At 43.4% G+C, this 482,306-nt stretch overlaps 4 protein-coding genes, 4 long non-coding RNA genes, 1 other non-coding gene and 1 pseudogene across 13 annotated transcripts; 7 read left to right on the top strand and 3 right to left on the bottom strand.

Moving 5' to 3' along the window:
• Positions 1 to 47,542: 47,542 nt before the first annotated feature.
• On the bottom strand, positions 47,543 to 192,652 carry Deptor (DEP domain containing MTOR interacting protein). Its single transcript, XM_048457142.3, has 9 exons — positions 192,386 to 192,652; positions 150,785 to 150,963; positions 148,162 to 148,285; positions 121,016 to 121,194; positions 96,710 to 96,895; positions 94,499 to 94,633; positions 91,425 to 91,495; positions 89,141 to 89,245; positions 47,543 to 53,716 (listed from the first exon to the last, which is right to left on the bottom strand). Exons 1-9 carry the CDS (start codon positions 192,505 to 192,507, stop codon positions 53,588 to 53,590), a joined length of 1,230 nt encoding a protein of 409 aa, XP_048313099.1. The 5' UTR covers positions 192,508 to 192,652; the 3' UTR covers positions 47,543 to 53,587.
• Positions 192,653 to 198,780: 6,128 nt separating this feature from the next.
• Positions 198,781 to 198,968, top strand: LOC148118904 (Nuclear RNase P; annotated as a pseudogene).
• Positions 198,969 to 212,297: 13,329 nt separating this feature from the next.
• Positions 212,298 to 231,030, top strand: Dscc1 (DNA replication and sister chromatid cohesion 1). Its single transcript, XM_087898781.1, has 9 exons — positions 212,298 to 212,765; positions 217,548 to 217,716; positions 219,384 to 219,518; positions 221,767 to 221,857; positions 225,293 to 225,431; positions 226,095 to 226,147; positions 226,506 to 226,660; positions 227,876 to 228,024; positions 230,689 to 231,030. The coding sequence occupies exons 1-9, from the start codon at positions 212,566 to 212,568 to the stop codon at positions 230,795 to 230,797; spliced, it is 1,200 nt and encodes a 399-aa protein (XP_087754907.1). The 5' UTR covers positions 212,298 to 212,565; the 3' UTR covers positions 230,798 to 231,030.
• On the bottom strand, positions 227,823 to 234,521 carry LOC148118903 (uncharacterized). The gene is made up of 2 exons (XR_015735591.1): positions 234,467 to 234,521; positions 227,823 to 228,268 (listed from the first exon to the last, which is right to left on the bottom strand). It is a non-coding gene; the product is annotated as an uncharacterized LOC148118903 (long non-coding RNA).
• LOC146891104 (uncharacterized) lies at positions 231,415 to 232,950 on the bottom strand. Its single transcript, XR_014998057.2, has 2 exons — positions 232,679 to 232,950; positions 231,415 to 231,915 (listed from the first exon to the last, which is right to left on the bottom strand). It is a non-coding gene; the product is annotated as an uncharacterized LOC146891104 (long non-coding RNA).
• A 29-nt stretch (positions 234,522 to 234,550) lies between the features above and the next one.
• On the top strand, positions 234,551 to 294,493 carry Taf2 (TATA-box binding protein associated factor 2). Its single transcript, XM_087898780.1, has 26 exons — positions 234,551 to 234,858; positions 235,243 to 235,296; positions 240,014 to 240,174; positions 242,876 to 242,994; positions 244,725 to 244,866; positions 245,628 to 245,859; positions 247,569 to 247,753; positions 248,908 to 249,021; positions 251,192 to 251,291; positions 252,701 to 252,786; positions 255,216 to 255,351; positions 257,775 to 257,929; positions 258,555 to 258,669; positions 259,362 to 259,471; positions 260,253 to 260,318; positions 262,070 to 262,322; positions 265,111 to 265,251; positions 268,757 to 268,867; positions 270,194 to 270,387; positions 272,052 to 272,191; positions 274,446 to 274,515; positions 276,186 to 276,295; positions 280,021 to 280,250; positions 282,091 to 282,196; positions 286,891 to 287,013; positions 292,984 to 294,493. The coding sequence occupies exons 1-26, from the start codon at positions 234,775 to 234,777 to the stop codon at positions 293,241 to 293,243; spliced, it is 3,597 nt and encodes a 1,198-aa protein (XP_087754906.1). The 5' UTR covers positions 234,551 to 234,774; the 3' UTR covers positions 293,244 to 294,493.
• Positions 294,494 to 304,022: 9,529 nt separating this feature from the next.
• On the top strand, positions 304,023 to 310,382 carry LOC125415245 (uncharacterized). The gene is made up of 4 exons (XR_007236578.3): positions 304,023 to 305,321; positions 307,771 to 307,896; positions 308,624 to 308,847; positions 309,482 to 310,382. It is a non-coding gene; the product is annotated as an uncharacterized LOC125415245 (long non-coding RNA).
• Positions 310,383 to 323,329: 12,947 nt separating this feature from the next.
• LOC148118902 (small nucleolar RNA SNORA66) lies at positions 323,330 to 323,462 on the top strand. Its single transcript, XR_015735714.1, has one exon. It is a non-coding gene; the product is annotated as a small nucleolar RNA SNORA66 (small nucleolar RNA).
• Positions 323,463 to 333,542: 10,080 nt separating this feature from the next.
• On the top strand, positions 333,543 to 335,792 carry LOC148118901 (uncharacterized). Its single transcript, XR_015735590.1, has 2 exons — positions 333,543 to 333,663; positions 335,003 to 335,792. It is a non-coding gene; the product is annotated as an uncharacterized LOC148118901 (long non-coding RNA).
• A 6,208-nt stretch (positions 335,793 to 342,000) lies between these two features.
• Enpp2 (ectonucleotide pyrophosphatase/phosphodiesterase 2) lies at positions 342,001 to 457,091 on the top strand. 5 transcript variants are annotated; one of them, XM_085678973.2, is made up of 26 exons: positions 375,212 to 375,415; positions 375,653 to 375,752; positions 385,560 to 385,715; positions 389,058 to 389,183; positions 392,534 to 392,594; positions 394,577 to 394,674; positions 395,020 to 395,099; positions 396,830 to 396,949; positions 406,682 to 406,737; positions 411,693 to 411,758; positions 412,558 to 412,630; positions 417,106 to 417,261; positions 419,307 to 419,415; positions 425,207 to 425,332; positions 427,974 to 428,005; positions 428,715 to 428,842; positions 430,594 to 430,681; positions 430,829 to 430,916; positions 432,050 to 432,222; positions 435,585 to 435,636; positions 445,309 to 445,445; positions 447,441 to 447,576; positions 448,477 to 448,554; positions 450,275 to 450,407; positions 451,509 to 451,665; positions 456,482 to 457,091. In XM_085678973.2, exons 1-26 carry the CDS (start codon positions 375,383 to 375,385, stop codon positions 456,650 to 456,652), a joined length of 2,733 nt encoding a protein of 910 aa, XP_085535099.2. In that variant the 5' UTR covers positions 375,212 to 375,382; the 3' UTR covers positions 456,653 to 457,091. The 5 variants fall into 5 exon arrangements, with proteins under 5 accessions (XP_085535097.2, XP_085535099.2, XP_085535098.2 ...); XM_085678972.2 differs by having other exon boundaries at positions 432,050 to 432,234; XM_085678971.2 differs by lacking the exons at positions 375,212 to 375,415; positions 417,106 to 417,261 and adding an exon at positions 342,001 to 342,138 and having other exon boundaries at positions 432,050 to 432,234.
• Positions 457,092 to 482,306: the final 25,215 nt, after the last annotated feature.

Genomic DNA, 482,306 nt, shown 5'->3' with positions numbered 1-482,306 from the left:
ATGGATGGAACTAGAAAAAAGTCATCCTGAGTGAGGTATCTCAGAACTCGAAAGACAAGTATGATCTGTTCAGCCATCATCAGAGAAGTGTCCTCCTGCAGGAGATGGGAACAAATTGATAGAACCACAGCCAGAGAGAGAGAGAGAGAGAGAGAGAGAGAGAGAGAGAGAGAGAGAGAGATGTTGGAGCCCTAACTGGGATGTCTCCATCAAATTCCTCTCCTCAGAGCTCAGGGAACACTGCACAAAAGGAGGCGGAAAGAATGAAAGAGTCAGAAGAGATGGAAGACACCAAGAAAGCAAGGCCCTCCAAACCAACATGAGCAAAGCTCATCTGAACTCGAAAGCTGAAGCAGCAAGCACAGGGCTTTCGTGGGTCCGCACCAGGACCTTTGTGTGAGTATACTATGACTTCTAGTTTAGTGGTTTTGGGGATTCCTTAGTGTGTAAATGAGTAGGTCTCTGAGTGTGTGCCTTCCTGTGGGCTCTGATACATCTGTTGGTTTGTCTTGTCCGACTTCAATGTGACAGTTGCTATTTTATCTCATTAGATTGTATTTTGTTATATTTTTAGGGAAATGAACGAGTGAATGCTTTCTCCACTGGAATGACACTGGTTTATTAATCACTCCAGGGCAGATCTCATGTTCCAGAGTAGTTAACTAACATGTGCTGGACTCCACAGTGTTTTTTTAATGTGTGCTTTTATTTATTTACAGTTTGGTGGTTTGCTTTGCTTTTTGTTTGTTTGTTTTGTTTTCTTTTGGGGGCGATGTTTTTTATTTCTTAGGTTTGAAGCATTTTGTTGTTGTATTGGGTTTTTGGTTTGTTTGGTTTTTTGTTTATTTTTTTTTTTTGAGAAAGAACTTAGAAGTTGGATGGAAGGAAGGAGGAGATCTTGACAGACTTGGGGCAAGGCAAGAATATGATTAAAATATATTTAAATTTCAACTTTGTTTTAAGTCATAAAAAAATACATTTTTAAAAACTCAAACAAACAAGCAAGCAGACTGAGCAGGACATGAGGAGCAAGCCAGTGAGTGGCATTGTGTGTGGTCTCTGCACCAGTTCCTGCCTCCAGGTTCCTGTCTTGAGTTTGCCCCCTGGCTTTCCTTCATTACTGTGAGAGCACATGTAAGCCAAAATAAACCCTTTCCCCGCAAGTTGTTTTTTTTTTTTTATTTCTTTCCTGCATATTAGATGTGTCATTCTTTAAAGGTAGAAGATAGCATGTCAGCAGAGGTCACGGTCACCTCAGCGCCTGACTCATAGGAGGGCTTCACAAAAGGCTTGTCAACTTCAGTTTACATCAACAGGAGCCAGCAGAGAAAGTGCCCGTGGGATGAGAAGGTCAACTGGCTCTGCCGTTTTCCATCTACCGTCTATTATAAACCTTCTTCAAGGCAGCAGATGTGGCCATTGTCAACTCCGGCGTAAAGCTGCCACATAGTGTTTGCCACATTCGTTTGAATAAATTCAGCCAGCTGTGCCCCATGTGGTTGTCTTCAGGTAGCAGCCATCTTTCATATGTGTGGCACACGTTTGGTTGTCTAAAAATGCAGGTGTCACAAGCTTCAGGCACAGCGTATTTATTCAACCAACAAACACGCATTTGCCACCTCAGTCCTGCCAATTGAGATTCTGGCTATCAGGGCAGGGAGTAAAGAAGTCCCTCCTACTTGGAGCGTAACCATGGTGGACGCAACCAGAAAGCACAATAGAGAGAAACAACACAGTTTAGCTGGGAAGAAGAGTAAGACCAAGGAATGGAGACAGACACAAACTGCTGTCGCCGGGGATGGTCCAGGGAAGCATGTGACAGGAAGCAGCGAACCTGGCTGAGCCAAGGGAACCACAAATGCTAACCTCTTTGGAGTGAGGGAGAAGTATCAAGGTTTCTGATGTATCGGGGAAAAAAAGTGAACATGACCAACCAACCCGTACAGGCCTGGGAGAAGTCAAGAGGTAAAGGTCAGAGAATCAGCTGGCTCCACTGACTTCCTGTACCACAGCTAACTGTGGATACGAGAGGGGTCTTGGTGTTATGGTTTAAATAAAATGCTGCCAGGTCCCCGAGTGGCTGCAACAGCAGAAACGCTGCAGGTCTCCAAGCCATGGCAGGCAGAGGGCAGCAGGGGGCAGCAGGTCCAAGACCACAGCAGGCCACAAGGGCAGCTAGGTCCCAGGTAGGAAGCCTCGTGGTTGGTGAGAGACCTCATGGGTGGGTGAGAGACTGGTGGGCAGACAGTCCCACGAGGAGAGACAGACAGAAGGGCACAACACAAGACCACGCCACAGGTCTCTGAAGGCAGCTGGTCCTGGGCAGGGAGCCATGTTGCAGGCAAGAGACAGAGACATGGACAGGCGTGCCATGCAGAATGAAGTTGGATATTTATTTGGTGGGTTATGGAAGGGAAGGGGAGAAGGGGAGAAGAGCAGAGGGAGAGGCAGAGGAAGAGAAATAGAGAAGGGGGAAAGGGGAGAAGTGGAAAGAAGGGGGAGCAACAGAAGCTGCCTCTTCGAGAGAGAGCCAGAAAAGAAAGAACTCAGGCTGGAAGCTGAAGATCAGCTTGCCTCAGCAAAGGGGGGGGGGTAGTGGGCGTGGTTTGTCTCTTAAAGGGACAGAGCAGACCATTACTTGGGATTTTGTTTGTGTAAGAAGGTGAGTTCTGAAGAGAACAATGGCATGGTCAGCTGTCACTCTCAGGAGGACAAGCATGCAGATCAGATCTTCTTGAGTGTTCCCTATGGACACTTCTTTCTCAAAGTGATGCGCAGAGTATGCTGATGACCATTTTGCTTTTGAAGCTTCATGAAATAAACACTCAAGAATGATCCTACCCATAAACATGCACATAGAGAAAGAGCACTCTGCCCATTTAAGAGTGGAGGAAATGGAAACATAAAAGAAATTAAACGGATTTGGTAATAAATTCCAGCAATCCCAGTAACTTGGGAGGCAGGGGTAAGAGGCTCGCAAGTTTGAGGTCATGAGTAACATGGTGATACCTCATTTCAAAAAAAAATTAGATATAAATTTAAAGAGAAAAAAAATGGTATTTCATGACCATTGTGGCAAACTCCCAAAAAGTAAAACCTCAACAATTATACAATCAACTTTCAAGATAATTGATCTGATTGAGTCCTCAAACAAGACAAACACTTCATTTAGAACTCAGAGGAGGACCCAAGTCCTTTAAGGGTTAGATACACTCCTTGCCCGGAAGCATCTTGTCCAGGGACCCAGCCCTAAACTAAGGAAGAAATGCTTGCAAACTTCTAGCACATTCCAAACCTCCAAGGAAGTACCCGTGCCAAGTCTGGTCCGTCAGCGCTTGAGATAATGAAGTAATTTATGGCAGCCTGTCATGATGGAATTAAACAAGACTGGAAAATTTTTTCCTTCTACACAGATCAAAAATGCATTTTTTAACCAAGAGAGTTCAAGTCTGTGATTGAAAGGGGCACACGCAGCAGAGCCCTGCAGCTACTGGGTGCAATTGACATCCATTAGTAACACCACAGGAACTTCCAACTGTTTTATTCAGAATAAAGCCCCACCCACATCTGAGAAAAAGTAAATAATTCTGTTGCCATGGTTGTGAATTTTACCAAACCTTCATCTGAAGGAAGATGGTTTGCCTCTTCACAGGATTGAACTGCACAATTGCCAGTATCACCACTGTAGGTTATCCGAACAAAAGCAATTGTTTAGATGACCTTACACATTCTTTCCTTTTCGCTTTTTAAGTACAAATTGATGATGCATACTAATGGAATTTCCCTGGAGTCTCAGTCGTATTCTGTTTTCCCAAACTTGCTAGTCGTACAGCAGCTGTTTTTACACACAGTCGATCTACCTAGAATATTCCCCGCCTTCATCCCCATATCTACCCAGCGAAGCATCTGCGTGTCCTCAGATCTATATGTAGGACTTCATAAATGTTCTCTTCTTCCTCTGTCAGCTCAGGCAAGGTCATGACTCAGCACTGGGGACCGGACTTTCGGAGTCAAAACTATCAATGTCATCGTTCGTGTATATCTTCCACACTAAATTTTAGTTTCCCGAACAATTCCCGAAAAATCCATTGACAAGATAAATTTTGAAAAAGCTGTCAAATTATTTTTCATCTGGAATTAAATTTCCTATAAGGACGCCAGCGAGCGGACAGGTAGTTCACCCAGGGGACACGTCCACGGGATTGGGGGGTGGGGGCAGGGCATCCTCTGCAAAACCCTGGGGAGATTATCAGCTCTGTTTCTTGCCTCCAGGCAAGATGTCATCTAACCATTTCAGCTCCTCAGGGATCTAAAGGATCCCTGGCCAGCCACAGTTTTTCTATACATGCGCAGCCTCCTTACTGGTGAGAGCTTTTCATTTCCAGAAATCAAATAGCTCCGCAGAAAACTAAGTCTCTACCGAACTGAATTTTCTCAAAGGCCAAAACAAACATACAAACAAGCTAATGCTTCTCTATGCATACAAGGTGGGTTTTTATGTCAAAGCTGGTAAATCATACAAAAAAACAAAAAACAAAAAAACAGTATTGAGACTCAGCATCTCTGTGAAGTATTAAAATGCTTCATTTCAAATACACAACATTTCAATAGATATTAACGTTTTAACCAATAATATATATTGATTATGTATGATTATGGGAAATTGTAAAAGGGGGAATAAAAGAATCACACAGAATTCAGCCCCCTAAGCAGACACTAGTAGTCTGGCATAAAGCTATTTCCTCTGCATCTAAGGAACTCGAAATATTTTATAGTGCTTAGCTTACACTTCAACAGTTTTATGACTATATTACCAGTGACTATTATGGCATTGTTTTATCTGTTTATAAATAGACGTCCATATCATAATTTAAATTGAACATGTATTAATTGTACAAAATGATGGTTTCATTATGAAATATTCATACTTTATTTTTTTTCTAGCTTAAAATATATTTTAGGGGCTAAAGAGATGGCTCAGTGGTTAAGAGCGCTGACTGATCTTCTAGAGGACCCAAGTTCAATTTCCAGCACCCACATGGTGGCTCACAACTGTCTGTAATTCCAGGTCCAGGTACACAACACCCACGGCGAAAACATCAATGCACATGAAATAAAAATAAATAAATTATAATATATTTTAACTAAAATTGCTGTTTAGTTTTTTGAAACAGGTCCTCAGATGGAATATGATGTCAGAACACTTGCCTAGCCTGCACATGGTTCTGGATTTAATACCAAAGAACACCAAAAAAATTAGAAGGAAAAAGAGGGGGAAGGAAGGAAGGAGGAAAGGAGAGAGGGAAGAGAGGAAGGAAGGGAGGGACGGAGGGAGGGAGGGAGGGAGAAGAGGAGAAAAAAGAAATGGAGATGAAATGAAGAAATGAGAGATTCTTGTTTAGACCAGGCTGGTCTTGTCGAACTGACTATGTAACTGAGGCTGGCCTTGAACTCCTGTTCTACAAGTCTTGTCCTGGGCACATGCTACCAGCCCAGTTTTCAAATATTAAGCTTTGAAGTAACCAAGGTAGGACGACATAAGTGTTAGCAGCTTTCCCATTGAAAACAACCAAAATCTACAAATAGAGTCTACATAAAAGACCTCAACATTTTTTAAACTGGTAAGAAAAATAATTCCTTAGGAGTAAAAGTTAATAAAACTTCAGAATCATAAAAGGGACATCAATACTCCAGCACACTTTGGTCTTGAGTCACCTGCTAGACCCTGGAGATTGGTCTTTGTTTGACAGCCTTTCAAGATCAAGGCTAGGGACCCCCACAAAAGAATTCTAGGAGACCATGGCAGAGTACTGATGACCAGAGAGGCTCCACCAATGAAAGACAGATCCTGCACAGGGCTGCTCTGAGCACACAATAAGGACTGAAAGGGTTGCCGGGCGGTGGTGGTGCACGCCTTTAATCCCAGCACTCAGGAGGCAGAGGCAGGAGGATTTCTGAGAGTTCGAGGACAGCCTGGTCTACAAGAGCTAGCTCCAGAACAGGCTCCAAAGCCAGAGAGAAACCCTGTCTCGCAAAATAAAAAAAAAAAAAATTATATACCATATAAGAAGACAAGAGGGCATGAACAATAGCCAGCAGCTAGGGCTGCAGCTCAATAGTAGTGAGCTTATCTAAAGTCTGAGTTCAGTCTCCATATGGATAAAAGAAGGAGAGGAAGCCAGCAGAAATAAAGCAAGCAGACAATAGCCTTCTAACTGCAAAGACTTTGCACAGTAAGATTAATGAGCATACGAATTGAAATAAAAATGTAATAAAACGTGAGCAAGTACAAGCGATAATAAAAATATGGAAGTCACTTTGAAAGAAATACAATGGAGCTTCCAGAAAAGAAAAACCTGACGCTTTAAAAAAAGTTAATCTTCGGGGACTGGAGAGTTGGTTTAGTGGTTAAGAGCGCTGACTACCCTTCCAGAGCAGTTGGGTTCAGTTCCCAGAACCCACTTGGCAGCTAACAACTGTCTGCAACTCCAAGATCTGACACCCTCACACAGATATACATGCAGGCAAAACATCAATGCAGATAAAATAAAAGATAAATTAATTAATTATTATTTTTAAAGTTAACCTTCCCAGTGTAGTACTATAGACCTGAAAGCCCAGCACTGGGAAGCTGGCAGCGGGAAGGCTGGTGTTTATGCCCAACCTGGGCTATGGAGGAAAAACCTTGTTGCAAGGGGCTTGGAGAGATGGCTGCTCTCACAGAAGACCCAGTTCAATTCCCAGCATCCTCAAGTTGGTTCACAACCATTTATGATGGCAGTTCCAGAGAATCTGATGCTCCATTCTGACCTCCAGAGGCACCAGGCCTGTGGTGCACACATATTCATAAAATTGACTTAATTCTTTAAAGGAAAGAAAGAAAAGAATCCTTCATTAGAAATTGATTTTTATGAATGAATCTAAAAAAAACATTATATTGAGTGAGGTAACCCAGACACAGAAAGACAAATATAATATGTACTCTCTCATAAGTGGCTTTTAAACATAAAGCAAAGAAAAACCAGCCTACAATTCACGACCTTAGAGAACCTAGACAACAATGAGAACCCTAAGAGAGAGACATACATGGATCTACATGGGAAGTAGAAAAAAACAAGATCTTCTGAGTAAATGAGGAGCCGGGAATCATGGGAGAGGGTTGAAGGGTAGTGGGGAGGAAGGGAGGGGAGTGGAGAAAAAAATATATAGCTCAATAAAAAACAATTTTAATTTTAAAAAAAAGCCCAAGGCAAAAACCGAGAGCCCTTGAGTGTCTTCACTCCTGTGACCCTCTGCTCCCTGGCAGTGTTCTGATCTTTTGTATTTCTTTACTTCAAATAATAAAGGGCTGCTTTTTTAAAAATGGATTTCTAGAAGAAACAAAACGAACAATAATGCATATATAGACTATCTTTATAGTTATAAAATGGTATAGCTTGGATGAACGGCCCTCAAGGGTCCATATGTAAAGGCTTGGACTCAGATGGTTTACTAGGGATTGCCATCAACCTTTCAGAAGTGAGGACGCCTTCTGTGGGTGTGGCTCAAAGGGAACTGTGACATCCAACCTGGATCTCTGGGTCTCAGGTCTCTGGGTCTCTGGGTCTCTCTCTGAGTCTCTGAGTCTCTCTTTGGGTCTCTGGGTCTCGGGTCTCTGGGTCTTGTGTCTCTGGATCTCTGGGTTTCTCTCTCTGAGTCTCTGGGTCTCTCTCTGATTCTCTGGGTCTCTTTCTGGGTTTCGGGTCTCTAGGTCTCCCACACCCTACCGCTACTTTGGCACGGGTGTGAGTGTTCACTGCAACACCTACTTCCATCATGATAGGCTGTTGTCACCAGAGGCCAAAAACCAGGAGGTTTTCCCCAAACTGCTGCACTTCCCCAAACTCGAACCTCCAAAACCCTAACTAAATCAGCTTTTTCCTCTTTATACGTAATGTATCTTGGGTATCTTGTCACGATAGTATAAAGCTGTTCAATACAAAAAGATAGCAGGAGAGCAAATTAGCATATAAAAATCAATATCCTTTATGTGCACGCATTTATGGAAGAGAAAGTGTCATTTCACTGTGGAAACAAACAAACAAAAAGATCCAATTCTTAGAAATAAACCACATGAAACTTTTAAACTTGCATGAAGGAAATATTAAAAATAATCCTAGAGAATTTAACTTGTGGACTTAAACTAACATCCTGTAGCATAGAAGGATGTCAGCTCATCCTCACCTAATTCCCACCTTAAAATAAGACAATAATAAAAATCATATAAAGCTGGGTGGTGGTGACCCACGCCTTTAATCCCACCACTCTGGAAGCAGAGGCAGCCCAGTCTCTGAGTTCAAGCTCAGCCTGGTCTACTAGTGAGTTCCAGGACAGCAAGGACCATTATAACTCTTTAAAAATGCATATTAATGAACTATTTATGAACAGACATGTATATTACTGCCCCCACACCAAACAAAAAAAAATTACAAAAGTCAGGCAAAATGATGATAGAATCTAAGTCCCCCACCCCCACCCCGCCACACACACATCCTCTCTGCCAGACTACTGGAAGCTGAATTCTTCCTTGGAACCCTCGTGGGGAGGCCCTGGCTGCAAAGCCTATGCCGACACGTTCTCACCCTCCACCATGTGGTTCCAGGAATTGAACTCAGTTATTCAGGCTTCGCAGCTCTTGCCTTTACCCACTGGGCCATCCCATCAGCCAAACTGTTTTTACAACTTCTCGTTTATATTTGTGCCGTTTCCGAGTTTGAAAGCAGTTTCAAATTTTCTCTGCTCCACAAGCAGAAGTTTAAGTTCCAGGAAACAAAGCCTCTAGTTCCAACAGAGAGGGTTGGAGAAACGAGTAGAAGTTCCTCGCCATACTCCCGCTATCTGTTCTGACACTGCGTCAGCTTGTTCCCCTGCCATGAGATGACTCCCTCCGCGCGCCACAGACACCTGCAAGACGCAGCCTCCTTCTACGTTCGGGCAGCAAGCCTGGAAATATAGTAGGTTCTTGCCAGAAAAGAATTAATCTTCTTTTGGGGTTTAATCTTTTTCCATTTCACAGTGACCAGATGACACCTTTGTCTCCTTCACGAGAGCCTCCCTGACACTTGGGACCCTCGTCATATGTCAAGTATGGACCATCTGGAAAGAAATGGCATCTTCCGCACGCTCCAAGTCAAGCGTCAGGTCTATTTCCAGAACAGCTCTCCCATTCCCCAGGTACGGAAAGATCAGAAAGGCACAGAAACTGGTGGTGTGTGAGAACTGGCTGAGCAGGTCAGTGGAGCCCACTCCCCCAGGAGCATGTGGAAGATACATATTTCTAAGGGTTAGCCTACACAAACTTCCCCCGACAGGAAACTTTCCCAGGTCTTCCTTTTCACTAGAGAGCAGACGATGAGCAAGCCAACATGTTCAGAACTCTCATAAGAATCTCAGTTTGGCAAGTAGCTTAGCTGTCTTAGTCTCCAAAAATATTGTCTTTCTTTGCTTATGTTTAAAAAATATGCAATTGTCACCAAATGTATTGTATCTGAGCTTTATAGCTTTTGTAACACACACACACACACGCACACACACACACACACACACACTATTTATGGCATTACTTCATCAACTCTCACATAAACCCTAAGACACATTTAAGAAAACCTTCCCCAAACAAGTCACACTTTTCCTCTTGGTGATTTTAATGAGAATAACCCCCCATGGCTTCATATATTTGAAAACTTGGTTCTCAGTTGTTGGAACTGTTTGGCAAGGATGAGGAGGTGTGGCCTTGTTGGAGGAGGTGTGTCACTGGGAGTGGGCATGAGGTTTCCAAAGTCATATACCATTCCTAGCGTGCTCTGTGTCTCTTTGCTGGTGGGTCAAAATGTGAACTGGGAGCTGCTGTTTCGGTTACCTGCCTGTAACATGAAATCTAACTGGTCTGAATAAATAAAACCAAGGGTCAGATATCAGGGGGTGAAAGCTGAGAGATCAAAGAAGCAATGCAGCCAGCCACTAGAGAGACCTTTTACCTCTACCGATGCTCAGACAGAAGGGGCAATCCTGTCCTCAGACTGCATCCTCAGATTGCATTCTCAGATGGCAGGGGCAAGCCTCAGACTGCACTGAACTCTTTGGCTCCTCCCACCTTATATTCCTCTCTCTGTCCAACCATATCCCTTCCTGCCTCCACCTCCTGGTGCTGGGATTAAAGGCACGGGATTGCGAGTGCTAGGATCACCTTTGTGTGAGCTGTTTCTCATTTAGACAGATTCGATCTTGCACAGTCCAGGGTAGCCTTGAACTAACAGAAATCCCTCTGCCTCTGTCTCCCAGATCCTCTAGTGGCTTAGCTCTGCACTGTGATCTTCAGGCAAGCTTTATGTGGTAAAGCTCTGCTGATCTGTACTCCAAACCTCTGGAGTGGGAAGCCAAGTTAAACTCCTGATTTTAGGAATTGCCTTGGCCATGGTGTTTTATCACAGTGATACAAACCCTAAGACATCTTCCGTGCACACAGATGCTCTAGTCTAACCTCCTTCTGCTTTTTATGATGCTGTTTTGAGTCCTCTGTGTTTTCACAACCCAATAATAGATCAAAACCTACTGCCATTTGCATAAGTTGCTTCAGGCATTTTTTTCTGCAATTAAGTTTGAATTCTCCATGAATGTGTCGTTACACAGTTATTTTATCTATTTATTTATTTATTTATTTCTACTAATTTCTTCAACAGTATCCTTATCACAGGAAAAAAAGGCCAGAGGGTTTGCTCTATTTATGCGCATAATTAATAAGTGCTTTATTCACACAAAACCTACTTAAGTTTTTTAAAGACTGGATTTAATTATTTAAAAATTTTTTCTTCTTTTATTTTTCATGAATTTCATACAAGGTATTTTGATCAGATTTACCCCCGCTTTAGTCCCTGGCTTCTGTCAGAACCACTCCCCCTCTTTCCTCCTCCCAACTTCACGTCTTTTCTTTGCTGTGTTTGTGTTCAATATTCCATCCACTCCAGTTTGTCTACTGGGCGTGGGACCATCTGTTGGAGCCTGGTCCAGACACCAGGAGTCACACCCTTAAAGAAAACTGGCTCTTCCTGCCCCCGAAGGCATCAAGTGTTCACAGCTACTAAGTTAGGGGCTCATGAATACCTTCTCACTCCATACTAAAATATTGATCGGCTTGATCGTGTACAGCTCTTGTGCAGGCAACCGCAGAGACTAGGAGTTCTTGTGTGCAGCAGTAACATCCAGAAGACGCTGCTTTGCTCCAGTTGTTCCGAACCTCTGACTCCTAGAATATTCCACTCCCATATTCCTCAATGGTCCCCGAGCCTTGGGAAAGTGGTTATGTCATCGATGCCTCATTTGTGGTTAAGCAATCAATAGACATTCGTCATCAAAACCTGCTGTGCGTTTCTCTGTTAACCCATCCACTGCACAAAGAAATTTCTCTGTTAACCCATCCACTGCACAAAGAAATTTCTCTGATGGGGTCTGAGAGCTGCATGAATCCTGGTTCAAGACTGGTTGGCCCCTGGGGTCTACAGCAAGCCCTTTTCAATGTTTTATAATGAAATTTAGTCTTTCACTGCTTATGTAGGATGCTCAGGACATCCAAGCTCATTTCAGCTATTACATCTAAGTCATTAGCGTCTGGCTCCAGGAAGAACTGAGGTCAGGAAGAGGCTAATTGCTCCAAGCTTCCTGACTGTGGTTATCTAAGCCATGGCAGCCGGTGAGGAAGTCAGAACTTTCATCATTTGTTAGTAGTGTCTTGATATCTGGGCCAAACGAAAGACCAGCTGACTCAGGTGAGGTAGACAGGAAAGCAGAGGCAATGGACCATCTGAGAAGTCCAGGGCTCACCATGTCTGAAGTAATCTTACTGTTTTCCTCTTAATTCTCAGTTCATGCCACACCATCATTATCCTACGCATGCCCGTGTCTTTAGTGTGATGAGATAAAATGATATTTGTGATGGCTTATTTCCTTGTCAGCGTGTCACAGGTAGAATCACCTGGGAAAGTGCCTCCATGAGGGAGTGCCTAGGTTAAGCTGTCCTGTGGACATACCTGTGGGAGAGTGTCTCGATGCCTTAAATAATGAGATGTTGCCTTGTTGGAGTAGTTGTGGTCTTACTGGAGGAATGTGTCACTAGGAGTGTGCTTGAAGTTTCCAGAGTCCATGCAAGGCTTAGCGTCTCTCTCTACCTGCTGCCTGCCCATCCATATATAAAACTCTCCATTCCTACTCCAGTAGTGTGCCTGTCTGCTTCCCACCACGATGATCATGGACTAACCCTCTAAACCTGTAAGCCAGGTCCCAATTAAATGCTTCCTTGGTCATGGTGTCTCCTCACAACACTAGAAGAATAACTAGAACATGTTGTAGGAGGCTTCCCAGACCCAAAATAACCACACAGAAACTGTATCCATTAAATCACTGTTTGGCCTATTAGCTCTAGCTTTTTATTGGCTAGCTCTTACAACCCATTTCTACTAATCTGTGTATTGCCATGAGGCTGTGGCTTACTGGGTAAAGTCCCAGTGCCTGTCCCCAGCTGGGCTATGTGGCTTCTCTCAGATTCACCTTCTTCCTCCCAGCATTCCGTTTAGTTTTACCCACCTACCTCTATTATGCCCTGCCAGGCCCAAGACAGATTCTTTATTAACCAGTGGTATGCACAGCATACAGAGGAAAATCCCACATCATTTCCCCTTTTCTGTTTAAATAAAAAGGTTTTAATTTTAACACAGTAAAATTACATATACCTTAAATTTGTATCGATAAACCAAGATCCATACCAATGCAAAATCTCTATAGCAAAGTCAATGTTAATAAATTTGAGTATGTATCTATGAACATGGATGCATATGTAATCACACATCTCATACATTTAGTTTCAGTTATTATGAACTTGAAAAGTTAATCGTGTAAGAATTCACTCAGATTTACACATGTTGTATTCTGACTTTGCTTGGCATATAAGCACTCAAATGTAGGACTGAAATGTATTTATGATCAGTGAGTTTTAATTGTTGTTAATTTTCTCTTGGAAACAGTAATGTCAAGACTACAGTTGTCGTCAATATTGTACAGTTCGGGAATATTCAGCTCAGACTTGGGGTGCAGACTATTTAGTAATGTACTTGTTTACTTTATCTTAGCTTTTAGTACAATATCAAAACCAAAATGCCAGTGCATCTTGAGTGGTTTCTAAGTCATAAAAAAAAAAAAAAATCCCTCGAGTTACGCAGTTTGTCGTCCCTGGACGCTGAGTGTAGGAGAACCTAGGACGCTGCGTGGAAACAGAAGCTGCTCTTCCTGGGTGACCCCTCCAGCCAGGCTCCCCACTCAGCCTCCAGCAGCAACTGTACCCATCTGGTGCCGCACTTTGGCAGCCAGGCCTGATGGCTCAGATGGCAACCGCTGCATCCAGTGTGGCTGTGGGCTCTATAGGGGGGACACCCTGAGTCATGCCATCACTGGGGCTTCAGTGGAGGTGGTAACGGTGAGTCCACAAAGCCTGACATCGCTTACCAGAAGTCTCAGGGAGCCCAGCTGCTGGACCAGCAGTCTTGTGGGCCTTGCTCTCTTGAGAGCAAGCTGTTTTGGAGTGTGCTCAGAACCAGGGAGACATGAAACCCTACAAGGACTTGAACGAGGTGCTGTGACAGTGCAGAACTGAGAATGGTTTGGAGAAGAATTGCAAACTGAAGAAACGGAAGTTGGCTCCACTAATTGATAGTGCCAGTGTGGTCCCTGAGTAAACCTCTTATTAGCTCCATGAATGGCCATGGACTAGAGTTCTAACTGAACTGATGATATTCACCGAGAGTTCTAGTGTTGGGGTCTAAGCAAGTGTTTGACCTTCTTGAACCAACTGTATTGTGTTTTGTGAGTTGATGAAAATTAAAGTGGTTTTATTCTGAAGAAAAAAAAAACACAGCTCAAGATCAGACCAAGATGATCTGCTCAAGATCAGCTCAAGATTCACCTAAGATGATACTCATTGTCTGCCCATGTAATATGCAGTATGGTTGTCAGCATCCGGAAGAGCCTTTGAAGCATGCAAATCATGGCTAGGATAGCTATGACACTGAGACTTGTTTCATAAAATTTTAGTGGCTACTAAATCCAAGGGGCCACATTTGGCTGGAGCCTATGTGTCCCTCCCCTCAGCATAGTCCTAGAGTTATCTTTTTATGGTGATGGATGTCAGGAGCGTTTATCATGAGCAACTGTGGGCCATGATGCAATTGCAACTTATAGCAATTGATAATTCGGATGTCAACCTACCTTAGAAATTATTCTCAGATGAAGGAACCCTGCCCAGCAAATCCAGCAGGGCACTGACTCTGCTTGTGCAGTAACAGCTATGATATACCCCCATTACTGTGCATTTTCATGTAATGTGTACATTCATGATTACATCTCAATCTTATAGGCACATACATATTTGTGGATGACTAGGAAGATGACTTCTCTCTACACTATGTTCTCCACATTATAGTGAGAAACTTACAAGCCTGTTCTCTATCATTAGCCTTACTGACAGAGCAAGTTGGCCAGACATGCGTCCTCTGGACAGATTACAAACAGAACTTTCACAGATTTTGCTTACGAAGCTGCAGGCATCCGGCCTTGTAGGACCTAAGCCTTCGGAGGATTTATTGCAAATTAGGGCACAGGAGACCACTTCCTAAATATAACCCAGTAGCACAGACACTGAGAGAAACAATTAATAAATGGGACCTCCTGAAAGTTTGCTTCTGTAGAGCAAAGGACACGGTCAACAAGACAAAACGACAGCCTACAGAATGGGAAAAGATCATCACTAACTGAACATCAGACAGAAGACTGATCTCCAAAATATACAAAGAACTCAAGAAATTGGTCATCAAAAGAACAAATAATCCAATGAAAAAATGGAATACAGGCCTAAACAGAAAACTGTCAACAGAGGAAACTAAAATGGATGAAAGACACTTAAGAAAATGCTCAAAATCCTTAGTCATCAGAGAAATGCAAATCAAAACAACTCTTAGAATCCATCTTACACCTGTAAGAATGGCCAAGATCAAAAACACTGATGACAACTTAAGCTGGAGAGATTGTGGGGTAAACGGACCACTCCTGCATTGCTGGTGGGAATGCAAGCTGGTATAGTCCCTTTGGATATCAGTGTGGTGATTTCTCAAAAAATTAGGAAACAGCCTTCCTCAAGACCCAGTAATACCACTTTTGGGTATATATCCAAAGAATGCTCAATCGTGCCACAAGAACATGTACTCAACTATGTTCATAGCAGCATTGTTTGTCATAGCCAGAATGTGGAAACAACCTAATTGCCCCTCGACCAAAGAATGGATAAGGAAAATGTGGTACATTTACACAATGGAGTACTACACAGCAGAAAAATAACATCTTGAAATTTGCAGGCAAATGGATGGATCAAAAAAACATTATATTGAGTGAGGCAACCCAGACCCAGAAAGACAAATATCATATGTACTCACTCATAAATGGCTCTTAGACATAAAGCAAAGAAAGCCAGCCTACAATTCACAATCCCAGAGAACTTAGACAACAATGAGGACCCTAAGAGAGACCTACATGGATCTAATCTACAAGGGAAGTAGAAGAAGACAAGATCTCCTGAGTAAATTGGGAGCATGGGGACCATGGGAGAGGATTGAAGAGCAGGGGAGAGGCAGGCAGTGGAGCAGAGAAAAATGTATAGCTTGATAAAATAAATAAAATAAAATAAACTAGAGAAAAAGAAAACACACACACACACACAAAGAGTTGTGGCCTTATTAGAGTAAGTGTGTCACTGGAGGTAGGCTTTACGATTTCAAATGCTCAAAGCAGGTCCAGTGTCTCTCTCTTCCTGCTGCCTTCAGATCCAGATGTAAAATTCTCAGTTACCGTGTTTGCCTGCCTGCTACCAAGTTCCCCATGATAAAACTAATAGACTAAACCTCTGAAACTATAAGCAAGCCCCAGTTAAAGGTTTCCCTTGTAAGAGTTTCTGTGGCCCTGGTGTTTCTTCACAGCAATGGAACACTGACCAAGGCAAACGCCAATACTTCCCAAATTATTACATAAAATAAAAGCATAAGGAACATTGTCCGGTTTATTTCAAGAGACCAGAGTTACCCTGATATCCAAACCAAATAACAACCCAACAAAAGAAAAGGGAATTATAGACCAATTTCACTGATGAACACAGATGCAAAAGTTCTCAATAAAATACTTTAAACAATGAATCCAAGAATACATCAGAAAGATCATCCACCATGATCAAATAGGTCCTAAATGGGATATCTCCATCAAATCCCTCCCCTCAGGGCTCAGACTACCCTGTGGAGACAGAAAGACTGTAAGAGCCAGCGGGAATGGAGGACACCGAGGAAACAAGGTCTCTAAAAGTAGCAAGACCAACACAAATATGAACTCACAAAGACTGTGGCAGCTCGCACAGGACCTACAAAGGTCTGCGCCAGATGGGGTCCCAGCACTCAGAGAAGTGGGCACAAGCCCCCACCCTAGCCCCGAGACTGTCTCCAATAGATATCCACTCACAATGGAAAAACTAGCTTCCTCCAAGTTGGGGGTTCTCTGTCGCACAACATTTCGTCAGGGCATTTACGTAATTATTTATTTCTAATTCCTGTCTTGTTTTTCCTTACTTATTTTGCCTTGCAGGTCCTTTTGTATTTGTTATGGCTTCCAGCTTTGTGTTTACATGGGATTCCTGCATTAGTGAACATGCATGTCTCTGCATCTGTTTGTGTTTCTTCTGCTTTTTCTTCAGTTTGTTTTGCCCCATTCCAATTTGTTATTGTTTTATCGCATTTTATCTCACTATTATTCCTTAGATGACCGTTTGCTTTCTAAGGAGAGATAGGGTATGAATTCAGTTAGGAGGTGAGGCGGGGGAGGATCTGGAGTGAATTGGGGGAGGAGACCCCCAATCAGAACATACGGAAAAAAAAATCTATTTTCAATAAAAGAAAAATTAGTAAAATAAAAAGAAGCCTAAATATAAGGCTGTTAAGACAGAGTACATAAACTGAGTTCCGTGGTTATTTACAGTCACGATACAGTGTTCACACACCACTTATCTCTCTTATTTTTGTTACATTGTTACTCTCCTTATGTTGTGGGAACACAGAGGCATAGCGCATATGTAATGTAAAGTCTGTACAATCATAGCCAAATGGCAATTCGCTGGCTACCTTAAACAAATTGTTTAGCCTCCCCCAGCTTGCTCATTTCTCAGCAGATTCAATAAAGTATTTTGCTATGTAGAGTAGCTAGGAGGGTTCAATCGCAGGGCATTTATAAAGGGTCTAGCACACAGTCAATAGTAAAATCAGTTCAAGTTGTCTCTTTGCCACTGTCTTTCCTTGCTACCATCCTCATGCCCATATTGTATTTTCTAAACAAGGGTCAGGAATCCAATTGGAGCTGATCTTGTTCAAGCCCACATTGGAGGTACAGAGGGCTTTCCCTCACGAGTGTCCATTGTGATTGTTGCCTTTGTCATTACAGAGGAAACCACTGCGTTTTCTCCAGGGGGTGTTATTTTTTAAAAAAAATCTTTCAGAGTCACGATCAGTAGTATTATCTGATTATATCAGATTAATATAATTAATAGATTAATTATCTATTAATTAATTATCTATAATTAATGCTGCTAAAAATTATCAGAGCAGTGCTTTTGCTCATCAGGGGGACATACTTGTAATCCCAGCACTATGAAAGTGTGGGCAGAAATATCAGTAGTTCAAGGTCACCCAATGCAACTTGCATTCAAGACCAGCCTGAGCTACAGAAGACCCTGCCTCAAAAAAAAAAAAATCACAATTTGGACATGGTAGCTCACGCCATTAATGCCAGCACTCTGGGACAGGAAGATCTCCTGTGAGTTTGAGGCCAGTCTGTTCTATATAGCAAGTTCTAGAACAGCCAGAATTACATAATAGAGAGACCCTGATTTTAGCAAAAAGCAAAACAAAACAAAATAGCAAGAAACAAAACAAATTGTAAATGTTTTAGCAGCCAATACATTCAAAATTAAAAATTCCTGTTAACTGTAAAGCAAAAGCAATCCTAGAAAACCACCAGGGGGCAGCATTTCACAACATTACAGATGAACGCTGAGCAAGCATGTTTTCCTTAGAGATTTTTAACCTAAAAGACATTTCAGTCTGAGAGGATAGTCTCTGTGAGTCGTTCTGAGTAACCTTAAGTCTTAAGGCTTGAGAAAAGCCAAGCAAGGAGTGAAGGAGTGTAGCTAGTGACACACCACACACACACAAACACACACCCTGCTGTTGATTTTCTTTGAACCCTGTGTTTGCTCATAGTCTTCCTGGGTTGCATGCCACGCACAGAAAATAATTGACTTCTCATCGGAAGCTCATTGGGAAGAGCTCCATTACCTGTAGACACAAATTCCAGGCAGAGGCGCCTGCCATCTTGCTCTTAGAGGTGAATTGCGCAGTTAGAATAAGCTATGATGTGACCTCCAGAGCAGAACCAACGGTGCATCTAGTGCAGCTATGTGCCCGTCCCCCACACACCAGAGGACTGAAAGAACAGGCAGGCAATGCCAGCTCTAACCATGTTTTGCAGACGTTAAAGCTGCATGTTTTAATTTCTCCCTCTGAGTCACATTTTATTGTGATTTTAGTAATCATCGCTTTGAAGAAGATCCATTCAGAAGGTCCCGTGTGTTAGACATGGTGGGCTTACTCTCCCTTGGACGACAGTAAAGCTAGACCCTCTGGGAAGAAAAAAGGAGGATTCGTTACAGTGTTTTATCTCCTGAGCCTGTTATGACATCAAAGGTAGGTCTGATGGACTGGCTGGCAGAGTTCCTTGTGGGAACTTCCCTTTCATCCGTGAAATCCACTCAGCAAGGCTTGCTGCTCCATGCTTCAAGGCGGTATTGAAGTTGGAGGAGTAAACAAAGATACTAAGCGAGGACCAGCAAGAAGGCTCGGCAGGTAAATGTATTTGCTGTGCAAGCCTGAAGGGCCGAGTTTAATTCTTAGCCTATGTAAAAGGTTGGTGAGGAGGGCACCTGTAATCCCAGCACTCCGAGGAAGAGACGGGAAGTGGAGGTAAGTCATTGACCAGAATGTCTTGGGCCAAGCCAGCCTGGAGTATACAGCATAGCAGGAAACAGTGAGACAGGCCCTGCCTCAGCCAGGGGGAAGGAGAGACCCCGACTCCTGAAAGTTGTCCTCTGACCTCCGCACAAGAAGAAGGATGTTTGCTCCTGAATTCTGTCTCTCTCTCTCTCTCCCTGTCTCTCTCTCTCTCTCTCTCTCACCCCAATAAATTAATAGATAAATAAACAATATTTAAAGAATAAAATCTTTATAAAAATCGCGCAGAGAGGCAATGAGTTCATATCTTGGTGAGTCAAGAGCCGAAACAAGCACAGCTAAGAAATAAGAGGGAAGAAAGATGCATTGTCTGTGGTGAATAGAGCATGGGATTTACTTCCAAAGCAATATTCTCCAAATAAGAAAGCACCAGGGCTGGCTCAGTGGGGAAAAGCACATGCCTGACGGCACAAGCTTGATTCCTGGGACCCACATCAAGGTGGAGTAAAAACATAACAGCCTTCGTAAAGTTATTCTCTGACCTCCACACATCAGCCATGACATTCCATGGACTCATGCACATGTGTGTGCGCATATGCATACACACACACACACACACACACACACACTGAATGAGATGCCCCCATTGTTAGGATTCAGGCATTATGCTGACCTGTCCAGTCATCTGGCAGGATGTACCCAGGCTGTACCCTGGCCAGCTCAGGGTCCTGGTTTGTATGCAGGTGCAAAGGTCTCTTTAAGAGACAAATTCTGCCCACTCCCTTCTCTCTTCCTTTCTTTCTGCCATTCTCCCTGAGGAGGCAAATTTTTTTGTCACTCTCCCCGCTCGCTCTCTCGGTCTCTCTATCCCATTCTCTCTTCCCTTCCCACTGCCTTTATCTCAAATAAACTCCACACTCAAGCTCTGTCTGCTTGGTGTATTTGTCTCCTGCGGTCCTCGCTTGCCGTGGGACCTGCTAGAGTCCAACTCCCGCCGTTTAACAACACCCAGAACCTTGGGGAATTGGAAAGCTTGGCTCCCATTGGTGGCACTGTTTGGGAAGTCTTCAGAGGCGTGACCTTGTTGGAGGACGTCCCTGGAGGCGGACTTTGAGAGTTTAAGGACTCTACCATTTCTAGTCCACTCTGCTTCATGCTTGTTCAAGTTGCGAGCTTCATCTTTCAGTTCCAACTACCCACTAGGCCTCCATGCTACTAGTATTATGGCCTCTAACCCTCTGTAATTGCAAACTCAATAAACCCTTCCTTTTATCTAGCGCCTTTGACAATGTGTTTTATCACAGCAACAGAAATGTAACTCACACACACCCAATAAGAACTTTTTTTGAGAGAGAGAAAAGGGATACTTTTAAAGCATTAATTAGAAGGGTTTCTTCCTTAAAGTTGTCTGCCTAATTACTTCTGGCCAAAAGGATTATAGGAAGAGGATGTGCATATGGTCAGGGAATTTTTCTCTCCCTGGAATAAATCTTGCAACCCAGAAAAGAGGCCAATGGCAGGCAAGTATTTCCCACCCAGGTAGGGCTCTGAAAGCGATAGTCACCCCTCTGCCTGCCCCCTTGGCAATGGACAGAACAACGGAAACCTAGAAGCCCGTTACATTGAATAGGGAGTAACTGACATTGAGATCCTCAGCCAAAGTTTCCATTGGGGACCCAGTCATTCCTGAGGCTGCAGGTGATGGCAGTGAAGCAGGCAGCAAAGTGGATGGGAAACTCCTTCAGACATTCCACACACCAGTTCAGCAAAGCACGGGTTGCTCCAGGACAGACCCTGTGCATGGAAGACAGAGCCAGGGGGTGAGGTGGAAGATGGAGGGGAGATCGCGTGACCTATCTGGCTAGAAATAGCCAGCGTGACAAGACAGTCAAGGAGGCATCCGGGCCCTGGCCAGGCAAAGCGAATACAGATTACAGACAATAATCACCAAGGCCTATTTAAAGGCTGAAGATGTAGAAACGTCCTCCCACTTGGACCAAACTCCTTCATTAAAATCACAGGCTGGACAGCGTTGCTACCTCCCCTTCCCAAGGGTGCCTATTAGTCTATCTTCTCTTTCCTGTTGAATTCACTAGAACTCTCCTTCTATCTGTTTCCCTAGAGAAACGGGACTGGATACCAAGCCTCCCTTGGCAAAAGAAAACGACATACTAGGAATAGCCACAAACTAAAACCTTTTCTTGGTTATCTGCCAGACGGTATCCCATCACCGATATCTTCATCCTTCAACACACACCGTACATCTGTCCTGCCACGTGGCCGGTCGATAGGAAGTCACTAGTCCACACACCATCTGGGAACTCAGCCACAGGACGGAGTCAGAGATCTACACTCATAGGCCCCGGGGCTGCAGTACGCTTCCATGGTAACAGGACTCGCTCGGGTCTGCTACCCACGCATTACCCCAGCCTTGCTCCACATGTCCAGTGAGACTGAGTTTATAACCGGCAGCTAGACCTTGACTCTGAACCTCCAACTGTTGTTCTGCAGTACTTCAGGGAAAACAATGATGTTGATAGTGATGATGTTAATAATAACGTGGAACTGATGTGGGATGCCCCTCCATACACTATGAATATGTTTTATTACCATTGGTAAATAAAGAAGCTGCTTTGGCCTATGGCAGGGCAGAATAAAGAGAGGCAGGAAAACTAAACTGAATGCACAGAGAAAGAAGACCAAGTCAGGGAGCCGCCATGTAGCCACCCAAGAAGTACGAGCCTCATGGTAAAATAAAAAATAATAGAAATGGGCTAATTTAAGATATAAGAGTTAGTTAATTAAAAAGTCTGAGTTAATAGGCCAAAGAGTATGTAATTAATATTACAGCCTCAGAGTGGTTATTTTATAAGCGGTTTCGGGAACAGGCTGAGGGAGAAAAGTCAGTCCAGGGGGACCAAAGGATGGAGAATGTTTACAAACCTCAATACCCAGGAGGCAGAGTCAGGCAGACTTAAGGTTTTTTTTTTTAATTTTATTTAACTTTATTTCATGCGCACTGGTATAATGATGTCAGATTCTCTTGAACTGGAGCTACAGACAGCTGCGAGCTGCCATGTGGGTGCTGGGAATTGAACCTGGGTCCCCTGGAGGAGCAGTCAGTGCTCTTAGCCACTGAACCATCTCACCAGCCCCCAGACTTAAGTTTGAGGTCCATCCTGGGCTACCTGAAGAGACCAGTCTTAACATCCATTGTCCCTTCCACCTGCCTACTGGGGAAAAAGCAAAGGAGGAAAAACCACAAAAGAGAGTCCATGAGATAACTGAGATTCCCATCCCTGCCCCTCTTCCCGCCACACAGTGCGACTAGGAATACCTAAGGATCTCAGGCTCTGGTAACTCCCTCCTGTGGCCTGGGACAGAACTCAGGAGTGCAATCTCATGGGGAAGAATGAGAAATTTGATGTTGGTGGTATGTTCTGAATGTGAAATCTCTCCCACAGTCTCGTGTGTTTGAACACTTGGTCCTAAACTTCTGGCCCTGTTTCTGGAGGTTTGGGTACCTTTAGAATGTGGAGTCTAGCCCACAAAAATGGGTAACCGAGGAGCGTGAGTGGGCCTTATGGGTTACAGCCTTGCCCTTCTTGAAGCTGGAACTCTCTACTTCTGGGTCTGTACCATGCAGCCAGCAGCTCCCCATGCACCATTGCTGATATTGACTGAGCTCTCTGCCATGCTCTCCCAGCATGCTAGTCTGCCTCCTGCAGCTGGGAACCGAAGTAAACCCTTCCTCCTATAAGTTGTTTTGGGTCAAGTAGCTCATCACAGCAATTAGAAAGGAAACAGCGTCAACTAGCTATTTAGACTTATAGATGGCAACTTGGCCATATTCCCTGGCTTCATCTCTGCTACTCACTGAGCCACGTGGGAGGTTCACTGAACCCTGCTACATCTGAAGATAAGAACACAAGCAACCTCCAAGGGCTGCCACAAGGATTAAACGAAACAGAAAGAGATGCTCTGGGTATAGGGTACCTGGCAAGGAATAGTAAGTGCTAACCATTATCACTGGCTTCATGATGTTGGCTTCCTTAAAAAGGACGATTTAAATTCCTGGTTTTAAGGAGATTGCTTGAGACTGAATCCAGGGACTTCACTGGGCTAAGCATGTGTTCTCATGTTAAGCTACAATCCCAGCCCTTGAGTATCTCTAGAAATATGTGTTTTCATACTTGATAGAATTGATCAGAACAAATTGATACTGTATGTTTACTGGTGTCCGTTCCGCACTCAGCCTAATGCATAGCTGGCGTTAGTGCGGTTCACCCCTACCCTCCTCTCCAAAAAGACTTGTCCTAGCAAGCTTTGATAAGCAGCGCCTAGGGTAGCCTAGCAAGGGAAGGGCGATTCCTGACCTTCAGAGGTGGAAAGGCAGGTTTCACCAGTCAGTCAATCAGGGATTAGCAAGTGAACTGAGGGGAGGGCGGGGCCTGCAGAAGTGATCTGTTTCACAATGTTTCACAAGGGTAGGGAAATTGTTGCATTTTAAAGAAATATTTAATGTGTAGCAGCACACTCAGCTAACTCTGGCCTCAACCCTGACTATGGCTGAGTCCCTGCCCCTTCAACTCTTCTATACTCTGGCGCTATTGAAGCACTTGAATTTCCCAGTCTTCTAAGCAGAACGTGCACCCATGGCCTAAGGCCACTCGAATTTCTAAATCAGTGTCCTCTGCAGACACTTGTTCTCCTGCAGATGGAAGTCACGTGGAACAGACAGCCTGTTTCCCAAACCTGCCCGGTTCACTTTCTGCACCCCAGGGGAGTGTGCAGGCTGGACCCAGCCAAGGGGTGCGGTTCCATTAATCTTTGCCTTTTCCTTGCTTCCCAGTCTTCAAACAGTGATGATAAATTACTTACTTTCTTTCCACAGTTCTGAAATGGGGTTAGACTTGTCCTAAGTAAACTGTGTGGTGACACGTGGCATCAAGTTCTTAGGTATCTTCTCATTCACTTGACAAAGCTCCGCAAGCTTGAGAGAAACGTGTGTGTGTGTGTGTGTGTGTGTGTGTGTGTGTGTGTGTGTATACATACAACCTGGCTGTCCTGGAATTCAGAGATCTACCTGCCTCTATCTCCCAAATGCTAGGATTCAAGGTGTATATTTCCACTGCCAGTCTAAACTTCTAGATTTTAAGACACTTTGTGCATATGTTTTTTGAGGCCAGAAATTTGTGCTCAGGACTTTTTGGTTTGTTTTTGTTTTTGTTGTTGTTTTGAGACAAAAAGTCTCACTGTGTAGCTCAGACAAGACTCAAAGTGACAGCTTCCTGCCTCCGTGATGCTAAAATTATTCTTTTACATTTACATGGTGTGTACGTGTGTTCAGAGGTGTGTAGGTGTGTAGGTGTGTGTGTGTGTGTGTGTGTGTGTGTGTGTGTGTGTGTGCAGGGGTGTGTGTGTTGGGAAAATGTGCACCTGCTACAGTGCATGTGTAGGACAATTTACATGAGTCAGTTTTCTGCTTCCACTGTGTGGGTCGAATGCAGTCCTCAGGCTTGGAAGCAGGTCCCTTTAATCACTGAACCATCTTGCAGACCCTAAGGCCACTTTTAAGCTTCTGAAGTCACACATCATAAGCTATGTCAGATTCCCTAGACTTGAACGGCTTAAGCCCCTGAGAGTTTAGAAATGTCTTCTGGTTTAAAACTTATGTTTAGCTGTATGTCTCATTTAAGAATTCCCATTATTTCCCAGATCGGGAGGTGAGCAAACAAGACTTCCACACCGTGCATTTCTGGCATTTTGAACCAAGTCACTATTGGGAGGGCTGATGTTTATCTGCTCCCCTGGTCTCTACCTACTGGTTGCTAGAAGCAACCAATTGTAGCAGCCAAATCCTTTCTAAACTTTAGCAAATGCCCCTGGTGTAAACTCAGTCCCTGATAGGGAAACTTAGGCTTTGAATTTCTCAATGATTTCTTCCTACTAAACAACAAAGGGGAGCAGGGCAGTGGTAGTGCATACCTTTAATCCTAGCACTCAGGAGACGTTCCAGGACAGCCTGGGCTACACAGAGAAACCCTAGCTTGAAAAACCAAAACACACACACACCACCACCACCACCACCACCACCACCACCACCACCGTAATGGTCTGTCCTAACCCACTAAATAAATATCCAACCTCACTCTGTACGGTGTGCCTATCAGTCTGTCTCTCACCTGCCGAGGCTGTGACTCGTCGAGGGACTGGCTGTCCGTCTTGGTCTCTCATCCACCATGCAGCTCCCTGCCTAAGACCCACTGCCCCTCATGGCCCGCAGGCCACTGGGGGCTCCCTGCCTGGGACTGGCTGCCTTCATGGCTCGCCGTGGTCTCGGTACCCACTGCCCGCTACAGCCATTCGGGGAATAGAGCCGTTGTTAAACCATAACAACCCTACCACCACAACCACCACCACACCACAATGACAACAGCAATAACAAAAAGAAACACAGGAAAACGCAGCCCACAGAAGCACTTTGTGGGTTACCTGGTTGATATTTATCTGACACACTGAAACGGAGCTCCATAAAGGTCCTGTGCCCCTCGTTGGTGCTGCGTTTCAGGACCACGCCATCAAGGTCATGAGCAGTGCTCCATAAAAACGGATCACTGAAGGTGCTGACTACTTGTCTTGTTGCTGTCACCAAAACACGTCTTTTTGTTGGTTTGTTTTTGGAGACAGGATTTCTCTGTGTATCTCTGACCTGGAACTCACTCTGTAGACCAGGCTAGCCTTGAACTCACAGAGATCCACCTGTCTCTGCCTCCCAAGTGCTGGGATTAAAGGTGTGCGCCATCAGCGCCCAGCCAAAACATACCTTAATGGAGGGTTTGCTTTTGTTTCTGGTTTGAGGGAATATAGTCTGTCACAGCAGGGAAGACGCGGCAAGGGGAGCACAAAGCGGCTGTTCACGTTATGCCTGCAGCCAAGGAAGCTGAGAGATGAATGCTACACTCTGCTTATGGTTTTCTTTTTATTCGGGCTTGAATACCAACCCACAAAATAGTGTCACCCCGTTTAGACTGAGCCTTCCTCGGTTAATCTATTGTGGAAACACCCACGCAGATGTCTTTTAGGCAAGTCTAAATACCGCTAAACTGACAATGTAGGTTAGCCATAGCCTAAATAAATAATTTCCTTCCTACAGTCTCTGTCTCCAACTAATAGACATATCCTTTTCACTCCATCTCTAAGATAAAAATGTTCTCTCAGTGGCCCTGTGGCTGCAAAGCAAGGAGGGCGTCACCCCTGGGCGAGTCCTCAGAGGGAGGTATGAAAGGATGATGTGAGGTCCCCACTTCTCAGGTCAGCCATGGGGGCCTGAGACCCAACATGAAGACCCTTTTGAGATCAAACTTGTGGAAACACAGACTCTAGATAGCTTCACGATTCATTGGGGCAGCTAAGGGCAGGTCCAGCGCTGGGGCTGGGATGGGGGGGGGGCAGCGCATAGACAGGTGGCCAGACAGCAGAGCCTGTGCAGGGGACCTCGGGCCCCTCCTGTGGCTCAGGCTTGTGGGCTGCTCCTCAGGAACACAGCTGCCTGGCTAAGAATGTCTTTGTGTCCTAGACATTCTTATGTCCTTGCCATTTCTCAAATGGGCTGCGGATTCCACGGGTGTGAGGAAAGTCTGTACCCGGTATTGTCCGTTTTCTCTGCTAGCGACCCAGGCCTGCATACCAGCAGCCTCCGTTCTATTTCGTCTCTGTTCTGGACGCTAGCCAGGAAACACGACCTTTTCTAACAGTGCCGGCAATCAGGAAAACATCTTCTGTATGTGGCGTGTCATCAGCTGAGTGGACTCTCGGGATTCGTGCTGGCATCCCCCCAGAACCACCACTTGCCGCTTCTCAGTGCAACGGCTGAACCCTATCTGTCCTCTTCGCTTTCTCTTCCCTGCTCCAATTTCCCTTCCTCCACCTGAGTGTTGTGGAATATTTGCTCAGTTTGAACTGAGCAAAGATGTGTTACATTTGTTTATGCCGCAGAGTCTTTCACTGTGGGAAGGTGTGTTACATTTGTTTATGCTGCAGACTCTTACGTTCACTGTGGGAAGGTGTGTTACCTTTGTTTGTGCTGCGTTTGTTTAATTACGGATGATGAGTTGCCTCTGTCTCACCTTGCCTGCTTAAGGTACCTGACTGGTCTAATTAAAAAGCTGAGAGGCGATAGATAACTAGGCAGGAGAAAGGATTGACGGGGCTGGCAGAGAGAGAAAATAGGAGGAGAAAGCTAGGCTAGAGAGAAAAGAAGAAGGAACAAGAAATGAAGGAAGAGGTGAGAATAAGGGAGATGTCCAGGGCTGGAAGCCAGGCAGCCGCCAGCCAGCAGACACGAGAAACAGTGAAAGAAAGATAAACGGAAGGAAAGAAAAGAAAAAAAAAAACAAAAACAACCCTGGGGCTAAAGGTTAATAAAGTGAAACAGTAAATTTAAGTCAAAAGAGCCAGAAATGAGCCTAAGCTAGGCCGAGCATTCAAAACTAATAATTAGTCTTGGTGTCATGATTTGGGAGCTGGTACCCATGAGTCCATGGCTATGTTGCTGTGGAACAAGCCTCATTTTATGTCGCTTGTCCAGCAACTTTGATGAATGTGTCCGCCATCTGCGTGCACCCCGGAAAGCTCTTTATTACGAGCAAGTCCATTTCTTTGTCCTTGAACAACAAGCCCTTTCCCCCCTCTTAACTGCAGGTGGTCTTTGTAAGAGTTCCCGACAGCCTTGACAAACTACTAAGACTGCTTCAAGAAGCCGGGAATGGTAGCTCGTGCCCATCACTCCAGTGCTCGGAACACAGAGGCAAGAGGATCACTGCAGGTGTAAAGCCAGCCTGGCTTATATGGTGAGTTCCAAGAAGGCACAGAGAGACCCTATGTAAAACAAACAAACAAGAAAAGACAAAGAACAAAGATTCAAACTCTCCGCGTGTCCAGTAAACATATAAAAATGTTCTTTGCAATGATAATGACACCAGGTTTTGATTCTATTGCATGTACCGTTTTCTTGGGAGCCTAGTCTGGATGCTCACCTTCCTAGACCTGGATGGAGGGGGGGAGGGCCTTGGCCTTCTCACAGGGCAGGGCATCCTGACTTCTCTTAGGACTGGAGAGAGAGAGGGAGGGGAGGAGAAGGGGGGCAGTGGGAGAGAAATGGGGGGATGGGAGGAGGCGGAAATTTTTAATTAAATCTTTTATTAATTAAATTTTAATATTAATTAAAATATTTTTAATTAAAAAAATAAAGATAGAATCACATGGCTAAAAAAAGTGCTTTGTGTCATTGGTGCCAGGAAAATGCAGATTAAAGCCACAATATAGAACTATGACACATTTGCCACAGTAGCTGAGATTTAAAAAAGAAAATGGATAAAACCCAAATGCCGGTCTTAATGCTCATATTACAGTACAAATGAACACAATCGCTTTGTGAAAACCAGTAGTGCTGTACCTAATAGAACTAAAACATATGCGTGTCGTGCAGCAAGGGATGCTAATGACCATCCAAGGACATTTTCTAGAATATTCATCGTGGTGTCATTCATCATTGCTTCAAACAGCGCTTACTCAAATATTTGTCAGCAAAACACATAAAACAAGAAACTGAACTGGCCATAGTGGCACGTTCCTTTAATCCCAGTACTTGGGAGGCAGACGCAGGCGGATCTCTTTGAGTTTGAGACTGGCCTGGTTTACACAGAGAGTTCCAGGGCAGCTAGGGCTACATAGAGAGACCCTGTCTCAAACAAAACAAATTGACTTAGATTCTCAGAAGGGTGAAACCCTATCTCAGTGGGAGCGAGTCATACGGAACCTCTGGTAACAGCATCAACAAATCTCACAAATAAAATGCTAAGCAACGTTAGAATAATACTGGTTCTCCTCAGTGATGACGACATAGTATTTCTTGATATGGGCCCTGTTTGCTAGGTAAGTGGGTCCATTTTGTAAAACTTCGCTAAGTTGTGCAATTACAAACAATGGACTTTTCAGTGTTTGTGTTCTGTGGCTCAGCGGTCAGGCTGCTTGGAAGCAGCCTAAGACGCCTTCTGTACCCAGGTCTATTGGAACAGGTGCTCTCGAGTGTTCTCTCCAGAGAGGAGGAAGGAAGCCTTGAGTGGGCAGACAGGGCAAGAGAGCTATATGACAAAGCCCCAGACCATTGCCCCAGGAGCATTTCAAGTGGCACCGGTGGCTCTATAGGGTCATCCTAAATTTGGGGTTTGCATATTCTCTGTCTCTTGTCTTTCTGTCTCTCTGTCCTCTCTCTCTCTCTCTCTCTCTCTCTCTCTCTCTCTCTCTCTCTCTCTCTCTCTGGTTTTTCGAAACAGGGATTCTCTGTGTAGACCAGGCTTGCCTCAGACTCACAGAGATCCGCCTGCTTCTGCCTCTGGAGTGCTGGGATTAAAGGTGTGTGTCCGACTTCCTATTCTCTTTTAAGCAAGACAGTCTGATTCTTTGCGATTTCTGTCAAATCCATCAGTCCACTATTTTAAGTGTGGGTTGCTGTGGGGGAAGGGAACCTGACTTGGATGTGGTGTTTCTCTTCAGCATAGTTTGTGTACCAGAAAGGGACCCAGCCTGGAGCCACAGGTACCACAGGAAAAGGACCTCTGCTTCAACAGGAAGTAGAAGAACAAAGATTCTGACCTAAATCAAAGATTCCCTTGAAAGAGGGAAGAAGCATGAGAAAGAACAAAGGGACAAGATAGAGAACGTGCAGCATGTAGGCCGCCACACTCTGCCAGGGCGTGAGCCTCTCTACTGCTCGGAGCTTCTCTTGTTTTCCTAATGCTAGGCTGAAGCTCATTGCCACAGTCTGTTAGCAACTTAGCCCAAATCAAATGTGACCTTGTGTTCATTCTTAGTTCCTGGAAACATTTCTGTGGTTGGCTCAGCCCAAGCTGATAAACTTTACCTATTAGCAGCCCATTACGGAATCTCTCACACACACTCTGGAACCTCAAAGAATGGTTAACGCTTTCAGCTTTGATATTTCCAAAGAGTGGGGCCTGCCATGGACAGTTCGTTCTTTTGCTCAGTGCTGTGGAGGGTATGTCCGGCTTATCTTCTCCAACAAGGCTTGGGCGGAGGCAGTTGGTTGTTCATTAGAGTGAAGGCTGCCATTTTCTGGAATGTGCATCTATAAGAAGGTTGAGCGGCTCTGTGGTAAACAGTACTCCCAGTAACAGCAAGGGGTCTACTGCAAATATCACCGGCCTGTACCGCCCACCTGTACTACGTGACAGTAGGTACTACTCCTGTATTGTAGTACCTTCACTACAGTATTGTACCTGTATTGTAGCGCCTTCACTACAGGACCATTCAAGAGCCGGGCAAGGGCCTGGAGATTGAAACACACAAAGACACACAGACAGAGACACAGGTCACCCTTGAAACAGGAATGCCCCAAGAATGCCCTCTTTATTGTGTCCAGAAGCAGCTTATATAGGAATCCTTAACAGATATCCACTCCCCAGCCAAAGCCACCAGAAACCACTCCCCTGCCATCAGGAACGCCTGAGGGTCTCACGCTCAGAGTGTAAGCATAACACGTTGTTTACAAGAAATCCAGGTTCACAGCTCCCAACACAGGCCCCAGATCTCCCTTTCCCCTCTGCCCCTGGGATGAACTGCCTCTTGGCAAGGCAGGGGTTTCACCCTCACTCAGTTCTCGGACAGTTTTCTTTATTCCTTCCTTTTGTCTCGGAAGGGAGGACTGTTCAGGAGAAAAGAAAATGCTCAGAAAGAAGAAGGTGGGTCAGGGAGGAGAGTACTATCTCTTTCCGTTTCAGGTTCCGTTGTAAATTCTTGTGCAGTCCAACAGTGAAGCTGGAACAAGGGGCAGCAGAGGCAGAATCAGGACCTTGGCCAATCAGGGCAGAAGTGACCCGATTGCTTCTGGCAATCCGCTCTCTCAAATACTTTTCTGTGGATTCCTCTCTCTCCTCCCTGTTCCTCAACCTCCGTTTAAAGCAGAAGGTGTCCCCTGTCTTCACAGCCCTAGCCATAGATAAGGACTAAGCTAAGTGAGGCAAGAATCGTAGAGCTATGTCATTATCACCATCATTCATTTGTCTGAGAGGGGCTTGTCGCTTACAGAAGCAGTCTTGGGGCCTTGAGGGTCCCCAGAAAAGCGTTCATCTAGGTGATGAAAGGATACAGAAGTCTGGGGAATCTGCTCAAGTAGATTGTAGGACTGGGGTGTCACTCGAGGGAAGGCCACATCATGAGTGAGGCCCTGGGTTTGATTCCTAGTATCTCCCCATCCAAAGACAAGAGGAGATTGCAAAAGACACCCAGATCCACAGCATGGATTTGCCCGTTTCTCACATAGTCCCACCATGTTCTGTGGAACAGTTCCCAGTTCCCACACTGCCTGCGGATTTGGCGGCAGGCATGCTTTGAAAACAGCTTGTTGCAGTGGACAACTGTGGCTTGGCTTCCCAGAGCGGTCTTTCTCTTTGGGGAAACACTGTTTCAAACTATTGGTACTATCGATTCGCAGTATTCACACTCCTTCAACACAGGAAGAGCATATGACTGACCTAAGATGAGCCAGTGGTAGGAGTCCACCCTGTCATCAGAGATGGCCCCAGCAATGCTCGGTGGTGTTGGCCAGACTACTAGACATTCGTGGACAAGGTACTCCCCGTCAAAGCTAACGGAATAGTATCTTTCCTTTATAATGAGTAAGCTGGAAGAACATGAACCTTCTGGTAGATGGATTGTGTATACCTTATCTAAGTAAAACCTCCTCAAGATACATACAGGAAAAGGAGTCACCTGAGTCTCAGCTTCTGTTTCTTGACTTTTCTCTTTGACTCAGCATTAAAGGTGACTTTATTGATTTACTTATTTACTTACTTTGCAATGCCAGGGATGAGAGCCGTGGTTCCGGGGTTATGCTTTCCTGAGCTTCAGCTCCACTGGATGCTTTTCTAATATGGCCACCCTTGTTTTCTAACACGCGATGAACAGACCTCCCAGCTTGCAGAGGCAGCCCCAGCCTAATCAGTAACAGCTGCCTCCTCTGTTCTCAGAAATATCCCAGGTGGATGATTGCAGCACCCGCACTAGGGGACAGTACGGTACGCGAGCCTAGACTGGAGATTTAAAAAACACGCACACAGAGAAAGACACGGGGACACAAAAATGATACAAGATACAAAAACGACCCCTTTGTTGTGTTCCAGGGCTGCTTATGTAGGGATCGTTAACTGATAGCCACACCCCAGCTCTTGGGATTTCCAGGTGTAAAACCCACCAGAATTTACTCCCCTGCCATCAGGAACTCATGGGGATCTCATGCTCAGCGCAGCTGCAGACACAGGAAAACAAGTTGTTTGGCTCAGAGCAGCTGTAAGCATAACAAGTTCTTTACAAGAAATTCAGGGTTGGGGGTGGGGTCCACAGCCCCGAACAGATGACAAGTTATTTTTTTTTAAAAAAAAAAAACTTTATTTAACTTTATTTCATGCACATTGGTATAATGATGTCAGATTCTCTTGAACTGGAGCTACAGACAGCTGCGAGCTGCCATGTGGGTGCTGGGAATTGAACCCGGGTCCTCTGGAGGAGCAGTCAGTGCTCTTAACCACTGAGCCATCTCACCAGCCCCAATAAGTTATTTCTTGATTGCTTGCATTGCAGGGTGACTAATAAAAGACAATAAAATCATTTCCCTCTTCTTTCGTTGCTTTATTTTCTTTTATCATTTTTTAAAATTTATGTTTAAAGTTTTATATGTGTGTGCCATGTTCAGGATAGGAGACCAAAATCATAGCCAATGAAGTAAATCTGTTATATAACTTTCTATTCACGTGTCTCCCAAGGAAGGCAAACCAAGCTCTTAGCATCTATGAGCACACATAGGAACTGAGCTCAGGACTAAAGGGTGAAGTAACTGATCTCCCTAGAGAGAGATCAGTGATCTCCCCGTCCGACCACTTAGAGTGATAATGCGGTTAGTCTTCATAGATCGAGTTCTTGTACCACGTAATACAACCTGTGAGGACAGAGCTAGAATACTCTGGGGTTTTATGATGCTTTTACTTCTTACCTGGCTTCTATCCATCAATGTTGCTTCTTAGCCAATGTCACCTTAAAGTCAGATTCCAAAATCCTTCTATGACTCAGTATCTAGCTTGGTGACTCATTTTCACCAAGTTTGGGTCCTTTTTTTCCCTTTTCCTTTCAAAATGAATGTATATTAATTATTCAAAATAATGGCTGCTCTCTTTGTACATGTGTTTATGTGTGCATGCGTGTGCGTGTGTGTGTGCATGTGTGTGTTTGTGTACATGTGGAGGCTAGAGGTTGTCACTGGGAATGATCCTGTTACTTTTCACCTTATTTTTTGCCACAATCTCCCGCAGAACCTGGGCCTCACTGATTTACCTAAGCTTTTGATCAGTGAGTACCAAGGATCTGTCTGTTTCTGCCTTACCACTACTGGGGTTACACTGAGTGTCGCTGTGCCCAGATCTTGTTTTTAAGTACATGTGTACTGGAGATCTGAACTCAGGCCCTCCCATTTGCATGACAAGCACTTTCACTGACTATCTAAAGGAATAGATCCTCTTGTAACATTCTCCTACATGTGTGCAATGCACACAGGTCATCTTCACCCCCATTGCCTTCTCTTTTCTCCCTCTCCCTCCCACTGGTCCCCACCACTTCCCAAGCAGCCTGCATCCACTTTCAGGTCATTTCCTAATCTAGATGCCCCCTCTGAGACCCTTGTCTCAGTGCGGATTTCATGGCTCTATAATCTGCTTTGTTCCCCTCTTTCGGTTTCCGAGTGCGTGATTTGTTCTTGTAATTCTGTGTATTCACCATCACTCTCTCGGCGCCTTTCCCCAAACGTCCTCAGGTAACACATGATTCAGCCTGCGTTGGTCCCCGGGACCTTGTCACTTAGCAGAACTGATGGAAAATACAGTGCCTGCAGTGGGGCACACGATCTGTGTCTCAGCTCTGCGACGGTCACTGCGTAAACCTGGCTTCACCGCTCAGCAGAAGGATACTCTAGAGAGTTCCAAAAATTCCGGCTCCACACAGCTCTGCGGATATTGGTTTCTCGTGTGCGTCTTCTGCCACACTGGAGTTGTGGCTCAGTGGTAGAAAGTGCTAGAAGCAATTTCTAGTACACACACACACACACACACACACACACATATATATATATATATATATATATATATAGAGAGAGAGAGAGAGAGAGAGAAATATGTGTGTATATATACGTATATATATATATATATATAGAGAGAGAGAGAGAGATTTACCAAAATGTGTGTGTGTATATATATATATACGTATATATATACGTATATATGTATATACGTATATATATAGAGAGAGAGGGAGAGAGAGGGAGGGAGAGAGAGAGAGAGAGAGAGAGAGAGAGAGAGAGAGAGAGAGATTGTGCTAATCAGGATATGCTAATATAAGCTTCAATAACAAATAATTTCCCAACTCTCAGTGCCTTGTCGTCTGCCCACAGCATAGCCTAGTGTAAGTCAGGTACTCTCTTTTACTGATGACTCTAGCAGGGATCCAAACTCCACTCGCCATGTGTCTCTTCTGCACAGAATCCTTCCACTTGCCCAGCCCCATGGAAGCAGAGAGGGGAAGGACGAGATCTCACAGGATAGTGTATGTATGTGTGTGTGTGTGTGTTCATATGTTTGCAGGTTTGTATGTGTCCAAATGCACATGTATACAGGTCTGTGTGGGGGTCAAAGGTCAACCTCTGATGTCACTCCTCAGGAACAGTCTATCTGGTGTTTCTCACTGGAACCCGGGTCCCCTCGATTAGGCTAATCTGTCGGGCCAGGAGCCTTTCCTGGGATCCTTCTATCTCTATCTCCCCAGCACTGGGCAGGATTACAGTTGGAGTCAAACTCAGGTCCTCAGGCTTGTGTGGCAAGAACTTAACCACCGGAGCCATCTCAGCCTTTACAGGATATTCTTTTTTAAAAACATCAATTTATTCTTTATTGTCAAGATTTATAACAAATTACTGAAAAGTAAAGACCAATTTTTAGCCCCCATTTAGTTACTTGTTCCATTTCACCCTATGCATACTAAAGTCAAATATGTGAAAATACCTGTTAATGCTCAGCGTTACTTTAATATATCTGATTTAGGATGCAAAAATTAAATTCTCAGTTGGTACATCGGTTGTCACTCTTGTCAAACAGCTTATTTTTATAATTCATAAATAGGTAATTGGGACAGTCAAAAGACAAAATTTAAATTCAGGGGCAGACCATATTTACTTGATTGACCAAAATTTAAAATCAAACAGCCTTCATTCTATAATACTGTAAAGAAATTTAATGTATGGTTTTTTTTGTTTTGTTTTGTTTTAATATTTATTTATTATGTATACAATATTCTTGTTTGTGTGTCTGCCTGCAGGCCAGAAGAGGGCATCAGATCTCATTTTAGATGGTTGTGAGCCACCATGTGGTTGCTGGGAATTGAACTCAGGACCTTTGGAAGAGCAGGCAATGCTCTTAACCACTGAGCCATCTCTCCAGCCCTAATGTATGGTTTTTGAGAAATACTTTCAAAGATACCTACCTTGCCAGCATTACTTCTGATACTTTTAGTAAGTGATACCTACACTGCCCATATACCAACTCCTGGCATTACATCTGACACTTTTAATCATAATTATTATAATCGTCTAAGAAGTTTAGTTACTAGTTCCTATCAGTTCACTTATATATAAGCCAAGTGTGCTCACCCTTTCCCAGTTTTTGAAACTCTGATGTGTTGTTGATTTTGGTTTATCCTCAATATAAAATATCTATGACACTTCACATACCACAACTCGATGGCTCTTTCAGAGCAAAGCAGAACTGGGCAGTCCTCTCCAGTGCCGCCACCACTGAACCGACTGCTCTGTCATGCTGTGTGATGAACCCTGACCTTCTTTAGGTACAAGTGTAGAGATACCTACCTACATGAGTTTAAAAATTGATCTGCATAAAAAATATATATACAACAAATTAGTTTTTAAAAATCACAGGATATTCTGATAGGTGACTTTGTATATGCAATTTGTACACGTACATCATTATCCAGAACGGAATCTCACTTGTTCCGCCTATATGGAAAGGAAGCTGAGCAATGGATGCTTCCGAGGCCGCCAGAAAGAGATCACGGTATTGATGAGCAGATGTCTGGCCTGTCAATCACTCCATCAGACGACTTACCTATTGATGGTATCAGAGTCCTTAGGATCTAATCACTTCCATAAAGTTCTGGCAACTAGCAACCCATTCTTCATGTTCTTGGAGGCATTTAGATGCAATGCATACAGAAAATATGGCTTTTTTGTTGTTGTCGTTAAAGGAACCATACCATAATAGCACATCAAGATGAGTTTGTCGGGCTCTTTAATTATAAGACCAAACAACCATACAGCAGACTATGGAAAAACATAATGAGAGGTGTGACTAAAATCCATGATTTAACAGCTTGATATCATTTACCTAATGTGCACTAGAAAGAAAATTTGGGTGATGTGATGTGCATTCTCTCTCTCTCTTTTTAATTTGGTTTTTGTTTTTTGGTGTTGTGATCTTTTCTATCTTTTCTTTCCTGCAGGCCTAGCATTTCCCACTGGTCTGGACTGCAGAGTTCGGCTCCACATCAAGTTCAGGTTGATCGCCAGCACGCGGGGTAGGGGTGGGGGGCTTTGCCTCTTCACAGCTTCTGTTGTCTAGGTGCTGGCTGACCTATGCTCTACTTCCTGTCTGCCTTCCTCTGGGGTCTCAAACGGCCTCTGCACACGGATCCTGCAGCGAAGCTTCCATTACACGTTTTTCACTCCTACCGCCGTATTTAAGCTCGCCCCGTTCCTCCCAGCCACCCAGAGGATGAATGCTGAAGAGACCGGTAGAAGCTGATAAGGAAGCCTAACAGATTTTGACTGAAAATGGGGAAGGAAAGGGTAAGAAAGGGGTAAAGTCAGTTGGTGGTCAAGGGCAGCAGAAGGCAAGGGGGATGGAAAGGAAATAGCCTCGCATTTTAGTTTCCAGCCTGCATTATTATTTATTTATTTTTTTAAAAAACCACATGCTTGACTTAAACTTGATCTTGAGTACAGACACTCTCGTGGAGAGAAATGTTCCCACCAAGTTTTCTCCACCATTGTGGTACGGATGCTTGATCCCGCTTGTCACCGTGTCTTCTGTAAGACTTTCAGAATCTAGTGACTCCTGGCCAAGAAACGGAACAATCATCCTTATTCCCTGATGGGTTTGGGTGTAAACAGGTGAGACATCAAGGGAAGGCACTTTAGGAGAAACCATGTAAGATTCACACACCGCCACATGACGGTATTGATTCATGGGCAAGGGGTCCACCTTAACGGGTTGGGGAGGTTGACCCTGTCTGAGCAGTAAGGCATGTGAATTTGGAATCTGGTTCTGCTTTTCATCCGGTTCAATCAAACACAGAACCTTTACAGACAAAGACCGAAAGAAATGTCCCACCAAAAGGGCACTTTTTGAAAGAGAGGCTGCAGAGACTCTTCTCATCTTGTAGTTGATGAAAAAGCCCTCTGGGCTTTGGGGTCAGGAGAGAAGACTCCAGCAGGCATATGAGGGACTGGCTCTGTTCCTGCAAACTGTGGTATGGGTCCCTCACAGAACCCTCCCATTGTCTGACCCCAGAAGGCTTGCTGGACAAACCAATGCAGGCTTTGTTTCTGGACTTGCTCGCTTTCATTTTAAGACGTTTACGTCATCCCAAGTCACTCATGGCGGAGTTGGTGTGAACAGAGACATTTCCAGAGAGGGGGAAGAACACTTTAGCTCGTGGTTGAAACTGACGGACAATGGGTACATTCTGTGACCCTGGGGTCAGGGCTGGGGTCGGGGAGTCCTCTAACAACTGCGTGCTTTCTGTTGAGCTCGTAAGTGTACAGAGACATTGAGAGTTTCTATCAAAGACTTCTCTTATATCCAATTTCTTTCTTTTCCCCTCTCTCTCCCTTTCTCCCTGTCTCCTTCTCTCTTTCTAAGACATTCTCTACGTAGCCCTGGCTGTCCTATGTAGACCAAGCTGGTCTTGAATTCACAAAAATCCATCTGCCTCTCCTCCTCGGTTTTTGTCTTGAACAGATGAATTCAGCTAAGAGCAGACCTTTTAACCAGCTCTTTATTAACAAAGCAGCAGTTTAATTAGCAAAACTAAGCAGAGCTAAGGTGGCATACGCCTTTAATCCCAGCACTCCGTAGTCAGAAACAGGTGGCTCTCTGTGAGTTCGAGGCTAGCCTGGTCTACATAGTGAGTTCAGCAAAACCAGGGCTATGTAGAGGGACCCTGCCTCAAAATAAAACGAACAAACAAACAAAAAAGCAAAGCTAAGCAGAACACTCCAAAGATGGATTGGAGTGGGTTGTCCCTAAGTAGGAAGCAGACTCATGGGCTCTACATGGTAGATTTTAAATAATTTTTATGAATATTTATGAGGTGAGTGTTAAAAGCATCCAGAATCTTTAGACCCCAAGTAAAGAACTCTGGATGGAAGTCTGGCCCTCAGCTCTGCCACACACAACAGGATCAAGGTCTGCCGTTCAGGGTCAAAACAGCTTGAACTATAGTCTCACTTTGATCAGCCCTGTCCTTTCTGTTCACCGGTCAGCTTGACTCCTGCCCAGGTAGGAGCCCTTTCGTTCACTTTCCTTAATGTTTGAACATTGCTCTTACTTCAGACATTTGTTTTTTTTACTAGAATAGGTGTATCTGTTGGGGGCCAGAAAGCAGGTAGGTGAAAGGCTGGGGCAAGGTTGAGTCGAAGATGCACTGAGAGAGGCTTTAGAAGTGGTCACTTTGAACCCAGCAACGGTGGCACACGCCTTTAAGCCCTGCACTTGGGAGGCTGAGACAGGTGGATCTCTGTGAGTCTGAGGCCAGCCTGGTCTCCTGGTCTACAGAGCAAGTTCCAGGACAGGCTCCAAAGCAACAGAGAAAACTTGTCTCGAAAAACAAAAAGAAACAAACCAAAAGAAGATGGTCATTTTGGGCCAAACAGCACTGACATTCATCAACCCCTCAACAAGTGCAGCTGCTGCCATTTTCCAGGAAAAAGCTCTAAGAACCCGGCAGCCCAAGGATTTGCCTTGGTTCCTATTTCAATGTGAGGATTAAGGGTCTGTTTCAGCAAATTGCTGTGCCCTTTACCTCTGCGTTTTTTTGCTGCGAGCTCACTTGATTTTCTCTGACCACCAAGGTCCCTGTTAAGCCACCAGATGTCAGCCTGACCTTGCTGGTGCCTTCAGGAGGCTCTAGGGAAATTAAAGACACACAAGCCTGCCTCAGGAAATGAACAAGAGGGGAGTGGAGTCCCAAAGAGGGGAACTGGAAACAGCATCAGCATGACTCCCATTTCTGGAAAGGCTAGGGACCACTACAAGTTTGGAGAATTTTTTTTTTAATAAACATCTACCACATGGCCGCTGTAAGCTGGAATATAAGGATTTCATTAATTCAGTTCCTAAACTTTGGAGCTCTGCAATGAGGCTAGCAAAAAATAAATATATTCTGGGGCTGGAGAGATGGCTCAGAGGTTAAGAGCACTGACTGCTCTTCCAGAGGTCTTGAGTTCAATTCACAGCAACCACATGGTGGCTCACAACCATCTGTAATGAGATTTGGTGCCCTCTTCTGGCCTGCAAGCATACATGCAGACAGAACACTGTATACATAGTAAATAAATAAATCTTTTAAAAAAGATAAAAATAAATAAATATATTCTAAAGAGACACTTAGGTCTCCCAGGGTATCTGTTAGCCTGTTGAAACAATAGACCCCAAAGAAATGAAAATTTCCCCAGGAATCTCACCCTGGGAAATGGAAAAGGCCCAGCCAGATGGGGAACTTGCCTCCCAAAATGATTTCCTCAGACACTTCCTAGGATAGCACTGAAGCCCAGATAATGGTGGGTCTGTGGTGGGCAGGACCTTGCCTAGAATGTGACTTCTAGGCTATGTATAATCTTGGCTCTCTATCTAAACTCCAATCTTAGCTCTCTTCAGGGCCTGAAGACTTGGGAGGTTCACTAGGTCGCTTTGACTTTCCCCTGAGGACGCATTGAATAAATCTTTTTGTAGAAATCTTTTCTGCTTTCTATTAACTGGGCTCCTTCAGTTGGCTTATTGAGGACCATGGCTGAAGAGGCTGTGACTCCAAGTCTGATGTCAGAGGCCAGGACTCACCAGATTGCTTTATCATTTCCCACCCATCGTGGTAAGCATTTAATAGTCAAGAAAGCCACGGTACCCAGCTAACAAGAGTGCCAGTGGGTCAGTTTTTAAGTAGGATCAGATGAAATACATGGATGAGAAATAAGTGGATTGGGTAACTACAAAAGAAGTTTATCAAACGTAGTGTATTTCTAGTTTGGGGGCAAAGGAAATCCTAGCAATGAACAGAATGAGCGCAGTGTAGAGAAAAAAGAGGGAAACAGAAGAAATCATGGCTTTGTGCTGCACAGAGCATGTTTAGAAAGCGCGCATCTACCAGGTTAGAGAAGTGAGCCCTGGCTACTCACCTCTAGGGAGGGGAATGGGTGTGGTCCTCAATTGTAAAAGAACAGAATGTGTTGGGACGCAGCTAAGTAGTGGAGCATTTGCCTAGCGTGCACACGTGAAGATTTCTGCTCCATCAACAGGAGGAAGCAATGGGAAGGGGGAGCAGAAACACTAAATCAGAGAAGAGAGTCAGGAGGTAAAGAGGCACCTCTGCTACACCAGCACTTGGCTGAGGCAGGAGGATTAGACTTCAAGGTCAGTATAGGGTACAGAGTAAGACTATCTCTAAAAAATAAGTTTAAGGGGGCTGGAGAGATGGCTCAGTGGTTAAGAGCACTGGCTGCTCTTCCAGAGGTTCTGAGTTCAATTCCCAGCAACCACATGGTGGCTCACCACCATCTGTAATGAGATCTGGCACCCTCTTCTGGTGTACAGGCATACATGGAGGCAGAATGTTGTATACATAAGAAATAAATAAATAAATCTTTTTAAAAAAAGTTTAAAAGTTTAAGAAGTGGTTTGTTCTCAAAGGAACACTTTTGTTCTAAATTTTTTCTTCCCCATTAAGTGCTTGCCATAACCTTGTGCTCTTGGTCCTTGACAACAAAATGGGGATTTTATGAGTACCTATCACGAAATTGTTATAAATCTTCCACATCTAGCAAAGCAGGGGGCGTATATTTAGAATGCAATAAATATTAACTGTTGTTTTATGTACCAGTGCGGTGCTGGAGGTTAACCCTGAGGCCTTCTGCAAGATGAACGCGTTTCCAACCACTAAACTACATCCGTTGCCCTAATTGTAATAATTCTGTGCTAGAGGGACCCTGGCGGTGGGTGAGTCCAAACCACTGCGGGCGAGAGACAAATAAGCCATACAGACAGAATTTAAGTGGGGAGTTTTATTGAGATAAAGGGAATGGGGGAAGAAAAGAGGGGGGAGGGAGAGAGAAAGAGAGAAAGAGAGAGAGAGAGAGAGAGAGAGAGAGAGAGAGAGAGAGAGAGAGATGCAAAGAGAGACAGGGGAAAAGGAAGAAGAGAGAAGTAGGCAGAGTTTCACCTTTTAAAGAGACAGGATACTGCCTGCCCTGTGATGCAGGGCATGATGCATTCTGTTGGGTCCTCAAGGGGCAGAGCCAGATTCGGCCTGATGCTAACACTAATGTTACCTATTACTGCTCATTTCTTCTCTCTTTCCTTTTATTAACAGTCTGGCTATGTATCCCATGCTGCTGATTCTCCTGCCTCAACTTCCTAGCAGTATGACCATAATTGGTTTCTATTGGCTATTTGTAAGAATGTTTTGGGGACTGGAGAGAGATGGCTCAGTGGTTAAGAGCACTACTGTTCTTCCAGAGGACCCGGGTCCAATTCCCAGCACCCACATGATGGCTAACAACTGTCTGTAACTCCAATTTCTGGGAATCTGATACTGTCACACCAATTCACATAAAATAAAGTTTAAAAAAATGTTTCTTGTCCTCAAAATGCCTACTTAAACCAAGAAATGTACAAGGTGTCTCAGAAGCGAGTCTATTTGTTTTTAATATTCTATTATCTTAGGCTCTTTTCCCGTTCCGACTCAGTTAGAAAGTGTGCCTGACAAGAAACAGGCGAAAAGTCACTCAGCAAGTAAGGCAAGGGGAATTATTCTATACCATGATAAAAAGAAACCAAACATTAATGAAGTAGGTTGGGCCCTGTTTCTAGAACCTTCTGCCACGTGGAGCATGGAAAGCACTAGCGTTTTCTAAGCAGATGTGGCTCATGCCAGCCATGAAAGAAAAATCTGCAAAAACAAGGGTTCTTTGTATTCCACAACTGACAGGCATCCTGAGCCGCCCACGTCTCTCTTAGAGTTAGCTGAGTCGCTGTTTTCTTCTCTCTCCGCTGTTACCTCTCGGATCTGGGAGTTTCTATGCTTACTATTTAACTAGCCTTGATGTTCCTGTGTCAGATCCATTCATGGACTAGCGGGGTTGGACTACTTGTCAGATTCTTCAGCTTGCACAGCCGCAGATGTACACCGATCTTATATAATCTGTCCTTGCTCTGCCTCAGCCAGCCCTACCCAGACACGGCCAATGTGACAGTAACAGCAAACCAGACAGAACCCAAGCCGTCAGAGGCTCCGCCCCTTCAGACTGGACCGCAAGGTGTCCCTCTCCACCTTCGCGAAGCCTTTATTAAGAACTGGTCTTTGTGAACCCAAGCATGGCAGACTTCCAGAAATAGGTTTAATATTTAACCCCAAGGAAGCAAAGGACATAGGGCATGAAATACAGAGTCCTAGGAAGCAAAGAGAGAGTCACACAGTATGAAAGGCAAAGGAAAAAGAGTTGTCAAGTTCTGGAAGGAAAAAAAAAAAAGGAGACAATTAAGCCAAGTTCTTTCCCGAAAGTGTCCTTATTTTGCTGGCTGCGTGGTCAGATACTCCCAGCAAGCAGCAGCCTGCGCTTCCACTTTCTGACCACAGAAAGCAAAGCGTGCGTGAACAGAAGCCCTGGGCGGCAGTGCGGCTTACGTCATCTCAGCATGAATCTCCAACACCTCCAGACTCGGAGGCCACCCCCGGAAGAATGATGTCTCAACTAAAGTGTGTTCAGTACAAGCAACTTCTCTGTAATCAAGACAAATTCCCCGAAGTGTCCAGAGACTATAGCTGTAGGATACGGCACCTGTACACATGTTAATTATTTTATTGCTTTTCTAAGAGGCCGTAAAACTCCTCGGAGTCTGACGGAGCAGGAAATAGATGCGCCCTGCACCTTGCGAAATTATTTTACATGGGACTTTAAAGTATTTGTTTAGTGTGTGTATATGTGTGTGGGTGCACCCGTGTCACAATGCCGGTGTGTATGAAGGTCAGAGGACAACCGCAGTGGCTTCTCTCCTTCTACCACGTGGGTTTTATGGGGGGTGAGGGGGATCAAAACCAGTTGCCAGGTGTCAAGTTGGGAGCGTAGGCGCCTGCCCCTCGCATCTATCCCAGCCCCCAGGTCTGGTCTGGACTCAAAATCCCAGCAGGCCAGGTCCTGACCCCTCCCTGGGAGTGGGGTCAGGACCACTTCCAACTTGACACTAGGGTTGGCAGCCAGGCTCTTTGGTGGCTGAGTTACCTCACTAACCCCGCATTTTAAGTTTTAAAGGTTCCATTCGGTTAGTTATCTCCACGTACTTTTCAGTTTTAGCCGATTAAGATTTGAATTCCGGCAACATGGTGGTGGCCTGCCTGCAATCCCAGTATGTGGCATGCAGAAGGAGCAGGGGGAGTCAGGGGTTCATCTTCGGCCTCACAGCAATTTTGAGGCCTGCCTGGGTTACATGAGAACCCATCTAAAACAATAGCAACAGCAACAACAAAAAAACCAACGACAACAGGGGCCGGAGTGATGACTCAGCTTTTAGAGCGCTTGTTACTCTTATAAAGGACCTAGGTTCCTTTCCCAGCATCCACAGGGTGGCTCACTGCAGCACACCACGCCCACTTGCGCTCTATGCGCTACCATACAGCTCGTGAACCCGGCAAGGGGCTGGAGATTGAAACACACAAAGACACACAGACAGAGACATGGGTCATCCTTGATGCCAGAATGCCCCGTTATTGTGTCTAGGGGCAGCTTATATAGGGATCCATAACTGATAGCCACGCCACAGCCAAACGCGCCGGAAACCACTCCCCTGCCATCAGGAACTCCTGAGGGTCTCATGCTCAGAGCAGCTGCAAGCACAGGAAAACAAGCTGCTTACCAGAAATTCAGGATCACAGCGGTTGGGGTTCACAGCTCCCAACAGCTAACAACTGTCTCAAACTTCAGTTCCAGGGAGATCCAGTGCCTTCGTCCAGTGCCTTCTTTCAACCTCTTGGGGCATCAGGCACGCAGGCAAAACATTTGTACACATAAGAATGAAATTTCAAAGTCTGAAATAACTAAAAACAACAGCTTTAAAAAAACCTCTATAGTTCAAAAGAAGTATACCAAAAATACTAATATAATTGCCTAATATTTTAAACATTTTGAACAATGAAAATTTTAAAGCTGCCAAAATCCTGTGTGTTGATGGTTAAGACACTTAAATACAACCCCCTCTGGACAGGCGCTTTGGAGTATATACTGCTGAATTTCTATTATATGTCTCTCTTCTCTCAATGCCTGTGCTTACCTATGTTAAAGCCTTTTTTTTTTCTGTGTGTATGTGTGTGCATTTGCATTCATGTGCACATGTGTGTACAGGGGCCAGCAGAGGTCAGAGGTCAAGCTCAGGTGCTGTTCTTCAGGATCCACCGTCTTTGCTTTGTTAGACTGGTCCCTCTCTTGACTGGAACCAGCCACACAGATCAGGCTGGCTGAGGCAGGGAACCCCAGGGATCTGCCTGCCTCTGCTTCCCAGCAATAATCCAAGCATCGGTTTCACTGCTATAAGATTACAAGCACGGGCCACTGTGCCTTGGCTCAGGTGCTGATCCTTATATGACAAAGAACTTTAAAATAAAAATAAATAAACTCCAACTCTGTTTTGTACTGAATTATCCAGAAATTCTTTTCTGCATTCTAAAAATCCCGGCTTTCCACTAAGTTGAGGTCTCTGAAAGGCACAACATAAACAATGCCTAGACAGCCTTTGGGCTATAGCTCTGTTCCCAGTCACACTTGGAAGGCCTATTGACTGGAGAATAGATCATTTGTGATCAGAAATGTATAAATTTGCAAAAAGTAAAATAAAATAAGATAAATGAGTCTAAAAAACTTGGGAAAACGTTTGATACCAGATAAAAAACCTAGTAAATCCTGGAATATTACACCAAACCTGATGACCTTAAAATAAAGATCATTAACCAGGTGGTGGTGGCCCATGTCTTTAATCCCCGGGAGGCAGAGGCAGGAGTATCTCTGAGTTTGAGGCCAGCCTGGTTTACAGAGTGAGTTCCAGGACAGGCTTCAAAACTACAGAGAAACCCTACCTTGAAAAAAACCAAAAATCAAACCAAAACAAAACAAAAGAAAACAAACAAAAAACAAAACAACCCCCACCACCACCAAACTAAAGAAGACAAAACAAAATATAAATTCCATACTCACCCCTGTGTGTTCTTTAGATAAGGGATGAGAAAATAGTTCAATGGAAATTACTAGAATAATGCAACAAAGTAAAACAATGTATACTGCGTACGGTCAACATTCTTGAGCCGGGCAGGGCTTTACACCATTTTGACACTTCTACTTTCTTTTTCGCTCTTGCTGGCAACCCCTGTGGGCCTCTAACTTCATGGCAAACATTCCACTCAACCTCAGCGTCCTGGAATACAGGCTTGAGCCAACGTGCCCAGACACGTGATTCTGTAATACCTGATCCGTGGAGTAAAGACTTCTAGGAGACAGGTCTACAGGTGAGCTTTGAAGGGTGAGACAGAGGATGCAGAGCCACGCCTCCAGCGTTCCTAGAGGATGCAGGGCCACGCCTCCAGCGTTCCTAGAGGATACAGGGCCACGCCTCCAGCGGTCCTAGAGGATGCAGGGCCACGCCCCCAGCGTTCCTAGAGGATGCAGGGCCACGCCCTCAGTGTTCCTAGAGGATGCAGGGCCATGCCCCCAGTGTTCCTAGAGGATGCAAGGCCACGCCTCCAGCGTTCCAAGTGACCACATTCAGGGCCTAACACCAGAGTCTTCAGTAAAATTTCTTGAATGAATGAATGAATGAGTAAATGAAGTATATAAGTGACAGAAAAATCTAACGTCTTTTGGTTGACTTCTCATTGTATCTGAAAAGTCACTCTCCCCGACACCTGTACTTAATTCCCCAACACAGAATTATGTATTTATCAGCTGACTAAGAAAAATACATAGTAAATTAGAAGCACAACGTGACACCCGCCAAAAATGACCTTCCCAATCTTAAGTTCCCCTAGAAAGATTGAAGATTTTGAAGACTGAGTAGAACTTCATGATTATGAAGTTAAAATATTACAATTTCTGGATCAGAATTATCCTGGACTTTCTTTAGCCACATTAGTAGCCATTTATCCTGACTCTTTGTATCTGATCCTCCATCCTTTCGTAAAATTAAAGAAAAAAATGTTTATTTTGTCTGCACCCCAGAAGCGGGCATTAGATCCCATGGGACTATAGCTTTAGATGGTTGTGAGCCAATATATGTATGGATGCTGGAATTGAACTCAGGACCTCTGGGACAACAGCGGTGCTCTTAACTCCTGAGCTATCTCTCCAGCTTCTGATTTTCCATCCCACAGTGTTCGGTAAAAACTGTGGAATGTAACCAACCCCCAAGCTAAGAATATCACCAAGTGGATGAGATCAGTTCCCTGCTTTATTATAACCTATAAATGTCTGCCTGATATTCAGATCAAAGTCCTGAGTAAAGCTTATGTCTTTTTCAAGGTTTATTTTGTGGTCCTGAGTATATATGCACACACACATGCATGCACACATGCACACACACACACACACACACACACACACACACACACAAAATACACCCATGTGTGCATGAGTGTTCCTTGTGCAGGCACCTACAGAGGCCAGAAGCAGACTTGGGATCCCTAGAAACTACAGTTAGATGTGGTTGTCGGCTGCCTAGTGTGGACGTGTCACTCATAACTCGATCAGAATAAATTCTCTTATTCCCTCAGGAGGACAATAGGGGCCGGTGGGTGAGCATCAGGCAGGTGAGAGGAAGCTTGGTAATGCAGTTTTCCTCCAGAAGACCTGCAGAGAATGCCTATCACAAGGGGCCTCAGGGTCCTTTACCAAGTCAATTTAGATATTCAGCTTGAAGTGCAGCCCGTTCTTTGGGCAAAAAGTGGCCAATTTGTTTCGAAAGACAGAAAACGCCAAACCTTTAAAGTCATTTTTAATGCAACATTTATTTCATGCTATGCCCTTGTGTTTTCACACAATCATTTTAAGAATTACAGTACAGATTTAATAAAGATAACAAACCACGCTCATCAAATTTTAAAATAAAGCTATATATTAAGCATTTTAAAACTCATTGAACAATCCTTTATGTGATCTTTGACAGTGAACTTTATTTTGGCACACAGCTCTTTTGTCCTTTGGGGACTGCAGCTGAAGAAATCTATATTCCACCTGAAGTTCAGGTGACAGAAAATCACGACGGATGGTAACAACCAATTTCACCCAGCCAGCCACATCAAAGTGGCCTGGAGTTATCTGCTCATTTATAGGCAAAGAAAAACAGACTTCTCAGCAGCTTGCGGAGAATAGCCAGTACCGACAGTTTAAAGCAGGCCTCGGGAGTGGATCATCTCCCCCGGACCATTGACGGGAAAGTTTAGAAACTCAAGACTCCTGTTTGAATGGAAAGCAGCGATATTCTTAACCTTGGTGTCTGTCCTTCCAAAGGAAGCCAGCTGTCACCAACGGTGTAAAGTCCGTCACAGCACATTTAGGCGACGACGGCTCATCTTCCTCATCTTAACTACGGTCTCTCGGCCTTGGCCTTAGTTATTATGTCTTTTAGGTATCACATGTAGTCCAGGCTGGCCTTGGATATGGTGATCCTTCTGCTTCTGCAGTGCTGGGATCAGAGTACGGTGAGTATCCTAGGCCTGATAAATTATTCTTTAAATAGGGTCTCTGTGTGAGCCCAGGATGGCCTAAAACTCCCTTGTCCAACATGAGTCTTCTCCTTGCTATGGGCCACCACACCTAGCTGTAATTAAACCTCAGGAGGCAGAAACGGACCAAAGGACAAGGGTGGTTTTCATTTCGACAGAAGATGGCCTTCTTATTTGTACATACAGTGCTAATTACGGAACAAAAACTGTCTTCCTTCCCATCATTAAAACATAAAGCATTGCACACAGACATCTAAAAAAAAAGTTTAGAATATTTTGTCTAGTTTTGTTTTGTAGACAAAGTCTCTGTATCCCAGGCTGGCCTTAAGCTTATGGCAACCCCCCTGCCTCAGCTTCCCAAATGTTGGGATTATAGGTGTGAGTCATCATGCCTGGCTTTGAAAATATCTCTTTTTTCAGGGAACAAGAAGGAAAGCGTCCACTGTGCGCAGGTAAAAGTTATCTCAGGCAGTGGGTGTCATTTCCTCTTTGAAGATCACAGACACACAAATACACATGAAGACCAAAATCATTGAAAACAGGCATGGGTAGCTCAGGCTTGTAATTCTAGTCCTCAGGAGGCTGAAGCAGGAGAATGGCTGAGTTTGAGACTAGCCTGTGCTATATAGTACATTCCCAGCCAACATGGCCTACAAACAGAATAAGACCCTTGTATCTGAAACAAACAAACAACAATCAAAGATGATATTCCCTTCCCTTCCCAGACACCAGGTACTGCTATTGTTTTTTGAGTAAATCATGCCATAGGCCTGTTTCAGCTGCAGAAGGTTCTACTGCAACAGGGCTGGATGGCAGGAGACTCAGAAGGCATGCAGCTCAAACTCCTACCTGACAAGTTTCATGAGTTTGGGTATAGCACAAGACCGTTCTATACCTCATTTGTTAGTCAAATGAGATGATTAGACTGTGTTCTACATAGCACACGGCACTAACATTTTAGGTCTATGGACTCTAAAAAAAATCATTAGAAATCGGACTTCACTGATACTCCCACCCAATTGTTGGATATGAATTTGCACTCAGAGAGCCTAAAGCTTTCAATAACTATCTTCAACGAGCGATGACTTCTTTTTTGCATTTACTTTTAGAGATTTGAAAGTGGCCAAAAATTCTATGCAAGTCTTCTCATAAAAGATGGTGTCTATTTCCCCACTGGAATTCTCCTGGATTCTGGGCTAGTTTTATTTTTTTAATTTAAAGATTGATTTATCTTAATTGTGTGTATATGGATGTTTTGCATGCATGTAAGGTTGTACGGACCCCCTAGAACTATAGTTACACCAGTTGTGAGACGTTATGCAGTGCTAGGAATCAAACTTGGGTTCTCTGGAAGAACAACCTGTGTTGGTTTTTCTGTTTATTTTTGGTTTTCTTTTGCTTTTTTGTTTTTTGGTTTTTTTTTTTTTTGATGACAGCGTTTCTCTGTGTAGCCCCTGGCTGTCCTGGAACTCACTTTGTAGACCAGGCTGGCCTCAAACTCATTGAGATCCGCCTGCCTCTGCCTCCCAAGTGCTGGGGTTAATGGCATGTGCCACCGCTGCTCAGCCACAACCAGACACTGCACTATCTATCCAACCTAGAGCTAGTTTTACGAATTGCTTTGGTTCTCAAAACCATGTGAACCATTTTGGGGTTTTCAATTTTTAATCCAAAGAAAAGAAGGCTGTAGATTCTTTCTAGATTACTTGGGGTTACATGACCCGGAACTGTGGCAATTCAACTTGGAACAAAGGCAGCCTGGAGACAACATACATGAAGCCTTGTGTATTAGACAGATATCTGTGTCTATAACAAGGTACGTCTGACAATCAACTGGTAAAGAGAAAGTGTCGAGAGCCACCTTGTTGGGGCGACTCCCCAGATTTGGCCCACATTTTTGGGTCCCGACAAGAAAGGGGTTATTTTGATTCATAGGGTTTGAGGTTTAAGCCCATGACTAATTGACCTCATTGAGGCCTATGGTGAGTTAGTGCATTGTGTGGGAGCAATGGTGGAACCAAACTGCTCAGTCATCTCATGGTCAAGAAGTAAAGAAAAAAAAAAAAAGAGAAAGGGCTGGGGCCCCACAGTTCTGCTGGCAAACCCCCAGGTACCTGTGGTTCTCTCATGAGGTCCTACCACTTCCTTAGATGTCTTAGACAGTATCTAATATGACCCAGCTTGGCCTCCAACGTGTTCTGTTACCAAGGCTGTCATTGAACTCCTGATCCTCCTGCCTCTACCTCCCAAAGGCTGAGAGCTGGGCAACGACACTGTAAATGCCATTTTGCTCTCATAGAGGTTTGGATGGGATTTACGGGTCTGAGGGCATTTAGAGAACGTAAGGAAGGAAATCTTTGGGGACCTGGCAAAGATTTCTCTAAGGAGATGAGACATCTAAAGAAAGTAATGAGAATAATTTCTCCTGGGCAAAGAGGGGAGAAATAACATCCTAGAAATAAGATACCATGTATGCAAACATGGAGGAAAAAAAGGTCCTGGGGGCCATTGGAGTGTCTATATTCACTAATTATATCACTAATTATTATGAGGCTGTGTGTGTGTGTGTGTGTGTGAGAGAGAGAGAGAGAGAGAGAGAGAGAGAGAGAGAGAGAGAGAAAGAGAGAGAGAGAGACACCTCAATTCCTCAATTCACGGTCAAAAGATATTTGCTGAAATAGCAAATGTCCTTTGGCACTTGGCCTTTAAACTGGGGATGAGAAGAACCAAGTAAAACAGTTAAAGTATTCTTTGCTCCCTCCCTGATGGCTAGAAGGAGGGGCTGTGTGGAGTACAGAGAGGTGCTTCCACGGTGTTCAGTTTGGCTAAAGGGAAATTATAGGATCTAGGGTTCAAGACAAACAGCATTCGCAGGTAAGTAGCAAGAAGAATACAGTACCCCACACACATCCTTTCCTCTTCTGACAGTCCAGAAACACCTAAGACAGAAAACAGCTGAGACTCCTTTGTTGGGGTTTTAATGCTATCCGAGTGCAGGGCTGTGAGCCTGTAATCTCACTTAGGAAGTGGAGGAGCAGGAGCTTGACACTGTCTCAAAACAACAAACAGAAATGAAAGCCACGTGGTAAGGTTTTCTACAGAGTTGCTGGGCTGTTTTGAGCATATGATGAACCAACCTGTGTTATGAGTCGGTTTCTTCATCTATAAAATAGGTGATGATGGTATTGACCTCTCAGGCCAATAAAAACAAACAAACAAACAAACACCCATGGAGTCTTCAGGAAGCCTGGAGTGAGCATTGAATATAAGACCTCTAAATAGGAAGTCTGGGGCAGTCAGGCAAAGGGGCTTTAGCATCGGAGAAACGGGCTATGGTTATCACAGCTGCTTGAACGTAGAGAACATTATCGAATCTCCTCAGTCCTAGTCTCCCCATCTAAAAATGAGGGTGATAACAGCTATCTTAAAAGGCTGGGACAGGGAATGAGGAGAGCACAGACATTAAATGCCACAGCAGAGAGCCTTGCTCATAGCATAAGTGCACACACGCGGCATATTTTTCAGACACAGATGGGTAATCTTAGTGTCAGCTATCCCATAGCGCTTCCAAATTCAACTTTCTTACCAAATCTAGAAAAGTTAGATTAGCATATATGTGCTAATAAAATGCATTCCACCAGTACCAATACATGATGATCACCTCCCACTAAGAAATTACTGAGGTATAACAATTATTTTGTTAATGCATAATAAGAAAGCAGCCTCTCTGTTCAAAATTTAGTATGTAAAGTGACTCTCTCACTTGGTACTTTGAGGACTATCCTCTTCATACCAATACCCTGAATGCATCCCCCCCGCCCCTCCTGGTATTTTTGAGACAGGCTCTCCTATATCTCGGGTTCACTTTGAACACCTGATCTTCCTGCCTCCACTTCCTGGGTGCTGCAATTACAGACACTGGCTACCATGTCTGGTTCTGAGGGAGTCTTTTCTAGATCAAGGAAACATGCACAGGGCAGATGAAGAATTCCAACACATGACGGAGTCGGCAGTGGCAAGCAGACCTCTAAAGGAGCAGCACGTCCCATGACATTAGAAGGCTTGCAAAAATCCAGGCTAAGAAGGTTTTTTGAATTTCAACTTTGTTGCATTGGAGCCGAATCCCTTAAAAGCGGACGACTGCAAAGTGCAATCTCAGCAGAGGTTTGACTTTGAGTCTTCCATGGGCGTGGACAGACCTCTTTGCTTTCACACCCAGAAGACTTCAAATGAACCCCAGAAAGTCACTGGAGCCGATTCATGGGGCAAAAGCCCTTGGGCCCAAAGAGAACAGGGGGTCACGTTGCTGTGGGCATCCTCTCCTTGCCCATCCCCACCACCAGTGGCACAGAGGTTTGTTTATTTTTTTAACCTCATGCCATACCTGAAACAGGTTAAGCTGAAAATTGGTGATAAAGGCAGAAATTAAGAAGAAGTCAGTGGCCAGGGGATACCTAGCAAGCCCCACCACCCCAGTAAGAAGATTTAAACAGAGAGGAAAAAGTTACTCTGTGATGATGGCTTAAGAACCTTGGTGGAAATTCTTGTCAGCCGGTCACATTCCTAGGGAGGTTGCTTTCATTCTAAGATGGTGAAATCTAGGCTTATTTAACAGCCTCAGGCTAATTTTGGTGAAAAACCTTTTTCTGCTAACATGGGGTCTCACTATGTTGCCCAGGCTGGCTCAACCACCAGAATTCAAGCGATTCTCCTCTTGCCCCCGTGCCCCAAGTATTCAGGGACTGCAGGCGCTGTTTCGTTATCCCTGCCACCAAAGAACAATGGAAATGATGTAAACTATATAATAATCATTCTTCTGAAAATGGCATTTTTCCCACATTGCTATTTCAGCAACTTTCTGCAACCATGAAAACCAATGATCGAGGACTACGGACTGGGTTCTAGTAAGGCAATCCCACCCCAAGGGGAAGTTGCTTGGCTATTGTCATCTACATTGGCACGAGCTCATGTGTGTGCATGCGCGTGTGAGCACACACCGTTTCTGAGAGGGGCACTCACACTGTGAGCTGAGACTGGCCTTGAACAGGCAGCATTGCTCCTGCCACGGCCTCCTGAGCGCTGGGATTATAGACCTGAGCCACCACACCCCCTGCTGTGGTGTTTTGTTTTTTGTTTTTTTTTTAAAGATGTGTTACCCAGTCCTTCCACATTCAAACACTGCATGAAATTCAAGGTGTGCATGGACAGAGAAAAGATCTGCACGTCCCAATTATCCATTTGTCTGGCTGTCTTGTCGTGTCATTGCCGTGTGGTCCTGGGACAGGGCACCAGCAGGGACATCTGTGTGCTCAGCAGTCTAACTCCTCCATGACTTCCATGACAATGGTCCGTGGGCCCGTCAGAATCAGGTTGCTCACGGTGCGGTAGTCTACATTCAGCACGTTGAGCCCGTTGACAGAGACAACGAACTGGCAGACCTGGAGGGGTGACGGAAGGAAAGAATGTCGGTTTGAGTTGGGGTGAAGCTCAGTGAATAAAGCGCCTGCCCGGTATGCCCATCATCCCAGCATTTGAGGGGTAGAGGAAGGTTCAGCATGGTTATTATAGGCTATATAAAAAGGTTAACCTGGGGTAAATGAGATCCTGTCTCAGATACAGACACAGTCAGACCCACACACACACATGCGTGCGCACACACACACACACACACAGATATACTTGTCCATTTTTTCACAGACCTAGTGTGTGGCCCAAACATTATTCTTAAAACAGTCAAGCCTGCCGGGCTGTGGTTGTGCACACCTTTAATCCCAGCACTTGGGAGGGAGAGGCAGGCGGATCTCTGTACGTTCAAGTTCAACGCCAGCCTGGTCTACAAGGGCTAGTTCCAGGATAGGCACCAAAGCTACAGAGAAACTTTGTCTCAAAAGAAAAAAAATACCCCAAGAAACCAAACCAAACCAAATAAACAAAAAACAGCCGAGCCTAATCAGCTAGCTACTCTGATTCAATAAATTCAAAAAGGACACACTTTTTTCCTACAGGATAGAAGGACAGAAAAAGCACCTATTTGGGAATTTTACAAACATTGGGCTTAAATCCTAACTCTGAATCTTCTTAGCTTAATCTGGTTATTGATATTCCGAAGCTTATTTCCATCTGTTGTATGGCAGCTGCCTCACATGACTGTTGCAGGAGTTAGGGCAGATAGAGCACAGAGGCTTCTGTTACAGTGGGCCAGCCTATGGGGATTCACAGTCTTGGCAGTGTGCTTATGGCTGTAATTATTCGTATGGATATGGTAGGCATTGTCTCCTCCTCCTCCTCTTCTTTTTTGTTTTTCCAGACAGGGTTTACTCTGTGTAGCTCTGAAGTCTGTCCTGAAACTCACTCTGTAGGCCAGGCTGCCCTCGAACTCACAGAGGATCCACCTGCATCTGCCCGACCAGCCCAGTGCCGGGATTAAAGGCGTGCACCACCACTACCACTACCCTTTCCCTCCCCTTCTACAAGATTGTTAGCAGTGCCTCCTTTCACTCACCAAAGTGTCTGGCTAATGACACTGGTTCCTTGGGAACATGGAGAAGCCCGTGGAAATTAGCATATCATTCAACTCTAAACACCACTTGCACACTGGCTGGTCAGCCAATCCAGCCCGAAACGGTTCTGTGAGAAATCCTGTCTCAAAAATGATGTGCAGAGTAACAGAGGAAGGTACTTGCTGCCACCCTCCAGGTCCCTTGTGCACCTATACTAAGTAGAGTGTACATGCATGCACACACACACACACACACACACACACACACACACACACACACAGAGAGAGAGAGAGAGAGAGAGAGAGAGAGACTGACACAGACAGAGAGAGCAGATAAAGAAGAAAAAGAGGGATGCTCAGGTTTTAAAGTGTCCACCATCCAGGCAGGAGGACCAGAGTCTGGATTCCCAGGAATCCATGTGCAGTGGTTTCAATAACAATGGCACCCATAGGCTCATACATTTGAATGCTCAGTCACCAGGGACTGACACTGTTTAAAAGGATTAGAAGGATTAGGAGGTGTAGCCTCATTGGGAGAAGTGTGTCACTAGGGTGGGATCTGAGATTTCAAAGGTTCCCAAGCAAGGACCAGTGCTGCTCTCTCTCTCTCTCTCTCTCTCTCTCTCTCTCTCTGCCTGTGAACCTGGATGTAGTCAGCAGCTAATGCTCCAGGGCTATGTGTGCTGCCATATTGGATTTCTATCTGAAACTGTAAGCAATCCCTCAATTAAATGCTTTCTTGATTTTTTTTTTTTTTGATTTTTGAGACAGGGTTTCTCTGTAGTTTTTGGTGCCTGTCCTGGAACTAGCTCTTGTAGACCAGGCTGGCCTCGAACTCACAGAGATCCACCTGCCTCTGCCTCCCAAGTGCTGGGATTAAAGGCGTGCGCCACCACCGCCCGGCTAAAATGCTTTCTTTTATAACAGTTGCCTTGGTCATGGTGTCTCTTCGCAGCAATAGAACAATGCCTAAGACATCATGTAAATGCCAGAGGGGTGTGGCAGCTCATCTCTAACTCCAGCACTTGGAAGGAGACACAGGGATTCCTGAAACAAGCTGGCTAGCAGGACGAGTCATGTCAGTGAGTTCTGGGTTCCCTCAATGAGTAGGGTGGAGAATGACTGAAATAGACTCCTGACGTCAACCGTGGGTCTTCACAGGCACACGTAAGAGTACACACACAGACAGACAGACACATATACACACAAGGGAACAAAAAGGAGGAAGGCAAAAGCCAGTGAGTGGGAGGAAGGAGAAGGAGTGAGAGAGAAGCAGAGGGGAAGTAGATCCCTTGGTTGAAATTATTAGGGTCTGCCATCTCAAGTCTGTAAATGAATTGCCTGGACAGTTAACATGTAGGCCTGTGAGAGATATAAATTAACTCTGTGTTGAAAACTCAACATATGGTTTGAGAACTACCCAAGCCTTTGGAAACCCACCATTTCCTTTTATATTGATTTCTGACTGTAGTATGAACGGCGGGCCACTTCTCGCCACCTGTACAGCTAGCTTTACCCAAAATAATTACACGGAAACTGTATTAATTTAAACACTGCTTGGCCCATTAGTTTCAGCCTCTTATTGGCTAACTCTCACATCTTGATTAACCCATTTCTAATAATCTGTGTAGTACCACGAGGTGGTGGCTTACCGGGAAGGATTCTAACCTGCGTCTGTCTCGGAGAGGAGAGTCATGGCGACTGCCTCATTGCCTTCTTCCCAGCATTCTGTTCTGTCTACTCCTCCCACCTATGTTCTGACCTATCGGGCCAAGCAGTTTATTAATTAACCAATGAAAGCAATACATCTGACAAAGTAATATCAATATAAACTTAAAATCAAGTCCCAAAGTAGCTACATCTATTGCCTCTACAGACTCAAGTCGGAAAACATCAGAATCGTAACTTGGTTTCTGATTAAAAAAAAAAGTTATAGGATTTGGAATCCTAAAATAGGGATTTATGACCTATGTCCCTTTGATGAGGACCTCAATTAAAGTAGGTCAATTCTTCTCTTATCTATCATGTGTTTCATAATATAAAGAAGCCTTATTTGGAGCTGGGGATATAGCTCAGTTGGTAGAGCACTTGCCTCACATGTATAGAGCCAGAGGCTTGATCCCCAGGACGGTACAAGTTTCAGGTGTGCTAATGTGTATATATATCACCAGCATCTGGGAAGTGGAGGCTGGAGGGTCAGAAGTGAAACATTAACCTTGGCTGGTTAGAGGCCAGCCTGGGCTACATCAGACTTGGTTTCAAAAAAAAATAAATAAATAAGCATTCCTCATTTGTAAAATCAATATCAATAGGTTAAAAAATGTATAGCTACACAAGTTCAGTCACACAACGAATTTAAAGCATTCTGGAAGATACCACACAAATGCTGGGTTTACTAATTCCTCACTTTTAAAAAATGGTCATTTCCTAGCCAGTGGTGGTACACGCCTTTAATTCCAGCACTCAGGAGGCAGAGGCAGGTGGATGTCTGTGACTCTGAGACCAGCCTGGTCTACAGTATGTGTTCCAGGAGAACAGCGCTACACAGAGAAGCCCTGTCTTGTGGGGGAGGAGGAGTCATTTCTTTCACATGTAAGCATAATGTTCTAAGCAGAATCATATTTCTTCAGTGACTATGAACCTTGACACTTCTACTGCTTACTTTTGTTACCGCAGGAGTCAGCCACGATAAGCTAAGTAGAAGCAGACCACCCAAAGGAAGTTCTTTACTTCCAACCATTATCACCTGCCAGTGTGGGACTCAGCCATTGGTAAGTTTAATGGAGGCCTGAGTCTCAGTAGTATACCCTGAAGCAATACTTGGTTGTAGGAAGAACCACAAACCAGAGCACCACCCAAGAACAGACCATCCAAAGGAAATGCCTAATGCTGTAGATAGGACCACCTGCCAGCACACTCCTCAGGACATCCCTAGACAAATGTTAGCCAGTCAGGGGTTCTGAACCCCAGAAACCCCTCACCCCCAGCTTTACTACTAGAGAACCCTATTCTAACTGAACTCGGGACTCTCTGTTTATTCCAATAAACAGATGTGCAGAGAGACCGAGTTTGCAAACCTGCATAAAATAAAGGCTGTTTGCTTTTTACATACAAGACTCAGTTTCCTTGTTGGCTTTTGGGGGACACTGAGGATTTGGGCATACCAGTTACTGGGGATGTCTTATACAAAATCACCATTTCTCCTTTCCCATTCCCAAAGTTGGCCATCAAGAATTCAGGGCACATCTTGAGTGTAGTCAGCAGTTTCCAACCATGGTCAAGGTCATGGTGATAACGAGGTCACACTGCCAGATCACAACTCACCCAGAACGGAGCCATGAACACTTGTGGGGGCATTTCCCACACTGACCTAACTAGGCCATTGCCTTTGCTTTCCTCTGCCAAAGAATGAGAGGAATGCCACCCCTTCCACCCAGGGTGCTGGACTTCAGATCTGTGTTCTTTTCTCCAAAAGACTGTCCTTGTGCTGTTACATGGGAAAACAAGAATTGCCAGCCAACCCTCCCCAGGCTCCGGGATAATTTGTGTCTCTGAATCACACCATGGTCGTGTTAGTCATTCGGTCTTCACCACAATTATGCCGACATCCCACACTGCTTGTCTTAACTAGCCAACATGTGAGCATCAGGGACGTCACACAGAAATTCAGGTGGAGTCATGCTTCTCGGGGACAATGTGGAAACCCCGTCAAACCAGGTCTGATGGCTACTGGCTGGTAGTCCCTTCGAACCCGGGCAAGTGACCTTTCATGTGCCACACCTCTTCATTTAAATATTAATTTTAAAATAAACTAACTTTTATTTGTATGTACATGTGTGTGCCAGCATGAGTTTATGTGCATAGATGCCCAAGGAGTCTTGAAGACAGATTCCCCTAGATCAGGCGTTAGAGGTGAATCCCCCAGAGCTGGAGTTACAAGCAGTTGTGAGCTTGGTGTATACGTCTGGAACCAAGGCTTGGTCTTCTGCAAGTGCTCTTAACCACAGAGCCGTCTCCCCAGCCCCACCACAGCCCTTTCTACTTCCTGATTTTTCTTACCACTTAGCTGATGACCACCTGAGTTTGAAGTGCCTGGCTCAGGCTGGGCAGAGGTAAAGAGCTAAAAGAGAAAAGTGGCTGGAAGTTTCAAAGATGGAAAGACTTCTTAATAGTCTCCTGCTAAAGGACAGGACTTCTCGGCTTCCTCTGTGAGTGACTGAAGGCATTTGCACCCTATAAGGGCCCACAGAACATTTCTGTTGTAGGTATTTTCACCATCGGCACACTTGGGTAACAAAGATGCCCCCCTCACCGTGACTAAACATGGTCCCGCCTAAGGTCACACCAATCATCTCATTTTCTTCTGCCTTCCATTTCTCTACATCTGCTTTTTGAAAAATAACCTAACCCATTTATTCACCAAATAATAAAGGAGAAATATAACTTGGTATAGCCACACTCTGGGATATCATTCAGTCACAAATGAAAACAAAGCTGTAAGACAAACACGCAACAGTAACAACAAAACAGTGGGAAACTTTAAAATAAATTTCATCATCGATTGTAAATCTCTCTCACACACTTTTCTTTTTCTGTTTTGAGATAGCGTCTTCACCTCAGGCTGGTCTCGAACTCCCTGTTTAGCAGAGGATGACCATGAACTTCTGACACTCCTTTCTCTACCTCCAGGTACTAGAACTACAAGCCTGAGCTACCACACCCGTCTCCCTCCCCCAACCTTAATCCAGGAATTCCTCTTGGGTCTCATGTGGTTACATCCATTAGGTTTCTATCCAGCAGTCACTTTGCTCCAGTCACAAAGAAAATCTTTTCAGAGGTTCCCCACTGCTCCTCAGCACAGTGTGGACAGAATCTGAGCAAGGCAGCCTGGTCTTCTTCATTCATGGAGCCATCGTATCCAGGCTTGGCCAGTCGGACTCAATCTCCTAGGTTGCCCACTCTGGGGATGAGTAACATGAGAAACTTTATTCCGAGGTCCCAAAGTCTTCCCTATTCCTGTCCTTGGGCCACATGACTTGCTCTTTATTTTCCTGTGCATCTGATAGCTTCAATTCACCCTACCTCCCAACTTTAGGGAGCTATTTTCCTTTGCTGGCAGCACACACAATCGCAAATAAAATCCCCAGGAGCGAACTGAACGTCAGAGAGGTCAGTGTTTAAGATCATATCACGGTGTGGTACATTTTTGCAAAGCAACATGTGCCCCCTTAAAGGCCCCAGCCTCCCCACACCACTCTCTCTGTCTTGCTCATTCTGTCTGCCTGCCTACCTGCCTGCCTCTCTCTGTCTTTCTCTCTCATGTCCCCACTCCGCAATGTCCTGTCATTTTCTCTTCCTTCCCACTAAACCTCTTGCATTAGATCTGTTGTGTGTGGTGTGATCTTCTCAGCAGCTCACGTTGGTTGAGCCAAAAGGTACCTATTTCTCACTGCCTTATACAACACCATGCATATAGAGTTCAAAGCATTAGGTATCTTCCTCAATTGCTTGTCGCCTTATTTCCTGAGATCAGATCTCTCACTGAACCTGGAGTTCACTGATTTGGCTAAGCTGGCTGGCCAGTGAATTCTAAGCTGGGGTTATAGGTGTGAAGAGCCAGCCACACCTGGCTTTTGTACATGGGTTCTAGGAGTTGAACATAGGTCCTCACTGTTTATGGAGCAAGCTCTTTACTTATTAAACCATGTCCACAGCTGTTGGTAGTGTTTTTCCCCCCCTCTATTCTTTAACTCTTAGACTTACGCAGTCTCAGGTCTGCTCAAACACCCACAGTGTGGTGGTACGCTCCCATAATCTGAGCTACTCAGGAGGTTGAGGAGGAAGGATTGAGAGTTCAAATCCTGCCAGGACTGTAGAGTATGAATCAGCCTCAAAAACCCACCCAGCAATGTGGATGTGGTATACACTTAGAATCCCAGCCCGAAGGAGGTGAGGCAGGAGACTGGGAGTCACTACACAGTGAGTGCACAGCCAGCCCAGACTACATGGAACTCTATCTCATAAAAGCTACAAGATAGCATAAAAATTAAAAAAAAATGTCTGATGTTGATGTTGAGGCTCTTTGAATTCCATAACAAGATATTTGTTCAAGTAAACCTGGATTATAAAATAGGCAAGGGATCTTAGTTAGGGTTTCGATTGCTGTCATGAAACACCATGACCAAAAGCAAGTTGGGGAGAAAAGAGTTTTATTTGGCTTACACTTCAGCATTGCTGTTCATCACTGAAGGAAGTCAGGACAGGAACTCAAACAGGGCAGGAACCTGGAGGCAGGAGCTGATGCAGAGGCCATGCAGGGTTGCTGCCTACTGGTTTGCTTTCCATAGCTTGCTTGGTAGGCTTTCCTTTTTCTTTTTTCTTTTTTTGAGATTCTTTTCTTCTCATGTTGTAGACTAGGCTAGTCTCAAACTCACAGAGCTCTGCCTGCCTCTGCCTCTGCCTCTGCCTCCTAGTGCTGGGATTAAAGGCGTGCGCCACCACCACCTGGCTTCATCATGCCTTCTTATAGAACCAGGAGTACCTGTCCAGGAATGGCATCACCCATGATGGGCTGGCTTTCCCCATCAATAACTAACTAAGAAAATGACTTACGACTGGATCTTAGGGAAGCATTTTCTCAATTAGGTTTCCCTCCTTTCAGCTAACTCTAGTGTGTGTGTGTGTGTGTGTGTGTGTGTGTGTGTCTGTGTGTGTGTCTGTATGTGTGTGTCTGTGTGTGTGTCTGTCAAGCTGACAGAAGCGTAACCAGCACACATGGTAAGATGGACCTGGAACCTACCACTTGGGAGGTTGAGATCGGAAGATGGTAAGTTTAAGGCCAGTCTGGGCACTGTAGGGAGACAGATCCTGTCTTCAAAAAAGAAAAAGAATAAAAAGAGGCTAACTATATTGTCTACATATAAGAAACAATTACCGTACCTTCTCTAATATTCAAACTCGGGACCCACCAGGTCTATGGAACAAATCTGAAGCCAACTTGGGCTACACAGTGAGGCCCTATCTCAAATATAAACCCCAAACAAACAACATTAACAACAAGAAGGGGGAGTTGCTTTTCTGCTCCTCTTTCCTTCTATTTATAAATATCACAATTACTTTCAATAATTTCAAAAATCAGACGAGGGGCTAGGGAAATGGCTCAGTGCATAAAGAGTGCTGGCTGGAAAAGGATGGGCATCTGAGGTCAGGGGCCCAGCGCCCAGGGAAGAGGTGGATATGGACACACATGCCTGAGCTCTGCTGTTGGGAAGGGGCAGGCAGGGGGATGGTGGAGGCTTCCTGGCCAGCCAGTTTAGAGAGAGAGAAAAATCTCGTGAGCTTAGTGAGCTCCAGATTCACCTCGAGATCCTGTCTCAAGGAATAAAGTGGAAAATGACAAAGCAGGACTCTTCTGATGTCTGCAGACATATGTATGTCAAACCTATGTATCATGTGCACACACACACACTCATGCTCCTATGATCATAATTGTCTCCTTTTCCCAGTTCTCAGCAAAGGGATCATTTCTCACAACCACATCACTGAGAGTTATTTCAAACCTTTTCCAAGAATAAAGAAAAAGTGCCGTCCAAACCTTTCTCCTGCTTCTATTCTACGGGGTATTTTTAGAGTCTGGCTGTTGGAAAGACGTCATCTCTCCCTAAGTGGCCTCAATAACTGCTGTGGTTCGAGCAGTTTCTACATCCTGTTGCTAAATGTTCCAGATTATCTAGCTCCACAGGTCCCATTGTGTACTCACGAGGTAGCTCTCAGTGATGTACCTCCAGGTAGCATCCTTGGTACATCATGCTTTGCAAACCCACCACACATTACCAGTAACAGCAGGAAGCATACAGCGTGGGAGGAAATTCCTTGTCCTCTATGCTAAAAAGCACATGTGCACAAACACACAGAATACATGACTGCCTCCAGACGGGCCGCTTTAGGAACACAATTTCTCCTTGCTGGGCTAGAAGCTGAGATGCCCACCTCCTGGAAGTGATGGGGATTCTGGGAAAGAGGTCATACTTTCCCTTTACTTTTAGGCACCTTTACCACACACACACACACACACACACACCTGTTTGCAAAGATCACATTGCAGTTGTCCAGTTTCCGTAGTTGTTTGTGTCTGTTTGTGTATGCACATATAGGGACTAGGTCTGTATGTGTATGTGTGTGTGTCTGTCTATATATGCATGTGTACAGAAGCCAGAGTGTGATGTCAAGTGTCTTCCCCAGTCACTCTCCCCCTTATTGTTTTTGAGACAAGACTTCCCACTGAACCTGGAGCTCACCGATTTAGTTCCGCTAGATTGGCTAGGCAGCAAGCCTAGGGAGCCCCACCCCCACCCCAGTCTCCACCTTTCCAGAGCTAGGTCGACAGGCACACTACTATGCCTGGCTTTGGTGTGGATGCTGGAGATTCCCAACTTAAAGCATTTTTTCAGCAGAGCCATCTCCCTGTCCCCTCCTCTCTTATTTTGAGATATGGTGTCATGTAGCCCAGGACCTGAACTCACTAGTGAGCTAAGGCTGGCCCTGAACTTCTGATCCTCCTGCCTCTACTTGTGGTTGAACCCAGAGCTTCATAAACACTAGGCAAGCACTGTGCCGGCTGAGCTTAGCCCCCAGTCTCATCGCCTGCATCAATCAAGGATGCAGGGCTCTAACTTCCAGGGAAAGGGCACAAACACATTCCCATTGAGACACAGAACAACACCTTCCTGTGTCGGACACGTGAAGCTGGGGTTAGGATGCAGCTCTGAGTAAACAGGCTTAGAAGAAAGGTCCTGAACAACAGCGTTGGTCCTTCTGAGTTAACAAGACGAGGGAAACTGCACCAGGCACACTTCAGGGTGTGACCAAGTCGGGACGAACTCCCAGGCAAAACTCCAGCCTTCCTTCAGATGGAAAGCCAAATTAACTAAACCCCCCTGCCTCTCACATCCCTCTCCCTGCACCAGGCCTGGCAGATGTGCCCTAACTCCCAGACTGATGGAGTAATTGCTTAATTATACACAAGTTCACACGTGGCTGGAGCCCACCACAGTCATGTAACTGTTTGACCTGAAGTGGGAGTGAGGTTGGGGAGAAACGCAGCTCTGCTAGTGAACTAGAGTCTTCTCAGTACCTGGAAGTTGCCAGTCACCACTACTCCCCACTCTTGACCAGAAGAAAGATAAAACAGATGTGAAAGAGCCTGGGGCTGGAGACTTGGCTCAGCTGTTAAAGTACCTGCTATTCTTCAAGTGGATCTGAGTTCAGTTCTCAGGACCCACATGGGAGTTCACAACTATCCATAACTCCAACTCCAGAGGACCTGATGCCCTTTGCTGGCCTCTGCTGATACTGTGTGTGTGTGTGTGTGTGTGTGTGTGTGTGTGTATTAGTGCTCAGCCCTACACACAGAAAAACACCCATATACATAAAATAAAAATAAGTAAAATCTCAAGAGTCTTGTATTGATTAGTAAGCCTAATTAGGGGAAGCCTAATTAATGACACAGGGAAGCAGAGACAAGGCACTCAGTAAGTAAGACAGCAGGATGTGCTTAAGTAGCTCTGAAGTCTTCATACATCATCCTGATCAAGGGATCGTTAAAAGGGGACCAGCATGGGGAGACTGCTCAGCTGGGAAAGTGATTGCTTTGCAAGCATGAGGACCTGAGTTGGCTCCCCAGGGGTAGGGTGGCACTTGTCATCTCGGTCTTGAGGGTGGAGACAGAAGGGTCTCTGGGACTTGTTAGTTATTTTAGCCTGACTGCTAAGTTTCAGGCCAGTGGAAGACCCTTCTCAAACTGAGGAGGAGTCCGCTGGCCTCTACATGCACACACGATCACCTGCACTCATGTGTGTCCCTATGCGTGTGCGTACACACATGTGCATACACACACACACACACACACATTTTCAAAAAAAGATAAAGTGGCCAGGTGGTAGTGGCACATGCCTTTAATCCCAGTTCTCTGGAGGCAGAGGCAGGTGGATCTCTGTGAGTCTACAAAGCAAGTTCCCAGGACAGCCAAGGTCACACAAAGAAACCCTGTCTTAACCTCCCACCCCCCCCCCCCAAAAAAAAGATAAATGGCAATTATAGGAGTGGCATTATTAGGAGGTGTGGCTTTGTTGGAGGAAGTATGTCACTGTGGGGGTGGGCTTTGAGGTCTCATATGCTCAAGCTATGCTCAGTGTGACATGCAGACTCCTCCTGCCTGTAGATGAAGGTATAGGACTCTCAGCTCCTTCTAGGGCACCATGTCTACCTGCATGCCACCATGTCCCACCATGATGATAATGGACTGGACCTCTGAAACTGTAAGCCAGTTCTGATTAAATGTTTTCCTCTATAAGAGTTGCGGAGGTCATGGTTTCTCTTTACAGCAACCGAAACCCTAAGGTATCAGTAATTCCAGCATTTGGGAGGCTGAGGCAGGGGGAATGCTGTGAGTATAAGAGACTAGCCTGGCTACAACAGAAAAGCCCCGTCCCCAACCAAGCAATCGAACCACTAAATCCTCAAAACCAAAAGCAAAAATGTGGAACCTTTTTCTAAAGTCCCATGAATCTAGTCTCTTAAATATGTCCTAGGCCAGAAAGTACATGCATGAAGAGATCAGTTCCATGTCAGCAAAGCTAGCTCTGCATCCCATTCACATGGTCGAGTTATCCAAGTTCACTGCTCTGCATTGCTTAAGTGAAAAGCACATTCAAAACATACGAGGATCACCCTCAAACTGTGTGTATATGAGGCACTTGGGAAGCTTCTGAATGTGTAATCTCAGATCTTACTTAAGGCCAACCAGACCCCATGGGAGAGCGGCCCGGGGATCTAAACTGTCAGCGACACTGGGATGCAGTAATGAATGAGGTGAAGATTAACGACTCCTTGACTGTAGGCATATAATTACCCTTGGTGACAATGTGTATACAGTTTGGTCAACAGGCTCCCCAAATCACATCATTGTCTAAGTGATTAAAGGCATGACCTCATCTCTGCCATTCACCAGCATTACTGACCTCACTCACAATCTTTTGGGTGTTTTTGCCATCTTTTGTTTCATAACAGAAACAGGACAGGAAAATATTGAGCCTGCCATCTCTTTTTTTGTAGGTGGATGAAAAATGTGGGATCAGGCAATCCTCAGAACATAGATGTTAGCATGTTCAACCGTCATTGCTAAGAATGAGCACCCTAAGAAGTTTATCTTGGAGACTTCCCTGGTCTCCTTCCTTCCTCCTTCTCCAGTGGGGACTTCCCCACCGGTGAAACTAAGATAGGAACCAGGGAGTTAATACCTCAGATGGTTATCCCTGAAGCTAAAGGTTACTTTACTTCCCTAAGTATGAGTTCCCCTATTGGATACATTGATACATTGAGAAGGAAGAAACATAAAAACCAAACCAAATAACCCCACGTGTTTCTTTATAAACTTTAAAGCATTTTTACCTTTTAAAAAATCTTTTTCCTTTTTCTTTTCTTTTCTTTTATTTTTAGAGACAGGGTTTCATTGTGTAATCCTGGCTGCCTGTCTTGGAACTAGCTCTGTAGACCAGGTTGGCCATGAACTCACAGATATCCACCTGCCTCTGCCTCCTGAGTACTGGGATTAAAGATGTGGGCCGCCACCACCACCACCACCACCAATATTAGTTGTAATTCTTGAGACATTTTCTCACTCTGTAGAGCTGGCTGGACAGAAGCGTGCTACATAGACCCTGCTGGCTTTCAAACATACAGTATGCCTCTGCCTCATGAGGTCTGGGATTCGTTCACATGGCCCTGCCCAGCCTTTCCTTCTCAAATCCTCCACGGGAAAAAGGAATCAGTTTCTACTAAGTGACCACAACATGTCCACCAGTGACAATGTCCCCAGCCTGTTGATCAGTCATGTGCCAAGAAACAGACCAGGCACGTGTTCTTATTAAATTTGTAAAAGAAATGTTATTCTTCTTAGGAATGTAAACTGAACCTTAGAACAATATAAATAAATGACAGAATACAAGAGGCTCTCTCATGCATTAATGTGCTGTAGGTTTATAGATTTTTTTTTTAAAAAAAAGTGCAGCCAAAAAAGTCATATTACAAAGCTAAAATCCAGCAAGGCAGTGCAGTCTTATGCTAGTTAGTAAAAGTACTAAAAAACCAGAAACTGGGGGGCTGGAGAGATGGCTCAGTGGTTAAGAGCATTGCCTGCTCTTCCAAAGGTCCTGAGTTCAATTCCCGGCAACCACATGGTGGCTCACAACCATCTGTAATGAGGTCTGGTGCCCTCTTATAGCCTGCAGGCATACACGCAGAAAGAATATTAACAACAAAAAAAAAACAAACAGAAACTGATCCACGCACGGCCATCTGCCATGATTAAGGTGGCAAAGTAGAAAAAAAAGATGCAAGATTCAATCCACAGGAAGACCTAATAGCCTATGTCTCTGACCAAAAAAGTCCCACAGCATGTAGAGCAAAAAGCCAAGGAACTCAAGATGTAATGGGTAACTGAATAATGCTAGTTAAGACTGGCCTTTGATAACGGATAAAGGGCAGGCTACATACACTTGGCATGTATGCAGCATCTCTCCTCTCAGCTATGTACCACCATAGCAACCAGTTCCTCGGCTGTGGTTATACTAGAAGTTCACATTGTAATAACTGCAGATATACACAAACAATTTATATATCTCTATGTAGAGCATACAATGGTTTTCATGCCAACCTTTGCACTTAGGTGAAAATTAAGTGCAATTTAACTTTCTTTCTCCCCTTTCACCCCTCTCTCTCTCTCTCTCTCTCTCTCTCTCTCTGTGTGTGTGTGTGTGTGTGTGTGTGTGTGTGTGTGTGTGTGTGTGTAAGTGAGTGAAGGGGTGGGGTGGTCTGGAATGACTTTAAACTTTAAAGAAGGTCAGCCCTCTTAGCTCTGTCTTCTCAGTACTAGGATTGTAGAAGTGAGTCACCATACTTGGCTTCCATTAGTGAAAATTTAAAGTAAACAGAGCTGGCCTTTGAGATGGCTCAGTTGGTAAAGGCACATGTGTGTGTGTGAACGCATACACCCATGCACACACACGCACGCACACACACACACACACACACACACACACACACTTTTAATTTAAAACTAAGCAGAACAATCCATAAAGGGATAATGTTCCTGCCATGAGGTGGTCACAAGAACAAAGCTGCTTCAGAATGGAGACTGTAGAATTTTACTCAAAAATAATTCTTTATCATGAAATACTACACAAAAGCAGACAGTAGACTTGCCAGTGAGCCATAATCCATTACACGAATAGACTGCGATGTGTTTACACAAGCATCACATTCAAGGGTTCTGTTTAGGAGTTCCCCATGCTGCTGTCCTGAACAAGCTGTTTGTTTTAGTGAGGAAGAGCCAGCACAGCAGAATACAGTCCTCTCAACAGCACACAAAGATAAGAAAATTTGCAGCTGTGTGTCCAGCCCCATCAATCTTTCTGCCAAGTATGCGACTGGCCAGAGAGGGACTGGGTGTGGGAGGCAGCAGACGGCCAGCTATGCACAAACACAGGCTTCCCGCTCCACAGAACCAGTCCTTCTAAGCTTTGTGCATGGAAACATACTACAGGGCCCCGTGTGTCCCCAAAGAACAGACTACACCAATGAAGGAAAGCCAACTGAAGGGCTATCTTTCACAAGAAAACAAGAACAGCAACACAAAGCTGAGAAGTTTGAAGAGCCTGCTGAAACTACACAGAATCTGCCCCCTTACCCAAGCTATCACTCTAATTTAGATGCAAGTTCCCTCCTGGTCCACTTGCCTCAGTGGACAGGCTCAGGTTTGGCGAACACTCAAAAGGAGAGGAGGGGTCTGAAGGAACCTAGACTCGGGATCCAAAGAACTTGGGATTCTCAATGCGAAAACAAAATCTTCCTGGAGATTCTCTACAGAGGATTGTAGCAGGAGAAGGGCGTGGACACTGGGTGGTTCCTGTGATTGGCCAGTAGGTGACCAGAAGCATATTCAAGGTTAGCTTGCTTTAAGGGAAAGACTGAGCTCTCAGGCTGAGATAAGTTTAACCCAAGGGCATAAAAGTGTTCAGTTGGCTGAAGGAGCAACAGAGGAGTGTCACAACCACAGGATTCTAGGATTTTCTACTGCTGAAGGGAAGGAAATCTATCAACAGGGGAGCTAATTTCCACTCTTACACTCCTAGGCCCCCAGACAAACTGGCCTATTCTATGGATACAAAAAGTTGCTCAAAACTTCCCATGTCTGGGCCTGTGTTATGGCTCAGGGGGTAGAAATAACTGTTGAGTCTAATCCCAGGAACCAAATCAAGGGAAAGAAGCGACTCCCAAAAGTGGTCCCTTGACATCTACATACAATCTTGCTCTAGCAAGAAAGTTTGGGTGTGACCACAAACACACAAACCAACCAGAGAAATAAATAGTTCACCATTTTTGTGTGGATGCGGCAGAGGGATCAGGAAATATATTCTCAACACACACATTGACCCACACAAGGTCCGTCTTCCTCTTCAATTTCTTTCTCATAGGACTCTTTTTTACAACTACCTGTTTGATCTAAAAATAACCATTCATTTACTGTTGGGAGCTATAGATCCTGAGTCCCTTGGTTTTCTTTGCCTGCCTCAGATTCTTGCCTGCAGCTGCTCTGAGCAGGAAGCCTGTAGCTGAAAAATCCTGAGAGTTGGGCGTGGCTAAGGAGCCCTATATAAGCTGCCCCTAGCACAATAAAGTTTGGCATTTGGCATTCATGTATCAAGGATGACCCACCCCCCTGTGTCTCTCTGTGTGTCTCTGTCTCTGTGTTTTGAAGTCTCCAGGCGTAGTTCCCGGCTCACGTAAGGGCACTACAGGACTGTCCATGTTCAGGTTTTTACAATTTATTAACTGATTAAGACCCACTACTTAATTTTTTTTCTTTAACTACAGTTAAGTGTTCAGTGCTGAACACTTACTGTTAACTTAACAAAAATTAACATAACAGAAAGTTTAAAAGATCAATTATTAGACAAGGTGCAGAATAGTAAGGCTGCTCATCAGATCATTAAAAATCAATAACTTGATTTTTCAAAACTACAAAGTATTTCCATGCACGATTTCATTCACAATGGGTAAGTTGCAGTATATTGTTGACATTTTCTGATCTCCAGGGGTGAATTCTATTCTCTTTATTACTTGTTTTTTATCCACCATGATGGTGTGCCAATATGGACCAAGAGCAAACCTGTGTTAGAAGGTGTGAAGGGCGTGGTAAGCACAAGTGGGCACAGTGGAGACGCAGAGCAGCGCCACCATCTGCCTGGTGATTGCGGCAGTGTGATTTTATTAAAATATCTCTTATGTTCAACGAGACTGAAACTTTTGCTAGACTTCATAGCCAAGTTAATCATACACTTTGGGGTCACTTGAGACTTAAAACTGCTTTTCTTCCATGTACCCCTCCTGTTTGTCTGACCCACCTTCAAGAGAACAATGTAACAACCAGCCTCACTTGCCTAGGGTTTCCCATGCAATGACCGTTTACACCTTAAACCAATGCATAGTTTTAATCCTAAATTACCTACTTTTACAGGTCCCTGACCCAGAGAAAGCAATGCATGAGTGTATATATACTGTTAGGATAATAATTTCCTGAACACAGCCAACAGGTCAAAGGTGACCTTATAAAACAAACACTCCATAAATGCTGGAGACAGCATATTTATATATTATTTGATAATATTTTTACAGTGATGTTTGCTTTTCTGAGTGCTTCTGGGCTGGAGTCAGTAAATGGCTTTTCCCTATGAAACCCTGTTAAAGATGGCTGTCAGCAGCCTTCATTCTTTGCCTATGTGACGCTCTCTGTGCTGTTCAATAGAGAGCAAAGCCGTTGTTAGGGACAAGGCAAACACGGAGCAGGCATGAGGCATACGATACACAGATTACAAACAAGTTAGAAATGACAGGCTACAGACGGACGACACCAGGAGAGAAGTGGAGAATTCAAACTTGGACTCACCCTTAGTCAAACTAACCCGAGAAGAAATCTGAGATTTCATTCCTTCATGTGACTCAGGTGCATTTTGGTGTCCAGAGTGAGGAATCTCTAATGCATTTAATATACTTAGGTGAAGGGCTTGTGGTTGGCTTGTGTCATTAAGTGTTGATTTTTAAAAAATTTACATTCATTTACTTTTGGGGGGGGCATGCATGTGCCACTACACACATGTGGAGGTCAGAGGTTCCTTTTACAACCATGTGGGTCTAGCGGATTGAACTCAGGTCACCGGGCTTAGCGGAAAGTGACTCTGCCTACTGAGACATCATGCTGAGCTTGTTCCTGACTTTTTGAGACAGGATCTAATATGATCCAGGCTGGGCTAGAATGTCTTCATTAATGAATAACCTTCAACTCTTAATCTTCCTACTCTCAAGCACGGGGATTGCAGGCTCACAGCACAATGTGCCTTCAGCTCTAGCTGGAAATGATGTGGTGGAAAAGTAAGATTATAAGTGTTAACAGCCTCGTGGCAATCGGTTTATGGTGTAGTAAGGATGTGTGGTGGATGGGAGGCAGACCTCTGGGCACATTGGGAGGGACTGCATGGACTAAGGTTACCCTTTGAGAATGGCTCTGAGGGATTATCTTGACTGGGTTTATTGAGGTAAGGAGACCTGCCCACTGGGGGCCGCGCCATTCCCTAAGAAGGGGGCTCTGAGCTTGGCCAGAGTGGAGAAAAAGGATCTGAGCACCAGCATGCCTATGTTAATTCACTGCTTTCTTCAGCTTGACTATGGATACAGTGGGATACAATGTGACAGGACTCATTCAGACTCTGCTGCCTTGACTTCCGGGAAATGATGGATTGGAATCTGGAACGGTGAGCTGCAATTACAGCCTTTCTCCCTGAAGTTGCGTTTGACAGGCTATTTTATCATACCAGCAGAAACAAAGCCAGGACAACGTCCTCATGCGTCCTTTGCTGGACGTGACCAGTGGAGAGAGCCTGCCAGTGCGCTACGGGCTCCAGAATCCCTTTCCTTATTTCACAAGTGTGTTCTCACATCCTGGAAGAGTAAGATGTGAGCCAGAGAATGAGGCTGACGCTGAGGCTACTTGGAACTGTCTCTCTTCGAAAACTTAACTGAGGGGTCAAAGGGTGCTCCAGGACTGGGGTGTAGCTCAGTTGCATGAGTGACTGCTTAGCACACAAAAAGCCATGGGCTGTATGGTCAGCACCCCGTAAACTGGATGTGGTGTACACAGCTGCGATCCCAGCAGTTAGGAGCAGGATCGGAAATACAAAGTCATAGTGAGCTAGAGACCAGCCTGGACTACAGAAGACTCTGTCATAAACAAATAAACAAGCCAGCCAGGAGGTAGTGGCGCACACCTTTAATCCTAGCAATCGAGAGGCAGAGGCAGGTGGATCTCTCCTTTTGAGCCTACATAGTGAGTTCCAGGATGGTCAGGGTCACACAGAGAAACCCCATCTTAATAGTGTGCCTGATCTAAGGGTAGCTCACCAAATCCGGCTGAATTGGGACTGAATGAGCATGCGATCAAACTGGATTCTCTGAATGTGGCTGACAATTGAGGTCGACTGAGAAGCCAATGATAATGGCACTGGGATTTGTCTCTACTGCATGTACTGGCTTTTTGGGATCCTAGTCTGTTTGGATGCATACCTTCCTAGGCCTGAGGGAAGGGGGAATGGGGTGAGTGGGGGAGCAGGAGGGAAATGGGAGGAAGGGAAAATTTTGAATGGTATTTTTTATAAAGCAATTTAAAAAAACCCTCAAAAAAAAAAAAAGAAACCCTGTCTTAAAAACTGAAAACAACAAGAACAAGAGTCCCAATGCGGATCTTGCTTCAGACTTGGAGTAAAGCATTGTCTAACACTTAGAAAGTGGACATGGGCCAGTATGTCATCTGGGTTCTTATGACTTTAGTAACCTCACAAGTCACAGAACTGTGTAGAGTTTGTAGTGATTGGGAGTCTCCCAGACCTTCATTATTAGAGCAGAACTGACCTCTGGTGGTGTGGCTAACCTATTTTTCCAGGTGGAGACCTGAAAAGTAGAATCATTTCTACAGTTTTGAAGGATCTTAGGACATGAAGGATGATCACAGGTCTGAAGCCAGATTGACCCTAGACTAGTTTGGCTTCTGGCTCCCACTACCTCGTTACACAACCAGAGTCTGGGACTCAATTCTTTTATCCCCAACAAGAAAATACATCTAATATTCAGCTCCTCGGTTCTGACAAAAATTTGGAGACATAAATACATATCAGGCAACTCTCGCAGCGCCTCACACAATGCCAGCGAAAACTGTTTCCTTTGCCTCCTCACACAACACACCAGATCCGGAGCTCATCCTGTGTCCCCTCTCCAGGACCGCTCCCACGCCTACAGTGTTTACTGCGAGAGTTAAACCACGGGACTGTTAGCCAGGACCAAACTGTCTTCATGAAAGAAGAAAGTGATTAATTTGTAGGCTTAACCTGGAAAACAGACTTTATTGTGGATATTTAAATAGGCTTCCAGGAAAATCTCCCAGACAGCCCATTTCAATTTGGCCTTGTTACTTCCATCTTGTACACAGCAACTGAAATGAGCCCCGTTGGATACACGGCCAGGGGCTGCTGAGATCTGTTCTTGTACAGAATAGGAGAAAAATACTAAACTGAAGTCATTTCTCTTTTGTTTCGTTTTATTTATTTTTGAGACAGGTGCTCATGTAGACCAGGCTGGCCTCAAAACTTTGTCTCTCTTTCTTTCTTTCTTTCTTTCTTTCTTTCTTTCTTTCTTTCTTTCTTTCTTTCTTTCTTTCTTTCTTTTTGTCTTTCTCCCCCCCTCCCCTTTTTTTGACTTTTCAAGATGGTTTCTCTGTGCAACAGTCCTGGCTGTCCTGGAATTTGCTCTGTAGACCAGGCTGGCCTCGAACTCACAGAGATCCACCTGCCTCTGCCTCCCGAGTGCTGGGATTAAAGGTGTCCAATCCTCCTGTCTTTAGCTCTCAAGTATGCCACCGTGCCAGCTTTGTGCTGTGCTGGGATCAAGCACAGCGCTTCATGCAAACCAAGCACTCTACCACCTGAGATAACGTTTGTTTTTTTTTTTCGAGACAGGGTCTCATGTAGCCCGGGCTGCCTCCTTCCTCCACCTTCCAAGTGCAGGAATTATGGGTGTGCACTATGGCTCACCTGGCTCAGGAGTCATATTTTAAACCGTTTATTTTATGCACAAGAAGCCAGAGAGAATGAGATGGAGACAGTTTCGGCTCACAGGGACAAGAGTGGGAACTATCACTTGGACACTCCATCCACAAACAGGAGTAGGTACACAGACCAACACTCCAGGAAAGCTAACCACCCCCACCCCTTTAATCTGGCCATCCTCCGCTCTGCTTTCCTGGAAGGGCCTCATATTTGTTCAGCCTTCTTCTTTCCTGCGCTGAGCACCATCTATGAATTGTCCCTTAGGGAAACCACAGATAAGAGAGCAGAGCGTTGTGGCGTCCCCTTGAGCAGGTTAACACTATATATACTTCATAGTTTCTTTGGAATATAGCATTCCAGGCTGTCCACAGGAGAACTGTGCAGAGTGTCCGGATGGTGGGTGAAAGTGAAGCAGCTATCCCTGTTTAGAGCTACTGCGGTAAACAGAAGCACCAGGCAGACACAAAGGCACCCAGGGAGGGGTCCAGCTTATCCCTGCTCTCTGCTTTCCCACATTCGGTCCTCCCCAACCAACGGCCCCACTGACCAATAGCGCTTCGAGAGTCTCAGTGACTATTGATGCCAAAGCCTTGGGAAGATTTTTATGTCATAAACTTCTCTTGTGGACACATTCCAGTATCACCATGAATGAAGGACAGGCTTGGAGGGTGAAGATTTGGAATCTGTAAGATACTGAAGTGCTTGGGGCAGCTACAGAAATGTGGAGGAAGTGTTGGAGAAAGCAAGGGACTGTCTCGGGTGCAGAGATGCCTGTCGGCCAGGACTTGTGAGCTAAGTGCAGCACTGCTGGATTTTTTCCAGTTTGTTCCTTTGCTCCTTCACTCTCTCCAAGCTCTTTTCTATGATCTGCCAGCCTTGTGAACAGGGAGGCACCTCAGGCCTACCACCGGACCCTCTGATGAGATGCAAACAGACACTTGGTGCCTAGATTGGAGAGAGGCCGAGAGCCAAAACAGGGCAGCAGTTGGTATCTAAAGGTAGGTATAAAAACAGAAGCCCATGGCTCACCGAATTAAGGCTCTTGCCTTGTAAACCTAATGACCTGAGTTCAATCCCCAGCCAGATCCAGACTCTTGAAAGCTGTCCTCTAACATCTACACACAATGTCATGGCGCACGCGAACACACACACACACACACACACACAAACCTGGTCTACTTTCTTTAAGCTATTTCTTTTCAGATAATTTTTTTCCTCACATGTTTCTACAAGACCAGGAACTCCTAAAAGTACAGAGTTTGAGACATACAGGTCCATGTTTCACACATGAACTGTAGCACAGGATACCAGCTTTCACACACAGCACTGAAAGACATAGCCTCCCCTGGCCCAGCCAAAGCAGGGGACAGCCACACACCTCTGGGATGGCAAAGATAATGCCTATGTCTGGAACTGATGAGTCTGGTTCTACAAAATACAATTTGATCCCACAAGCCCTAGGGTAGGAACGTGTGGATAGCCTCTCCATGTAGATCACAATGCATTTAAGGTCCCATGGTCTCCACAGTGGTCATACAGCTGGCCATGCATGGCCGTTACAAAGAAAGCTTTATCCTTCGAGACACAGAGGGGTCTGAGGCTTCTCCTCATCCAGATGACACTCTGCAGTCTTCTTGGCTCAAGAGGGATCCTATTTAAAGCCCTGCTCAGTGGACTTCTCATCCATCAGACAGCACAAACTCCTGCCAAAATTGAGTGGACACAGATCTAGGTACGGAGAGGGGTAGGAACGTTAATATTTTCTCTGCAACGGAGAAACATCCACAGTTTGAAACTGAAGATCTAAAGCTGGTAATATTTTTAGCCTGAACTAGCCTTTGACTAGTCTCCCACTTTCCTGAGAATGTGCAGAGGACATTTTCCTTGTCTCTAAAAAGGCTGCGCGGTTTAAGATAAGGAGGGCCCCATGGAACCTTCTCAGGCTGCTAGAGCATGGTTGCCCGCTGGCAGCCTCCTTGGTGTGGTGCCTCCAACAAGAACGAGGTTTTACACTGGGCTGAGGGCAGGCCAGGTTTCTCGAACGCCAGAGAACCCAGCTGTTAGGATTCAAAGCAAGCAGGCGGAGGGCATGAGCAATATCTGGCTTTGGAAGACTGCTATTAGGAGGTGGGGGCAGCTCCTCTGCTTGGCTCACTTGGTGTGAATTTTGACATTCAAGGGGAGCTTGTAAGTTTTCAGATGCACGAGCAGCTGATACTCTGCAAACCAGAAGTCCAGCGCCGGAAGCACAGACGCTTTCACTGCGTATTTTAGAAAGACAAACTATAGAGCATGGCTTTCAATAGAAATTGGAGGTGTGGGAAGAACATCGCCCTTTGCCCAACAATACAATGCCCATGCAGCGTCACATCCACCTCAGGGACTCTGGGATGGTCTTCTCTGTCTTAGCTGCACAGGCAAACCACCCAGCAGTTTCTAATCAGTGCTGGTGCTGGGGGCCGGGGTAGGGTGGGGATACTGGACAGACCACCAGACGCGCCCGCCCGATCTGCGGACTACCAGACTTGCCCCATCTGCGTAATTGCGAATTTCTTGTGAGTTCCCCCAAGTGAAGTTGGTGCTTGGTAGAAGTTAGAAACCCTCCCCTGGGCATTTCTTCAAGGTTGTCTGTGTTTATGCTTGCTTTAAACAAGAAGATTATGTTCAAGGCCGGCACCCTGAATGGAATTTGTGGCATTTGAAGAGCTGGAATTCACTAGTTACTTGTCCTTGAAAGACTCGGTTGAATCTTCAGAAAGTTTTCCTTTTTTAAAGTAGGGCTTCCCTGTGTAACCCCCGATAGCTTTGAACTCAAAGCCTTCCTGTGTGTTGGGGTCCCAGACATGAACCACCACACTTTGCCTGAGTTTTCATTTCTTATGTGTAAAATAGAGTACACGTAGCTCTATTTGGGGAAGTAGAACATCCTCTGACATGTTTTATAAGAAAAAACTCAAGGCATTATTATTAAATCCGGGAGAAGACAACACAAAGCTACCACAATGCAGGCGACCAGTTGTTGGGGTGACCCCGATAGTGGATATGAGGTGAGGTCGAAGGATGAATAGAGGATGAAGTGAGTTTCCCATGGGTCGGCACTAGAGCTGGCCTGTTTCAAACCTTTCACTTAGCATCCTGGTCAGGAGTGAGCGAAATCAACTCCTGGATAAGTAGTTCCACTCCTGGGGACCCCAGTTTCATTACCCTTGTGAGGAATGGATTAAAACTACGTGTGGTGGCTCGGGGCTATAATCCCAGTATCTGGGAGACTGATACAGGATGATTGCCACGAGTTTGAGACCAGCCTGAGCTAGACAGTCACTTCCAGCCCAGTCTGAACTACAGAATACAACCTTTTCTCAAAAAAATATAACTAAATACAACAGCAATAACCACAAAACAATCGTAGTGCCAGAAGTTGCTATGTAGGTGGCTGGGAGAAGGGAATTAAAAAAAAAATCAATGATTTTACCCAGCAATGAACCCTAGACACTACAATTCTGTGACTTAGCAAAACTGATATTGTATTGAACCACTCTCTACACACATATATTTACACCATGCTAAGTCTTAATCAAAGAAGACTTTTCAGTGAACTCCGATGAAGACAGAGACTCGTGACTGCACACAGTGCTGAGACTAAGTGATGGATGAATGACCGGACCAAAACAAGACATTTATATCATTCCTTCAAACATTTAGGGAGCACCGTGGCTCTCCCACAATGAACGTAAGAGTCAGAGAAAAAGGAGGAAGGACTGAAATGTCAGCTCCAGGGAAAGACACTGTCATTGCAATCATGAATCTGGAGCAGCTGAGGATGACCACACTGGCTCCGTCTAAAAATAGAGCTAACTGAAACTATGAAGAGGGGCTTGAGAGATGGTCCAGCAGTTAAGAGCACTTGCTGCTCTTGCAGAGGACTGGAGTTTGGTTCTAATTATCCATGCTGAGCAGCTTACAAACACCTGTAACTTCAACTCTAGAGGATCTGACACCGTTTTCTGTCCTCTAGGGGAACCTACACACACACACACACACACACACACACACACACACATAAATGCAAAAGAGCTTTATCCTTCGAGACGCAGAGGGTTCTGGGACCTCTCCTTATCCAGATGACACTCTGCAGTCTCCTTGGCTCAAGAGGGATCCTATTTAAAGCCCTGCTCAGTGGACTTCTCATCCATCAGACAGCACAAACTCCTGCCAAAATTGAGTGGACACAGATCTAGGTACGGAGAGGGGCAGGGAATGTTAATATTTTCTCTGCAACGGAGAAACATCCACAATTTGAAGCTTTATTGATTAAAATACAAATGAAATGCCACCTCAGATAGGACCCACATAGTAGAAGGAGAAAAGCCTGCAAGTTGTTTTCTGACTTCCACACTTGTGCTGTGGGTCGTGCAAGTACACACACACACACACACACACACACACACACACACACACACACTATATAAATGCAAAAGAGCCTCAGAGATTAAAAACAAAACAGAACTAAAGCTGTGGATGAAAGTAGAGCTTATTTAGACATCCATAATCAAGTGAGCTGGATGCACACTCACTCTCCTAGGCACTAGATACGGCTCATGTTTTTGGGGTGTCACCCGGGAGACCAGCTACATTTGAAGTATCATATATACGCCAGCAGATTCAGACTACTCCAATCTTCAGGATACAGTATGCTTCTTCATTTCCTGGGTTCAGTCCTTTCAATTTTAAACTTTTTATTACTATGAATGCATCACTTCTCTAGAATGCTATTATCAATGTCATGTTCTTGAAGAATATAGCTGCACAGTGTGAGCCGATGCAGGGACTCCAAGCGTAACTTCTGCTGCTGGCCCCAAGAACATCTAAGCCCTTTGGCTCACATATACCTTCTTTTGAGATAATAATTTCCAGAGATGCTTAATAACCACAAAAGCACAAGATCTAGACCTATGCAAATATGAATTCATATAGTCCTAACTTGAACATCATTTTCTCCATTTGTAAAAAGAAAAGCATGTGTGTGTGTGTGTGTGTGTGTGTGTATGTGTGTGTGTGTGTCACTGGACTATTACTAAAAGCGATAGTAGAGACAATGCAAATGGCTTTGATGGTTCTTAGAACTTAATTCATTGAACTTATTGAAAAGGTGGGATTAGGGGGGCTGGAGAGATGGCTCAGTGGTTAAGAGCATTGCCTGCTCATCCAAAGGTCCTGAGTTCAAGTCCCAGCAACCACATGGTAGCTCACAACCATCTGTAATGAGGTCTGGTGCCCTCTTCTGGCCTGCAGGCATACAAACAGACAGAATACTGTATACATAATAAACAAATAAATATTTAAAAAAGAAAAGGTGGGATTAGATTCCAAACATTACATTTAAAGACAGCTATTTTAGTGATGTCTCTTAGGTTTAACACTGTCTGCAACTTGTGTCTCCAGCTGGAACATTACCTGGGCACCTGGTGCTGTGCTTCAATTAATTTAGAAAAATAAAAATGGGGTTCATTCATTAACATGCAGTCTGAGGACCTCTGAAACTGAAGGGAAAAGACAGCAGCAAATGTGGTCTTCAGACACTTGGCCTGAGAAACTGGGTGGGTGGTGATGATTTCCGCTGAGCCCAAAGGGACTGGAGGAGAATCAGGAATTCGCAAAACAAAGCATTCAATCAACTCAGTACCCATTCTTCCTGGCCCAGCCAGCTGACCCTCTGCCAGACCAATGTTTTCATCACTCCCCGCCCCCCCCCCAAGCCTGTCCTTGGGAGACTACGCTGTCACTGTAATACTGACAAGATTCCATTTCATCTGGCACACAAACAAGGTGGGGGTAGAATGAAGAGAATTAAGCACAAGGCAAAACGAGAGACTCAACAATATGGTCTTCGTTGTTCAACTCTGAAGACTACTGAAATGTGCGATCTTCCTGTGTTTTGGAACCCGAGGCTTTCAGGCAGTAAGCTTTCTGCCAAATTCATGCATCTTAATTTGCTAATGACTGTGTACAGGTAACTAATAACTAATGGTGCATTAGTGACAGCGTATGTCACGTCACTAAGCATTTGGAAATTATTAATCTCTGGCTCATCACTAGACCTACAAACCTGAGGGCAGGGACCTTGACTGGCTTTAAGCACAACTGGACTCTAGGACCTGCCTCAGGGCACTAGAGGTAGCAGGCATTCCATAACATGTACAGAACATGTGTGCACTATAGGTAGCAGGCATTCCATAATGTGTACAGAATGTGTGTGCACTGTAGGCAGCAGGCAATCCATCATGTGTACAGAATGTGTTTACGTTGTAGGTATCAGGTATTCCATCATGTGTACAGAATGTGTGTGCACTGTAGGTAGCAGACAATCCATCATGTGTACAGAATGTGTTTACGTTGTAGGTAGCAGGCATTCCATCATGTGTACAGAATGTGTGTGCACTGTAGGTAGCAGGCATTCCATCATGTGTACAGAACGTGTGTGCAGCTTTTGCAACTGTCCAGTCCCCCTTCTCTAATTGAGCCCCCTTTATCTTGGACACATGGCTACTACATTCACATTTTAGGGCTTTTAGAAGAAAACCAGGATGACTTAAGACAACAGGAACATTTGTCTCATAGCTCCAGATGCTAAGAGTATGAAACCACTACTATGACCACCTTCCCTCTTAACATTCAGAACTCTTTCTGAATCTTCCAGCCTTTTTCTAGTCTCAGGGATATGGAGATAAGAGTTCAGGATTGCAGAAAGCTTCAGATTTACTTACACACTGGGTATGACTGGTTCCCTCTTAGAAACCTACCAACATATTCATATTGAGGGGAAGGAGGGAGGGGTTGATATGTCTGTCATGGGTGCGGGGAGGGTCTGCAAATGTGACCTCCATCTCTATCCGAGGAAGGTACCATATATAGTCTTCAGCAGGCACAAGTCAAAGAGAAGTGAAATCATTTGCCTGAAGTCATCAAGGATTGGCTCTAAAAACCTAATTAATGACAAAAGTCCCATCAGTGGTTGCCTCTGGTGAGGAGTTGACAGAAGAGAGGCCCTGGGACTTGGAGTGACAGACACGTCCTGTGATCTGAACGACAGAGCAAGCCTACCAAACCATATAACGAAAGCTGTGCATTTTACTGTATGGAGATACGACTCGAGTACAAACTCTGTATGAAATGCCTGAGCCTCCTTTCTTCGGTTCCTGTGCTCTTTTGTGGTGGGAGGGGGGTCAGAGTCCTTCAAAGCTGAGAAAGCGTGTTCTAGGACATATAAAATTGACCTCGTTCTTAAGAACAGAGCATGCGTTGGGCACACTTTAGAGCCAACGGACAAAGCAGGCTGTGGATTCCGGGCATCCACATCACCCAGACTAGAAAATGTCTTCGCGGTGATAATTAATGTAGGCAAAGAAACATGGCCCTAGCCTAAGGGCTCACTGCACACCACCGCCTCCCAATTTCCCACATACTTCAGTCCACTCATGACTTTCATTCCTGTCTTCCAAGGCACCGTGCTCCCTTTTGGGGTCTATTTTTAGGGACTATGCACTCCCACTCCAACACACACACGTAAATCTATCATCTTTTCTCACCACCATTCAATTTATTTTGCATTCCCATGAGACTGATGGCGTACACCTTCTCATGTACTTACTGGCCACTCATTCCTGATTTTTACAGTTTATTTTCAGAGCATTTTCTTTTTTTATTTTTTATTTTTGCTGTTATTTGTCTTTTTTGAGTTACGGCCTTTTAAAACTTGTTCCTGACACAGGGTTCACATAGTTCAGACTCACACTGAACTCACTGAATACCCAAGAATGGCTCCCAACTCTTGATCTTCCTGCCTCTGTTTCCCAAATGCTAGGATTATAGGCATGTTCCACCATGCCCAGGTGACCTATAAGAATTCTTTGAGTATGTCTTCGTTATACTTTAATTTGTATTCTCTCATTATTTAAGAAACTGTATTACTGACTTTTGCCTTGTTGTAAGAAAAATATCCAATAGACACAACTTACAAGAGGGAGGGTTTATTTTGGCTCAGGGATTTTGAGGGTTCAGTCCATGGTCACTTGGACCCATGAGCCAACATCACTGCAATGGGAATATGGGGCAAAGGTAAACAACTGACTTTCTGGATGACTCAGAAGCAGAGAAAAGGAAAGTCCATGCTTTCAAGATACCATCTCTGACACCCATGTATACAGGGCACAGACGGACAATTACCTGATTTCAATTCATTCTTTAGACCTGGGCTCAATTCTCCTCTGCTCAGGGAAGCGTTCCTTCTCAGCATCCTTCGCCTTGTAAAAAGTACAAGCCCTTTCTTCTCCTTCACAGTCAACCTCCTGGATATATGTCATTATATAGGCGTGTAACATATATGCAATTAATTATATGTATATGTAATTATATATCAATTCCAGGATAGCTTGCCTAATGTCTCCTTCGCTCAGCTGTAAATCCCATGATGGTCCAATGTGACAACTGGCACACGGTGGCAATCAGTACTTATTGACCAAAAAAACAACTACGGACTTGAGAGCTGTTCAGAGCCCAGTGTAGTTTTTTCCCATCGGCTTTGATGGTCATTCTACAACCACCACTTGCTAATTAACATGGCTGACCAGGCAGGAAACTGGTCTCTCTTGGTATGAGAGGAAAATTCCATGCAACGCAGAGGGCTGTCACGGGAAGGGAGGACCAATGAGTAGGATTTTGAAACTGTTTTCTCTGGGTGAAAGGAAGGTTTCGACAGCGTGGGAGGAGGCAATGCCATTCATTCCTCCTTGTGACTCAGGTGGCTGCTTCTAGATACAAAGAAACAAGGCGACAGAGGAATGAGGCACGGCAAGCCAGCATCCATCAATTCATCCCGGCAGGAAACAAGAAAAGAAGCCAGGAGTCTAGAAATGCCTGTGAGACTTGGCACGGGGCAGCATGAACACTTGGGCGCTGGTTCTCACAAGATCTAATTATTCCCACCAGAAAAAAAGAAAAGAAAAGAAAATCTTTTCAGAAAAGACCACAGACTCCCTTGTTCTGTATTTGTAAGAATGGCCCAGGCTTCACTGAAGACTCAAGGCTGGATGTTTTGCTCTAACAAGGGCTTGGTTAAACTGACAAAAGGGAGTGTTGGGGGGCATCCCCTTGGGTGAGCCTGGAAGATCTAGTCCTGGTCCAAGTGAGGGGCTGGTGCCAAGACCAAGTTATTTATTTGATCTTCTTCAAGTCAATCCAGCTGAGCACATGACCATTCATATTCAATCTCTCTCTCTTTCTCTGGTTTTTGGAAAGAGAGTTTTTTCTGTGTAGCCCCAGCTGTCCTGGAACTCACTCTGTAGACCAGGCTGACCTCGAACTCACAGAGATCCACCTGCCTCTGCCTCTTGAGTGCTGGGATTGAAGGCATGCGCCACTATACTCAGCTATAGCATGGAGCCATTCTAACAATGTGCTTTGAATAGAATATAAATTCCCCTCTGCAGAAGCCATAAAAGGCCACCCATCCATTAGTACTCCACCACACATTGGATGACTTAATGGGATTTGTCATCTACTGTGCTCTGCCTCCAAGGTTTACATTTCTTGAATAATACCATGGTCTCAACCCTGGGAAGACAGAGGCAGAATAATGAGTTCTAGGCAGCCTAGGCTACATAATGGGATTCTGGCCAGCCTGGGGTAGATAGTAAGACTGTCTCAAAATAACACTAGCAGCAGCAACAACAATCACCACCACAATCACCACCAGCATAGTAATTTAAATCTAGTCCTGACACTTATGCGTTGGGTCCTTACCTCCTGACTTGTAAAGTACAGAGCCTCTTTCCATGCATTTTCATAAGAGGTTGGAGAAATAAAAGAGATCATGGCTGTAAAATATCTGAAGGCATGATGCAGATGTTCAGTACATGAATTCTCTGACACCTTCTATAGAAATACCGCTGGGTCTGCCAATAAATTTGCTTCAAACAGTTGTTAAATGCCAGGGATTATCTTAGATACTGGAACTACCATTATTTAGACTGATAATAAATAATCCATGGGCTAGGTATTGGTGCTAAACATACAAATGCATGTCTTCAGTTTCTGATTACACAGAAAATAAGGTATTATGGGTTGAATATTTGTGTGTACTTCCAAAATGCCTATGCTAAATTCCTATCTTTAGGTGGGATGGTATCAGTAGGCGGGGCTTATGGGAAGTGGTTAGGTCATGCAGGTGCCTTCATGGAGAGTATTAGCATTTTCATAACAAGTGAGAGGAGAGCTTGTTCTTGCAAAAAAAAAAAAAAAAAGACAGACATTGCTCCATAAGCCAAGAAACTGACCCCTACCACATACAGCACCTTGACATCAGATTTTTAAACAAATGTGTGCTGTTTAAAAGACCCAGTCTCTAAGATCTTTGTTATTGCCTGAGATGGCTGAACCAACAGGGTTGTACAATAAGGAGTAACTACAGAATGAAAGGGGAGAAATCTCACAGCATAGTTAAGGAAGGTTTACCTGTTAAGGAAGGTTTACCTGAGAAGCTAGCATTCATATCTAAGACTCGGAAGACAACAGTGGATCTAGCCTGCTTACCCAGGGCAGGAATGCACCTAGTGTTTGGAAGTTACAAAGAAAGCCTGTGGGACTGTGAGGGACACAGGGCAAGGGATAAGGTTCTGATGGGCAGGGCCCAGATCAAGGACTCTCTGGCTACATCTGGCACTTAACAGGAAGCCATTAGTGCATGTTAAGTGCCAGAGCTCCTTAATTAGATTTACTTTAAGGGCCAGACATGGAGCGATCATGAGGTATCTGTGAAACGGAAATACTCTGACTCAACTTGCACCAAGGATGCCTGCAAAATGATCATCAATTCATCGGGGTCTAGAACCAGGGTTAGACGTGATGTGATAGCCACAGAGTGGGGGCACAAGAGACCCTGTCACAAACAGACCAAAAGGAAGGGAGCTGGCAAAGTGGCTCAGCAGATAATATCCTTTGCTGTATCGCAGAAGACCAGAGTTCAGGTCACAGCACCCACATAAAGGCTCTATGTGATTCATGTGCCTATGATCCTGGCACTGAGGAAGCAGAGACAAGAGGATCCCGGGGGTTCACTAGCTGCTATCCTTGATGTAAGATGAGAGAAATCCAGCCAAAAGGGACTATTGTAAAGAGTGACAGAGGAAGGTACCCAATGCCCTCCTCTGATACACATCCAAACACAAATATATGTGCAAGATACCACCCGAATACACACATTGCCTGAGTGTCTTTTTTGGTTGTGACAGAAACACCCTGACAAAAGCAATTTAGGAAGATAGGGCTTATCTTGGCTTATAGTTCTGGGTGATAGTTCACAGAAGAAGGGAGTCTATCAGGTACATAATCAGGAACAGAAAGCAATGAATACATATGTATATGCTACTGCTTGGCTTGCTTTCTCTGCACTTAACACAGTTCAGAATCCCCTGCCTAGGGAGTGGTGCCACCCACAGTAGACAGCTATTCTCACCTTGAATACTGCAAATCAAGACAACCCCAATACACATGCCCAAAGACCAACCCAACCTAAACAATCCCACACAGATACTCCCTAGGTGATTCTAGATCAGGTCAAGCTGACCATTATCACTAATCATCACCTACACACACACACACACACACACACAAAACGAAAATAATATTTTTTTTTAAATTTAAAGAGGCATCTGTCCTGAACACAAGGTAATTTCTTTTTTCATTTTCTTACTTCCACTTCCACTGTCCCCCCCGCCCCCAACCCCAGTACTGGGTCTTAAACCTAAAGCACTACACACTACACAGAGAGGCAAATGTTCTACCACTAAGCTCTTCCTTAAGTCACACTGGAAAATCTCTACCCTCACAACCAAGGTCAGTAAATACCCAGGTCCACAGATCTTTCTCCAGTGATACCCTGTTAAAGTTCTATACCCAATACTGTATCAATAAAACCCCAAGTCCTCCTGTATGAAGCCAACAAGGATATAAGCTATGAATACTAGTTTATATAATTCACTTTTACATTTATTTATTTGCCTGTTTGTATGCACACATGTCATAGCACATGTATCATGCTCAGAGGACAACTGAAAGAGGTTGAGAACAGTTGTGAAAATTGGTTCTTTCCTGTCACCATGTGGGTGGGATCGAACTCAGGTCACTAGGCTTGCAGGCAAGCACCTTTACCTGCTGAGCCATCTCACTCACCCACAATGGCTTACTATGGAAGTGAAACCATTCAGTAGCAACATACTTGTTAATAGGAGATAATTCACTCAGTGCTTTAGGTAAGAGAGTACACAAAAAATTTCTAGTGAATAGACACAGCTCATCAATAGGACACAATGACATTTACCATCGTAGTGAATAGACACAGCCAATCTAGATGATCAAATGACATTCATCATCATTTTCACCGTAATCAGCAGCATGATTAGAAAGTATCATGCATGCCTTTAATCCCAGTACTACAGAGGCAAAGCTAGGCAGGCAGATCTCTGAGTTCAGGGCTAGCCTGGTCTACAAAGCAGTCTCCAGGACAGCCAAGGCAACACAGAGAAACCCTGTCTTGACCTGTCCTCCTCCCAACACCAAAAAAAAAAAAAAAGGAATTCCTAAACTGGGCGTGGGATACACACCTATAAGTTTAGCAGTTGGAAGGTAGAGACCAGAATATCATGAGTTTGAGGCCAGTTTGGGATACATGGAACATTTGTTTAAAAAACAAACAAACAAAATCAGACAAACATATAGTAGAATATACACACGCAGAGTCCGATACATACATATATACATACATATTTATACACAGTCATATACATACACATATACATACATACGCACATACATACATACGCACATACATACATGCAGTTTGGCCAAGTATCTTATATGTTTGCTATGTCCCCAGCCACCTTCTCTCCTATCAGTGTCTTACTAAGCTGCACAGGCTGGTTTTGAACTCACAATCTTCCTGATCCTCTGCCCTGTGTCACAGAATTACAGGCAGGCACTGGTGTCTCCCTTACATGATAAACTAATGGGTAATATGATTTACCACCACACAGTGCCTCCCCCCCCCGCACAGATTTAGAAGGGTCATGTATATGCTAATGTATCGAATGTGTCTGGCTAATTTTCAGGAAGAGGACAGAAGGTGCTGGGGCAGGGATGTTCAGGGCAGGATGTGCTGCTGAACAAGAATGCTGTACAGTGGAGTGGTAGAAAAGCCATTCTGTACCGCTCCGGAGCACATGAGAACCGTCATATACCTCCAGAGAAGACAGGGCTATGAACCAAACCAACGATTAGCTTATAAAAAACAGGAGAAAGTTAGGCCAGCAATTCTTCAGGCCCATAAAGAGTTAGCTAATTAACCAGTTGTCAATGCCTAGCAAAGTGATTCGACAGTTAATTCCACGACACGGACCGAAAGCAATTAAGTTCCCAGTCTGCTTGGCTGGGCAGAGCAAGGTCTTCAGCTGCCACGTGAATCCACTGCTTTCCTGCTCAAAGGAAATGGGTTTTAAGCCAAGTCCTTCTTCATGTGAAGAGGTACATGCTCAGCATTGAAGGAGTGTGCCAAACATAATTTATACTGGGTAGTCATTGTGGAAGGAAAATACAAAATCCTTCTTTGAGCCAAAAGTTCCTTAGGAAATGAAAATCTCAGCCTCAGCTGGGAACCAAGGGCTTGTTCTTCGGAACGCTAGGCAGCTCTCCCGCTGAGCTCCTTGGGTTCTGTATCCACTTGTGGGAAGGGACCCTAACCCTAGCTACTTTAGCCAAGAAGGCTGGCAGCATGTGGAGCTCAGGACCTAGTGAGAAGTGTTCTCCAGAGTGAGGAGAGTCAGACAATTAAACTAGAGCAGGGATACACTGCTCTCTGCTTCTGGGGGCCATGCTTAGCTGCCTATTCCTCCTTTAAAACGTGTGCAAACCAAAGCCAGAGCCACAGACTGGACTCCAGATAGGCGGTGATCTACATGTTGTCAGTGCTGCCCTGGTTTACAGCACCAGGCAAGGATATGATCAGGGAGGATGGAAGCACTGAAAGGCTGTGTGGGAGGATGGTGGAACTTTCACATCTTTTCTTGTTTATTTGTTTGTTTTTGTTTTTCGAGACAGTGTTTCTCTGTAGCTTTGGGGCCTGTCCTGGAACTCGCTCTGTAGACCAGGCTGGCCTCGAACTCATAGACATCTGCCTGCCTCTGCCTGTGCTGGGATTAATGGCGTGTGCCGCCACCTCCCGGCCTTTCCAATCTTTGGAATCTTCTCATCCTCTAAGATTAACATCCTCTGTGAAATGTTTGTAGAGGACGGAACAAAACTGTGCTAGATAAAGATGCTTGAAACAGAAAATCACATCTGTGGGTAATACAGTGGGTTATAGATTTGAGCAGGGACAAAGTGAGGAGGACCAGGGGAAGAGGGGCTGAAAAGTGCATTAATCAAAACCAAGGCTGTATGAAGAACCCTTATGGAAACCAACTGTTTTGTATGCTAATTAAGTACACACTTTTTTTTAAAGGAACTTGAACACAGGTTCTCTTCATTTGTGTGCAATGCTTTCCCCTAGAATGCACAGATTGTTCAATAAGAATCTCAGCACCAGTCATGGGATATTTCCTTATGAGTTATTAGCCTGGAAGGCCCCCAAAGGCCCTAAAAGAACACCGGTTCTTGACATTGCTCCTGGCTGTCCACTGTAGCTAGATAGCAAGCGCGATTGCTGAAGACACAATACCCTTGGTTTTCAGGACAGACAGAAACGATGCTGGAATGAAGGAGAAGTCACCACTACACTTACCCAGTGGTAGAATCATACCAACCTACTAAGTATGCCGTGCCTAATGGTGCAATAGAAGCATGGCTGCTGTGGGGGAAACAACTGATTTCTGATTGGATGGTTTGCCAGCTTAGGAGGATTCTCCTGCCTTTGTGTGCAGAGTGTTGGAACTACAGGTGTGTGACATTGTGCTCTACAGACTTGACTCTTTCTGGGGTAGGGAGGGTAAGACATGGGGAAAATAAAGAAATGTGGAAATTAAGGGAAAAAAGCACAATCAATGAATGCTTCCTGAAGAAGACAGAAAAGACAGAAGAGAGTGAACAGGAAGTCGATCAATCAACCGTACCTTCATCCCTGCAGCAGCTGCAGGTCCACTAGGGTCCACAGCCTGGATGTGGCATGGCTTACTTCCTCGCACCACAAAGCCCCAGCCAACTGCATCACCAACAATCTAGAGAGGAAAGCCACACTTAGCAAACAGCCGACAGTCCCTGGCAGTTTGCCTGTCTTCCCAAGAGAGGAAAGTCTGACCCAGGATTAACTATGAGTCTTGACATATTTTTTTTTTCTTTATTTCATCTTTACCGTGTCAGGGGAATGAAAATGTAGTGGGGCCATATAACCTGTTTGTATTGGGGAGGTTCCTCCCCGGTAAACAGCTGGCAGCATGCCTCTTCCTGGGCCGACAGCCAACTTCATATACACCCCAACAGGAGTCTGAGAAGACCTTAAGAACACCGCTGTGCTTTCTCTCTAGATCCAATATCTACCTCAGCATGACCTTCCCTTTATATCCAAATGGCGGACTTCGACCTGGCTTATGTCGAAGTGTAGAAGAACAGTTTAACTACTAATGGAGAGACAGGAAGAGTCTTGGCTTCTTTTGAAAGACAGTTTTCCCAGCCGAGGAAACCAAGTGAGAAAGCAGATAATGCTCACTCACAAGTCGCAAACAGACTCTGGTCCAAACATTGTTTGGCACTGACGCATATTTTTTTCCTACAGAATCAGAACTGGCAGGATGGCTCCAGAGGCATCCTTAGCACATGTGCCAATGAACACCCTCAAAGTCAAGTATTAGTGATGCTGGCATTTAAATAGAAAGCAAAACAAATGCTCTCAAAGCAGCCCCCTCTCAACAGCTGGAGACTGGGGAAAAGCAGAGGGCAAGTAGGAACTCAGGTGGAAATTCTTTAGACTACCGGGGACTTCTGTGGTTTCAGGATTCGCTACTATGAACTTAATATATCTAACTTCACTTTCAAGTACAGTGGGCTTTTCCTCTTGATACGGACGTATTATAACAGCCCTTCTTAGGTTAACTCCTCAGTGCTCAGATGGGAGGGGCCCTCAGCAAGAGTCTGGGGTGTAAATGGATATATGGAAAAACATCTCTTCCTTGAGGCAATAGCAGAAGTTGGGAAACAGAGTAAGGGGAGGGGTGTTCTTCAAAAGCGTATTGATGTGGATGTTGTAGGCTGAGACAAGAAAGCTAGCACAATAGGGGAGATGGTACTGATAAGATCATGTGACCGGGCCTAGGGATGTTTCTTAGTAGAGTACTTGCCTAGCATGCGCGAGGCTCTCGGTTTGAACTGCACGAACCCAATGTGGTCTGCAGTCCTGGTACTTCAGAAGTGGAGGCAGGAGAATCAGAAATTCAAAGTCATCCTTGGCTAAACATAGTTTGAGATCTGTGTGAGATCCTTCAGAAAAAATAACTTATATTCTGTTCGAATATAACAGTGGGGTCTGGGGATGGCAGAAAGAAGGTTTTGGGAACACTAAGAAAGGGCAAGTCAGATACACGACACTACGCAGGACTCCCCAGTCAGGGGGCTATACACCTCAATACACACTGGCTACTCTTTCCTTTCTTCTCCGTCTTAGGATTCGTTTAACACTTTAATGATTTTTATAATTAACTGTAAAGAAGAAGAATTTTTTTGTACTGTGATCTGTCTTAAAAGATATAATTATATATAATAATAATTATATTAGAACAAGTGTGTGGTAGATGTTTGAAAGAATACATCAAAAAGAATGTAAAGTGGAAACTTTTATAATTTAATAAAATTTACTTTAAAAAAAGAATGTAAAGTGTCATAAATAAAAAACAATTTATTTATTTTTATTTTATGTACATTGGTGTTCTGCCTGCATGTATTTCTGTGCATGGGTGTCAGATCCCTTAGAACCAGAGTTACAGACAGTTGTGAGATGTCATGTGGGTGTTGGGAATTGAACTCAGGTCCTTTGGAAGAGCAGCCAGTGCTCTTAACTACTGAGCCATCTCTCCAGCTTCTCAAGGAAGGTTTTAATGCATTTCACTGCATTGGCGTTCAGAGAGTCGACGACTACAACCATATAAAAAACAGAATGTGCAGATACATGTAAAGATGGGTGCCAACACACATCTTTATCACCACACACAGGATTCAGAGGCAGGAGGATTCCTGTGAGTTTAAGGCCAGCCAGGTCTACATAGTGAGCTCCTGACTATTCAGGGTTACACAGTGAGACCTCATCTCAAAAAAAAAAAAAAAAAGGAAGGGGAGTTGGAGAAAAGTGTTCCCTCTCATCCCTAGGCCACACGCTGACAGGTGGGTGCGCACAGGAGCCAGTCTTACCGTGAATGTCTTCCTGGCATACGGAGCTCCGGGTGTCAAGAGTTCCTCAGAAGTCACAGGTCTCTTCAGCACTAAGAGACAGACATAGGGTCAGGGAAGACACAGCTCGAAGTACTTCTCTTGGTCATTCAGCAGGGATTTCCTGAACGCCGCCTCTCGACTGCTAACCAGTAAAAGTGGCAAAGACCTCCACCTCATGGTTATCCTTTGGCTGAGCAGACAGGAGGTACCAGCCAAGGGCTGAAGCCTAACTTTTAGAACCACAGGGATGCAAGGGAGAGAAAAGAAACTAAGATGCCTTGGGAGGGGGCAACGGGAGGAATGGAGTCTTCCTCTAAAGGAAAAGGGTTTACTTCTAGTTCTCCCAGCTCTTTCTTCTAAGCCTTATCTGTGTCTCTATCTGTCAAAACTCCAGCAGCCCAATGACCACGCTGCAGACGCCGTCCCCATCCAACTCCCTGTCCTCACCATACTACACACATCCCATTCACTAAGCTTCATTCTTTCCTCTAGTGAATAGTCTAGAAACATGAGAAGGCTGCACCACGCTCTGAGCCAGACCAGGGAACTCTCCTACGTACTCTCCATGGGCTGAGCCACTTCCCTGCATCCCGTCACATCCATTATTCATTTAATCTCTACCTGATCTAATGGATCTAAAGCAGCGGATCTCAACTTCTGGGCCTTGACCTCTTTGGGCATCCAATGATCCTTCACAGAGGTTGCCCAAGACCAGATACTTACATCACGATTCACAATAGTAGCAAAATTACAGTTGAGAAGTAGCAACAAAAATAAGTTTGTGGATGGGGGTCACCACAACAGAAGGAACTATATAAAAGGGTCACAGCATTAGCAGGGCTGAGAGCCACTGCTCTATAGATTCTGGATCATCACTGTACTAATCTCAATAATTAATTAGTTAATTAAATAATTAATCTAGACAAGGTCTCGCTTGCATGCGATGTAGCCCAGATGGGCCTCAAGTTCTCTGCAATTCTGCTTCAGTCTCCAGAGCTGGTATTGTAGCTGTGTGTCACCACACTTGTTTCATTTTGAAAGCAATATTAGATATAATAAACTCATAATAGAAAACCCTAAAACCACAGAAGTGTCTGACGATCTTAAAGCTTAAAGGCACAATAGAAAATCCTAAAACCACTTAAGTGAATGCCCGATGATCTTAAAGCTTAAAGAGAGAATGCTTGGTGTTATGGCTTTTTAAATTTTCTTTCTTCTTAATTTTATATGTGAGAAAACTGGTTCAGAAAAATTAATCTGTGCATGACCAAGATGCTGGAGCTAAAGCCTGGGTAGCAAAAACAGGAATCAAATCCAGGCATGGGTGCCGGGGTCCATTTCTTAGCAACCATATCGCTGTCTTCCTGGGCTATGCCGTCTCAGAAATTGTGAATAACAGTGTCGAGTGTTGTCTGTGTTCTCAGCTCACTGATGTTGTTTACCAAGGCAACAGAGACAGCAGCATGACACCCCCCCCCCCCCAGTAATGAACCTCTCCATCCATCCTCTAGCAATGAATTTCCCTGTTCGTTCTTTGATCATTTGGAGCTGGAGAGGGGGTTGTTCTAGCCCTCCCAGTGGAGCTAGTGGGTACAGGGTACAAGGACCATCCTAACTTGGGGACATGTACAGCAGAGATTTAAGTGCCACAAAGAAATGAAGGGAGGCAGGGCCAGGGTCCAATCTGGACAAGTACCCGCCCCCAGTTCCCTTTGCCAGTGGCATTCATTCAGAGGTCAGACACTGGTACCCAACAAGTGTGCAGCAGCGTGGGGCAGACCTGCAGGGTCCCCAGGCAGCTGGGCCCAATTGCTGGGTGAGCTCCAGGCTTAAAAGGCACTCTCCTAGAGGAGAGTCAAGAAATGCCTCTTGCGCAGGGAACAGGTGGTTGGGATTACTGCTTTTGCTTTTTCAGAAAGTTTTGAAAAGGAATCAGTGTTTGCTAAGGATGAGGGAGTAGGTCAAATATCAAGATGAGAAACGAATGTCTCGGGAGACAGAGAGGAGGTAGGAAAAGCAGTGAGCGTGTGAAGGTTGAGATCTTATTGCTTAGCAGACAAGTTCCTCTCCATGCCTGCGACTCCTCAGGAGGTTAGGAAAAATGATGATATTTTTGGCAGCTTGGCTGGCTGTTTATTTTAATGTATTTTTTTTCTTGTGTCGGCAAACAGAAACTTTGAGAGCCACGGAATTATCCTTGAAGATTTCCCCCTTATCAGCACATACGGATGCTGGGCAGCAGCCACGGCTTTGTTCTTTTGGGAGAGGAGAGGTCAGATACTTATATCTACTCCTAAATATTTATTATTCTAATGTATAGAGATGGCTAATATTTTTCTTTGTTAAAATGTGTGTGTGTGAGAGAGAGAGAGAGAGTGTGTGAGAGACAGACACACAGACTATGATATGGCATACGTGTAGTGATCAGAGATTTTTGTAGGAAGGGAGGGAGAGAGGGAGGGAAGGAGGGAGGAAAAAAAGAAGGAAGGAAGGGAGGGAGGGAGGGAGGGAGGAAGGAAGGAAAAAAGGAAGGAAAAAAGTAAGGAAGGAAGGACACACAGCACAAGGCCCACATAGATCCTTGCTTGCCATGGTCTGGGAAAACAGTTCTTTCTCTGCTGCATTTGCACATTGCTGAGGAGGGGCTGAGGCCCTTTCAAGAGTCAAGGACCTCCTTCCTCTCAGCTGCTGACCCCAGCTGCTGGTGTTGGACAGTCCTCTGCTGACTCAAGAGCCATCTCTCTAAAGGCAGCTATCTTTAGCAAAGGCATCCTTCCTTCCAGGGGAACCAACCTCGAAAAAATGGTCAACAAGAATGTCTGACTTGGCTCTCTCAGGGCTACTCTGTAAGGCATCCCGGCGCAGGACTGCCTCGCCGGTCAACAGTAGGCTTCCACGGAGCCGGTGTTCTTCCCCAGCCGTTCAACCGATGCTAACTCAAGTCCGCTGTGGTAAGGCTCCTGCTCCTTTGCTGTCTATTTCCCAAGGAACTCAGCCTGCCCCTGGGCCCAAGCCTCCGCTGACAGGAGCGTGGGCACCCCCTTCCAACTCACCGGACTTGGGGTTGCAGAGCACTGGGGGGCTGCTGCCGAGCGTCGGGCTGCTGCTGAAGTAGCCGCTGCTGCCGCAGCTGCTCATGCTGCTCCTCCGCACGGCAGACACGATCTTGATCTCCTTGCTGGGGCTGACTGCAGAGGGGAAGCAAACACGGTCACTGCGCAGGTGGGCGTGGGACCTAAAACTCCGGGGTCCTCAGCTGCAGAGTTTAAGAATGACATGTCCAGTTTGCCCACACAGTCACAGATGGCATAAATCTGGCCATCTTCGGTTTCCTGGACTGTCAAGTGAAATACTATTACTCCACAGGGAAAGATCGTATAAAGTATATGAACATGAACGTCTTTCTCCCTCTCCCTCTCTTGTTTTTCAAACAAGGGCTCATTACGGAGCCTGGGCTAGCCTCGACCGCCAGATTCCTGGAAATATAGGGCACACCGCTGTGCCTAGTTTACAAGGTTCTTTTGTCTTGGGGTATTCGAGTGTGTATGTACGTAGTTGTGTGTATGTTGTATATACATATGCACATGTGTATTCATTCTTGCACGTAGAGGTCAGAGGTCAATATCCAGAGTCTTCCCCAGTTGACCTCCACCTTACAGTCTGGGACCTGATTTTTCTCACTGAACCTGGAGCTTGACAATTAGTACAGATTGACCAGCAAGGTCCCAGTTATCCCGTCTTTGTCTCCCTAGCACTGGGAGCATAGAGACATGACAACATACCTTATCTTTAAAAAAAAAAAAAAAAATCTTAACATACCCTTTATCTGAGTGCTGCGAATCTAAATGCAGGTTATCTGGGTTTATTAACAGGGCCCATCTCCCCAGCTGCTATAGGACACGAATCCAAGAACTACCAAAGCCAAGTTTTCCCTCCCCAGGAGTAGCAGATGACTCCTGATTTAATGACACCATCGGGAAGCATGGAAGACAACGCTTAAACCGGCGCAGACTGAGGCTTTCAAACGGTTACGAGAGACAGAGTCTTCTTCAGCTTTCAGGTTTGGCTCTGCCTGCCGCAGAGCAGGGTGGTGCTGAAGGCCTGGAGGTGAAGGAGTGAAGGGACGCTGCTCTGGCCACTGACTGGCTCGTGGAAAGCAAACAAGCAAACATCCAACGCTGGCATTCCAGGAGTACACTATCCCAGAAGCAGGAAGGATGAATTGCTACTCGGCACCCACAGAAGACGGCTGTGTCTCCAAATGACCTTGGAGCACAGACATGGGCTGCTGACCTTCAGCTGGTTTTTATTTTCTACTTAGCAGCTCTTGCTTCATTTTCAGTCTGAGCCCTGGCTGTGTATGAGGACTTTGGGAAACAGGGGTCTCAAAAGGGGGGCTAAAGACGAATGGCTGAGAGGAAGATATGTTCACCATTTATAAGACGCTCCAATGCTCGGGACTGTTCTCTTCATCTGAGAAAGGAGGAGAGGAACAACCGTTTCCTCGGGGCTATTGTAAGAATTAGGTGAGAAAAGCCACACAGCCAAGCCCGAGGCACAGGGGTACAGGTCCTCGTTGTCAGTTCCTGTTCAGAAGCAAGACGTGACCAATCTATTTGGGGCTGAGTTAAACTCAGTGCTTGTTTTATTTTTCCTCCCTTTCTCCTCTCCTTCCCACTCCCTTCTTTACTTTCTTCCTCTCCTTTCCCATTCCCTCTTTTCCTCGCTTCCTTTGGAGGCAGGATCTCAAGAAGTTACAGATCCAAGCCTGACCTTGACTTTCTGCCTCCATTCCCAAGGGCTGGGATGACAGGTTCCACACCCACCCAGGGCTTCTGAACTTTAAGTCAACAAGTTCCTTGCATCCGTGTCAAGGGAGCTGGAGATCCTTTTAAACAATTCACCCTTCTGTATTTGGTGAGTGTGTGTGTGTGTGTGTATGTCTGTGCGCAGATACATGCACCTGTACAGAAGTATGCAAGTGAGTGTTTATTTTTAACACAAGGTCTCATGTAACCCACGTGGACCTAATATACTGTAGTGGAGCACAACTTTGATTTTTTTTTTCCTAATCCTCCTGCCTCCACCTCGTGAGTTCTGAAATACACGGGCATGCAACACCGAACCTGGGTGGTGCTGGGGATTAAACCCCGGGCTTCCAGCACGTTAGCAAGTCGTACACCAAAGGAATCATATTCCCAGCCCCGCTCTTCATTATTTCTCAGAAGACAAAAATGCATGCGTGCACAACAGAGCCGGCCTACCTGACATAAAGCTGGTGGATTTCCGATTGTCGTGGCTCTGCTTCCTCAGGCAGAAGGGGCTGTCGTGCGCCTCCTGGGAGGACGGGGACTTCTCACTGAGCAGCTCCATCAGTCTTCGCCTCCGACGGAAGTTCATTCTGAACTGGTAGAGGAGGTTGCTGTCCACAAACGGGTGCTTGTTGGACACTGGGTTGAAGAAACACGCCATGAGGAATGTGTGGCATGCTGGCCAGAGAGCAAGGCGGCCAGAAGGCTCTAGCCAACAGGGGCAAAAGTCCCAGGAAAGAGACTACGCGGACGCCACGTGCACCTGCGCGGTGCCCACATGCGGTCCCAAATTCTTCTCACATGACAGGCATTGAAAGAATCTGGTAGCCAGCTCCTCTGTGAATTAGTCCCTGACGTCAGCCCCAACCTGAGTTCTCTTTATGGTGTCCTGTTGGTGTCCCCGGCCCCCATGGGATCACTCACCTTGCTGTTCACCCTTATTGTTCATGTTCTTTGTTTTTCTATCTAACACACTGGATTTCTATTCCAGCTTCATGTAACCACGCGCGCTCAGGATTCAGAACAGTGCGCGTGTCTGTCCCACACCAACACTTCTTCAATTCATTTTCTTTTCTTTTTGAAACAGATACTTTTGTAGCCCAGGCTGACTTCAAACGCACTGTACACAGTCAAAGATGACCTTGGAATCCTGATCATTCCGCCTGTCTCCCGAGAGCTGGAATTAGAGGCCTGTGCCCCTGCATGCAGTTTAAGCCACATCTTTGGCCATCAATTCATTTGTAAAAAAATAAATAAATAAATAAATAAACCAAGAAATACCCCCCCCCCCCCGCCTCTCTCTCTGCAGTCTGGGGACCAAATCTAGAGCCTTGCTCATGCACACCAGATGATCTATAAGGTACAGCCACAGCCTCATAGTTTTCAATTTTCTATTCTGAAATAATTATAAACCCACAGAGTTTCAACAATACTCATGAGAGCCCAACCTTACACCATTCTGGTCAGATGAAATATTCAAAACAGGGGCTTCTCTGGGGCTGTGGGGCACCACGGGGGCTGGGAGGGAGGTATTAGACAAAATAATGGACTCTGACTCGGTGAAATTATCCTAAAATTGCCCGTGACTGATGGCATGACTTTGCAAATACGTTAAAAAAAAAAAACCACTGAACTGTACGTTTTATTGTTTGTTTCTATGTGTGTTTGTATGCATGTGCATGTGTGTGGGCACACATGTGTGTTCAAACACTGGATGCATAAAGAGGCCAGAGGTCATTAATCAGGTATCACCTGCTACTTTTAAACAATTATTATTGTTGTGTTTATTTCTTTGTGTATGGAGGGGAAACATGCGCATGCCACGTGGTGTGGACGTGGGGGTCAGAGGACAACTATGGGAGTCAGTTCTCTTTTTCTGCCATGTAGAAGTTGGGGATTAGAACCAGGTCATCGAGCTTGGTGGGCTGGCCAGTGAGCACCTGGATTCACCTGCCTCCGCCTCCCCAGCACTGAGATTTCTACAGCCACCATACCAGGCTTTTAAACTTTAGCGGTCAGGATTGAATTCAGATGTTGTGACTGCACAGCAAATATGTTTATTGACTGAACTCTCTCCTCAGCCTCAAATTGTATACATTACATGGATGGATTATATAGCATATGAACTATAGTTCAATAGACTTATTTTTAAAAATCAATAACAGATCAGGCATGGTGGAATATGCTTATCTCCCCACACTTGGGGACATAGAGGTAGGAGAAACTTCAAATTTCTTAAGAAATTTTATTTCAAATGCTTTGGAAATTCAGTGGAGAGATTACCTATAGCTTTTGGTAAAAAACAAAATTCCTTAAAAACTAACTGAAAAATAATCAGCACATACTAGATACTTATTTTAGAAGATACAGAGGAAAAATCCAAGTCAATATCAGACCCAAAGAATTTTAAAGTTCAACATAATTTAAAACCAGGGAATCATAAAGGGATCTTCAAGTGGAATGGCTCAACTTTGTTCCTATTGAGGAAGATGCAAGACAAGGTACCCAATAGAGTCCTGGCAGAAATAGCGCCAGCACTCAGCAGATTAAAATCAGGTTCACTGTTCTCTTGACCCTGAAAACATATCTCAGGTAGTCAAATTCAGAGGGTGTAAACAGAGGCTTTTCTCTCCTGCCCAGCCCTGCACCTGTTTTTAAAATAATCACTCAAAGACTTAATATGAATTACAAACTGTTTGGCCTATTGCTCAGGCTTACTACTAACTAGCTCTTACAACTTAAATTAACCTATTGTTATTAATCTATGTTTTGCCACATATCTCGTGGCTTTACCTGTATTCTAATACATCTTGCTCCTTTGGAGATGGTTGACATCTCCTCCAATTCTGCACTTGCTCTTCCTGTATCTCTGCTTGGATTTCTCACCTGGCTCTAACCTGTCTTGCTATAGGCCAAAGCAGCTTCTTTATTAACCAGTGGTAATGAAACATATTCACAGCATACAGAAAGATATCCCACAGCAGGAGGGACTTTTAAATTTTTATTTTTGAGATGCGGTTTTGCCTATAGGACTGACTGAATTGGTCCTCATCACACAGCCCAGGATGGCCTCAAATCTGCAGCAATCCCCCTGCATCTGTTTCTTGAGTGCTGTAACTACAGGTGTGAGCCAGTAGGCATAGCTAAAATTGGAGTAGTCTGCAAAGGTTGTTTAAGAGCAGGGGAGATAGCTCGGTGGGTAAAGACGCTTGCTGCCAAGCCCAATGACCTGAGCTTCCTTCCCAGGACCAACATGGTGGAAGGAGAGAAATGACCCCTGTAAGATGTCCTCTGGCCTCCACACATGCACTACGGCACACAGGAACCCCTCCATGCCCACCCCACACAGATAAATAAACAAGTAAATTAATAAATGTAATAAAGATCCAGAGTTATCTCACTTAAAAGATAACCGTTTGTTTAATGAAAACCTGAATGTCTGTGGTAACCATTGCCAGCTCTTTTGTAGGAAAAAGAGAAAAACTTTAAAATACTCAATAGCAACAAATGTCTTACTTAGGGATGCAAGAAGCAAAAATTGTATAAACAAGGAAAATGACATAACCCACTATGTACCCCAATAATGTATTATATGTAGATACTCTTTATCTACATTAATTGATTCACAGCTTCCTTTGACATCTCATTAAAAAAACAAACACAAGCCAGGGTGCACTGTAATTATCAATGCACAATTCCTCTGACCCCACTGTTAATTACTGTTATCATTAGTAGCAGTATTGTTTTTGCAGTCCTGGAACAAAACAGTGGGCCTCATACACAGTAAAGATGCACTGTGCCATTGAGGATTTTCCAAGTCCTTTTTATAGTTTTTAATTTTATGACAGGGTCTTACTACATCGTCCAGGCTGATCTTGAACTTACTGTGTAGCCCAAGTAATACCTAACCTTGGAATCCTCCTGCCTCAGCCTTCTAAATAGCTGGGAGTTCAGGCCTGTGCAAACAGGTCCAGTTCCTGCTTATATTAATGTTGGTGATTCACACAGATATGAAATGAACCTTGACATGAAAACGATTTACTAGTGTATTCACCCAGAGCCAATTTATAAAATATTTGCTTTTATGTGCTATTTTAAAATAAGAATTCAGAATGTAGAATCCCTATTAGGAAAGCACTACAGTAAATATTTAACCCAATGACTCATATGGATGCTTTACAATCTTAAAATACTGATAAACTCTTTGGTCAAAAGAATAATGCTGAGTTTAGAGGGAAAAAAGGGGGGGGGGGAGGAATGTAGCTCAGTGGCAGAGGATTTACCTAGCACACACAAGACTGAATTCAATCACAGATCCCATCAAAAAACAAAACCGAAGCACACACACATGCATGCGCGCACGCACGCGCACATGCGCACACGCGCACACACACACACACACCACACACCACCACCACCACCAAAGACAAGCACACTGAATTCCCAGATAGTTCTGTATGTTCTCAGATTTAGCTGTTCTATTCTAGTGCTGTCTAGATTGAGAAATAAACCAATTAAATCTTCACAAGTATCCAAATTCCTGGCTTCTCTGTGCATAGCCACCTTTTTGCATAAATCTGTACTAAGTTATTTTGTGTGACCTTGTTCTCAGTTTGTTGGTCTAAAAAAAAACCCACAGTGACTTCCACTACAGAATTTTAAATTATGACTTGCACACATACATATACATATGTATATACACACACACATATACACATAATTGCATATATATGCAATCCTGTATGTTTTTACTAATACCTACTGTTTTCCCTTGGCGCTCTGAGTTAGATGAAACATTGGCTGTGGCATGAATATGACCAGAGAGCAGTCTCAATACAACAGATTCCAGAACTGTTAAGCACTGGACAGGAATTCTTCATTCTGGGCTTGGCACGACAGTCGCCATCATGGGCACAGCAGCTCTGATGACCTAGGAAAGACCTCAGCCTGCAGACCTACATAGCAGAGTTAGTGGGCCTAAGGAAGTGGAACCCACTTGCTCGAGGAAAAGAGTCACGAGATCGCCATAATACCTCTGACCCGCTCCTGAGATTTCAACCGCTACTCCCTCCTGTTCATATAGCTATAATCTTAAAAATATTAAAGAATGTAGGAGGTAGAAACTCAATGGGGATGGGACCTTTGGGCAGTGTAGCTGTTCATGGGCCACTCAGGCTCCTGCAAACCCCCCATGTTCATTTACCTCTCCATGGTTTGATAAGTTCTTTTTTGGGTTTCCCTATCTGAGGTAAACAGACATTTCTCATCTGTCTCCCCAGGAAAGTCATGTAACAGGCCACCAGAAGCATTTTCAGTAGGGTTCAAGTAGAATACTAGCCTACTGTGTGTGAGGCCCTGGTTCGATTCCTGGTCCAAAGAAAGTTTCAAACTAATGAAAACACTTAAAGTCAACTTTGTAGCCAGATATGATGGCCTATGTCTGTGTTCCCAGCACTCAGAGGCAGAGGTAACAGAATTTTAGCAAGTTTGAGACCAACTTGGTGTAAATAGTAAGTTCCAGGCTAGCTGGGGTAGGGGGTTGGGGGATGGGGAGACGGGATCTAGGGATAGCCTGCTTTTGAATAAAATTAGATGGTATGTTTTCTGCCACCCGCATTGATGCTAAGGCACTATTTTACCTTGAAGATACTTTAGTCTCTCTATTAAATGTTTAACTGAGTTTCCTAAGTTTGTTTTCTGAGTGTAATTCTAGATATGGTGTGTGTGACTACAGCTTTGATATGCCATGTTTTGTGGGTAGCTATGGGAGGGAGGCCTGCCCCTTTCTGAAAAGAAACAGGAGAGGAGTGGGTTGAGGAGAGGGAAAGAGGGAAAGATGGAATGGGAGGAGAGGAGAGAGGGAAAACTGTGGTCTGGATGTAAAATAAATAGATTAGTGAGTTTCCCAAACCACCCACTCAGCTCATGAATTAGGCAGAACTGAGAGGGAAACTCTGCTTGTCTAACTCTGAAACCTTTGCCCTTACTGGGACATGGAAAAAGAAAATTCATTCAGAGTCATCTTCAGCTACATAGCAAGTTCCAGGCCAGCCTGGACTACATGAGTAATAATTAATAAATAAATTAATTTGATTTAAATAATAATTTATATATTATATATAAATTATAATATATTATATATTATTTAAATAATAATTAATAAATAAATAAATTTTATTTTAAAAAAGTTGAATAAGTTAAGTTGCGCTCAGGACTAGACTGGGCTACATGGCAAGACCTCCTCTTTAGGAGCCAAAAAAGAAAACCAACCAACTAACTAACTAACTAACCAACTAAGTAACTAACTAACTAACGAAATGAGCTGAAGGAAAACAGCCGGTCACGCGATGGCGTCAGTAACACACATCTATTCAACTGTGGAGCACCTGGTAAGTGTCACGCCTGGCCCCAGATATCTATCTTAGCACCGCAATGGGCAGATGGCGCCATCTGCTCATCGGACAGCTTGCCAGTTCCACAGTCTGCTAAAAGAGACATCATTGCTTATAAAAACAAACAAGCTGGGATTTTACTGAGATGCTTTGACGGTAAGTAACTCTTAGGAAATAAGAAAAGGCCTTCAGGGAGGAACACAGGTTCATACCGTTTGGGGGGTTTGCGTGTGTGTGTGTGTGTGTGTGTGTGCGCGCATGTGCGGATATGGGTGCACAATTTGTGCATGTACATGGAAGACAGGAGTTAACTTTGAATGTCTTTTCTTAATCATTCTCTGCATTTTTTTCTTTCTTGAGTCGGATCTCTTCACTGAACCCAAAGCTTGCCAGTTCAGCTAGACTGGCTGGCCACACCACTTGGTTTTTTGACACAGCACATGTGGCGGTCACAGGACAACTTTACAGAGTTAGTTCTCTGCTTCCACCTGTACATGAGTTCTGGGGATTGAAATCAGGACACCAAACATGTTGGACAAGCACTTCCCTGACCTACCTTGTTGGCCCCAACTTAGTTTTTGGGGTGTTTTGTTTTGTTTTGTTTTCCCCTGAGATAGTCTCATGTAGTCCAGGCTGGCCTGGAACTTGCTATGTAGCTGAAGATGACTCTGAATGAATTTTCTTTTTCCATGTCCCAGTAAGGGCAAAGGTTTCAGAGTTAGACAAGCAGAGTTTCCCTCTCAGTTCTGCCTAATTCATGAGCTGAGTGGGTGGTTTGGGAAACTCACTAAACCTGTCCTCATGTTGGTTGTTTGTGGAGCAGTTTCCATATGAAGAACAAATGGGCAATTCATTGGAGAGATCTGGCATGCGCCTGACCTGGAGCCCTTGAAGGGTTCTTTGTCTTAAACTTCCAAAGTCTGATACCAGTCTTGGCTCACGTCGTCCTTCCTTCTGGACAGCACTGTTACCTTTCACCCACTACGAAACATGAACTTGAACCAGATATCTAGATCAAGTTTACAGATAGACTCACTGAAGACACCTGAATCAAATCTTAGGTCAAAGGCAAGCACGAAATAAACGAGTTAAGACGCAATAAATTTTGAGATATAACTGTATTAAGGAAGCCAAAACTCTCTTTATAGCCACCCATTACATAACATTTGAAGAAATAACAGCTAAATGTGAAAGCTTACATTCTAAAGAAAGAAAAGTGAATTGTTTTTACACTCTAAAAAGACTTTTTCCGTATCAAATTTAAAAATCATTTGCTAGAGCTGGGCAGGATAGCACACGCCTATAATTCTAGCAACCAGGGAGGCTGGGGAGGGGGGGAATCATCTGGAGTTCAAGGTCGTTTCCCTTACTTTAGGGAATCCAAGGCCAGCATGGGCTCTATAAGACCCAACCTCAAAAAAGTTTATTTGCTCTAAATACTTGTTCATTTGTCTTGGTTTTTTGTGTTTCCGAGGAACTGCCCTTGGGCCTTAAGCATGCCAGGTAAGGTAAGTGTTTATTGCTTACCTACAACCTCAGTCATTTTATAATCGTATTTTGGGACATGGTTTCAAAGCCTTTTCCCCAGGCTGATCACAAACATGCCATCCAGCCTCCTGAATAGCTGGACGGAAAACATCTGCCAACACCCCGGCAGCTCCTCTGGATGTTTGTTAAACACAGAAGAGCACAATTACAATCTGGGAAAGGATAGGAAAGAAGAAGGATCAAGGAGGGGACGGAGTCAGCGTGACTCTCAGTCTCAGTCGTTCTGATTCTTATTTGACAGATCTCAGTGTTGTACAGAAATCAGGTCAACAGCTGTCCCGAGGCTGAGTTTAACACATTTGTTTCTTAGGACTACTATTTCCTTCTCTCCGATTTATTTTTTTATTTTTTTATTTTTCAGGTCTCAGGTAGCTTGGGCTGGCCTTGAGCTCCTAATCCTCCTGCCTCCACCTACCTAGCGCTGAGCTTGCAGCCATGAATCAGGTAGGTCTATCTTCTCTAAAGTGGTAGAGAGGGCATGAGAGGAGATGGCGTTCAAAGTCCACATATATTTCTTTCTTTGGCTGCCTGCTTGCCTGCCTGCCTTCCTTCCTTCCTTCCTTCCTTCCTCAGTTTAACAAATCTGTTGAGCTTGCACAAAGGGAAGGTGAGATTCACTGGAGAGTAAAATGGGAAGCAGGAACAGACCAGTCCCCAAGAGGACTGGGCTACATTCTAATATGGGAACAACTTTTTTTTTTTTTTGCCAGTTAATTATTTACTATTATTTTTATTTCATATCTCCTTTACTGGTCCTTATCCCTTCTGCCTGTGTACTCCTCCCCCCTTTACTAAAAGTAGATTCTTATACAATATATCCTGATTAGTTTCCCCTCCCTCTACTTCTCCCAGTTCGCCCCCACCTCCGCTCTCATTTGGATCCACCCCCGTTCTATCTCTCATGAGAAAAGAACAGGCCTCTAAGAGAAAACAACAACACAAAACAAAAGTAAAATGTAGTAAGTTTAAAACAAAAAACATCACATCGAAGTTGGATGAGGCCAGACAACAGACGGGTGGAGGGCAAGGGCCCCAAGAGCAGGCACAGGAATCAGAGAGTCACTGTTCACACACTCAGGAGTTCCATGAACATACTAAGCTGAAAACTTTACTATATAAGCAGAGGACCTCGTGTAGACCTGTGTAGGCCATGTGCTTGTTGCTTTGGTCTCTGTGAGCTCATAAGAACTTTGCTCAGTTCATTTAGAGGGCCTTGTTCTCCTGGTGTCCCCCATACCCTTTGTCTCTTCTACCCTTTTCCACCTCCTCTTCCACAGGGTTCCCTGAGCTTGGACGGGAGGGATTTGGTGGAGATCTATCACTTAGAGTTGTGTGCTCAAAGGTCTCTCTCTGTCTGTCTGTCTGTCTATCTATCTATCTATCTATCTATCTATCTATCTATCTATCTATCTATCCATCCATCCATCCATCCATCCATCCATGTTTTTCTCTCTCTTTAGCATCTTGCTGTGGGTCTCTTTATTTGTTCTTGCAGGAAGAAGCCTCTCTGATGTTCACATACATTTTCTAATTGTGATCTTATCAATAACTGTCCTTGACAGATGATTTTCTTCTTTTCCTTTGAAGTTCTGGCAGTTGAACCTCGGGCCTCCAACATGGGCAAGGGCATCACAACTGAGCTACAACCCTATCCCCACAACAAAAAGTTTCACTGTCCCGATTTCTAATTTCTGGGACCTTCTAGGTCTTCTTTTTTGCTTTGGTGACATTCCCAAGGCACATGGCTTTGTTGGACATTAGATGCTTTACTTTGATCTTGGGTAGTTATTCACTGAAATTTTTGTTGTTGCTTGGTAGTTCTAAGGCTCAAACCCAGTGCCCTTGGGGAGGCCAGGCAAGTACTGAGCCACCTCCCCCAGTTGCTCTGGCATTGAAAGGGATCTTAAACAGGAAAAGCAGACATGGCCAGAAAAGTAAAGCCATGTGAAGATGGAGGCTCTTCTTGCCCATGATGCTTGTAGAAGGATCAAGCTACTGGTTAAGGACCAGACTCCTATGCACCACATATCATAAATATTCAGAAGGGATGCGGGATGTGTTATCTGATCTACAAATAATAGTGGCAGTAAGGATGGATTTTCTGTGCAAATGAAGAGGCAGAATTTTCCCCTTAGAAATAAGTAAGATAAATAACCACTAAGAGATTGCTCAGTGGTCAGCTGCTCTTCCAGAAGAGGAATTCAGGTTCGATTCCCAGCACCCACAAAGCAGCTCACAACTGTCTGTAACTCCAGTTCTAGGGGACCTGACACCATCGCAAAGACATACATGCAGGCAGAACACCAATGCGCTAAAAGTAAAAATAATAATCATAAAAAAAATTAGTGAGATGTAGTCCAGGCAGGCCTAGAACAATGCAGAAGATGGCAGAAGATGCCCTTGAGTTCCCGACCCTCCTGCGTTTATCTCCCACGTGCTGAGATGACAGGTGTGCATCACCACCCCTGACTTAGAAAGCTATTTATTTTTAAGACAATCTGTGCTGTGCTTCAGGCCATAACCACCCACTTCACATCACCCGAAGAGGAAGCCATTGAAGGAACTCGCTTCCCAAAACAGCAGAGGTCCTTGACGAAGGGAGATTAAGCCGCTGCTTTTGAGAGCCGGCTTCTCCAAAGGACGGTGCTAGGCACTTGGGATACAAAGCTCTTCAAGAGGTAATAACAACAGTGAGTCACAGGCTAAAATAATTACTTCCTCCGCCAGCCCTGACATTACAAAGAGGATGTGAAAGCAGGAAATTGATTTTAGGGCACAGAATCCTATTAGCTGATATTACTAGAACAAAACAACACTTGAAGGCTCCGAGTTAGGACACACATAATTATCTAGTTGACTGAAGGGAAGCGGGGATGGGCATAAGTAGAGGAAAACGGATTTAAAGTAACTTTAGCCAAGATAATGGGAGAGAGATCAAACTGTAACACTTGATTACACAGCTTTTCTGCTACTTCCAATTCTTCCTACAAGAAACATCAGGTAAGAAAAAAAAAAAAGCATGAATGAGCTTGGAGGTCGTTTGTTGCTGTGATAAAATGAGGGAGACTTCATTTGGGTTCTCAGTCGCCCATCATGATAGAGAGATCACATCAGCAGGAGCTCTGAGCAGCTGGTTCCAGCGCATCCACGGTCAGGAGGAAGAGGAAGGTGAGCACTGTTCTCAACTCGCTTCTTCTACTGTTCAGGCTCCCAGCACAGACAATGGTTTCACCCACAGAGGGTATGTCTTCCTACCTCAATTAATCCCCAAATAATAGTCAACAGATGTGCCCAGAGGCCTGACTCCCAGGTAATTCTAGACCTTAACAAAGGATTAAGTATCACAGGCTTTGTTTTATATTCCTCTGTGCATTACAGCCCTGCGCACTCCAAACGTTACCAGTCTTTCTTTTTAGTTGTAACTCACAGAACAAAGGGTAAAATGTTTCAGAAATGAGGCTGGTTTTTCAGAGACCCAGAAATGCGCTGTAGGAGCAAAGGGGTCTAAAGGCAAAAGCATTTTGTTGATCCACGCTTTGGAAGCACAGGCCTATAATCCCAACTACTCTGGTGACTCACACATTCCGGGTCATCTTGGGGAACTTAGATCCTCTTTCAAAACAAAACAAACAAACAAAAAAATTAAAAAGAGGGACTGGGATAAAGTTTATGGGGAGGGTGCTTACTTAGCACACATGAGAGCGTGGGTTCTGTCTCCAGCATCCAAACAAACAAACAAAAAATGCAAACAAAACAAAACCCCACATTTCCAAGAGTGAAAAGATGGCGCATGCCAGACACATAGTTCAAGAAACGAAATTTGCAACAGTGTCTTAGTCACGGCTCTGTTGCTGTGAGGAGACACCATGGCCAAGGCAACGCTTATAAAAAGGAAATATTTAGTTGGGGCCTGCTTACGATTTACGAATTTAGATTGGTCGATAAATATCATGGCAGGAAGCAGACAGCCTGGAGCTGGAGCCGTAGTGGAGAGCTTTACAGAGAGAGGAATGGGGGGACAGCCAGACAGTGGGCCTGGTGCGGGCTTTTAAAACCTCAAAGCCCATCCTCAATAACATACTTCCTCCAACAAGGCTAACACCTGCTCCAACAATTCTCAAGCAGTTCAAGCACACATATGAGCCTATGGCGGGGCGGTGGGTTGGTGCGGGGGGCGGGGGGGGGGGACGACATTGTCTGTCAAACTACCACAGACTCTATTCTCGTGCCTCTGGAACTGTTGGCATATATCTGTTTGAAATACTTTAGGGGTAACTTATTTAAAAGGGCTCATCTGTCACGTACAGGGCCCTGGGTTCTACCCCCACCAAAGGAGGGGGAGTGAGAGGGAGGAGTGATGGAGACTTCACACAGATTATGTAGCATAAGATAGGATGGGCAGAACTGGATGAGGTCAGACAGACATGAAGCTTTCCCTGAAAGGCAGCTGATGACACAGATGTTGATGTTCATGATAACAATGGCAATCGGCTATCATTCACTGAGGGATACTCTGTGCCAGGTCCTGTGTATATATCTGGACCATTCAGTTGTCTGTAGTAAGTCTAGAGAGTTAATGTGCTGTTCTGCTATTGGGAGGACAGCTCACCAGCAGCATCTACGAAGTCCAAGGTTTGATCTTCAGTGTGGTAAGAAAGAGAGGCAAGAAAGGAAGGGGAAGAGGATGAGAAGAGGGAAGGGAAGGGAGGGAAATGGAGGAGAGGGTAGGGAGGAACGGAAGGGAAAGAGAGAAGACGAGAGGAGAGGAGAGGAAAGGAGAGGAGAGGAGGGGAGGGGAGGGGAGGGAAGGGGAGGGGAGGGGGAGGGAAATGGAGGAGAGAAGTAGGGAGGAGGGGAAGGGAGAGGAGGGGAGGGGAGAATGAGGGGAGGGAAGGAGTATGGGGGGGAGGGAAGAGAAGGAAAGGGAAGGGGAGGGGAAGGGAAGGGAGGGGAGGGGAGAGCTTGAAGAGTCCAGCTGTATTGACATTGAAGTGTCCGAGGGGCTCTATTCTTGGTATGATGGCTATTCTTGGCTGTCAACTTGACTGCATCTGGAATTAACCACATAAGCTCGTGGGTACATGTGTGAGGGATATGTTGACCGAAGCTCCACCTCAAATCCGGGTCACACCCTCTGGTTTCAGTCTGTATAAAGAACACGGAAGAAGGAAGTTCTTGCTCTTTGCCCCCCCCCCCCTTGCTGGCAAGTTCATTCCTCCACTGGTCTTAGAATCTGCTTACTAGGGATTCCGGCATCTACTGAAGACAAGCTGGGACAAGCAGTCTCAAGGACCAAACAACTAGTTGATTCTTTGACTGTCATGAGACATGACTGGAAGGGTCAGACCACAACCCTAAGAAATCCTGTTTATATAGAGATTGAAAATCCATTCTGCTTCTCTATAGAACCCTGACTACTATAGGCTCAAAATAAAGAGCCAGAGAGGCTCCTGGGAGAATTTCTAGATGGTACATGTGAAACATAGCACAATATCAAGGATGACATGTCATGAGAGCAATGACTATAACACAGGGCAGCCGAGGTCACAGGTAAAAGCCCTACTCAGAGCCCCAGTCTTGCAGCTGAGAGCAGAGGGGCTGACACAAGAACCCGATGATCCAAGCAATGAAAGAGCCTCTGCTGAAAGAGATTCACTTTTCTGTTGGTTTTGTTTTTGATAAGCGCTCTAGTAACCCGGGACTGTCCGGGACCTTTCCACCCAGTGCAGGCTGCACTTGTACTCCCAATCCTCCTGCCTCGGCCTCCTTGGTGCTGCAATGATAGGCATGGAGTGACGTGCCTGGCTCTGAGGCACCCGTTGAAAGAGAGTTTCCCCCACTCTCCTCTTACCATCCTCTCCAATGTAAGCGATTCAGTTGAGCTCATGCTTGTCTGTAACGGGAAGTAAATACTGAAGATGGAGGAGAGGCGTGGAACACACCGTCATCCATACTTTGAACTGTCCGCTGCACTGTGGAGAGCTGGTGTGCTCTGTTAATAAACCTGAGGCCCAGCATGTGTATCCCACTAAATCCCATCACTTCAACCTGTCAAATACTCGCATTACCTGAGAAAACTCAAGCCGGCTGCCCAGCAGAAGATTGTCCACTTCTAACATATGGTCCTCCCTTGGTATCCACAGGACAGAGCCCCAAACCCCCATACCAGCATCTCCAGGGCTATTCAAGTCTGTATAAAAAATAGCCCCGCATTCAGACATAACTGCCACATAGTCTCCTGTGACTTTCAACTCTCCCCTAGATTACTTACAATGCCGAATACTATGTAAATGTGATACAGCTGCTACTGCATTGTCTTGGAAACAATGACAAGAGATTCGGAACTGGTTCAGTACTGATGCAATCTTATTTCCCAAAGGTTTTCCCTCTATAGTTTGTCAAGACCCCAAATGCAGAAAATTGCAGATATTGGGGCCAATACACGTCAACCGCACAATGCCTGGGTGCTTATATTGTATGACATTCTCACGCCCTCAGAAAATACTTGGCAAATACACAAAGCCAGACATGGTGGCTCATGCCTGCAATCCCAACGCTTAAAAGGCAGACACAGAAGGACTGTTGTGACTGCCAGGTCAGTCTTGGTTGTGTTGTGAGTTCCTGGCCAGCCTGGGCTATCGTGTGAAATCATATCTCAAAACAAACAAAATGGACGTGTGGCTAAACTGAGGACCAAAGCAGGAGATGAAGAACGGCATGCTGTCAGAAGGGCCTGAGGTAGGACAGGATAGCTACCTACTCTTACGAGCTAAACACAGTCTGAATCAACAGAAACAAGAGACACTCCCCTGGCAGACTGCAGCCAAGAAGGATAGGGATACAGTGAGAGACACCGAACAGAAGGAAACCTTCATTCACGATCACATTCTCAACTGAAAGACTGCATCAAATTAGTATCTTCCCTTCCCTTTATGCTTCATGTTACGGCGTGGTGCAGCTACAGGCCTGTTTTTCTTGAATTAAAATCAGCACTTTCAATGTGTGCCAACATCTTTGTATATGACACCACGAAGCAACTTTGTCCCCTATTTTGACATTGCAGGCAGCTTCTGTTTGTGTCCAGTTTTCATCTTCTGTATTCTATTATAATAACATGGAAAACTGAGCCATCACATTTTATATCAGGGTATAGCAGGGAAACTATACCCCTATATACCTTGGTTTTGTTGTTGTTGTTGTTGTTGTTTTAAAAAAAGACAAGGTAGTGTATATCTTTGACTGGCCAAAAAGCCCACTGTGTAGTTGAGGGTGACCTAAACCTCTAATCCTTCTACCTCTGCCTCTAGAAGGTTGAGATTAGACATGGACCATCAGGTCTCATTCATGTGGTGTTGGGGCTATAAGTCAAGTCTGGTACATGCCAGACAAACATTCTACCAATTGAGCTGCATCCCAACCCAATTTCCTAGAAATTCTAAATAGAGGAAACAAACATTCTATTAGATTATGGCTTCCGAGAAGATTATATTGGGCCATAAAAAGAAGGATGAGGAGGAAGAAGACGACAAAATGAATATGATAATCAAGAAGAAATCCAATTTAAAAGTGAGCAAATTATCTGACTAATAAATACTTTCTCAAAAGAAAAACTAACGCTGGCTCTGGTGGCACTGGCCTGTGATCCTAATTCCTGGGAGGACTAAGGCAGCAATACAGCAAATTTAACGCTGGCTAGGCTACGAAGTGAGTTCAAAGCCAGCCGAGGCAAGAAGGGCTGGGGATGTAGTTCAGTGGTAGAGCATTTGCCTGGGATGCACAAGACCCAAGGTTCCATCCTCAGTGGTGTGAATAAACTAAAAATCAAAATCGCCCAGACACTTATGAAAACTCACTCCACAGCATTAGCTCCTGTGAGATTATTATCTCAGTCCAGTTATAGCAATAAATGACTGACAGACACTGGCAAGGAAGGGAAGGAAAAGGGACCCTTGTAATGACCAGCGAAGCGCAAACCGGCGTAGCTGTTGCGGAATACAGTACAGGGGTTCCTCAAACCCCTAACAACAGATCTCCCGTGAGTCAGCTGCCCTGGGAAAAACGAAGTCAGCATATAAAGGCGATACTTTGATACGCATGGCTATTATGAACTATGCATAATAGCTAAAACATGAACCAGCATAAGTACATATTTAAAGAGGAATTAAGAAAATGTAGTACAGCTATACAATAGAGTATTGTTCAGGCACAAAGCAAAATGAAGGGGATTTGGGGAGTGGCTCAGCAGGTTTTAAAAAAAAAAAAAGGAGAGAGAATATAAGTAATAGTGCCCGAAAGGAAAAGCAAATGTGCTGGCTAGTTTTACATCCACGTGACACATGACAGAGTCATCTTACAGGGAGCCTCAATTGAGAAAATGCTTCCATTAAGATCAGGCTGTAGGCGAGCCTGTAGGGCACTTTTGGAATTAATGATCGATAGGAGAGGGCCTAGCTCACTCTGGGCAGTGCCACCCCTTCCTTGGCTGGTCTTGGGTGCCATAAGAAAGCAGGCAAAGTAAGCAAGGAGAAACGCGCCAGGGAGCACTCCTGTGTGGTTGGTTCCTGCATCAGTTCCTGCCTCAGCTCCTGGCCTGACTTCCTCTGATGATGAACTGTGATGTAGAAGCATCGCTGGATAAATCCTTTCCTCCCCAAGTGGCTTTTGGTGACAGCGTTGATCACAGCAACAGAAACCCTAAGACAGGGAAGGAGGGCAAAGCAAGGACAGCCTAACCTCTTCAAAAGCTTCTCTTGGACCATACTTGAGTCAGGCTGCTAAGATCCAGTCTCCCATCCCGTCAAGCCTAGTGGTTAGCAGAGAATTCTGCCGCATCATTCTAGGAGAATCCTCATACCCTTAATATCTGACCAAGCTCCTTAGCCTTCATATTTGTGTGTGTGCTGGGAATTAAACCCAGGGCATCATGAACACCAGGCAAGTACTCTCACACTGACCTATATCCTTAGCTTTTGTTCCCTATCTCACACACACACACACACACACACACACACACACACACACACACTCTTTCAATGTCAAAAACCTGCCCTTAGTGAGACAAGAAGTTCCTTTTGTCAGAAGGGGTTTTTGTTAAGAACTCAAGAAGGGCAGAAAGAAAAGTATTTTTCTGCTGGGCAGTGGTGGTGCATGCCTCTCATCCCAGCACTCGGGAGGAAAAGGCAGGTGAATCCCTGTGAGTTCGAGGCTAGTCTGTTCTACAAGAGCTAGTTCCAGGCCAGCTAGGACCGTAACACAGAGAAACCCTGTCTCGACTAATTTTTGTCTAATCATTTGCAACCTTAGGCTGACCTCCATCAATTACATTGATCATTGGAATGACGCCACTTCTCTATCTGAACCTGGCACTTTTGTTGAGTCTCAAGCGTCTCAGCTTCCATCTTCCCCTCAGCACCGTAGGCTGCTGGGAGGACTCCAAAGATACTGTGTGCAAAACCGCTCTTCTCTGTGTTGCACGGTTTAATAGAATTACAGACTTAAAAGGAAAAGCCAGAGGGTTTTATAAAGTGTTGATACCGCTGAAGTGCCCTGGCCAAAGCGGAAAGGGAGGAAATGCGATGTGTGCCGTGGGAGCCTGATTATCCAGGGTCGGTTGCTGCAGCTGAGTGCTTTACTTTAGCTCTTATCCGGCTTCCATCTCACCCCACTTAGGGCTAAGATAACCAGTTGAGAGCTAAGGCAGCTGGGGAAATATTTAGTACCAGGGATGTGTGTCCACCCCGGTTGTAAAAGTTACACAAAAACCCCAAGGTTGTTAGTGTTTTGAGAAAAGGTAGAATTTTATGGGCTAACAATTTTCTTTTTAATAACTTGCAGCATCTGCCAGCCCATGTGAGCTGCTGTAATGCAGTCAACACAGCTCAGTTTTTATGAGCTAACAATTTTTATTCTTAGCCTAGTGGGGCTAACGATAAGTATCTAGTGGGTAAGAGGTAGTTTCAAAACTGCCCTGATTTGGTAAACTTGGAATCTACTACTTATTAGTTCTCATCATTAGCAGATGATTTAACCATCTGAAAATGAGACCACTTGGACCAGGGAGATGGTATGGTGGATAAAAACACAATCATACAAGCCTGAGGACCTGAGTTCAAGACCCACTACTGACATAAAGATGGAAGGAGAACACTGGACTCCTGATTACACACACATACACCATACCCCTTTCCACTGTATCATATGAACACACAACAATAAATAAATAAATAAATAAATAAATAAATAAATAAATAAGAATTGTGGGGATCCACACGTGTTTGAGATCTGCCATTACAAGATGGCGCTGAGAAGCGTGGTAAACAAGATAAGCAATTCTATTTTTGGCGCGAGTCTTACCTTAGTCTGTCTAGCAACAGCTTTGCACCAATCCTAGCCTGACTAGTGTCCTGTTAGGGGGGAACATCTTTTCAGCCTGCATATAAGCCGCCACTCCTCCCAGCTCGGGGCCCCTCACTTCCAGCTCTCCCTCAACCAAGCAGGCTTCATTAAAAGCGTGATCAGAGAAGAATCCTCGTGTCGGTGGTCTTTCTTCCCCTGCTGGTCAGGGGGCGCGCCACAAAGAATGAATATGTAATAGTTACTTTTCTGTTCCTGTGATAACAACCCATGACCAAGGGAAGTTACAGAAGTGTTTGTTTGTTTGTTTGTTTGTTTGTTTGGGGGAGGACTAACAGCTCCAGAGAAATAAGAGTCCGGTGATGGCAGCATAGAGACACGACAGACAGCAGCAGTCAGGAGCAGGACGCTGAGAATGCCCATCTTCAAAAGCAAGCCAAAACACAGAGAGCAAACTGGAAGTAGGCTGAAGTCTTAAGCTCTTAAATTCTAGCCCTAGAGACATAGCTCTCCCAGCAAGGCTAGGCACACTGCCTAAAGCCCAAACAGTGCCACCAAGTGGGAACCAGGTGTTCAAATACTGGACCTGCGGAGGACATTTCTCACCCAAGCCACCACAGCAGATAATGCCCAACTTAGAGTTAGAGGAAAATAAGAACGTAAAGGATGTAAGTTACCATAGTGACTCGAAGGCTGTAGAAGCTCTCTAAATGGTCACTATATTTACAGGTGACCAGATCGCAAACAAAAGCTGGCATCTGAAGCCAGCCGAGCTGAACATTGTGCCGAGAGCTTTTCCTAAGTATTGAGATTCAATTCTCACCACCAGGTGATGGGGGAAAGAGCAATCTAGCATCGCCAGCAGCGGTGCCTGCTTCTGGGGCTGTGCTCTGGCTAGCCTCCGGAAACGTGGCTTTTGGAAGGCTTCCTAGGTCATTGACTGATAAAGCCACTCTGCCCGCTTGTAATATGAAGGTGCGCTCTATCCTCAGGCCACAGTGTGATTTATGGAGGCACCTGCTTCCTCTTCAAGAGTCTGGAATGCTCGCAGTCATGGCTGGTGGAGCAGGCAGGATGCCAATAGGAGTGACCCACAGTGAAGTTCTTAGCCTCAGAGTCTCGGTAGGGCTTTCCTGGACAGAGGCTTTGGATGTGCATTAGTGCCCGGGACTGGAGGCAGGAGCCAGTGCCCTGGGACCATACAGGAAGCCTGTGCCTCCAGATCACATATCTCTTGCTGATCTTTCTGTGTATTCGTGCACTGTAATCTATCTTAGGCATTATATGATCAACCTTTCCAGTGTGACACTGCCTTTGTAGGTGTTCAAAGGCTCTCTGGTCAGGAGAACCCAAAAACATTATAATAGAAGCTGACTTCATACATTAATAAATCTGTAGATGGGAAAGTTAAAGATGATTACTCAGTAAATAGAGCTAGGCTCAAAATCCAAAGTATGTATCCTCCATAATGGGGCACATTCTATTACGCCAGAGCCACACCAACTGCACACACACTGGATCCAGAAGTTCCCTCCTCCTCTTATTTCAGAAGAGGGCATTGAAACCTCTAGAACTGGAGTTATGTATGACTGATGAACCACGGCATGGGCACTGGGAACCAAACCCAGGTCCTATGTACAAGCAGCAAGCATTCTAAACCACTGAGCTATTTCTCCAGCCCCTCTTCTTCATCTTCAGTAAACATCTTCTTTAGCTTAGGCTGGCTTCAAACTCATATAACCATGGATGACCTTGATACTTTTGACTTTCCTGCTTCTATCTCCTGAATGCTGGGATTACACACAAGTGCCACCATGCCTAGTGTGGTGTTGACCACCAATCTTAGGGTGTTAATCACACGAGGGAAGCATTCTGCCAACTGAGCTGTATCCACAGCTCACGTGAGTTTCTTTCTTAGGTACAGTGCTTATAGTTGTTACAGCCTATCTGGGCAACCTTGGCAAAATATCTTAAAAGGCTTTGAACCTCATTTTTTTACTGTTAATTTTTTGTACTTATATCAGTGTTGTAGAACTACTATAAGAATTATGATGTATGTATGAATGTATGCATATATGTATTTTTGAGACCAAGTCTCACACTGTAGGCCAAACTAATCGAAAACCTGCTATGTAGTCCCAATTGTCATCCAACCTACAATCTTGTTTTAGCATCTCCTCCACCAGTATTGGTACTTCAGACATGTGCTAAGCCTTTAGAATATATATAGTCATATGTAAAATACATACATATTAACTACCTAATATATTATAAAATATTTAGCCCAGTACTTAGTATATAGTAAATATAAATGCATTAGAAAGTAAGAAAGCCGGGTGGTACTCGCACTCGAGAGGCAGAGGCAGGTGGATCTCTGTGAGTTCAAGGCCAGCCTGGTCCACAGCGCTAGTTCCAGGACAGCTAGGGTTGTTACACAGAAAAACCCTGTCTTAAACACCCCACCCCCTCCCCCCAAAAAGAAAAAAGCTGTAATCACAGCTCCTTCCGAGGCTGTGTCAAGAGGACTACAAATTCAAGACTACCTGAGCTATTGAGAGTAACCTGGTAAGACCCTGTGTCAAAATGAAAACGAAGGCTGAAAACTCAGGTGTGGCAGGGCATACCTGCAATCCCAGCACCTGGGAGGCCGAAGTGGGAGGATTTCAGTGAATCTGAGGCTAGCCTAGGCTGTAAGGTGAGTGTGGGGCAGCATGGCAAGTAGATTAAGACCTTTTAAAGGGTGTGTGTATAAGCTGCAGGTGTACACCTTACACCACACACACACACACACACACACACACACACACGACTGTGTCTATAACTCAGTGGTAGAGCTGAGTGGTAGAACTTCTATGTGTGGGGCCTTTAGTTTAAAAAAAATGAACTAGAAATATATGAACATATGATCATCATATAGGCATTTGTGTATGTACATATGCCTGCACAGACACACGCATGCCTTTAAATATGAATGCCTGCTAATTACTCATCTAATAAGCCCTGCCTTAATAAGAGCATCATTTACCATTCATGGACAAAGTTAAGTATTTTCTGAGAGGGCCTGATGCTCACACTGACAGGTTTCAACCTAGGGAACCATTTCTGTCCAGAAACCTTGTCGTCAAAGCCTAAGGGCTGCCTTGCTTTAATGTTTAATCTCTGAAATTAATTACTGGCTAGACAATTCAGAATGTCTCTGAGGACACTAACGATGATGATGGTGTTTTCCTAACTCCAAGTTAGTGATCTAGCAGTGGAGTCTGTTGGGAAATGAGTTTGATTCTACCTTCAGGATCTTTAGTCCTCCTACAACCGGGGGATCTGCTCCCACATCAGATTCTCTATAATGCCTTGATTTTATCTGCGATGGCTCACCTTTATGGCATGGAGGTTACAGCATTATAAAACCATACTGTAATTGAGATTATAATTATGCATTCCTTGGAAATCATTTGGAAATAACTCATGACATCTGGTATCCTCTCTCTCATGCACAGAATGAGTCAGTAGACTGTAGAGTGAGGAACTGGTTTTCTCATAGAACTTGGTATCGTCTGGCATTTCCTGTGTGGAGCAAAATGAAGGTACATTCAAACCAAAAGATGTCTTGGCTCGCTAGGGAAAATGACAGCCACTCTAACCAGTTCTAAGTCCACACTTACTAGCAGTAATACCCATTTCACTACTTCTATCTGAGAAGCTTTCAATAGCTGTTTAACTTATTGGTACTTTATTTCTTGAACCATAAAATGGAGATAATAAGAATACCTGTCTTTTGGTCACCAGTACTGTGTTGTACTCTTACAGTTTTGTTGAGGTGACAGACAGCCTATCAAATGCTGTAAAAATGTAAAGAGTAGCTACTTTAGTAGATTTAAGAGGCTCAACTAAATCGCTATGAATACAATGATCAAGGGCTGGCGAGATGGCTCAGGTTCAACTCAGCACCCATACGAAGGCTCAAAACCATGCAGGTTCAGAGGATGCAATCTCCTCTTCTGGCCTCTGTGGGTACCAGGCATGCATGCGGTGTATGTACACATATGCAGGCAAAGAACTGACACGCCTAAGATATCCTCTACTGTTTATGGATGGCTTCTCTAACCACCGTAGAGTCTATAGTCACAGGACTATGAGCTGCATCAGGCCAGGGGACAATCTGGCGCCATGCTTTATCTGCAACTCCCATCTTCACTGAACTTAGTTCAGCCATGGACATAGAAGGTCATCGACAGTCACGATGAGTTCAACATGGTAGTAGTGCACAGGAGGGAATGCCCTGGAATACACCGGAAGCCAAGGAAGCCAATGAAAACACATTGGTGGCTTTCTCAATACTGAACCCCAGCACACAGGAGCAAGTAATTTTTAGGTTGCAACAGATGACCCTATCTCAGTCCGTATACCTCTCTGGAGGCACACATACTATATGGGCATCAGTATTTGCATCATTAATATTATAAATAAGAGTTTTGCAAAATAACACTTGTTTCACTATGTAATTATGCCCTGTTCTTTTCTGTGGTAGTTGGGTTTAGTGTCTCTTATGTTTTAATGTTGAACTTTATGTGTAGCCAGGCATGACCTTGAACTCCTGATCTTCCCACCTCTACCTCCCAGTGTTGAGACTATAGGCATAGGCCAGCTCGCGCACCACCTTATGTACATTCTGATTTCGTGGGGATCTTGCTCAAACACAGATGAGGTTCAGCAGAAGGCAGATAGGGCAGGAGTTTCTGTACTACCTTCATGTTCCCGGGTAATCCTGAAGGTCCACAGGGGACATAATGAGGGGTAAAAATGTACATTTGTAGTAATCATTTCTAATGCTGGAAACGGCTTGTTAAAGTTATGTTCCAGGGCCAGTGAGATGGTTCAGTGGATAAAGGATCTTGTTGCCCATCCTGGGAACCACATGGTGGGAGAAAGAACAGGCTCTGGCAAGCTGTCCTCTGAGAGCCACCCTTGTGTCATGGTGGGCGTGCATTTCATGACCCACTAGAGGGCTGCATTCTAGAGTTGGGAAAACATTCCTCATTGTTTCTAACATTTCTTTCATCTCTCTAATTCCACTGTCATATTCTTGGCTTGGGAAACAGGAGAATTTGGGGAAGGAGCTCGCAGCCCAGTATCCCCATTTCTATGGATTTGGGCAGAAACAACCACAGGCTTCCGACTTTCTCTTCCTTGTCCCAAGCCAACACTTCGCAGGGAAAGGAACTGAGTGGGTTGTGACCAAGAGCAGGACCATGGAACGAGAGCGCTATGTCTACCCGTGTTTATTTCTACTTCTGCCCGACGAGGTCATCCTCACTTCCCAGGGAAGAGAAAGCAATTGACTGAGCCTGGTACTCAGCAACAAGTGAGTCATAGTGGGAGCGAATCTTCCAGTCCTGTATCCCTGGCTAATGGTGTGGCCACAATTTCAGGGGAGACCCCAGTGGGAACCACCCAGTTTCTGATCCACAGAAACCATGAGGCACCATTTTTCATTCATAACATTTATAGTTGCTGGTCTAGATCATTAAGTTTTGGTATGCTGTCCATTAAACTTTAAAGTTATTTGTTCTGCAATAGTGATAATAAAACTCTTAACCAAAGGTTATATTGATTGCATCATTCCAATTTATCCCAATAAAAAGAAAATGTTTACAAAGCCCTTTATATTACAGCTTAACCATGCAGCTTGAAGCAGCTCATTCTCCCGCCCCAAGCTCTACTTCCCTAAGGTCATGGGCAGTAGATCAGACAAACAAAATTGTTTATTCTTTTTATGAATTGTTTTAATGCTTGTTTTTGAGAGAGGGTTTCATATAGCTTGCTTTGCTATGTAGTCAAGAATGACCCTGAACTTCCTATCTTCCTGCATTCACAATCAAAGTGACTATACGGCTGTGAGGACCATACGGAATTGTGAGGTGATACCATACCTAAGAAGAGAGTTTGGAGCTCTATAAGCATCTGCTGCCTTCCTGGGCTGGAGAGACGGATGGCTCAGCCATTAAGAGCACTGTCTCCTCTTCCAGAAGACTCGTGTTCAACTCCCTACATCCATACGGCAATTCACAACTCCATCTGCACCCCCTCTTCTAGCCTATCTGGGCACCAGGCACTGATGTGGTGCAGACACACATGTAGGCAAAACAAGCATAAACATAAAATTAAAAATAACAAAGACTCCCGCCCTTTCCTCATTAGTGTCTGTGGAGACACCTGCAAAACAACACATCTCTTTACACTGACCTCACGGTGAATGGGCAAGGGAAGAAATAGACTTGAACTTGACTCTCAACATAGAAGCAAGTCACATGTAAGCAAGGCATAGCTGACTTATGGACCCAGGGATGAGGAATGTGTGTGTGTGTGTGTGTGTGTGTGTGTGTGTGTGTGTGTGTGTGTTGTTACAAAGCACAGGTTAGGAGACTGTTTCTCGCTGGGAACGGTGAGCACCGACTGATACACTCACCATGTTGTATGATGCCATGCTCCATGAGCCGGTGGCAAAGCTGCTCCCCCTCTTTCCTTGTCGTGGCCTCACCTTCCTGAACCAACCAGTCCAGGAATTCCGAGGCCATGAAGGTTCGCTCATACTTCACCCCTTCCTCTTCCCGCGGCTGTAGGAGGGTGGTTTCCGGGCTCATCAGTCTGGGGGGAAACATGAGGAGGAGAAAAGTAAAGCAAACATAAACAGAAGGAGAAGAGCTCATCTGAAAGGCGACATCAGAGGCTTCCAGGAAGTATATCCGAGGCTTCCGGGAAGTGCCACAGAAGAGCTGTCAGACAGACAGACGCAGCTGTCATATGCTGCTACAGCTAGATGTCAACTCCAAGAGAGAATCTGTGTCTGGAATGAACAAGATGCCTTTTCTCCTGTAGTTAAACAAAAGCTGGAAACACAAACTACAAGTCTACCGTTCACAGGCTGCACTGCAGTGAGCCACTTTGGAAAGTCTGGCAGCACTGGGGGTCTGGCTGGCGGCACGGCATTTACTTAGCCCCAGGCTTGGTTCCTGGCACCCAACCACACCCACACCCTTGAGGGAATCAAGAAAGAATGAGGGAAAGTGTAGCACACTTTTTCTTTTGGGCCACCAACCAGCACCCAAATCATGACATAAAGACTTAATATTATTTTAATCTACTTCCTTTTATCTACTGTTTGCCTTGGGGCTTTTTATCTTTCTTTTTTTTAAAAAAATTTATTTATTTATTTGTTCATTTATTTATTTATTTATTATGTATACAGGGTTCTGCCTGCATGACAGAAGAGGGCACCAGATCTCATTATAGGTGGTGTGAGCCAGCATGTGGTTGCTGGGAATTGAACTCAGAACCTCTGGAAGAGCAGCCAGTGCTCTTAACCTCTCAGCCGTCTCTCCAGCCCAACCTTTCTTTTTTTTCCTGTATTTACTTTCCTGTGTCCTCAATGTCTGGCTGGCTTCCTGGTGGCTAGGTGGCTTCTAACCCCAGACCACTCCCTCGCCTTCTCCCTCATTCCCTCTTCTCCCCTGTTTCTAGATTTCTCCTACTTATTCTCTCTGCTCGTCAGCCCCGCCTAGCCCTCCACTGCCTAGCTATTGCCCAATTAGCTTTGTATTAGACCAATCAAGTGCCGTAGGCAGGCAAGGTGAAACAGCATCACATCTTTACATAATTAAATAAATGCAGCATAAACAAATGAAGCACATCTTTACCTAGTTAAAGTAATAGTCCAACAAGAAGAGAAGGCAGAGTGGTTAGTCAGGGTTTTTACAATGCATTGGCCTGTCTTTCTAAACTGCCTCATTAACATCTTTCCAAATCCATTTCCTAGACCACTGTCTTAAAAAAAACTTCAGATTGATTGCATGTGTCTCCACCCCCAATTTACATCTAAATGTAGTGGCAAATGGAGATGGGAACTTTGGGCAGGAATAGCTTTTGAGACTAGAGTCCTTATGATAAGATTAGAAAGGATGTGAGAGAGAGAGAGAGAGAGAGAGAGAGAGAGAGAGAGAGAGAGAGCCAGTAAGAGGGCTCAGAAAGCAAAGGCACTGGCCATGTGTGCTGGTTTGCAAGAAAATGGCCCCCAAAGGGAGTGGCACTATTAGGAGGTGTGGCCTTGTTGGAGGAAGTGTGTCACTGTGGGAGTAGACTTTGAGGTCTCTTTTGCTCAAGCTTCTTTCAGTGTGACAATCCATAGACTTCCTGTTGCCTGCAAGATATAGGACTCTCAGCTACCAGAACCACGTCTGCCTGCACACAGCCATGCTCACCATCATGACGGTAATGGACTAAACCTCTGAACCTGTAAGCCAGTCAACCCTAATTAAATGTTTTCCTTTATAAGAGGTGCCATGGTCATGGTGTCTCTTCACAGCAATAGAAACCTAAATTAGGACACTATGGAAGCCCAGTGACCTGGACTCCCAGAATTCAAGTAAAGGTGGAAGGAGAGAACCAACTCCACAGGGTTGTCTTCTGGCCTCCACATGTCTGCTGTGACATGTATATGCCCACACACATACAAGTGCCCTCCACACATACCAACAAATAAATATTAAATATTTTTAAATTTTTGAAAAGAAGATCTTGCTGTTCTGGAATATTCTGATTCCACTCTGACACTCCCAAGACTGCCAATAAAGTTTACCTTGAATCAGAGGGTGAAGCTACCTATTAGCTGACTAAAATTTAAAAAAGGGGTTTTGGAGGACCAAGGACATATAGAGAGACACAGGCACTAGTAAGGCAGGGTTTAGAAAGGATTCTCAACCCTTTTGGATCAAGAAAGGAGAGAGGAGGCCACTGATTGCTTAGCTGCCACAACTCTGACCATTCAGGTTCCTACCCCGATATTTGACTCCTGAGTTTTTATTGATAAAGAATTATTAGCTAAATGCTTCATCTTGCTTCTTCCCTCCCTGCTGTTTCCAAGTGAAGATGAAGCAAGAAGACAGGCATCTATGTGCAAACAAGAAGCAAGCCCTCGCAGAACTGAATGGCAACTTGTTTTTGACTCCACAAACAAGTGTTTTTTGTTTAAGCCACCCAGTTTGTGGTATTTTTGTTATAGCAGGCTGCGATGACTGTCACACCTGCCTGAGTGATCCCTCTACAGTCTTCATAGAGCCTCATAGCTTGCACCTACACTGACCTTCCCCAGCCTGTTGTCTGCCTTCTCTCTCTCTCTCTTTCCCTCTCTCTCTCTCTCTCTCCTTCCCTTCTTCCTTTTTTCTTTTTTCGAGACAGAGTCTTACTGTGTAGTCCTGTCCTTGGATTTGGTATGAGCAGAGCAGGGTCAAACTTGCAGATGGATACTGGGATTACAGCTATGTGTCAATATGCCTCCCCCAAATTTCCTGATTCTTTCACATTCTACCATCACATCCTTTATCTCATCTAGTTTATCTCAAAACAGATATGGCTGGAGCCAGAAAGCACCTTTTTATGCATCTATACAACATCAGAGAACATGTGTCCGTTTTCATTTCCTTTGACACCAATGCATTAGAGGATACTGACCACTGCCCTTACCTAGAGATATTACACACTACCGTTTTCCTCTTATTTCTCCATGAACATATCTTTCTCAGGAGAATAAGAAGAAATGTCCATTTATCCCAAAGAGAGCAACAATAACAACCAAAGAAACCATTCACCCAAGTCTGACTTGGTGAACCGTTGAGTTAACTGAGATTATTTATAGGGACAATATCTAATTCAGCTATAAATGATGGAGGAGTCTAGGGTTAGATAATTATCCCCTGAGCATATGCTGTGCACATTGCTCTACTGCAAGAAAATATGCTAAGGGTGGAGACTGTTTACCTAGGTTGGAACCCGTTCATGCAGCCTGGTTTGGCTATGGAGCCTCTATTAGACAGAGCAGGCAAGAGGCAGCTCCTACTCCTGATTAGGTCTCAACTAGACTGGGATACTCTACTGTTGGGATAATCTTTTTGTACACTACGTAAAGAGGTGCCTGTCCTTCCTCACCTTCTGATTGGTTTAATAAAGAGCTGAATGGCCCGTAGCTAGGGAGGAGAGAATAGGCAGGACTTCTGAGGAGAGATAGGAACTCTGGGAAAGAATCTGAGGCTTGCGAGATTTACCAGCCAGATGTGGAGGAAGTTGGATGTACGGTGGTACTAAGGAGAGGTTACAAGCCATGTGGCAGAATATAGATTACGTTGCTAAAAAAAATCCTGGTTGAGATGCCTCTGTCTTGGTCACCCAGTCAACATATAGTCAGACGACCTATACATTTTATTTCCTAAAGCAATCTCATTTACACCTAGGCCCTCTCATCTCCAGCAATGCCACCACTTTAGTTTAAAATGCCTACATTTTAAACCTCGTGAACTACAGCATTTTCTTAGATGAGTTATGCCATGCATCCACTCCTGTTCTCAATCCATTCTCAAGTACCTACGTTTTGACAGTAACAAATGAGACACTAAATGAGGAAGGTAGTACCTGCTCTGCTTCCTTTCCTGATTCATGGATTACCAATCTTTGGTGGAAAAAAAAGCACAAGAGCTCAGCAGGCATAGTGGTCGATGCCAGTGATTTTTTTTTTAACTGAGATTTTTAGATTTTTTATTTAAAACGGTTCCTCCTCCCTCCCTTCTTCCTTCGACTTCCCCCACCACCTCCCCCCCCCCATCCCCATTCACTCCTCAGAAAGGGTAAGCCCTGCTGTGGGGAGTCAACAAAGTCTGGCAAATCAAGTTGAGGAAGGACCAAGCCACTAACCCCTGTATCGAGGCTGAGCAAGGTATCCGTCCACAGGGAAAAGGCTCCAAAAAGCCAGTTGATATACCGGAGATAAATCCTGGTCCCACTGTCATGGTCCTACAGACAGCCCAAGCCACACAACTGTCACCCACACTCAGAGGGTCTAATTGGGTCCTATGTGTGTTCCCCGGCTGTCAGTCAGCTCCCACTAGCTCGGGTCAGGTGTCTCTGGGTTTCCCCATCATTGTCTTGACCCCTTTGCTCATATAATCCCTCCTCCCTCTCTTTGACTGGACTTTGGGAGCTTAGCTGTGGATCTCTGCATCTGCTCCCATTATGTCAGCGATTCTTACACTTGGGAGACAGGGCAAAGGATCACGGATTTGAGGCAAGCCTGGACTACATAGTGAGATGCTGTCTCAGACAAAATCAAATCAAAACAATAATAAAAGCCCAAACAAGAACAAGAGAGAGAGATTGCAAGAGTTATTTATAAAAGTGATTACCATATTATCAGACCTCATTATAAACCTTATTTGGCATACCACAGAATTCATGCAAAATCAGTTTGGCTACATCATTCCCCCAAGTTGATCCTCTTTGGCACTTTACTCTACCTTAGAAAGTACTCTTCGAATGTTTCCCTGAGGTTAGTAGCAGCTGGGTTGATACGAACACTAAAGATTCCATTCAGTAGAACAGAAGTACAACAATGTACTTCAACACAGAGGCAGAATGATAGCGACATTGTGTAAGAGATGTATCATGAACAAATGACTGTAGTTCCCTGCATTTTCATGGAGAAGCTGAGTCTGTTCTAACATCTCCTGAACCTGTGGCTGGCCTCGGGACAACAGGATGAAGCAAAGTGACCAGGAGGCTTCCTGACAAATGCCTGCCTTTACCTGGAGTGCCATAAAGAAATGACCATGTAAGAAGCAGGTGTAGGCGCCTAGAAGAAAGGTCCCTAGGGGAACCAGGGTGCACGGTGATAGCCAGGACCAAGTTTGAGATGCATGATGGAGGCCATCTTGGACCTGCTAGTCCAACAGAAACCCTGTCTGTCTGACCAACCAGCAATCCCATGAAGGAGCCCAAGAGAAACCAGCAGAGGGGCCCCCATGTGACCCATAGATCTAGAAGAAATAGTACATCACAGAACATTTTAGCATTTTTTTCAATAACCGACCAATGAATGACACACACACTGATATTAATAAAGAACAACAACAAAAAAGGCCCGACGTGCTGTGTATCACTGAACACTGAGGGAAAGAGGAAGTAGTATTGCCAAGACTTAGAAACAAAATGACACAGAAGAAAGCCCTGCAATGTCTGGGAGTGCTGGGAGCCTGCGCTGGTGATGAGACTCCAGCGGGGAAAGAAGAAGGACGCACGAACAGGACAAATGACATCACCACTTCTGTTGATGCCCACAATATTCTGAATGAAAATAGAAGAAACACTAGTCTCCTATGTTTTCCCACTTTAGGTATTATTTCCTGTGAGAACTTTCAGGGCTCTATAAATCTGAACACTGTACCTCTTCTAGAACCACCCAGGAATCATCTGCTGACTGGACCCCACCTGAGCTGTTTACAGGTGTTTCCTCGTGTTAACATGTTTGCAAAATAAATAAATAAATAAATTGCTGAATGAATAAATCAAGCTCATTTGCATGTGATGTAGGATTCCCCTCTGTAGGCTGTGAATATCATTGGTTAATAAAGGAACTGCTTTGGGCCTGTAGCAGAGCTATAGGGGAACAGAGCTAGGGAGATAAAACTAAACAGAATGCTGGGAGAAAGGAGGTGGAGTCAGAGAGAATCCATGGAGCTGCTGCTGGAGACAGATGTGCTGAAACTTTACTGGTAGGCTACGACCTTGTGGTGATGCACAGATTAATGGAGATGGGTTAAATTAATATGTAAGTATTAGCCAATAAGAAGCTAGAGCTAATGGGCCAAGCAGTGATTTAAATAATACAGTTTCTGTGTGATTATTTCAGTTCTGGGCAGTGGGAACCAACAAGCGGCTCTCTCCTCTTACATGCATGTATTTTTTGCTACGGCATCCAAGTACATGCTAAAAAGGCCATCCTCACAAAGCCAGGTGTGGTGGCACATGCCTTTTATCCCTAATACTCAGGAGGTAGAGGTGGAAGTCTCTCTTATTCATGTCCAGCCTGGGCTTGACTCCACCAAAATTTTGTCTTTAGATAAGTAAGTAAGTAAAGCCCTCTCCACAGGTTGATGAAATGACTGACTTGGTAAAGGCACTTCCCCTCCTGGACTGATGCCCTGAGTTCTGTCCCTAGGACTCACACGGTGGAAGGACTGAACCTACCTGCTCAGACTGGTCCTCTGAACATCATGTGTGCCATGGCATGCCTGCTTCCACACACATACACATGCACACGCAAACTAGATGAGCAAATAAATAATGTAATGAAACTGATTTTTAAAAATTCTCTCTATTTCTGGCGCAGGCTCTGAACCTTTAGCTCCACTTCAGCTTCTTCCTGCACGGCTGCTTTTCCTTTGAGGACAAGAGCACAGGGTTACTTCACGATGCTCTTGTAACCAGAAACATGACCTGCTCTGTCCTTTAGAATTCCTTCTAAGTAGCTGGCGGCCTCTGGACAAGTGGCTGGCTAGCTGCTCCTGCCAAGGATCAGGAAAGGGGCCAGCTGGCAGGCTCGTCTCCTGCCATTTAAAACTCCAGTGTCCTCAGCTCCTCCCTACTCATTTCCCCTAACAATCCAGAAACATCCCCCTCCTGCTTCCTCTTTTTAAGCCCAAGTCTTTCTTGGGATTGGAGTTTAGTATTTATATGAAGTCTCCACGCTAAAGTATGAATCTGACTTACTATTTGATCTGATTTGTAGCGATAGATTTCACTTGTGTTTTAATAAATAAAGCTTGCCTGAAGATCAGAGGGTAAAAGAGCCACACTCATCAGCCATACAGACCAGGCAGTGGTGGCACACACGTTTAATCCCAGTAGCCAAGCTAGTTCATCACAGAAGCTGGATGGTAGCGGTGCATGCCTTTAATCCTAGCACTAGAGAGGAATTTAAGAAGGGAGGAGACAGCTCTCGGTTCAGTCAAGAAGTCTCATTCTGAGGATTCCTGGAGGCAGGTTCACTGTTTTGATCTGAGGTAGAGGTAAGAGCCAGTGGCTGGCTGCTTTACTTTTCTGATCTTCAGGTTGAACCCCAATACCTGGCACTGACTGCTTGCTCTTCCAGAGGACCCAGGTTCAATTCCCAGCACTTACATGCCAGTTTATGAGCATCTACAACACCAATTTCAGGGGATCCAATACCCTATTCTGGCCTCCATAAAGTACCAGACACTCACATGGTACATAGACATACATGTAGACAAAATACTCAAGCAGATTAAAACTGGTAATAATTTTTTTAAAGAAGCAAAAAAATTACTCTCAAACTTGGTGGCTTGAACAGTGATCATTTGTCTCTTAAGTATTCTGTGCGTTGTTTCCCAGGATTGAATTTGGCAGTCCCTCTGTGGCTCTAGGTCAGGTTGCGAGGCCACTTCCACAATTGTGTGAAGCGGAAGCCAGAGACGAATAGTCAACGCTGCATGATGTCTTGATACAGCCCCTGTCCTGGAAGGCACCCTGAGCTACACACGTGGAGATTCAGGGCTCCCGGATGCAGAAGCAGCTGCAACTAGGAGGCTGACTCCCCTTCTTCCTTCTCTCTGTCCCTTCTAGCTGTATTCTGCTGTAATTCATAAACCTAAGATGACTCACTTAGCTGACACAATTCAATCGTTTTTACTATGCAGCAACCCACACAAGCCAGGTAAAAGCATTTTCATCCTCCAATTCGGAAACAAACCAACAAAACCCCACAACTATTAATAGATGATGTCACCCAGGCTGGTCCAGCTCTCTGCATCCCCCGCCTCCAAAATGCTGTAAATATAGGTATACACCACTATGCCTGGTTCTCTATTTTAACATCATATGGCTTTTATTCATCCCAGCTTTAGAAGCACTAAACTATACATACATACAAGACAGCCTATACTGCCTAGGTTTGGGTCAGTGTGCTATAGAATGCTCACGCAAACTTGCCTAAGAACAGATTTCTCTAATTATGTTATTAAATGATGCTTGAGTATACAAGGGCTTTGTGTGTGTATTTAATTTTTTCCTTCATTATATACCCAGAAATGGAATTGCTCAGCCATATGGCAACTGCTTAGCTTTTTGAGAAACTGCCAGACTGCTCTCCAAATTCCCCACATTCTAGCCAAAAAATCATTATCATCTGTTCTTTTTCATTACAATCACTCCGTGGGTGTGAAGTTGTATCACATTGAGGCTTTGATTTGTATGACCCTGATGACTAATGACTTTGATCATTTTTCAGGCATCTATTGTCTAATTTTCACATCTCCTTTGGGGGAAAAATGGCTTGGAGGTTCTATGCCTATTGTGCTATAGTTTTTCTGAGAGACAGAAAATTGTTTTTCTCCGGTAGCCAAGGATGACCTTGAACTCCTAACCCTCCAACCTCCACCACCCAAATGTTGAAATTACAGACCCGTGCACAATGCCTGGATGGTCGTTACTCGTTATTGTTGAGTTTTATGAATGATTTGCGTGGTCCGAAGGTGAGTGTCTTATTAGCCATATGATGCTTCAATATCTTTCTCCTATCGTGATTTATCAGTTCCCATCGTTAAAGCACCGATCGTAGCACAGGTTTTTAATGCTTCCGTGGTTCCATTTACCTCTTTTACTCTGTTGCTTTTGCCTTTGCCTTGCCCAAGCACAAGAGTGGGTTTTTTTTTTAATCTCTCTCTTGTTCTCTTTTCTTATATTTAGTTCAATGACACAGTTTGACTTCATTACATAAGGTGTGAGGTAAGGAGCCAATTTCATTCCTGCGTGCGGCTATCCAGCTGTCGCTGCACTAGAAGAATATTCTTCCCCTATTGCACATCTTGGCATAGCTGTCAAACACCAGCCAACCACGGCAGCCTTACTGCCAAGGCTCAAAGGTCAGAGAATATCAGGGGGAGGCGACATCCGTGCCGCCTCTTTAGAAAACCACACACATGCTTAGATAGAAGGGCGGAATGCTTGGGACTGTCTTTGGGGAATAACTGCAGTTACTTATTTTAGTCACCAAATGCTACTTTAAACATCTATAACTCAGCCACAGCTTTGCAGTCTCTCTGTTTGTGTTTTCTCTATCCCCACCCACAGGGTCCTCGATTATCATCTGCATTTTCTCTATTTTACTTCTCTACCTGGTACTTTTGAAGGTCCTTTTGAAGCACGCTCACTTGGTTATTTGACTAATTCCCCACAAGTAAACCTGGAATGGGAATGGTGTCTAGAGTCAGAGAAATGGTTCAGCTTGTCAGGGTACCTACTATCCAAGCCTGATGCCCTGAGTTGGATCCCTGGGACCCACGTGGCAGAAGTGAAAACTGACTCCCACAGGCTGTCCTCCACATGTACCCCATGGCGCGCGCGCACACATACACACACACACTAAAATGAATTTAAATATATAAAATAAATATGAAATGTACTAATTCAAAAAATATTTGTGCCTAGTTGAGAACTTTTTGTGCGGTCTGAATGTGATCATACAGACAAGCGACAGTCATCATGCCTGATCAGATATGACGGCTGATGCCTGTAAGCCCAATGTTCAACGGGAGACGGAGACAGGAGGGTCGCTGTGAGTTTGAGGTTAGTTTGAGCTACGAGTGAGTTCCAGGCTGGTGAGGGCTACATCATAATACCCTATTTCAAGAATGATCCTGCCCCTCAAATCATATTCTGCCTTAAGTACGTCAGAAACTTGTGCTACAAACCTGCAAAATAAATTCAATCCCGTAGATGATAATAGCTACACTAAAAGTCTTATGGGGCTACTATGGGGTGGGGATTCAACTCCCACGCTGCATCAAAATTAAGACTCTTTATATATTTCCACCAACAAGGACTTTAATCCCATTTTAATTTGTAATCCAAAGTGTGACTGTTGCTCTGGAACATCCTCCCTCTTATAGCGCAAATGGATTTTTAGTAAAGCTGTGTCTGTACTGGCCCGTAATCACGGCATAAGGCCGCCGCCCATCGACACAGTTACACATGGCTGAGCCTTGACTCCCGCCAACACTCAGCAGATTCTGCTGATGCTGCTGGGCTCATTTCCACCTCTCCCGATGGGTATCAGAGTCCAGTTTCCCAGATTCACGTTAACCCAGAGGAAAGGCCATACAATAGAAGGAACTGCCCCATTCAGGTGCCAAAACAGGAATAGAAATAAGCCGGTAGTCATCTCCTTGGGCACTGAAAGAAACTCAAGAGGGTCAGGCAGGCCTTGTGTGATGTGGGAATATGAGAATTGTGCGCAGGGCCAGAAGTTGGGGCAAGCAAGGCATGGTGTTGCATATTTCCGGCACTGGGGAGGGTAGAGGCTGGAGAATCAGGAATTCAAGCCCACTTCCTGTTAAACAGAGTGTGATGCCAACCCAGGCTTAGGGTGCACATCTTTAACCCTGGCAGCTGGGAGGCAGAGACAGATGGATCTTTGTGAGTTCAAGGCCAGCCTAGTCTATGCAGTGAGTTACAGGACAGTCAGAGCTCCAGAATGAAACCCTGTCTTGGGAAAAAAGAAAAAAGGGAAGGGAGGAAGGGAAGGAGGGAAGAAGGGAGGGAGGGAGGGTTTGAAGAGAGAGTGAGAGAGTTTGAGGCCAGCCTAGGCTACATGAGATTCTGTCTCAAGACAAACAGAAAGGAAGCTGGGAGTAGTTAAAATATCATGAGGCTATGAGGCCAGCTGAGGTTTATGACGAGTTCCAGCTCATTCAGGAAGCCTGGGCTATGTAAGTGAAAACCTATCTCAAAAACCAGAAGAGTGACTGGCCCCGTGACACAGGATGTTTACTGCACAAAGGAAATTGGTTTTAGGGGAAAGGAGGGCTGAGGTCTAGGTAGGCCCAGTGGCTCACGTCCAGTGCTTTGTGGAGATGAGGGTCGCACTAGCCAGAAGGAAAGGGCAGAGGCATGGAGGGAGGTCTCGCACGAAGGCGCTGAACGGAGAGGGGGAACCATGTTTGCCACCATCAGTTCAATCGTCAAGTCTCTACTAAAGTATTCAAAGTAAGCAGCAACCTAACCTACATAGTTCTTTCATCCTTTCTCTGTAAACAAAATTAGAACAAAAAAAAAAACAACTGAACTTAAAGCCATGGTTTTTCTCCTACAATTATTGTGTATGTGTGCAGACCCCCACCCACCCACACAAAGTGTGCAGGGTATCACTTTGTAACCCAGGCTGCCTTGCAATTACCATGCATCCTAACTGTGGGGGTTTGAATAGGTATGGCCCCCACAGATGCCTGTGTTTGAATGTTTGGCCCATAGGGGGTGATGCTATTAGGTGGTGTGGCCTTGTTGGAAGTGTGTCACTGTGGGAGCGGGCTTTGAGGGTCATATATGCTCAAGCTAGGCCTAGTACAAGGTCTTGACTTTTACTGCCTGAGGATCCAGATGTAGAACTCTCGGCTAATTCTCCAGCACCATGCCTACCTTTATACTGCCATGCTTCCCATCCTGATGACAACAGACTGTCTGTCTGTCCGTCCACCCACCCACCCATCTATCTATCTATCTATCTATCTATCTATCTATCTATCTATCTATCTATCTATCTATAATCTTTCTTTCTTTCTTTCTTTCTATCTATCTATCTATCTATCTATCTATCTATCTATATATATATATATATCTACCATCTCTGCAGACAATATCCACATTTTTTTGAGACAAGGTCTCTCACTGGTCTGAAACTAAGCTGGCCAGTGAGCCACCAACATCCTTCGACTTCTACCTCCCTGCACTGAAATTACAAGCGTGGCATCATACATGGATTTTTTTTTTTTAATCATGGAGGTTCGGGGGGTGAACTGACGGAGCTCTCTATAGACTAACGCTCTTAGCTTTTATTTAACACAGGGTCTCACTGTGTTAGTCAATTTGGCCTTCAACTTGCAGTGGAAGCTGGGATCAAAGACTCACACCTCCAGGCTAGGTATAATACATGATTCTTACCCCTCCAACCAAACTAGAAACTCCTAAAGACAGAATCCCATGGTGTCTTAAAACGTTTTTTATGTCTTAGAAAACTAAATTTGGAGGAGGTAGAAGTTAGATTTTTAATAAATATTTTCTAACCAACTGTGGGAAAGCTAAGCAAATACCACCGGCAACAGTCATGGTGTGTTACTTTTCTCTGAAGGATAAAAGCCCTTCCTCTTTGTTTGCTATTTTGAATTAGGCGGAAGCAAACAAAACACTAATATTCTGAAACCCAAGCTGTAATTTCCCCATTCCCTAGAGTTTTTAGTGTTCTCTGAAGAGTCATTTACAGAACTTGAGAGAGAAGCCAAGTATGGATTTGAAACCACAGCCATTCTAAAAAGGCTTCATTTGACTTCAGTAGTCTAACCAAACACTGCACAAAAGCGATGGAAACGGGGAGTCGTTGCCCTCAGTTCAAAACAACACAAGTCTCGTAGACTTGCCCGACAACTGGCAGGGGAGCTGGGCTTTATAAGGGCTCATTAGAAAAACAAAATTATTATTTATTGTACATATTTTCATAATCCTCAGACAATAGAAGTATTGGTTGTTTTATAGAAATAATATACCTCTTCACTGAGACATCGCTTCACACAAGACTCTGTATGTGTGTGTGTGTGTGCTCACACATGTGCACTGGTGTTTTGCCTGCATGTATGACCGTGTGAGGGTGTTGGATAACGGATTGCAGACAGTTGTCTGCTGCCATGTAAGGGCTGGGAATTGAACTCAAGTCCTCTGGAAGAGCAGCCAGTGCTCTTAACTGCTGAGTCATCTATCTCTCCAACCCCAAGGTGTGGGAGGATGGTCTCTTTAACAGCATTTGTTCAGGTGAGACCAACAACCAAGGTACAGCCACCTCATGTAGAATGTTTTACAGTCTTATCTACCCCTTAGGCTTAGACATTCCATATGAGTTGTCATCTTTAAATTTCTTATAGGTCCCAGTCCCAGGATACACTTTGAACAATTTAAAAAGAGACACGAGATTAGAAGTCTGGTGACTTTGGCAGATGGGAGATTTATCCAATAGAGATGCCGCCGGAATTCTTTCTTAAGTACACCAGTGTTGTTTTCAGATGGCTGTTTCACCGGGTCATCTTGCCCACCTGGCAGAATTATGATTTTTTTTCTAATAAGAACACAGGGTGCTTAATGACAAGACCAGGACTTAATGACTGTGACCCTGAGCTGCACCCTGGAACAGACTCTTGGAGGCTTGTTCTTTGACATGGGGCGGGGCCTACCAGCCGGTTCTAACTCACAGTTGTCTCCATCAGTCATAGGAACAAAGCCCAACTGGAGGCCAATCTTGGAGAATAAATATTGGCAGAAACTTTCCCAGCAATCTTAAACTGGTACCGAATGTTCTCTCTCACAGTTTCTAACGTATCTGGTTAGTATACGTCTTACCTTCCAGTCATATTAGAGACTTCACCCTTTTATTAGATCTGACTAATAATATATATTGATAAACTTGCTTAGGAAAACTTGCTTTTTCCTAAGCAAGTTTATCAGTAAATCCTGTCTGGTATCCATCTGAGTACTTCAAGTTTCTCCCATATCCATTGGGCATGAAATCCCAGCACTCAGGAGGCTGGGGGATGTAGCTCAGTTGGAAGAGTTATTGCTAATTGTGCACTAAGCCCTGGGCTCAGCTTTGTACCACATCACCAGGTGTGGTACACACCTAGAATCTCAGTACTCAGGAAGCTGAGGCAAGACGACACAAGGTCGAGCCATGATCCAGACACAGAGCAAGCAAGATGTGACTGCCTCGCGGAAAAAGGTACGGAGTCACGTGGCTAACATAGACAAGAATAATGGGCTAATATAAGTTATAAGAGTTAATAAGAAGCCTGAGCTAATGGCCAATCAGTTTATAATTAATGTAGACCTCTGTGTGATTCTTTGGGACTTAACAGCTGCAGGACGTGGCAGGACAGAAACCGCAATCAACAGAATGGTACCCAATGTGTGTACAACTGCAGCCACATAAAGCCCGAGAGAGCTTGGGAAGTTATTCTAGATAGGAAAGAATAGAGTTAAGCACAGCTTCTTGGTAGCAGCACTTTCTCGGGTGGGCTCTGCTTGCTAGAGGCAAGCGCTCTCATTTAAGAAAGGCTTCCTGACTCAGCTTTAGCTGTGAAACTTTGCAGCTCTTTTAAGAGGCCCTGTCACGAAACACTTAGATGGTGTTATGAGAGCCGATAGCATGCTTCTTGATGGTGGCAGGGACCTTGAAATGCCATAGAGTTGTGACAATAAACATGGCTCCGGCCAGTACCTCTGCCATGAGGCTGGGATCTCAGAAAGTTAAGGTTGGATCCAGCTGTCAAAGCTTTAATCCTAACCATATCGTTTAGCAAATTAAAGACTCATGTGGTCAGAAATAAAGTAAGAAGACTCAAGGTCTTGCCTACATAGTACGTACTAGGTATTGTGGAATATTATTTTAAGAAATGTTACATCTCTTTATGCTGTGGAACATTTGTTTAATGATGCAAAGATGTGCTGCATTCTTTTATGTTGCATTTGTTTAACTCTGTGAAGCCGTGTTACTTTGCCTGCCTAAAACAACTGATTGATCTAATAAAGAGCTTAATGGCCAATAACTAGGCAGGAGAGGGATAGGCGGGGCTGGCAGGCAGAGAGGATAAATAGGAGGGGAACTCTGGGAAGAGAAGATCGAGGAGCAAAAAGAGGAAGAGAGGAGGATTCCAGGGAGCAACCACCTAACTATGTAGCAAGCCAAGGAGTAAGAAGTAAAGAAAGGTATACAGAAATAGAGAACGATAAAAGCCAGAGGCATATGGTGCACAGGATAATTTAAGAAACGCGGACTAGAAACAAGCCAGGCTAAGTCTGGGCACTCATAAGTAAAAATAAAATTTTGCGTATTTATTTGAGAGCTGGGTGGCGGGCTCCCAAAGAGAAAAAAAAAAAAAAAAAGACAACCACAAGTAGGTACCTAGGACTACACACAGCAAGTCTTATCTCAACAAGCATGGTTACTGAAAGAAAGAAAACTAAAACTGAGTATAATGACAAGCAGGAGCCACCACCTCAGGCTTTTCAGGTGAACCATCTATGTGGCTACAGGATGTGTGTATAGTCCTGGGTCCTCATTGAAGTAATATAAAGCAGAGGAGAAATGGTCCCTACTCTTTTTACAGTAGGTCGACTTAGAGATGAAGCTAATGATAACACCCTTGTCAATCATGTGTGAGGTCCTGGTTTAATCTATGGATCCACCAAACAAACCAGGTTACCTAATTATAATTCTAAATTATAAGCACGCCCTTAAAATAGCTTTCTGTTTGTTGATTAACTTTGGAGGTAGGGTTTCACTTTGTAGCTCAGGCTATACCAGAGCTCACTATGTCACCAAGGCTAGCTCTCAACCCAAGGAAACCCTCCTGTTTCAGATACCTGAGTAAAGTTTAGAATATATAGGTTTGAGAACTGAGAATTCAAGGCCAGTGTTGGCTACATGAGAAATTTGAGGCCAGCGAGGGATACATAAAACCATGGCTCAAATTTTGAAAAAATAGAACAAAATAAGTTTCCCTGGGAGCTAGTGAGATAGCACAGAAGATCAAGGAACAAGAACGAGTGGTCAGGAGGGGTTGGCTGTGGGACAGTGAGAGATAAGCAAGGGCAATATGCAGCAACTAGACAGGCTAAGCATCTCTAGACGAGGGGCGCCCCAGAAAAACTCTGAACCCAGTTCTGAGGGGTGGCAGCACAGAGCTGAGATGTTTCTGTGCAAGGGTGATTGGTCACGGGTTCATTTTCCACCACAGTGGTCTCGCTTCCATTTAGTAAACGACAGGCACTTGCCCACACTCTGGCAAGTTCTGCTCACCGAGAGCAAGGTCCCTAGTGTGCACCACCAGAAGGAAGGAAAGTAAGTGAGCTTCTGAATAGCTGGAATCCACTCTCACATAGAACTCTGAGCTGGTCCACTGGCTGGAAGCCATTAGGAGGTTATCTGCAATGAAAGACCAATTGCTATGGAGGGCAGGCTGGGACAGGCACTAATCAGGAGCATGGAACCTCTGCCACTGCCAAGGAATGGGCTGCAAAAGCAGAAAGTGACTCTTCATGGTGGATAAATCTGTCCTAGTGCAGGAAGGAAGCAAGAGGAATAAAGGCAACACCCCCTGGGGACACACTGAGGGAATGTGATCTGGCCGGTTACGTTTCTTTCTGGACTATTACGAGCACAGCACATGGGCTCCAGAGAGGTAGTGCCTCAAGGAAGTCGTCCTGGACTTAAATCGGCTGGCCATCTGGGTCTGGCTGGGCTCTAGGATCTGAGCTTTGTTTTACATTTGCGGTGTGTCAAACAGCTCACACTGGCCTCGAGGAAGGCCTTGAACTTCTGAGTCACCTGTGTCTGCCTCCTGAGTGCTGGGATTGCAGGTGTATGATACTTCGCTGAATTTATGTGTGGCAAGGAATCGAACCAAGGACTTGCTGCACACGAGACAAGCACTCTACCAGTTGAGCTATATCTCTAGTCTTAATTTATTCATTTATTTTAGAATTAATTAATTACCTAGTTAATTAGTTGGCTTTTGCAGACAGTCTCGTGTAGTCCAGGCTAGCCTGGAAGCCACTATGTAGCCCTAAGATGGCCCTAAACTCCTGATCCTCCTGCCTCCACCTCTCTAGTGCTGAAATTGCAGGCATGCTCCACTACCTTTGACTCAGAGTTTCATTTGTAATGAAGACAACGACAGCTCAACAGAGTCCGTGAGATTCAGAATCCATCTGTTTAAAGCACTTACCATAGTGAGTGGCACACAGTAGCAGAGACCACATCACACACACACACACACACACACACACACACACACACACACACACATGCACGCATGTGCACGCACAACTGCCTCACACCCAGCAGTTGACCCTTGCAGAGTTTGGACAATAGTCCAGGAATCTGCTATGGAGAGGCTAGAGGCTGAAGTAGGGAAACCAAAGTAGTTAACTTACTTAACAACAACAACAACAAAATACAGCCTAGAAGGGGTGGGATGGAGGGCACACCTTTAATCCCAGCACTCAGGAGGCAGAGGTAGGCAGATCTCTATAAATTCAAGGCCAGTCTAATCTACACAGAGTTCCAAAGACAGCCAAGACTGTTACACAGAGAAGCTGTATTGAAAAAGAAAACAAGATGATGCAGTCTAGAGCCTCCATTTATTTTTGTCCATTAAGCCATGAATTCCCAGGGAATGGGCTCCAGCAACCCAGGTTCCTGCCTGTCTGTCCTCACAGAGTGAACGCCTCTTGGGCGGAGCAGACTGTTGGATCGTGTGCCTTTCTCTTCAGCTTCCTACTCTGTTCTGATTGTTTTTCCTTCACCCATCTCAGGAAGCTGCTTCTGCTCTTAGAGTGCTTAATAAGTGTTTGCACATTTCTCCTCGTGGCAAGAATCTTACCCTTAATTTGGTTGTTTACAACGACACCTGCGGCATTCAGAAAGATGTCACAACCTCTTCCTGTTTTCCCATGGTAACATTTAAGTGACATTACTTTTTTTAATAACAGTGTGCATTTCCTTGGTGTCTATAGTATCACCCTTCGAATATATGGCCAGAGGAATGACTCTGTGCTTCCTAAAAGGCCTAGGAAACATACATTGGGTGGCCCCTTCTTTGTCGTAATGTTTGTTATTTGGGTTGAGTTACTGGAAAATGGCTGCCACGACCCAAAGGCTAAATTACTTTTTAGAAAAATAGTTTCATATTCTAGAAAACACCAAAGCTAATTTGTTTATAATGTTAAGCTACGGTGGACTACAGAGATGGTTTTAAAATGTTGAGGCAGTAGCTCCACAGGGCACTAATGTGCTCAGTTCCACAGTGAGCTACACATGCACTTTATGGATGTTACAGTTCGGGTTCATAGTCAAAAGTTTAGCTGAGAATTTAACTTCTATAAATTTGAAAACCATAGTTGGATTTTTCTTTCTTTGTAGTAGGAAGGAATTTTTCAGGGAGGGGGGAATCTAGAATTAATAACTGCTTTTGCCAGTTGGCGGAATAATGCCTTTATTTTCATTCCCAAGCCCCGTGTGAAGGGGCTGTAATTGAGCACGGATGTTTTCATTTAGCCAGCAAAGCCTGACCAGCAACGCAACCACACTGTCCATGCAATCGTCCCAGGGTTTCACACAAAGCCGCCAGCCAAGGGAGTCACCACACCAATTGTCAATGATGGAAGAGTCCCTATCTGCCATTAGAGACCCAGCCATGTGGTCCACCGGTGCCATTCCTCAAACATCCACTACTACCTAGTTTCAATATGTCCCCAGGCCCTCTTGCTCCACGAGGGTTCTTTCCCTCTGACACGGAAGGCGGATTACACTCACCCTGCCCCACCTCCTTCACCAACAATAGTGGGTTTTCACTAGAAAAGATTGTGTAAACATTTTCCAGATAAATTCATAATATTCAGTGAGAGCTAGATGTTTAAAAAATGGTTTCAAAGCACCCTGGGAATGCTCTTTATCTTCCTTCCACAGGTTAACTGCAAGCAAATTTAATTTTTTAAAAATTATCATTGACATTATTATTGCTGTTGTTATTTTAGTATGAAGCAAAGTTGGGCTTTATTAAGAAAACAAGAGTATATACCCAAGGGGTAAGTAGAGGTTCTCATGCTCATGTACCTTTTTTCTAATTTCAAGTTTGAAAAAGGAATGAACCTATGCTATAAGCAACTTCTGACCAGGATAACTTTTTGTTGTTGTTAATTTTATTTAATAGTAGAGGCATGGGAGGTTCACATGTAAAGGTGTTCACGTGGAGGTCAAAGGACAACTTTGTGGAGTTGGTTCTCTCCTTCTACCTTTATGTGAGCTCCAGGAATCGAACTCGCGTCCTTGGGCCTGTGCAGCAAGTACCTTCTCTTGCTGAGCCATATAGCTGGCCCCCAGGATCAGTCTTCAAGTATTTTAGTTTGCTTGTTTCTATACATACGTATTTATTTATTGTTTTGATTTGTTTTCTTTGAGACAGGGTTTCTTTGTGTGGCCTTGGCTGTCCTGGAACTCGTTCTGCTGACCTGGAATTCACAGAGATCCATCGGCTTCTGACCCCCCAAGCGCTGGGATTAAAGGCATGTGCCACTGTGCCCAGCTGGTTTGCTCAATTCTAATTCACTTGCCTCACCTGTGAGTTAATGGTGACCATACCTCCCTCCTAGAGAAGTTAGGGGGCTCAAATGAAATATGTGAGAAATAATGAGAATGGCACCAAAATTATAACAAGGCTGAGGGGCTAGCTGGGGTTGGTAGTGGAGGCTGAGGGGGGCTGGCTGGGGTTGGTAGTCAAGGCTGAGGGGGGCTGGCTGGGGTTGGTAGTCAAGGCTGGGGGGGCTGGCTGGGGTTGGTAGTCAAGGCTGAGGGGGGCTGGCTGGGGTTCGTAGTCACCACTTTTGAATATTCAGCAGCAGAAACTACAACTAAGAGGCACGAACAGAGCAGCAGCCTCAGAAGAGTAAAACCTTTGCTCTGTCTGATGTGAGCATCCCCCAGCTCAGAAAGAGAGAAGGGGGCTGCAGGCTGCCTCCTTTCCTAATGAAAATGATCACTCATTCATTTACCTAGTCCCCCTTTTAAAAAACATTTCGGGGAGGGTATTTGAATTGGATAATGAGGCTCCAAGATCTTAGATTTTGGAATTTCCCATCATGCTGGAGAGACTGAAACATGAGACACATTACAATTACCTTGGTGAGTTGGCTGCACCAGGAACCAAAGGTGATGCAGGAGAGATGAAGCGAGCCAAAGAGTCAGTCAGTGGACCATGTCTCAGTTTCAATCTTCTTAATAGTCAAGATACACAATCAGTAAAAACACAAACAAAAATGACATGAAGACCACTAACAGGGTGGTGTGGGAGAATTGTCTGTATTCTGTCAATCATATTTTAATAAAACGCTGATTGGCCAGGCCGGCAGTATAGGCGGGAAAGCCAGACAGGAAGTAGGGGTGGAGCAAAGAGACTGCAGGAAGCTCCCTCTGCGATTCCTGTGCAGACCACCAAAGAGGCAGCATGTAACCTGCCCAGCTGAAAAAGGTACTGAGCTGTGTGGCTAACATAGATAAGGATAATGGGGTAAAATATGTGATAAGAGCTAATAAGTATCCAGAGCTAAGGGCCAATCAGTTTATAACCTAATGTAGACTCCGTGTGATTTTCCTTGAGACTTGCTGGCTTGTTGGGGTACTGGGCAGGACAGAAACCCCAACAAGCCGGCCCTCATGCTACAACAGGGGGCTTCCCCATTTATAGGAAATAGACAGTTCAGACCTCCTGAAGTGGAAGGAGTTAAGACTTCCTTTCTGATTATTGCAGGACTGACCAATCAGGGTCTGGTCAGAAAGTAACAGGATCAAACAAATACATTAACAAAAGGCATGGTGACATTGGCCTGAACCCAGCACTCAGGAGGTGGAAACTGGAAGATGGGGCAGGTGGAGACAAGAGAATAAGGAGTTTGGGTCATGTTCAAGGAGATGACACATTGAGCTTGGAGCTACCAGGGTGCGGGGGGGGGGGGGGGCGCGCACCAGAGTCTCATAGGGAGGTGTGGCCTTACTAGAGGAAGTGTGTCACTGGGGGTGGGCTTTGAGCTTTTAGAAGCTCAAGTCAGGCCCATGATCACTCTCTCTTCCTGCTGCCTGCCAATCCAGTTGGAGAACTCTCAATTACTTCTCCGGCATCATGTTTTGCCTGTACAGCATCAAATTTCCTGCCATCACAATAATGGGTTGAACCTCTGAAACTGTAAGACAGCCCCAATTAAATATAAGAGATGCTGTGATTATGGTTTCTCTTCATAGCAATAGAAACCCTAAGACATGAGACTGCACAACAGTACCAAAATAAATACAAAGGACAGCATAACATTATAACCAGAAAGGCCGTTTGTAATAAATGAGCTACTAAAACCAAGAGGAAGGATGATGGGGCTCAGGTCTAGACAGCTGGGTTGGTCCCGGTCATTAGCACCAGTAGCCCGATGGTTATGGGAGGTTTAGACAGGGCCTCAGAGGACAGGCATGAGCAGAGGGCTGTTTGCCCACAACTGTGGCCGTTCAACAGTATGCTGGGAGCAGAGGAATTCATCCCAGTGCCTCCCACTGATGGAGCCAGACTAAAAGGCAGGAGCCCGTGAGGTCTGTTGAGGCAGTTCATATAGGTCAGCCTTTGTGACCTTGGAAATGGGAAGAGAATGATCTAAAAGATGGGGAGAGGGCTGGAGAGATGGCTCAGTGGTTAAGAGCACTGGCTGCTCTTCCAGAGGTCATGAGTTCAATTCCCAGCAACCACACGGTGGCTCACAGCCATCTGCAATGATATCTGGCTCCCTCTTCTGGCATGTGAGCATACATGGAGGCAGAATGGTATATACACAATAAATAAAAATAAATAAATCTTAAAAAAAAAAAAAGATGGGGAGAAATATTTCACACAGGCCAAGAATCTCAGCTTGGGTAATACTAGGCTCCATTTAATATACATGGAACACTGCCCTATGTGTTAAAATGCAAAAGTCCTACTGTAGCTGAGGCTCCATTACACTGGTCCTCACAATACAGCTGATGGGTAAGCACTTTTTCCTTCCCAGAACACATACGACAAAACCGACTTGGAAAGGAGACCTGCCTGTGAGGGAGAGGAAAGGAACTCTGGCCCATCCTCCTTTGGTTTCAGAAATCCTGAGTTAATCCCCCACTCTATCAAACTGAAAGTAACCACAGGGCATGGGGGAGCGTTTAGCAGAAGTTAGCAGCGCCATCCGTCTCCACTTACTGGGCCTGGACTCCTGTTCAAACGGCAACGTGTTTACCTTTAAGTCAAGTCATTTCTAAATAATCAACCGCAGCTAGCAGTCTGGATGACACCTGAGGGCTTCTGACAAATGCAGATGGCTGCAGCCTGCTTTGCATATTAACAAAGCTCTGATTTGCGGCAGATCACACCAGGGGGGGAAGGTGACATCGCTCCTCAAGAACGGAAATGGGATTTCTACAACCACTTGGCAAAAACCAAGTAACACTTTTCTCAGGCTTATTTAAAAGTCTATTAAAGGGCTTAGGGAGATAGCTCAGTGGGTAAAGCGCTTGCTAGGCAAGCTTGAGGTCTTGAGTATGGATCCTCGGGAATCCACGGAAAGGCAGACGCAGGCGCATGCACATGTAATACCATAGCCTCTAAGGCAAATGGGAAGCAGACCTATCTCAGAACAAACAATATGTGTACATGCAACCATCACCAGCCAATGTGCGCAACCCCGTGTGCACATGCAACAATCGCCAGCCACTGTGCACAACCCCCTGTGTGCACATGCAACCATCACCAGCCAATGTGCACAACCCCCTGTGTGCACATGCAACCATCACCAGCCAATGTGCACAACCCCCTGTGTGCACATGCAAATATAACCAGCGACTGTGCAAAACCTACTGTGTGCACATGCAGCTGTCACCAACCATGTTGCTGTTTATAGGAACCAAACAGTTCTTAACATGAGTGACTGAGTATCAAAATCAGCCTGGTCACACGATGGTACTTTGACCGTGGACACTTCTAAGGGTCAAGGTAGCTGTCATGTCCTGACCTGGGGTTTCCTGTCTCCTACAAGTTCCCATGAAAGGTTATGGGTAAACTTGCTGGCAAGCAAGTATGGTAAAATTGCAGTCAGATGTAAACAGTTCATTTATTTTTATTTATATTTTATGTGCATTTTTGTTTCGCTTGCATGTACACGTGTGTGAGGGTGTTGGGTCCTCTAGAACTGGAATTAGAGAGAGTTGTGAGGCACCATGTGGGTGCTGGGAATTGAACCTGAGTCCTCTGGAAGAGCAGTCAGTGCTCTTAACTGCTGAGCCATCTCGCCAACCCCATGTTAATAGTTCTTAACAAGAGTGACTGAGTATCAAAATCACCCGAGTCACATAAACAGTGGTTAAAAATAATTTTTAACCCAGTTATATCAAAACCACTGAACACCTCAAATACATGAAGCCAAGAAATACTTAATATAAGATTCTATGTAGCAGCTGGGTATGGTGGTGTACACCTTTCATACCAACACTGGGAGGCAGAAGAAGATGGATCTCTGAATTTGAGGCCAGCCTGGTGTAAATATTGAGTTCCAGGACAATCATGGCTATATAGAGGGACCCTGGCTCAGAAGATAGATAGATAGATAGATAGATAGATAGATAGATAGATAGATAGATAGATAGATAGATGATAGATAGATGATAGATAGATAAGATAGATAGATGATAGACAGATGATAGATAGATAGATAGATAGATGATAGATAGATAGATGATAGATATATAGAAGATAGATAGATAGATGATAGATAGATAGATAGATAGATAGATAGATAGATAGATAGATAGAAGATAGATAGATAGATAGATAGATAGATAGATAGATAGATAGATAGATAGATAGATGATAGGTAGATAGATAGATAGACAGATGGTTCTAAGCTGCACATTGCCGTGGCTAATACCTATAATCCTAATACCAAGAGGGAATGTGAGTTTAAAGCCAGCTTGGGCTGTACAACAAACAAACCAAGAACAAAAAAGGTTCTGTGAAACCACAAATCAGGCAGCACAACTAAACCAAAAATGTCCATAGCACAATGGAAAATGTTTTGTTATAGCTTCCCGAATGGTTGAAAATATTTCAAGCTGAAATTTGAATTAAACTGTAGAGCTGAAGGTATCAGTTTGGGTCCATGCCTGTAATCCCAGCACTTGCGAGACAGAGGCAAGGGTGTGGCTGCAAGACTGAGGCCATTCTGGTCTACATAGCAAGTTCCAGAATAGTTAGGACTACACAGACCTTATCTCAAAACAACCTAAGTAGTTCAACCAACTGACTGACCAACCAAGCTCAGTTGGAAAAATGCTTGCAAGGTGGAAACAGAAGAAGATGGGCGTAAAGATGCGCTGGAGGAAGTTGTCTGTCAGGCAAGCAGGAGGAGCTGAGTTTAGATTCCCAGCACCCTCGTGAAAAGCCCCATGATGGTATACACCTGAAATTCCAGTGCTGGGAAGGTGGAGACAGGAGGGACTCTGGGGTGCGTGGGCAGTCAGTCTAGCCAACCTCTGAGCTCAGTGTGAGACAGTCGCCAGGAACAGACAGTGAGACATGTCTGAAGCCACCCTCTGGCCTCCATATTCAATTACATACACACAGATGCGTTCTCTCAATCCTACACAATGGCTTAAAGACATTCCCCTGTCAAGATGTTTGCTTATTTACTTGTTTATTTTTAGGTGTGTGTGTTATGCCATGAGCATGCAGGTGCCAGAACAGACCAAAAGATGGCATCTTTTCCCCGGAACTGAAATTACAAGCATCTGTAAGTCACCTAATGCAGGTGCTGAGAACACAAACGTGGGTCCTCTGGAAGAGCAGCAAGAGTTTCTAACTGCTGAGCCATTTCTCCAGCCCCAGAGGTATTTAAGAAATATCTCTAGCTCCCTAACTAAGGGTCTAATTAACAATTGAAGCCTCTCCACACCTCATGTCCTCAGTTTTACAGTGGAATCAATTATACCTGATGGGTATATCGCTCAGAATTGTATGGAAAGTCAAGCAGAACAAAATATACAATGCTTTGTGCTCGGTGGTGGCGGCACATGCCTTTCATCCCAGTGCTCAGGAGGCAGGTGGATCTCTGAGTTCGAGGCCAGCCTGGTCTAGACAGTGAGTTCCAGGACTACACAGAGAAACCCTGTCTTGAAAAACCAAAATCAAAACAACAACGACAAAAAGATGCTTTGTAAGCTCTTCGGAAGCAGACAAGGTGAACAGGCTGGCTATTGTGGCTTGACATTAAGCAGATCTCCCATGCTGTAAGCTCAGAGGCGCACAGAAACAACACGGCAAGTCCTTTGTACATTCAACAACATTTATTGTGCCAGGCACTGAGAAAGAACAAAAGAACCATCGTGGGACACATGGTGCAGAAGCTAAAACACACAGACGGACCCTGCCCCACTGGAGATGGCTTTTCCTTTTGATTCCTCTTCTGTCACGGAAAAAAAAAATCCCTTTAATTCTAAAAATGTAAATAAAGTACCTGACTAGATTACCAGCTATTTGCTTCTAATGCTATAAACGTATCTGAAGCTTACAAATATGCTGAAAGTCACAAAAAGGTCACCCATAACACAAGGAGAACGCACACAATGGAAGAGTCCATTTCAATGGCCCCAAAGTTTGTTGCAAACATGATCCAGCAACCCAAAGCAGAGGCCAAGCTCTGTGAAACCGCAGCTGGGTCACTTAGGGTCAAACACATATGAAATTTCTTTGTCCTAGTGCTAATTTCACAAGCAGGTTGGGGAAATAAATGTACTTGCAATCTGAGACACTGAGTAATAGTGATTAGAGAGTAAATAACAGATACAGAGAGTCCTGGAATATTGATCAACTCACAAGAAACCAAACCAACCAACCAAACACTCAGCGTCACAGTCCTCCTCCTCCTCCTGGGTCTTACACAGGCTCGGCAACTGTGCACATCTGAGACACAGCCTAGCCTCCAGTCATAATTTCCATCAAATGTTCACCGTATAATTGGCCAGGCACAGGTGGCGAGGTTGGAAGAGATGCACAGAAGGCTGGGGCAAGGGTCAGTGGTAGAGTCTACGAAGCATGTGCAAGCCCTTTGTTCTTCACTAAAACTCAACCTTAGCTCTTAATCCTCTCAATCCTTTGTCTGGCTTCTTAAACCCTCACTGTAACCCCTACACCCACTCACTGTGGAGCAGGTGACACTTGGGCGTTATGTGAGAAACAAAAATTTTCAGAAGGTTCAAAGCCTTGCAGCCGGAATTAAGGAATGGCGTTGCCTCTGAGATCCTTTCTAAAAATGTTACCCTGGATAAAAATAAGGATGGCTAGAAGAACAAGAGGTCAGAGAAAAGCAGACTAGCACTGAGACACACCTCTTGGGAGGCTCTGGGCTTGTGGTATGTGTTCCTGTGGGATGTATGGTGTGCTTCAGCTTCCAGAGACCTGAAAGACGGGTCTCACACAGACCCTGCTCCCTAAGGTGCTCTCGGCCTGATTGCCTGGCATGACCCTAACCGTCCCCCGTGCACAGCATGTGCGAGACCGAATCTTCAGATTCTGCAACAGACACATCCATCAAACAAGGAAAACGTCACGGGCATCACTCGATGGCAAACATCAAAGAGAGCCCTTCCGTTCTCTCTTCCGGAGTTTCCTTCAATTGTTTTAGGTACAGAAACTAGGATTGTGATCGAGTATCAAGGACCTTATGAAACCAACGTTGATTTCTGGCAAAGAGACAAAGCAACTACATGACAGAGTTTTCTCCTATTAAAAGGAACGGTTATGTAACCAGCCCACCTGGAAGAGCCACGCTGAAGTCGACACGGTAAAAGACGGGTGGATGAGCTGCTGAAGAAGCTCAGCGGCTGCAGCACCTGCCCTGTGTTCCATCCTCAGCACCACAGAAAACAAGCGAGATTGACAGACAGGTGTAAGGCCAGCAGCAGGTGGAGGCAGGAGGATCAGAAATTCAGGGTCATCCGATGACCATATATATAGGGCTTGGATTCAGCTTAAGCTCCCTTCGCAAGATACACATAAATAAAACAAGCAAGCAAGCAAAGGAAAGAGCCCACTCCCTTCTTCCAGGTCGAGATGGCGGTGGACCTACTTTTCATACAGCCTCTGTCCTCTCATGAAGGCCTTCACTTCGTTGTCCAGAGGGAAGGTTCCGTCGTCCTTTCTAAAGCGGTAGAAGAGCTTCACGTCCTTGAATTCCTTGTGCTCGTCACACACTGAAACACAATGCACACAGAGAGGACAATGGAAGCCTCACGAGAGATAGGAGATTAAAATCCATCTCACGGCTAAATTCTTGCTCGCACGGATATCTAGTGTGGGGGACCACGCTTAGCATGGTGCTCTGACTCAGTGGTGTCAGCAGCCCTACTGTCACCATGTACTGAAAGGCTCACGAAATGTGGAGGCCCAAAAATGTGAGCCTATTTCCACCTCGTCTGAAGGTCAGAGAGTTTTAGCTTATTCAAAGTTGTGGACAACAAGCGTGGCTACACACCCTGACCTAGGGTGTGGTTACTTGGTCTTTTTGACATTAAGATGACCCATACAGTTAGATCCATTCCACACTGACCAATGGTCAGAATATTCAAGCATCCTTCTGCCCCTTCTTTTGAAATAGGAGGTTTGACCGTGGGAGTGGCTGCCTTCAGGATACTTGGTCTAAGGTGGGTTCACTGCCTAAACACAGAATGCTAATGACTTGATGTCTGAAAGTATTGAAGCAAGTAACTGTTCTATTTGTCCTTTGTATCATGTTAAAGCAGTCTTTTGTCTTCTTCCCCCTGTTGTATTGGGGTATAAAAGTGTATGGAAAATTAAACAAGGGGGATTTCAGTACTCACTGGAGCTCCCTCCCGGTGCTGTCCTATGTTTCTGTTTTATTATGTCCACTCCCATCTTCGCTTTCTTTACTATTTTTCTAACCCCATGCTCCTACCCTGGTAAGTGGTATTTTTGTCCAACAACCAAATTCACTTATCCCAGAGTCTCTATAAGCATGAACATTGGAATAACATGAGCCTCAAAAGTTATAAATCTAAGCTAAACAAGGTTGCATACAGTTGTAACCCTTGTACTTGGGAGGCTGAGACAGAGAATCGAGGCCAGCAGGGGCTACAAGGTTATGACCCTTTTGTCAGAAAACAAAGTGATATGAAGAGAAATGTCAGCACATAGCTAAAATGATGCAGGGGTTTGTAGGTGTTAGAGAAAACTAAAGTGGGAGTGTGATGAAGGAGTCCTCAGAACCCCAGCTTTGGGGAATGGAAACCCAGCTTTCCTGGATTATTTGTAAGTAGAAACCTATCAGGGAATGAACAAAAATAAGAATTTTTACCTTAGCTTAGAGGAACATCAGAGTGCAAATGTCTGGGTCAGGCTGAGACTTTGAGGACATATGGTCTTAGGGTTTCTATTGCTGTGATAAAAACACCATGACCGAAAGTAACATGGGGAGAAAGGAGCTTATTACATTTGACACTTCAAGGTAACAGTCCCTCACTGAGGGAAGTCTGGACAGGAACTGAAGCCGAAGTCATAAAGAATACTGTTTCCTGAGTTGTCCATGGCTCGCTCAACCTACCTTCTGATACCACCCAGGACCACCAGCCAGGAGTAGCACTTCCCACAATGAGCTGGGCCCACCCACATTAATTTTCAATTTAAAAAAAAAATGCACCACAGGCTTGTAAATAGAGCAATATGGAGAGTTTCTTAATTGAGGTGCCCCCTCCCTAGGTGACTCTGGCTTGTGCCAAGTCAACATAAAACTAGTCAGCACACACACATGTTCATGAATGCTCATTGAACCACTGAGAGTGTGATGGTTTGAATGATAATGGCCCCCACAGGCTCATATATTTGCATGATCAGTCCCCAGTTGTTGAAGATTGGGAGATGTGTCCTTGCAGAAGGTGTGTCCCTGGGGGTGACCTTTGAGGTTTCAAAAGCCCACTCCAGGCCCAGAGTGTTTCTCTCTGCTTCCTACCGGCTGATCAGAATGTAAAGCTGTTAGCTACTACTCCAGCACCAGGTCTGTGTAGCCATGATGATCATAGACAAACCCTTTAAAACTATAAGCAAGTTCCATTTAAATTCTTTCCTTTATAAAAGTTGCCTTGGTCATGGTGTCTCTTCACACCAAGAGAATAGTAACTAAGACAGAGTAACAGCCAAAACTTATAAACAATGTAACTGCCCCTTAACTGAGCAGATAAAGCTACAATGGCCTAAGATGGCACGCTATGCAATACAACAGTATCAGCAAGATGAATGGCCAGAGAGGTGGCTCTTGAATCGGAAAAGAGATTTGACACACAGCCTGCTGATCAGGTTGCAAATAGTAAATATGCATTCCAATGAAGGCTCAAATACGGCTCACTGTCTAGGAGAGCATATGAAAATAATCCAAGTACCTCTTGGAAAAAGGATGCATTGGGAAGAGGTACTGAAGAGATAATTTAAAGTAAAACGGTTATTGGTTTACTAATTAACACTTGATTTTGTGGACACGGGGCCTCACATGGCCCAGACTGGCCTCAAACTCATTATTTAGCCAAGGCTGGCCTTGACCTTCTGACCTTTCTGTGTCTTTAGGAGCCATCACTCCTGTCCCTGACTTCCTAACGAGTACTTCCACGCAATCGAGTACTTCCACGCAATCGATGTGGTCTCCATCACCTCTCCAGACACCTTGCCAGTGCCGCCTCACTCACCATGATGAATGATGCCCCGGTCAGCTAGTTTCTGCATGAGTTTTATTGCCGTCTCTCGGTCAGAGGCCTCCTTGTGCTCAATCAGCCAGTCGATCAGTTCTTTCGCGACAAAGCAGTTTGGGTAGGTCTTGAGATGATGCCGCCTGTCTTTAATAACCTTCTCTTCATGGAGCCTCAGCCTAAAAAGACAAACAAGAACTTGAGGAACATTGACGGCAACAGGAATTACTACACCAATCCCACGGAAAAATCACTAAACAAGTTGGAAATTTCCATCCAATCAGAACCCTCTCTTCAGCACAGATTTTTTTTAAAAAACGGTCCTCCATACTTGCATTCGTACATTCATGTGACATATGTGCATGCCTTCACTTGTTCATATGACAAAGACTCGTGCATGCTATGACCTACCTGTTACAGACTTCTAGGCACTAGAGGCATGTATCAGAAAATATGGACAAACAAGCTCGCCTTTGGGGGCATTTGTTTTCTCCAGTAGGGACCATAGCTATGTTTTCTTTTGTTGGTTGGTTTGTTTTTGGGACAGGGTCTCATGGGGTTCAGACTGGTCACAAACTTGGTTTGCAGTCAAGGATGACTTTGGATTCCTGATCTTCATGCCCCTACCTCAGACTGCAGGCATGTGCTATCACACTAAACTTCTAGAGCTAATCTTGATGCGAGGCTTACTGGCTTCCACGAGTTAATCTGAGCACTCTACAGTGAGTGATCAGCTCATATTAGGGTCACAGCAATCCACCAGCAGTCAGTGCCACCCTCGTTCTTTTACAAGCAGAAACTGAGGTCTGTTGTAGAATATTATTTTAACTGGGCAAAGATGTTACATTTCTTTATGCTGCAGAATATTACTACTTTAACTAAGTAAAGGTGTGCTACTTTTGTTTCCGCTGCATTTGCTTAATTATATAAAGAGGTGCTGCATTTGTTTCACCTTGCCTGCCTAAGGCACCTAATAAAGAGCTGAACAGCCAATAGCTAGGCGGAGAAAAGGATAGGCAGGGCTGGCAGGGAGAGGGAATAAATAGGAGGACAAATCTAGGCCTGAAAGAAGAAATAGGAGAACAAAAGAAGGAGGAGGAGAGAACAAGGCAGACACCAGGCAGCAGACATTGAGAAGCAGGGAAAGATACACAGAAAGAAAGATAATAAACCCTGAGGCAAAAGGTAGAGAGAAACAGTTAAAAGAGCTAACCAGGGGCTGGAGAGATGGCTCAGAGGTTAAGAGCATTGCCCGCTCTTCCAAAGGTCCTGAGTTCAATTCCCAGCAACCACATGGTGGCTCACAACCATCTGTAATGAGGTCTGGTGCCCTCTTCTGGCCTGCAGGCATACACACAGACAGAATATTCCATACATATTAAATAAATAAATATTAAAAAAAAAGAGAGAGAGAGAGCGCTAGCCAGAAACGTGACTGAGCTAGGCCTGGCATTCAAAACTAGTAAGTCTCTGTGTCATGGTTGGGGAATTGGTTGGTGGCTTATAAGAAAAAGCCTGGTACAGGGGTCCTGCAATCACATGACTTGTCTAAACCCACATGGCTAACAAGTCTCGAAAATGAGATCCGAGGCTTGCTGTTGTCCCTGAGTTCATCACGCTGCCTCCAGCTAGAGATGGATAAATGAAAAGTCAAGGAGAAATCGATTAAAGCTGTTGGGGAAAAAATATAACTTATTTCCAGGCTGGTAAATTAGTGGAAAGTGCTTTGTGGGAGCTTTGCCCTCCCCTTCGATGATTTCACAAAGGAATTATGGACCTGCCTGTTCTTTAAGGTTTCTGTCATTTACCTTTTTTTTTTTTAATCATCCTTGCATTTCCTTTTTGTTTCTCAAATGAAGGAACTGAATTGGTGACCCACAAGGTCACCTTCTACAATCCACTCACCTGACTTCTATATTTCACAATGCATATTCTGAACAGTGCTGAGCAGTCCTGGGAATTGGAAAGCCTGTATACATAAAGGACTATATGACTCTGGCAAGTGATTTAAGGGCTCCCCTATCCCCAGCCCCCATCAGTAAAGGGGAGAGTTTGGATCGACTTTCTATCCCTGGCCACGTTGAGATTTAGGGGTGGGTATGCCGAGCAGAAACCCAGCAGAGTGGATCCCTCGTGGAGACAGTTCTAATGAAAGAGACGGAAGGGCTGGGGGTGTGGCGTTCAGTGGGAAAGTATGAGCCTAGCAAGTGTGTAGATGAGAGAGAGGGAGAAAGCCTGGTGGGACTACAGAGAAGGAGAGATCCTATTCCTGTCTAGTTTTTTGTTTGTTTTTCTGATACAAGGACTTATGTATTTTGACCACTCTCCAAATCCATATGTAGCTATGAATGACCTTGAACTTCGGAACCTCTTGCCTCTACCTTCCAAGTGATAAAGAGTACTTTATCTTTAGTCCAGGTTTGTACTACCATGCCCGAGTTTTTGTAAGCCAGGCAAGCACTCTACCAACTGACCTACTGTCCAGTCTTCTGCGGGGAGGGGAAAGAGTCTTTTATAACCCCACACAAGATTCAAATACGCTCTGTAGCTAATGGTGGCCTTGAGCTCACGGTTCTTTTGTCCCTACCCTCCAAGTGCTAGGATTCCAGAATGCATCACCATGCCCACTTTAAATTCTGACATCTCAAAAGTTGTCCCAAGTGGGGAGTATACTCAACCGAAATCTCTGAGGCTTAGGTGTCCTTTGCTATATCCAACTGCCACAGACCAAATTGTGTTCTCCTCAAATTCATACCTGCCTCCTCAGCTGATCTTTCCAAGTATTCTGTGACTCTATTTAGAGAAGGGGTTTCGAAAGATGGAACTGAAGAACCGGGGATGGAGGCCAGATGCAGAACACTTACCTAGTACATGCAAGGGTCTGGAGGGCAGGCCCTAATCCGCTATGACTGAAAATTGGGGTAGGGGGAATGTCACCATCTATGGAAGAGGCCTCAGAGGAGGACAATGCACCTGGATCTTGGATTTCCAGGCTCCAGGGCTAAGATGAAAATTTAAACCCTGTAGTCTGTTTCGCTATACAGGCTGAGCCAACTAACACAGCCACTGAATGCCGAAGACTTTGAGACCCTGGAGCAGCCTGAGGAGGAAAGACTCGAGGGCTCAGGCTCTGTTGGGACCAGGCAGTCAAGATGAGGAGTCAGAGAATAAGGACAGTTCCCAGAGCTGGGAGCTACAAAGAAAAAAGACAAGGAGTTCAAATGAGTTTCTAGTCCATGCCTAATGCTGTACTAAACGTACAATCAAAAACCCATTCGCCTATCTGGAATCTCACTGTTCTCACTTGTGAAAGAATGGTTTTGAACCCGTGAGTGACCATGTGACCTCTTTAGAGTGCAGAGTGAAATTCCTGCAGCTTCATCTACCTCTTTTCTGCTAATTACACTCTCACTTCCCCTGGGAAAACCATTCATCATCCACTATCAGTTCAAGCAGCTCATATGCAACTGGGCTTAGCCCCAACATGTGACCCAGGCTTAGCCAATTATAGCATGCTATTTATTCTTCGAGCTCTATGTTGGGTGCATGAATAAGCATGTAACTTAAAAAGGGCAATCCTGAGGCTTTTTCTGCAAGTCCTGGTTGTCACCAGACTTTATAGATGGTGACGCCTACAATCCTCAGCACAATTGCTGCTGCAGCCGTGGGCTATGTCATAAGACCCTGTCCCAAACAAAGAAAACAAACACTTGCAGTCATATTCTTGCCATGATAAAGACATGCATGTCCAAGAAAAACCTTGAACACAGAACAAAGCAGTCATAATACAGTAACAGATACACAAGAGACCAAGAGAAAAGCTTTACCAGGCATGACGGGATATGCCTGTAACTTCAGCACTCTAATCAGGAGGCAGAAGGACTGCCAGTTTGAAATCAGCCTAGGCTACAAAGAGGACTGATCGCAAAACAACAATAGCAAAGAAAACTCTCTCCAATAACCATGCCTGTGCACCTGAAATCAACAGTCCCCGAAGCCAAATGAACTTGTATTTAAGTACCATGAACCACTATGTTCCCTAGCCTTTGGTGAGGTTAATTAGGTGCCAAATCAACTACCAAAACGGTCCTATAACTCCCACTGGATGACTTAATGGCTCTACGACACTGTATGCTGTATGTTGCCCCTTTTGTGCCTCCAGAGAACCCATTGGTAGCTGGAGCTGTGTGACCTAAACATAGTGGTCCCAGGGCCCCTGGAGGAGGCGTTTGACAGATTCCCATTTCCCCATCTTCCCACTCTCCTCTGTTGCTGCTATTACTGTGGTCAGCCCTTCATTTGGATTTTTGAGATGGGGTCTTCCCATGTGGCCTGGATGACATATCATGAGCTCATTGTCTTTGTTCCTGAACTCGAACAGGCCCTTACAGCTGCTGTTTCTATGCTACCGTGACCTAATCTAGTTTGTAGGAAACACTGATGAAGAATTCAGGGACCGCAAAGACAGCTCAGTGGTGAAGAACACGTCCTGCTTTTGCAGAGGGCCCGCGTTAGGTGCTTCATGACCCCCGGAAACTCCCTCTTCAGGGGATCTGAGACCCTCTTCTGGACTCCACAGGCATCTGTGCTCACATGTGCATACTGTTATGTCCACATATACATATTATTATAAATAAAAAGAATCCAGAAAGTTCCAGCAGAAGCCCAATACGAACCATCTATGAATAAGGAAAATGAGTGTTTGGGGTCTGGCGTTTTTGACATCTACTTTCATTACTCAAAGACTGTGTTGTGATATATGTGCAGATAAATAGCTGACAGCAAATGTTGGTCCTTAGCCAGAACACTCAGCCTCTTATAATTATCTAAAACCCTAAGAGTCAAAATGTGCTGCAGGGCTCGCGAATAAGAGGGCACAGCAATGATCCACCGGTAAGGGGGATGAAAGTGCCAGCGACGGAAGAGAATAATCCCAAGAGGCATCGTCCAACGGGCCTACATGAGACCCTGTTTCAGCTGCTGCTGCAGCAGCAGCAATTATCACACACACACACACACACACACACACACACACACACACACACGGGTCGGGGGGAGACTAGAAAAGGAAAAGGATAGGAAACCCAACTAAATTTGAATTTCAGAGAAACAACAAAATTAATTCTTTTATTATAAGCATGGCCCAAATACTGCATAAGACCTACTTATACTAAAGAACAATTACTCATTAGCTCTGCGATTCGAATCTTACTGAGTACTCTCCATCTAATCTGGCAGTCCTATAGGGGGTATGTTTTATTAAACATGGAAGTATATTAAGATTAATATTTCATGGGGGAACGAAAAGGATTTACACTGATAGGAAGGAACAACTTGAGTCCCTACTGCTTTAGGGGAAACTACTTATGTAATTTTGTTGAGACTACCTGACTCATTGTTTATCTACTTCTTCCAGAAAGTACTTTGGCCCATGTGCTTGGAGCCAAACCCTAGCCTTGACTAACTAAGGACCAGGTGAGAAATACAAACTGTAAAGATTGTGAACTTGTAAAGCTGATACAGTGAAGCCAGAGGACAAAATCCCCAGCTCTTCCCGTTGAGCCGAATGATTTGAAAACAGGTTGGTGAGATGCTCAGCAGCTAAAGGCACTTACTGCGCGAGGCTGGAGACCTGAGTTCGGTCCCTCAAACCATGCAACAGTGGAAGAACAGAACTAACTCCACAAAGTTGTTCCCTGACCTTCTCATTTGTACTGTGGCGCGCGCGCACGCGCGCACACACACACACACACACACCATACACACACACATAACTATAATAAATAATTGTTTGACCCTAAAATGATGAAAAAGTGAAGTGGTATAGGACATCCTTCTGTATTTGTGCTGCTTTCATTGGTTAATAAAGAAACTACTTTGGGCCTGGTGATAGGGTAGAACTTAGGTAGGCAGGGAGACAGAACTGAATTGTGGGAGGAAGAAAGCAGAGTCAGAGAAAACCACCATGGAGCTGCTATAATCAGACATGCTGAATCTTTCCCAGTAAGCCACGATCTCATGGTGAATACAGATTTAATAGAAATGGGTTAAATCAAGATGTAAGAGTTAGCTAATAGGAGGCTAGAACTAATGGCCAAGCAGTGTTTTAATTAATGCAGTTTCTGTGTGATTATTTCAGGTGTAAGCCAGTCAGGCGGGACAGAAAAAAGGTACCCCTCCTACTACTACAGTGAAGGAAATAATTAGTGATCAAATTTAGCCCAGGAGAGAAAATGGAATGTGGTGGTACTCTATGTGAGAATGGTCCCCACAGGCTCATATATTAGAATGCTTAGTAACCAGGGAGTGGAACAATTTGGGAAGGATTAGGAGGTACGGCCTTATTGAAGAAGGAGTGAAAAGCCCACACAAGCCTCCCCCACAGCCTCTGCCTGCCAACAGGATGTAAAGCTCTCACCTACGGCTCTTCCTGCCATAACGCCCACGGACTAACAACCCTCTAAAACTGTAAGCAAGCTCCCAATTTCATGCTTTCCTTTAGAAAAGGAAAAATAAACTTGAGGTATGAATAGAGACACCTGAGTTACATATAAACATAAAGCTGAACGGTATACAAGACTCTAAAGCAAAATAATAACAACACACACATACTAAAAAAAGAAGAGGAAGAAGTGAGGGAGGGAGAAAAAGGCAATCTGCAAGAAAACACAACTCAAAGAATAGACATATCCTAACATTTAGTAAACTGTTAACAAAAATAAAAACAAATACAAGGACAAGCAAGATGGATGAGTGGGTAAAGGCCTTTGTTGCACAGGCGCAAACCTGACAACCTGAAGTCAATTCCTGGAACTCATGGCAGAAAGAGAGAACTGACTCCTAACCAGACACTTACCAGTCGGACTCCATGGCACACTCCCTGCAATACACACACACACACACACACACATAATTTTGAAAAATATTGGCACTCGAGCATCCCCCTGTGTGCTAGGTACAGTGATAACTGCTTTTGTGGGCACTGGTCTCCACGGCGGCTCTCTAAATCACCCTAAAACTGCAAATGGCCCCTGCGTGCAGTTACCGTTTTCAAGAAAATACTGAGCCCTAATTTTAAAAAGTTAGCTCACCCAAGCACACTGAAGTCTTCACAGGAATCCCGCTAATTAATTCAGTGACAATAGCACTGAGTCATTTGTTGAACACGCTCAGAGCGGCAGAATGCAAAACACTAATTCTTAGACATGCCGTCTGTCAGGAATCCAAGAATAATGAAGGCCAATTTACTTAGAAATTCAAATGTGGAGCAAAATGCCACATAATTCAGCGGAGGAGGAATATGTTGGGAGCCGAGAGAGGAGTTTCAGTTCTTGTACACCTTCCAACTAATAATAAAAAATTATTAGGTGGTGTTTATCTTGAAATACTATAGAAGAGAACTTCTATATTGACTATAGAAGAGAACTTTTAATTTGACTATCCTTCTGTGATCCCTGGGTCCAGTGCTAACTCAAATGTCTTGATTTCCACTGAGTCATTCTGCACAGTGGGGAGCAGCAGGCCACACCAGCCCTTCTGGCCTGCCATCTCTCCAGCGGCTGACATGTTTCTTACTTAAGAAAACAGCAGCTGGGGTTGTAGGTCAACAACAAAGAGCTGAGCCAAGCTAAGCAAATACGAGACTCTGGGCTCACTCTCCAGTGTCTGGGGCTAGGGGTGGGTGACGATTTGGACTAGCTGTTGAGCACCTGCCTAGCATGCTAGAGGCCTTAGGTTCAATTCCCAGCACGCCAAATGAAAAAGCAACAAGGAATCACGTGTGTACATTGGTCGGGTGGCTCATGCAGGAGGCTGGCATGAGGTCTGCTACAAATTCGTAGCTAGCCTGGGCTACAATGAGTTCAAGGCTATCCTCACCTATCTAATAATACCCTGTCTCAAAAACAAAACAAATAAAGCAAAGGGCATACAGTAGGAGATAGCTCAGAGGGTGAAGGGTCCTAGCAACCCGAGTTCCATCCCAGGTAAGGGTGGAAAGAGAGGTGACTGTACCACGTTGTCATCTACATATGTATTGTGGCATGCATAACACACACACCACATATCATGTTCTCTCTGTCTCTCTCTCACACACACACACTAATAACACTAAACTACTTTAAATGGAAGCAGATGGTAGGGAAAGGGCAGGAAGCAGAGAGGGGGGAATATTACACCCAGGAATTTGGTAGATAAATTTTGATATTTTTAGGTATGTTACCAGGGGTTACATGTTCTCAAAACCTCTGTCACCATTTCTTTGCTTTTATAACCAGAAACAGAATTCTAAAAATGAGCAGTGAAAATCTAATACCCCAGAAAAAAAAAAAAGAGAGAGAGAGAGAGAGAGATCCAGTTATTCACACTGCAGACATACCTCAGCGGACGCTGAGATACTCACTGGGCAAATGGAATACATAGGGCACAGACAGAAATGAGAAGGAGGAGGAGGAGGTGGAGGGGGAGGAGGGAGAGGAGGAGGAGGAGGAGGGGGAGGAGGAGGAGAGGGAGGGGGAGGAGGAGGGGGAGGAGGAGGAGGGAAGAGGAGGAGGAGGAGGGAGGAGGAGGAGGAGGAGGGAGGAGGAGGAGGAGGAGGGAAGAGGAGGAGGGAGAGGCTGGCTACCTGAGCAGGTACTCCTGATATGTAATATCACAATCTACGAATGTGCAGCTTTTCTAAACCTTTCTGGGTTTGTTCTGAAACAGGGTCTCACTGTGGGGCCCAGGCTAGTGTTGAAGTCAGTGTACTCCAGACTCAGCCTTGGGGGTACTGGAAATACGGGTATGTGCCACTATACATGACTGACTTGTTTCAACTTTCTGTCTTTTTTGGTAGAATCTCATTTCATCACGGTGTTCTGAAGCGTGCCCTGAGCTAGAGATTTCTCTTGCTTCAGTGTTGGCAGTGTGGGGATTAAATCTATGTCACTATGGTTGGCTCACCGTAAAAGCCTGTGCAAGCGTTGGTGGCTCAGTGTGGGATTATATATTTCTGCCACAGTGTTTGGCTCTATTTCCACTTTAATGACAATTAGTTTTTTTTTCCTTGTGTTCTAAAAACATAAAAGCAATTCATTTTTATTCTTTTATGTTTGCAGTGCTAACGACTGACCCAGGGCCTTGCACAGGTCAGGCAAGCAGTTTGCCTAGCCCTTGATTTGTATCCTCCCTTCCCCCGCCCCTCCCCAGCTCGTGAAACAAGAAATAGTTTATCTTGGCACCATTTTGAATAACCATGGTTCTGGAAAACAGACTTAGGTTACTCCAAATTTCATGTCCCAACATGGAAGCAGTTTCATGAAGTTTTTATGGTTTTACAGAACAAAGGCACATTGTTGGGTATATCAAAGAGGCAGGAACAGCCAGATGGGGAAACTTTTCTATAGGTCTAAGACGTTATCTGATGTCAATGTCATTTTTAACGCTTAGGTTGGCAGAAGCTAAGTTAGTAGATTCTGAAAGCTGTATGGTCTATTAGTTACAAGATGCTATCTCCAACACAGAGGTAGGCAAAAGATGGCTGTTCTGAGGGCTAGAACTAGCCCAAGGTAGGGTAATTAGCCACTAAATCTGTAGACGTGTTTTGTTTTGTTTTTTCTTTCCAGGGGTTTTTCGAGACTGGGTTTGTCTGTATAGCTTTGTAGCCTGTCCTGGGACTCGCTCTGTAGACCAGGCTGGCCTCCAACTCACAGAGACTGACCTGCCTCTGCCTCCTGAGAGCAGGGATTAAAGGTATGCGCCCACCACCACCTGGCTGACATGGTTTCTTTTCAAGAGTTTTTGTTCATAGTGCTCCCCTGTGGGCCAAGCATCACATTTTATGCATCTGGGAGCCACATGTTATTTACTAAATATGATAAGGTCCCTCAGAGCTGGGAAGGCTCATTCCGAGGATCTGATGTAGATGAGACTGGAGAGTGGAAGGCAGCAGTCTTCAGGAGAGGCCATTAAGAAAGTCCTGGGGGCTGGAGAGATGGCTCAGAGGTTAAGAGCATTGCCTGCTCTTCCAAAGGTCCTGAGTTCAATTCCCAGCAACCACACGGTGGCTCACAACTGTAATGAGATCTGGTGCCCTCTTCTGGCCTGCAGGCATACATGCAGACAGAATGCTGTATAAATAAATATATATATATATTTATATATGTATATATAAATAAATATTAAGGAAGGAAGGAAGGAAGGAAGGAAGGAAGAAACTCCTGGGTCACATCAGAATTATTAGTCATTATGATCTGGCTCTGAATGTTTACCTGACATAACATTTGCATGAGACATAGGATAACTATACCTAAAGCTAAGAAATCAAGAACATAGTTGGGTCTAATGGAGTGAACAGCTCTTGATTCTTTGATACAAAGTCATGTCTATAGCTCAGGCTGGTCTCGGGCTCCCTTCTTCTAACACATGGGGCTTGGACTATGTTCATTTCTTTCATACTTTCATAACTGTATTGAGACAGGGTCTCAGGTAGCCCAGGTTGGACCCAAATGTGCCATCTAGTCGAGGATTCCAGCATTTGCCGATACGTGTTGTTTATGCAGTGTTTGGGATCAATCAGTCCAGCACTCCTTGCAAGCTAGGCAAGCACTCTACCAACTGGGCTATACCCCTAGATCCAAATTTTGACATTTCTTTTTTCTTTTTGAGAGCCACACTATGTACCTCTGGCTGGCCTGGAATCCTCTTTGTAGACTCAGACTCCTAGAGAACCGCCTGTCTGTGCCTCTGGAGTGAAAGGATTAAAGGTGTAGGCCATCACACCCAACTTACAGACACAGCTCTAAATATAACATGCAGCCTGTGTACAGTGGTCACCCTGTTTGCCAGTGTCCAACATTCCCCTCTATTTAACACTGCCTTTCTAGCCTTCCCTGGATTGAGGCAATACCCACCTCTTCCTGGAACAGAATCTGAGCAAAAACAGCCCTGAACCGTCAAGGTCCTCACACACTTCCAAGGGCAAGCCAAGATAAAAGCCAAGGACACTTGGTTCTTCCCACTCCACCGGGCAGGAATGAACTAAACCTAGCCAAATGGTTCTGCACGCAAGCAAAACCACATCTGAAGTTTTCAACCTGTCCTTGTCCGCTTCAAAACAGAACACTAGTGTGCATTCTGATAGTTCCCGGTTTCCCCACACATACTTTCTACATCCGTGGTCTTCCCAGACGTCATGATACAAGGTTTCAAACTAGCAGGCCCATGCTACCCACGGGAGAGAACTTCTGTAACCCAGTACTTGGGAGGAGGAGGAAAGAAGATGGAGAGTTCCAGGCCAGCCTGAGCTACACAGTGAATTTAAGGCCATACCCTGTCTCAAAAAGGCAAAACCAGAAACCAACAATTAAAAACAAAACTGGCAGAAGCAGAAGCCGCTGAGGAAACAGGACTGGCAGGTTTGGAAGAAAAGGAATGCCACCCAGCAGGGAGACACTGAGAGAATGTGCCTGGAGCTAGGCATGAGGGCTGGCAAGGGACAATGTGTCTGGAGTGGGTTTGTCCATCAGAGTTTTCCAGATTTTCTTCTAAGACATGTGTATCCTACCCTTTCAATAACTAAGACTGGGGTAGAGGGTGGGACTCTGGCAAATTCTAGAAAAGGAGGGGGCGGTGCTATTAGGATGCTCATTATACCCTTCGATGTTTGAGTGGTGAGCCTGGATTCTGTGGATCCAAGACCTTGAAATCCAGGCTCTAACCAGGCTTTTCTCCCCAACCCAGGCTCCTCTCTCACCTCCCAACCATAAGCGTGCCCCTTGTGCTGGGAACATTCTGAACTCTTTAGCCTCTAGGAGTGTAATCCGGTCTCCTTGCTGTGGCTCACCAGAGTCTCTATGCGCACGCTACTCTCTCTTCCCTCCTTTAATAACTGAAAAACCTTGCTTTTCTAAGGGCAGCCTTGGAAGGGCACCTGCTTGGCGAGCATGTTCCCACAATGAGAGCAGCCTTGTCTCCTTGCCTTCCACAGGGTTTTAGTGCCACTGAGAGAGCATACACCAAATGCTTGACCTCAGGTCCACGGACACAAAGTGAGCCCTGCTTCTGGACTACTATCATCCCGGTGATAGCAAAGAGAAACCCGTCTCAACAGTGGGGGAAAAAATCAATCAGAACAAACCCTGCTCTCGGCACAGTGGGATGCCCAGGTACACCAGCTCTTGGATTCAGATCCCAAATCCACTTTCAATATAATGGTGAGAGCAAACACCTCTATTTTATTTGAATGTTTAATCCCATTTGCCAGGATATTTAAAGAAGAAGAAAAAAGACCTTCCCATCATTCATCTCAGATAGCTGCTTCACAAGCTGTCAATTCAAGGTGATCCTGTAATTTTCTATTCCTGTCTGGCTAACCAGCTGCCCAAATTACATCATCAGACAGTTCCCTCTCCCAGTTCCCAGAGAGCAAACATTACTGAAGGCAGGGTGTTAATAATCCCTTCAAACATCACTGTCCACCTCAGAAGAAATGTTGGAACTACTCTTCAGAAGAACAGCTTCACGGGGTTGCAGCAGCCTGTGGAGCCCAGAGAGAAATTGCCCATCATTATTTAAAAAACTGCATCACGAACCTCAGGCAAAGTAAACAGTTTAATCAAACAACACAGAAAGCCAAACAGCGGCTCCGAATGAGCCTGGTGACACGGGAATGGATGCTTGAAATCAAAGCTGCTGATCCTTCCAAATGCTCTGCAGTGACCAAAATCTGTCCGCGGAGATCTGACAACCCAGAGAAAGATCTGTCCTTGAAAGGGTCTGAATCCAAAAGACTGAGACTAAAACCAGGAACAGGTGAAACACAGCATTTCCTTTCAACGATTTGAATTTGTTTTACAGTTAAGACTGTGGGATATCCATTCCTTTAATTTGAGACAAAGTCTCACCGTGTAGTCTTGTCTGGCTTGGATCTTGTTATGTAGACCAGGCTGGTCCTGAACTTGCTGTGATTCTCCTACCTCAACCGTCAAATGCCAGGACATCTCTTAATTAAAATTTAGGTGTAAAAAAATGTATATAATGAAAATGAAAAATCTCTTTCTAGGTTGGCATGAACGGACAACTATTAAAGATGGGTAACAATCAGTGAATCTGTTGCAGCTAGCTGACCCGTGAATGAGAACTTAGGAAACTATCCTGACACATTTGGAATTTTCCTCAAGTGCTGTTTTTCTCAAAGAACCTGCTCTCTATAGCTTTTGTGTATATTTTGTTCTGTGTGTGCACACATGTAGCTTGATACGCATATTTCTACATGAAATAGGACATGGTGCACATTTTACATAGCTTTCTTTTTAATTAAGGGTTTTTTGGTTTTGGTTTTTGTTTTTTTAAAGACAGGGTCTCTATTATGTAGCTCAGGCTGCTTTGGAACTTGCTATGTAGATCGGGTTGGCCTTGAACTTGCAGAGATCCATCTCCCTCCCTCTGTGCTGGCATTAAAAGCCTGTACCATCACACCCGGTTTTACATTTCACAGTTTTACTTCAAGAAAATGTTTGGATTTTTCATGACATATTAATAGAGCACACAGACAGGAATAAAAATAGGAAGAAAAGGGTTGGAGCGATGGCTCAACATTTAAAAATATATACTCAGATACTGCTCTTGTAGACAATCAGATTTTGGTTCCTAGAACCCATGTGGGGGTGGTTTACAACCACCCATAACTGATCCAAGGGATCAGACGCCCTCTTCTGGCCTCTTTGGGTATCTGCATTCATGTGAGCACACACTGCCCCCCCAAAGCCGTAATTTTAAAATAATTAAAATAAATCATTAAAAAATAGGAAGAAAAAAGTATAGGTCTGTAAACAGAGAGCATGTGACTGTGGAGAAATAGAAGGAGCTGGCCTCAGACCACACACACACCCACCCACCCCTCCCCGCCTCCCCCGCTACAGGCACACTTTCCAAAGCCTCAGCAACCACTTTAAAAACAGTCTTAACCAAAATTCTACCTGAACAATCCTTCTCAGCGGGTGGTAAGCAATGGTTTTGTGCATGAAGAACAAATATAGTCCAAGTTCTAAAAGAACCCTTCCAAGGCTCATGACAGATCAACACAAAGTAAATCTCTCACATCCTCTCTCATGTGTCTGTTTGCTTTTGTTGTTATGCTTTTTTGGGTGAGTTTTTTTTAAACAGTGTATCACGTAGCCCAGGCTGGCCTTCAAGTTGCTTTGTAGCCAAGGATGTTTTTGAACTCTGGATCCTCCTGCCACAGCATCCACAGGCCTGCAGCAGGTGTCCGGCCATCTGTGTGGCATGCCACAGAAAAGCTCTAACACTGTAAACATATGCAGAAGGAAGGATACTTCACTCAGAACCTGGCATACCATATGCTATATGATGAAAGAGCATTTGCATAAACAAAGACAGTAAAGTCTCGCCTCTGCACGGAACCTATCAGAAACAACCCCAGCAATCTCCACAGCAATCCCCTGTGATAGGATGTGTATGGCGGCTCGCATCTTTAATCCCTGTGCTTAGGAGACTGAGGGAGAATTCCTGTAAATTCAAGTAAAATTCGAAGTGAAAAGGCCCGCTCGCCCTTGCTGAAGGTGCCGCCGCCGGACCGGATTAGAACTCGTGGCGGGTGGCAAGATGGAATGTTGCAGATCCAGGGGCAAAACTATCTTAGGCTATCCCAGTCTCTTTAGCACCCACCCCTACATCGAATTTAACACCTTTCTGACTGTCAGGTAAGACCTCTGGAATCCACTAATTAAGTTGCCAGGAGACCGTCTGGCTCCCACTAGCACAAAGGCTCTGAATATTTTCATTAGCACCTGAAATCTCTAGTAGAGATTCTGACTTGTTCTACCCCCACAACACACACACACACACACACACACGCAAACACACACACACACACACCCATCCACGTCTTCAGGAAATGCTGCTCTTCCTGTTTGTCTTCCACCCAAGAGCTCTAGTAGATGCTTCCATGGTGGAGTATGTTGTTTGGGACAACCTGGTCACCTGGTCCTGGGCTGTAATAATCTTTGATGCAAGGTAAATTGTCTCTTCCCTTTGGAACAAGAGTTGCGTTTTATATTGACAGCAGACACAAAAGGGAACTGAGAGAGAGAGAGAGAGAGAGAGAGAGAGAGAGAGAGAGAGAGACTTATTCAAGTTTTGTTTTATAAAGGACAGAAGGATTGACTCAGGATTTGAATCTAAATCTGATTTTTTTTTCCCCCAGACAGTGTTTCTCTACGCAGCCCTGGCTGTCCTGGAACTCACTATGTAGACCAGGCTGGCCTTGAACTCAGACATCCACATGCCTTTACTGGGACACATGCTGGGACTAAAGATGTGTGCCACCACCACCCAGTTGGATCTGATTTCCGCGAGGAGAGCGTTCCATGCCTTCTAATGCCACAGGGTTGAGTCACCAATATCCTGCCTATTTTGTGGTCATACAGACTCAGAAGATGAAAACATTTATATAATCCCAGCTATCACAGAGCTATGTACCAATATGAATACAGAGGCGACCCATGGAAGAGCTTACAAAAGACACTGCCACTCTCCTGTTTGTATTGAGCTGATGCTCTGATCCTAAGATAGCACACTCGGGAATAGGAAATGTTCCCGTGCTGCAGAGTTAGCGGCAGTATATGCAGGACACACATCCAGAGGACCAACATGTGTAGCAAGGCTCCAAGCCTCCTAAAACTCTCCTCTCGTCCTGGAGGTATGAGATACTAAAGAGGGATACAGGAAGGCCTCCATGATAAGATGAATTGAATACAGCATCCCCGGGGTATGAGACCAAGGATTTTTCACTTGGCTTCTGCACGCAGGAGCTTTTTCTCAACAGGTCTGTTGGATAAACAAAGAGAGATCACAGCGCATCGCCAGCTAGTCCTCTGCTGAGTCAGAAAAAAAAACGCTCTTCCTGTTTGCAAAGTGTCTTTCCAAGAATTTTTTTTTAAAAGCAGTTCATTATTTATCTGCACACCACGCCCAGGAGTCTGAGGCGTCTAATTGCCTTACAGGTGAAGAAATGAGTCCACAAGATTTGGGGAACTTGCGGGAGATAAAGGATGACTCACAGGCCCATGCCGGTTGCTATGCCAACCGCCTCTTGTTTTTTTCCCTGGTAAAGACCAGAACCACACTACTCATTCTGGGTCTCCTGTCCCTGTTGGGGGGGGCGGGGAGAGGGTGCGTGTTCTCTGACCCGCCCCCCCAGACAGGCTCCACACTTTACAGCAGCTGTTCTCAAACTGCCAAACACATTGTTTTTTCCTTGACCTCCGGTCCCAAGATCCTGCCACGAATTAATGTATAGTGCTATTCAGATGGCAACAAATAAAGAAGAGACAAAGTAATGGCTTCCAGGTATGACTGAGAGTCTCAGCTGAGTCAACAAACGAGAAATGGGCCTCTTGCTCACCCCATTCACTATGGGCTAGGGAGCCAGAGAGCCAACACTCAAGGTCAGAAGGCTCCTTTGTTCCCGGGGAGGTTAGGACAAAGCTGTGGTTTCTCTTCTTGGTACTTTGGCTTATCTATAAAAACGAAAGTTAACAAAACACACCTCATAGGTGTGGTGTAAGGGTGTAAGGGTTCAGCGAGAGGCGCATTTAAAGTGCGCAGTATCCAGTGTTGAATCTTATTAGTTCTTATATAATGTACTTTATTAGCAGATTTTGGCAGAAGCACCATCCATAAATACACTCTCCTTAAAGACACATTTCTGTGATTTCCTAAAGTAAATGTAGTCGCGAATCAGGGGATGATTGTGGCGGGCTAGCAACCTGAAGAGACCTGGCTGTTCTCTTGCTAAAGGTTTAGAAGAAAGGACAGAAGGTGAAATCCAGAGAATCCTCTAAGGGAGCCCCGGTTACTCTCCGAGAACAAGCTAAGATCTAGTTTCCCACGAGGTGCGCTATAAGCAATCTCCCCACTGCTACGGCAGCACCCAAACACATAACTAAAGTCAATGAGTTACCGAAAGTGGAAAAAACATCAGCCCATTAGGTTCAAGCTTTCACCCGCGTCCGTTTTTATAGATGGGAAAAGGGAGACTGAGTGAATTTGAGTTCTTTGCCCTGTTATCCTGGCTGAGGTATAAACCTTGACTGCCTGTTGACAGAACGGTCCAGCGTGCTCCCCAGAAACACTATAGGAACAGCAGCTGCTCCCTCAGTGCATATGCAGAACTGCAGACAGCCTTGTACGTCATTTCTGATAACACCAGCCTGCATCCCTCCTTGAGAAAGACGCCACCGATCCAAACGCCAGTCAGAGGCTTACTAGTTCTGAAGCTCTTCCCCAGGAAGAAACAGACTTGGCAACAATTTTAGACAAGAGAAAAGATAAAGACCTATTATAAAACACCATCAAACAGGCAAAACATTGCCTGTTGTAATTAAATATGCCGCTTTATCTGCCAACTGAGGTTGAAATTATTACATCCAGAGGAGAAAATCGATTCTCAAAGCTGGTGGACCTGAGTACCAGCTTGCTGAGACAGTGAAGGCTGCCCCTTCTTCTAGCCCACTTTTCTATTTCAACAGGGCTGGGTGAGCCCTGGTGTTTACATTTCCAACAAGTACCTCCTGGTGCTGCGGATGCTGATTTGGCCGTGGTTAGCAAACACCTGGGTTAAAATCAAACAGAAAGATGAGAGAAGATAGGGAATCGAGAAACATGGGCCACAGGGGAGGCGGAGCAAGCAGATCTATGCTGGGCAGGGTATGGTGAGCGATGTGACCCCCCACACCCAGCGTTCATATTCCCAGGTCCTGGACTTCTGCCACAGATAAGCTGGGAACACTGGGGCTAAGGTACACACCTTGCAAAAACAATGCAGAGCTCACACAGGAACTTGACCCCCAGAGTTTGGCTTAGTTGGGGTTTTAGTTGGGGTTTTAGGGATGCAGTCCTTCCTTGAAAGGCATCTCCCTACCTACTTGTTAATGATTAGCAGGCAGTTGTGAGAGCTCACACCTGTAACCCCAGCTTGGGAAGCTGAAGAACGCAAGCTTGAGATCAACCTGGGATGTGTGATGAGACTCAGTCTAAACAAAACAAAACAAACAAGACAATGCCTTAAGAGGTGCGGCTGACAACAGGAGCCAGGCTCAGTCGTTGCTGGGAAGGGTGGTGGCATCTAATGGAGAGTGTACACTTCCGGTCTAGATGTTGTGGTGGGGAGGCCTCTTCCTCTTCCCCGGTCTGGACCCGAATTTCAGGACCCAGTAAAGTAAGGAAGCTATCTGGATTTCTTCCCCAAATCTCTCTACTCTCGAATCTGTTTTGGCGGACTCCCATTGATGAGCCTCCAGGGAAAATCTCCCCTCACAGGATCAAAATAGAACAGACCGTCCGAGGCACATTTTGTACTGAAAAGATCAACCACAAACCACAAGACTGGGAAGCACGGAGCAGCAAACATTTCCTCTGGGCTTCCAAACACAGATGAACATGTTTTAAAGAGAAGCTTGTGCTAAGAGGCATGCTGTAAAACACCCTGAAGGGTGACCACCCATCTATTTGTCCTGTTATTTGAGGCAGGATCTCATGTAGCCCAGGCTGGTCGCAAACCCACCATGTAGCTAAGGAAGGCCTTGAACTCCTGATTCCTGTACCTCCACTTCCCAAGTGCTGGGGTTATGGGTGTGCAACACTATTTAATATTTTGTTATCTCAGCGCTGGAGATGGAGCATGGAGTCTGGCGTGTGATATACAAGGACTCCACCACTGAGCTACACCGTCAGCCCCAGTTTTACTTTTTATTTTGAGAGAGGGCCTCAGTAAGTTGGCCGGGCTGGCTTTGAAGTCATTCTATTGCCTAGGCAGGCCTTCCACTTGAGACCCTCCAGTCTCAGCCTCCCAGCTAGCTGGGGTTTCAGGCCTGTGCCACTGGAATTGGTTATATAGGTAAGACCAGTTCCAAAGCCAGATGTGGTGGTGCACATCTGTACTCCCATTACTTAGGGGGCAGAGGCAGAAAAATGAGGGGTTCATGCTTATCCCGTTACCACCTAAGTTCAAAACCAACCTAGGCTACATAAGACCCTGTCTCAACACACACACACACACACACACACAGAGAGAGAGAGAGAGACAGACAGACAGACAGACACACACACACACACAGAGTGCACTTCTGCATAGTTGCCTCTCTGTGTGTGTTTCTGTACACTCGGGTCTTTCATGAGCTCTCTATTGTTTTGCAAGCACAAACCACACATTCCACTTTCTCTATAATTCTCTACTAAGTGATGGTGGCTGAGTAGATGCCTCTTGGTGATTACATAAAGAATCTGAAAACTTACCAAGAACTATTTAGAGCCCCCAAGAAGGCCTAGCAGGGCTCCAACCACCTGTGGCTACTTTTCAAACACGGCACCCATTAAGCCAAAGACAGTATCTTCTAAAGATAGCTAAGCAAAATCTCATCAGCTCTCAGTCACATTCTCCTGACAGCTGTCATTTGGACTGGGGTGGCATTTGGCGAGGTGTAAAAAGGCACACTGTTAATTAGGCTAGCAGAGGCAAAGGCGGCTAGCTGGACAGGGACTCGGGGAAATCATTAAGATTCTAATGGGCACTTGAGAGGCTTTTCTCAATTGAACATCACCTCACTACTGCACACATCTCCAGGATCTTTTAGACATGTTTGTTTTATTATATGCAAGACCAGCAGGACAAAACCTTAAACTACACACCAGAAAGAAATAATACTTTTGCTCTGGGACTCGGCAGGCTGTCCTGGCTCCTCAGTGACATTCAGACACCTGTTTTAGCTTGGGGGGGGGGGGCGGTCTCGTCCTTGGTGACTCTTTGTTGGTATCACAGGTACAGCTGCCCTGAAGGATTCTGATCAGTTAACTCATTTGTTGTTCCCAGAAACTTAAGACTGCCAGGAGATCAGCCCACGTTTATGAAACGAGTGGCTTTTCCGCGGATGAGGCAACAAAAGTCAGGGACCAGGAACTAACCTCAAAAGCAATTTCCTTATTTTGAGGGAGGAGCGGTAGCTAGTAAGCGGAATTGGTTCAGAATAAGAGTTGTCCAGACTGAAACATAAACTTGAACAAAAGAAAGCAAACACCGGGGAGCTGGGAACGTAGCTCAGTGGCAGAGGACCAGTTTAACATGCGCGTGATTGCGGTTCGATCCCCAAACAAACAGAAAGTGGCAAAGCCAAACCACAAGCATTTGCTGTAGTGCGACAACAGGGGGATAATAGCTTGTATGTGGTTGGTATAATGAACTGCTGTACATAATCTAGTAGGTAAGAAAAAGTAAACAATGTCCGTGTTCGGAAAAACAATACTCTACGATCCTTCCTTGACTGTTGTAGGTTGTCTTCCTTCCTTTTTAATGTGGTGCTGGGATTTGAACCCAGGGCCTTGTGCATGGTAGACAAACACCATGTCACTGAGCTACATTCTCACCCCTGATTCTGCATAGTATAAGAACAATCTCTCCTTCTCCTGTTTTCTGCCATCATATTTTCTTCTTTGTTGCCAACGACACTGCATCTAGTTTCCCGAACTTTCTCCTGATGTTTCATGTTACCCGTGATAGACGAGGAAGCTCTAACCCAGACCAAATTCAGCTCGCTAATCAATCATAAGTCAGTGGGTGTTCTAGACATCTCACTCCAGGTTCCCTTAGTGAAGAAATCTGTGCCTCCAATTAACCCATGATGCAATGTGATGGAATTATACAATACAAGAAGAAGGCACGCTCGCCCAGCCCACTGCTCTCCAGCTTATTCAGATCCACCGACCAGTGGAAAGCTGTCACTAACCTGGTGTCTTGTTGGCTGCCATGTGAAAAAGACAGTTCTGTCATTACATCACCCACCCAAAGATTCAGAGATCAACAGAAACAAATCTGCTTTTGATGTTGTTAGCCTTCCCAGTAAGAGCAACAGTGGGAGGGAAGAATAGCCTCATTCTGTCTTCCTGCTTATGCAAGGCTATTCACCAGCTCGAGTGGCCTTTTCTCTGTGCCAAGCGCATCACAGTGTCCCTTTCATCAGCTCCTTGCACAAGCGACAAGTGATAGAAATATGACTGTCCCCAATGAGTATCAACATGAGCTCAGGAGACCAGGAGAGTTTTATGAGGGACTTGACCACCTAACAAGAAGCCATGCAAAGGACCCTGAGAAAACCTAGAAGGGTCTTTCCAAAAAAAAAAAAAAAAGAAGGAAGAAAGAAAGAAAGACAACACCAGACACAGTAAGACAGGCGGCACTACAGTGAGGCTGATCTGCACTGTCATAGGATTTAGGGTCTAAATTGTGACCTAGAGGGTTGGAGAGATGGCTCAGCAGGTAAAAGCGCTTGCTGTCAAGCCTGACAATGTGAGTTCAGTCCCCAGAACTCATGTAGTGAAAGGAGAACCGGCTCGTGAAAACTGTTCTCTGGCTTCCACACGTGTGCTGTCACAGGCACACCCGCACACAAATGAGCATGACACCTGGATGTGAAAAACACAGACATGATAATAAAGTGTGAGATCCAGCCTGGTGTGACGGCACACGCCTTTACTCCCAGCACTCAGGAGGCAGAGGCAGACGGAGCTCTAATTTCCAGGCCAGCCAGGTCTACATAGTGAATTCCAGGACAGCCAGGGCTACAAAGTGGGACCCTGTCTCAAAAAACAAAGTAAAAAACAAAAAAAAAAAAAAGGAAGGAAGGGGGGAAGGGAGGGAAGAAGGAAGAAAGAAAGAAAGGAAGGAAGGAAGGAAGGAAGGAAGGAAGGAAGGAAGGAAGGAAGGAAGGAAGGAAAAAATGTGATAAAAGAAAAATCTAGGACCAACCTTTGGAAACCGCAAGAAAATATTTATTTAATTACTGATTTATATTATCCTGAAGATTTAACTATTTCTCTTTTTGTGAAGGGTATTGAATCTGTACTACACTGGAATAGTGCCTGACCAAAGCTATTAACTTAATCTGCCTATTTTGAAGGGAATCTGTATCAGCATATTTTTAGTTAGGAATCAGTAAACAAAAGCCCTGGAAAACCCCTGGACCACAAGACCCTGAGCATGGCATGTCATACACTCACACAAGCCTTTACTCCTGCTCTTGTCTCTACTTCAACTGTCTCGCCATTCCCCAGTGTGCTCCTGGTAAACTCCTAGCAAGCTAGTTGAGTTGTCCCCTCCTGGGAAAGTCTCTACAGTCCCTCTCTCCTGAGCAGTCTGTCCCTTCCTTCCAGGGTTCCCACAGTACCTAGGACACCCTTTCAGCGCAAAAAATACCATGCTAGGTTGTAACTCACCAGACACGCACCTCCAGACCCTCTGTCTGGGACCTTTGAGCACGTGCTCCTTGAGGGCAGGGTCCTCACAGCTAACACAGTGTTGTTCTCATGAACCACCATGATACCCAACACAAGGCCACTTAGGATAGCTCACTCCCTGATTTAGAGGCAGAGGTGTCCACACAAAGAAGGATGTTCATATTAGGATGTCAGACAAAAATCTAACCCCAGTTGTGTTTAAAATTTAGCGCTGAGAGGCAAAACTGCTACACACTGAAAATTTACCAGCCTTGGTTGTTTAGTCTCAGTCGTTAAAGATGGCAGGCAATGGACCAGAAAGATGGCTTAACAGGTAAAGGCACTTGCCATGCAAGCCTGACAACCTCAGCGTGTTCCTGGAACCCGCATACAGTAGAAGGAAAGAACCAATTCCACCGAGTTACTCTCTGACCTCCATAACTCCCATCCATAAACACAAAAATAATAATATGGTTTCCAAAAATTATAAAGATGGTGAAAGACCAATGTATCAGACCTTTCTTCAACTGGATTTCATTTATGATGGTTTAGTACCACTAAAAACAACTTCAGTCAGCCAATTAGAACACTGCCATAGCAAAGTTGAATGAGGGACCTGGATTTTAAAATCCTAAATAGGAGCTCTGCTACTCATGCTAATTTTGTGACTATGGTGTGTTCTCATTTCTCTCTCTCTCTCTCTCTCTCCTTCCCTCCCTCCCTGTCTCTCTCCTACTCCTTCTTCACCCCCACTCTCTTTCTGTTAAACTCATTTTTGTCACTTAGCACACTTGCATCTCATGTTCGCCGCTCACCCATCTTTATGCCGAACACTGAGACATAACAGTGGATGAGAAAATATCGCAGAACTTGGGCAGGGGATGTGATGTGAGGGGCAAGTTGTTTATCTAGCATGCAGGAGGCCCTGGGACCAATCTGCCATCAGAGAAACTGCCTATAGTGGCTATAGTGACAGCTATAACCTCAGCAGGTGGAGTTGGAGAATCAGAAGCTCAAGGTCATTCTTACCGTTCTTATAGTGAGTCAGTAGGCCAGCCTGTGATACAGGAGACACTGTCTCCAAAAACTGCTAAACAAGGAGGGAATCTGGCTGATCGCTCACAATCCTCTTTCTCAGTGAACAAGACCAAGGATCCATAGGCTCAATGGGGACAGAGCGCATAGGATAACGCATGTAAAATCTTTCCTACATTACAGGGTGCTGTCTAAACATCAGCTTATGTTCTTAAGTGTAGCACAAACAGCTACCACAGGACTGAGAGGAAGGCGGGGGGGGGGGACTGGTAGAGACAATGTTATTATTAACCACGGTTAATAAGCAGCATCGCCTCCCCTTTCTTTCCCAGACAGCATTCGAGTTGTGTATTCTAACGGCTGCTGCGGGAGCGAGAGACCACGAGAGTTCAACAGTAACGACTTCACTAACGTCCCATCAGCAGCTGCCTCTGAAGTAGGTGTCTGTGTACTCAATATTCAACAGCTCCAACAACATAACTGAGGTGGCAGACTACAACACCAAAAGGGAAAGCAATGTTACGGGGCTCCTGCCAGAATTGCCAAGTGCCTTCGTGTTGGATACAAAACTGAAGACAAGGAAGGGAGCTCATTCAAACAAAAGCCCTCAGTTCCTCTTCCGGACACGAACTGCAATGCGCAGGCATTCAAGCCCAGGGCCCCAGTGGTCCCCTAGTTCTAAAGGAGGGAACAAGAGAATGCACTCTCACGACGGGAGAACTAAAAGCAATTTCAGTTTCCTCTAGGGATGAACCAACAAGCATCTATTTGTATTTTTACTCTATTTCTAGGACAGCAAGGATGTCATTAGAGTTACAAAAATGGAATGATGCACAATCATCTATATAAATAATGGACAAAAGTAAAATAGTTTCACCTTCTTGACCTTGAATACATGTGAGGGACTATCCCATATCAAGCAGAATTAGCTTTTGTTCATGCTGGTAGCAGGAGACATTTAAATATATATATATAGTTATATATAGTTATTTATATATATATATATAATACATATATATAATATGTGTGTTGGGAACACTCCCAACACAGTCCCCACAAATAGACACTCATGAGTAAAAAAACCTGAGGAACTGCATATGGTGGGGTAGGTCTGTAATCCTAGCACTTGGGACAGCAGCCTGAACTACCTAAGAGTCTGTCAGAGGAGGAAGAGGAGATAGAGGAGAAGGAAGGCCAATGGAGGAGGAGAAAGAGAAGAGGAGAAAACTAAGTCCTGGCTATTAGACATTTCCTCTGGCAGAGGCTAAAGGTTCCAGCAGCACCCAGGGGAGAAAGGGTTAGGCCGTCCAGGAAGAGGGGGGCTTTGGGAGATCGCACCCCATTTCCTAAGCACTCTTCTGAGGTCTTGCCACAAGCAGGGAAGCTGAGGATACAGAGTCATCAGGACAGGATGGGAGAAATGAGAGCAGCCGGAGGCTCTCCAATCCTCACTGGTTCCACGTCTTCCTTGGAAAACGTTCTTTCGAAAGTGCTGAGGCGCCAAACCAACTTCCTCTCCTCTGTGCTCCCCTTAAGGAAAATAAATTATCTAGCAGCAAAATAAGCACCCCAAATGCAGCTAGCAGGAAGACAACAGGGGAGGGGGTTAAGGGGGGAGTCCTTCGGGCTCATTAAGCATGTAAATTAGAAAACTGCTTTGTTCCAGGACAAGCAGTGACTCACAAGTCCTAGTGTACTAGGACAGCCATTTCTCTTTTCTTAATTAACTTCTTTGAGGGGTGGGGCACATGTGACAACCAGAGGACACTTGCAGGAGTTGGTTCTCTCCTTCCCACACGGAAATAAGTGCTTTAACCTACCGGGCCTTCTCAATAGCCCGAGATTAGTGGCTTCGATTGAATCTTTGCCCCTGACTGGTACATCTCCCTGGAAAGATGCGATGGTAAGTTACAACAAAGTCCTCCGTTAGCCGACACCGGGCTTCTTGGCTTGAAGCCACTTTTGGTGCAAAGTCAGCAAATGGTGAACACTCAACAAATGTGCTGGCTCCCGGCCCCGCTTCTTAGATTTCGTGGATGTTTCTCCACCATTTCCTCCTCGTAGTAAACACAGCACAGGAAAGTTTATGCCGCTTCTATCGCAGCTGTGTTGTTAGCGCCGAAGGAGAAAGGCATGGGAAATGCAGACACGGGCCTCATATGAAAAAGAGAAGGAAAGGTGAGACTCACAGTTATCAGAGAATAAAACCACTTTTACTCGGAGTCATTTCTTAGTTACATTTATGATGAGGAGGTACAAAGTCTGAGGCCAAGTTCCCGCGCTAATGTCGCTGCAGCGTGCGGTTAGTTAGGCATAAACTGAAATCTCTTTAAACGTAGAAAAGAAAAAGAATGCTGGTGTCAAAGGTCATCTCTGATTTCTAATTTATAGAGATGGAAAGGAAGAACTTGACAAAATGAGGTGAAATGGCTGACCTGCAGGACCTGTCCCCAGAATATGCAAGGAAAAGCACGCAGTCGACTTTTCCAGAAAGTCCACATGTATCTGCCTTCATTGCTCCTTGAGTAGCCTTGCTTCATACAAAAAGATAACCCGATCCTTGGCTCGGTCTTTCTGGGTGGAAGCATTTCTTAGAAAGACATCAGAGTTCAAGGGTTACAAATCGGTCCTTGCCACTCAGACTAAAGCCATTGCAGCCTCTGTCCCGCTACTGACAGCTTTGCTTTTCTTCTATTTGGGTGTGGGAAGGAGTAGAGAGAGAGTTTTGCTATCTAGCCTTTGCTGCCCTGATAGTCAATGTGTAGCCCAGGGTGGCCTTGATTTTATGACTTTTGGCCTGGGATTACAGAAGTGCACTACTCTGGCTTATTTTACTGTTCTTACTGAGCACATATGAATGGTAGAGTTTCATAATCATTAGCGGCTGATGGGGGTGGAGGTGATGGAGAGAGAGTGAGGGTATCATCTCAGGACAGGCTGTCACCGCAACACTGTACCGAGGGGGCAGGCACGATACTAAGAGCAGACAGTTCCAAAGGTCATGTCAATATATCCCAACCTCTGTCTTTTCTACAGCTACTTTCTTCCTTGGACACATGTCCCCACTAGGCATTTTTCCCTAAATTTTCCCTTAATCACATTATATACTCTGGGTAGGGGGAGCGGCAGGGGGACATCCGGTTTGTCATCACTGAACCCAAAAGACCTTTGGTGGATTATCCCCCTAACTTGCCCTAGCAAGTTGTGGGTGGGGATGACCCCATCTCTGTCCCCAAGAGAGATCCTGACTGAGCTAAGGTAGACAAGAGAACAGCATCCTCCTCACCATGATACAGCCATACCAATGTCCATGAGTTACAATGAGTCAAAAAAAAAAAAAAATCAATGTTCAAGGCTTGTGTTGGTGGCTAATAGCATTCAGTCCTGTCTTCAGCCTGGGTCTATGCTGGTGGCCACTGTGTGACAGCAAGAGGTCTCCTTCATGAAGACAAAGTTGATGCCCAAAGAGGAGAATCAAGAGAATGGAAGAGGAACAGAACAGGAATTCTAACCAAGCCTCACAATGTCCCCTCATCTATGAAAACAGTGCATATAGCCCGTACGAATTATCAATTAAATACAAGGTATGCCCTACATGCATATGGCTGTGAACTATATACCCTGCTCAAAGATGGGGAAGGTATGGTTTTTTGTTTTTTTGTTTTGTTTTGTTTTTTGTTTTTTCAAGACAGGGTTTCTCTGTGTTGCTTTGGAGCCTGTCCTGGAACTAGCTCTTGTAGACCAGGCTGGCCTAGAACTCACAGAGATCTGCCTGGCTCTGCCTCCCAAGTGTTGGGATTAAAGACGTGCACCGTCACCATGAAGCGGGGAAGGTATCCTTTATCATGAGCCAAATATGAGTACCATGGCCTGGCAATGTGGGTTCAGCTTATCCTGAATGATGTGTTTCATTATGAAAGAGGTCAGATGAGCCTCTGCGGTCACTGAACAAAAGTCATGAACCAATGCATTTACGAACGTGTTAGCTGGAACATTAGGTAGGCAGCAGGATACCGCAAAGTGCAGAAATCTGTGCTACAGGTCTCAGATGCTAGCTCGTGGCATTCTTAGCTTTTTGGTTGGTGGATGCTGGCTGTTACGTTAAAACATTCCAAAGGTTTTACCTGATAAAGGGGTGTTAGGGCAGATAAAGCCGTTAGTGATAAATGGCTAGTTAGTAAAGAGGCAAAAGGCAGCTGGAGAGAATTTTGGCTCTGGGTCATTCCAACTCTGGAGAATCAAAGTCCTAGTCAGTCAATTGGCAAACAGAATACTCAAAACCAATGTGGCGGTTTCGGGGAAACTCAGTGTACAAATGTGACATGCACAGTCATAAGACTGAGAACGGCCACAGGGAGAGCCTTGTATTTTAAATCCAAGAACCCAAATTCTCATATGAATAACCTGTATAAATGTAGGGAAACCGTTCAGGCCTTGGATCTTTCCGTTTGAGAATAGAGATAACTGAATTATTATACAGAATCACGGATGTAACAATTGTGTTATATTGCGTTATATTATATTGTGTGTATAACAATATACACACAGGGCACAGACTCGGACCCGACCCTGTCATTTCTCTTCAGCCAATGGCTGCAGGGTTCAGTGTTCCGATATCTCCTTCTTCAGAAACTGTCAAGAAGAACAGAGACCTGGACCGGGGGAGGTGGCAGGGCTCTGCAGTCATTGATCCGTGGATAAAGTGCTTCCAAGGCAGGTATGAGGAACGCGGTTCAGACTTGCGCAAAATCCAGGCCGCACGGATCCCTCTCGTAAACGTAAAGCAGTAACAGAGATTCCCTGACACAAGCTGGCTAGTTAGACTAGCTAAAATGACGAGTTCCTGGGATCGGTGAGAGATGCTGCCTCAGAATGGAAAGTGAACACTGACTGAGAAAGACACTGATATCAACACTTGGGGTCCCCACACATTCACACGCCTGTGCACACACATACACACTTGTAAATATGTACACGCACACACATATGCACTGGCGGGGGACACACACAAACAGGACGCCATGAGAAAAGTTTTGAAAAGAAACATATACTTCTGCCCCCTTCCTCTACATTGATTACCATCACATTTTGTCCCAGATTCATCTGAAAATTCCATGAAGATATTGGCACTGTGCCAGAGTATTGCCACAAGCTTGGAAGGCCGTGACGACTTCAATATCAGGATCGCCCAGACCCTGAAGGCCACCACTGGCCTGCTTTCCCACAGTGTGGAGCCTAGGTTATTGGCTGTGAGCTGAACTTCCCCTGACCCCTTTGCCCTGCAAGAGTCTCCTTCGCAGCTACTTTCTCCTTTTCTCCGTGCTAGAAGACTGGATTCCTTGCATCCTTCCTTACCACAAATGCCCAGAGGCTGTGAGATGATACACACCTAAAATCCTAGGAGAGGAAGTCAGGCCGGCAGGCTATGAAGACTCTGTCTCAAAAATGAATGAATGAATGAAACAGAACAACAAAAATATCTGTTCGCATCCTCTGTTTTTCCACTGTTTAGGTTTTGAATAACTCAGCATCAGTATTTCTCAGCTTTCCAATTTATTGAGTTATGCTGAAATATTATTTTTAAGATTTATCTTAATAAAAATAATTTTCTTAAAAAACTATGGGACTGCATTGTGTCTCTGTGTAGGTATGTGCACATTGAAGGTAGTTGTTCTCGGAAGGAGATGTCAAATCATGTGGAACTGGAATTTTTGGTGGATCTGAGCTGCCCAACATGGGTACTGGAAACCAAACTCAGGCCCTATGCAAATGTATGTGCCCCTAACTACTGACTACTGAGCTATCTCTCCAGCCCAATAATAATAGATAATAATAGTAATAGTGTAATGGTCTGTCCTGTCACTTTAAGAAACAAGCTCTGCCCACTCCCCCTTCACTGAAGCAAGCAGGATCTTCCTTCCACTTCCAGCCTGAGACCTTCTTCCTTTCCCTCTCTCTTCTGAAGAGGTAGCTGCTGCCCTGGCTCCTTCCTCTCCTCCTCTCCACCCCCCCCTTCTCTCCCTCTCTCCCTCTCTCTCTCTCTCTTCCTTTCCCTTTCTCTGCTTTTCCCCCTTTTCCCCTTCCCCCCTTTCCCTATCCCTCTGTCTCTCACCTGCCGCTGGGCCTCTTGGGACTGGCTGATCGCCAAGGTCTCCCACCTGCATGGCTCCCTGCTTAAGACCTGCTGCCCCCTGTGGCCTGCAGGCCCCTCGGGAAATGGCACAGTTTTCTTTTTACCATTGCAAATGTATACATCCCAACTGTTGGAATTACAGGACTGTACCACTATACATATTGAACGATCAATATTTACTGGGTACCCATCCACACATTAAATGATATTTGCCATTCCCCGATCATAAAAATCCCAATCCTCTGAAGAATGTATCCCTCTGTGAATTTAACAGATAAATTTAATTTCTCAATAAAGAAAGTTTCTAGGGAAATATCAGAATCAGAAGTCTGTAGATAGCAAGAGAACAGGACCATAACAAATTTCGGAACCAAGAGTACCATTCTGTGGGTCTAGGGTGGTGGGGGGCAGATCGGAGCCTTTCCCAGTGCTACCAACTACCTGCTCTGTAGCTGCCAGGGGCTTCCCCAGTCTGAAGCCAGGCTGGCATCCCAAACCTGAGATTTTATCTTGTTCCTCGCTCCAGTGAGGCATTCAGGTTGCACCTCACCTTTCCTCTCCAATCCTAAAAAGGCTTTTTAAAGGTACAGATGAACAAAAATGATTTCGTGCAGGCCGGAGTGACTTGGGGCTCTATGGCATTACAAAGAGTGTGAGGACCCCAATGAGACCAGCTCTAGTTGTCCCTCCTAATACCAAGGCGACGCTTGCCAGCAAGTTGCCTGTTCCACTGAGCCCTCTCTGTCTCCACTATGTCCCCGGACTAGCCAATGACCAACAGAATGAGTCACTGACACAGACTTCCAAGTGTGATTAAGGATCTCAGATCTGGGAGCAAATGAGGAAACCAGAAAAAAAAAAATGTGCCCACTAAGGAGAGAAGTTCTTTTGCTACTTCCTCGTTTCTGAGTCACTAAACTCACAGAAATTCAACACCTATGACTGATTAGGAAAAAAACCAAAATGAAACAAACAAACAAAAATCTTCTGACCCAAATGAGTACTAGAAATCATAGGGATCTTCCTTCATCTTCTGAAGTCTAACTTTTCTTTGTGTTTATTGATTGTAAAACTCATAGCAGCCCATTAAAGATCAGAACTGGCCTGTAAGAAAAGTAACCACAAATATAGCATTCATAAACAATTAACATTCAAGCCTTTTTTCTATCCAGGACTATCAATTGAAGCCAGAGTCTCATAGATACTAGAAAAGTACTCCTCCACTAAACTACATATTTGGCCCACTTGACTCGTGTGTGCAGCACGCCTGTGTGTGCATATGTGTGTGTGTGTGCACGTGTGTATGTGTGTGCACGTGTGTGTATGTGTGTGTGCGTGCGTGCATGTCTGTCTGTCTGTCTGTCTGTCTGTAGGTATACCTGCCCATGTCTGTGCATCTCTATATAGGCCAAAAGTCAATTTTTTTTTTTTTGATTTTTGAGACAGGGTTTCTCTGTAGTTTTTGGTGCCTGTCCTGGAACTAGCTCTTGTAGACCAGGCTGGCCTTGAACTCACAGAGATCCGCCTGCCTCTGCCTCCCGAGTGCTGAGATTAAAGGCGTGCGCCACCACCACCTGGCCCAAAAGTCAATTATAAATATTCTTACTCAGTTACTTCTTTTTCTTTTTTTAAACATAATTTTTTAAAGATTTATTTATTGGTTATATACAGCATGTTTTCTTGTACACCAGAAGAGGGTATCAGATCTCATTACAGATGGCTGTGAGCCACCATGTGGCTGCCGGGAATTGAACTCAGGACCCCTGGAGAAGCAGTCAGCACTCTTAACCTCTGAGCCATCTCTCCAGCCCCTAAACATAATTTCTTTAGTAATTCTTCGAAAATTTCACATCATGCACCCCAATTCTGTTCATCTAACAGCATTCCCCATATCCACCCCCACCCTTGAAGCAGTCCCTCAAAAGAAAAATTAAAACCAAACCAAACAAACAAAACATCTCTTCACCCCTCCATCCTTCCTGCCTCTCCCACACCTCTTCATTGGTCTTACTGGCGTTGGGAGCTGCGGTGTGTCACACAGCAGACCCATCTGTGCAATCAGCCTCACTTGCAAATGTTCATTGCAGTGAGTCACTGGTCTGGTTCAAGGCCTCTTCAACCTAATTTCTCCAGACAGAGGTGAATTTGGAGCCCACTAATTTGAGTGGCTGTTCAGCCAGACCCAAGGAGCCTCCTCTCCGAGTGCATGGCATTTTACCTGGGTGCTGGGATCCAACCTCAGGTCCCCATGCTTGCATGACAAGCCCTTCACTGACTGAGCCATCTTCCCATCCCACCAAGTCATTATTTTTTTTTAATTTAACCTAGTTTTATATGTTTGTGTGTTTTGTGTGCACACATGTTTGGGCACCAGGCATGTACACATAGGTCAGAAGAAAGCATCAGATTCCCTGGGACTGGAGTTACAGACAATTGTGAGCCACTATGTGGGTGCTAGGAACTGAACCCAGGTCTTCTGGAAGAGCAGCCAGTGTACTTCACTGCTGAACCACCTCTCTAACTCCCATTTTTAATTATCTATTTATTCATTTATTTTTGGTTTTCTGAGACAAGATTTTTCTATGTAGTCCTGGTTGTCCTGGAACTCACTCTGTAGACCAGATTGGCCTGGAACTCAGAGATCTGCCTACTTCTCTGCCTCCCAAGTGCTGGAATTAAAAGCATGCCTCACCACCGCCCACCTTAATGCCCATTTTTTAATTTTATGTTTTAAAAGTACACACAAAAACAACTACAAAGCCAGAAAGATGGCTCAGCAGGTAATGTATTTGCCATGCATCATTGGAACCCATACCAATGCCCAAAAGTCGTTCTCTAACTTCAACATGCACTCAATGGTTCTCTCTCTCTCTCTCTCTCTCTCTCTCTCTCTCTCTCTTTCTCTTTCTCTTTCACACACACAAAGTAAAAGTTTAAAACAACAGCACAAAGGGGTACAACCTCTTGAATTTTCATTGACTATTACTAGTTTATCTCCCCTTTCATGTGGTCCTGTACATCACAAAGTTCTTCCGCATGCTCTCCTTCCTCATAAGAAAGGAATCTATGCTGAGGGTCTTCTACTGTACCAGAATTGTGCTCCTGGCGCTCACAGCTAACTTATGAGATGAGACCCAGAAAAGCGTCTGTCGGCAGGTTGGAAAAGCTTTTCACCTGACAGCAATTAAACATACTACTTTTGGCACCTGTGCAATTGAGACTGGTAATAGGGCCAGGAAAAACCGAGGGAACAAAGCAAGAGCAAGGAGCCCCTTATCCGTTGGTCTCCCTAACTATCTCATCAGCTGAGATATTCTTGCACAGTTGACAAAAGTTCCTGTAAAAATTGCCTACTTAGGAGAACATTCCTTTTCTTTGTAGAGAGATTTCAAACAAGACTGCTAAAATTGCAAGCGACCCTGTTTATGGCCTGGACTAGTTTCTCACCTTAGGCATGGTCTTACTCCTTTCCCGGATGTAAACCTACAATTTTCAGGGAACCTCACAAACTAGAAACAGACCATAAAGCAGACTTTTGTTTACAGTACAAATACTTTACTTCCTCTGCAACCCTTGTGAGCTAGGTTGGCCTTATCAGCTGTAAATCCCACACAATGCACACCAGGAACCAGCCCCTGATCTCACTTTCCTTAGCCACACTTTCAGACGTGACTTCAGAACCCACCAAAGTCACATATATAGTTATTGCTTAGATCCTCAAGCTGCTTCCTGAGAATCCCACAGCTAAATTCTTGGGTGTATACTAACTATTCTTCCTATTACGAAGACACTCAAGCTAGCTCCTGAGAATCCTACAACTATGTTCTTGGGTGTGTATTATCCTTCCTAAGGGCCTCTCCTGCTATTAGTTTCCATGCTTAAACCAGTATCAAAATCTCTTACGAATAAACTCCAATTCTGTTTCACACTATCTTGTCCTGAAGTCCATTTTTGTCGCAAAGTGAAGAATCCCAACTTTGTTTACTGAAAAGGTCTCTGGAAAAGGCATCAGTCAGCTACAGGCAGCAGAGTGGACACGTGTCTCCAGGTCCTGCCTCATTGTCATCTACACAGTGACTCCAAACGGTGTCTTCCTGACTATACATTTAATTGTTTTTGAAACAAGGTTTTACTCTGTAACCAGGCTGGTCTGGAATTCACAGAGATCCACGTGCCTCTGCCTCCCAAGTATTAGGATTAAAGGTGTGTGCCACAACTCCCAGTTATGTCTTTGCTACAGCCTACTGGCTTTCGTTCTGCTACTGTGTCCAGGAGAGCTAAGTGTTAAGGCTGTGGTTACCTCTAAGGGTTCCTCTGGGACCTTCTGAAGGTTCTAAGGAAGCTGAAGGTTCCTTGGGTTCCAAACTCAATAGATTTGAAAGGCCCTTAGGACATGCCTGTGGATGCTCAGGAGTCGACTTGAATGTCTTTGCAATACCCATGCATGTGTCTTTGCTAGGTTCTGAAGCTACCTCTGAAAGTGCTACTGGGGAATCTAAATGAGATCACAGGCTAGTTCTTGTTGTACAGGATCACGGTTGATATGATAAGGTCACAAGCCTTTCTCTTTTTCCGAGTCTGTGTGCTCTAATTCCCACTTCTCTTATTTGAGCTATTTGAACATTCTCTTTGGCTCTATCCTTCTGCACACAGTCAGGTATCTCAGGATTCTGATTCTGGAGGTTAAGCAGAGAAGATTATGGGGTTTAAGGTCAGTCTGAAATACATGGTGAGATCCTGTCTCAAAGAAAGGAATAAAGGAATAAAGGAAAGCAAACTTAGGAGGACCATGCAGTGATCAGGGTGTGTGTGTGTGTGTGTGTGTGTGTGTGTGTGTGTGTGTGTGTGTAGGCAACAGCAAGATGGTAAGAGTTTAGGAAAGCAGTCTGTTACAGGGGGGGAAAAAGGCAAGTACATCACACAGTTTAAAAGAACTACAACTGCCTACGGCTTGGCTAAAACCCACTGTGCAGTGAATCACACAGTGGAAATAGTCATTAGTGATGGCACGTGCTTGCTCCAGATAAAAGAGAAGTTTGCGACATTGTCTTAGTTAGGGCTCTTATTGCTGTGCAGAGACCACAGGACCACGGAACCTCTTATAAAGAAAACATTTAACTGGGGTGGCTCCCTTGCAGTTTCAGAGGTTCAGTCCCTTATCATCAGGATGAGGAGCATGGCAGCATGCAGGTAGACAGAGTGTTAGTAGCTGAGTCCTATATGTTGCCCGTAACGGGAAGTTGGAGGACACTGGGCAGTATCCTGAGCATAGGTAACCTCAAAGCCCACCCCTACAGTGATGTACTTCTTCCAATAAGTCCATACCCACCCCCAAAAAGCCACACCCCCAATAGTGTCACTCCCTGTGAAATTATGGAGTCAATTACATTTAAACTACCATGTTCTGCTCTCTTAAGCTTGTAACAACATCATAATGCAAAATTCATTTAGTTCTACTTCAAAAGTTCCATAGTCTATAACAGCAATGTTGTAAAGTCCAAAAGTCATGCAATCTCTTAACTGTAATCACCTGTGAAAGTCAAAATCAAAACACAGATCACATACATCCAACATATAATGGCACAGGATATCCACTACCATTCCAAAATGCAGGGAAGGGAGGAGCGTAGTGAGGAAATACTGGACCAAAGCAACATCGAAAGCCCGCTGGGCAGACCCCAAACTGTGCACCTCCATGTCTGATGGCAAAACGCTCTTCAGATCTCTACGCTGTTCAGCCTTGTTCACTGAAACACACTTCTTTCTCTTGGGCTGGTTCCACTCCCTGTTAGCAGCTCTCCTCGGCAGGTATCCCATGACTCTGGCATCTCTAACATCTTGGGTTCTCCAAGGCAACCCAGGCTTCAACTTCACAGCTTCACACAATGGCCTCGTAGTCTACGAGGCCTCCATTCGGGACACCCCTGACACATGCCTTTCCTCTCTCGGTGGCTTCACTCCAAAACTCTTTTCTTCTATCTTAACTCTAAAGCCAAGTTCTGCAGCTTGTTGGAGCTGGAACATGGGTTTCCTTTTTCAGTTACGTCTTCACCAGCTTTCTGTCTTTCACTGCCTAAGCTTGGCTGTCCTGAAACTTGGTCTGTAGACCAGGCTGGCCTCAACCTCAAGAGATCTGCCAGCCTTTGCCTTCCTATGCCTTCCAGGTGCTGGGATCAAAGCTGTACCCCCACCACACCCAGCTCTAAGATTTTCTTTAGTTCCTTTTCACAAGTTGGAAATTTAGTGAGGTGGGATCTTGCCCTGAAGTCACCACTCCCTATATTCTATTTCTTAATCCACTTATCTCCTTGAACACAGAATTTAGCTCCATTCTACTTCCCGGTGCTTTTTCTCCTCAAAAATTTACTTTTTATAACTTACTTTGCTTGGCCTGCTCCTTTCATTATAAACCTTCACTAGAGTTACCACTAATATCCACAGGACAGAGTCTATGTATATTAGGCTGCTTTGAGATTTCTCCTAATAGTCTAATCTAAAACTCTTCACTTTAGCCTTGGGCAGACTCTTTGGACAACAGCAAAAGACACCCACTTTCTTCACCAAATATAACATCACAAGAATAATCCCTAGGCAACATACTAAAATTCTTCTCTTCTGAAACTTCCTATGTGAGTGCCCCAGAGTTTAAATAACTCTTAGTGCCTCTGTCTTCCATGCTCCTACTTGTATGGCCCATGAAAGTATTCCACTGCTTTCATAATCCAAAGTACCAAAGTCCAAATTTCCCAGCACAATCTTAATTATCTTCTCTACCCATTCCAAGCTCGGGGCACTGGAACCCATGCAATTTATCTTTGCATTAAAATGACTACAGATTTCACATTCATGCATGTCAATAATGCCATATTTCTGAATTAGTGATAAGTTTTAGTACATTCTTTGGCCAATTCAAAAGTTTTCAGGGGGGGAGGGAGATGCCTCAGGGTTTAGGAGTGATGGATGCTCTTGCAGAGGACCCAAGTTTGGTTCCCAGCACCCACTTCAGTCAGATCACAACCATTTATAAGACCCATTCCAGGAGGACTCAACATTTTTGGCCTCCGCAATCATCGGCACTCACCTGCACATACGTGCACTCACGTGCACTCACATGCACACACACACACTTAATGATAAAACACAGTTTTTTAAGTGTTAGTGTCTCACGGAGGATAGCCATACAGCTACAGCTTTGTAAACTGTACAACTATCCAATTTCTCAGAAAGGAGTAATGGTTCCTTTTTTCTCCTCTACCTCCATTCTAGGCATGCTTTCTCTGGTCCTCTCAGCTTCATCCCTCTCACTTCCTATGATGTACTTGATCACTATATTGTCACCTCCCTCCATCACCTCTCAAGTGCTGGAATGGTGGGCATGCCCCACCACACCTGGCTCCCAGTGCATCTTTAAGACGCAAAAACCTGGAAAACAATTGGGCAAGGCAAAGATGATCCATCAAGCAGAACCCAAGCCTGGTGTTTGAGCTGAGAACAGAGTGGGTAGATTCTAAGTCCTACAGAAGACCTGCTGTTATTCTGCTAAAAGGACAGAGGATTAAAATACCCTCTAAGGGACTCATCTTCATACACATATATTAATGCAGCTCTGAACCTTCCCCGGAGATTCTGACAGGAGATGGTGATCGATACACAGACTCACAACCAATTGATGTGAGAATAAGAGACTGTGGTGTGCTCAGCCCTACACTCCAAACCTGAATCCCACCATGGTTCAGGAAGCATGGAGGAAGAGAGGGCAGAAAGGCTGTAAGAGGCAGAGGAAGAGGGTAACAGCTGCAAGAGTCTTTTCGAGACGAGCAGGCCCATTCGCTCAAGAGCTCACAGCAGAGACGACTGGACAAGACCCACACAAGCTCAAGCTACTAAGAAATCCCACCAAGGATGGGAGAGCGGCTCACAACCCACCCCTACCCCCAGCTGAGGAATTATTGTCAATGTACAGCTGCCTGGAAAGGGAGACACCCGTTTTCTTCAGCGATGCAGCCCCTGGGGGACAATCCAAGCTCTAGTAGATCTCTCTACACCCATGCAAATACTGGCAGTATTAAGTGGACACGGTTTTAAAAAGCATACTCGAAATCGAGAAGAAAACACGGGGGACCTACGGGAGAGCTGAAGGGGAGACGTGGGGGTGGATCTGATCAAAACATATATTGTGCATGTATAAAACTCTCAAACAATTAAAAAAAAAGATCTGGGCAAGGGAGCGAATTCTTTTGAGATGAGGGAGAAGCATGAAGAGAATTAGAAAAAGGTCCTAGTGGAAAAGAAAGCAGAGTAGGTGCGGGGTGACTCCTGGGGTCCTTACACACCAACTGCTAGAAAGTGTCAGCCCCATGCAGCCAGCCCTCGGCTCTGCAGCTGGAGTTCACGATGATCAAAACACTCTTCCCAACTCAGCGCATTATTGTACACAGCTGTTTCCATGTTGGACCTCACTTTAGCCAACAACACAATCTGATGTTGGGGGAATCGTACCCCATTCTACAGGGAATGGTGCTGGGGTTCACGGCCTTACCCTAGAGGACAGGTTCCAAAACAGAAAAGAAAAGGAGGTAGGTGTGGTAGCTTCCCACCTGTCATCCCAGAACTTGGGAGGCTGAGGCAGAAGGACTGCCATAAGTTCTAGGCCAGACGGGGCTATGGATGTACGTCTCCAAAAAATGGAAAAGAAGTTGAACATAAATCAAGCTGGAAACGAAACTTCTCTCGCACCCTTCCCCTTGGATTTCCTCGTTTCTCATCACCTGCTCCTCACCATGACGACCACGAAGCAATGGAGCAGTCCAAAGACAAAGCAAGGGTAACCTGCAGTGGGTGCAAAGCAATCGGAGGCAGAAAGCCTGGTCACCACCAAACATCAGGACTCACGCGAGATGAGGACTCACGCGAGATCTCATCAGGACTCATGCGAGATCTCGCGGTTGGAAGAGAAGAATCCATTCTGGCAGTGACGGTGAGGACGGCCAGACACCTGCCCCTCCATTAATTAAACAGGCACACAGCCACTTGCATCATTAAATTCTAAGTTGATGTAACTTTGTTTTGAGAGTGGGTCCCACAAGCCCACCCAGGCTGGCCTCAAACCGCACTATGTATCCAAGGACTTGGACCGCCTAACCTTACTGCCTCTGACCCCAGAAGGGCTGGGATTACAGACACGAGCCACGATGGTGGGGCTGAGAGATGGCTCAGTAGGTGAAGGGGCTTGCTGGGAACTCCTGGCAACCTGAATTTGATCTGGGAACTTATGTAAACACGGAAGAAAGGACTCCTGAAATCTGTTCTTTGACCTCTACATTGGCACAGTGGTACACATGACCCCTGCCCCTGGCCACACACGATAATATTTCTTCTTCTTTTTTTTTCCTTTTTTTCTTTTTTGGTGTTTAGAGAGAGGGTTTCTCTGTGTAACCAGCGCTGTCCTAGAACTCACTCTGTAGACCAGGCTGGGCTGGAACTCATAGAGATTCACTTGTCGCTACCTCCCGAGTGCTGGGATTAAAGGCATGTGCCCAGCAAGATTTCTTTAATTGCTTTAAAATAGTTAGAATAAGGTGAAATTGAATTTTCCAAATTTAAATGGTTAATATTTGTTCATAATTTTTTTGCTTTATTTCCTTTTTTTTTTTTTTTTAAAGACGGGACCTTGCTGGCCTAGCACTTACTATGTAGGCCAGGCTAACTGCAGACTTACAATTCTCTGGTCCCCATCCCAAGTGCTGGGATTGCAGGTGCATGCCATCATACTCAAATTTGGATGTGACATCTCAGCCCTTCCCAAACTGACACAGAATTGTCTTTTAAATCTCCCTTCTCTAAAGAGGAAACTGAGGCAAGAGAGGAAGTCAATTGTTCCAAAGTCAGAGAAGCAATACAAGGTGGAGGCAGAAAAAAGAAAACCCGGAGCAGTCTGCTGACATCCTGTGCTCTTAACAATTACCCAGACCTTCTGGACACATCCTACCAAGTGTGGAAGACAAAAGTGCTGGCGCAGAGAGACCAGTAGCTCACTTACATTCCAGCAAGCCCTTGCAAGTTGTTCACTGATACAGGAAGCCCGGGGGTCAGATTCTCAAAAGCACCCCAAGAAATGTTTCCATCTTCAGGGCCACCTTACAGATGAGGAAATGGCTCAGACAAATAAATACGTTCATTTGGCCAAGCTCAGCTACACTGGCTAATGATCACAAGGTGAGTATTAACAGTGGTGTAAGCATTAACTCCACATAATCCTCGTAATTAACACTGCAAGGTAAATTCCATTGTTACTCATCCTTCTTACCTAAATAACTTGTCTAAGGCCCTATTCTCCCTAAGTAAAGGGTAAGGCCAGGATTCACTCGGGTTCAAAGCCCTTCTCAAAACAAAGTCATGGTTACACTTGGCTACCTGGCAGAGGAACAGAAATTCAAACCCAGTCTGTGAGTTCAAGGCCAGCCTGGTCTACAAGAGCTAGTTCCAGGACAGCTAGGGTTGTTACAAAACCCTATCTTGAAAAAACAAAAAAAAAGAAAGAAAGAAAAGGAAAAAAAAGAAAAGGAAGAAAGGGAGAGAGGGAGAGAGAGAGAGAGAGAGAGAGAGAGAGAGAGAGAGAGAGAGAGAGAGAGAGAAAGAAAAGAAAAGGAAGAATTCCAAACTCAGATCTAACTCCAGAGTCAGAGCCTAATTGCCCTTTGGTCTGCATAACTGTGGCGGGAAAGCCTGGAAGCACTCTGGGGAGTCAAGGAAGGTACATTTAAGGGGCAGCATCTTGAAAGAGAAAGTGATTTGGGGACACAATAACGTTTGTAAAAGAAATGCAAAGTAAGGACTCCCATCCAATGGAAGCCTTTCTCAAACAGCAATGCAGCCATAGGCTGCATTACACTATTAAGAAAATCAGAGTAAATTAGAAAAGCTTTACATCATTGTATTTAATACTCATATTAATATTATTAAATACTCTTGATGAAGGAAAACAGGTTTTTAATTTCCTTTCATTTTGGCCACACACTTGAAATTCAACAAGGAAGCACAATGCGTGATTTTCCTTCTGTCACGCTAGACTAGCATCCTGACTTTGAACAGCTACTTCCTCAAACTGAGTCCTGCAAAGCCCAGTGGTTTATCAGACCTCCAGGGACCTTTACAAAATTCTCCTTCGAGTCTTGAAATAATCATTTAGAAACTGAAAAAATGGCCGGGAAAAAAAAAATCAAGCCAAGAAGTGGGGGAAAGTAGCGCACCTATTTCTGGTTGGACCAGGGGCTCGTTCATGGTCAAGTTTTGACAGAAATGCCACAGAGCCGGATTCATTTTAACTGGCAATCTGCTTTATGACCACAGTATCGGCAGCTGCGGAAGCACAAGTCTTAAGCATAAGCCCAAGAAAAAGGAACAGGAAGCGGTGGGAATGGCGAGGGAGCTCTGGAGCTTGTGCGGGTTCCTGGATTTATGAGATTGGGCAAGTGATAATTCTAGGAAAAGTGCTGGGCGACCGGCCAACTCCAGGATCCCAAACGTGGGCTCTGAACAAGGTACTTTCACGCCCCCTTGCGGACCCAAATGACAACTGATAATGTGCCAATTAAGGGATAGGTAAAGGGCTCGGAAAGGTTCTCCAAGAAGAGCGTTTAGAGCAACCCTTCAAGAGACTCACTCGCAGAGATCCGCCCAGATTTACATATAAGTAAATTGGGGCTCAAGGAAGAAAAGCATGTCTTGCTAGCAACAAGAAAAGCTGAAATGAAGGCAGCTGTGGAGCTAGTGCCTTTTATCTGGAAGTTCAGGGACTGGTGTCCGATCCAATCCTTCTTTTCGGACCGAGCAGGCTAAGCTGGCATTAGGGAAACCTGGCAAGGAGACCGCGCGCACTGAGGGGTGGCGAGTCCGCGGGACGCAGGGCTGCAGAAGCCCAGCTAGGGCGCAGCCTGCACCATGCGCTCCCGGCATCGGTCCCTGCAGCCTTCCTGAGGCTGCCAGTCCCGGGGTTGTAGCCGCCAAAGCACTCGCGCCCCCAAACCAACCAACCCAGGCGTCAGCAACGGTACCCGCGCCAAACGCAAATAGCCTGCCACCAGCCAGATCGCGAGTGCTCTCCGGACCGCGGCAGGCACCACGAGCAGGGCAACCGGGGAGCCCACCGACTGAGCGCCTCTCCTTACCGGAGCTGCTCCCCGGTGACGAGGACTTCAGCCATGCGTTCCAGCTCTCTCTGATGCGCCCCACCACTGCCGCCGGGGTTGCTGTCGCTGCCACCGCTGCCGCCGCTGCTGCCCTCCTCCATGCTCCCGACCGCGCAGCTGCTGCTACTCTGCCTTTGCTGTCCCGCCGGGTGCCTGGCTTTCGGATCAGTCTGCCCTCGCCGAGGCCGCCCCGGCCATCTTTGTTCCTGGCGGTCCCGTGGCTCACAGGCGATTGGCTCGTGAGGGAATCCCTGCGGGCAAGCTGGAGATTTCGGCGAGTCCAGCCCTGGAACTTCGGCATGGGGGCGTGGCCTGGGCTCGCTCGTGGTCCGGGGCGGGGCCAAGGAGGAAAACATAAACATCTGGGCGGAGCAGTGAGCTGAGTATTTCTTCGGGAGGCTGAGTGTTTCTCTCCTTTTATATTTCTTTTTTTACTTCCAAAGTCATGCTGGAGAAGTTTGCATTTTTACTGTACTTTCCATAGCCGAGTTGCAGAGAATAAAAATGAGAATCATAAACTCAAATAATGAAAGGACATTCCACTCTGCCTGACCACTTTCTCTGGTTACAGCCTACCTTATGGTGGACTCAGAAAAGCGTCTTGACCTGGGGTGGAAAAGGACTAAGAATCTGGCTTCATTCCTGTGATTTCCTAACTAAGTGCTCTTAATCCCTTCTTACAATAATTGTAGCTAGCACCTGCCCACACCTGGTGCATGAAAGATGCTTCAGGCAGGTCGTTCGTTGCCTTGCGTCATTTTTCCAGATTTATTTTCAGATAATCTGAGCGTGCCTTCCTTTTCCATCTAGAAGGCAACTAGGAGGAGTGAGGAACCTGGTCCCCTGCAAGCAGGCAAGGTCAGTCTAGATTTTAGGGTGTGTTTTAAAACAACTGCATCTTTCGAGGCGTGGTGTGACTCGCCTGTGTTCCCAGAACTCCAGAAAATGAGGCAGGAGGATGGTGCGTTTGAACCAGACTGGCCTGCAAAGATGTCTCATAAAACAACAGCCGTTCACTTGACACAATGAAGCAGTACAGTAAACTTTCTGGAGAGTGGAGTTAAACACATTCGAATGGCAGAACCGGTCTAAAATGATCATAAAAATGGATTGTCGTCATCCATTCTCATTTTTAGTTGGTACACGTCCGCGCGTAACTGCAATTCAGAGGTTGTGTCTTTCATGGTCGAATAGATATTTTGAAGTCTCTTTGAGTTTCCCTTCTGTAACATACAGGCACTCTTGTCTGTGTACCTTGACCCAAGGACTAGGACAGCATTAACTGTAGCAACCTGCAGGAAAGGTCAGCACAGACCGCAACACTTGCTGCTAGGAATATTACTTGAGCTTCCTGAAGACTGGGTTCTGACCCTTACTGGGCACAATAAAAGTAGAACATTTAGCACTTCGCAAAGTCCAATTATTGGTAAATAAAACCATCGCAGTCCCATTTTAAGAGACAGATTAAAATATGATGTTTCAGATAGAATCTTGCTTTAGAGCCCAGGTTGACATCAAACTCATGATTCCCTTGTCTTAGCCTCCCAAGGGCTGGGATTACAAACATGAGCATCTGCTCCTCTCTACTCTTTCCAAAGGAAATACTCCCATTAGTCTTCCCTAGGGCTCTAAAAAGACCCATCCTCGTGGCTTACTGGAGCGTTGCGACAGTTTGCTGAGCTTTTATTTATGTTTCTGCTTTACCAGACACTATGAACCTTATTTATTTATTTATTTATTTATTTATTATGTATACAATATTCTGTCTGTGTGTGTGCCTGCATACCAGAAGAGGGCACCAGACCCCATTACAGATGGTTGTGAGCCACCATGTGGTTGCTGGGAATTGAACTCAGGACCTTTGGAAGAGCAGGCAGTGCTCTTAACCACTGAGCCATCTCTCCAGCTCCCACCATGAACCTTTTATGTATTGTTTTACTTTATCCATGAAACCCTGTTAGGTCCCAGTGCTTCAAATATAAATGCGAAAGGAGAAATAGCTTAGGTTTCACAACTAGAAAGTTAGGCAGCCCTTCAGTGCTTTCTCGATAGATTTTCAAAACTATGATCAGCCATATTCCAGAAAGGAAATAACTCTCTTTAACAGAATATCTTAGGCAAATCCTCTGACCAAAGAAATTATTTATGCTTATTAACTTTTATAAACAGACACTATTTTTCAAGGTGTACCAAGAGAGAAAACTCTCAGCTACACTTGATTCTAAGAGTCCCATTCTAGTATAAACACCGGTACCAGTAACAGAGGTAGATGGCCTAGACTTAACGAGAGGAACAGCTGTCTGTTTCTCGTGATTTTTGTTTGTTTTTTTGTTTCTCTGTATAGACTGGCTATTCTGGAACTCAGACGTCTGCCTGTCTTGGCCACCAGAGTGCTGGAATTAAAAGTGTGCACCACCATGTCCAGCTATTGTTTCTTATGTTTTAAATTTTATACTTAGTACACAGAAAACAGATTTTTTTTTTTTTGGCGTGGGTATTTCACTCAATCATGCAATCTTGATCCTTGTTCTATCACCGTCTAACTTTACAATCTTATACTGGTCACTGAATCTCTTTGGTTCTCAATTTCCTACTGATAAAATAGGAATAATAATTCTTAGTTTCTAAGTATGGTCTTTGACATTCATCAGATAATGGTTTAATTAAATTTTGAAGATGCTTTGTAATAACAAAATTTTGTAGATTTATGACATAATTTAAGGCTAACAATTTTCAGGTCAGGAAAACATCTACCCTGGAAGGAAAAGTAGCTTTAATTTTATTTTTAGATTCAATGCTTTCTAGTCAGAATCTCACGTAGCCAAGGCTGGTCTTGAACTCCTGATTTTCCTGCTTCCACTTCCACTTCTCAAGCTGCTGGGCCTGGATATTTTTCTTGAAAACCCATCCCATTTCTCTGTCTCTCTCTCTCTCTGTCTCTCTCTCTCTCTCTCTCTCTCTCTCTCTCTGTGTGTGTGTGTGTGTGTGTGTGTGTAAGTGATCTAAGTGTGATATTTTGGTGAAACACAAGATAAATTAAGTAAAAAATCATGCTTAACACATATCAATCCCAGCACTCAGGAGGCAGAGGCAGGTGGATCTCTGTGAGTTCGAGGCCAGCCTGGTCCACAAGAGCTAGTTCCAGGACAGGCTCCAAAGCCAAAGCCACAGAGAAACCCTGTCTCAAAAAACCAAAAACAAACAAAAAAAAAATTATGTGGATAAATAGACAAAATGCTCTGTAAAAATGTGTGAATGTTTCTGAGTGGAGTTCTCTCAATAACAAACAGTACATCTCCGTTTTTCATTTAGGTTAGTGGCCTCTCTGGTTAATCCTATTTTGAGCAGCGCTGGTGTAATGAACTCTTTCTAAAGGTGAGTCAGAAAGTGAAGTGAGGAGCTGGAATTACTAAAAATGCAAAAGTCTAGACTGTGTCGGCCGTCAAGCTGAGTGATAAGTTAGATGTTATCTGGACTTGGTGAAGCACACCCAATTCTCAACATTTGGAAGATAGAAGAAAGGTCAGTAGTTCAAGGTCAATCTTAGACACCTAGCAAGTTTAAGGCTAGTCTGGAATGCGAAAACAAACTAACAAAAACTATGGCTGTTGCTTCTAAGAGTTCATCTGTCCCAATCCTGCTTGATGTTAATGAGATGCCTTCTGTCTGTCATCCTCCTGGGCTCTACTTCCCAACAAGTTATACTTCTCTATCAATTTATATTTTCTTAAAAAAAAAAAAAGTTTCGAGCTGATTGGTGGTGGCACATGCCTTTATCCCAGCACTTGAGAGGCAGAGGCAGGAGGATCTTTGTGAGTTCAAGGCCAGCCTGGTCTACAAGAGCTAGTTCCAGGACAGGCTCCAAAGCTACAGAGAAACCCTGTCTTGAAAAACCAAATAAAAAAAAGTTTAATTATATTTTAGTAGATGTGTGTGCGTGCACACAGGTGGGTATAAGATGACAGCTGGCTGGAGTCAGTTATTTCCCTCCACCATGTTGGTCCTGGAGACTGAACTCGGGTTCTCGGGCTTGGCATCCCATACTTGTACCATTTAAGTCATCTCCTCACCTCCTGAATGTACATCTTTTTATAAGAGGGTTAGAGTCAAACATTAATGGAAGTCCTGATTCTCTTCCCACACCCCCACTTTGGTTTTTTTTTTTTGAGACAGTATTTCTATGTGTGTAGCCCTGGCTGTCCTGAAACTAGCTCTGTAACCAGGCTGGCCTCGAACTCGCGAAGTTCCACCTGCCACCCCAGTGCTGGAATGAAAGTCGTGGGTCACCATCGCCTGGTGGAAGTTCTGATTCTTTAACAACCACACTTATTAGTGGTTTTGTGAGAAGAAGAACCTGATGCTTTAGAATATCTTCTCCAATATATCTGCAAAGGACCTGGTACATGTGGCCTCTGTGAGCTTTGCTTATGTGGATTTAGAGGGCCATGTTTTCTTGATACCCTCCATCCCCTCTGGCTCTAACATTCCTCTTTCTCAGGGTTCTCTGAGTTCTCTGAGATTTGATGGGTTGATGGAGACATGCCTCTGAGGGCTGAACGTTATCATATCTAAATATTTTTGTTGCTAGATATGTTGAGACAGGGGTCAGTCTTTAACAAATGATTGCAAGGTTTGGAATGGTTCTTAGTGACAGAGCACTTGCCTAGCAAGGCCAAGGACTTGGGTTTTATCCCCAGCCCTGTCAAAAACAAATAGGTGAGACCTGAGAACCAATATTTAACAACAAACAAAAGACAAAGGACAGCAAATAAAGATAGAGAAAAATAAGACATCCATGTCTTCATAATTCACACCCACTTTAATATATTATTGTATTGATTCATCTTTTTGTAAGACAACATTACAAGAGAACTCAACCCTCCTTACTGCCCCAGATCTTTTAATATATTAGTAGGTGGTGCTGCCATCTACTGATTACTTTTGCAATGACACTAACCAATTGTAAACTGCCTATGGAGAAATGGCCACCTCCCAAGGTTCTGTTGGGAAGTTTACAGTCTATTACATTTATGGGGTGGTGCTGGCCTTTTGTGATCAGATACTAGATATGATAATGTACCACATTTCCTTAGGTCAATAAACTCACAAAGAATTGGGTTGTCCCATGTTGGGAGCCACCTGGAGGCACAGGTGGTCCTGCAGTTTGGAGGTAGCCACGTGGGGCTGAGCAACCCTGCCTGCACCCTTGCCTGCACATGCTCAGACCAGCAGAGTGGCATTGACCAATCAGGACAGCGTTCAAGCCGCTCCACCGTTTAAAAGCAGCTGCCTCGGGGCCCAACGCTCTCTCTCTAAGCTTTCTCTCGTCCCTGCTCTGTCTTCCCTTCCCCCAATTTTCCTCAAGGGAATGCTCCAAATAAAGATGTGACCAGAGAAGGAATTCTCGTTTTTGGTGGCGTTCATTCCTGCGGGACAGGATGGCCCCCCGCAACTGGTGCTCGAAACCCCGGACGCTGAGGGACCCTGACAACTACGCCGGGGGACCCTGAGAAAGCCCGGAAGAAAAAGCCAAGATCAGACACCAGCACAGAGAGCCTTGAATTTCAGAACTCTGAGAACATGGAGCGGTGAGTGACGTCGGTTAAAATCCCCAGAAAGGGGAGGAAAAGAAATGTAAAAAGGAATTTCAAAGGATAGGCCTAAATAGAAAAGAAAATACAAAAAAAAATCAAAGTTAAGGTATCTGAAAGAAGGTACAGAAAGCAACGGGGAAGAAAAATCCCTTAAGTTCAGTGCAGGAGGAATGTAAACAGCAGCAAAAAGGCGAGGTAACTAAGGCGGGACTATGAGGACGAAGGGGTACGGGAGACCGCGGCTTCCGCTCCCTCTCCGTCCACCTGCGTACTCGCTGTTAGAGACTGGAGGCAACAGTCTCGTAGGGAGGCGAGCTTGATCACTGCCTTCCCTGTTCTTAAAGAGCCACAGAGCTTTTGGAGGTGATTTTCGCCTAATTTTGATAAGAGAGCTCAGTCTCTGGCTCTCACGTACAAAAAACTTTAATTTTTGACTGAGAAAGACAAGCTGCTTGATCGTGCTGAGAGTGCTGGCGGCAGCCGGCCCGCCTTTGAGCGGTAATGCCTGATTAGAAACACGGAAGTGGGCCAGGCACGGTGGTGCACACCTGTGATCCCAGCTACTCAGGAGGGAGATGCAACCAGTTGCTGGCGGGGAGTTTGCTGGAGGCCTGCGAATAGCCAGGTCGCGGGCGGGCTAAAGTCCGTGTGACATCAGAGGCCTTCTGGCGGGGCTATGGTTTTTGGAGAACTTTTTCAGCACCTGAGCGGACTCGCCTGACTGAGGCGGAAGCTGCGTGGTGAGCAGCGGCGCCATAGAAGGCAAAGAGGAGCTGAATCGGCTCTGCGGAAAAACTGTGTTTCCATGGCATCATGGGCGGGCGGAGATGAGTTCCCAGAGAACGGGGCTCTGCGCGCGGGCGGACCGGGCAGGAGAAGCCCCTCCACGGGTGGGCGGATGCCCCCCCTCGCCGGAGCTTGGAAAAGGCTCACAGCCGGAGGTGCGAGTTCATTGCCTGAGGTGAAACGGCGAGCCCGCGCACGGCCCGGGGCGGAGCCATGCCTTTGGGCCATGCGGAGCGCGCCATTATGGGCTTCAGAGGCGGAGCTGTGGCAGCCGCCGCTGTCCCCTGCTGCTGCCGCCCTCAGCCAAGGTCGCCAAGAATTCAGTCAGATAAAAACATTTGTCGCCAAGAATTTAGTCAGATAAAAACATTTATCCCCTAAACAACGTCCCTTCGTCAGCAGGAAGTAGCCAGATCGATGCTACGCCCATTCTCCCTTAAAGAACTGGTCGTGATTATCATAATAAAGGCATGTTTACCTGGTTACCGTATCCTAGGTAACAAAGAAAGGCGGACCTTTTGCCTGAGGCACCTGGTGAGATAAACAATGCTACCTAGAGGTTTTTCCATCTGAATAGGGGAGCTGGAGAGATGGCTCAGCGGTTAAGGGCATTGCCTGCTCTTCCAAAGGTTATGAGTTCAATTCCCAATGACAACTGCTTTGGTTTTTAAACAATAGAGGGGGACTACACTACCAGTGACAGCTTCCCCCAGAGAAAGGATTTCTCTTGCATTCTTTACACTTAATTTTTAATTCAAAATTTTGCTGGTACAGGCAAACAAGATTTGCTCTTTGAAACGGAGACATGCAAGTCTCTAAGTTCAAAACCAGCTTACTTCCAGTACTGATTGTGCTGAATTTTTACACTGAGAGTTTTTAATACTCTTAAATGTTAATTTGGGAGGAGAGTTTTGTTTATGTTTTTCTAGGAATGCTGACATACATCTGGATGCCAGCGAGACCGACCAGAGAGATAAAGAAGACGACCCAGTGGATGCTGAGTGTCCTGCTGTGGAAGATTCATGCGGAGACAGCAGAGATGACCTTCTGGGCGGTGCCAAGAGCAGCTGTTTCACACCATCGACTTGAGCAACACCCTGTGCAACCTCTTATCTCTTACTCTACTTTGCCTTTTCCTTCCTTAGGAATGGGTGGGAGCAGAGATATCCTTGGCATGCTGCGTCTAGGTGGGGACCAGATTGGAAAATAGTTTTGCCTTATTGCTCTTAAAGACAATAATTAGGGGGAGATGTTGGGAGCCACCTGGAGGCACAGGTGGTCCTGCAGTTTGGAGGTAGCCACGTGGGGCTGAGCAACCCTGCCTGCACCCTTGCCTGCACATGCTCAGACCAGCAGAGTGGCATTGACCAATCAGGACAGCGTTCAAGCCGCTCCACCGTTTAAAAGCAGCTGCCTCGGGGCCCAACGCTCTCTCTCTAAGCTTTCTCTCGTCCCTGCTCTGTCTTCCCTTCCCCCAATTTTCCTCAAGGGAATGCTCCAAATAAAGATGTGACCAGAGAAGGAATTCTCGTTTTTGGTGGCGTTCATTCCTGCGGGACAGGATGGCCCCCCGCAGTCCCAAGTCTCTATTGTCTTTCTTAGGAGATAGTTTTTTGCATGATTTTCACCTAATACAGAATGGTCAGGAATGTGATTATTGTATGTATGGACAAAGAATTGTACCTTGTGCTATTCCAGTCTTTTTTATGGTTTTTCAAGACAGGGTTTCTCTGTGTGGCTTTGGAGCCTGTCCTGGTACTAGCTCTGCAGACCAGGCTGGCCTTGAACTCATAGAGATCTGCCTCCCAAGTGCTAGGATTAAAGAGGTGCACCACCACCGCCCAGCTTGTTCGGGTCTTAAGAATAAAATAAAAGGTTTGCCTTTGGATAAAATGACTCTATTTGCTATCTGTGTGGTATCCACACAAACACACTTCAGTCTGCATATGGTAGCTGTAGCGTGCAGCAAGATTATGTGTGCGCTAAAGCAGATGTATAAATAGGGGCTAGAGAATTGGCTCAGTGGCTAAGAGAAAGCATTGCTCTTGCCGAGGACCAGTCTGATTCCCAGCACCCACCTCTAACTCTCATTCCAGGGGATGCCTTTTCATCTCCTTGCTTCTGCAAGCACCTGCACTCACATGCACATATCCACACAAAGACACACAAATAGACACATACATATATATTTTTTAATGCAATGTATTAAAAGTATATAAATATATTGGTCTGGAAATACTCAATTGGTAAAGCTACTTACTACCAAGCCTGATGACCTGGGTATAAAGCCCAAGGATGCTACTTTCGGAGCGTTATAGATGACTCTGAATGCCCAGTTGAGAAACAGAAGGCTTCTGTGTCAGCCCCTACCATCCCCCCCAAAAGTAACAGCCCAGACAGGAAAACATCAAAGAGAACTCTTAAAAATGGTAATAAGGATGCTGAAGTGCAGCTCTCTATGACTGAGGGCTTCTCGTGTGTGTGTGTGTGTGTGTGTGTGTGTGTGTGTGTGCGTGTGTGTGTGTGTGTGGATTGTGTAAGAAAGGACTCAGTTTTCTATAAGGGGCTGGCTACTGGGAGTGCAATCATGCTCCAATATATATATGGGCAACATGGATTGGATATGTGGGGTTTTCATTTAGTTATTGTTGTTGCTGTTATTGTTTCTCTCCTCTTTCTCCTCCTCCTCTTCTTCTTCTGGAGGTCAGAAGGGTTGGGGGATACAGCTGGAAGGATTGGGAAGTGAGAGTGATCGGGGTACAGAATGTGAAATTTCCAAATAATCAATAAAAATATTATGTTGGAAAAATATGATTTTCATTTTCTTAATCCAACTAATTAGATTAAATCATTAAAAGTAATAGGGCTGGGCAGTGGTGGCGAGTCCCTTTAATCCCAGCACTTGGGAGGCAGATCTTTGTGAGTTCAAGGCCAGCCTGGTCTACAGAATGAGTTCCAGGACAGCTAGGCTGTTACACAGAGAAACCCTGCGTGGACTCGGTGAGTTCAAGCCAGCTTAGTTGTAAAGTACTTTCTGAGGCTTTGAAACACCCTAGGTCCGATCCACAGTACTACACAAAGGAAACCAGAAAGGAGGAAGGTGTGCCGGTCCTCCGAGTTCTCCCTGCACCGACTCCTTCTGTGTTGTCGCCATGTTTAGTTTTGTTCCTCTTTCTGTGTGTGTTTCTCTTGAGACACGGCTTTACTGTGTCCAGGCTGGCCTCTAAATCGTTCTGTAGATCAGGCTATTCAAACTTGGGTTGGTCCTCCAGCCTCACCCTTGAGTGCTGGGAAGTGAGCCACTCTACGCAGCAAGTTAAGGTTCTGTTACGGCCCACTGTATCCCAGTATGAAATCAGTTTTTCCTGTCTGTGTCTTCTCAGTCCATCGACATTATAAGCGAACCTAGCATGCTCATCTTTCTCCATTGCAGAGTTTCTTAACCCAAGTTCAAGGCCCAGAAAAATGCATTTTAAATTTTGATGTCCATGTGGAAAATGGCATAGATTAAGAAGTCATTAGCTATCTCTACCTTCGTTGATTACGAGAGATGGCCTGGGAAATTGTTGCATTTTGATATAAGCACATGTGCGCTATGTAAGGTTCTGCTGTATGCAGAAGAGCGAAAGGAGGCTCAGAGCTTTACAGGTTATTAGTGGTCGGCTGGAATCTCCGGGGGGGGGGGGGGGGCGGCGGCAGCAGCTCTCTCTCCAAACCCTACCCTCTCAGAAAAGCCCAGAGGAGTCCAGTCCTGCATTCCTGGCGTGGCTCCTCCCCTGAGGCTGCTAGCTGTTCCACCCTCCCCACCCCCCCACCACACCTACCTTAATTGGGCACAAACCCAGCTTGTGGAGGAGGAGTTATCACTTCACACCTGCAGAATATTTAAGTCCCCCTTCTCTAGACTGGTCATGGGATTTCTCTCCAGCCTCCGCCCCACCCCCCATCTCTGGGGGTTGGAGTCATCTGGGCCTGCTTTGCCCAATAAACCTGGTCTCTTACTTCTTTCAAAAAAATTGATCTCATTGAGCTCTACATTTTTCCTTGCTCCCCTCCCCTTCAACCCTCTCCCATGGTCCGCATGCTCCCAATTTACTCAGGAGATCCTGTCTTTTTCTACTTCCCATGTAGATTAAATCCACATATGTCTCTCTTAGGGTCCTCATTGTTGTTTAGGTTCTCTGGAAGGTTTTTTTTTTTACTTTTTTAAAAAAAGTAAACTGATCTGGCTTACTGCATTGGCAGAGGAACCTATTATGGGTTATGGAAACCTTTCAGTTGACAATAGAAAAATTATCATATTTAAGGGCTGGCAAGGTAACTCAGCTGTTAGTGTTGTCCTAGGATGCAGGAAGCCCTGAACTGATACTTTGATCCCTAGCATTCCATCATGGTACCCATGCCTATAGTCCTAGTGTCGGAGGAGGCTGATGTTGGAGGTCACTTGTTTGTTCCCGGCTGCTCAGATCCGAAATAATCACATAGAAATTATATTACTTAAAACAGTGCTTGGCCAATGACTCTAGCATATTCCTTGCAAGCTCTTACATATTAAATTAACCCATTCCTATTGTTTTATATTTTACCATGAGGCTCTTGGCCTACCAGCAAGGTCCCTAGTTGGTGGCTTGAGTCTTTCTACTCTGGGAGCTCCATGGTATCTCACTGACTCTACCTTCTTTCTCCCAGCATTCAGTTTAGTGTCGTCCTCCCCCCCCCCCCGCCTAGTTCTATTCTGTCCTGTGCAGGCCTAAGACAGTCCTTTATTAACCAATGGTATTCACAGCATACAGCGGGGAATTCCCACATCATCCTAGCACTTGGGAGGCAGAGGCAGGAGGATCAGTTATCCATGGTTCATCGTTGGCTACATAAAGAGCCTGGGCTCCATGAGACCCTTTCCTAATATTTAAAACAAAACAAGTACACAACCAGTGCCATGGATGTAGCAGCTGAAAGTGATACTGCTTTTATTTTATCAAACCCTTGTGAAATCCTACTACATGTGCTTTATTTGATTAATTGGTTAAATTATTTCAGTAAAACAGTCTTGGACTGGGGATATATCTCAGTGGTAGAATAGCTGCTAGCATGTGTGACATTTTGGGTTCAATGTTCACTTAAAAACAAAACAAAAAACCAAACATGACAGAAAATAACCCAAAGTGATGGGCTCAGAAGTAAATTTCTCTCTGACCTTCTTTTTCTTTCCTGTTGAGTTTCTTTATTTTCCTTCAAAGCAAACTTGGAGACCAGAATTCCTCCTCTCCAAGGCATATCTTGGGAACCAAAACCCCTTTCTTCCCAAGCCAATCTTAAAACCCGGAAACACAACTCTAATTCTCCCCATCTTTCTGTGTGACAGCTGGCATAAAGGCATTCTCTGGTCTCACTTGCTCAGTTGTAGGCTGCAAGGCCTTCATTTAGGGGCCTTAGAGATGGCTTCATTGGTAAAGTGTTTCCTGCTCAAGTGTGAAGAACTAAGTTTGACCCCCAGCATCCAGAGTCAGGGAGAGACCCTGTCAAAAACTTGAGAAGATACCCGACATTAATCTCTGGTTTATGCATACAAGCACATACAGAGATGAGAGAGAGAGAGAGAGAGAGAGAGAGAGAGAGAGAGAGAGAGAGAGAGAACATAATTCTAGGAGTCCTATCTTATATCTGGGAGGAAGGAAGACTATATCAAGAGGCCAAAAGGAATGTGCTCAGAAGGGCTGTTCTGGGTCATGACCCCAACCACATACCCAACATTGGTTGATTAGCATAACCTGTTGACAACTTACATTGCTAAATGGCTGCACATACTTCCTTAAACCTAAGCATAAAAATCAGTGGTTCACGCTGTTCTTTGGGTCTCTATTCACAGTGTGAATGAGAATTCCTGGAAAGAAGCATTGTCTACAAATGCCGAACCTTAGGTGTGGGGGTTGTGTTGTAGATGCATGTGTTGGGGCTGGGCTCCTCACACTCTGTTGATCTCTGTATTATGATCAGTTGTGATTATCTGTAATGGTCTCTGCGGCAAAGAGAAGCTTCTTCGATGAGGGGCAAAAGCTACACTGAGCTGTGGGTATAAGAATAAGATTTAGAATGCAGCTCAAAGTTATATTGGTCTAGAAGGCTCTCTTTTAAGATCTATGTCCTCATTAGCCCCAGGTAGTTGGCTAAGGATCTAGTTCCAGGCATGATCTCCCTCCTGTTGATTAGGCCTTCAGTCTAATGAGACAGTTATTGGTTACCACCAAGACATGAGTGCCACTAATGTACATTTCATGATGTCTTGCCATGCTGGTCATTTGTTACCATCCACAGGCATCACAGTTGGATAGAATCATTGATGGCTTCCTCCCTGTCAGTTTAGATAGTGCATTCTGGTACTGTGAAAGCTAGACCATAGGAAAGAGGCCTTCAGATCAGATATGATGCGAATCTTCTGAGTCCTGTGTCTGAAACATGTGGTCTCTTCATCAATAGGAACTTGCTTTCAACCTCTGAGGAGCAACCAAGGGCAACAGTAATAGCCTATATTGTTTTGGGAATCACTTGGAGTGCCTTGACCCACAGCTCTGATAGAGGTTCCCCATGCCTGGTATTGGGTATTTTGCTAGCTAGTCTATGGCTTCTGGGGTGGGGGTGCATTGTCAGTCTATGTGGCATAACTTCATCTCACACACACGCACACACACACACACACACACACACACGCATGCATAATTTTAGATAAATATAAAAAACATGATTCCTTGCTTAATAACGCTCATTGCCACTCAATTCACAATACTTAGGAAATGGAAATGCCCTTCAACAGTGGAATAGATAATTGAAATATAGGTCACACTCACAACAGGATACTCTTTCTTTGTAAAGAAAAGTGTAATTCGCAGGTGTGCAGATAGAACTACAAAAGATCATACTGAGTGAGGTAAGCCAGATCCGGAAGAACAAATATCACATATTCATTCTCGTTTGAGGCTCTTATCTCCAGTCTTCAGATGTGAGTATATGATCCCAAGTAACTGTAGAAAACAGGAGAGTAAAAACAGACCAGGGGAGGGAGGGGACAACAGAGGTGGGGGACAGAGGGGACAATGGAGTGGGAAGGAGGGGACAGTTGGGAGAGAATGACACAGGTGACATGAAGGGAGAAATGGGAAAATTTGGGGCAGGAGATTTGGATGGGGCGGTGGAAGGAGATCGATACAGAAGGAGAGGAAGGGAACAAAGACTAGTAACATTAGTGGTATTCGACAAAGTTTCAAGGAATTATAACAGTTAAAAATTTTTTGACATGTTGTAAGGAGATCACTAGTTTGCTTTCTGGTCGCCTGGCAGCTCAGCCCTAAAATAATCACACAGAAGCTGTATTAATTAAATCACGGATTGGCCCGTTAGCTCTAACTTCTTATTGGCTAACTCTTACATCTTAATTTAACCCATTTCTAGTAATCTGTGTATTGTCACAAGGGTGTGGCTTACCGGGTAAGGTTACCGTGTCTGTCTCTGGCAGGGCTCTTTCTCCCAGCATTCAGCGTAGCTTTCTCGCCTAAGTTCTACTTTGTTATAGGCCAGGCCAATATCTTTTCACAGCATACAGAGGGGAATCCCACATCCTTGACAATTAAATACATGGACAGGATGTACTGTGATGATATCCACCCCCTCCAATACCATCCCTTCCTATTCCAAAGGAGTCCTCTCACCCCCCATGTCTTTTGTTTGGGGGGTGGTTCAGGCTTTTGCAGGTAGCTGCTGTATATTCGTGATTATGACGGTCATGTCGTATCCAGAAGGCAGCATTCCGTAACACTCCTGTACTTCCTCCAGCTCTGATGGTCCTTCCACTCCATCTTCTGGGACTCCATGTTTTGGAGCGAGTGATAGTATCAGTCACTAAATCTCAGTATTGACCTTGGCTTTATTTTTTAAGATCCTAGAGAACAAGTGAACCGGATTTGTCTGTGGAACATGAAGCAATCGCACCCTCTAGTGGGGAGAATCCTAATTGTTTTACAAGCAAAATTCATTTTTTAGGTTTTATTTCTTTTTCAAGACAAGCAAAATTTTTATATGCGAACACGTTTTAATAACACGAAGCCTGTATCTTCCTATAAGCTTTTCTCTAATTATCATGATTTTAATTAATTAATTAAGTTACATCCCGGCTGCAGCACCTCTCCCAGTGCACCCCGCCTTCATATTTGACGAGGGCATTTTTCAGAAGATGGAGTGTAAGCTATTGCATTGTCCATAAACGATTAATCTTGTTGTAAACTGGAACTCTCCCTCATCCGGGGTTATTCAGTGTCCACACAAGGTGGAGCAGATTCCAAGACACTAGAGCACTCCTTGGTTCTTTTTTCCCAGGGCCCGCTATCCTTGCCATGGACGTTTGTTCTCTGTGCTGGGGATTCAGACAGGGCCTTCCATGCTAGGAAATCTGTCCATCATAGAGCTCTACCCCCAACCCTATCATCCATTATTTTTTAAATTCTATTTTATTAGCATATATTAATTATAGATAATAACGGGTTCTGACGTTTTCACACATGAACATAATGCAGTTTGATCACAGTTAACCCTCCGCATTTTCTCCTGTGGTGGGTGATGATAGAAGTTTTCCATCGTCTTGAGCATTCATTCACTTAGCTGGCTGCACTGTTTGGAGAGGTTTAGGAGGTGCTGGAGGAACTATGTCATTGGAGGAGAGCTTTGAAAGGAAGAAACCTTGCTTATCTGAATTTTGATCACTCTGCTTCAAAATGTGAGCTCATAGTTTCCTGTCCCAGGTGTCTCTGGCCTCACTGCTATCCCTGCCATCACGGACTATTAGCCCCCCTGGGATCCTCAACACAAATAGACACTTTCTTCTGTAAGATTCCTTCATCATCCTGTTTTGTTATGGAACAGAAAAGTAACGAATGCCCTCTTGTCCCTTACCCACTCTCACTGATCTCCTCCCTCCTTCTAGCTAGACTCTCTTCTATCTCCCCATGACCCAATGAATTTCCCTAGGGTTGCTTACAGGAATATGGGCAAGCGGTTACTTACATGAGTATGAGCAATATACCAGTGACTACACCACTAAAGAAAGTGTCTCTTCTTCCCCAAGCTACATTAGCTACTGTCTGGGTGGAAGGTTCACCCCAGCTCCTGGCATCCATATACCCAAAGAGTCTGGAATGTTCAGATGGAAGCTCCATCCCAAGTCCCCTCTTCCATCTTGCTCCAAACCCTGCCACATCTCAGAGAGATGCTCAAGACCAATATCACCCCACAGATTACTTAAACTGCCCCCTCCAAACAGACGCATGGTTTTCCAGTCTTCCTTTCCCATCTCTTCTCTGAGGCACTGGAAAATCATCCAGGAGTGTTTTATCCATTCAACCTAGGCCTTTTCTAATTGGGTTTGATTTGGTCTGATTTGAATTGTTGATTTGATGGAGTGAAGAAACTTTTCAGCTACCTATAAATCTTCAGAGAATGGTAGAAACCTCCTGAGTCCCCTCCCTCTAAGACAAGACGTTGATGAGCCCAGTCTTGTATAGGTATTGCAGGAGTCATGGTTGCTGTGAGTTCAAGACTGTCATGGCCATACCACGCTCAGAAGACAGCATTCCTCAACATTCCACCCGATCCTCTGGCTTTAACGTTCTTTCTGCTACCTTTTCCTTTCTGCTTCCTTTCCCTGAGCCTTGGGAGGGATAACACAGGTGCCATATTTATGGCCAAACCCTCAAAAGTCACTATTCTCAGCACTGTGACCCATTATGAATCTCTGCAGTCACCTCTGGCCACAGCAAGAAGACACTTCTCTGATAAAAGCTAAGAGTAGCACTAATCTACAACAGTAGATGTAGTTATTTGAAGGGACACCATGTCCATGTAATCAAACATCAGCGGTAGTTTCCCCATGAGGTCCTAAGGGCTCCTAAACATGTTTTTTTGGACCAGGTTTACAGCACCAAACATGAACTCCTTCATGTGGAGCAAGTTTCAACTCCAGTCAGAAGGAGGTTGGCTACCTCATAACGGACTTACCACTATAGCAAGACAGTGTTATCGTGTCCATCTTGTCTACTTGGTTGCTAATGTGGCACCCAGGGTGTGGGAACCCAAAAAATGTGAGCCTATTGTACCTTATCTGAAGCTTAAGTTTGTGGCTTTCAAAGTTGTTGACAACAGGTGTGGCTACAAAACAAGATATCCTAGGGTGTGGTTACCTGGTGCTTTTGATATCAAGATGGTTCACGGAGGTAGATCTGCTCTACCCGAACAGAGGCAAGAGAATTCAAGTGTACTTCTGCACCTTCTTTTGAAATAGGAGGTTTGACTTTAGAAAGTAGCTGCCTGCAGGATTCTTGTCTGGGGTGTGTTCACTGCACCAAACATCTAATGCTTTGCTCAGGAATTAATGGCTTGATGTCTCAAATATCGAAGCAAGTAACAGTCGGGTTGTCCTTTGTGTCCTTTTAAACCAGTCTTTTGCCCTCTTTCCCTTTTTGTATTGGGATATAAAAGTGTATGGAAAATTAGACATAAGCAAACTCAGAACTCAGAATTCAGCATTCAGTATCCATGGAGTTGTCTTTCTGCTACTATCCAATGTCTCTGTGTTTCTTTCTTGTCTCTGTTCCTCCTACCAAACATTTCTAATCCTCACGCCCTACCCTGGACTGTGTGAGCCTACCATGGCTGGACCATGGCAGAAGTCACCCAAAAAGGGTGGCTCAGGACACTAGGATCCATGGCTCTTGGTGACAATTGCCTTTCCCTAGCAGCCTGTGCTAGTACCCTTTGGTGCAAACATCAATTTTTTTAAAAATATTTATTTATTTATTATGTATACAATATTCTGTCTGTGTGTATGCCTGCATGCCAGAAGAGGGCGCCAGACCTCATTACAGATGGTTGTGAGCCACCATGTGGTTGCTGGGAATTGAACTCAGGACCTTTGGAAGAGCAGGCAATGTTCTTAACCTCTGAGCCATCTCTCCAGCCCCTGCAAACATCAATTTTAATAGAGGAATCCAAGACCAATTTGCAAGAAGGGAAATAAGATGGCTAGGCGTGGCTTTAATTCCAGCACTCAGGAGGCAGAGGCAGGCAGATCTCTGAGGGTGCAAGGCCAGCCTGGTCTGCAGAGCTAGTTCCAAGGCAGGCTCCAAAGCTACATAGAAACCCTATCTCCAAAACCCAAAACAAACAAACAAACAAAAAACAACAACAACAAAAATGAAGAAAAAAAAAAAACCTAATTGCTGGATATCACTCTGAGGACAGGATTCCAAGTCAGACCTGTCTATTCAAAATATCCATTCCCCCTATCTTATGCTACTTCTGATTATTGTAGAAAAGGCTCCCAACCCTTAATTGTTTTTTTTATTTTATATTTTTTAATTAATTAATTAATTTGTTTATAAAAATTTCCACTTCCTCCCCTCCTCCCCATACCCTCCCATTCCTCCCACTCTCTCTCCTCCCCCCCCCTCCCTCTCCTCCTCCCTCTCCAGTCCTAAGAGCAGTCAGGGTTTCCTGCCCTGTGGGAAGTTCAAGTTCTTCCCCTGTCCCTCCAGGTCTAGGAAGGTGACCATCCAAACAGACTAGGAGCCCAGAAAGCCAGTACATGCAGACAAAACAAGACCCAGTGCCGGGGACTGATCGAATGAGAGCTCACCAAGGCCAGCTGGACTGGGACTGAACGAGCATGTGATCAAACCAGAGTCGTTTGTCTGACATGGGGGCTGACTGAGAAGCCCTTAATTGTTTTTTGTTTGGTTTTGGTTTGGTTTTTTTTGTTTCTCTGTGTAGCCCTGGCAGTCCTGGAATTAGGTCAGTAGACCAGGTTGGCTTTGAACATAGAAATCCACCTGCCTCTGTCTCCAGAGCTCTGGGATTAAAGGTGTACTGCGCCATCACCACCTGGCTAAATTTTTTTTATGTTATTATCGTGTGTGTAGGTGCACACTTACTATGGCACAAGGTCATAGGACAACTTGCACAAGTTGTTTCTCTCCTCCTGTGGGTTCTGGGAATTGAACTCAGGTCATCAGACTTGGTAGTGAGCACCTTGAAATGTTTCCATTTTAATAGTTCATTTTCAATGGTTGGTTATCTTCTAAATAATATTTCTTATTTTATTTATTACTATTGTGTGTGTTTACGTGTATGTGAATGTATGGGTGAATGTGTGCCATTGTGAATGTGTACACGTCAGAGGACAACATTTGAGAGTTGGGTCTCTCCTTCCACTGTGTTCTGGGCATTGAAGTTAGGCCATTCATTAGTCTTGCAAGGCAAACACTTATAACCTTGAGCCATCTCACTGATACCCAGTAGCAAATTCTCAACACTTTGATGTTCCATATATTGCTCCACCATTTTCCTTATGGTTTCAGATTTTTGCTTTTTGAAATGGGGTCTCTCTGTGTAGCTTTGGCTGGCTTGGAGCTCACTATGTAGACCAGGCTGGTCTCAGACTCATAGAAATCCACCTGCTTCTGCTTCCTGATGTTGCCCTATCATACCAGGTGGTTCAGATGTTTTTTTGTTTGTTTTATTTTTCAGGACAGGGTTTCTCTGTGTAGCCTGTCCTGGAACTTGCTCTGTAGAGCAGGCTGGCCTGGAACTAACTGAGATCCGCCTGCATATGATACCACAGTAAAAAAGAAGATTAATGAGGTGATAGATTAATTTTTCTTCCAACTAAAACTCCAGGCGGCAACTAAAACTTCAGGCGGACGCTGGGATGCTCTGTTCTGTTGTTTTCCCATTGTTTCATCAAAAGGCTAGGGAAAAACAAACGACGAACAATCTTGCTCGTTTTCTTTGAATTCAGTTCTTCCCTATCCTCAACCAACACGTTCTTTTACTTCATTAACTTTCAGGAAAAAGTAGGAGGACACCCCCCTCTAAAAAGAATTATTCGTTTTATGCTGTTTCAACTTTCATGGGCAGCCAGATCCGTGGGAGTCTGCTGGCATCCCTCACAATCAAGCGGTTACAAGTTCATGGGTTTTCATCTTAAAACAGTTTGAAGTCATTGCAAACTTTGGTCAAGAAAACATCACATCCTGCAAGTGCCAAATTTTAGCTGTACTCTCCCTGGAGCCGGCTGGTTTCCGCGGAGAGAAGTCTCATGTGCCACTTAGCACAAACGAAGTATTTAACGAACGGGAAGCTTTATGTCATATCAATGATGGTCTCCAAGCCCAAACAAGTCAGATGCCTCATCTGATACTTCCAGGTTCTATTTCCTGAGCCTGAACTGTCTACACAAATCTAGCGAGGGCGACTTTGGAGCCATCATAGAGCAGGCTGGATTCAGGCTTTGCCGTCTCCAGGCATCCTGCTTCCGTTTTCATGAAGGGATCGCCAGGATCCTGCCTTACTGGGTCGTGGATACCGGTTAAAGAAATTTTGTACGCAAGTAGCTCGTCAGCAGGAGAGAAAAGGAAGCTTTGGCGGGAAAGAAGGGGGCGGGCACAGGGCGGCGGAAGGGGTGGGTGCAAGCTCTGTGTTTGGCCCCGCCGGGAAGCAGAACGGCTAACACGAGCTTCCAGGAGTCCTCAGGGGAAATGCGTGCTTCCATTCAGCAATCCGGGACTTGCACTTGGTAACCTGCAGCCCTGTGACTCGCGCGTCAGGACGCTTTCCGACTTTCCCCGGACACGCCCCGTTCCTCCCCCGGAAGCCCGCTCCGGAGGATTGGGCGCGCTTTTGAAGTCCCGGGAGCTCGGATCTCCGCGGCCGGCGACACGCCCCTCTCGGTGCCGCGACATGCCTCAACCGCCCACTTCGCGGAGGACACGCGAGGAGGTGGACGCGACGCTGCAGGTCGCCAAGCTGAACACCGCCGAGCTGCTGCCCACCGTGCACTGCCTGAGCTTCGGCCCCGGCACCAGCGGCGCGGCCGCCGGCGACTTCTGCCTGCTGGAGCTGGAGCCCGCACTGTGCCAGCAGCTGGAGGCCGGCCACAGGTGAGTCGGGATGGGGACCACGGGCACGCGATCTCCAGCCCACCTGCCGCGTTTTGTAGTGCGGGAACTCAATGACGAACTGGTCCAGAGAGTTGCTTTGATTGGCCCAATACAGGCTGGTAGGCGGATCCCCAGCTTGCTGTCATCTGCCGGGAGGCGTCCGTGCCTCTGCTAGACTGACGTCTTAGCGGACTCAGCTGAACTTAGATGCCAGCGGGAGAATGCCAGGAAGAGAGTTCCAGGGAGTTTTGAAGGCTTCACCAGTGATGCTAAGGACTCTACAGAACACAGTTGTTTTGTCGCAAACCGTAGCGTCAGTATCTTTATAGCGTTCCTGCCTTTCACTTGGGCTTCTTTTACTCAGATGGTAGGTGGGACAGATAAGGCAAACGTTTAAAGCCGAATGCAGATATGGTTGGGGGTCACTGACAGGAGATCTGGAGCCGTTTTTAATTCCAGGTCAACTCTAAGTTTGCTGCCAAGACCTGGATTTTAAAACCTAGGAGCCCTAGCTGGGACTGGTTTGGGCTTAGTGGTAAAGTGCTTATGTTAGAGATTTCAGGCCATAGATGGATCCCCAGTACGGTGCAGAGGCAGAGGGGCGAGCAGATGAAAATTAGGGGCTGACTGGAGATGGTTCATGGTTAAGGGTATTTGCGGCTCTTCCGGAGGCAAGCCCCTTTACCGAATCAGCCATCCTGTCATTCTCCTCAACTTGTTTTGGGTCCGTTTATTTTGTGCTGACCTGACTCCTCCAAGTCAGTTCCTTCTTGTATTTACTAAGCTTTGATTCCTCCCCTAGATTCATGTGAGTCAGACCATTTAGGTTCTCTTTGAGTTTCACAAAGTATCCTTAAGAGAATTGCCCAAAACCTCCGTTTGGCTGTTTCCTTCCTGAATTGGAGACTAAGAAGGACGTCAGGTGTGAAGGATCTTTTCTTTGTTCAGTTACTTTATAGTAATTATTTAACTTAGTTGGCAAAGCTAAAAATATTAAAAACATGTCTTTTAACCTTCTCCGCCAGGTAGAGTCTCTAGCCAGGCTGGCTGTAAACTCACTCTGTAGCCCAGGATGTCCTTTAATTTCTAATCCTCTTGCCTTCCCGACTCTGCAGTGCTGGGATTGTAGGTGTGTACTACTACTGGCCTTATGCAGTGCTGGAGAGTGAGCTCAGGGTTTTGTGCAGTGCAGACTAGGCAAGCCTTCTACCAATGGAGTGAGCTACAGCCCCCAGCTCTCTCTTTCTCTCTGTGTGTCAGGAGTTAGTTCTCTCCTCTTTGAGGGAGGTAGAATGTCTTGTTTCTATGGCTTCGCTGTGTACTCTGACCGATTCTTCTGTCTCCACCCCCTCATCTGCCTACAGTTCTGGCCCATGAGTGCATCTGGCCTTTCCTAGAGGCTTTTACCTGATGAACTGTTACCTTGACCTTCTTATTTAATTTTTGAACAAAAATTGGAACAAAACATACCCCTCACTTTTTTTTCTTTTGAAGAACTTTGTGAAACATTTGTTTTTTTATTTAAATAACTTTTTTCATTTATTTTACATGCCAACCAGTTTCCCCTCCTCTCCCCTCCTCTTTCCTACCTACCCCCTCCCCACCCACTTCTCCTCCATCTCCATTCAGAAAGGGACAGGCCTCCCATGGGTTGCACAAAGCATGGCACATCAAGTTGAGGCAGGACTGAGCTCCTCCCCAGGTAATCCAGCATGAGGAACAGGTTACCAAAAGCCAGCTAAACGCAGGGGAGAGGTCCTGTTCTCACTGTTAGAAGCCTTACTAAGAGACCAAGCTAAACTGCAAACCTTGGCAGAGGGCCAAGGTTGGTGCCATGCAAACTCCCTGGCTGTTGATCCAGCGTCCATGAGCTCCTGTGAGCTCAGGTCAGCTGTCTCTGTGGGTTCCCCCATGATGATCCCCTGACGGGTACAATCCCTCCTTCCTTTCTTCTTCTGCAAGCCTCTTGGAGCTGAGCACAGTGCTTATCTGTGGATCTCTGCCTCTGCTTCCATCCGTTACTGAATAGAGTACCTCTGATGACAATTAGGGAAGTCACCTATCTGCTTACAGTAGATGACCAGTTTAGGTACCCTCTCCACCACTGCTAGGAGTCTGAGCTAGGGTCATCCTTGTGGATTTCTGGGGGTTTCCCTGGGACCAGGTTTCTCCCTAACCCCGAACTTCACCCCCATCAAGATGTCTCTTTTGTTCCTCTCCCCCTCCATCCTACCTCCAACTCACCTCCTGCACCCAGCCTGCCCAACCCATTCCCTCTATTTTGTATCCCTCCTCCCCTCTCCATCCTCCCAGCCCCCCTCCCCCCATTTACTCAGGAGATCTTTTCTACTTCCCCTTCCCAGGGAAATCCATGCATCTCTCTTTGGGTTCTCCTTATTATCTAGCTTCTCTGGGACTGTGGATTGTAGGTTGGTTATCCTACACTTTACTCCTAATAACCACCTATGAGGGAGTACATACCATGTTTGTCTTTCTGGGTCTGGGTTACCCCACTCAGAATGATTTTGTTCTAGTTCTATCCATTTGCTTGCAGATTTCATGAGGTCATCATTCTTTTTTTTTTAAATATTTATTTATTTTGTATACAATATTCTGTCTGTGTGTGTATGCCTGCAGGCCAGAAGAGGGCACCAGACCCCATTCCAGATGGTTGTGAGCCACCATGTGGTTGCTGGGAATTGAACTCAGGACCTTTGGAAGAACAGGCAGTGCTCTTAACCTCTGAGCCATCTCTCCAGCCCGAGGTCATCATTCTTTACAGCTGAGCAGTACTCCATTGTGTCAATGTACCACATTTTCCTTATCCATTCTTCGGTTGAGGGGCATCTAGATTGTTTCCAGGTTCTGGCTATTATGAATAATGCTGCTATGAACATAGCTGAGCAAGTATCCTTGTGGTATGATTGCACATTGGTTTTGGTTTTTATGAAACTGGGTCTCATGTATCCTAGACTGGCTTCGGCTGGTCTTGTAGCCGAGAGTGACCTTGAACTCCTGATCTTGCTTTTCTCCTAACAAAAGTGTTTTGGAGTGGGAGTAATAGGATGTAGAATGTAGATGTAGAAATGACTGTTAAGGATTAAGCGCTTCGACCCATTAAACCAGCGGTTCTCAACCGTCCTAATGCTGCGACCCTTTAATACAGTTCCTCATGTTGTAGTGATTCCCAGCCATAAAAATATTTCTTTGTCACTTCAAAACTGTAATTTTGCTCTGTTATGAATGATAATGTAAATATTTGGTATACAGGATATATATGAAATCCCCTAAGAGTATTGACCCACAGGTTGAGAACCACTGAATTAAACATTATTGACACCAAGAGTCAAATCAAAAACAAAAAACAAAAAAATACCCTTCTTATTCTTTATACTAAACTAAAGATTTAGTTTTAGTCTCCTTTTTTAGGTTAATCATTTAAGGAAAGTTGTTTATTTAAGGAAAGTTGGTCATAGGTAACACAGAACCAACACCTTACCATGTCTGTCGTCTTTGCCTTTCTTCCTTCCTTCCTCACCTTCATCCATACTCAAACTCCAGTCTTTAGTCTAGCTTGTAAACAAAGCTCTCACGCAGTGCTCCAGCCTTCTGTTGCCAGGGTCCCATTTCTTTGCCACGTAGCCGATGATTAGGCTATGCCGCGAACTGAGGATAACTTGAGTGGGTACCAGCTTCATACTCATCATCTGGGAACTGCTTAGAGATGCAGACTCTTCCGTCTCATCCCAGACCCACCATATCCCAGTCTGCTGGTCTTCTCCAAGAAGTCTCTGTGTATGTCTGAGAAGTAAAGCACCACTTTACAGTAAAGCCTGTTTTAGAAGATGCTGAATCATTCTCTTTCTTTTGCTTTTTGGTTTGCTGTTTTGGTTGTGGTGTTGCTTTGTTTTTAGAAAGAATCTCAAGTAGATCAGGCTGACCTCAAACCCTCTACGTGGCTGAGGCTGGCCTTGAATTTTCTGACCCTCTTGCCTCCACCTCCCTTGCTAGAATCACAAGTGAGTGTCACCAATGACCCTTCAGCCGGCTGAAGGCCACAGCATCCTGACTAAAGTATCGGGATGCAGTATCTTCTGATTTTCTTAGCATGTCTGTGGTGACATTTGGCCCTCTGGTCTCTTTGAGTGGTGCCTGTATTTAATTATTTTTCTTTGGTTAGGTACCAAACAGATAGGTAACTCTCAAAAGTCCCAGTTTTTGTTTTTGTTGTTTTCTTTTGTTTTCTCTGTGGACTCCATTATCGTACCACAGGGCACTATATCAATTCCTTTGCTGTTTCTGTGATAAAGAAAATCAAAACAAAGAAACAAAAATCCCTACGTTGACCATGGCGGCTTCTAGAAGGAAAAGTTTATTTGGGCTTATGGTTCCAAAGAGTTAAGGGTCCATCGTGATGAGACAGCATGCGGTGAGAGTAGGAAGCTGAGAGACACATCTTTTACGGCAAGCACAAAGCTGAGAGAGGGAACTGGAAGAAGGCAAGGCTCTATACTCTGAAAACTTGCTCTCAGTGACATACTTCCTCCAGCAAGACTACACCTCCTAAATCTCCCCAAATAGTGTACCAGCTGGGGACCAAGTGTTCAAATGTCTGAACCTGGGGGTAGGGTGTGGGGGTGGATTTGTTTTTCAAAGTACCACCGGTGCAGCCCCAAGGCTTAATTTTCAATCTGGAAGTCAGAGGATTTGGGCAGTATTTGAAATGAGCGATCCGCTAATGTCTCAGGGAGCCGTGTCTTTCTGCCCTCCACGTTCCTGTAGTTTTGTGATTCGAGGGGACAAAGATGAACAAGCTGTGCTGTGCAGTCAAGACAAAACCTATGACCTGAAGATAGCGGACACATCCAATATGCTGCTTGTCATCCCTGGCTGCAAAACTCCAGACCAGCTGAAGAGGGAGGAAGCCCAGAGTAACATTGTTCACAACGAGGTACGACTTTGTCCTATGCGCATGTTTGAGAAGGCAGTCTGTGTTCTAAGTTTGCCTTTGGTTAAAAACTTTTGGTGTAAGATACATGTTATCATAGGGAATCTAAAAAATTCTTTAATAAAGTTTGAGAATTTTCAATATTATTTTAGTTCTTTTTGAATTTGTGAATTCTCTTTATTTTTCCACTTTGGCTGTCTTTTTTGCCTTAGACACATCCAATCTTTCTCTCTCTTTTTTTAAAGATTTGTTTATTTATTATGTATACTACATTTCTGCCTCCATGTGTGCCCGCACGCCAGAGGAGGGTGCCAGATCTCATTATAGATGGTTGTGAGCCATCATGTGGTTGCTGGGAATTGAACTCAGGACCTCTGGAAGAGCAGCCAGTGCTCTTAGCCACTGAGTCATCTCTCCAGCCCTCCAATCTTTCTCTTAATGTGGTCTGTTTGCTATTAGGCAACTTGTTCTGCTTTTTGAAATTAATTTTATTTTGTATTTATTTTGTAAAAATTTTATGTGTGGGTGTCTTGCCTGCATGTTATGTCTAAACCATGTGCATGTAGCACCCTTTGAGGCCAGAAGAGGGTGTCAAATAGCCCTGGAACTGAAGTTCTAGATGGTTGTCAGCTGCCATGTACGTGATATATACACATACATATATATATATATATATATATATATAGAGAGAGAGAGAGAGAGAGAGAGAGAGAGACAGACAGACAGACAGACAGACAGACAGACAGACAGACAGAGACAGAGTCTCACCGTGTACTCCTGACTGGTCTGGAACTCATAGAAATCCACCTCCCTCTGACTCCTGAGTGTTGTGATTAAAACCATGAACTGCCCGCCATGCCAGACCTGTGTTTTGTTTTGAATGCTTTATTTTTATTTTATATGTATGGGTGTTTGGCCTGCATGGATTCTATGCACCACTGTGCTTGGCAGTTTTCTTATTTATTTTCTATTTTCAGTCGTTTCCATCTGGTTGGTAGAATTGCCACCAATTCACTCCTTCCAGAGTGTTTCTAGAGCATTCCTGAGATGGGATGTTCATGTATTGATGATCATTTTATTGGCAGTGTTTTTCCTTTTTTTTTTTTTTCTTTTTTTTCCGTTTATTTGTTGGTTTGTTTTTTTCTGAGACGGGGTTTCTTTGTGTAGACCAGGCTGGCCTTGAACTCAGAGATCTACCTGCCTCTGCCTATTGAGTGCTGGATCAAAGGGATGCTCCACCACTGCTCAGTGGTAGTGCTTTTTTGTCTTTTTTTTAAAGAATTTTTTTCATGCTACATACCAACCCCATTTCCCCCTCCCTCCCCTTCTCCTGCCTCCCTACTATCCCCCATCCTATCTCCCCCCATTCACTTCTCTGAGGGGATAAGGCTTCTCTTGGGGAGTCAACAAAGTCAGGCATACCAAGTTGAGGCAAGACCAAGCCCATCACCCCTGCATCAAGACTGAGTAAGGTATCCCATAAGGAATGGGCTCCAAAGAGTCAGTTCATGCATCCAGGATAGTTTCTGGTCCCAGGAGTGCTTTTCTTAATAGGCTTTGCAAAGTAGTTGAGATGACTGGAAAGGTACTACGGAGCGAAGATGACTTTGTGGGAATGTTTTATCTTTTAGAAAGGCCACAAAGACTTATTGCTGCATTGTGATTTCTAGATCTTTGGTTTCTCTAATAATTATTGGGAGTTAAGAAGATGCAGACCTAAATTAAAAAAGCTAAAGAGACTTCTGATGGAAAATACCTATGAAGGCCCTGGCACTCAAAAAGAAGATGATCCAAGCCGCTCAAAGGTAAGATTATTATTTCCTGGTTTTATTTGAAATTTTAAAATGTAATGTTTATTAAAAAAAAATTGATTTAGCTGGCCTGGAACTTGCAGCTTCCTCCCTGCCTCTGCTTCCTCATGTGCTGGGGTTATGTGTGTGTGTGTGTGTGTGTGTGTGTGTGTGTGTGTGTGTGTGATCATCTATTACCGATGATAGTCTTATTTTTTAAATTTGTATTTTTATAAACATTTCGAACACTGGCCTGGCACTGATGGCACACACCTGGACTTCCAAGCTGGGCTTCTGCCTCAACTTTGCTCCTTAATGCTGAAAGTCCAGGTGTGTGCCAACATTCTCGGCTTTTTTGGCAATTTATATGTCTTTAGGGACATGTCTGTTCTTTTCCCTCATCTTAAATTGTTACTTGCTTATCTTTCTTATAAAAAGGTGATATATAGACAAACATACATGATGCAAAGATTTTTACTTTTATTCTTTTACTTTCTTAATCTCTCTCTCTCTCTCTCTCTCTCTCTCTCTCTCTCTCTCTCTCTCTCTCTCTCTCTCTCCTGGCCTGTGACTCTCTATGTACATCAGACTGACTCTGAACTTGGAGCAATCTTCCTGCTTGTGTCTTGTGAGTGCTAGGATTAAAAATGTGACTTGATTTTTGTTTTTGTTTTTTGAGGCAAGGTCTCACTGTGTAGTTCTGGGTGTTCTGGAACTCACTCTGTAGACCAGGCTGTGCTCAAACTCACAGAGATCTGCCTGCCTCTGCCTCAAAGTGCTGGGATTAAAATATTTAGTTTGACTTGATGATGATAATGATGATGATGATTTTTGTTGTTGTTGCTTTTTTTTTTTTTTTTTTTTTTTTTTTTTTTTTTTTGAGATAGGGTTTCCCTGTAGCTTTGGAGCCTCTCCTGGAACTCGCTCTGTAGACCAGGTCGGCCTCCAACTCACAGAGCTCCACTTGTCTCTGCCTCCCAAGTACTGGGATTAAAGGTATTCACCACCACTGCCTGTCAACTTGATTATTTTTTACTGTGATAAAATACATATCACACAGCACTTACCATTTTAATAAGTTCAGTAGCATTTAGTGTGTTCATGGTGATGTGTCATCATCAACACCACCCATCTCTACAACTTTTATCTTTATAAACTCCCTACCAATTAAATAATAACTGCCCCCCCAGAAAATGGCAACAACTCACTACTTCTTATCTTTATGAATTTCACTATTAACACAACATAAAAGTACAAACATATATTTTTTTGTCCTTTGTATAGATAGGTGTCTTGATTTTACATTTATTTATTTGGTATGTGTGGTGTGTAGGTGGTGGTGGTGAGTATGGAGGTCTGAGGTCAATTTGCGGGATCAGGTTCTCTCTCCTACCTTGTGGATTCTGGGCATTGAACTTCAGTCATCAGACTTTGGTGGCAACCACTTTTACCTACAGAGCCATTTCAGCAGCCCCTTTTTTTAGATTGGCATCTTTTGAACATATATGTGAGAGGTGGGTGTACGTCCTATGACATGAATGTTGAGGTCAGAGGACAGCTTTATAGTGTCAGTTCTCTCTTACCTTTATGTGGGTTTCAGGAATGAAACTCAGGTATCAGGCTCACAATGGCAAGTGTTTTACCTATTAAAAATCATAGCTGTTGAGACATCTTCCCAGCTCTTAGACCAGATCTTGAGACCCCCTGCCTCTACCTCCAGAGGATGCCGATCACAGGTATTCAGCGCTGTGACCAGCAAATAGTGTTCTGAAGTATAAAACTTCATCCTTTTTATAAAGTCTGGCTGACGCCTCTAGTCACCCTCTCCTCCTCTTCTTCCTCCTCCTCTTCCTCCTCCTCCTCTTCCTTCTCTTCCGTTTCCCCCTCCTTTTCTTGTTCTCTGTTTTTGTTTTTCTTTTTAGATAGGATTGCACTAGGCTAACTCAAATTTTTCTTCCTTCAGCTTCCCACGTGCTAGGATTACAGGGTGTGCCATCACACCTGGATATGTCTTTTCTTTTTGTCATTTGTATTTTTAGTGTCCTGTTCAATAAACCATTGCCGAGTGCAATGACATGAAGATTTGCTCCTGTTTTCAGACATATTTTGATTTTGTATTATGATCATTTATGCGTTAATAAAGGAAACTATTAGTGTTTCAACCAGCTGTATTTACTGACTCTCCAAAACTCAATAAGAAAACTAAGAAGGTAATATTTCTCAAACCATTTAGATATGTATCTATTTTGCTTGTGTGTTTCAGTATACAACTGAAGATTTGCTTCATCAAATTCAGGCAAGTGAAGAAGAACTAATGACCCAGTTGCAAGTCCTAAATGCCTGTGAGATTGGAGGTAGTGTATGTAACTGCTCCCATTCATATGGTGAAATTGTATCATAAGCAAGCAAGAAGCTTTGGGGTACCTTAACCGTGTTGCATGCTTATTTAATTTCCTTTTAACTTCAAAGGTAATGATATCAGGAGCGTAAGAGTATTTCTTGAATATGTGTGAGACCACATACATGAGCGTGCACACATGTGTGCGCACACACACACACACACACACACACACGATGCTGATGTTTGTCTTTGTCTAGCCTATAAGATGATCTTTACATGAAGGTCAATCTGTCAGTCTGTGAACAGTGACATTTTAATTACTCACTGCAGATCTTTCCCTTTAAAAGTCCTTAAATACCAAGTAGATATTTTCATTTATATCAATTTTTATTTTTTTTATTTATTTCGGTTTTTCGAGACAGGGTTTCTCTTTGTAGTCCCGGCTGTCCTAGCCTCTGTTGGCCTCAACTCAGAGATCTGCCTGCCTCTGCTTCTCGAGTGCGCCACCATAAAATTTTGTTTTGTTTTGTTTTTTGATTTTTTTTTTTTTCCGAGACAGGGTTTCTCAGTAGTGTTGGAGCCTGTCCTAGAACTAGATCTTGTAGACCAGGCTGGCCTTGAATCCACAGAGATCCTCCTGGATTAAAGGCATCCACCAACACTGCCTGGCTTAAATCAACTTTTAAATAGGTAAAATGTGAAGGCCTAGCAAGGGTCTGGGATTGTGTTAATGACAGTCGTGGCATCAGTGCTAGATCTTTGGATCAAAATGAGTTCAGCAGCTTCATTAAATTTTCAGGTAGCTCAGAGTGTGTGTTGTGCTTCTTCATCTGCTGTTGCCAGTTCGATGATGACCATTCATTATTTATAATTTAAGCACATGTGAAAGATCCAGGTATGTTGAGCTCAGAGGTGATGGAGAAGAAGTTCTGTGGCGTCTCCTTTAAGGGTTTGATTGACTTCTGCTCTGGGGTATGACATTTTTGTCGGCATCTGAATCTAGAGTCGTCACTGAGTTCATGTTTGTATGCATCTGTGAGCCGTCTGTCTGTCTGTCTGTCTGTCTGTCTGTCTGTCTGTCTGTCTCTATCTATCTATCTATCTATCTATCTATCTATCTATCATCTATCTACCTATCCACCCATCTCTCTCTCTCTCTACTTACCTATCTACCTATTCAGCCATCATCTATTTATATGTCTGTTTGTCTGTCTGTCTGTCTGATGCAGGGTCTTACTACATAGCCCTGGCTGGCCTGGAATTCACTAAATCAACAGTTCTCAACCTTTTTGGAAGTCAAACGCCCCTTTCACAGGGATCAGCTACCATATATCCTACATATCAGATTTTTATATCACCACTCATTACAGTAGCAAAATTATGATTATGAAGTGGCAACACAAATAATTTTATAGTTGAGGGTCACCACAACATGAGGAACGGTGTTAAAGGAAGTAGGAAGGTTGAGGATCACTACACTAGATAGATCAGGCTAGTTTTGAACTTATGAAAATCCTTCTGTCTCTGCTTCCCAAGTACTGGTGCTAAAGGCATGTGCCACTATGCCTGGCTATGAACCCACTCTTAGCTTGCCTAGAGAAACAACTTGATTGTTCACCTATTAGGAAGAAAGAAATTAGTATTTTTTGGTGGATATTCTATTCATTTTGCTCATAATCGTCCAAACAAGATTAGCTTTTGTGTGCCTTGCCCCTTAAATATGGAAAATTCTGTTAAAGAAAGAACTGCAAGCATCCATCTCCCACTCCCCCCTCCTTTTATTTAGATAAGGTTTCTCTATCTGGCCTTGGCCGTCCTGAAATTCTCTCTGTGGACCAGGTTGGCTTTGAACTCAGATCTGCCTGCCTCTGTCTCCAGAGTGCTGAGATTAACGCCATGTGCCGCCACCATTCCTGGTGCTTAATGATACTTTCAACTTCCCAGAATATGGATTGAATTATTTTCCTTGAAAAATGATAGCTATGTGCTTGCAAGTGATATCTCTGCCATCAGTTTTAAAATGGCATATTAAATCCTTGGAAGGTGTCACTGTGTAGCCCTGACTGGCCTAGAACTGGAACTTGCTATGTAGCCAGCTGCAGGGAACTTTTGAGGTTCTTCTGCTTCAGCTTCCAGAGTGCTAGAGTCATAGGGATACATTACCACATCCAGGGGCATTTCAAATTAATTTTATGGTTAGCATACGAAGAGACATATTCCATGGTGACATTTGTTGTTTTTGTTTTTTTTTTTCAAAGACCGGGTTTCTCAGCTGGGCAGTGGTGGTGCAAGTCTTTAATCTAAGCACTTAGGGAGGCAGAGACAGGCGGATCTCTGTGAGTTTGAGGCCACCCTGGTCTCCAAAGTGAGTTTTGGACAATTAGAGATATACAGAGAAATCCTGTCTTGGAAAAAAACAAAAACAAAAACAAAACAAAAAAAAAAAAAGGAAAAGAAAAAAGAAAGAAAAGAAAAAAGACAGGGTTTCTCTCTGTAACCTTGGCTGTCCTAGAACTCACCCTGTAGACTAAGCTGGCCTTGAATTTAGAGATTCGCCTGTCTCTGCTTCCTGAGTGCTGGATTAAAGGTGTGTTCCACCACCCCACCACCACCTAGCCCACTGTGACATTTTCATGTATGTATCTTTATGCTTTGTTCTGCCACCTTCCCATAGCCCTCCATCACCTGTCTGCCTTCTCTCGGTGACAACATTCTTCCCAGTGAATAGGTCTCCTTTTGGCTTAATAACATGAATATTCCCTTAATTTTTCTTCCTTCCCCACTTCCACTAAAACTCTTCCTTATAATCCTGTTTCTTCCTTCACACCCTACATATAAATGTTTGTCTCTTCACACACACACACAGACACACACACATATGCACATGCACACACACACACACATGCACACGCACACACACACATGCACACACACACATATGCACATGCACACAAATTTAAATCTAGATGCTATGTATTCGAGAAAACATGGTATTTGTCTTTCTCAGTCTAGTTCATTTCTCTTAGCATAATGTTCTCCATGTTCATCCACTCTCCTTCAAATGTCTTCATTTTTTTACTGCTGAAGGAAAACTCACTGTGTTTATATGTAGGCAGCATTTGTAGAAATAGGGAAAGGAATCTTGATTCCCCAGTGGTTGTTTTCCTCGTCCACTCTGTACCAGAATCTGTCATTCAATGAGCCGGGCTTCTTTGTGCTGTGAGAACACATTTTCAGATATGATCAGCAGCATCACACAGCACAGATTACCCCAGGCTATCCCTCACTGACAGTCTCTTCCCAGGGCACTCTAGATTGTGTCTAGTTGACAATTAACAGTAGCCACCACAATGCCTTATGGGTAAGAGGGTGTTCCTGCTTTGTTATTGATTATCTAATCACTTCACTTAAAATGTTCTTTGGTAAGTTTGCCATTTGGAATTTGTAGGTTACTGGAGAATTCTTGAATTTGATTATGAGATCAGACTTCTGAATCATGTAACTCAGCTTGTGGATTCTGAATCCTGGTCTTTTAGTAAAGTCCCCTTGGCTGTGTGCCTGCAGGAACTTGGGCCTCTGGAGCCAGAGTGAGTATTTCTCTTCCTGCCACTGCAGGTTTCTTTAAGACTAGATGGAAATTGAGGCATGGCATTTACATTCTGACATGGAAAAGTATTTTTTTGAAATTTTATTTTATGCCTATGAGTTTTTGCCTGCATTTCTGTATGTGCATTAGGTACAAGGCTGCGGCCTACAGAGGTCAGATGAGGGCTCCAGTTCCCTGAAACGGGAGTTAACTGGTGGTTCTGAGCCACCATTGGGGCTGGGAATTGAACTGGGTCCTCTGTCACAACAGCAAGTGCTCTTAACCTCTGAGCTGCTCCGTAGCCCAGAGGGGGGAGAAAATTAAAAATAGACGACCAGAAAGGATTGGAGACTTTGGGTCACTTTGGGGTGAATAAATCTGCTTCATCTTTTCTACTTTTTATTTTGGTCACTAAAAAATTAATGGTTATATTTGAGCTACTGTATCACAATAAAAGTAGACTACATAATTCATACAAAATGTGTAGCACAGCCCTGTTATGTGGCATTTCCCAGAATATTTAACTTAGTTCTTAAGTATTGTTTATCATCCAACTGATTTATTATTTCAAATCCTTAATTTATATCTGAACTTATCGTTAGCAACTGGGTCTAAAATGTTTATAAAATGCTGAGAAGTTTTCTTGTGTGTTTTAAACTTCCAGGGAAATGATTGAACACTGTCTTAACTGCTATGGAAAGAAATATGTGGATGAAGGTAAAGACTGGAAAATATTCTAATCGGACACTTTAACTTGTATGGTAAATAGGGGTGTTGGTGTTAATAAGAACGGTGGAACTGTGGGAGGTGAACAGAGGTACAGGATCCCTTCAAGCCATTCTACTGAGGTAAAGGAGGTGCAAATATTGTATTGAATAATAAGATAGTACCGTGTCAGATGGCCGAGTCAAGCCCGATGACCTGAGTTTTATCCCCAGTACAGGGTGAGAACAGACTCCTGAAAGTTGTCATCTGATCTCCACGTTCATGTGCTGGCATGTGTAAGCCCACACGGGTATAAACAAATGCCATTTTTTAAACAAAGTTGTGAACCTATCTGATACCATTTCCTTAGATGAAGTTTATTTTGAATTGAACGCTGACAAAATATGCCGAGTGACAGCGGAGATGCTCCTGCAGAATGCCGTGAAGTTTAACCTCGCTGAGTTTCAGGAAGTGTGGCAGCAGAGTGTCCCCGAGGGAATGACAACTCGGCTTGATCAGCTCAAGGTTAGGCTGATGGGGGCTGTGCCTGGGATTCCCCAAGGGGCATCTGACTAGGTGATGTCACTTGTGTCCTGGAGCTCAATTGGGAGATATTTTATTTTCCTCAATACCCATTAGGGTACAGAGTACAGTCTTCGTCTGCCCCCTCACAAAGTCCTTTAACTCCCCTAGTACTTAGAGACAGCTGTTGGGGCTGCAGGTGTGACATCGTTGGTAGAACACTTGCCTAGTACCCACAAAGCCCTGAGTTCAATCCCCAGCACCCCATAAAGAATCAAGCATGGTGATGTATGCCTTTAATCCGCAGCATATAGGTAGAGGCCAGAGAATCAGGAGTTCAAGATCACCCTGGCTACACACTGAGGTTATGTCATTCTGGGCTAGAGGAGACCCTGCTTCAAAAACGGGGGGAGGGGAAACAAACAAGCCAACAAACAGCTCCCTCCCCTAAATAATGCTGGCCAAATAGGTAACAGTGGGAAGCAAGAAATGGCACTCCGTAGGTAAGAGTGCTTGCCACCAAACCTGACAGGACCCACATGGAGGAAAGAGAGAAATGACTCTTAATTTGTTCTCTGATTTCTACATGTGTGCTTTTGAGTACACACATTTCCTCTGCATTACACTGCACACACATGCACACTCAAAAATGTAAGAAACAAAAAGAAACAGGCACCGGGTGACAGATAGAGAAGTCTTATAGCGACTCCTGACCACTCAGGTATGGGATTTGGATACCAGAATTTAGGTTCTCTAGACTTCCTGTTTCCCCAAGGCAGTGGGAGTGGAGCGGGTGTCCACTGTCATCTGGACGTGTGGCTCTCGGGCTCAGAAGAGGTATCTGAGTAGAGGATGCCAATGTTACTCTCATGAGCAAGGGCGCTGCAGGCTGTGGGGTAGGATGAGGTCCCCGGGTCAGGCGGAGAAAGAGGTAATGGGATGGGGTGGACGTCTGGGCATCGATGTGGGCAGTAAGACTGAGAAGAAGGCAGTGATGTCAGAGGGGGAGAGAGGTGAGAGGGAAAATGTGCTGGGCATTACCAAGGGGCTGGTGAGGTGAAGTGAAGAAGCCGAGGAAGAGGCATTTGGCAATGACTGATCACTGGCGACAACTGGTATTTTAAATTCCTTGAGCTAAATCTAATGGCAAAAGAAATGAGTCATATTTAAATATGAGGTCTTTACTTTAACTGCCTTTTTTCTTCTTGTCTCTTGTAGGGCTTAGCACTGGTGGATAGAAACTCAAGACCAGAAATCATATTCTTGCTCAAAGTGGACGATTTGCCTGAGGGAACACAGGAGCGCTTCAATAGTCTATTCTCCCTCAGAGAAAAGTGGACAGAAGAAGACATCGCTCCATATATCCAGTACGTAATTCATTCGTTATGGGTTATGGTGTTCCTTAAAATGTGGCATGGGGTTTCAGATTTATGACCTGAACACGACATTGCTGGGTAGTCCCCGAGGATACTGTGTCCCTTGAAACTTCCTCAGACGGCATCCTCCCATTGTCTGATTACTCATCCTGAAGGTGGAATATGGGCTCTCTTTCTTCCTTCGCATTCCTTCTGGATCATTTCTCTGCTCTCCTCCAGACAAAATCACAGTTCTCTGGGGGGGAGGGGGGCAAATATACCTGTGTCACAAAGGGTGTATTTACTCATTGATTGACAACTCCTGTCTTCCCTGCTGTCCACGTCATTGCTTGTAGCATTGTTCTTTTCTTCTTTTATACTCATATTTATCTTGTATATTATACAAAGATTATCTACTAATCTTTGTGCATGTGGGAGTGTGCACATGCACATTCTTGTGTGGGTATGTGTGTGGTGGTGAAGGCAGGTGCCCCACCCCCACACATAACAGCCAGATTGGTACCATGAGTGCTGGGATCTAAATTCCAGTCCTCATGATTGTGGAGCAAGTGCTCCTAACCACTGAGAAATCTCTCCAGTTCCACTGTTCCTCCTATTGAGGTCAGTCCTTCCTCTGCACTAGAACCATCTCTTCTGGTCCAGTCCAAGACCTGGCTTATCTTTTCTCCCTCACTAGGTCATCCCCATCACACATGTCCTATAGTGTCACCCAGACTACAAAGCAACCTACTGACCCCATGTCCTTTTCTCTCCTTCATAAGAAACTGCTTGATTGAACTAGCCAAGTGCTCTACCGCTGAGCTGTATCTTCAGCCCTATTTATTCATTTATTTGTATGAAGGAGAGGGAGGGGTTTGTGTCACAGCTCATATGTGGAAATCAGACAACTTTTAAGAGTTGGTTCCTTCTTTCTGTGAGTTCAATGAACTCAGGCCATCAGCTAGTAAATGCCTTCATCTGCTGAACCATCTCATTACCCTCATCCTTCTTAAATTTTCCTTCCTTCCTTCCTTCCCCCTCTTCTCTTCCTCCTTCTTTTTTGAGATAGGTTCTTACTAGGTTGCTTGAGTAGGACTGGAACTCACTCGTATTGCAGTTAGGACCTCAATCTGTGATTGTTCTACCCTCCAGAGGCTAAGATTACAGGATTACAAACCTGTGCCAATAGGCTCAGCTACATTCTCTTTTTTGCTCATGTTTCTGTGGGTACCTTCATCCAGGCCTGAATAAATACAGTGACTTCCTTATTCTGTTTCAGTGTTGATGTTTACCATGACCCACTGATTGTTAAACATTGAAAAGTATCAATATAATGAGTCTTCTTTGTTCTTGGTGCCAAGATTCCATAATCAACTCATTTCCTCCATCATTTAAACCTCAGATCATATTAGGCTTTTTCTACTGTTTAAAATGCTATTAGCCTTTGCATTATATTTACAATTGAATTGCAAGCCCTTTCTGTGTACTTTATGGCCCTCTGTGATCCATCTCTCTTTCCCGTCATGTTATATTCTCTTTCCTCATTATGCTTCAGGTAGTCTTCTTTTTGAGGTACATCAACTGAAGTCCAAGAAGGGCAGGCAGTCTAGACAAGCCCATGCTTGGCTTGACTCTAGATGCCTCCATATCCCATTGCTTCTATTTCTAATTGAAAGATTACGTGATATAATGGAAATAACATGGGACTTTGAAGTCATACATGATGGCAAAATTTGAACCTTATTTACTGCCTCGGTTTGTTTCCGAATATCTAACAGTTGAATGACTCATAACGTCTATTGTAAGGGTTAAAAGAAATGATACATGTAATCTACCTAGTTCAATGAAGACATAGTGGTGCAGCAAACTTTGTTGTCCACCAGCTCACAAATAATGATATGGAGACTTATTAATTATGAAAGCTTGGCTTTAGCCTAGGCTTGTCCCACTAGCTCTTATAACTTAAAAGAACTCATTAATATTAATCTATGTTCTGCCTTGTGGCTTTTTACCTTTCTTTCATTCTGTATATCCAACTTCTTCCATGGCTTCTGACTCTGGGCCTAGCTTCATCTCCTTCCTCTTTCTCTGCCTGGAAGTCTCACCTATACCTCCTGCCTAGCTATTGGTTGTTCAGCTTTTTAGTCCACCAATCACAGCAAATACATCTCCACAGTGTACAACTATCCCACAACAGAGTTTTCACTGTTCTTTTCACAGGGCTATTAGAACGATGGTTTTAACCCAGGTGTGGTAGCACCCACCTTTAGTTCCGTTACTCGGGAAGCAGGGGTGGATCTCTGAGTTCGAGGCCAGCCTGAGATTAAATTTTACTTATGATTATTGTGTATGTACATGATGTGTGAATGAGCACATACACCACAACATGCATGTACAGATCAGAGGGCATTCTTGTAGCCTTTTTTCTCCTCCCACCTTGCAAGTTCAGGGATCAAGCACAGATTGCCAGGTTTGTTCAGCAAGCACCTTTCTCTGCTGAACCATCTTGCTGGCCCTACAAAGAGAGTTCCAAGACAGCTAGGGATACACAGAGAAACCCTGTCTCAAAAAACAAAAAGAAAATGGCTTTAGGAGGTAGAGATAAACTAAGCAGTACTGTTATCATTTTATGTTCCCTAAAATATTCATGGAATTTATTTATTTTTATTCCCACAGAGATTTGTGTGGAGAGAAGCAAACTGTAGGTGCATTACTTACTAAATATTCTCGTTCTTCAATGCAAAATGGTGTGAAAGTTTATAATTCAAGAAGACTCATTTCTTAAAAGAATGCCACACGCTGGGCAGTGGTGGCGCATGCTTTGAGTCCCAGTGCTCGGGAGGCAGAGACAGGTGAATCTGAGTTTGGGGCCAACCTGATCTACAGAGCGAGCTCCAGGACAGGCTCCAAAGCTACAGAGAAACCCTATCTCGAGAAATAAAGAAAGAATGGACACTTTTTGGAAGGACTAAATTGCTTCATAAAGTTGCTGGATATAATAAAAGATTCTCTTGCCTATTTTTATCCTTGACTTTTTTAAAAGATTAAATTTTACTTATGATTATTGTATATGTATATGATGTGTGCATGGGTACATATACCACAACATGCATGTAGAGATCAGAGGACTTTCTTGTAGTCTTTTGTTTTTCCTCCCACCTTTCTAGTTCAGGAATCAAATGCTGGTTTCCAAGTTTGCTCAGCAAGCACCTTTACCTGCCCTCTTACTTGCCCTATTCTTGGTTTTTAAAACCAACTCTTTGAATACCTTTTTCTCCCCTTTGCCATTTTGTAATTTACTATCCTTTTTTATTTCTCTGGTGCAATAAGATATTTCCATATACTTCAGGTTACATTTTTATAATGCTCACTAAATACAAGGGAAAAAAAATTAAAACTTAGTGGTGGTGGCACACACCTTTAATCCCAGCACTCGGGAGGCAGAGGCAGGTGAATCTCTGAGTTTCAGATCAGCCTGGGCTACAGTGAAGTCCAGGACAGCCAAGGTTACACAGAGAAACCCTGTCTTAGGGAGGGGAAAAAAGAAAACCTATATTCATTATATCTTGAAGTCTGTATGATTTCATTATATCTTTGAAGTCTGTTCTGCTTTTCACATATAAACTCCATATCTTTAATTAAGATTTGGTGTCCTAGTTATTAATATACTTTAAAAGTTTTCTAAATAACTATCAGTAATAGTCTCATATAAAGTTTTAGTCTGTTAAAAGGTATTTCTAAATTAAGTGGTATATTTATATATTAGGCAGGATTCAGCTGGCTCACAGACTGTGGTTCAGTTAGTCCAACAATGGCTGTCTACCAATGAAAAGTCTAAGAATCCAGTAGTTGTTTAGTCCGTGAGGTTGGATGTCACAACTGGTCTTCAGTATCCTTCAGAATCTGAAAGAAGTAGGTTCTAATGTCAGTGAAGGAATGAACTTGCCAACAAGAGTGAGAGCAGGCAGACAAAGAACAAAAGCTTCCTTCTTCCGTGCCCTTTATACTGGCTGCCACCAGGTGTGGCCCACACTACAGGTAGATCCTCCCACCTCAAAAGATCCAGATTAAAGTTGGGTCTTCTGACTTCAGACATTTAACTAAGAAAAAATCTCTCAGGGGTGTACCAATCTGCTTGGATTGTAGTTAATTTCACATGTGGTCAGGTTGACAACCAAGAACAGCCATCACCCGTGGGAGCCTTTGAATTAGTTGTTTACATTGTTGAATTTGGCGTGACACTGGCCTCTGTTTACTTCACTGTGCACTGTGTTTAAACTGTGCTTAAGCCTGCATCTTCTGTGAAGGACACTAGAGGAACAGTCCAGTCCCCCACACAGCTTTACTCACTAGAGAACTGTAAATCACTTCTGGTTTTGGTCAGCCCTTCCTTTTGTTCCCTGGTTGCCCCAACTCTCATCGAGGCCCCATACTCTGTAAAATCCCAGCATTCTGTCTTGTGTGTTCTGGCTGCGGCTTCCCCCAGTCTGCACATAGACGCCATCAATGCTGACTTTCTAGACCTGACCAGTGAAGACCTACGAGGTTCAACTATGACCTCCTGTGATGGCCGTCCTTTGTCAGCTGGACTATGTCTAGAGTGGACTAAACTCCAGAAATGGAGGGCACACTTGTCATCTGGATCTTGAGGCTAGAAGACACCTACCTGCCTTTAATCCAGACTTTGAGGCTGGAAGGTACATCTTTAATTTGGGCCACGCCTTCTGAAGCTGAATTAAGGACAATGGGAGAAAGAAGGGTTCATTCTTCATCCGCTTGCCCTCGCCTTGCCAGGACATCCACTACTTCAATGGCACTGGCACCCACTTCTTCGGGATTCCAGCATCGGCAGAAGACCGGCTGAGACAGCCAGCCTCGTGGCTAGATTCTTGGACTTTACATTCATAGCTAGCCATTACTGGACTGCAGCCTGTAAGTCATTCCAATAAATTCTCATATGTGTGTGTCTGTGTGTGTGTGCGTATAAACACATATATATATAGAGAACTTATTCCATAAGTTCAGTGACTATAGAGAACCCTGACTAGTATACCTACTATTCCCAATCAGTGAAGGCCTACTAGATTCAACCACTGACCTACTAAACTCAACTAGTGACCAATCAGAATCAACTGAGGTGGTGTTAACTGGTGGTCTAGAGCAGTGGTTCTCAACCTGTGGGTCATGACCCCTTTGGAGGCTGTATATCAATATGGATTCATAACAGTAGAAAAATTAGGTATGAAGTAGCAACAAACATTTCTTTATGGTTGGGGTTACTACAACATGAGGAATTGTATTAAAAGGCCACAGCACTACGAAGGTTGAGAACCACTGGTGGAGAGGTTGACAGCAACATTGACTCAACCACTGACCTTAACCAGACCACAGACCTCATTTCAACTACATGTATGTGTATCATGAAAACACAGACTTTTGTTTCCTGTACAAAAGTTGAGATCGTCGCCTCCAGCTTTCTGGAAGCCAGGGAGCCCACAGATGCTCATAGGACTTTCCAGACAGCTTTCTGAGCAAAGATATTAAGCAGACTGGCACCTCCATAGAAAGAAGTGAGCTCACCTCAGTGTATCTTTCAAACAGCAAAAAGTTTCCAATAGCACTGCACTCTCTTCTACTTTCCGAGAAGACGCTAACTGGGAACAAGGCCAGCACTTATCTTCTGGGTCTTACATACTTGTAGAGAATAATCTAAGTCTGAGGATCCTCCCAGCAAATGAGAAAGAGCGAGGAAGTGCTCCTGCATGAGGCTTGCTGTGGCAGGCATTTATGAACTCTGCCTTTATCGTTTGTGGGTTTAATAAACAAATGTTCATTGGGGACAAATAATTTCTAGTTTTGGAAGGTATGTTAAAGCTATGGCTTTATTTTCCTGATTAGTTTTGGATTAGATCAAAGTTCAAATAATTTAAAATCAGCTAGTGAACTTGTCAACAGGACCATTATTAGAAAGGGTAAGAGAAGTTAACTCTATGAAGGTGGCAAAAACTGTTAATGGACAATTCACAATTAATAGGCAATTAACAGATACTGGTTTGCCACTTTGACCCTCAAGAACATGAAATGCAAATACAATGGCTTTCAAGATGTCTTTAAATAATGCTTTCTGTATTTGTGGGTGTGATTTGATTTATATCTGTAGGTGCATAAGAAATGCTGAGGTTTTGGGACTTCGGGACTTGAGAGTCCCCTGCGGTCTAATTACATTAAATTACAGGGTACAAATGGATTGAGTTTGCTATTGAGACAGCACAACGTCTCGGTTTGGGGACCATTTCTAGTTCCTAGTCCCTCGCCACGGTTATACTTGGCTCCTTGTCCTCCACACTTAACGTCCTCTCCTTCCCTTCCCACTCTTCTCTTCTCACTCAGCAAAGCTTTCCTCTGCCCTCCTAAATTTTAGAGCTATTGGAGACGAGAGAGAAAACAATCAAACCTTTCGCCGCACAAGCCCCGCCTACAGACACCAGGACAAAACTTCCGGGTTCCGCCTCCTCCCGGTCCCACTTCCTCTGACGTAGCGGGTCAGAGGTGACCGGCAAGATGTCGGCCGTCGGAGGCTCTGAGTGTCTGTAGAGCGGCTCATTTGTGTGACAGGGACCTGGCGGAGGCGGCTGGGAGTGGCCGAGGAGGGGACGCGAGACCGAGGCCGGGTGACCGGGCACTCAGGGTGCACGGGCCGCTCCCGGGAATGCGCCACAGTCCCCCGAGCAGCCGGGAAGGCGAGCCGCGCGGGAGCGCTTCATGCCGCCCACCGGCATAGAGACCTCCAGGATGAACAGGAAGAAAGGAGACAAGGGCTTCGAGAGCCCACGGCCGTACAAATTATAAGTACACCCTCCCACCCCAGTTTCTCGCCCTTCTTTGATTTTGTTCCCATTGTTTCTATGAAAGGTTTGATGGATCTGGGAAACTGAGCGTTCACTCCAGTGGACCTGGTGTCTGCAGCATAAAAATGTTTTGAATGACTATATAATAATATTCAGCTTAGCCCCCCTGCAGGCTCATAAACCCCTTTTAAAACACTGCTGTGTTTTTGTCAATACAAACCTTTCCATGGCTCTTGCTAGATTTAAAATAAGATTACTCACCTAGTAGGCTTTGAAGATAGAAACTTAGCAAGTTAGCTGTTTAGAACTTAGATCTTATTTGTACTTGGATACAGTTATGCTTTTATTTAATAACAGTCGTTTTCTTTCTTTTTGATATACAACCCATCAGGTCGTCTGTATCAACAACATAAACTTCCAGAGAAAATCCGTTGTGGTAAGATCATTCCCAGTCCCCGTAAACAGTATAAGTCAGCCTTTCGCAGTTCCTAGAGATTCTGTAATCTTCCAGATGATGGTGCCTCAAGAATGAGAAACTAGAATTCAAGTCTCTTTGATTATCATATCCTTTTGCTAATTGTATTGCCTCAGTTCTCCCCACTTCTTTTCCAGATTAAAATGTTTAATACTTATTAAGCATGTCATGGAGTACAAAATCATTATAGTCAAGTGCTTTTACATTGTGTGCATTAGACAACAATAAACCTCTAGTAAGATTTAGCCCATGAACAAATTAAAATGTACACACATTGACTTGACTTGGCGTCTAAGGGACCTGCTCTTTCTCATTCTTCACTGATATGGTTTAGGTAGTACTGCTTTGTGGTGAGGTTTTGAATAGCGCCTTTTTTTTTGATTTTTGGTAAAACCTATTATGCGGGAATCATTGAAAACCTAAGTTCTTTATTGTACTTTCTCAGAAGAACCTATATGAATTAAATGGACTACATCTTAGAAATGCTTTCTTTGAAAGAGTGTGTCAGCTTCCTCGTTAGACTTGACTTATGTGTCTATAAGTGTAAGCTTAGGATTAACTGTAAAGATAGGAAAATGTAACTTTCAAAGCAGTCTTAGAATTTTAGATTTGTAAAGATCCTTAAAAAATGACATTAGAGCAGCTTCTCACTTATGGAAGGTCTCTTGTAGTGTTTGTCACAGATTGCTATTTATTTTGAGTTTTGGGGGTAGAACACATTAGGCAGATTATGTAGAGAACTTGGAATAATTAGGGAGTATTTTTAAGATGTTATTCCTGCAGAATAGGGAAGATACGACTAGGCTCTCAAGCTTAGCACTACTAAAGAGGAGTAGAGTCAGTGTGGCTGCATTATAGTGCATGTTAGGTGAATCCTTACTGTATGTAAGACATTCCTTAAGGTATATGTATATTAACTCATTGAACCGTCACCCTACCCTCTTGAAGTAGATAAGATTTCAGTCCTAGCTTTATAAATGAGGGAACTGAGAATATTGATGTTAAAAGGAAGGTAGGTAAATGAAGAATTAATAGACCAACAAGACAGATGCCTACATATAGTCTGGCAGAAGAACTTCTGGTGGTCATTGTTCATATTTATGTGTCATTACTTTCTGTAACCATGAGAGATATCTGGTTGCTTGGATTTACTCCCCTGGAATGGAAAAAAGAGCAGTCCAGAGCTATCTGTTACCTGTGGCACCATAATTGCTCCTACTTCGCTAGACAGGGACCTATTATTCCTATATATGTATATTATATTATAGGGCTATACTAGTAAACTTAGTCCTATTCTAATATACTTGATCTATGATGTCATTTAATGACATGATCTCCAAAGACTTCATTCCTGATTACTGCACTGTGGTGATGTTTGGAGAGTTCAGATATCCTGCTAGTCCAGAAGAACCAAGCTTTGATGACTCCAAGAAGGTTCAGGTGTTCTGTTTTATTCTTGTTTTCAGATGGATAGTGACCTGGCAGTCAGACTGCAAATCCCTCCTGACTAGTTTCAGAAAATAGATTCAGGAGGCTGTATGGTAGAGACTGGCTTCTCATGTACTCAGAAGGCTCTGGTCTAGGACTGTGAACTGGCTTAGATCTAGTAAATTAGATAAACAATCTCTACTACAGCACTGTAAATCAATTTTCCTCCCGGTACACTTAGAGACTTGCTGTTTATCAGGCAACACCATCATAAGATACCTACTTACATCTTTCTTCAGCACCTCATAATCGGTGAGCTGTTACGTTAGTTCTGTGGATCAGAATACCGTATCTAAGATGAACACAGTGGTAGCTCCTTTAATCCTCACACTCAGGAGACTGAGGTGGGAAGATCAGTTGGGCTTAGGAAATTTGGACCAGCCTGAACAAAATGGGGAGACTTTCTCTTAAAAAAAACAAAAAAAACAAAAAAACAACTGAGCATGGTGGCACACACCTGGGGCACCACAGGCTGCAGCAAGAAGACTGGGAGTTTGATGGAGTCTGGACTTCTTAGGTGATGCTGGATGTTTGATGGAGCTTGGACTTCTTAGGTGATGCTGGGAGTTTGATGGAGCCTGGACTTCTTAGGTGATGCTGGGAGTTTGATGGAGCCTGGACTACTTAGGTGATGCTGGGAGTTTGATGGAGCCTGGACTTCTTAGGTGATGCTGGGAGTTTGATGGAGCTTGGACTACTTAGGTGATGCTGGGAATTTGATGGAGCCTGGACTTCTTAGGTGATGCTGGATGTTTGATGGAGCCTGGACTACTTAGGTGATGCTGGGAGTTTGATGAAGCCTGGACTACTTAGGTGATGCTGTTTCAAAACAAAAAGGGAGAAACAAAACCACTCATGTTTATGCAGTTTTCTTCTGGGATTTATTTTGATGACTGTGCTCATTCATAAGTAAATTTTGAACATACTTCTGGGCACAGAAAATTCTACAGAGAAGAATGATTACAGTCACAGAAGAGGATGATATGTAGAGCAGGATCTCTGAGCTGGTGTAGTGCTGCCCTGCAGAGGAGAGAGAGAAAGTTGAGGAACATGAGACATTCAGAAGGCATTTCATTTAAATTTACAGTAGGTAAAATGTTTTCAAAATGATCAAAAGATTTTCAAAAAAGTTGTGAAGTGGTGGAGAAAACCCTAATGGAAGGAGGTGATTTGAGAAGTTAGAGGATCTGGCGTTTTGAATTGTGTCATTGGCTAAGGATGCCGGTTTCGATGCTTGTGAAGATTAATGGATCTGATTGTTGTGTGCAAGTTGGGGCCCCGTGTCATATTAGGGAACTGTTTTTCTGAAATATTCTCTCATCATTTGTATATTATTAGCATTAGTTTGTATCTTATCATCAGCCTTATTTTAATTTACTTTTTTATTTTTGAGACAGTGTCATTGAGCAACCCTAGATGTCCTGAAACTGACTGTAGATCAGTCTGATCTTTGAACTCATAGAGATCTGCCTGCCCCTGTTTCCCGAGTGCTGGGATTAAAGGTGTGTGCTACCACTGCCAGCACCAGATTCATTTGGTTCTGCTTGCTGGTTTTCCCTTAATCTAAGTTTATTCATTTAGAGTGGACATCATCTAATGATTGATAGGGCAATTTAAGACAATTTTGGGCTAGGCATGGTGTCACATAACTTTATTTCTAACACTAGAGGCAGAGGCAGAAAGATCCCTAAATTTGAAGTCAACTGGATCTCTATGGAGAGTTATAGCCCAGCTAAGACTACATGGAGGGAAGAGGAGTCTATGCTTTTTGGGATTCCTGCTACACTGGCTCATGAGTTACACGTTTACTTCTTCCAACACAGGATTGGTCAGGCTAGCTTCAAACTGGTCATTCTCCTGTCTCCACCTCTCAAGTCCAAATGCTAGAAGCATGTGTTATTACCAGTTTAGTTTGTACTTTTAAATACACAGCTTTCTTCACAACATTTTGGCTTTTCCTCTTTCTGATGTCAACCGTTGATCATGCTGATGGCCTGACTTAAGATTGACGACTCTTATTGGAGATCTGGGAGCAGGAGGAACTGCTCTAAAGGATATACAGAAAATATTCATGAACTTTATTTAAATCCTTTGTGCCCAGAGCATTATAGCTAACATTTTCTTTCTTTTTCTTTTCTTCTTCTTTCTTTCTTTCTTTTTTTTTTTTGGCTTATATATAGAAGTTAACAGTTAAAATACTTCCCACTAGTACATACTTCTTAGGGTGTCAGTGTAAATGTTTCAAGTAGCACTCTTTCCCTCAGAGCTGGTATCAGGATTAGAGGACACCTCAGAACGTAGTGTGGCATCTGACATGTAGTTCTGGCCGTTATGTCCAGTCCTCTGTGCTGATGGTTTGATTGCTCGTAGACACTCCAGTTGGAACCTCTGAACATTTTGTACTTACTACCTCTGAAACATGTTATGCCCTTCCCTAGTTCATGTGTAATCATAACAGTTTCCACTCAGGAATATGAAAAGCATTGGCCATGCAGTCCATATTTCAACCAGCCTTTCCCATTGAGTCAATGAAGAATGTTGGTAAGAGTGTTTAGCAGTTGGCTGTATCATAGGTGGTTTCTCTAGATGGCCTGCACGCCTCTCAGGTGACATGGCAGAAGTGTACAGCACATGGGGCTGCTTGGCAGGAAATCGGTCAGCATTTGGAAGTACTACTGCTTCTACCTGCGTTTGCTTCCTCTGGCAGTACTTGCAGATAAAGATCTCCTCACTTATCTCTCGTGAAGAGACTCACACTTGGCTTCAGTAGTGTAGATTTTTAAGTCCTCATTCTTTGTGCCATCAGATTCTTTTACATCAGCCTCTTGGTTGTGACTGTTATTACCATTTCTGTTCCTTTAGCCTATTTTGGTTACAGTCTGCCTAGAACTTCTTGTGTTTCAGACTAGAGAGTATTTTTACTTTTCTAGTCAATGGCTTACTTATCACAAGTTGCACAGATGAAGGAAGCACCAGGCTGGGGAAATCTACATAAATTATACTCATTCATCTACTGGCACAATTAATATTTGAAACTGAGATTCTTGGGGAGCAATCATGTATATGTGGCTATTTGGGATTTTATCTTTGGAGGAGGCATAAATAAGTGGCAGCTAAAGAAATATGCTGGGCTGGGGGATTATGCTGTAAGCTTTGCTGCATTTGTAATAGCTGTTCTTTATCTTTACAGGGATTCGTGGAGTTGACGATATTTCCTACAGTTGCAAACTTGAATAGAATCAAATTGAACAGTAAACAGTGTAGAATATACAGAGTCAGGATCAATGACTTGGAAGCTGCTTTTATTTATAATGATCCAACCTTAGAAGTTTGTCACAGTGAATCAAAACAGTAAGTTGTACACCTTAAGTCTATGTTTCTAAGACATTCTATCAATTGTTTTTAGCGATTGTCGGGTTAATGTTTTTCAGCAAATTTTCCACTATATTATAATAGATTTATATGTTATATAATTTCTATTGCTTTTACTGCTCTGAACATTTGTCTTAAGGATTTTCCCACTTTGCCCCAAATAGTAAGTTATTAAATTTCTCTTCCTCATATTGCAGCTTTAAAGAAGTATTATCTGGAAAGTTTCATTACATTTATTTTTGGTGAATTGTCTTAACCAGTTTTCTGTTTTAATGTTATATAAGTGTTTACTTCATAAATACCAGAAGATTGTTTCAATGACTTGGATAGTCACCATCATCTTCAGACCAGAGACACTTTAAAATAGTCTATTAAATGTTTGTACTATTTTAGAGTGTCTTATGAGATGCTGTATCCACTGTCAGCTGAATTTGAGATCACTTTTAAAAAGTCTTGGTAGCCCTTGGTCATATTCTTTCTGTGCTTTTCAGTGTGCTGTAGTGGGGTGCTAAACTTAGCTTTAAATTAATAGTCAAGATTGTATTTTAACTGGCCTAGGATAGTGTCATATTGCCTTAAAACAGCAGTTCTCAAAGTGTATTCTCAGAAAAACAGTATCACCATCACCTGTGAACTTTTAAGATCTGTCAAATCTCAGGTATTGCCCAAACATACTGAGTCAGACAGCATAGAGTTCTTCAAGTTGTGCTTAACAAACCTTCTGGGTAATTCTGATAAGGTCTAAAACTTGAGACTACTTCAGCCAGGGGTTAGAAGACTTGGGGACCTGGGTCTTATCCTTAGACACAATTGTGATGCCAATAATCATTGGTTTAGAATCTTTCAAGTTCAGGAAGGAGATAAAAAAAATGGTGTTGGAAAAATCCAGGGACCAATAAATCCAAGGAATTATTCCTTTAAGTTCCCTTTTCATGAAGGTGAGTTGCTAAAATCACAGTGCTTATACTGACAGAAAAAGACTCATTACAAAACTATCTGCAGATCCTGTTCTGCTGAAGAAAATAAAATCTGCTCAGAGTAGTCAACTATATTACCACTAGTGAATGGAAGACAGGCCTGTAAAAACCCACTGTCTTGCCAGAGGATAGAGTACCTACCCTGTTCAGCCTTGAACTCTGCATTCAAGATAGATTAAGAGGCTAATCACAAAATACAGTGTACATCTGTTTTTAACTAGTAATTTGTTGGAGTACCCAGCACTCAAAAAAGAATGGCCTAGGATCTGGGCACGTGTACCGCAGGAGCAGTGGGCATCCTAGTCGGTTAAGGAAGTCAGCTTCGCTTTGCTCATATTTGAAGATAGCCTCATCTTTTAGCATATGTGCAGCCTAAAGCACTAAGATAACCTTAATGTTTTCTCCCGTGGATGAGGAATCATCCCTTTCAGTGTGAGGAAAGGAGTTATAATGGAAAATCTTTTCAACCTTTAGGCAGTTGGTGGATACAGAATATACTTAGTATATCCCAGGCTGTTCTGGAACTCACTGTGTTGACTAGGCTGGCCTTGAATTTGAGGTAATTTCTGGTCTCAGTCTCTCACCTACTAGAATTTAGCCTTGAGCCTTCACAGATAGTCTGTATTTGTTGTTGTTTTCCTTTATTCTCTGATTTGTTCTAAATGGGATTGCAGTTGGCTTTAGAGAGAAAAGGCTCTGAAAGTGGCTGATTAGTTGGTGCCGAGGGTAAAGAGATGCATTGTATACATTGTTACCTAGTTACTGTCCAGTCCTTTAGAGGACTTGCTTCTGGTATTCCTGGTTCTCATAGCAGAGGAAGATGTTTGTTTGTATATTTTGGTGTTGAAAAGGATCTTATGTAGCCCCAGATGGCTTCAGACTCACTTTGTAGCTAAGGGTGACTTTGAACTTCTGACCTTCTTACCTACCTAGTGCTGAAGCAGCTCCAGCTGTGCCCTAGCTAATACGCCTGTGTGCCTGGCAACACTCTAGCTTGTAGGCTCAGAACACAGAAACCTGTTATTTCAAAGGAACTATTTTACTTATATGAAAATTACTTTAATTTTTATAATTTTTTATGAAATGATTTTTATAAAAAATATTTTTTATAAAAATGAAATATTTTATTTTAATAAAGTATAAAATGCTTTAAATATATCAGTATTTTGAAATATTGGTCTTTGTTGTATGCAAATGTCTGCATACACATGCACGCAGGTACATACCCTGTGCAGTCTTTACATTTATATTAGAAAAACTGATACTAGAAAAGTAGTGATTTTGGCATTCCAGAATTCATGAAGGATGTGAACACGATGATCACTTTAATGGTTCTTTTTAGCTGCTGGGTTTTTTGTTTTTCTCTTTTTTCTTCTCCCTCCCTTTCTCCCTTCTCCCATTTCTCCCTCCCCCACACCTCCCTTCATTTTTGTTGTGAGCACAGGCTGTCTTTGACCTTCACAGAAATCCTCCTGCCTCTGCCTCCAGTGCGCTGGGATCAAAGGTATGCTCCACTGTGTCCATCACATTAGTTCTTAACATGGGGAACAGTGTTAGTAGTAGTTAGCTTGGCTAAAAAGAATTCTTAACCAATTGTGTAAGAAGACAGTACTGAGAAATAATAGTTGTCCTTTGATATTTAGAAAGGTCTTGGTGAAGTGTGTGGCTTATTGTTATTACAAGTTGACTTTTTCTCTCCCCAGGAGAAATCTCAACTATTTTTCCAATGCATATGCAGCTGCGGTTAGTGCTGTGGATCCTGATGCGGGGAATGGAGAGCTCTGCATTAAGGTTCCATCAGAGCTCTGGAAGCATGTCGATGGTAAAACACCAGGAATGTATTACTGCACAGCGAAGTAAAGCCTATTAGGTTTGGAGGCCAGAAAGTTAGTGATGCCTAAACTGTAAACTAACCACTACTGGAAATGCGCAAAGGGGTTGGAAAATTGTTTCCTTCTTTAGGGTCATGGATTGATAGGAATGTGTTAAGTATAGGCTCTTACAAAAATAGGTGGTCTCAGGCCGGGCAGTGGTGGCGCACGCCTTTAATCTCAGCACTCGGGAGGCAGAGGCAGGCGGATCTCTGTGAGTTCGAGGCCAGCCTGGTCTACAAGAGCTAGTTCCAGGACAGGCACCAAAAACTACAGAGAAACCCTGTCTCAAGGGGCTGGAGAGATGGCTCAGTGGTTAAGAGCATTGCCTGTTCTACCAAAGGTCCTGAGTTCAATTCCCGGCAACCACATGGTGGCTCACAACCATCTGTAATGAGGTCTGGTGCCCTCTTCTGGCCTGCAGGCATAGACACAGACAGAATATTGTATACACAATAAATAAATAAATAAATACTTTAAAAAAAAAAAAGAAACCCTGTCTCAAAAATAAAAAAAAAAAAAATAGGTGGTCTCTCTGTTTTCTATAGTGCTGGGAAACCAGGGCTTTGTAGCTGCTAGGCATGTTATTAGGTTGTGCCACCGGCTCCTTTCATTGTTTTTTGTTTGTTTTGTTTTTTAATGAATAGTACTTTTAGAAATCGTGTGGGTAGAGCATGTGTGATATCCATTTGGAATGTATCATTTTTGCAGCATTAATGATCTAAAAATCTTCTGGTTCAGTTCCTCCTTATTACAGAAAAGCATTCTCAGTTCCCACAACGTAAGTTCACTGAGCTAATCTGTGGATGAGCAGAAGCTGGGACTCGAGCTCCTTCCACATGTCCTGTGTACTCTGAGTTTATCTTCTTTAAAGTTTGATTTTCGTTCTTTTAAAATTTAACCGTTGTGATTATTGTTTGAAAACTTTTTACCTTTATTTAGTCTGATAAAAGTCAAGGAAAGAAGAAAGAAAGCACTTTGTTTTCATTGTGCTTGGGAGCAGGTGAGAAAATAGTGTGATTACTCAGTGTAGGGCTCATGTAGAAGCTTATTGCATATTCACAGGGGGAAATTAAATTTACTTTTAGCCAAATGCTGACAAGGCTTTTTTACTACACCGAAATAAAATATAATTTGGAAACATATAGATGATGCAGTTTCATGAGTAATCCCCTTCAACTACCCACTACCCTTTACCCTCCAAAGTCAAATATAATCAACAGTTTGGGAGAAAATACAAAAGGGGAAAATCTTGAGAAGTAGAATTGCAGTTGGATTTGAAAGGCTTTAAAGCATCCACATTAGGGGTTGTGAATTTTTTTCTAAAACCATTACATGTCAAAAATGTTGAGAAGAGAATATGATATGCCTGGTGTTGTGCTCTGTTAGAAACCTCAAGCGGCAGTTAGATTGATTGGAGGCACACTGTCAGCTGGTGTAAGTGGAAACACCAAAAGCCTGCACTGTGGCAAGTGCTGTGGCTTCTTCGTTTTTATGTAGTGGGATTTGACCCCAGGCCTCTAGTGTCTATGCAAGTGTCCTACCAGTGGAGCTCCATCCCAAGCAGCTCCTTGGTTTCTTAATAGAATGCTCAGACTGTGGTTCTCATTGTAGTATCTTCACTGTATAGGTTACTGTTGCTTATTTGCATGCCAGTGAATGTATGTATTTATTTTTGCAGAGTTAAAGGTTCTGAAGATACATATTAACTTCTCTTTGGATCAGCCAAAAGGAGGTCTTCATTTTGTGGTACCCAGTGTAGAGGGCAGTATGGCAGAGAGAGGTGCTCATGTCTTCTCTTGTGGGTATCAAAATTCTACAAGGTAGATTATAAATTCATATATTTCAACTAACTTTATTTTTGTAATTGCACATTTATGTATTGAATATGCAGTGTGTTTATTCATTTAGAGTGACAAGTGTAAGCTTGATTTCCCCCAAACTGCTTCTGAATCATGCTGTACTGATTATTCTTCCTCAGTCTTATTATTTCTTTCATCATCTTTTTTTTAGGGAATAATCCTGAAATAATCCATCAGCTTGATTCTTTAACCGTATAGTGAAGTTCAGCATACATGCAGAAAATTGTATACATTTAAATGCAAAAACATAACTTTTCACCAACGAACAAACCTATTGAGCTCACACTCAGATCAACACAAATAGCATCAGCACTTGGCGGAGTTTCCTCTGCTTCCATTCAGCATTCCCACTTGGCATTCTGTCTAGTTACTGTGTTTCTGAAATACTATTGGTTGTGCTTGCTTTTGAACTTTATGTAAATGGGCTTATTCGTGCTTTGTGTTCTTTATAGCTAGCTTTTTTGTTGTTTAATGATAATAGGTTTACCTACATCTTTACCTGAAATTTTAATCCATTCATTCTCTTGACCTGTAGTTCACTACATGTTGCTGAAATATTTTATAATGTAAGCGCTTTTCTCAGATGAATAATTCTTTTAAGTTAAAGATTGTGTTTTAGAGTTATTTGTATTTTGGTATTTTACACTGATTCTGTCACATAGTAAGACCTGACCTGAGATTTTAAGTGTAAAGTATCTTATGTACTGTTAATGTCTTTGTAGATTTTGGTTCCCATGTGTTGATTCATACTCTGAGCTGTGCACATGGAAGTTAGAATTTACAGTAGACGCTGCAATGGTCGCCGTGTCCAATGGGGATTTGGTGGAGACGGTGTACACCCATGATATGAGGAAGAAGACCTTCCACTATATGCTTACTATTCCGACAGCAGCATCCAATATCTCCTTGGCCATTGGGCCTTTTGAAATCCTCGTCGATCCATATATGCATGAGGTAAGGCATTTCACATGTCTTCTTCTCTGCACTTTCACTCCTTATGGAAAGAAGGCACTAAGAAAATAGTGTTGACTCTATTTGGGGTGTCTACTTTTTTAATCTTGACCTTTCAGACTATTTTAGGTTTGTTTTGTTTTGTTTTTGTTTGAGGTTTGTTTTATTGTTTGTTTGTTTTTCTGAGACACAGAGTCAAGATTTTCCTCTAACTCATGACAGTATCTTCCTGCCTGATTTCCTGAGTACTGAGGCATGCACCATTACATCTGGCTTTCATCTGTCAAACTTTTGTCTACCGTGAAATAATTGTCTATGATACCACATATTTTAAAATTTATTTATTTATTTATTTATTTAATTTTGTTTTTTTGAGGCAGGGTTTCACTGTAGCTTTGGAGTCTGTCCTGGAACTAGCTCTTGTAGACCAGGCTGGCCTTGAACTCACAGGGATCCACCTGCCTCTGCCTCCCAAGTGCTGGGATTAAAGGCATGCGCCACCACCGCTCAGCATGATATTCATGTTTCTAGATGAAACCTTCCTGGGTTTTTGTTTGTTTTGAGACAGTCTATGAAGCTCTGGCTGGCTTTAAACTTGTGCTGCTCTGTTTACTCTTGTGGAGGTGATGGAACCTGGCAGAACAGAGCTGATTAATGAGGCTGACTAGTCTTACATAGCAAGCAACTTTATTCAGAGCACCAGACAGTTTATATCCTGGTTAAGTAGAGTCATGTGAGTAAAGTGTACATTTGCAAGGACAAGCTGCATGTGACCGCACATGGCACAGCACAACATTAGCAGTTGTAATGAGTAATCTGAAGGAAACTCTCCTGTCTGCTGTACGTGGGAAGGGCACGAAAGCACACTCCAAGAACGGTTCCATGTTTTTGAAGAGATTGAGATCGTAGACTCTTGCCTTGGCTTCTTGAGGTTTTCTCACAAGCACTCAGTATTCTCCTCACAGAACTCCATTCTTGAATCGTAGACAGACACTCTCAAGAGCTGGGATTACAGATTTGTGCCACTATTCCTGGCGTCGTCATTTATTTGGCATAGAATTGTTTCCTGAGACAGTCTGTGATAGTGGTTCTGTACTTAGCGAATATGAAAAGCATGGCTATTATTTCTGCTGTGGGTATTTACTGCCAGTGTGTCTCCCCAGTATTCCGTGTGTAGCTGCACACTGGAGGACTAGTGTGGCTAGAGTGGCTGACCGTGGGATGCAGGCAGTTCTTTCTACTGAGGCCTCACTGTGTAGCCCAGACTGGCTTCAGCCTCACAAGAGTTAGAATTACTGTTAGGAGCCACCACACCAGGCAACAAACGATTAATTCTTAGATTCAGGCACTGAGATTTGGTGGTACTTGCTGGGCATGTGAAAAGTATTGGGTTCAGTCTTCAACATTTTACACACACATACTAAACTATTACTATAAAATATGCAGTATTTGCTAAGCTTAGACACATGAGTAAGAGATTATGCTAAGCCTTAAATTTTAATTTTTCTTGTTTGTAACCAGTTTTATTCTCATTGTGTGTAAGCTTTTAATAAACTTTATAATCCATTTTAGATTTAATTTTTAGTACAATGAACATTTTGTAAACCTGGCCTGAAAAGCTGAATAATTTTGCAACAGCTATTTTCAACATTATGAAATGTATTAAAAACTAATTATATCCTTTTTTGAGATGATTGTCCTTTTATTTGCAGGTTACGCATTTTTGTTTACCCCAACTTCTTCCATTGCTTAAACATACTACGTCGTACCTTCACGAAGTTTTTGAATTTTATGAAGAAATTTTGACTTGTCGTTATCCATACTCCTGTTTTAAGACTGTCTTCATTGATGAGGCTTACGTTGAAGTGGCCGCTTACGCTTCTATGAGTATTTTTAGGTTAGTGTCTCTTCAGGTGGGGACTACCTAAATGAGTGTAGTGATTAAAAAAAAGCTATTGACTGTATGATCAGTTTTCAGATTGGCTTTGAACTTCTGGTGTGACCGAGTTTGTAGGTAACTGGGTTTTGAACTTCTGGTGTGACCAAGTTTGTAGGTAACTGTGTTTTTGAATTTCTGGTGTGACCGAGTTTGTAGGTAACTGGGTTTTTGAACTTCTGGTGTGAGTTTGTAGGTAATTGGGTGTGTTTGAAAATGTTACAATGTAGCTTCCTCCATAAGGAAGTGGCACATCCCAGTGCCTGCCCCCAGAATGATCATTCACATTTCCATTTCTGACTTCTTAATGTTTATAAATTTTAGCTTACATATTTATGCATCATTAGTGTGTCTTTTTGGGAGCACTGTACAAATGTACTGGCATCCTCAATTTGTTGTTAGAAAAACAAAACAGATTTTTTTTCTTTGTTTTAGCCCTTCTTTTCTGCCCCTCTTTTATTTGAGGGGAGTGCAAGGGGTTCAAAATTTTTAAGTCTTATGTGTCAGGGAAGTTGTTTTACTTTCCTGTCCCTAAAAGTTCTCATGTGTCATGTGAGATACTAATCCTATATATTCTTCAGAACACAGTTGGAAACATTCAATGGAGCAATGTACTTAGAAGTAAACAACAGAGGACCAAAATTTACTAGACACTAGAAGGGTTTCATTTTTGTTATTGGTTTTCTGGTTTGGGGAGAAGTAGCTCCACACTATGTGTTCAGGCTGTCTGTGTGCTGGACAGAATGCTGGTTCACTGGAGTGTGTCTCTACATCCAGCCTACGCAAGGATTTTTGAAATTAAGCAACCCCATTTTATTTGTATTCATATCTGATTAACACACTAGTTTCTTCTTTACTCCCCAAAAATAGTGATTTATATTTTTTGTAAAATCAATATATAACATTGTCATTGTGTTCCTTGCTTTAGACAGATTGTGAATTTCAGATAAACTCTGAAAAGATAGAAAAACTTTTGGGTGAATATTCTTGACTTTTTCCTTCTGTATTGAGCTTGTACCTAAAATTAAATTGCTTTAGGAGTACGGGTACTCTATTTTGACCGACTGACTGTGCGTCCCTTGGCTCTAAGTCCCTTCTGTGTCCTTGGCTTCCAGCACAAACCTTCTGCACAGTGCCATGATTATCGACGAGACACCGCTGACCAGACGGTGCTTAGCGCAGTCCTTAGCACAGCAGTTCTTCGGGTGCTTCATATCCAGGATGTCCTGGTGAGTTTGTGAGAACTGCAGATTCAGTTGAGGGTCAGGAAAGCTGGCCTCCCTCCTCTCCCCTGTTGTTCTCTGACAGACTCTCCTGTGGTCCATGTTATCCCCAAACTTACTATGTAGCTGAGTCTGGCTTTGAACTGACACTGATGCCCCTGCCTCTACCTCTGAAGGGGACGATGGGTATGTGCAGCTGGGCTTCACTCCAAGTTCCTTCTCCTGTGTTATAAACCGCTGTTGCCTATAATCTACAAATGGGAGGTTAGTTTGAGAGATTGTCTCAAAAAAGAAAACAATTAGTAAAATTTTATCTTAACTATTTTTGTATCGGCTTTAAAATTGGCTTTATGAATCACACTTTAATTAGTGGGGCATGATGTCACATGCTTTTAACTTCGGCACTCAACAGGCAGAGAGGCAGGTGGATCTTTGTGTGTTTGAGGCCAGTCTGATCTATGTAGCAAGTTCAGAGAAGCACCCACTATGTGCTGAGACCCTGTTTCAAAAAGGTAAAAAAACAAAGCAGTAGAGTTGCTTACATAATTTACCATAAAATAAGAGTTCTGAAAAAATAATAGATGAATAAAATGCTGATTTGAATGTATAGAAAACTAATTAGAATTCAAATGTCAGTGTTCAGATCAGTTGGAAAATATGTTTGAGATGATTTTTAAAGCAAAGTAATTATCTTCAGCAGTAGTGATAATGCTGTAGAGAATTTGCCTTTTAGTTTTTAGATTTTTGCTAATTTTCTTGAAAGAGGGGAGGGAGACGCACTTCTGCAGCTTGGGTATGGCCCAGAGGTGCAGTGCTCTCTGTAGGGCTGGACCCTCAATTTGAGCCCTAACACTGAAAAAAAATGAGATAATTTTTCTTTTCTTCATCTTGAGATGAATTCTGTATTTTTTTAATTTTTTTATTTTATTTTTTTTGTGTGATGAATTCTTAGCACTGTAGTTCTCATTGACTTAGAACTTAGAAGATAGACAAGGTTGGTCTCAAACTCTGCCTTCTGAGTGCTAGGATTACAGATGGAAGTCACCATGTAATTTCTTTTGTATTTTAATAATGTAGGATTTCAATTCTGTCTTACTTTTTACAAATTTAATGTTACTGTTGTGTGCGGTTGATGGATATATGTGAGTAGATGAGTGGTTGGGGCCAGTTGCCTTTCTCTAGAGAGAGTACAAACATTAAACAGTTTAAGGATGTTGTAAAACCTGGGTGGTAAAAATTATGTCTATGTGGCACAATAAAGAATGTAGTAAGATTAGCCGGGTGGTGATGATGCATGCCTTTAATCCCAACACTCAGGAAGCAGAGGCAGGCGGATCTCTGTGAATTTGAGGCCAGCCTGGTCTACAAGAGCTAGTTCCAGGACAGACTCCAAAGCTACAGAGAAATCCTGTCTCGAAACCACCCCTCCCACCCCAAAAAACAACATAGGATTGGAGTTTCCTGTATGAGAATTTAAATTCAGGGCGTTGTACATGCTAGGCAAGTACTCTGTCACATATTCGCAGTCCAAGAATTTGAATTTTGTTTTGATCTTTTGAGATAGCATCTTAACTAGCCTAAGATGTCCTTGAACTCAACTTTGTAGCTGATGATATCCTTGAATTCTTGACCATACTGCCTCAACCTCCAAGTGTAGAGAATGTGCTCTTACATTTAGCAAATGTGAACTTTAGGCTTAAGCAGTCCTAACTACGGACAAGTACTTCTTTAGTGGTAGACATTCTGAACAGTGGTCAAGAGAAAGTCCCACTAACAGAGGGACTTTCCTAAATTCAGTTTTAGAGGAGACAGTAAAGCACTGGACTTTTGATTTTCTTCTGTACTAGAGATCAAACCCAGAACTGCAAGACTGCTGGGAAATGGCTACTACTGAGCTACACTGTTCCAGCCCCTACAGACACAAACTGTCCAGAAAACATCTTGTTAAGGGATTCACACACTTAGCGCTAGTAGAACCCATTCTTGAGTTCCGAAGAAGACAACTATCCTTTTAGTGTGTCAGGCTGTGCAATAAGTAAGCATTTGATTCTAAGCTATCTTAAACTTAAAAGACAATCAGTTGTGAAGAAGGTTGGATGGCCACTTATTCCATTACTCTCTTTGACCTTACTTGAACAGGTTTTAATGATTAAAAGCTTTATTGACTTTTCCTTAGGTCTGATGAATGGGTCCTGAAAGGAATTTCAGGCTATATTTATGGGCTCTGGATGAAAAAAACTTTCGGTGTTAATGAATATCGCCATTGGATTAAAGAGGTAAACAAGAGCTAGATTTGTTTTCCACTTGTAAGTCAGTAGTATGTTAGTGTTTTCCCGATTTCCTTGTCTCCTGTCCTTTATTTTGTGTATTGGACGCACGTGTGGTCAGAAGATAGTTTACTAGAATTGTTTCTCTCCTTACACTGTGAGTCAGGACTCAAGCTCAGGTGCTCAGGCTTTTTGCAAACTCTTTTACCCACTGAGCCTTTGCCAGCCCTCTTGTCCTCCAGTGATTGTAAAATACTTCTAAAATGTCATTTGAAAAATAAATCACCAAAAAAAGATTATACCTGCTTCCTACATTGTCTCCAAGTCCTAGCTGGGTAAGGGTGGTGTAGTGGTGGTGCCTGCTCCACTCGGGGTGGAGGCTCACGACTCCTGCAGTGTGAGTGGTGTGGTCTTCAGTATCCACCTTCATGTGCTCTGTCATTACTTCATATCTTCCTGTTGTTTAAAGATAAAGGCAAAAATGAAAAGAGTATTTATAGGTCTTTTCTTAAGTACATATATCATTGGTTTCATTAGATTTGATTAGATTCTTAAATTCGTTATTTTTAGGTAGAAAAATTCCCCACTTTAATATATCTTCATTAATTAATTAATTAAATTAATTAATATCCTCATTAAATTAATGTTTTATTCAAAAACTTGTTGGAGGGATGCCACACTTAGCACTGAGAGTGCCATTCTTTCATGTGGAAGGAATAACATCACTTAACAATGAGTAATAAGATAGTATTATAATAAAAATAGTACTTGGATGAAAACAGTCTATCTTAATTCTCTTACTCTCCACACTTTACATATGAAGAAACTAAGACACATAGAGGTTAAATATTTTAGTAAAGTGCATGGCTAATCAACTGTGTTGCCAGGATCCGGTTGGCGTCTAATCATCTTATGATGCTGTTTACCACTTCTCTGCTGTCTGTATTATTTAAGCCATTCACAAATATCCAGCATAGTTATGATGTTGTCTTTTTCAAGCTTTTCTTTCTTACTTTTTAAATAGGTATTACATGTTAGAGAAGAACAGAGGAGTTTTAAATTGATAGATTATCAACATTATTCAGTCTCACTTCTTAACTGCTTTAGTCCTCAGATTCAAAATACTGAGAAGGACTAAGTCAATTTAGAAGACAATTCAGAGAAGCAGAAGAGCCGTAAGGAAAAGTTGCTGACCTGCTGTCGGGCCCTGAAGTCAGAAAATATAGAGAAATTTTTGGATCTTGCCATCTAGCTAGCTTGAGTAACTCGCTCTATTTATATAAACAAGAAGTGTTCTCCAGCTGTAGTTTGCTTATGTTGCATTTACATCTGATTCCACAAAAGGAAATTTGTGGCCTAGCACTAAAGATGGTTGTGTGAAGAAGTTTTCACTGACTCTTAATTTGTATCTTTTTTAGGAGCTGGATAAAATAGTGGCATATGAACTGAAAACTGGAGGAGTTTTATTACATCCCATATTTGGTGGTGGAAAAGAAAAGGATAAGTATGTTTTTGTTCTGAGATGATATTATAAACCTCATTTCATAGGCTACCTCTTACAGGATCACTTGTGTGTTTCTTGAGGCCTTGGAAGGCGAGAACCATAATGATGGTGTGATACCACAGACTGGTAGTATGGTCAGTGCCCCCTCGTTACTGTTGTGTCATATGAGATGGCAAGTGAATTCAAACTTAGAAATGTTTTTCTGCTCGACATGCTAACTTTTCTAATTCAACTTTATTATACTACTCTTGTTAAAACTTAAAATCTATGGAAATATTTTGCTTAATTTGATGGTTAATCTAATTGTCAACCTGATTGAGTTGAGAAATGCCCAGAAGATTATTAGTAAAGCACACTTCTAAGTCTGTGTGAAGCTGTTTCCAGGGAGGATTAAGAGACAAGAAGCTACTTTAACATGGGTGCACTGCCCTGTAGCCTTAGGATGCCCAGAGCCAGATGAAATGGCAGGGACAATGGATGAACCCGGCAAGCCCCCTGCTTCCTGGCTTCCAAGAGACAGTAGCTTTGCTCCATCATGTCCTTTCCACCGAGTGTATTAAATCTGGGCTGCAGTAAATCCTTTTACTTTTCAGCTGCTTTGTTCAGGTTTTTGTTACAGACAAGAAGTTTATTAGCACAGGAAGTTTGCACTCTCTCTGAACTAACTGTGGTTCTTCAGCCTTTGTAGCTGAGTTTTGAAAGGAAATTTGGAACAGTGTGGAGGCATAGGTTTTGGTATCCCTAAGACTGCTGTCTGTTTAGTGGACAATTCTGTTTGGAGCTCAGAAGACCAAATGCCAAGAGAAATATGGACAGTAAAGGCCAATGTGGGAACTTTATGCTAGGACTGAGAACTCTATGAGGAGCTGGGCTAGAGGCCATGCATGCCAAATGACAGCAAAGAACAGGTCTATGTTTGTGAACCCTGAGATTTCAAGGTCGCTTTTGTGTAGATTTTGTTGGCTGCTTTTAGACAGATTTACTGTGAAAATTGTGAGCAGGAAACTTTGTTTGCCCAGAAAGGAAACACATAAAAGCCAGGGCCATGGGAGCTAACAGCTGAAGAGATTAAGACGATTAGAAGAAGCAAAGTAGTTTGCACTGGGACAATAGAAAAGGCCCCTTGAGGCCATCTCAGAAACTGCCTAAACTTCACCTGTCATAGTGTAAGGTAAAAGATGAAAAGAAAACTCTGGAGCTCCCTGACTATCTGACTTTCCAGGGATGTGATTTCCTGAGTTCAGCCATAGAGATACTGACAGGCCATACAGCTGAAGTCCAGGAAGATCTGACTGCTGGTTGAGCAGGTAGCAGACCTTGATATCAGCTGGGTGATGACTTTGCGGTACATGGAACACAAGTTACGAGGTCATAGAGGCCTGAACCCTGGGAGGCTGTCAGGATCCCTTGGGTAGCCTCTGAGATGGCAGTGCATAAAGATATGAGAATGAAGCCAGAGATGGAGCCAAGACTCCAGGAAGCTGTTTGTTGTGAGAACCTGCAAGGAACAGCTTCAAGCAGCCAAAACAGCCCAGACAGAGGCCATGTGCTATCAAAGTGAGGCAGCAAGTGCCAGGCAGCAGCAGAACCTTGGGACCCATACCCAGATCCTACAATAAGACCTAGATACTGGACGTGGAGCTCTAGTCTTAAGCTTTGCTCTGCTGTGCTTTGGTTTACTTTGGTCCTGTCCTTCTGTTCTCCTGTACCTCTGTGAAGGAATAAGAATGTTTGCTCAGCCGTTGTATCCTAAGGGTGTTGACATAGAATCACATCTCTGACCTCAAAAGGGAAACTATAAGAGATAGTTTATTCCAGAGCCAGGTAAGGATGATCGTGGTCCATGGACACAAGTGGATGCAGGTTTCCCCGAACCCCAAATTCCTGTGCGGCAGCAGTTTTATGTTAACAGAGCAAAGAAAGTCATAAATCCACATACTTCTCAATATATTGTTGATATATTCAGTATATGTCAACAATATACTCATTGTCAGACCCAAGGATTCTCAAATGCATTATCAGCTGAGCTGCACTACAGCCTTGCCCTTGGATTTTTCTTTTTTAAAAGTTACTATTTCAATTTATGTATATGAGTGAAGTTTTTTTTGGAGGGAACACCACACAGACATTGATTGTGAGATAGAATTTGATACATTTTTGAAAGGTAATTAGTTAGAGCCCATCAGTTTCAGAATGGGTTGTGTTAAGATAAGAGCAATTCTGCTGTATGTATAGGATCATAAAAAATTTTGCTTCTAGATATTTGCTGTGAAAAACTATTTGCATAAAAATTTACTGTTTAATTTTGGAAAGATGAAACATTTGGACACCTTAAATTGTTTATGTTAAATATAAAGTCCATCTTCTACTTATTTGTTTTCTTTAGTAGTCAGATTTGTTATATTGAGTAAATTTATGTTTTTTTCCAGCCCAGCTTCTCACCTTCACTTTTCAATAAAGCATCCACATACCCTGTCCTGGGAATACTACACCATGTTTCAGTGCAAAGCTCACCTCGTGATGAGACTGATTGAAAACAGAATCAGCATGGAGTTTATGCTCCAAGTAAGTTCTAACATTAAAGCAGTGTCTGTTTGTGTGCTTCAGTTAGTTACTGTTCTATTGCTGAGATAAAACACCATGACTAAGGCAACTTGTTGATTTATTTATTATTTATATTTTGAGATAGGGTTTCTCTGTGTAGTCCAGGCTGTTCTTGAACTCAGAGATCCACCTGCCTTTGCCTCCCAAGTGCTGCAATTAAAGGCTTTCATGCCGCCACCTGGTGACCAAGGCAACTTATTTAAAAAGTGTTTGAGTTTAAATTCCAGGGGATTAGAGTCTGTGGTGCTGGAGTGAAGGCAAGGGGACAAGCAACTGGAGCAGCAGTGAAGACTCGTACTTTCACTATAAACAGGAGGCAGAGAACACACTGAGAGCAGAGACTCTGAAACCTTTAAAGCCTGCTCACATGACACACCTCCTTCAGAAATGCCAAACTTCCTAGTCCTCAGACAGCTACCAACTGGTGACCAAGTATTCAGATGCCCGAGACTCGTGGAGCACATTTCATTTAAATCACCACATTCTTCTCCTTGTCTCTCACAGTTTTGTGGCCATCTCATCATGCAGAATCCATCTAGTCCAGCTTCAGAAGTCCCCACAGTCTTTCATAGTCAAAACCCTGCTTCAAAGTCCAGATTTCTTCAGACACTCCAGGCAATCTCTTAATTTTAATCCTCTGTAAAATCAAAAGCAAGTTACACTGGACAGTGGTGGCGCATGCCTTTAACCCCAGCATTTGGGAGGCAGAGGCATGGGGATCTTTGAGGCAAACCTGATCTACAGAGCAAATTCCAGGACAGCCACAGCTACACAAACAAGGCAAGTTGCATAATTCTGGAATGACATAGTGGTACATATCAGACATTCCCATTCCATAGAGGAGGAGTTGAGGCATAGCGAAATATGAACTGCCAGACCAAAGAAAGATAAAACACAGCAGATGGGTTCTAATCCCTTCACTCTGTCCAGTCGTAAGGGGTTTAGGTGGCTCCGCCCTTCCTGCTTTGCTGCCCGCAGCACTTCTGTCTCCTGAGCTCACTCCCTCCCTGTTTGTAGCTCTCCTTGGCAGATGTCCATGGTTCTAGCACCTACAAATTTTGGGGGTCTCCAGCACAACTCAGGTTTCACATTTTTAGCTTCATGCAGTGGCCTCTGAAGGCCACACACCTGGCCTCAGCTACTCTCCTTAACACCCGAGGAAGATCCCACGACTCTTACTTTGTTGCTGTCGTTAGGTTTTGCCATGTTTAAAGTTTAAGAACAGGTCGTTACCATACAGGAGATGAAATAGTAGAGACAAGGTAATGGATCACTTGTGTAAATATGTATGTTTTTGTTTTTTTTTCTCCTCTCTCTTTCCCCATTCCATTCTTTTTTATTTTTCTTTCTTTTTCTCCTTGAAATGCTGAGGATCAAATATATGGTCTTGCACATATTAGGCCGATAGATGACACTGAAGTATGTTCTCAAACACATAGATACACTAAAAAATAACAGCTAATTTTTCCCGATTGATAGAATTCTTAAAGGTAGGCTTAAAAGAAAAACTTTTAAAAAATCATTTTTGCTGAGAATGTAGTACAGTGGAGTGCTTGCTTAATGTGAATGGAACCCTGGGTTTAACTCCCAATATCATAAAAATGAAAACATACATTTTCTCTAAAGGTTGAAGAACAGAAATATAAAATAAGAAAAGTATGCCATAAAAAGGGCATTTATACTTTTTAGAATGTAGATGTTAATTAGTATTCTCATTTATGAATTTCCTTTTGTAATGTTAGCTAGCTATGGTACCCTCACATGTGCTAGGTAAATGCCATCTGACTGAGCCACACAGCTCCACTCCTCTTCTACATGCCTTTTTTAAATTTAAGTTAATTCTATCTATCTATTTATTTATTGTTTTTCCAAAACAGGGTTTCTCTGAAACAGTTTTGGCTGTCCTAGAACTCACTCTGTAGACTAGGCTGGCCTCGAACTCACAGAGACCCACCTGCCTCTGCCTCCTGAGTACTATGATTAAAGGTGTGCACCACCACTGCCTGGCTATATTCTGTTTTTTTAAAATAGAAGAACACACGAGATGATTTATGGCATGCCTAACATAAGAGTACTAGGGTCCTAATGAATATTCCTAGTTTTGAATTCCTTTATAAAATTTGACAGGTATTATATATTGTGCTTCTAATTCTTAATAAATGATATTTGTGTGCAAATTTTTAGCATTCAGTAATGTTTCTATGAATAGTATTCTTATGTCCTGTTTAAATATATGTATGTTCCTCTTGCTTTTAGTATTTAGCTCAAAAAAATATGTATGTTACATAATCACTGTCTTCTGTAAATGATCCCATAAAGATCCAATGCAAACTAGGTGCAGTATCCAGTTGGAAACAGTGCTATGTGGCCTTCTGTCCTTGCAGGTTTTCAATAAACTACTAAGTCTGGCTAGCACTGCTTCGTCTCAGAAGTTCCAGTCACACATGTGGAGCCAGATGCTGGTTTCCACCTATGGATTTTTGAAATCCATTTCCAACGTCTCTGGCAAAGACATCCAGCCCTTAATAAAGCAGTGGGTGTATCCTTTTTAGTAGGGGCTCAGCGAAGCAGGAAAGGGAACACACTGTGTGAAAGATGGAAAAGAGGGAGATGAGCCATTGCTGCTTCTTACAATTAGAAAGAACTGACCTGTGACTCAAATCTTCTTAAGTTCCTTCCAAAAACTGAGTTGGATTCATATATAAACATGGATGTTTATATTGATAAAATTTGGCTTAGTTTGTGTTATTCAATATGAACAGAGAGGTAGGTTGCATGGCGATAAGGTAAGTACTCTAGCAGACAGCCTATAGCAGTACTTGTAAGATGAAGTGGTCTGGTGACTTTTAAATGTGCTTGGAGCTTGGCTCAACTTGAATGGTATCTTGGAACTTGACAATTTTTGCATTTTTCACTTCAAGGTACTATTATTAATCCAGTGGAGTGGCATTACTTTAACAACACAGTCTTGTCAATGTTTCAGAAATTTTATTTAATCTGGGAAACATTTTTCACAAGAATTTTGAATAGTTTGCCACCTGGGATATAATGAAGTGTACTTTGATCTAGTGGGAATGCATTTGAAAATTGTTACTATAATAAGCTTTTTTTTTTTAAAGAACATTTTCATTTTAGTATGTAAAAATTCCTTTACAATTCTTCAGAGACCAGAGTGGAGTAGTAAAATTTTACGGAAGTTTTGCGTTTAATAGAAAACGAAACGTTTTAGAACTAGAAATAAAACAAGATTACACATCTCCTGGAACTCAGAAGTACGTGGTAAGTGTTTTTCTAGAAGAGTATGGTGCCCCGTTGATTGCAGTTCCAGTAGAGGAAGGGCTTTCAGGCTGGGGTGAATGATGAATTTGCAGTGAGTCCTTGAAGGGAAGAGGCTACAGAGATTTCAGAGCACACGTCCTCAACTCCCGTCCTTGGCACCAACTGCCGTCCCTCTCCGTCACTATGTACTTCATATAGCAGGATTTTATCGTGACTTACTTGCCTTTAAGAATGTGCATTGGCCATTTTCTAGCAGTTTTAATTGTAGCACGAATAATAAAAATCCAGAGACAGATATTGGGGTTTAACCCGAAAACCAGAAAAGCAAAGCAGCCAGCCACTAGCAAAGTCTTACCTCTACCAAGGCTGGGTGACCACAACTAAGCTGACTGTCTCTCTCTCCCATTTTATATTCCCTTTGGTGCTGGCATTAAAGGTGAGTCTCTACCACCTGGATTTCTGCATTGATCTTGTTTCTGCATTGGTCCTATGTAGCCCTGGGTGGCCTTGAACTCACAGAGATCCATCTGTCTCTGCCTCCCAAATCCTGGGATTGAAGGTGTGTGCCACCACTGCCTGACTTCTAGTGGCTTAGCTTTACCCTTCTGGCTTTTAGTCAAGCTTTACTTATTAAAACATAAATAAAACATCACTATACTTAATAGTATGTTGTTGCTGTTGGTTTTTTAAAGGGACCACTTAAAGTGACAGTGCAAGAGTTAGATGGATCCTTCAACCATACCTTGCAAATTGAAGAAAACAGTCTCAAGCATGATATACCCTGCCACTCGAAAAGCAGAAGGTAGGTAGTGAGTCAGACCTATAAACTGGAGATGAAACTGAAAATCCGCCATGTAAAAATGCCTGAAAAAAATTCCAGTTGTACAGCACCTGTTTATAGGAAGAGTGTCTTACCGGCCAGCTTCTTCTCCGGTGGTCCGTCATGTTAAAATTACCACACATACTTTGTTTGCGTCTGATTTTGGTGTTTTTGAGATAGGAGCTCATGTAGCCCTTACTAGCCTTCATCTTATTTCTACCTTCCAAATATTAGAATTGCAGGCATGCGCCCTACACACCCAACTCTTGCTTTCTGTTGTGGAAACACTTCTATTTTTGGAATGTTTTTTTTATATATTTATTTTATTTTTAGGACATAGTATCACTCAGTAGTTCAGGCTGGCCTAGAACTCACTAGGTACTAACGCAATTCTTGTGCCTCTGTGCCAAGTGTTGGCATTATAGACTTCTGCTATCAGATCTGGCCTTAAATAAATTTTTTATTTGCTTTTTTGTTGTTGATAAGAGAGAGAGGGTCTTAAATAAATTTTTTTGTTTGCTTTTTTGTTGTTGACAAGAGAGAGAGGGTCTTATGTATTCAGACTGATTTGCTTTCAACCCACTTTCTCCAGCTTCAAGGTAGATTTTCTTGTTTTTATACTCCCAATTCATTGTATATTTACTCTTGTTTGGCATATCTTTTAGTGATTCATAAAGTCCTTTATTTGAACTTTTGCTGCTCGGTAGCTTCATTCTGATTTGGAAATTCTACGGTTTTCAATTGTACTTTTCTTTAAATATAGGAATAAGAAGAAAAAGATTCCACTGATGAATGGGGAAGAAGTTGACATGGACCTTTCTGCAATGGAGTAAGTTACCTAAAAGTATGTAATTATCTTTGGAATGTGTGTTTTTAAAGCCATTTAAAGTCAAGCAAAACTATTAAAAAGAAATTCAATCCAATTAATTCATTGAAGAAAGAACATGCTCAGACTGGATGAGAAGAGATGCAGTAGTGTAGGCCTGGGCACAGCCTCACTGCACAGCCTCTGGCCCTCTCTTGCTGGTGCTTCTCAGTGCTCTCAAACCGATGTGCATGTGACTCACTACAGAGATCTTAAAGCACCAGTTCTGACTCAGTGTGTTCCTTGTGGGCCGAGGTTTAGATTTCCGGTGAGCCCAGGGTGATATTGATTGTGTTTGGGGCAGTGCTCCAGAGCATGGTGAGGTGCCTCTGTGCTTGCAAACTGTGTGAGTACCACTCTTCTACATTTTTATATTTCCTTTTAGTCTTTTGTAGTCCTGGTGGTTTTTACTGAGCCTGGCCTTTTTGTTTTTGTTTTAACTTTATTTTACATGCACGAGTGTGTTGTGCTTGCTTGTATGTCTGTGTATGACATGCATGTCTGGTGCCTGTGGAGGTCAAAAGAGGGCACCAGATCCCCTGGAACTGGAGTTGTAGACAGCCGTGAGCTACCTACCGCATGGGGACTGGGACTTGAACTTGGGTCTTTTGTAAAACCAACAAGTATTCTTAACCATTGAGCCATCTGTCCAGTTTCTGGACTTGAATTCTTGATACTCCTGCTTCTAACTCCCCACCTGCTAGGATTATAGCTGATTGTGATATTGATTAATATTTCTTAAGTATAATTTTATACCGAGTATGTCATGAGCACCCAGTACCAAACTGAATTAGTATTACAAACTGGTATTCTTTTGATCAAACTATTGACATAGACTTGATTTTTACTTTGCATATTACTTGAGAAATAGGTAAGAATAAAGTGATGGGGGGCTGGAGAGATGGCTCAGCGGTTAAGAGCATTGCCCGCTCTTCCAAAGGTCCTGAGTTCAATTCCCAGCAACCACATGGTGGTTCACAACCATCTTTAATGAGGTGTAGTGCCCTCTTCTGGCCTGCAGGCATACACACACATAGAATATTGTATACATAATAAATAAATAAATAAATATTTTTTTAAAAAAAAGAATAAAGTGATGGGCCTTCAAATTATGATTTCAGAACTTTTTTGAGAAAGATAGTTATGAATCTAGCTTTTGGTTTTTTTGTTTGTTTGTTTGTTTGTTTTTCAAAGCAATCCTGACAGTCCTGGAACACGTTTTGTAGACTAGGCTGGCCTCAAACTCACAGAGATCTGCCCACCTCTGCCTCTTGAGTGCTGGGATTAAAGGCATGCACCACCACTGTTGGTAGAGCCTAGCATTTTAAAAGATACTATATGTCAACTAAAATTAATTCAGTATAAGGGGTAATGTTTATAACTATAATCAGGCATAGGAAGTTAAAGAAAGTTTGTATCATTTACATTTTGACATCTTATAATTGTAGATTAAAATTCTCAGAGTAATATTTTCAATGGAAAATTTGAAATTTGGTATTCTATGTGACAACTCTTCCTGTCTTTAAAAATCTTGTTAGTAAGATTGTGAGAAAGTTAGCTTAACACAGCGAAAAGTTGGTTTAAATTTTAAAATGACTATAATAAAACTGTGAACAGCATGAGAATACTGTGTCTACAGGAGAGACTGAGTTGTGACTGCTTTGTTTTTGTTTCCGTAGGTGAGTTTTAAAGTTGTGAAATTGTGTTTTCTCTAGCGCTGATTCCCCTTTGCTGTGGATAAGAATAGACCCAGATATGTCCGTCCTGAGGAAGGTGGAGTTTGAGCAGGCTGACTTCATGTGGCAGTATGAGCTCCGCTATGAGAGAGATGTCGTGGCTCAGCAGGAATCCATCCTGGCCCTGGAGAAGTTCCCCACCCCGGCATCGCGCCTGGCGCTCACCGACATCCTAGAGCAAGAGCAGTGCTTCTACCGGGTCCGGATGGCGGCCTGCTTCTGTCTTGCGAAGGTGAGGTTACACAGGAGACAGGAAGATTGCCTCTGACTGTTGTGCACTTTACACAGAGGCTCTGAGAATGAACTCAAACTCAACTGAGTCTTTAACTTTTTCTTGGTAACTGTACCTTGGAAAGCTTGTACCAAATGCTTCTAACAGCATTGATTTAAAAAAAAAATCTTTTTGTTTTTTGTTCTTTTGGTTTTTTTGAGACAGGGTTTCTCTGTAGCTTTGGAGCCTGCCCTGGAACTAACTCTGTAGACCAGAGATCCATCTGCCTCTGCCTCCTGAGTTCTGGGATTAAAGGTGTACGCCACCACTGCCTGGCCCAAAAAAAAAATCTTTGATATAAAATAGATATGTACAAAAATGCTATAATTGTCAAACTGAAAACCAAGGAGGATTTTTCCATTTTAAATTGCCAACCATATTTTTAAGAGTAAGAAAAACTTGGTTAGAAATTTTGTGACTGGGACTGGTGAGATGGCTCAGTAGTTATGAGTATTGGCTGTTCTTCCGGAGGTCCTGAGCTCAATACCTACATGGTGGCTCACAACCATCTGTAATGAGGTCTGATGCTATCTTCTGGCATGTAGGTATACATGCAAGCAGAGCCCAATATACATAATAAATAAGTAAATCTTAAAAAAAAATAAATTCTGTAACTGAGGCCTGGAAACATGGCTCAGCAGTTAAGAGAACTGGCTGCTCTTCCAGTTTCTGAGTTCAATTTCTCGCTGCCCCGTGGTGTCTAACTACCATCTGTAGTGTGATCCGGTGTCTACCTACCGTCTGTAGTGTGATCCGGTGTCTACCTACCGTCTGTAGTGTGATCCGGTGTCTACCTACCGTCTGTAGTGTGATCCGGTGCCTACCTACCGTCTGTAGTGTGATCTGGTGTCTACCTACCGTCTGTAGTGTGATCCGGTGTCTACCTACCGTCTGTAGTGTGATCCGGTGTCTACCTACCGTCTGTAGTGTGATCCGGTGCCTACCTACCGTCTGTAGTGTGATCCGGTGTCTACCTACCGTCTGTAGTGTGATCCGGTGTCTACCTACTATCTGTAGTGTGACCCAGTGCCGTCTTCAGACGTGCAGACATACATGTGGACAGAGCATTCCTAACCATAAATAAATAAATCTTAAAAAAATAGAAAAGAGAGTCTGTGATTGTAGTGACTTAGGTTTTCACGTGAGAATACATAAAATCAGCACATTTTATTGTTCCATTGTGGTAGTTCTTTTATTTTAGTTTAGGAATTGAAATTAGTGGTAAATAATCTGTAATAACAGTCTATGATTTAACATTCTAGAAAAAGTTAATCTATCAATAAACAGTCTTTAAAAATAAATCTGAACCCAGAAGAGTGCAGACAGAAAGCTGAGCAGTGCTGTCTACCAAGTGCTTAATGCAGCCAATGACAGCCTTGCTCCGTCTCATGGACTCTCAGATGTTAGAGGGAAAATGGGATTATTTGCTAGGAATATATTTCACTGGTGCTCCGCAGAGTTGTGATTTTTGTTAAATTCCTAGTAGAGCCATAAAACTATAGGATAAAGTATTTAATCATAATGTCTTTCATTTCAGATACTTTTATTGGCCCTAAAATGTCAGTAGGAAGAGTTTTTTTGTGTTTTTTGTTTTCTTGAACTCACAGAGTTCTGCCTGCCTCTGCTTCCCGAGTGCTGGTATTAAAGGTGTGCGCCACTGTCCTGAACATTAATAGTTATAGGAAGGAAATGGTTTAAAGTTTTGAACTTTGAACTTTTCTGAAAGTTCTTTTCCCAGGATCTCTTACGTTAATTTATTTTCATATTTTAATAATTTAGGAATTTGTTATTGTTTTGCATCAAGTAATCTAGTACTAGCCTTGCTTACTTAACATAGCATTTGCTTGGTACATGAAGTTCAGTCTTTCTTTTCCCTTATTTTTGTCTTTTGTAATCTTGGGATATTTAGATATTCTTTAACTGTGAAGCCTGGGCTTCTTTTCATGTGCCCACATCAGTTTTAATTAGCTAGAATCGCAGTGGCACTGCTTTTGGGCAGCTGCTACAGCAAGGCGGGCTTACAGTACTCTGGCCTCATCAGCTTCGGATTGAGAGACACTGGACACTCAAGCCTGTGTACTAGTTCTGAGTTAGTTGTCGCCAACAGAGTGCCAGGGATTTTCACCAGCTAGAGTAGGGTGTGTGGCTTGAGTAAGAGAAAACAGCCATTCACTCAACATTAGCTTCTGCTCTTGGGTAGGGACAGATACCAACATGGGAACACTTAAAGGCCTTGTACATGACTTGGGGTGGGGGTAGGGGGATGTACCCTAGACTGGCCTGGAACTTATATTCATCAGTATTCATCTTCAAATAAATAATGCATCATAATTAGCTTCATTTTCTCTTGAGTAGACTGAAAAACATTTAAAACTCACAGTAATGTTTTTACCTTATAAGCTTAAAATATCAGAATTACATCTACCTAAGTGTATAGGGACAAACCAGTCAGAGAAGCCTTTGCAAGTATGCATTCCTTAAACACGAGAGAATGCTGGCATTTAGACATTAACTTGTGCACAGTGGCTGTAAGTGCACATAGGAGTGGGGCTTTTGGTTTATCTTGGGTTGGTTTGTTTGGTTGGGTTTTTTGGTGGGGGAGTTTGTGTATTTTTCTGGGAATGGGTAATAAAAGACCAACTTCTATTAATTTCCAAGAACTGTAGTGTTGACTTTTAGAAAGCCATTTTGTCTTCAAAGTGTATTTCTAATGGTGATGGAAAGCACTGCATCCTCTGATTCTTTACAGATTGCAAACTCAATGGTGAGCACATGGACAGGACCACCAGCCATGAAGTCTCTCTTTACTCGAATGTTTTGTTGTAAAACTTGTCCAAACATCGTGAAAACAAACAACTTCATGAGTTTTCAGAGTTATTTCCTGCAGAAGGTACTCCTTGCTTCTCTTTGTTCTTAGTCATGGTTTTATAATAAACAAACTTTAGTGATGCTCACCTAGTATGATTATTTTTAATCCACAAACTCTTGTATATGTATTTAACTTGGAGATTATTCATATATAGGTGTGCATTTCTCACAAGTCTGCCTCTGCTCTGAAGTTTCCTAAAATTTTAAGTGGTTACTAATTTTTTTCAACTTTATATAAATCATATCCACATCACTTGTAACATGAAGAGAAATGAATGCCCTTTGATTGGTAACCTGGGCAGCTGAGGTATGGAGTATGTGCACACCTTCTGATAGCTGGCCTCCTAGAATGGGGACAGTACATTCTGAATCAGAAGCAGCCCAGTTCAGAGTACCAACGCTTTGCTTGCTTGCTTGGAGACAGGTGTCATGTTGCCCTGGCAGCCTACAGGGTGCTGCACAGGGAGGGCAGAGCTAGCTACAGCTCTGCTAGTGCCACATTTATTTTTTTAGAATGAAGAAATTAGACTAAGTGTATAGAGTGTGTTTAATGTTAAACTTGCAGGAAGTTTTTGTAAATGATAGGTTAAAGGGGGAGTGGAAGTGTGGGTGCATTGAAGCATGGGAAGGTGACTGGTTGTTAAGTTGTTTGGAAATCATTTACACGGTCTGTTAGTCTAAAGAATGAAGACTAAGGTTAGATTAACTAACTCGAACTAGTATGAAGTGTGAAGTTAAAGAGGAGAAAAGAAATAAAAGTGATGTCTCGATCTTAATTGAAGAGGTGGGCAGCTGCTGAGGGCAAAGCAGAGAAAAGAATCAGTGGGATTTGTTTCGTTCCATATGGAAGATTAGGAATCTCCAGGCATATTTGATAAAAACAGAAGCCAGAGGAGAAAGTTAATATAAAACACAGGCCAGGCTTTGAACAGAAGAAAAGGTATGAACACAATTTTTTTCCCTCAAGCCTTTAGAAAGGAAATTGTCTTTGAAGTGAAACTGCTTCTGTAGCTCAGAAGACGGTGGAAGAAGGGCCCAAAGCAATAAAAGAGCCCGGAGACTGTTGTGGGACATCTTTAGGGTAGGGTGGGACAGGGCTGTTAACACTCTTGACCTCTTAGCTGCAGCTGCGGAGAATTACAGGACTAGGTTCTGTAGGGAGGTGGGGGGGGGGATGGACTCACTAGACCCCACCCTCCCTTGGGGCTTACAGGCTGCTGATGGCTGTGAGAGCGGGAGAGTTGCTTTCTTCAGTGGTGTAGCAACTGGAAAGGTGTCACGTTCCCATAAGCAACCCTAATTAAACTCAGTAGGTCACCCAAAAATAAAGTAGTAAAGAAAGAAAAACAGACATGATACTGGAGGGGAGTCCTGACTGGAGAGAGAAATAGGATTAGCAGGAGCTGGTGGTGGGGCTCTGGTTATGGGGTAAAAACACGAAAGAAAGGTAATATGGAGGTTAGAGATTTTGTTTGCTTTTTTTGGAGGGATGTTCAGGAGGCAGGGTTTATCTGTGTAGCCCTAGGCTGACCTTAAATTCAGAGATCTGCCTGTCTCTGCCCTCACAGTGCTGGAGTTAAAGGCATACACAACCACTACTGGCCTGGCTTTTGTTCTAAGAAAAGAAGATTGACTGGACAGGATAAGAACATATGTGTGTCATAAAGATAATTAAGGCCTTTTTTTTCCCCCTTGAGACAGGGTTTCTCTATGTAGCTTTGGAGCCTGTCCTGTCCTGGAACTTGCTTTGTAGACCAGACTGGCTTCGAACTCACAGAGATCTGCCTGCCTCTGTCCTGAGTGCTGGGATTAAAAGTGTATGTCACCACCATCTGGCTATAAATAAGGCTGTTTTTTTTGTTTGTTTGTTTTATTTCGTTGTTTGCATATATTGCTTGCTTCCAAAATGAGTTTGTGTGTGTGTTAGGTTGCAGTGTAAAGTTTATTTTTTATTGTGGGTTGAAGTAGGAAACTTGGAAAGATAATGTGATTAGTCCAAGTTGACTTTTATGTAATACTTGTAGTTGGCAGAAGAAAAGAGTGCCTAGCTCAAACACTTACATTTCCGTTGTTAAGGAGCAGAATAAGCAGAGAACAGATTTTCCTGTACGCAAAAGGAACTTTCCCTGCATCAGTACCTGTTCTCATTGCTGTGACAAAGGCCGCCGAAGGAAGGCAGGGTTTGCTGTGGCTCACAGCTGGAGAGGGTCTAGTCCCTCTGGCAAGAGAAGCATGAGACAGCTTGTCCTGCTAGTCACAGTACACCTACAGTCAGGAGTCATTGAAATATAAATGCTGGTTCTCAGCTTACTTTCTCCGTCTTATTTGTTCTGTAATCCCAGCCTGTGGGATAGTGCCACCCACAGGATGGATCTTCCTACCTTCCAGCTAAAGCTCTGGAAATGCCCTCAGAGGTTTGCCCAGAAGTATGTCTCCTAGGTGACTCCAGATCAGTCACACTGGCAGTGAAGATTAACTGTCACACTACAGTTGATTCTATTTATTACCTCTGTATATTGCCCCTTTTACTTGAGACAAGTTTTCTTACTCTGTAGCTCATGCTGGCCTGAAATTCCTAATCTTCCTTCCTCTACCTCCAGTGTGCTGGCATTAGCAAGAATGTACCACCGTTCTCACTGCTGCTCTTTTTTTTTTTTTTTTTTTTTTTTGAGACAGGGTTTCTCTGTAGTTTTTGGTGCCTGTCCTGGAACTAGCTCTTGTAGACCAGGCTGGCCTCGAACTCAAAGAGATCTGCCTGCCTCTGCCTCCCGAATGCTGGGATTAAAGGTGTGCGCCACCACCGCCCAGCTTACTGCTGCTCTTTTAAACAAGAAAATGAGCCATTTATTTTTTATTGTCCAGTTTACAAGGGAAAGTCTTGATCTCTTCCATGTTCTGAGGAGGACCAAGATTTCTGTGCATCTACTCTTCTATCTCGGGCTGAAATCATTAGCTTTATTTCACTAGCAGAACTTGCTATCTTGTGTTTGTCGTGTTTCCACTCACAGAAAGTTGCTTATAAAATTTTAAGAAGAAAGGTATGCTGAATTTTAGGTTACTATCTGCCCTTAGTCCAAGGGCTGGTAAGCTGTAGTTTGCTTAATGCCTCTTGCTCATGTATTATTGAGCCCTAAAAATGATCACGAGGAAGCAACTAGCCAAAGATATGCAGAGTAGTGGATAGTGAAGGTGGAAGTTAGAATGAACCAGTGCTGGAATTGTATACCCGTTCCACTGTATCACTTAGAAGTGGATTAAGACCATTTATGTTATATATTCTTTCTTCCAGCAAGTGAGGGTTAAGGCACATAGCCTGTAGAATATGTCCAGTCATGAAAACAATCCCTGGGTTTCTTACTTGTTTCAGCAGTGATGCTTTTAGATGGGTGTGTAGTGGGAGATGGGGTATTAGGCTCCATCTGAATATCTGTGTTAATCCCAGAGTGATTCTCTTCATAGCCCAAATTGCCATAGTAATGAAGTTGAGTTCTATGCTTAAAACTTGTTTTTCTTTTTTTTTTTTGTAGACTATGCCAGTTGCCATGGCTTTGTTAAGAGATGTTCATAATCTTTGTCCCAAAGAAGTTTTAACATTTATTTTAGACTTAATCAAGTACAATGACAACAGGAAAAATAAGGTATGGCATTTTCCTCAATGATTATTACCCAGTACCCTGTGATAACTTGTTTTAGGATAATATGTGGGGGCCCCCATCTCCAGGACTGCAATAAAAGGAAGGAAGAACACTTGTTTGTAGAGTCATTCGTGAGTCATTTATTGTGTATGCATGTGTGTATGTTTGTGTGTGTGTTTCTTTATCTTTTCTTTTTTTAAAGTGTGTGTGTATACATGTTTGTGTCTTGTCTGTCTATGCACCGTGTGTAGGAGCTCATAGAGGCCAGAACAGGGTATCAGAGCCCCTGGACCTGGAGTTAGAGGGGGTTGTGAGCCTCCACGAAAGTGCTGGGAACCAAACCCCAGTCCTCTGTTAGAGCAAGTGCTCTTAAACACTGAGCTGTCTAAGCCACCTCTCCATCCCACTCAGTGTGTCTTCCTTTTTTTTTTTGTTGATAATTTCCTCAGTTATATGGTGATCTTTAGATATGGTATGCTTATACTTTAAGGTGGAGTGCTAGGTGATTGGAAGGTTCGTATTGATAACAAGACTTGTAGACTAATGTTTTATTCATTTTATAGGTATATCTGTTGGTGCATATGGGTCTGTATGTGTTTGAGAACGTTTGTATGTGGGGATGCATGTTTATGTGTGTGCCCCTGCATCCTGACACTGGGATTGATCTCAGGTGACTTCTTGATTGCTGTCTCTCACCAGAATCCAGAGCTTGGCAGTTTGGCTAATTGAGCTAGTCAGCTTGCTTTAGGGATTCTGCTCTACCTCCTGAGTGCTGGGCTTCCATGTGGGTTCCCATCCTGCCTGGGTTTATGTAAATACCAGGGACTTGAACTCTAGTCCTCATACTTGATAAAGGAATTGGGGGGACCCAACAGAGTTTTAATGTTTATTTTAGACTTAACCAGGTACAAGCACCTTATCCACTGAACCATCTTACCAACTCCTAGTAGACTACTAATCTTTGTTTTTCTCTTTTGGACAATTTATGGTCTGGTTAGGAGACTGTAGGAGGATCTTAGACATAGTGTTTAATATACTAATAGATCACTGATGAGCGCAGCCTTTTCTGTTTTTTTCCAAATCATAAGTCTATACAAAGGATAGGTTGGTATTTACTAGAAAACTTGGTGATAGATGCATTATGTTTTCAGTGTGTGTGTGTGTGTGTGTGTGTGTGTTTGTGTTGCTGGTGATGAAGTCAGAGCTTTGTGCATAGTAGAGATGTGCTCTGCTTACTTCTGACCTGAGATGATTTAAAGTTATATGTGTTGTTTTAATATCTCATGAAAAGGCTTAATTGTATTTGTTCTTAATTATTCTTTGGCTTAGTTTTCAGATAACTATTATCGTGCAGAAATGATCGATGCTCTGGCTAATTCCGTTACACCTGCTGTCAGTGTGAATAATGAAGTTAGAACTTTGGATAACTTAAATCCTGATGTTCGGCTAATTCTTGAGGAAATAACCCGGTTTCTGAATATGGAGAAACTTCTCCCAAGTTACAGACACACTATCACTGTCAGGTGCTGTTCTTTGCTGCTTCTTTAAATGTGTCTTATTTCCACAACTATACCATTATTCCTATTCTATTAAATTGGGGAGAGTAAAAATAAGAAATTTTTAAATTTAAATTTTTTGTTGCTGTTGTCATCTCCAGATAAATTGATAATATTTGGAAAGTAGCCTTTAAAGTTTTAATTTTTGTAATATAATTTTAAATTTATACAATACAATTTCCATTATATGTATCCTCTAATTATCTAAAGCATATGTTATTTTGTCCTGTTGTGCATATGCACATATACTCCCATGTCAGCACATGGTCTGTGGGGCACTTGTGCTGTGATGCTTTTTTCATGGTCAGAGAACATCTTTGTGGATTTGGTTTTCTCTTTCCACCTTTACGTGGACTCGGGATGGAACTCAGGTTCCCACGCTTACACATGTCAAGTGCCTTCACCTGATGAGCTGTCTGACCAACCGTAGAAATTCTTCATAAGAAATCCTTTTCTTGGGATCATGTTTGATAATAGTCACTATTGTGTAAAGAGCCCCATTGGGGTCTCTGAGACAGAGCTCATGTAGCCCAGCCTATTAGCCATGGATTTCCTTGGTGACTCCTGATCCTTCTGCCTTCACCTTTCAGTGCTGGCGTGCGACCAGACCTAGCTCGTCAGCCTTCTTTTCAGAACTGCAGTTCTCTGTCTGCTTTTGTTTGAGTTTGCTAAAAGTTGATTATTGATTATAAAAGGAAAATTAGCTCCTTTATTTTATTTTATTTTAGTTATTGGTTTTTTTTTTTTTTGAGATAGATATCACTATGCCTTTCAGACTGACCTGTAGACCACCAGGCTGGCCTTGAACTCAGAGATTTGCTTGCCTCTGCCCCACACCAATCTTACCCCTGACCTCCACTTGAGCAAATGCTGGGACCAAAGCGTGTGCACAACACCCAGCTAGCTTTTCATTTTTATAGTGAATGAATAAGATTTCTGGAGAACATACTCTATTTAAAATTATTATATTTTTATCGCTAAGTACTTTTTTTTGAAGTGTGCTTTGTTGACATGTGTGTGGATCTAAGATTCTAGACATGTTAATTAGTTTAACATAAAATTAGTTTTTATGGTATTTAAATATCAATATTAAAATATTATCAAAACATTGAACATTACAGAATTGAAGTGCAATCAAATCCTGAAGTCTTTTTTTGTTTGTTTGTTTGTTTTGTTTTTTGAGGCAGGATTTCTCTTTGTAACCATAGTTATTCTGTAACTCTGTAGACCAGACTGAATTTAAACTCATATCTGCCTGCCTCTGCCTCCTGAGTACTGGGATTAAAGGTGGACACTACCACTGCCAAGCTTAGTATATTTTCAACAACCACTGCCCAGCAAATCATGAGTATTTTTAAAAATTGTTTCTATTTGATTTTATGTGTGTGAGTGTTTTGCCTGCTCGTATGTCTGTGCATGTGGGCATCAAACTTGCTAGAGACAGGTGTGAGCCTGTCTCACCTGTAGGTGCTGGCTGGGAATGGAACCCTAGTCCTCCGGATGAGCAGCCAATGCTCCTGACTGCTGAGCCATGTCTGCAGCCCCCAAAATAAAGGTTTTTAACTGACTGACAAATGAATCTTTGAAGTTCATGATACTTCAAAGGTTGTAATTAGCTTTTTTCTCACTAGCTGTTTGAGAGCCATAAGAGTGCTTCAGAAGAATGGACACGTGCCAAGTGATTCATCTCTTTTCAAGTCCTATGCTGAGTACGGCCATTTTGTGGACATCAGGATAGCAGCTTTGGAAGCTGTTGTTGATTACACTAGAGGTAATGCTATCCAGGTGGGACTTGTTCTGTTACGCCCAAAGTCATCACCATGAGACCGAATCTGATGCAAAAGCAGTCTGTTGCGAGTTAACTCAGACCTCCCCGTCCATCTGGAGGAGCAGCAGTCTGTATAACATAGTGTGGCCACCAGCTGCGCGATTTTAGTTTCTCTCCTATAGGTTGCCAGGTTCTCATTCATGTTGGGAATTAGACATCCACACAGTTCTTGAGTAACATTCTTTTTTCCCCAAGATTTTATTTTGGGTCAGGAATGGTTGTACATGCTTTTAGTCCTCACTCTTGGGAGGTAGAGGTTGGTCTACATAACAAGCTCCAGGCCAACGAGGGTTGTATAGTGAGGTTCTATCTCAGAAAAAAAAAAGTTTTATCCTTTTGGTTTTGGTTTTTGTTTGTGTGTGTGTGGTTCACATACACACACATACAGATTCCCACAAAGGCCAAAAGATGTTTTCAAATTCCCTGGAGTTAGAGTTAAAGGTTATTGTGAGCTGCCCGATAAGGGTGCTGGGAGCTGACCTGTAGTTCTCTACAAGAACAGTAAGTGCTCTTAGCTGCTGAGCCATCCGTCCAGTCCCGTTGTGTAGCATTCTTAATGACAAAACTTGCAAAAGAAATTTTGAGATAGATGGAATATATGTAGACCAAAAAAATAACTAAGATAGATGAGTGTGTAAAATGAAGAAGCTGCGAAAACCAGTCATTCCTATACAATAGCATAAGCTTAAATGCTTGCTTAACTTGTGGTAAAATTCAGTGTTTATTTCAGAAATAATTGTTTAATAGTTATATGCAAGTAAAAGAAATGTGCAAGTATAATATTTGCCCAAAAGTTAACCTTGTAACAGAAATAGTGAACAAAGAAGTTGATGTAGGCCAAGCTCTGCTTAGAATAAAAGGAGATGGAAAGTTTCATGGGGAGTTCCAGGTTGTGTGTAAACCAGAAACATGTATAATTAAGACTTTTTATTTAATTCTTATAAATTTCAGCAGTCAGGAAACAGAGTAGTAACCATATTGTGTTAACATATGTTTGCTTTGATTCAGAAAGAACTGTGATTTTAGTATCCTTTCATTTAAGAGATTATATAAATGTGATTTTCTGTTATTAAATGAAATATTTGACAAGCAATGAACATATATAATTCTGTGTCTGTATATGTTTTGATATTTTGCCTACTTAAAATCTAGACTTGTTGAGATCATGTAATTTGTTCGTGTTCCTAACCTTCTTTCCTAAGATAGATGAAGGTTATGTGTCTCAGAAATTTGAAAAATTCGTGAGTTAATACTACCCAGAATGAAATAGAATACTAAAACATTAAAAAAAAAAATACAGAACTGGGGCTGGAGAGATGGCTCAGCGGTTAAGAGCACTGACTGCTCTTCCAGAGGTCCTGAGTTCAATTCCCAGCAACCACATGATGGCTCACCACCACCTGTAATGAGATCTGGTGTCTTTTTCTGGCCTACACGTGCAGGCAGAACACTGCATACATAATAAATAAATATTACAAAAACACAAAACTAATAAGTATAATTTGAAATATTGAATGGTGCTTAGTTACTAACCATAAATTCTGTAGATTAAAATATTGCTGCTTATATTAGAGGAGGAAAGAAGGAAAACTGTTGTGCATAAAATTTTGTAAATAAAACTTTCCAATTCTTTTTTGCTGTTGTTGTTGTTATTGTTTTTTGAGACAGGATTTCTCTGTGTAGCTTTGGTGCCTGTTCTGGAACTAGCTCTTGTAGACCAGGCTGATCGCAAACTCACAGAGATCTGCCTGCCTCTGCCTCTTGAGTGCTGGGATTAAAGGTGTGCACCATTACCACTGGCAAGTTTTCCAATTCATAAAAATGTCTTGAAAAGGTAATTAGCAATAGTTAGTTATCATTTTATGTCAGTTACAGTCATAACACGTATTTGTAATTGCCTTTCTGACTGGCTTGGGTCTTAGTGGAAGGAACCATGTAGACAGAAACATGTTTATATTTATGATGCTTTTGTATGTCAGGCCTCTCTAGGAGTTAAGCATCTACAAAGTTAGGCAGATTTTGTCCAAAAGATTTTGTCTAATTTATGGCTTTTAATACATTATAACTTGTATTGGTGTTTGGTTGAATTTTAGTGTGAACTACATACTGGGCACTATTTTAATGTCCCTGCTTACCACTTACTATTTTATTTGTTATGTAATTAACCCTACATATATTTACTCATTTTTATTTTTAGTGGACCGGAGTTATGAAGAACTTCAGTGGCTACTTAATATGATTCAGACTGATCCTGTACCTTATGTGAGGTTAGTATATATATATTTAATATCTTGAATATGAGTCATGGACCATTTCTGAAGATTATACATGGGAAAGGTGTTTATGATTTTTTTAAAATTTGGGAATGTGTTATGTGCATTTTTAAAGTCTTTTTTGTTTTCTTTTTTCAAGACAAGTTTTCTCTGTGTAGCCCTGACTGTCCTGGAACTCACTCTGTAGACCAGGCTAACCTTGAACTCAGAGATCTGACTGCCTCTGCTTCCCAAGTGCTGGTATTAACAGTGAGTGCCACCACTGCCTGCCCTCCCCCCTTTTGTTAAATTAAATTAATTTATTTCTTTTACGTCCCTCCCGCAGTTTCCCTTCCCTCCTCTCCTCCCATTCCCTCCCCTCATTCCCCAATCCACTCCTCCTCTGTTTCTCTTCAGAAAGGGGCAGGCCTCCCGTGGGTATCAACAAAACAAGTTTAAAGACGTTTTCTTATTTGATCTTAGAAAGATTTTCAAAATACATTGTTAATAGTTTGTAAAGAATGGAGATGATGATGCCTTGTGTATCCCAGCTTATAATTGATTTCTCTATTTATGTCATTTGGGAGCTTATTTCAGGCTATCCTCCTTTTTGCTCATTTAAAATCGTTTTATTCCTTTTATTTATTTTGTCTATGTCTGCATGCATGTGTACCACAGCAGTTTGTGGAGGTCAGAGGTCAGGTCTTTCCTCATGGAGCCATAGCACCAGCTCCCAGTTCTTTGTTTCATTTCTTTCAAAGCCGTGAGTTTTAGTGTTTTTATTCTTAGGTGTTTTAAGTGTATATCTGTGTGCATGCTATCTGTTATGTGCATGGTGAGTATTCAGGCATCTGAGGCGGACAGTAGAGGGCAAGAGATCCTCTGGAACTGGAGACGCTGGCAGTTGTGAGTCAGCTGACGGGTTCTGGGAACCAAACTCCCATTCTCTGTAAGAACAAACACTCTTAACCACCGAGCCATGGTTTCCAGTCCCTAGCATGTGAACTTTAAAGACCAAAAAAATGTTAAAAGTTTAGTGGTAATTTCAGAGATGTCCCAGAGTGCCATTTACAAATCATAGACAGGTTAGAAAACACTTGTAGTGTCCAAAAGCCTTAATGGTTGATCTCTATGGTTCATTTTGGATATGTGTAAAGTAGCTGGACAGAAACTTACTTTTCAACTTACTGCAAATTGAAAGCATACAACGTTAATATGCTCTACAGGGCAAACTACCTAACATTCAAAAGGCTGAGGCAGGAGGATCACTTAAGTTTAGGAGTTGAAGACTAGCCTGGGTAACACAGTGAGACCGCCTAGAAACTCACCCATACTTTATGCCATTTGCCCATAATCCTGATCTACTCATAGAGGAAGAGATCTTGAAGGATTGTGTTTATCCATAAAGATGATCTAATAGGAAAGGAGAAAAATTATTTTTTATGTGGTTTTTGTTTGTTTGTTTTTGGTTTTTAGAGACAGGGTTTTTTCTGTGTAGTCCTGGCTGTCCTGGAACTTGCTCTGTAGACTAGACTGGCCTTGAAGGTGCTGGAATTTAAGGTGTGTGCCACTAACACCAGGCTAAAAAAATAGTTTTCATATCTTCTATAGTGTTTCTTATTCATAGCACCAGTCAACAGATGGTTTTTTAATAATCCTTTTTTTTTAAATTTTTATTCTTGCAGGCATAAGATTCTAAACATGTTGACTAAGAATCCACCATTTACAAAGAACATGGAGTCTCCCTTATGTAATGAAGCCCTAGTAGACCAGCTCTGGAAATTAATGAATTCTGGTAAGAGAGCACTGACTTTCAAAACTGTCACTTGTTTTCATTTTATATCAGATTTTTAAAGATGTGTGTGTGTGTGTGTGTGTGTATGTGTATGTGTGTGAGAGAGAGAGAGTGAGAGAGAGTGTCTGTGTGTGTCTAACCTGGTTCTGACTGGCCAGAGAGCCCAGTGACTTCTGTTTCTGACTCCCTAGTGTCCCTAGTGCAGGAATTCCAGGGGCATGTCACCACGCCTGGCTTTTACATGGGTACTGGGATCACACTCAGGGCCTCATACACAGTTGCCTGTACTTCACTCTGTGAGACACTCTCCAGCTCCTCCCCTCTCCACCCTTTAAAATAGGATGTCTCACTTTTACATTAAATGTAGAACATCTTTTAGGATGTATTTACTTTGTTCTGTACTGTGGTTGCAGAAATGAAAACTGCAAACTTTGCATGTCTTTTAAGTAATTAAAGGACTATTAAACACAAACCTTCATAATCTTTTCACCTCTTTTCTTTAGCCCTCTAGAGGCCTTGTTTAGGGATAACTAATTTCATTTTTATTTTTCCAGGACAGTGAGTGAATGTAGAATAAGAGAAAATATGTAGTTTTAAAGACTGCATACTAATGTTCCCTGTTCTCAATTTCAGAGAGCATGCCATCTTATTGTAGTATGAGTTTTCATCCTTTTGAGTGAGATCAGGGAATGGGAGGGCAGGGCGTGATGCATAGGCACGCTAGTGCTGGGATCGGTTTGCTGAGTTAAACCTCAGCTCAGTTGTTACTCTGTATAACTGGTTTAAACTCTGCTGTTTACATAATGCAGGTAGTGAAACCTGTTTCTGAAAACTGAGAAATAAACAACTTGGTATTTGTAAACCATGGTGTCTACCTCACATTAAATACTTGGTGCTGTGCTTCTCATATATTTGAGCTTTGTGTGTGGCTGGTTTCTCTCCTAGTGTGTTGGGGAATCAAACTCAGGATCTTGGTTAGGTGGCTATACTTTCAGCAGCCTTGGTAGTTTGTAAGTCATTTTTATTTAATTGGGTTGTTAAATCTATGAATTTATAAATCTCATAACTTGATGTGGAAGTCTCCTCTGTGTGCTGTCATTACCTTTAGTGAATAAGGATACTGCCTTGGCCTGTTGTTAGGGCAGAACTTAGGAAGGCAGGGAAGACAGAACTGAATGCTGGAGACAGAGGGACACCATGATCCGCCACCAAAGATAGGTGTGCTGAAACTGTGCTGGTAGGCCACAACCTTGTGGTGATTATAACAAAAACTGTCAGGCTTCTTATTAACTCTTAAAACTTATTTAGCCCATTATTCTCGTCTATGTTAGCCATGTGGCTCAGTACCTTATTTGGCGAGGCAGTCACATCTTGCTTCCTCTGCGTCTGGGTCACAACTGCAGAATAAGCTTTCCTTTTTCCAGAATTCTCCTGTTCTTGCCATCCCACCTCTACTTCCTGCCTGGCTGCCCCACCTCTACTTCCTGCTTGGCTACTGGCTAATCAGTTTATAATTAATGTAGACCTCTGTGTGTTTCTTTGGGACTTAACAACTGCAGGAACTGGGCAGGACAGAAACATCAGACAATAGCTCTATAGACAGTTTTTGTTATAACTCTTAATAGACTGATATTGTAATACTGCTTTTGATTGAAGTCTAAGTCAAAAGCTAGGCTGAAATTATTTTTGTTTAAATAGTTTTTACAAGACCAGTGGGTATTTATTGTAATTTAATTTTTTTATTTTCTATATTTTCTAATAATTAAAATTTTTGAGTTTGATACTTTTTCTCTGTCTAGAATATGTAAAATAGCTTGCCATGCTAGCCATTGGTAACTTGTTGAATCACAAATGCTAAATTCCAATATTTCAATTTTCCAAATTTACTATTTACTATCTTACTCTTTGTGAAACACTAAGCACTATATAACTTCTGCTTTCTCGCATAGTGTAGTAGCCATGGGACGTATACCAGTAGAGCTTTCTTGAAGAAATACGATAAAATGAAAGTGGATGGACTTTGTTTTTAAAAAAGAAAATGAGTATCAGAAAACAGCGTGTAAACTAGTCTGAGCTAAGATACTGTTAGTTGGTTTTGGTTAGTGTTCCCTCCTCATGGAAGGTTGTCATATATGCACAGAGTTTACTACTTTACTTGTTACTGTGAAGCTGTCATTGTCTCTTGTTTAGATCTAGGGAATGAGCACAAACTTCAGAAACCTTTAAAGAATTATGCAGCAGTAAATCTTTCGTACAAAATGTGCCCTCTCAAATACTAATAAAAGTATGTGACTATAATAGCTCAAAAAATTGAGGAAGGCATAACAAGTTATAAAGAATTCTCTTATTATCTCAAGGACAACATCAAGGATTTTCCTACTCTATTATCGTCTTGATGGTTGTTCTTTTAAAAAAGGGGATATAAGCAAAGAAGTTAAATCATTATTGATGTCATGAAGTCTTGCTGAATCCTGTGTGCCTTGTTGGGTCTCCCGGATTATCTGGGGGGCAATATATAAACTTATATCAAGAACAAATACACTGGACTGGGAATGTGGCTCATTTGATAGAGGGTATGCCCAGCATGCACACAGCCCTGATTTTTATCTCTGACACCATATAAACTTGGTACACCTCTAATCCTAGGACTCAGAAGCTGTATCATAATCAAGATAATCCCTTAGTATTTAGTAAGCTCAGACCAGCCTGGGCAGCATGAGATTGTCAAAAACATAGCAGCTGGCAGCCAGGTGTGGTGGCACATGTCTTTAATCCCAGTACTCGGGATCTCTGTGAGTTTGAGACCAGCCTGGTCTACAAAGTGAGTTTCAGATTATCTAGTGCTGTTATACAGAGAAACCTTGTCTCGAAAACCCAAACCAAAACAACAACAACAATAAAAAACTCAGCTGGCAATGGTTTGAATGTGGAGACTTTTAAAATTGGTTTCATTTAAAGTATGTAGAAGAGAACATTATAGCCATTGAGGAAAAAATACATAAGTATAGGAAGATTTGCTTAATTGACTTCAGAAACAACATGAAGATGTTGAACAAAATATTTTCTTCCTCCATAATAAACCTCATTTAGAATTAAGTTATATCAAGAAGCTGTACATTTTTCGTGCCATAGTTAATTTTTTATGCTACGTTTAATTTGTGATTCTGAATATGAGTGTGTTGTGTGCATGTGTAGAATTCAGAGGACAACTTGTGGGAGTCAGTTTCTCCTTTTCCACTCTGTAGGTCCCAGGGATCAACCTCCAGTGGTCAGGCTTGGTGGCAAGCACTTTTGCCTGCTTAACCACCTTCCCAGTACATTTCCTTATCATATTTAAAACCTCAAATTTGTGAGTTTACAGGTAGGATATATATATCTTAGTAATTGATACTGTTGTTCTAGCAAATGGGCAGAGAATGAATGCATGTAGAATTATTGTTGAAGAAGAATGGAAAGAAATATTTAAAGTCAGAACAGTTTATTGAATAGCAGATTTCCACTTACGCTGGCGAGATGGCTTGGCAGGGCACGTGCCACCAAGTCTGATGGTTCGAGTTTGACCTCTGGAATCTGTGTGATGGAGAGAAGGAATTGACTCCTGCAGATTGTCCTCTGACTTCTACACTTCACCACAGCACCTGCACACATACGTGCTCAAAACACACTCACTAATTGACTGTAAGACGAACCGTTGTGGTAACAAAGTTTCTCTGTCTGCCTCTTAGGTACTGCCCATGACTGGAGGTTACGGTGTGGTGCTGTGGATTTGTACTTCACTTTGTTTGGCCTCAGTAGACCTTCCTGTTTACCCTTGCCAGAGCTCGGGCTTGTTCTTAATCTCAAGGAGAAAAAAGCTGTTTTGAATCCTACCATAATTCCAGAAACTGGAGCAGGCACCCAGGAGTCTGCGAGTAATGCCGGCTGCCATGCACAGCTTGCTGGATTTCAGAACCCTGTGAGTGTCACGGTAGTGCAGAAGACAGAGCCTCACTATGTAGCGCCACCTGAAGAGGACAGTGTCTTCTTTGAACCAGTCAGCTCTCTAGCCTCGGGTCACTGCCTTTTTAACCCCCAGCTTGTGTTTGCTTAGCATTTTACAATTCATAAAATGTCACCGTCATCACGTGACTAGCTGTAACAGATGTGCTCTGGTCTGCGTGTGTGGTGATGTCAAAGTCTTGTGGACCATAGGATTTCTTCTCTGCATAGTACAGCACAGACTGCACATAGATTCAGTTCATAGAGCCTGTTGTACTTTAGCCTGGCTTGTCTGTTTGTATCAATGCAAACTGTGGAATTTGAGATCCCGCCTGTAAGTTGTTGCTTGCTGCGCAGTTAGAGTTGTGGGGCAGTTATAAACAGGATGAGCGCCTGGCAAATGGTTTTGAAAAGAAAATAAATATTGAATGAATGGATAATCTGATGATTTGGGAGGAGATGGTACATTACATTTTATAATATTTAAAAATTGTGGTTTTGCCTTTAGAAAACGTAACTCTGCCTTGTAAATTGCCAGTCTCTGTAAAAAAGAGTGTGTGTGAATCATTTCTCCATAAAAGGATTTTTCCAGAAATGATTTCCATACAGATGAAAGTTTCTGCCATGCCCCAGCCTTCTGTTTTCAGCAGTACTCAGACCAGACTGTTCTGGCCGTTCCCTGCTTACTGCTGTCTCGACACTTGATACTGTGATACCTGGAATACAAAGTGTGTTTAAGGTTTAGGTTGGGGAGTACTAAGATAGATCCTTACATGGAGGAAGTCAGTCCCCTTCTAAAGAGCTCTCGGGTGGGAATCAGTACACTTGTAATCCTTTCCCACATACATTGATATAAATGACATCAGAGGATGCAGCCTTTTATGGCTGGACCCATGGCTAAGCCACTAAAAGTGTTTACTGCTCTTCCAAATGACTGGAGTTCAGTTTCCATCATCCCTGTCAGGTGGCTCACAGCAGCCTCTAACTGCAGCCCCACGGAATCAGTACTCTCTTCTGACCTCCTGTTACTGCACACATGTGAATATCTTACACACAGATACAAACATGTAATTGTAGTTTAAAAGGATAAAAATACATCTTAAAAAAAAAAACATGAGATGGGGGGAAAAAAATCTCTAAAAGTTGACAGACACTTCTGCCTCCATAAAAGACAGGAAAGGGCTAAACGTTTTACATCGGCTCCTGTTCACTTTGGTCGCTGGGCATGCTCTGCTCTGTGGTCCTCACAGCTGTTCAGCTTTCGGCTGTACTACAAGCCACTTGTTTCCAGAAGTCTATTTTCAATTTTAAGTATTGCCACAGGATCACGATGTTTTAAGTGTGCAACAACAAAATTGTGAGCAGGAGTGAAGAGCAGGCTGCCCCCTGGGGGCCCACTAGAGCCTGGTGAGATGCTGGAGAAGAAGTGGGGGAGCTAGCAGTGAGGTTAACCTCACCGTCCGTGTTAGCTATGTAGGACTGTCTGTAGGATTTCCTTAGCAGGAGCATGTCAGAAACACCAAATCATAAAAGAACCCAGGTCTCCTGAACGATTCCATCCGGGTCTTTAACTTACTGCATATTTCTTGACCTTTGGGAAAGTGCGTTCCACCATAGCTCAGCAGTTCTTCTCACAATACAGGCATGGGCCTTAGTTGCTATTCACAGTAATATCTTACCAGCTGCTTTGGGGGCTATTCCCCCAATATTTGTTTTAGTGCCTTTTGAAGAAAGGAGACTATTTTTCTTAAGGTTATAATGGGCCTGTCCATAAAGTGATGCTGCGGCTCTCTGTTCTTTTGTTGTGTGTGCTCCAGTTCTCCAGTTCTCAAGATGAGGAGGAGGTTGATATGGATACTGTTCATGATAGCCAGGCCTTCATTTCCCATCATCTGAACATGCTCGAAAGGCCATCTACTCCAGGTAAGGATAATGTACCATGGTCCCAGGGGAGAGGGAGACTGTTGACATATATCCATTCTAAGATCTGTTGATGTATTTTAAATGAGCAGTATAAAAATGAGAAGGCAATATAAAATTCTTAGACTATATCAGTATATTTTACACTGACAAAACAATAAGTTGTAGAAAGTACTTTAAGGAGACCAGATGGCACAGTGGGTAAAGGCACTGGGTATGCAAGCTGGGTGCCCTGAATTCAATCCTTGGAGCCCTGTGAAGGTGAAGGAGAGAACTGACCGCATAAATCTCTGCCTTCCATCTGTTTTTTATGGCACGCGTTTGTGCTTGCATATGTGACTGCATGTGTACGTACGTGCACACATATTAATAAACTTAGCAATTGCTGCTTCTTTTAGTTTATTGTATTATAACAGTGGGTTTTGGTGCTCTAAACTCAGGTCCTCATGCCTATGAAACTAGTATATTACTGATTGAGCCATCTCCTCAGCTTAGATTTATTTTTTAACATTTTTTCTATTATGAGTTTGATTTTTTTTTTACCCCCTTGAATACTTTTGCTTGACTACAGCTAGGGCTACACAGAGACTCTCTGTCTTGAGAAAAACAAACAGAAAAGACAATTCTAGTCCTGGTCTGTACTTTTGTAATGATCTTTATGTTTCCTTTATTATTATGTTAAACTGGCCCCCTGTGTCTTAATACATTTTGGTTGGAGGTGTGCATCATCAGATGTCATAAGAGCTGTAGCAGCTTGTTCTCAGCCTGTGCTTAATAGGCTGACTTCTGCACCGTGATTGTCAGTCCATGATTGTCTGATAGCGAGTTATCTTCTGGGAGACAATTGTTGACTCTAAGTTTTCTAGTCCAGTTATCTAGCCTTCCTCTTTAAAGTTTTTTTTTTATATTTTCACACACACACACACACACACACACACACACACACACACACACACACCATTTTCTTTCTCTCTGAACCTTTAATTTTTTTTCCTACCTAGTTTTTTGGTGGCTGTGCCATTAGCTGATGATACCCCTCCTCAAGCAGCTGTTAGCAGTAATTACCACAGAAAGAGATGGGACTTTAGATCCTTTATGATGGGAATGTGCTGATGTCTGTTACCGCTGTGTGTCATGGTTACAGTGGCAGTGGTTCAGAACACTCTTGATCTTAAATTATTTCTGCCATCTTTTCTATCACGTTCTGTGAGTCTCTGGAGAGGGAAGGGATATAGACACTCTATTTTAAGGTGAGCCTTCCTCTGCCATTTATTCTTAGCACTTTGACCAGTTACTTTCACCGGCTAAGAGCCACAGTAGTCTTCGACTAAACATAAATATTTAGAAGACAGTTTGACGTGTTCAACAGTGGTAGTGTGTTCCCTACTTGAGCCCATGTCCTCCCAGTCATAGGGTATGGCCAGGTTTAGTATCGTTGGTTATCCCAAAAATAGTCATGCTTTTGTTACCGCTGTAGACATAATTTCCTGACAGGTCAGTTTTGTAACCACATGGTCTACAACTAGGTGAGACTAGGAGTGAGTTCCCTGTCCAGCAGCCTACATTGCACCTTCCTGCACCATAAACTCTCTAAGCAAGGAGGGAGCTTCCTGCAACCAAAGCATATAGTGTCTTCAGTAAAAAGGTGTGGCTGGCAACCTAGAACAGTGACAATAGCCTGCATTCTTTTTTTTAGGTTTATGTCTCTGTGTGTTTATGCAAGTCCCCTCTGAAGCCAGAGGAGCATGTCTGATTCCCTTGAGTTTGAGTTGGAGTTAGAAAAGTTGTAAGCCTCTTGACACGGGTGCTTGGAACTGAACTTGCATCCTTCAGAAGCACAGCAAATGCTTTTAACTGCTGAGCCATTCTCCGTCCCCATAGCCTTTACTCTTTTGGGGGTATCTGCAGTCTCTGTGACAAACTACTCATGGGGGATACACTGCACCTGGCATTGGGGTTCTCATTTGCCCATGACTTCTAGGAGAGCATGATCTTGTCATGACAATTCTGTATATGCTCTTCCTTTAAGGATCTTTTATAGTGGTTGTTTGGTCATCATGAGTTATCTTAGTTTGGCATGCTCTGAAATATCTATTTCTCTTAGCAATTAAAAAAAATGTGCTTGTTGACTTTAGCAATCTTAGTTAGCAGCTGTTTGATTTCAGGACTTAGTGTGTCTTTCCGTGTTTCCTGGCTCTTCGGGTTGCCGATGAGAGTCTGATGTGTTTTTCTTTGTAAATGTTACTATCTCCCTTGTCGCTTTTAATATATGTATTACTTTTTTTCTTGAAGTGCTAGATCTTAGGTGTCACTGATTGGCCTTGAACTTGCTGTATAGACAATGATGAATTTCTTATCCTCCTTCCTCTACCTCCTAAGTACTGGAATTATAGATGTTGACTACCCATGTCTGATTTTTTTATTGTTCACGACAGGGTTTCTCTGTGTAACAGCTCTGGCTGTCCTGGAACTCACTTTGTAAACTAGGCCGGCCTCAAACTCACAAAGATATGTCTGCCTCTGCCTCCTGAGTGCCGGGATTAAAGGCCTGCACTGCCATGCCCAGCTTCCATGTCTGGTTTTGTACTAGGTGGGGACTGAATCCAGGACTCTATACATACTAAGCAAATATTTGCCAAACATCTACTTTGTAGAAGTCAGTTTTTGCAGCTTTCAGTGTTCTTTCTTTGCTCTGTATTTTTTAAATTTTCACTGTTACATATCGTGGAAAGGTTTCTTCTCCACTCATGTCTAGTTGGGGTTGTAAATACCTCTTGTGTTTGGATGTCTGTTTCTCCAGATTTGAGGTATTTTCTGTTATAATGTTATTGAATAGTTTCTGTCTTTAGTGTTTTGTCTCAGTTCTTCCTTTAAGTCTGCGGATAGATATTTTTCTGAGGTTTCATCTCTTGATCATTTGCAGAGTTCTTCGACATTGCGGTTATACTGTTTGGGTTTTTTCTCATTCTTATTTATTGGTATTTGAATTCAGCATTTCTTTTGGTATATGTGTGAGTGCGTGCATGTATGTGTGTGTACATTCCACAGTACACATGTGGAAGTTGTATGACAATTTGAAGAAGTCAGTTCTCTCCTTTTCATCATATGGGTCTCAGGGATTATCGACAGGGTTTTAGGCTGTGCAGTAGGACCTTTTCCTTCGTCAACCTAGTCTTCCATCCTGACACTCATTCTTCTGTTGTTCGTGGCTTTAGTGTAGTTTGTACTTAACTCATTTTTTTCATTTCTAACATTATTTTCTCAAATCTTAATTTTCTACCTGAATTAATCTTTTACACTGCTGTAGAAGAAGACACTTTTTTTATCCGTATCACTTAGTTCCTGTTTTACTTTCTTTGTATTGTTGAGTTTCTTCATCTACTTGTTCATGACATATTTGAAGCCATTCATTTTTATTAGTTAAAATTTTAAGTATTTCGGTATCTTGAATTCAGTAGCTGAGGACTTAGGATCTTTTGGAGGAGTCATGTTGCCTTGCTTTTCATATTTCTTGAATTTCTGTGTGCAATTTATACCTCTTTTGGTCTGGACACTTCTGGTTTTATTATTCACCAGCCTAGTCTTGATGGTTCAGTCTCTATTGCCACTCAGAACAGAAGACAAACTTCTGAACTGTCAACATCAAATTGTAAAAGACTCAGGCTGGCAAGGGGGGTCAGTGGTTAAGAGCTACTCATCCAGAGGACTTGGTTTCAATTCCCAGCACCTACATGGCAGCTCACAGCTGTCTCAAACTCCCAAGACCTGACACCCTCATACATACCTGCAGGCAAAAATACCAATGCACATTAAATAAATAAAAAAGAAAAAACTATAAAAACCACAGGAGCACAGGTAAAATCTGTTAAATCCTGCTGATATCACTGATGACCTTGGAAATGAAAATGGGAAATTTGTGTATTTCCCATCCCTCCTGCCCCATGCCTTGTAGAAAGAACCCCCTCCTTTTTTTTTTCTGTTGTTTTTTTCAAGACAGTTTCTCTGTGTTCACTGGCTGTCCTGGATTTCACTTTGTAGACCAGGCTGGCCTTGAACTCACAGAAATCCACCTGCCTCTGCCTCCAAGTGCTGGGATTAAGGACGTGCGCCGCAAGGCCTGATTTAGAGCCCACTTTTTATTATTACTGACTTTCCTTTTCTCAGGTCATCGGTAGGCAGCTTTTAGTCTCCTTCTTATATAACATTCCCAAGGTCCCATGTAGAACACATTTCTGATTTCTTTGATAAGTTTGGGACTAGAGTTTGATCCCTGAATTCTATTACAATCCTGTTCATGTTATAACGCTAAGCTAATTCTTTAAATGCATGTGTAATCCCTACGTTATTTTGATATATTCAATAAGTTTGATAATTGAAATGGTTTTAGAAAATTTTACAAGTTATATGCAAATGTCAAAAAGTAATAAAATATGGGAATTGGCTTCTGCAACAGAATATGGGGTCTAATTTATATGTTTGACAAGTCTTTCAAGTTTATTGCCACTTGACTATGAATTTCCTCAGATGGAGGCAATTGAACAAAGTGTTACTTGTGATCTTTTATAGCCTTAATATTGTATTCGTTTATGATTAGAGTTGTGCTGGGATTAAACTATTTCTGGTTTTAAAGCTTACACATGAAACCTGTCAAGCTCTTTTTCTGCTAAATATATTGTCCCTTTCACTTGATCTTTTAGGGCTGTCTAAATATCGACCATCGAGCTCCAGGTCTTCCTTAATGCCCCAGCATTCATTAGGCTGTGACATCATACCACCCACAAAACCCCAGTGGAGTATGGAACTGTCCCGAAAGGGAATAGGTACAGTTACTTGGTTTTTGTTTTATGTTGTTTTGTCTCAAGCAAATCTAAATTCAGAGTTAACTTATCAGTTTAAAAAATACTGAAAAGATAGAAAACTTGATTTTCTTGCAATATATTGGTTTTATATTTTGTAAGTCTAAAGACTGTTTCAGGTTAGCGTTTATCTGTTTCAAAAGTTTGTGTTTCTGTTATAGAAAATTTGTCAATAACGACAAGAAGAAAAATAGATGAGATGGAAAATCACCCTTTATTATGCTGCCCCACACTCATTGTAATACCAGTGGCTGTTTGCTCTTGCCGTACAGTCAGACGTCAACTTCAACACAACCCTTAGAATTACTATCATTGTGCCTGTATATAACCCACAAATTAGCCCCTTATTTCTCACCCAATGCTCAGGATTGCTGTTTCATTCATGAAAACGCGTGCAGACATATACAACTTGCATTTAAAGTTATTCCATACAGGACTTGCAAGATGGCTCTGTAGTTAAAGGTGGCTGCTGCCAAGCCTGATAACCTGAGTTTGATCCCCAGAACCCACGTGATGGAAGGAGAGAAGTAAAGTTGTTCTCTGAGCCACACATAAACACACACACACACACACACACACACACACACACACACACACATACACACAGGTTTAAATTATCCCCTAATAATTGGACTTTCCTAAGAAAGGTCAGCTCAGTTGTACTTATTATGTGCTTACTCTTTTACATGATCTTCAGCTTCTTGTGTCCGTTGTTGCTTCCTAAGCAAAGAGTATACTCTAAATAAATAGCAGCTGTCAGATGCTATGAACTACCAGGAGGCAAGGATTAAGTATTTGAGTGTTGAAGGAAAAGGAGTAAGAAAAAAGCCACATAAGCAAGTCACTTCTGAAGACTTTCCAAAAGTCATTAGTAAACCTTAAACATCTATGGATTTCTGCTTATGTTTCAGTGGGTGGATTTTGCTTGTATAATGTATGTTTTTGTATGATATAAACAGAAGAGTAATGTTTATTGATCTGAGGAAGGAACTTGGGGACCAACTGTGATTAATAGTAGGCTTCAGCCAAAAGCAACAGCTCAAAATGCTTTAGTGTTAAGACCACAGACTACAGTCTTTTGTGAGGTGTGTACATTTATGTAATAGATTCACACAATCTGTTTCAGAGGGAATCCAGCTGGGACTTTGGCTTGTATTTTTCAGGAATGAAGGGATTGGAGATTGTTTCTTTGGCTCCTCAGTCACTTCCTCCTTCCTCACTGCTCTCATCCCTCATTTTGATCTTTTGCCTCTCTTCTTCCCGTGTGTGCGTATGTGTGTGTGTGTGTTCTAAACTGTGTGTGTGTGTCTCTGGAGACTGAACACAGGACTTCTACATGCTGTTCTAAACTCCATCCTTAACCTCTGTGTGCATTTGGCTTTGGTTTGGTATGATTTTGCTAATTCATTATATCTATTAAATGTTTACTACACATGGGGAGTTGTCTACTCAACTAAAGTTATAGCTGAAGGAGTTTCAGATTTCTTAACATTAGTCTGAAAATGATTCTTTGACCTTCTCCTTAGCTATGTAAAAGTCAGCTCTGCTTTCCTCGAGTCAAGTCAGTTTCTGTCCCAAAAAGAGTCTGAATACATGTGTTTGAATGTTTTCGTGATGTGGCACATCAACGGTATAAAAAGCAAATATTTAACACATACTGTGTGTGGTTTTATATCATTATTCTAGTATTACTTTGAAAAATACATTTTCAGTTTTGTAGTTTCTTTATGGTATTGTCCAGTCTCATCTTTTGGGAAGATCAGAGAAAGCTAAATACAGGACTAGAGGTGGGGAATGAGGAAGCCTGGAAGTTGAGGTTTAGCTGTTAACAATGTGAGGAAGCAAGAGTACACTGGCGATATTAATTTAGAAGAGTGTGTTTTACAAATGGTAGTATTCTAAAGGGGTCTCTCTCTCTCTTTCTCTCTCTCTCTCTGTCTCTCTGTTTCTCTCTCTCTCTCTCTCTCTCTCTCTCTCTGTGTGTGTGTGTGTATTTTGAATTTCAAATATAGCTTTTTCCTAACACATCGTTACATTGGATGAAGTAGCTTTTCTAAACACAACAAAGCTCTTTTAAGAGATGACAAGCAATAGAAGTATCTACCTACTTCCTTTCTCATTTGCACATTTGTTTGTGTGTGCGGGTATACTCTTATGTTATGTGCACATGTAGCCGAGTCTGCAGGTGTCGGTTCTCTCCTGCTATCACTTGTGTTCCGGGATCAGACTCAGGTTGTCAGACTTGATGGTAAGCACTAACAGCTGAGCCATTCTGCTGGCTGGTCTGTCAGTGTTCTGTAGGAGCAGGACTCACAGATCCTGCTTCTGGGATGTCAGAGATTCGCTGTTTTTCTCCCTGCCTCCTGTCAGAGTTGGGAATGTGTAGGTGCAGGGTTAGTTAGGTTCCTGATAGAGCACAATGTTAAGAGAAGGGACGGTCTCCCTTCGGTCTACAGACTGTAGATTAAAGAGCACATGTGGGGTTTGTGGGGCCATATCTAGCTGAGGTCTCTTTTATTCATTGTTGTTAAAACTTAGAAAAATTTTTCCCTGGTTGCCTAAGAATGAATAGACTGCATATAAAAATCCAGCGAGTTACAGCTTTTCTTGAAATATCTAAGTGAACGGTCCTTATAGCGGTGTTCCTTCTTTATGTTGTCTCCCCAGGTTGAGAGCTGTTGATGTAGGTCCCTTGTTTTCTTTATCTCATGAGGTGTGGCGACTTCTCAAGGACTTAGAGCCAAGAAGCAAGATGATTCTCAGGAGTGCAAATGTCTTACAGACCTCGTCTAGGAGGGATAGAAACAAAATACAGTGCTTTAAGTAAGATGGAGAAGGCACGTGTATTCTGTTAGTAGAGGACAGTGATAAAATGCTTTTAACCACCTCCTCTTCCTTCACACGCACACGCACACGCACACTCTTCCGTGGCGGGGGCAGGTCCAGCAAGCCGTGGGCTAAGGAAAGAGCGGTGTCAGCATGGTTCCCGTCATTACCTTTCCCTCCTCTTTTCCCGAGGGAAGGAGAAGAGGCAGGAAAGGCCGTGTGGTTCTGTGAGTGACAGATAGAGCATCCTAGAGCCTCTCCCTCCCAATGCTGAGCTCCCTCTCTGCCATTTCAAGTTTGAGGGCAGCAGGACTTGCTGCTAAGCTTATTTAGTGATTGCAGGGATGAAGAGCAGAGGGGAAGGGCGTGGAAGTGGAGCAGAAGGAATTCCCTAGTGATTTGTGTGGGGAAGAGGAGAGTCCTGCAGCTGTCTCACTCAGGCTGCTGGATTATGTAATGCCTTCTTGCATAATTCAGAAAACACAATTCTGGTACTTGAAATCTTACTTTGAAATTAAAACAATTTGTTTTAAAAAGTTTGGATTCTTTCCCTAGAGATTTTTCTTTTGGAACTCAACATGAAAAACAGACTGATTTTATTTTTCTTTTTAATCTATAAATTACAATGATGTATTTCAACATTTTTTTAAAAAATTTGATCTAAAGAATCAAAGAACAGAATTCTTATCTTCCCTAATAGAAACTACTACAGGCTTTGTCTTAAATATGAACATATACCTCCCTAATGGGAAAGAAGTCAATAAAATTAGTAGATTGTTCACCACTGTTTCTTAAGCATTCTTATCAGATATACTGCAAAGCTTGCAAGTTGGGCTTTTATTAAGTACTTTTATTTGTTTTACAAATGTTAAGTTGACTACAGCTTGCTTGTTTGTTCAAATTTGGTCTTACGGAAGATTTTACATTGGACAGAATAATTCAATATCTTTTGTGTAATATAAAATGGAGAGATTATGGTATTTTGAATTGTGTATTATCTCTTCCTCTACTTTATCTACTATCTAAAATAGAAAAAGCATTTCTCATCACCTAAGAGATTTTGTCAGTTTTAGAGTGAATGCCACCGAGCCATGCTGAGCCATCTCCATGGCTCTAGTTTTTATTTTCAGAATGCATTTGTTTAAGCCAGTGCCCACTGAAAGTACACATTGCAGTCCTCTTAACATTTATATCTTTAAATTTATATTCTAGTCCACAGCTTTTTCTCTCTCCACCCTGCAGTGTATCTAGTAAAGAAATTATATTTTTATCTAGTTTTAAGGTATGTAATTTTGCTGTTTATTTATGGTAGAGTTAACATAATGGAGTTCTTTGTAATTTCTGTAAAATTACAGTCCTATCTAGACATGTAATTAGATTCAAGTTTATAAGTGGTGTATATTTCCATTTGGAAATACCCACTATCTGATTGATTCTTTTCCAAGGTCAACTATTGTGGATGTTCAGGATCTAAATGTATGAACTCATTGAAGATTACAAAGTAATGCTATTCTAATTAATCTTTCCATTTTTATTTATAGGATGAATTAGTTCTATAAATCTAAATTTGTCTTCATTATTACTCAGTGGTGTGAGCCATATAGGAAAGTCTAGATAAATGCCTCTCTCTCTCTGTACAGTTAATAATTTTAAAACAATAAATGCATTTGCCAGCATCCTTTAATGGTGATCAGTTTCAGTTCATATTTAGTATCCACGATCAGTATTGAAATTGCTATATCTTTAGACATCTTTTAAGGTTGACTCCTGAGTCAGCTGGGCAGAACTCGAAGTTCCTTGCTGTTGGCTAATGCTCCAGGTTCATCTTATAAATATTCTGACTCAAACTGGAGCCAGTGCTTTGTCACAGGAGCCGTCGATCCTGTCACCCAGAGTCTTAAAGCTAGTAACTTCTGTGTTCTCTGTGTCAAGAAAAATTCAAGATTAGTCAAGATACCCTAATGTGATCTATGAGACCTGCAGGTAAAGATGAGTACACCTTTGAAGTGGTTGTAGGTGCTCCCTAGGAAAGAGTAAACACAGACATCTGTTTAGCCTTTGCCTCTGCTGGGAAGCCCAACTTCGAGGGTAACTGTTGGCCTTTCTGATTGCAAGCAGCTTGGCTGCTGTTTAGGAGTGATGATGAAACCTGTGCAGCTCAGGACCGACCGGAGGCTCTGAGAAGTGCAGGGAGCTTAGACAGTTGCCAGACTTAGTTGATGGAGAATGGCACACAATGAGCAGGGAGCCCAGTTGTTTGTGTGCCATGAACATTGTCCCTTTCCATGTTACCTGGCTCTGTCTTATGAGCTGAGTCTGTTTTTCTGTACTTGTAGCATGAGGAGTATACTTAATTCTTTAAGACTGAAATTAAGATCATGTCATAGCACAGTCTTGTGACTGTTAATAGTTTCTTGGGTCAACAGATTATTAGAACTGAAGTGGGTATTTGAGGACATCAAGTCGCTTCTTAGATGAGATTCAGTACATCCTAAGGTTAACAGGACAGTCTCATCTAGAACACGGTATTCTGGTTTTCAGTTCCTGTCTTTTGTGCTGACACAACTCCTGTCTTTAGGAACATTTCCTTTCATAGCCTCCCTACTTTCCTGGGTCTTCAGAAGAGGTTCCCGTACCTATATATTCCTGAAACCGCCTGAACAGCTAAATGGGTGTTGCATTTTCACTGAGATACCATTATCAGTAACTGAGATCGTATATTTGCGCATTAGTAATTTTCTAAGTCTAAGTGACGCAGTAAAGTACAGCCTTCCCCCATGATAGTTTAGGGCAGAGCAGTATTTGAAGGAGTTTTATTTTCATTGGCCAGTATAGATTTTAGTATATAGCACATAGGTAGTCATTATTGTTTAATCATAATACGTGGAAAATATTTACATTCAAAGGATGATTTGCTAATACACTAGCAAATTTTTTATAGACTAGATGGACCTAAATTAGTTGACTTCTGGCCAAGATGCTGGCAATTCTGTTGGACTAGTTGGCTCTTGTATTTGGATACCGCACAAGACTGTCCTCAGCGTCCTCCTAGGATAGCTGTCCTTTCTTACTATCAACAGAAATTCATTTGGTGTTTTAATCTTGAAGGTAAAGAGCAGCCTTTGGAGATGGGTGTGCATTCCATGGTAGCGGCTCCACTCTCAGTGTTTGCTAAGGAGTCTACGTCCTCTAGACACAGCGAGCACCACCATCACCATCACCATGAGCACAAGAAGAAGAAGAAGAAGCACAAGCACAAGCATAAACATAAACACAAGCACGACAGCAAGGACAAGGACAAGGAGCCCTTCGCCTTCTCCAGCCCTGCCAGCGGCAGGTCTGTGCGCTCGCCTTCCCTCTCAGACTGAAGCGTCTGCAGAGCCCTCTCCAGAGTCCCGCCCAGAAGATGGTGTTACTAAAGCCTGGTCCTCCGTGGAGCATGGTGCAAGGGGGAATATAGAGAAGCTGGAGTGCACTGGAGTTCTGGGCATTCAGTTTCTGCTCTTTGTATTTCTGGGGTCTAAGGACGAACTGGTTTTTGGTTCTGGATGAACTGTTCCATCCCTTGTTTCTTCCTGAAAACACAGTGACTTCTTTTTACAAAAGCCTTCATGTCTCCTACAGACCCATTCACATCTGTAAGGTCAGGTATGCCTGGAAGTTGCTGATGGATGTCGTGGGCAGAAGGGCATTTCAGCAGAAGGAACTGCCAGATCTGTGGTACCCAGCATTTCCATGAAGTGCTGAATAGCACCACTTGGCGTTGTTGGAAAGGCAGGCTTTTCTATAGCACTCATCCCTCTTAGCTGCTCTCTGTGTAGCCATAGAAAATAAGTACCATCATTTATGAGCTAAGAATCGTATATTTCCTTTTACCCTAAAGTACAAAAAGTTTGGAAAGAAATTATTTTTAAAAGCATTTAAAGTAACTATCTTTTGATAGTACATTTGGTGATTTTTGATGTTGCAATTCAACAGAACAGTCAGAATCTCCATTATGCTAAAATCAAGATGTTTAAATTACATTTTGTTTTGTCTTCTATTAAGTATAAATGAATGTGTTCATATGTAAAATATGTGTTGCTGAATGTGGACAGTTTACACACATAACTTGTATTTTTTCTAAAATTACCCTGTATGTAAGGCAGGCATGGTACTGCATGCCTTTAAACCGAGCATTTGAAGGGTAGAGGTAGGAGGATTGTTCAAGACCGGCCTGAGATACATGAAAACCTGTATCAAAAAACAAAGTCACTAAAACTGCTCTCTATAAGAACGTACGATCCTGTCAGAAGTGCGCTTTATTTGTTATTCATCGGCTTGGACATAGATAATTTGACCCACATTGGAGAATACCAGCCACAGTTTAAAAATACATGTGCAGTGTTTTGATTTCTTATTTTAACAGTTTGTATGGTTGTATGTTTTGCTATTGTTATTTTTTTTGTTTGTTTTTCTGAATTTACCAAGTTCTCTGGTAAATTTTTTTTCATATCCAGTTTTTATCGTTTCCCTTGTTACTAAAATGTTTGACTAAATTCCTCTGCTCAGAATAAGTATTTCAAAAGGGATCCAATAATGCTGGACTTTTAAATAATAAATAACTTTTTAAGTTGAATATTCTGCCTTTGTATCACTTTATCATTTTGTTACCTTCCTGACAGGTGTGTGTACATAATGTGCCAGAGCACATTTGCAAAGAGCTTTGAACGGAGAGGGATTTGAGCTATCCCCTAGCAGGGTGATTTCAGTAGATGGAGACGAGGGTAAGGTCTCAGCAGAAGAAACAGTATCTTCAGAGCAAGGGTGTGAAGATGGATGCTAAAAAGAAATCCCACAATAGCTCAGAACTGAGTATAATAAAGAATTTATTTAGGGGTAGACTCACAGATCACAGTTCTCTGCCTGAACGGGGAACAGGAACCAAATCCAGCAGCCGGAAGACAGAGCGCATGCACACAAGCTTTAGGGCTGCGTTTATAGTATATGAGACTACGCCCAAGTGGGCTGGTATCTTAAAGGCTATGGCCTGAAGGCATTGCCACAACAGGTGTGTATGGGAATTAGCAGTGAACGTGACCTGGACTGAGTGTGGTCAAGTGTGTGTTTGAGTTGAGGTCTTACCATGCAGCTCTGACTCCTTGGAACTCACTGCATACACCAGGGAAGGCTTGAACTCATAGAATTCCATCTGTGCCTCCCAAGAGCTGGATTAGAGACGTGTACCATCACATTTAGGCCTGTGATCAGGTGTTGAAGGAGCTAAATTACCCTTACTGATTCAAATTAATTGCATGTTGGCCAACTCCAATTTGTTTTGAAAAATGGAAGTTTTTATATCATGGTGTACAGTAACATGGTGTACACCATAATATAAACTTTGGAACTTCGACATTTCAAAATAATTTTTTTGTGTCCTGGCTGCAGAGAGTAATACTAGGCAACTGCTGTCTCCATAAGGCACAGTACTAGGACTTGGATTTGTCCGTGAAATCGTAAGCCAGATAGTCAGGCCAGATGCTTCTCCCAAAGAACATTTTGAGGTGACTCCAAATTACTTACGCTGCTGGTTCATAATAGACAGTAAAATGGTTTCTGGATTTGAGAATTGCTAATTACACATGGTCAACATAAACTTCTGTGTGTTCAGTCTCCTTCCCCAGAGGCATTTTTTTTAACAGTGTTTTGTTCTTTCGAGCACATGTGTGTATACACAGTAGCTTTATTTCTTTATTTCTTTATTTATTTACTTACTTACTTATTATGTATACAATATTCTGTCTGCAGACCAGAAGAGGGCACCAGACCTCATTACAGATGGTTGTGAGCCACCATGTGGTTGCTGGGAATTGAACTCAGTACCTTTGGAAGAGCAGGCAATGCTCTTAACCGCTGAGCCATCTCTCCAGCCCCACAGTAGCTTTTTAAACTTATGATAGCAGATGATCCATACTTGCAGAAGTTGTTTAATTTTTTATTTTTTTTTTATGGTTTCAAAACTTTGTCATAGTAAGAACGTTTAAAATTCTGATTCTAGAAGAATTCTCCTTCTGTTGTTATTTAGAATACTTTTTACATGTTTTTGATTTTTCTTTCATCCGGAGAGAATTCACCTTGAGCTTACTAGTGAAAGGTGCATAGCGATCTAGTTTGTCTTTGCTTTCCGAATGCTACTCAACACAATGTATTCAACACTACGATTACATACATACAAAGTTTCTTTATAAATTCTGGTCTACTTTTAGACTTTGTGGATCTGTCTACTGTGATGGGTTTTATATGCTACAGCTGATCTTTATTACTTTTCAGAATGGCTTCATAGGTTTTTTTCTATTTCTTTTAGCTTGTAATTTATGTATGTAGAATACATTTGTTGTAGTTTGTACTCCTTAGCTTTTTTGTTTGTTGGTTTGTTTTGAGGGGAGTTATTTGTTTGTTCTTTGAGACAGGGTTTCTCTTTGTAATCTTGGCTATCTTGACTTGCTCTATAGACCAGACTGGCCTTGAACTCACAGAGATCCACTTGCCTCTGCCTCCTGAGTGCTGGAATTAAAGGTGTGCGCCACCACCTCCCGGCATGTACTCTTTAGCTTTAACAGATACTTAGATGACATTTCCACCATCACAGCCCCACCACCCTGCCAGGGATGGTGGCGCATGCCTTTAACCCCAGCACTCAGGAGGAGAAGGCAGGTGAATGTCTGTGAGTCTTAAGTCAGCCTGGTTTGCAGAGCAATTTCCAGGACAGCCAGGACTACACAGAGAAACCCTATCTCAAAAAACCAAAAGGAAGCGGGGAAAAACCCACTTTACCTCAAATTATGACTAATTAATTTTCTATTCTTATAATTTTACTTTTTGATAAATTACCACTAATTAATTTTCTAACCCTATAATTCTACCGTTTAATATGTATTGGATTTTTGTTGTTGTTGTTTTTATTGAGGTATATATTTTTTCCCCCGCTTCCTCCTCCCTCCCGTTCTACCCTGTCCCATGATCCCCATGCTCCCAATTTACTCAGGAGATCTTGTCTTTTTTTATTTATGTAGATTAGATCCATGTATGTCTTGTAGATTAGATCCATGTATGTCTCTCTTAGGGTCCTCTTTATTCTCTAGGTTCTCTAGGAAGTATTGAATAATTTTTTAAAAAGATATTCTCACTATAGCACTGGCTGTTAACCCTTTAATACAGTTCCTCATGTTGTGGTGACTCCCCAACCATAAAACTACTTTCGTTGCTACTTCAGAACTGTGATTTTGCTACTTCAGAACTGTGATTTTGCTACTGTTATGAATCATAATGCAAGTATCTGTGTTTTTCAGTGGTCTTAGGTGACCCCTGAGAAAAAGTCTTTTGGCCCTCAGAGGATCTGTGACCCACAGGTTGAGAACCACTGTACTGCAGCCCTGCCTGACCTGGAACTCATGAAGGTCCGATTGTTTTTGTAGCTGATGTTCAGCAGTAATCTTTAATACCTTAATGTGGTTATTCTTGTGAGGGATGTTGCTGTTACTGTTAATACAGTTATTTTAGGAGTCGCGATAGGGTAATTTATCATGTACAGTGCTGCGTTGGTTGTGCTTGCCTGTGAGCTCACACTTAGGAAGTAGGGCAGGAAGCCTAAGGATACTCTCCGTTGCTGAGCAAGTTTGCTGACATTTTAGACCACAGAACAGAAGGAATTCTAATGGAACTCATTTATACTGTATAAATCATCTTTCTGATTGTAGGAAGATTTGAAGACTCTTTCCTTTATACTGATTTTGTGCTTGGCTTCTGTGCTGATTGCTCATTTGCAACATTCAGAGGCACTATTCTATAAATAATGGTAACCTTATGGCTTTTTATCCTTGTCATTTTCTATTTTCTCCCTTTGTGTGACCTCTTTCTGTTGCTGAACGAGAGCAGCCGGGCTGGCTCTCTGTGCGGCTTTGGGCCGCCATTTACCCTCTCTGTACTTGGCAGCCCTTTCTTGTGTGCTGTGACTTGGAGTTTCACATTTTCCTTTGTTTTGGGGAAATTGGTATTTGCATCTCTGTTTCTTGATCTTACGGGGCTGATTCTTCAAAGAGCAGACAAGCCAGCTGTTGCCACCAGAGTCTCAGGGACTGCTTTAAAAGGCAGTGCTAATCCACACTGAAATCCTTGCTGGGGAAAATTCGTTCCCCACTCCCTACTCCTCATCCCTTCTGTCTTTAGTTTTTATTGTCGGTCAGCGAAATCCCCCCAGCTCAAATGTACGCTAGCACAGAGCTGTTTTCCAGCGCTGGCATCATTGACTTTTAGTGTAGCCTAGCCTTAGTGGCTTCCTTCCAAAGAACAGAATATGGAAAAGGAAAAATCGTAAGTTTACCCTACAGCCTGCTGACAGACCCTGCCTCGCCCGTCCGTGGTAAACAGCAGTGATAAGCTATGCTGATGTGCCTTTCACGGGGCTGGAGGGATGGCTGTGAAGACCATGGTGCAGTTCCCAGTCCCCACATATCCCCACATGGTAGCTCACGCCTATCTGTAACTCCAGTTCCGGCCTCCTCAGGCACTGCACACGTGTGAAGCACATACATACTTGCAGGCAAAATACCTGCACACATAAAAATAGATAAATCTTTAGGAAAAAAATGTGTCTTCCACAGTGTATTGTCGGAGAGAGGCACTCTGGGATGAAGACTCGTGTTCTCAGTCTGTGGAGTCTGTCGTCGTGAGGAAAACAAACTGAAGCAGATAGCGGTTAATCCTCAAAGCTGAGGCAGCTGTAGGGAGCGAGGGGGAAAGGAGGAAATTCAGGTCCCCGGAGAGAAGAGCAATGTGGTATGTCTCCGGTGGTCCTGCAAGAGGAAGAAGACTTTGGTGGGAAAACAGGTGAAATTCAAGTGTATTCCGGAGAGTTTCTTTGATGTCCCAATGTGCCTGCTGTGGCCCCAGTGTTGGCGTCCCTTAAAAATTTGCATATTATAGCCTGACTTCTCCCAAGCCTGACTTCTCCCAGGTGATGATGTTTTTAAAAGGAACTTTGAGATGTGATTAAGGCATGAGAATTGAATCTCCAGAGGATTAACCCTTTGTTTTTCAGCTTTTTAGAATTTTTTTTATTTATTTCCTTTATTATTTTTTTACATCTTGACCCCAAGTTTCCCCTCCTCTCCTCCTATTATTCCCAGGCACCCTCTACTTCCCCTCTGCCCCTCCCCCACCCACTCCTGTTTCTGTGCAGAAAGGGGCAGGCTTCCCGCGGTTGTCAATAAAGCAAGGCTTCTCAAGCCGCTGTATGGGCAAGGCAAGATGAGCCCTAAGAGACCCCAGAAAGCTAGCCTGGTCTTTGAGTATGGAGACACAGGAAAAAGGGCCAGCGTTTAGCCAAGAAGACCCTGCGTGCGTCTTGAACTTGAGTCTCCCAGTTTCCACGATGGAAAATAGTTTGGGTTTTGTTGGTGGTGGTAAGTTACGCAGCTCCTTGTCGTTGCTGCAGCTGCCTGTGTGAACTAAGTCTTTCTGCTCCTTAGATTTGATAAATGTACTGTTGTAACATAAGATGTTAACAAAAGGGGAAAATAGCTAAAGGTTATTTAAAGTCTTGTGTGGTGGTTTATGTCTTTAATCCCAGCACTCTAGAGACAGAGACAGGTGTATCTGAGTTCGGGAATAGCCTGATCTATAGTGAGTTCCAGGATAGACAGGACTACTCACAGAAACCATGTCTCAGGAAAAAAAAAAAAAAGTGTGTGTGTGTGTGTGTGTGTGTGTGTGTGTGTGTGTGTGCATTTCGACAGGCATGCACTGTGGAAATTAGAGAGTGACTAGCAGCTTGTCCCCTACCATGTGGGTCCTCGGGATCAAAGACTTGGTGGCACAGACCTTTAGCCGTAGAGCCATGTAATGTAACTGGTCTTTCTTTGAACCTCCAGCTCCTAAATAATGACACGAAGTCTTCTTATTAAGTCTGAAGGCTTGACTTCAGCTTAGGCCCGTTTACAACTCGCTCTTAAAATTAAAATTAGCCAGGCAGTGGTGGCACACACATGCCTTTAGTCCCAGCACTCAGGAGGCACAGGTTGGCAGATTTCTGAGTTTGAGGCTAGTGTGTTCTACAGAGTAAGTTCCAGGACAGCCAGGACTGTTACTTTGTCTTCAAAAAACAAACAAACAAATAAAAAACCAAACTGAAACTAACCCATTTCTATTAATCTATGTTCTGCCACGTGACTTGTGACTTGTTACCTCTCCTCAGTGCCTTACGTCTGACTTCCTTCAAGTCTTGCTGGCAAAATCCACCACCTCAGATTCTTCCCAGAGTTCCTCTCTCTGCCCAGAAGTTCCACCTGTCCCCCCCCCCCCAGCTGCTGGCCTTTCATCTCTTTATTAAACCAATCATTAGGTTCCTTAGGCAGTTGAGGAAGGACAGAGACACATCTTCACACTGAGTGCTCAAATGTCCTGCAGCAGAGCCATCTTGCCAGCCCAGTTATTTGCTCCTTCAAGTGTGACAGCAGTTTCTATTGCCCATATCGGGACTTTGTGGGAAATATTTACTCTAAGCAGAATATTTGGAGAGAAATCAAAGGTAGAAATGATATTGACCTAAAGCATAGAAACTGTGAGGAGCAAATCCAAAGAACTTTGAAAGAAGAAATAAAAGTTGTCAAAGAGTATGTGGTTAGTTTTTATCGACTTGACTCAAACTTAGGCCCCCTGGGAAGAGGGAACATTAGCTGAGAGAATTCCTTCATCAGATCGGCCTATATGCAAGCCTGTAAGGCATTTTCTCAATTAATGACTGATGTCTGAGAGCCTGGCCCATTGTAGGCCGTGCAACCCCTGGGCAGGTGGTCATGGGTTATGTAAAAACGCAGATGGAACAAGCCGTGGAAGGCAAGGTTGTGTATAGTGTTCTTTCCTGATCTCTACTTCAGTTCCTGCTTGAGTTCCTACCCTGGCTTCTCTGTGGACTGTGAACTGTAAGATGAACTAAATCTTTCTAAGTTACCTCTGGTCAGAATATTTGTTGTAACAACAGAAACCTAAATAAAGCAAGAGTTACCAATTCTGTTGTGGGCCGGTAGATGGTTCAGCACAGGGGACAGTGTATGTTTGTGCTTCTGTGTTTGGGAACTTTGGCCAGAGGTTGAAGTTGACCATTGCTCTTTTTAAAACAGGGTTTCTCCCTGAACATGGTGCTCACCGTCCTAGTTAGACTGGCTGAGCAATGAGACCGGTCTCTGCCCGTCAACACTGGTGTTGCAGGTGCCGACAGCCATGCTGTCTGTCCGTTTTATATGAGTCCTGGGATTTGTATGTGTGGTGAGCACTTTACTTACTAGGTAATTTCCCTGGCCCCTCTCTACTACCTAGGGTTCCTCTATACCTTTGGAGCCTGTCCTGGAACTAGCTCTTGTAGACCAGGTTGGCTTCAAACTCACAGAGATCCACCTGCCTCTGTCTCCCAAGTGCTGGAATTAAACGCGCGCGCCACCACCGCCCAGCTGTCTTTGTCCTTTTGATAACAAGACATCCTAACAGGTGTGAGATGATGTCTTACCATGATTTTGAATTGCATTTTCTTTATGCTTAATGACACTATTTCTTTTCATATAACTTTTGACCATTTGTATATCTTACATGGGCAGATATTTACTGAGGTCCTTCACCTGTGGTGGTTTTGTTTTTGTTTGTTTGTTATCTTGCTATTATTGTTTGAATTCTTTATATATCTTGGCTATTTCCCCTGAACCAGATGTCTGGCTTAAAAATATTTTCTCCCAGTCCATAGGTTCTTTCTTTAAATTTTCTTTTCTGTAAAGAAACTTTTCAGTTTTATATAATACCTAACTTATCTATTTGGATTTGAGTTTGTTTTATTTTTGTTTTTGTGTTTCTTGTGCTCTATTGATTAAAACATTGGTTAAAAAACAAATCATTGCCCACACCAGTGTCGTGTGAGTTTTCCCACTCTGCTTTCTGATAGTCTTTCAGTTTCTGACCTGACTGAATCTTCAGCTGAATTTGATATATACGATGACATCAAGGTCCTCTCTCATTCTTCTGCATGTAGATACCCAGGTTTCACTACTGTGTATTGAAGGGATTGTCATTATGTGTTCTCGGCATCTTTGTTGGAAGTCTGTTGACCACACATGCATACGTTTATTTCTGGATTCTCTGTCCTGCTCGTTGGTTGATGTGTCAAGGTTATGTACTAACTCTTCATAGCTTTGCAGTATAGTTTAAAGAGTAATGTGATGCCCCAACTTTGTGGTGGTGTTTTTTTTTTTTCCTCTCATGATTGTCTTGGACTGGTGGGTTTCTTTTGTGGTTGGTTCCATATGAAATTTAAGGATTGGGGAGTATTTTTTGAAAAGTAGTATTAGAATTTTGATGGTCATTGTACTAAATATGTAGAGCAATTTTAGTAGTGTGAATATTTGAGCTATTAATTCTTCATATCTGTGAACATGAAATGTCACCATTTATTTGTGTCTTTGGTTTCTTTCGTCAATGGTTTATAGCTTGCTGTGTCCAGGTCTTTTATCTCCTTGGGTAAATTTATTGCTGAGGATTTTATTTTTGTACTAATTATAAATGAGACTCTTCTTTTGATTTCTTTTTTTGTATGGCTTAATGTGTGTAGCTTATGGCTAGTGTGAAGAGACAATGCTGACTGTTGATATGTAGCCTCCAGTTTTACCGTGTTCTCTTATTCTAATTATACATGTGTGTGTACGTGTGTGTGTGTATGTGCAGGCATGTGTCCATGCATGCATGTGCACACGGATACGTATGTATTAGAGCTTTCTCTACCTAGGCTTTAGTGAGCAGCAGTGGCATTCCACTTCTGTCTTTCCTACTTGGTGCCTTCTTTCCCTTTCTTGGTTCTTCCAGCATGGACTGTGAATTCTTGTCTTGTTCTAGTCCTTAGAACAACATTTTTTTAGTATGTCATCATTAGCTGTGGACCTTTAGAGTATAGTGTATAGTCTTTCTATGTGTAGTGTTCTTGCTTAGAGTTTTGTGTTTTTATTTGTGTGTGTGTGTGTGTGTGTGTGTGTGTGTGTCTATGCCACGTCTGTGCACTGTGGAGGCCAGAGGATGGTGGCAGACCCCCTTGAACTGGAGTCACAGTCTGTTTTGAGCTACCTGACAAGGGTTCTGGGAACTGAATTTGGACTCTCGGGTATAACAAGAAGTGCTCTTAACCCCTGTTCCAGCTCTCCAGCCCCTAGAGGTGGCAGTTTTGTGAAATTTCTTTTCTGTCTGTTGAGATGGTCAATGACCATATTGTTTCTATCTTTCATCCTGTTAATGAGGTGGGTCATAAATACTCACGGAGCTGTCTCACTAGCCCATATTTTGGTATGTTAATTGAACATTTTGTAATGTAAAGGAACCTGGTATTTATTTTCCCATGTATTTGTGACCAAAAAAAAAAAAAAAGAAGAAGAAGAAGAAAGTAAGCAAATGAAATTTCATTTGTAACTAATTTCAAATAGACTGCCCCTTAAAGACTGCTATGCTTCCCAGTGAGAGCAGCATGGGATGTGCTGTGCATCTGGTATAGGACTGCCCAACACTGCACTGCACATTGACTATTTCTGGTCTCTGCCCATTGGATGCTGTGCAAGTCTTTGCAACAATTGCAAGCTCTCAACCTGTCTGAAGTATCTCTGTCTCTGCATTGGGCTCATGAACGTTAAATGGGAATGGGATTAGCCGCTCAGTTTTGTCCTTCAGTTTATGAGACCTTATATTTCATAACTTAAATTAGTAGATTTTTGTTCCCTAAACAAATCTCCCAACCTCTCCTTTCACTGCCTTCCTTTCTTTGCTTTATTTTGTTTTTCTTTTTGAGACATTGTCTTGTTATGTAGTCTTGGCTAGCCTTGAGCTAGCTGTATAATCCTTACTGGTCTCACGTGTGGTGATTCTCCTGTGTCTGTCTTCCAGGGGCTAAGATTCCACATGTGCCCTACTTAGCCTTATAACATCTGGTCATTAACCATTGTGTGCCTGGCTCTCTGTTACATGCTTTATGTGTGCATTTTCTTGTTGTATCTTGTGAACTCTGTGAGAGTGACTTCATAGATGTCATAGACTTCATAGACTTTTTATAGATGATGAACAATTGAGTGTAAAGTGTGGTTAAAATCCAGTCAGTATTCATTAGCTATATTCTATGTGTAGGTACTGAGATAAATTCATGAATGACACAATATGTTTTTTTTTTCTTTAAGGAACTTGAGATTGCATAACTAAAGAAGCAGAAAGGTCAAAAAGTCTAAGCCAGTGACTGTTGACTGAGTGAAAGCCTTTCCCAAGCCAGCCTGCTAACCCCAGTTTAATCCCTAGAATCCATCTCAATGTAGAAGGAGGGGACCGACTCCCGGAAGTTGTCCTCTGACTTCCATACACACAGCTGTGGTACTTGGACTCTCTCTCTCTCCTTTACACATGCATGGCAATAAAAACATCAAATATTTTAAATAATTTTAATGCAAATATTACATTTCTATAGAAGAGCACACTGCCTCCTACTTCTGCATAGATTATAATCAGGAAGACCAATTTAGTCAGCTACATTAATCCTAATTTACAGACTGCGGGAGTGTTCTGAAGGTAGCCATACTATGCATTCACTTGGGCAGTTTTTCTCCTGCTCAGGGCCGCTGGAGCCCATGTGCACAGCACGGTGGCACTCTCAGCTCTAGGGCACAGCCTACATGGCCTCACCAGAGCAGGAGCCAGGGCTCTTGCTGGACTGCTTTCCGTTTTGCTAGCTAGCACTTGGCCTGGAGTGCGGACTCCACTCAGACACCTGCTTTCATGTGGCCGTTCCAGCGTTCAACAAACCATGATTCCTTCCTCTTCCTTTCCCTTTCTTCCTCCTCTCTTCCTCCCTCCTTCCACTTGTTTCTCTCCTCCACACCTTCATGCAGGGTCTTTAAAAAGGTGTTCATTTATTTACTTGATGTGTATGAGTGCTTCACCTGCATGTAGATAGGTGGACCGCATGCGTGCAGTCCCCGGAAAGGCCAGAAGAGCGTGTTGGAATCCTCAGAAACCAAGTCAACTACAACTCAACCCACTCCTAGGAGGGAGAGGTTTTCTTGATCAGATTATTTGAAGCAGGCGGACCAGCCGTCAGTGTGGACAGCACCTTCTGGCGGCAGCGCAGATGAGAGGACGTGGAAGAAGGAAACTTGGCTCTTCGCCTCGTTGGCCTCCCTCTCACTGCAAGTCCTTCTCTCCTGCAGTGTTGTTTGCTGTTGTTACTTCTTCCAGCTTCCGGTGTAGACTGAAACCAGCATTTCTCCAGGGATCTTCCAGGTCTTGGGGGCTGGATTGGGACTGCTGGGATATCCAGCCTCGTGTCCAGCCTCACTGAGCAACTACTAGATCCTGAGCCCCTGCAGTGTGAGGAAGCTCTTATTGGACTACCCGGACCGCATCCTGTAAGTCAGCCCAAACAATCCCCCTTGAATACATGTATTCATTCAATCGGTTCTGTTCCTTCAGAGCCACCATGTGACTGTTAGGATCGAAACCCAGGTCCTCTGCAAGAGCAGTAAGGGCTCTTAACCCCTATGCCATGTCTCCAGCCTTCGTGCATTTTTGAAAACTTGCGCTTTTCCAGTGGTCAATAAGACAGAATCCCATCCTCAGGGGCAGTGTTAGTCAGCATTAACTCCATTCTCCTCTTCCAATTGCATATGCCCCCTTTAGGTTTTCTATATGTCTGTCCTTTGGTTACGGTGGTATAAGGAGAAACACTGGTGAATTAACACAGATATGCATTTACTTAAATGATAGTCTTTCATGATTGGTTTGATAATTGCAAGTTCCTATGCCAGTATACTGTTCCTGGGCTGGGTTTGGTGTGAAGGAGTTCCACCTAAAAGATTTCGGTTCCTTTTGCCACTTCCAGCCATTGAGAAGCATCCTCTGGATGGAGGGCTGTTTCAGTGTTTCACGTGTCCCCCGGTGATTCTGTACCAGACAACCTGGTAATTGCACATGTTAGATAACATGAACATAGCAGAGAAGGGGAAGTTTCCCCACAAGTTAGATGAGTCAGACATTTTCGAAAACTTTTGTTATTTCTCAAGATAAACTTTTACACCAAAACATGTTACTTGGGTGTGTAGAGAGCCCTTCCCATTTGATCATGAGTCACTGAGCGCAGAGACCACACCACTATCCTGTTTATGAGGCTTGCCCTCCCTTAACCATTTAGCCACTGCGAGTCACTGCACTAAGCATGGTATCCGTATTTATCGAATTGAACGTGAGAGTAGAAGCTGATTTTTACCAGCGAGAGCAAACAGCCTTGCAGAGAGATTGCGTCCTGTAAAATGGGGGAACCTGGGTTCTATTTCCCAGTCCTGTGAGTGTCTTGTGCTGTAGCCTCAAAGAAATCACCCAACCTAAGTGGGGCCCAAGTCTTTGGGAAATGGAAAAATCATAAGATTGTTTCAAGGTGCCCACTCCACTTGTTCCGTGTTACATTAGCGTCCTCTAGTGAAATGGCGATCGTGGTCACGGGTGGTTTGCTGGTTGGTTGGTTGGTTGGTTGTTACTTCAATTGTTATTTTAATGTTCCTTCTTGGCCAGGTGCAAGTTGACAGATAATCTGAGTTTCCCAGGTCTAGCCCCCATGCCGCCACTGCGCTACAGGAACAGCTGTCTCTTCGTGGAGCATGCCTTCCGCTCTTGCAGAAGCAAGCGCTCTGCTCATTTTTGTGGCGAGCAAACAGACGGGGAAGCATGTGTTCTACGTTATTATTAATGTAATACAGGCTTGTCCTGGCCCTGATTAAAAATCTGCTCTCCAGATACTTCTGTGCACAGAGTTGTTTTGTGTGGTGTTTCCAGGTTTTGCATCCCCCTTCCACCTTGCAAATAGGGACCGATGTCCTCCCATGCAGCAGGGGGCATGGAGGAGAGCGCCACTCCCTGACAGTTGTGCTTCACATTAGTAATGGCAACTTGGGAGTGGAAAACAGAGATGTCTCTATTCCCGCCTGGCGAAAGCTCCCGGCATCTTTTGAATGTCTTTCCTTTGAGGGGATAGTTCACACATCAGGTTTTGATTCCCATGCCGTTATTTTCCATTCCGAGAGGAGCCAACTATTATCCTAAAAGGTCAGTATTTGGTTTCTGGACTTAATGGAACAATCGAGTCCCATGCCTATTTTTCCTCAACTACAAAGTTCTATTGTAAATGTCGATGTCTTTACTTCAGTATAAGATGTTTGGTACCCAAGAAGACTAAGCAGGGTGCTAGAGCTGGCCATTTCTTTACTCTTACTACACACACACACACACACACACACACACACACACTCACACACACTCACACACACACTAATAGTGATAATAATAAGTAGATGAAAATTTAAAAGACTCAAGGTTCCATCCTTAGCTTTTTTCTTTTTAAAAAGAAAAGGGAAAATTTCTAAGCATCACTCTTAGGAATCTGTGTGTGTGTGTGTGTGTGTGTGTGTGTGTCTGTCTGTCTGTCTGTCTGTCTGTCTGTCGTCTTTCTCTGTGTGTCCAGAGGATTGGAGGTAGGGCCTCACTTACACTTGCAAGCTCCGTACCAGTGAACTACATCATAGTCCCTTTTATTTTTTTCCATCGGTGCTGATGTCACTGCCCCTCAGTGACATCATATGCCTTTGATCTATCGGTCTCAGGCTCCTATGTAACTAAGATCATAGGCCTATATCGTCACGCCGGGTTTCCTATGCACTTTGGATGAGAAAGCTGACATTTCATGTGTTTCAGAGGTTCAGTGGAAACTCACATGCCTGGGTTCAAACCCAGCCTCCACCACTGGTTGAACTGTGTGACGTTAGGGAGCTGGGTTATTCTCCTGATGTCTCATCTTTCTCTGTACAGAGCAGACGATGATGACGACAATGACAACAATGACGATAGTAGTGATGTAACTTTTAGAGTCCCTGGATGGTATCAAGAGATTTGTAGGCCCAATGTCCAGCAAAACAGCCACAACTGCTGGAAAAGGTAAGACCACAACCCCTTGACCTTTCTGAAAATTGTTCAAAGAGCATTCAGCAACCTAACAAGTATTTATTCAACAAAATCCATGTATGGAAGCTCAACAAGCATCAGTGGTCCTTAGTTGAAGCTCCACACAGGCAGATATGGCCAAGACACAGAGTGACCAGGCCACTGGGCTCCACTCCAGGGGTGCAGTATCTCCAAGGGAGACATTTCAAATCCCCTCCAACCTCATTTCACAGAGGCTCACTCTTGTCCTGGTTGGTGCAGACAGGAGATTGGGGTTCCCACCTTGATCCGGTCCCCACTCATAAGCAAGAGAACTATTCCGATCTCTGCTCATAAGGCAGAAGTTCCCTCCAAGAGAGACAGGCCATTGTCCAGCAGCCTCAGTGTCAGTGAGGAAAGGCAGCCAGGATGGACAGGGGATGCAGTGGTCTCCTCTTAGAAAACAAACTTCTTTGACACACAGTGAGGGAAAATTCACGCCTTTCTCTAAAACAATGGAGACTTGGTGAGAAGTTCAGAGGTCATCTGTATGCGAGTGACAGGTTAAAACCCCAGGCCGGCTAATCTACTAGTCAGAACTGGGGAAAGATAACAAGGAAGAATGAGCAGAGAACGAATGCTCCTGAAGTGGGAGAAGAAAATCTCCTCTCAAGGGCTGGCTTCAAAAAAATGCCTTGCTTGACTTGAATTAGGTCAAACTGTGGTGCAATTTATGTCCTAGGGAATTGTTGGAAAGGGGAGAGCAGTCATCAGGCCGTTGGTGGAGCCCCACAGCCGGACTGTGGTTGAATAGCGAGGGACAGCTGCACAGGGTCGGAGGAGGAGGCCGAGAGCTCTGCTGAAGCCACCGCCATCCCTGGGTAGCTGCACGTGCCAGAGGATTTCCACAGTGGACTTGGAGCAAGGATATGATTTCATTAAGACCAGAGCCAAGTCAGTGAACAGGTAGGAGAGGAAAAGCCGTGAAAGGGAAGAGAGCTTAGTGTCTAGAATTTCTCTTGCAGTCTAATTTACTTAAAACATCTTGTCTACAAAAGGAGGGGGTGGCAGAAGGGGGGAAAAAAAGTAGCAGAGAGGTAAATATGCAAGCAGGTGCTACGGTGTGGCTCTTACATAGAAAGTGTGTAACACCTCTGGCCAATAATGGGCCTAAATGTCCAATTTTACAGCTACTTCAAAGCAGCCATTATATATTTGTTTCTTTGTTTTTAAATAAATGAAATGGCTGGGCAGCAGTGATGTAAACCTTTAATCCCTTCACTTGGGAGGCAGAGGTAGGAGGATCTCTATGAGTTCGAGGTCAGTCTAGTCTACATAGTGAGTTTCAGGACAGTCAGGAGGGCTACACAGAGTAACCCTGTCTTGAAAAACTAAAAATGAATGAATGAATGAATGACTAAATAAATGAAACGGTGCTTAAGTAAACTAATCAGAGTGTCCCACCAGAGAATGTAGGTCAATAGACAAACGTTAAAGACAGTAACCAAATAGAAACTCTGTGGTTGAAGAGTCTGACGGAGTTGAGAGTTCCCAAAAGGAGAAAGGGTGAATTATTTTAATAGCTTCTGTGTATTTTCAGAGACATAGTCTATTGCAAAGCCTTTGCAGCATACAGAACAGAAAACAACAGCAGAAGTAATAATGGAGAAAAAGAAGAGAATCTCTGAGAAACATGGGCCAACACTGTGTTACATGAACTCAAGCACAACAGGAATACCAGAAGGGGAGGAAGCAACACTGTACGTGAACCCACACACAACAGGAATACCAGAAGGGGAGGAAGCAATACTGCGTACGTGAACCCATATACAACAGGAATACCAGAAGGGGGGAAGCAACATACACAGGAAAACATGTCCAAAGAAATGCGGCTGGAAATATACTGCATCTGATGAAGATCAGTCTAGATGACTCAAAACCTCAATACATCATAAGAATAAAACCAAGAGCCCAACAAACAGATACATCATGTTTAAATGTTTAAATAAAAGATAAGAAAAGGGCCACAAAATGAAGGGGCTTTGCCACCAAGCCTGACAGCGTGAGTTCACCCCTGGTCACCACGGGGTAGAAGGAGAGAACTGACGCCCACCGTTGTCCTTTGAGTAGAATAAATCTTTTTTTTAGAAGGAAATAAATAGAGAAACAATTTTAGAGACATCAAAAACAGTTGATACTATAGGTAAATCAATAAAGCCCCCCCCCAAAAAAAGGTTGATCAGTAAAAATTATGAACTGCTTGGAGCTAACAGACCTAGCATTAGCAGGGCTACGTTCTGTTTGGAGTGGATAAGAAAGAATGAGGGATCAGGGATCAGCGAGCTGAGTAGGCACCTTGGACCACAGAGGATGCAGAGGAAACTCTCTGTGTTGATGGACAGGCTCCTAGAGAAATGATGGTACTGGAAGCCTATTTTGACCTATGGTGGGTTAATTGTGTGTGAGGATGGTTAAATAAACTTCAGCTGGTGTAGGAGATCCTTCTGTCTTTTGTGTTGCTTTCATTGGTTAATAAAGAAACTGCCTTGGCCTAGTTGATAGGGCAGAACTTAGGTAGGCGGAGAAAACAGAACTGAATGCTGGGAGAAAGGCCCAGTAAGGGAGACACCATGGAGCCGCCAGAGACAGACATGCCGAATATTCCTGGTAAGCCACTGCCACATGGTGATATACAGATTAATAGAAATGGGTTAAATTAAGATGTAAGAATTAGCCAATAAGAAACTAGAGCTAATGGGCCAAGCAGTGTTTTAATGAATACAATTTCTGTGTGATTATTTCAGGGCTAAGCTAGCTGGGTGGCCAGGATGAACAAGCAGCCCTCCCTCTGCAACATTCAGCAAAGGCTTTCATTTTCCTTGAGATGGGTTTAATTGTCCAGAAAGGTTTTTGCCCTCTCAAAGAATCAAAGTATCAAAGAACTTGACAGTCATTTAAAATTATTTCCTTGAGAACCAGAGATTTCTCTGGAGGAATGCCAGGGGTTTACAGCAGATTAAAGAACAATGTGGCAGGTGATGCTTCCATTTCATCATCTCTGCTTCAACCACAGCAACTAACTCCAAAACTCTTGTCTTAAAAATTCATCATATTTTATTACTATGAACATTGCACTATTTCCACACTGAAAGTAAAAGAGGGAAATCTTAGTTTATTTCTAATGAGAAGCAACTTTACTCTCAAATTATCAATGCTTCTTTTTCTTCCTGGTTTATATTACACATGTGTGTATATGTTCTCTTCTTTACCCATCTGTATATGACTGTCCCTTGCTTTATAATGCTATCGGAACCCAGCTTTGCAGATTGCCTTCCTACTCAGGGGCTCTTTATAAATTGTTATCCACAGAAAGTGTTCAGAGGCTAAAACATTATTATAAATCAGTCTTTAAACAATCATTTTTATTTTGTGGTGCTGGGCAGCAAACCGAGGGCCCTGTGCACGCTAGGCAAGGTCTTCCACTGAGCCCATGAATCATTCTCACTTCTTCCCTCGACTGGGTCGAGATGTTGCCTCAGAATCCTTCTCCACATACCACCTCATTCTTCTGCTAAACAAGGCTCTGAGTTGGTACTTCGCGTAAACAGTCATTCTTCATGTCAGTCCCACTGGTGGGGTTTCATACAGCCGTCAATCAACTTCCACATTTCTCCCTTTGATTTTCCTACTTTCTCCCTGCCCTGCTTTCATGACTGCAGAGATTATAGGCCAAGTGAAAGAAATGTTTTCAAAGCTTTCAAGGGTTGGAGCCAAAACGCCTTCAGAGATCCAGCGGATAGAAGAGTAGGAAGAGAGCAGGACTGAAGTGGGAAGGCAGTGAGGACAAAGGCAGGCAAGCCCAAACAACAGCCAAACTGTCAACAATTATCATAACTCAAGAATATACATAAACATTTTACGATGCTGTGGGCTCTCCCTGGACCATCTGAAATCTCCACCTTGTCATCCATACCCATTACAGCTGTGCATCTTAAAGGAGTCATGATAGTATTTGCGTGGTATTAGTTGCTTTTCTATTGCTATGCTGAAACATCATAACCAAGACAACTTATATAAAGTGAAGCATTTAATTGGACTTTGATTCTTGATCAGCGGATCTCCACCTGTGGGTCGCAACCCCTTTGGGGGCCAACATAGCAAATATCCTGCGCATCGGCTATTTACAGCGTGATTTGTAACAGTAGCAAAGTTACAGTTATGAAGTAGCGACAGAATAATTTTAGGGTTGGGGCCACCACAACATGAGGGACTGCATTAAAGGGTTACAGTGTTAGGAAGGTTAGGAACACTGTTCTAGAGAACTGGAGACCATGATCGTGAATGAAGTGAAGGAATGTTGGCAGGAACAGCTGAGCGCTCACATTTTGAACTGTAAGCAGAAAACAGAGCTAAGGTGAAATGGTGCAAATCTTTTAAACCTCAAAACCCATGCCCAGTGACATACTTCCTCCATCAAGGCTACACCTACCAGTCCTCCCCAGAGAGCCACCCAGGGAGCCAAGTATTCTAATGCCTGAAACTTACCAAGTTTTAGTCATTAGACTAAATTTAGCCATTTTGGTCAAACAATCCTAGAGAGGTTGTTGAGTTTGACATTTAGAACTTTGAATTTAGAGTCCAACAGCCTAGTTTTGTCATAGGACCATCATTGCCTGGTCTTGAACATACCAACTTGAGTGGTTCCCCTGGTTGGCCCCAGTTGTCAACTCAACACAATCCAGAATTATCTGAGGGAGTCTCAGTTGTGGGATCATCTCGATCAGATTGGCCTACGGGTATGTCTTTGGGGGATATTTTCTTCATTGCTAATTGATGGAGAAGGGCCTGGCCCACTGTGGGTGGTTCTGTCCTTGGGCATGGGGACCTGGGTTATATAAGAAAGGTAGCTGAAAGGGATCAAGTCAGTAAGTAGTGTCCCTCCATGGTCTCTATTTTAGTTCCTACATCAGATTCCTGCCTTGAGCTCCTAACCTGACTCCTCATTGACAGACAGTCACTTGGAAGTATAAGAAGAAATAAACCCTTTCCTCGCCCGAGTAATTTTTGGTCAATATGTGTGTGTGTGTGTGTGTGTGTGTGTGTGTGTGTGTGTGTGTGTACACATACATATATATATTTTAAATCAGAAACCAGAACAGTGGTCTTCCATCTCCACAGCTGTGTACCTCCGAGAACCACTTGGCCAGGATGCTTGTGCATTTAGTGTTCAGTTGGTTGCGTCATGCACGGACAGTTGGCTGCAAACCAGCAGACTCTTGTCATCCTGCGATTTTATGATAAGGAAGTTCCCACAGCACTTCTGGTCCCCAAACTCCTGCATGTGCCTGGATGTGTTTCTAAGGCGTGAAAAAGAAGCAGATTCAAAATGGAGCAGTGGTCAAGGGGATGGTTTGATTTAGGGGATACTTTTTAGCAAGGCACATGCTTCCCCTTTAGCCTGTTACTGTTTCTTAGAACATCTGTTTTGCTTTAAGTGAGGGGTGTCTTTAGGGGGTATGTTTAAAGGGAGCTATTATTTTCTTCAGGTCCCCCTTCTCTCTGCCATGTGGTTCAGCAGAGGCTCATGGTATCAGTTTGTGCATGGGTATATGGCCTCTTGGGAGCCCCGATTTACTAAGCATGAGCGTGGATGTCCAATGGCTGCAGGAGGGAGCAACTTTCCTGTCAGTTCAAGTCCAGCACGAATTTGGATGAAAGGCCTGGGATTAAAAGACATCCTGTTTAGAAAGGAAGCACAAGTTTCCTTTGCAGGTTAGGGCGTGTTGCCTGGATATGACTTAGAACACAGCACACCCTTCTGTGTTTGGGCACAGAATGTTCTCTCTCTGCTCTCAATCTCTGTGTCTGTGTGTACATGCATGCATACACGTGTGCATATTCACACGGAAGCCAGAAGACAACCTTGGGCATTGCCCTTCAGGAGTCATTTATCTTGTTCTTTGGACAGTGTCTCTCATTGACCTGGGGCTCACCTATCAGACTATGCTGCCTGGCCAGCCAACTGCAAGGATGCTCCTGTCTCTGCCTCCCCATCACCAGGGTGACAAGCACACATCACCATGCCTGGCTTTTTATGTGAGTTCTTGAGTCCCTGTGCTCACACAGCCAACATTCTACTGACTGAGAGCCCCCCTGCAATATGGTTTGGATTGAGTTATATTCGCAATCTTAGGGAAACATTATTCTCGGCGAATTCATACAGATTGGGCTTGGGTGCCTACAAGGACATGCTTTTGTAGAGTGTGCACTCAATTTATTCAGAGCATTGCAGGGCGGGTTCATACAGTTAATTCTTCTAATTGAATGATTTTTGGTACACTCAATGAAGGCAGCATTATGTCATCATCAATGATAGGAACGTGAGCTCCGAAGTTAGAGGGACGAATTCTCACTCTGTTTTTCAGGCATGCAGTTTCGACAAGTCCACTCAATCTCTCCAAATCTGCTCAATGGTTGTGATCCCTGGCTCGCCAGCTTCAAAGACCTCAATGCCTGGATTCAGCAAGTGTTCGTAACAACTCCTGCTCTCCGCTCTCTGATGCTACAATCAACAAGAGTAACAAGCCACACTTGTGGACACTGAGCAGCAATGCAGGAGTTTGGTTCGGAAGGGGCAATCTTCATGGATGTTTCTATAGTATGGAAGGGCTGGGATAAAACCCAGCAGGCAGCAGAGGATGTTACCTTTCTAACCGTTGAGGCGTTTCCAGGCACCAGTGTGACTCTCTGTTGAAAGAATGCAGAATGGAAACGTACTAGAGAGGAACTGATCACTGGTGGTGCCAGTAAAGTCAGCCTTGGTCCACAGTGCTGCAAGGGAGAGTCAGGTGGGAGACAACGGCAGCGGGGCTGAAATCCCTTAGGGAAATTACGTTGAGAATTAAGAAACAGGAGCTTAAGATATGCGGACATGCGCCAGGGCCAGGGTAGCTGGGTAAGTTCTTCCCTAACTCCTGAGCTCAGGCTTGTGCTGGCCTCCTTTCCCCGCTGAAAGTCATAATTGCCTCATCAACCACCTTCTCCGTGTATGGGGGTTTTTCTAACCAAGCCACTTCTTTCCCCTTCGTTACGATGTAGACATTTCTGGTGGGGATGCAGGTTCTCTGGTTATTGCTTCCTTTATCTCATTTCTGGTTTCTGGTTCTTTGTAGAGGGTGACTTTTGAGTAGAGGACTGGTAAGCTCTGAAGGAGAAGGTGGCTGGTCCTCTACCTATTTCTCATGGGAAGTCTTTACATAAATGTCATCCAAGCAGAGAATGTGGTTCATCGTAAGGCGCCTGCTTAGTATGCACAAGGCCTGGCGTCCATCTCATGCCCAGGACTTCTGACGCAAGATCAGGGCACCTACGGCACAATCCTAGCTGAGCCAGTCACTAGATATTCAAGTTCCTGGGTATTACCCCTGCCTTGCCCAGCCAGTTCTTCAAAGATGCGAGGACGTCTGGGCATTTGCTCTTCTATTGATCGTATCGGAGTAATCTTGAGAGTCCTTAGTGTGGGGGCTCAGGGGTGAGCTGTCGGCATTTGTTTGTGTACTGGCTGTCTCTGAAGGCAAAGCGCATCACTTCTACTTCCTTATTTCAGCAGCGACATCCTGGTACCCCTTGTCACCACCAGGAGCACCATAAGGAGCACCTGTACCTGCTACCTGAGAGGGAGAGGCAGAGCAAAGCTGGGGTGCCCTTTTCTAGTCCCTTTCCACTTCCTTTTCTACCCTCACAAAGGCAAGGACCAACAGAAACCTGCATTTCCTTTGATCCCAGCAGTGTTCGGATATCCACTGTACACGCCTCCACACAGTTTCTTTGGCCTTCAAGCAGGAGCCAGGGGATACTCAGCAGCTTCTACAAGTTCATCAGCAGAGGGCAACGGGACCTCCAGCCCAAGCATCGATACAAACACTCGCTTAAACCTCCTTCCAATTTTGGTTTCAGCCTTGAAGAACTAAGCCTTCTCTCCAGCCCTCTTTCCAATTTTGTAAGCATGGTTTATGATTCTCCAAGTTCTGTAGCAACCTCCTGTTTTGTTTTGTTTTGTTTTGCGTCGTTTGGGCAGAGCTGAAGGAAGCTACAATGGACGTAGTCTTTGGTACTTTTACCGTGAAGTTTTAATTGCCCACCAGGAAAGAAAAAGAGCAGTACATTGAATGTTCTCTTCCGAGCAATAGAGCCTACAGGAAGGAAATTCTCAAGTTCCTTGATGATGTTACTGGCCAAGGTCCTTAACTGCAGTCAGGGGCGCTAGTCAAATCTGCTGATTGGTATCAGAAGGGAAGCAATGGATTCCTGGCTTTGTTTGAGAATGCTGAGGGCATTAAAATAATGAATAGCCAGTAGCGCCTTACTGCCTGTCCTCCAACCTCTAAGCAGAAACAGGTGCCCGGAAGTATTTTCTGAGAGGAGTAATTTACTGTAGGAACTTCTCTGGTGCATCTCATTTTGACAACCAAGTATGTATACACTATATGTGCGTAGATATATATGTGTGTGTATGTATATATATGGCAACATATGAAGTCTATACACAATGCTTTTATACATTATAGCTTTTTTGCAGTTTTTAAATAGTTTTGTGCTAGTCAAATGAGGATCATACTTAGCAAAGTACACCAAATTTCCTAAGTCATAATATTTTGACCACTCGCCTTGTGGAATTACATTAATCTTTACAAGTCAGATCTCATATCAAAATAAGCAGGGACTTTGGCTTTTTAAATATTTTATTGTATTGAGGACTGATGGGGATTGAACATGTAAAACATGAGCCGTATCACAAAGCCACACTCCCAGCCTAGTTTTATAGATAAGGAAACTGGTAATTGGGGGGTGAAAGTTTAAAAAGGGATTAATATTGTCCATTTCCAAACTCTGCAGTGCTAAGATAGCCTCATAGTTCCTTCAGGACACAGAATGCCATTACTTCTTTTTGTTTGAACTTGATTCAGGAGAGAGGGTGTTAGAAGACAGAAGCAAGAGTCTCCAAAGATGCTGGCGCTGGAAAATTAGTCCTGGCTGCTGACTTTCTGACACATACTTAGAAAAGTTATATATGCATAATATGACCAAGCTACAAGCCACAGCATATGCAGAGGACCTGGCACAGACCCACGCAGGCCCTGTGCTAGCTGCTTCATTCTTTGTGAGCCCTTCGTTGATTCAGTGGTTCGTGCTCTCCTGGTGTCCACCCCCTCTGACTCATAAGATTCTTCCACCCCCCTCTTCCGTGGGATTCCCTGATCTCTGAGGGGAGGGACCCAACGGTGACCTCTGATTTGGGCTCTCTCTCTACATAATCCAACAGTTAACTTTTGAATTAGTTTTCACTTTTCTCATTTTTTCCCCCTTCGGTGTGTTGTCCTAGTCTCATAAACACGTCCTTCACTGAATTTTGTCATCCTTAGAAGATGCCATTCTATTCAATGACCAAGAAATCCCTTCGTTTCGGAACATTCTGTAAGCACATACAGCCCCTGTAGTCGAGAAGCCCCTGGTCCCTCAGCAGGTGTAACAACACAGCAAGGCAAGCCGCAGACTCGGGAGTCATTGCCAAGTGAGTGTGAGCTGTAAGGCGGGCAGGGAGACCCTATCAGCACCTGCAGAAAGCGCCTTCCGGGGGATCACTTGTGTGCATTGGTGTATGCCTGTGTGAGGATATCAGATCTTCTGGAACTGGAGTTACAGACAGTTACAGTGAGCTGCCGTGTGAGTGCTAGGAACTGAACCCAGGTCCTCCAGAAGAGCAGTCAGTGCTCTCAACCGTTGAGCCATCTCTCCAGTTCCCGATCTCTTCTTGCGATTAAACTAGGCCACATTCTTATGGCCTTACTTCATCTTAGTTGCCTTTCCTTTTTTGAGATTTATTTTTATTTTATGTGTGTAAGTGTTTTGTCTGCTTTTATATATGTGTGCCTCATGCCCGGTGCCTGCAGAGGCCAGAAGAGGGCGCTGGATCCCACTGGAGTTCTGGGGAGTTGTAAATCATCATTTGGGTGTAGGGACTAAATCTGGGTCCTCTGCCAGAGCAACAAGTTCTCCTATAACACTGAGCACTCTCTCAATCCCACTACTACTTTTACAAAAAAAATATTTATCTTCAAGGTTGGTTGTGTTCTGAGGTATCAGGGATTAGATACTCAACACACGAGGCGTTGAAGAGATGACTCAGTCAAGCACAAGGGCCCGGCAAGCATCAAGACCTGAGCTCCAACCCCCAGCACTCATGTAAAAACTAGGCACGGTCAGGCACCCTGTAGCCCCACCCTAGGAGGATGGAGACAGGAGGATTCCCAAAGCTTGCAGCTAGTCCTGCAAATCAGAGACCTGGGTTTAGTGAGAGAGCCTGTCTCAAAAAATCAAGGGGAAAGTGATGGAGCAAAGACATGCAACATCAACCTGAGGCTTCCACATGCGTGCGCCTACATCTCATCCACAGTCCCAAAGAAATTCAGTGTCTGAGTCCTGGGAAGGAGGAGGTGGATTTAGTCTGTAATGGAAGCCTTCATGTTTCTAGTCTTTGTTCCCAAACAGGAGGTGCCCAGAGGCACTTTCTAAAGCTCTTCCCTCTTCCTCCATCTAGGTCTAATAGGCTAATAAATGTGATAAATCGAAAATAAACTAAAAAATCCAAAGCGTTAATTTTTTAATTATTTTTTTATTTATTCAGGGTTTTGTTGTTTGATAAAGATGGTGACTTATTTTTTTGTTTTTTGTTTTTTTGGCACGTTTATATGCTAACCATTCTTGACTGTTTTGGTTACTAAGCCCTTAGTTACAGCCTGCAGCTGACGTAGGATGTCTTGCTTTGGAAATGTGCACACATTGTACAAGCTCTTAAAGAAGAAAAAAACACAATATTTTACTGACCTTAGGCTGAGATTTATTATGGGGAGGATTTCAAGAGTATTAAAAAAGGGATGGATAATGCTGACCAGTTTTCTTGTAATGAACATAGATGAATTGCTTGGACTTGAATAAAAGGAACCAGTGTAATTTGGGGTCAAGGGGAACCACATGACCTTAAGGTTATTGACTGTGTTTATCAACAGGAAATGACAAGACTTTTAAAGACACTTAATATTTCCATAGAGGACATTTTCATTTCTGAAATGAAATATAAACCCTCGTGAAATGATGAAAGAGAATGCTGACTTCCATGTATATGCCAATTTTGGTGTTACCATGGAATGGTCTCTTTTTTTAAACAGCCTTGGTTTAAAGGGCTAGGGATATAGCTCAGAGGTAAAGTACTTACCTCTTGTGCATGAAGCCCTGGGTAAGATCCCTTGCACTGCAAAATAGTAATGATGATGGTGGTGGTGATAACATAGCTTTGGTTTGCCTGTGCGATACTGGATTGGGGTTATTTTAAGTGGCAAAACTCATATTTTAAATCTAATCATACTAACTCAATCTTTTCCAACAAAAATAATTTTTCATTGAACATTGTTGTGGTTTGAGTAAAAAAGAGCCCCCATAGGCTCATATATTTGAATGCTTAGTTGACAGGGAATGGCACTATTTGGAAGGGATAGGAGGTGTGACCTTATTGGTGTAGGTGTGGTTTTGTGGCCTTATTAGAGGAAGTATGCCACTGGGGGTAGACTTTAAGGTTTCAGAAGTCCATGCCATCCCTCCCATCTCTCTATTCTCTTACTCTTCTCTCTTTCAGCCTATGGATCAGGATGTAGCTTAGCTTCTTCTTCTTCTTCTTCTTCTTCTTCTTCTTCTTCTTCTTCTTCTTCTTCTTCTTCTTCTTCTTCTTCTTCTTCTTCTTCTTCTTCTTCTTCTTCTTCTTCTAGATTTATTTATTTATTGTGTATACAGTATTCTGTCTACATTCATGCTTGCAGGCCAGAAGAGGGCACCAGATCTCATTATAGATGGTTGCTAGCCACTATGTGGTTGCTGGGAATTGAACTCAGGATCTTTAGATGAACAGGTGGTGCTCTTAACCACCGAGCCATTTCTCAAGTCCTAGCTTAGCTACTTCTCCACCGCACCTGCCTGTCACCATGGTCCCTGTCATAATGATAATGGGCTAAAACCCTGAAACTGTAAGCAAGCCTCCAATTAAATTCTTTCATTTATAAGGTTTGTCTTAGTCATACTGTCTCTTCACAGCAATAGAACAGTGACTAAGACAGAAATTAGTACCAGGAGTTGGGTATTGCTGGGACAGGTGTGACCATGCTACTTGTTGGCAGAATGTAAACGCTGGGACTTTGGATTAGGAAAGCATTTGAATGCTTTAAACAGGGCTTAATAGGCCATAGTAGTAGGATCTTAGAAGTGTGATGAGGGCAATATGAACTGGCCCTGGGGGGGGGGCAAATCACTACGTTTCAGAGTAGAAGAATATTAGTAAGTGGCCTAGAGACCATTCTTGTGATATTTTGGCAAAGAATGTAACTATAAAAATCTTCCTGAGGGTAAATTGAAGAGTTTTGGATTAGTGGCATTGACCAATAAGATTTCAAGACAGCCTAGTATTGACTCTGTCATGTGATTATTGCTGGTTGCTCTTACGCAGAGATAAAATGAAAAGGAACAAGCTGAACAAAGACAAACACAAAACATACAGTTTGAGGGGAAAAGGAGCACCTAGAAACATACTGGAGCTGTGCTTAAAGAGAGAAAAACTTTAAAGAAAAGCCTGGTGCTAAATGGAATAAAGAGAGTGATGACCTCAGGACTAGAATCCACCCAGCTAAGATTCAGCTTGTGAAACGGAATTAAAGTTTGAGCCGGGACAGAAACCATCAACAATGGAAAGCTGGCACAGATGTGTTTAGAACAAGGGGAATAGGTTCCAGCCCCTCAAACAACAGACGGTGGCAGCTTCCGGCACTTGCTGCTGCCTTTGGAGTCAAGGATACAAGAAAGGGGTGTGGAATCTCCCTCCATGGCTAAGGAAAGATGCTGAGGCCAGGTGTGTGTTAGGGGCACGTGTTCCTGCATGGAGGCCCAGAGAGGGCATTGCATAAAGCTGTGAAGGTGAAGTCTGGGTTGTGTTGGAGACCTCAAGAGATTGCAGATGCCAGAGTCATGGGTTGCCTACCAAGGAGAATTGCTAGCAGGATGTGGAACCAGCCTAAGAGAGAGAGATGTTGAAATCAACAAAGCTGAAGGGACTTGGAGACCTGAAGAGCACTTTGATATCAGACATGGAGATGCAGAATTTGGAGTTTGCCCTGCTAGTTTTCAGTCTTGCTTTGCTCTAGCATTTCTTGGCTCTGTTTCTTTTCCTCCCTTTTGGAATGGTAATGTGTATTCTGTGCCATTGTGTGTTGGAGGTATGTGATTGACTTTTGGATTTTGATTTTACAAGTTATTTGGTTGTCTGAGAGGCCTCCCTGGTTTCCCAGCATGCTAATGGGAGACTCATCTCAGAGCTCATGAAAGGGGCTTTGGTGTTGTCTTACAGTGCAAGAGGACGTGGAGTTGAAGGATCTTTTTCTGGATTATTAGTATTTTCGTTTCACAAAGCAGAAAAGTGGAGTAGAGCTTAGATATTCCACCAGTAAATTAACTGAAGTTGATTTAAGTAAGTACAGTGGGTCAATTAAACAATTTTTATCAATAATTGGTTAATTTTTGACTACATGCTAGTGAGGGGAAATAATAACTCAACACAGAGTGAAAAATTGAAGCCCTTTATTTGTGTACCTCTCCTTTGTACATGAAGGGAAGTCAGACACAAACACTAAATCACACCTGAAAATAAAGTATGCATCAAACATTTCTACTCAGGGAGTTGGCTCAGTGGATAAAGTCCTAAGCAAGCATGGACACTGAATTCTGATCCCCAGAACCCTTCAGAAAGCTAGGCATATTGGTGTACTCCTGTAAATTCCAGCAGGAAGTAGAGGGACATGTGGATTTAGGGGCTCACTTGCCAGCCATGCTAGCTGAAACTGCAAGGTCCAGTTTCAATGAGAGACCCTGCGATAGATAGATAGATAGATAGATAGAAATAAGGTAGACCCAAATTGCAAAGCTCAGAAACACTGTAGAAGGGAAGAGGTTGGGGAGGGAAATTCTAAAATAATGTCTTCTGAATATGACATGGCCATTGCAGTCGGGAGCTCACTGCAGGTGTGGCTACCTGTATAAGATCTATCCAAGTGCAGCTCCATAGAGATTTTGCCTTGCTTAAGGAAAGGTCTCATGAGCGCCCCACCCCCACCCCGCTTTACTAAAGGTCTATGGACAATTGGTAGGTACTGGAAAGGAAATGACATTTTCTCAGTGGGATAGCCAATGTTCCTGAGGATATTTTCCACACATTTTGTTCATGAAGACAATCTTGCTTGAACTCAGATAGTCAAGAATAGAAAAAAAAGGCATCAGAGCAAGAGGAAGAAGAAGAGTTTAGGTGAGAATGGCCAACATGCAAAAGGGTAATGGTGTGGAAATGCCCTATATTTAGTAACATAGTTATGAAATATCATATGTAAATGATATTTCAAAATATTTACAAAATAAATTCAGATGGAGAATGATAAAGACACATTACATCAACTGGCCTCCATGCACGGGTGTATGTACCAGGACACAGACATATACACACACATATTCTGTTTCTGTCTCTTATTTCTCCTATATTTCTGTTCCTTTTGCCCAATAATTTTAATCCTCATGCTCCTACCCAAAAACATATGCATTTTGTTGAAGCTGATTTTCAACATATGTCACCCAATATGGGGCTTTTGGCATACACTGGCCTTTGACAAAAGGTAACAACTGCTATGTGAGTTGAATTGGTTTTTGTTGTGTGTTCCAACTGCCACTGGAGGCCATGCTAATGTCTGAGGCCCATGCTACCACCAGAAGCCAGATGGACATCCATGGTCTCTATACTGGTAGAGACCATGTTAGTGTCCATGGTTCTGGTTGCCGCCAGAGGCCATGTTGATATGAGTGGCCTGTACTGCCATTTGAGGCCATGATGATGTCTGTTGGCTGCTGCCAAGGGCTATGTTGGGGGTCTGTGGTCCTGCTGCAATCAGGGGCTGTGTTGATGTCTGTGGTCCATGTTTCCACCAAAGGCCATGCAGATATCTGTGGTCGGTGCTGCCACCGAAGCTGTGTTGATCTCTGAGGGCTGTGCAGTCACTGGGCCCAAGTTGATGTCCATGATCCACGTTGCCACCAAAGGCCATGAAGATGTTTGTGATCCATGCTGCCATCTGAAGCCATGTTGATATCCATAGCTTGTGCTGCCATGGTAGTATCTGAGGCCTGTTATGCAGCAGAGGTCCGTGTTGATGTCTCCTGGCTGTACTGCCACACCGGAGATCATGCTGGTGATCTATTCTCCCACTGACTGTAAAGGGCAAGGAAGCTTGTTGTTAAGTAGCATTGATGACTTCAAACTTATAGTAAAGAACGAGAGACATAGGAGGCTTCTGTGAAAATCTCTATTCCTGTGCAAACTCGATCACTAGCTCTGCATAATGTGGCAGCGGCTAAGGGAACCAGGTTTGCTAGAGCAATTGTGGTGACAGCAATGCACTGGCCTCAGGCGGCTACTGGGGTGCCCATTCTGTCCCAGAACAGGTCTGCAAGAAAGACAAAAAGTTAAAAAAAAAAAAAAAGAAAATCTCTATTCCTCCAATTCCCTCCCTGCAAAAGAAACAGCATAGAAAGGAAGCCATTGAAAAGAACTCTTAAAAACTGTAATAAAGATGCTGAAGTATAGCTCTCCACAGCTGAGAGCTTCTGTTGGGTTGCAGGTGGGGAAGGACTCAGTTTTCTTTACAGGACTGGCCACTGGGAGTGTGACCATGCTCCAGTGAGTATATGGGCAACACAGATTTAACTTGTCGTTTTGGGGGAAATCTCAAAAGTTGGGGAGTGGACCTGGGAGGACTGGGACGTGAACGTGATTATGTGAAGTTCCCAAACAGTTAATAAAAATATTTTGTTGGAAAAAAAAGAAAGAAAAACTGAAAAAAAATTCAATACATGAATAAGATCCAGTTAGGAAGACAAAGGAACTTGAAGGCAATAGAGGAAAATTAAGTGTTATCAAATGAGTGTAAAGTAAAACAATGTGATAAAAACCCAAATAACTATGAGACCATACTTTTAAAAATGACAGAGTGTATTTTATCCTGTTTTTTTTTTAATAGAGCCTCACAGTGTAGTATAGCTGCCTTCCAGCTTCCTCCTTAGAAAGGCTGAGATTGCAGGTGTGAGACATGACATCAGCTCTAGTTTGCCTTTCTAAAATTGATTTTCTTTTACTTGAGGTAGGGATCTTATATTTTCCAGCCTTCACATGACTGCTCTTTTAAACACACATTTTGCCATAATAATGGTCTTAGTTTCCTTAGTGTTGCTGGAGCAGCATACCCCTAAAGGCCAATTTTGCTACAAACAAATGGAATTGGACTTAAGGATACAGCCCAGTTGGCAAAGTGCTTGCTCAACACGCAGGAAGCTCTAGGTTCACTCTGCAGCTCCATGTAAACCAGGCATGGTGATACATACCTGTAATCCCTACACCACGGCAGTAGTGGCAGGAGGGGTAGAAATTTGAGGTCATCCTTGGCTACCCGGTAAGTTTAAGTCCAGGCGAGCATCCATGAGAATCTGTCTGAAAATGCATATGTATGTACATACATACATACAGGAAAAGAACGTCACTTTTCAATGTTCTGGAGGCTGGGGAGCCTACCTTAGAGATGCTGATAGCTGGTGAGGGCTTTCTCACTGTATCACAACATGCCACAGGGACTGTACAATGAGACTGCTAGAATTTATAATTTCAAGGGTTTCTTTTTTATATAAAGTTACTAATCTGATCATAGGGCACCATCCTCATAGCCTTATTTAACTTTAATTAGACCCCCAAATTGAATTAGATCTCATCTCCAAATACCAAGTTAGGTTTCCAGTAAGTTAACTTGGGGAAGGAAGGCACATTTGGAGCCATAGTATCCCAAAGGTCAAGGCCAGACTCAACTACGTTGTGAGTTTGTGGCTAGCCTGGCCTATGGGAGACTGTACCTTAAAAATCTAACAATAAAAGGATAATAAATCTCAGAAATTACATATCCCACTTACACTGTATCCTGTTTGTTAAAAGTTAGTCATGCTTATAGCTAGCTGCCAAAGAAGCTGGGAAGTATTTTCTTTCATGAGGGGCCAAATACCAGTCTAATTATTGTTTTGCTTTTTTGAGACAGGGTTTTCTGTGTAGCTCTGGCTGTCCTACAACTCTCTCTGTAGACCAGGCTGGCCTTGAACTCACAGAGGTCTGTTCCCCCCCCCCCCCCGCCCCCGCTGCCTCTGCCTCCCCAGTGCTGGGATTAAAGGCTTGTGCCACCATCGCCCTACATTCTTTTTGATTACTAATAGAGAGGAAAGGTCAGAGACCAAACTGTCAGGGTCTGACACCATTCTGAGTTTCTAGAGGAAGCGTCTCACTTTTTCACTGTTGGAATTTCAGCTTTTCTTTGGAATTCGAGGGAAATACTTGAGCCTCTAGTGTTATGATTCTGATCATAGCTTGAGTGACAAACCAACCTGACTGGCCCCTGCTTCTCCTGATAATTCCCTGTATGTGACTTTGGTTAATTTCCTTGGCACATAAAATTGGGGCTGGAGAGATGGCTCAAGGGTTAAGAGCCCTGACTGCTCTTCCAGAGCTGCTGGGTTCAATTCCCAGCACCCACATGGTGGCTCACAACCACCTACAACAGGATCTGACGCCCTCTTCTGGCCAGCAGGATACATGCAGAGCACTCACACATAAAATATATTTAAAAAAATTGTTGGGAGACCTAACCCATGTCCTTGGCACATGTGCAGTATGCAATAGATGATAATATTTATTATTTCCTTTCTCATGCTGTTTTTTTTAAAGACAGAATTTCTCTGTGTAGCTTGGGAGCCTGTCCTGGCACTCACTCGTAGAGCAGGCTGGCCTTGAACTCACAGAGATCCACCTGCCTCTGCTTCCTGAGTGCTGGGAATAAGGCATGCACCACCACTGCCTGGCTCCTTTTCTCATTCTTAACTTCCTGGTTGGAAAGTTTTTTTTTTCTTTTCTTTTTTCTTTTCTTTCCTCTTCTCTTCTCCCTTTCTTTCTCTCTCTCCTTCCCTCCCTTCTTTTTTCTTTCTTTCTTGTACATTGATGTGAGGGTTTCAGATCCCCCAGACTGGAGTTACAGACAACTATGAACTGCCATGTGGGTGCTGGGAATTGAACCCCGGGTACTCTGGGAGAGCAACCGGTGCTCTCGACTGCTGAGCCATCTCTCCAGCCCCCTGTGGCAAGGTTTTCTGCCCACAAAATCATACCTGCTGAAAGATGAGTTGTGCTGCAGGACACACGCTCACAGGCTGCAGTCACTATGGAGCCCTGCTTCGGGTCAAGCTGGGATCCCTGATATTCCTTTCAACCGACATCACCGAGTTGCAATCAGTTGCCCTGGTCTTGGTGTGGTTTTAGTGTATTTACTAGATAAGCAAATTACGTAGGTGCTGCCTGTAGCAACTTCAGTCTGGAATAAACAAATACCTGCTGCACGTCTGTGGTGGACAAGCACCGAGCACAGGGGCGCACTGATAGCTTATGGGAGAGGGAAACACAGACAGAAGATTAATCTGAGGCTAGTATGTTGGTGCGTATCATCCCGGCATTCCAGAGGCAGGAGGTGCATAAGCCCAGGCCAGCCCAAGAAGCGTATATATTTATCTCTCGCCAGCGTAGTCGCAGACGAATAGGTAACTCAGTGCGGGAATTTTCTACTAAGCATAATATTATGGGTCATAATGGAGCCCATTGTTATGCGTAATGACTGTGTACTAATAAAAAAAGCATCCGAAAAATAACATTTTCCTTCATTTCTACTTCAACTTTATTTCCCAAAACCTACAAAAAAAGAAGAAGAAAATATATCTTTAAGAAGTTTAGAACTCATAGGGTCCCCAATCACTGAAGGAATATTTGCTAGCGTGGTAATATGTGGATCTAATTCGAGGAAAATGCTGAGAGCGAATCTATATATTCCTAGAAGTCTCCAGTAGGAGGGAAAGCATCAGAGAAAATGGTGCTCATGCCAGCCAGCAATGGGCTAGGTGATCGATCATCCATGCTCCTTGTCCACACGTCTGCTCTGTCTAGGAGCTGTCATTGTCCACCAGGGTGAGCGGAGCCCATCAGCCATGAACCTCCTGTGCCTCGGGTAGGTCTCTAGGAGATAAAAACTGATTATAAACCAGACAGTGTGGTGCATGTCTTTAATTCCAGTACTCAGGAGGCAGAGAAAGGTGGATCTCTGAGTTCGAGGTCAGCCTGGTTTGTAGAGTGAGGTCCAGGACTGCCAGGGCTCAAAAATAAACAAACAAATAAAAACCAAACACCAGGGCTGGAGAGATGGCTCAGCGGTTAAGAGCATTGACTGCTCTTCCAGAGGATCTGGGTTCAATTCCCAGCACCCACATGGAAGCTAACAACTGTCTGAAAGGGATTGACACCTTCACACCAATGCACATAAAATAAAGTTAAGTAAACCATAAAAGATAAAAAAATAAAAACCAAAACACCAGATAAGCCGAAAATTAGAAAATAAAGGAAGTTTAAAGGAAAATAAAAGTAGAAGAGAATTGAAGCAAACATTTTTATATCATGTTAGCAAATTTAAATGGGAATAAAATAATATTTCAAAAGAAAAAAGTAATCATAAATTAAAATCTATACTGCATACAATACAGAAAAGGAAATTTTTGATATGTTGAACTTATAGACATTAAATAGCTCAATTTGTAAAAGGGTAAAAGGCAATGTGAGTGGAGTTTAAAAAATATTGGAGTGGGGACTAGTGAGATGGTTTGTGGGTAAGGCACTTGCTGCCAAGCATGATGTTCAGTCCCTAGGACTCATGTGGTACAAGAGAACCAACTTCTCAAAGTGTTCTCTGACTTCCATATGTATATAGTGAATGAATGCCTCCACCCACATACATACATAGACAAACACAATAAAAATGTTGGTGTGGAAGAGACTTTTATGACCTCAAACCCATAGACCCTAAACTAAATAGTCATCGATACATTCATTTCCTTAACATACTAAAGAAAGGATCCAAAGGGATAGAAAAATTGGCAAGTAAAATTGGGGAAAAGGGCACACGGTTGATCAACATGTGAGCGCCCCTTCTTCACAGAGTTAAAGAAACGCAAGGCAGAGCAAGGAGATGAACAGTGTTTACTCGTCAGATCAGCCAGCTCTTAAAAGCACGATCACAAAATGACGTGAAGGGTCTGTGGAAATGCATGGAGTCATGCTGGACTTGGAATCAAATAGATACCTTTTTAATGGGAAAACTGAAAATAGCACTCGGGTTTTAAAAGCACATAGTCTTTGATCCAGCAAGTCTGAGTTTAGTAGTTTCTCCTCCAGGGACACTTCAAAGTCAAAATAATAAACAAAAGAGAACAACCCAAAAAAATCTACCAGTCGGGGACTAGCAAAGCAGAAGATGAACAGTCTAATCTATGAGAGACCTTCAAACTATTTAAAACAATGGGGTGGAAATATATAGAGAGAGATGGGAATATTTAATTAAGCATTCTAATGTGAGAAAGATGTACAGCAAAGGGTATAAATATTTCCCATCATAGAAAGATTTAAGATTTATACTTGAGAAATCTGTGGCAGAGGAAAGAATCTATACTCATTACCTTTATAGGAGAACCACAGTCTGGGGATAAAGAGGGGGATTTTGCTGGGCTGTAGTGGCACACACCTTTCACCCCAGCACTTGGGAGACAAAGGCAGGCAGATCTCTTAGTTTGAGGATAGTCTCATCTACAGAGTGAGTTCCAAGACAGCCAGGACTAAACAGAGAAATGCTGCCTTCAAAACACAGAAAAAAAGGGGGGGATTTTAATTTTATTACACCCTCTTTTGATGTCTGAGTGTTTTTTTTCTATTATGTGTCTGCTTTTCATAATACAGGTAGGAAATACAGCAAGCAAATGCAGTAGGGTGAGATTTTTCAAGTCTTTTTAGTGAAGCTTCATTATTTGTTTTATTACGTCTAAAATTTTTGCCATAACCTGGTGAGACCTTGATAAACCAGCCCAGGTACACGTCAGTTCCATTTCCCAATATGTCTCTCAGTTGTCTGTTCTGTAGCCATGCTTAACCAGTTTTGCAAGTGTTGTGGGAGTTCCATCTGTGTGCTGTGATTTCCATTAATGAGTAAAGAAACTGCTTTGGGCCTATAGCAAGGCAGAACTTAGGTAGGCAGGGAAAGCTAGGCTGAATGCTGAGAGAAGGAAGGACAGAGTCAGAGAGAAGCCGTGGAGCCGCCGGAGATAGCCACTGGAACTTTAGCTGGTAAGCCACAGCCACGTGACAATACACAGATTAATGGAGATGGTTTAAATTAAGATGTAAGAGTTAGCCAATATGAAGCTAGAGCTAATGGGCCAAGCAGTGTTTTAAATAATATAGTTTCTGTGTGATTATTTCAGGTTCAAGCTAGCCAGGCAGCTGGGAAGAACAAACAGCCCTCCTTATTACAGGCAAGCATATCCTGGCCTCAGAATATTTATTCATCTTATTTTTAAAAATATGCACACAGATGTTTTACCTGCTTGTATGTCTCTGCACCACACACACACACACACACACACACACACACACCCCTAGTGCCCACAGAGGCCAGAAAAAGAAGTTGCCAGATGCCCTGGGACTGAAGGTACAGATGGTTGTGAGCTGCCACGTAGGTGCTGGGAATCAAACCCAGGTCTTGTGGAAGATTAACAGGTACTCTTAACTACTAAGCTGTATCTCCGGTCCCCCCATCTACTTATGTATGAAATGTCTCATCCACTACCAGCTTCCCATAAAAAAATGCTTTTCAGCTATGAGGTTTGAGCTGACTATTCCAATCCCCCTCTTGTGATGACACACTAAGAGGAGGATTGATTGTCATCTAACTCACTCTTGGTCTAAGAGGGACTGTATGGAACTAAGATCTCCACACTGCATCCCAACTTAATCTCAGGTCCCTGGTCCATTGTACAATGCTACCATTTGGGCACTTCTGGCATGGAGTCCTGTGTTCAGGGACAGTTTGGCCTCCAATACACTGAGAGTGAGAATATCCCCATTCACAAGGACGACAGCAAAGCAGCAAACACTTGTTACCATCCTTGACTTGTCCACGGTTCACATAACTGATCCGCTTAGTCAGCAACCGCTCTTCAAAGGAAGCCTTGAAACCTCATTGTGTTAATGAAGAAAACTGAAAGCCAGCGACACTATGTGAATTCCTCATAATAAAAGGTGGTTTGGTCTCCACTTTGTGGCTTCGTGGCTCCAAAGCCTGTGTCTGCTTCATTTTGGAATTTGTGCTCTGCAAAGGAAGGAGGTTCACGATGAAGCAACAGATGAAGCGTTCTCTTTCCTTCTAATAACAGAGCTGGTGGGTACCGGTCTGCAGGTGGGGACAGGAAGGGCTACCCTGAAAGCAGGGAAAGAAGCCAAGGACAGCCATGAGGGGGCCATCCCCATTCTTCACGGAATTCACACGTTCACTCTCTCTCTCTCCAGAAGTCCTGGACTGATGCAGTGATTTCCTGAGCCTATCTCTGTCCCTCCAAGGGCCAGCTGGGGTGACTCTGTCTTCTGGAATATCACAGGGCAGATGATGATTAGTTTTTGGCACACATGGAAGTCAAATGTGAAACACGTGCCTGAGAGCCGCTCCTCACATGTTTCTAATCAACCAACCAGATTTCACTTGAATCTTTTATGGTTTCTCTGAATTATTAGTGAAATCGAAAGCCAAATGTAGCTTTGGACCACTCTGCGGTTGCTATAGTAGCCATCCCTTTCCCTAAGTCCCTTCATCTGCTCGGTGAAAATTATTATTGTAGTAAAACCTCTTAGTCATACTTTCCAGGGGGTTGGATTTCTTAGTTTGTCACATGGATAAATGCTATGTTAGAGTCGTATATTTGGGTGTGGCTGTGCCTTGGGCTGTATAAATGAGAAATTACTCACTTTATAGGCCCGGGGAGGGTCCGGAGGTACCTATGGGAATTTCCGGGTTCTTGCATTTTTAACGAAAGAACTAGCCCAGGTACACGCTGGGAGTGATAGACACAATGACAATGTATTAGAAGAGAGAAAGGGGATCTGGGGTTATGGCTCAGCCAGTAACATACCTGCCATATGCATGCATCGAGGGCCAACAGGGAGAGAATTCCTTACTCTCCCTGGCGCATAAACATGAGGACCTGAGTTTGGGCTCCCAGCACCCAGGTAGAAAGCCAGGTGCAGGAGTGCACCTCTCTTACCTAGTTATGGGCTTGGGGGAGGGGTGTAGTGGCAAGATGGGCAGATCCTGGAACTCATCAGAGGAACAGACTAATTGAGTTCATAGGCTCCAGCTTCAGTGAAAGACCTTATCTCAACGCTAAGGGGAAGGGCCAGGAAGAAGGCTCAGTGGGTGTAGCGGCTTGCCGAGTAACCCTAGCAGCTTGAGTTCAATCCCCAGAATCCGTGTAGACGTGGAAGAAGAGAATGTTGTCTTTTGACCTGTGCATACATGCTATGGCTTGTGTACCTACATGTGTACATCACGTGTACACAAATGATAGTAAATAAAATTCTTTAGGCTATTTCCATTGATTGATTGATTGATTTGAGACAGGGTTTCCCTGTGTTGCTCTGGCTGTCCTGGGACTTGCTCAGTAGGTACGGGTACATCGTTGAGACAAGAGTGCCAAGAATGCCCACTTTATTGTGCTCAAAGGCAGTTCATATAGGGCTCTGGCCATGCCCCAGCTCTCGGGATGTTTCAGCTGCCGACCCACCAGCCTGCCATCAGGGTCTCGTGCTCAGAGCTGCTGCAGGCAGCTCAGAGCAGAGAAAAACAAGTTGTTTACAAGAAATTCAGGGTCTGGTGGTCTGCATCCCCCAACACTGAAGGGATCAAAGGGATGGCTTGGTGGTTAGCAACATGTACGACTTTTGCCGAAGACACAGTTTGTTTCCCGGCACCCATGTTGGATGGTTCTGCTCCGGAACTCCCGTGCCACGGGATCCAGTGCCCTCTTCTGGCCTTCTCCTGCACGTACACTCGCGTAACCTACCCCCCCCCCCCCCACGTAGATGCACATAATTAAAAATACAAATGTTTATACTGCATCTCAACTCAATTCCAGAGAAGTCTGAACCCCCTACCATACACAAGGCATGCTGACAATGGATGTTAAGGTGTGGTTATTGCATTTCTTTCTTGCAGAAGTCCGTAACTTAAACTGAACAAACCTCAAAGCAAACCAGTGTCTTCTCTCAGTGCTGAGCTCAGCAGATATTGCGGAATCGCTACAATTACCTCCCCTGCTTCCATCTGTTATAGTATCCTTCTGTTTTGTTTGTTTTGAGACAGGGTTTCTCTGTGTGACAGCTCTGGCTGTCCTGGAACTCACTCTGTAGAGCAGGCTGGTCTCAAACTCAGAGATCTGGTTGCCTCTGCCTCCCAAATGCTGGGATTACAGTTGTTGTCCGGCCCAGATGTTTCTTGATTTTACATATTCATGATCAATGCGGTCCTTCTGTGTGACAGCCTTTATTAGTTCTTGCTTGGGCCTTTCCAGAAGCTTTGTCCCTAGTTCCCTGGGCTCTATGAGTTCCAGCACTCATTTCCTTTACCCTATCACAGAGATTGAAAATCACACCCAAGAGGATTATTAAACTCAGTAAGACAATGAGCGTTGTCTACTGTGTAGTCTTGGGTGGCATGTTGGAAGAAGGTGGGCAAACCCATACCTGAAAACACTGTAGAAAGTCCAGTGTTTTTGTTTATAGACAGAGCAAAGGAAAGAAGCCTGGCATGTTTAGTCTATATAATCCAGAAAGTTTTGGGTATTTCTGTTTTTGTTGTTGTTGTAGTTTCTTTCATTCTTTCTGTCATGACAAATGGTTCCTAGAAATCTTTCTCCCCCCACCCCTTTTGTTTTTTGAGACAGGATTTCTCTGTGTTACAGTCCTAGCTGTCCTGGAACTAGCTCTTGTAGACCAGGCTGGCGTCGAACTCACAGAGATCCGCCTGCCTCTGCCTCCTGAGTGCTGGGATTAAAGGTGTGTGCCACCACCACCTGACTTCCCCCTTTTTAAAACCTCTTTTAACTATCATTTTACATCCCAACCACAGTTCTCCCTCCCACCCACTCCTCCCACTCCACCTCGCCTCCCCCCTCTCCCAGCCCACTCCCTATCCATTATCCATTCCTCTCAGTTGGTAAGGGCTCCCACAAGAAGTCAACAAAGTCTGGCCCAGTAAGTTGGGGCAGAACCATGCCCCTCCATACTGCATTGAGGCAGCGCATGGTGTCCCACCATAGGGGATGGGCTCCACCAAGCTAGCTCATGCACCAGGGATAGATGCTGGTCTTACTGCCGAAATCTGTCTTTCAGTATATCCTAGAATGGCCGATAAGCTCCACCTAAGAGAAGCACACAGACGTAGGCCATCAGAAACATGGGTTTTACTTTTTTTTTAAAAAAAAATTTATTTGTTTCTCCATTTATTCCTCTCGTTCTTTGATCACCGGGTTATCTATTAAATATCTCAACAAAAAGTTTACAGAGTAACTCAGTACAAGCCCTGCTCTCAAAGAGCAGACAGATAAGAGGCTACAATGCGACTCCAGAAGAGGAGTTCTGCTCTGAACAGCACACCTTGGCTTTTGAATAAGTACTGGGAGGGCCTGAGACAATGGAAGAAGGTAAGGAAGGCCCAGATTGAGAAGAGTACAGACCTGAACATCTAACTTACTTTGGCGAAAGGAAAGCAGAGGGAGAGTGGGCAGCGTATCAGAATGGAGAAAGGAGTCCCGTGAGGCTAACATGGGGGATGCTGATGCTGACTTTAATACAAGCCGTGGATAGGGTCACTAGATAGGAAATTCAGCAGGAGATATAGACGCTTGTGTTGGGTGACTCTAGCTCTTGCAGGGTCTTAGACAAAAGTGAGTGAAGCCCTGAGCTTCTGGTTAGGCCCTTCAGCTACAGGCCCTTGTCTGTGCAGTCACCTTGAGCTGGTTACAGCTAATCTCTTCCGAGAAACTGAGGCCTTATCTTCAGGACAATGAGACACCCTGCAGGACAGGAAGCAGTAAACTGGGTGATGGGTTAGGATTTTGGGAAGGTCTCTCTGACTACAGCCAGGAAAACTTGTCCAATGCTCAGAGGAGGGTGATTAGGAGACCTACTCAGTGGTTCAGATGAGAGAGCGTGGTGGCCCGAGAAGAGGAGTTCGTGGAGAGCCCTGATGGATAATTGAGGGAAACGCACCGACAACCATTAAATTGCAAAGGAAGAGTTCCAGTCTAGCTGAAAGCCTGCGTCCTGAGAGGCGCACAGCAGAGCGTTTAGCCGGTTGTGGTTGACTCAGTGAGGAAATACTGGCTTTCTTATTCTGCTCGTTTCCCTGAGGTAAAAACCATCAGACAGAATCCCACATATTTCACGTACAGTTTGATGTCTCTGGAGAGACGCAACCACCTGTGAAGCCGGTCAAGAAGTCAAATGTCCCATCACCTCCAAAAGGGAAGCAAGGTTTTTTGTTTTTTTTTTAGCTTTAATTTAGTACATTTTATTATTTTTTTTAAGTAAATTTTATTAAATTATAAAAGTTTCCATTTCCGCCCCCCCTCCCAACACCCTCCCACTCCCCCTCCTCCTCCCTCTTCGTCCCCCAGGGCAGTCAGGGTTTCCTGCCCTGTGGGAAGTTCCAGTTCCTTCCCCCTCCCTCCAGGTCCAGGAAGGTGAGTGTCCAAACAGACCGGATCCCCAAAATCCAGTATATGTAGAGGAAACAGGTCCCAGTGTCATAGTCAATGGCTTTTCAGAAAGACTTCGGGCCAGCCACAGTCAGAGAATCCGGCCAAATTCCGAGAATCTGGTTGGATCGCGTCCTCGTTCAGTCCCAGTCCGACTGGCCCTGGTAAACTCTCATCAGATCCGTTCCCTTGTATCAGTGGGTGATAGCATCCCTCGCAGTACTGATTTCGTTTTTCATGTTCTTCCTCCTTCTGCTCCTCATTTGGACCTCGGGGGGCTCAGTCCGGTGCTCCAATGTGGGTCTCCGACTGTATCGCCGTCCTTCGCCAGATGAAGGATCACTCTGAAGGCCCTCTGGATCGGGAAGCAAGGTTTTGAAGAACATAAATTTCACAAAGGACACCAGACGCAGAAGGAGATGTCTGTCCTGAAGCTGGCAGGGGTGAGCGTCTCCGACTTCTTTGACTTGTGCAAACCTCACCTGAATCTAATGAGGACATTCCTGTTTGTGACGGCTTGTCCCCCCTCCCTCCCACTGGGAACATCTTCATGAGGGGACTGAAGGCTCTCATTCACGACACCACAGAGCGATTCAAGCTTTCGAAGTTGTGCAATCCTATTGAGTTAATTTTTTACAAGCCGTTGGTCAGCCTGGCGTGGGTGAGACATGAGCAGGTCGGGTGAGGGGAGCGGTGTAGGGAGGGAGACACGTGGCATTAGTCACTTTGCAAATGTGGATGGTGTGAGCGTCTTCAACCACTAACTGGTAGGCGCTTCGTGGTTCGTCTTTAGGTGACAAAACCCATAATGAACAAAAACAATCATTTAGATTTTCTCTGATTTCATAGCCTTGGCTATGAAATTACTGTGGTTGACTTTTATTTGGTATTTTTTGTTTGCTTTTGAAAGAGGATCTCATGAAGACCAGGTTTTCCTTGAATCCACAGAGCTCTGCCTACCAGTCTGCCTCCCCTACTGCTGGGCTGAAAGGTGTGTGACATCATACCCAGCTAAATCCATGTTATTTCTAACTGGAAGAACTATCCTTGTCATAGTAAAACAAGATCAATTACTAGAGTGTTCCTTAGCCCGGCGCTGGGACTCTCGGTACAGCTTTTCCTTCTCTGAGTCCCATTTTATCCTCTCAAAAATTCCTTTCAGAGTTCAAATCCTAAGTCTCGGTGAAATGTTGGAATTTTCAAGTGTTGGCGTACACTAGCGTCTCGATAAATACCTGTCACACAGACTAATGGGCAGTTCAAGCCTGAATGCAGGGCAAGAAGAGAAATGAAATAGGTTCATTTTCTGTAGTTGTTTGTGATGCGGGATCAGAGATGGCCGTGCGTGGGGCTGCTAACCAGAACCCAGGCTTAGTGTTCCTCTCTGGGGACTGCAGGAGAGAGGGTTAGCCATATCTGTCACCCCAGAAGAAGAGGAGGAAGGGTGAGGAACCCAATTCAGGTACACTACCTCACTCTGTGGTAGGTGGGCTATTGAACAGGATCTCTTAGGTCACCAGGACACACTCTGAAAACAAACTTTCTGAGTCAAACTCAAACTTCGCCAGGTGGTAGCTGATGCTCATCCTGTGTCACCTCTCCATCTCTACAAAGAGGATGAAGAGAATTCCTACGTTCTAGGTGCCCCACCAGAGAACAGTCATTGCAGCGAAATGGGAGGCTGCACAGAGAAATTCATAGTTCAGACCTGGAACATTGCAAACACTTGGTATGGACTTGTGTTTCTTGTTGATTGGTCACAGCTCTTTACATATTGTCCTATGTATAATCCAATATGAAAAGGGGATAGTGATGCATTTTAGAAACAGTATTACCAACTATTATTATTGAGAAGACTTCACTACGTTTTAATAGATGCTCTAAATCTTGAGTTGATTTATCTAAAGACTAAAATTGACTGACTAGCTGGGTGAGGTGATGCATACCTTTAATTCTAGCCCTCAGGAGAAAGAGCCATTTGAGACCAGATCCAGGCCAGGCAGGGCTACACAGTGAGACCTTGTCTCAACACCAAACCAAAGCAAACTAAACAAGCAAACTTAATGGAAAGTGAGAGTCAGGATGTGTCCAACATTGAATGTGATGGAAGGAGCTGAGTCTCCGCGTGTTTCTCCATCCCACGAGCAGAAAGAGTACGCGGGCTTCCTGGACTTTTACCTGTTCACCCACATCCCTCTCCCACAAGTTCTTTCTTTTCCTGCTACACTTCCTAGGCAGCAGACCCGAATATGGCATCCCCCGCTTAGCTTTCCTGGAACATCTGCTAAATATGTCAGAAAGCAATGTTTGTATGGCTAAGCCTCTCCAGGCAACCCAAAGTTAGAATAAAACCATCGCTCCGCATCAAGCACAATGGCAAGAGGCCAAAGACGTATGGATTTTATCACCAGTGAATCAGTCAATTACCCAGAAATCTGGGGCGGGGGCAGCTGGTGTCTACTGTTGCATGTAAGCCTCAGGTGGCTGTTTCAAGTTACAGAAGGTAATTTAAGTTAGTGGGCCTTCACCTTGCTTCTGCTGGATCGTCTTTTCAATACATGGCAAGCGACTGCCCAGGTTCAGCTACCCTCCTCTCCTGCTCTCCTGCCCCATTCTCTCTGTCTTCCTGGGGCTTGGGAATTTGGACAATTTACCTGGCTGCAGTACATTATGTCTAAGGGATACTGCCTGCATTTGCCTTCCAGTATCTCTACTGGGGTCCATACTCGGTCACACACATCCCATATAAAATGGAAGCCTATGATCAAACGCATCTATCCCAGAAGATGAGCTATTGGATGATTGCATTTATAGGAAATGGTGAAGTAGGTAAATTCACAGAGATAGAGATGAGGAATGACAGCTAAGGAGTGTGAGGTTCCTTTTTGGTGTGGTGAAATGGTTCCATAATCGATCATGGTGTTGGTGGTACACCTCTTTGAACATTCCCAAGTCACTGGGTTGCACAATTTAAATCAGTGACTTACACATCATGGGTACACCTCAGTACAGTTGTTAAAACAAGCAAATAAAAACTCCCAAAATAAAGCACATCATCCCTCTGAGAATTCATGTAGCATTTTGCTTTATTAATTTATGAATTCCATTTTTGGCTAGGTGGTCTGCTAGCCATGAGATATACAAGGGGGAGAAAGCTGATCCAGGAACCATCACGACCTAGCAGGGAAAAGAAGCGTGCAAGGAGAGAAGGGGCCCCAGCTGAGAAGAGGAGGCTGTTTGGAGCCCAAACTCATAAGGGAGTTGCGTGGGGAAAGGCCCTAGACCAGTGTGGTTCTCAACCTGTGGATCACAACCCCGAATAGCGAAAAACACAGATATTTACAATACAATTTCTAACAGTAGCAGAATTACAGTTATAAAGTAGAAAAAAATAACTTTATTGTTGGGAGTCACCACAACAGGAGGAACTGTATTAGAGGGTTGCAGAGTTGGGAAGTTTGAGAACCACTGGTGGCGACAGCGGATGAAAGCCTGGAAGAACGAGAAAGCAGGTCTCTGTGCGCAAGCTGGGATGGTCCATCATGTGTGGAAGAGGCAAGAAGAAAATGATGGAAAGCCAAGCAGAGGTTAATGACTCCTTTCACTCCTCTCTGGGCCTCACTTCTGTGCCATGAAGAGGCGAGGTGAGTAGCTCTCAACCACGGCTTCTAGAAGCACCTGGGCTTACCCCAGAGAAAACTGTACCCAGTGCTTTTGGCATCAGGACTTATTTTTCTTTTCCCTTTTTAGAGTTACAGATGGTTGTTTTCAAATCTGACCTGCCAGGTTAGTGTTTCCCCCGGTTCAGGGAGCAGAGATCTTCACAAGGTCTTGCTTAAATGCTGCCTTGGTGGGGGCTTCAGCAGCCATTTCTGTCCTGCTTAGCTTCGTTTCCTTTACTGGCAGCTTGGTCTCACTGCGCTCACTGTGCTACACTAAGTTACAGCTTCTGATTCCTCTTGACTGTTCTCTCCGCAAGAGATGTCCAGTAATGACCCACTGGAATTTGACTGCCTTTCTTTCAGATTTCTTCCCTGTCCTTTTGTGTGTGTGTGCCTGTAGAGGACAGTCAGGTTTATTGCTGAGGTTTCCTCTTAGGAAAAAACAAAGACTTTCATTTTCCACTCAGAAACAGATATGAAAGGATAAATAAAGATGGTTCTAGCCTCTCAGGGTATATGGTCAACAATGCTTTCCAGACTAGCATGGCGTTGCACTCCTGTGATCCCAGCAGCCACGAGGTGGAGGTTAGAAGAACTAGAAGTTCAAAAACATCCTTGACAACAGACTATGTTTGAGGTCAGCCTGGCTTACATGTGACCTTGACTTCAAAAAGCCTACCAGGAAAATCCTGGGAAGTTAAGATATGGTACAGTACTGACTAGGATGAGAGTTTCAGGGTTCATTAGGTTCAGACGAGAGAAAACAACAGAAAATGGGCAAGGACCAAGAAGAGTGAGAGTCTCATTACGGCACGAACCAGATGATCTGAAGAGAAACAATAAAAGTGAACCAATATCTATCCAGTCATGAAGCTCCCTAGGTAGGCTGTGTATGCAAAGTCTCTTTGAGGAGGTGACAAGCCCTGAAGCTTGAATAAGAACTGGCCTTAGGAAGTCTATGAGAAGAATGTTATTAGCACGCGCATGTGTGTGTGTACACACATAAGCATATACACGTGCCTTGTTGTTGTTTCAAGGAAGAGATAGTGTAAACAATAGAAGAGAAATAAGAAGTCCCTTAGTAAGACATGGAATCAATGATAAGGATATGACACATTAAGAAAATGGGCTCGTTATATAGGAAGCAGTTCAAGGAGTTTTTGTGCAATGATAATTTTATTTATCCTTGTATGTTCATGAGCAGGGATGCTGATTGGCATTTAACATTTGTGTTATAAATAAATCAATAGAAGAGAGAGTGGAAGGAAAGGGTAGCTGAATGTTTCCAAGAAAATGAATATTGAGGGAATCCACAGCCCACAGAAGGAGAGGCACTGCTGAGGTACAGAGAGCAGTTGGAAGAAGAGCCAAGTCTTCCTGAACAGGGACAAGAAGTAGAGCCCCCTCCTCATAGCTGGGAACTTTTCTGGGGAAGAGGAGGCTGTTTGATGAAAGAAGGTCAGATGCACGTGGCCCAAGCTTGCAAGGACCGCCTGAGGTTTGAACACCCAGGCAAGATTGCACACCATGCAACCGTGGCAGTGCCAACAGCCATGGCTAGCGGGTTACAGCCCACGTGGGTAGTTCATAGATGATACGCAGTGGGGAGCCCAAGAAGCAAACTGATTTGGAAGTCAAGAAGGAACTCACAGACAAGGAGACAAGGGAACAAGGCCACACATCTCCAAAGAGCCTGGGGCCAGGAGATTGGGAAGCAGGGGAGAGAACAGCAAGTGTGTATGGGCGGGAGGAATTTCCTAGTTCCCCTGTAGTTATGCACCTGTGCAAACCAGAATGCTCTACAATTTAACGGTAGCTCCCTGTTATATCGTAGGCACTCCTTGAAGCGACGCTAAGGGCTTTATTTACTCGGTTTCAACTAATGCTCATAGCATCCCCGTCTTATTGATGAGAAACTTGAGGCTGACTGAGGTTAAACACACTGCTTACATTTCTTTCTAATTAGGAAAAAGAAACTGCATCTGGCCAATAAAGCTTAAGCCCCACACTGATATAAATATTATTCTGGTTGTACAACAACATTTGACTCCTGCATCCTTTTCTTGTGGGCTGATAACCCGGGGCTAGTTCTGTCAACTCATTGGGCATTGCAGGATGAAGTCCAAGTTTCCTACAGTGACTCACGAGGCGGGTCAGAGTCCAAAGCCACACTCGCCTCTGTGGACACAGGCTCCCACACCATGTGTTCCTGCTGGCCTCAACTGTTTTCGTTCTCTGAATGCAGCTGGGCAGATTTGTGCACCGGGCTGTCTGGGGGTGGCATATCCTTTGACCCGACTCCTGCAAGTCCTTCAAAGTGGAGGGTCACTATCACCTGAGTCCTTCTCCATGCCGAAGAAAATAAGAATGTGCGGATTCTCATCTTTGCAGACCTCTATGACATTTTATTGCACTGAATGCCGGGGAGCTGTGGTCTGCTTGACCAGGGTTCCTTCTCCAAGCCCATAGTTCCTGTCCCTTTGGTTCAGTGTTTCACCACTTGGTTTCTTGTTTGTTTTTGAAACAAGGTCTCACTCTGTAACCCAGACTGGCCTCAAACTTGTGGCAATCTTCCATGCCTAGCTAAATGAGGAATTGGGCTTTTTTTTTTTCCTTTTTTTCCTTTACTGGGAATTGAACAGTCTCAGTGTGATGCAAGTGATCCTTCATTGAGCTACATCTCCAGTCCTTACCATCTCGAGGGATCTAGAAAAAGAAAGAAAATGGTTTTGAGTTTTGATAGTGTTGATGATGGAAATTGGTTTTACCCCCAAGAACTCCTCCTGGCTTATACCTCTGAAGCCAGATCTTGTTCTCAGAGCATCTTTTCAGTCTCTGGTAAAGGGCAAAATGTCCATAAAGTTTTTAAATGTAGTCAATAAATTCAAGATATCTGTGGCTTTCCGTGATGCAACTGCCATTCTATTAAAACGAATTCTGATACTTTATAATTACCAAATTGAAGCAATTACACAGGTGCTTTATATTAGTTTTATCATTAAGCTAAGGTGAGTCATTCAGAACAGAGGCCAAGATTTCACCCCTCCGGTTAGGAGACTGTGCGTGCATTTCTTACTTCTGTTTCTTTGTTTGTAAAAGAGCAGCAAGAGTCAGGCGCCCATACACTCCGGGAGGCCAAGTGACAGCACGGTTGTGAAAAATCCCTTTAAAATTATGAAATGTTGAAGGGGTAGAAATATGGGGCTCCTACTCCCCAGCCTGCCTGCAGGAACTTTCTAGAATGCGTACCCCGCTGGGTTCAGCCGGAAAGGCTGGTTTAGGGACCCACCAACATCCCAGCAGGAAAGTCCTGCCGCAAGATCTTCAGGAAACAGGAACGAATCCTAGAGAAAGAAGGGGAAATGCACACCAAACTTCACAGACTATGCTTGAAAGATGAAAAATTAACCCGGCGCCGTTGGGGGTGGAAGAGTGAATGGCGGTGTTGGACGCTGGGTCTTCAACGTCCGGACACTTTTCCTTCCCTAAAGCCATTTTAGTCAAAGGTCATGTGTGTGTCCTGTCAAAGGCCAGCTTCCAATGGAATCACTGTCCCCCGGGATAGCGGCCCCCTGACTCCATCTGCCTTGGAGACATCCCAAAAGCAAACGGCCCAGCGCAAACAAGCACAGTCAGGAGCCGCGGTCCCGGGCTCAGCTCCCAGGTCCCCGGACCGCAGCCGAGACCGTGTCCGCAGAGCCCTGGCTGGAGCGAGGCACCCGGACGCCGCAGCATGAGCCGTCACGCCACCGATCGGGTAGGGTAGGCGCCCCTGTCTGCGCGTGCTCCGTGACTGGGGCTCCCGGGTCACCGCGGCAGCACGGTGGCTGCACCGTGCAGCCAGGGCAAACCTTGCAAAGGGGCCTCCGCAGCAGCCGGAAAAATGTCCCGGGTTGGGCTGCCTTCCCGTGCCCTCAGCTGGACCGAGTTCCAGGCTCACAAACGCGGAGCTAATTTTGAGTTGTCGTTGCCAGAGTCTGTTTGGCTTTGCATATGCGTATCTCGTTTCTGGAAAACAAGCCAGTGGAAGTTGCAAAGAGGGGCTAGGGACGAGTCTCAGCTCACCAGGGCTCGCGCCTGTGGCAAGGAAGCGAGCCCCTTTGGCCGGAGCCAGCCGCAGGGGGCTGTGAGCTCTGCCCTTCTGAGACAGCCAGCCTCCTGGCCTTCTTGTTTATGACTTGTTGGACAAGCGCTTGGCAAGGTTGGGGAACATTAAAGCCGTCTATTTCAGTAGCGTTCTCTGTGCGCCTTCCTACAATTGCCGCAAGGAGACAGACCATCATCCGAGTGGGAAAGCCCCTTCCCTGAAGCCAGATCCCAGCATCCAGACTGCCCTTTTGTACTTTTTTATTTGAACAAGCCCTTCGGATGGATCTGACAGCTTTGGGTTAAGAATAGGGGGCCCGGTTCTCAACTGATTACGGGTGCTTTTGGTCTGGACTTGGAAGTACCCAAGGGCAGAGCAGGTGGGCCGCAAGGAGCGGTGGTTAGAGGGTTTAGAGATAACTGTTTTCGCTCTGATTTCATCTTACCTGGTTAAGGAGGGAGCCTTTTCTCAATGACAAAGGGGATGAAAACAAAACGCTCAGCGGGACTCAGAAAGAGCCCTCTCTCTTCTGGGGTTTGTTGACATATTTAGTACACGCCCAAGTCCACCGGTCTAGGAGGTTTTCTGCATTTCTTTAGGTATTTTCTGAATTTATGGTCCTTTCCAGAGGCCACCTCCAGCGCTACCTAGTTTTCTTCTTGAAAGAGTGGGCGACAAACCCTCACTGTCCTTAATTCTTACCTGTCCCTTCATACCTAGTCAGGGACTCTGGTCCTCCACTCTGAAGACCACCTTTTGTTGAGGTCACCAAAGGCCTATTTGCACCAAACACTGTAGAGAATTTTAAAGTCCCTTCTCCAGGCTCTTGGGACAATTATTTTGAGTAGCTGGCCATTCGCTCTCTTATGTTTGGACTCTTAGATTCCGTAATACCCAACCGTCCCTGTTCTCTTCTGCCCTTTTGAAAGTCACTACTTGGTGCCTTAAAGGGCCGGTCTCACGTTAGACTCGTTAGTGTGTGCTCCTGTGGTCTCTTCTTGACTGTCTTCCCGTGCCATCCTGTAGGCTACATCATCTCGCCCATTGCAACAGCATCAACCACTGCAGACACAGATTACGGCAGTAGCAAGGCCTTCCTCCTAAGACATCTTCAGTTAGATGTTCCACAAAGCATCTTGAAATCAACACGTTGAAAACTGAATCCATCTTCTCGGTTCTTTCTCCCAGCTTATGCTAATGACGTCCCCCTAAGTGCTCCACGCAGAAGAATCACCTTAGGGGACTCGCTGTCTTCCCTGCCTTCTCTTCCTTTCTTCCAGTTGGATGAAGATCCTACATGCACCTCTTTGTTCATCTATGCACCGTCATCTCTCCTTCTGTTGTTTTAGCTCAAGCATTCTGGTCACGGTGTTACATTAGTCTTATTTGGGACCAGTGTGGCCCAATCTGTGTTTTTCCCTGCACTGGTTTCTTTCCTCGTTGTTGACACAAAATACCTGGCAATTTAAGGATGGAGGATTTATTTCGGCTCACTGTTGAGGGGATAATGTCCATTATAATGGGAAGGCTGGTGATGGGTGCGTGGTCACATTGCATATTATAGTTAGGAAGCCCGGTGGGGGTGGGGGTCATGCTAAAGTTAAATACTAGCACAAAGCTACATTTTTCTTCCCCCCTCTTCCATCTGGGACCACAGCCCATGGGATAGTGTCACTCATATTCAGGGTGGGTAGGTGGGTTTTTCTTCCTCTCTGAAGACACGCTCAAAGACATCCATAGCTGTGTCTTTTAGATGATCCTAAACTCAATCAACTTAAGCATACCGCCTTATCTCCATACTGTGTCAGAAAGTGTTCCTAACATGCAATATGGCCATAGGCATGCTTTTTGAGATGTCTGCAGTAAATGTTATATTTGCCTTCTAAGAACGATGTTGGTATGTACCGGTTCTCCACAACCTGCCTTTCCACCTTCCTCTCTGCTCTCTTACCTTATCGCTCACACCCTATCCATATTTCACAAGCTGTTTTGCACATTTTGCACACACTGTACACAAAATGGGCTTATTACACTATCCCCTCCCAGGTCAATATCTAGTTCATTTTTTAAAAAAATATGATTCATCTGATAGCCACCTTTTCTTGGAAACTTCCCAGACCATCTAACTGTTCCTCTTCCAGAACAGGGTTAAGCAATGTTCTCCCGACACTTCCTCTTCTCCCATTATGAACCCTTACCACTCTTTATTGCCGAGTTCTAGCCATCTGCCCCTCGGTAGGCAATAAGCACCTACAGGATACAGAACATCTGCTTCTGTCCCAGTATTACTTTTGTCCTAGGATCTTTATAGCCTGGTGCCCAGTGTCTCAGTTGGGATGCTTCATGAATTCTTGTGATTGATTTTTCTTTCCTTCATGTCCTTCCTTTACCCCTCCCCTCCCCTCTCCTCCTCTCTTCTTTCTTCCTCCCCCTCTCCTTTCCTCTCATCTCCTTTCTTTTCCTCCCCTTCCCCCTCCCCTCCCTCTCCTCTCCTTTTCTTCTTCTTCCCTCCCTTCCCCTCCGCTATCCTCTCTTCTTCCCCCTTTTCCTCCCCTCCCCTTCCCTCCCCTCCCCTCCCCTCCCTTTCCCTCTCCATCTCTCCTCTCTTCTCCTCTCCCATTACCCCTCTCTGGGTCTCATGCATCCCAGACTGGCTTCAAACTTGCAGTAAAGACGATGGATTTCTGATCCTCCAGTCTCTATGTCCTGACTTCTGGGGTCACTTATGTGTGTCACCCCACTTAGTTGTCTGTAATACTGGAGATGGAACCCAGGGCTTCATGCTTGCTAGACAAGGACTTTGTCAGCTGAACTGTATTCACTAGCCCCAGAATTCTTGTGAATTCCTTGTAGAAAAGAAAAAAGTAAAAGAAGTGTGTGTGTGTGTGTGTGTGTGTGTCACATATGCCATAGTGTCTGTCTGTCTGTCTGTCTGTGTATATAGGAGAACAACTTGGCGGAACCAGTTCTCTTCTTCCACTTTCACATGGGTCCTGGGGCTTGAACTCACAACATCAGGCTTGCATAGTAAGTACTGTCGTTATTCATGGATCCATCTTGCCAGCAGATAATTTGTGAATTCTTTTTTTTTTAAAGTTTATTAAATTATAAAAGTTTCCATTTCTGCCCCTCCTCCCAGCACCCTCCCACTCCCTCCACTCCCTCTCCTCCTCCCTCTCCATCCCTAAGAGCAGTGAGGGTTTCCTGCCCTGTGGGAAGTTCAAGTTCCTCCCCCCTCCCTCCAGGTCCAGGAAGGTGAGTATCCAAACAGACTGGATCCCCAAAATCCAGTATATGCAGAGGAAACAAGTCCCAGTGTCATTGTCAATGGCTTTTCAGAAAGACTCCGGGCCAGCCACATTCAGAGAATCAGGCCACATTCAGAGAATCTGGTTGGATCATGTGCTCGTTCAGTCCCAGTCCAACTAATTTGTGAATTCTTATGTGGTGCTTAGGAATGGTATTCTGGTCAGGCACTGGATTAGATGACAGAGATACAACAGCTTATGTGAAGCTTTTCTGAGATACCATAGGGTAAAGAATAAAGATTCACAGCCCATTATTTTTACAAGAAGGGTTTAGAATTTCTGGGTATCCGAGGTCTCTACTGTGTGATCCACATCTGAATTGGGAGGCTTTTCCTACCCAGATTCTATCCTATCCATCTCTAGGCGTGAAAGACTTCGATAGTTTTGCCTCTGTTGGCCTTGAAAGCAAAGACATTCTCCTCCTTGGGCTGTAATCCAGCCGGAGACAAGGACATTGAAAGAGATGGTCCTTGGGGCTCAGAATGGCCAGGGAGGAAGAACTCCAAGAGCGCTCTAGAGAATGGTGGAGACTTTGGGAGGCTGCAAGACGGGAAATGTGGTTCTGATTTTCCAAAGAGAGAACTATGCATTTGGAAACTCTGAGAGGTGAGCGGTGATTGCATTCTATAGGGAGTTATTTAGACTTTAAGCAGTCCTTAAGCTCTCTGGGGCCACAGTTCTTTTGAGGTTTGGATGCATATTAGTCTTCTTAGAAAAAAATGCACAAAAGACTACACACAGCATTTTGCATAAACTTTTAGGCGGTTCATCCAAGTCTGTCCTTCAATACCCTTGAGTTGTTAAGGACTTCTGACTAAAATATATTTAATCAAAGGGCTAATTAATTCAGTGGATATTTGGGAGAAGGGAGGAGGTGGTGGTTAGGAGCCAGCATAATCAAATTATGCATGTTTTCTGTTTAGAGAGGATCCTGTGTAATGTGTGCTAATGACCATGAATTTGGAGTCACAGGACCTGGGCTCACGTCTCTACTCTGGCAATCACTAGTTGTATAACTTTCTTTCTGAATGGTCATTTCATTATCCAGTTTTTAAAAGGATAGCTGGAATTTTGGCTAAAATGAAACATTTGAAAACCATGTGGACTGTACCCTACTTAAAACTAAGAAGGGAGTAGGGGAAGAAGAGGAGGATTAAGGAGGGAGGAAGATGAAGGGGCGCATATGTACAGAGTGATAAGATGGAGAAAGGAACAGGCAAGAACAGCTTGGGAGATAAGTGGCGCCTTAGTGTCGTTAATGTTTAGGGATTTAATCGGCCACGAAATCAATAGCAAGGTGTTGCTTCTAAAATTAAAGTTAGGTTTTATGAAAAGAAGGCCAGAGTATCAAATATAGAAGATGAGAGTTATTGTTCTCTGCATCCTTCAACCTTTAGAGCATTGCATCTCGATTTGAATGCTATGCATTAAGTTATTAGCAATTACTGTTTGAACACCTGCCGTGTTGTAAAAGGCAGACCAGATCACGTGGAGTTTCTGGGCAAGGAACAAGTGGCTTTAATTTGATGTTATACTTTGACAGAGGAAACTGAGGTTCCCATGGGACTACAGTAGAAGGAGATTTAATCCAGACTTAATGGGACAGGGTAAACTGTAGAAGTCTGTCTACATGAAGACTGAAAAGTCGAGTAAGGACAAGCAAGGTGAAGGCGGCAGAGGAAAGCCGGTTTCAAGCCAATGTACCCTCAACAGGCTGAGAGCCAGGGAGCAGCCAAGAAACAAAAAGAAAGGATTCAAGGAGGAAGAGGATGAGGATGCTGGGCTGGGGGGCAGTGCACGATGCAATCAATGGTTAGGAAAATGGGAGTCAGCGAAGGTTGTAAGGAAGGCTGCGCCATAATCTGCTTTTTGTCTTGGGAAGTCTACAGAATGGACAATAGGCTGGAGGAGATAAGATGAAGATGATGAAGGAGATGACAATGATTATGATGATGGCAGGGGCGGGCACATTGGAGGCACAGTAGTATGGGATCAAGGAGAGATGTTGGCCCCAACCAAGATGGTAGCTGGGAAGATAAAAAGAGGCGGGGTCATTGCAAAAGCTCAATTGGAGACAAAGTGAGTGAGCGCAGACTGCAGAGATGCTGTCAGAAGGATGGATGAGGTCCAGTTAACGTGTCGGAAAGAAGATATAGAAGGTCACCACACCTGTCTTTGTGCCTTGCATTTTGTTGCGGAAGGGCGATTAGCATTGCCTACCTTTGAAATGACAGGACTAGGTCACGTGGTGGAGGATACAGGACGCTAAATTCAAAACATTCGGTAAAGAATTTTCTGACAGGCTTTCCGAGGCAACAAGTTCTTTGCTGCTCAACTATTCGAGAAAAAGTGAGAGAATCAGGGGTAAAGCTAGGCAGGCTGGAGGGAACTGGCGCGTCTCTTGTTACTCAAGATTCCAAAATTGTGTATGGAGTTCAAACAGCTGAGCTTGGCACTCACGGCCCGTTGTGATCCAGCCTGAGCTGGGCGCCTGCCGTGTGCCCTGGTTTCCTGCTGCAGTTCTAGAGCGTGACCGACCGTTTCATCCTGGCAGCTGGCACGTACGAAAGAGTCCTCATGTCAACCATACGTTCTGTGATCATCCATCTCCTGGACACGATGTGCATGCTTAATTTCCCGATATATATTTTTAGAAAGCCCACGAGTGACTCCATGTTCGCTCTTTGTTACTCCCAGAGTAGACTGGCATTTCAGCGACACTGTGCCACTGTGTTTACCCATGTCACTTCCCAGACCAGGAATAAATAGCCTTCCTTCCTGAATCCTATGTCCTCACCGAAAATACACTGCTTCCTCAAGCCCTAACCTGATTCACTCCACGCGCTCTGTCAAGAAGCTGTTGCTCCTCTTCCTCCCCTTTACCCTCCCCCAATCCTGCTACTTCCCTCTTCCCCCTCCTTCATCTCCTCATCCTTCTCCTCTTCCTCTTCCTTCTTAAGCCTACTGAAACACGGTCAGTCACATTATATTGCTGACAATTATTTTTATATGTATTTAAGCTGCTTTTCTAATGATTCTCTTCTAGAAGTCCAGTACTATAATCCGTGATCAGTTTTACAACCCAATGGGGTGAATAGTGATTTGTCTAAGGCAAGCCTTTCATTGGGAAAGTTTTGCTTATTAAAAATGGTTATGTTCGGTTGGGGAGATGACCCAGCACTTAAGAGGACTGGTTGTTCTTTGTGGAGGACCTGAGTTGGGCTCCTAGCAGCCGTATGGCAGCTTATGATCATGAGTAACTCAGGTTCCGGCATATTCAGTGCCCTTTTCTGTCCTCCATAGACACCAGGCACACATGTGGTGCACATACATATACACAGGCAAAAAAAACCACATACACATAAAATACAATAAGTACATCTAAAAATAGTCATATTTTATTATATAGGCAATACATGCCTTGTCTAGAAAGAGCTGAGTGAAAAAAAATATAAAGACGAAGCCAAGAAAACAGTCTAAAGCCATATTACCCAGAGATAAGCTTCAGGACGCATGGGTGAAGAGCCCCTTTTTTCTGTCTTGTGCACCTTCTATTTCAAATTTGGAGCCAGGCTCATAGGCTGGAACCTGTTTGGCCCTTAAGAAGAAACCTGGGCCATTATGAGTTCTTCATAAATGTGATCTTTGATGAGTGAGATTGCCCTTCATTCTGTAGTTAGCTCATGACTTCCTTAGTGAATTTCCACAACTGGGCATTAGACGATGTGCAGATTTTGTGTGTTTGTTCTCGATGCAGCATGTCATGCTATGATCAGCTCCCGAAAACAGGCTCCTCTGCAGCCGTTCTGCATGAAAACATGCTCCTCTGCAGCCGTTCTGCATGAAAACATGCTCCTCTGCAGCCGTTCTGCATGAAAACATGCTCCTCTGCAGCCGTTCTGCATGAAAACATGCTCCTCTGCAGCCGTTCTGCATGAAAACATGCTCCTCTGCAGCCGTTCTGCATGAAACACCGACGGTCCCTAAGACGACAGAGCTAACGACAGAAGAGGGCGTGCTGAGTCGTTAAGGGAACACGAGGTTTTAAAAAAAGCCCCTCTAACTTCTTTTTCTCATTTTTATTTTGGACGTTTTTTTAGCTTATTTATTTTGTTATATATTTGTTACCTATAAGAGTTTCCGCACCTATGTTTTTATACCCATGGCTTAATGAAGGCATCTAATCTGGAAATACGTCAACAACCTGTGAGCTTTGGAAGGAAGGGATTGACAACTAATAAATCGTATGAGCAAATAATTGAATTTGAAGTCTAAGCACTTTAGTGACCGGATAATGTGAGGTGAATTACTGCTTATGAGCTGAATATAAGAGGAAGTGAAGACAGAGAGATGCAGCAGAATGAAGGTAATTCTCTGGAAAGATGGACACTGGCCAGTGTTTTGGTGTTTGGAAAAGGTGGAAGGCCATGGACTTGGATCCTTATTCTAAAGTAAATAATCAATCATTTTGGACATTCAATAGGCAAGAACATTTCTATCGTGGAGGAGAAGGCTTTCATCAGAGGAGAAACAGGACTTGTTTGGAAAGTACTGGGGATCTGTGTGGTCACTTCATCCGATTTAATGAAAGGCATCATTACGGATTGAATTGTATCCCATTCTCCAAGTTTATGTGTCGGGTCATAGACCCTTAGATGTCATGGTGTGACTTTATTTGGAGATAAGGTTTTTAGACAGTGGCTCAAGTAGGCAGTGATCTTGTGTCCTAACCCAATGTGATGGATGTCCTTGGACAAAGATGACAGGAGAAACACATGGAGGAAGACGAACTGAAGAGGCCCCTGGGAAGGGAGGCTTGGTAAGCTGGGGGTGACCTCAAAAGAAACCAGCCTTCTGATTGACACTTGGCTCTTACACTGCTAGTTTTCAGGGTGTGTGTCAACACAAATGTATTGGTTCAGCCACTTTCTATTAATTAATTAACTAATTAATTAATTAGGTATGCTTTTTTTAAGGTCATTTTCATCCCCACTAGCCTTTTCCATTCCTCCTTCTGGCCTACTCAAACTCTTCTTCTTCCTAACAAATACCCTCCTACCTTCAACTCCTCCCCACTTTTCTCGATGCACAGAGGTCAACTGTTTTTGCTTGCACGAGCACGAACTGGGACTTACTTACTGGAGCAAGGACAACTTAGCAGTGGCTGTACCACCGAGGAAAAAAATGACACGCTACCCCAGCACCTATTAATGGCTCCTTGTCCCTCTGTGAGAGGTGGCCATCTGGAGACCATCCCCCATGTACCATGTACCATGGGCACGGTCTGTGCAGGTTAGCACAGCTGCCGTGAGTTCAAGACTGTGTCGTCTGTGTCATGTCTACCAGACACCTTTTTACAGCCCTCTTCCCCAATCTCTGGCTCCTGCACTCCCCCCCCCCCCTTCCAGATGTTATCCGAGCCTTGGGGGAGTGATAGAGATGCCCTGTTAGAGTCAGGCACTCTGGGTGCGATCTCTTTTTGTGGTAGTTTGCTATGGCACCTATGGACGCTTTCTGATATCATTTCACCCTGAGTGTGTTTCGTCTGAGTGTGTTGGTAATACTCAACAATGTTTGTGCTCGGTCCCCAGAGAGCCCGCTGTTGCCAATGGGACCGTGTGATGGCAGGGTTTTGTGGCTGGCAACCGTAAAGATGCTTTATCTCCACAGTTGCTTTGGAACTTGACAGTGTTTGCAAGGAGACTTCTTTCTTCTCCACTCAAAGGCTTTGCTGCCTGACAGAATAGGGCTCTCTCAGTATACAGTTTGAGTACTGACAAAGCCAACGGTATAACTTTGGGCTATATTGGATATAATCGAGTTTTTCCATCATTAATACTGTTTGCATATTAATTCAACACAGTGACACGAGGTGCCTAACATTTTCCTGGAAGCTGCCTGACTTTAATCAGCAGGAACAAATGCAAGATTATTGCCCTTTTTCCTTGGGCGACCTAAGCTTGTTCTTGGCACCCATGAGTGTGAAACGCTGGGTTGTCTCACAGTGTTTCAGTGGCTTCTACCCAGGGGAGTTATTAGTTCTGAACCTTGGGGTTAAGTCCCTTAGAATGCAATTCCTTTCCCTCCGGCGAGAGCAAAATGTTGCTCCTGTTGATTATCTCCATTGAGGGATAAAAACCAGAGTTTTCAAAGTGGTGTGCCATAGTGATCTAGAGTTAGGATACCAGATTTAGTGAAAACAAAACATATAAAAACAAAATCTCAAAATGCTCCAGTTAATTTCAATATAAATAATGACTACTTTTATGTGATATTTTTCTAGTATTAAAAGTATTAAAAACAAATAATGGCATCTTGAAATTTGCAGGCAAATGGATGGAGCTAGAAAACATCATTTTGAGTGAGGTAACCCAGACCCAGAAAGACAATTATCACATGTACTCACGCATAAGTGGTTTTTAAACGCAAAGCAAAGAAAACCAGCCTACAAATCACAATCCCAGAGAACCTAGACAACAATGAGGACTCTAAGAGAAACATACATGGATCTAATTTACATAGGAAGTAGAAAAAGACAAGATCTCCTGAGTAAATTGGGAGCATAGGGACCTTGGGAGCGGGTTGAAGGGGAAGGGAAGGGCAGGGAGGGGAGCAGAGGAAAATGTAGAGCTCAATGAAAATCAATAAAAAGTATAAAAAAATACTAAAAACATGTATCTAGAAACTGTATCTGAAAGGAACTAGGGAGGACAGACATGCTTTAATACGTCAATATTTCATAAGTCTATATGAAAGTTATGCATTTATTTTAGTAACACTTCAGAGGCTACTGACAAGATTGAATGTCTTTGGTATTGGTCAGAGCTTTAATTTGCTTTTTATAAAACCCAGTTCGGAAGCACGAGAACTACACTCGAGCTAGCTACTTTTGATGACTTGTCTTCTAGGAGTCATGCAAAGCCTTTATATCAGTTATCACATATGGCCTTCCAAGCCAAGGCTTGGCAGGGCTGGAGAGATGAGCTAATAGTGAGGAATACTTGCTGTTCTTGAAGTCATTCAGGGTTCCATTTTCAGAACCCACAAAGTGATCCACATCCTCTTGTGATGCCAGATGTGAGTTCCAGGGGATCCTGTGCTTTCTTATGATCTCCATTTACTTTCTAAATTGCCACTAATATACATTACACATAATACATAAAATATAATATATATTATGCATGTGTGAGTGCACACACATAATACATACATATAAATGTATTATGTGTATAATACATATACAAATCTAGTTTTACTTATTGGCTTTTTTTTAAGCACTGAATCAAAGTTTATTACACATATCAAGGACAGAAAACAAGAAAAAGAAGAAGCTCTCTCATAAAGTCAAGGGACTAGAGATGGACAGTGTAGAGTGGTCGGCCAGCATGCATGGTATCCTAGGTTCAATCCCCAGCACCACATAAAAGGGTTTAGAATCCTCACACTTTAGAAGTGGATATAAGAATGACCAGGAGCTGGGCGGTGGTGGCGCATGCCTTTTATCCCAGCATTCAGGAGGCAGAAGTAGGCGAATCTCTGTGAGTTTGAGGCCAGCCTGGTCTAGAAGAGCTAGTTTCAGGACAGGCTCCAAAGCTACATAGTGGTGTGGGAGAATTGTATGTATCCTATCAATCATATTTTAAATAAATGCTGATTGGCCAGGCAGGAAGTATAGGCAGGAAAACCAGACAGGAAGTAGAGGTAATGCAATGAGAACAGGAGAATTCTGGGAAGCAGGAAGCTCCCTCCAACATTCCTGCCCAGACCACCAAAGAAGCAACATGTGAGCTGACCACTGTCAAAGGTACTGAGCCACATGGCTAACACAGACAAGAATTATGGGTTACCATAAGATGTAAAAATTAGTTAGTAAGAAGACTGAGCTAATGGGCCAATCAGTTTATAATCTTATGGAGTCCAGTGTATGATTTTCTTTGGGCCTTGCTGGCTGTGGGGCACTGGGTGGGACAGAAACCCCAACAAGCAGGCCCCCTCATGATACAACATAGAAACCCTGTCTTGAAAAACCAAAAAACAAATAAACAAAACAAAACAAAAAAATGATGACAAGGAGTTCAAGATAATTCTCAGCAACATGAAGAGTTCAAGGCCAGCTTTGGATACAAGAGACCCACCCTGTTTAGTTGGGAGGAGGAAAGAGATTAAGGGAATATCCAAGAGACAAGAGAGAATAATGGGGTGTGAATATGATTGAAATACATTATGTATAGGTATGAGGATGTTGTTATGAAATATATTATTATGGATAATTAACATGCCAATAAAGACATTTACTGAAGTAACATCAGGTATCATCCACAACTGTAATTCCATCTCTTGGAAGACTGATGCCATAGAATGTCATGAGTCAGTCCAAGTAACAGAGAGAGACTCCTTCTCAAACAAGCAAACAAAAATACAAACGAGAAAATAAGGGGGCTGGGAAGATGAGTCAATGGTTAAGAGCAATGGCTGCTCATCCCGAGGACCCAGGTCCAATTCTCAGCACTTACATGACTGGCCACGGCCCAGTTTTATGAGATCCCATGCCCTCTTCTGGCTTCCAGGCATCAGGCAAATACGTAGTGCCCAAACATGCAAGCTGCCTTACAATAAAACACTAAAAATTTAAAATTTAGTAAAAGTAACATCTAGAATGGTGACTCTAACATATTAGCTGCACCAGAGTTTCTGATGTAGAAATTCTGCTGCGGGGTTGAGTCTATATTTCTCGTTAGCTCCCACATAATAATTCCCAGGCTGCTGATTCGAGGATCTAAATAAAGTTGTCTACCTGTCTATGTAATCATTTAGGTACTTTCTTTTTTATGTGACAATATTGCTTTTCTTTAAAAATATTTTATTACATTCCTTGAAGGTGTTGTTATTCTGATGTATAGAGTGAACAAAATGGACATCTCATTGGTTAGGTAACTTCGGAAAGATTCTCAGTAAACCTTAAAACCCAAGTGAAGTACACTGAATTCCAAAGGGTCTTCTCAGACTATATCATTAAGGTAGAGTGTGTATTTAATTTGTCCTTCTTGGACGAAGCAATGAGGAAACTAATTCTTGATTTCTGATTAAACCTGCATCCATCGCAAAGATAAATCTGATGGAATCGAATAGCGGCTAAGCACTCGGCTGTAGAGCACACTGCTTAAATCATAGCTCTGTCATTTCACTTTTTCTGTATCTGCTTCCTTCCCCCATAAATTAGAGATGATAATAATAGTACCTATTTGCTTGATTAAATGAGATCATATCTCAAAAGAAATTCATGAGTACTGGACGTAAAATACAGAAGACATGTGCTTAATTTATTTCAAATCACTGTTATTTTTAATTATCGGTTCAACGTTTTATATTTTAAAATTTTATTTTATGTGCATGAATATTTTGCGTGCATGTATGTACATGTATCATAGATGTGCCTGGTGCCCACGGTGGTCAGGAGAGGGCAGCAGATTCCTCAGAACTGGGGTTAACAGATTGTACCCAAAGCACCTCCCAGAGTTGCCCATTAGAGTAACTCAACCACGAAGTTCACAGAACACATTGGCGCCGTCAGTTGAGGAATGGATGAGCAAGGAGACTCTCTCGCTTCTTTCCAAGACATGACTTGGGTTTGAGCACATCTTTTAGTCTCGCGGCTGGCCACAGGTGCCCCAGGAAAGGCCTGCTGTGAAGCATTGCCATCCTTCACGCACAGCCGGCTGGGCCTGGGCCTTTCCTTGCTGTCATCTTTGATATTTAGAGTCTCAATATTCACGCCCAGAGCCTCCATATTGACTAAAGATGCCACCATCAGAGTTGCCTGAGAGCAGCCCGCCTGCATAACACAAGATAAGCCACTGTCTTGATTCTTTAGCTTGGTGATGAGAACAGGCATAGCCATCGGCCTGTCTTAATATTCCTCCCCCTCCTCTGCACTGGGAATAGTAGTGGTTATATGTTGTGTGCTCCACTATTCTACCTTCATTTCTGTGGCTGTGATGAAATAAAGCAGCTTAGGGGAAGAAGATTTTTTTTGTTGTTACAATTCCAGATTGCAGACCATTGTTATAAGAGAGTCACAGAGGTGGGAGCTTGGGACCTCTGGTCCCAACACAGGGGGAAATGAATGTTCCTGCTTGCTTACAGTCAGCTAGCTTTCTTTATTAAAAAAAGATTTAGTTTGTTTTATATGTGTTTGTGTATTATATATATGTATGCATGTATATACATACTTTTACATGAATATTTCTTCTACATGTATTTATGTGTATCATGTGTGTGCCCACCCACAGAGGTCAGAAAAGAAGATCAAATCCCCTGGTTCTGGAGTTACTGAGAGTTGTAAACGACCATGGGGCTTACATGTGGGGGCCGGGATCTAACCGCTCCGACAGCAGTGCTCTTAAACGTCGAATTATCTCTTAAGCCCCAGCTTCCTTCACTCTTATATGGTTCAGGGCCCATCCTAAGGAATGGTGCTGCTCACAGTGGTCCAAGTCAATTAACAAGCAGCATGATCCCGCCCACCCCAATCCCAGACTTGCCCACAGGCCAATGTGATTTAGTTAATTCCTCCTCAGTTGCAACTCTTTTCCCAGATGATTCCAGGTTGTGCAAATTGACATGTAAAGCCAAAATCACAAAAAACACATTGGTTTTCTGAGATGATTGGGAAACATGGTTGTTCCCAAAGAAGGATGGGTACAGAAGCCTTGGGACATTGTGTATGAACTGTCACAAGGATAATTAATAGAAAGTGACTTAAGTCCCAGTCGTGATGACTGGAGGCGCTGCTGAAATGAAGCAGAAGCAGGATGTTTGCATGGTTCAGATTCCTCAGAACAGGAATAAGAAGATAGCATAATTTCTGGGATTAGACTCAGCATTCCTCTTGGATCTAGAAAATTCTTGAAAGCTGTGGGCTTAGTGCAGGGGTGAACAGGCTAGAGAGATGGGGAGCAGTCTGCAGTGAGGCACAAGGACTATATTAGTGCAGGGGTGAATGCACTAGAGAAACAGGGAGCAGTCTTCAGTGAGGCACAAGGACTATATTAGTGCAGGGGTGAATTGGCTAGAGAGATGGGGGAGCAGCCTGCAGTGAGGCACAAGGACTATATCAGTGCAGGGGTGAATTGGCTAGAGAGACGGGGAGCAGTCTGCAGTGAGGCACAAGGACTATATCAGTGCAGGGGTGAATTGGCTAGAGTGACGGGGGAGCAGTCTGCAGTGAGGCACAAGGACTAATGCTAGTTTTTGTTGGTGTGATAAACACCAGGAGCAAGAGTGACTTAGAGAAGAAAGAGTTCACTTTGGTGTATGGTTGCAGAAGGATGAATCTGTCATGGTGGAGAGGCATGGCCACAAGTGGGAGACATGGTGTCCAGAACAGAAAGCTGAGGACGTCACATCCTCAACCATATCAGGAAGCAGAGAGAGAAAACTGAAGACAGCTCTCAAACCCGGAAGTCCCCAGGGTCATACTTCCTTCAGTAACGCTGCATCTCCTAAACTCCAAACAGTGCCACCAACTGGGGACCAAATATTTCAATGCCAGAGCCTATGGGAGACGCTCTCATTTAAACTGGCACAGGGGAAGGACGGATCCCTGGTTCCTTTTCTTGGGTGCCTCAACTCTCCAGATTACATTTTCATTTTTCAGTCTTCTCCATCAGCATCCTTTCTTCATTAATTTACAGAACAAGTGTTTACTGTATGTCTCTGTGCCCCAAGCATTGGGTAAGGCCTGGGGAAGACACAGCCTGACTCTCTTCAGGCCACTGGGGATACCACAATCAAGTCAGGACGTAGGTAAGTGTTGTAAGACAGGAACATGGGGAGACAGGAGACATCAAAGACAAGATATGAGAGGGACAGGGTGGTTGAGGAAGGCTTCTCTTGGCTCAGAACTGAGGCCTTGTCAAAAAGAAAGGTTAAGTAAGTCATGGCTTCAAGACTCAGGCAAGTAGTAAGCAAAGGCATTTAAGCTGGACCTAAGATTTACCTGATTTTTTTTTTATTAATTAACCTTTTGTATTTAATTTTTTTTTATTGGGAGCTGGAGAGGTGACTCAGAGGTTAAGAGTGTTGACTACTCTTCCAGAGGTACTGTGTTCAATTCCCAGCAACCACATGGTGACTCACAACCATTTGTAGTGGGATCTGACGCTCTTCTGGCAGGCAGGCAGGCATGCATTCAAACAGAATACTGTATACATAACAAATAAATAAATCTAAAAAAACCTTTTTCATTCAATATATTTGATCATAGCCTTTCCTCTCCCCCAACTCTTCTCAGATCCTCATCACCTCTTTAACCACCCAGCTTCCAAGCAAACAAAAAACCCAAATGAAAAATCAAAACAAAGCCAGGTGTGGTGGCCCATGCCTTTAATTCCAGTGCAGGAAGAAGAGTGGATCTTTATGAGTTTGAGGCCAGCCTAGTCTACAGAGTAATTTCCAGGACAGCCAAGACACACACACACACACACACTAAGAAAAAGAAGAAAAAAGGAAGAAAGAAAATCAAAACAAACAAAAAACAAAAGCCTGTAAAACACAACCCACAATAACAAAGCAAAAACCACACAATAAAACAGGGGGTTTGTTGACCAACTACTCCTGGGCATAGAGTCTGCCCTGGCATGCCTTGGTAAACTCAATGACATTTCATGGGAGAACGTTGATTGTTCCCTTTCCCAGTAGATATCGATTGCAAATAGCTTCTTGGCTAGGGGTGGAGCTTTGTGTCAACTTCACTTCTCCATGCTGGGATTTCGTCTGGTTTTAACCTGTACACCACACCATGGTCTTTGTGTATTTGACCCTTGAGAACTTCCTGCCTTTCCTTACATCTTTAAACACTTGTATGGTCACTCTCAAATGTTTCTATTTAACCTTGCAGTAGCTTGAACAATGGGAAGAAGCAGAGAGTTACACTCACCCACCCTGATGCCATGCTGTGCATGCAAATGCCCAGTGCAAGGCCCTTTTCGCAGCTGTGGGCACCAGGGCCCAGCCTTGTTGAGAAAAGCATTGTTAGGCTGGAGGGATAATGTAAGAGTGTCCAAGGTCATCAAATTCATCACAATGTCCTCTTCACTCCATAGCAGGACAGCTATTAATTGACATGCAGGGCACGCACACACCACTTGTTGATCGCTTGCCTTCTTAGACAAACATGAATCTAATAAATTAATTGCTTTTGTTCTTAGACCAATATAAGTCTAACAAACTGACAAGTGTGTGCATTTGCCCAGGTCCCAAGTTTGGTTGGGAGTCGAGGTTTCTGATGTTAGCAAGTTGCCATTGTATTGAGAGCAGTATCCGTGGCCAGTTTTCTCCTCTTCCCACTGCCAGAAGATGAGAGGAGCTGAAAGGCAGAATTGGTGGCAATCTTTTTGTCTATTTGAATTTTTTTCTGGCGAACGAGGCCTGGGAAGCTCCATTCTGTCTGTGCCAGACATTGTAGAACTTTTTGTAAGCGACAGAGGTGCAGTCCTTGTCTTGAAGGAGCTTTTCAACATCTCCTTGCAGTGGAGAAAGCATGATGAGGAGGAGGGGCTGTGAACTTTGGTCCATTCAGGCTGGGATCTGATCCTTACTCCACCGCCATCTAATTCACCAAAGGATAGCATCTTTCTGATCATATTCTCGTTAATAAAATGTACATAACAATGCATATAAATAGATGACTTACTATGTGGTGATATTATTGCCCCCTTGCTGTGTTTCTTACTGTTTTTAACACAGCCCTGCAAAGTTCTGTTCTGTAGCTGGCTGGCTGTCTGCAGCCAAATTACTCAAACTGGATTTTATAATCAGTCTGACTGGCTCGCCGGGGCAGCTCTCGCTCGAGTCCAGGCTGTCATCACCCTCAATGCCATCACTCTGGCCACGCGTTGCTGTGCTCACTTATACAGCATTCTTTCGCAGTCAGCAAGAGAGTAAGCCCTGTGAGCAGGTATTTGGGGGTCTTTTGTGACTTGTTGATGTCACTTGAGCCTAGAACAGATCCAGGAACACTCATGTCCTAGGGTCACGTTGAGCATAGTGTTGTCATTAAGGTTAAGTTATGAGGTATGTCTGAGATAGAGCCACACCGAGTGGCTGGTTTCAGCGTCTTAGCGCTGGCATCTTCAACTGTACCGTAGCTGAGTCAGACCACAGGGACATCATCAATAGTAGGATCATATCAGACTGATGGCAAAAATTCATGTTCCAGAGGTTTTTTTTTTTTTCCTTCCAGTTTTCAGGAAGAAATACCCGCGGAAAAAGAGAGGGAACTAAGTATAGGAGAGAATGTCCTGTCACTTGAGATCATAGTCTGAGACACAGATTTCCCCAAGTCTGCGTCTTAGGAGGCACCCCAAACGGGCTGTATTAGTCAGGGAACACAAAAAACAGCGTGCCAAGAGAATGCCCCCAAACTGCTATGGTGGCTAAATAAGGACTTGCCCTGGTTGGTATCAATTCTGTTTCCGAACTGTCTTTGAGTCCTCTCAAACAATTTCTCATGTTCCCCCTAATGAAAAGCTGGGAGAGTTTGGTTAAAAGCAATATAACTAACGTTCTGCAACATAATATACTGTAGCAGAAACTTCTCTGAAGCTGGACTCGGCTTAAGGAGACCTGAGTCTTAATGCTGGCTTTGTCCCTTGCTAGTGTGTGAGCTTGGGCAACCGGCTTAAGCTTCTCTATGCCTTTGAAAATAAACTGAATATATAATGGATCTATAATGGACTTCTGGTTCAACTATAAGTTGAATATATAATGGGATCTATAATATGCAGGGTCATTGAATGTGTTAGTGAGATCATCCCTGTTCAATGTCTGATCCATTCTAGGGGCTTCACTGAGAGTCGCCATTGTTATAAACAATTGACACGACACAGATCATTTGATTCAATCTCTCCACCAGAAGTATAAAGAAGGCGCTGTGGCTGTTACCATTTTCACAGGAGGAACTGGAGGTTTAGTGAGGTTTCCCAACTCACTCCAGGCCACATGTCCGGTAAGCATCCAAGTTCTGATCCTGACCAAGGCTGACAGCCCAGGAGTTTGGTAATTAGCAAGTTGTATAACATTTCTCCCAAGAGCAGCAGAAGCTTAGCTGGACAGAGTAAGGTCCAGACCTTCTGCACCCTCTTGCATAATACTCTGCTTGGCAACCCGAAGTTACTGGATTTAATAAATATACTGGCTTACTGTTTGCAAGGCATAGCGAAAACTCTATAAGGCTAGGACAGGCAATCCAAGGTCAGTTTGTGTTATGCTTGTTTTCTAGATCAGTTCAGAAGGATAGTGCTCCATCTCACCTCTTTCAAAAGATTCCTGAAGGATGTTTCTTTCTCCTTTTTAATCAAACCACACCCTTTCACTGACATAGGTAAATAGACCTTACCGGTGATCTATCGATCCATCTGTATTCTATTCTCTGTCTGGATTTCTTCCAGGAGATAGAATGGCAAGAACCAGAAGGTATAGGAGCTTTCCCCTTATTTACCAAGAAAAAGAAACAGCTCTGTTTAGTGTGCTTTGACGACTCTCTTCTGGTTATTGCAGCGACGCACGCGGGCTCCTTGAGAGGGTTTTATGGAGAGAGAGAAGCAGTAGGCACCTAGGGTTGGAAAGGACCTCAGATGCCTTTGAGTCCTCTCAATTGAGGCATTGTGCAGGAATTTTTTTTTTATTTAAAGATTTATTTATTATGTACACAGTGTTCAACTGCCATGTATGCCTGCAGGCCAGAAGAGGGCACCAGATCTCATTACAGATGGTTGTGAGCCACCATGTGGTTGCTGGGAATGGAACTCAGGACCTCCGGAAAAGCAGTCAGTGCTCTTAACCTCTGAGCCATCTCTCCAGCCCCTGTGCAGGAATTCTTGAACAGTCACTGAGGCTTTCTGCTAAAAGAGGACTTCTCTCACCATTTCCCAGCTCCGTCTCCCATCATACCCAACGGGAAACGTGAAGCTCACAGTATAGCCTGCAAAGTCCTGCCTGAACCAGAGCCCATGATGACAGTGGCCCTTACTGTTTCCCCTCTGTACTCTCCCAGCCACACTGGCTTCCCGGAATACACCAGCCTACTCCTACCATAGGGCCTCCGCACTTACCGTCCTTCTGAAGAAATACTTGGATGCTCCTTTATTTTTTTTTCCAGGTTTCTGATTAAATGTCATTTTGGGGGAAAGATCTTTATCACTGTCTTATAGACGGTTGCTACTCTTCTGCTCTAGCTTCCTTATCAACTGCCAGCTACCCGAGACTGTATTTCTTCTCTTGCCAAAATGTGAGAAACTCACGGCAGAGGCTACGTCCTCAGTGCGTAACATAAATTAGGCACTCGGTGAAAGTTTGTTGAATGAGCACATGAAAGAGAACTTAGTGGAGTGTGCGGTAGAGACACCCTTCATTCCATCCCACCATGCCCCTCTCAGGCTTCTGGTTTTCTATTGAGATCTTAACATAACCCGAGGAGCCTGGGCAGCTCTGTGTTTAGCAGAACCAAATGCTGTTAGCAGAGCCGAGGAGTCGTTTAGATCAGGCAGGGTCACGGAGACCTATGGACAAACATGGGCACTTGTGGGCCTTGCTCTTCACAGAACTCCTAGTTGCCTTTTTACCAAAGTTGTTCATGTTGGCCTCTCTTTGTGTGGCTGTAAAAGCAATAATGTGTATTTCAAGAAGGTTCTTCCAGATGGATTAATCCCTGTCTCTGTCTCATTTTTAATGTCTTAATTTTACCCTGTCAAGATACATTTAAGTTTACTGTCATCATTATTGTTTGTACCCCTTGCTGGCTTGGAATGACCTACGGAGACCAATCTGCTTTTGAATCATAGAGATCCACCTGCCTCTGCCTTCCAAGTGCTGTGATTAAAGATGTGTGCCACCATACCTGGCTCAGATACATTCAAATTGAATTCAGTCTGTGGCAGCTAGTCATTCACTGCCATGTTGATTTTAAGAACATATTTTAAACTTGTGGTTCAGGAACCAGGAAACTACTGCTTCTCCCCTAGAGAAGTTCCCAGGTAGACTTATGGTGACAGATTTTTCTTTGGACTGCCAGCTCACAAATCATGCCATAGAAGCATTATTTTTTTAAAAAAAGATTTATTTATTTGTTATATATAAAGTGTTCTGCTTGCATGTATGCCTGTACACCAGAAGAGGGCACCAGATCTCATTACAGATGGTTGTGAGCCACCATGTGGTTGCTGGGAATTGAGCTCAGGACCTCTGGACGATCAGTCAGTGCTCTTAACCTCTGAGCCATCTCTCCAGCTCCCAGAGACTTATCATTAATTATGAATGCTCAGCCTATATAGCTTAGGTTTGTACCACTAGCTCTTATGACTTAAATTAGCCCATTTCCGTTCATCTGCATATTGACACATAACTTGTGGCTTTTGCCTCTCCTCCTGTGTGTTTTGCTTCCTCTGAGTCTAGCTGGTGACCCTCCTTTCTTCTTTGCCAAGATTTCTCTGTCCCTAGAGATCCCACCTAACCTCTTCCTGCCTAGCTATTGGCCATTCAGTTCTCTATTAAATCAGTCACAGCAACATGTCTTCACACAGTATAAAGGAATGTTCTATAACAGACTTACTCTTCCTGTCATGTGCAGCCATTGGAAGAAGACACTCTTTTACAGGACCTGGGCTTCCCAGATGCTGTCTACTAGGATATGAATCCTGGACCTTCAGCCTCTTCTGAACAGTAAATTTCTTGTGTGCACAGACCAATCCGTTACTGATGTTTTGTTGCATTGCCCCAAAGAGGCAATACATTTCATCTCCCAATTAAAACATGTGGGTTTTTTGGTTTGTTTGCTTGCTTGCTTTTTATCTTTGCATTCCTAATACTAAGGACTCCTGGTACCAAGCAAGGTTTCATAAGCCCTAGCTAACCTTGTGAAGGGCACTTTCTATGTCTGCATTGAACCAGTGTACTATGACTTTGTCAAACTTTGGTTTTCTTGAGTTTAGGGAAATTGCCTAACAATGGCAAGAACTATTTTCTGATGGCACAGGAATTTTGAAATGACATGCCAAGGTCCTTGTCACTGTCTCATGGTTGGTTTGGGGTCACAACAAGGCCAGCCTAGATCAGAGGTTTCTCTGTGGCTTCTGTTATATTCACCACCCACCTATCAGTTCTTCTGCTTTGCGGGGACTCAGGTCCTTCTCCATGTAGCTGAGAGTCCCATTTTATGAGAGCTGGCTAGTTTTCTTCTAATCGTCATTGGGGATCTGAGAGAAAAGATGACTTTCCCACTAAAGAGGGACCTGACCTTAGGAACATTGTCAGGTATATTTGACGTTGTTTTCACACTTGTTGACAATGATAATATCATAAAAGCTTTATGAATATCAAGCGAGATGATCTGTGTCAATTGTCTGGGAAAGTACAGGCCTTTCTGGAGACCAGCTACCACATCCGAGGTTTTCTGCAAGCCGGTGATAGTACCTTGTCTACTCCTTGTCTGAAATTTCCCATTCTTTTCTTCTGGTTCATTTGCCCTCAACATTTTTCAACTTAAAAAAAAATCCATCTTTAGCTCACTGTATTAGATCTCTCTCTGCTGCCTAGTCTTCCAGTCAAGGGTGCTTGAGAGCTGAATCCTGGGCACAACCTGCCGCTCCAGTCATTGCAGAATGTCGGAAAGTGAATAAATCTTCACTGTCTCAGTGGGCTGGGGTTTTTTTATTTTACTGTTTGTTCTTGAAATGCGAAGTATTATTGCTCTTAAGTCCCCACAGTTGCCCCTCATATTATTCATAGTTCATTGCCACTAAGGTTCAAGTTTTACAGGCAAGACCTGGATTCTCTTATAGGCTGTATTCCTTGACAGTAACATGGACCACGAAGTGCGATGAAAGGGCTGGATAGGCCGGCAGAGTCTTGGGAAGTCATCTTCTCAGGGATATGGAGAGATTGTTCACAGACGGAGGTACACACCACAGCTGAAATGCGTTGTCCCTCCTGTGCTGTGTTAGGTACGCAGGGGGAGTGGCGTGATCCTGGAGACAGCTTTGAACATGCAACCTCCAGAACTAAGATCAAAGTGAACGCTGTTTTTCTGTGGATTGAGTGCTTTGGATTTTTTTTTCTGCAGCTAGAATCTCGCTTGTTTGCATGTGTATTTGAGTCATTAGTTTGCATGTGTGTTTGAGTGTGTGTGTGTGTATGTGTGTGTGTGTGTGTGTGCACGTGTGTGTCTATCTATGTGCCCTATGCCGACTTGGTACTTGAGATTCTCCTACCTCAGCCTCCCAAGTACTGGGATCATAGGCATTTTGTGTGTGTGTGTGTGTGTGTGTGTGTGTGTGTGTATGTTTTAAAGGTTTATTTATTTATGTATATATAAATAAATGTTTGCCTGCATGCCAGAAGAGGGGATCCGATCTGATAGATGGTTTTGAGCCACCATGAGGTTTACTGGGAATTGAACTCAGGACCCGTAGAAGAGCAGTCAATGCTCTTAATTTTTTTTTAAATAATATTTTTAACTTTATTTTATGTGCATTGGTATGAAGGTATCATATCCCCTGGAACTGGAGTTACAAACAGTTGTGAGCTGCCATGTGGGTGCTGGGAATTGAACCTAGGTACTCTGGAAGAACTGCCAGTGCTCTTAACCCACTGAAACATCTCTCCAGCCCCTGCTCTTAACATTTAACTCATCTCTCCAGCCCTTTTTTCATGTGTTTTAAACACGACATCCGCGGACCGGGCAGTGGTGGTGGTGCACGCCTTTAATCCCAGCACTTGGGAGGCGGGGGCAGGCAGATCTCTGAGCGTTTGAGGCCAGCCTGGTGTACAGAGCGAGTTCCAGGACAGGCTCCAAAGCTACACAGAGAAACCCTGTCTCTATAAAACAAAAGACAAAAAACAAGACTAAACAAAAAAGATAACATACCGTGAAGGCATACTGAAAACAAATATATATTTTCTAATGTGAAATGTTCAAATATCACCATTACCTAATTTTAGAGCATTTCATTATATGTGAGCTCAAGCTCCTACGAGAGCACCATCCCTGTCAGTCACGTGGTCTGACAGCCCTGAATCCCCATTCTCTCAGTTCTTTCCCACTGGGGATGTTTCTTCTCAATGAGACAGTACAGCAGGTGGCTTTGTACACAGCGTCCTTCACTTAGTATGGAAGCATCTGCACTGTTTGCATGGTTCTGTAGCCCTGAGGCCTTCCTCTCCTCGTCAAGCTCCAGGATCCAGGAGCTCTGCGTGGATCCAGGAGCGTCCACACCGGTAGGTGCTTGCTCACTTGTTCTGGCAGCAGAATGACAGTAGACCAGAGATTCCAAGAGAGCAAGCATATCCTTGCTCCTAATCTTGGGGAAAAGCACTCATGCCGCCTTTCACCATTAGTTATAAGTTATAGTGACATCAGACCTCTCTCTCTCTCTCTCTCTCTCTCTCTCTCTCTCTCTCTCTCTTCTTCAGGCAAGGGAAGTTCTGCTCTGCTCTGACTTTGCTGAGTCTCAGTAGCTCTTGCTTGCTTGAAGCGGGAAGCAGAGATGCAGCAGTTGTGTTTCCTCTCCGGAGAGGCCATTGTGCTGGGAATGCTCGCCCCGCCATTCCAGGAACAAGCGCAAACTTCCTTCTAAACTGGAGTTCAAACACAGTTCTTCAGTAGAAACTTAAGTCAGCGCTTTCTACATGGGTGTTAACTATTTTGTTCGGCTCTCATGTCTTCTAAGCCGTGTCTAGAATCACCCCAGCTTTGCCAAGCAGCATCTTTTGAGATCTGAGAGAAAGTGGAATGGGAGGTTTTCAACATTAGGCATTGATCTATTGTTTCCCTAAGTTAAATGAGTTTCCTTGAACCTGTATTACTAAGCACAGGCATTGAGACTGTGAGGGCGGGCGATGTAGATCTTACTCGTCTGAACTGAGGAATTGGTGATGTCTCTGTGTGTATATGTGTTTGTGTGTGTGTTCACATGTGCATGCGTGTTTTATGTTTCAAGTGCTTGGTTACTTAACCCATTATATAATTTGTTCTTCCCATTAATCTTGTGTGATAAGAACTATTTCTCTTTATAGAAATGAGTCATTTAGAGAAGCTGAGTCAGGGTGGAGAGAAGGCTCAGTGGTTAAGGGCTGCTCTTCCAGAGGTCCTGAGTTTAATTCCCAGCTACCACAAGGTAGCTCACAACAGTCTATAGTGGAATCTGATGCCTTCTTCTGGCATAAAGGCATACATGCAGATAGAGTACTCATATATAGAATAAATAAATTGAGGGAGAGAGAGAGAGAGAGAGAGAGAGAGAGAGAGAGAGAGAGAGAGAGAGAAGCTGAGTCTCATTTTGAAGATTTGCATTCTGTTGGAATCCAGAATCCAAACTCTTGGCCTGTTTACCATGCTGTTTATTTCTCCTGTTCTCTGAGAAGTTATACTTTTACTGACGAAAGAAGAGATAGCAAAACAAGCAAACAGGCAGACAGAGAACACAAACAGACAGGACACCCTGAAGGGCAGATAACTTAATCCTGGGTAAATTCTCTGGGTTCTTGATGGTGGCACAATTTCAGCTGTGAGATGGGTTTTTGCAGTTGCTGAGGCTTGGAGAAAGTTATGGGTCAAGATTTGGAGGAGAGGAAGAAGACCTCAGAGCTACAAAATCATATAAGTAGACATGAACTTGACCTCCTTCTAGAAGCTGTTGTTTGGGGACTGTCTGCCAGTCATCAACTAAAGGTCTGCCATAGAGGGTCAGATTTGGGTTGGGTTTGGGAATCAGAATACCTCAGATAAGGGATTATTGGCAATGGCATTTGAATAATGGAGATAATGTATTGGTTTTATTTGTTTGTTTTTACAACTTACACTCCTTACTTGTTCAGAAATCTGAGGAGGTGCCCCAGGGTGAGGGAGCTGGCTGGTAAAGATGGGATACTGGTTCCCCATTCTTACCTCAAGTCAGCATCTCCAAACTTAGTTCTCACTATTTGTTTTAAGGTTCCATTTAGGAAAAAAAAATCTAGTTGTTTTGTAAAGGGCTAAAATCCACCACGGTAGTCCATCAACCCTGTTATACAGTTGAAAAGGTAAGGGCTTAAAGTAACAGAGCAAGAAACGTCATTCAAGGTTCTTGGTGCCCAGTGATTCATCCGTCAAAGCTTTGTCATTTGCATATGACATCCCAGGCAGGTTGTAGTGCTCTGTGCACTTTGGGATACCTGACCTCTGCATTTGAAGGGTTCCAAGGGCTAGAGCCATGTAAGAAGTTCCAGAAAAATCTGAGAACAGAGCAAGGGGAGCCCATTGTTCTCCACTGGATGAAGAGGTCAGGGGAGGTCATACTGGATAGTGTCATGTGACTCAAGTTTTCATAAATGTATTGGGATTTGTCAGGGAGATTAAGTGACGAGGTCGTTCCAGGCCAAAGTAGCACCCTGTATTGAGAAACAGAGGTGCGCAAGAACACAGCTTTAATCAAGAAATAACAAACATTTTTCTGATTAAGAAAACTACCCTTTATGAAGCATTATCCTGGGCCAGGCATTGTGTTTGGTGATTTGCATGGATTACTTCTTGTAATGCTCTGAAGAATCCTGAAATGGATACACATGGGAAAACCAAGTTTTAGGATGGAGAAATAAGGGGGTCACGTAAGGCCTCACAGTTAAACAGGGATAGAGCTTGGAACTGAATTCGGAGATCGTAGTCTTGATGGGGTTCGGGGCTCTATGCGCCTGGCGAGCAGATGTGCTTGTCACCACTGGGTTCCCTGATACCCTTGGTGTGAGTGAGGTAGGCTCCAAGGACATGTGACCCTCATCCCAGACCATTCTGATGCTGCTGGTCCAGGGATCGCATTTTCAGACCAGCTATTGAGGCGAGGTGGTGGACAGCCTTTACACGACAAAGGGAAGGGTCGGATTTGTTTCATACCTCGGGTTTGCTGGGTAATTTGTAGAGATAAGTCACAGGCTGAGTCCACGAGTCTTCCATGAAACGGTGCCTGGCGGAGGCAGAATGCAAAAGAAGAAGAAATGAGAGGACCTTCCAGGCTATGCCTCAAAGATGAGCGATGCAAAGACAAGTCTCCGCCCAGCAGGAGAACTCAGCTGCCAGCAGCACCCAGAAAGCTCTGAGCAGCAACAGAGATGGCTCTATTTAGCAATTGGAGTCTCTGGATGTGATATCTGACCTGGAGGAAGAAAAAGGAGCGTCACGATAGAACACGTGTTTCGCCATGTCCAGGAGAGGAAAGCACGCTGTTTAGGTAGCTGCACTTTGGCTGTGTTGAGTTGAGGCCCTCATGTGGTGTGGCAGAGAGATGTAGGCTCCAATGGAGGGAGGGCTAGGATGGTTTGGTGACCTGGTGTTTACCTTGGCTTAGCCACTTGGCCGTTTCAGAGACGTCACGTAGTCTTTGTGCCTCTTCCCCCCCCTCTTTTTCATCTTCAGGAAGAGGAGATAATAGTATTTCTTCCTGTTTACAGACACTGGAAGGAAATAGTCAATCCTATGTCTTAAAAACAATTACTTTGGGCTAACAAGATGGCTCAGAAGTAAAGGAGCTTGTTCTGTCTGGTGACCTGAGTTTGATACCTGGGACCCACATGATACAAGGCAAGAACTGATTTTTTCAAGTTGTCCTGTAACCTCTATATATGTGCTGTAGTGCATGCGCGTGTGCACACACACACACAAATGAAAAAATATTGCCTGGCATGATGGCGGTGGCGCACTCCTTTAATCCCAGCACACAGGAGGAGGTAGAGACAGGCAGATCTCTGTGAGTTCGAGCCCAGCCTGATTTACATAGTGAGTTCTAGGACAGCCAGAGCTGCATGGTGAAACCCTGTCTCAAAAAAAAAAAAAAAAAAAAAAAAGAAAGAAAGAAAGAAAAAAGGAAAAATACTAATATTAAAACACATATAATTGAGAGAGAGAGAAAGAGAGAGAGAGAGAGAGAGAGAGAGAGAGAGAGAGAGTTTTTCATAGTCATCTTCCCACCCACCCATGCATATGTGGTACAAGCATTACAAAGTCACTTCCAAGATGGAAGCTTTCCTAAGGGTCTGCTTATGGATGCAGTTTCTCTGTTTGCTGGACTCTTGAACATACAGTTGAAACTAAACAGTTAAATAGTGGTTTTGACTTTTAAAGTGTTTATTATCAACCAGAGTTAGGAACAAAGCCGACTTATTTCCTGGGGGCTAATTCTTTCAAAACCTCTTTTGTTATGAATTTATTATGTTCAAGGTCTCAGGTCATATTGTTCTACATCAACTGCCTTAGACGGTTTTGAAAATTTTAGACAAGTGTTTTGAAACTACCATCTGCGTCCTTTATTTTGACCTATCCTAAGGCATTAACAAATAGATACATGTGTCTTTCTTGTGTGTGTGCGAGCGTGTTCATGGGTGTGAGTATGGGTAGACATTTGTCAAGGTCTATGTGGTCAGAGGACAACCTTAGGTGTTGAGGCAGGTTCCCTTTTTTGTCCCCTTCTGTGTACACAAGGGCACCCCTTGAGTTTCTGGGGAATCTCCTTTCTCTCCTCTTATCCCAGGAGGAACCACAGCAATTGCAGAAACATCGCTAAGTCCAGTTTTTTATGTAGGTTCTGGGGCTCCGGACTTTGTTACTCACATGTAAGGCACATGATTTCCCACGGGGCCATTTCCCAGACATATGTGTGTATTTAGGCGAGTCTGTATGTATCTCATTTAAATATATTTACACGTTCAATTAAGATACAAGAAGTAACGTTCCTGAGATTATATATGGCCATGGTAATTGAGAAGTATTCATTAGCTCAAAAGTCACACGGCACACCCTCTTGCTCTTCAGTTCTTGTACCTGGTTGATTAACAGATCTTTCCCCCTAACTCTTAGTCTTTTCTTTCTGTCTGTAATAACCGGAGCCTCCCCGGGGCAAACTGAGCGCCATCCTTTTTAAGCCCAACAACTGTATCCATTCTTGATTCCTTGCATATTGTAGCCACACTACAAAGAGATTAGCCTTAAAATCTGATTAAACCTCTATTTTCCTAAGCCTTCTAAAGGCTTTCCATTGCTTTAAGAATAAAGATAATGCCATTAAGGTTACCTTTGAAAAAAAAAATCACATGATTGACCTCCCTTAACCTCTGCTGTCTCCCCTCCCTCCCTGCCCACTCTTGTTCTTCCACACTTACTCAAGCTGTCTTGATTTTTTTGGTCCTCGTGAATCTCACTTTATAACTACAGAAACTGTTTTCACATTCTGGTCTCTCTGTCTAGAGTCCTTTCTCCTGTCTGAATCCAGCTATTCCCTCCTACCCTTCAAATCACAGTCCAATGGACTCCCCCAAGTCTTCTGCAAGCCCTCCCAATGAGGTCAAACCTGAATTCTGTGTTCTCCAAACACTGCTGACTTCTACATGTTTCCTGCACTTACCACAGTTTCAACTTTTCCGTTACCTTTGTGTCTCATTGAATGTGGAAGGCATGGATGATGCCTAGTTCAGCTTCCTATTACCCAGAACAATGCTTAGCTAATGAATATCTGAATCTGTGGTTATTCACAGAATATTTTGGCGTGGGATTCTTGTGAGAGTCTATGGGTAGCAAATGTAATACAGAGACATAAGTTAAACCCACGGGAAAACATGGCAGTATTGATTTCAGCTTTCAATTTTGTGATAATTAAGAGACCAAGCCCTCTTGGCATTTGAACTGCAATTTGTAGTTTCTCAACTGGCTAACTCCTGGGAACATACATTACCCATAAAACCTTGCTTTTGTGGGTTAGCATCTTAAGTCCCATCTGCAGTCCAGAATTGTGGAAGCAGCGAGCCAGTTTGTTGTCAAAACATTCAACCCATTAGGTTGGGAAACAAAGACTGTTGTTCATTTTGTAAATGCCGTGTTTTCCAGTAGTCCTCAGCCAAAACAGAACTTAAAGACAAGACAGAATGACTTTTCAACTAGATTAGGGGAGACTCACATGAGTGCCACTTTCTAATGTTCAAGGTGTTTTGTTGTAGTTACAATTGAAATAATACTAAGGCAAGTCAAGTCAGGAATCACGAGAAGCAGGATTTAGACAAAGTCTTAGTGAGTCTCTGACGGTTTCAAAATTGGGAGCAAGAATAGCAAGTGTCGGTCACACAGCTTTCAACTCTCATGGGTCACCTCAAGCCTTCTTCTCCTGATCAGGGCTGGAGAACAAGGACCCATAGACAGATTTCCTGAAAAGGTGGACTGTGCATGTGTATAAATGCAACTGCTATATTGCAATCAAGCAACACACTGCTGCTTTGTGCAAACAGCAAGTAAATCAATCACTGCTCTGCAGCTAACAGCATCAAGATGACCCATCCCTTGCCCGAGCACCCCAGCTTGTACTGCAGCTCACAGCATCAAGATGATCCACCCCTTGCCCGAGCACCCCAGCTTGCTATAAAGAGATCGAAACTTCAAGTCCAATGAACATTGGATACTATCAGTAATAGGTTAAGATTACATTACGAATCAGGCCAAGCTATTCAACATGTGCAGCATTGGTAAATGAAGTCACTGTCAGCTATTTTTAATGTTGTTGTTTGGAATGTGGATGTGACTTGCATCGGAATGAGTGACAGCGTCCTTCTTGTCTGTCTCCTAAATACCCCTTTCTTCTCTGTGCCCCTTAGATCTAGTGGAATAGAATCTCTGGGGGTAAGGTATAAATATCACGTTTTAATACCTTCCCCTCGGGGGATCCTTTTGGTCCATAAAGTTGGAGAATCAGAGTGACTTTTGAGACTGAGATGGTTAAAAGATGTTTACAGCAGTAGGTTTTCTTTGCCAGGGGGCAGGGGCCTCTGAAATATGGCTGGGTTAATAAACCACACTGATCTGGGTTTAAAAGTCCTCTTTCTGTCCTCATTGTGCTGTATTGAGTCAGCTAGCCATGTATGTCTTTCTATTATAATGTTAAACACCATGGCAGGTGAACTTTCTTCCTTATGAAAGATTTTCTACTGCAGTACAGTTATTCTAGGTGAATTTTTTGACCTTTTGTGTACATGACCAGGTGTTTGGGTCTTTTTTCTGTTTGAGATAATGAAGGGTAATTGCATTTTACTGTTGATGTGATTCCAAAGTAGGGGCTTTGACTCTCCCCCTGCCAGCTAATCTATAATGATTACCTTGTGGGAAAAATCTGCTTGCCTTGTGTCTTGCCCTTCAAGCCCTGTTGGGAGTGGAGACGTGAGGATTGCTGGGGATTCTGGCTGCCAGCCTGGCCCTTGCTTCACTGAGATACCCTATCTCAGGGAAAGAGTGGGCAGAGAAATAGAGCAAGATACTCAAAGCCCTCCTCTGGCCTCCACACAGATACGCATGAAGAATATATGTACTATCACATATATATATGCACATATAAAACACATACAATTTGCTTAACTATAGTGACACGATGTTTATATTTGTGTGTGTTTATGCATGTGTGCATGTCCTTATATGTGTACGTACGTGAGCACATGTATATGTGTATATATGTTTGTGTGTGCAGATGTGTGTATGTCTGTATCTGCGTATATACATGTATATGTAGGTATGTGTGTATGTATTAACCAGTCTATGACACACAATAAACTGGTGAAGATGCAGTTCTTTGGCAGACTGGTCAAGAGGAAGTGTAGCTGTTCTCGATCCTTTTGGATACATGGGTGCCATACAGAATCACACATGTACGTGGATCAACTTGCTATCACACTTTGTGGCCTCTTCCTTCTGCACAGCTAGTTTGTGTGCCATTAAATAAAACCAATAAAGTAAAAACTGACATTCAGTTTCTGAGCTGCATCCTCCCCCCCTCCCCCCACCCCCCAAGGAGAGCCTGCATTGTCCTAGGAATGGGTTTCTATAATCAAATGTCAGAGAAAGTCTCAAGTTGCTGGGATCTGAAGGCCTGGGGAAGCTAGAGAGAAAAGGAGGCTGGTTTTAGATCCTTTGTTGCATGCAGCATACAACCAAATAACGGTGTGGACTTGATACTTTCCTTTTGGTTTACAGATCCCCCCCCCCCCCCCAAAAAAAAACCGCCCAGCAGGTTTGCATCTTGAGACTGAATATAAACGTAGAAAAATCGTCCATGGGGTTAACATCTTTTAGAAGCCTTGCTAAATAATCAACTCCAGATCAGTTTAGCTTGGCATACAGACTAAAGCGAGAGGCTTGTAGATAAATCCAGAGCCTGCCCTCTCTGCGAGAGTGCAAAGCTGAGAGGATCCGCGAGGAGCAACCGAATGTCTGGCAGAGTCTTCCCTCCTTTTCAATGAGCTGTTTACTAAATTCCGGAGTTTATAATGAAGCCCAGGCTTACTCTGCGACCCACATAAACAAGCTCTTGACTCTTGTGCTATCGGGTTTTAAGCGAGCAGAGCCGTGGGGGCTCCTTTAGCGGTTGCTGCTTGGAAGGTTCCTGTTTGTTTACGTATGCACATATGTGCTCAGGATGATAGTCACGGGATGGGCCTGGCAGGGGAGAGCCAGAAAACAACTACCCTGCCCTCCCCTGAATCCTAAAAGCATGTAATATGTAAACGGCTTTCCGATTTAGAGACTTCTAAATCTGGTGTGGTTGCCAAGTTACTAAATTACTTAGGAGCTTCAGGGCACACAACAGCCTTCCAGGGTACACAGTCTCTTCAAACTGGACGAGCATTTAACAGGGGTTCTTGCAGGCATTGCCATTTCCAAGGGAAATCCAAGGCTGATCAAGCCTCCCCCCCCCACTGTCTCTTATGCCTGCTTCTTACCCCCACCCCCTACCCCACAAACAAGTTAACCTTTGTCAGGAATGGGTAGAGAGGCTGGGATGATGTTGTCTTTCCGCACACGAAGAAGGACTTTATGCAGCTTAGCGGGCAGTCCCAGTATTGTGATAAAAGTTACTTCTGTAAAATTTGACAACATGGAGGGAAATAATGCTATCTCTTGTGTGAGTTGCAATTTTGGAAGATTCCATTGTGAGAAGCTCCCGAGGAATCAGGAGTAGCTGCCAGTGTAGTTATAGAGAGACAGGGTCCTTCCAACTGCCGGAAAAATAAACAAACGGGAAAAACAGAGAGATTTATCTAGTTTATGAATTGTAAGGGTTTTTTTTTTAATTCTTGTTTAAAAAGAAACGTGAAGTTGTCGAATTGAGGATATAATTGCCTAGCAAAAGCTTCGAGCTGATGGGAAGTTCTGGGCAGTTCTGTTTCATTTTTATCGGATAAAATACATTTGGTTTCTCTTTTGACAAACCATGTATTTGTGAGGGAAGAAAAACGATCATGCACTGTTACTGGCCACGGCTACATAAGAAATCCCCCTGTTGCCAAAGGATACCACATGAAAGTGTCTGCGTGAGGGGAGGGGCCGGCCGGGGGGTGGGGCCAAGAAGGATGTTGCCTTAAGCTTCCTATGCTCCGAGTTGCAATTTGTGAACCAACTGTGATGAAATCGAGCCCTGGACGAATCAGACGCGCCTGTCAACTTCCCAGGTGGGATTGCTTGGAGTTAATAGACTGAACTCAGAGCCCCAAACGAACGCAGTGCATTCCGGGCACGCAGCGAACACCCTGCAGAGGCTTTCCAAGAATCCCTGGGCATGGCGAGAAAAGGCTCTTTCGGGTCACACCAGGTAGGCGAAGGATGCAGTGACTCGAGGACTGCTCGATCTTCCGAATCACTTCCATTTGAATTCGGTTTTTTTTTTTTTTTCCTTTCTCCTTGTTCAAATCCAGACATCATCCGAGAAAGCCTTTCGAAATTGGCAGGACTGGGGTTGCTGTACTCATCTGAACTGCTTCCATGAATTTAGAAGTCCATCTAATCTAATCTAGCTGTGTTTGACGATTCGATCTCTTTATTCTCTTAGGTGATATCCTTGTTCACTTTTGCCGTCGGTGTCAACATCTGCTTGGGATTCACAGCAAGCCGGATCAAGAGGGCAGAATGGGACGAAGGACCTCTCCCAGGTAAGAGCAGCAGTTGTTATTGTGCGTTTAGGCAATCCACGTCAACGCCTTCTTTCAGAGGACCTCAAAGAGCAATGAATTTAGCCTACGTGTATGGGTATTTTGCCTGCATGCCTATGCATAGCCCCTGGAACTGGAGTCGCAGACAGTTGTGAACTGCCATGTGGGTGCTGGGAATTGAACCCCGGTCCTCTAGAGGAAGAGTCAGTGCTCTTAACCTCTGAGCCAGCTCTCCAGCCTCTAAGAATGTTGTTTGCATCAGAGAACTTTTGTGGCACTTCTTAATAACTGACTTTAAATTTTTGCACCCTGAAATTTATAAGTATTGAAGAAGGTAAGACCCTCTGTTCATACATAAAGCCAGAGTAACTGCAGTGAGAACCTGTACCGGTTTAATGATGGGACGGGATGAGATACAGAGAGGTGAGACAGAGAGGGGTATTGCCCTCCTCACGTTATTTGCAATCAGAAAGTTATGCCCTGTGAATAAGAAAGAAAGGAAGTTGGTTTTTCTTTCCTTTCTTTAAGAGATGAACTTTTTTTTTTAAATAAAACTTTAGAAATTCAAAACTTTGGGACTAAGATTTACTGAGAATAAGGGAGTCCTCCCAGTGGGCTCTTTAGAGGGCTTCAAGAGTCGATCTGCACTCGCTGTGTTCTCGACTAAGACTAAGGCAAGGTGAGTTTCCCGAACCTTCCCGACTTCACTAGCGCAGGCGGAGTGAAAGAGACTCCTTTGCAGCCCACGGGCAGAGTGGGGCTTCATAAAGGGCCGCTTGTGCAGGCCGCCGGGCTCCGCTGACCTGGTCTGAAGCAACGACTTGGTTAATTTCCTGGAAATTGGAGCTGCTGATGGTTTCAGAATTAAAAATTGCATTTGAAATGACAGGCACTCTAGGGGGCAATATTTTCTTCCCTTTCTCTGACATCACAGTACATCCTCTGTCTTCCTGGGAATTTTGGGTTTTCTCTGGATTGGATCACCGTGAAACACCACCTGTCTCTGCAACACCATAAAATGTGTATTATTAAGCATGCTCCGATGGGATAGTGAGTTACTTGGTTTAGGCTTGAGAAGGTGGAAGGAATAGGGCTGAAACGTGGGGGAGGGAGCTGAGGTGAGGTGCAGTTTGAAGGAAGAATGAGAAAACAGATCTTAAAAAATTGGGGCCCCAGGGAGCCAAATGGACAAAACTTCATTGTGTTTCGTTGGGGAGGGAGGCGAGGGGTCACTGGGCCAGAAGAGAATGCTGTTTTTATTGGAGGCAAATGCTGTCTTCAAAGCCCTCTTTTTCACTCCTGCTAAGGCTGATTGTGACTAACAGACAGGGCCCTTGGTGTGGGCATGTGGCCCTGACAGCCCACTGCCGGCTCTTTCCAATGAGGCTAAAAGGAGCCTTTCTTCTGCTTCCTCTAAGTGATATTGACAGGCGTCAATGCTGTTTCTCTAATCACTGCGTTATTTTCAAACTTGACTTTTGTGGGACCTGGATCACAACGATCTTACCCTGGCATCCTGGGTCCATATTAGTAAGTGTTAGGGCCACAGGTAGGTCACTTGTAAAGTTTCAGCCCTCAGCAGTGAGGATCAGCCTCTCGGTCTCTAGTTTATATTTAAAAAAAAAAAAAAAATCCCCAGATCCCCCCATCCTGTTTCAGTCTCTCCGAAATGTGTGAGATCGCGACCAGAACACTTGAAAAGTATAGATTAAATATATTGCCCTTGAAAACATTGCTCATATAAGAAATTATTTCCGTATGCCGTAGGAAATAGTTACAAGAACGAAGGTGTCACTATAACTTCTGGGAGACCAGTCTATAGTATAACTCGTCAGTTAGATGACGTTAACTATAGTGATAGCTCACTTACACCTACCTGCTTACGTGAAGCTTAGCCTTAGGACCTCATCCAATTGGCACCAGAGTTTCAGGGTTTAGATATGTACTTTTTGTGGTCTCTATTCTTAAACTACTTTTTAATGCAGCTTACCTGTTGTCTACATGTTGGGGTTCACTTCTGCTGGAAGAAAAGACCAAAGATGCCTTTTAGAAAGTGGGGGACAGCGGTGTGTAGACAGGTTTTGTGTCTTTTTAAATGCTAACTACGCTGGGAAGGAGGAAAGCTCCCAACTAACAAGGTGACAGGCTATCCTGGCTATTAGCAAAATGTTTGCATCAGAAAACATTGGCTTCGGTTTTTTCCTATATCTATTAAAATAAGAGTTAAGAGAGAAAGCACCCCGTTTTTTTCTTTAAACAACACTCTCAGGCTCCCAGGAAATCCTGCATACTCAGTACCACCAGGTGTTTCACAAGCAGGAGAGACACAAAGAGGCTTTTTTCAAAGCATGCAGCTTCTGATTGAGTCCTCGGGGCTCCAGAACAACGACAGAGAATGTTTTGTATGCATGAATACTCTCACCGCTGCCCTGTGAACCAAGGTGTCTGTTCCGAGGCTGTGGCCATGTGAAGAAACTTATCATTAATTAACTAGCACACTCGTTAGCTGGATTTGTTGTTAGGAACTGGTCATCTGTTAGAAGCAGGGGGACATAAGAGTTCTCCCAGATCCGGAGATGTGTAGGAGTGCTGTGGCAGCTCCTTCTACAGAGGAGGTGTAAAATGACCAGAGTGAGTTATTAAGCTCAGGGAAAGGGACGCTATGGTAAATGGGCGGCAGAAATCAAATTTCCAAGTTCAGTTGGATTTCTTTGTTTCAAAATGAGATGTAGTCACTCCATTTATCTTATTCGAAGGAGAGAAAAATCTATGTGCATGCCATTGTCTGCACACTGGTGTGCATTGTGGATGTGATCCCTGGAGTCGTGGAGGAGACTGTATTACAGAAGTACCCAGGGGGACATAGGTACTCTTTGAACTAGAAGCAATGTGACATTGGAGAGATTTGTGGCCTGGCTAATAAATATCCGATAACCCAGTCCGATTTATCATCATTTTTATTGGTTTAAAAGAAGTGATTAAAAGCACATGAATGATTTTTTTTTTTTTTAGTATAAGTACTAAATGAAAAACATAACTAACGATTTTATGAGAAAACAGAAAATCCTGCTAGGGATGAGAAGGCTCAGGTTCTTTGCTGATTTGAGGAGTCTCACTGTACACTTGAGAGCAAATGAAACAACAGCCTGGGGAATGTAGGAAGATAGAAAATGATGGTCAGCCATCACTCCGTGGGGAAGTGGTCAGATAGGGTACCATGTGCACTGTTAGACGGAACGTAGAAACCGGGGAGTTTGAATCAATGGGATGAAATCAACCGGGTTAGAATTCAGGGTGTCATGGATTTTGCAGTTCTCTATTGAGTGGGGCTCAGTGCGGTGATTTTCCCATTTACACATATATAGCAGAGAACTCTCTATCATGTTGGTATATCTGACATTTCAGTGTGCTTTGTTCAACGAAGATTTTTTTCTTTTTGTTTTTTCTTCAATTTTTCTTTTATTGAAAAAAGATTTTTTTATACAGTATATTCCAATTACGGTTTCCTCTCCCCCAACTCCTTCTAGACTCTCCCAGCACCCCCTCCCATCTGAACCCACACCCTTTCTGTCTCTTCTTAGAAAGCAAACAGGCATCTAAAGAATGATAATAAAATAAGAGAAAACAAACAAAACTAGCATAGAACACTCAAAATTTGGAGCTTGCTCATCAACTTTGAAAACTCCTTAGTTAATGAAGAGTAGGGTATAATACTGAACATCTGTAATCCCAGTAGTTGGGAGGCTGAGATGGGAAGGTTCAACCTTGAGGCTCTTTGGGGCTACAGGGAGAGACCCTGTATGAGTCAATCAAAGCAAACAAAAGATCTGTCTTTCTTTTGCTCGTCAAATACCTAATGCGGCTGTGCTGTGATAATCTGAGACTTTAGCTGAGCAGCTGCATGCTGACAGGAGAGTCCCCGGCTTGATTCTTCAATTAGAAGAAAAGATTTGAAAGCAAAATGGCATAAGACTGATGTATGCCAGAAAGGGTGTGTGGCAAAGTTTTTACGTTCTCTTTAGTTGCGAGGCCAGTGTCTACATTTGTAGTTGATGGAACTGGCAGTGTCTAATTAGGAGTGATGACATGTTCTTGTTCACTGGCAGATCTGCTACTCAGATTTGTGCAATTTATTACATTTAAGTGGCCTAGAGCAGAGGTACTCAATCTTCCTTTAATACGGTTCTTTTTTTAAAATATTTATTTATTTATTATTTTGTATACAATATTCTCTTTGTGTGTATGCCTGCAGGCCAGAAGAGGGCACCAGACCCCATTACAGATGGTTGTGAGCTACCATGTGGATGCTGGGAATTGAACTCAGGACCTTTGGAAGAGCAGGCAATGCTCTTAACCTCTGAGCCATCTCTCCAGCCCTTTAATACGGTTCTTCATCTTAGGGGGATGCCCCTCAGACAGACGATTATTTACGTTGCTACTTTACAACTGTAATTTTGCCACTGTTATGAATCATAATGTAAATATTTTTGGAGATAAAGGCTTGCCAAAGGGGTCGCAAGCCACAGGTCTAGAGGTTAACCTCAAATATTAAAGTTTTCATCTAAAGGACATAGAATTATGCTTTTTTTGTGGTCTGTGAAGTCGTTCTACATGTGAACATATTGTGTTTATAGATACAATGTTTTCAGAGTACAGATGTTCGAAAACTTGCCAGGTGGACCAGGTTATCCATTTCTGTCCATCTTTCTCTGTCTCCCCTACCTCTCTATCCCACATCCTCCTACCCTATGAAATCCAGTACAGCAGCTATAAAGAGAAGAGAGATAGTGGTTGTTTCTAGAAAGTTCTCTACTTTGGAAGCGGTGAAAACTGACAGATGGGTCTGTGTATAAGCTGATGGTGCTTGCTTGCTAAGGGATAAGGGGAAAGCACTCAGGGAAAAAAGGGGGAAGGTGGCTCAGTCGAGATAGGATGATGAGAATGAACGAGTTAGGGACTCCAGAAGAGGTGGACGGCAGCTTTCCAGAGTCTAGAGCAGCATCCTGATGCCCAACACGCGCTCCAAGCCTTTGCTTGCAGGACACACTTGGGACTGGACAGCAGGGAACTGGTTCTGCTTTCATGCTTTTGAGAGAAGAAGCCAACATCAGGACAGCCCGTGGTGGGTTTCAGAGCTTTATTTTCAGCAGTCACCTGGGCTGAGTACCAAGGATATTCAGAGGGACTGACAGGGAACGAGGTGTAACCCCGCCAGTGGGACCAACCTGCCTGAAGAATCTTAAGTCCACCTATCTTTAGGCTAGGCTAAAATACTCAAAACTTTAAATATCACTGCTCTTATTGGCCGTCTTCCAGATTTAAATTTTCTATTTAGCAAGAATACTTAGAGGGAAATAGGATTGAGAGTATAGGATGGAGTCAGTGTTGGTAGCAGCCTTGGCCATCAGTTAGGCTCTCCAATTCAATTGTCAGTAGTTCATGGTTTTTATATGTTTGCAGAATGAATGATTACAGCATCCCCCCCACTTTCTCTCCAGTGAAATGAAATGTCCTTGAAAAGGGGTTTACTCAATCAACTTAAAGTAATCTTGCCTGTTTCTATCTGAATTACAGATTTGAAGGAAAGAAATGTAATTTACGTTTGCATTTTGTCAAACTATGAAATTATACTTCGGTGAGAAGAAGCACACAGTACTGATGCTGTTGTGGATTATAGTTGTGTATTTCCATTTTAACATTCAAAGTCCCTCAAAACTGACTTATAGAGACCGGTAACATCTGCCTTTTAAGATTAGAGAGCAGGCTTCATCTCTGAAGTGAAACAGCATCATTTGAAGATGCAGATTAAAGGCAGTTTGCAATCTCAGTGTCATAAGAGTACCGGCAAATGCCTCTGCCACACACTCTTGTTCTCGCACAGTACTTGTGAATGCTTTTCGTTGGCTTGCTTTGGTGTCTTCTGTATTCTGTGATTTTTTTTCTGGCTTCCTCAGTCATGAAGGAAATTTTGGGAAGGGAACAATTCATTGCCATGCCATTTTTCCTCCTCTCAGTGAGTTGCAGAATGGAAGTGCTATGCTGCTCTCCTGAATAAAGGAGAGTCTACATTGCAAAACTCTGGCACGCTATTGAGGACCGTTTCCATATTTGGCATCAGATCAGTTGCAATGAAAAGACAAATCTTCAAAAGGTCTAGGGCTAGTGTGATGCCTCAGAGGGGAAGAGTGCACGCTACTTAAACCCAAATGACCAACGTCCATGGAAACCACGGACAAGGAAAGAAGCAACTTCCCAGAGTTTTCATCTGACTTCCATATGTGTGCCGCAGCATGTGTGCCTGCACACATGCACATTATTTATCCACATGGATACATACAGTTCCCTCAAAACAAAACAAAGCAAAAAATCTATTCTTAGGCAGGATGGAAGGAAAAGGACAAAGACCCTGGGTAATTTTTTTTTTTTTTTTAAAAAAAAGTCGGTGTGCAGAGGACAACTTGTAGAATAAAATGGACGATGCTTGCTCTGGCAGTGGGAGACAGGATGGGATAGTCCTGGAAAGGTCAAGTGGATTTTTAAATTCAAGCTCCAGTTTGTTATTACTTATTGATTTATTTTAGTTTATCTTTGAGATAGAGTCTTACTATGTTGCTCCGGCTGTCCCAGAGATGCCCCTGCCTCTGCCTCCCAAGTGCTGGGATCAAAGGTGTGCGCCACCATTTCTGGCTCTCTCTCTCTTAAAGCTGGAACATTTCAAGTTTCTTGGGGGTCATTGGATTAGAAAGGTTCTTTCATGACTCAGACTAACTTTTCCTTTCTCTTCCTCTCATTGTTGGTTGAATTCGCCGTTGTCATCCGAGAATGAGTGTTGGTGCATTTCCTCTGACGCCCACGGGAGCTCACTCCTAACTGAAGCTGCAGATAGCTTGATCTTGCGCGTCTTCACTGAGATGCGCCTCTGCAGTAAAGATGCAGCTTGGCTGGCTGTTTTCAGTGGCAATCAGCAAGCTTGTCCGTAGCTGATAAGGCAAGCCGTTGGGTGGGATGCGATCCTCTCCAAAGATGTCAAGGGGAAAGTTGGGAGAAGGGCTCTTGTCATAAGAAATATTTACAAAACCACCTTGATGGACTGGGCAAAGAATAATCACAACCCAGCTTAGGATCTGTATAGGTATTTTCAAGTAAAGACAGATGTAGGGTTGAGCTTTTGGTGAGGAATTCAAACATGGAGCAGAGACAACATTATTGGCTGGGACCCCACCAAGAGGGCAATAGGATGAGCAACGCCTTCAGACTTCTCATTATCTCGCCTGTTAGAAGAGCTGGGTGTGTTTACAGACACAGCTCATGGGAGCGATTGCTGCTTCAGATTGATCAGGTTCTATCCATGCATTAACCTTAAACAAAGAGCATTCCAGAACAAGTTTTTTTTTTTTTTCCCCTTTCCCCTTGGCTATGGGATTTTTTTTCCTTCTCTAGTTTTTCTTCTTGCCTGCCATAGTTTCTTACGGCTCAGCATGCACTGGCCAAAACCAACAGAAAAATGTGGTTTGTGGAGCAGAGGTAAGACACTGCATTGCAAACAGACATGCCTTTCTCAGCTGAACTGATGTGGGTTGTTTTTATTTCAACGTCCCATAATCAACGGTGAGAAAGCAATTCCCATCCCATGGTCTAGTGACTCTGGCTTCTTAAGCTCAGCTGATCTGATGTCATAAAGTCTAGGACTGGGTGCTTCTGACTCTGAAGTGGACAGCCGACTAAGGGATGAGCTGACTCTTCAGATAAAGGGCACAGGTGCATCATTTAATATCTGTTCTCCTGCATCTTGCATATATATATTACATATATATGTATTACAAAATGGTAATTCTATAAATACAGAAACTACAAATAGCATGTCATAAATAACGTTTGCCAAGACTTGTTATGTTTGTGATATGTATTTCATCCACCTACATGCATGGACAACAGGAGACAATCAACAAAAAGGACAGACAGTTGTCTGTGAATTTGTAAAATGCTGCAAATTTTAAACTAGAAGATTGTTTTTATTTTGAAGTGCTGTTTTTAAACAACAGAAACTCTTATGCATTTGACTTTATTTCGGGCCTCATCCACAATACTGATGAATGTGTTTTCTAGTACCAACCTTAATTATTTACCTTTAGAATATACTTTTCTATCTTGTCACTGAATTGTTTTGTTCCTTGAACATTTTATTTATGTATCCATTCATTTGTTTATTCATTTGTCTATCTATCTATCTATCTATCTATCTATCTATCTATCTATCTATCTATCTATCTATCTATCTATCTATCCATCCATCCATCCATCCATCCATCCATCCATCCATCCACCCACCCACCCACCCACCCACCCACCCACCCACCCACCCACCCACCCACCTATCTATCTATCTATCTATCTATCTATCTATCTATCTATCTACCTACCTACCTACCTACCTGAAATGGGGTTTTTTCTGTGTAGCCCTGGCTGTTCTAGAACTTGTTTTGTAGATCAGGTTGGCCTCCAACTCAGAGATTCATCTACTTCTGCCTCCCAAGTGTTGGGATTAAAGGTGTGCATCACCACCACGCAGTTCAGTTAGCTTTTTCTATCCTCTCAACTTCCTAGAATTCTGGATATCTTTGTCTGTGAATGTATTGGATATTTTAGTTTAGGATGAATTAGGATTCTTACGGTATCGATGTTTTTACCTTTAAACTTGTGTGCCTCTGATTTAACTAGACTTTTCTAGAGCTGTCCTTTTCATAAAGTTTTAGTATAGTCTTTTAGAAAAGGATATTTATTTATTTATTTATTTTTTTGTGTGTGTACATAGGAGTTCAGTACCCATGGAGGCCAGAGAGGGAAGTCAGATCCCCTGATGTTGGAGTTATAGTCAATTACAAGTCATCCGGTATGGATGCTGGAAACCAAACTTAAGTCCTCTGTAAGAACAGTACATGCTCTTAATCATTGAATCATTTCTTCATATGTCTTATAAAATTCATATCTTGAATTTTTTCATTTAGATGCTCCTATGGGTAGACCTTCCAGTTACTTTTCAATCATACATTACCCCCATATGAGGAGTTTTTTTAAATTTTCATCTGATTACATTCTTTGATTTATTAAACCTTGGTTAATTTTTGAGAATTTTAGACTATATCACATGCAAACAATGTACTAGGCTTTATTTTTGCCATGCGGCGTTTATTCCAGTGATACTAGATTGACATGGATTTTATAGTTAGAAGAGACTGCAGAAGTCCTACACTCTTATCGAATTTGTTCAGACAGGTTTTGGGACACCTTCACTCAAATTTCCTTATAGTGTTGTTGTTGGTGACAACTATTCACATAAAACCTTGGTATGTAGCCCAGGCTGGCCTTGAATCCTCGTGTCTCTGCATAGTGCTTGATCATGCTCGGCTAGCAGGATGGGTTAATTAGATAAGAAATGAAATCTTATTTCAAGAAGGGCACTAGCCGTTAGGTGGCTATAGTACTAATAATCAAAATTATGAGAAGAGCCAACGTTTGTCACTCTGTTTAGATTCGCCGTCCTGATATTCATATCACAGGTTGCTTCATTCAGGACTCATTTCAATCTGGAATTACTGTTACGTGCTTCTCCCTTTATGAATAAGGAAACTGTGCTTTATGTAAGTCGGGCAACATGCTTGAGGGACCCAGGTAGCAGATGCTGCAGACAGGTTTCTCATCCAGAGTCTGACTGCATTTCCACACCAACTGCTTCCAAGTGCCACTCCTCCACTGGTGTGACCTGACCGCCCCCTAAGCTGTTGTTCTTGCCTCTTGTTTGAACGGCAGCGTTATCTGACTCTCCGTGGACCAACACATCTGGATCCTGCAAGGGCAGATGCTTCGAGCTCCAAGAGATGGGACCTCCTGACTGTCGCTGTGACAACCTATGTAAGAGCTACAGCAGCTGCTGCCATGACTTTGATGAGCTCTGTTTGAAAACAGGTATGTGACTTCTGGAGGCCTCTCACCCCCAGCAGAAGGCTTAGTGACTCCCAGCTGTTGGCACACCGCTGCTTCAGTCTAATCGCGTAGTGAGCTTTAGTTTGTTTCTTGAAGGACTGATGGTTGTATGGAGGATGTACTTTGTTTGAACAACTTGACTCAGCCGAAGATGGCACTTTGCAACTGCAGGCAGTGAGGACGGTTTTTCAAAGCATTTGAGGCCAGGCCTTTGTCCATCTTCTTCAGTTCCATCTTCTCCTCGCCACCTCTTGATCACTGCTAGGGTATGTAGGCTCCGGTTGCGCCCATTTTAAAGTACTAGGTTTAAAGTTTTAATTTCCGGCTATCTGTGCACATGGAAAACATTTATGGAATCAATGTGGGGTCTTGCGCGCTGGGTAGTTCTGAAATCTTCCAAAACTTTCCCGATTTTATTTATCCTGTAGCGGAGTGGCCATTGGAACATATGAGCTGTTGGATGAATGCACACCAGTCAAGGGAAAAGTATCCCCGGAGGCTTCTGTCATCATACTGACTCTGTTTCCAAAACCAAATGTTTTTAGATAAGACTTTTGGGGTACTTTGCATGTTCACCACCATGCCACTGCCCCTGAGCAAAACCTCATTCGATCTACCTAAGAAAAATGGCAAGGACCCCGCTTTGAACACTGAAATCTGATTTCTCAATTCCCCTGACAAATTATTACTTTCATGCATGGGCAGCATTTTGGAGGACCCAACTTACCACTGCTATTTGTCTGACTTTTTTAATGATATTATTGGCAGCGATACATTATTGCCTTTACTTAAGCCTTAGTTCTGGATTTATTTGAAAATCGACATAAATTCCCTTACTAATTAGGACTTATTTCCCCCACAGCCTGAAAACTATAAGGGCTTTATTAGTTTTTTGTGTGTAATATGTTTTTGAAGTGTTCAGATACATTTCTCTTGTGCATTTCCTGTGGAACTCTACCAAGATCTTCAGCAGTGGCTCCAGAAGCTTAACAACGGAGACTCTTGGAGATTGGGTGCACGGGCGGAACAGATGTCCCGTGGAGCTCTTGGACTCTAGGACATAACTGCAAACCAGCAGTCTGTCCGCTTAGCACTGAGGAATCTAGAACATTTACATTTCAGCCGTGCTCTGACAGTCTTGTTGCCAATAAGTACTGTCGGCCTTCCACCATGGTCTTCAGATCCCTTGCAAAGTTTACGCCCCTGATTCTAGCTTCGTTCTCTTTGAATGTAGCTCAGGCCTTTCTTCTTAGTTTAATAAGACCATAGCATCATTCTATAAAACATTTTACTCTCTGGTGTCTAACGTCAACATGTATTGAATGTGGAAGAATCCAATGTCAAATAACAATGGAAAGTCGAGAGGAGAAACGTTTTAGAGGTTCTGCTATGCCATCCAGGAAACAAGCCTAGGATTTCAGTATAAACGCTCTCTGGCTCTCTCTCTCCCTCTTTAGTGCGTCTGGATAGTGTATGTATAATTATGTTTGTATTTATGTATACAATCATGCGGGAGGCAGTGTCTGTATCTATAAGACTTTTAAAACACCACCCTTTCAAATGGCAACAAACGCTCTGTCAAGCAGTTGGAACATAATCACTGACTATCCCACCTCTATCTGTTGAATTACCTAGCAAGGGCTCCTCTTGGTAGAACGTTGTGAAAGATCAGCCTTGCTTTAGAGCAGTGGTTCTCAAACTTCCTAACGCTGCGACTCTTTAATACAGTTCCTCATGTCGTCGTGACCCCCAACTAAAAACTTATTTTTTTGCCACTTCTTCATTGTAATTTTGCTACTCTTATGTATCATAACATAAATATCTGTGCTTTAAGGCAATATCTGTGTTTATAGGTAAATATCTGATAGTCTTAGGCAACCCCCGTGAAAAGATTGTTCATCCTCCAAAGGGGTCGTGACCCTCAGATCAACAACCACTGGTTTAGAAGACCATTTTTTCTTTCTACCGACTACACAGCTTGAAAGATGAAGGCTTGACAATTCTGAGACACTTTCCTTGATTGTTCTGCCAGTAGCTCTTCTAATGCCTCGTCCGTGCCTTCCCAAGGTTGAATGACGGTGTCTGGTGATTGCATGGATATCTCTCTTGGATGAGAGCTCCAGGAAGATGGGAGCTCTTGTCTTTTGTTTTGCTTTGGTTTTTCAAGACAGGATTTCTCTGTTACTTTGGAGCCTGTCTTGGAACTAGCCCTATGTAGACCAGGCTGGCCTCGAACTCACCAAGATCCACCTGCCTCTGCCTCCCAAGTGCTGGGATGAAAGGTGCCACCACCGCCCAGTGGAGCTCTTGTCTTTTGCTCTTCTCTAAGCGCTCAGCACCCGGAGCATGGAAAACAACGAGAGAGACAGATTATGGGAAAAACTAACTCTGTGAATTAGCCGTGGAAGCTCTTTATGTCACCACAGCCCTCAGGTTCAAAAACCGTAGTTCATTTTCAACACCATTCTAAGGATGTTTAATAAGTGTTCATTGAACAGCTAGACCGTGCCAGTTAATCTCATAGTCTTATACCCGAGATGAAACAGAGACATTTCTTTTTAAAGTTTCCATTAGACTGTGGTTTATTGGCTAGAAGAAAAAGATCAGTTAAAAATCTGACAGTAAGCTGGGTAGGGGTGGCAAACACCTTTAATGCAACACATGGGAGGCAGAGGTGAGCAGATCTCTGTGAGTTTGAGGCCAGCCTGGTCTACGGAGCGAGCTCCGGGACAGCTAGGACTGTTACACAGAGAAACCCTGTCGCGAAAAACAAGCAAACAAACAAAAAACAGAAACAAAAACCCAAGAAAACCCACACATCCCCAAATGACAATAACGCTGGGATTAAAATGAAAAGGTTACTTTTTTGAATGTTTCCTTGAAGAATTGAATCTTGAGTTATCGCTCAGGCAGGACTGTAGCCCATTTACTGACTTCCTTAGAGGCAGGGAGCTGCCTTCTGTAGCCTGCCACATTTTGGTCAGTTAGGATTTTGAGGGCATTAACGCTTCTTTGTACTCTTTCTCTTTTTGTGGTACTTAGGGCAGTTCTGGAGGGGCGGGGACTCTTTGACTTTCTGGGTTTTGTTTTTCTATGAGAGCTCAGTTGCGCTGTGACTTTGCCCTCTGCTTTGAAAAATTAGAAATTCATCCTATCTGTATGTTCTCCAAATGTCTTCTTGGCCTCTGGCTGACTCAAGTTTCGCAAACAGATTAAATGATGTGGGCTTCTGGCTCTTTTTGTTGGAGCCCTCTGTAAGCAACTGTGGCCTCTTTCATTTGGTCTGGGTGCAGCAGTGAGAGTGTTTCCCTCTGATGATTGCAGCTCGCGGCTGGGAGTGCACCAAGGACAGATGTGGGGAAGTACGCAACGAGGAGAATGCCTGCCACTGCTCAGAAGACTGCCTGTCCCGGGGAGACTGCTGTACCAACTACCAAGTGGTCTGCAAAGGTACATGCCTTTCGACTACCTCGAGAGATGAAACACAGGGCATGCCCCAAGATAACCTTGAATTGTCTGGATAGAATATCTTATATGTAGGGGTTGGAGATGGGACAGAATTGCATTTATTTGATTTTGTTTCATTTAGTTGTGTTACATGTATGAGTGTTTTGCCTACACGAGTATAGAGGCAGGCACCATGTGTGTGCAGTGCTGTGGATGTTGGAAGAGGTCGTCAGATTGCCTGAAATTGGAGCCACCATGTAGGTGTTAGGAACTAAACTTGACTCCTCTGAAAGAGCACCGAGTGTTCTTAACCACCGAGCCTTCTCTTCAGCCTCAGAATTATCATTTTATGCATGTGGGTGTTTTGCCTGCCTGCATATCTGTGAGGTCATGGAGGTCAGCAGCAGGCGTCAGATCCCTTGGAACCGGAGTTATAGATGGTGGTGAGTTATCATGTAGATGCTAGAAACTAAGCCCCAGTCCTCTGCAGAAATAGTATGCACTCTTAACCACCGAGCAGTCTCTCCAGTCCCCAAGGCATATATGTTTAAAATAAACTGTATAGAATTTGTTCTTCGATAATTTTCATACATAGTATCTAGAACTTTCTGTTTACTGTAGTCCTCCACCCATTTTTACCTTCCTTCCACTCCTCTTCTCCCCCTCCCCATAAGTCCATTTCCCACATTTATGTCATGTTTTGTTTTGAGTTCCACTGAACTGAACCATGTCCAGCTATGTGTCCTTAGGTTTAACTGCCCCTTTCCCTAGAATTCAGCAGTAGCCAGTGGGTCACTGTGGTTCCCTCTTAGACTGATGCTTAGCTACTGGCATCCTCCTTGTGCAGACCTGTTACGGGTACCTGCAGCTGCAGTGGGATTATGATTGCCCTGGCTATGCCACACCCAGAAGACAACATTTCACAGGGCTTCTCCCTATCCTTACATGCTATGTTCTCGCCACCCTTCCTCCCCAGTGTTCCTTGAGCCTTAGAACGGACAGTACAAATGTCCTCTTTAGGGCTGAGTATTTAACCAGGAAGACCCATCGTAACTGTGGGCGGGTCCATTCCCTAGGCAGGGGCTCCTGGACTGTATACCATGGTTCTGAGCACTATCCTAAAGTCTTTGCTCTGGGCTTTCTAATTGTGTACAAGATGAGACAGGCTGCTTCAGATCCCTCCTGCCTTACGTCCCCCTTCTGTGGTGCCCCGTCCCTTGATGCCCGGGCTGAAATAAACCCTTCCTCTTTGAAGTTATTATTTTCAGAGTATTTTATCATAGCAACAGAAAAAGAGACTGCGACAAAGAGTAAATCACAGAGTCGTCTGAAGCATCAGAGCGTGACCTCTGTTCCCAGTGGATGTAAGACATTTGCCAAGGCTCTAACAACAGCTTAGGGCTGGGGGTGCTTGCTGGTGAAGTCAATAAAGCATCAACGGACCTGGTTACACACAAAGTCTTATTCATATAATACGTATGTGCGTGGAAGAATATGATACTTTTATAATCTTAATGGTCAGTGGCCTACAGAAAACTTAAAAGATGCAGTTCCAGATAGTAAGACATTTTAGGGACCACACAGTCACGTAGAGATGTTTAAGCAAAAAGAAAAAAAAAACATGAATTTTTTTTCTATAGGTTCCATCACTTCTTATTTCCTAATTTAAGTCCTTTTCCTATGTCTAGTACAAAATATTTGTGAAACGTCTTTGATAAATAACTTCAGGGAAGGGCTAATTAGGGATATAGCATGTGCAAGGTCCTGGAATAAATCCCTACTTAAGAAAGAAAAAAGAAGATTTCAGGAGAAAAAGGAAGTTGTTCCCGTGAGGTGTAAGTGGATCCGGAACTCTCCCTCTCCTGATGTTGCGGTGTGCAGTTTCTTTGACTGTAGCAGTTGGGCTTTTATTTTGAAATATAGCATCCATCAAGAATTTATTCCCTTCGAGTCTTCATGTAGTAAATATAACAGGCAGACACAAGGCTATTAAGAGAAGGGAAAGTAACAAGGAGGAAGGTCTTGGGTGCCGTTAGTCACTGGATCATGACAGGTGAAGGCCATTTTTGGCGGTTTGAATTCTGATTTCAATACTCTAGTGAGTCTCACGTGTCTGCCTTGAGCTAGTCGTGCTTGGGAAAGATAATTCAGCTTACTTACTAGCCTACCTGGTCAGCCAATAGCCAGACGGGTCTGGGCCATGGGAGACTTCCAAGTGCTCTCTATATGGGAGAAGTTTCTGTAAGATACTAGGCACAAGATTTATGTCAGTTCAAGGTAAGTAATGTTTTGCCTGTCTTAGAGAGCATAAGGTAAATTCCTAATGATATTTTTTTCTTCCCGAAGAATGCAGTCTTCATATCTCTCGTGTTGCTAGACCTTTTTATGAATGAGGTAACTCACAATTTAGAAGCTGAAAGTCCCCTATTGGGAAGTCCCATCTGTTTGACCTTGATGATGATTGTTGTGGGGACGAATGAAGTCCTAAGAGACACGCAGGTGTTAATCTCTTGTGAGCATGGTCCTCCCACAACCTAGTTTCTTTCCATAGGCGTCACCTCTTAAATACCCCACATCAGCATCACGACGCTGGAGATGGATACTGTAGTGTATGACCTCCTGGGTCTATCAGAAGGCAAGGCTAGGCAAAGCGGTAGATGCAGACAGCAAGATTCTGGGGGCTCATTGATCAGCAAATCTAGCCGACTTCAGGTTCATTGAGAAATCTTGTCTCATAAAATCAAATGGATAGTGACAGAAAGAAAGACCTGACAGACCCGTGGCCTCCACACCCGCAGGACTTAGGTTCTCAGATCTTGGTGTAAGGGAAGAGCGAGAGGCAGCTTGGGTTTCATTTATTCAGTGTTCCTCACACGCCTATCAGGAAAAGCTCTCTTGCAATTGTCCACGTTGTCCCTGTATATGATTAGAAACATAAACTTTTTCTCTATGTGAAGGGAAGTTGTGTCTTGCTTTCTATGGCTTTGAGATCTAGAGTGGCCAAGGAGGGAGAGAATGTTCCATCTAATGACCAAACAGTTTATTTTTGGAGGGAAACAAACATGAAATCTTGTCCACTGACGCCACTTTTTTTTTTTAAATCTACAAACCATTTAGGCTCTGAAAGCTGAAATAAACACCATTTGAGGTTCTGAAATCGTAGCTTTCCCACCATGTATGGGTGTACTTTAAAAGCCAGAGCAGACACTAGACTTTATTTCAGAACTTCTTTTTAGATGGTGTCCCAGTAACGACTACCAAACAGGACACACAGATTCTGGCATTGTGCTTCTAGGCTCTGGATGGCTTCTATAAATAGACTTCGCAATAAATGTCCCCGTTTTTCCTTGTAGGAGAATCACACTGGGTAGATGATGACTGTGAAGAAATCAAAGTCCCCGAATGCCCTGCAGGGTGAGTCTATTTTGTCTTATAGATAGCATGAATTCTTCTACATTCTTTGATGAACCCTAATGAAGACTAGATGAGTGAACGGCTACAAACATTTTAAGATAGACATCCATGTCTACACATAAACTTGTCTGAGTTCTTATAAATACGTTGCCAGTCAAGTTATCTTGACACTTTTAAAAAAAATAAAGCAAAACACTCTTATGTATTATTTTTGTGTGTGTGTGTGTGCACATGTGTATGTATATGCAGGTTGTATATGTAAGCATTTGTGCCAAAGTGCTTGGAGGTCGGAGAACCACTTTGTGGAGCTGATTCTCTCTGGCTTTGCGTGTCTTCTGGGCATCAAGTCCGATCAGCAGGCAGCCGCGGAGGAGCCTGTCGCCAGTCCTGTGCTAAGCTTTGATGTTCTTTTTTCCCTTCAACTTTCTCCTATCACTGCTGTGCATTCTGGAGTCTCGGGGTCTGCTGTGGTCCACCAAAGTGCAACTGCTGGTCCCTAAAGGATGCCCTTCCTGCAGCGATTCCCCGCCCTCCTATCGTGCTTCCCCACAGCAGTTTTCCTTGAGTTCTGTTTGTGCCTTTGTTAGTGTGTGAGGGAGGGGAAAGGAAGACGGAGAGTCTAGAACTTGTAAAAGTTGTCGTGCAAGAGGGTCACTCCAACCAGATTTGGCAGAAACCCTCTTCTCTGCTGACAGACAGTCAAACTGAGGGATACCTTTCAGCTCAAGTGTGACCAAAACTGGGCACTTTTGCCTTTTAGGAATCTGTGTAGACTTCATGGGTCTTACAATGTTTGGCAAACAATACATTTTCAACAAATGTGATTTCATAATTTAGTCTTTAAATATCTGTATATCTGTGTGTGTGTGTATGTATGTATGTATGCATGCATGTATGTATTATAGCCTGGGATGCAGAATTTAAGTGTTTAGATATCTTTATTTTTTCTTCCTTAAAAAAACTTAATTAGTAATAAAGGAAACAAAAAATAAAGAAGACATCCACACTTTGGATGTGTGGAATGGGATGAAACATTTATGACCACCTTAAAAAGTCTTATTTCTCACACGACTTCCAGTAGTCTCACATTAAGAGTTGCTCATTAGATTCTAATTCTTAGAAAGAATCGTGCACATAGCTCAGTCTTTTACGATTGACCAACTATACCCTTAGAATAATACAGTACCATTTCATCCGTTCTTGGCTTGGGTCAACAAGTCCTTTGCTAGTAGGCATTTTAAATTCTCTGCAATTTAAACCACCTTGGAAACAATTTTCTAATAAACTTGAAGGAATATTTCTATGATGCTGAGGTCCAGTGGAAAGGGTGTTACTGTGGTTAATTTACCTCACTCATGGAGTCAGTAATTCGCTAATACATCTGATAAGTATTTATTGGAATCAGACATGGTGACACATGCCTGTGAGCCACTGAGGCTAACACAGGAGCTTTAACTTGAAGCTGCCTAGTCAACAAAGAAAGTTCTAGGCTGACGTGGAACTCTAGAGGAGCAGCCTTTTAAGAGACGATGATAGTAAGATACAGAACAATGTATATGTTCGGGCAAAGGAGGTATGTCTTAACATCATGAAGGAATTTGGAAGCATGGGCAGCTAAAATCATAGAAAAGGGAACTTTGGGCTGGGTTTTAGAGAATGGGTAGGAACTTTCCAGATTACAAATGGGAGAAAATACATAATACATACATAATACATACATGCATGCATGCATGCATGCATGATATATCCATATATTTAAGGTTCTTGTTTGTAGGGTAGGAAACAACAGTAGCATCAACTACTTTCTCTTGGCCATGGTGACTTTGCCAATTTAACTGAATTCAGTTGTCTCAAACGTTATGTGGTTGGGAGCCCAGGCTTTCCATATTCCTTCCTTCTTGGGTTTTCCTGGTGTTGACTGGTCCCACCGTGGAGTGTGTGTGGCAGCAGTCTCCCTGAGATTTATTGTGTTACTGTTTAAGGTTTGTCCGCCCTCCATTGATCATCTTCTCTGTGGACGGGTTCCGTGCATCGTACATGAAGAAAGGAAGCAAGGTCATGCCCAACATCGAGAAGCTGCGTAAGTCATTCTCCACTCCATGTTCTTGTCTGTCCTCCAGAATAGCCACTGCTCTGTAGTAGGCGTCTAGAGCAATAGGACCACCGTCTGTCCTTCCTTCCTTCCTTCCTTCCTTCCTTCCTTCCTTCCTTCCTTCCTTCCTTCCTCCCTTCCTTCCTTCCTTCCTTCCTCTCTCCCTTCCTTCCTTCTCTCTCTTTCTTTTTATTTCTTTTTTAAAAAGTAAATTTAATTATTGGAAATACATCAGAAAAAGGCATGTGTTTTTCATAGTTGAGAAAATGAATTTTATACTTGAAGTGGTTCTGGATGGTTTTCTTGTCCTGATTAGTTATTTTCTACTTCCAGGGTCCTGTGGCACACATGCTCCCTACATGAGGCCTGTGTACCCCACAAAAACCTTCCCTAACCTATATACTTTGGCCACTGTAAGTATTGTTTTTAAGTACTGTATGTTCAGAGGTATGATTCAACCCTGGAATGACTAGAAGGGGAATTTATTCTTTTAAAATATGGAACATATTTCAATATTAAAAAGGATTTGTTTTTTTTTAAAATATACTACATGAGAAATTCACACAGCATATTTTCATTGTTTTCTTTCTTATCTTCTGACTCTTCCTCTTCCTAGATCATTCCCCCTTCCCTACCCATCCAACTTCATGTTCTCTCTCTTTTGGTTTTTCAAGACAGGGTTTCTCTGTGTAACAGTCCTGACTGTCCTGGAACTTGCTTTGTAGACCAGGCTGGCCTCAAACTCATTGAGATCTGTCTGCCTCTGCCTCCCAAGGGCTGGGATTAAAGGTGTGTGCTGCCACTGCCTGGATTCTTTCTCTTAATGAAGACAAACATAGAAACAGAAACAAAGAAAAAAGTCACATAAAAACGTAAAGTCTTACTTATATTGGTCAAATCTATTTATTTGGTGTGTGTGTGTGTATGTGTGTGTGCGTGCGTGTGTGTAAATCTGGGAAGAACTTTAGAGAGGCAGTTTATCCTTGGATATCTGAGTTTAAGGTCAGCCTCATCTACAGAGTGAGTTCCAGAACAGTCATGGCTACATAGAGAAACCCTGTCTCAAAAAACCAAATAAACGAAAAGAAACCCAAAAAGATGAAAAACTGTTTGTTGGGTGTGGTGTTGCACGCCTTTAATTCCAGGTAGAGGCAGGCGGATCTCTGAGTTTGAGGTCAGCCTGGTCTACAAAGCAACTTCCAGGTCAGCCAGAGATACACAAAGAAATCCTGTCTTGAAGAACCAAAACCCCCAAAAAATAAAAATAAAAAGCAAAACAAAAACTGACCAGCCAACCAACCAAACAAACAAATAACAGCAACAACAACTCTAGATCATATTCTTCAGTATTCAAAGAAAATCTTATCCTTCCATTTGCCTCCATTGCTTACTGTGACTCTCACGGCTTTGTGGGTGACAAAATTGCATTTCAGAACTAAAATTGCAGCCTTTTCAAGCACTCTTCTTGCCGAACTTCTCATTAAACTCTCAACTTCAGAGATGTCTATCATTAATTCTGAATTTTCAAATATAAGAATGTTGATTTCAAGGCTTCTGTGTTTGAATTTTCACACATTCCAAATTTCAAACATTTGAAATTTCAAACATTCCAAATGCTACCCTGTTTCTTGTTTCAAACACAATGTTCTATTAGTCATTATTGTTTTATGAGTTAATTATTTGAAGAATAAATAGAATCATACATTGAATCTTCTTTGGAGACATGTACTCATTTCAAATAAAATATTAAAAATTTCTATTTTACTAAGTCTCAGTGGTCAAAAAACCCAAATATTTCATTTCTCATCATCATTTGCATTTCTAAAATGACTTAAAATTAACTATGACTCATTTGTGCAAAAACAGACTCAAAGTAAAGGCTATATGTATCTACTTGATTTGGGTAATTAAATATCATTATAAAACCATCTATGATAAGAAAATTGATAATAGAACTAATATATGTAGCTTATTACATTGTTATTTTAACAATAAAATCAAAGTAAAGGCTATATATTTCCTACTTGAGTTGGGTAATTCAATATTATTATAAAACTTGCTATAGTAAGAAAATTGATAATGGAACTAACATGTATAGATTATTACACTGCTATTTTAACAATATAATCGCTCTTATGCAAAGGGTTTATATCCAGAATCCCATGGAATTGTTGGCAATTCAATGTATGATCCTGTATTCGATGCTACTTTCCATCTTCGAGGGCGAGAGAAGTTTAACCATCGATGGTGGGGAGGTCAACCTGTAAGTCTTGAATTCTATGTGTCTGTTTGCATTGAAATATTTTTCCAAAATACGGTGTTTCACCTTTTGATATTGCATATGAATGTATAATATGTGTGCATTTTATATATGTATATGTGACTCTACATAGTATATTTGTATGGGATGTGTATACTTACATGCATGTGGGTATATAATATGCACATATATACACACACTTGCATCTATGAATGTACATGTGCCAACGTAAGTTAGGATGACAAAAATGTAAGATGATAAATTTCTTCTCTGGGGTGATGGTGGTGGAATTATACTGCGGGGTTGAATGTCAGAGTGCCTAGACGAAGGAATAATCAAGTGTTACCTATTTATCAAATTTGCAGATACAATGTAAAAGAAAAAGCACTATGATTTTTTCCAAAAATATTTTGATCCAAATGACATCATAAGCAGAAATAAGAACAGTTGATGGAGAAAAGGAGTGGATTAAAACTCACAGGAAATTTATAGGTTATTTTATTTAATCCATTTGCTCATAGAAGGTAGATGGAAGAAGTGGAGTCCTACCTTGGTGCTGAGGCAGAGACGAACACTTGGAAGGAGATCCTGCCTGGGACCTCAGACACTCGGGCAGAAAATCAAAAGGCTTCAGGCGGCTTCCCCCCGTGTTTTTCCTGTGGCTGTGTACGGTTAGGTAACCTGCTTTGGTCAGACGTGAGAAAAGCAGTGATGTAAAGTCTTGGTTGTTGACTGTGTAGAACTGGGCTGTTGAGTACACACTCTGGGCCAAGAGGCTCAGAATCGTCACAGGGACATAGTCCAGGGCACTGTCAGTCAGAGATGCGCAGAGAGAGAATGGAAAACGGGTCCATCTCGGGCTGTCTGGGGCACTAGTGAGGGAGGAGGCTTGTCAGACCTCTGTGCAGTCTGCCTAGAAGTGGGAGGAAGGCGCTGTCCTCACTCATCACGTACAACCACCATGCCGAGGCAGCCTTGAATCTGAGCATCCACTGCCGCAGACAGGCAGAATGAGGAGAATAAGCAAGAGATGTTTTCATAAGGTGTCTTTTTCTGAGAGAAGGTCTTCTGTGATTAAAATATTCATCTTGCTTAATAGGTAAATCACTTTGCAAGAATAAATGTGGGCTTCTTATTTGTTTTTTTTTTTTAAAATAAACACTGACAGACTTCCTGTATGCCCGTAGAAAAGGCTCTTTATAATAGACACTCTGATTTTACTGCTCTCATTCAGGCTGGATTCCCAGAGTCTGTGATGACTTAGTTTGTGATTCCAGTGAAATTTGTTGGCAGGGTGGATTTCACAAGTTTATGACAGAGGAATATTTTATGAGTAAATGAAGTGATGGCAACGCCAGCTCTATCGGCCTATTGCTGGTTGTTCTTCGGTATTAATTTGATTATGGAAACCAACTTGCCTGAGGAACCGCAAGGGATCTATGGAGATAAATGGTAATCTGACCTAACTGGATCACTTTACACTTGGTGTTGACATTAAATTTCCTCTGGGCTAGCATGACTCGGCAGCAGAAAAGCCCACAAATTCACAACCTTCTGCAGACACTGAGTAGAGAATCTGTTGACCTAACCCAGGAAGTAAGTTCTCTGTTCCGCTTTGTTGGCCTGCTTCCTCACTAGCTCTCAGAGTTGACACATTTGACCGAGTCTCCTAACGCTCCCCAAGATTTGTGGTGACACTGACTTGTGTTTCTGTCTATCATCTTGATCAAGACAGACACCATAAGGATGCTAAGGACCATCAGAGCTATATTCTAAAAGCTCCTTGTATTGAAATCTGACCTAGCCAAAGAGCATACATATAAAAACTGTAAGTAACTATAGGCTAAGTATACCATCATTTAGAGCAGTAAGCACTATATGAAATGAATTCTATATATTCCTAAAGCATATATATAAACCTCTTAGAGACTCATAGATTTTATGAGGTCCCCAGTGAAAAAAAAATAATTTGAGTAGAAAAATTATTTATAAAAACCTTAGGCTGGTAATTTGATTTAGTTCCTTTCATATTTTCCTGAATGCTGAAACTATGTAGGACATTTGACTAAATAGCCCAGGGAGCAGAAGAAACAATGAATAAAAACCACTTCTTGTCCCTGTTTAAAACCTAACAGATGGGAGGAAGATTTGGGGTATGTTCATGGGAAACTTTGAATCTACATAGTAAGTTTTCAAAAAATAATTCCCATAACTTAATTTTATCTTCATGAGTGTCTCAGCTTGGGTTTTTATTGCTACAAAGAGACATCATGATTGTGGCAGCTCTTATAAAGAAAACATTTAATTCAGAGGGCTTGCTTACAGTTTCAGAGGTAAGGTCCATTATCATCATGATGGGGAACATGGCAACCTGCAGGCAGCTGTAGTGCTGGAGGAATAGCTCAGAATGCTACATCCTGCAGGCAACAGGAAGTTGACTGTCACACTGAGGGAAGCTTGAGCAAAAGAGACCTCAAATCCTGACCCCACTGTGACACACTTCCTTCAATTGGTGATACCTCCTGATAGTGTCACTCCCTTTGGGGGGGCCATTTTCTTTCAAACCATCACAAAAAACAATTGGATACGATCACTCTCATCATGGAAGTTTTTTGTTTGTTTTTTGACTTGCTAATCTCTGGAACGTGCTATCGGAAGTTGCCATGCACTTGCTTATGACTCTGTATGTTTATGTGTATTTTAATGGAGTCCCTTAGGGTGTGCACTTCTTTAAAAATATGGTACAGCCCTGTAACCTCTGAGGAAGAGGTTGATGGAGTACTTTTGTGTTCAGTTTAGATCTGGACTCTCAGACGTGTGTGCATGGGTCTCCCGGGCACTAACTCAATCTGCAGATTGGAGAGACAAGTCAAACCCGCTTCCTGATTCAAGTCCCCGGAAGTCAGCGAGTGTTTTTAAGGGAACAGATATGCTCCTGCTCTTCTCAAGCTGCCTGGCCTTGAATTGTTTACCATCCCTATTGGTCGGGCAGGGCCCATCCTTGTGAATGAATTACAGTCTAAAATGAGGGATGCTGGCATATTCCAAAAGAGATGACAAAAGGCCATGCAACAGTGCTCTAGTGAATTCCTAAGCCAGAGAGATGGGCCAGATGGGAAGTCCAAGTCATTGTCCGCTTTTCTTATGTCCTTTCCTCTGCCTCCTTCCCATACGCTGTTACGTAACCTACAGGATTCCCCGCCCTTCAGTTGTGTTCATTTTGGTTTTCGTTGCTGAGTATTGAACATGGCCTTGGGCATGATCTCCTCTGAGCACACCCCTAGTTTCTCTCTGTCCGAGCTCCTAAGGCAGAATTTCTCAGCCAGTGGGCTGCCATCTCTTTGTGGGAATCGCATATCAGATATCCTGCATGTCAGATATTTACATTACGATCATAATAACAGCGAAAATTACAGTTATAAAGTAGCAATGAAATAATTTCATGATGGGGGCTCACCTCAACATGAGGAACTGTATTAAAGAATTGCAGACTTAGGAAGGTTGAGAACCACGGCCTTAAGGTACTTAGGATGAGCTCGGCTCCCTTGCTCACCTTGAGGGTCTTAACCAGGAAGTGTTCCTTTGCAAACCATGCACTGGCCTCTTAATTCATCCCAAATTTTAGTTGTACTGTCTTTTTTAGGGTTTTCCTTGCTGGGATGAAACACCACAACCAAAAGGCAAATTGGGGAGGAAAGGGTCTATTTATCTTATACTTCATCGTTGAAGAAAGTTGGGACAAGAACTCCAAACAGGGCAGGAACCTAGAGGCTGCAGCTGATGCAGAGGCCAGAGAGGGGTGCTCTCTAACAGCTTGATTGCTCAACCTGCTTTCTTATAGAACTCAGGAATATCTTCCCAAGGATGACTCCACCCACAGCGAGCTGAATGTAGCTGCATATAATCACTAATTAAGAAAATACCCCACAGGCTTGCCTATATCCTGATCTTATGGAGGCATTTTCTCAGCTGAGGCTTCTTCCTCTCTGATGAACCTAGCTTATGTCAAGTTGACACGAAGCCAGCCAGGACAGTACCTGGACCTAGGAGACCTGCTTTAGCAAAGCCAACTGACTGCCCTTCAGCTTCCTTTATCATACGTCAGACCAGCTCATTTGAAATTGTCGTTTACTTTTCTGCATTGGTCTGAGGGTTGCAAGGGGGTAGAGACTGACTTACTCACTTCTAGTCTAAAGACCGAATCAAAAGGCTGATTCAGTTGGTGCCCCACGGCCTGAACTTGGGGTTGACTTGCTCTGCACCTCATTTGAAACAGGTTTTACCTGCGCTTCCAGGGAATTTGTCCTTAAGGCAGGATTCCAGGGCTTGGGGATTTCGGTCAATGGTTGAGCAGTAGGAAACACAAGGTCCTGGGTTCACCCCTCAGCTCCTAGGGGTGGTTTGGGGAGGAGGGTGAGACTCTAAATATGAACCTTTGCTTGGGAGGCTGAGGTTATAAGGATCACATGTCCAAGGTTAGCTTGGGCAACTTAGTGACATGCCATCTCAAAACATAAAACAGTACAAAGAGGGTTGGGGATGAGCTCTGGGAAAGACTCACTTTCCTTGGGTTTGTGTGACCCTGGCTTATATCCACTGTATGAAGAATAAAAAGGAGAACAGAAAATAAAACAACAACAACAACAACAACAAAAACCAAATAAAAATAGCGAGCAAATAGAACTCTCACTTCCCATAGTTGGTAGCTCCAGGCCTGCGTATTCCCAGCTCTGTTGCTTGCCTGCTACTGAATATAACTGCGGAGAGCAGGGGAGTGTCCACATCCTGTCCCCCTGCCACCCCTCCCCCCATCTCGCATTCTCACTATTTCTTGATTCTTTGCACTGACCTACTGCAGAAGGTAGGGGGAGAGGACAAGAGAGTAAGGGGGGAGGGGAGAGAATCTCACCAAAATACCCTGGATATGTGTGTGAAACTGCCAACAACAACAGCAGTACGGATGGAATTGGTAGTCCTAGCTGTCCCTTGGTCTCTCAAAACTCTTACCTACTCAGTTCCATGACTTTGACTGCAAAGGAAAATTTTCTTGCAAAGAAAGGAAGGTGCATGCTTATGTTTTTTGACAAATATTTCTAGCTTACTTTCTTTTTAAAAAACTCTCCTGTTCCCATACCCATATACTTCATTTAATTACAGAAAGCATTGAGTTTCACATTTAACACCCTGGTTCCCATGGGGAAGCTTTATTGATTCTTAGCATTCCTGGAGACACAGCAAGAAGATACAGTCGTATTTCCATTTGCCTGGTTTTCAAAACGCTGTATCTAGGGCACCGATACAAGAATTGGGCTTTTTGCAGCGGAACGTTATGAAGATTTAAGGGTAGGAGGCCCACACTCAGTCAATATCTCCTCAGTTTATTTGCTTAAATTTCTTTTAACAGTATCTAAGGAAATGTATGTTTGCATTCAAGTTCAGAAAACATCATGAATTAACACGGAGCTGGGAGCTTCTCTGTCTCCTTTACTTAAAAAAAATGTAGTACTAGAGGGGTTGTTTTTGATTTTCTTCTTTGGATCAGCATTTTGGTACCTTCAATTTTGAGAATTCTCACACTTCTGACCCCTGAAATATAACATATATGTACAGCCTCTACAGATGCTCTTCTGGCAGTTTAAGATTCAACTTAAGGAATTCTCCTCATGCTTCAGTCTCCCAGAATTTGCTAAACTTTGACCATACTATGAGATAACCATTTAATTTTATAATACCTAAAAGTTTTTGGAATGTGTTATCATGTAAAAATGTGTTCTACAGTCACACGTTTTTGTTGGACTCGTCTGCTCCCCAATAATGACACGGAGACTTATTATTAATTATGGAAGCTGGGCCAATAGCTTAGGTTTGTTTCTAACTAGCTCTTATACTTTAAATTAACCCTTTTTTTAATTAATTTACTTTCTGCCTTATGGCTTTATTACCTCATTTACATAGTACCCATTCTGTTTGCCCAGTGGCTCCTGGTGTCCCCCCTTCTTCTTCCCAGCATCCTCTGTGCCCAGAAATCCTGTCTAGCTATTGACTGTTCAGCTTTTTATTAAACCAATCAAAGTGACACATCTTCACAGTGTACAAAAAGATTATTCCACAATGTGTTCAATAAAGCTTGTTCAGAAATGCAAAACTTTCTCAATAAAATGTTGGCATATACACTATAAAAAATAAAATAAAAATTATGTTTGGTATGGACAATTTTATATATAATCTTTCATATATAAAAATATTTTAGCCCATGTATCTTTTTGTGCAATTCCATACACAAATATCTTGCAGATTTTTCTTGACAATTTCATGCATACATCCAAGGTATGTGGTCAGATTCTCCCCACTGCTCTCTCGTCCTCCAATACTCATTAAGTTTTTTTTTTATTTTTCAACTAATCTCCACCTCTTTTTATGTCTTTTGTTTGTTTATTCTCCTATATTTGATTAATATTTCATAGTGAGTAAATATACATTTGATTTCATGTATTCTCTTGGTTCATTTTTTTTTTGTTCTCTTTTGATGAGGCCCTTCATTTTCTTTTTTAAAAATAGTTTATCTAACTTTACCTTATATGCACTGGTGTGAAGGTGTCAGATCCCCTGGAGCTGGAGTTACAGACAGTCATGAGCTGCTATATGTGTGCTGGTTATTGAACCTCGGTCCTCTGGAAGAGGAGTCGGTGCCCTTAACCTCTGAGCCATCTCTCCAGCCCCTCATTTTCTGGTGGTTACTATGAAGGAGAGATCATGTTCTTGCTTCTTTTTTTCCAGAAGAAGTTTTTGTTTTTATATTTGGCCTCGAATTTGTAATCCTCCAGTTTCAGTCTCCCTACCGCTGGGATTACAGATGGATGCTTCCATGCTGGACTAGAAATACACTTCTTGAACTTCAAATTGCCCAATAGAAAAAAATGTACGGAAAATACACAGAAAGCTGATTCTAATGGCAGAACAATGTGCTTGTGCTGAAGAGGTAGAGGTCAGGAGGGCCAAGCTCTTCAGTTATGTAATGAGCCTGAGACCAGCCTAGTTTATAAACGATTAGAGGCTGATGCCAGGTGGTGGTGGTACATGACTTTAATCCCAGCACTCAGGAGGCAGAGGCAGGCTGATCTCTGTGAGTTCACGGCCAGCCTGATCTACAAGAGAGTTCCAGGACAGCCAGGATTGTTATTTAAAGAAACTCTGTCTCAAAAACCCAAATCAACAAACAAACAAAAATTAGATGCTGATTTTTGTCATCAGTATAAGATGTAACATGAGTGGGCCTGTTTGTTGGGGGTTTTCATCCTGCCCTGTTCCCCCAGCTGTTTAGTCCCAGAGAAAAATCACACAAGAGATCTCTATAAGTTATAAAGCTGATTGGCCCATTAGGTCACTTATTAGCTAACTCTCACATCTTGATTAACCCACTATTCTGATCTATTTTAGCCATGTGGCTCAGTACCTTTTTCAGTGGGGCAGCTTACATCCTGCTGCTTCCGTGATCTGGGCAGGAGTGGGAGGAATCAACTTCCTCCTCCCTAGAATTCTCCTGCTCTCCTTGCATCATTTCCATTTCCTGTCTGGTTTTCCTGCCTATACCTCCTGCCTGGCCAATCAGCGTTTATTTAAAACATGATTGACAGAATACAGACAATTCTCCCACACCATAAGAGACTTACTGTCAACTCTTTAATATCATATGTTAATGGGTTTGCCAGTTCACTCAGGAGGAACATGGGCTGGGGTAGGGACTTGGAGCATCCTGGAAGTGTAGCATGTGAAGATAACCCTCTGGTGACCTATCTTGGTCATCCTTAGCGGTATGGAGCTGGGCCACGCCAGGTACCTGAGTAGCTCCTTTGAGTAGTCCACACCCGGATTCCAGTCAACCCTCCTGCATCTTCCTTCTTGATCTTCCTGTGGGCCGTCAGAGTTGTTGCCATGGTTGCTTGTCATATTCACACTGTGTGTGAAGCCTTCTATCAGTGTGAATCTTTCTGCTGGTGATCTTGTACATGAGCTAAATGCCATCCCTAGAACTTCCCATTGTCCAGATATTGCCAGCACCAACACTGAGTTCTATGTTAGAATTTTGAACAATGTAGGCCATCATTTGAGAAGTTCGTGTTATGATATTTTTCCTTTAGCAAGCCCAGGTTGGCCTTCGATATCAAATACTGCCTGGTACAGTTTCCTTGGAGTAGGAAACTGTAAAAAAAAAAAAAAAAAAAAAAAAAAAAAAGTAGTAGCTTTTGCAGGAGGTCATTTGGATATGAATGCAGCGAGCCTGTGTCACTGGAACACAGATTTCAATCAGAGTCATACCCATAAAATACTCCCAAAGTCTGGATGCAATGAAACAGGAGAAGGATCTCGTTGGCTTTGGTCTCAGACCACAGTCTCCCCCATCATCTATTGCCCTTCTCTTCCTTTGTGGGGATTTCTTCCCACAGCCTTCTAGTGGGCCACTTGCCACTGTAAGCTGTTTTTAATGCTCCTGGGGTAAATGGATTCCATTGATTTTCGCTATTGTGTAATAATGAAAGACTGCAGCAGACTGTTTATCCAATGCTGAAACACTGGTTTATGGATTTTAAGTGAATTAACTCATTAAAATGTCGCATCATCCCATCTGCTAGAAAAGTCCATCTGTGCTGTGAAGGAAACCAAAGCCCAAAACGTCGAAGCGACTTTCTTGAGGACCCTGCTGTGGTGAAGTGACAGAAGCAGGGGCCAAGGTCTAGGGTGCAAAGTTTCAAAGTCTGGGCTCTGAACTCCTTCGTCTTTCACTTCTTATCAGCATGAGCTAGAATGAAAACAGACAGATAGGGGGCTGGAGAGATGGCTCAGAGGTTAAGAGCATTGCCTGTTCTTCCAAAGGTCCTGAGTTCAATTCCCAGCAACCACATGGTGGCTCACAGCCATCTCATAATGGGGTCTGGTGCCCTCTTCTGGCCTGCGGGTATACACACAGACAGAATATTGTATACATAATAAATAAATATTTAAAAAAAAAACAAACAGACAGACAGACAAACAAGCAGATCTCATCATTTGTCCTAGGCTTATCCCCTTGCCTCAGACTCCCTAGTTACGGGATTGCATCAATGGTTGGTTTGCAGACAATGTTTAAGAATATTCTTCACGGAATGCTTTATTCACCCACTTCTCCAACAAACTTTCCCCTAGAGATCCATTTACCAAAACGAAAGAAAAAGCAAACTTGATGAACAATGTAAAAAAAGAAATTAAAACGTAATCTTTTTAGTTATCCCCACCGCATCATTCATCGAGTCAAATGTGACAAGCTAGATTTAAAGATTTTGACATCTGGGTACCAAATTGGGAGTCCACTCCACAAGGCCATCAGCAGTGAAAGGAACATATGGTCTACCCCTGCATCCTTTAATGAGCCGAATTCCGCCACATAAGTCATGCTTAAAACAGTTATCAGGAAAGACAGGTATAGAAAAGAGAGACTTTGGGGCTGAAATAAAAGTTTGAAAAGTCAGTGGCATCTCAAGCAAAGCTGTTGAGAACTTTTGCAGAATATGTATTGAATACCACTTACGGAAACAATGAGTCTGACTTCCAGATGTGAAAACACAAGCCGTTGGAAATCTTGTGAAGTTTATGGCGGGCACGAATCGAGTGTGGGGTATCAGGTCTAATGTATGTTAGTCTTTTTTCTTCTTTAACCAGAACTCAGAATGTATTATAAGCCTCTTATATTTTCCTCATTAGCTATGGATTACAGCCACCAAGCAAGGGGTGAGAGCTGGAACATTCTTTTGGTCTGTGTAAGTTACCTTTATTTTGTCAATGTTTATAAAATTACAGTTACAGTTCAATTTACGCAACATCAAATTTGGTCAACTTCATTTCAGCTAAATGTAAACATGTCACATTAATGGGAATTTATTGATTCAAAAATAACTTTTCAGGTGTTTTTTTTTCCCTCAAAGTTTCTTTCTCTGTCTTTTTACTTCCCCTTTTCACTCTCTTTTCCTCCTCTCTCTCCTTTCTTGTCCCATCCTTTAGTTAGGGATGATTTTCTCTTAGACCTACTCTTTAAATCTCTTATCTTGCTAACCTTTAGTCTGGCAGCTTTTCACCCAGGTGTGTGTATTTCTCTTAGACTATTGCTGTAGTTTCTGCCGTCACTCTATAAATATACTGCAAACTACTGTGTTTATTTTGTTTATATTTATTTACTTTGTTTCCCAACTTTAAACACATTGTGTAGCGTCAGGCAGCTAGGAAGCTGATGGAATGGTCTAGGGTCTGGAAGTTCTCCACAGTAGACCTGCGTAGGGGAAACCTCCATTTTTACCCTGTTTCCCCACCAAAAATTTTAAATTTTCCCAGTAAGAAAATGGGACTGCTGACGTAACTGGGAATTAATAATTGATGCTTCCAGGCTTTTAGATGAAATTTACCTGATAAAACCGTCAGCATATTGGTTGTTTTCACGGCTCCTTAAATGATAAAAGGGGTCTGGTTCGACGTTTATGGGGATTTTATTCCTGGTGTGTTCTTTCTACTGTTTTGTTTTTTTTCTAACCACCTCAGGCTGTTTCCATGGCTGCTTTTTTACGCTTTCACAAAACCTCTGGACTGTTCTGCTAGCAGCGATGTGCTGAAGGAGATCAATCATGGTTAAGATGGATCCAGAGCAATGTTTTCTGTAGACGCCAAAGTCAGGGACAGAGGTCAGATTTAGATTCAGATTCAGATTCAGATTCAGATTCAGATTCAGATTCAGATTCAGATTCAGATTTAGAGGGTTCAGTTCAAATTGTTTTGGGTGACCTGAAGCTAAGACGGTGTCAATTTAGAGAGGGTTTCTTTTTATTTATTTATTTATTTATTTATTTATTTATTTTTATTTTTTCTCTTTTAAAGAGGTCTCTGAGTCCAGGGATAAGTACAGCCACAATAGAATTGATGCTGCTTAATGTAAGTGACGTGTCATTACCAAGTTAGGCTTCCACGGCTCAGGTTTTAACCCTTGGCTCTCAACGATGTATGTGGAAATTCTGTTGTGGGACTCCTTCGCCTAGCAGAGCGGAGAGGACCCAACAACATAATTAATACTTAGTCCGCACCCTTACCCCGCTGGGATTGTTGCAAGGCTTCCTTGAAAAGGTCCAGTGTTGTGGCTTTGAATGACAGTTTTCTCCACCCATTTTGAAACCACTTATAATAAGGTGGCTTTTGTGTGCTCCCAAGATGCCTTGGCTTCTCTAGCTGTTCTTTTATCTCTGTGTCCTGGAAGTGAGGGGGCTCATTTACTCCCAGTCCTCACCCCTTTGAAGCTTTTTATGGCTTTGTAAAATATGATCGGGCTTCCCATTTTTACAGGGAATATATATCAAGGGTATCTACGTAGAGTCCATTTTGAACATTTTTAAATTTAAATAAAACCAGATTCAAACCGTAGGTTTAGACTTTAAAGGTCACCCTTTAAGCATAGTTCTTCATTGCAGTCTAGAATTTTATTCTTGCTTCTTAGATGATAGCATTTCATTTCAAAATCATCTCCAGCTCTGATACTGTATTTCATTCTTTTGTTTCAATTCATTCTCAGAGGCAGTAATTCCCACTGTATACTAATGTTTAGACTGAATACAATTTAGGTTGGCTCCTTATGAGGCTACTGACCTTGGGCATATGACTGAGCATCTCAGCAAATCAATATTCTCATTTTAAAGTAGGAATTATCAAAGAGCACTGTGGAGACAGATTGAGTTTTTTTATTTGAGAGCTTTATTGGGACATAGAGAATAGCCAATAACCAGCTTTTTTTTTTTTTTTAAATTCTCATTTCTTTAAACACTGGCTAAACAATGTAGCCCCTTATCACTAACTACCTCATTTAGTCTTTCATTTTCTGGTTTTCAGTTTCCTTTTTTTGTGACTCTGTCTTATGCACTTAGTCTCCAGATTAATGCTTTGTCAATCAGTGGTTCTGAAGTCAATGACACATGCCCTATTTTCCTTGCTGCTTAGATATACTTGCTGCTATTGATCAACTTATTTGCAATTCTTTGCCCTGTATTTGAAACACTAATAGCTAAGGACTAAAGGACCATTTTTTTATTATCTGTGAGGTTATTTCCAAAACACATAGGCTACTTTAGAGACCACCTTGCCCAATTCCTTGTTTACAACATTAGGAGTTAGAAGTGTCGAATGCTATGCTTAAGGACACACTAAAGACAGACACTGAGCTCTCCTAAGTCTTCGCTGTAGCACACACAACACTGGGCGAGGGCAGGGGGAACGGATACTCAAGGAATGATCAAATGATCCTCTGCTTTTCCATCCCAAGTAGAAGGAGATGATTCCTTCATTGTTGTTCTTTAGGTGGGAGAATCTTGTGGCTTTGCTTTTATATACAGGCCTTAATCACAATGTACCTTTGATATACATTTCATGAATGGATGTATCCTCCCTATAGACCTGGAAGTCCAGGACATGATTATATAAACTGGAATTTTTCTTTTTTAATATAACATTTTATTAACGCTTAACTCTTTGATACCTTCATATATTTGATGGTATTAACTCCCCACCCTCTCTCCAACTTCTCCCAGATCCACCCCTTTCTTCCCCCATCTGCCCAACTTCATGTCTTTTTTTAAACCTACCTACCAAGTCCACTTGTTGCTGTTATGCTACCCTTGTCCTCAGAGATGTGGGGCTCTCCACCTTGGCTGACCTACCAGAAGCCACAACCTCAAGGACAACTGACTCTCTCCCTAAGAAGCCACCAGTTGTCAATAGCTCCTCAGTTAGGAGTGGAGGCTCCTCCCCCTCCATGCTAGAACATTGATTGGTTTGATCTTGTAAAATTAGCACTTTCCTCAACTCTTTCTATGAACCAGGGACTGTTTTAAAGTGCTTTCCATATATTATCTCTTGGAAACCTTTTGATGACCTGATGAACAGGTACCGCTACCAGCATTTTGCAGAGGCATCAAAAGACAGGTCCCTTGCCAAAATCTCATCACCAGTGCTTATGGGAATTAGGATTCAAACCCAGGCATTCTACCCTCCAGGCTGGCGTCTTTGATTCTCTAGAGCTGTTCATGCGCCCCATGCAGCAAGGGTGGCAAAGGGCAGGCATTCTTAGCTTCACACGTGTTCTGCCACCTTGTATTGCTCCACTGACATCAGGAGTGGGTTCATCAGAGTCCACATGTGTGCTGTGACAGCACACACATGAAAGAAAGCAGCTTTCAGGTAACATGTATGGGCCGAGGCATTGGTTCTTTTTGTATATAAGTTTAGGAAAGAATTCAAAACCTGCCATTAAAATTATTTTGTTCAGATACACCAGATTCCTAAGGTTAAAGGATTAAATTCCTTAAGTGATTAACCTGACTTTGCTTAGTGTATTTCTATTTCACTCGTAGGACATAATAAGCAAGGCCACACTTATTCAATGTCATTGGGATAAGCTTACAGCAGGGTTTACTTTACAGTCAGCATGGTTTTCTAGTCCTGGAGGATGTCTCTCGAGAGAGAGGTGGTGTCAGATCCTGAGAGGAGAGCCAAGTGGAGCTATTGGGATGGGCAGCGGTGGCAGGCATAGTCACTGACCCTGTCTGTGGGGACTTACCTTTCTCCCAGCCCTCTCGCTAATGTGGCCGAGAGTAGAGGTCTTAAATGGTTCCCCCAATAATTTTCCTCACCACGATGAAAGTAGTGTTACTTTGGATTCATCTTGAATTTGTTTCCATGGCCTGATCTTAGAGCAGAAGAACATTTTGTATTCTTTGTTGGGAAAAAAAAAAAACCAACAACAAGTGATTCTTTCTCAAGTCAAAATATTGCTTAGCTTGCGAACCTTCTAAAGGCACTCAGTCCAGGATGCCATCCTGGGTTAGCCAAGAGTTCCTTATGCCATTGCCAGGCCTAGGGTAATTATGTTCAACAGAGGAATGGTAGCTTAGACACAAAAGCCTTTGTGGATGAAGATTATACCCCTTTTGTCAGTCTCATAATTATATGTGCCTGCTCTTGACAGCAGAGCTAGAAGCTAGAAGAAAATGTCAAGAGTACCTTCACTAACCCATTATTTTATAGAGGAGGAACTTGAAGTTTGGGGTTAGATAATGCTTTCAAAGTTATAGCTATTTGGAGGTGGATGGCTATCTGACTGTGATCATTGATAAAATAAGATTTTAGTTTTGAGATTTTTTTAAAACATTTGCTATATGTTAGGTACTTTCTGTGTGCTCTGTCCTTGCTTTATTTGACTCCACTCTACAAGTGGTGTGCAATATTCTTTGTTGTGATCATTATCATTCTGATGGGCAAACAGAGGCTCAGACAGGTCTGGAGACTTTGAGGTCCGCAGAAGTCAGATTGCCAGCAAGAGGTGGATGCTGGAAGCCTTCTGCCACAGCAAAGGGCTTGACCCATCAAACAACACTGGTTTTAAAGCCAGAGTCCTTTTAGCTTGTAGCACAGTTTCTGATCAGCAAGATAGGTCCTTCGCTTTGCTCGTGAATCAGAGTTTCCAGTCTAGTCATTCGTAGAAGGGGTTGAGCAATAAATTAGGTTAGGGGTGGAAATGAAAGTTTAAACACTAATTCCAAAGAGGGCCCTTCGTTGCAATGAAGTGGAAACAGATGGTGGGGAAGAGAGAGAGCGTGCTGGCCTGGGCATTAAGAGCAATCACTTTTGGGGCTTGGGTTTGTGGAAACGCATCCTAAGGATTTGCTTTATTTTTACGCCCTTACAGGTCCATCCCTCATGAGCGGAGAATCTTAACCATCCTGCAATGGCTTTCATTGCCAGACAATGAGAGGTATCTGTCTGTTCTCGTCTGTCCTTTTCTTTCTTTGGGTGCATTTCCATCTTGGGCACAACACTAGATGGCCCTCACATAGACACCCAGCCAAGGACTGAGGTTATTAAAAGTCTTGTGGTTATTAAACTTTATTTCCTTAAGAAGTTTTGAGTTACTGGGAGCCATTTCATTACATGGCTAACTCCAGCTGTTAACCTTGGTGGCTTCAGTGGACCTGAGGCTTTGATAAAGGAATCGATCAGCAGCTGCCCGAGGATTGAAAGGCGTGAAGACTGAGTGTCACCTTGAACATGATCTCCCAGTCCGCAGATTGCGTGGCCTGTGGCGATGATCACCGTATTCTGCTATCGAAGGATCAGAGTCCCCAGTGATGTTCAATCTTTTTTTTTCATTGTGCCTTTTAATCCTTTGAAGTGAAACCTGCAGTTCCCCCAGTGGGGAGCAGTGTAGGGGGGTAGAGAGGTGGGTGAGGAAGTAATGAAGGTAAGATTTTCCATGGTGATACTAATAGTGGGCGGAGGCTAGCTAAACTTGAAGGATTTTGTTTTTAAATTAAATTTTTTAGACTGGCATTCAAAGTGATGGGTTTCATTATGGCATTTGCACATGTGTTATCATGTGTTATCATGTGTCATCATGCTTTGCTCCTTTTATTTCCTTCCCACTGCCTTCCTGTGCCCTCGACCTTCCTGTGTCCATGAAGGTTTATTTTTTTTATTTATTTATTTTTAATGTGTGTGCGCTGTAGGTTGCTCTGTGTAGCCTGGCTTTGACCCTGGTTCTGATTTTTCCCCAGGCCTTCAGTTTATGCCTTCTATTCTGAGCAGCCTGATTTCTCTGGACACAAATATGGCCCTTTCGGCCCTGAGGTTAGTAGTTTATCATCTGCCTGAGGAGAACCCATGTTCCCAGGCCACCGAATTTCCAAAACCTTACTTCAGGGTTTGTGTAAAGTCTGGGAGTTTTCAAACCTACAAAGCATAAACAATGTCAAATCATTTCAGGAAGCTTAAAAAACAAAAACAAAACAATGAAAAACTTAAATATACTTGTTTCTCTTACAGGAACTTCCTTTCAGATTGCTTGGTATAGAAACATATCCCAAACACAGTATTATGGGGGATGGGGGGGTCTTTCAGCCCTGAAGGTATTAGTGGAACAATATGAAGGATTTGGCCCCAGGACATAGGGATCTATGAAACCTCTGAGATGCAAGACATCACAACTGGATTTTAACAGCTTTAAAATGCTTACACAGTTTTCAGAGGGGAAGTTATTTCACCAGCTCCAGTAGCCTGAGCATGTATTATTAACCTGACATGCGGCATAGCAGAGACACATTTTATGGGGTATTTGAACATAGGTGTTCGTAGTGTGGAACCATATGCACTCCCGAAGGTAAACTGAGTTCTTGAATGAGAGAGATGCTCCACTGAGGCCTGTGACTAGTGGAGCTGGTGGCATCCTGGTCACACTTAGCCATCCCAGTAGAAGTCAATCTGTCTGTAAGGTACAGATCACTGTGACGTCACGTGCCGGAAATGGTTGCCTATTACTGTTTTTCATTCATCTGTGATGGAATTCTTGTTAACATTTCAGTACAGATCCCTTGAAACATGATAAACATCTACAAGTCAAAAATCCTAAAATATTTTAGATTTTTCTGTTTTTCCCATGGGTCACAGAGGTTACCACAACAATGGGAAGCCTGATTTGAGCTGAGGAAATTATTTTAAAAAGCCTTGGTTGATGGGGGCTGTGTCCCTGGAAGCCTGTGAAGGCACAGCGGCTCTAACCAAATTCACTGTGTTCAGCACAAGGATATATCAGAGATGCGGGCAAACGTGTCTTGATTTAAGCAGCTTGTGAACAAATCGCTCTATGTCTAAACCAAGGCAGGGAATATGAAGAAGCCATAAGGATTTCTGGATGCTTTAACATCAATTCAGTGTTTGGTCATTTTTTTTTTTTTTTAAGCACTAGAAACTAGTAACTATGTGAACCCATTCATAGTTTGTCTTGAATCACGGAAGTCATATAAATCTGGGTCTCTTTTATCCTTTTGATGTTCAAGCATTATTGCGTTATTATGAAACACAAATGATGAAACAAGATAAAGATCTGCATACATGAGACACAAAAAGTAAGGATGGCTGTTTTGTCTTTGGGAAGATTTTTTTTTTTTGAGGTTCGTCTAAAATGAACTAAAGGAACCAGATTTTATTAAAATGAAAAAAAAATCCACCCCACTAAACACCTAACTAGTTCCATGTGCTCTATTAAAAAGTCAACTTTGTCTGAATACTATCCTTTAAAAGAAAAAAAAAACCAGGAATTGATATTGATATAGCCACTCTTTTGAAAGTTGAGACCGGTGCTTAAAGACGTTTGGGGCTGTTTTGGTTCCTTGGCAAATGAAGGATTTGTGTTAGATTCCCAGACCATGAACCTTCTTCCCACAGAACAACCTGACCTTCCCACAGAAGAGGGGATGGGTGAAGCCACTTATCAACAACTATGTTCAAATTACAGGCAAGAGCTGGCTCTTAACAATACACATGAGTTATCACACATCTGATTCCTTAAATCATATGGCTTAGCAGTGAGTGTTCTTTCCCAGGGACATCTCTGAGTTTGTGATGTGTGTGGTTTCCTTACAACTACCTTGCGAAAGCAGGTATATTTTGAGTAAGAAACAACCTAGTTGTTCTGAAGTGCTGAGCAATGACTAAATGGAGCAAGGTGTAGAATGCTTTAATTTGGTATAATGATGGTTTCTATGTCCATAATTGCTTATAAACATACAAGTCTTTTCTCCCCATAGTATTTTTGAACTAAGAGTTGTAAGTATTCTCATTGTGTTCTTTTCAGTATTAATACTGTAGTTTTCTTCCCTATCTGTTGGGTAAACATTATTAATTGCATACCTTAGAATATATGATAGCCTGCTCATATTTTTCTCATAAAGAAAAGTACATTTTCAGATTTTTGAATTTTTAACTATTTTTTTTTTTTGAGACAGGGTTTCTCTGTGTAACAGCCCTGACTGTCCCGAAACTCACTTTGTAGACCAGGCTGATCTCGAACTCACAGAGATCTGCCTGCCTCTACCTTTCAAGTGCTGGGCTTAAAGGTGTGAGCCACCACCACCCGACTCTACTGTTTTTCATATGGTTCTAGTTACTTCTACTGAAATCAAGACAAAATGGTTTTGTGCTTTTAAAATAAAACCAAAGCAAGTCAGTCAAGCCTCTCTTGAGTCATAAGTGTGAATGGCTTATATACATGTTTATCATGAACATATAAATGTACATTTATATATATATATATATATATGTACATATACACAGTCATGTGTCCTCAGATATTAAGTATGCATGAGAGCACCATACACTTGGTGAAAGGTTATTTTTTAAAAATGCATACCATTTTATAAATAACAAGAAAACACTTGCACTTGAAATTTAATTGGAATAACTCTCGCTGGCAGAAAGCTGTATGGTACAGTAAGAGAAATTCAACTGAAGTCTGTTCTTTGTTTGTTTAATAGTTGAGTATACTTGTTTTTCGGGGTGAGTCTCAAGAGCTGTTAACTGAGACGGCCAAACACGGGGCTAACAGTTTCGAGGAATGGCATACTGCTCCTGGTTTCCTAGTGTAATGGTGAATGTTCAAAATATGCTTGCTTTTGATTATTGGCACAATCTTTTTTTCTCTTTGACTTCTGCTTCCCCTGTGACTTCCTGTTTGGCTGCTCTTCTGGGCCTAGAGGCAGAGCTTTGGCTGGCTGGTCCCGACCTTCAGATGGGAACGAATCCTTCTGAAAAGCAGGGACGATCGCACCCCCCTCCCTCCCATCCTCTGAATAACCTCAGGCTAAAACTTCTAAATTCAGGCTGAAGTATGGCTGGTCAGTGAAAAACTTAGCTTTCGTCTCCCTCTAACATTTGAAGAAAGAGATAATGCCTTTGTCATGACTGGATGAAAACTCAGTTGGCTTAAACTCCGTTCCTTCTGCTCTTCTAACCTGCTGCAATTGGAAGGGTTCTCTCTGGGCGTCTTTGGAATGTTGGAGTCTTTTGCAAATGGCCTAGAGTTTGATGGGCAGATTTGAGCGCTCGCGGAATGTACTCGGTGACCATGACATGGAAAAAAAAAAAACCCTCTTCCTTTTCCTGCTCTTCTCATGGAGTTTTGCCTAAAGTAGAAGCATTAAAACCAAAGCAAACCAGACCATAGTCTACGGGGCTGTGACTTTCGACTGCTCTGCCGGAGAGAGAGGGTGAGACAGAAGAGAGGTGCTCTTGCAGCCGCTCGCTTGCCCTGGGAATGGAGCAACCGCATGGCAGTTGCTCCCCTTGGTGACACTAACGCTGTTCCTCTTTCTGCCCCTGCCTGCATCCTCAATGGCTCTTGGAACAGTTCTGCCAAGAGATAAGGTAGCTAGGTAGACGGCAGGGCCTGCTGCTTGGATTCACCTTTGCACCATCAGCAAATCAGGGGCTGGTTTTCTCCAGCACTGGGACCTCTTCCTTCAGTTGGTGGTTAGATGTTACCGTTCTCTGGGTTTCCAGACAGTACTTAGGGAATCACTGTTGCCTCAGACAGGGAGGGAGCCGGCTTCCCGTATCAAGACTCTGGGTGGAGCCTTTCTTCATCTCTCTACTGTGATGAAGAAATCTCAGTGACTTTTCCTAGTTCGAATTTTCAAAAAGGATTTCTAAACACGCAGTCCCGTGCTCCTCTTACCTGCTGAAAGTCCTGATGTATACGAGTTCATTCAGGACCCATGGGGACTGTTTATTATTTCTGTTTCATTTTGTCCTTGGCTGAACATGCAAGCTGAGAGCCCTGTGATATATTTGATCGTGTGACCAGATAGATGTCCATCAGTCACTGAACTGGAACCGCCTACCTGAACCTCATTGTCATCTTGAGGTGACCAAGTGACTTTGACTCTGGTTACAAGCTAGTATTCCATGCACAGAGAGATTTCTGTAACCAAGGGACAGTCTATTTACAGCCCAGGAGTCATGCAGCTTGCCTAATGTCACTTTCAGATGAATCCAAACATGAGCTTTTCAGCCCAAAGCACCTATATGACTAGAGCCTCTGAAATCACATCCTGTGGTCAGCCATGAAGCTGGGACCACATTGAGACCCAGGGCAGAGGCTTCTCTCTATAGAGGGCCCTGAATGGCCTCCCCTTCTAATGTGTTCTTCCTTAAGGAGAACTTAGTTTTCTTATCTCAGACTCTGCTGACCCCAGATGGGATGAGCTTTACTATCTGGCCCAGGGGGGCAGACGACTTCTGAGTGCAGACATCTCTATCCGCCAGCACAGGAGTGTAGTTATGGCTCACCTCTTACTCCGGCTAAGAGACCTAAGAGGAAAGTTGCCCCTAAGAGGAGACAGGAAAGACCAGTTTCTCCTCCAAAGAAAAGAAGAAGGAAATTGCATAGGATGGATCATTATGCAGCGGAAGCTCGTCAGGACAAAGTAAGTTTATCTACTGTTCCAAACCTCTGCGGCGGGCAGGGCTGCCTTTGGTACCTCGGTTTGAAAATAGTCTGGGTAAGGTTTCGGATAACTGGTGCATGGTTCTTGGCTTTGAGTCCAGGGCCATCTGGTCCATCAGGGGTTAACGGTGATGTGAAGACATCTTGAACTCTCCTTACAACAGGGAAAAGAAGAGGAGTCTTTTATCCTCTTTAAAGTTAGTTGACTCCACGTGGATGTTGCTGTTTACGCTGGAGGGACAGCTTGGATGGCTGTTGTTTCTGCTTGAAAAAAAAAGTCACTGTGGCTTGTGGTGCTGCCTCTTGAGAAGATTCTAGAAGGTAGTGGGGTGTGGTTTGGTTTTTTTTTTTTTTCTACAGCAGTGTAGGTTAGAACTTGACGACAGAATGCGGACTTACGTGAGTAGTGTCTACTTTCTGAGACCAGCAGAGGTCTTTGTGGCCAGGAGAATAGTTGAGACAGCAGGAAAGAGAAAATGATGGGCAGAGCGTCATGTTTTTCTCAGAGTGATAGTAACAGGGTTTACTTTCAACAGTTACATTCAAAAGAACCTTCTGCTTATTCATTTGAAGGATTTCCCCAAACCTTTGAATTCCTCTGAGACATATTCTTCTTTATGAACCTGATTGCTAAGACGTAGGTTCTGGATTTTTACCTGGCTTGTCCCATTGAATGAGGGAAAATAGCTCCGAGCCAAGGATAGACATGTGTTATGCATTTCGTGTTTCCATGTCTAGACACGGATCTTGGAGGACAGTGTGTGTTTCTCAGACAAATACCGCGTAGTCTCACATCTGTTAGTCCCTTCAGGTTTTGTGGCACATCTCACTCTGCAGCTTTCCATTGTGATTTGGAATGCTGTCGCCTGTCGTGAAGAGAAAATGCTGCCACCTTGTTTCATGAATGAAACGATACAAGGAAAGGTCTCGAATCACCTGAGAAGATTCAAATGGCAGAGGCCATAATGTGTTTGGTTGGAAGTGATGCTCAGGTCTCTTGTTTTCGTTTTGGTTATCTTGGATATATGCGTGTGTGTTTGTTATCTAAGTTGTAGAATTTACCTAAACTATGAGGTTTCATAAAAATCTTTCCGTTTCGTCGTCAGATGAGTCTAGGGAGGCGATCCGATGTACACGTGGGTGCTCAGAACTCCTGTTGAAGATACAGTCAGTGGGAGATGGTGGATAAAGTTTCTTGGGCTTTGGAAATGTTCCTCGGAGAAGAATCGGGAGTTTGTATTTCATTAGTCTAAACAGAACACATTCTGCAGTTCGTTTTTGTTTGTTAGGATTCTTGGTGATTCTTATTTAATCTGTTTGTAAAGAGTGAGGTCGAGAAGCAGTAACCTGGCTTAGGACAGCTTCATTTGCAGGCAGTTGGTTGCTCTCTAAGGTGGGCATTTAGGGTCTTCGGAACAAGGGATGAATCCTATTTTATTAATGATGTCCTGATTTGTTTCCCAGGAGGAGGTGATGGTTTTAATCTCTAAATTTAGTGCTTTGTGAATCCCTCAGCCTCTCTCTCTCTCTCTCTCTCTCTCTCTCTCTCTCTCTCTCTCTCTCGACATAGTTCAAAGTTGGGTGATTTTACACAGAGAACATGGGTTCCGCTGTCTGACCGTCTGTTCAGTTCCTTCCTTTTTTTTCTTCCTTCCTTCCTTCCTTCCTTCCTTTCTTTCTTTCTTTCTTTCTTTCTTTCTTTCTTTCTTTCTTTCTTTCTTTCTTTCTTTTCCTATTCCCTCATAGAACTAGAAAAGCCATTTTGCACCTCAAAAAGAATTCGCCTCAGCAATTCGTGATATTTTCACATCAAAACCTTTCAAAAAAGATGGGATCAGGAGAGCTTCTTGCTTTTTTTCCATTAAAAAAAAGTGTGGGAAATAGTGGGGAAATATTCCCTAGACAAAACTCTGCCTCTGGGCCGGAAGTTTTCTTTCCAGAATGTTCTAAGAGTAGAAGATCTATGGAAATCGAAAGGTTAAAAATGCATAAATAAGTTTGTGAGGACTAACTTGCTTTTTACAGATGACAAATCCCCTGCGGGAGATTGACAAAACCGTGGGGCAGTTAATGGATGGACTGAAACAGCTCAAACTACATCGGTGTGTGAATGTTATCTTTGTTGGAGACCATGGTAAGACTTCATTCCTATTCTTTGTTATTAAGATAGAAGTCTTGCAGGGCAGTGGTAGCACAGCCCTTTAATCCCAATACTCTGGAGGCAAAGGCAGGTGGACCTTTGTGGGTTTGAGACCACCCTGGTCTACAAAATGAATTCTAGGACAGCCAGGGTTACACAGAGTAACTCTGTCTCAAACAAACAAACAAACAAACAAACAAAACAAAACAAACAATAGAAATTTCCTAGGGTGCTGAGAAAAGGAATCGTTGCTCTTAGAATCCACGGTTCTGTTCTTAATTTTTTTCTTTTTCTTCTTCTTTTTTTAATTGCTTCAGGATAGGGAAAGAAGTTAAGTCATGATACAACAGTTAGAGAGACCCAGATATTTCTGCATTCTCATGTTCTTTGCAGGAGAGGCCTTTCTGCAAAACTCTGTCTCCTCTTGCAATGTTGCAGACATCTGATGCATGCTATTAATGACTTCCTCTTGGACTTCTGCATAGCAGGTGATAGTCTCTTGCCTCTGTGAAGTCAAATGGTTTCCTGGAGTTCTCAGGGGGGAGTTCAAAGCCTCAGCACAGAACACCATTAAGAAAAAGAAGTAGTGTAGGAAATGGCCTGCTCTCCCTCCCTTCTTTCTTTAAACACACACACACACACAGACACACAGACACACACACACACACACACACACACACACACACTCAACCTTTCGCCTAACTCCTTCCAGATCCAACTCAATCTTCCTCAACTCCTCCCATCCTTATAGCCTCTTTAAAAAAAAATAAGCCACTAAGTGCAGTTTAAGCTACCCATATATTTATGACTGTGGGGCCATCTGTTGGAACATGGTAGACTTACCAGGACATGTATCCTTAAAGAAAACCAACTTTCCCTCCCCTAGGGCTCATCAACTGTCAATAGCTCTTCAGTTAGAATGGAGTCTCATGATTCCTTCCCCATTCCATCATGGATGTTGACTGTCTTCATCTGGTCCAGGCCATCACAGGTGCTGTGAGTTCATCAGTGCAGCGGTCCTGTCATGTCCAGAAGACATTGTTTCTCTCTTGCCCCAGCTCCAATCTCTAGATCTCATGCTCTTTCCACCCTGCAATGGTCGCTGAGCCTCGGGGAAAGAGACGTGATAGAGATGTTCCGTTTATGGCTGAGCACGCCACAGATCCTTTCTTGCCCTTTGACAAGTTGTGAGTTTCTGCACTAACTGTTGTCCATTGCACAAAGAAAATACCCTGATGAGCTCTGAAAGATTCATTACCCTATGGCTAGAGAAACACAACTTTAGAGGGCATTTGGATACTTTGTCCTCTTAGTTGAATAAGAGTAGGCTTACCCCTGGGGCTTATAAGTTCATCAGCCATGTATTCTTGGCCAAATTTACGTTATCAGACTTGTGCTTCCTCCTATAGAGCAGGCCTGGAACCCAAGCAGGGAATGATTGGTTACCCGTATCACATTTATGCCACGGTTACACCCATGGAGCATCTTGCCACACTGGTCATTGTCGTTCATTGGGTTCACAGCTGAGCAAGACTGTTTGGCTCTTTATCTCAGCAGCCTACATAGCTCCTTCTAATACTATACAATCTAGCTAGCTACATATTCACTACCACTAACTTGATTTTTCAGAGAACAGTTCTTTTCATAGACATGCAGACTCAGTTCTAGAGTGTGCCACCAATGTTCTGAAACTATCAAACTGTGAACGATAATAATGACCTTGGAATTTGGGGCTGTTCCGTCTAGTAGGTCTAGTAGAGCGTTTAAAAATAAAAATCCAAATTGATTGATTTCTTCGCAGTTCTGTTAATACTAGTTAGTGAGTCTCCTTAGTCATATTTTGGCCCTTGAAATTTTATATCCAGAGCGTTCTAGAAGATCTGAGAAACTGGGCAAGGGGTGGGGGGTTTGCGGGCGCTAACTTGCTTCCCTGAGTGGATTAAATGACACCCTCTGTAAGATTATTCTCTACTAGTCTGGCTTAGTGGAAAGCTGCAGACAGGATGGAAATTGGGAGCTTGTGACACACTAATTCAATTTAAGTTGCCCAGAAGTGTGGAGAGCATTTACTCACAAGCTGGAGGCAGACATCTAAGAAGCGGATGGTCCTAGTGAGTCACATGTCGGAGCACCATAAAGGTCACACGCAGAGTAAAACCCTCTCACAATGTAAAGATTGCGGAATGAATGGACCCATTGGTTCTGGGAAGCTAGGGCTCCTCTTTTTTGGAAGGCATCTTGCCTAGCATTTCAGGCGACCCTGGGCTTTGACAGAATGGATTTCTGTGGAGCTCAGGTTGCACCATGACCCTTACACAATCTGCCTCTGTGAATCTCAACTCCCTCATCTGCAGAATGAAAACACGGACTCCACACTCCACACAGGGGACTTCAGTCTGGAGGGAAGGGAAGGAGGCAGATTCTAGAGAAACTGTGGGCACATTTGACTGATTCTCTCTGCAACCTAGGGAGATTGCTTGCTCAGTGTTGGAACTACAGAAGCGACTACTGAGATGTAATGTAGGAACAGAAGATTCTTTCTGTCTACTGTTCTTCTGAATGTGGAGATTTTTCCCTTTCTGGGGCAACGTTTTACTAGAACACATAGTTGTTCATTATTTTAGCGCTTTCATGTTGAAAGTTTCAGTGTTAAAAGAAAGCACATGCTGGGCAGTGGTGGCACAGGCCTTTAATCCCAGCACTCAGGAGGCAGAGGCAGGAGGATCTCTTTGAGTTTGAGGTCAGCCTGGTCTACAGAGAGAGTTCCAGGATAGCTAAAACTACACAGAGAAACCCTGTTCTGGAACAAAAAAAATAAAGAAAAGACTTTTAAAAAATGCAATATGATTGTGTTATATTAAAATGTTTTACTCCTTCGTGCTAGTTGATATTAAAAACTAAAAGAGAGTCAGTGAGATTGTTCAGCGAGGAAAAGTGTGTGCCGGGTGACCTGAGTCAGTTCCATGGAACCTGTGAAAGGGTGCAGAGAGGACTGGCTCCACCGAGCTGTGTTCTGTTCTCCCCACGCGCACTGCAGCGCCACCCATGATGACTGCCCAACAGCAGTGAAACAATCTAGAGAGAGAAGAGACAGAGCCGGGATTGCCAAACATGATCATTGGAATTTTACCAGATCTGGACCACTCTGGATTACATTTCTTTAAACTCTTAAGACCCATGTAGAATCATTTATTTTCCATCTTAGAGGATAGTACCGTACTAGATTGTGGTAGGAAATTCAGTGGTCTCCCTTGATCCAAGGAGGATCTGTTCTGACTCCTAGTGTATGTCTGCCATTGCAGTTGGCACTCTTCTGATACACCTGTCTGCCTTTCCGGACACACTTGTAACTATAAGATATAATTGATAAATCAGACATAGTAAGAGATTAGCAACAATTGCCAGTGATAAAACACATCAATTAGGAGGGCACGCTGTGGAAAGTTATATGAATGTGATCTCTCTTAACGACTGCGCAGACACACTGGCTAAAAGTTTGACTTACGCCTTGAGCAGAAGGGAACAGGGTAGCAATCAATTTCATTAAGCAATTTAGAATGGCAATTTCAAATTTGTAAGTTATTGGGTTTTGGAATCTCTCATTGATATGTTTTGGGTTGTTTTTTTTACCAGATAACTAGAACTTCAGAGAGTCAAACGATAGGTGTGGGGTGACACCAGCTACACCGTCAACTTCCGCTGTTCTGGGTCAACATGGGAATTCTAAAAAAACATTCATGAAGATTTCTATGAGATTTAGATCTCTAGAGTGGCTAGAGTTTATGATCTAAAGACTTAAATTAGTTTTCAAAGTGTTAAAAATTTCCCTAAAAGGCAGAAAACAAATTTGAGGGTGGGAAAGAATATTGGTTGGTTAAAAAAAAAATCCCTCACTCGACCTTTTCTGTGTGGCAGAAGCTAACTTCCAGTTACGTAGCCTACAACCTGGTTTTGTGCATTATTTTGTTTTTCAGTTTGGGTGGACATATGAACTGACTTTGCTTTTCTGTCCCTCATTTTTTGCTTTGCCTGTATTGTCAGCAACACCCAAGGCCAACAGTGAAGACAGAGTGAGGAGCTGTGGCTCTATCCTTAAGAATGGAGATGTACTAGAAAGAGGGAGATCAGGAAGCATTTAAATATGTGTGTATGTGAACATGTGCGCTTGTGCACATGCGTGTGTGTGTGTGTGTGTGTGTGTGTGTGTGTGTGTGTGTGTGAGAGAGAGAGAGAGAGAGAGAGAGAGAGACAGACAGACAGACAGACAGAGAGACAGAGAGACAGAGAGACAGAGAGAGAGTTTCTTTGCTGGCAGAGACCAGAGGTGTCAGATCCCTGTGGGGCTGAAGGTAACAGGCACTTGTAATCTCCTTGACTAGCAGTCTAAGAATTGACCTCTGGTCCCCTGCAAGAACGCTATGTACTTTTTAAGCACAGCGCCATCTTCTCAGCCCTAGAAATGACATTTTGTAAAGGAGAAGTAGAAGAGCTTTTTCCAGTCATTTATGCCACTCTCTCCCTAATCCTGAAGCAATAGGGTCTACCTTTTGTTTGTTTGTTTGTTTGTTTGTTTATGATGAGTGATAAACAACTTGTTGGTATTAGTAGTTTCCCATGTTTTGATTTCTAGAAATATTTAACATCTTTCCTGTTTGGCATTGCTGGACGGTTATAAATACTTTCTGGTATAAAAATTGCTCATTGTATACTGAGGAGAACAGCTTGATTGTGATTATAAAGAACTTTACAGATGTGAAATGACCTCTGGTGACCTACCTGAGGACCACCTTACTGCCTTCCGTGCACTATCTGTGTCCCTGTGTTCATACAGGGACCTCAGATTCACAGAGCCACACCCTTCCCTGACACCACCATTGGTCTCCATTTTTAGGTGGGAATATAGACTTCACTGTTCTCTCTGCCCATCCTTGTGATCTAAGACCACCCTTATTAAGAGAGAGGCCATAAACACATGCTGAAAACTCCACCTACCCCGTGACCTGCCTGAGGATTGTGCGCTCACCTTCCAGTCTCCCTTCTGCCCCCTCCGTTGGGTAGAGATCCTAGGCTTCCGCAAGATCAATTGGATCTATTTTTAAAGAATGAATAGTTTTCTTTTTAATTTTTTAAATTTTTATTTATTTATTTTTAAATTAAATTTTTAAATTTTATTTTACACACCAACCACAGCTTCCCCTCCCTCCTCTCCTTCTGTTCCCTCTCCCTGAGGAATGAATATTGTTTATAATGACTGTCAATAGCTTGTGTTTTTCAAGCACGCTTATGTTTATTTATGTATTTATTTATTGTGTGGCTGTGAGATAGAGAGAGAGTAGCACTCATGAGGAGGTCAGAATGTAATTTGTGGTAGTCTGTTATTTCCTTGTGCCATAATAGGCTTCAAGGGTCAAACCCAGGTAGTCAGGCTTGGGGACAAGCACGCTTACCCACTGAGTCATCTCCCTGGCCCTCAAACATAACTTTTTTGTCTTACTGTTCTTGCTCAATAACTCAAAATAATAATTGAGGTGACATATTTTCAACCTTCTCCTCTATGTGCTATGGTATGGCTAGATGAATATCTAGAGAAAGATTATAAAGATACATCTTTAAAATGTCATTTCAAAACAATCTCAAAGGTGAAGTTTCCTTTTGTTAAGTTGCTCTGATCTAATTAGAGCAATGTTAGAATGTCACCTCCAGTGTCTGCTTGAATGTTTTAGGGTTTCAACTTTAATACTGCCTGACAGCACTTGTGTGTATGTGTGTTTTTCTGTCCCTGTAGGCATGGAAGACGTGACATGTGACAGAACTGAGTTCTTGAGCAACTATCTGACTAACGTCGATGATATTACTTTAGTTCCTGGGACGCTAGGAAGAATTCGATCCAAATTTAGCAATAATCCTAAATGTAAGTTGGTTCTTCAAATATTAAGTAGTTCAACTAATGACCAATGGAAAAGGTAAAGACTTGTTCTCTGAAGCTAGAGAAATCCTGGTTGGGCTTCAGTTTTTCTCATCTGATGATAAAGACATGTAACCTATGAAGACTTTTGTGGACATTAACCAATGTGTAATTGGTTAATTGGACAGGAATCAATAGTGGTTCTGGGCATAGAGTAGCAATGACTGAACATTTGCTCTCGTTTTTATTATATGGAAATTGCACTTAATTTGAAGCATGTTTATAACATAAATATCTACTTATAGGGGTGAGTTTTCTGGCATCAAGGGCAGACTGCTCCCTCTGGTGAAGACAGAACCAACACGCGTACCCTCAAGTTTCCCAGTACTTCCCGGCTCTGTCCTTTTCTCAAAGTAATCTTCAGAGCACATGAGAGGAGAAAAAAAAACTACATTCTTAGATATTGTTAACTATTCTGAAGAATTAGAAATTAAAAAAACCTCGAAGAATTATGAGCCTTTGTTTGAACTTGTTTTGCATGTTGAGGGTGTGAGATACCACTAACACAAACTTTCAGTCTGTCTCACTGCCATCTAGACTTTGGAAACCATGTGGATCCTCTTTTAAATTCTTAAAAAAGTTTTTTTCCATTGTATATATTAATGGTGCATAGCACATAAGGGCATTTTCATATAAGCCTATACGCTACGTTTCTAAATATATATAGTTTTACTTCGGACATGCCTCGTTAAAATAGAACCTTCAGAATAATAAACCACTGACATCAAGCTCAAAGCTTTGGAAACTTAAATTTTTCCGAAGCTATGTTCCTAAGTCAACACAAATGGGATGCATTCCAGGGTCAACGTTGTGAAATCAACAAAATATTGGTGTTTCTTACTTTTTTCCATGTCCTTTTCTGTCCTTTGTAGCCCCAGCACCTTTGCTCCCTTGCACTGGATACGAGCCCCACTTGCTGTTTCTTAATCTCCACCCTTATCTCATTCAAAATGGTCTGGGTGGCATGAAATGATGATCAGTGAAGGTGAAGGACTGGTATTTCCTAAGAATTTCCTGGGATGTGTCTGAGGACGAAATTGTCCCATGTTGTTAATTTCTTTAAGCCAGCAGTTCTCGCCCTGTTGGTCACAACCCTCTCTGCAAACCTCGATCTCCAAAATTATATTGCGATTCACAACAGTAGTAAAATTACAGTTAGGAAGTAGCAACAAAAATAAGTCTATGGAACTGTATTAAAGGATTGCAGCATTAGGAGAATTGAGACCCACGGCTCTCACCTATCAAAGGACATGGGTTTATTCTGTTTAGTCCCTGGAAGACTGTGATTCACAAGGTCAGTGAGTACAGAAGTGTGGGGCACGGCTGGCTCACTGGGACCTTGTGCTGTGTTCCATTGTGCAAGCTCCCTCGCCTTCTAAAACCACTTGGCTGAGTGAGCGCTCTGATAGTCCCTGTATCCCGGCATCCTTACGAATGATCAGACAGAAAGGCCCCAAAGCTCTCAGAGAGAAATAGGTGCTCAGCATGGACTTAGTTATTATTACCGCCATCACTTGCTTGCTTCCCGTTAAATGTGGCTCTTAAAACCCAAGTAGAATGGAATCAACGTTTTTACCTTTGGATTTCAGAGCTGTAGGACTAAGTTTCTGAAGACAGTATTTAGTGTGTGCATGTGTATACTTTGAGGGAACCCGCATTCTCCTCAAATATGAACAATTGTTTTCTTGTTCACTGAGTGCTTACTAAGCACCAAGCCCTGGGGATTACAGCAGGGAATGAAGGATATACACAAGCCTCGCTCGCTGATGTTTCTGTCCCTGGGAGGCCTGCCCTGGGAAAGCCGGATCTCTCCTGAGTACTGCTTTTCCTCTTCTCCTGATTCTATAATGACAGATTGAGGCAAACCTCTTCTTTTAAAAAACAAAACAAAACCCAGGCAGCCTACAATCTCTTTTTCCGCACAGTCCGTACCGAGGGACACCCTGACAAAAAGATCCAGCACACACACACACACCCATCATTTACATAGTCGTACTTTAAGCTAGTTTGAGTGTAGGCTGAAATAGTCTTTGTCTCCTGGTTGTGAAAAAAAAAAAAAAAAAAGGCAGCACACACTTGAGCCTGCAGCTGGAAAGGAGTGCTCACCTATGCAATTAGACCTCTGACGTCACCACGGAAACAGCTCGCTTGCTGCATTAGGAAACTCATCTTGCTGCAAAGGGTCGCTTGTTCCAAAACCGTGTAGAGAAACAGGAAATGATGATAATAAAAGACCCCTGAAAATGACCAGCTCAGTTCCTGACGTGTAATTGCAAACAAACTCAAGCGGGTGCTGCACAGGACTTCGCTGGGAAAGGTTGCCGCAGGTTACCTAGCGGTCCTCCTGTGCTGCGGGAGGAGGACCGACTTCCCTTCTAGACGAGGAGCCCTGCATCTTGCAGGGCAGATTGCTGCAGGATGTGTGCTACTTGTTGACTGCTCTGTCACTGAAATGTTAAACACCTGCACTCAATTACGCATCTCTTGGAAACGACACCGAATGGGGTGGAGGCGCTGAGTGTCTCGCTGTAAAAATCGCCTCTCTTCATGATGACGTTTTGATCCCTTTCTCCCTTTCTTTGCACAGATGACCCTAAAGCCATTATTGCCAATCTTACGGTAAGTGTTGCAAACCGCTAGGCCTCTGCCCTCGGAGCAGCTGCGACGCGCTCACCTTCCCATGTTTGCCTTCCCTGTGGGTGGTTAGGAACATTTTCCTCACTGACCTGCGCTCCTGTGTATTTGTTTCCCCTAAGCTTTCAAAACTTCTGGCCCATGGTCAACGGTAGACTCCCCAATGGTCTTGGCGATGACACAAACCGAGGCTTTGTTCTTCCTATTAAGCGCAGAAGTATTTGCTCTTCACTCACTCTGAAACAGATCTATCCCCATCTTATATGCTCCCCCCCCCCGCCCCATCCCGCAGGTAGAGACTTCAAAGTGCTTGAACACCCCGTCAGATCTGCACGCCTGCCTCTTCTGCTCTCCCCCCACTCCTCCTCCCTCTCCTTGACCGAGGCTGTCAGGAAAGACCTTGAGTTTGGAACCACCCTCAGTCTTAGGCTCAAGAGTCAGGAATTTATCTCAAAACTGCCTCAGGTTCTTTATTAACCTCTGGTCTCTTTCTAAAACTGTCTAACTCCCTTGGAACCTATTTGCTTGTAGCATAAATTATTTAATAGGGGATAGCAAATTCCGTTTATTCACTAACCGTCTTCTTGTTGGGCTAACACTGCCTTCAACTCTCAAGACACAGTCTATCTAAGCATTTTTTTTTTTTTTGGTAGAAAACATCCCTCTGTAACACTGGTATTCACTTGTATTTCAGTGTAAAAAACCAGATCAGCACTTTAAGCCTTACATGAAGCAGCACCTTCCCAAACGTTTGCACTATGCTAACAATAGAAGAATCGAGGACATCCATTTGTTGGTGGATCGTAGATGGCACATTGCAAGGTAACGTGGGGAGCCTGTCTCTGTTTTTTCAAGCACTTTCCTGTCATCTGGAAACCCTTTGGTTCTTGGTCTTTATTAACAAAAATCCAGACTGGAAATAATCTCCTTTGGAATTTTTTGTATGGTAGATCATCTATGAGAAGAGAAATAATACACCTCAAGCTGCTGGGTCTTTTCTCATATAACTCTGTGCCCAAGTTTTATGGAGACACTCTAGATTTTTTTTCCCCTTGAACAACTCGAAATACAACTAAGGCTTTGCTTGTGTGGTCTTGGTTGACATGGTTACCTATAGCTGTGTTTGTAGAAAGTGCCTGGAAATGTTAATCGTGAAACCTCTGCTGTGGACGTGTTTTACATTGCTTAAAACACAGCTGATGTTTGCCTTCTTCTGAACTACAAAAGGCTCTCCCAGATCAAGGAGAACCACCCTTTGCTTTGGGACCTGATGCAGAGCTGGGAGCTCTGCCACTTCTAAAGAGTCAATGACCGTAGATTTAGTCATTTTTAGGTAGCCCTAGAAGTAGGGTATTCTCATGCATTTTTTCCTTTAACTTTGACCTTAAGACAAGCGTATGAATATACTTGTAGTACTAAGTGAATAGTTATGATGAATACTTGAGCTGGGCAGTAGTTTATAAAAGGTTAATGGCTAAGTGTGAGATGATAATGAAAAACATTGGTCTTCTAGGAACTTTGTCTCAACATGAAACACTTGGACATTTAATCTACTATAACTGTAAAAGACCAAATAGTTAAATATGTGAGATTATGCAAAGACAGATATGAAACCCAGAAATCACTGGAACCATGTAGAACAGACAAGATTCCATGTAAAAACATTATAGAGATGTGGTCAAAATATTTTGACTGACTATGTCCTCTGTCGTAGCACCTAGGGAGAGAAACAATGATGCAGTTGTCTAGTTTATATGAAAAAACTGTGTCTTGGAGCAGAAATTAAGTGAAAGATGACACTAGATGAGCAAGCAAGGCAGGTGCTAACCCTTCTGAAGTTCACTCTTGCCTTGTGGAGTTATTACACATACATATCACTATTCTAAATCCAAGTTACTCTTGGGTGGAAACTTGTTTATTAGCTTTCCTTGTTTTCCCAAGCATTAGTGTTTGCTGATATGTTCCCTGCCTGTAGTTAGGCAATACTTAAATTATTAAGCAGCAACATTTTTGGTGGTAGAAGAGTTCACAGAACAGTTCTGTAAAAGGTGTCCTTCTGTCACAAAAGGTAAAATTAAACAATTGTAATATCCTGCAGGCAATATTTTCATTCCCTACCTCTACATTTTCTAGGCAAGGCCATACTTTTGTTAGCTATGCCATGGTTAGTGTTAAACTGACCACTTCATGAACTCTGGTCTTACTGTCCTGCTAGGTAAGTTTGCATATGCCACAAATTGACTCAACATCACATGTGTAAAGATGCCTTCTGTGTTTTGGGACTGATCCTGGTGAGCACATAGCAGGGAGAGCTCCTCAGTCCAAGCAGGAGTCATGGAGAGTACATGGAGTTCTTTTCAAAATTTCCCCTTTAACCTGGGGTAATATGCAAGCGAATAACACCAGAGGAATGAACAGAAATAGCTGTCATTGCTATTGGAATGATGAAATTAAGATTGAGACAATTGGGCTTCAGACAGGCCTTTTCAGGGATCCTATGTATCTCAAATTTGCTTTCTATCAGCATGATTTGGGGCAGAATCCTAACTGATCATAAAATTGTTTCAATGTAGGAAACCTTTGGATGTTTATAAGAAGCCATCAGGAAAATGTTTTTTCCAGGGTGACCATGGCTTTGATAACAAGGTCAACAGCATGCAGGTATGACCTCAAGACTGAATTGAAACTGAGTTCTGGGGTAGGGAGGGGAAGGGGGAGGGAATCACAGGGCTAATTCAGACAATAGAAGAGACACTGCTCATGGAAGGAGGGATGGCTAACTGTGTTTCTCTTCATTTCTTTTGAAAGACTGTTTTTGTAGGTTATGGTCCGACTTTTAAGTACAGGACGAAAGTGCCTCCATTTGAAAACATTGAACTTTACAATGTTATGTGCGGTAAGTCACGTGTTCAATCAAACTCGATGAATCGAGCTTTACGATGTTATATGCGATCAGTCACTAGTTCAGCCAAACTCGCTGAAACAGTCTTTGGCCAGTGAATTTCCTTACTACTAGAAAAAGAAATGAGGAGTCTATTTTCTAAGGCCTTCTCTCCCTGAAAAAAAAAATTGCAACTTGCCCATTGGTTCAAAGGACAGAATGTCACCCCCTTCTAAGGCTTCTTTGTGTCCCTTCAACAGTTGACTAATGGGGACTTTTCATAGTGTTGCTGTTGGCAGCCGTTGGCTGATCCAACATAGCATTACAGTTCGACACCGTTGGTCAGAGACCCGATGAAGCAAGAGTTCCATGCCGGCAGAGCCGTCCCCCACCTCCCTCTCTCACATTGCAGCCCAGCGAAAGCTTGGCCAGCTTGCACCCCAGCCAGCTATTTATGTGCTCCTAATTATTTTCCTTCTTTGAGCCTCTCATTGCTGAATGAGGACAGCTTTTCCTATTTAGTAAGGGAGTGCCAGTCTGGTGGTTAGAGGGGGAGACTGAAAGTCGGGTCTCCTGGGTTCTTTCCCTAGGTTTGCTGCTAGCTTGCCACTGTCCCGCCTCTCGGCTTAGGCAAGTCACTGTATGCCCACTTGGCAACCATTCACTTACTGTGAAATCAACCCGTTCATCCCTTGGTAGCCCGTCAAGGCACATGGCCAAAACCTACTAATGTCCTCACACTTTTGTGGCGTGCCTTAGAGGGTAGGCTGTGGGTATTTATTGATTATGTCTTATTTCAAAATTTGGGTTTAAAAAGTCCACAGAAGTACAGGAGGGTGATGGTACCAATATTGTCACGCACACATGGGCAATGGTTGAGTAAACTACTTCTCCACACAGGGTTTTTGGGAATGTCTGTATTCACACTCTAGCAATGAACAGAGCTATTTCCAGAAGTGTTAGCAAGGCATTGTGAGGTCAGAAAGGTTCAGAAGGTGTGACAGGAGTGGCAGATATGCTAACTTAGTCCAATTGTGGTTTGTGTTCAATATTTATAGACTCCTAGATGGTGAACGACTTTGGCTCTTACCATAGTTCATCCGAGAACAAATAAGAGCCACCTCTGTCTCTTTCTTTTTTTCCGTCAGATCTCCTAGAACTGAAGCCGGCTCCCAATAACGGGACCCACGGAAGTTTGAATCACTTACTGCGGACAAATACCTTTAGGCCAACCATCCCAGAGGAAGTTACTAGACCCAGTTACCCAGGGATCATGTACCTCCAGTCTGATTTTGACCTGGGCTGCACCTGTGATGATAAGGTAGAGCCAAAGGTAGAAATGATCTTTATGCTTTTTCCATGGTGATATATTTGTTTGGTGTCTAAAGCGTTGTCCAGGGGAACTTTCTGTGATAATAGCATTGATTACTGTTCCTGCTGTCCAGAATGGAGCCAGTGACTGGGTACGATAGAGGGATGGAAATTTTAGTTTGATTTTTTTTTAAATTTAAGTACTATTAAAAGCTGAATATGGCTCAAGGCTACCATCTCAGACAGCACAGGCCTGGAGGATGAAGGGTAGCAATGCTCTTCTCTGGATTCACAATCTGTAATCGGAAGCTTGCTCTTCTGTGCAATTGTGGATCACCAGTGATTCACCACCCTCAGAGATAACGGGAAGCTGTGCCATGGTTTTGAAAGACACTTGAGATTTGAGGGATTCAGGAGAACTGTTTGCAAAACCTGGGCACTGTGGACAGAAGTCACTGGGAAATGGGAAACATTGTGGAGCTAGCAGAAGACCTTCCAAGGCCGGAAAGGCGAGGGGAGATAGAAAATTACTAGGGAGATTGGCAGGAGAGGGGAGGGAAGAATGGGAGGGAGGAAAAAAAAGAGAATTGTGTCTGTTGGAATGCTGCAGCCCCAGCACTGTGACCTGTGACCTGGTATTGTAACACCCTCGTCTCTATCGCCTTTACTCTACTCCAGGTGTCTTCCATGGTTGAGATCCGCTGTAAGCCAAAGAACAAGTGTATTCATTAATGCAGCCCCTGAACTCTCCCTTCTAGGACACAGAGCAGGACGGGGAAGGTGCAGCGTAAATGGGGGGCATACCACTCACCAGACCGCACTGGGAAAGTTTTAAATACAAAACAAGCAAACAACAAAAAACAAACCCCCAAAGCATTAAGCAGTAATTCGCTCATTGAATTTTTAAGTTGATTAGGATTTTTATGACTGCCTACCAATGCTGCTTCTTTTTCCATTTTTAACTTTTTTGTTTATTCTTTTCATCTTTCTTTTTTTTAATTTATAAAAGTTTATTAATTTATAAAAGTTTCCATTTCCACCCCTTCTCCCAACACCCTCCCACTCCGCCCTCTCCCTCTCCTCCTCCCTCTCTTTTCATCTTTCATATCATGCATTTCTATCCTATTCATCTCCCTGTCTCTTCATGTGTGCCCTCTGTCCTTGAAACCTCCCTCCCCCAATGAAATAAAATACAATGTAAGAGAAAACAAAAAAAGAAAAAGAAAGAAAGATCTTGTCATGGAAGCTGTAATGTGACACAGTGAGGCACACAGTTTACGCTTTTATCCATATGGCTTTACTTGCAAGTGTTCATTGCAGAGTCATTGATCTGGTTCAAGGCCCCTGGTTTCTGCTACACCGTCGATGCTGGGCCCTCACTGGGACTCCTCTCGGATATCCTGCGGTTTCCCTGGTTGTGGAAATCCTGCACCTTTGGGTCTGCAGGACCTGCCTTTTCACAAGCTCCAGCAGATCATAGATGGGGTGGGCCGACTCCATAACCCTAGTTCTGGGTCTGGGTAGTTACAGGGTTGGTCAGCCTGCCAAATCTTCCCCGTTTTCACAGCCAGGGTGAGCTCTCTGCCATTGCCCCAGCTAGTTCACCCCTTGCAGCCATGAGCAAGGGCTGGGACCAGTTCTGCTTTCATGCCCCCAGGGTCCATTCTCCTGCACCTATACCTTCAGGGCCAGCTCTATTGTGTTGCCCAGGTGAGGTGCAGGTCCACTCTTGGAATACTGCAGCTGGCAAGGGGCAAGGACAGCTCTTTTGTTCTGCTCTTATGACCTCTGGTCCAGCTCTTCCACCTGCCGCAGGTGACTAAGGGATAGCATGGTATCTCTCCCAGGCCACCATGGGTTGGGGGGGCTGGGCCAGATTTCCCACACTCATTCTCAGAGCTGCCTCCCCTCCCCCCACTCCAGTCAATTGTGCTGCCCATGCAAGGAGCAGGCGAGGAGTGCAACCCCACCAGTGCTTCTATTAGCAGAAATGAATCAATGCTTCCAGAGTTGAGAAGATGCTTGCATAAAGCAAGGACATTATTCCACTTTTATATGCTGTTTAATTATAGGTTTAGTTATGAGTTTTTTTTATTAGCCTCAGAAAAATAGACGGTAATTCTCCTATTGTGCAATCTCTTTCCCTTACCATCGATCCCCTCTCAGGATTCCCACAGGCATTGAAGCCACAGTTTTGTAGGCTCTAGAATAAGAGGAATTCAGTTTGTCCTTCCTTCCCATCCCCACATTTACCTCCTTCCTACCTTTGCTCTTGATAAGAATCTGGGAGGCTAACAGTGAAAGGGAGACAAGGCTCAGAAGCTGGAGGTGTGAGGCTGCCAAAGTCAATAGGAACCAACTTACCAAGAGGATCACAATTAGGCATTTAGAGGACGCTATAGTTCCTTCCTCCCTTTCTCCCTTCCTGTTCTCTCTCTTTCTCTCTCTCTCTTTTTATCTCTTTCTTTCTTTTCTATCAAGGTTTCTTCTCCAACACAGCATTAATCGGGACCCCAAAAGTCATGTTTAATTTTCATGCTTGACTCTGTACTTTTCCTTTGCTTATATATAGCTCTTAAATAGTACGCAAAGTATCTTAACATGTCTCAAAATAACCTATGGTATAGTTTTGCATATGGAAAATTTTTATGTGACTGCTGTTGTAGGCTCTGAAGCCTGCGATTGTTTGATGCATCATTATTTCTGGGCTACAGTCATGTGTATTTGCATCTGAACATTTAGCTCACTTAGTTTTCATGTTAATTAGGTACATTTGATATATTAATAGAGCATACTGTTTTTGTCAAGTTTCCTCTTTAAGAGCATTTGGTAATGTTCACATATCAGCTTTACAGTTTCTCAGAGGACATTTTTGTAAACGGGGTTTTATGGTGAGTGCTCAAGGGTCTCGGGGATCCATGTCAGGTGCAATGCTGAGCAACGATCATTCAGGATTGCTCCATCATTCTCCAAAAGTACGGAGTCATTACTGTTTGATTTGAAAAGAACCATTTTATATATTGGTTTGGTGGATTATTTTAGTGCAGACAGGAAAGAATCTTAGATCTGAGGCACTACTGTACCTACTTTACATATATGTGCCCCTGTACCCATCCTTCTCCGCCTAAGAAGCTACCATGATTGCACACAGTGTGAAGGGAAGAAAACTGAGCCACAAGGAGGTTAATGAAGGTGCTCACAGGCACAGGGGGCAAGCTCGGGATGCAAACGGGAGATTAAGCAGCAGCTGCCCAGGAGGGTTTGACAGACCTGGAGTTGAGCAAAGTGCTGAGTCAGAAGAAGGGGAAGGGAGAAAGAAAGAACCCCTTTGACGTGCCTTCTTTTTTCCTTTTCTGGTTTTCACATGGGAAGAACAAACTGGAAGAGCTCAATAAACGCCTCCACACCAAAGGGTCTACAGAAGGTAAGAGCGGCTTCAAAAATCAACAAAATCAGTTTAACGTTTAGTTTTTACAAATGGAAGACAGGAGCTGGAGAGACGGCTCACTGCTTTTCCAGAGGACCATGCACTCAACAGCGCACAGAACTGTGCCCTGGACATCAGTGCTTCTGCTTTTATCAAGTGGTGCCTCTTCTACCCACAGCTCACCAGTCCAAGTGAGACTCATGATGCCGATGGCGTAGAGTCTATTCTTCCCACTGGGGTGCTGTCCTGCAATTTGCACGGCTGCAGGTTAGGACAGAAAATAATTAGGAACAATAAGACAATCTATCAGGCTAATCCTTCCTTTGGATTTATTTTGTTTGTTTGTTTTGAGACAGGGTCTTACTATGTGGCTCTGGCTGTCCTGGAGCTAACTATGTAGACAAGGCTGGCCTCCAATTCACAAAGATCTGCCTGCCTCTGTCTCCCAAAGTGCTGGGATTAAAGGCATAAGCCACCATATCTAGATCTTCCTCTTGATTTTGAAGTTCTGGAAAATTGGAAGCTAGAATAGGAGCTTCTCTGAAGGTTTCTTGCAGTAGATGGGATGCTTTTTTGAGACAAAAGGGGTCTGGGTTGGGGAAGCAGATAGAACAGCATGGTAGCCCTACATCGAGTGTTAACAATGCACACAGATTCTCCGGGAGCCATCCCTTCAGCCATGTGGTCTTGTTTATCTATCGTGTATGGTTTCCTGTCTGAATAAGCAGAGGTCGAGGAAGGCAGCAGCAGGTTTTATTTACTTGCCTCACTTCCTTTCTATAAAACATCTTCATCTTCCTTTTCTGCATCCCCACCCTCCCCCTTTGCCCTTTGATCAGCAAACACACAAGCTTTCTGGCGTGTAATTGGATAACACAGTAACACAGGCAGGACTTTGCTGGTGGAGGCTTTGCTTATCCCCCACAAACTCTACAAATGACTTGAGAGTTTGGCGCCTAAATTTTAGTGTACTGCAGTGCCATGATAAAGGAACGACAGCAACAACAAACATGCAAGTTGCCAGGGGGATGGAATAGGGTGTATCATGATTTCCAAATAGTTAATTACCGAAGAAGCAGCACCAAGGTGCTCTATAGAAAAGCCTGCTGCTTGGATCGTTCCGACGGCTTTCCATGGACTCTCGTAATCACGCTGATGGAAACCCCACCTGTTCTTGGTCATAAACATTTCCATCTGACTGACAATGTCTGCCTCTAGTCTGTTGCTGAGATGTCATTGTGTTCCCATGACACAATCACTCCCTTAACCCAGCACTTCCTACAAGCATGTAAGAGACGCTGGGGCTGGTGAACTTGAGGCTGCCAGGGATAGAAGGAGCTGTAGTCGGTGAGGTGACTTCTATGCAGCTTTGCTCAGAGTTGATCCTAAGTGTCTTACATGTGTCACTGATGAGTGTTATCTGTCTGTCTGTCTGTCTGTCTATCTATCTATCTATCTATCTATCTATCTATCTACCTATCATGCAGCACGTCACAACCACAGCCTCCCCTTCCTGCATGCCTCTCAGCCCCTCCCCCACCTTTTTTCCCCAGATTCACCGCTCCTCCGTTTCCCTTCAGAAAAGAACAGGACTCCTAGTGTTATCAACCAAACACGGCCTAACAAGATGCAATAAGACTAGGCACAGACCCTCTTATCAAGTCTGGAAGAGGCAGCCCAGCCGGAGGAAAAAGGTCCTAAGAAAAGGCAAAAGAATCAGAGACACTCCTACTCTCACTGTTAGGAGTCCCACAAGGACACCAAGCTACATAATAATAACATATTTGCAGACGACCTAACAGAGACCTGTGTGAAGTCTGTCGGGGGCTAGCCATATGTCCTCACTCAGTATTGCTGGGCTCTTAGCTGAGGTGGACTCTGGTTTCTCTTAAAGAATGGCATCGCTGACAGTTTTTAGCCCTTGGTTTCCAAAGAACGGCAGAAACTCCTAGGGGAAAGTCACAATAGCTGGATCAGTGAGTGACCTTTGCATCACTGTGAAGGATTTCTGTCAGCTCCAATCTGAGGCAGGAAAGAGTTATTTCGGCTCATAGTTTCAGTCTATTATGAAGGAAAAGACATAATGGAATAGCTCAGTCCATGGTTGTGGCTGGAGCATGTGGCAGACAGGAAGCTGAGCGAGGCATTGAACCAGGGCCCTGGCTATCACCTTCAAAGGTCTGTCCCTAGTAATGTACTTCTGCCTGCCCGAGGCACCCCTCTTCAGATTTCTTATCCTCCCAATACAGCACCACGAGCTGGGGAAGGCACTCAAACGCCAGCCTGTGGGGACATTTCAGGCTCAATTCATGGCAGTAGCATGAATTTTTTTTTGGCCTGTTGATGGCCTACAGGAAACAACTTTTAAGGATATGAGAGACCCGAAATGAAACCAGCTGTCTCCCATGTGAAAACCACTTTTTTGGCTAGATTCTGCACTTTGTGTGAATCTCTGTGTTCCCTCTTCTATGTCCCTTGAGTTCCATCTCCATCCCCCTATTAGCTCTGTCTTATGTGTTTCTCTCCAGCACGAAGGGGGCATCTCTGAGTCTGTCTCATGTATCACGCATCCAGGCTCCCATTCAAAATATCCATGTCTGCTACAACAGAACCTGGTGAATACAAATCACATGTGTGTATGTGTGTGCATGCAAGTGTGTGTCTATGTATGTGTGAGTGGGTATGCACGCTCATGCCTGCACATGTATTGTATTTAGAGTAACTCCTTTGACTTTCTGACTTCAGAGATGTATTGGGCCTTATAAAGCAGTTTGTAAATCTAATAGTCTATGTACAAATGTAACATAGTCCTGATTTTGCTTATTAGTTTAAAGTAGAGAGGCAGATGGCTGATATTTTGTAGAATAAGTCCTGTATAAGACTGCGGCATCTCTGTCTTGCTGTTGTAATGTCATACACTATGAAATAAGTCAGACATTTATGGAGAGCACATGTGAAAGCTGCAAATGCCAGCCGTGAAACAGCTGGAGCCTATTTGAGGTCAGAAAGTCTTGGATTAGTCTTAGGTGCCGGTTTGCTGTTAATGCGTAGATTGCTATGCAATCAAAGCCTTTGTAAAAATAAAGAGGAAGCAAACTGTCGGCTTCGTGACCGGTTTGCTGAAGTCAGACTATTTCTAGGTAGGTGGTAAATTCTGAGTCTGGGTTGCATAATGGCCACTGTTTACCGGTCACAAACAGTGGCAGGTTTGCTGTGCAATGAAAACTCATCTCCTTGTGATACTGAGTCAGCGGAGGAAGGAATGGATTTCATGGAAAATGTCGACTCTCTTTACAGGCAATCCTGGCATTAGAGCCAGAAGAGGAAGAACTACACCAGCAACTATTGCCGTAGTCTCTTCTCCATTGGTAGAAAACCCTTCACATTTTCTTAAGCAAGAACACGCTATCACCTCCGTATGAAAAGAAACACAAATCATTTTAATGCCTATGTATGTTTGGAACTTCACACATCATATGAAGTTAATATATATATATATATGTGTTACGTATGTATGTATATATATGTATATACATATATATATATATATAAAATGACTTAGTAGTTATTGCTTAATGGGTAGAAGAATTTTGACTATTGTTCAGTGATCTCTGGGACCTTCTCAAATCCTGAAATACTTCCTGTTCCTGTAGGCTTCTTTTTTTTTTCTTTGAAGATTCAGTTGTGTTGTGAAAGAAGGGAGGTGGCATTCTTATTTTCCGCAGTATGGGCGTGTCTGTGCACATGTTATAGAAAGCATTTGGAAAGTAACTAGCTCCACAATCACTTGTGATTTATCGTAGGACTCAAGTCTTGATGCTAGGTGCTCCATTTAAATATCTCTTACCCACCAGTGTACTTTGCTGGTGTTGAAGTTGAGTTTGGACCCTTTACTGACTAGCTATAGCTATAACCATGGCTGCTTTGGTTGAAGACGGAACTTGGCACTTTCTAGTCTCTGCTTCTCAGTGATGCGACAGTTCCGAGCGATACAGGGCATTGGGAAGTCAAGGGTTGAGAGCAAGGGAGAGCTGAGCTGAGATTCGACACAAGCTCCGTGCTATCTTCTGAGAACGCTCCTAGGGGATCATCAGGAGCGACCGTCTCAGGCTACAGTGGTTGTTGGCCTGTTGACAGATGCAAACACTTGTTCTCACTGCAGACTCCTAATGTCACCTTGGCAGGCACTGCTCAGGCAGAGTTTGTGCTCAGGAAGAGTTGCTCCTTCATTCTAATACACCCTTCAATAGAATAATGCAGCAGACAGCACCTGACTGAAGATTACCCAAAAGACTAGGGTGACAAAGTCTAACTAGCTGGAAGTGAGGGCCTAGAGTTTGCATGGGCCATACACCTGAATTTGTCACGTATAAATTTACATCATCACTAGAGGTGATTCTGATGAGCGTGGTCTATCTCAAAATTTTATTAGGCAGGCCGCATGTAGACACCCAGATATATTTTTTAAATTCGTTTGTCAACTGGTTACTGAGTATACACGTGATTGTTATTATTGGAGACAGACTTCTATAAAGCAGATTTAGCCCCTGTCTTCAGAAAGGGATTGTTCTGTTGCAAGATTTAGCAAACAGATGAATTACAACAGAGCGTTTCTTGTTTGTGTGTGTGTGTGTGTTTTTTTTTTTTTTTTTGGTTTTTCGACACAGGAATTCTCTGTAGCCCCGGCTGTCCCAGAAATCACTCTGTAGACCAGGCTGGCCTCGAACTCACATAGATGCCTGCCTCTGTCTCCCAAGTGCAGGGATTAAAGAGTGTGCCACCAAAGGAGTGTGCCACCACCCTCCGGCTTACAAGAGAATGCTTTAATGATGGGATTGGAAAGCAGAACGTGTGACTAGAAGCATGGAATCTGTTCCCATGGAGGCTGAAATGGTTGTGAACGATAATAGGTCTTGTAAGGCAAAGAAGGAGGAAGGACAGAGGAAAAGGAAAGGTTTTTTATTTTTTTTGTAGAGATTTTGTGGTAAATCTTAAGCATATGTTACTGTGGGAGTGAATGTTTAAGAAAGCAGAAAGGGAGAAGGGTTTTCATGTGGCTCCAAGACCATCTGCTGGAGCCTGAATCAGGAAGCAGAGGCGGGAGAAGAAACACAAACTCCCGTCTGCATGACTAAACTTTGGAAGACAAAAAGAGTGAATTCTGGGGAAGTCCACACCACTTAAAAAGAATCGTCTGACGATCTTTTGCCAAATGTGGTATCTGGAGGGGAGCGCTAGCATAGGCTAAAATGCCAGAGCCACTACTGTAAACAGGGAACTTGGGTGTGGAAGGAAGGCAGTGTCTGGAACTCTGCAGTAGGAACTCAGCCTGGGAAGACTCGGGCTACACTAGATCCACATCAGGGCATCCCAAGAGGTTGGCTCTAGGGAGGTGGCTCATTTGTAAAGTGCCTGCAGTAGAAACATGAGGACCTATGTTTGGATGCCTAGGAGCCATGTTGGAAAACCCAAGCCTGGCATGCTTCTGTAACCCTGGCACTGGGGAGGAGGAGGCAGCGCATCGCTAGACCTTCCTACCCAGTCTAGTTATTCAGTGAGTTCCAGGTTCTGTGAGAGACTCTATCTCAAAGAATAAGATGTGTGTGTGTGTGTGTGTGTGTGTGTGTGTGTGAGAGAGAGAGAGAGAGAGAGAGAAACAGAGAGAGACAGAGAGAGAGAGACAGAGAGAGAGGCAGAGAGAGAGGCAGAGAGAGAGAGAGAGAGAACTAATATCAACTTCTAGCCTTCATGTGCACATAATCATTAACATGTACATATGTTATACATACGTGTGCACAAACACACAGTATGAATTATGGGAAAGAAGCTGGTTAAAGGGTGCTAACGTGCTGTTGGATAGGAAGTACATCGAAAGTTCTGTGACATAATAAGGCAGCTATAGTAGGCCACATTCAATTAACTGTGTATTTCAGTACTACGCATAGAGAAAAATGTCAGTGTCCCAACATAAAGAGATCACACATAGTTAAGCTGATTACTCTTTCCTATTCGATTATTCTGACCATTGCAAGTTTTTGCTAGAATCAGGTCTCATAAATACACACAACAATCATGCCTGTTAAAAGTTTCTAAAAATTTTCAGAATCAAATCTTCAAAATGTCAATACCCTACATAGATTAGAAATCAAATCTGTTTTAATTTTAAATTAAAAATTAAAAATGAAACCTGGAGACTATGCTGCAGACAGAGAGCTTGGGGGCTGACCTTGAGACAGATATTTTAGCGTGTGAAGATTGAGAGTCAAGTCCATTTTGTGGTCTAGTCGAAGCATTTTGTTAAAGAGAAATGCACTGTGCATTGAAGAGAGACACAATGTGTGGTTCCCCTGAGATGTCCAAGGCTAACCGCTGGGCCATGCTGGTCAATGATTCATGGTCAATGGCAAAGTCAAACCTAAATCTTGCTTCCGAACCTCAAAATGTATTTTTCTTGCAAAGATGATTTCTCTTCTTCTTCACATGCATTATTATGCTACAAAGAGAGTTGGCTAGATTTTTGGAGATCCGGGTGGGGATTTTGGTTGAATTTTTGGGAGGTTGTTGATGTCATTGTACTTTTTTTTCCCTCATAAGTTCGATGGGAATTGACAAAAAAGCAAATGAGATGATGATATGTTTGTCTTCTGGCTGTGTTCAAAAAGCAGCAGCTGTGTCAATAGCTCGAAGCCGTAGGATTGATTTCTGTGGCAAACCCAGTCTTCGTGTGTTGAGCTCAAGAGAGGGGAGAGATGGAGAGGCCTTCTGGGGAGGCTCCTTAGGCTGCCCTGCCAATCTCATCTCCCCTTTTCCTCAAGTCTCTTGCACTTTTTTAAACTTTGGGGCTGTATTGTTTGTCAGGCACTGCTGGTTGTTAACAGTTACGCAAGGGTAACAGAAGTGAAACTGTGAGTAGGTCACCCTGGTTTGAACAGCATGGCAGCTTATGCCTGTTTGTAATATGTCTCATCTGCATTACCATCACCCTGTGTGTGTACCAGAGACAGGGTAGCCTTGCTACACGTTGATTATAGACGACAGCAGGATTGTCACTGGACCGTGAACTCCTTGAGGGTAAGAGCTCCAAGCCTTCTTTGTTTGGTATCTCCACGCTCCAGGCCAACACCTGGTACAAAGAAAGAGCTTAGTAATTGTTCAAGAAAGGGATGTGCAAGGAACTGAGGGATAGGATCTGAGCTGGGGAGATTGCTCAATTAGCAATATGTCTGCCACAAGTAACAGAAGGGTTGTCATCCCTATCACACATGTAAAAAATGGACATGGCAGTACATGCATATAATTGAAGACCTGGGGCGGCAGAGACAGGTTGATACTTAGGGCCCCCTGGTCAGCTATTCTAGTTAAATCAGTGAGTTCTAGATCTGGTGAGAGTCCCTGTACTCGAAACCAAGCTGGAGAGTAAAGGGGATATTTGGTGTTGACCTCTGTCCTCCACATGCGTGAACAAACACACACCCGCAGCATAAATGCACACACACACACAAACACACACACACACACACACACACACACACACACACACACACACACACATCTACCACGAATGCATATTCCAAGTGCCAAGAGTGATGAGGGATAATATATATTGTCACTATTAGAAAGGAAAGAATCATGTGTCATATAGAATTGTTTATAACAGTTACGAGTGGGATATTGTGAGCAAACCAGCCCCTGGGGAAAGAAAAGTTATTTTTGAAAATGCCAAGAAATGAGGAGGTCTGGAGGAGGGAAGAGCTGAAGACTGTAGCTCATCTAAACTATTGTTTGGTGGGTACTCTAAGGAGGGGTGTCACCCGTGGACAGATAGCTAGCTGCTCATTTGTTGGCCTCTTCACGGAACAGATGAGGGAGCAGGCTTCAGCATGAGTCTGGAGGAATACGCTAGAGTCTTGGTCACTCTTCCATTGCTGTGACGAGACACTAGTTTAAGAGCAATGTGGCAGGAAGTGTGGCAGCCAGCATGACAGGCATGTGCTGGAGAAGGAAGTAGTTGAGAGCTTCATCCTGATCCATAAGTAGCAGGAGAGAGATAGAGATAGATGGATAGAGGTAGATAGATAGATAGATAGATAGATAGATAGATAGATAGATAGATAGATAGATAGAACAAACCTGAGCCTGACATGGGCCTTCTGAAGCCTCAACTCCCCCCTCACAGACTTCCTCCAACAAGGCCATGACTCCCAATCCTTTCAAATACCTCCACTCCCTGGTGACTAAGCATTCAAATATATGAGCATATGGAGGCCATTCTTATTCAAACCCGCTCCCTTGGTAAGCTTTACAACGTAATCGATAGAGAATAGTTTCTCAAAGAATTCTGATACTTCTGCTTCCAGTTGCAACCAGGAAATTCAGAGGCAGCCAAAATGAAAACAAGAAAAACCTTAATGGAAATTTTGAACCTAGAAAAGGTTTGGTCTCAGTTTGAAAAGACCTGGCGTCGGTTTATGGCCCCCAAGTACTATTGCTGGATTTGCTGACTTTTAATTTGTTTATTAGATTTTATTTATTTAATAGCATTATGGTACATTCTGATTCTTAGGGGTGGGCCCCCAAGCTTGGCAGCTTAAGTGAGGCTTCTCCATTATTGCAAAGCTCAGGAAACCAGACTAACCCTGAAGTTGCTTACGTTGGGATAGCATTGGCCACTCCGCTGCAAATCAGCAATTCTACTTGGGAGGGTTTCTCCGAGTGTTGTCTGAACATTTTTTTCCCCATCCACTACTTGCATAGAAGGGTAGCTATCTAATTAAAGCAACATGTATACATAATATTTAGTGAGTGCTTGCCAGATTTTCTTTAATAAAAATGACAGTAAAAGCAGGTTTCATTCTGAATCACTTAGGAATTGCGAACTCTGTAACTAAGCTCTGACCTCTATGTATGTGGGTGTTCAGGGACCCCAGTTTCCATGGATTTATGAGAGTTTAGTCTCTCCCAAGGGGACAAGTTAAGCTCCAGGCTTCTCCGTGGATTGGAGTACTGAATTCTCATCTTTTACCTCAAAGAGTAAATAAGATTTCATGACCATCTTCCTTATAGGAGCCCAACTCCGTTTTCAGGGGTCTTAAGAGAGGGAGTTCTTTGGTAATAGATGGGCTTCTCATCTATATTTGAGGGACCCTTTTGAATGCCTGCTTCTGTTATCATACATGTTCCTTTAAGTCCATGCCCAACAACAAGGCTGCTAACTACTCTGTCTTTATGCTGGAATAATGTACATTTCTGTTGCAGGTGGAAAATAATGGGAAGAAAGAGCCTTCCTCTTAACAGAGTCCTTGAGTAACCCATAAACCTCTTCAGGGGTCAAATCATTTAATGATGTAAAATCCAATCCTATTGACTCCCCATTGCTGACTCATTGCAGAATTTACTGTATGTTTTCTTCTATACAGACCTTTAAATCTGACTGTTTCAAAAAGTTTCTTCCTAGCTATAGCATTTATATTGTCGGTTTGACCCTTGGTAAGGTGATCAGATAAACCACAGAAGTGTTAGGAACACTAATTTGATTGCTGTCTTATTAAGAAGTAAGCTGGCAAACTGTAGACTGTGGGCAACGTGACTCTCTTCTGTTATTTCATAGTTGGAATAAAGTTGACTATGTGTTGAATACAGCTTTTTTTTTTTTTCTTTTTTCTTTCTCAGAGAGACATCTCCTGTATGGACGACCTGCAGTGCTTTACCGGACTCGATACGACATCTTATACCACATGGACTTTGAAAGTGGCTATAGTGAAATATTCTTGATGCCTCTTTGGACGTCATATACCATTTCTAAGCAGGTTATTGAGAAAATTGGACCTTATACTCTTTATTTGGTATAATGAGTGCTTTTGATGAATAGGTTTGACCTTAATTGTTTTTCTGATTGAAGAAACCTTCTGCTGCATCTACTGTGATATTATTTATTTCTTTTCATGTATGCATGCATGTGTGTTCAAGTGTGCCATGGCGTGCCCACGGAGGTAAAAGGGCAGCTTATGGAGTTGGTTCTCTCCATCCACTCGGTGGGTCCAGTGATTGAACTCAAGCATCAGTCTTGGAGGAAACACTTTTACTTGCTTTGCTGCAAGACATTTTAAAATTAGTCTTCATTCACTGTTCTGTCTGACTTACTATAATACATTAAATGTTGAAAGAAATATAATAATGCTTTTAGATTCTTTTTTTCCCATGTTACATTTTGCCCAATAGTTACAGAAGCCATCAAGGTTTGTTCTTTTTGATTGTTTTTTCCTCTTTTTTTCTTTTGGTATAGTGGAAGTTATATCTTGTTTTAATAGATATTAATTTTTAGGGCAGTTCTCCATTTAGCAATCAGATTTAGTGAGAAGTAGCAAGTTCCCAGATATAACCATGCTCAGACTGACCTTGCTGTCAAAGTTTTCTCTGTATTTTATCTTACTTTTTAAAAGTTGCCAAGAATTTAAAAGATTTGATTTCCTTATTTTAGTTTCCGTGTGAGTGTTTTTGCCTGCATGTATGTATGTGCACCTTATGTTTCAGAAATCAGAGGGCATAGGATCCCTTGGAACTGGATTTATGAATGGTTGTGAATCACCATGTAGGTGATGGGACCAGAATTCAAGTCCCTTGCAATAGCACCAAGTGCTCTAAACTGCTGAGCTATCTCTCTATTTCCCTGTTTGTATTTTAATAAAAATGTTTTTAATTGGAGTTTCAACTTCATAAGGATGTGACACAAAGCTATAGATCAGAAATTAGAACGGCTTATTTTGTAGTTGAAATACACATCTATTAGATATAACAAGTATATATACTTAGAAGTATATTTTCAACTTGTAAATGTAATTGACAAGATTACTACTTCCCCAACAATCTTGTTACTTTCTACTCTGTGTGCATACATGCAAGTAGATACAGAGACAGACAGACAGACAGACAGACAGACACACACACACACATACAGAGACAGAAAGATAGGTATGTGTACTTTTAAAAGAAGATATATATGTGTGTGTGCGTGTGTGTGCATATATATGCATATGTATTTGTATGTGTGTGTGTGTGTTTCATCATGGATTCCATCCACCTTATTTTTTTGAGATAGGGTCTCACACTAGTTGGTGTTTACCAACTCGGCTAGGCTGGGCGACGGACAAACAGCTAGGCTCAGCCTGTCTGCTTCCTCAGCACTGGGCTCACACCTGTGTTCTGCTGGGCCTGACTTGTTACTTGGGTTCTGATGATCCAACTTAGTTTCTCACAGTCTTGCAAACCAAGTGATTGGGCTGTCTTCCCAGCACTTATATATTATTTTATTTTTTTATATATTATCTTAAAGAGCCTTTGCTTGGCTTTTGTTGTTTGGCTTTTGAGGCAGAGTCTTGGTATATAACCGTAGCTAATCCGGACCTTGCTATACAGACCTAGCTGGCCATGAATTTGTGAGCAGCCTTCTTGACTCTGCCTCTTGAATGGTGGGATTTTACTTGTGTACCGCCAGGCCTCGTTGGGGGTTTTAGTTCTTCAGTGACCTTTGCAGCTGTGGGATTCCCATTTTATGTATTGTTCGACTTCAGACTTTGATAAGAAAGATTCTACTGCAGAAAACTAAGAGATTGAGAATTATAGGCTTATTGTATTTTTTTAAAGAATTACTTTTTGAAAGGACTTAAAATATCAGATCGTGAACTATGATAAGCTTGCGAGTTTGGGTTTGAGCTGTTCATCAGAGAAACTCCAGCTTTGTCCATGCTGCTTGGTCTCATCTCTGTAAAGCATCAATCCGTGTGTGTCTCTGACTCCAAATTCAGGCTGAGGTCTCCAGCATCCCGGAGCATCTGACCAACTGTGTACGTCCTGATGTTCGTGTGTCTCCAGGATTCAGTCAGAACTGTTTGGCCTATAAAAATGATAAACAGATGTCATATGGATTCCTTTTTCCTCCCTGTAAGTTGCAATGTTAGGGCCTGGTCACTGTGTGTGTGTGTGTGTGTGTGTGTGTGTGTGTGTGTGTGTGCGTGCACATGCGCGCACGTGTGTGTGCATGTCAGGTTGGGAGGTATAATCCCGAGTTTGAAGCTCGCTAGTTAGGATTTCAGTGGTCCAGGGTTTCTTCATGGGGAAGCACGTGGGAGGCTGTGAAATTCTCCCAAAATTGAGCCTGAAAATGACCAGCTTATAAACATCCTGCTCTTCCGGAAAAATCTAAAGTATAGGGGAAACGTGTTCTCCTTCACACTGTTAAAGCGGCATGTGGAAGAAATAGTAAGTTATGAGGGCATTAATTCTTTCTTAAGAAAGGGTTTTCATTTGACAGTTCCATATGTTTATATGATGTGTTTTTGTCGTTTTTATCCCCCATCGCCCTTGGTCACCCTGCCTCCTGCTAGGAGCTTCCTTCTCACCGAGTCTCTGTCCTATTTCCACGCCCCCTTTTTGTGTGTGGCCCATGGAGTTTAATAAGAGTCATTTGCCTGAGCGTGGGTGGGAGGCTCAGCACACGGTAGTTAGTGGCACAGTCCTGCAGAGGTGATTTCCTAAAAACAATTACATCTTATTATCTTAATGACATTTTTTTTTAAGAGTCTAAGTCCCAATAATGGGATCAGAGAACTGCAGACTCAAGTACTCCGTAGGAAGCAAAGGGCTGTAAATACTTTCAGAGAGCGTGGAGGGCGGTGAAGCGACCAAGTGGGCGTGAAGTCGGAAGTGTCTAATAGAGGAGATAAGTGGAAATAAAAGTTCAGCTCTGCTGGCTTCGAGCTGTTTGGGTTGGTCTAAAGACTGTTTTTCTGTTGATGTCCGCCTTGGTAAGCAATGTATTCTGTTTGCTCTCCTGATGTTTAGATCTGAGCTCTTCCCCAGAAGCTAAATATGATGCATTCCTTGTAACCAACATGGTTCCAATGTATCCCGCTTTCAAACGTAAGTATATTTACCGAATAAACTGTTACTTAGAAAATAAATATTTTAAATTTATCCTTTACTTTTTTTCCCTCCCATACTGGCTTTAATAATACCTTGCAATGGTTCATCTCTTACGCCCTCCGGAGACCTTTCGTATAAATTCCCTCCAGTTGACCTGCATGGGAGGGAAGCTGGCGAGTGTTCTTAGCCCTTGCTTATAATTCGGAAATTGGCAGCATAGAAAGTGACCCAGGCCATGAGTGGTTGAGCTGAACTAAACCAAGTTCTAACCTGCAGTCCTTTCTGTTTTTATGAATCTTAGTGAATTTTAGAGGTCACTTGCATCCTTCCCAACATCTATATTTATGTAGTGAGCATGTCTTCAAAGGCCGTGAACACCTTTTTCCTTTAGAGTGCTAATATTGTTCTGAATGTTGACCCTAAAACCCAAAAGAAGGTTATGAATATTCTTGTTTATCAGAAGACTAAATCAAATGATTTTATGCAAGTTATTATTTCAGCTTCTTTGACTATATAGTTTGTTCACAAGATGAGTATTTGTGGATGATAGTGATTCTGTGAACTGAGTGATTCTGTGAGCCATATACTCTGGTCTGCAAAGCCAACTGTTGGTCCCTAGAGTATGAGCATTGGTTATGCCATTTTTTTTTAGTACTGTGTATTGAACTCAGAGCCTCACACACGTTAGACACACACCCCACCACGAAGCTATGTCCTCCAACTCTTATCCCCTTTGGAGATGGTATCCCGTGCAGCCCATGCTGCGTTTGAACTAGCTGTGAAGCTGAGAGTGAGCTCCTTCTTTTCTTACCTCCTGGATGCTGGGCAGAGTCCTTTGCTACCCCATGCAGTCTATACAGTGCTGAGAGCGAAGCCCGAACTTGGTGTATGCTAGAAAAACACTGCCAACTGCATGCGTTCCCTCGTCCTAGAGCCTAAGAAATTCTATTGTTTGATCTCTAAAGATTTACTTGCCCAATGGCTAAAATACTTCCTCTTCTAACACTGTAACTCTCTCTATCTGGCATGCTCTGCCCCCACTACGTTGCCTGAGATATATGAACTTATTCAGCTTTCAGATCTCTGCTTCTCCGCCTTTGCTGGGAACTTCCCCTGACCTACTGGGCCAAGCTTACTGCCTTGCTGGCATTATCTGCTTCCTCTTATCTTTCCTTTCACAAGTTTTAGTGAAAAACAAAGATAACACTGGAGAGCAGGTTTTGATGGTCACAGCTGCTCTTGGCTCCTGACATTGCACTTGAAGAAGGCCTCCTACAGACAGTTTGTCTGAAACAAGTGTTTTTGTGCACAAAGTGTACTATGAGGAGCGGGCCAAGTTCTGCTGCCCGGCTACCTTAGCCCCCGAAATAATTACACAGAAACTGTATTCATTTAAAAACACTGCCTGGCCCGTTATCTGTAGCCTCTTATTGGCTAACTCTCACATCTTGATTAACCCATTTCTAATAATCTGTATGTCACCACGAGGTTGTGGCTTACCGGGAAAGATCCTAAACTACGTCCATCTTGGGCCAGAGCTTCATGGTGTCTCTCTCTGCCTGCTTTCTTCTTCCCAGAATTCTGTTCTTTCTTTCCTGCCTATTTAAGTTTTTGCCCTATCAAAAGGCCAAGGCAATTTCTTTATTCAAACAATGAAAGCATCACATAGAAAGAAGGACCTCCTACACCACAAAGGATTATCTGTGTCTTTGTACAGGTATCTGGATTTATTTCCAAAGGGTTTTGGTGAAGAAATATGCCTCGGAAAGGAATGGAGTCAATGTAATAAGTGGACCAGTTTTTGACTACAATTACGATGGCTTACGTGACACTGAGGATGAAATCAAACAGTGAGCTTCTCTTTTCTGTTCTGTGTGAGATGCCTAAATTCTAAGGCGTCATTCAAGGATAATCCTATGCGAGAGAAGAGTTCATACCCTTAAATAGTTTTTCTTTGAATCTCATTATTAAGATCTTTAGTTGACTTTGATATTTGATTAAATGTGACTTTAGTAGTTAGAATAAAATTTTGATTTTTGTGATAGAAAAATATATTAATATTTTTGAAATTATCATTTATTCCTCAGGAAATCTTCAGTAGCAAAATTGCAATTTTAATTGATTTCTATTATTTCTGGAGAGTTTTGGAATCTTTTCTATTTTCTGAGTCAGTATGGCTTATTAAAAAGTTCCATAAAGACCTTGGTTGAATCCTATTGGTACTATTGGGGATATAAAAAGTCAAGGTAAACATTGTGCCTGTAACAGTATGTAGTCTATTGCATTTATACATGTACAAATAGTCAGAAATCAGCACAGAGTGTATAAATAAAATAGATACTTAGCAAACAAAATGCTATTTTGAAATATAGATAATTAATAGTATAGACATTAACTTCCTTTCCAGCAATTAAAAAGAGAAATTTAATCTTAATTATATATATTTATTTGTTGATCATTTTGATAGTTTTAAACAAAATTAAGTTCACTCAATTTCAAAATTTAGAAAATTATTAAAATTATAGCAGCATGCTGGGGAGGGATTTAAATGTGTACATTTTGCTCTCCTGGAGAAATCCCATTTAATAGCATGAGGCTCCTCTCCCACTTTTGATGTTAATGCTTCATTGTACCAAGTTCAGGTTCTCAGTGTAGACTAATGCTGGGTCCCGACTCTCACAAACCATCACAATTGGTCTTCTATAGACTTTTCCAGCTCCTTGCTCTACGTCATTATTCTAGTCACTATTTATTGCCTCCAACTCTTCAATGCAACCACTTTATTTTCTTGGAATACCTTTCTCTTTCCACCAGGTAGAGACGGGGAGACAATTCCAGGCAGAGAGAACATCATTTTGTTTAACGTAGGCTAGGAGGGTGATGTCATGGGTAAGCAGTTTTAAGAGAAAGTTCTGATGTGGCTTGTAATTTTACTGGCTTTCCTGGTTCAGGTATGTGGAAGGCAGCTCCATTCCCGTCCCAACTCACTACTATAGCATCATTACCAGCTGTCTGGACTTCACTCAGCCTGCGGACAAGTGCGATGGTCCCCTCTCTGTGTCCTCTTTCATCCTTCCTCACCGGCCCGACAACGACGAAAGCTGCAATGTGAGTTCAGAGGCAGAGTCCTCCAGGCCGAGCTCTCAGACTCAGCTGTGTTTCTTAACTTGTACCCCCACTATTGAACCAGAATGAAGTACATGGATCACCCAGCCGAACAGACAGGGGAAATGACTCAAGTAGAAATTTGCTGAATATATAGGGACCTGGTATTCTATAATAAGAATAATTGTGTATTATTTTCATAGTGTATGTGGACATGTGTATAGGTGTACATATGTGTATACATATCACACAGTTCTATTTATATTTTCTATGCTGAGCATTTTTTCTTTACAAAAGGATGAACCGAAAAGGAAATAATAGCATTTTGATAATAGTAGGGATAGAATAAGAGTTGAAAGGCATTTACCCTGTTGATCTTTTCTTTTGTGGATACTTGGAAACATCCATAATAGTAGTTTTTAAAACACATGCACACATGTATGTAACACTTATTAGTCAGGTTATCTTTTGTTGCTAGCTATGGGAAGGCACAATAGTCATCTCACAGCACACAGGACTCCTGTATTGTTTATTTTCACATGGAGAGAGGTAGGAAACAGAATGATATAACGAAAATACTCTTAGCAGAGGCTGGAGAGATGTCTCAGCAGTTATGAGCACTGGCTGCTCTTCAAGAGGACCAGAGTTCAATTCCCAGTGCCGATATAATGGCTCACAACCACCTGGAACTCCAATCACATGATTCCAATGCCCTCTTCTGGCCTCTATGAACACATCAGCCATATACCTGTTGGTCTGACATCCAAGCAAACAAATTACCCATACTTGTAACATGAGGGCCTGCTTCTTGGGGTTTCTGTCCTGCCCAGTTCCCACAGTTGGCAAGGTCCCAAAGAAAATCACACAGAGGATTCCATAACTTATAGACTGATTGGCCCATTAGCCCAGGCTTTGTATCAGCTCTTATAATTTATATTAGCCCATTATCCTTATCTATGTTAGCCACATGGCTTGGTACCTTTTTCAGTGGGGCAGATCATATCTTGCTTCTTCAATGATCTGGGCAGGATTGGGAAGAATGGGCTTCCTCCTTTCCAGAATTCTCCTGTTCTCATTGCCCGCCTCTACTTCCTGTCTGGTTGACCCGCCTATACTTCCTGCCTGGCTAATTAACATTTATTTAAAACCTGATTGACAGAATATAGACAATACTCCCACACCACATACTCATAAAATAAATAAAATATATTAAATTTTAAAAAGGAACAGCCCTCGGCAGGAAGATAGGCCATGCTGTATGTACAGATCTAAGACTCAGGGACAACTCCTATATTCTCTTCATATATGTTTATTGTGATGGAAACTCTTTGCTTCAGGTTTGAGTCTAGAAGTAATTGCTGAGATGCTTTTATTTCACCAATAGAAGGAACAGGGATGGAATCTCTAGAATGAGATTGTTAGTCAATAAATTACACTCAAATTCCTAAATTGTGTAAAGTGTTTTAGAAGAAAAAAACACTGTTAGCCACAGCCATAAACTTTTAGGCAACCTACCTCATAAGGCTGAAAATGAAACATGAGCAGAAATACCTACACTAGGAAGTTAAAGGCCAGCTGAGTGTAGTGGCGCACGCCTTTAATCCCAGCACTTGGGAGGCAGAGGCAGGAGTATCTCTGTGAGTTTGAGGCTAACATGGTCTATAAAGTGAGTTCCAGGACAACTGTTACACAGAGAAACCCTGTCTCAAAACAAACAAACAAACAAACAAAAACATAAAAAAAAAGTAAAAATAAAATAAAATTCCATAATGATTGGTCCAATGAAGATCATCATCGTCATGCTTCTTGGGCAGTGTGGCTCCGGAACAAAGGCTTCAATTATGGATGAAGAATTCAGACCATGACTGTTCAAAGCAAAATAAAGACTTTAGGAAATAATAGAAATGTGAACTCTGGTACAAGAAGCTAGTTACATTTTTCTCAAATATCGGATTTGATGGGAGATAATATTTCACACTTGATAGTAGCCAAAAGGCTAAGAAGTGATGGGTGATGTTTATAAAAATTGCTTGTTATCAAAAATTTAAAATTGTAGTGGACGTTGCATTAATACCGGTTGTAGTAGCTGTAGAAGTCGTAAGTTCTCATTTGCCAAGAGTGTGTTAGGATCCAGGTATTGTGTGGGTCCTCTTCACATATTGTCCTTGTCATCTAGTCACCCTGGAAGGTCCCTCTTTCTTCCTCCTGCCCTGTGTTGACTTCTCAGGAACTTACAGTTACTAAAAGATGAGGGTGAGTTGGTAGGATAGGGAACTTTGAATTCCAAAGATAATTAGCAGTTATCTGCAGAGAACTTTTGGGAGTTTTTCTTATTGTGCAATTAGATAAACAAGAAAGAGTATTTCATCAGAAGGGCAACATTTTAGGTTTTGCTCTAAGGAGTTTACGCTGGCGGAGGTTGAGCACGGTGTTCAAAAGGTATTGGCATGCTTCATAAGAATGAGGTCACAGAACTGGACCTGGGGTGTGGTCTTAGACACTTAAAGAGAAGGCTGGAAGGCAGAAGTTCTGTAGCCAGGGGATTTCTGGGGCCCCGCGTGTGGCTGGGAAGGGGGAAGAAGAGGGGAAACGAGAAGTGACAGATCGCGGCTGTCAGCTCAACAGCTCAATGTTTCAGTCACAGTTGTTCATAACGGAACATAATTCCTCTTGGAACATCATGGTACTTCCCTTAAGAAAGCCTCAGTTCTCCTGAAAACCCATGGAGAGGTAAACCAAGCACATATAAAATGAAATTCAAAATTGCTCCGAAATTTAAAGATGAAGTACATGTCACATAGACATTATGTGTATACATAGACTGTATGTATGTCACATACATACAGTAGGCTGTTTACAGTATTCCTTGGGAATCCTCCAATCACTGCAGGATGGCGATGGGAGGGTTTGGATCCCAGCTTGGTCACTTCTTCTGCATTCCATGGGCATTACAGACAGGTGGTGCTGAGACATACATGCAGGCAAAACACTCATACACATGAACGTAAAACATAATAAATCAGACTTTAAAAAGAATGACTATCAATAGTGCGGAAATTAATCTTGATTATTTGTGGTTCTATTAATATTCTGTTTTTTTTTTTAGAATTTTTTTCTTTCCTATTTCCTTGAATTCTTACCATTCTAGCTTGCCATGATTTTGAATTAGGAAAAACTCTTTCAAGCCTGTTCACACACCCACATAACTCCATTTTGAAAGGAAACATTGGACTCACTGATCATTGAGAAATCCAACAAAAGAGCAAACTATGAAAATTCTCCCAAAATATAACCTCATGCTTACCTTGAGGGGGTCTTGACCCATCAGGAGACCTCCTACTTTGTTAATTATACAGTGATGCCAAGGACTGGTCAGTAGCCTTGTGGGGAGGGCTAAATTTAGTTTGGACTTTATTGGGAGTTGCAGAAATCTTGGTTAGCTTAGGCAGAGGGGCAGGTTATGAAAGGTCCGAATCCTAGCTTCTGCCCTCAAAGCCATTTCTACACGTTGCCTGGAATGGCCAGGCATTGGTTTCCTGAACCAACAAGCTCACGGTACATTTTTAGACTTGGCCTGAGCTGCTGTCACTCTTGGTCCAGGTCTGTGTGGGTTGAAGCTTTCTGAGAAAACCTTTGCAGGTCCCTGGGCCTCGGTGGCTGGTTCACTGAGATCGCCAGTGGTCAAGAGTTAGGCGAGGGCGTGTCTGAACTTTCCTGGCCCTGAGCTGTGCAGCACCCTGTAGACTTCTCTAAAGACTCTCGCTGGACATTTCAGTCCTGAGGTATGAGGTAGTGGTGTAATTTGTGAAGGCCTTCCTGCCCCTGGCTACTAGTGAGTAGTAGCTTAATTTGACTTAATTCATAGGACACTCAAGTGATCTTATTATGCCCCTCCACCATGTTTCCTCCAAACTGAAATATTTTTGAGACGCGAGGTTCTCTTTACCTGAAGTATCTTTTAGTTTCAAGTTAGACATGGAATGCATTGCTCTGTTGTTCTGCATGGTTTTAGCCTGGAGTTTTGCCTGTAAGGCTATTACGTGAGGAGCTAAGGCAGAAGCAGACTCCCTTCTCTTCTTCAGTGGTGTTACTATTGACTCCTTTTCCTTTTCTTTCTTCCTTTGCCTTTGAATTTTTTCTACTTCTCAGCAAGCTGGTGAAGACAGCATTCAGTGCCCTTGTGAATTAATGAAGCTGAGTCCAGGTGGAAGGGTGGGAAGGGGAGGGGTTCAGTAGCTTTACCAAGTCACTGAAGCAAGGAAACAGTGGAGGCCCATTTTCAACTCATAATTTTTGGGCCCCAAATTGCCAGATACATCAAATGACTTGTTTCAAGCTGAACTTACTATCAGATAGTAACTCACTGCTGCTGGCTAGGTGGTTGATGAATCTGATGGATCTTCCGAGCAGCCTTGGGATGTTCGCTAGTTTTCTATGCTAGGCACCAGCTCTCTGTTTATTTTGGGAGACAGAAGAGCAACCAGGTTAGGTGTGCGGTGCTTTCAACCCTACCCTATGTTCGATGGCTGAGAAGAAAAACAAATGGTTGGATTCCGCACAATATTCCTAATTTTGTCTTGTGATTTGAGAACCCAGTGAGACCTACACCTCTTCACGCCACGTTTCTCATTTGTTCGGCACAACTTTTTACTGCCGAAAATGGAATTGTGGGGGCATTTCTGACAGGGATTCAGTAGAGACAGGAAGGTCAGGTCGGTGCAACATGCTTTGGGTGTGTGCGCAGAAGTGAGGAAAACGACCATTTAGATAATCTCTTCCAGAAAAAAAAAAAAAACTGACTGCTTCATTTCCCTTGCAGAGCTCGGAGGATGAGTCCAAGTGGGTAGAGGATCTCATGAAGATGCACACAGCTCGGGTGCGAGACATTGAGCACCTCACTGGTTTGGACTTCTACCGGAAGACGAGCCGGAGCTATTCAGAAATCCTGGCCCTCAAGACATACCTGCATACATACGAGAGCGAGATTTAACTTTCTGGGCATGTGCAGTGTATTCTCAGCAACTGGTGTATATTTTTATATTGTGTTTGTATTTATTAATTTGAAGCAGGACGTAAAAACAAAAACACTTAGTATTTTAATCCTATACCAAATCTGACATAGTAAGCCTGAATGACTGTTATTTTTTCCTCTAATGCTTGAGTTAGACTGAGTTGTGTTCTGAGTAGAGCTTCTAGCGAACACTGCGGCTCATGATCCAAGCAGAAGCTTCTACATGGTGCTGCAGACTGAACATTTGCAGCAAGGAAATACTAATTTTCCAGTGCACAGTCACCACACGTAGTCCTGTTCTGTATTGAGATACTGATTTTGTAAAGCTGCATCCATCTGCTGTTAACACTGACCGACATATTTAAGCCTTATAGACCAATCTTAACGATAATAAATCACATGTTCAGATTTCCCCTGATTCTGCCTGGCCTTTGTTTTGTTTGTGAACCTGCAGGCTGACTTCCCGTGCTTGCATGCTCATGAGAAACACATTTCTTGCACTGAGGCCTCTTCCCATCTGCGTCCTTGATAATTAACTGTATGGTGGTATAGGCACGTATATACGGGGACTCAGAAGGGCAGAGAAAAAAAATGAATTAGAACAGGGAAAAATTGTTTTGTAAGGAATTCCAGACTTTGGAAGAATAGTCTCTTTTGATTGGTTCAGTTCAAAACTCTCAATAGTAGGGTCAACCTTAGCTGTTTTATGGGGCTAAAGATATAGATAGCATTAATTGACTGATTATGTGCAAGACACTGTGTTCAATTCCTTGTTCTACAAAACCAAAAACAGCATTAATCATGCATTCTATACGAAGCATCCACCTAAGAACCATAGAGAATGTAAAGAGAAGGAAGTAAGTCTAGTTTATAAACATAGAAGCAGCCAACCAAGTTAGAGCAGGAGAGTTGCCAAAGGCAAGGTGTTGGTCACAGTACAACGACAGAGGAGTATGATATGAACGGGATTTCAAAGCACATAGTTATGGCTTCAAATAATATTGATGTACAGAGCAAAGAGGTCATTAAATGCTGTTAATCACATTATGGAAAGAGATGTGTTAATGTTGTCAATAATATTGTCACATTTCCAATAACTGCCAGTATTATCATTTTTAAACATTAAATAGAATCTTTATTTCCACTGTGGCAGTGATCACAATTGGTTCTTTGATGGATAAAATGGGCTTTTAAAGTTTTACAAATAATCCTTTAAAACGTATTAACTTAAGAGAGAATAAACAGTGTTGAGTGGGACCAAAAGAAAGAAAACAACATGACATCAAAGATGGTCCCAAGAATATTGGAAAATTTACAGGGGTCACTTGAAACAGGGCGGCAAGTCTACTTTAGTGATTCTTGTCTTACTAAGTTTCGTTACATTTATTGGACACCAACTGTTGCAGGCATATGTCTCTGCTACTTTGTATGCCTTGTGTTTAAACCCTGAAAAACAGGAAGCCTAGGGAAGGTTTTTAGGGATAGGGAAAGAATGAGGTATGGGTGGTAAGTGGGCTTGGACTTTGGGCCAGAGAGCAAGGAGGGCAGGAGTGAACAGGAGTGCAGTTCCTTATTCATTCTGTATTCAGTGATGACGTAATGAGTACCACACGCCAGCTGGCCTGTAGGGATCAAACAGTGTATAAAACCCTACACAGTTCCTGGACTCGTAAAACGTGTTTTCAAGTTAGAGAAAGATGCTATTTAAAAGTGCTGGAGTTTAGTGACAGGCCTGCAAGGCGAGTGTCAAGGGTGGGGAAAGGGAATGACCTTGTAGACGACATTCTAGTTTGGATTTGGGGCAGGAGAAGAGCTGGCCTCAAGGAAAGCGGAGACAAGAGAAGAAATACCGATGGTAGGAAAACGTTTCAGATGCGTGAAGACCTGAAATAGGTGTCCTGAACACGGTGATATCTAGGTAGGCAGGTACGAGGTCAGAGTCCAGAGGAGTTCCGAAAGGCCTTATAAGGTGTCTTGATCCCAGCCACAGGGCACTGGGGAAAAACAGAAGTCTCAAGCCGGGGCATGATGTGACTTAAGATTTCGGTATATTGATGTGACTAGGGAGTAATTACATTGTGTGTTCTGGGTAGAAATCCACACAGGAATAAACCCAATTAAGGAGTCCACTTATGAAAGACATGCTTCTCTCCCCAGAGCATCCCTGCGGGGAAGGAGGGTTAGTTAATTGTGTCTCTCAAAGTGCTTGCGAAGACAAGAGTTCTGCATCACCTGAGACTGACCTCTTCCCAACGTGGATTAAACCCAAGGCTCCTGGAGGGAACAGGGTAAATTTACTTGAATCCTACTGCTCTATTTTTGTTTTGGGATCAAAGCTTTCTGTCTCATAAACAAACTCAGCCCCTGTATATTTCAAGTACGTGGCTTTGCAGATAAATACACGGCATTAATTGTGGGGTTATTTATGAAAGTCTCTGAATGGACAGGGACTCTATTAAAAATGAGGTCTCGATGGCTATTTTAAGTTGGGATTTTTTTCCCCAATATATCAAGACCTTAGTCCATTCATGTGCTCATTGAGGAAGTTGCTAGCCACTCACTAGCATGGTGGTCCTACCCCAGCACAAGGGCTCAGAAACTGCCTCTCTAAAATGATCTCACTGAGAACGGGGTAAACCAGAAAAGCAGCCACATGCTTTCCCAAGGGAGAAAACACTCTGCCTTGTTTATAAGAGGGTTGACTTTTAAAAAATCTCTGAACAAAAGGCTTGCTGGGTGCCAACTTGGTTTGCGTAACTGCCCAAGAGCCGCAGCCCCCAGCTTCCTGTCCCATTGTTCCTTGTGGTGGTAGGGAAGAGGGTGGCTGTGGGAGACGCAGATGACTTCTCCTGTTTACACGGCTCTCTCTGGAGCACTCTTGTTCTGTTTCCCCGCCGAATTAGGACAGGGCCGCCCTGTGGGTGGGAAGTAGTGATGGCAGTGGGCGATCTCCTGCGGCTTTGAAGCCAGGAATTGTTTGGGACAGTGACAAACACAATTCAGATGTTCAAGTTTAAAAGCAGGGGTAGAGCGCTCCGCTGGAGGTCTAACCTAGGGTGGTAGCGGTTCCTGATTGGGCTGTGTTTCTAGGAAGCCAGTGTCCTTGACCTCCCTTGGCAACTCGTGCTAACTGGAGTGAAATGTGGAAAAACTGAGTTCTGGCATCTTTTTCTTCTTCCCTTTCCCCGTTCTCTTTGTCTTTATCTCCTTTCCTCCTCTTCCTCTTAATTCTTCGGCCTTCCCTCTCCCCCTCTTCTATTTCCGCTTCTGCCCATTTCTTTTTCTTCATTGCTCTCTAATTCTACCTCAATGGAGGTTAAAAATTAGCATGTACAAACTGCACACATATAAAGAATACATTCTGATAAGCCTTTAGACATTTGTACTTCTGTGATACAATCCTTGACACCAAGTTAGTGAATACATCCATCATACCTATGCTGATTATTATTATTATTTATTATGATTATGATTATTTTGTCCACATGGCACAAGCTGGAGTCATCTGGAAAGAGGGAGCTTCAGTTGAGCAATGACTTCCATCAGATTGGTCTGTTGGTAATGAGCCTCTGGGGAAATTTCTTGATGATTGATGTGGACAGGCCCAGTCTGCTCTGAGTGGTGCCATTACTGGGAAGATGGCCCTGGGTTGTATTTAAAAGAAAGAAAGAGAGAGAGAGAGAGAGAGAGAGAGAGAGAGAGAGAGAGAGAGAGAGAGAGAAAGAGCAAGCTAATAAAACTTCCTCTGTAGTTTCTGCCTCCAGGTTCCTTCTTTGGCTTCCCTCAAGGATGGACTGTATCTTGTAAGCTGAAATAAGCCCTTTCCTCTCCAAGTTGGTTTTGGGTAGTGTTTTATCGCAGAAGTAGAAAGCAAGCTAGAACGATACCCAAACATTTCCACTCCGCCTCCTCTCAGAACCCTCCAACCTTGACCCCCACTATGCTACCCTAGAGTAGTTAGCGCTCTAGTGTTTTCTACCAAGAGATGACGTGAGTAGTCACTGCTCGCTGCCTGACTTCTTTCAGTCCAGCTACTCCAAGACTCGTTAGATTATTGCACAAGCAATGCTCCATTCTTTTGTAATTGGGCAGCATTATATTCTGTAGCCATAACCCGTTGGCTTGTTCATCTGGTGGTGGACGCTTGGACTGTTTTCAGGTTTCAGTACTTGCCAAATAGCTGCATTGTTAAGAACATGTGTGCATAACTTTTTGCATATGGGATTTGTTTTCATTTCTCTTTAGTAAAAACCAAGGTGTGGAGTGGCTTGATCCTGTGGTAAATGGATACAATTTAATTTCTTCATGTAAGTGTAAAATTCATTGCCAAAGTGGTTGAATTTGATATTCCCATAAGCTGTGTTTGAGAGCCCCACAGTCTTACATCTTCAGCTCTTGGTGTGGCTGGTTTAGTTTTGAAAATTCTAATAGGTTAATAATAGTATTTCAGAGACTTCTTTTCAGACGTGGCCTTACCATGTGACCTGACTGGTCCAGAACTCGCTGTGTGTCTTAGGCTTGTCTTGAACTTGCAAATGTTCTCCTGTTTCTGTATCTTCTGTGTGCTGGGATTGCAAAAATGGTCAGCCATTTTTGCTCTTCCTCAGGACCAGCAGTGGCGAGCATTGTGTGACGGGATCATTCACCATCCACGTATTTCCCTCAGGAAATTTCCGTTAAAGGATTTTGGTCATTTGAAAATTATTATTTTCCAGTCTGAGAGTTACATTTTTTTACTTTCTACATTACATTATAGAGATTAAAGTTTTTAAAATTTATGATGAAGTTTAATTTATTGTTTTCATTTTCAGTAAATTCTGATTTGATTTAGTATCTAAGAGATATTTGCCAATCTCAATGTGGCCAATCGTTTTTTCTCTCTCTTTTTTTCTAGAGTTTTAAGTTTTCATATTTTACTTTAGATTTATGGTTTATTACATATTAGTTTTGTATGTTGATGTCATATAAGATATGTGCCTTGGCTCTTTTTTGTATGTGAATAGCCAAGTTTTTTTTAGCCGCGTTTAAAAATTGTCTGACAGTTTCTTTCATTTATATATGAATTTTAGTTCTCATATTTCCATTCTTTCCTTTCTTACCCCCTTTTCTCCCCTAAAACACTTCTTAGCAAGCCTCTCCATCCTCTTTAAATCTTTTTGTTGTGTGTGGCCCTTTAGTTAGACTTCCTTGACTGAGTGTAGGTGGGAGTTACTAACTGGAACAAGAGCTTCTTCCCAGTGGCTACACCACTGAGGAAAATGACACCGTCTTCCAACAGCGCCACCTGCCGGTAGTCCCACAAATGACAACAGGTCCTCACGGGCCTTTCCCCACCCGGGATGAGATGTTGAAGGACTGGATCATACATGGGTGTTATTTGCATCTACAGAGTGTTCAGGAGACAACAGCTATGTTTAGAAGATCTCTTCATTGCAACTCCCCCATCACCCCGGTTCCTAGATTTTTTCTGCCCCCTTCCACGACGTTCCTCGAGCCTCGGAGGTGCTAGAGCTGTCCAAAAACAATTCACTTTGTTCATTTTGATTTTTTCCACTTTGATCATAAGCCAAATGTGTGTAGATGGCGATTTACCTCCTTGCTTACGGTCTTCCATTGATCTGTCTGCCTGTTGTTCACACTGACACATGTCAATGAATGACTATGCTTTCATAATAATTTTAAACTGAAGGATTGGTAGCTTCCCAACTTTCTTCCTTTCTATAAACCCAGTTGCTGTTGTCCTTTGTATTTCCACATCAATTTTAAAATCAGCTTATCAATTTTTTAGAAAAGGACCTATGGGGATTTTTATCGACTCGATCCATCAAATTATTTATAGTTGACATGTTAAGTAACCTGGAGCATCCTGACCTATGAGCAAAATGTATTTCTCCAATTATAGTTGGCCTTTTTCTGACTGAAAGGTCTTTATTTCACTCATGACTTTTAAAGATATTTTCAGTGGGTGAGGAATTCTAGGTTGACAATTCTTTCTTTCAGTGCCTGAGACACATTGTCGCATTGTCCTCTGGCACACTCTATTTCTGATGGGAACGTGGTCACACTTGTTTTTGTACTTTTTTTTTTTCTCCAGTTGCTTCTAACATTTTTTAAACTCAGCTTTAAGTGACCTCATTTCAACAGGCCTTCATTTTCTCATTTATTCGTTTTTTTTTCTTATGCTTAGGATACACGAGTTCATGGTTTTCATAAATTTTAGAAAATGTAAAGATATTATGTTCCCAGTGTCTTGGGTTATTTCAGGGACCTGGATTGTATGTGTATTTGGTTTGTTGAACATGTTCCACTGCTCCTTTGTTTCCTAGCTTTTATCAGTTTAATCTCAGGTAGTTGTTTTGTGTTTGCCATATTTTCGAGCTCACCATTCTTCCCTTCTCCACTTTTAAAGTTAAAAAGACTTTTTAATTCATTTAGTGATTTTGATCTCAGCATCTGGAAAGTTTTTGCATGTATGTGTGTATCTGTGATATTGGTGTATGTGTGTATGTGTGCTCACATGAGTGTGGGCATGTGTGCACGTATGTGTGGGTGCAAGTAGAGGCCCGAGGGTGATGTTGGGCGCCCTCCTCAACAGCTCTGCACCTTATATATGGGGCTGAGTTCCTCAGTTGATCCTGAATCTTTTCATTTAGGGCTGGCCTGGCTAACTAACTTGCCTTGGGGATCCTAGACTCTGTCCACATACAATGCACTAGACTGAAAGTAGTTGGGCTGCCATGCCCACCCAGCATCTCCATGGGCTCAGTTGATCTAAACTTCTGACCCTCATTCTTGTGGAGAAATAAGTTCAACCCACTGAGCCATTTCCTCAGAGCCTGTAATTTTTATATATCCAAATTCAGTCCTGGGCCAGTGAATGGCTTTGAGGGGAAAGGTGATTGTCTTTCAAGTCTGCCAACCTGAGTTCAGTACCCAGCACCCACGTACAGGTAGAAGGAGATAACTGACTCTATGAAGTTGTCTAGGACAATCCACGCCTGCATGCATGTGCACGTGGATACACACACACACACACACACACACACACATACACACACACACACAAAATGAACACACAAAAACTCATTCTAAATTATGTGTATGATTTCCTTATCTTAGCATGTTTTGTTTCTCATGGTTTCCTGAGTACAGAGAATATAATTACAGTAGTAATTATTACTTCTATTATAGTAATATAATTATTACTTCTAATATAGTAATATAATTACATTTATAGTAGTATAATTATTACTTCTATTCTTTGACATAATTTGTTGTTTTAATACCTTAGTTTATGAGTGCCTACGCTTCATTACATTTCTGGGCAAAATTCAATTGATTGATTTTTTTTGGTCTTTATTATAGGCTTATTACAATTTCTGCTTACTTAGTCATCTTAAAATTACATTTCATATATGCAAATTTTACCTTTTTGGGTGCTGGATTTGAAGCACTCTTTTAAAAAATTTCAAGGTATTACATTTATATTTGGGGAAGACTAAGAAAGTTTCTTGAAAAAAATGTATTATTACTCATCATAGTTTAATGGCAAAATTTTTTTCCCTGATAAAATTTAGGTTGGGAGTTATTTTGTCTCTACTACTGAGGAAAGACAATTTTTGTTTCAACGATGCAGGTATCCCATGGAGTCTTGCATTCTGTCTGTTGGGAACTGGCAAATTCTAATTCTTGGTTGAACCCTGTGCACTGTCCCTGTAATTATTTAAGGTTTAAGCTCTGAATGTTTTTCTCACAAAGAGCTTCAGTGATTAATATTCTCCTCAACATCAGAGAGGGGCTCCCTGCAGCACCCTGGGGCCTGCCTGTTCTTCTGTCACTAGAAGGTGTCACCTAGATTTAGAGAGGGACTTCTAATCTCATCTGATCTGGATCTTTGAAGAATCTTCCTACTTAAAATGTTCCAGTTAAGAAAATTCCTCACAGGTGTGCCCAGCTGCTTGAGTTTTAGTTAATTCCAGACATAGTCAACTAGATAACCAAGGCTAACCATTACAATGATGGATATAGGTTTTTCGCTCTACGTCAACTTCATTTACTAGTAAACTCAACCTAATGTTTACTAATGCCCAGATTTAGCTAAAGTATTGCAGATTTTGCTATATATTGAAAATTTAAAAATAGATTTTAATTTCAAGGCTCCCACATTACGCTGGGTCATGAACATGTGTTAAAAATACGTTGAATGAGAAGCAAAAGAGCTACGACATTTTCATGGTGAAGTTAAAGATGACTCTGATATGATGCAATGAGTGTACAGGCCTCACCACAATTCTGAGATTCACACTCAACTCCTCATTTTAGAAATTTAGAAACTGGGGCTGGAGAGATGACTCGGTTCTCAAGAGCACACACTGTTCTTGCAGAGGACCCGAGTTTGGTTGCCTGCACCTAGGTCAAGTGTCTGGCTCACAACCACCTGCAACCTTTAACCACCTTTAACCTTTAACCACCTCTAGGTTAAAGGATCTGATGACCTGTTTTAGCCTCTGTGTACACTTGTATTCATGTACGAGAGAGAGAGAGAGAGAGAGAGAGAGAGAGAGAGAGAGAGAGAGAGAGAGAGAGAAGTTTGTGTGTTTGTGTTATTGGACTAGGCTGCCTTTCAGGGAAGAAGCTGTAGTAAGGAGGCTGCTTGTTGGTTCCCGGCTGCTTAGCTCCAAAATAATCACACAGAAACTACATTATTTAAAATACTGCTTGGCCCATTAACTCTAGCTTCTTATTGGCTAACTTTTACATCTTAATTTAACCCATTTCTATTAATCTGTGTATAACCACGTGGCTGTGGCTTACCGGGTAAAGTTCCATCCAGCTCCAGCAGGGCTACATGAATTCTCTATGATTCTGCCCTTCTCTCTCTCAGCCTTCAGTTTAGTTTTCCCCACCTAGCTCTGTTCCCCTATAGCTCTGCTATAAGCCCAGAGTAGTTCCTTTATTAACCGATGATATTCACAGCATACAGAGGGGAATCTCACATCAGGAAGTTACAGGTGAGGAAGTGAGAAAAGTAAGTGATAGATTAGGAGATGCCCTTTCTGGAGAAAAGTGAAGAACAGATGTAGTTATTGTTTTTTTATGTTTATTTATTTATTATGTATACAATATTCTGTCTGTGTGTATGCCTGCAGGTCAGAAGAGGGCACCAGACCTCATTACAGATGGTTGTGTGTCACCATGTGATTGCTGGGAATTGAACTCAGGACCTTTGGAAGAGCGGGCAATGCTCTTAGCCGCTGAGTCATCTCTCCAGCTCTTAGTTATTGTTTACAAATGTTGGAATTCTGCAAGTATAGCACATGCAGGGAATTGAATTCATTTTCCTACAGTAGGCTCATGCTGGGTATGGAACTGGGAGACTGGAGTCCAGATGGATTGGTTTGGCTGTATTCAGGTAACAGAAGAAGAAAGAATTTAAGCTTTCTTCTGTTTATGCTGCATTGCTCTTAAGCATTTAATGCTGCAGCCTGGCATGAGCGAGATGGAAAGCACCGAATGCAGCTGGGTAGGTGGTCAGTGAAGTATCTCGCTGTCATTGGATGAAGGATGAAGACCCAGCCTGTTATTAGCCTTGAGGATGGGAAGCTCTGTCAGTAAAAACAAAAGAGAGTTGGTGACAGAAGGAATAAAGAAACAGGGATAAGTCAGAGACTTCATATTGGGTAGTTGGGGGAGAGGACAGAGCCTCTCACCAAGGCTTCTGGAGAGGACAAGCTGGAAGGCAGCAAGGAGCTAATGAGTCAGTTTTGAAGGGCTTAGTTTGGCATATGGGTGAATCATGCTGGTACAGACATTGAGGAAACAGGTGAAGAGGGCACCCAAACCATGGGGACGTTGTGTGCCTGGAATGCAGGTGTCAGTTAATATGACAGGCGTGGGTGACACTGCCCTCAAAGCCCAGAGCTTGAGAAAACTCCAGGTAGAGAAAGAACAGTTCTCTTCAGGATAGAAGCAGGAGACAGCCCTATTATGCAGCAGAAAAAAAGCTGTAGTTATGTAGTCTGGAAACTTTCAGCCCAATTCTTTTCATCTATGAAGTTATGATAGTGCCCACATAGACATGGCATAAAAATTGTTAGAGGTGGAAGGACAATATGGGATCGGGACAAGAAAGAGGCCTAATTGGGAGCGGAGAACAAAAGAAGGTCTATTGGTGATAAGGACAAATGCCATGTTTTCTCTCACACATTGTTTCTAGACTTCAGTCTATATGGAAATAAACAGATAACTAAACAAACAAATAAATAAAACATTCTAGCCCATGATTATCCCGCAGTATGTTGTAACCCTTGAATTTCCTTCTCCTGTCTTCAGTTTAAAAGTCAAGGGTTTGAATACCAGCATTTCCCTTGTTTAGTGCAAGATCATATAGACAAAAGCTGTCCAAATATTGTAAGTCTTCAATACCTGACAGCAATCCAGTGAAGACGTTAATTATTAGAGAGGACTTTAGTGATGCACAGATAGTAAAAACATCTTGTATCTTTGTCTTCGCATCCTAAGTAGCCTATGAAAGAAGGAATTGCCTTTTTGGAAGGCTTGTCTAGCTTTAATTTTTTTTCAAAGAAGGGGTGTAAATAAGAGACTCTCTAAAATTTATTAATTCTATGCCTTTTTTTATTTGTTTGTTTTTCAAGACTAGGTTTCTCTGTAGCTTTGGAGCCTGCCCTGGAACTAGCCCTTATAGATCAGGCTGGTCTTGAACTTACAGAGATCCACCTGCCTCTATCTCCTGAGTGCTGGGATTAAAGGCGTGTGTCACCACCTGATATCATGTCTTGAATGAAATCCTAGAAGAGGGTTCAGAAAAAAATGCTTAGCCTACAAGAGAAAAGGGAAGATTTTCCTGGACTCGGTAGTCAAGTATGAAGGTTCAAGCAGGTGGTTCATTCTGGTATATGATATAGGGAGAGAGAACAATAGGCCACAGGGTTCTGCCCTGGCTTGGGAACAGAAGATTGGCATCTATCAAAGAACCCAGATGCATGTAAGTGCGCATGTCTCATGTGACCCCAGGGGGAAAGGTGAGTGTCATGATAAAAACTGATATAAGAGTAAATAAATCATGCAAATTGTGTGTTCATACCTTTAATGTTTGCATAAGAATGTGTCCCCCATGCTGGCTAGTTTTATGTAAACTTGACGCAGGCTGAAGTCATCTCAGAGGAGGGAACCTCAGTTGAGAAAATGCCTCCATGTGATCTGGCTGTAGGCAAGCCTGTAGGGCATTTTCTTAATTAGTGATATTTTTGAGTGATTCATTCATCACTCATTGTGGGTGAGGCCAATCCTGAGCTGGTGGACCTGTATTTTGGAATAGTTGATTACACAGTGTGAAAATCTCTTCTTCCTTGCCTGACTAAGGCACCTTCTAATTGGTTTTATAAAGAGCTGAACAGCCAATAGTTAGGCAGGAGAAAATAACCAGGACTTCTGTGCAGAGATAGGAACTCTGGGAAGAATCTAGCTGGGGGATCTGAGGAGAGGTACTGAGGAGAAGTAATGAGTCATATGTCAGAATGTAAATTAGTATAAATGGGTTAATTTAAGTTTTAAAAGCTAGTAGTTAGGAACAAACCTAAGCTAAGGCCAATCTTTAATACTTAATAATGTAAAACTTTGGGATAACTCTAAAGTCATTTCTGACAACTTTAAGGTCTCTCAGCAGTAGTGCCCCCCTCCCCTGGGAACCAAGGACCTAACAACTACACATGCACATACTAAAATGTTGGGAACTTTCCATCACCCTGAGTCCTTGTGAGTGTTTTCCAAATAGAGCTCCATTCCTGAAATTGGGATAAGATAACCCACAGATGTCCACAGATGTTTTGACTCAGTCCCTGGGAAAGGGACAAAGTAACCCTCAGATGTTTCCTCTTACCTCATTTGATCTGGCAACTGCTTTCCAGCCAATTATTGGTAATAGCCCTTTGAATAAGCCAATCATAGTAGTTAAAGAACAACTCCCAGACTCCCCCCTTGTTTCTGTGGCTTTTTGCTTTAGAAGTAGCCTGTACCAGCCTTTCGGGGTCTTGCTGGCTTCTCGAATGCTGAAAGATCCTGTCATGACAGAATTAATAAAATCCTCATGCTTTTACATCAACTGTGGTGTGAGAGATGGTCTCTTGGGGCGACTCCTCCTCGATGAATGAACTCCAGGGCACAAAAATAAGAAGTTTTTCATTATTCAGAAGACGGCAGTCCAAAGAAAAGCCTGGCTTCCGTCCTAGGTTCTGTAAGAAAGCAGGCTGAGAAAGTCTGTAAACAGCACCCCTCCATGGCCTCTGTATCAGCTCCTGTATCCAGGTTCCTGCCCTGTTTGAGTTCCTGTTCTGGCTTCCTTCAATAATGAACTATAATGCAGAAGTGTAGGCCAAATAAACCTATTCCTTCTCAACTTGCTTTTTGGTCAAGGTGTTTCATTGCAGTAATAGAAACTCTAACTAAGACACCCCCAAAGGTTTGTATATTTGAATATTTATGGATTGGCATTATTTATTTGAGTGGATATGGTCTTGTTGGAGGAAGTGTACCACTAGGGGTGGGATTTGAGATTTCAGAAGCCCAAGCCAGGCACAGTGGTTCTCTCCCTTCCTATTGCCTGTTGGATCCTTGGATGTAGAATTCTCAAGCTACTTCTCCAGCACCGTGTCTGCTTGTGTGCCTGCCATGATGACAGTGGACTAAAACTCTAAAACTGTAAGCATGCCAAAATGAAATGATTTCCTTTATAAGAATTACCATAGTTGCTGGCAGTGGTGGTACATGCTTTTAATCCCAGCCCCCAGGAGGTAGAGACCAGCAGATCTCTGTGAGTTCAAGGCCAGCCTGGTTCATAGAGCGAGTTCCTGGAAGACTCCAAAACTACAGAGAAATCCTGTCTTGAAAACCAAAAGAGAAAAAAAAACCTGAATTAACTGTAGTTATGGTTTATCTTCACAACAATAGAACACTAAGACAGAAGTTATCCCACTTTCTGTATAAGTCAAACTTTTCTAGAGTAATAGAACTTATGGAATGATTCTCTCATATATATATGAGATGTTAGAATATATATATGATTTGTTAGAATAACGTAGAAGCTGTGATTTAGCTAATAAAACAATGGTTGCTGGCTATGAATGCCAAGTCCAAGAATCTAGTAGTTGCTCAATCCCACAAGGCTGGATGTCTCAGCTGGTCGTCAGTATACGCTGGGGTGCTGAAGAAGTAGGTTCTAATGCCAGTGAAGGAAGGCAATAGCCATCAGAAAAAAAGCAAGAGTTTCTTTCTTCTGTGTCCTTCTATAAGCTTCCAGAAGAAGGTGTGGCTTAGATTAGAGGTGGGTTCTCCCAGCTCAAATGATCTGGATTGAAGGTGTGTCTTTCTCCCTCAAAAATCCACAGGAGAAGTGGATCTTCCTACTCCACAATTAAGCAAAAGTTCTTCACAGGTGTGCCCTTCATTTTTAGGGTTTAGTTAATTTCAGATGTAGTCAAGTTGACAACCAAGAATAGCCACCACAATTTAAGATAATAAAGTTGTATTTCTATGGCATAAGATTCATACTGACAGGAGATAGTTAGCACTGTGCTTGTTGAAATTTGAAAATGAAATTTATGCTCTGGCAATGCTGAAGCATGCACGAGCAACCTGTATATAGCAATTCTGTTGGACTTGTTCATATTGGGTTTCATGGTCTAAGTTGATGAGGATGACTGACCAGGCATGTCTCTTCCTAAAGAGATCACCAGATCTCATTACAGATGGCTGTGAGTCACCATGCAGTTGATGGGAATTGAACTCAGGACCTTTGGAAGAGCTGGCAGTGCTCTTAACCGCTGAGCCATCTCTCCAACTGGAGAGACTGTGCTTGTCACATATCAGGAATTCAGTGAATATTATTTACTACATGAAATAGAGTCAAGAAAAAAGTAGGAAGGAACAGATTTAGAGATGGAGAGAGAATCAGGAAACCATAGATATTCTAAAACCCAGGCTTAGAAACATCACCCCCGTGTGTGTGTATGTGTGTGTGTGTGTGTATGGGAGATAGGCTAGTGTTTATGGAGGTCAGAGGACATCCCTGGATGTTGATCCTCACTTTTTACCTCATTTTAGACAGGATCTCTTATTGACCGTTGTGTGTGGCCTATGAGCATCGAGAGATTCATTCCCTTGTCTCCACCTCCTCTTTCACCGAAAGAATGCTGGGATTGTACCATGTCTGATTGTACACAAGTTCTGGGAATATAAACTCAGGTCCTCAGTCTGTCCTACTAACTTTGAAAAATATGGAGTTAGAATATGTTTCATCACACTGGAGTTCGAGATATTAAGTTCCAGAGAGAGGCCATACTAGACAAGGATTCGAAATATCTACTGGATCTTTGCAATGGCATGACATTGGTGGCCTGTTGGGAAGTAAATTCAATGGGTGCATCTGAAAGATGACCACAGTGGACTGCGATACAGAGAAAATAAGGACGCCCAGGGCAGTGTGCGGAGGCTGCCCTGTGAAGAAACCTGGGCAGGAAGTAGAAGAGTTCAGGGGCTGTGTGAGGGAGATAAGCCCAGGAGGAGTCTGTCTTGTTCAGAATGGGAAAAGCTTTATAGGATTTTGGGAGGACAGGAACTAACATCCACGGAAACAAAGTTGTAAACAAATTTGAAATGAAAAGTAACGGCTGAATGAACGGCTCAGCTGTAAGAAATTGCTCCCAGTGTATATGCATCACGGGTTGAAATTATGAAGTACACATGATTTCCATCAAACTTTCTAAAAATGGCTCCCTGTGGGCTAGATAGAGGTCATGAATTGGTTGGTTGAATCCATTTTCTTTGAAAACTAAGTTGGATATGAATACTTTAAAAATATCAACAAAATTCCCATAAACATCAAGTTGTTTTTTTTTTCCCTCTTAAGATGCTAAAGATTGAACATATTAGCCATTTGCTTGGTAGGCTCCCAGTCAATGGGAACCTCGGCAGCTGCTCTTTAAATCAGTCTTGGCAACCGTTTCCTCTAAAGAGCTCGACAGTAAATACCTCAGGTTTTGCCATATCTCTAGCTTTTGTGTCCTGCCGTTACAGGCTGGAGACGACGGTAAACAATACATAAAGGGACTCTGCTGGGCTCCAATAAACTTTACTGGGACAAAGTTGACTTTCGTAAGTTTTTTTAAAGCCCTGGAGCAGTGCTATTTCTGGCTGTCCTCGATAAAGCCAAACAATGTATTCTGACAACACGGGGTTGCGGGGGGGGGGGGGGGGGGGGGAGAACAACCCTTGAGCATGATGGACTGGTGGGAATGGGGCCACCACTATGGAAGTCAGCTGGGACGTCCCGCGCAAAGCTGAAACCAGTGCTACCATGTTACCTAGCTCTACCTCTCAGGAGATTTTTATTTACAAATATGTATATGTGTATACATATGTATGTATGTGAAATTAAATGAGAAGATGGACTATGAAAGGGGAGGAAGGGATCTTAAAACACAGGGAGAGGGGGATAAGCAGAAAAAACACTGGACATTCCCTTGTATATGCAGAATTTAGATTTAAATATATATATATATATATATATATATACATGTAACTATATGTATATAAAAGTGTGTGTGTGTGTGCGCGCATGCGTGAGAGAGAGAGAGAGAGAGAGAGAGAGAGAGGGTGAGGAACAAGGAGAGTACAGACAAGCAATGGTGAGAAGTGGGAGAGACTGATGGAATGGTGGTAGGTATGAACAAAGCACAAGATATTGGCTAGAAAGATCCCAGGATTTGTTTAAAAGAGAAGGGGAAAAAATACGTAAGTTCAAGGCCTTCCTGAGCTAGAGAGCAGGTTCAAGGTCAGCCTGGGTGACACAGTGAGACTCTACCTTAAACAAAACTAGGAAGAGGGCAGAGGATCTAGCTTAGGGGAGGTGCGCTAGCCCAGATGGCCGTCTCTAGTTCCACAGAACAATTAAACAACCAACAAAACAACCTCTGTCGGTCTCCTCATGAAATCCAGTCAGACCGCGGTGTTTCGCTGGCCCATGACGTCTACATGAGGCTGTGTTCTTTCTTAGAGCCCAGCTTCCCATCCTGCTAGTTCTCTTCTTTATTGCTTATTCTTCCCCCTCTCCCAAAGGCTGCAGACAGCCAGAGTGCTCCACACCACCCAGGTAGCCACCAGACTCCCGAACTCGAGTCAGCCAGCAGGTTATTTGTGTCCATCTTCTTAGGAAGCTGACTGTCTTTGTCCTGGCACTCTGAAATAGGCCCACAGAAGGCCTATATAGGCAAATGCAACAGTTTCACACCAATAAAATGGGGGACGTTCTTAGGTAGGGTGCAAAGTCTTCAGGGCTTTCTATTGTTAGAAAAAAATGGAACAATTCTTCCTCATATGTTGCGCAGATAGAAACAGTTGGATTTAAACGGGGGTCCTTGATCCTACTCACGGTGCTAGGTTTCTTCAGCTCTATAATTTTTTCTGGTATTGGCTCTATTTGGAGTCTTGGTTACTGTCTTCTAGAAGGTGTGGATTCAAATAGCTCTGAGTCAAGTTCCTTCCTCTAAGTCGAGGACAAGTTGCCGTTTTTCATTGTGTTTGAAATGATTTACTGTATGCTTTCCCTGCCTTATTAATTTGCTTGTCTATAGGCATTGGATGTTGATTTTGATTCTCATATTGTGTGTCCAGCCTCTCCATCTGTCCTGGAATGGGAGATTTTCAACATTCAAAGTTTGAAATGTAGGTATGGCCCTACTTTTGCTAGTTTGGATGAGCTTGGGAGGCAGAAGCAGGGAGATCTTTAAGAGTGAGTTCTATTCCAACCAAAGCTGCACAGTAAGACCTTGTCTTAAACAACAACAACATTGTGTGGAAATACCGGAGAAGCTAAGATAAACACCTGTTCTGTCCTGATCCACATTTTTATTAGTGCTTCGCCAGAAAGGTACATTCTCCTTTTAATGAATTAATTTGAAAATTAGTTTAGTTCTTAACAACATTTTAAATAAACTTCACTATAAAATACTTGCAAATAAACATCACACCCCAGAATGAGCAAGAACCAAAGCCTATACATCTCCATGAACTTCTATACCGTTAGAATAGCCGTTGTGAGGCTGAGGGGCTTCATGTTTGATTTTATGCCCCTTTTCTCCCTGGTGGTTTTATCATTGTAGAAATCCCATGACCAGTTCAGTTTAGTATATGCATTTCCTCCCTCTCCGCAGTGGTAAATGTTGTCTTTTCCACCTCTCTTCACAGAACTTTGCATAGTGTCTGTGGACGGGCCAACTGACTTTTCTTATCGCCGTTCAAATGCCTGAAAAGAAGCAACTCAAGGAAGAAAGGAACTGTTTTGCTTCATGTTCTGGGAAGATATTCTCCATCGTGGCCGGAAAGACATAGCGGAGGAAGTAGCGAGACTGCTTGTTCTGGTCTCAGGGAGTTGATGGGGAATTGAGGTTGGCTATAACCGGTAGGGCACCTCTCCCACCCCCTGACTTAATTCCTTCTGCTGGGTTTTGTCTTGCAAAGGTTCCACAACCTCCCAAACACTTTCACCAGCCGAGGACCCGGTGTTCCAACACGTGAGCCCGTGGGAGACATTTCACACCCATCCAAATAAGCGAAATCTAGTCCCGATTTATACTGAATGACAGTTAATAATTGATTCACCTCACTACCTTCTAAAATACTGAACATCATGATAGGTGAAAATCCTCAGGCAGAGAAGAAGATTAAATGCTAATTCAGAGGCCTCTGTCTAGCTCATGACTTCTAGTTTCTCAGAACGAGAACTTTCTTCTGTGTTCCAACGCCTCTCTCTCTGGGTCTCAGAACTCTCATTCTTGAGACCTGTTAATCTCAAACTCAGTTACTCAGTTGATCAGACGATCCAGTCTCCGCTTTTTTTCCCCTGACAAGCTTGAATCTATAACACGACACGACCCTAGACAAGTCATTCCTCCCATGCTTTTTCAGTTCCCAGGACAAACATGAGTGCCTTTGTCCTGATTAACCCTTCAAGGGGAGACCTGGCTCACTTCTTTTTCAAAAACTGAACAACCATGCCACTGAGCGGAGCTAAATGAGAAAGACCATCGCTCCAGAGGCTTTGGGGATTATGTGTGTAGGGTCCGTGCTTTCGAGAGCTGGAGAAAGGGGAGGACTGGTGGGGAGGGAGTGTGGTTTGATTACAGCATAATTTTCTCTCCTCTGGGATCATTTCAGGCATGTTCTACAAATGTCAGGGAACCAATGACTCATTAAACAGTGCAGTGTTGCTTTTGGAACGAGGCAGAGGAAGTCACTTTGCAGCTCAGTGATAGATTTGCACTAAGGTAAGACCTCCGCTCAGCAGAGGGTCTGAAACATTGGCAGCGATCCCCTGCCCTTTTCCAAGCCTGGGAGAAATGCCATCTGCCCTGGACTGTGAAGCCTCAATTCCCGTAGGACATGGGGGAGACAAACCTCGCCTCTGTTCTACAGCACTGGGAGAAGGAAGGCTGGGAGAGGACTTGGTGCTTAGTTGCTCTGGGCAAACAGAAGCTCTGGGAGAAGCACATTGGCCACAGAGAATCTTCCCAGTCCTCTCCACTCTAGGCTCTTATCGCTGCACCAGGAACTGACTTTGGGGAGGGAAAAAGTATACTGAGTTAGAATCAGGAGTGATGGGGGGGGGGGGCGGAAAGAAAAGCAAACAAACACCAGGGCAGGACTACTTGGCAAAGAACACAGTTCTTTATGTAGCACTTACATCATATGAAGTCATGTTTCAGGTGACACATGTGGCTAACATAACCCTTATGTTTAGGTACAGACAGCACATCAGTCTTTGCATGTATACTATGAACCGTTTTCTCTGTTCAATCTTTATGGGAATCTGGGACAAAGACTTGTAACTTTTGGACCACTTATTTTTCATTCACCAAGTTTCTAAAGAACTTACAAAAACAACCCCAAAGCAAACAAATAAATGAAACCAAAAAAGAGGGTCACACATCTAAATAAACCAAATTGGAGTCGTGAACTTCTGTGCAATCAGAATGGCCATTCTGAAACTCTTGGAGCTCCATATTGGAACTTACTTACCCACTATCAAATATGCTTTTATGCATCTATACGCTACCAAAATCTGAAAAAGTTTAGTTTTCTATCCTCTTACTGCTTTTGCCGAGGAGCCTGGCTCAGTTCCCAGCACCTACGTGGTGGCTCACAGCCGGAGGACTCAGCGTCTGTTCCTCGTATTCCAGCCCTTCCCATCACCTGGCAGTTTGCATCCTTTCTCCACGTTTGCTCTGACATGCACGTTTGCTTGTTTCTGCCTCCCCCAGAGAGTCTACATCTTTTGGTCCTGTGTATTTTTCCCAAGATATGTGTAGATGCTAGACATGGCCGGTAGGGTAACAGTAGAAGGATGAGTGGAAACCTGTGTTTGTAGGGATGATCCCACCCTTTCTTGGGGAAGCCTGGCCCTAGTCTGGGGCAGCCACTGGTGGAAGTTTCTTGAAGCACCTGTCTTATGCCTGGCATTCTGGTCCTCAGCTTTTGGTCTTAGCTGCAACTTGAGGGTGTGAGGGCAAAGGACAATGTGGTATCCTGTCACACAAATGGACCAAAGGAGAACCTTAGAGGAACGTCTCCGACCTGCTCGTCTCTCTCTGAAGCATTATTTGCCTGATTTGGGCGCGGGGTGATGCAGCACGGCCCTACTTGTTTTCTTCATCTCTAGATCTGGGTCTGAATTATGTGGTTATGCTAGAGAGAGCTGTGCGATAGGCATAGTGGTGTCAAAATAAGTTCAAGGTCAGTCAACAATCAAGGTCTGATTGTTCCATCAGCTCCCCTTGCCACCCACCACTGTAACTGCCTCACCTAGTGTTAACACGTAGTCATTTTTCACGGCCCCTTTACTCTGAGTTCTGAATCCTCTCTGTTTTAGAGGCAACAGATGCTCCAGATGGTAATTTCCTCAGGCTCGAGATAGTAGGTCTTCACCTGTGGACCTTCACCTGTGGAGCCTTCACACTGTGCTAGGCATTCTTTTTCTTCATGGGCTCTTTTTCATTTTCGTTTTTTTTTCAGATTTATTTATTTTTATTTTATGTGTGTGAGTGTTTTCCCTGCCTGTATATTGCGTGCCCTGAGTGTATGCCTGGTGCCCACTGAGGTCAGGAAGAGGGCATTGGATCTCCTGGAATTGGATAGCTAGCAAGAAACGAGTATCCTCTGCTAAAGCAGTAAGAGCTCTTAATTGCTGAGCCATCTATCCAATACCATCACTTTCTTTTTTATTGGTGTATACTCTTTGCATATGACATTTCATAGCGACATTGTCACATAAGTCCATACCACACTTCGGGCTGTCTCCCTCCGCTGTCCTTTGCACTTCTCCCTCAGTTTCTTCCCTATGTGGAGTCTCACACTCTCAGTTGGAACTCTGTGAATCTTTACATAGACATTAAGTATTCTGAGCTTTCTTCAATTTGAAAGAAATCCTTTAAAAATATATCTCTTTGTTCTTAGAGTTTTCCCTCTCTGCTTCTTTCTTTTTTTCTTCCTCCATTTCTTCTTTTACCATTTCTTTTTATATAGTCCAGATTGGTCTTGACCATTTTGACTTAATATGTATTAAATTAATATGTATTTATTTTATATAGCTGAGTGGTTTGCCCATATGTATATTAAGTACACTGAGTGCTGGTGCCCACAGAGGACAAGAAGAGGACATATCAGATCTCCTGAAACTGGATGGCTAAGAATATATATGTGTGTGTGTGTGTGTGTATCTATATATATGTGACAAATATATATGTACATATATATATATACACACACGTATATATATATGAGAAAGAGAGTATATGTGTGTGTATGAATGTGGGCATCAAAAGTGCATAAACTATTTAGGACCATAGAGAACTTGAAGAAGTTTGACTGGAGCTTTAAGAAGACCAATTAGAGCAGCTCTATATATTGGAGGTGCAGAAGCGTAGAATATGAAAATCTCATTTGACGTGCTAGAGAGATGGTTCAGTGGCTAAAGACACTGGCTGCTCTTGCAGAGGACGCGGGTTCAGTTTCCAGCACTCACCTGGTAGCTCACAGCCATCTGCAACTCCGTTTTCAAGGGATCTGATGTCTTCTTCTGGTTTCTGTAGGCACCAGGTATACATATGGTCAACAAGCATACATGCAGGCAGAACACCAATGCTTGTAAAATAAAAACAAATACATTTTAAAATAAATGCATTTGAAATAGACTCAGTAAAAAAAAAAGTGAGGGAAATGACACTTGGGCAGGATTCACACTGAAGGGAAGGGATCTGGAAGAGAGAAACACTAAGGAGGTGGGAATGAATGTTGGGTGACTAAGGAAGGGCTGAACTAGGGAGCAACTTCTTCAACAAGTATTTTACTAGTTATTTTGAATCAGACACTGTGGAGATTGTTGGACTAGGAAGCTGAAGACTAGCCCACCGATTTCAAATCATAATTGTAACACACGACAACCTAAGTATTCAAATGGATGTGTGGTCCAAGGGAAGATACAATATAGAGAAGGCACCTTCTAGCTTTCTGTGGTCTCTGTAGCTAAGCATCACAGAGGAATTGTGTGACTCTGGACAGGAAGAGAGAAGACAAGTGGTTGAAAACCAAGCGGAGGATGCAACATTTCACTCAGCTTTGCATTTCCAGGGCCCAGAGAACAGAGGACAATAAAGCGCTGGAGCCTAGCATGAGAGGACCACAGAGAGAGGAAGAAATAACACAATGATGTCATGAGGAAGAGGAAGGAAATGACGTCAACGCAGGGGATGAACCTAAGACATTATGGTGTCTTTCACATCTTGTATGGTGTCCCGCTAGCCTGAAAGTCTCTCTCTCTCTCTCTCTCTCTCTCTCTCTCTCTCTCTCTCTCTCTCTCTCCATTTGAATTTTACCAGCCAATAATTTTTAGAGTTTATGCTTCAAGAGAATTTGACTCTTCAAATAACCAGACTTGCACATTTATATTCTAGCTGCATTCAGAAGATATGATTATATTTTTTTCTTGGGGACAGGGAGTTGACTGAAAATCTTTGGGGGGGTTAATATTTTCTGGAACCCCTTTGCTCATCTTTAATTGACATGATATTTACTCTTCAGCTTAGTTTTCAGGTCAACCCAATTCTGTGTTTCTGTGGCACATGCTCCCATTTCACCTTGGCAGGCAGGTCTCACTAGAATTCATCCCCAGTGGGGGTAATGCTAACATAATATTACTTCTAAACTAGGCACAGTTTGATGAAGGATTTGGATGTACTTGGTGGGTTGCTGTTCCAATTTCAGATATTTTGCTGGCATTCCCTGGGAGTCGGCCAAGAGCAAGGGATGACAGCTAAATGGGCTTTTCATACTCTGGTTGTGGCAGTGGAGTTTTAGCCTTGTGATTCTCTTTAAAAAAAAAAAAACCAACCTTTGGGGCATTGATGATGGAGAGGTCCTGAACTCCACAGAGACATATTATTTCAAATGAGCTCTTGCCAAGTCCAAATTTGCCTGTTAAAAATTTTAAGATGAATTACATCACCTCTCACATTTATACATTGCTTAATCCAATTTGCATTACCATAGTCCACGCAGTATTCTATTAGACTTCATAGTAACCTTAGGCTATCTAGATAGCTTTGCTTTGTTTCATCCACTTTATGAGTTTTACAGATGAGGACTATGTTGAAAGAAAGTAACTTGTTTGTCCATAATTGCACCGATAATTAAATGTTTTATGAGGTCTGGGAATCAAATTGGTCCACCCATTCCCAGTTTAGTGCTTGAACTTAATCATGAGGTCATACTGGTAAAATGCTTAAATATACTTTTCGAATGAATGGCATTCCAGTCATTGCAACAGACAATGTCCATAGCGTGTATTTAGGCCGACCAACATAATGAATACAGAAAAGGTACAAATCCAATGGTATAAAGTCCAACTTTTCAAGAGTTGAACTTTGGAGTATTTTTGTGTTAGCATGATGGTGGATTTATGAGCTTGTCAACTCCGGTCTTGGTCATCTCCTAATAATATATGAATGGATCTTCTACTTGGATGTATGTAAAGAGCCATCATCACAAGTGATTCTCCTGCAACAGATGGGAACGAACGCAGCGACCCACAACTGGACAACGTGCAGTTACAGTCCTTGGAACACGCAGCCCTAAATGGGATGACTTCATCAAACCCCTTTCTTCCAGGCTCAAGGAACTATGAAGAAGGGGAAGTGGAAGGATTAAAAGAGCCAGAGGGGATAGATGACACCAAGGAAACTTCCAGATGCAACAGGACTGATACATGTATGAACTCATAGAAACCATGGCAGCATGCGGAGGGTCTACACAGGACCAAGCAGACAGGTTCCCAGCATCGAGAACAGGACATGAGCACAAACCCCCCCACCTCTAAAAACCACGAAACTGCCTCCAAGTGACAACCACTTGCAAAAGAAAGATTGATTTTCTCCAATGGAGTCTGAGTGGGGATAAAAACCACACTCACAGCAGGCCCTAAGCCTACTCTTAGCAACTCAACACAAAAGAAACTCAATGGTGTTTTTTGATATTTTTTGTTGTTTCATATTGTTTTGTTTGGGCTCTTTTTTTTCTTTGTCTTACTGGCCTTTTGCTTGTATAGTACGGTTTTTGATTTTTGTGTGTTTGTGTGGATTTATGAGTGTGTATGTGTGTGTGTGTGTGTGTGTGTGTGTGTGTATGTGACTGTCTGTCTGTCTCTCTGGTGTAGTGTATATGTTTCTCTTGCTTGTTTCTTTTGTTGTTGTTGTTGTTTTATTCTGGTTTATTTATTTATTTTTATTTACTTGCCTCTTTCTGTTCTAAAGAGAAAGAAGGTGTGGAATTGGATGTATGGGGGAATCAGTGGATCTAGGAGGAATTTAGGGAAGGGAATACTATGATCAGAATATATTGCAGAAAAAATATTTAAAAAATAGATTAAGAATGCAGAATTAGAAGTCTGTATATCCAAATATTTTGGGTTAGATGCTCCATTTAACTAAGATGAGGTGTCTTACAAGTCTAATGATACACATAAAGGCTCCATCTTTGGTGTTCATAATACACAAATTGATTGCATGTCAAAATGCTTTGATAGAATGGCTAGGGCAGACTTCTGGACTTTCCACAGTAATTCTTCAAGGTAGAGCTACAATGTCTTTCCTGTTTTCTGAACTTCAAGGTGTTTCATGGGTAATCTTTTGCAGTTATAGCTCCTTGATTTAGTCTCCAGAAAATACATTGTTCTCAAGCATCCATAGTGACCATTGAATCAGGAAGAGTGTGAACTCCATACTCAGCTAGAATCTCTCCCTTTCCATTACAGAGCAGACCTTTGAATTTGTCATCTGTCTACATTGTGTCTACATTGTGCATTTATGCATTATGAGCCCCCCTTTGAAGAACGTTGGTGATATTGTCTATAAGATCACCTCAATCTATTTTTTTTTGTAGTTTTTCAAGACAGGGTTTCTTGGTAGCTTTGGAGCCTGTCCTGGAACTAACTCTTGTAGACCAGGCTGGCCTGAACTCACAGAGATCCACCTGCCTCTGCCTCCCAAGTGCTGGGATTAAAGGCGTGTGCCACCACTGTCCGGCCACCTCAATACTCTAATACTGAATATCAGAACGCAAACTATTGGAGTCACTATCATTAATATTCACCAAAGTTTCTTAATCTCTACATATATTTTCTCGTCAAGTCACTGTGCTATCTTTGGGATAACAGAAACTCTCTGGAGAGGCAAGTTTCCTGCAAGTGTCCTCAAATTATTATAATATTTGGCCACTTGCCTTGCTTTTATATGTCTAAGAAAAGTATCTGAAATAATACTTCTTGGAACTGGGAAGTCAAGAATGATTGCACATCCTTCACATCTTTTACATAGCAAAACTAAGAATAAATTAATGCTTTGCCCATTCAGGCAGCTAGACATGCCTGTCTCCCAGACTATTGAAAAAAGCTCAAAGCCTTAATGTGACATAAATGTTTGGAGAACTTCTTTTTCTTGGCGTTTGGCATTATGAATGGACTAAGAAAGAAGTCTAGCAAATTATGAAAGAAGAATGAATTTATTCCCATACATATGTCTGGCTTTAAAACCCTCCCAAAGCTGCATTATACCCAGCTGTCAGAGACGAGGGGCAGCATGAAAGTCTTAAAAATGAATGCTTAAAAGGGAAGGCAATGGAAAGAATGAGGGGCAGAAAAAACACTGAACCTCTGAGTCCAAAGAAGGACAAAGAGCCTGAACTGCCTGCTGCCGTAATTCCAGACACGGTCTGTGACTGATATGAAAATGCCGGAGCCAGTGGACTAGAGAAAGAATTACAATGGAGTTAGAGGTCACCAGGAACAACTGCTGTGCAATTGGGCTGACGCTGGCAAAGAGATGAAGTCCAAGGTCAGTGGTGTTGGTCCTATCAATGATGGCACGGGCTAGTCTACAAAAACAACCCCAGGGATAATTGTGGTAGTTTTCTGGTTAAGCCTGGTCTCTTTTTCAGGGAAATCTAGATGTTCAAGGCACATAGTTGGAAATTTTGATAATTAAACTATTATCTACCTTTGAGTGTATCTCGTGTG

Source organism: Myodes glareolus, chromosome 19, assembly GCF_982192425.1.
Source record: "Myodes glareolus chromosome 19, mMyoGla1.1, whole genome shotgun sequence".
NCBI lineage: Eukaryota > Metazoa > Chordata > Mammalia > Rodentia > Cricetidae > Myodes > Myodes glareolus.
This window is presented reverse-complemented; position numbering and strand designations above follow the sequence as displayed.

What these genes read in the sequence shown, in the direction of transcription:
- Enpp2 (XM_085678972.2), top strand. Translation starts at nt 375,383, where the DNA reads ATGGCGAGAAAAGGCTCTTTCGGGTCACACCAG. An exon ending in ACCTATATACTTTGGCCACT is followed by an intron (nt 395,100 to 396,829) that starts GTAAGTATTGTT and finishes TCTTATGCAAAG; the next exon opens with GGTTTATATCCAGAATCCCA. An exon ending in CATATACCATTTCTAAGCAG is followed by an intron (nt 445,446 to 447,440) that starts GTTATTGAGAAA and finishes CTCCAAATTCAG; the next exon opens with GCTGAGGTCTCCAGCATCCC.
- Taf2 (XM_087898780.1), top strand. Translation starts at nt 234,775, where the DNA reads ATGCCGCCCACCGGCATAGAGACCTCCAGGATGAACAGGAAGAAAGGA. An exon ending in TTCATATCCAGGATGTCCTG is followed by an intron (nt 249,022 to 251,191) that starts GTGAGTTTGTGA and finishes ACTTTTCCTTAG; the next exon opens with GTCTGATGAATGGGTCCTGA. An exon ending in ATGACAACAGGAAAAATAAG is followed by an intron (nt 268,868 to 270,193) that starts GTATGGCATTTT and finishes TCTTTGGCTTAG; the next exon opens with TTTTCAGATAACTATTATCG.
- Deptor (XM_048457142.3), bottom strand. Translation starts at nt 192,507, where the DNA reads ATGGAGGAGGGCAGCAGCGGCGGCAGCGGTGGCAGCGACAGCAACCCC. An exon ending in GCTCTGCAACCCCAAGTCCG is followed by an intron (nt 91,496 to 94,498) that starts GTGAGTTGGAAG and finishes TCTGTCTCTTAG; the next exon opens with TGCTGAAGAGACCTGTGACT. An exon ending in CAGCTGCTGCAGGGATGAAG is followed by an intron (nt 53,717 to 89,140) that starts GTACGGTTGATT and finishes TCACCCCTCCAG; the next exon opens with GTCTGCCAGTTCGTTGTCTC.
- Dscc1 (XM_087898781.1), top strand. Translation starts at nt 212,566, where the DNA reads ATGCCTCAACCGCCCACTTCGCGGAGGACACGCGAGGAGGTGGACGCG. An exon ending in CAGCTGGAGGCCGGCCACAG is followed by an intron (nt 212,766 to 217,547) that starts GTGAGTCGGGAT and finishes ACGTTCCTGTAG; the next exon opens with TTTTGTGATTCGAGGGGACA. An exon ending in AAATGCCTGTGAGATTGGAG is followed by an intron (nt 221,858 to 225,292) that starts GTAGTGTATGTA and finishes TGGAATTTGTAG; the next exon opens with GTTACTGGAGAATTCTTGAA.